The sequence below is a fragment of the Saimiri boliviensis genome, chromosome 13 (assembly GCF_048565385.1).
Source record: "Saimiri boliviensis isolate mSaiBol1 chromosome 13, mSaiBol1.pri, whole genome shotgun sequence".
Lineage (NCBI taxonomy): Eukaryota > Metazoa > Chordata > Mammalia > Primates > Cebidae > Saimiri > Saimiri boliviensis.
The window spans coordinates 103,637,645-104,214,360 of NC_133461.1; the positions used below are offsets into that span (position 1 = coordinate 103,637,645).

Sequence of the window (576,716 nt, forward strand, 5' to 3'; positions counted from 1 at the left end):
ATATGCCCATGTTACCCTCTTCATGTGATCTATTCCTCAAATGCTACATTCTCCAAAACTTCCCTACCTGCCTCTATGTCCCAGTCATCCTTATCAATACTTCTTTTTAGAAAGAAAGAAATTTGCTTTAACTAGTTTATGTTAAAGTGTTAGTGACTGCAGCCCTTTTCTCTCTCTTAAAGAGAAATCTGCATTAAAAGCAAACGTTGCTGTTAGCACAAATTAATCTCAATGAGTAGAAAAGCTTTAAAACAAAAGTGGAAATAATTTAAATTATTGTTGATGAGACTATTTTGATGCAAGAGATACCATTAAGTGACCTAGCTTGGAAATCTTCCCCCTTGCTCAAACCCATGTAATGTGTGAAACTGCTGTATATTTTCAGTGACCTTGAAAAAGGGAGCTAGTTATTTGTACTTATGGGCCTGAAGAAGTCAGGGCCTGCTGATCCTGTTCTTAAGTTCAAGGGCAATGCCTGGAGCATCCTGGATCTCCTTCACCGTCATTCTACATGACCTACAGCTAGGTCTGTCTTCTAGCTCTGCTCATTGATATTAAATTTACAGATGAATACTATCTATGCTTGTTAAAAAAAATTCTTTCCCCATTTTACTGTTACAATTTTTCAAGAGCTATAAAGGTAGAAAAGGTATTCTTTTTCATTATTCTAAAAAAAAATTATCATTTTTAAATAGCTGGCAGTTAGCAGTTTAGTTTTCCAAACTTTATTCTAAGTCAAATTGCTGAGGTGATTCTAAACTTCTAATCTTGATTTATCATATAAACATCTAATTAGAAAGTGTTTATGCTAAAGACTTGTATTTTGTGACATTAGTTTTTCATGTTTTTTATATGCTCATTTAAATTGTTCATTTCCAAATGAGTGAAAAAGTTGCTGTTGTTGGGATGTACAGGGCAAGTGCACTTGGTTAGAGCATGAACTGGGAATTTCACATTAGCTGATGTGCTTTGCACTCTGCTCTTGTAGATTTATTTTGTTTACAGTAGACTGATGTCAGTTTTTGTAAATGTTTTTTCTTAGCACTTTAACTGTGAGTGTACAAACTGATTTTAAATGTAGTGGTTGTATATTTTGGTTATAAATTGGAAATTTTTAATAAAATTAAATAATTTGTTTTCTTTTCTGTCATTAGTACCTGATTAATTATAATTTTCTTTGTCATCTTCCAGACTCTTTAAATGATCTGATTAATATTTCACTGACTTTTTACATGTTTTCATACTTTATATTAAGTTTTTCACATAATAACGTAGGAGCCACAGTAATCTGCCACATAGAAATAAACACACACCATCCTACGTTATATTCCTTTTTCTCATACTTATTTTGTCAATAACAGATAAAACCTATTTCTGTTCATTGTTGTATCTCTAGCACATTACACTGTTAGACACATATTAGAGGCTCAAAAAATATCTGTTGATAACAAATGCATTTAAGTATTGTGTTTCTATCAATTTCCCAATAAGAAATCCCACCCATATAAGCAAATAGATTATCAGGTGATTTATTTTCATGCACAGGAAGGCGGAACTGGATTTAAACTATTTGTAGTACATATTAGTTCCTTATAAGGTCCAGCTTAACCCAGTGCATTCTTCAGAACAGCATCCTTCATAACCCTCTGCTTGAATGATTTCAGTAGCAGGAAGTTCACTAAAGCCTTCCATTTCATTTTGGGACACCTCTAATTGTTATAAAAGACTTTCCATATATTGAGTGGAAATTGTATCTTCATTCACTGATACTGATCTACAGATAGATACACAGCAATCCTATCACAGCATTACTTTCTAGACATTTGAAAAAAGGTATCCTGTTTCCTCCAAATCTTCTCTGCATGCAAAATGTGTCCTATTCTCCAATTCCCATTATCCTGTGACATCTGGTCAGACCCTAGTTCTTCTCCCAAACACTCCAGTTGTGAATATTGCTCTGAAAGTCTTCCACAGAACTGAACACTCATCTCCAAATGCTGTAAAATCAGTGAAGATTGCATTGTACATTATATTCCATACATTACTGTTAATTCTAAGTTAATGCAGAAAAACAGGAGCCACTTTTTATAATCATCTCCCTCTAACCATTGAAGGGTCCAGCCATTTATATGATGAAGATACGTATATATACATACTCATTAATTGTCTGAACTCTAATTTGTCAACTAAAGTCAAATATTTCCCTGAGGCACTGATTATCTACTATGTGCCAGCCAGTGAACCAAATAAAGTTCTTAATCTGACCATTTATTTCTAAGATAAACTGAAGACTTAATTAAGATGGAAAAATATCCTGAATTATTAGAGTTGCTAAATTTAAGGTTTGCCTCTGAGGGAAGGGAGGAGGTTTGTTTTTTATTGTTGTTTTGTTTGTTTTGGTTTTTATTTATTTATTTATTTTTTTAGACGGAGTCTCGCTCTGTTGCCAGGCTTGAGTGCAGTGGCATGATCTTGGCTCACTGCAGCCTCCACCTCCCAGGTTCAAGCAATTCTCCTGCCTCAGCCTTCGAGTAGCTGGGACTACAGGCTCATGCCACCACGCCCAGGTAATTTTTGTTTTTAGTAGAGGCAGGGTTTCACCGTGTTGGCCAGGTTGGTCTTCAACTCCTGACCTTAGGTGATCCACCCATCTCGGCTTCCCAAATTGCTGGGATTACAGGCGTGAGCCACCTCGCCCAGCCAGGAGGAGGGTTTTTTTTTAGTGTTTTATGTTGATCATTGACTAACTTAGTGGGCAAATGCTGGTAATGAGCCAATTGAGAACTAATCAGTGTGTATGCTAGAGCACAGAGGTACATGTGCAGTTTCTTCATCTGCAAAATTAAAGCATTGGACTGAGACAACGGTTTTTAGCTATGGGATCCTTCATCAAATAAAATAGTATATGTAGTCTCAGTACATAAATAAAAGCAGCCTTTTGTTTAAAAGGAAAGTAAGGTCCCTGAATGTCGTGGACCGTCCGGGACGGGTAGGCACGTCTGCCCGGGGGTCTCTCGACCTGCAAGAGGGTCCCAATACCTGGAAGAGATTCCACTTACTTGGCCCAGCCCTTCTTAACCCCTCTCCACTGCAGCATCTAGACAGAACTCTCTTACAGCTCAAAGAGCCCACTTTAAAAATTACTAAACTAGCCTGGGCGCGGTGGCTTAAGCCTGTAATCCCAGCACTTTGGGAGGCCGAGGCAGGTGGATCACGAGGTCAAGAGACCGAGACCATCCTGGTCAACATGGTGAAACCCCGTCTCTACTAAAAATACAAAAAATTAGCTAGGCATGGTGGCGCATGCCTGTAATCCCAGCTACTCAGGAGGCTGAGGCAGGAGAATTGCCTGAACCCAGGAGGCGGAGGTTGCGGTGAGCCGAGATCGCGCCATTGCACTCTCTAGCCTGGGTAGCAAGAGTGAAACTCTGTCTCAAAAAAAAGCCTCATTAAAAAAAAAAATTACTAAACTGATCTTGACTGTTGGTAGTCACACAAATCTGCATGTGATAAAATTGCACAGAATTGTATATACGCACACCCAAATGAGTGCATATAAAACAAATCTGATTAAGATAGATGGATTATATCCATACCAACTGCCTGCTTTTGATATTATAATTACCACTGTGAAAAACTGGGTATGGGTATTCTTTAAACTGCATGTAAATCTACATGTTAAAAAGTGTAAGGCCGGGCGCAGTGGCTCAAGCCTGTAATCCCAGCACTTTGGGAGGCCGAGGCGGGTGGATCACGAGGTCAAGAGATCGAGACCATCCTGGTCAACATGGTGAAACCCCGTGTCTACTAAAAATACAAAAAATTAGCTGGGCATGGTGGTGTGTGCCTGTAGTCCCAGCTACTCAGGAGGCGAGGCAGGAGAATTGCCTGAACCCAGGAGGCGGAGGTTGCGGTGAGCCGAGATCGAGCCATTGCACTCCAGCCTGGATAACAAGAGCGATACTCCGTCTCAAAAAAAAAAAAAAAAGTGTAACAAAATTTTTTGGTAAATTAAGATGATCTCTAGGTCCCTTCTAAAATTCTCTGATTAATGCCCCATTCATTTTCTAGCTGCCTTTTCCTTTCTGCTAATATTAAAGAAATGGTTAGCATTTGTTTTGAAGAGACTCTTTGTAAAAGTATATCACCTGGGAATCTTTCCATTCTTAGCCCTTCTAATTGGGAGTTCTCAGTGAAAACAAGACACTGCTATAATGTCATTTACATAATTAGAAAATAGCCCTCACATTCTACGGATTCCCCCAATCCCCCACTTCCTCTAAGCTTCTCAGGAGCAATGATTCAGAAATCAAATTGCTCAGCACCCCTACTCTGAGAGTAGCAGAAGAATGGCCTCTTAAAGATGTCCACTCCCTGATCCTCAGAATCTGAGAATACCTTACCTTATGTAGGCAAGGGGCTTTGCAGATGCGATTAAGGTTACATCTTGAAATGGGGAGATTATCCTGGATTATCCGTGGAGGCCCTATCTAATTACATGATTCCTTAAAAGAAGAGAACTTTCCCACCTGTGGTCAGAGAGAGCCGTGACAATGGAAGAAGGCTAAGAAAGATTCAATATTGGAATGACTTAACCCAAGGTCACTGGCTTTAAAGATGGAGGAAACAGCCCAGGAGCTAAGGAATGCAGGCAGCCTCTCCAAGCTGGAAATGCCTTTCAGCTGACAATAAAATATGGCTCTCAGTCCTGCAACTGCAAGGAACTAAATTCTGCCAACAACTAGAATGAGCAAAGGTATTAATCTTTCCCGGATGTCTCCAGAAAGGAACCACTGACATCATGACTTTGAGGCAGTGAGACCCACGTCAAGACTTCTTACCTACAGAACGGTAAGATAATAAATTCATGTTGCTTAAACCCCTAAATTTGGGGTAATTTCTTATGGCAGCAATAGAAAACTATTATACTAAGCCTCACACCTCCACATCTGCAAAGTGTAGGCAGTAAACAAATAAGTAATGGAAAATGGCCCAGGGAGGCCATTAAGAGTCAGAAGCAACACAGAGAGCTGGCCAATTGCCCTGACGCAGACTGTGGAGATGGGTGGAGGCAGGCTGGAGGAACTGAGATTAATAAGAGCAATCAATCGCTGCTTCCTTTCTTCTGATTTCATCTCCTTTATTACTCTCTTCACCATCATTTTTTCAGTTTTATTTATTTTCATTATGGTATTCACTTTTCTCTTTTAATCTAATTAAGGATGGTGGGGGTTTTTTTCAACCCCACAGTTCCACCAGCAAATGCACCCATTTGTCAGAAGGAGATGAGGAGCAGCTTAGGCTTTGGAAAAATGTTGAGATCTTCACGTTTAACAACTATTAAAAACGTTAGGAAGCACAGCTTTATTATCTAGCATCTGGATTCTCCTGAGACTGTGAACATCCATGAAAAAGAGTTATACACAAATCCACTTATTTAAACAAACAAAAGCTACACCACCAGGCACTCAAAAAAATATTTTGAAAATAACAAAAGCAGCCGGGCGCGGTGGCTCAAGCCTGTAATCCCAGCACTTTGGGAGGCCGAGGCGGGTGGATCACGAGGTCAAGAGATCGAGACCATCCTGGTCAACTTGGTGAAACCCCGTCTCTACTAAAAATACAAAAAATTAGCTGGGCATGGTGGCGCGTGCCTGTAATCCCAGCTACTCAGGAGGCTGAGGCAGGAGAATTGCCTGAACCCGGGAGGCGGAGGTTGCGATGAGCCGAGATCGCGCCATTGCACTCCAGCCTGGGTAACAAGAGTGAAACTCTGTCTCAAAAAAAAGAAAATAACAAAAGCTCTCTAAGTTACTGATGAGTCACTGTCTTCTATTCTGCAGCTGAAGAATTATGTTGAGCTTTTTTTTACTATCTCTGTAGACAGCTCAAGACTAAAGGCCCTTTGGGGCTAATGGAAAGTCCTCATCAGCCTCAAATAATATTGGACAAGCTACTGTATAATAATAAAGACAGCAGAAGAATTTAAACACCCCATATGCAGTGAATCGTTTTTTGACATCAGACTTGGAAAAGCATTTGCTAAATATGGGAAAGACGTTCATACACTATGTATGCAAGCTTGTCATTTCTCACATGTGCAAGTGACCAGAAAGGCAGAAAGAGGGAAGCTGTTCTCTGACAACAGATTGGGTACAGTTGAGCCAGATTAGGAGAAATACTGCGAACAGCCCCCTAGGGCACAGGTAATGTGCGTGCCTCCATTCATCCAATTGGTGAATTCCAAATGAACCTTCATATATACCCAGTAATGGGTACTTCTGTCTCTAGATCCTTGAGGAATCACCACACTGTCTTTCACAATGGTCAAACTAATTTACACTCCCACCAACAGTGTAAGAGTGTTCCTATTAGCCGGGCGCGGTGGCTCAAGCCTGTAATCCCAGCACTTTGGGAGGCCGAGGCGGGTGGATCACGAGGTCAAGAGATCGAGACCATCCAGGTCAACATGGTGAAACCCCGTCTCTACTAAAATACAAAAAATTAGCTGGGCATGGTGGCGCATGCCTGTAATCCCAGCTACTCAGGAGGCTGAGGCAGGAGAATTGCCTGAACCCAGGAGGCGGAGGTTGCGGTGAGCCGAGATCGCGCCATTGCACTCCAGCCTGGGTAACAAGAGTGAAACTCCGTCTCAAAAAAAAAAAAAAAAGAGTGTTCATATTTCTCCATATCCTCTCCAGCATCTGTCTTCAGATTTTTTAATGATCGCTATTCTACTGGCGTGAGATGGTATCTCAATGTGGTTTTGATTTGCATTTCTCTGATGACCAGTGATGATGAGCACTTTTTCGTATGTTTGTTGGCCACAGAAGTGTCTTCTTTTGAAAAGTGTCTGTTCATATCCTTTGCCCACTTTTTGATGGGGTTGTTTTTTTCTTGTAAACTTGTTTTAGTTCTTTGTAGATTCTGGGTATTAGCCCTTTGTCAGATGGGTAGCTTGCAAAAGTTTTTTCCCATTCTGTTAGTTGCCAGTTCACTCTCATGATTGTTTCTTTACAAAGAAACAAACTAAATCCTTTCATGGAAAAGTCCTTAACATCCTATATTTGGGGAGAAAAAAATTGAAAGATACTTTGTTTCTTCTTGTCCTGTTCATTGATAATAGCTCTTTATATGACATATTTAACTGTAAGTGTGTTTTAGCTGTCATAAGTTTAGTTTTTTTTCAGAGCCAAGGGTCATTTGTATATTATTTCTTGTCTGTTGATGAAAGTTGCTTTAGAAAATCATGTTTCAGGCTGGTCACAGTGGCTCCTGCTTGTAATCCCAGCACTTTGAGAGGCAGAGGCGGGTGGATCACCTGAGGTCGGGAGTTCGAGACCAGCCTGACCAACATGGAGAAACACCATCTCTACTAAAAATACAAAAAAGCTTCATGGAGGCACAAATGCAGAAGAAGTTACTTCTGCCAAAAAACGAAGTCATCTGTTATGACTGAACAAAAAAGGGAAGTGTTTTGAAAGTAGAGGTAGACTTACTAATGTCCTAGATGTGACAGATGAAGGAACAAGATGAATAATAGATGATTTTGTTTTTTGACTAGAGCAGCTTCATGGATTATGGTGTCATTATTATTATATGCCTGTAGTCCCAGCTACTGAAGAGGCTGAGGTAGGAGAATCACTTGAACCTGGAGATAGAGGTTGCAGTGAGCCGAGATGGCTCCACTGTATTCCAGCCTAGGCAACAAGAGCAAAACTCCATCTCAAAAAAAAATAAACAACAAAAAAGAAAAATGATGTTTCAAATATCTGTAACTATTCAATAGCATTCATTCATTCAGTAGAAACTCATTTGTTTACCTACTCCTTATGTAAGACCTGAGGCATGCAAAGGGGAAAATAACATGGTTTCTGCTCTTGCCAAGTTCACACACTCTAGTGAGGAGAGAGCTCCTAAACACCTGAGTACTGCAATACTGCTGTGCTCAAAGCATCGTGGAGGCACAAATGTGGAAGAAGTTATTTCTGCCATGAGGACTGAGTGTACAGAGGGCTTTAGAGAATAAGAAAGAGTCTCACAGTGAACATGAGTTGAAGGAGTTAAAAGAAAAAAAAAAAGAGAATAAGAAAGTCAATCTACGTTTATTGACCACCTGTTGATTCCTGAGATTACAGTAGGGAACAAAACTCACTTGTTCTGTTGAAGTCCTGTAATCAGAATTTTGAATCTAAAGGGAAAATACAGGTAATAAACATTAATTTCAGATAGTGATCAATATTACAACAGTGTCAGATAAGAGACCCCTAAAGTTCTTCATAAACAATGTGGAGATTGTTTAAAGTCCTAAACAGTGGCTTTAGTGAAGGGATTAACATTATTTTATTTTTTTAATTATTCTGGCAGCTCCTTGGAAAACTGATTATGAGAACCAAGATTGCACACAGGAGCCTGGGCAGAAAATACAAAAAATTAGCAGGACGCCATGGTGTGCACCTGTGGTCCCACCAGCTTTACTCGGGAGGCTGAGGTGGGAGGATCGTTTGAGCCCAGGAAGCAGAGGTTGCAGTGAGCCGAGATTGCACCACTGCACTCCAGCCTGGGTGACCAATCAAGATCCTGTATTTAAAAAAAAAAAAAAAAAAGCTCACAGGGAGACAGACCAATTCAAAAAGCAACCATGCTGGTACATGTAAGAGATAATAGTGTGGCTGGGATTCAGATGGACAGTGAGGCAAGTGTTCTGAAAGCAGAGCCAGACTTACTGATGTACTGTATGTGACAGAGGAAGGAAGGGGATGAATAATAAGATGGTTTCGTTCTTTGACTAGAGCGGCCTCATGGATTATGGTGTTGCTTACTGAAATGAGGACTGGAGGAAGAGCTGGTGCTGGAGAGAGAAAAATCGCATGTTCTATTCTGGACTGGTTAAATGTAAGGTGACTGTTAGCCATCCAAGCGGAAATGGCAAGTAAGCAGGCAGACATAGGAGTCTGGAGCTCTGGTTGAGATTTTGGCCTGAGATAGAAACCTGAGAATCATCAAGATTTAGATGGTACTTAAAGCCATCAGGCTGCATTAGATTGCCTTGGAGAAGACTTTGTAGTGAACAGAATTTATGTAGAGGACAAAAGGTCAGGAAAGGAGAGTGGGAAGGAGAGACCTGTAAGCTAGGGAGACAGTCAAGGCGATGTGTGAATTAGGGAAACCAGGAGAGAAAGGTGCTTGTAAAGGAGAGAGAAGTTCAACCAGTCAAATGATCCTTCAAGATCAAATAAGGCAGCCGGGTGTGGTGACTCATACCTGTAATTCCAGCACTTTGGGAGGATGAGGCCGGTGAATCATCTGAGGTCAGGGGTTCAAGACCAGCCTGGCCAACATGGTGAAACCCCGTCTCTACTAAAAATACAAAAATTAGCCCGGGCTTGGTGGCAGGCACTTGTAATCCCAGCCACTTGGGAGGCTGAGGCAGGAGAATTGCTTGAATCTGGGAGGCAGAGGTTGTAGTGAGCCGAGATTGTGTCCTTGCACTCCAGCCTGGGCAATAAGAGAGAAACTTCATCTCAAAAAAGATTTGGCCGGGCGCGGTGGCTCAAGCCTGTAATCCCAGCACTTTGGGAGGCCGAGGCAGGTGGATCACGAGGTCGAGAGATCGAGACCATCCTGGTCAACATGGTGAAACCCCGTCTCTACTAAAAATACAAAAAATTGGCTGGGCATGGTGGCGCGTGCCTGTAGTCCCAGCTACTCAGGAGGCTGAGGCAGGAGAATTGCTTGAACCCAGGAGGCGGAGGTTGCGGTGAGCCGAGATCGCGCCATTGCACTCCAGCCTGGGTAACAAGAGTGAAACTCCGTCTCAAAAAAAAAAAAAAAAAAAAAAAAAAGATCAGATAAGGCCAGGCACCTGACTCACCTGTAATCCCAGCACTTTGGGAGGTGGAAGTGGGAGGACTGCTTGAAGCCAGGAGTCTGAGACTAGCTAGGCAGCAAAGTGAGACTCCTGTCTCTGCAAAAAGAAATAGATACATTTATTAGCCGGGTGTGGTTGGCTGATAGTCTCAGCTACTCAGGAGTCTGAGGTAGGAGGATCACTTAAAGCCCAGGAGTTTGACGCTGCAGTGAGCTCTGATGCTACCACTGTTCTCCAGCCTGGGTGACAGATAGAGACCCTGTCTTAAAAAAAAAAAAAAGATGGAATAAGATGATGACTGAGAAAGACAATTTCTTTTGACATCATGGAGGTTATTGAAAAGAACAACTTCAGTGGATGGGAATAAAGGCAGTTGCAAATGGATTGAGGAATAACTGGGGAATTTGCATTTCTAGCACTTGGAAGATCACTTTCAGTGACCTTCCCAGTGAAAACAACCCAAATTCTGGACTATGTATGAAAATCTTTGTAATTTGCATTGCTAAACTGCCCTGATCTTACCAATGAAAGTCAAAAACAAAATGAAAGCAAAAATCACTGGTAATAAACAAGCACCAGCACCAGCTTCTGCTGTGAGAGTTCTGCAGAACGCCGGAGACAGCGCAGCATGTCGGGGACAAGAGGCTGAGCCTAAGCTCCAGCCAGTGAGAGAATCTAATAGGAGACTTCTGGGTAAAGCTGGCACTCCAAAGGGGTATACTTCCAATGTGAAGGTGAGGGAGGAAGAAAGAAGTCATGCAGAACAGGACATCAAAGAAACTTTATTGCTTCCAATAGCGATGGTTGGCAGGAGTATGGTGGAATCTCCTCTGAGAATTTGTAACCGTAACTGCCTTCATGCACATTGTTTGGTCCAAATAGACACTGTTCTCCGTGTGTTTAAACCCAAAGCCAAGAATATAACTCAAAGAGTCCTGGATTACTGTAATTTCATGCAACTGGCAGAAGCAAATGAAGTTTCTTTGGAGGAATGCAATTTCAGTTCAGGTGTCAAGGAATTCCCACTGAGAAATTTGCAAGGTAAAGGAAAAGTTCACAGTCAAAACTAGCAAAACACACAAAAGAGAACAAGACATTGTGAGTGAGAGCCTATTCTCCAAAGACTTCCATATTTTAAAATCAGTAAAGAATACAAAATAATATATTTAAAGAAAAAAAGAAGGCATCAGGGGTATAACTAAGGAACAAGAAACTATGAAAAATGGCAGGGCAGATTTGGAAAAAAAAGACCTAATTGAATTTCTAGGTATGAGCAATTTAATTAGAAACAACAGAAAAAAAAACTGGATGAGGATTAGTAAAATTAAAAAGTGATGATTTTTTGGCCGGGCGCGGTGGCTCAAGCCTGTAATCCCAGCACTTTGGGAGGCCGAGGCGGGTGGATCACGAGGTCGAGAGATCGAGACCATTCTGGTCAACATGGTGAAACCCCGTCTCTACTAAAAATACAAAAAATTAGCTGGGCATGGTGGTGCGTGCCTGTAATCCCAGCTACTCAGGAGGCTGAGGCAGGAGAATTGCCTGAACCCAGGAGGCGGAGGTTGCGGTGAGCCAAGATCGCGCCATTGCACTCCAGCCTGGGTAACAAGCGCGAAACTCCGTCTCAAAAAAAAAAAAAAAAAAAAAAAAAAAAAAAGTGATGATTTTTTTTTAATGTCCAGAATTCTTTAGCGTTTTGCTTCTAACTAATAAAACGAAGCAGAAGTGAAGCCTTAGAGATAAGGTCATAGAAGGCACTGTGGCTTCCTGCAGCTTCTTGCTGTTTCTCTTGGATCCCTTTCTGGGGAAGCCAGCTGTCGTGTCATGAGGGCATTCCAGCAGCCCTGTGGAGAGGCCAGGTGACAAGGAGCTGAGGCCTCAGAGCGAGCCAAGGTCTTGGAAGCAGCTACTCTAGCCCTGGTGATGCCCTCACACAACCACAGCCTGGCTGACGGCTCCTTGTGAGACCCTAAACCAGAACCACCAAGCAAGCCACTCCTGGACTCCTGACCTTCAGAAACTGTGAAATGATCAATGTTTGCTGCATTATGCTGAATAATTGGTTATGTCACAATAAATAACACAAGATTAATTTGAAGACGTTACCCCAAATGCAGTACAGAGAGACAAAGAAATAGACAATGTGAAATGACATTAAATCAGCATTCCTGAAAGAGTAATGGGAAAAAGATACATTTCAAATGCTAATAGCTAAGAATTTTCTAGAATTGTTGACAGACATTAATCATCAAGTCCATGGAGCCCAGTGAATGCTAAGATGAGTGATTTTTAAAATGCATTTGGACACCTTATAGGAAAATGGAAGAATAGCAGAAGGGAAAAAAGAAAGCAGCCAGAACGGAGACAGATCAATCACAAAGGAATAGCAATTACACCCAAGGCTGGTTTTCTCTACAACAATAGTGGAAGTCAGGAGTCGGGAATGTATCTTAGTTTATTGAAAGAAAAGCGACTGTAAACCAGGAATTATAAGCCAGCAAAACTACCTCTCAAGAATGAGGGCTCAAATGATCTGGGTAGCCAAGATCGCTGTGGCCACCTACCCCAAGTCCCTCATAACTACCTCTTACTATTTTTCAGCAGGAAGAATACAACCATACTCATCACGAACCTTTAGCATAACAAGACAAACCTCACAAACTTCAAATTACCTAAAGCTGCAAAATAAACACCATCTTTCGGCAGAGGTTTCTCTTGAGGCCCCGCTGTCAAACTTTGCAGAGAGCCAGAGAGTCTAGAAAAACTGCACTTGAGAGAAAAGGGGCCCCAAGCGGTGGCTCACACCCATAATCCCAGCATTTTAGGAGGTTGAGGCAGGCAGATCACTGAAGGTCTGGAGTTCGAGACCAGCTTTGCTAACATAGTGAAATCTGATCTCTACTAAAAATACAGAATTACCAAGGCAGAGTGGTGCACACCTGTAGTCCCAGCTACTTGGGAGGCTAAGGTAGAAGAATTGTTTGAATCTGGGAGGCGGAAGTTGCAGTGAGCCACAATTGCACCACTGCACTTCACCCTGGGCTACAGAGCGAGACTCCGTCTCAAAAAAAAGAGAGAGAAAGCAGATTGAGCTAAAACCGAAGTTCAACTCAAATTGTGAAAATATTAGAAAAGAGTCCAGTCAGATTCTAGAGGTCACAGGCGCTTAAGAGTGCAAGATTCGAGGAGGCAGTCATCTTCTGGGGCAAAGAGAGTAAAAAAATGGGGAGCAGCAGAGGCAGAAGTGCCCTGTGGAAACTGAGCAGTAAAGGGGAAAAGCATCATCAGGGAAAATTGCAGAATCTTGCAAAATGAGATGGAGGTTGCAGTGAGCCCAGATTGTGCCATGGCACTCCAGCCTGGGCAACAAGAACAAAACTCTGTCACACACAGACACACACACACACACACACACACACACACACACACACACACACACCATACCAAAACTTATGGGATGTAGTGAAGAGTGCTTGGAGGGAAATTTATAGCTGTAAACAACATTGAAAAAAAAAAGTTTTCAAATCAATAACCTAAACTTTTACAAAAAAAAAAAAAAAAGGAAAAAAAAAGCACACTAAACCCTAAGGAAGGAGAAGGAAGAAAATGAAAAAGTTACAGCACTCAATATCAGGAAATTAACACTGCTACAGTACCACCAAGTAATCCATTGATCCCTAGCAAATCTTAAGCACTTAGTTTGAGCCCATGTATATATTCTATTCCTCAGCAAATTCTTACCCACTTGCTTTTTTTTTTTAACCCACATCCTTCTATAACTTTTACCTGAATAAATATAAGCAAAGTATTACTAGGACAGCTGCTAAGTTGTTGATTTTGCTAATTCTATCATTCCTTATAGTTTTTTTTTTCTTAGAATATCCCCAGGCTGGTGTGCAGTGGCTCAATCATAGTTCATTGCAACCTCTGCCTCCTGGGCTTACACAATCCTCCCACCTGAGCCTCTCGATAATTGGGACTACAGGTGCGCACCCCCACACTGGCTGAGTTTTTAGTGTTGTTTGTTTGTCTGTTTGTTTTTGTAGAGACAGGGTCTTGCTGTGTTGTCCAGCCTGGTCTTGAACTCCTGGGCTCAAGTGATTCTCCTGCCTCGGCCTCCCAAAGTGCTGAGATTACAAGCATGAGCCACCATGCCCAGCCTGTTTACTTTCTGTTATACTTTATGCTGTATCTTATAATTAATGTTAAAATAATCTGTAATTTGGTGAAACTGTGTTTTCCACAGAATAAGGCTACTTATTTTTAAAATGCTATTTTCCTTTTGAGAGATAGGGTCTCACTTTCTCACTCAGGCTTAAGTTCAACTGTGCAATCGTGGCGCACTACAGCCTCAACCTCATAGACTCAAGTGATCCTCCCTGCTCAGCCTCCTGAGTAGCTGGAACTACAGGCATGCACTACCAAGCCCAGCTAATTTTTAAAAATTTTTTTTAGAGACAGAGCCCAGCTGTGTGGTGCCCAGGCTTGTCTTGAACTTTTGGGCTCAAATAATCCACTTCAGCCTCCCAAAGGGCTGGGATTACAGGCCTGAGCCACTGTGCTATTTGAACTTAAACATTAATGTATTTTACAGGTTGGGCATGGTGGCTCACACCTGTAATCCCAGCACTTCGGAAGGCCAAGGCAGGTGGATTGAGGTTAGGCGTTTCAGACCAGTCTGGCCAACATGGTGAAACCCCCGTCTCTACTAAAAATATAAAAATTAGCCAGGCATGGTGGCACGTAGTCCCAGCTACTCTGGAGGCTGAGGCAGGAGAATTACTTGAACCCAGGAGGCGGAGGTTGCAGTGAGCCAAAATCGTGCCACTGCACTCCAGCCTGGTGACAGAGTGAGACTTTGCCTCAAAAAAACAAATTAATGAGTTATATTAGTGTCACTCATCATTTCAGTGCCCAAACCAACCATCTCTCTCCCCATCTAATAGGTTTTTTTTTGTTTTGTTTTTTTGTTTTTTTTTTTTTTTGAGACAGAGTGTCGCTCTTGTTACCCAGGCTGGAGTGCAATGGCGCGATCTCGGCTCACCGCAACCTCCGCCTCCTGGGTTCAGGCAATTCTCCTGCCTCAGCCTCCCGAGTAGCTGGAATTACAGGCACACGCCACCATGCCCAGCTAATTTTTTGTATTTTTAGTAGAGACGGGGTTTCACCATGTTGACCAGGATGGTCTCGATCTCTTGACCTCATGATCCACCCGCCTCGGCCTCCCAAAGTGCTGGGATTACAGGCTTGAGCCACCGCGCCCGGCCTGCATCTAATAGTTTTGTGGGGCTTCCCAAGGTCCCTTAACCAGACAGATTGCCGACTCTGCTCGCCTTCCTCTTGGCAATACTGGGGCTCTCTTGGCTTCTGTCATGAGCTAATGGTCATGAGGCTCTGTCTGGGTCCTCCCGTCTCCCTAGGCTTGCTGCCTGAGTAAGTTATAATCCTAGGAAGAGTTAACCATGGGCTTAAAAAGTGGGTGACACAAGTTTAAAAGCGGGTGGTATGTGTTGGGCATGGGGACGGTGAGTGGACCCTCCAGGCTTTGAGCGACTCTGGCTCCAGTTTCTGGAAAGTCCAGAGTCTGACTGTGGGAGCAGGTGGCAAGGTGGAGGGGAGGAGATGCTCACGGGAGACGAGGGTAGCAGGTAACCAAGAGGCTTCAGCATTGGACCAATTGTTGACCCACGCTTTGAAGTTGCTGAGAAAGCGGCAGGAGCCAGGTTGCAGAACCAAACTGGCGGGGTGCTGCGGTCTTTAGTGCATGAGGAGGCGGGTGGGGGAAGGAGTGGTGAAGAGAGGCTGTCGCAACAGGAAGTGGGGGAGACTGCTACAGATGGATGCTGCGCCCCTCACAGGAGCAGGGCACATGGCCCCAGCCCAAAACCCAGTAGATGCTCAATTCACTTATTACATTGAAATTCTCAACATCAGAGCGACTCACAGGATAGAGTTGAACCATTAGACAAAAGAGATGCAGTTAAAATTCCTTTTTCTCCTCGAGAGAGCCTTTTTTCCTCTTCCCCATTGGCTTACCAGCATGGATTGATTTATAGATTAACATCTTTATTTCTGAATGGATGAGATAAAGATAGGAAATTGTGTCAGGTAGAAGGCAATACAATGGTTTGGTCTGGGACGTAAGCGCTAAGTCTGCAGAGTGTTCTGAATGAGGCCAGGCAAAAGCTGGTAGGTCCCAAAACCACTTTCATCTATTAGGTTGGTGCAAAAGTAATTGCAGATTTTGACATTACTTTTAATGCCGTTAACATTTGACTTTACTTTTAATGTCAAAACCGCAATTACTTTTGTACCAACCTGATACTTCACAGTTTTGGATCAGATCACTCTTCTTCAGTGGTTGAAAACAAACTCTGCCTTCTCTTCAATTCCCGCTGCGTTCTTCTCAGCGGTACTAATTGCCTAATTCCCAGTCTCCAGTGATGTCTTCTTCCTCTTCCATCTGGGTTTTCCTCACTGTCCCTGGCCACGTCCAAAAGAAAAGAAATTTTCAATGCAGGAACGATAAATGTGTCTATGGAAGGGGCAATTTATTCTCTTGCAAAGAGTCTCAGGATTGAAAAAAAATGCTTAGAAATCATCCAACCTGGGGGCCAGGCGCGGTGGCTCACGCCTGTAATCCCAGCACTTTGGGAGGCTGAGGCGGGTGGATCACGAGGTCAAGAGATCGAGACCATCCTGGTCAACATGGTGAAACCCCGTCTCTACTAAAAATATAAAAATTAGCTGGGCATGGTGGCACGCGCCTGTAGTCCTAGCTACTTGGGAGGCTGAGGTAGGAGAATTGCTTGAACTCAGGAGGCGGAGGTTGCAGTGAGCCGAGATCGTGCCATTGCACTCCAGCCTGGGTAACAAGAGCGAAACTCCGTCTCAAAAAAAAAAGAAATCATCCAACCTGGGGACTGGCAGACCGTCTCTGTAAAAGGCAAATGGGACCCATTTCAGGCTAACTGTGACAGTCATCATGGGCGTGACTGGGGCTGGGGCCCGTGTGGTTACCGGTGGTAAAAGTATTTACCAAGACAGTCCTGGGTGAAGAAAGGCAGATACATTAGAGAAAGGATAAGAGTAAGATGCAGGAGTGCAAAGGGCAGCCCAGCAGAGAAGGGGCTGTCTGTAAAGAGTCAGGGGCCAGAGGGCAATTGTACAAGGTCATGCTAGAGGGGGTTACATGCAAGTAAGCTTGGGCTATACACTTGGAATATGTTGGGATGATTTTTGACTGCCAAGCCTTGCCACGTGCCTGAGGGAAACACTTTGCTGATTTTAGCCTTCTTGCAATTCACATACCTTTATTTCTGGAGTTGCAAGATAGTGGCTGTGGTTTTTCACACAGAAGGGTTGCAAACAGGGTTAGGGTCCTGGATTAGGTCCCTGTCCTGCGAGCCTGGCTCCTTCCCAGTTCCTGTTAACATACTGATTTGTTAGGACCCCACAACAGTCTCTGTCACAACCCCTCATCTCTGCTGTTACAGCACAAAAGTAGTCATGGATAATACAGAAACAAATGAGTAAGGCTGTGTGCCAATAAAACTTTATTTACAAAAGCAGGCTGTGGGCCAGACTGGGTCTAAGGGCTGTGGTTTGCTGACCCCTGATCCAAACCAACAGATACAATGGGGGCCCCATCAGCTTGATGGAAAACCAGGACTCGAAATCCACTTCCAGTGAGCCTCAGAGAAGAGCTCCTTCTGCTAGGACAGAGATCCTCAAATTATACTTTGCATCAACATCACCTGGAGGCTAGAGAGGTGAGGGGCAACGATGAGAAGGGATTTTTGGTTCAGTCGGTCTTCGGTAGGATCCGGGAATCTGAATTTTAAAAGCATACACAATTCTGCCCTGTATGGCCCAGGGGTCATGCTTGAAAAACCATTTCCCCGCATTATAGATTCTTTTATTTGAGACAGGATTTCGCTCTATCGCCCAGGCTGGGGTGCAGCGGCAGTCATAGCTCTCTGCAGCGTTGACCTCCGGGGCTTCAGCGATCCTCCCACCTCAGCCTCCCAAGTAGCTGGGACACAGGCGCCTGCCACCACGCCCGGCTACCTTTTCTTTTTTGTTTAAGAGACAGGGTCTTGCCATGTTTCCCAAGCTGATCTCAAATTCCTGGGCTCAAGTGATCCTCCCACTTTGGCCTCCCAAAGCACTGGGATTAAAGTCATGACTCCCTGTGCTCAGTCCCCACCCCTATCATAGATTTTTGAGTCCCCTGGGCAACAAGTAAACCCTCTGTATCCCAGACAGATGAGCAGGTGATGACAGGATGTCTCTAAAGGGTCTCTGGATTTGTCCTCTCTTCTGCTTTGCCCCAGCAGCCTTTTCTCTTTAGCAGCTGGCCTCAGCCACGGGAGCAGGTGCGGAGTGTGCAGACACACCTGCCTGCAAGCCCAGGGGGTTTCCCCTCTAGGGAGCTTTCCTAATGAGCCCTGCCTGTTGACGGACTGGAGGGGCGGAGCTCATTACTAGCTTTTGGCCCAGAGCCTTGTCTTGTGGGATTGCAAATGAAGGAATGCCTGTGGCTCCCACGTTCTCCTCAGTGGGAAGATCTCAAAGCAACAGTGTAGTTCACACGTCTCACTGAAAAGGGTCAGATCAGCTGGAAGGAAGCTGGTGGAAGTTGTCGGGCACGGAATTTTCACACTTGATCTGCTCCTTTCTTCCTCCATCCATTGCTCCCACCTTGATCCCTTGAATGGGAACATTGTTTGCTCCAAGTCATCTGAAACAAAGCCTCGGTTCTTTTGAACAATACCTGCCCCCAGCCCCCAGATGCTTAGGAAATATAACCCCTAAGAAAATAACACAGGGTTAAGAATAGCATGTGAGCAGCCCTTATTCCTGCAAAGGGGCGGGCCTAATCTAGCCTCTTCAGTCCTTGTATTAGTCCTGCTTCAAACCCCTGGCGGGACCTTTTGCTTGTGACTCTTCTTCTCTTGGCAAATCTCTAGAATGAAAGCTCTAGAGCCAAGCCTAGATATTTGGAGTTAAAAGTTAAGTTGGAATTTATAGACGTCAATTCCAAAATGCCCTCCTGGGTCATCTCCCAGCTCATACCTGAGGAAAGGGCAGAGGTCAGATTTAGACATGAAGTTGATGGCTTCGCTGCAGTAACCACCTTCTTTAATCACAAAACCACGCTTTGCAGGCTGGGCGAGGTGGCTCACGCCTGTAATCCCAGCACTTTGGGAGACCGAGCTGGGTGGATCACCTGAGGTCAGGAGTCTGAGATCAGCCCCGCCAACATGGTGAAACCCCATTTCTACTAAAAATACAAAAAACACCTGGGTGTGGTGGCAGGCGCCTGTAATCCCAGCTACTCGGGCCGCTGAGGCAGGAGAATTGCTTGAACCCAGGAGGTAGAGGTCGCAGTAAGGTGGTGCACGCCTGTAATCCCAGTTACTCAGGAGGCTGAGGCGGGAGAATTGCTTGAACTCGAGAGGCAGAGGTTGCAGTGAACCATGATCATGCCATTGCACTCTAGCCTGGGCGACAGAGAGAGACTATGTTTGGGGGGGGCGGGGGGAAAGGCACTCCTGTAATCCCAGCACTTTGGAAAGCTGAGGTGGGTGGATCACCTGAGGTCAGGAGTTCCAGACCAGCCTGGCCAACATAGCAAAACCCCGTGTCTACTAAAAAATACAAAACTTAGTTTGGTGCGGTGGCAGACGCCTGTAATCTCAGCTGCTTGAGAAGCTGAGGCAGAATTGCTTAAACCGGGGAGGCAGAGGTTGCAGTGAGCCGAGATTGTGCCACTGCACTCCAGCTTGGGAGACAGAGCAAGACTTTGTCTCAAAATACACACACACACACTCACACTCACACGCACACACTCACACATACACACACACACACACATACATACACACACACACACTCTCTATGCAGACTGGATGCAATGGCTCATGCCTGTAATCCCAGCACTTAGGGAGGCCAAGGCAGGTAGATCACCTGAGGTCTCTACGTAAAAAAAAAAAAAAAAAGGACCACGCTATGCAGAAGTACAAAAATGGAGGTTCCTCCCTGCACCAAAAGAGGGAGGTTTCCTTCATTCTGCCCCGGTGTTCCTGCCACCCACAGGTCCTGGAAGAGAGGAAGCCTTCGCTGGTCTTCCTGTGTACCTGCTGGCTGTCCGTGACACCCCGACTCCCACTTCCCCCTGCACTTCTGAGCAGAGATCGTGTTCATTCAGAAATGTCCCCTGTCCTCTACAGATAGGTTCAGCATAACAATTTTTTGACTTAATGATGGTGGTAACAACAATATGAATTCAGTAGAAGCCGTACTTCCCATACCCGTACAACTTTTCTGATTTTCACTAAATTGCATAAGGTATTGAACACTATGTGAAATCGGCTCATTAGATTATTTTGCCCAACTTTCAGGTAATGTAAATGTCCTGAGAACATGTAAGACAGGCATGGCTATGCTGTGCTGTTCTACAGGTGAAGACGTATCCAGTGCATTTTCTGTAGGTTAGGTGTAGCCAATGGAGATGGAGTCTCACTTTGTCTCCCAGGCTGGAGTGCTGTAGCACGATCTTAGCTCACTGAAACCTCCGCCTCCTGGGTTCAAGCGATTCTCCTGCCTCAGCCTCCTGAGTAGCTGGGATTACAGGTGCCCCTCACCACGCCCAGCTAATTTTTGTATTTTTAGTAGAGACGGGCTTTCACCATGTTGGCCAGGCTGGTCCCGAACTCCTGACCTCAAGTGATCTGCCTGCCTCGGCCTCCCAAAGAGCGGGGCTCACAGGAGTGAGCCACTGTGCCTGGCCTCCTCAATGCATTTTCCACGTATGATATTTTGCAGGTATGAAGGGTTTATGGGGCTATAACCCAGTCCTCATTGAGGAGCATCTGTATTTGAAACCTCCTTTGTACAAATGAGAAACGGGGGACTTGAGAGCCAAGATAACACGGCCTGACAGACGGGAGGGCTGTGCGTCCTGCTTCTGCATTGCAATGGGGCACCTAGTGCCTTCTGAGACCATGTGCTCCCTTTCCTGTGGGGAGCCAGCTTTGATAAGGAGAGAGGGGTGGGAAGGGGCAAAGGGAGGCGCTGAGGGAGCCCAGGGTTAGCCTTGCAAGGGCTACAAGCACAAGCAAATGGAGCGGAGGAGCGGAGGGGGAAGAGGCTGGTGGGCCCCCTCCCTGCTGCTCACTCCCTTTCCTTCTGGCTCTTTCTGTCCACGTCTCCATCTTCCTGCCTCTCTGCCTCTTTCCCTCGGCTTCCGCTTCCCTGTAGCTCTGTTTAGACCAGGAGTTGTTAACCTGGGGCTCCCGGATCCCTGGAGTATGGAAACACGTCATCTATTTTATGGGGAAATGGCAGTGAACATTGGAGTACATGTGCTTTTTTGTAGAACAATTTATTTTCATTGAGATATACACCCAGTAATGGGATTGCTGGGTCAAATGGTAGTTCTAAGTTATTTGAGAAATCTCCAAACCGCTTTTCACAGTGGCTGAACTGATTTACATTCCCAAAAACGGTGTGCAAGAGCGCCCTTTCTACCACAGCCTTGCCGGCTTCTGTTTTTGCACTTTTTTTTTTTTTTTTAAATCAGAAGTTTAATAGGTGAAAGAAGCCGGGTGCGGTGACTCACACCTGTAATCCTATCATTTTGGGAGGCCGAGGTGGGTGGATCATGAGGTCAGGAGTTCAAGACCAGCCTGGCCAAGACGGTGAAACCCGTCTTTACTAAAAATACGAACATTAACCAGGCGTGGTGGCATGTGTCTGTAATCCCAGGTACTCGGGAGGCTGAGGCAGAAGAATCGCTGGAACCTGGGAGGCAGAGGTTACAGTGAGCAGACATCATGACTGTACTCCAGCCTGAGTGACAGAACAAGACTCCATCTCAAAAACATAAAATAAAATAGGCAAAAGAAAGAAAAGAGCTCTCTCTTCTGCAGAGAGAGGGGGTCCCAGAGAAACGGGTTGTTGCCTTCACTTTTTGATAGTAGCTGTTTTGACTGGTGTGCAGTGGTATCTCATTTGCGGTTTTGATGTGCGTGATGTTGAACATTTTTTTAATATGTTTCTCGGCTGCTCATATTTCTTCAGAAGTGTCTGTTCATGTCTGTTGCCCACTTTTTAATGGGTTATTTCCTTGTTGAATTGTTTAAGTTCCTTGTAGATTCTGGATATTAGACCTTTGTCAAATACATAATTTCAAATATTTTCTCTTATTGTATAGGTTGTTCACTCTGGTTTTTTTGTTTGTTTTTTTTGAGACAGAGTCTCACTCTGTCCCCCAAGTTGAAGTGCAGTGGTGTGATCTTGGCTCACTGCAACCTCTGCTTCCTGGGTTCAAGCAAATGTCCTGCCTCAGTCTTCCAAGTAGCTGGGACTATAGGCACCACCACGCCCAGCTAATTTTTATCTTTTCAGTAGAGATGGGGTTTCACCATGTTGGCCAGGCTGGTCTCACACTCCTGACCTCAGGTGATCCATCTGTTGATAGTTTGTTTTGCTGTACAGAAGCTCTTTAGTTTAATAAATCCCACTTCTCAATTTTTGTTTTTGTTGCAATTGCTTTTGAGGACTTAATAATAAATTCTTTCCTAAGGTCTATGTCCAGAATGATGTTCCCCAGATTTTCTTCTGGAATTCTTATAGTTTGAGGCCTCATATTTAAATATGTGATCCATCCTGAGTTAATTTTTGTATCTGGTGAAAGGTAGGTGTCCATTCTTCTGCATATGACTAGCCAGCTATCCCAGCACCATTTATTGAATAGAAGTTCCTTTCCCCATTGCTTATTTTTGTCGATTTTGTTGAAGATCAGATGGCTGTAGGTGTGCAGCTTTATTTCTGGGTTCTCTGTTCTGTTCCATTCATCGAAGTGTCTGTTTTTTTGTACCAGTACCATGCTGTTTTGGTTAGGGTAGCTTTGTTATATAGTTTGAGTTTGGGTAATGTGATACCTCTGGTTTTGTTCTTTTTGCTTTGGATTGCTTTGGGGTTTGGGCCCTTTTTTGGTTCCATGCGAAATTTTAGAACAGTTCTGTCTAGTTCTGTGAAAAATGATGCTGGTAGTGTCATGGGAATAGCACTGCATCTATAGATTGCTTTTGGCAGCATGGCCCTTTTAAGGATATTGATTCTTCCGATCCATGAGCATGGAATGGTTTTCTATTTGTTTGTGTCATGTCTGATTTCTGTCAGCAGTGTTTTGTAGTTCTCCTTGCAGAGATCTTTCACCTCCTTAGTTATATGTATTCCTAGGTATTTTGTTTTTGTGTGGGAAAATGGGATTGCATTATTGCTTTGTCTCTCAGCATGAACGTTATTGATGTATAGAAATGCTACTGGCTTTTGTACGTTGTTTTTTTCTTTGAGACAGAGTCTCGCTCTGTCACCCAGGCTGGAGTGCAGCAGTATGATCTCGACTCACTGCAACTTCTGCCTCCCAGGCTAAAACGATTCTTCTGCCTCAGCCTCCTGAGGGATTACAGGTGTGTGTCACCACGCCCGGCTAGTTGTGCACTGATTTTGTATCCTGAAACTTTACAGAAGTCGTTTGTCAGTTCCAGAAGGCTTTTGGTGGAGTCTTTAGGGTTTTCTAGGTATAGAATCGTATGATCAGTGAAGAGACAGAGTTTTGACTTCCTATTTGGATGCCTTTTATTCCTTTCTCTTGCCTAATTGCTCTGGCTAGGACTTCCTATGGTCCTAATTTTAAAATCCACTTAGCTGGATTTGTTTCTCTTAAAATAATTTTTTATGAGGATAGTTGCAGGCTGCTTTTGACTTTCCTGTGACAATTCATGTTGCTCCCCAGGAACCCGGCGAATGGCAAGTTCCCGGGGTTGGCCTACTTAGGCATCTGGAGCGTAATGGCTCCCCCTAGCGTCACTGTTTCAGATTGCACATTGCTCGGGTGCGGAAGGTGAGTAAGAATTCCAGTCCGCGGACAAGATTGGCTTTCAGCAGGCTGTGGGGCTGCCAGGACCGGTGGCTGCAGAGGCAGGGGCAAAAAGCAAGAGCTGATACTGTGCTCCTGAGCAATGCGAGACTTTTCATAATTTGCCTCAACAGTTACAGAGAGCGCCCCTTTGACCCTCAAGGGTACGGACTGCGCTTCCACTTTGTGGCGCTCTGATGTCTTGGCGTATAAACGTTCCTGTAGGCTGTATGATTTTTCGATGCTGAAATATTGGTATTTTTGTTGGCACAATGCTGTCATTGTAGTATGCACTTTGGGAGGCCGAGGCGGGCAGATCAGGAGATCAGGAGTTCGAGACCAGCCTGGCAAACATGGTGAAACCCCACCTCTACTAAAAATACAAAAATTAGCCGGGTGTGGTGGCGCACTCTTGTGATCCCAGCTACTCAGGAGGCTGAGACAGGAGAATCACTTGAACCTGGGAGGCGGCGGTTGCAGTGAGCTGAGATCATGTCACTGTACTCCAGCCTGGGCGACAGAGTGAGACTCTGTCTCAAAAAAAAAAAAAAAAAAAAAAAAAAAAAAAGGGCCGGGCGCGGTGGCTCAAGCCTGTAATCCCAGCACTTCGGGAGGCCGAGGCAGGTGGATCACGAGGTTGAGAGATCGAGACCATCCTGGTCAACATGGTGAAACCCCGTCTCTACTAAAAATACAAAAAATTAGCTGGGCATGGTGGCGCGTGCCTGTAATCCCAGCTACTCAGGAGGCTGAGGCAGGAGAATTGCCTGAACCCAGGAGGCGGAGGTTGCGGTGAGCCGAGATCGCGCCATTGCACTCCAGCCTGGGTAATAAGAGCGAAACTCCGCCTCAAAAAAAAAAAAAAAAAAAAAAAAAAAATCTGGGCTGGGCACAGTGGCTCATGCTTGTAATCCCAGCACTTTGGTAGGCCAAGGTGGGAGGATCACTTAAAGCCCAGAGTTTGAGACCAGCCTGGACAGTATAGCAAGACCCCCACCACTACAAAAAAAATTTAGCTGGGCATGGTGGCATATGCCTGTAATCCCAGTGACTCAGGAGGCTGAGGCAGAGGATCACTTGAGCCGAGGAGTTTAGGTTACAGTGAGTTATGATCGCACCACTGCACTCCAGCCTGGGCAGCAGAGCAATACCCTGTCTCAAAAAAAAGTGAAACCTTTACATCTTGAGATATGTTTAGAAAAGAGTTAAACACTAGCTTGATTTTCAAGTGGAGTAAACGTGCTCTCATCTAGGAAGTGTTCTCAGATGCCTAGGAAAGGAACAAGGACAGAAAGAAAAATAGTAAGAATCTCTGGCAAGAATCAGTCTTACTTTTCAAAGACGTTTGAACCAACACAATACGAACATGACAGCGTTGAAGTTGAAACAGGTAACTCTGTGTTAGAATCTCCAGCTGTCCTTGCCAGAAATAAAGATGATACAAACTATCCAAACAAAACCTCTAAGAGTCAATCCAATGATTGATTGCAGTTCCCGGAAGTAAAGCACGAAGGAGTTGTCCTAAAAAGACTCGTTTCAACGTTATAAAGCAAGACCAAAAACACCAGTGATTGGAAACGGACTCAGAGAAAAAAGTCAAGGCTGTTAAGTCTGAGGATGCCGCCTGCGTAACACAGCATGTCTGGCGCTGAGGTTCTTCCGCCCAGCAGGTGGTTGTGCGTTTGCATTTCCGCTGTCTTCGGTGCAGTACGAGGAAAAGGTACAGAAATGAAGCGCAGAGCAGGGAAAGCTGTGCCTGCCACACCCAGGGGGCGTGGTCTCCAATGAAGCAGTTTCCCTATTGCACGTTTAGGGACTGGCAAAAGTTACCTTGATGACCCAAACTGGAGCGCCTCTTCGTCTAAGGACAATTTTGTTTTGTTTTGTTTTGTTTTGTTTTGTTTTGTTTTGTTTTTTTGAGATGGAGTCTCACTCTGTCGCCCAGGCTGGAGCGAAATGGCCTAATCTCAGCTCACTGCAACCTCCTCCTCGCGGGTTCAAGCAATTCTCCTGCCTCAGCTTCCAGAGTAGCTGGGATTTCAGGTGCCTGCCACCACAGCTGATTTTTGTATTTTTAGTAGGGGCAGGATTTCTCCATGTTGGCCAGGCTGGTCTCAAGCTCATGACCTCAGGTGATCCTCCCGCCTCGGCCTCCCGAAGTGTTGGGATTACAGGCATGAGACACCACCCCCGGCCAATTTTTATGTTATAGATAGGTTTCCGCAGTATTATCACGGTTTCCACTTCATTCTCTCCCTTCACTCTCTCCGCTTTCTTGCACTCAGTCCGATCCGTCCCTGCCTACGTTTCCCCTGACCCTCACATCTTCCCTGCTTCCACCCAACCCTCTTGGTCCCACATAGCTCTCTTCACACCCTCCTATGTTTTCATCCAGTCTCTTTCAACCCTACCCAGTTCCAGAAGAGAGCTCCTTAGAAAATCCATTAGCCAAGAACGCTTCCTTCTGTCTCGAGCGCCCCCCCCCCTCACATACCTTTTTCCTTTTTCCTCTGCTCTTCTCTTGTTTGGGTTATGAAACCCATGTAGGATTTTTCTTCTCGGTCGCTTTGCAAGCCGGGGACCTTGGGCCGGCAACACCCCACCTGGGCCTCGGCTGGCCACACTGTCGTGCCCCAGCTCGCCTGTGTTATAGGTCAGACCTGCATTCACTGGTTGCCAAGCTCTTATACCGCCCCCCCAAAAATGAGGATGCGCTGGACATTGAAGGGTGAGGAGGGTGGAGAAGAATTTTATTAAGCGATGGAACAGTTCTCAGCGGAGAGGGGACAGAGCAGGACGGAGGGCGGGGGGTCGGGTAGTTCCCCATCTGACGGTGGCAAAGTCCCCCCTGTGTGGCTGGGTCCTGGGGCCTTTTGTGGACTCATAATGGGGAGTGCGTGCTGACTGGTTTCTGAGTATGCCGAAAAGGTTAAAGCGAAGCCACCACTCAAAGGTGGGCATGACAGTGCGGAACCCAATTGGGAAAGGGCAGGTATATGTGAAATAGGTGCGGAGTGGGATCAATCAGGGAAAAGCGCGCCAAGTGAGAAGACAGGTTCTCAATCCGGTCCGAGGATTTCACCTGTAGCTTGGCTTTCAGGCTCTAAACTATCTTCAGCTTGGAGGTGGGGTTTCACGGGGGACACACCCCTATCTGCCCAGGCATTTGGCTGCCTCTTGCCACTCTCAAAACTGTCACTGAGTAGCTGGGATTTGAGCTTTGTGGTCAGACACTGCTCGTATAACCCTGTTCTCCAAAAAAGATTGGTGAGAATGTCCGTTGCGTGTCCAGGAATTTGCACTCGTTTCTGTGACTTCCCGAGTGTGAGCCTTGCTCCCACCATGAGCTGAGCTGATGGCTCTCACCCACACCTTGTGGGTCCCGTCTGGGTTCTGCACTGCCTTGACCCGGAAACCAGATTCAGCCATTACCCCACCGCCCGCCTTTTCCACCTCAAACCTACCTTCCAGAGGCATTTGTGTGAAGAATAGACTCAGAAACAGAGAGTAGGTCCTTCAATATAATCCATAGGCTCACAGAAAGGAAAAAAGAGTAGGTCAGCCAGGCGCAGTGGCTCACACCTATAATCCCAGCACTTTGGGAGGCTGAGGCTTGTGGATCACCTGAGGTCAGGAGTTCGAGAGTAGCTTGGCCAACATGATAAAACCCTGTCTCTGCTAATAATACAAACGTTAGCTGGGTCTGGTGGCGCACACCTGCAATCCCAGCTACTCTGGAGGCTGAGGCAGAACAATAGCTTGAACCTGGGAGGTGGAGGCTGCAGTGAGCTGAGATCGCACCATTGCACTCCAGCCTGGGCAACAAGAGCAAAACTCTGTCGCAAAAAAAAAAAGTTACTATTCAAGGCAAACAGCTCAAAACAGACATCAGTAATGTCTGTGTTTAAGAGTCCCTCGGGCAGCCCGTGACTCCGGGTCATTTTGGCCCTTATTGCCCTGTTCTCATGACATCTCATAGCTCTTCTCACACCTGCCTTTCCCATCTCTCCTCCCCCCCACAGTTTCTCAGTTCTTCCCAAGAGCTGCACATGTATTTTTCTCTATTTCACAGAGCAGTTCCACATTCTAGCCCACTGGTTTTCAAAGTGTATCATAATCCATTAGCAGGAAGTAGAATAAGCTTAGTGGACCAAAACAAGATTTTTTTTTTTTTTTTTTTTTTTTTTTTTGAGACGGAATCTCCTTCTATCAGCTAGGCTGGAGTGCCATGGCGCGACCTTGGCTCACTGCAACCTCCGCTTGCCGGGTGCAAGTCATTCTTCTGCCTCAGCCTCCTGAGTAGCCGGGACTACAGGCATGCGCCACCACGCCCAGCTAATTTGTGTATTTTTAGTAGAGATGGAATTTTGCCACGTTGTACAGGCTGGTCTCAAACTTCTGACTTCAGGTGATCTGCCCACTTTGGCCTCCCAAAATGCTGGGATTGCAGGTGTGAGCCACCACCATGCCTGGCCTAAGATTTTCTTTTTTCCTTTTTTTAAAATTGAGATGGTGTCTCACTCTGTTGCCCAGGTTGGAATGCAGTGGCATGATCTCAGCTCACTGCAACTTCTGCTGCCTGGATTCAAGAGAGTCTTATGCCTCAGCTTCCCAAGTAGCTGGGACTACAGGCGCCTGCCACCATGCCCAACTAATTTTTTTTATTTTTTATTTTTTTAAGTGGAGACGGGTTTCACCATGTTTTCCAGGCTGGTCTCAAACTCCTGACCTCAGTTGATCTGCCCACCTCGGACTCCCAAAGTGCTGGGATCACAGGTGTGAGTCCCCCTGCCTGGCCTAGATTTTCTTTTAAGTGAAATAGAATGGAATGGAAAATATCCATGTGGGGGTGGTGGGGGTATAGTTATTGTTGCTGGACGCGGTGGCTCGTGCCTGTAACGCCAGCACTTTGGGAGGCCAAGGTAGGTGGATTGCTTGAGCCCAGGAGTTTGAGACCAGCCTGGGCAACATGGCAAAATCCCATCTCTCCAAAAAATACAAAAAATATCTGGGCATGGTGGCACACACCTGTGGTCCCAGCTACTTGGGGAGCTGTGGGGGAAGAATTTGGGCCCAGGGAGGTGGAGACTACAGTGAGCTGTGACCACGCCACCGCCCTCCAGCCTGGGTGACAGACTGAGACCCTGCCTCGAAAAAACGAAAAGTATTGTTTTGTGAAATGTGTTTGATTTTTGTTTATTGGGGTTTGGGGATTTTTTTAGAGACAGGGCCTGACTCTGTCACCCAGCCTGGAGGGCAGCAGCAAAATCGTAGCTCACTGTATCCTGGAATTCCTGGGTGATCCTCCTGAGTGGCTGGGACTACAGGCACATGCCACCATGACTGGCTAATTTTTTAGTTTTCATATTTTGTAGAGATGGGGTCTCACTGTGTTGTCCAGCCTGGTCTCTAATGGCTGGCCTCAACTGATCCTCCTACCTCGGCTTCCCAAAGTGCTGGGATTGCAGGCATGAGCCACCGTGCCTGGCCAGTTTTGATTATACTACACAAATAAGTGTTATTAAGGGTTGTGATTTTTTTTCTTAAGTCTGTAAAACACTATCTGGTCCCCATGGGTGAACTTACCTGCAGGTCCACTTTTTTTTTCTTTTTTTTGCTCACATTAATAAACTTTTATTTCATTCAAATCAGAGCAATAATCTTCCATATTTAAGTATCATCCCTGCCTAATAATTCAAAGGGAAAAAAATGTAAGAATTAGCAGATCCTTTTAAGTTGTTTTAAATATTTTTAAGGTTTAAAAAGTGCTTAAAGTTTGTTAATTCCTAGCAGAAAAGCATTATCTGAATGAAAACCCTAATGGCAAATCACTGTAAAAAGCTTCAGCTGTGGCCAGGCGCAGTGGCTCACGCCTGTAATGCCAGCAATTTGGGAGGCTGAGGTGGGTAGATCACTTGGGGTCAGGAGTTTGAGACCATCTCGGCCAACATGGCCAAAACCCGTCTCTACTAAAAAAATACAGAAATTAGCTGGGTGTGGTGGCACGTGCTTATAGTCCCAGCTGCTCGGGAGGCTGAAGCAGAAGAATCGCTTGAACCCCAGGAGGCAGAGGTTGCAGTGAGTCGAGATCGTGCCACTACTCTCCAGCCTGGGTGACAGAGCAAGACTCCATCTCACAACCAAACCAAAACAAAAATAATGATTTTTTAAAAAACTGTATCAAAAATGCTCTTGCATCAAAGCAGCCACATCAAGCAGTCAGAAATCTAGTAGAATACGGAGTTCCAGAGACCATCAGCGGGAACCAAGCTGGCTCTGCCCAGGTGCTGGGAGTGTCTCTTAATTGCCAGCCAAGCCGCCGGAAATAAACTTACCAACTCCTCTTGTTTAAGGGGCGTGGAACGAGGAGTGGGATTCCAGTGAGAGAAACAATCGTGGCTGCACACCTACTGTTTACCAGGCCTCGTGTGTCTCGTTTAGCCTCAAAGCGACCCTGTCTGTTGAGCATTATCTCCCTAATCTTGAAGATCTGGGAATTGATAATTACGGGTAAGTGACCAGATTTTTTATATTCTTACTGGGGATTTTTTTGTTTTCTGTCTGAAAGACTTTTTTTTAAATTTTTATTATTTTTATTTATTTATTTATTGTATTTGGGCTCTGGGGTACATGTGCACGTCCTGTATCCTGCAGGATTGTTGCATAGCTACATACATGCCATGGTGGTTTGCTGTCTCAGCCCCCCTCCCCCCTCATCTACATCAGGCATTTCTCTTGGTGTTGTCCCTCCCCATCCTCGACATCCCCCTGCGGTCCCTCCCCTCCCCTTCTCTCCCCTCCACTCCCCCACCCAGCCCAGTGAATGTTGCTCTCTTCCCTGTGCTCAATTGTTCTGATTATTTATTACCCGCCTGTGAGTGAAAACATGTGACGTTTGGTTTTCTGTTCTGTCAGTTTGCTGAGAATGATGGTTTCTAGATTCATCCATGTCTCTACAAAGGACAGGAACTCATCCTTTTTTATGGCTGCATAGTATTACATGGTGTATATGAGCCACATTTTCTTTAGCCAGTCTTATCATTGATGGGCATTTGGGTTGGTTCCAGATATTTGCTATTGTAAATAGCGCTGCAGTGAACATACGTGTGCATGTGCCTTTATAATAGAATGATTTATAATCCTTTGGGAATATACTCCATAATGGGATTGCTGGGTCAAATGGAATTTCTATTTCTAGATCCTTGGGGAATCGCCACACTGTCTTCCATAATGAATGAACTAATTTACACTCCCACCAACGGTGTGAAAGTCTTCCTTTTTCTCCACATCCTCTCCAACATCTGTTGTCTCCAGATTTTTAATGAATGCCATTTTAACTGGCATGAGATGGTATCTCAATGTGGTTTTGATTTGCATTTTTCTCTAATGACTAGTGGTGATAAGCATTTTTTCATGTTCGTTGGCCTTACTGGGCAAAAACTCCCTGCAGGGCTGATTTTAAAGGGTGGGCCAGGGCCACGCATGGTGGCTCACGCCTATAATCCCAACATTTTAGGAGGTTGAAGCAGGAGGATCACTTGAGCCAGGAGTTCAAGACCAGTCTGGGCAACCTATCAAAACTCTGTGTCTATAAAAAACATTTCAAAATAAAGGAACATGATAAAGGCTGAGTCAGTTGCACTGACCCAGACGTTAGTCTCTTAAGAATGTAGATACTGGCCGGGCGCGGTGGCTCAAGCCTGTAATCCCAGCACTTTGGGAGGCCGAGGCGGGTGGATCACGAGGTCAAGAGATCGAGACCATCCCGGTCAACATAGTGAAACCCCGTCTCTACTAAAAATACAAAAAATTAGATGGGCATGGTGGCGCGTGCCTGTAATCCCAGCTACTCAGGAGGCTGAGGCAGGAGAATTGCCTGAACCCAGGAGGCGGAGGTTGCGGTGAGCCGAGATCGCGGATTGCACTTCAGCCTGGGTAACAAGAGCGAAACTCCGTCTCAAAAAAAAAAAAAAAAAAAAAAAAAAGAATGTAGATACCTTATGGGACACATCATGAGGTGAGACTCTTTTCTTGGGGAGAGGAACGTAGACAGCAGATAATAAGACACAGTCAGTGAGTCACATCCCTGGCTGCTAGGCGGAGGGTGGAGCAGGGCCCGATGAGTGCATGGTTTGGGCCGGGTTGCAGCCATACCTGAATCCTCAGGGTAACGGAGGAAATGCTGAGCAGGACCACCAGAGGGTCCCCATCATCCTTCCTCCCGGCAACCCGACCCCATCCCACCATAGGACGTGGCCTTCCTTCCACATACTGAATGCTCTAATGTTTAGAGTGACAGCTATGTAGTTTAAAAATCAAATTTCCACTCATATACAAGAGTCTAAATGAACAGGGGGTGTGTTTTGTAAAACAAAATCTAGCTTTCTCCAAATTCCTTTTTAAAAGGAAATAACTGCCGGTCGAGGAGGCTCACGCCTGTAATCCCAGCATTTTGGAAGGCCAAGGCGAGTGGATCACGAGGTCAGGAGTTTGAGACCAGCCTGGACAACACGGTGAAACCCCGCCTAAAAATACAAAAATTAGCTGGGTGTGGTGGTGTGCACCCGTAATGCCAGCTACTCAGGAGGCTGAGGCAGGAGAATCTCTTGAACCTGGGAGGCACAGGTTGCAGTGAGCTGCGATCACGCCACTGCACTCCAGCCTGGGCGACAGAGCGAGATTCCGTCTCAAAAATAAATAAATAAAATAAAAGGAAATAACTTAGAATGCTGTAAACAGTCACGAGATCTTTCTTCCACAGCCTTGAGGTTTTTTGTGAGGGAAGACTGGGAATCACTGAGAACAGGTGGGGATAAAAAAAGGAGGAAGCCACAGTAGGATGTGTGGGTACAGAGAAGACTCTTGGTTTGAAGGGGAGGCAGGTGATGGGCCTCCTGCGGTCCCGAAACTTGCACCCAGCTCTGCCTCTCAGGAGCGCACAGGCCTCTCCTTGCTGGGGCAGCCTCCCGGGGGCCTCTGCTATCCTCCCAGGCATACCCGGTCTGCGTCTCCTCTCTCTGCAGGTCACACGGAATAAATGAAACAAATCTCCCACAACAGCGCTCCCACCACGAGGCGTTTTGTAAATTACTGTGTATATAAATGGAGGCCATTTAGAAACTGGATGTGATTTTCAGTCGGAGTAAATCTTTTCTGTACTTAATACCAGCATTGCTGTAAATTGTTTTCCTGGGGAGAGAACAGCAAGCCTGCCACACCACAACCCTAACAGGAGTGATTTCTTTATTTTTTTTTAACTTTTAGAGCGACCGCTATGCAGTTTAAAAATAAGATTTCCAGCTGGGCATAGTGGTTCACGCCTGTAATCCAAGCACTTTGGAGGCCAAGGCCGGCGGATCACCTGAGGTTGGGAGTTCAAGACCAGCCTGACCAACATGGTGAAACGCCGTCTTAAAACAAAAAAATCAAATTTCCACATAGTAATGTACATGAGTCTAAATTAACAGGGAACATGTTTGGTAAACCAAAACTGAGCTTCTGTCAAATTCCCTTTTTTTTTTTTTTTTTTTTTTTTTTTGAGACAGAATTTCACTCTTGTTGCCCAGGCTGGAACACAATGGTGCGACCTCAGCTCACTGCAACCTCAGCCTCCCAAGTTCAAGCAATTCTCCTGCCTCAGCCTCCTGAGTAGCTGGGACTACAGGTATGTGCCACCACGCTCAGCTAATTTTTTGTATTTTTAGTAGAGACGGGGTTTCACCATGTTGACCAGGATGGTCTCGATCTCTCGACCTTGTGATCTGCTGGCCTCCGCCTCCCAAAGTGCTGGGATTACAGGCATAAACCGCCATGCCCTGCCGCCAAATTCCTTTTTAAAAGGAAATAGGGCCGGGCGCGGTGGCTCACTCCTGTAATCCCAGCACTTTGGGAGGCCGAGGTGGGCAGATCACGAGATCAAGAGATGGAGACCATCCTGGTCAACATGGTGAAACCCCGTGTCTACTAAAAATACAAAAATTAGCTGGGCATGGTGGCAGACACCTGTGGTCCCAGCTACTCCGGAGGCTGAGGTAGGAGAATTGCTTGAACCCAGGAGGCGGAGGTTGCAGTGAGCCGAAATCAGGCCATTGCACTCCAGCCTGGGTAACAACAGCGAAACTCCGTCTCAAAAAAAAAAAAAAAATAAATAAATAAAAGGAAATAGGCTGGGGGCAGTGGCTTACGCCTATAATCACGCCTGTAATCCCGGTGGTGGGGGCTGAGGCAGGCAGATCACGAGGTCAGGAGTTTGAGGCCAGCCTGGCCAACATAGTGATACTAAAAATACAAAAATTAGCCATGTGTGGTGGCACGCACCTGTAGTCCCAGCTACTCAGGAGGGCTGAGGCAGGAGATTCGCTTGAACCTGGGAGGCAGACGTTGCAGGAGATGATGAGGTAAAGGGAGAGACAGAGGCTTGCTGGGTGCCAGGCCCCTTGCCCATAGTGGATCCCACCAGTAGAAGTGAGACCACAGGTCCTGTGCTTTTTGAGAATTTTCCTTACCTGTGAGATAGAGCATGAGTGTGCAGTCAGGGAAAAAGCAGGGAGAAAAACACAAAGCTGCTTGTTTTATCGCTGTTCTCAGGGCGTACACTCGTCTCCATCCACAGCCTAGGAGATTGCAGAAGTGCCAAGGGAGAGTCCAGATCGCCGCCTCTGGTGGGCGTGTGCTTCCACCTGCTGTGTGCCTGCTTGCCCTGTAGTCACAGCACCCTCAGATGCCACTGGGCACAGACACCAAGCATGCAGTGGAGTGAGAACGTGGGAAGAGGTACAGAGCCCCACGTGTTTGTACTCTGCGATTTGTGATGATCTATGGGTTACTTTATTTTAGATTTCTAAATATATTTTCTTTTTGCTGTTTGAGGCAGGCTCTTGTTCTGTCGACCAGACTGGAGTGCAGTGGTGTGAACACCACTCACTACAGCCTCCCAGCTCACACAATCCTCCCACCTCAGCCTCCAGAGTAGGTGGGACTACAGGTGCAGCACACCACACCAGGCTAATTTTAAAATTTTTTAAAAAGATTTTTTTTTTTTGAGACGGGGTTTCGCTCTTGTTACCTAGGCTGGAGTGCAATCGTGCGGTCTTGGCTCACTGCAACCTCCGCCTCCTGGGTTCAGGCAATTCTCCTGCCTCAGCCTCCTGAGTAGCTGGGATTACAGGCACGTGCCACCATGCCCAGCTAATGTTTTGTATTTTTTAGTAGAGACGGGGTTTCGCCATGTTGACCAGGATGGTCTCCATCTCTTGACCTCGTGATCCACCCGCCTCGGCCTCCCAAAGTGCTGGGATTACAGGCTTGAGCCACCGCGCCCGGCAAAAGATTTTAAAAAAAATAGTAGAGATGAGGTCTTGCTCTGTTGCCCAGGCTGGTCTCAAACTCCCAGGCTCTAGCAATCCTCCTGCCTCAGCTTCCTAAAGTTCTGGGTTACAGGTGTGAGAATCTATTTCCTCACTTCTTAATTGAGGTGTAACTTACATAAAGAGCACAAGTCATGACAATTTCTTGCATGGGTATAGGCCCATGTGGCCGCCAGCTGCATTAAGACACAGGATGCTTCTGGACTCCAGTGGGCTCCTTGTGCCCTCCCAGTCAGTATCCCCAGGAAGTGAACACTTATCTCCATCACTGTGCTTTGGCCTTGCGATGTGATCTCTATATGCGTTCGTTGTTTAGCTTCTTTTGCTCATGCTTGTCTTTGTGATTCATGGCAGATGGTGGTGCATGTAGCAACAGTTCACCCTTTTTCTTGGCTGTGTATCATTCCATGATGTGACTCATCACAGGAGGATCAGCTGAGCTCAGGAGTTCAAGACTAGCCTAGGCAACATGGTGAAACCTGGTCTCTACCAAAAATACAAGAACTTAGCTGGTCATGGTGACATACATCTGTGGTCCCAGCTACTTGGGCGCCTGAGGTGGGAGGATCGCTTGAGCTCTGGTGACAGAGGTTGAGCCAAGATCATGCCACTGTACTGCAGCCTGGGAGACAGAGCAAGATAGTCAAAAACCAAAAAAAAAAAAAAAAAAAAAAAAAAAAAAAAAAACAAAACAAAAAAAACCACCGCACACAAACTCCAAATAAATAACGGTGAAAATTATTTTAAAAAGCAGTAAGAGCTACCGTGAGAATTAAAATAAAATGGCATAACAGTGAATGGGTGGTTTCTTGTGTCGGGTGATCTGAGGCTGTGACGTTAGGCTGAGTTCTGAAGGAGCTTACTGCGGGCATAGCCTCCCAGGCAGAGCCACAGGTCATGCGAAGACCCTCAGGCAGGACTGAGCTTGGCACATTTGAGGCACAGAAACAAGGCTGATTTGTCCAGAGCATGGTGAGTGAACAGGGAGTGGATAGCCTGGGGCCATCACAGACAATCTGTGACTCAGAGACAGGAGTCCGGATTTTTTTCTAAGCGCAGTGGGAAATCTTTGGAAAGCTGGAAACGGGGAAAACTTGATATGCTGCATATTTTTAAAAGGTCACCAGCATGAGGATTTGGCCGGAAGGTAGAGAATGAACTTGGGTGGATTTCAGACATTAATTCCACAAGTAATAAAGAAGATTAAAAAAAACGAAATCTGGGGAAATTCCTAGAGTTTTGGTTTAAGCAATTCAGTGGATTATGTTGCCTTTTTAAAGATGAGGACGTCTGGGGAAGGAGGGCTGGCTGGGCAAGGGAAAGGTGGAATCCAGAGTTCTCTTTTGGCCAGCGAGGTGGCTCACGCCTGTAATCCCAGCACTTTGGGAGGCCAAGAGATCGAGACCATCCTGGCCAACATGGGGAAACCCCTTCTCTACTAAAAATACAAAAATTAGCTGGGTGTGGTGTGTGCACCTGTTATCCCAGCTACTCGGGAGGCTGAGTTGGGAGAATCACTTGAATCCAGGGGGTAGAGGTTGCAGTGAGCCAAGATGGCGCCACTTCACTCCAGCCTGGGAGACAGAGCGAGACTCTGTCTTTCTCTCTCTCTCTATATATATATATACGTATATATATACACACATATATATACACATATATACGTGTATATATACAGATGTGTATATATGTATGTATATATATATACACAGATATGTATATATATATATATATATATATATCTCCTAGCACTATATATATATACATATATGTGTATGTATATATATATGGATGTGAAACAATTCCAGTTTCAGTCGAGTATCCTGGGAAAAGAGGTCAGGACTGAAAATACAGATGTGGGGGATCCTGGGGCGGCAGGGGAAATGTCCTCATCTCTCTGTGTGAACAGGTTGTTAATTGGGTCCAGTTCGGTGTCTTGTGTGCTGGGCAGCCACTGTCACACACCAGGCACATTTTTCACTTCCAGCCTGGCCCGGTCCTGGCAAACACACTACCTGTGGCTGTCATTTTAGACCAGAGGAAACAGGGATGAACTGGAATCGTAGAGCCCAGGCATTGAGGACTGGCTCGGATTTCAGGAACCAAAGAAAAATCATAGCTGTGGGTCACTTTCCTGGGGCAGCACCTGCCAGGTGCTTCCCAGGCTCTCCGTCTTCATTTCCATGCCTGACCTATGCGATGATTCTTACCTTCCCCCATTTACAGATGAAGACATGACTCAGGTTGGTAAAAGGACTTCTTAGTTTGTAAGTCAAGCCCAGATCTCTTTCTTTCTTTCTTTTTTTTTTTAGACGGAGTCTCGCTTTGTCTTCCAGGGTGACGTGCAGTGGTGTGATCTCAGCTCACTGCAACCTCCGCCTTCTGGGTTCAAGTAATTCTTCTCCCTCAGCCTCCTGAGAAGTGGGGACTACAGGTGTACGCCACCACAACTGGCTAATGTTTTTTGTATTTTTGTTTTGTTTTGTTTGAGATGGAGTCTTGCTCTCTCACCCAGGCTAAAATGCAGTGACAACATCTCGGCTCACTGCAGTCTCCACCTCCTGGGTTCAAGTGATGCTTCTACCTCAGCCTCCCAAGTAACTGGGATTACAGGTGCCTGCCACCATGCCTGGCTAATTTTTGTATTTTTAGTGAAGATGTGTTTTCACCGTGTTGACCAGGCTGGTCTCAATTGCTGATCTCAAGTGTTCCACCCACCTCGGCCTCCCAAAGTGCTGGGATTACAGGTGTGAGCCGCCGCGCCCCCAGATCTGTTTGACGCTGTTCTACTGTATCACCTCTCCTTGCTGTGTGCCCTATGCCAGATTTTTAGTCCCTCTGGGCTAGGGTTTCTTCATTTATTAAGTGGGACATTAAAAAACCGATTTTTTTTTTTTTTTTTGAGATGCAGTTTCGCTCTTGTTACCCAGGCTGGAGTGCAATGGCGCCATCTCGGCTCACCACAACCTCTGCCTCCTGGGTTCAGGCAATTCTCCTGCCTCAGCCTCCGGAGTAGCTGGGATTACAGGCACGCGCCACCATGCCCGGCTAGTTTTTTGCACCATTAGTAGAGACAGGGTTTCACCATGTTGACCAGGATGGTCTCGATCTCTTGACCTCGTGATCCACCCGCCTCGGCCTCCCAAAGTGCTGGGATTACAGGCTTGAGCCACCGCACCCGGCCGATTATTAGGATGGGTGCGTTAACTCAGGCCTGTGTAGTCTTAGCATTCTGGGAGGCTGAAGCAGGATAATTGGATAAGCCCAGGAGTTGAAGATCAGCCTGAGCAATATAGTGAGACCTTGTCCCTACAAAAAATAAACAAAATTAGTGTGGTATGGCTGCCTGTAGTCCCAGCCACTTGTTAGGCTGAGGTGGGAGGATCACTTGAGCTCAGGAGGTAGAGGCTATAGTGAGCTGTGGTCGTGCCACTGCACTTCCAGCCTTGGTGACAGATTGAGACCCTGCTTCTAAAAAAAAAAACCACGTTGACTATTATGGTCTCATCTAGCTGTAATATTCTGGATTCTGAATGCATTTGAGTATGTGTATGTTTCAGTTTTCTAAGTGACTTTGACTCTTACTGTAACTAACATGCTTCAGCCAGAGCATGATTTCCACGCTTTCCCTGCAAGAGGGGTGATGACCCAGCAGCTGGGGCACCTGGAATGCAGGGATTTGTTGCTGCGAGCCCGAGGTGAAAGCCTCTTGGAAGCGGAAAGGATTCTGTCACAGCTACTTTGCTCCCTTTGCCCACAGCGCCTTTCTTTCCTTAGCTCTGAAAAATAGTTCTCATTTTCTAAATCCTTGTGCTTTGAAGACCGAGTCTGCTGGGGAATGTCAAAGGGGTCACAGTCTGTTCGCTGTTCCCTGCAAAGCCGGCCGCTGTCACCCACCCCAGCTAGACCTCATCATCGGGGCTCCCTAAAAGAGGACCGTCACTTCCTTTAGGCCTTGGCAACACAAAGGACAAAGGCTTTTTCTTACTGACATGTGCCCACCTGGATCCGGAACAGCATTCTGACAGCAGACAGGAAGAGCCGCTCCAGCTGAGTGGCGTGATGTTTGTTCAAAACCTATCTTCAGTGCAAATGTCCTTCGGATGTTGAAAGCTCCTATCATCACTTTTTGGTCGTTGTGCATTTCTAACATGTCTTAAAACTCTAGCAGGGTGGGGCTGGGCACGGTGGCTCACGCCTGTGATCCCAGCACTTTGGGAGTCTGAGGCAGATCACCTGAGGTCAGGAGTTTGAAACAAGCCTGGCCAATATGGCGAAACCCTGTCTCTACGAAAAATACAAAAATTAGCTGGGCATGGTGGCACACACCTGTAGTCCCAGGTACTGGGGACGCTGAGGCAGGAGAATTGCTTGAACCTGGGAGGCGGAGGTTGCAGTGAGCAGAGATTTTGCCATTGCACTCCAGCCTTGGAGCCTGGGTGACAGAGCAAGACTCCATCTCAAAAAAAACAGCAATACCCAAAACAAAACTCTAGCAAGGTCAGTCAACTTTCCCAGTATGCTTAACCAATAATTTCCCTAGGTAAAAGTTATTGCTATCTGCTTAATCCATATAAAAGCCGCAGGGTGACTTTTTACCATGAATGTGTGGCCAGTGCAGTGGACCTCCATGAAAGGGTGGAGGTTACAGTGAACATAGTTAACGCTATTGAAACTTATATTTAAAAATGATTAAAACGGCAAACTTTACCTTATCTTGAATATTTTACCATAATAAAAAAGACAGTGAGGCTGGCTGGTGGCTCACACCTGTAATCCCAGCTACCTTGGGAGGCCGAGGTGGGTGGATCGTTTGGATTCAGGAGTTCAAGACCAGCCTGACCAATATGGTGACACCCTGTCTGTACTAAAAGAAAAGGTATATTATAATAACAGTAAAACTATAGATGTGACTCGAGATTCCTGGCATGGGAATAGATTGAGGGAAAAACGCAAAAGCCTAGATTTAGAAGCAAATGAAGCTCGTTGGGAAATGGTAACCTGGGTGCAGTGAAGTCACCAGGGGCTAGTGGTGAACAAAGTTGGGCAGGTAAGTGGAGGTCAGATCAGGAGAAGCCTCACGTCCAGCAGGAAAGAGGTTGAACCCAGCACAGCAAGGTTTCTAGGCAGGAAGGAGCATACAGCTGACCAGGTTTGACTGTGGGCAAAATCACTCCAGCAAGTGTCGGGGATTTATGGCCTGAGAACAGGGCTGAAAGCAGTGAGAGAAGCCGGCAGGGTCAGGCCAGGCACAGGAGAATAGGCTCTAGCCTGACTCCCATTCCCCCAAAGCCCCAAGTGCCCCTAAGAGCCAGCGTAAGACACAGGGAACCCAGCTGTGTCTCAGTTCTGTTACCTGCTTTATCACGAGCTTTACCCGCTCTAACAGGAGCCCACATGTCATCCTTGGGACTTCCCTGGATACCAAGTCCTTAAACTGGGGAGGAAGCCCACGTCGAAATTAGCTTAGTGCTGTAATCCCAGCACTTTGGGAGGCCAAGGAGGGCAGAGTACCTTAGGTTGGGAGTTCGAGACCAGCCTGACCAACATGAAGAAACCCCGTCTCTGCTAAAAACACAAAACTAGCCAGGCATGGTGGTGCATGCGTGTAATCCCAGCTACTCAGGAGGCTGAGGCAGGAGAATCGCTTGAATCCGGGAGGCAGAGGTTGTGGTGAGCCAAGATCACGCCATTGTACTCCAGCCTGGGCAACAAGAGTGAAACTCTGTCTCGAAAAAAAGAAATTAGTGATAAAAATCATCTGTGTGAGCCCTGGACGCTCTAACCTAAATGTCTACCTCCCTGGCAAGGTCTGTTGGGGAGTAGCAAAAGAAGGGTGTTTTCTTCCAGTCCGAAAATTCTGTTAACTCAGTTACCTGGGCCCCAGCTCCATGTTCAATGACCTCATGTTAGTAGCTTGAAATTAGCGAGGGCAGCGGTATTACAACACAGGCATCTGCAGGCACCGCACAACAGAGCTTTTATTTCTGGAGAGCCAGCTGTCATCGGCATCCGTGCACCACCAACAGGCCTTCTGGTTCTTGTAGACAGACTCCTGCAAGAAAAACGCCGATCCCACAGTTCCAGGCAGGGCTTTATTTCTCTGAGATCCACTAGATCCCCACCACGTCAGGAGGCAGGGCCAGTGCTCCCTGACATTGTAACGCTTCTCATCCCACCCATGTGGTGGGGCTAACTGATACAGGTGGCTCAGTTCACAAAGACATTCTGCAGGCTCCTGTGGAATTCTTGAAGTAGAGCTTTGAACTCTTCAGCAGGAAGGATTGTGTGTGCAGTTTAAGAACGAGGGTGTTGGCCAGGCTCGGTGGCTCACGCCTGTAATCCCAGCACTTTGGGAGGCTGAGGCGGGCGGATCACGAAGTCAGGGGATCATCATCTGGCCAACATGGTGAAACCTCATCTCTACGAAAAATACAAAAAAATAGCGGAGTGGGGTGGTGTGTGCCTGTAATCCCAGCTACTTGGAGGCTGAGGCACGAGAATTGCTTGAACCCAGGAGGCAGAGGTTGTAGTGAGCTGAGATCTCGCCTCTGCAGTCTGGTCTGGTGACAGAGCAAGACTCCATCTCAAGAAAAAAAAAACAAAAAAAACCAAAAAAAAACAGTGGGGATGCTGTTTCCCATGACTGCCAACCCATGTCTTCTCAGGTTCCTGAGGTTCAAATGCAAAAGCTGCTGCCCCGACACCCGTGGCAGGCATTTGGACTGCAGTCCAGACACATTTGATATGCCGTGTAGGCTGTCGTAGCTCATGAGCTCTTGGAGTTAAACTGGAAAGGCCAGAAAGGTGTTAAACAGAAACAAAAACGTTGTCATCAATTTGGTTTCACTGTATTTAACTGTTTAGCCTTTTTTTTTTTTTTTTTTTTTAAGAGATGGGGTCTCACTCTATCGCCCAGCCTGGAGTGCAGTGATGTGTCATAGCTCACTGCAGCCTTGACCTCCCGGGCTCAAGTGATCCTCCTGCCTCAGCCTACTGAGTAGCCGGGCCGACGGTGGGCACCCTCATCCCTGTATAGCTTCTTACTTTTGTAGAGACTGGGTCTGGCTATCTTGCCCAGGCTGGTCTCTGACTCCTGAGCTCAAGCGATCCTCGCCTCTTAGCCTCCCAAAGCGCTGGGATTTCAGATGTGAGCCACGGCACCCGTTGTTAGCTTTTTGATACATTTAAGATCGCGTACATGATTATTATGATTGCTTTTGTCATTCAGGGTGTGCGATTTTCCACAGATGACGCTGAATCTCCAGCTCCTTCTCCCTCGTGTGTGTTGAATTGTCCCCATCCCTCCCCACTGACAGGCTGAAGTCCTAAGCCCGGGGACCTCAGAATGTGGCCTCATTTGGGAATCGGGTCATTGCAGATGAGGGCATACTGGAGGAGGCGGGTCCCAAATCTCATAGGACTAGTGTTCTTATAAAAGGGGGAAATTTGGATGCAGGGAGAATGCCACGTGTACATGAAGTTGGCCATCTACAACGCGGGAGAGACACCTGGAACCGTCTTCCCTCACAGTCCTCAGAACTGGAACCAACTCTGCCCACACCTTGAATACAGACTTGCAGCCCCCCGGACTGCGACACAGCACACGTCTGCTGATTTAGCCTAACAGCTTATGGCACTTTCTCACAGCAGCGCTTCCAACACGCTCCTCCCCCAAATGTACTTTTCCATTCGTGCCCCACCTGGATTTGCAGACGAGCAAAATCGTCATGGTTCCCTAACGCCTCAGAATGTTTTCTTTCTAGATCACTTCTTAAAATTATTATTACTATTATTATTATTTTTGAGACAGGGTCTCACGCTGTTGCCCAGGCTGGAGTGCAATGGCTCGATCTTGGCTCACTGCAACCTCCGCCTCCCAGGTTCAAGCAATTCTCCTGCCTCAGGCTCCCGAGTAGCTGGGAATACAGGCACGCGCCACCATGCCCCGTTAATTTTTGCATTTTTAGTAGAGATGGGGTTTCACCATGTTGGTCATTCTAGTCTCAAACTCCTAACCTTGTGTTCTGCCTGCCTTGGCCTCCGAAAGTGCTGGGATTACAGGCGTGAGCCACTGCATCCGGCCTTAAAATTATGACTTACATTGAGGGAAAACTGAAAGATTGCAATCCATCCACAATTATGATTAGTTCCAACCACTCAAAGGTTAAAAACGAATCTAACACAAATAAAGAACCTCAAGACACATTAAACTCTAAACCGCTCGGCAACTGCTGCTTGTTTGTGGACGCGCAGATTTGCCACAGTTGGAATCACTGGCCACGTGCTGTCTTGTGTTTGTCACTTCACATGGCTTGATAGAAATATTTCCACGTAGTGAGATTTCATATTCTTATTTAAATAGCGTCTTACTAGTCATTTGTTATAGTCTCATTTTTCGCTACATCTCTGTGTAATTTACTTTTTAACTCCATTTAAACCATTTCCTCGGGGCATGTACGGGAAGCGTCCTGGATTCCAGTTCTAGCCCCTGTCACATGGAATCCCGTTCTTCTCTAGACTGAGCCGATCTGTGGTTTCCCCAGAAATAAAACCGACGCGTGCAGGTTTCTCCCTCCCCTTGACGTCATTTCGTTTGATCCTTTGTAATGATTTTCCCTAGTTTGGAAAACCTGCTCTAGTCTGAACGCTGCTTTCGCGTTTTCTCACGACACTAAGCGCGAGGTGGCCCCGCACTCTAAGCATCCAGCTCAGTTTCCTGCTTTACCGGGACCCCCAGCCACCTGCGCCCTCGCCGCCTGCGGTGTGCAGCAGGGTGCGGGTGTTGTTGCAGCGGTGCCCGCCAGGGGGCGGCGCAGGCTCGGAGTTGGCTGCGGCATCCCACAATGCACCCGGCTCTGGGGCCTGCACGACGGTTGTGAATCCCGCCGAGGCCGCGAGGAGGCGGGGCCGGGAGCGGAGGGGGCGTGGCCTCCGAGGAAACGGGCGGGAGCCGCCGCGGAGGCGGTGGGCGGGACGTTAGGGGGCGGGGCCGGGAGCCGCCGAGGGGGCGCTGGGCGGGGCACTCGGAGGCGGGGCCAAGAGACGCCGCGGCGGCGGTGGGCGGGGCTTCCGGGGGCGGGACCGGGAGCAGCCCAGGGGGTAGTGGGTGGGACCGGGAACCGGAGGGGGCGGGGCTGCCCATGAGCAGGGGGCGGGACATTAAAAAGCGGGGCCGTGGAGAGGGAGGGGCGGGGCCTTAAGGGGCGGGGCCGTGGAGAGGGAGGAGCCGGGGCCTCAAGGGGCGGGGCCGTGGCGAGGGCGGGTCTGGGCCGCTTGGGCTGTCGCCCGCCGCAGCGGCCGCCGCCGGAGACCGCGGGACCTGGCGCTGCAGCGAGGTAGGGGCTCTTCGGGATCGTCCTTTTCGGGGGTGGGAAGTCTTTTCTTCATCGTGCCAATGGGAGAAGCGGCGAGCTGCTAAAATTTAGAGACGGTTTCGCACTTGTGGCAGAAGCCCGGGCTTTGCCCCGGGGATCGATTTTAAAACTCTTTGTCTGGCTCCGAGGTCCTGCCCGCGGGCCGGGCGTGGGGCGCCCTGCTCTGGGCGTCTGGGGCAGGCGATTGCAAGCTCGCGCTCCGTGCCCCGTGCCTCGAGGGTGGACGTGAACTCCGGGCTGGGCTGGGCTGGGTTTCTGCAGAGGCGGGAATGCGTGAGTACCGGGAGAGAGTGGCTGTCGTAGGGGTCCGTGTCACACTGTGGGCGGGGGACCCGACCCCTGCTGCCTCGGGTACGGGGTGGCGGCGTCTGCCACGCGCCCGCCTCGCGCGCTGTCAGGAGGCGCTGTCCCGTGGGAGAGCCCGTGCCGTGGGTGCCCTCCCGTCCCTGCAGCCCCAAACACGCCTACCCCAGAGGACACCACTGAATGCGGCCCCCAAAGCCGTACCCGCGAGCCTCTCGGCACAGCTGACTTTAATTTGGGATCCTACAAGTTAAGTTTGGCAAATTGGAAGCCCGGGAATAGGGAACGCTCGGAATGCTGAAGCTTGTTGGTGTCTGTCCTCAGCCTGTTTCTGGGTCACCCTGCGGGGCTCCATCCGTTCAGTCTCATCGCTTGGTAAGAATGTCCCGCCCCGAAGGCTCTAGGCTGACAGTGTAAGGTGACCCTATCTTTGCCTACTTTTCAAGGCTTGGCAAAGCACGTGTGTCTTTTGATCCTTATCCCCCACGTAACATAATTCATGTTTTTAAAGGTATGTTTTTGTTTAAAACCCTCACCCTATATTTTCATTCCCATAAATACAAATTGGTTGATTTTACTTGTGAACTCCTTTAAGCGTTTAGTAATAAAGGTTATAATTAGGAGAACTGAAAGATAGTCATTAGGTAAACAGGATCCTCAACAAATTTGCTGATCGTAAAAGACTGCAGATGGAAAATCAGGTAAGCTTGGTTTTAAAACATTTCTGCCTCTGAGAAGGTTGAACAATTGAAATTTTATTTATTGTTCATTCCAAGTCTAAAATGCTAGCATTGAACTCAGATTCCTTTTTTGTTGGATGTTCGTACTTGTTGACTTTAGATAATAAAAAATAAGAAAATTCTCCCTATCCCCAGAACTGAAGAAAAAAAAATTTTTTTTTTTTAAAGACGGGGTTTCCCCATTTTGGCTAGGCTGGTCTTGAACTCCCGACCTCAGGCGATCCGCCTACCTTGGCCTCCAAAGTGCTTGGATTACGGGCATGAGCCACTATGCCTGGCAGAAAATTCTTTCAAATTGTTCTCACCTTACCTATCCCCGGGGAAGGGAGGTAAGTGTCAGAGTTGTTGAGATCCTGAATATTTTGTTAAGCTAAATTCCTACTGGTCCTTAACGAAATCTGAGTACTTTCCTCTGGAATTATCAGTTCTTTTTCAAAATGTGAAATTATGAGTTGCCTAATACATAAACTAGTTCCCGTCTCACATTAATATTCATTTAAAAACATTGCGAGGCTGGGCGTGGTGGCTCACACCTGTAATCCTAGAACTTCAGGAGGCCGAGGTGGGAGACTCACTTGAGCTCAAGAGTTCAATACCATCTTGGGCAACATGGTGAAACCTCATGTCTATAAAAAAGTAAAAAAAATTAACAGGGTGTGGTAGCGAGTGCCTGTGGTCCCAGATACTCAGAAGGCTGAGGTGGGAAGATCACTTGAGCCTGAGAGGCAGAGGTTGCAGGGAACAGAGAACACCCCACTGCACTCCAGCCTGGGTGATAGATACCCTGTCTCAAAATATAAAAATCATTGTGTATTTGTGAGTAAAAAGCAATCAATCTTTAAAAGATTGAAAACGAGAAAAAAAATTAGCTTGTTAGATTTAAAAGACTTTAATTTTTAAAAATCCTTAAAAGATTAAAAACAAGAAAAAATTAGTATGTTAGTGATTACCATTTTGACTTCTTGGAGTGACAGTAAACCCAAAACAAAACCAAAGTCTAGTCATTAATAGTCACCGACACGTAAGAACTCGAACTCACCATTTGAAGCTTAAAAGGAAGAGTTTAAACACATGTTAAATTCACACAATAACTTTGCACTGTGGTCTGCAAACATCAGTAAGCTGTAGCCTCAAGTGATTCCTATGGAAAGACACACTCAGATCAAGAAATTTAAATACTAATTCGTGGGCTCACTAAAAACATAAGCAGCTGGAATGTCTCCAACATCAGCTGTAAATCCACACACTTTAGGTTAATTTAAAAAACACTTGACCCACTGTTTTTTACAACCTTCCAATTTCCGTAATGCTTCCAAAAAGGCACAGCTGGCATAGTTCTTGCTTCTAAAAGAGGTAAACTTTCAAAACTGAACTGTGCGGGGCGCGGTGGCTCAAGCCTGTAATCCCAGCACTTTGGGAGGCCGAGGCGGGTGGATCACGAGGTCAAGAGATCGAGACCATCCTGGTCAACAAGGTGAAACCCCGTCTCTACTAAAAATACAAAAAATTAGCTGGGCATGGTGGCGCATGCCTGTAATCCCAGCTACTCAGAAGGCTGAGACAGGAGAATTGCCTGAACCCAGGAGGTGGAGGTTGCTGTGAGCCGAGATCGCGCCATTGCACTCCAGCCTGGGTAACAACAGCGAAACTCCGTATCAAAAAAAACCCAAAACACAAAAACAAAAACAAAAAAAAACTGAACTGTAGTTACAGACTGGCACTTAGAGGAGTTAACACAAACAGGTGACTGACTCATCACTTACTCATTTTTTCTGCGGATTATTTACCTACTAAGTGCAAGACTGGACTCATAGCTTTAGCTCACTCCTAGTGAAAACACTGCACATCGTATCCATTAATGGAGGCTGTGTCATCAGGATTCCAGAAGTAGGGGCCCAGCATATTTCTTAGACAGTGATGTAACTGAAGCATCTCTCAGAAGAACCATAAAGACATGAGTAGCTCGGTGTTAAAACACATGATTTATTTTGAAGGGAAAAAGGAGTAGAGAAGAATGACAGGAACTGGGAGCATTTCCTCTGCGGCTTCCACCTTTGTGGTGCCAATTAAAAAAAAAAAAAGTTCTTTGGGTGTGGTGGCTCACGCCTATAATCCTAGCACTTTGGGAGACCAAGGATTATGAGGTCAGGAGATTGAGACCATCCTGGCCAACATGGTGAAACCCCGTCTCTATTAAAGATGCAAAAATTAGCTGGGCGTGGTGGCATGCGCCTGTAGTCCCAGCTACTCAGGAGGCTGAGGCAGGAGAATCACTTGAACCCAGGAGGTGGAGGCTGCAGTGAGCCGAGTTTGGCCACTGCACTCCAGCCTGGGTGAAAGAGCAAGACTTTGTCTCAAAAAAAAAAAAAAAAAGGGTTATGTAATGATACTAATTTTTTAATAATCATGTAATATGAGGCTATAGAAACAGTTATTCTGAAGGAGAGAGTTACTCATACATGAACTATCCAGTTTTCTAATAAAAACACCACTCTATTCCTATTCATGTATTTGCTCAATAAACAATCTAGCACAGTTCTCGGATTAGGAATCTGATAAGTAGTTGAACACCTGACTTTAAGAAGCTGATGTAGTTGGCGAAATCAGCCCAGAGGTAATTCTAGTATGCACGTGGTAGGATGATAGATGTCTATCATAGTGCTATTGGACCTCTGAAAAAGTCAATGCCTGAAATTAGTATTAAAGTCGAAGTTTTAGCCAGAAGTGGGAGGAAAGTACTCCAGGTAGAGGGGACAAACATGAACAGAATGATGGAGGTAAAGGCCAGGCGCGGTGGCTCATGCCTGTAATCTCAGCACTTAGGGAGGCCAAGGTGGGAGGATTGCTTGAGCCTAGGAGTTTGAGACCACCTTGGGCAATATCGTGAGACCACATCTCTATTTAAAAAAAAAAAAAAAAAGATAGCCAGGTGTGATGGTGCACACCTGTTGTCTCAGCTGCTTGGGAGGCTGAGGTGTGAGGATGGCTTGAGCCCAGGAGGTGGAGGTTATAGTGACCTGAGATTGCACCATTGCACTACAATCTGGGCGACAGAGTGAGACCCTGTCTTAAAAAAATTTAAATTAACACATTTTTTAAAATGGTGGAGATAAAGTAGCAAAATATGAGGCCCAGAAAGTTACAGAATAAGACTAAAGGAAGAGGAAGGGGTCACATCATAAAAGATCTTGTAAAGGTGGGGGGAGGCACTGGAAATTTGTTGGGAGAATAACAGGATCAGATCTGCTTTAAGCAGCTCAGTCAGGCTTGGGTGAAGAGCCTTAGGCTTAGGAGGGTAGGAAAGACTGTTAAGACTGCAGGCGTCCCCAGACAACGGCCCGCAGGCTGCATGCGGCCCCCTGAGGCCATTTATCCAGCCCCCCGCTGCACTTCAGGAAGGGGCACCTCTTTCATTGGTGGTCAGTGAGAGGAGCACAGTATGTGGCGGCCCTCCAATGGTCTGAGGGACAGTGAACTGGCCCCTTGTGTAAAAAGTTTGGGGACGCCCGGTTAAGAGGCTGCAGCAACGATTAAGAAAGAAAGAAATGAGGGTGCAGCACTGGTGGAATGTGTGACCAAATGGCCACCTATTCTTAGACAGTCTCAGCTTGCTTAGACATGATTTCATTTGGTTTTTATAACCACCCTCTGCTCTTTGAATGGTAGATTGATAGGTTCATCCCGTAACTGTTTACTTAGATACTTTGTGTCCATCATCCCTGATTGCTATAAAAACCCTATGAACAAGCCAAGGCACTGTGGCTCACACCTGTAATCCCAGCACTTTGGGAGGCCGAGGCGGGTGAATCACGAGGTCAAGAGATCAAGACCATCCTGGCCAATATGGTGAAGCCCCGTCTCTACTAAAATACAAAAAATTAGCAGGGCATAGTGGCACGCATCTCTAGTCCCAGCTACTGGGGAGGCTGAGGCGGAAGAATCACTTGAACCCAGGAGGCGGAGGTTGCAGTGAGCCGAGATTGCGCCACTGCACTCCAGCCTGGCAACAGAGCAAGACTCCATCTCAAAAATAAAAAAATTAAAACTCTATGAATTGAGTATTATTAGCCCACTTCCCAGAAGTGTGTACTAAAGGCAGAGGCAGAATCAGCCCCAGGTGCAGGCTTTCTTACAGGACTCATTCTGATCAGCAGGTGGGTCCTTGCCTCTGAAGACTGAGGCAGGACAGCCCTTCCAGGGAATCCCATACCTCACCTGTCAGCATGGGAATGAGACTGCAGTCCTGCCTTCGCAAGCAATGCTGTTTATGCATTTCAAAGTCCCCTTGAGATGAGTTGCGGTGGCTGACTTACTAATCCCAGCACTTTGGGAGGCTGAGGCAGGCGGATCATTTGAGACCCGGCAACGTGGCAAACCTGTTTCTACAAAAAAATGTAAAAATTAGCCTGACATGGTGGTGTCCCAGCTACTGGGAGTGCTGAGATGGGAGGATCACTTGAGCTGAGGAGGTTGAGGCTGCAGTGAACTGTGATTGCATCACTGCATTCCAGCCTCGGTGATACAGTAAGACTCTGTCTCCAAAAAATAAAAATATAAAAAGAAAAGTCTCCTTGAAAAAGGAAGATAGTATAGAAGTTCTGGAAAAAATGACACATAGAATTATCATGTGATCAGCAATGCCGCTTCTGGATTTAAACCCAAAAGAACTGAAAGCAGGGATTTGAGCAGCTATTTGTAAATCCACATACCTAGCAATGTTCTTTACGATAGCCAAAAGGGGGCTGCAGCCTCAGTGTCCAGGGACATTACCAAATGAATGGGTAAACAAAACGTGTCAGTACAAACAATGGAATATTATTCAGTCTTGAAAAGGAAGTTCCAACACGTGCTACAATATGGATGAGCTTAAAGGACATCACGCTAAGTGAAATAAGCCAGTCACAAAAGGACAGATACTATATGATTCTATTTGTATGAGGTCCCTAAGGCAGTCGAGTTCATAGAGACAGAAATATAGGGGTTGCTAGAAGCTGGAGGAGGAGTGGGGAGTTAGTGTTTAATGGGGTGCAGCATTTCCGCCTGGGGAGATGCAAAATTTCTGGAGAAAGATGACGGTAATGGTTACACAACAATGTGAATGGGCCTAATGTTGTAGACTCTTACACTCCAAAATGGTTCAGATAGGCAAGGCGCGGTGGCTCACGCCTGTAATCCCAGCACTTTGGGAGGCTGAGGTGGGCGGTTCATGAAGTCAGGAGTTCGAGACCAGTCTGGCCAACACAGTGAAATGCTGTCTCCACTTAAAATACAAAAAATTAGCTGGGTGTGGTGTTGATTGCCTGTAATCCCAGTGACTCAGGAGGCTGAGGCAGGAGAATCAGAGGATCCAGGGTGTGGAGGTTGCAGTGAGCCAAGATCACGCCAGGCAAGAGTGTGAGACTCTGTCTCAAGAAAAGAAAAAAAATGGTTAAGATAGGCCTGGTGCGGTGACTAACACCTATAATCCCAGCACTTTGCGGGGGCAAGACAGATGGATTGCCTGAGATCAGGAGTTCAAGACCAGTCTGGCCAACATGTTGAAACCCTGTCTCTACTAAAACACAAAATAATCCGGGTGTGGTGGCATGAGCCTGTAATCCCAGCTTCTCAGGAGGCTCAGGCAGGAGGATCGCTTGAACCCGAGAGGCAGAGGTTGTAGTGAGCCAAGATCTCACCACTACACTCCAGGCTGGGAGACAGAGTAAGACTCCATTGCAAAAAAAAAAAAAAAGAAAAAGAAAAAAATGTTTAAGATAGCTGGGCATGGTGGCTCACACCTGTAATCCCAGTGACTCAGGAGGCTGAGGCAGGAGGAGCACTCGAGCTGAGGTTGAGGCTGCAGTGAGCTATCATTGCGTGCTGTGCCAGCCTGGGGAGCAGAGGAGGACCTCATCTCTTAAGTAAAAAATGGTGCAAATGGTCAATTTTATGTTCAGTCTATTTTACCACACACATAAAGTCCCATGGAACATCACGTTATCAGATTCCCAAGGTCTGGGAGCTTGTGACAAATTTGTTTTTTGTTTGTTTTTTTGAGGCAGAGTCTCACCCTGTTGCTCAGGCTGGAGTGCAGTGGCACAATCTCTGCCCGCTGCAACCTCCGCCTCCCAGGTTCAAGCGACGCTCCTGCCTCAGCCTCCCAAGTAGCTGGGATTACAGGTGCACACTGTCATGCCCTGCCATGTTTTGTATTTTTTGTAGAGATGAGTTTTCAGCGTTGGCCAGGCTGATCTCTAACTCCTGACCTCAAGTGATCCGTTTGCCTCGGCCTCCCAAAGTGCTGGGATTATGGGCCCGAGCCTTCGTGCCCAGCCGACAGATGTGTGATAAAGAAGACAGGAATATGCAATTGGGAAGATTAAAATGAGCATCGCCTAGAACCCAGCCCAGGAAAAGAATGCTGGCTGGATTCCTGGAGGCCAAATCACAAATCAGAACGAGAAGCTGGAAGGTGGCAGAGATGGCATTTAGTTCAACTTCCTCTTTTTGTAAATGAGAACAGTGAGGCCTGAGCCATCCCGTGACTGCCTAGGGTAACTGAGCAACTTCAAGCAAAGGGAGAGTGTGAAACCAAAACCTGTCCACCCTCCCCCGCCTCCACCCTCCCATTCCTCCTGAGGGACAAGCAGTGCCTGGTACTGAGAAGGAATCTCTCGGCTGACCGACAAAGCTGGCTTGCTTTCCAAGCAGAAAACAAACGGGGTTTTCCATCTCCATCAGCCTTGCTACAGCACATTCATAGAGCCACCATGGCTGAAGAGATTTGTGTGCTCAGAATTTGGTGTTTGGTTGCGGGCAGTCTAGGTCTCATGGTGGGAAAGTGGTGATGTTAGAGTTAGTTCATTCATTATCAAATGTTTGAGGGCCAATGATATGTCAAATATCCTCTCCAATCTCCAGTTTTTCTATCTAGCAACAACCAACAACCGTCTGCCATCGTTATTCTGGATGTTCTGCCAGTCGCCCTTGGCCATAAACTCCTGTTATATAAGCCTTCATTGACTCCTGGATGGGGTCACTCAGGAATAGAGGGAGGAAATATGAATGAAGGTGGGGGGTGCCAAATGCCAGAGAAAGTTTCAGTTCCGTCAAGAAAGCCACCAGAGTTATGGGATTCCAATTCGGACGTGTGTCTAGGGACTTGAAGATGCGGGACTGGAATCCTGTTTGTGTAACTCACTCTGGCAGAGACCAGGTATGGGTATTTCCTGGAGGTCTTAGTGCCTGCATGGAGGTTCAGAGTGATACATGCAGCAGAAAATCCAAAAGACAGACTAAAAAGAGAGAGATTCAGAGATAAGCAGAGATGCAAAGAGAGAGAGATGTGGAAAAGAGTACATTGTGGAAGAACCACAGTTTTCCTAAAATGATGTCCCAGTCTTGTAGCCTCAAAGGATAAAGCAAGGTTGACTCTTCACAACAGTGCATAAAGGTGGATAGAGCCTCTGTTTCTTTTTTAATTGATGTCGTTTGGCTATGTCCCCATCCAAATCTCATCTTGAGTTGTAGCTCCCATAATCTCCACATGTCATGGGAGGGACCTGGTGGAAGGTAATTGATACATGGGGGCAGATTTTTCCCGTGCTGTTCTTATGATAGTGAATAAGTCTCACGAGACCTGATGGTTTTATAAAGGGCCGTTCCCCTGCACGCACACTCTTGCTAGCCACCATGTGGGATGTGCCTTTGCTCCTCCTTTGCCTTCTGCCATGATTATAAGAGCTCCCCAGCCATGTGGAACTATGAGTCCATTAAACCTCTTTTTCTTGATAAATTACCCAGTCTCAGGTGTATCTTTATTAGCAGCACTAACACATTAACCCCCATTTATACCTGCCTGCTTTCAGGAGACTTGAGTTGTAGAATACAAGATAAAACATAACTTAAAAAAATAAGGCACTAGGGTAGTTTAATAAAACAACTACCAGCTTTGAAACCTCTTACTAAACTCTGGGACCTTGGAAAAATTACCTAACCTACCAGAATGTTGCATTTCCTCGTCTGTAAAATGCAGATAACAACAACTTTACAGAGTTGGGAGAATTAGAAATCCATTAATGTTTTCATTCAGCACTTTGACTGAATGCCATGTTAGTGGCAATACTGTGTTAGGGCAGGAAAGAAGGATGGGTAAGACATGGTGCCTGCCCTTGAGAAGCTTATAACTGGGGCGAGGGAAGACAGATACGTAGATAGACAAGTAGGTGAGATGTCAAAGAATTTTACTGAAAATGCACATGGGAAAGAAGGTATCAGAAAATGTGTGCCGAAGGAAGGCAGGCATGTGAGGCGTGGCATGGTGCCAGGTGTAAAGGAGACACACAGTAGATGCTAGCTGTTTTTAAAATTATTAAACATAAAAGTGATAAAAGCAGTGAAGCAGAAATAAATCCCATAGTACACCTGAGATGAGACGTCTTGGCAGAGAATTTGGCTTTACATTTCTTAGAAGCCACGACAGAAAAGGAAACAGGTTGGGTGACATCACTTTCTTATTCTAGGAAGAGAAAGTACACAGATTCAACTTTAGAGAGGACGTGTTTGTTTTTTCTGGAACTAAATCAATGAAGGATTTATCACGTGTGCTCCCTTGAATATAATTTTGAAGCTGTGAACCGTACCATCAGTAACATTTTATGAACAGCTCTGATGGTTTTTAGACCACGGCACTCTGGTGGAAGCTATCTGGAGTTATCACTGATGTGTAAAGTGGTTTACTGTTAGAATCCAGGCGTGCTGGGATTCTGGGAGAGTCACTTTCAGGAAGTTACCTGGTGATGAGTCATCAGAAGAACCTGGAGAAGTGAGAGGATTGGAAAGTTCTCATTGTTCTGAGCTCAGTTATTTTCTCTGTACTACGGGGCAGAGGATCCCTTGGCATGGAATAAGAGTTAAGTGGTCCAACAGGCGTTGAAGTGTTGAAACAAGAATAGAATAAGTCCTGTGCTAATCCTGACACAAGATAGCAGGATCTGGGGATGATAATGCCTGCTGATGATGGGCAGACCAGGGATTAGCAACCAACCAGGAAATACGGTTCAGATAAATTAAACAGGAGGTAGGATGATGTTGTGGAAAAGGCATGGACTTTGAAGTCAGGTATATCAGGTTCAGATCCTAGGTCTGCTAGTTGTTAGCCATGTGGTTTCACAAAGTACTTAATTTTCTGATCCTCAATAGGATATTAAGCATTATCTTGGGCCGGGCATGGTGGCTCACGCCTGTAATCCCAGCACTTTGGGAGACCAAGGCCGGTGGATCACCTGAGGTCAGGTGTTCGAGACCAGCCTGGCCAACATGGTGAAACCCCATCTCTGCTAAAAATACAAAAATTAGCCGGGAGTGATGCAATGCCTGTAATCCCAGCTATTTAAAGACAGAGGCAGGAGAATTGCTTGAACCCAGGAGGCGGAGGTTGCAGTGAGCCGAGTTCATGCCATTGCACTCCAGCATGAGCCGAGTTCATGCCATTGCACTCTTCGCTCTTGGGCGACAAGAGTGAAATTCTGTTTTGAAAAAAAATAGTTATGTATTTCTTAGTTGTTTTGCCAATTAAATATAAGGTATATAAACAATAATAATGGTAATAATAACAATGATTGCTGACAATGATCGAGGCCTTAGTGCAGGTCGTCTGCTAAATGCTTACCTGCATTATCTCATTTATTCTTTTTGTTTTTTTTTGAGATGAGGTCATGCTGTGTTGCCCAGGCTGGAGTGCAGTGGCATGATCTCAGCTCGTCGTAACCTCTGCTTCCTGGGTTTAAGGGATTCTCCTGCCTCAGCCTTCCAAGTAGCTGGGATTATAAGCATGCCACTACACCCAGCTAATTTTTGTATTTAATAGAGATGAGTTTCATCATGTTGGCCAGGCTGGTCTCAAACTCCTGACCTCAGGTGATCTGCCTGCCTCAGCCTCCCAAAGTGCTGTGATGACAGGTGTGAGCCACCACGCCCAGCCACATTTATTTATTTATTTATTTATTTTGAGATGGACTTTCGCCCTTGTTACCTAGGCTGGAGTGCAATGGCACGATCTCAGCTCACCGCAACTTCTGTCTCCTGGGTTCAAGCAATTCTCCTGCCTCAGCCTTCCAAGTAGCTGGGAATACAGGCATGCGCCACCATGCGCAGCTAATTTTTGTATTTTTAGTAGAGACAGGGTTTCACCATGTTGACCAGGATGGTCTCGATCTCTTGACCTCGTGATCTACCCGTCTCGGCCTCCCAAAGTGCTGGGATTACAGGCTTGAGCCACCGTGCCCGGCCTCATCTATTCTTAATAGCAACTCTCTGTGGTGCATACTACCTGGAAAATAGAAGATGCTCAGTAGATGCTATATATTAGTATCATTTGTTTCAAATTAATAAATAATAAAAATATGAAATCTGGCCTGTTGTTTGTTTTTGTGCTCCATGAGCTAAGAGTGGTGTGAAAAGTTTTAACTGGTTGGGAAAAAAATCAAAATAGAGGCTGAGTGTGGTGGCTCACACTTGTAATCCCAGTGCTTTGGGAGGCTGAGGCACGAGGATCACTTGAGGCCAGGATTTCAAGACCAGCCTGGGTAACACAGGAAGACCCATTTCCTCAAAAAATTTAAGAAACTAGGCAGGTATATTGGTGCATGCCTTTATTCTCAGCGACTCAGGAGGCTGAGGCGGGAGGATCACTGAAGCCTGCAAGGGTGAGGCTGCCGTGAGCCATGACTGTGCCACTGCACTCCAGCCTGGGCAACAGAGTGAGACCCTGTCTGTAAAAAATTTAAAAAATAAATCAGGCAAGGTGTGGTGACTCATTCCTGAAATCCCACTTTGGGAGGCCGAGGTGGGTGGATCACTTGAGGCCAGGAGTTAGAGACCAGCCTGGCCAGCATGGTAGAACCCCACCTCTACTAAAAAATACAAAAATTTGCCGGGGGTGGTGGTGCGCCTGTAGTCCCAGCTGTTTGGCAGGCTGAAGCACGAGAATCACTTGAACCCGGGAGGTGGAGGTTGCAGTGAGTTGTGATTATCCTGCTACACTCCAGCCTGGGTGACAGAGGGAGACCCTGTCTCAAAAAAAAAAGGGGGGGATAATATTTTGTGACATATGAAAATGATATGAATTTGAATTTCAGTGTTTATAAATGAAGGTTCTTTGGAATACATTCATTCGCTTTTGTTTACATGCCGTCTAAAGATGTTACATGCCATCTAAAGCCTAATCTGCAGTGGTTGTGACAGAGGTACGAATGGCCTCCCCAGCCGAGCATGTTTACTGTGTAGCCCTTGACAGAAAGCGTTCGCTGATCCCTGATTTAGAACCAGACCTCCAGGGGCAGCTACAGAACCGAAACTCCGCCGACCTCTGTATAAGCAAGAGTCAGTCCAGAGTTGACTCTTCAGTCATGGGATCCGGAAGGAGCGGAAATCCCATCTGCCTCCTTGTTGGGACCGACGGCTGGTGCTGGGCAGGCCCGGCGCCCACATGGGCCAGGGTAAGAAGAGAAACAGGGCTGGGACCAAGCCCATCTGGGGCCAGAACTCAGTGGAGCAGGCTGAGAAATCTGCATCTCTGAGCTTTTTGTTTATATGCTTTCGTATTTTTTTTTATTTATTTTTATTTTGTTGAGACGGAGTTTCGCTTTTGTTACCCAGGCTGGAGTGCAATGGCACGATCTCGGGTCACCGCAGCCTCCGCCTCCTGGGTTCAGGCAATTCTCCTGCCTCAGCCTCCTGAGTAGCTGGGATCACAGGCACACGTCACCATGCCCAGCTAATATGCTTTCGTATTTGTTTGCTTTTCTCTTTGTGTTTTAGAAGAAATTCTGTTTTAAAACTCTCATCTTATCTAAGCTGAAGGAAGCGGGAGATGTGATTGATTCACCTCTGGGCCAGGAGAGAGTCCAGACTTCTCTGTTGTTCTTTAGCCATGCGGTGTCTGCCTGGCCCCTGTCAATTCCTTGTCGGGACTCCCCTGCTGATCACTCCCTCTGCCCTGGCTCTGCTCAGGCCCTGCAGCTCACAGCATCCCAGAGGCAGCCTGTTGCACTCCTCATGCTGTTTTATTCTCTGAGATTCCTTCTGTTTCCCACCCCTACACACCTTCCCAGCCTAGCAGACTCTTTAGCCTTCAAGATTCTGCTGAAGTGCCACTCCTCCTCCTCCAGGAGGCCCTCCCTGGTTCTTTTTACTTTTTCTTTTCTTTTTTTTTTTTTTTAGATGGAGTCTCTGTTGCCCAGGCTGGAGTACAGTGGTGCAATCTTGGCTCACTGCAACCTCCACACCCTGGGTTCTAGTGACTCTCCTGCCTCAGCCTCTGGAGTAGCTGGGATTACAGGTAGGTGCCACCACACCCAGCTAATTTTCTGTATTTTTAGTAGAGATGGGGTTTTGCCATGTTGGCCAGGCTGGTCTTGAACTCCTGACCTCAAGTGATGCACTTGCTTCGGCCTCCCAAAGTGTTGAGATTACATGCGTGAGCCACAGCGCCGGGCCAACATCTGCTTTTTTGTTGCAATCTCCCTCTTATCCTACCACAGGTCCCTCTGCACGGGGAGTGTCCTCTGTTTATGGATTCTTTCCTACTAGAGATGGCGTTATAAGCTTAGCACCCAACAGGGCTCCGGGCCGTGGTAACCTAGAGTATGTGAAGGCTGAAACGGAGGATCGGAGTCCTCTGAAGGACCAGGAGGAAAGAACTTTCTAGCTCAAGAACTAGAAATTCCTCAATAAAAGATGATGCTGATAAATGGAAAGTCAAGCAATGGAGTGGCAATGTTCCTGCCTGGGCTTTTTCCTTTTCCTTTATGAAGGATTTTGAATAATTCAGTAGAAAATGCCTTAACTATGAAAGACAGAAAACACTAGGCAAGGAATGGTAGCACGCACCTGTAGTCCCAGCTACTTGGGAGGCTGGGGCATGAGGATCACCTGAGCCCAGGAGTTGGAGACCAGTCTGGGCAATATAGCAACCCATCTCTTAAAACAAAAAAAATTTTAAATTATCTGGCTTCAGTGATGTGCACCTATAGTCACAGCTATTCAGGAGGCTGAGATGGGAGGATCACTTGAGGGCAGGAGTTCAAGACCAGCCTGGGCAATATATGAGATCCCTGACTCTAAACACACACACACACACACACACACACACACACACCCCAAACAGAATATTCATGTAATACTTTATAGCACAAGGCTACGGTGTAATTCAGAGAAGACATTTCCAAGAGGGGCTGAGACAATATTATCGGACAACTTTGTTGATGATAAAATATAAATAAAAAATTTTCTTTCTTCTTCTTCTTTTTTTTTTTTAATAGGTGGGGTTTTGCCATGTTGGCCAGGCTGGTTTTGAACTCCTGAGCTCAAGCAATCCACCCAGCTAGTCTCTCAAAGTGCTAGCATTGCAAGCATGAGACGCTGCACCCTGCCAAGGATAGAATTTGAAAAATACAAATGTTGACCCAGTGCGGTGGCTCACACCTATAATCCCAGCACATTGGGAGGCTGAGGCAGATGGATCACCTGAGGTCAGGAGTTCAAGACCAGCCTGGTCAACACAGTGAAACCCTGTCTCTACTAAAACACAAAAAATTAGCCAGGTGTGGTGGTGTGTGCCTGTAGTCCCAGCTGCTTGGGAGGCTGAGACAGGAGAATCAACTGAACTCGGGAGCGGGAGGTTGCAGTGAGCCGAGATCACACCACTGCACTTCAGCCTGGGCGACAGAGTGAGATTCTATCTCAAAAAAAAAGCAAGTGTCTAACTTGGCCAGGAGACAAGATCTTTCAAGTACAGATGTCTCACATGAGCTCTTATCACTCCCAACGGAATCTTGTCACAAGACAAGGAAGGATATGGGGCTGGAAGGATCTTATCTAATAGCCTCTTGGTATCTGCTCTCTCGGAGGGCAATATCTACCCTTAAGAAAACTGTTGTCTGTAACTTTGATCTCAACCGAGTGATTGCTGAGCTCTCAAGACCTTTAACTTATAAGCACATTTTGAGTTGTTTTTTTTCCTGCTCTCTCTCTAGCGTAGGAATCCTTTCGGCCACTTTGGGCCTGTTTTGAGTTCCTGGGGTGGCAGATCGCCATCAGCTTGGACATCTACTCTGCAGAAAACTTAGTGTTACAGCAGGTTGGTGCGTGGTGGCTCATGCCTATGACTCCAGCACTTTGGGAGGCTGAGGCGGGCGGATCACCTGAGGTCAGGAGTTCGAGACCAGCCTGGCCAACATGGTGAAACCCTGTCTCCACTAAAAATACAAAAATTAGCCACACAGTGGCACGTGCCTGTAATCCCTGCTTGAAACCAGGAGGTAGAGGCTGCAGTGAGCTGAGATCCCGCCACCACACTCCAGACTGGGTAGCCGAGCGAGACTCTGTCACAGAAAAAAGAAAAAGGAAACATAGTGTTATATCTGCCAACCCCAAAGTTCCTCTTTCAAGTCATTACTGAAAAATACCCCAGTAATAACATTTCTTTGTAAAAGAGACCTGTTATAAATCAGTCATCTCATTGTAATCAAACTTCTAGATTCCATTCTTTCTCACCAGGTTCTGGTAAAATGGAATGGTTTCTATGGAGTCTCCTAGCTTAGTCAGTTTCTAGCCAGCTTTCTCTCTCTCCTGTTTTTCACAGCAGATTCTCAAACAGCCCCATTCCCCTGAAACCTCCCAGGCTTCCATGGCTCCCAGCAAAGAGCCAGCCCACTACCTTATAGAGACAGGAGAGACCGTCAGACAGTTCCCGCTGCCATGCAGGTGTGTCTGAGTAAATTTCTCTCTTTTTAGCTCATTCCAGCGGAAGAAGTATCATTCCTTTGGTTAGGGCCAACCTTTAAATCCGTTCATTGATTCAGCATGATAATGGCCTATGTCTGTAATCCCAGCTACTCAGGGGGCTGAGGTGGGAGGATCACTGGAGCCCAGGAGTTTGAGACCAGCCTGGGCAACATAGAAACACCGCACGTCTTTTTAAAAAACAAAAATCGCCGGGCGCGGTGGCTCAAGCCTGTAATCCCAGCACTTTGGGAGGCCGAGGCGGGCGGATCACGAGGTCAAGAGATCGAGACCATCCCGGTCAACATGGTGAGACCCCGTCTCTACTAAAAATACAAAAGTTAGCTGGGCATGGTGGCGCGTGCCTGTAATCCCAGCTACTCAGAAGGCTGAGGCAGGAGAATTGCCTGAACCCAGGGGGCGGAGGTTGCGGTGAGCCGAGATCGCGCCATTGCACTCCAGCCTGGGCAACAAGAGCGAAACTCCGTCTCAGAGAAAAAAAAAAAAAAAAAAAAAAAATATCAGTCAGTCTGTGGATTGGCCTGTGCTCTAGGCCTTCTCCCTCCTCCCTCCTCTAGGGTCTCTGTCACTCATGGTCTCCTCTCTTGCATCCTTCCCATTGGCCTTTGCACCTTGTCCCATCTCCTCTGTCAACATTCGTCTTCCTCCAGCAACCCTCCCTTTCATAGCTCAGCTTCTTGACTTACAATTCTTTTTATCCAGGGACCTCCTTCCTCCTGGACTCCCCCTACCTTCCCAGTGGCTTCTGTTCCCCTGACTCCACTGAAACCATCCTCCCCAAAGTCACAACTACTTCCCTGCTGCTAAGCCCCGTGTATATGTCTTGGTCGTTATCTCACTTATCTTCCCAAAGCCTCCGGCTTTCCTGACTCAGGTTTCTTTGAGAAGTTCTCTTCTGCCGGCCCTGTCCTCTCCCGCTTTCTTTCCTCCTTTTCCTCGTGCTGTTTGTTCTTGGTCTTATCTTCCTGATCCCTTCCTCCCTGGCAGTTCTACCCTGGGCCCCCTACTCTCCCTCTACCCATCTTCCTGGAGTTCTTTTGGTTCCAAGCGACAGAACCCAAACTCACGGTTTTGTTGGTGGTGGTGTTCTGCTTGGTTGCTTGTAACAGCCAAGCAAAGGGATTTTTGAGTTTATGGAGTTAATTATACTTGTGGTTGCATGATTAGCTCCAGAAACTCAACCAATTAAAGCACTATGACCAACAAAACCTATGAAAAAGGAAATGCATTGTTTCACGCACCTGAAAATCCAGAGGTAGATCTGTGACATCTGGCCCAGAGACATAAAGCAAGGTTGTCGCGCCCAGCCTCCCTCTGCCTGCTTCGTGGCACTGTTTTCCTCCGTTTGCTCCACTCTCAGGCAGCCTCTTTCCAAGTGATGGCAAAATGTCTGGCAGCATCTCCAGGCTGAGACCCAGTCCACTTAGCAAACACAGGGCAACCTTCTTCTACCCAACGCCTTCAGCTGGAAGTCTAAGAATCTTTATTTATTTATTTATTTTTGAGACAGAGTTTTGCTCTTGTCGCCCGGGCTGGAGTGCACTGGTGCAATCTCAGCTCACTGCAACGTCCGCTGCCAGCTTCAAGTGATTCTCCTTCCTCAGCCTCCTGAGTATCTGAGACTACAGGCATGCGCCACCACACCCGGCTAATTTCTGTATTTTTAGTACAGACGGGGTCTCACTATGTTGGCCAGGTTGGTCTCGAACTCCTGACCTTAAGTGATCACCCACCCCAGCCTCCCAAAGTGCTGGGGATTACAGGTATGAGCCACCGTTCCCAGCTAGGAATCACTTTGGACTCCTCTTTCCCGACATTGGCTTAGTCACCAACTCCAGTCCTGGGTTCTCAATCTTCCTGCCTCCCTGCTCCCACTAATTCAGGTTACTGTCCATTGTCTTCGTCCCTGCCCGGACTCCTGGGGGGTTCAGGTCCTGCTGGTCTACATGCAGTCCACTCTTCCCATCACAGCCAGGACCATCTTTGGAAAACGTTAATCTGCTCCCGTCCCTTCGGTATACAGAGCCCCCATTAGTAGGAAGCTGAAAGCAAAGCTCCCCGTTATGTTTTCTGTAAGGTGCTGCCTGCTGCGGTCCTTGCCTGCCTACCTACCTCATTTTGCTTCCCCTCTTGGTCCCAGGGGTTCAGCCTCTGATGCCAGATGAGCTACTTCCTCCCGGTTTTCTCTCCATCCTGCTCCCTCCACCTGGACTGTTCCGGTTCCCCTCCTGAGTCCCTCCTGACAGCTTTCTTTTGGGTCGCAGGTTAGACGTAACTTCACCGAGGACAGCTTTCCACACTGCAGTATGTACATACTCTTCCTGTTAGAACATTCTGCTTTTTCCGTCTTAGCACTTACCACCCTTTCTCATAATTGCTTGTTAACTCATCCATACCCACAGGACGTGCGCTGTGGCTCAGGCCTGTAACCTAGCACTTTGGGAGGCCAAAGTCTGCAGATCATTTGAGGCTAGGAGTTCTAGACTAGTCCAGCCAACATGGCAAAACCCTGTCTCTGCTAAAAATACACTTAGCCAAGTGTTGTGGTATGTGCCTGTAATTCCAGCTACTTGGGAGCCTAAAGCAGGAGAATCACTTGAACCAAGGAGACAGAGGTTGCAGTGAGCTGAGATCACGCCACTGCACTGCAGCCTGAGCGACAGAGTGAGACTCTGTCTCAACAAAATAAAACAAAACCATACCCCTCTGCAGACTCGCTAAGGATCATGAGGGCAGATAATTGCTTTGTGAAATATCCCCAATATCACAGAGTGGAACTCCGTATGTGTCTGTTGACTTACACCATAAAATGAGATGCAATTGTGCTAGTGATTTTCCAGTTCACTTCTAGATTTTAGAATTTAGATGGATTCCATAAACTACTGGAAAAATCTAAAAACACAATGTCTACTCTTTCTATTTATTTATATGCTTATGGTTCCCCCTTAGCAAACAGTAAAGTTTGAGAATTGAAAAGATCTTAGTAAAACCTAGCCCTAATTCACTTCATTCGACAGCTTAGAAAGGGGAGGCTCAGAGCGCCTCAGTAACGTGCACAAACCACAGAGCTATTTATGGTTGCATAATTAGCTCCATAAACTCAAACTCAGAGCCCCCAGCTTTCAGTCCAGGGCTTCACCATGGTATTAACACTTTTATTAGCACTTTTATATATTTTTAATTTAATTATTATTATTTTTTGAGGCAAGGTCTTGCTCTGTTGCCCAGGCTGGGGTGCAGCGGCGTGATCGTAGCTCACTGCAGCTTCAACCTCCTGAGCTCAAGCGATTCTCCTGCCTCAGCCTCCCAAGTAGATGGGACCACAGGCATATACCCCACCACACCCGGCTACTTTTTTATATTTTGTGGAGATGGGGCCTCCATATGCTCCCCAGGCTGATCTCAAACTCCTGGGCTCACACGATCCTCCTGTCTCAGTCTCCCAAGGTGCTGGGATTATAGGCGGGAGCCACTGCGCCTGGCTATTATTAGCACTTTTAACAGACTAGTGTAGTATGACTTTTTTATATCAACACAAAGGAATCGTATTGCTTATAGCCTCACATCTTACTTTTTTAAATGTACTTTTGGATCCTGTACATCTCAACAGATTTTCAGGAGGAAAATCACTCCTGGGTCTGTAGATGCCTGGGCACCCTCTAAGGTTCTGTGCTAGGGGTTTGGGTTAATACCTAACACATAGCTCGCAAAGAGCCACAATGTTCCACACTGTATTCAGTTCTCCTACAGTTTCGCCTCAGAAGGATAATTACTGTGTAGATGCCATCTGGATTTGATGATCTGGGGAATGCTCATGTCATGTAAAAGAAGTAACAGACTTTGGTGTAACTCTTTGTATTAACAGGTCCTCATTGCTTCTGTCAAGTTTACAGGACTCACTGTCAGCTTCGCAGTGGCATTGGAACAGGCCATTGTGAAATATGAGCTTGAAAAGAGAGTTGTTTCTATAAAAACCAAGTTAAGGTTTGGAAAGGACTGGGCAAGAGTAACACTTGGAAAATAATTGTTTTAGAATTGATTATGTATTAAAAAACAAATATTGGGGAAAAGTATTTAGTTAACTTTTTTTTTTTTTTTTTTTAAGGCGGAGTTTCACTCTCCTCCAGGCTGGAGTGCAGTGGTGCGATCTCAGGTCACTGCAACTTGTGCCTCTCGAGCTAAAGCAATTCTCCTGCCTTAGCCTCCCAAGTAGCTGGGATTACAGGTGTGTGCCACCACGCCTGGCTAGTTTTTGTATATTTGGTAGAGATGGGGTTTCACCATGTTGGCCAGGCTAATCTCAAACTTAAGACCTCAAGTTTGAGACGAGAGGTCAAACTTCTACCTGCTTTGGCCTCCCAAAGTGCTGGGATTACAGGTGTGAGCCCTGGCACCCGGCCATAATTTTTTTTTTTTTTTTTTTAATTAAAAATTTAGGCCAGTCATGGTGGTTCATGCCTGTAAATTCTAACACTTTGGGAGGCCTAGGTGGGCTGATTGCTTGAGTCCAGGGGTTCGAGTCCAGCCTGGGCAACATGATGAAACTTCATCTCTACAAAAAAATACAAAAATTAGCAGGGCATGGGGATATGCACCTGTGTTCCCAGCCGCTTGGGAAATTGAGGCAGGAGGATCACTTGAACCCAGGAGGTAAAGGCTGTGGTGAGTTGAGATTACACCACTACCTTCCAGACTGGGTGACAGAGTGAGACACTGTTTTTTTTTTTTAAAAAAAAATAGGGTTAGGTGTGGTAGCTCACATCTGTAATCCCAGCATTTTGGGAGGCAGAGGTGGGAGGACTGCTTGAGCCCAGGAGTTTGAGGCTGCAGTGAGCTATGATTATGCCACTGTACTCCAGTCTGGGCGACAGAGCAAGACCCTAGCTCTTACAGAAGAAACGTTTTAAGGAAACCAAAAGTGGAAGCGATTGACCAATATGTTATGAAACACTAATGAATGGACCTATTCCAAAAAGAAATTCCTTGGCCACAGATGGTGCATAAGTGTTCTTCAGATATTAATTATTTTTTACCATAACTTTTTTTTTACTTTGAAATTTTATTTTAAAAAATGACATATAAAAAATTGACTTTTGGGATATATAGTTATAGACATTTTAATTTTAAATTTAGCATGTAGAAGCTACTTTTAAAATGTCTTTTATATAAATATTGAGTCGATGGCAAAACCCTGTCTCTACGAAAAATACAGATTAGCTGTGCGCGGTGGTACACGTCTGTAATCCCAGCTACTCAGGAGGCTGAGGCAGGACAATCACTTGAACCCGGGAGGCAGAAGTTGCCGTAAGCGGAGGTCAAGCCTCTGCACGCCACCCTGGGCGACAGAGCAAGACACTGTCTCAGAAAGAAAAAAAAGAAATAATACCACCGAGCATCCTGTGTACTCATCGATCATTTTAAGAAAATGATGGCTTGTCTCAGAGCCTCCCCTCCCCATGGGCCCATTCTCCTCCGTGTCTTCCCCCTAAGAAATAACCACTGTCTTCCATTTTGAACCTATTATTCTCCTGCTTTATTTAACCACATGGCTTTGTATTTCTTACCCATACGAGGTTTTTTTGGTTTTGGTTTTGGTTTTACGATACAGGGTCTTTCCTTGCCACCCAAGCTGGAATACAGTGTCACAATCACAGCTCACTGTAGGTTCAACCTCCCAGGCCTAAGTGATCTTCCTGCCTGAGCCTCCCGAGGAGCTGGGACCACAGGTCGTCACCACCACATCTGGCTAATTAAAAAAAAAAAAAATTTTTTTTTGGATGTGAAATCCATAGGTCCAGTACTGGCCCTTGAGAAGCTCAAAATTCATTTCAAAAGCAAAATTATAATAAATGAAAAGATTCAGAAGTATAGAACAAGCTCTATCTCAGCTTCCCCAAATGCTGGGATTACAGGCATGAGCCACTGTGCCCAGCCTAAGCAATGTGTTTTTAAAACATTTTTGCAGTTTGATATTTTTGTTAGTTTGACTTACATGAATGAAATTATGCTATTTGCATACTTAATGAGCTTTTTTTGTTCGTTATTATGTTTTTGAGAGATGTTGGGTGTGATTCATTTATTTAGACTAGGCCTCTGTTATATAAAGAGATCACAACTTACCAGTTTTACTGTTGGACTTTTAGGACACTTAATTTGTTTTTCTTTTTTGCTAGTAAATTAGTGCGCTATGTACATTACTCTGGGCATGTGCTTGGACGTAGAATCTCTGGACTGCGGTCTCAACTGTTAATTTAAAATAAAATGGCCAGTGTGGTGGCTCACACCTGCAGTCCCAGCACTTTGGGAGGCCAAGGCAGGAGGCTCACTAGAGGACAGGAGTTTGAGACCAGCGTGCTCAAGAGAGTGAGACCCCCATCTCTACAAAAAAAAATGTAAAATTAGCCAGGCAGTGGGGTGCGGTGGCTCATGCCTGTATTCCCAGTACTTCGGGAGGCAGAGGCAGGCAGATCATGAGGTCAAGAGATGGAAACCATATTGGCCAACATGGTAAAACCCCATCTCTACTAAAATACAAAAATTAGCTGGGCATGGTGGTATGCACCTGTAGTCCCAACTACTTGGGAGGCTGAGGCAGGAGAATCGCTTGAACCCAGGAAGCAGAGGTTAGAGTGAGCCAAGATCACGCCACTCCACCCCAGCCTGGGTGACAGGGTGAGAGACTCCGTCTCAAAAAAAAAAGAAAATGTTCAATGTATCTTTTCGTTATGATTCCTTGCTTCAACTGGTTATTTTACTTAGTAGAACTACCTACTCTTACTGTATGTATGTAAGCCTGTTCTATGCTTCTGAATCTTTTCATTTATTATAATTTTGCTTCTGAAATGAATTTTAAGTGTCTCAAGGGCTAGTACTGGACCTGTGGGTTTCACATGTCTTAGATATTACCATGGTGCCTGATGCAATGTTCTGTATGTGCCTGTGGTGATGGAGTGTTCTTTCCCTAGATATTGGTCAGGTCAACTAGTCTTTCTCATTTGGGGTTAACATTATCATATTGTTTTCATCTTTTCTCCTTTTATCTTTTCTTCTTAACTTGGAGACATTGTTTCTTCGGAAGTGGGGAGCAAGAAGGGTGATAATAGAAGGAACTGCTCAATCGTCTCTACGGGGGGCCTGCCCTATATTCGTCATAGTACTTGACACTAAAAAAAACTAATGTGAAATGAAAGACAAGTTTAGAATATATTTAAAACAGATGTTTGTGCTTTAATTTAAAAATTCCAAATGCAACCCTTTGACCCAGCAAGTCTACTTCTGGAAATCTATCTTATGGAAATAATTAAAACTCTTACGAAAAGATTTAGGTATAACATGTTCTTCTCAGCCTTGTTTATAGTGGAGAAGAATTAAAAACAACTTTTCAACCATGGGGATTTAACACAAATAAAATGGAATTCCTCTGTTAAAAATAATATATATATACTGGCATAGATGTTTATTACTTGGAAAACATGAGCTGTCATGTCCAGTGTCATCCTATTTTTGTAAAAGACAACAATGTCTAGGAGGACAGTCACAAAGAATGTTTGATGGTGATGAAGTTAAACTTTTTTGCTTATCTGTATTTTAAACTTTTCTGCAATAAACCTTTATTTTTTATTTTTATTTTTTGTAACTGCCTATAGTCTTACCATAAAATATGCCTTTCTAAAGTTTTTTTTTTTGTTGTTGTTTGTTTTTCTCGAGATGGAGTCTCACTCTGTATCCCAGGCTGGAGTGCAGTGGCAGGATCTCAGCTCACTGCAACCTCTGCCTCCTGGGTCCTGGTTCAAGCGATTCTCCTGCCTCGGCCTCCTGAGTAGCTGGGATTATAGGCACATGCCACCATGCCCAGCTAATTTTTGTATTTTTAGTAGAGACAGGGTTTCACCATGTTGGCTAGGCTGGTCTTGAACTCCTGACCTTGTGATCCGCCTGTCTCGGCCTCCCAAAGTGCTGGAATTATGGGCGTGAGCTACTGCGCCTGGTCTTTTTCCTTTTTTTAAGAGATGGGGACTTGCTATGTTGCCCAGACTGGTCTCAAACTCCTGGGCTCAAGCAATCTACCCACCTTGGCCTCCTGAAGTGCTGGGATTACAAGCTTCAGCCACTGCTCTTGAACTTTTAAAAAAAAGTTATTCTTTTATTGATTGGTAGATTGAGAGAGGTTCTTTATCACCCAGGCTAGAGTGTGGTGTTGAGATCATGACTCACTATAGCCTGAACTTCTCAGGCTCCAGCAATCCTCCCACCTTAGCCTCCTGAGTAGCTGGGACCACAGGTGTGTGCCACCGCACTGGGCTAATTTTTGTATGTTTGGTAGAGATGGGTTTTGCCATGTTGCCCAGGCTGATCTTGAACTCCTAGGCTCAAGTGATCCACCCACCTCGGCTTCCCAAAGTGTTGGGACTACAGGTGTGAGGCACTGTGCCTAGCCTAAAGTTATTCTTTTTTTTTGAGACGGAGTTTTCGCTCTTGTTACCCAGGCTGGAGTGCCATGGCGCGATCTCGGCTCACCGCAACCTCCGCCTCCTTGGTTCAGGCAATTCTCCTGCTTCAGCCTCCTGAGTAGCTGGGATTACAGGCACGCGACACCATGCCCAGCTGATTTTTTGTATTTTTAGTAGAGACGGGGTTTCACCATGTTGACCAGGACGGTCTCGATCTCTTGACCTCGTGATCCACCCGCCTCGGCCTCCCAAAGTGCTGGGATTACAGGCTTGAGCCACAGCGCCCGGCCTAAAGTTATTCTTAAAAGCTGCTGCAGTCACCATAGCTTCTGTTAATGTCGTTATTTTATATAGCTGCTTTTCCTCAGAAGTAATCAATTACAAATAAATAACTGTTAATAGTTGAGGTCTGTGAAAAGGAACGCATTTCTTTTACCTTCTTGCATTGATAACACTTTTTCCCCAGCTGCAGTTGGCTCCAAATCCACAGCTCTGCTAAGTTAGAGCCTTGTGGAAAGAGAAGAAGTGACTTGGATTTTGCTTAGGATTGACATACTAATTCTTTTTATAAACTTTGGCATATTTACTTTTCTACTTTTTGTCCAGTAACTCTCTGTGAAATGTGGAGAATGCCTTTCTCATTACTACCTTAGCAGATGTATTAAAAGTCTCCAAGGACTCCCCTCCAGGAATGAAACATGGCCCATCCTGGCCAGCGGGAAGTTATAAGGTAACTGGCCAGGTTACCTTGCAACTTTCAGTGTGACTACAGTGCACATTCACTAAATTATCTGGTTAAATCTTAGTCATTACTCATTCATAAATGCAACAGATATCTGAATATTAGCAGCCTGGATTCACATGCCAGCTTAGCTATTTAACTCTGTGAGCTTGGGGAAGTCAGTTAATTTCTCTGGGCTGCCATTTCCTCATTTATAAAACGAATAGTAAGCATACATAATTGTTGTAAGGATTAAATGAGATACAAAATACATCACACCCAGTACCATGGTAAATTCTCCACAAATTACAGCTAGGTGCCAAGTACTGAGCCTTAAGCCCCATTCATTCAGCAATGAATTCATTCACTAACTGAATCTTACTATGGGCCAGTGTTCTAGGCTCTGAGTCATTTCAGTGAACAAAACAGAAAAAAATCTCTCTTCTTTTGAGGCTTACATTCAAGTAGATGCAAACATGACATAAACTGTGTTCTAATCCATGGCTGTTGCTAATCATTCCTATTAATTTAGTTCTTTTTATGTGACAGCCACTGTGTGGAGTGATTGCCTGCATAATCACTCAGACATAATCTCATTTTCTCATTAACTCTATGAGGCAGGGATTCCTGTTGTCATCTGATGGTATGGCAGCTGAGCGTCAGAGAGGTTATGTTAAGTTCAGGAGACAAGTTAGTGGAGGAGATGGTATTCAAACCCAGGCTGTCTGTCTCTGAAACTCCTGCCTGATCCCTGCATGTTGGGAGTCTTGCTTCCAGCCTCTGTGTGAGGCTGTTATTTTTGCTGATGGTTCTTTTCTGACATTCTTGTCAACACTTTTTTGCTAGGCAGCAGGAGCTGTCGGGAAAAGACACTTGAGTTTTCCACATTTTATATTAAAATATTTAATTATCTCTGCAGGAAATGATCAGAGAAGGTATAAATGACAGCTCTGCTTAGAATGTTTCTTTGATCAGTCAGGAATTGCAGGTGACTCTGTGTGTGTGGAAAAGAGGTCTCAATTAGAGGGAGAAGTCGGGGTGCAGCCTTGAGGGCCCACTAGGCAGTTTGGGGGTGGGGGCTGCTAGGGGAGACCACTAGTGGAGGTCCTTTGATGCCGGTCATGCCACCAGGCTAAGGTGAAGAAATCCAAGAGTTGATGCCTCCTGTATACACCGCACACTGTTGTATGGGTATTGGATAATGGATTGGTCCAGCACCTTTATTGTATTTATTTATTTTTGAGGCGGAGTTTCACTCTTGTAGTCCAGGCTGGAGTGCAATGGCATGATCTCAGCTCACTGCAACCTCCACCTCCTGGGTTCAAGTGATTCTCCTGCCTCAGCCTCCCAAGTAGCTGAGATTTCATGCAAGCGCCACTACACCCGGCTAATTTTGTATTTTTTTAGTAGAGACTGGATTTCACTGTGTTGGTCGGGCTGGTCTCAAACTCCTGACCTCAGGCGATCAGGGCCCAACCTCCCAAAGTGCTGGGATTACAGGCATGAGCCACTGCACCTAGCCTATTGTATTTCTTCTTTACTGACTATTTCTCTATTCTTTCCCTGTCTGATGGTGAGTTTCCATACAGGTAGCAGTTTGTTTTGGGCCCTTTGACTGATTGATCTGATTATCTGTTTCTGGGCTAATATTGTACAGCCTAATTCTATGCTTTGTAATTTTGGGGTTTTTTCCTGGAAAGGTGTGGCTCCTCAGCTCCTCCAGCTCCCTGTATCCCTCTTTGTCTGCTGGTCTGCAGTTCCTCAACCCTCTGGAATGTTCACATCCTCCAGAGGTGATGTTGAATAAGTCCTGCACCAATTTTAAAAGTTATCATTTGGAGATATTTCAAGTATTCAGAAAATTATGAGGAATAACATCACGTCGTCACCACTTACTTTGATGCATCCTAACATTCTGCCTTTTTGCTCCAGATCCTGTTTTTAAGTAATAAAAGAAACAGTCATGAATGTCCCCTGTACGCCACTTCCAATTCCACTCTCCTCCCTCCCTCCCTCCCTCCCTTCCAGAGGCCACCACTGTCCTGAGTGAGGTGTGTGTCATTACAGGCCATGCTGTCCCGTTACTTACTACATATGCATGCACAGATCATAAGGTACATTCTGTTATTTTTAATCTCTTTTTGTTAGAGATAGGGTTTTGCAATGTTGCCCAAGCTGGGCTCAAACTCCTGGGCTTAAGTGATCCTCCCACCTCAGCATTTGAGTAGTTGGGACTGTAGACATGCACCACCAAACCCAGCTAAGGTTTTTGTTTGTTTGTTGTGACAAAGTCTTGCTGTGTCACCCAGGTTGGAGTGCAGTGGTGAGATCGCAGCTCACTGCAACCTCTACATCCTGGGTTCAAGCGATTCTCCTGCCTCACCCTCCTGAGTAGCTGGGATTACAGGTGCCTACCACCACACGCCCGGCTAAGGTTTTTTTCGTTTTCATTTTATAGAGACAGCATCTTACTATGTTGCCTAGCCTGGACTTGAACTCCTGGGCTCAAGTGGTCTTTCGACCTCTTCCTCCCATGTGGCTGGGAATACAGGCATGTGCTACTGCGCCCCGCATAAGTCATATTCATGTATCATTTCCTTGTATGCAATTATTTCTCTAGGGTACTTATCTAGAGCTGCAATTGCTGGGGTTTAGTGAGTGCACACTGATCTGGTGAAATTTCTCTCTGCAGTGCTTGTCCTAGCTGATGGTGTGTGTGACAGCTTTTGCTTCTCCTCTATCTCCACCATGCTTACTCCTGTTGGCTGACTTAATTTTTTGGCCAGTCTGATGCCTGTGAAATTGTGTCTTGTAATTGTTTGTATGTGCCTTATTACTAATGAAGTTGAGCATCTTTCCATGTGTTTATTGACCATTTTCACCTCTTTGTTGAATGATCTGTTGATATCCTTTGCTTTTTCTGTCCATGTGTCATCATTTTTCTGATTGGTTGCGGTAGTTAATTACACATTCTAGTTACGAATCCTTTACGAGCTATACACCAGGCAGATATCTTCTCCAAGTCTCTTGCTTCCTTACTTTGTTAATGGTGTATTTCAATGTGTAGGTAAGTTTAGTTTTGATGTCATTAGCCATTTCACAATAATTTCTTTGTTGTTTATACTTTCAAGTCTTATTTTTAAAATTCTTCCCTTAACTTTCAAGTTTTATTTTAAAAATTCTTCCCCAACTCCCAGATCATGTATACACCATTCTATATTTTCTTTCTGAAATTCTTTAAGGTTTTGATTTTTTTTTTTACATCAAGCATACAAGCAATAAGCAGATAGTCCAAAATACAGATGTTATTGAAAGGCCGAGTGCAGTGGCACACACCTGTAATCCCAGCTACTCTGGAGGCTGAGGCAGGCAGATCACCTGAAGTCGGGATTTGAGACCAGCATGACCAACATGGTGAAACCCCATCTCTACTAAAATTACAAAACTTAGCTAGGTGTGATGGTACACACTTGTAATCCCAGCTACTCTGGAGGCTGAGGCAGGAGAATCACTTGAGCCCATGAGGCAGAGGTTGCAGTGAGCTGAGGTCACACCACTGCACTCCAGCCTGGTTAACAGATTGAGATTCTGTCTCAAAAAAAAAAAAAAGAAAAAGAAAAAATCCAGATGTTGTTGAAGGCCTCTCTGTACCTCTCCCCAGTTTCAGAATTTATTCTGTGATTGATGTAAGGTACGGGTCCATCATTCTTTTCTTTTTAATATGGATAATTGATTGGTTCAGCACCCTTATTGTATTTATTTATTTATTGATTGATTTTTTTTTGAGACGGAGTCTTACTTACTCTGTTGCCTGGGCTGAAGTGCAGTGGTGTGATCTTGGCTCACTGCAACCTCCACCTCCCAGGTTAAAGCGATTCTTATGCCTCAGCCTACCAAGTAGCTGGGATTACAGGCACATGCCACCACACCTGGCTAATTTTCGTATTTTCAGTACAGACAGAAGACAGGGTTTCACTATATTGGCCAGGCTGGTCTCGGAAATGCTGACCTCATGATCTGCCTACCTCAGCCTCCCAACTACTGGGATTACAGGTGTGAGCCACTGTGCCCAGCCTGTATTTATTCTTTACTGATTATTTCTCTGTTCTTTCCCTACTAGTTTCGTATGTCTGTCTATTGCCAAGTTTCCATATGGGTAGGAGTTTATTTTGGGCTCCTTCATTGATTGATCTGGTTATCTACTCTGGGCTAATATTGTACAGTCTAAACACTATACCTTGTTAAAAGCCTTGATATCTCATAGGGATAATGAAGGCTACCTTCTTTTTCTTTTTTCAAAATTACTTCTTATTTTCAGTTCTTTGTTTTTCCATATGTATTTTAGAATCAGCTTATCTACTACAGGTTGAGTCTTCCTTATGAGAAAAGCTTGGGACAAGAAGTGTTTTGAATTTTCTTTTTCTTTTTTTTCTCCTTTCCTTAGATGTTTAATGTTTTGGATTTTTGATTTTTTGGATCTTGGAATATTTGCACTGTTACCAGTTAAGCACCCCTAATCCCAAACTGCAAAATCCAGAATGCTGCAATCAGCGTGTCCTTTCAGTGCCATGTCGTTGCTCAGAAGTTTAGGATTTCGGATTTTCGGTTTTGTGATGTTTGATCTGAACCTTAAAAAATAGAATACGGCTGGGCTCAGTGGCTCACACCTGTAATCCCTGCACTTTGGGAGGCCGAGGTGGGCAGATTGTCTGAGGTCAGGAGCTCAAGACCAGCCTGGCCAGCATGGTGAAACCACATCGCTACTAAAAATACAAAAATTATCTGGGCGTGGTGGCACATGCCTATAATCCCAGCTACTTAGGAATCTGAGGCAGGAGAATCCCTTGAACCCTGGAGGTGGAGCTTGCAGTGAGCCAAGATTGTGCCATTGCACTCTAGCCTGGGCAACAGAGCGAGACTCCATCTCAGCACACATACACACACACACCCCAGAATACATGATCCTGAGTACTTTCCTAGGCTTCATCTAGACCACCTTGCTGCTGTTTGCACTAGACGCCATGACATTATCCTTCCTGATAAGCTTTTGGAACAATTTCTTCTGTTTTTTTCAAAGACAGGGTCTTACTTTGTCCCTCATGCTGGAGTGCAGTGGCATGACCATGGCTCATTGCAACCTTGAATTCCTAGGCTTAAGCAACCTTCCTGCCTCAGACTCCAGAGTAGCTAGCACTACAGACATGTGCCACTATCCCCGGCTCATTTTTTATTCTTTTGTAGAGACATGCTCTCCCTATGTTGCTCAGGCTAGTCTTGAACTCCTAGGCTCCAGTGATCCTTCTGCCTCAGCCTCCCAAAAAGTGCTGGGATGACAAGCATAAGCCACCACACCTGGCCAGCAACAGTCTCTAATTTCTGTAGTCACAGGTCATTTTGCACAGATCACTTTTTTCTTAAAAAAAAATGGTGTTCAAAAAATTTAAAAAATTTTAAAATCAAAAAAATTATGTTCAAATACATATAACATAAATTTTTCCATTTTAGCCACTTTTGTGTATATCTCAGTGGTACTCATTACATTCAGAATCTGTGCAAAACTCTCTTCCCATTAACCAAGGTTCATAACTGCCAATTCCTTTCTCCTCCCAGCTTCTGGTAATTACCATGAGACTGCTCTATGAATTTGTGCCTCTTGTTATATGTGGAATCATACAATAGGGTCCTTTTGTGTCTAGCGTCTTTCACTTAGCTCGTCTTCAGGGTCCATCCCTATTGTAGCATGCATCGGAATGTAATATTCATGGCTGAATGAGAGTCCATGGTGTGTCTATAGCTCCTTCACCACGTTTTGTTTCTTCCCATGTTGGACATTTCAATTGTTTTTACCTTTTGGCTCCTGTGAATAACACCTCAGTGAACATTGGTGTGCAAGTATTTGTCCGAGTCCTTTCTATTTCTTCTGGATATTTTTGTAGGAGTGAAGTTGCTGGATCATATGGTAATTCTATATTTAACTTCCTGAGGAACTGCCAGACTGTTTTCCACAGTGTCCCCATTGCTACATTCCCACCAATGTCCAAGGGTTCCCGTTTTTCTACATCCTCTTCAACACTTGCTGTTTTCCTTAAAAAAAAAAAAAAAAAAAAAAAATGTAGTCAGCCTGGCGTGGTGGCTCATGCCTGTAATCTCAGCATTGGGTGGGAGAGTGGGGGGAGTGGGCCAAGGTGGGAGGATTGCTTGAGCCCAGGAGTTCCAGGCCAGCCTGGGCAACATAAGGAGACCCCATAGCAATCAATCAATGGGTGTAGTGATACATGCCTGTGGACTCAGCTACTGAAGAGGCTGAGGTGGGAGGGTCACTTGAGCCCAAGAAGTAGAGGCTACTGTGAGCCATGATTGTGCCAGTGCTTTGTAGCCCAGACAACAAAGTGAGATCCTGTCTCAAGAAAAAAAGCCATCTTAGTAGGTGTGAAGTGCTATCTCATCATGGTTTTCATTTGCGTTTCCGTAATGATTGGCAGTGTGGAGCATCTTTTCCTGTGCTTGTTGGTCATTTGGATATCTTCTTTGAGATATGTCTGTTCAAGCTCTTGGTCCTCTTTTCTTCCCCACTTTATTATTATTATTATTATTATTATTTATTATTATTATTTTTGAGACGGAGTTTCACTCTTGTTACCCAGGATGGAGTGCAATGGCGCGATCTCGGCTCACCACAACCTCCGCCTCCTGGATTCAAGCAATTCTCCTGCCTCAGCCTCCTGAGTAGCTGGGATTACAGGCACGTGCCACCACGCCCAGCTAATTTTTTTGTATCTTTAGTAGAGACGGGGTTTCACCATGTTGACCAGGATGGTCTCGATCTCTTGACCTCATGATCCACCCGCCTCGGCCTCCCAAAGTGCTGGGATTACAGGCTTGAGCCAGCGCGCCCGGCCCACTTTATTATTTTTTGAAGTAGTTTTTAAGTTAACAGCAAAACTGAGCAGAAAGTAGAGAATTCCCATATACCTGTCACCTCCACACATACATAGGCTCAGTCACATTCAACATCCCTAGTCAGAGCGGTACATCTGTTACAGTTGATGAACCAGATTGACACATCATTCGCATCCAGAGGGCATATTGACATTAGAGTTCAATCTTGGTGTTGGTATGCAGGTTTTGATGCATGTATAATGCCATGAATCCACATTACAGTAGCATATAGAATAGTTTTACTGCCCTAAAAATCCTCTGTGCTCATCCTATTCATTTCTTCCTTCCTGCTCATCCCTCCCTTTGCACATTTTAAAATGGGATTGTTTTTGTGTTCTTCAGTCGTAGGAGTTTTTAATGTATTCTGGACATTAAACCCTTATTGGATTTATGATTTACACGTTTTTTCTCCCATTCTGTGGATTGTTTTCACTCTCTGGATGGTGTCCATTGGTGCATACAAGGTTTTTATTTTCACATAGTTGATATTTTCTTTTGTTATCTGTGCTTTTTAAGTGTCATATTTAAGAAACCACTGCCTAATCTAAGACCATTCAAATTTCCCCCTGTGTTTTCTTCTGAGAGTTTTACAGTTCTACCTCTTAAATTTAGGCTTTTGATTCACTGTGAGTTTTTATATATGGTATAAGGCAAGGGTCCAACTTCATTCTTTTGCATGTGAATATCCAGTTTTTTTCAGCACCATTTGGTGAAAACACTATCCTTTTTCTATTGAGTGGTCTTGGCACTCTTGCTGAACTCAATTGACCGTAGACATGGGGGTTTATTTCTGGGGTCTAAATTTTATTCCATTGGTTGATATGGCTATTCTTTTTTTTCCTTTTCTTTTGTGTGTAAGATGGAGTCTTGCTCTGTTGCCTAGACTGGAGTGCAGTGGCGCAATCTCAGCTGACTGCAACCTCTACCTCCCAGATTCGAGAGGTTCTTCTGCCCCAGCCTCCCAAGTAGCTGGGACTACAGGCACATGCTACCATGCCTGGCTAATTTTTTGTGTTTTTAGTAGAGACAGGGTTTCACCGTGTTAGCCAGGATGGTCTTGATCTCCTGACCTCGTGATCTGCCCGCCTCAGCCTCCCAAAGTGCCGGGATTACTGGTGTGAGCCCGTACCCAGCCACCATGCCTGTTCTTAGGTCTGTACCACACTTCATGCTGTTTTGATTGCACTTTTTTGATTACTGTAGCTTTGTAATAAGTTTTGAAATCAGAAAGTGTAAGCCCTCTAACTTTTTCTTTTTCCAGATTATTTTTGGCTGTTTTGGGTTTCTTAATTATGTATTTTAGGATGGGATTTTTCATTTCTACCAAGGATGCTCTTGAGATTTTGATAGGGATTGCATTGGATCTATATAACGGTTTGGATAGTATTGTCATCCTAACAGTATTAAGTCTTCTCATACATAAACATGGGTTGTCTTTCAATTTATTTGGGTCTTTTAAAATTTCTTTTGGCAATGTTTTATATTTTTTCATTGATTGCATTTTAAGTTAGTTGCTTGCTGATGCTCTGTAGAAAGTCCCTAGAATATAAGAGGGTCTTTCTGAGATGCTGAGTCTTATAAAATTTAACTAAAAAGGGAGAAAGCAATATTTATTTTTAATACCAGAATTCGTTTCCCCAGTCATGATTTTTGAGAATCCTTCAACCACAGTGGAAAAGAAACTTGTCTGGCTTTCAGAGTCTTGGGAGATTTTGTTGATTTCATTATGTTTGGCAGGTCACAGTGAGATAAATCTACCCTGTGCTGAATGGTTTTATTCTTTGTGGGGTTTTTTTTTGTTTGTATTGCTATTGTTGTTGTTTTTAAAGACAGGGTCTTGCTTTGTTGTCCAGGCTGGAGTGCAGTAGCATCATCATAGCTTACGGCAGCCTCAATCTCTTGGGCTCAAGCAATTCTCCTGCCTCAGCCACCTGAGTAGCTAGGACCATATAGGCATGTGACATCACTTCTAGCCAACTTTTTATTTCTTTTGTAAAGATGGGGTCTTACTCTGTTGCCCAGGCTGGGAGTCTGGCTTAACAAGAAGTTTCAGGAAGATGTTACTGTTGCATCCATGTTCAATATTGTAGTATCTTCTCTAATACCATCTTCTATCCTTATATCCACATTGCAATCGATATCATGTGATAATATAGAATAAACACTTTGGATGTTTGACTTTCTGGAGCCCAGTCTTCTTTCTCATATCCCAATTTTGTTGTAATTCTGCAAACCTTCAAACCTGAATTCGAACATTCTAACCCTCTTCCAAGAATGACTCTTGACTGCTTTCTTCAGGTGATGGTACCACATAAAACACTGCTTAACAAGGCAGACGGAGAACTATTATTTTGTCAGACTTTTTGGGCTTGGAGAAATAAAATGATCACAGACCTTTGTCTGGGAGCCAAAGCAAGGTGAGACTCGTGCTTGTTTATGGACTTTTATACGGTTAGCATGAGGCCTCTGATATTAGTAGCACATATTGAATATTCTCTCAATATTCTGAGCACTTTAATAACCTGCCACATGATTTAACCCTTCATAATAAATTCACAAGGCCAGGCGTGGTGGCTCCCACCTGTAATCCCAGCACTTTGGGAGGCCAAGGTGGGAGGATCACTTGAGTCCAGGAATTCAAGACCAGCCTGTGTGACAGAGTGAGGCCCTGTCTATATTTAAGAAAAAGAAGAAGAAAGAAAAAAAAAATCTGCAAGGTGAATATTTTGCCTATTTTATAAGAAAGTCAGAGTCAGAGAGATTGAATACTTTGCCATGGTCATCCGTAGAGTAAGTGATATAGCTGCATTTAAGCCCGAGCTACCTCATTCTGAAACCCATGCTCTTGTGATTTTCCTAGTCTTGGCTTCCTTCATGTACTTTGAGAATAAAAAATCATTTTTTTTTGAGACAGGGTCTCACTCCTGTTGCACAGGCAGTGGCACGATCATATCTCACTGCATCTTTGACCTTCCTGGGGTTAGGCGATCCTCCCACCTCAGCCTCTGGAGAAGCCGGGACTACGGGTATGTGCCACCACACCTGGCTAGGTTTTTGTATTTTTAGGAGAGGACAGGGTTTTGCTTTGTTTCCTAGGCTTGTCACAAACTCTTGGGCTCAAGGGATCTGCCATCCTCAGCCTCTGAAAGCACTGGGATTGCAGGCATGAGAAGCACTGGGATTGCAGGCATGAAAGCACTGGGATTGCAGGCCATTGCTGGCCTAAATGGGTATTTAGCTACCAAGCCCAGGCATCACATTTCTTAATCTACTATTTACAGAATGATTCAACCTGTTCATGACGGGGGCTTGAATAAGGACAGTAGTTGAGAGAGAGGAAGGGACTAATTGGAGACCTATCACTGACCTAGAAACAATAGAAGTTAGTTGATGATGGCGTGCGTGAGAAAGAGCAGATGGTGTCAAGATGTGTCCAGATGCAGGATCATTGAGAACCCTTCTGCCTTTTACACAATACATCTATGCATTTCAGGGAAGCGCCTGCCATTAAAACTTCTTTTCTCTGTGGCATGCTAGACTGGGGTCATTTATAATTTATCATCCGTGAGTAATCAGAAGGTTGATGACACATAGAAGTTTGGATTTTGCTAAGGTGGAATGATTTTAAGTTACGTGTGAGCTGCGAGGCTAGGGCATGGCAGGGAAGCTCTTGGTACTGGGAGAGCCCAGGGGAAGACCCAGCTCTTTGGCCTCACTGCAGTTCTGCTGCATAAGTGACTTCCAGAAAGATCTGAAATGCCACTCACAGCTTTCAGTTATACCGTATTCCTTTTTAACTGGATGCCTGTAGACCTCTACATGTTTGAGTATCTATCTTGGTCTGTCCGGCACCCTCTGTATTCTGGTAAGTCCTGTTGCTTCTCCCCAGCTGTTCATTTCTGGCAGGAGTTACCACGTTCTTCCAGCTGGTCAGTCCGAGGTGGACACCTAACCCAAGCTGGCCAATAGACAGCTCTTCTCCAGATTTTTTTTTTTTTTTTTTTGAGATGGAGTTTCACTCTTGTTGCCGAGGCTGGAGTGCAATGGCGCGATCTCGCCGCTGCAACCTCTGCCTCCCAGGAGGTTCAAGCGATCTTCCTGCCACTGCAACCTCTGCCTCCTGGGTTCAAGCAATTCTCCTGCCTCAGCCTCCTGAGTAGCTGGGATTACAGGCACGCGCCACCACACCCAGCTAATTTTTTGTATTTTTAGTAGAGATGGGGGTTTCACCATGTTGGCCAGGCTGGTCTCAAACACCCTACCTCAGGTGATCCTCCCGCCTTGGCCTCCCAGAATGCTGGGATTACAGGTTGAGACACTGCACCCGGCCTGTTCTCCAGATTTTTGAACTTACAACTAGAAAAGTCTTGAGGAACTCCTTGCCAGTGGCACCTCTTGATCTCTCAATGGCCACATTTCCTGCCATGAGGAGAAGACCATGGCAGAGCGTCACAGGGAGGAGCATAAATGAGTAGCAGAGAATTCTGCTGTGTGGTCTCAGTTCCTGTTTTTATGGAAGCCAGCTGCACATTGTCTTTTCCTAGATTTGATTGTTCACTCTTTTTTTTTTTGAGACAGGGTTTCTCTCCTGTCATCCAGGCTGGTGTTCAGTGGCATGATCTTGGCTCACTTGCAACCTCCGCCTCCCAGGAGGTTCAAGCAATTGTCTTGCCTCCGCCTCCCGAGTTGCTAGGACTAGAGGCACGTGCCACCACACCTGGCTAATTTTTTAATTTTTAGTAGAGACAGGATTTCATCATGTTGCCCAGGCTGGTCTTGAACTCCTGACCTCAAGTGATCTGCCTGCCTCAGTCTCCCAAGGTGCTGGGATTACAGGCATGAGCCGTCACGCCCACCCTGTTCAACCATTCTTTGAATTTTATCCTCCAGTTTATTTCCCTCTCTGTCATTTGAGTTTCTATAATTTATAATCAAAAGCATCCTGACTAACAAAGGGGGAACTTTTGTGCTATAAGGCTGTTCCCAAGCTTGGGATTAGGAAAGGTTTTAGGATAAATACCTTGCACATGTCAAGGACTACTGTATTTTTTCAAGCATTAAGGGTCTTGATTTTGCATCAAATTTTACTGACTTTCCCTTAAATAAAGCCTTGTGCTGGAGGGAAACTTTGCTGGCTTCAAATATGCCCAAACCTCCTCAAGTGGTTTAAATATTTGCTTACTCCTTCTGTAACCCCTAAAGAACTGAGGAAAAAAAAAAAAACTGGTGAAAACTCAAAAATTATTTGTTGTTTCTGAGATGAATGTCACCATCATGATGCTCTCTCTCTCTCTCTCTCTCTCTCTCTCTCTCTCTCTCTCATTTTGAGACAAGGTCCCACTCTGTTGCTGAGGTTGGAATGCAGTGGCATGATCTTGGCTCACTGCAGCCTCCGCCTCCAGAGTCAAGTGATTCTCCCACCTCAGCCTCCTGAGTGGCTAGGATTCTAGGCGTCTGCCACCACCACAGTGGTTAATTTTTTTTTGTATTTTTTGGTAGAGAGGGGGTTTTGCCATGTTGGCCAGGCTGCTCTTCTTGAACCCCTGACCTCAGGTGATCCGCCCGCCTTGGCCTCTCAAAGTGCTGGTATTACAGGCATGAGCTATCATGCCCAGCCTCATTATGGACTTCAGCAATTGGAAGGAAGAAAGTGCTTTGAAGTGCTGGATAGGGAGTTTTAAACTCAGTGTGAGGAAGACTGGGGAGGAGCTATTGGCCTGGCCAGTGCACTGAGTAACACAGTCATCTGCATCCACCGCCCTTTCTTATCTTGGCACCTTGGACAGCTCCACATTGCCTGGCCCCACTAAGTGGGCCCCACTGACCTGAAGTCCAGACATCCTCAGCGTTATGAGAACTTTTTTTTTATTGTAATATTTTAATTTTAATTATTTACAACTGTAACATTCTTATGCCGCCCATCTGAGCTTCCTGTTTTATCCTTCAAGGTTTCTGGACTGCAGGGTTTGGTTACAATCATGGTTTGGTTATTATTTCTAACTTACACATCTTTCACATTGTACACTCTATATTTTTGGTTTATAAGAGTCATTTGTGCTCATTTAAAAAAAAAATTGGAAAGCATATCAAAGCATAAAGACTAAGGGGAAAAACAAACCTACCCATCATTACACAACTTGAAGCCAGTAGCATTCGCCTTTGGGCATCTTTCTCTGTGGTATCTTTGGGGAATGTTCCAAGCTTGGCTTGGCAGCTGGCCTTGCTTCTATCCTGGGCTCTTTGACCTCCTGGGCTTCACTCCTCCCTTAATAGAGGTTTACTTAATCGACCTTCCCTCCACTTTCTGCCTTCCCATAGATAGAATTAAAGCCAGCTGCTTGAGGATTCTGGTAACTGGTGAGGACAGCTGATCGTGAGCCCCCTGGCAAGAGGGCAGGCTGAAGCAGAGGCATGGGGCAGGAAGCTCGGCAGCTGGGCAGGGGAATGCGGGCTGCCCTCGCAGAAGCCACGTGGTCCTGTGCTCACATGTTCAGAGCCGGCCAAAGCTGAGGGCATATTCTTGACACTGGAAGGGGAATGGGGGGGTCCCCCAGAAACCAACTTCCTGCTCATTATGTCAGGCCTCAGCAGGGGATCTTTTCATTATTCTCTTAATTGTTTTGAGTAGAAACAGTCACGTGGCTCATGGAGCGGAAGTCTCCCTCCTGCTCAGCCCCATCCACCCTGTTTCCACCCTCCCTAACCCATTCCAGATAATCAGCTTTTCATTTTTGTATGTATTCATCTAGATTTCATTTGTGAATACTAAAGCACATACAAATATATTCTACTGTTTTTTCCTTCCTCGTAAACAAAAGAGAAGTATCTCATACACCTTTCCTATACCTTGCTGTTTTTTTTTCCTACTTAATATATCTTGGAGACTTTGAAAATGTCTGTACATTGAAAGCTTCTTCATGCGCTTTTTTTTTTTTTTTTTTTCAGACAGTGTCTTGCTCTATTGCCCAGGCTGGAGTGCAGTGGCATGATCTTGGCTCACTGCAACCTCTGTCTCCTGGGTTCAAGGGATTCTCCTGCCTCAGCCTCCTGAGTAGCTGGGATTACAGGTGCCCGCCATCACGCCCAGCTAATTTTTGTATTTTTAGTAGAGATGGGGTTCGCTGTGTTGGTCAGGCTTGTCTTGAACTCCCAACCTCAAGTGATCCACCCACCTTAGCCTCCCAAAGTTCCGGGATTACAGGCATGAGCCACAGTGCCTGGCCCTCCTCATGCACTTTTATTCCTTCAAAATATTCCATTGTACATATGTATTTCATCAGTCTCCTATTCGAGGGCATTTGCCTTCTCTCCAATCTTTAGTTATTTTGAGCAATGCCGCAGTGAGTAACTTAGAGTATATGTTATTTCCTAAGTATGGCTGAAGGTTAAATTCCCGGAAGTTAAATTACCGGGTCAAAGGAGATATACTCATTTGTAATTTTGATCTCTGTGGCCCAGTTCTCTCCATGGGGCGCTCTGGCAATTTGTACTTCTACCGGGAAAGTATGCGATGCATTCCTTGTTTCTCTTGGGTGATGACTGCATACTTCTTATATGTTGCCTTTAACGGTTCTTCATTTTTTTTTTTTTTTTCCATTTGGATGCTGTCCTCCCAGTTGGAGGGCAAGTTTATTGAGAGCAAGAGCCAAGCGTTTTACTGCTTTTGAAGTGTCTGCATTCATAAATAATATAATACTGCACCCTAGGAGTCTAAGAACTGCTTCTGCCTTCAGTATCATTTGGGAGATTAAGCCAATTAAACTTGAATGACAAGAGGGTTTTCACGCCTGGTTAGAGTTCAGCTGAACTGATTTCAGTTTCTGCCTCTGAAATCAAGGTATTCCAAATCCTTGTTTCAGGTAGTTATAGGAGGAATCCTGAGGCCCCTTGACTGGGGCCTACAGAAGTTTTGCTTGCTTCTATATCAGATTCTATCCTGGATCCGAGTGTCGGTTTCCCAGATGCAACCCCAGGGTCACCCCAACATCAGCAAGTCTAATTGCTGCCAGTGCTGTCACTTATTTCCCTCAATTTGTGCCAGTGCCTGCCCCAAACTCAGCAAGAGGACAAAGAGCTGCTTTTAAGCCTTTTGTATCTGCCACATATGCAAACATGACATCATTGCAGTCTCGTTTGCCTATTTCCTGGTAGTGAACATGTCCTTGGGGTTTCTTTGTTGTTTCAGTTGCCATTGCACTAGGGTCTCCCCTATGTCTGATCTGCCTGGGGTCCAGGGGTCTTCAGACTCTTTGGCTTGAATATCCCCTGAAAGAATTTTGTAAAATTGCATGCCCCCTCACATGTCGACAATCTACATCCAACATTTTATTATATGTTTAAATAGTTGTAAGAATGTATTTTATAGAATATTGTTAATATTGACCCTCAGCTTTAAAAAATAAAGTTGGACCGGGTATAACAGCTCATGCCTGTAATAACAGTGCTTTGGGAGGCCAGGGCAGGAGGATCGGTTGAGGCCAGGAATTCAAGACCAGGCTGGATAACATAGCAAGACTTTGTTGCTACAAAAAATTTTAAAAATTAGCCCGGTATAGTGGCATGCACTTATAGTCTCAGCTACTTATAAGGCTGAGGTGGAAGGATTACTTGAGCTAGTGAGGTTGAGGCTTCAGTGAGCTGAGATTGCACTCCAGTCTGGGCGACAGAGCAGTGAGACCCTGTCTTCAAAAAAGAAATTGTTAGGTAGACATGTACACATGTATATATATGATTAAGTTATATAAACATATAAATATACTCTTTCTATATATATACACAGCCCCAATTTTATATATGTGTGTGTGTGTGTACATATATATGTACACACACACACACTCTCTCTCTCTCTAATTTTTTATTGTGTCAAAATATACATAACACAATTTATCATCTTTTTGTTTGTTTGTTTGTTTGATTGTTTTTTGTTTTTTTTGAGATGGAGTTTCGCTCTTGTTACCCAGGCTGGAGTGCAATGGCGCGATCTCGGCTCACTGCAACCTCCGTCTCCTGGGTTCAAGCAATTCTCCTGCCTCAGCCTCCCAAGTAGCTGGGACTACAGGCATGTGCCACCATGCCCAGCTAACTTTTGTATTTTTAGTAGAGACGGGGTTTCACCATGTTGACCAGGATGGTCTCGATCTCTTGACCCCGTGATCCACCCGTCTCAGCCTCCCAAAGTGCTGGGAATCATCTTACTTTTAAGTGTGTAGTTCAGTGGTATTAAATGCATTCATAATGTGCAACCATCGCCACTATCCTTCTCTAGAACTCTTTTCAGCTTGTCAAACTGAAACTCTATGTCCACTAAACACTAACTCTCCACTCCATGCTGCTGGCAGTCCCCACTCCACTCTGCCTCCAATTCTCACTACTCTGTGTGCCTCACATAGGCATGTACAATATTACTCACTTATCATATACTAAAGAAATAGCCCTCTATTCCGGTGTTTTGCTTTTTTTCTATTGCTGTTTTAATCGGGAAAGTTTTCCTCTCTTTTGTTTGTTTATATTATTTAGGTACAATAAAGTCTACCAATTTAAAGTGTATAACTGGATGAGTTTTGGTAATTGGTATAGAATTGTATAATCACGTCACAATCAACACATATTCATGTTGAGGCTTTATTATATATATAATATGAGCTTTATTATATATACACACATATATACATACAGTATGTGTATTATAGGATATAAAGCCTTAGCCTAAATAGAAATGCATATATGCATATACATAGATGTGTATATGTATATATAATAAATATCTAAATACGCATACCTAAATATAAGGCCTTAACATAAATATATGTATGTTGGGGTATATATAAGCACACATGTGTATTGAACACATATGTATTGATATTAAGGCTGTATGTTATATAAATTATATATGTAGGCTGGGTGAGGTGGCTCATACCTCTAATTCCAGCACTTTGGGAGGCCGAGGTGGGTGGATCATTTGAGGTCTGGAGTTCTAGGCCAGCCTGGCCAACGTGATGAAACCCTGCTTCTACTAAAAAAATGAAAAAAAGCATCTACTAAAAAAATGGAAAACAAAAAAAATAGCCAGGGGTGGTGGCAGGCACTTGTACTCCCAGCTACTCGGGAGGCTGAAGCAGGAGAATGACTGGAGCCCAGGAGGTGGAGGTCGCAGTGAGCTGAGGTTGCGCCACTGCACTCCAGCCTAGGCAACAGAGTGAGACTCCATCTCAAAAAAAGAAAGAAATGAATAAAAACAAAATAAATAAATTATAAATGTATATATGACGTATTGTTTTACATATTACATTAATAATATTAAATATGTAAAATAAATATATATAATACCATATAAAATATATGTTTATATAAACTATAGAGGGTAAATGATAGGTCCTTAACATGAATATGTGTACAGATGTATCCATGGGTGTAACATATACATACACAGAGACCTGTTAGATTATTATTTTTTTGATGGTTACAAAGGAATCTCATAGTGTTTGACTCCTGCCATCCTCCATTGAAATAATACCTGGACAAGCTCTCCTTTAAGAAATGTATCATTCTTTTTTTTTTCTAAATTTGAATTTCCATTCCACTTCCCATACAGCCTTTTCTCATCTATATTTTTATCCTTGAAAGTCTTTTGCTGGTCACCCTACCATAATGCACAAAAAGGATAGAGCTGAACTGATATTTTTATTTCCTGTGACCATTGAACACACATTTAATCATTTCTTCTGATGAAGTTGTCTTCAGTAGTAGTAACACAAATTGGTCAAAACAATAATATGTGTTTCCAGTGACTAAATCCTTATTAAATAGGATGTTAGATTTAAGTTAGAAATATATTCCTTAAGCCGGGCGCGGTGGCTCAAGCCTGTAATCCCAGCACTTTGGGAGGCCGAGGCGGGTGGATCACGAGGTCAAGAGATCGAGACCATCCTGGTCAACATGGTGAAACCCCGTCTCTACTAAAAATACAAAAAAAAAAAAAAAAAATAGCTGGGCATGGTGGCACGTGCCTGTAATCCCAGCTACTCAGGAGGCTGAGGCAGGAGAATTGCTTGAACCCAGGAGGCGGAGGTTGCGGTGAGCCGAGATCGCGCCATTGCACTCCAGCCTGGGTAACAAGAGTGAAACTCCGTCTCAAAAAAAAAAAAAAAAAAAAAGAAATATATTCCTTAATGAGATAGTTAGCCTTTTTACTCCACTTAGTTTACATGTCTAGGTTTGGTTCCTACTCACTGCTAGAATCAGTTCTGTTTCTCAACGACACTGCAGAGGAAACTTGTCTGCATAAAAAGTAGAGCCAGGCTTGGTGGTTCACCCTGTAATCCCAGCACTTTGGGAGGCTAAGGTGGGTGGATAGTTTGAGTCCAGGAGTTCGAGACCAGCCTGGGCAACATGGTGAAACCCTGTCTCTGTAGAAAATACAAAAATTAGCTGGGTGTGGTGGCATGTGCCTGTGGTCTCAGCTACTGGGGAGGCTTAGGTGGGAGGATTGTTTGAGCCTGGAAGGTCCAGGCTGCAGTGAGCGGAGCTGTGATTGCGCCATTGCCCAGGTGTTTGAGGCTGCAGTGAACCGTGATTTTGCCAATGCACTCTAACCTGGAAGACAGAGTGAGTCTCTGTCTCCAAAAATTAAAAAGAGGATAGAAATGGAAATAATTGTATTACTGGACTGTCAGTTAATTCTTTGATCTCATTCTGAGCCAAAAATCCTATTCTGATTTACTGTCAAAAATAATTTTTAATGCTCTATCCACATGCAATTCAATGAGATCTCCTTGGGCTTGAGGGAAAGGAAAAATGTTGGAAAGCCCTGACTTTGCAAAAACGAATTTTACTTGGTCCTCCCAGTTATATGTTGGTTCAGCACTAGCACTGGGATTGGGTTTGGTGCCCCATGGTAAGGTTAGGATGGCTGAGGGATGTTCTCGTCTTTTTATAAAGTGGAGGAAGGGCTCCTGGGGAAAGAAAGAGCCTGTTCCTCCCTCGCAGGCAAGGGCTCAGGCAGATCAGTTGCAGAAAAGAGGGTCTGGTGAATACCTGGAAATCAGTTCCTTTAAAACTGTTGCTACCCTCGTACTAAAGAGGAAATGTTCTTATTCCTCCATTTGAAGACCACTATTCTTTTTTTCCTTTTTTTTTTTTTTTAATTTTGTGATGGAGTCTCGCTCTGTCACCCAGGCTAGAGTGCAGTGGTGCAATCTAGGCTCACTGTGACCTCTGCTTCCTGGGTTCAGGCAAGTCTCCTGTCTCAGCCTCCCGAGTAGCTAGAATTACAAGTGCATGCCACCATGCCTGGCTAATTTTTAAATTTTCATTAGAGATGGGCTTTCACCTTGTTGGCCAGGCTGATCTCAAATTCCTGACCTCAAGCATTCCACCCACCTCAGCCTCCCAAAGTGCTGGGATTCCAGGCATGAGCCATTGCACCTGGCCTGAAGACCACTATTCTTTGAAACCTCTTATCTCTTCTGCTTTACAAGACAGTGTTCTCCAATCTCCTCAGCAGGATGGTTTCAGGCAGAAGCTGGTTTCTGGGCTTTTCTCTCTGGGGCAGGGCTGAGGAGGCTGCCATTGCAGGCTGCCCGTGGGACTGAGACACGTGTTTGACAGCTCCTTCCCGTAGCAAAAAATGCATGCTAAGGAATTTGGCTGCTCAGTAGACAGGCATTACGCAGTGAATAGACCCCTGGGAAAAGAGGAAGAAAATAGGTGAGAAAACGTCGCTGTCTCCTTATCCTTCAAAAATACACATGGGCCCTGACTAGGTGACACCTTCTTTACTGATCGCTGTCTCCTTATCCTTCAAAAAATACACATGGGCCCTGACTAGGTGACACCTTCTTCACTGATCGCTGTCTCCTTATCCTTCAAAAATACATATGGGCCCTGACTAGGTGACACTTTCTTCACCGGTGACAGAATGACCATTATTGAAGACACACTTGACAGGCAGTGGGCTAGAGAATGAGCAGAGAGAAGGACCCGGCTTTGGTGGGCTGTCATGGTCTGCTTGGGCTGCCCTAACAAAATACAACGGTCTGGGTGGCTTCAACATCCAGCATTTATTTTCTCACCATTCTAGAGGCTGGAAGTCTGGGATCAGGGTGCCAGCATGGTCACTTTCTGGTAGGGACCCTCTCCCTGGCTTGCAGGTGGCTGCCTCTCATTGTGTGTCCATGTGGCCTTTCCTTGGTGAGTGCATGGGCAGAGACAGAATCTTTCTCTCCATCTTTGTTTGTTTGTTTGAGACAGAGTCTTGCTGTGTCACCCAGGCTGGAGTGAGGTAGTGTGATCATGGCTCACTGAAGCCTCAGTCTCCTGGACTCCATTGATCTTTCTGCCTTAGCCCCCAAAACAGCAAAGCCCACAGGTGTGCGCCACCAAGCCCAGCTAATTTTTAAAATTTTCCTAAGGGGGGGGGGGTCTCACTGTGTTGCCTCCCTTTTCTTATAAAGCTGCCAAACAGCACCAATTTTTATCAAATTAGGATCCTAGCCGATAACCTCATCTAACCTTAATTAACTCCTGAAAGCTCTATCATAATTAGTCACATTGGAGGTTAGGGTTTGATATTGTTTGGCTGTGTCCCCACCCAAATCTCATCTTGAATTGTAGCTCCCATAATTCCTATGTGTTGTGGGAGGGACCCAGTGGGAGGAAATTGAATCATGGGGGTGGGTCTTTCCCTTGCTGTTCTCACAATAGTAAGTCTCATGAGATCTGATGGTTTTATAAAGAGGAATTCCCCTCCACACGCTCTCTGTCTTTTCCTGCTACCAACCATGTAAGACATGACTTGCTCTTCCTTGCTTTCCACCATGATTATGAGGCTTGCCCAGCCATGTGAACTGTGAGTCTATTAAACCTCTTTCCTTTATAAATTACCCTTACCTTTATAAAGTCTCAGGTATGCCTTTGTCAGCAATGTGAGAATGGACTAATCTAGGGTTTCAATATATGAATTTTGGGGCACAATTCACTGGTTCACTGAGAATCAGGATGTGACCTGACTCTGCCACTAAGTGGCTGTGATCCTAATGGACTTGCTTGGTTTTCTGGGTTTCAAGGCAGGCACGTGTGATTATGGGGAAACGCTGACCCATTCGTGGTTATGTATACGAGATTCTGTGTTGAGAAGCAAATTGCATTCTGTTCACTGTGTTGTTTACTGTGACAGAGTTGGAGATAACATATTCAAGTTTTGTTTTGCTTTTTTTTTGAGACAGGGTCTTGCTCTGTCATGCAGGCTGGCGTGCAGTGGTGTGATAACAGCTTATTGCAACCTCCACCTCTTGGGCTCAAGCAGTCCTCCCCCCTCAGCCTCCTGAGTGGTTGGGACTACAGGCATGTGCCACTATGCCCAGCTAATTTCTGTAATTTTTTTGTAGACATGGGGTTTTACCATGTTGCCCAGGCTGGTCTTGAACTCCTGGGTTCAACCTATCCATCTGCCTTGCTCTCCCAAAGTGCTGGGATTATAGATGTGAGCAACTGTGCTCGATCAAAAAAGTATTTTAAAAATAATAACTATTTAAAGAGAGTTGGGCATTAATACGAAAAGTCTTATTTAAGGCATTAACAAGAAAAGTTTAATTTTCCGGAGACCCCCGCCAACCCCGTATAAGTCAAGTTTTACAGAATACCAGCCCCAGAAGGATGACAAAAAGGACCAAAAAATCTGTGTGGGGTTGGGTTCATTAAAGGAAAATAATAAGCCCAAAGTCTGAATTTGAGTTTTTTAACTGATCTCTCAGCCCTCACCAGGGCAGAAAGAAGATGAATGGCCCACAGAAAAATGGTGAGCATCTCATCTGTAAAATTAGTTTTTACACTGGTGGTTCCAGGACACACAGGCCATCCTCCTTCTGGGGTGTTTTTCTTTCTTTCTTTTGAGATGGAGTCTTGCTCTGTTGCCCAGGCTGGAGTGCAGTGGCGTGCTCTCAGCTCACTACAACTTCCACCTCCTAGATTCTCCTGAGTAGCTGAGATTACAAGCACATGCCACCATACCTGGCTGATTTTTGTATTTTTAGTAGAGGCAGGGTTTCATCATGTTGGTCAGGCTGGTCTGGAACCCCTGACCTCAGGTGATCCATCCACGTCGGCCTCCCAAAGTGCTGGGATTATAGCCCTGAGCCACTGTGCCCGGCCTCTGGGGTCTTTTTCATTTTGAGTAAGCAAACACCTAAAGTACTTTTTTTCATGTAGAATGAGTGGTGGGAAACAATGTGAGTTTTGACAGGTCTGAATATATTCTTTTTAATATTGATTCTTGAACTGTATCAGATGTCTCTTTAGAGACTCCAGAGTTCAGAATGTTCCTTTCCCCAGGCATTTGAAGATACTGTTCCATTGTCTTCCAGCAACCAGTATTGTTGATGATATTCGATGGCAGTTTAATTCCTTTTCCTTTTTATAGACATCGCCCCCACTGGAAGCTTTCAAAGTTTCCCAGCGTTCTGAAATTTCACAAGAACGCAACACAGTTATGTCTTTTTTAAATTCACTCTGTACAGCAGTCAGTGGCCATTGTCATCTGAAGATGAGTTCCTCTTCAGCTCAGGGACTTTTTCCCTCATATCATTGCTTATTTCCTCCCATTCCTCCTTTTTCTCATTTGGAATTCCTAGGAAGGGAATATTGGACTCCCTGACGCTTTCATCCTGGAGCCTCTTCTCTCACATTTACCTATTTTTGTCTATTTCCTTCTTATTCTGAAAGTTTTTCTTTACTTTCTTTCTTTTTTTTGAGAGGGAGTCTCACTCTGTCACCCAAGCTGGACTATGGTGGCGCCATCTTGGCTTACCGCAGCCTCCACCTCCCGGGTTCAAGTGATTCTCCTGCCTCAGCCTCCTGAGTAGCTGGGATTACAGGTGCCTGCCACCACCATGCCTGACTAATTTTTATATTTCTGGTGGAGATGGGGTTTTGCCATGTTGGTCAGGCTAGTCTCAAACTCCTGACTTTAGGTGATCTGCCCACCTCAGCCTTCTGAAGTCCTGGGGTTATAGGCATGAGCCACTGTGGCCGGCCACCTTTACTTTCATATCTCAAGCTCAGTCTTACTTTTGTACTTTTTTTTTTTTTTTTTTTTTTTTTTTTTTTTTTTTTGAGATAGGGTCTTGCTCTGTGGCCCAGGCTGGAGTACAGTGGTGTGATCATGGCTCACTCCAGTCTCAGCCTTCTGGGCTCCAGCGATCCTCCCACCTCAGCCTCCCAAGTAGTCGGAATCACAGGCACATGCCACCACACCCCACTAATCTTTGTATTTCTTGTAGAGATTTGGTCTTAACATATTTCCCAGGGCTCAAACTCCTAGGCTCCAGCAATCCGCCCATCTCGACCTCCCAAAGTGCTGGGATTGCAAGTGTGAGCCACTGTGCCTGGTCTACTCGTGTACATTCTGGAGTGCACAAGTAGGCAGTCCTTCTATTTGATTTTTTTTTTTTTCTTTTTGCCCTGTAATCATACCTTAATTACCAAGTACTCTTTTTCATTCTTTTTTGGATGAGTATTCTGTTTAGCTGGAGGGTAAAAGCTGAATGTGTTTAGGACGATGGAGGTCCCAACTCTTCCAGCTTTAATGAATTACCCTAATGATCGTGGGGGTGCCCTCAACCCAGTTAGAAGCTTCCGTGGACTTCTTTTCAAGACCTGGCCTTCCTGGTGGTGTTCGAGTCTGCAGTTTTCTTGTCTGCTTCTTTGCCGGTCTCATCCTAATGCTTTCTGCCTTCCAGGTGTTTCTGGCCTGCTGATGGCAGCCTTTCTTATTTTTGTACCTCTTATTATTTCATTCTTTTTCAAAATATCTGTTTCATCATTTCAGTGGTCCTTGAATAGGAGAGGAGAGAGAGATCTTAGGTATTCAGTGCATCCGTTTAAACTCTGGAAGCTCCTTTCTTTTTTTTTTTTTTTTTTTTTTCTTTTAGACAAGGTCTTACTCTGTCACCTAGGCTGGACTGCAGTAGTATGATCATGGCTCACTACATTCTCAAGCTGGGCTCAAGTGATCCTCCTGCCTCAGTCCTCCGAGTAGCTGGGACCACAAGCATGTACCACCATGCCTGGCTAATTTTTTTTTGATGGAGACAAACTCCTGGACTCAAGCAGTCCTCCCACCTCAGCCTCACAGAGTGCTGGGATTACAGGTGTGCTCACACCAGCCACTCTTTTTTGTTTGTTTGTTTTTTGAGACACAGTTTCACTCTGTCGCCCAGGCTGGAGTACAGTGACGCAGTCTTGGCTCACTGAAACCTCCGCCTCCCAAGTTCAAGCAATTCTCGTGCCTCAGCCTCCCTAGTACCTGGGATTATAGGCACATGCCACCATGCCCAGCTAATTTTTGTATTATTAGTAGAGATGGGGTTTCACCATGTTGACTAGGCTGGTCTCGAACTCCTGACCTCAGTTGATCTGCCTGCCTTGGCCTCCCAAAGTGCTGGAATTACAGGTGTGAGCCACCATGCCTGGCCCCAGCCACTCCTTTCTTAATAAAATTGTATTCCAGTTCTCTTCTCCTGCCTTTGACTCCCTGGTTTATCTCCTTACTTTGCATAAAGGTCCCCGTGGCAATGCATCCTGGACAGTCCTCCTTGCAGATGCTACTTGAAGGTGTGGGAGCTCCCTTAGCTGGTTGGTCTGTTGACCCAGACACCAGATCCTCTGGGGCGGCAAGAAGGAAAGACTTTGGTTGTGGTAATGGCGCTCCTCCATTGTTTACCTGTCAGAGAAAAATTTTGCACCAGACCAGTTAAGTAGGCAAAGAAGACTTTTTTAGACTGTCACATTGGGGGTCAAGACTCAACTCTGAATATAACAGGGGCAGCTGGGGATTTGTAGACAATGGACAGGGTGTGAACGCCAGTGGATGGAAAGGTAATGTGGTGAACTTGGCAAAGTAACAAGGGTAGGGGAGTCTTGCAGAACCAGATTCAGCAGGCCAAGGATGAGGCCTGGTCAACAAGAGCACTCAGGCCAGGCGGGTGGCTCACGCCTGTAATCCCAGAACTTTGGGAGGTTGAGCCAAGTGGATCATGAGGTCAGGAGTTCAAGATCAGCCTGGCCAACATGGTGGAACCCCTCTTCTACTAGTAATACAAATATTAGCCGGGTGTGGTGGCAGGCGTCTGTCATCCCAGTTGCTCAGGAAGCTGAGGCAGGAGAATTGCTTGAACCCGGGAGGCAGAGGTTGCAGTGAGCTGAGATTGTGCTGCTGCACTCCAGCCTGGGCAACACAGCAAGACTCTGTCTCAGAAGAAAAAAGGAGGGGCGTGAAACAGCGCTCACAGGAGCCTGACTCAAGTTCGGTGAAGGACAGGGAGTCACTGTTGGCCCCTCCTTTGCTCAAGGTACTGTAAATATTTCTGTTCAATACTGCATTTCCTGGCCAAGTGGCTACCCTCCGCACTGGATTTGATAGCTCAGGCCTCTGATGTTTCTTTGTTTTGCATGGTTCTGATTGGTGAGGTTCCCTTTAAAGCCTACTTGGCTCCAATGCTTTGGCAAGCAGAATCAAATTGTGTTTAAGCCCAGGTTTTGAAATCGGAAGCACTTGGGTTCGGATCTTGTCTCTGCCACTTGTTAGCCGTGTGATTTTGGGCAGGTCATTTAAGAATGTTTTCTTCCCTTGGCCAGGTGTGGTGGTTCACGCCTGTAATGCCAGCACTTTGGGGGGTTGAGGCAGGAGAATCTCTTGATCCCAGGAGTTCAAGACCAGCCTGGGGAAGATGGTGAGACATGGTCTTTACAAAATAAAAGTGAAAAAATTAGATGGGCATGGTGGCATGTACTTGCAGTGCCAGCTACTTGGGAGGCTGAGGCTAGAGGATTGCTTGAGCCCAGGAGTTAAAGGCTGCAGTGAAGTATGATTGCACCACTGCACTCCAGCAACAAAGTGAGATCCGGTCTCAAAGAAAGAGAAAAGAAAAAGAATACTTTCTTTCCAGAGTTGTTAACTATTGATGTTATTATCATTGTTCACGAAATGAACACTACCATTAATTTTTGCCTTTCATCGTCCCAGCCTCACACCATGTAGTTCTCCTGAAGCCAGCCCCAACGTACTTCCTAGATCATGGCTAATGTACAAGTTTACCTAGGCTTGGAAGTCTGGCAAGCATTTAATATGTACCAGTAACCAGTAGCATGCCCTTGTTTCCTTTGATAGAAGCAGAATCTCTCTCTCTTTTTCTTTCTCTCTCTGTCTTTTTTTTTTTTTTTTTTTTTTTTGGAGACAGAGTCACTCTGTTGCCCAGACTGGAGTGCAGTGGCGCAATCTCAACTCACTGCAACCTCCGCCTCCTGGGTTTAAGCAATTCTCCTGCCTCAGCCTCCTGAGTAGCTGGGACTACAGGTGTGTGCCACCATACCCAGCTATTTTTTGTATTGTTAATAGAGATGGAATTTCACCATGTTGGCCAGGCTGGTCTCAAACTCTTGACCTCAAGTGATCCACCTGCCTTGGCCTCCCAAAGTGCTGGGATTATAGGTATAAGTCACCATGCCCGTCCTGATAGAAGCAAATCTCTGGGGCCCTCTATGGTACCTCTCGTACTCTGAAAAGCATTCTGGGGCTGCTTCAACTCGCACTGCATTAACTATAAGGAAAATCTCCTAACTTGATTCCAGTAGCAGCATGTATCAAGGCCATTGGAAGACTTTTTTTTAATGGCATAGTTATTACAGCAGTTACCTACATCAGTCCTTAAGTGGAGTGTGTGTTAATGTTACGCAGCTTCGCTGCTCTGTTAACGCCTATCATCAAATGCTTCTCGTCAAGTTACCATTTCCTGCGTAATGCTATTACCCTATTAGATTAATTGATATGTCCTCTATGGCCTCCCTCCTTTCAAAAGTATGTCTGAGAGCTTTCAGAAGTTTGAGAAGGGATGTGCGTGTTTTGCAAAATAAGGGGAAAATGTGGGGCAGAAAGCTCTGTCTTTTTTTTTTTTTTTTTGAGTCGGAGCCTCTCTGTCGCCAGGCTGGAGTGCAATGGCACAATCTCAGCTCACTGTAACCTCTGCCTCCCAGATTCAAGCTATTCTTCTGTCTCAGGCTCCCAAGCAGCTGGGACTACAGGCATCTTCCACCACACCCAGCTAACTTTGTATTTTTAGTAGAGACAGGGTTTCACCATATTGGCCAGGATGGTCTCGATCTCTTGACCTCAAGATCCACCTGCCCTGGCCTCCCAAAGTGCTGGGATTACAGGCGTGAGCCACCACACCCAGCCAAGTACTGTCATTTTTGTAGTTGTTCACATAGAAGATTCAAGACAAACAACAGAAATGGAACAGGATCCCCACAAATTATGGGGACTGTAGATAGTGTTTCCACTGTTGATATCATCTCTTAACTTCTCTGTTCTTGGATATTAAGCAAGAAAAATTAGCATCACCCAGAGTATTACAGTGGGTGTCTAAATCAACATGTATTCCCCTCCAGCAAGCCTCAACCTTGACTTCACTTCTAGGGCTGATGGCGCAACAGGGCTGAAATCACCACTGACTCATTGAATCTGAATCACCTGTACTGAGATGCCAAGTTACAGATGTCCTTTAAAGGGACTTTGAGGCTGGGCAAGATGGCTGATGCCTGTGATCCCAGCACGTTGGGAGGCTGAGGCAGGTGGATCGCCTGAGGGCAGGAATTTGAGAGCAACCTGGGCAACGTGGCAAGACCCCGTCTCTATCGAAAATTCAAAAACTAGCTGGTCATGGTTGTGTATGCCTGCGGTCCCAGCTACTTGTGGGGCTGAGGCAGGAGGGTCACTTGAGCCGGGGAGGCAGAGGTTGCAGTGAGCCGAGATCACCCCGCTGTACTCCAGCTTAGGCGGCAGAGTGAGACTCTGTCTCATTAAAAAAAAAGTGGTGGGGTCTTTGAGAGAGATTGCTAGGAATAGTGCTAATTTTTAGTGAGGTAGAAATTAAGGCAGCAGACAGTGATTTAGAAAGAATTTTTTGTCCAGTGCTGTATTAAGGGATTGCCAGAGAAACAGATCCAATCGAGTATGTGGGTGTGTAAGGATATTATTATAGAATTGACTCACGTGGTTATGAAGGCTGACAAGTCCCAGGATTTGCAGTTGGATGACCAGAGACCCGGAAGAGCCAGTGGTGTAAATTCCAGTTTGAAAGCCAGCAGGCTTGAGACTCAGGAAGAGCCGATGTCTCAGTTCAGGTCTGAAGGCAGGAAAAAGCTGATGTTCCAGCTCAACCGTGAGGGAGGAGGAGTTCTTTTGTGCTCAGCCATTTTGTTCTGGGCGGGTCTTCTGCTGTTCGGATGAGGCCCAACCATAGCAGGCTGTATTCAGTCACTCACTTCTACCGTTAATGTCATCCCCAGACACCTGAATATAACATCTGACCCAACGTTTGGCCACTCCTGACCCAATCAAGTTGATACATAAAATAGCCATCACCCAGTGCTTCCTCCTCAGTATCATTTTGGTATTTGGGTAGTCCCTTCAACTTTCTGAAACATAAATGGGGAGAAAATAGAATGAGAGCAAATCTTCACTCCCTTTCCTGACAGAACCGTAGCGTCTGTTTTACTTTTTAAAATGTAATTAAATTAATTAATTAATTTATTGAGATGGAGTCTCGCTCTGTTACCCAGGCTAGAGTGCAGTGGCACAATCTTGGCTTACTGCAGCTTCCGCCCCATGGGTAGAAGTGAATCTTCTGCCTCAGCCTCCTGAGTAGTTGGGATTACAGGTGTGCACTACCACACCTGGCTAATTTTTTGTACTTTTAGTCGACATAGGGTTTCTTCACCAGGGTTGGCCAGCCTGTTCTTGAACTCCTGACCTTGGGTGATCTGCCCACCTCGGCCTCCCAAAGTGCTGGGATTACAGGCATGAGCCATTGTGCCTGGCCTAATTTTATTTTTATTATTATTATTTTTTAGACCAACTCTCTCTCTGTGGCCCAGGCTGGAGTACAGTGGAACGATCTTGGCTCACTGCAACCTCTGCTCCTGGGTTCAAGTGATTCTCATGCCTCAACCTCCAAGGTAGGTGGGATTACAGGCTGGCACCATCATGCTTGCCTGATTTGTGTATTTTTAGTAGAGATGGGGTTTCATCATGGTGGCCAGATGGGGTTTCACCATGTTGGCCAGGCTGGTCTTGAACTCCCGACCTCAGGTTATCCTCACGCCTTGGCCTTCCTAAGTGCTCAGATTACAGGCATAAGCCACTATGCCCGGCCCATAGCTCCATAGCAGGCTTTACTCAGTCGCTCAATTCCAACATTAATGTCATCCTCAGACACCTAATAACATCAGACCCAATGTTTGGACACTCCTGACCCAATCAAGTTGCCACATAAAATTAGCCTGTAAATGTTGGCTGCACACCTTGATCAAACTCACCCCATGTTAACACATCAGTCACTAAACTAAGATAAAGGCTGAAATGCTTCTTTCCACTGGCACCACTTTGTGAGGAAAAGGGAACCCCAGAAGAATAACATTGTGGGCATAATTTCTTTATTGTACAGTGTGTTCAGCCATTCTTGCAGTGATTTTTCAGAGATGAACGAATTTAAAATGTTAGAACTTATTTGGGAGGCTAAGGCAGGCAAAGGGCTTGAGCCCAGGAGTTCAAGACCAGCCTGGGTAACATAGTGAGACCCTCGTCTCTACAAACAAAACAAAACAAAAACTTATATTCCTTCGCTTTTCAAACGTTTAGCTTTTACATACCCAGCTGATGTTTTCCTCCTGTAAGTAGCATGGAGGAGGTGGAGGGTGCTGAAGTGTGTAATTGTGATGACTGCTTTCCTTAGAACATGGTTTTCTGACCAGGTGTGGTGGCTCACACCTGTAATCCTGGCACTTTGGGAGGCCAAGGTGGGTAAATCACCTGAGGTCGGAGTTCAAGACCAGCCTGGCCAACAAGGTGAAACCCCATCTCTACTAAAAATACAAAAAATTAGCCGGATGTGGTGGTGCATGCCTGTCGTCCCAGCTACTCAGGAGGCTATGGCAGGAGAATCGCTTGAATCTGGGAGGCAGAGATTGCAGTGAGCCGAGATTGCACCACTGCACTCCAGCCTGGGCACTGTCTTAAAAATATATATATGGTTTTTCTAAGGGAGATCAGATTAGTTTCTCTTGGTGGTGAAGACTATCAGGTATGGCAGTTATGCTCTTGAATTTACTGGTTCTCAAAGTGTAGTCCTTTGATCAGCATCACCTGGGGATTAATTTGTTAGAACGAGGAAATCTCAGGTCCTATCCGAAAACAACTACATCAACTCTAGGGGTGGACCCTCGAAATCTGCATGGTAAGAAGCCACCCAGGTGATTCCGATGCATGCTCCTGTTTCAGAATCACGGATTGAGTATTTTTGCCATACAGTTACTTGGTGGTGATGCGTACATCTTGAAATTGACCTAAGACCTAGAAAGGCAACCGACATGGCTTAGCTGTGTCCCCGTCCAAATCTCATCCTGAATTGTAGCTTCCACAATTCTCACTTGTCTTGGGAGGGACCCGGTGGGAGGTAATTGAATCACGGGGGTGGGTCTTTCCTGTGCAGTTCCTGTGATGGTGAGAGCTGATAGTTTCAGAAAGGAGAGTTTCCTGCACAAACTCTCATTCCCTCTTGCCTGCGGCCATGTAAGATGCACCTTCTGCCTTCCACCACATGAAACTGTGAGTCCATTAAACCTCTTTTTCTTTATAAATTACCCAGTCTTGGGTATGTCTTTATCCACAGCATGAAAATGGACTAATACAGTAACAAACCGTAATTCTAGAGAACTTCAAAACTGTGCAGATGACACTCGTCCTTTCAGTAGACATTTTCATCACTGTCTGGTTGCTCAGTTTAGTCATATGCCTATGAAATGGTTAATTTTATGTGCCAATTTGACTGGCCATGGGATACCCAGAATAAATATTTCCTGATGTGTCTTTGAGGTTGTTTCTGGATAAGATTGACTTTGGAATTGGTGGGCTCTGTAAAGTAGATTGCCTGCCCCAATGGGAGCGGGCATCATCTGATCCATGGATCAGATGAATAGAACAAAAGGCAGAGGAAGGAGGAGTTCGCGCTGTTTTTGTTTCCTGCCTGCCTGCTTGAGCTGGAACATCTCCAGACTGGGATTTACCACACCATTGGTTCCCTGGTTCTCAGGGCTTGGATGCAGACTTAATTATATCACAGGCTTTCCTGGGTCTCTGGCTTGCAGAAAGGCAGGTCATGGGACTTAACTATCCATAATCATGTGGGCCAATTCCTTTTAATCAATCTCCCTCTCTTTCATTGTGTCTTTGAGGGTGTTTGTGGATGAGACTAGCTCTCTGTATCTATATACAGAACCAGAAGGAGATATCTCTATGTCTGTCTATATATAGAGATATCTCCTTCTTGTTCTGTTTCTCTGGAAAACTTTGACTGTATAGATTCTGGCACTGAGGTTGCTTCTAGAGGAACAGAATTTTAAGGATGAATTTTCTGAACTGGTTCTGGGGTTTCTAGAATTGGCTCTCTAACCTGCTTAGATTTAAAGGGACTAATGACTCTATCTCCAGTAGTAAAATGAGTGCTAATAGTCCATAGTGTGAGCTGTTTGTAGAGATACACAGAATACTGTGTTGGATACTCCTAATCAGCCAACTATAGAATCAAGGAGCTCACCAATGTTATATATAATACCTTTTTTTTTTTTTTTTTTTTTTTTTAAGATAGAGTCTTACTCTGTCACCGCAGCTCGAGTGCGGTAGCACAATCACAGCTCACTGCAGCCTTGACGGCTTAGGCTCAAATGATCCTCCCACCTCAGCCTCTTGAGTAGCTAGATATGCGATATGTGCTACCTTGTCCAGCTTTTCTTTCTTTTTTTTTACTTTCTTTTTTTTTTTTTAGAGACAGGGTCTTACGACGTGGCCCAGGCTATTCTCAAACTCCTGGGCTCAAATGGTCTTCCCACTTTGGCCTCCCCAAATCCTGGGATTACAGGTGTGAGCCACCACGCCTGGCATACATGTGATACTTTCTAACATTTTGGAAAGGAATGAATAGAATGATGTTGGTTGGAACCCTGATGTCATGCTACTGGAAGGAAAGGATGAGTTCAGGGATTCACATTCCTAGTCTGTGCACCCCATAAGTGACCTAGGAGCTTCTATGTGTGCCCTGAGGGAGACCTCTGTTTACTGCACAGAAGGGCTGAAATTGCTGAAAATCAAACACAGAACCTCATCCTGCCACTGGCTGAATTACAACACAAGTTGAACTCACAGCTTCGCAGGCTACATACAGTTAAAGTGAAAGCGTTAATTGGGAAAGAATGGGATCTTGCAAGTTGGGATGGGGGTGTTTGGGAACACTTTGATAAATCTGGGGATGGGGCTGGACACAGTGGCTCACACCTGTAATCCCAGCACTTTGGGAGGCCATAGCCGGTAGACCATGAGGTCACGGGATGGCCGTGGTGCCTCATACCTGTAGTCCCAGCTACTCAGGAGGCTGAGGCAGTGGAATCGCATGAACCTGGGAGGCAGAGGTTGCAGTGAGCTGAGATTATGTCACCGCACTGCAGCCTGGGGACAGAGAAAGACTCCATCTAAAAAAACAAAAAACAAAAAGAACAACAACAAAAATGGGACCTTGAGCCCCTAAATTCTGATGTCTCCTTTATCAGTGAAAGAGCGGTCCCACCTTTGCTTCCTCACCCCAGCAACGGTGGCATCCCCACCCCCAGTGGTACTGGCCTTTCCACCTCTGAGAGGATGAACCCTGCGTTGCCTGAGGAAATAGTAATGGCCTCCCTGGAGACAGGTGCCAAGCAACACAGTGTTGCACTCCTGAGGACCGCCCCCCCCGCCCACTGCTTTTTGTTAGACATCAGTCCCGCAGCCCCTACAGATGAGGTCCTCTGTAGGACTGGCCCAGAAGAGGTATGCCACACTCCATTCAACTACTTGAGTTTTTTAATTTCTAAAGACAGAAATTCAGGGAATGTGCATGGGAATGGATACTATGAGTGTGGGGCCATGGTGGTGGAAGAGCAGAGGTCACCTGGGAGCCACCAAGCAGCCCATCCAGAGGCCAGACTCCTCACCTGGGGAATGTAGAATGTAATGAGACTTCCCTATGATCGAAAGCAGGCATCTGGTATGGGGCTTCTTTCCCAAAAATTGATAAGTAACTAGAACGTCTATACATCTCCAGAACGCATGCATGTCGAAACTCATTGTGCGACCCTTGCTGACATCAAGGCACCAAAATGTCCACAAATGTAATCATTTCTCATGACCTGTGTGGCTGGTGTAGTCCAAATTAGCCTTAAGCTCCCGCAAGGTCCATAAATACCCCAAGGAACAGTCCGCTGCAGCACGCTCAGCCCTCTCCTGTGGAAGCACCCCGCTGCACTCTTCTATCTGATGAAACTGTCCTTTTCCAACCTATACTGTTGTCAGTAAATTCTTACCAGCCTTCTACCCACAAGCCAACCACTTTCTGATGCTAGGCCTCTGACACTTCACCTAGCAGGTAGAAGGAATATAAAGTTGGTTGGGGCTGAATGTTTTGATGTGGGCTGACTAAGCAGAGATTCTTGTTTAGTGTTGCAGCTTGGGGCATTAGGAAATGTTGAATCTGGCTGGGCACGGTGGCTTATGCCTGTATTCCCAGCACTTTGGGAGGCTGAGGTAGGTGGATCACTTGAGGTCAGGAGTTTGAGACCAGCCTGGCCAACATGGTAAAACACTGTCTCTACTAAAAATACAAAAATTAGCCTGGCATGGTGGCACACGTCTGTAATCCCAGCTTCTTGGGAGGCTGAGGCTGTAGAATCAGTTGAACCTGGGAGGCAGAGGTTGCAGTGAGCTGAGATCACACTGCACTGCAGCCTGGATGACAGAGTGAGACTCGGTCTCAAAAAAAAAAAAAAAAAAGGTGTTGAGTCTGATTGGTTGCTTGGCTGGCTGAAACATGGACTCAAAGGTGGTCCACGTGAGTGACTTGGAAATGGTGGGCATGTCTTGGTTTAATGTGGAGACAGAGATTCAGACTTAGGCGGTTGGCAGGTTAGAGTGCATTGTCATTTGAGACCTACTCACCCACCCTGGGAGAGTCTAGAAGGCATTCGTTTCATCAATATTGTGATAAATAAATGCGTGAGGGTTGCCCTGGCATCTTTGAAGAAGCTGCGATTGTGCATCTGTAGGCCAGGCCTCAAGGTGCGAACTTCAGTCAGTGAACTGGGAGCACAGATGCAATGGGTGTAGCTGGCTTCAGGAGTGGCAGAGCTGTCATACCACCCAGATTGTTGATGTTGATGCAGAGTGGGTTTAGGAGATACTGAGTTGGTTTTAGACATTCTGACTTGAGAGAACGGTGCAACGTTTTGGTAAGCAAGTCCAGAAAGTAACCGGACCTTCTGAGGGCTCAGAGAAAGAGGCCAGGGATAGAGACATAAATTTGAGAATCACTGGTATAAACCTGTGTTAAAACACACAAATAACCAAATCAACCTTTGGTGGCTGAGATTACGTAGGGAAATGATAGACTGCAATGAAGCCAAGGCCCAGGACCGAGCCGTGGGGAAGGTGCTAAGCTGAAGGGGACAGAAGAAGATGGCCCAAGATGGTGAGCAGAGACAGGAAGTGGAGGCGGTGCTTCTCAGACTTAGCTAAGCACCACCTGGAGAGTGTATGGAAAGAGATTCTTAGGCCCCACCCCAGAGATTTGGATTCGGTAGGTCTGGGAGCCTAAGAACTGCGTGTCAAATCTGGCTCCCTTGGGATGCTGATGCTCCTGGTCCACAGACCATGCTTTGGGTAGCCCTGGAATAGGCTCGTCCCTTGACTGTCAAGAGAGAAGGGAAGAGAGAGAGAGGACTGAGGGTGGCTGGAAGTTTCTGGGGATGTAAGAAACTTGTATATGTTTATAGGTCAAGATGAAGGAGGCAGTAGAGACAGGGAGAAATTGAACATCCTGGAGAGGAAAGGGATGGTGACTGAAGGAAATGCGTGGAAGAGATGAGAGGGAAAAGACAATGAAAGCACTGGAGACGTGCTCAGTAAAAATAGTAAAGAACTATGGTGCCTGCTTTTAGAAAACTAAAGCCCCTTGAGGAAGATGATTTCTTCTCACTTCCCCTCCTTCTATTATTTTTTTAAAAATCTCCTAACTCCTTGGAGCTACTGTTTACTTGTACCTTTCTGACTCTCCCACTGTGCCTAGGAGCCTTTGTCTCTCTGCCAAAATCCTCCCAGGGCTGTCACTTCCAGGTACAGAGACCTAAAGGGATGACTGGCTACAGACGACTGAACAGTAATGAATAGATTTTCGACAACACAAGGCATTTCAAGGATAAAGGAAAATTTCAAAAAACGTATGATCATTATTGCAAAATTGTGTTTCTACCACTTCTGGCTAGAATTGCTGTCAAGCTGTTTGACAGCTCCCCTGGGAGATCACTGTCTGGCATTGCAATCATGGTGAAGCACAAAGACACAGCTCGCTCTCCTCTGTTCACTAAAGCTGCTTCCTTACAGCCTCAGAGCCCTCTGACAAACTAGAAAAGCATCAAAAATCACTTTGTTCTGTTAAAAAAAAACCACACAACCACCCCAATAATAGCAGTGAGCAGCTATCTGCTTGTGTGCTACACACTCTGAGTTCAAGACAACAAAAATTTATTGAGGGCTTGTAATAGAACAAGCACCAGGAGAGGTGCTGGGATTCACAGATTAGTAAAATACTGTTAGGGTTCTGAGAGGCCCTTCATCTTCCTCTCTCTTTCAAGTCCTGAACCAAATGATACAGTCATAGGAATCAGACTGGGTTGAAAATGTCAGCTTGATTGCTACTGAAGCCAGCCCGAAGAAGGTGGCTTGGCTCCAAGGCCAGAACAGGCTTCTCGTTTCTTTCTCCATGAATTGAACTTGGCCCTGGAAATAGGCATAGTCGCTGGAAACCCCTGTTATCTGCTGCCGAATGGAGGAGAGAAGAATGCGTGTGGCCTGTGGACAGACATGTGCAAAAGAGGAATTCAAAGAGACCCTGGGCGGTGAGTGTGCACTCGATCATGCATTTAATCGTTTTCTTCTATAAGGAAGAGTAAGTAAGCAGAGTGGGCAGAGAGAAGGATGGATGCTGAGATAGTTTGGATGTTGGTCCCCTCCAAATCTCATGTTGAAATTTGATTCCCAGTGTTGGAGGTGGAGCCTAATGAGAGATGCTTGGGTCACAGCGGTGGATCCCTTAGGAAGAGACTAATGGTAGGAGGAGGGGTGAGTTATCACTCTTAGTTTCTGAAAGGGCTGGTGTTAAGAAGAGCCTGGCACCCCCTCCCCTCTCTCTGATCTCTGCCCACGCTGGCTGCCCTTCAACTTCCCCCATGAGTGAAAGCAGCCTGAGGCCCTCACCAGATGCAGATGTTGGTGCCATGCTTCTTGTGCAGCCTGCAGAATCATGAGCCAAAGAAACCTTTTTTTCTTTATAAATTAATCATCCAGCCTCAGATCTTCCTTTATAGCAACACAAATGGACAAAGACAGATGCCCTCGCTTCAATACTGCAGAGAAGAGAAGATTTCCTAGATTCTCGATCAAAGCAAGCATGGGGAGAAGGGAAGAGCATGACTTCCCCTCTATGTTCCAGCTGTTTGGTCTCTTAACTGATGGGTTTTAAAATAAAACCTCTGGCCAACCGAGGATGGGCTGCCCTCCTGCAGTGTGTCTGGTGGCAGTGATAAAACAAATACCAGGGGCTGCAATCCTAGGCATCAACGGCAAATTCAGCTCCAGTTTTCATGAGGCCTCTCCCTCACACCAGCTCCTTTGCGCATCTGCCGGGGACCAGGGGTGGGCTCTTCAGTCTTGCCTGTGGAAGGCTCTGGGAAGACACAGACCAGCATGTTGAGTAGATTAATGCCAGCACTGTGCTGTGCTCCAAACCAAAGGGTCATTTTCTGTTCTTGTTTCCATTTTAAGAATGTCCAGTCCAAGTGTGGTGGCTCATGCCTATAATTCCAGCACTTTGGGAGGCCAAGGTGGGATTCATGGAGGGCAGGTATTCAAGACCAGCCTGGGCAACATAGCAAGACCCTGTTTCTACAAAAAACTAAATATAGCTGGGTGTTGCAAGGCACTCACATAGTCCCAGCTATGCAGGAGGATTGCTTGAGGCCAGGAGTTCGAGGCTGCAGTGAGCTGTGATCATACCGCTGCATTCTAGCCTAAGTGACAAAGCAAGACCCTACCTCTTAAAAAAAAAAAAGTCCAGCCTTGTTTACTATGATCCTAAATTGTAGCATAAAAGTACTCTTAATAACACCATGCCAGGAAGAAATAGTGCCCTGAATTAGGATACTTGTCTCATTATTCAATTCCAAAAGGCAATTTAAATTATTGCTTCAAGAAGCTCTCAATCTAATAGAATAAGACAAATGCTTAAAACCAATAATTACAACCCAATCCAGGCTTTTTGTAGTAAAAATAAAAACATTGACAGCAGCTTAAACCAAGCAGCATTAGTTGTTTTCTCCTTTTTGAAGAGCAAGCTAGAATGTAATATTTGTGCTTTTTTTTTTTTGGTGTAGGTTAATAGTACGTAGACAAAATACTGTTGCCTTAAAGAAGTAAATCCTCAGCCAAGCTCAGTGGCTCACACCTGTAATCCCAGCACTTTGGGAGGCCGAGGTGGGTGGACCACCTGAGGTCAGGAGTTTAAGACCAGCCTGGCCAACATGGTGAAAACCCATCTCTACAAAAGTACAAAAATTAGCTGGGCATGATGGCAGGTGCCTGTAATCCCAGCTACTCAGGAGGCTGAGGCAGGAAGATTGCTTGAACCTGGGAGGTGGAGGTTGCAGTGAGCCAAGATCACACCACTGCACTCCAGCCTGGGCAATACAGTGAGACTTTGTCTAAAAAAAAAAAGGCTGAGCCGAGATTGCGCCATTGCACTCCAGCCTGGGTAACAAGAGCGAAACCCCGTCTCAAAAAAAAAAAAAAAAAAAAAAAAGGCATACCCAGAGAAGAAGTATTTGCTTCCTATATTTCTTCTTTTCTTCCCTCCAGCTTTATTAGAGTGTAACTGACAAATAAAAATTGTGTATATTTACAGGGTATGACACGATGTTTTAGTATATGTACACATTGTAAAATGAGTAAATCAAATGAATTAACATATCTCTTCACATACTTATTTTTGTGTGTGTGGTGAGGACATTTAAGATGTATCTCTTAGCAATTTATAAATATATATGAACTGTAGTCACCATGCCATACAGTAGATCTCCAGAATGAACTCATCCTGTCTAACTGCAACTTGGTACCCTATGACCAACATCTCCCCTCACAACCCTCACAACCACCATTCTACTCTTTTCTTTTTTTTTTTTTTTTTTTTTTTGAGACGGAGTTTCGCTCTTGTTACCCAGGCTGGAGTGCAATGGCGCGATCTCGGCTCACCGCAACCTCCGCCTCCTGGGTTCAGGCAATTCTCCTGCCTCAGCCTCCTGAGTAGCTGGGATTACAGGCACGCACCACCATGCCCAGCTACTTTTTTTTTTTTTTTTTTGTATTTTTAGTAGAGACGGGGTTTCACCATGTTGACCAGGATAGTCTCGATCTCTTGACCTCGTGATCCACCCGCCTCAGCCTCCCAAAGTGCTGGGATTACAGGCTTGAGCCACCGTGCCCGGCTACTCTCTTCTTTTAAGAGTTTGACTTATCTAGATTCTACATGTAAGTGAGATCAGTTCTCAGCCCTCACAACCATCATTCTACTCTCTTCTTTTAAGAGTTTGACTTATTTAGATTCTACATATAAGTGAGATCAGTACAGTATTTGCCTTTCTGTGCTTGGCTTATTTCACTTAGCATAATGTCTCTAGGTTCATCCTTGTTGTTGCGAATGATAAGATCTCCTTATTTTTAAAAGGCTGAATAGTATTCCACATTTAAAAATTGACTGTATCCTGGCTGGACGCAGTGGCTCACTCCTGTAATCCCAGCACTTTGGGAGGCCAAGGTGGGCGGATCACCTGAGATTGGGAGTTCCAGACCAGCCTGGCCAATATTGTGAAACGCTGTGTCTACTAAAAATAGCCAAAATTAGCTGGGCCTGGTGGCGCATGCCTGTAATCCCAGCTATCAGGAGGCTGAGACATGAGAATTGTTTGAACCATGGAGGCAGAGGTTGCAGTGAGCTGAGACTGTGCCACTGTGTTCCAGCCTGGACAACAGAACAAGACTCTGTCTCAATAAATAAATAAATAAAATTCATGCATCCCTCGATGGACACTTGGGTTGTTTTCATATTTTGGCTATTGTAAATAGCGCTGCAATGAACATGAGAGTGTAAATATATCTTTAACATGCTGATTTCATTTCCTTTGGGTAAATACTACAGAAGTATGATTGCTGGGTCATATGGTAGTTCTATTTTTAATTTTTTGAGGAACCTCTGTACTGTTTTGCAACAATGATTGTGACAATTTCATTGATTGATTCATTGATTGATTGATTGAGCTGGAGTCTTGCTCTGTTGCCCAGGCTGGAGTACAGTGGAACAGTCTAGGCTCACTGCAACCTCTGCTTCCTGGGCTGAAGTGATTCTCCTGCCTCAGTGCCCTGAGTAGCTGGGATTACAGGTGTACACCATCACACCCAGCTACTTTTATATTTTTAGTAGAGACAGGGTTTCACCATGTTAGCGAGGCTGGTCTGGAACTCCTGACCTCGAGTGACTTGCCTGCCTCTGCCTTCCAAAATGCTGGGGTTACAGGCATGAGCCACGGCGCAGCCCAATTATGTATTTTATAGCAATTTTTTAAATGCCGAGTTAACATTTAATCCAGGATCACACATTGCACTTAGCTCTCGTGTTTCTTTGGTCTCCTGCAATCTTGAATGTTTCTTCAGCTTCACCTTCTTTCTTCCTGTCTCCCTTTCCTTTCCCTTCCCCCTCCCCTTCTCCTTTTTCCTCCCTCCATTCCTTTTTTCCTTCCTTCCGCCCTTGCTTCTTTTCATGACACTGACATTTTTAAACATAGGCTAGTTGTCTGGCCCCATTGTCCAGGCTGGAGTAAAGTGGCAGGATCATAACTCACTGTAGCCTTGAACTCCTGGAATCAAGTGATCCTCCTGCCTCTGCTTCCCAAAGGCCTGGGATTACAGGCACAAGCCACCCTGCCCCTCCTTTTTTTCTTTTGAAATATTTTCAAACTGACAGAAACGTCACCAGAATTGTATAGCATTTTGCAACTTTTTGTACATTTGAAATTATTTTTACTGAGATTCACCAATTTTTGATGTTTTGCCACATCTACATTTGTTTTAGCATTTTTTTCTCTCTCTCTCTTTTTTTTTTTTTTTGAGACAGAGTCTTGCTCTGTTGCCCAGGCTGGAGAGCAGTGGCATAATCTCAGCTCACTGCAACCTCCGCCTCCCAGATTCAAGTGATCCTCCTGCCTCAGCCTCCTGAGGAGCTGGGATTATAGGTGCCTGCCATCATGCCTGGTTAAAGTAGAGAAGGGGTTTCACCATGTTGTCCAGGCTGGTCTCAAACTCCTGACCTTAAGTGATCTGCCTTCCTTGCTCTCCCAAAGTGCTGGAATTACAGGCATGAGCCACCACGCCCGGCCTATGTTTGTGTATATGTAAAAAGTCATTTCAAAAAATTGAACCAGGCCAGGTACAGGGGACTCACACTTATAATCCCAGCATTTTGGGAGGTTGATGGTGGGGGAGGATCATTTGAGCTAGGAGTTCAAGACCAGTGTGAGCAACATAACAAGACCCTCTCTTTCAAAAAGAAAAAGAAAAAGAAAAAAATGGAACTACTTAAGAATAGGTGTTGGCCGGGTGCGGTGGCTCAAGCCTGTAATCCCAGCACTTTGGGAGGCCGAGGCGGGTGGATCACAAGGTCAAGAGATCGAGACCATCCTGGTCAATATGGTGAAACCCCATCTCTACTAAAAATACAAAAAAGTAGCTGGGCATGGTGGCACGTGCCTGTAATCCCAGCTACTCAGGAGGCTGAGGCAGGAGAATTGCCTGAACCCAGGAGGCGGAGGTTGCGGTGAGCCGAGATCGCGCCATTGCACTCCAGCCTGGGTAACAAGAGCGAAACTCTGTCTCACAAAAAAAAAAAAAAAAAAAAAAAAAGAATAGGTGTCACCCTTAATGTGGTAGTTTTTGAAGTGGGCCATGAGATTCTTGCCAGTTGGACAAAACTTGATGTGGGGAAGGGAATTAGCCAAAGGGCTCTGCATGTGTGGAGTTTAAGCCTGTATGTACATGAAGTGGTTGGCAAAAAGCCAAAATTTTGGAATAAATGGGCTGGGGGAGCAGGGACCAGAAAGGCAGCTGAAACTTACCACTTATGTTAAGGAATTGGGACTTTCTTCCATAGGAAAAAAGAAAATGTTGAAGATTTTAAAGCCAGAGATGATAGTACCAGATTGATTGATTGATTTGAGAAAAATTAACTCTAGGGCAATTAAGAGGAGAAAGGACAAGATAGACCAAGAGGTAGATACTGCATTCCACCAGGGAGCGACGGAGACCCACACGAAGGGGATGCAGCAGAATGTTTGTTGAGTGCTTACTGTGTGCCAACTCTTTTACATATGATATCTCATTACGGCAAAAACAGGTTAGAGAGGTTAAGTCACTGAGCAAAAACAGTCATTAGTAAGTTGATGGCATAGTTAATATTTGAACCCAGGTGTATGTGACTCTGAAGCCCACTCTCAAATACAGTGGGGTCACGTAGGGTGGAGTTGGACTTGTGGGGGGAGGTATGAGACTCTGAGGTGGCGCCGTTGGGCCCTGATGGCCAGATGGACATGGTGGGTGAGGAAGACATAACAGCCGGTGTTTCCAGCTTGGAATCCTGGCTGGACTGTAACAGTGACATTCCAGTCCAAGCTGGAAACTTGAGGAAGTGATTACTAGGGCCTGGGTGTGGTGGCACACGCCGGTGAGCCACTTTGGGAGGCCAAGGTGGGCAGATCACTTGACGGCAGTAGTTTGAGACCAGTCTGGCCAAGACAGTGAAACTCTGCCTCTGCCAAATATATAAAAAATTAGCCGGGTGTGGTGGTATGTACCTGTAATCCCAGCTACTTGGGAGGCTGAGGCAGTAGAATCACCTGAACCCAGGAGGCGGAGGTTGCAGTGAGCTCAGATTGCACCACTGCACTCCAGCCTGGGCAGCAGAGCAAGAATGTCTCAAAAAGAAAGAAAAAAAAAAAGAAAATGATTAATAGGGAAAGGAAAGAATTGGGGAAGGGAGATAAAATAATGATTTTGTTAACAGTCTCTATAAATTTGGCCTGCGTGACTGGGTTTGGGAAAACCTTGGACAAGATATCTAGTGGACAGTTTGGGTCAAGAGCGCAGAAGAAAAGTCTGGGCTAAAGAAAGAGATTTGGCTGCTGAAGTCTTAGAAGTGTTCACCTAGTGAAGAAAAGATGGCTAAGGGTGGAGACCCAGGCACACAGGTCTATTAAGTTCTAAAGAAGAGTTCCAAAGGGAGGCCTGAAAGATTCAGTGGGATTAATGAATTAGGAAGTTACTGATTATCTTTTTTTTCATTTTGTTTCTTTATTTTTCTATAACCTCATATTAGAAGTGATCACTGGTCTTTTTTTTTTTTTTTTTTTTTTTTTTTTGAGACGGAGTTTCACTCTTGTTAATCCAGGCTGGAGTGCAATGGCGCGATCTCGGCTCACCGCAACCTCCGCCTCCTGGGTTCAGGCAATTCTCCTGCCTCAGCCTCCTGAGTAGCTGGGATTACAGGCACACACCACCATGCCCAGCTAATTTTTTGTATTTTTAGTAGAGACGGAGTTTGACCATGTTGACCAGGATGGTCTCGATCTCTCGACCTCGTGATCCACCCGCCTCGGCCTCCCAAAGTGCTGGGATTACAGGCTTGAGCCACCGCGCCCGGCCCCACTGGTCTTAATGAGAGCAGTTTCAGTAGATTGGCAGCAGCCAGCACCCCCCAGGGATTAAAGAGTGAATGGTGGTAGAGAGGAGATGACTCTTTTTCTCTTTTTTTAAAAATTGAGACAGAGTTTTGCTCTTATCTCCCAGGCTGGAGTGCAGTGGCACGATCTTGGCACACTGCAACCTTCACCTACCAGGTTCAAGCAATTCTCCTGTCTCACTTTCCCAAGTAGCTGAGATTGCAGGCACCCACCACCATGCCCAACTAAATTTTTTTTTTGTATTTTTAGTAGAGATGAGGTTTCACCACATTGGCCAGGCTGGTCTAGAACTCCTGACCTCAGGTGATTCGTCCACCTCTTCCTCTCAAAGTGCTGGGATTATAGGAGTGAGCCACTGTGCCCAGCCTGAGATGATTCTTAAGAATTTGGGCAAATGGTGATGACAGCAGTTGATGTTACTGAAGGCTTACTGTATACCAGGCCCTGGGCCAGCAATTTACATGCATTATCTGGGATGATCCTTACAATACTCCAATGAGGTAGGTACCATTATTATCCCCATGTTCTGATGAGGAAACTGTAGTGGAGAGAGTACAGAGAGGTTATGTAATATGCCTAAGGTGTTCTACCATGAATACATAGTGGAACGCGGATTCACATCTAAATCTGTCTGGGTTGAATGCCAGTATTGTAAGATGATGATAGCTTGAGCTGAGTTATTCTCTTATTTCCCCCCTATCCCTGAGCCTGAGCCTGTTTACAAACAGATTGGGAGTAAAACCCTATAGTGAGGAGGATATTGACCATGTATATAGCAAAGAGAATAATTGATCAACCAAGATTTAAAGGAAGGATATTAGATCACATTCAAAACTGAAGCACCTAACTTTCAGAAAGGAGTTAGGGACATCTCTTTGACAAGGGCCAGAATAGATGATGGAAGAAGAATCAATGAATATGTACTCAGCTGTCAGCTAAAGGCAACATTCTTTTCTAAGATTTGAGTAACATTGGCTTAAGTCCCCATTCCGCATCCATTGGGAAACTCAGTCCAAGATTTCTGTGAATTCCTGGAAGCTCCTCTTCTTATGGTTTCTTTGGCTTTGAGTGTCTGCTTCCACTAAATTCTTTATCTTACTTGTAACTGAACTCTGTGGCTGTTCTCATTTCTTGGTTCTTTGCTGATCAAGTTGTGGAACTCAGCCTCTCGCAATCTTTTTTCTTATTTCTCCCCTAAATCACTCACATAAGGCATTTGTGCATGTGACAGATATTACAGAAGGCTGAGGGGATTATATATCCTTAGCAACACAAATAACTTAAAATTCTGACAATAGATACCTCTATTTTAAACATTCTCCAGCTCCCCTATCACTGGGAACTCTCTCCCCCCAGCTCCAGCCTCCCACACTGTTATTTGAGCCCCATCTCTTCTTATCCGCCCCCATTTCCTCTCCTCAGTCCCCATGTTTTTTGGATTTTAAAAAATGTAGATCTGACTAGCTGTCTCTTTGCTTCAGAGTTTTATTCTAAGCCATCTTCTCTTCTTCCATACTTAAAATGTCATTTCAAAGTAGTTTCCTAAATAAGACATTTTCCATTCTAAGAAAAACTTTAGTATCTACTAAAATAATAGTTTTTCACCTCAATACTTATAGATAGGCTTAAAGGTAGAAGGAAGACATTTCAAAGAGTTCATATATGTTGTTTTCTACTTTCTTAGTGAAATATAAGACACGCTCCTCTTTTGAGGATGGGATGAGTCTAACAAAGATTAGGACAGCTGGGGTTAGGGATTCTGTCAATAGAAATTCACCAGTTTTCTAAAATTTCATAAAATACCATATTTACATAAGGTAATTCCTTTAAGCACATAAACTTGTAGGATTGGTTTCCTTGCTAGAGATGGATTATTCGGTTTACTGAGTATTCTGGTCAATACAAGAAAAGCAGAAAAAGCAACAGAGAAGAAAGAGTATGTAAACTAAAGCCAGGGTAAAGGAGATCACAGGCTTTGCTGATCTGATCTCTCTTCTAACTCAGCCATAAATAACAGTTTCTGCACTGTACCGAATTGCCTTCCTGGGGGGCTACAGGGATGTTCGTTTTGCAGCTGAAATAGGATTAAAGGGTTGTATTTATTAGCTATTGCTCCATAACAAATTATCTCAAACTTGGTGGTTGAAAGTACAAATATTTATTTATTTAATTTTAATTAAAAAAAATATTCTAGACCTTTCTTTCTTCTTTTTTTTTTTTTTTTTTTTTTTTTTTGAGACGGAGTTTCGCTCTTGTTACCCAGGCTGGAGTGCAATGGCGCGATCTCGGCTCACCGCAACCTCCGCCTCCTGGGTTCAGGCAATTCTCCTGCCTCAGCCTCCTGAGTAGCTGGGATTACAGGCACGCGCCACCATGCCCAGCTATTTTTTTTGTATTTTTAGTAGAGACGGGGTTTCACCATGTTGACCAAGATGGTCTCGATCTCTTGACCTTGTGATCCACCCGCCTCGGCCTCCCAAAGTGCTGGGATTACAGGCTTGAGCCACCGCGCCCGGCCCTTTCTTCTTTTTTTTTTTTTTAAGACAGTCTCACTCTGTCACCCAGGCTGGAGTGCAGTGGCATGATCCCAGCTCACTGCAACCTCTGCTTCCTGGGTTCAAGTGATTCTCATGCCTCAGCCTCCCAAATAGCTGGGATTATAGGTATCCGCCACCATACCCAGCTAATTTTGAAAATACAAATATTTATTATTTCACAGTTTCTGTAGGTTAGGAATTCCGAAGTGGCTTAGCTGGGTGTTTGTTGTTGTTGTTGGTGGTGGTGGTGGTGGTTTTGTTAGTTAGTTTCTTCTTTCTTTTTTTTTTTTCTTCCTATTGCTTGGAGCAAAAATTGTTTTTGTTTTAAGTTCAGGGGTACACATGCAGGTTTGTTATAGGTAAACTTGTGTCATGGGGGTTTGTTGTTCAGATTATTTTGTCAAGCTAGGTGGTTTTGGTGCAGGGTCTTTCATGAGACTGCAGTTATCTGAAGGCTTGACTGGCACTGGAGGATCTGTTCTCAATCGTATGCCTGTGGCTGTTGGCAGGAAGCCTCAGTCCCTCACCTGGGCCTCTCCATACTGTCTCACAACATGGCAGTGAGTTTCTCCTAGCGTGATCGGAGAAGGAGAAAGCAACCAAGATGGAAGCTGGAATGTCTCATGTCTCTTAATCCTGGGAGTGACATGCCATCACTTTTGCTGTGCTCCATGGGCCGCACAGATGGACCCTGGTTATGGTGTGGGTGGAGACTTCACACCAGTGTGAATACCAGGGGGCAGGGATCACTGGGGGCCCTTTCAGAGGCTGGATGCCATGGGAGTCTCCAAACGTATTTTGTGTTGGGGGGTGAGATGGTGGGAAGTGTATGTCTTAATATATATGTGTGTTGTTAGACAGGCTAGACTGGTATTACAGTTAACAAATTTTTAGATTTAATAAACCAGTAAAATAAAAAATAACTGGAGAGGGGATACCAAAATTAGTATATTTCAGTGTTTTGTTAAGTGAGAAAGAAAAAGAAAAAGCTGCCGTTGACCACTACCACGATCATTTCATAAAAACACATTTTAACATTAAAAAAGGGAGAAGGATATAATCTCAGAATAAAGGCTAATCCTTTCAATAGAATCATTCAACTTTGTTAAAAACTCACAAACTTGGCCAGGCGCGGTGGCTCAAGCCTGTAATCCCAGCACTTTGGGAGGCCGAGGCGGGTGGATCACGAGGTCAAGAGATCGAGACCATCCTGGTCAACATGGTGAAACCCCGTCTCTACTAAAAGTGCAAAAAATTAGCTGGGCATGGTGGCACATGCCTGTAATCCCAGCTACTCAGGAGGCTGAGGCAGGAGAATTGCCTGAACCCGGGAGGCGGAGGTTGCGGTGAGCCGAGATCGCACCATTGCACTCCAGCCTGGGTAACAAGAGCGAAACTCCGCCTCAAAAAACAAACAAACAAACAAAAAACAAAAAAAAAAAACCTCACAAACTTGTCAGAGCTTTTCACATTTGACTGTGGACTGATGAAAACTTCATCCTATCTTGGTTCACAAATGGTTACTCAGGAACCGCTGAGCTACACCATAGGGTGCTCCAGTAACTTTCGAGATGACTATGAGAATCGTGTGGAAACATAATAGTTTAAAGTAAGTGAAAAAGAAGGACTTGAAATGGTTGACACATAGAGACAGCAATTTTATAAAATTGTGCTCATGAGCTGGATAGAAGCCAAAGAGTTGACAAATATTTAATGTATCAGTTTTTGTGATTTTTTTTTTTTTTGCTACCTGTGTTCCTACTAATATTTAGATTTTTATTATTTAAGCTAATTAATGAATAAAGATAAATAGAGCATTACTGCAGCCTGGTTAAATGTACATAAAAGTAATACAAGTCTCAGCATGACCTTTTATTTTATTATTTCTTTTTATTATACTTTAAGTTCTGGGGCACATGTGCAGAGCATGCAGGTTTGTTACATAGGTATATATGTGCCAGGGTGGTTTCCTGCATCCATCCCCTCGTCATCTACATTAGGTATTTCTCCTAATGCTAACCCTCCCCTAGCCTCCCACCCCCTGACATTAGCTTTTAAACAGCTTTCATAGTTCATAAACTTCACAGATATTTAATATGTTTTTTGATTATTTGCTTCATTGATGTCAAGTATCCTTTTCTAAATAATCACCTCTTCACCTTAAAGATATGCTTTTCTTAGTAACTTAGATAATGTAATTATACATGTTTCTTTTGACATGAGGGTGAAATATCTGACATTCTATCCATTAGAGATAGACTTTGGATTGTTAGTGTTTTGCCCTCCAATTGATGGATTTGTAGAAATGTGGTCACATTTTCATTTGGTTCCATTTTTTAATCTATGACCTAGTGTTTGCAAGGCTGAAGGCTTGGGTTGGGGAAGGGATCAATTATTATTTTGTTCTGGGGTTGACTTGGACCCTACTAGAATCATGCTGTCACCGTTTAGATTGATAATTAATTTTGAGTAATATTTAAGAAAATAAGGGAAATCTTTCTCTGCGATTAAATCTTGTTGCAGATCTTCATCAATCGGTTTAAAACCTATACTCTTTTTTTTTTTTTTTTTTTGAGACGGAGTTTCGCTCTTGTTACCCAGGCTGGAGTGCAATGGCGCGATCTCGGCTCACCGCAACCTCCGCCTCCTGGGTTCAAGCAATTCTCTTGCCTCAGCCTCCTGAGTAGCTGGGATTACAGGCATGTGCCACCATGCCCAGCTAATTTTTTTGTATTTTTAGTAGAGACGGGGTTTCACCATGTTGACCAGGATGGTCTCGATCTCTCGACCTCGTGATCCACCCACCTCGGCCTCCCAAAGTGCTGGGATTACAGGCGTGAGCCACCGCGCCTGGCATACCTATACTTTTTTTATTTTGATAATCCCTTTGGTGAAAACTACTGTTTCATTCCATACATAAAGTCCAAATGTTATGAACAAGTTATATATATATATCTAAAAGTATTTAGCATAGTTAGTTTTGGAAATTGCGCTTTTGGTTTTGATTTTACAGCCAAATTGGTTGACTAAGAAGCTAATTGATGTTCTTTGAGAACCTCTATGAATTTTGCCAGTTTTCGGTTGGAATGCCTTGTTAACACAAGGCATATTTAAATGAAAGTAGTGAGCAGTTATTTTTTGAAGACATGAATAACTTTTCTTTTGGTGTAAGGACAATTCTAGAGTCACTGAGCTGTATATAAATGTGACACTGGAACTCAGCCATCAACACTCTGCCTAATTTTACTTCTTTCCTCTGGGTATAGCTCTCACTGCACTAAGTTCTTCCAACAGTCAGACCATGTTGTGACATGTTGCGTCTAACTGAGCACATTTTTGCTACTCACTGGCATAATTTAGGGTAAATGTTAGATGCGTTTATGCTTGCCTTAGGGAACATTTGTAGGTGCAAGCCTAGGAATTTTTGATGGCATTTTGATACCTGCTGTTGGTGCTAGCTAATTTGACTCTTAATTGGTCATTACAGGTTAGGTGTGTTACACAGATAACAGCTTTTTTTTTTTTTTTTTTTTTTTTTTTTTTTGAGATGGAATCTCACTCTGTCGCCCAGGATGGAGTGCAATGTTTCAATCTCAGCTAACTGCAATCTCCGCCTCCTAGGTTCAAGCAATTCTCTTGCCTCAGCCTCCCAAGTAGCTGGGATTACAGGGTGCCTGCCACCACACCCACCTGATTTTTGTATTTTCAGAAGAGTCGGAGTTGTGCCATGTTGGTCCGTCTGGTCTTGAACTCCTGAACTCAGGTGATCCACCATCTCAGCCTCCCAAAAGTGCTGGGATTACAGGCATGAGCCACAGCACCCAGCTGCAGATAACATTTTTGAATCAGGCTAAGCTTTCTGATGTGAAACTTGAATGTTTTTTTTTTTTACAGCCACATGGCCAGGCAGAGAATACTATGACATGAGTTAACAAATACTCTTTTAGCAATAAAAGAGGTAATGAGTTAACAAATACTCTTTTAGCAATAAAATGTGTTTTGACTTAAAACTGATGTTAACTCAGTGTTCTTGCCTCAAATTATCTGTGGGCCACCCAAATGGCCCCACCTTTGGCCAGACAAAAAGCAACCACCTTTAAAAAGTAACATCAAAGCCAGGACTTCTAAATGGGCCATTTATCAGGGTAATGAGTGCTACCCCTGGAGCCTTAGAAGATGACCTTTTTGTCTTTTTGGTGCTGATAGACCAAAGAGAGGAGTAACCTTGGAACCTCAATCTAGAAATTGTCGTGCTTTGTTCTAATTATAAGCCACAAAATTGCTCAGTCATTTATGTATAGAAAAGATCTTGAATAGTGAGTGTCAGCACTTTCTTTAAAATCAAAGCCTTGCAACAGATAGACTAAATTCTTATCTGACTTAACCTCACTGATCATTCCTTTTGAAGATTGCTGGTGGTCACCAATGGCTTGTTTGAGAGTGATCTGGAAAGCTTGCTGAGTGGATTGTGGGACTGGCCATTCGCCTGGAAGATGACCCAGGCACCTCCCTCCCGGACACTTGAAGTAATGGTTATCACCAGTTTCTCCTTGCCTGGGACTCAAACTCCCTACTCCTGGATATTAAACACTTGGGGAAAAATAAGCAATCAGTCGGGGCCCCCAAGAGAGCATCTGCTGAAATCTGTAAAATAGTTTCTTGGTAAGAGAACACAGACTTGTTTGGTATATTTGTCATACTCTATACAGTTTACATGTCTCTAGCTTTTACACCTCAAACGATAGTTCCCTTGTGAAAGACATGTGCACACCAGCTTCTCTAGACAGCTGATCTTTTGTATCATTTCTACATTTGAACTCATTTAACAAATCAAAGCCTTCACTGAACCTACTAATGCAACAGACAGTTCATATCACCATGGTCAGCATTTCTCCTGCACCACAGTAGAGCAGAGTTGGTAGAGTTTCAGACTCTGGAGTTAGACTGTTGGGGTCTAAAACCTGGCACCACCACTTACTAGGTTGATGATTTTGGCAAATTAGTTAACCTCCCTGGACTTCAGTTTTCTCATCTGTGACGAAGAAATAATAACAGTTCTTATTGTTTAGGGTCGTTGAAGGAGCACATGGGCTGACACATGCTAAGTGCTGAGTGTGACTCTGAAATAACTACTTAGGGGTCAGGGCCGGTGGTTCACGCCTGTAATCCTAGCACTTTGGGAGGCCAAAGCAGGCAGATTGCCTGAGCTCAGGAGTTTGCGACCAGACTAGGCAACATGGCAAAACCCTCTCTACTAAAAATGCAAAAAATTAGCTGGCTCTGATGGCACATGCCTGTAATCCCAGCTACTTGGGAGGCTGAAGTAGGAGAATTGCTTGAACCTAGGAGGCAGAGGTTGCCAACAGTGAGCCGAGATCGCGCCACTGCACTTCAGCCTGGGTGACAGAGTGAGACTATGTCTCCAAACAAACAAAAATAAAGTAACTACTTAGTTACTTCCAGGGAAGAATGTGGTATCTTTAGTCAGGGCCATGTTTGGGGCGAGGGACAGAAATGTATTCATATTAGCTCAAGTAAATGAGTATTTTTTTTTTTTTTTTTTTTTTTTTTGAGACGGAGTTTTGCTCTTGTTGCCCAGGCTGGAGTGCAGTGGCACGATCTCAGTTCATTGCAACTTCTGCCTCCTGGGTTCAAGTGCTTCTCTCCCTCAGCTTCCTGAGTAGCTAGGAATTTTTGCATATTTAGTAGAGATGGGGTTTCCCCATCTTGGCCAGGCTGATTTTGGATTCCTGCCCTTGTGATCCACCCATTTCAGCCTTCCGAAGTGCTAGGATTATGAGGATTTTTAAAAAATAATAAGGCTACATAAGCAATCGCATGGATACTCCATGTCAGCTGGAACATGTGGGTACCAGAGGTCAATGTGAATAGCCTCTGAGCCTTCTCCCACCATCTATGGTGGATTTGTTTCTATTTTTGCAGACCAGCTTTCTAGGCTTACCAACTGTGCGCATGCCCAGCAATTCTTTCCCTCAAATCTGTGTAAATCATTAGATCAAGCACTCTCTCTGACATGTGACTCAGTTACAGTGACCTGTTCTCACATTTCCAGGTAAGAAGTCCAGTCAGCTGGGACCAGGGGGGAGGAGATCATGCGGTAAATATAGTGGTTCCTTCCAAAGGGCCTGGTGTCTTGTGTTTCTAAGAAGGGGACATAATGGTGGTGGTGGTGGCGGGGAATGTGGCAATAATTGGCAACTCTAGGATAATCGTGGCACTGATGTTCAAGGGAGGTTAAAGGTGTCTTACTTTTAGTGCATATTGTTTATTTTATTTTTTTAAGACATGGTCTCGCTTTGTCACCCAGGCTGGAGTGCAGTGGTGCAACCACAGCTCACTGCAGCCTCAACCTCCTGGCTCACCAATCCTCCTACCTCAGCCACTTAAGGGTGCCACCATGCCAGGCTTTTAAAAATTTTTTGTAGAGACAGGGTTTTCCTGTGTTGCCCAAGCTGGTCAAGCTCCTGGACCTAAGTTCTCCTCCCATATCGGCCTCCCAAAGAGCTGGGATTACAGGTGTAGCCATCACACAAGCCCAGTTATTTTTAAAAATCTTTTTATTGGCCGGGCGCGGTGGCTCAAGCCTGTAATCCCAGCACTTTGGGAGGCCGAGGCGGGTGAATCACGAGGTCAAGAGATCGAGACCATCCTGGTCAACATGGTGAAACCCCGTCTCTACTAAAAATACAAAAAATTAGCTGGGCATGGTGGCGTGTGCCTGTAATCCCAGCTACTTAGGAGGCTGAGGCAGGAGAATTGCCTGAACCCAGCAGGCGGAGGTTGCGGTGAGCCGAGATCGTGCCATTGTACTCCAGCCTGGGTTAACAAGAGCGAAACTCCGTCTCAAAAAAAAAAAAATCTTTTTATTGAAGGATGACATACATACAGAAAAGAGGATGTATGGGAAGTGTAAGCTTGATGAATGTAACAGACTAAACACACCCGTGAATCCAGCACACAGCTTAAGAAACAGCATTATCGCTGCCCAGATGGCCCCTTTTGTTCCCCTTACTGAAGACTCCGTAAGGGTGGATTCGTTTTCTGTTTTTAAGCTTTCTATCAATGGAATCATATACCATACACATTTCTGTGTGTCTGGATGCTTTTAACATTGTATTGTGTCAGCAATATTGTGTATATTTGTAGAGCATTCATTCTTATTGCTGTATTCTGTGCATGCATACACTATATATACGCTTTTTTTTTTTTTTTTTTTGAGATGGACTCTTGCTCTGTCATCCAGGTTGGAGTGCAGTGACACAATCTCAGCTCACTGTAACCTCGGCCTCCCAGGTTCAGGCGATTCTCTTGCCTCAGCCTCCCTAGTAGTTGGGATTACACATGTCACCATGCCTGGCTAATCTTTGTATTTTTAGTAGAGACAAGGTTTTACATGTTGGTCAGGATGGTCTCAAATTCCTGACCTCAAGCGATCTGCCCGCCTTGGCCTCCCAAAGTGCTAGGTTGGTTTGTAGGTGTGAGCCATTTGCACAGTATTATATTTTGTATTTTGTTTCTCTGGTCTACCTCTGATGGACACCTGGGTACTTTTCTCTTTTTGTGTAAATGGTGTTGCTGGGAGCTTCTTTTGATCATGTACGCATTGCTGCTGACTACTTTTACTGCCAGTGGTTTATACTAGGTATCATGAATGATACTCCATCATGTATAACTGAATTGATGGTCACTCATGAGTACTTATGAATACTGTTATGCTTTTTATCTGGTGGTTTCTTTTTATGTGGTGACTTTCATGGTGTGCGGGCAGGGCCATGTTTTACACATTTTGTGTACATAGTAGAACCTTCCATATTATCTCTATAGATGCTCAACTGTTTGCTGATTGATTGAATAAACAAATGAATGGTGTGTGCCTCCCTTTTTTGGGAACAAGCTCTGTTTACTGGTGAGGCCTCCAGCTGCCATGTTTGGACCAGGCTGGCCTGCTGCTTGGCCAAAGCTGATTGATTAAAGGGGTGGGCATGTGACCCAAGCTGGGCCAATGATGTCTGTCTCATGGGAGTTTAAAATTTGGAGCCAGAAGGAGCCTGGATGCTGCTGATGCTCTGTCCTTGTGACTGTGCTCCAGACAGAAGACTCACAGCCTCCTGCTGTGCTGGGTACCAAAGGCTCAATGCATCCTGCTTTTCCTAATTTCTGGATGTGAATAAAGATCTACATACATGGCAGGCTGGGCATGGTGGCTGATGCCTGTAATCCCAGCACTTTGGGAGGCTGAGATGGGCAGATTGCCTGAGCTCAAGAGTTCAAGACCAGCCTGGGCAACATGGTGAAACCCCATCTCTACTAAAAATAAATTAGCCAGGTGTGGTGGCATGTGCCTGTATTCCCAGCTACTTGGGTACCACTGCACTCCAGCCTGGGTGAGAGAGCCAGACTCTGTCTCCAAAAAGAAAAAAAAAAATGTCTACATACATGATTGCTAAACAACAATGCAAAACTATTTTGGATTCAGTTCCAAAATGCAAAGTAGAGATAATAAGTGCTGTAAAATGTCAAAATATGGAGAGATCAGTGAAGACTCACTTCACCGTGCATACTGTTGCCTTGGCTTCCTTCTTGAGGACAGCTGCTGTGAATGGGACCGTATTTTCCAAGCCAGGAATTTCAGTGTTAAGGGATGGGCCAGGAGAGGAGTTACGGGGATTTGGGAATGAGAATGGGATGTAGGCGTGAAATTGTAGAGGCTGGATGGTAGAGAGCCTACAAGTAAAGGCTTTAAGTCTTGGAAACTGACTGAATGTGAGGGGAAAGAGAGAAGTTGAAGATGATGCCAAGTTTTGATTTTCTGGGTTAGGAAAGATAAAGGTAATGTTATTTATTAAATAAGGGCATCTGAGGAGTGCAAAGTGGGAATGGATAAAGATGAGTTCCGTTTGGGCTATATTAAGTTTAAGATAGCCAGATTGTTCTGGTCAGAATATGAGCTCACAAGTTAGGAAGACTTGAGTCCCATATGTTCTTTGCTCCATGCTCTGTGGTGTTGGGCACCTTATGTATTTAGCTTCTCAGTTCCCTGTCTGTAGCTGTTAACTCCCTGTAAGGATTAAAATGAGACAGTGCATATAAAGAGTTTAGCTTATTGCCTGGCAATTAAGTATTCATTAAGTATGTATTAATAGGGTGATGATAGCCCTGAGTGGTGGCCATGCCTGTTATCCTAGCACCTTGGGATGCCAAGGCAGGCAGACTGCTTGAGCTCAGGAGTTTAGAGACCAGCCTGGTCAACATGGTTAAATCCTGTCTTTATCAAAAAAAAAACAAAAAAAACAAAAAAAACAACTGGGCTAGGCATGGTGGGTCATGCCTGTAATCCAGCACTTTGGGAGGCTGAGGCAGACAGATCACTTGAGGTCAGGAGTTCGAGACCAGCCTGGCCAACATGGTGAAACCCTATCTCTAGTAAAAATACAAAAATTAGCCAGGCGTGGTAGTGCCTGCCTGTAATCCCAGCTACTCTGGAGGCTGAGGCAGGAGAATCACTTGAACCCAGGAGGTGGCGTTTGCCGTGAGTCAAGATCGTTTGCCGTGAGCTGCACTCCAGCCTGGGCAACAAGAGTGAGACTCCGTCTCAAAAACAAAAAACAAACCCCACAAAAATTAGGCACAGTGGTGGGCATCTATGGTTCCAGCTACTCCAGAGGGAGGCAAGAGTTTCACCTGAGCCCAGGGACGCCAAGGCGAGTGCGAACAGTCATAATGCCACTACGATACTGCACTCCAGGGTGGGCAACAGAGCGAGACCCTGTGTCCAAAAAAACAAATATGATGATCATGTGAGGCTGTCCAGAGTGCTTCTGGGCAGCATGGCCCCTAGCTCTGCTACAAAGGATCAGCTTGCAGGTGAAGATGATACAGTGAAAGTGGCTGCAATTAGCAAGAAGAGAGTGTGAGGAGGAAGAAGAAAGAAGCCCAAGTCATATCACTGGCAGAGAACACAAGGTAGGAGAAGGAACAGGAGCTAGAGGAGACTGAGGGAGGAGCAGGAGAGTGTAGGCTCACAAGATTAAAGGCGGAGGGGGCTCAGGAGCAGGTGACTACCCCAGTTCTTTCTAAAGCTTCACGTATTTTTTTTTTCCCCCCAGAGACAGTCTTGCTCTGTCACCAGGCTGGAGTGCAGTGGCACGATCTCAGCTCACTGAGAACCTCGGCCTCCCGGGTTCAAGCAATTCTCCTGCCTTAGCCTCCCAAGTAGCTAGGATTATAGGCGTGTGCCACTATGCCCAGCTAATTTCTGTATTTTTGGTAGAGACGGCGTTTTACCATGTTGGGCAGGCTGGTCTCGACCTCCTGACCTCGTGATCCACCTGTCTCGGCCTCTCAAAGTGCTGGGATGACAGGCGTGATCCCAGCCAGCTTCATCATCTTAAGCAAATAAGGCAAGGTTAAAGGCAGCAACTCCAACGTAATAGACTGAGTCCAACAGGTAGCAGGTACCTGCATGTCCTCTAGCCAGTGTGGAGATGAACCAGGGCCTGGCAGTTCTTCCCTGTCTTCTGTGGTGTCTCCTCCCACACTGTCAACCCCCTGCCTGCTGCCATCACTTACCTTTGGAGGAAGAACGAAGTAGAGGAACTGTTAAAAAAAAAAAAAAAAAAACAATTCATGATATCTGGGCAACACTCACTCCATTTTCATTTCCTGCAATGCTCCCGAGTTTGAAACTTTGCCTCCCCCTCTCTTGACTTTCCTCAACAAATTGGTAACAGTAAGGAGTTGCATGTATACATCTGATGGTGGTAGGACTTGGAAAGCGTTTGTTTGTAGTGATCAAGAGGAAAGGAGAGGAAAAGAGTGAATAGGAGAGGGGAGAGCAAGAGAAAGAGGAAAGGAAAAGGAGGATCCGCGCAGGGACTGGTTTGGGGGTGGAGAGACGAAGAGGGTGCTCTAGAAAACAGGTTGCTATGGGTTTTTCAAGTTTTGTTTTGCAGACGGTATCCTTAGCCCAAGCTGTCCCCCGTGGGCATCAGTCTTCAGCGTTTTCTCAGCCTCCTCGCTAGAGCACTGGACCTGGGCTCCAGGAAGGGCGAGTGGATAAGCTCGGCAATGCGAGCCTGTCTCTGGGGTGCAGTTCTTCTAAAGGCAGCCGACCACCCAAGCGCAGGGCCAGAAGCCAGCCTGGCCATGCTCTCCTCGGTTTCTCCAGGCCCTGTGTGTTCCCTGGCGAGGAAACCCTGGAGAACCCCTGTGCTCTGGGGATTAAAATCATTTTTAAAAATATGTCGAGGCAAATTGGATCGTAGCTCATACTGCAGTTACAGGTTTTACAAACTGGTTTCGGAGTTAAGCCTGGTGATCAGGTAGGGTGCCTGCTCCCACCCCCATCCCGTGTTCCACGATCCAAGAGGTCTCGTCCTGATTTCGCAAGTGTGGAAACAGTCACGTGTTCCTTGGGACTGTGGAAAACGTGCACGTCGAGGCTCACAGGGGCTGGCTCTTCAGCACTGACACGGTGGCCTTTCCTGTCTTGTTCTGGTGATCATCCCACACGACGGGATTAACCTGTTGTTTTTGCAAAGCCCCAGGATTTTCCGAAGCATCCAAGCCGCCCGGCGGTGTCTTTGTTGGGAAATAGTCAAAGGGCTTTAAAAACTGCAGGCCGTTGCCGCGCGCAGGGCCCGTCCTTGGAGGCCTTTTCTCTGGGGAGTTACAGACTCCGGGGTTTGTGACTTGCCTTTCCCTACGCCTGCGCCCCTGCGGAAGCGGCGGTGGCTCCGAGGCCAGACCGGGTTCCAGCGCGGCAGGGAGCATCCTCCCCGCACTCCGCGGCCGGGTCTTCTCGACCAGGCCTGGCGGCCTTTGCAAGGCGCGGGTCCCGGGGCTCCGAGGGCGGTCCGCGCGTACCCCGCGCCTCCCACAATTCCCGGCGCCCCGTCCCGCACCCCCGACCCGGCTGTCCCCGCGGCGCAACGGGAGGCCTCGGCGGTCTTCCGACGCGGTTGGGAAAGTAGGTAGCGCACCCCCGCGTCCGCGTCCGCGCCCCCGCGCGCGAACGCCGGCTTCGGCCATTTCCGGCGCGGCGCCCTTCGGCAAGTTCCGCAGTCGCCTGTCGGAAATGGCTGCCGGCCGGCAGGGGGAGCGGCGGATCTGGCGCGGCCTGGAAGGCGGGCGGCCGGCAGCCAGAGCGGCTTCTGGGACGCCGACTTTCGCGCAGGCAGCGGCGGCGGCGGCGGCGGCAGGTCCCTGAGGTGGAAGCCGGTAGGGCTGCTGGCGGCGCGTGAGTCCGAGGAACGGGGGCTGTGTCTGCAAGGGCTCCTGGGAGGGTACCTGGGCTGGCCCCGAGTGCTAGGGACGCGGCGCGAGGGACCGGGTCCGCCGTGCCCAGGGGAGGCTGCTGCCCGGCTGCGGGAGGCGTGCAGCCTCCGAGCGGAGTAGGCCTGCCCGGCGGCTCGGGGGCCTGGGGAGAGGCCTCCGGGCCCTCGGCCGGCAGCGGGGAGGGCTAACGGGTCCCCAGGCTGGGGCACCCCTTCCCTGCCCCCACACGCCCCCTCTCGCCCCAGTTTGAGCTGCTCGGGACGCGCCTCCACTTTCCCTGGACGCTCGGCTGCAGCTGTTGAGCCGCCTCTGCTCCCTGAAGCCCTCCACCTTCTGTGGCCGCGGCGTCTGTCCGGCTGCCGGCCCCGAGCATCTTCTGTCCCGGGAGGCGCAGCCCCGGACTCCCCTACCCCTTCCCGTGCACACCCTCCCACATCTGCCCCCTGTTCCCACACGCAGTCGCCTACCGCCCTCCCCCTGGCTCCTTTTGCCGGGCTCGCCTCCTTTCAGGAGGCACAGGCTGGGGAGCCGCTTCCTGTCCGAGGGTCCAGGTGCTGCGGGACCCTGACGCCCAGGCCCCGCTCCCCTTAGAGCCGGCCTCGCGCTGCACGGGCGGGACCCGACGGGGCGACGCGGGGCGTGTGTGCGCGGCCGAGCTCCGAGCCCGGCTACCGGGACAGCACTGATCCCGAGCCCCTTGGAGGCGAGGCAGGGCTGTCCGGCTGCGGATGGGTGCTGCTTTCTCTTCCCCACGTTGAGCGAGAGGTTCGATTCCTCTTATTAATAAAATCTGTGTGGCTCTCAGAAGACTTAAATTTGTGGATTTTGCCCCTCCCCCGCCACCTTCGCCTCACAACCCCCCCCCCCCCCGCCCTTCCCCACAACCTGGATTGTTTTCCTTCCCTTTTAAAAAAAACTCTAAAGGCTTCATGAAGTCCTCTTGGTTCGACTCTTTCGGTGGAGGAGAAAGCGCAGAACACCACATGTCCATTTTTTCCCCGTATGTGATTTACTTAAGAGGCGTCTTTAGCATTTCTTGTCACTTTGTCCTATTCTTTCTCCAATTTCGGTAGCTTCATTTTTACTGGCTGAGCTCCCCGTGTGTTCTTTTGTTTTTAAAGGCTTTGTGTGTTGCAGCCATGCCGACTCTGCAGTTTTCGGTATTTTGGTCGGCAGTGAGTCCTGCACTCTGATACGGTGACTATCGTTGTGTCCTGTGTGCTGGGATAGTGACTGCGGGGCACAGAGTTTGGAGCGAAGCGAAGCCTTCTCAGCGACTTGCTATTTAGCAGAGGGACTTTTAAATATTCTGTGATGAAAGAAAAACCGTTTTCTTAAACTGTTATTTGGTGTGTTAAAAATACCTTCTCCTGTGGGAATTTCCCATTCTTTTGCCTGTGGGGAGCCCCAGGAATCATAAGAATTCATGAGTGTGAGAAAATCTAGCCTAAGTGCTTTCTGGAAGAGTCAGAATTGTGGCTTTTTAGACTTCCTGAAACATGTGTTTAATACCCAGAGATGTGAGGGGCATACTACCTAAAAAATGATTGACAGGCATGTGTCTGCATCCCTTCACCTCTCGCTTTTCTATGGGGGAAAACCCTGTTATTAAATATTTGGTGTGTAGTTGGGGTTGTTCAGCGATTAGGCCTCAGAGTTTTATCCTCAGAGTAAAGAGATTTTAAATGAACAGAAGTAAGTCCGGGGCCAGGCTGAACATGAGAAATGGATTACTAGGAGAGAGAGAAGTCCAGAGGGTGGTTTGAAGCCAGAAGAATGTCTTAGACTAGAGAGAGAGAGGTCCTTTTCTGCAGGGCCCTAGGCCAGCTGTGGAGTGGATGGTCATGGGTGATGAGGGGCTGCAGGAGTGATGCGGGGTGCCTGTCACAGTTGAGACTGGTGGTCTTCTGGAGGAGGGTGCCAGGGATTCCCTGATGGCGACGCAGGTGTTAGGAAAAACATGAAGGTCCCACCAGGTCTACTCTTGGTAAAGGTTTGAGCGCCTTTGCATGTAGTTACTCGAGTCTAGAGCGAGGCAAGGAATATGAAACCAGGACCTTTCATAACATCCTAAAATTGCCCACTCCATTCTGTTGGTTATTCAGTTTAGCTCAGAAAACCTGTTAAAATATTTCTATTTTATTTTTGTTTCCTCTTCCTTTTCGGCAACTGTGTCTTTCAAAGACTTTCAATGATAAGGCAGCTGACTAAGGGGGAAGAAAGGATTTTTCACCTTCGGAGGTTTCATGGAAATAGCATAACCCAGGCAGAGAGAGTTTGTGAGCTCAAGAGGGACAGAGGTGGGCTCACCTGTAAACTTCGTCTTGTCTTTTCTTGCCTGAACCAGATGCACAGTCCTTTTAAATTTTCAATCATTCAGACCTCTTGGGTGATGTTACTAGGGAGAAGAGACGCAGGATTTAGAAAACCTGTGATCTTGAAAATAGTGGAAGAGTATGGAGACTCATTACTAACATGCTACCCTCTCCCACACTTAGGCTGTAAAGCACAGTGTAGGATGCTGCTCACATGCACCCAAATGACCCATTAACATTCTGGAAGTGGAGCCAGAGGAAGATGAACTGTAAAGTGCTGGAGGGTGAAAGCATCATATGCATAATATATAAGAAAACCTACCATAGGCCAGGCTCTTGCTTGTAATCCCAGCACTTTGGGAGGCTGAGGCCGGCAGATCACCTGAGGTCAGGAGTTCGAGACCAGCCTGACCAACATGGAGAAACCCTGTCTCTACTAAAAATACAAAGTTAGCTGGGCATGGTGGTGTACGCCTGTAATCCCAGCTACTCTGGAGGCTGAGGCAGGAGAATCGCTTGAATCTGGGAGGCAGAGGTTGTGGTGAGCCAAGATCACCTCATTGCACTCCATCCTGGGCGACAAGAGGGAAACTCAGTCTCAAAAAAAAAAAGAAAGAAAATCTCCGATATACAGCCATACAAACGGAATCCATGACTGAATGAGCAAGGCTGTATTCCAGTGAAACTATCTACAAAAGCAGGCAGTTGCCACTTGCCAAAGTCTGCCCTAGAGCGCCACCCTCACACACATGCCTTTCCTTTTGCATATTCCTTGATTTGCCTGTGTCCAATACCTTTTGGACTGGTCAGTAATATTAATGGTTAACGTCCTGGATGTTTGCCTTGTTGACCGTTTTCCCTTTCAAGCTGCTTTTTCAACTTGCCTTTAAATGTCAGCAATTTTGACTTAGTGTTTCCAGCATAGCTTTCTTTCTTTCTTTCTTTTCTTTTCTTCTTCTTTTTTTTTTGAGACAGAATCTTGCTCTTTTTGCCCAGGCTAGAGTGCAACGGCACCATCTCAGCTCACTGCAATCTCTGCCTCCTAGGTTTAAGTAATTATACTACCTCAGCCTCCTGCGTAGCCGGGATTACAGGTACATGCCACCACACCTGGCTAATTTTGTACTTTCAGTAGGGACAGAGTTTCACCATGATGGCCAGGCTGGTCTCGAACTCCTGACCTCAGGTGATCCACCTTCCTTGGCCTCTTAAAGCGCTGGGATTACAGGCATGAGCCACCATGCTGGCTGGCTTCCTTTATTTCTGAAATTGAGCTGTGAAGTATAAAAGCACAGTGGCTTTGAATGGAGAAAATACTTGGTGGGATCCCAAATTAATATTAATGGGGTCAGTTGAAAATTAAAGGGGGCCTTAAAGGAAAGCCTTATGCTTGAAATCTTGGAGGTGAAATGAGAAGATCTTGGGAATGGCCTTGATGCCTTGAGTGGATAGGGTAGTGAAAATTCCCCCCGCAGTAAAACATGTATATGTGCTCTGGGATTGAGGCACTTGTAAGTCAGTGAGGGCCTAGAGTCTGAGGGGATCTTTGAGGTCATCTGGTCCAACCCCTTAATTTATGAGTTAACAAAGGATGAGCAGCTTAGGAGTCAAGAACGAGGAATTGGGCAGTTAGGGGACTTGATGAATCAGAAAGATGGTAATGATGATGGGCTGGTAAAATGTCTCAAGCCGAATTTACCCATGAAGGTTGAAGGAGGATGCCCAAGTCATAAGCTGATTTCAAAAGCTGATCACGGTGGCTCACACCTGTAATCCCAGCACTTTGGGAGGCCGAGGCGGGTGGATCACGAGGTCAAGAGATCGAGACCTTCCCGGTCAACATGGTAAAACCCCGTCTCTACTAAAAATACAAAAAATTAGCTGGGCATGGTGGCGCGTGCCTGTAATCCCAGCTACTCAGGAGGCTGAGGCAGGAGAATTACCTGAACCCAGGAGGCGGAGGTTGTGGTGAGCCGAGATCGCGCCATTGCACTCCAGCCTGGGCAACAAGAGCGAAACTCCGTCCCCCAAAAACCAAAAAAACACAAAAAACTGATTTATGTATGGCTTAGCAAACTTGCTTCACTTTTCTCCATCTCATTCAGGGAGACCCAGGGCAGTAACGATATCAGTTGCATGCTTCCACAGCATAAAATAAAAATCATGTGTTCTAGAGAGGCGGAAACTGTTAGATTAGTTTATAATCTAGGCACTTGCAGGCTAAGTGGACTGTTCTGAGAATAAGTTAGCAAAATCCATCTGAAGACCGTATTTTAAAACTTTGTTTCTACATCTGTACCCAGCCCTTAAGAAAATGATGCATCTCATTTTAGGAGGCAGAGTGAGAAAGAAGAATACAAAAATCACCTATAATTTCACAATCTAGAAGTGCCTCTGTTGGTGTTTTTGCTTTCAGTATTTTATGTTATACTGGATATATGGCTTTGAATCTGTATTTTTCCACTTAATATTAGATGGCGAACATGTTTTTTCTTTTTATTTAAAACCATTGAAAAGCTTCCTAATGGTATGGTAGTCATAACAGTGAGTCATACTTTGTTTAACCTTGCTGCTAGGCTTGGACATTTAATTTATATATTTTATATAGATGATAAAGAATAATGAGGTGATTGCATCTTTTTATACAAATCTTGTTCACCTAAAATACATTCCTAGAAAGTGAAATTGCTGAATCAAAGATAAGAAAATTTTCAAGCGTTTTTTCTTACAAATGGCAAATTACTTTTCAGTTTAGTTTTCTACTAATGCAAGAGTACCTGTCACATTGTGGCAGCCAGCATAGTTCAGAGTTGTACTGTACTTTAATCACTTTATTTTAATGTTTTAGTATGAACATTCTGGAAATTAAATCTTTTTTCTCACTAATGATTCTAGAAGAATAATTTTTGGGATAGAATTACAGGGAAAGAGGATAGGCACAGTTTCAGTGTTTGTATGACTGCCAAATTGTGCTCCAGAAAGGTGTGCCAATTTGCAGCCCCAGCAGCCAAGCGTGGGAATGTTTACCCTGGATCCTGCTTAGCACCGAATATTAAAATTTGACAATTCTTTGATGATATATAGGTGATGAAAATATCACAGCATCTTGTTTGAGATGTGTATTTATTTGATCGCTAGAAAGGTTAAACATATAAACATGTTGATCACTTGAACCCTTTTTTGTGTAACTTCTTGTTTATATCCTTTGACCACTGTTGATTACCTTCTTTTAATTCTGTCATGCTGCACAGGCTTCCCCCAGTTTTTAATCAAATTGAAGCTTTTTTCTTCTGAACACATAGAATCCTTTGATTCTTATGTAGTCAAACCTGTTGAACATTTCTGGATTTTACTTTTGCTTGCATTCCTGGAAAAGTGGCTGTACTTAACTTGAGATGAAATTACATGTATGTTTTCCTTTTCTTGTTATGGTTCATTTATTATAATTCACTCTGGAATCCATCTGGAACGTATTTTTGCATTTGCTTTGCCATGCAGTAATCTAACTTTGTTTTTTTTCCCAAATAGATGTGTCACATTATTTATTGAAAAATGTAAGGGCCGGGCGCGGTGGCTCAAGCCTGTAATCACAGCACTTTGGGAGGCCGAGGCGGGTGGATCACAAGGTCGAGAGCTTGAGACCATCCTGGTCAACATGGTGAAACCCCGTCTCTACTAAAAATACAAAAAATTAGCTGGATATGGTGGCGCTTGCCTGTAATCCCAGCTACTCAGGAGGCTGAGGCAGGAGAATTGCTTGAACCCAGGAGGCGGAGGTTGCGGTGAGCCGAGATCGCGCCATTGCACTCCAGCCTGGGTAATGAGCGAAACTCCGTCTCAAAAAAGAAAAAAAAATGTAATGAGGCGTTCTTTAAAAAGATTGCAGGAAGGTAATATTTTAATTACGAAAGTAATATGTACTGATTGTAAAATAAATTAAAATAAAATGAAGCCTCTAAGTAAACAAGTGGTAAATACATGAGAAGCAGTATACAGGGCTGTAGGTCATCCGGACCTGGATTTGTAACTTGGTTGCTGTATTGCCTTGAACAAGTTTCCTGGCATCTACCACTGCTTCATCGGTAAAGTGAAAATCACAGTCCCTACTCCCATGTGGTTGAAGAAGTGAGATAATATGTGTGAAATGTGTTATCTAGAGTCCTGTTTGTAGCACATTGTAAATATAAATCAGTAGCAATTTTGAAAAATGCCTCTCCTCCCCATCTTCCAGGGGTGTGCCGTGTGTTATAGTTGTGGACTTTCTGTATGAGTTAAGGGGGATTGCTGTTTGTCTTCCTTAGCTTTCTGCAATTACATTGATTCAGCTGCCATCAATCTGAATCTCCATTACCATCAATTCTTCCTTAGACCAATGGTTTTTGAGTTAGGATTGTGTGCTGTGCATTCAAATCACATGGGAACTCTGTCAAACCGTTGGAGTCTTGGCCTTACACCTAGGGATTATGATTTAGTTAATGTAGCGTGGGCCTGGGTTTATTTGAAAAATTCTTGAGTTGTGAATCTGATTTTTACACCCAGTTAAACTGACTGTAAGACAATACCGTTTTGATTTGTGGCACATTAGCAAACTGGTGGGAAGGGAAACAGATACAGGCAATGGTATAATTCTCAAATTGAGGACTTACGCTGAAATTTGAGACTTCTGGGTTCATGTTTATTGCCAAGTAAACAGGTAACTTGGAATAATCAATGGCCTCATTTTCCTTGTTAATATCTATATATTGAGCAACGGAAGGAATGATCATCACTTATTGATGAGTTCTTTTTGTATTTTGTGACTTGTCTGCTAGTGGCGTTTGTGGAACACCTTGGGATTTAGAAATCTGCTCGTAAGCCCAAAGAATAACTTGTTTTCCCTTTATAGCAGCCCTGTAATAAGGGTGGCTCAAATGCTCGTTCTCTGGTTGCATCATAGTCTTCACTCTTGAGTCAGTAGGTCAAGGCACAACCAGTTTTCACACTTTATTTTGCTTTTTAATTGCTGAGGATATTCTGTTTCCCTTTCTCATCCAGGTTAAGTTATCCAGTAAGAAACCACTGTGACACAGGGCCTTGATCTCCTGTAACTTGGGAACTGCCTACACGTAGTTCTTACAGCTTATTCCTTATCTACAGTTAGCTTCCCTGGGAGGTGCCTTTTTTTTTTTTTTTTTTTTTAAACAGAAGAGAGAAATCAGTGATAGTGTGGGAAATGTGTTTTAGTGCTTATTAACATACTTCCTGATTTCATGAACTAGGTGCTATCATGCCTTGACAGTCTGTCATGCCTGTACTTAGTAAGGAAATTGGGAAATGATGTTCTTTTAGGTTGTTAGTACTTAAAAACAAAACAATCCTATGAAATACTGCTTCCAACGACCTCACTGAAATGGTTTCCTGTGGAGAACTCTCTTTACCTAATTGGAAGGGCTCCTGGTGATGGTGGCAATGGCAGCAGCATGAAGACAGCTCTGTCGAACCCGCATCTGGGTTGTCATGGAATTCGGCCACTAGATGGGCCCATTTTGACCTAAATTAAAAAGAAAGTAGTATTACAAGCACAGTTACACAGGTGAGTCATAGGCACGCTGGCAAACATATTTTGTTCTGAGTATGTTGTTCTCTTTAGCAGGTAAATACTTTGAATATCGTGTTGGCTTTGGGTTTTGGAGGAATATTGTGTGTTTCAATTATAATCATTATTCATGGTTACGGTGGAGCCGCAGTGTTATGGAGAATGTAAAAATAATATACGTGATAGGCGTGTATGTGCCTGCTTGCACTGTTACTTGAATTAATACAGACATTGGAACACAATTAAGGCATTAAAGATTTGAGCCTTAGAGTCAGCTTGCGTTGATTTGGATTCACATTTCCCTACTGAATATGGATGACCTATGGCAAATGACTTAGCCTCTGTGCTTTGGTTTCTTCATGTACAGAACAGGAATAACAGTAAACCTGCTTCAAAGGATTGTTGTGAGGATTGAGTGTGCTAAGGAATATGTGGTAATAGGTTTAGCTGGTATACAGCAAGCATTCAGTACCTGTTAGCTATTATCCTAATTAAGCTATTAGAGGCCATTGAAGGTTTCATTGGGAACATCTGGAAAGCGTCTAGCCTCTCTTTCTCGCCCACTTCTCTCTTCATTCCTTCCATGTGGAAGGCATAATAGCAGATGGATCAGCGGCTCCCTTAATCCCCCTGCGCCTCCCATCTCTCCGGGTGAGTGTTTTAGTGTCGTTGTTTAACTTTTTTTCTTTCTTTTAGCGCCGCATTTTAGTCTGGTAATTTTCTGCATGTTAAAAAAAAATTACAGTTTTATTAAAAGACGAGAAAGAAGACCTAAATAGAGACATATCCCAGATCCGCGATGGGAAGTTTCAGTATCAGTGTTTTAGTTTTATAAGGAAAAAAGTCGAGTCCGTAGGATGGTTGTTATATCAACAAACTCTTGAAAGCAAGGCCGTGAGTAATGTTGCTGCTGATTATCTCGGTTTGCTGTTGTGATAAGGGATGTGAGAGGAGGAGGGCCCTGGTTCAGGGAGGTGAAGGGGAACACCAGCACGTGCACAGTTGCGGTTTGGAACTCTGATCCTGGACTTCTCAGCCCATTGTTCAGACTCTGGAACGGAGTGATTTACACGACAGCTTTCCAGGGCTATAGCTTGTTTCAGCCCTCCAGTGAGTAGCTAGCAGATGGAGACCTCTACTTTGCTTTTGTCAGCAAAAATGTCTGATTAGGAAAAAGAGTAAAAGGTAGGACGCTGTCCACAATCTGAATGGTAAATCTCTGTATACAACTGTTTGACGTTTTTTTCCCTCGGGAGAAGACGCTGTTATGACCCCCTTCTAATCGTAGAAGACATGCTTGCTGGCTGTTCGACCTTTGAGGTGTAGATGTGTGTGTTTCTGACCACTGGAAAAGGGATATCAGGAGGGAGGCAAAGATGGGAAAAGTAGATTTGAGAGTCATCCAGTCTCAGGTAACCGAAGCTCATTGGCAGGTTTGAGGACGTGAAGATGGAAGAGATTTAGGACAAGCCTGTGGGAACAGCTACATTTAGGGAGTGGTGAAAAGGGGTCAGAGAAAGAGAATCAGGAGAGGGCATGGGCGAGGAGTGTAAAATGCACACTTACTTCATATGAAGTGCACAGCATGGGTGAGAATGGAAGGACACTTTGATATGAGAAATGAGGGTATAAGTGGAATTTTTATGCTTCTGGATAGGATTATATTAAAATACTTAAGACTTCCCTGCTGAAATGAAATATAATGGGATTCTTTTTATATATTGCTGAAGTCTAACCCTAATACTGTGTTAAGTATTTTTGTGCCTATATTCCTGAGATTTTTTTGTAGGTTTGTTTTTGTTTTTTTTAGACAGGGTCTCGAGTAGCTGGGATAATACTTGGCTAATTTAAATTTGTTTGTTTTTTGGCAGAGATGGGGTCTTGTAGGTTGTCAAAGCTGGTCTCAAGCCATCCTCTCCCCTTAGCCTCCCAGAGTTGGGATTACAGGCATGAGCCACTGCACCTGGCTTGTAGTTTTCTCTTTTTTTTGTACTGTCTTTGGCTTTAGTGTCATGGTAATGCTAGGTTTATAAAATGAACTGCGAAGTGTTCCCTCCTCTGGAAGAGACAGTGTAGAATAGGTGTTTATTTTTCTTCAAATGTTTAGTAGAATTCTTCAGTGAAACCATTTGGGGCTGGAGATTTCTTTTTTGGGATTCCTTTTTTTTTTTTTTTTTTTTTTGACAGTCTCGCTCTGTCACCAGGTTGGAGTACAGTGGTATGATCTCGGCTCACTGTAACCTCTGACTCCTGGGTTTGAGCGATTCTCCTGCCTCAGCCTCCCAACACATGGCGGTGTGTGCCTTTAGCTGGGACTAAAGGTACATACCGCCATGCCCTGTGAATTTTTATATTTTCAGTAGAGATGAGGGTTCAGCATGTTGGCCAGGATGGTCTTGATATCCTGACCTTGTGATCCTCCCACCTTGGCCTCCCAAAGTGCTGGGATTACAGGCATGAGCCACCGTGCCTGGCCCTTTTTTGGGATTTTTAAAAGTATGAAGTCAATTTACTTGATAGTTATAAAACTATTGGATGAGTTACGGTATTTTGTATTTTTCAAGGAGTTGGTCCATTTCACTGAAGTGTGTAGAGTTATGTAGCCTGCAGAAACTGAAGTAATAGCCCTGTTTCATTCCTACTATTGGTAATTTTTGTCTTTTCTATTTGTTGTTCTTGCATGTTTGTCAAACTGGTGACAAACTCCTTTGTTTTCTTGCTTTTTCTCTTCTGCTTTTGTTTTTGATTTCATTGATTTCTGCTCTTTAGGTTTTTTTTTGGGGGGGGCGGTTCTTGAAGGAGGAGCATAGGTTATTGATTTGAGACTTTTCTTCAGTGCAAAAATTCATGCATAAATTTTCCTTTTAGCACTGTTTTAGCCATGTTTCCATTTTTTTTCCCTTCCATCTATAGTAACTTATTTAATTTCTGCAGTAACCCTGGTGGTAGGTAGAGATTTTTAGCATCACTTTACAAAGGAGGAAATGAGCTCAGAGAGATATATAACATTCTCCAGGCTGAGCTGCGTCCTGAGCCAGGTAGTCTAGCTGCAGGTCCATATGGCCATCCAGCTGCTTCCTGGCTCTGAATTTCTTTCTCTGTATCTTGCCTGAATTCAATACAATATATTATTTGTTAGTGGATTCATTAACAGATTACCTTGACAGACATAGGAAACACTTTTAGTATGAGGTAAGAGGACTAGGTCCCAGCAAAGCAGAAAGGGAGGATGAGTCAGGGAAGTAGATGGGACACTAAAAAAACACAGCTTCGTGGAAATGCAGGGGAGAATTGAGGTAGGATGAGGAAGTGATCCATGATAATGATTTATTTAACAAATGTTTATAGATTGTGTATAGTGTGCTGGACACTGGGCTGGGTGCTGGCCATGTAACAGTGACCCAGGCACACAGGGTTCCTCCCCTCGAGGATTAAACTTTGGTGGCGAAGGGAGGGAATTAAAAGATATTAGGGAGGAAATCAGTGGGTTGGTACTAAAGAGCATCAGGGCGTAAAGGCAACTTTACCTGGGAATGCCAGGAAAAGTTGAGACCTGAAGGATGAGAAAGAGTCTGCTAGGCAGAAGCCTGCGGAAGAACATTTCAAATGAAACAGGTATGAAGTTTTGAGAGCGAGAAGCTTGGCACAGTTGAGGAGGTGAGAGGAGGCCTGTTAGGCTAAAGCTGAGAGAGCAAGGGGAAGAGCGATGGAACTGAAAGGAGTCTGGAGGGCCGGGCAGTCAGTGGATAGGGGAGGCGTGGTCTGACTCACGTTTCTAGGTGGTCCTGGTTGCTGTGTGTGGAGTGTGTTGTGGGGCAGGAACGGAGGCCAGCTGGCAAGTTAAGTGCGAAATGCCATGGCAGGTGACTGAGAATGAGTTAGACATGTACATTGTATTTGGAATAAACAAATTCCTGAAGATTGCTCCTTAACATTGTTCGACATTTATTTCTAGAGGTTGATACATTTATTTTCATTTTCCGGAGAATCACAGAAGAGATTCTGAGAGTTTTCTTTTTCTTTTGTGCATGGAAATTTAGCTGTTTAGGAAGGAATGCTCATGCGATTGGACATGGATGATGCTTTTGCCTGGCTCCCGTAAAAGAGATGGGAACTTAGTGGGTATACATTCTTTGGAATCATGTTGAATTATTGGTGTCTGTGAGAACATTTGTTTCTACTCTCAGCTCTGCTTATAGGTAAGTTGATAGCAGTAGAGATATTAGACTAAGTATAGTCAGTCTCCAAATGACTCTTTAAAACCCTCTGTTTAGACTCTGTATGTAATGTCTTTTCGAATTTTTGGTATGAAAAATTTCAACCTAGGCAAAAGCAGAGAGCTTAATGTCATAAGCCCCCATGGGTGCCCATCATTTAGTGTCAGTGGCAGTCAGCTCACGGCCGATCTTGAGTTCCTTTCTACCTCCAAACGCTCCCTGTACCCTCATACTGTTTATTTTGAAGCAGATTCCAAGTACATCATTTCGTCTGTCAGCACCTCAGTATATACTTCCAACAAGTAAGAACTTTGCCATACTTTAGTGTTTGATTTTATTCCCCCTTAGAGCACGTAAATAGGAAACGTCTGTCTGGATGGTTTGCCTGCGAGAGTCCCTGTGTATACCTCTTGTCCTGGTGTATTTATTAATAGTCCCCCTTTCCACTTCAAAGCGTCTCTGTTTGGCCAGTAAATTCTTCAGTCACCTTATATATATAAGAGAAATCTTTTCAGAAGGGACAGTAAATAAGTTATTTAATAGCACTTTCTTATTTTTCTAATAGTGTGTCACTATTCTGTTGTTGTTTTTTTTTTAGTCAGGAGATCAAGCCCTGGAGGTTCACTCTTTCAAGCAATCATGTGCTGAAGTATAATGCTACACAAGTCAGAGGAAGGAAGGATCCCAAAACACATGGTGAGGAAGGAATGAGTCAGCTGGATTGCCGTGATGACGCCTTCTTTTCTTTTTCTTCCATTCTGTTGTTTCTTTGTTATGATTTGGTCATGAGTGCAAAGAATATTCTTTTGAAAGCAACAAGAGATTTAAACATTTGAATCCCAAGGATAATGTAAATTTGGATATTTGGGCAGCTGTTAATTATCCAAGTTTCGATTATTCAAATACTAAAACCTTTTAGTAATATTATCAACTTTAGGTCTGATGTCTTGTCAGATGTTCTTTCTAATGGATGCAGTGACTCATGCCATCATTTCCCTCCTCTCATTCTTTGCTGTTAGCTGATAATAATATCCCCTTTTCTTAGAAATTGTTGTTATAATTTATTGATTAAAATTTAATATCAGATGTTACAATGAAATTTGATCAACTTGAAAAAAAGTTATTGTTTCAAGAAATTTTTATTCTGAAAAATAATAAAAATTATGATTATAAACATCGTAAGAAGGAGAGAAGATGATCACACCTTTAATAGTTAAAAATCTTTGACAGAGGTAGAAGCTAGAGAGTGATTTTGCCTCTGTGAAGTCCTACTCATTTTATGCTGCCTGTACCCTTGTTTGTTTATATCTTATCTCTTAGGCTAAAGGAAATTCCATGGGGTCAAGGATTATACATCCTGGATTCTCCCACAGTTACACTTAGCATGTCTTAGCCCTGCTAAGAGTATGGTGAATACTGTTTGGAAGAATGAATAAAGAAACCAGCAATATTCCCTGGCATAGGATATTATGATTTGCTTCTAGCTGTGTTGAATTTGAAGGAAAGCAAGTAGCAATCCTCTGTAGCCAGTGGCAGTGAGGCCTGGTGAGAGGGCAGGGCCGGGAGTGTCACTGGGGGACTGAGTCTCCTCAGTGCCCTCCCACCCACCGCACTTTGTATCACAGCCATGTGGTGCATTGCCGGCTCCGTGTACCTATCTCCATCTGAGAAGATTAGGAAACCAAGGTCTGATAGCAAATCTGTCAGCAGAGAATGAGAACGAATGCCTCTCATTTCTAAGTATAGTGTTCTTTCTAAAAGAGCAAGTTACTATTTATATTTTAAGAAAGAGCACATGATGTCTGCTAATGGAAGATAAATGAGAAGCAAACTGGGAAATACATTTTGTCTCAGGATTACTGCATCTACTACTGGATAAAGATCAAAAGAGTTCTCTTCAACCCCTTTCAACTCTATATTGAACAAATTGAGCTTTTCAGAGTTTTTTTTTTTTTTTGTTAAGTATTTCCAAAGAAGACATGTTAAGGGTAACCATTAGCTACCCCGGTTGGATAGGAAGGTATTTCTCTTCATATGAAGATGATGTCCAGGTGTGGAATAGGATAAGCAATTGAGACTGTGGACATCTTTGCCCCATGAATTTAGTTGGTCATCATGTTATAGGGCTGTAATGCTGCTCTATATGCAGTTACATAAGAAGTGGGGAGGGGGTGTAAACTGTAGCTTTTGGAGGCACTTAGCCTTTTATTTCCCCATGAGTAAAATACTCATACCAAACAACAAACAACATCTCGACATTGGCATAATGTTCTTTGTGACACACACCCAGTGTTCCAGCCATTGTTCCATCTCAGATTTAAGCATTTCTAGAAATGTACGATGGCAGGGGTTGTTGAATGTAAGCTCATCAAGACTGACGTGGTTCTCTTTCTTTTGCAGGCCCGATTGTTGGCAAAGACATCAGTAAGAAGCTGGCATTGATTTCTGTTCTAACCCATTACTGTATAACCAAGTAGACACTATGCATATTTGTTGGTCAGCAAAACCAAGAAATAAGAGCTATGGCAGTTGAAACAGTCTGTCTGATTCCAGGGTGTTTTTCCTGGGTTTCATCATCAGGTATCTCCTCCCTTTCATCTCAGCAAGAATGTGGCACCTTTTACCTTTTGATAAAGATTAAGGACATGTTCTTTGGTCAACAGCCAGAACTTAAAATCTGCTATAATAGGGTCAGAGACTGTTTCAGCTGCAGCTGAGGAAAATGAAATTTCCATTTTATTTGGTGCCTTGTCCAGGGAGCGCAGGCACTCTTCCTGAAACGTGCCAGTGAAACAGAGATCGTTTTGTGGAATAGCAACCCATGGTTATGGCGAGTGACCCGACGTGATCTGGCGGGTAGGCCGCAGAGGACTCATGACCGGCTATACCATGCTGCGGAATGGGGGTGCGGGGAACGGAGGTCAGACCTGCATGCTGCGCTGGTCCAACCGCATCCGCCTCACGTGGCTCAGCTTCACGCTCTTCGTCATCCTGGTGTTCTTCCCACTCATTGCCCACTATTACCTCACCACTCTGGATGAGGCCGATGAGGCTGGCAAGCGGATTTTTGGCCCCCGGGTAGGGAACGAGCTGTGTGAGGTGAAGCACGTGCTGGATCTGTGCCGCATCCGCGAGTCGGTGAGCGAAGAACTCCTGCAGTTGGAGGCCAAGCGCCAAGAGCTGAACAGTGAGATCGCCAAGCTTAATCTGAAGATCGAAGCCTGTAAGAAGAGCATCGAGAACGCCAAGCAGGACCTGCTGCAGCTGAAGAATGTCATCAGCCAGACGGAGCATTCTTACAAGGAGCTCATGGCCCAGAACCAGCCCAAACTGTCCCTGCCCATCCGGCTGCTCCCGGAGAAAGACGACGCCGGCCTCCCTCCCCCGAAAGCCACCCGGGGCTGCCGGCTGCACAACTGCTTCGATTATTCCCGTTGCCCTCTTACCTCTGGCTTCCCAGTCTATGTCTATGACAGTGACCAGTTTATCTTTGGCAGCTACTTGGATCCCTTGGTCAAGCAGGCTTTTCAGGCGACAGCACGAGCTAACGTGTATGTTACAGAAAACGCAGACATTGCCTGCCTTTACGTGGTCCTAGTGGGAGAGATGCAGGAGCCAGTGGTGCTGCGGCCTGCCGAGCTGGAGAAGCAGTTGTATTCCCTGCCGCACTGGCGGACGGATGGACACAACCATCTCATCATCAATCTGTCGCGTAAGTCAGATACCCAGAACCTCCTGTATAATGTCAGTACCGGCCGTGCCATGGTGGCCCAGTCCACCTTCTACGCTGTCCAGTACAGACCTGGCTTTGACTTGGTCGTGTCGCCGCTGGTCCATGCCATGTCTGAGCCCAACTTCATGGAAATCCCACCGCAGGTGCCGGTGAAGCGGAAATACCTCTTCACCTTCCAGGGGGAGAAGATTGAGTCTCTGAGGTCTAGCCTTCAGGAGGCCCGCTCCTTCGAAGAAGAAATGGAGGGCGACCCTCCCGCCGACTACGATGACCGCATCATTGCCACCCTGAAGGCAGTGCAGGACAGCAAGCTAGATCAGGTCCTGGTGGAATTCACCTGCAAAAACCAGCCCAGACCCAGCCTGCCGACTGAGTGGGCACTGTGTGGGGAGCGGGAGGACCGCTTGGAATTGCTGAAGCTCTCCACCTTCGCCCTCATCATCACCCCCGGGGACCCTCGCTTGATTATTTCCTCTGGGTGTGCCACGAGGCTCTTTGAAGCTCTGGAAGTCGGTGCCGTCCCGGTGGTGCTGGGGGAGCAGGTCCAGCTTCCGTACCAGGACATGCTGCAGTGGAACGAGGCGGCCCTGGTGGTGCCCAAGCCTCGCGTTACCGAGGTTCATTTCTTGCTCAGAAGCCTCTCCGACAGTGACCTCCTGGCTATGAGGCGGCAAGGCCGCTTTCTCTGGGAGACTTACTTCTCCACCACTGACAGTATTTTTAATACCGTGCTGGCTATGATTAGGACTCGCATCCAGATCCCAGCTGCTCCCATCCGGGAAGAGGCAGCAGCTGAGATCCCCCACCGTTCAGGCAAGGCGGCTGGAACCGACCCCAACATGGCCGACAACGGGGACCTGGACCTGGGGCCAGTGGAGACAGAGCCGCCCTATGCCTCTCCCAGATACCTCCGCAACTTCACGCTGACTGTCACTGACTTTTACCGCAGCTGGAACTCCGCTCCAGGGCCTTTCCATCTTTTTCCCCACACTCCCTTTGACCCTGTGTTGCCCTCGGAGGCCAAATTCTTGGGCTCAGGGACTGGATTTCGGCCTATTGGCGGTGGAGCTGGGGGTTCTGGCAAGGAGTTTCAGGCTGCCCTTGGAGGCAATGTTCCCCGAGAGCAGTTCACAGTGGTGATGTTGACTTATGAGCGGGAGGAAGTGCTTATGAACTCTTTAGAGAGGCTGAACGGCCTCCCTTACCTGAACAAGGTGGTGGTGGTGTGGAATTCTCCCAAGCTACCATCAGAGGACCTCTTGTGGCCTGACATTGGCGTCCCCATCATGGTAATAGGAAAACGAGCAGTTCGTTTTGCTGCATGAAATAGCATTTCACTCTTAATCCCTTTTCCATCTTCCTTCACTTTAGCAGTAGTAAGTTCTAGCAGAGAAGAATACACACATACTTTTAAAAAGCCTGTATAGATTCCTTTCTTCATGAAGTGTTTGCTTGCTGCTCTTTCAAGCCTTGGTAGTTCTGTTGCTGTTACTTCCTAAATCTCAGATCCCCCAAAACTGAAACTGATTCTATAGTCAATATATAGACCTTGTGGGTTATCCTGTCCATTATCCCATAGACTTCTTTCGTGTCATGACAAGGTGTTAATGACGATAATGATAAGCTACCATTTAGAAGCACTTAGCATGTTGGCACTAAAATAAGCATTTTATCATTATCACTCTTTCTTCAGCTTATTTGTATGGAGCTGAGACTTAGGTTAATAAATTTGCCCAAGATCGGAGTGATGGAAAAGCTGAATTGAGTATGTCTAATTCCAGAAACTGCAGCTTTTAGTCACCTCCCAAAGGGTTTAGTGAGGCCTGTGTCTTTTTCCAGGTATTCAAAGAAGTCTTTTATAAGACTGGAGCTGGGGTTTGATATTTTGGAGTTGGAGAACCAACTCCAGTTGAACCTTCTAGGGTGTCTTGTAGGTTGTTATTCTTCACTCCATCTCATGGTTGATGCTGTGTTTTACAGAAAAAAATAACAGCTAAATATGCAGGATATAATCCACCTGCAGAATTAAACTTAGATTCTAGAAGAAAGATGGTAACCATCTTAAATGTGTAGCCTTAGAGCAAGTCTGAAGCGGACTGCCAACTGTTTACCCTGCAACCTATATAAACTTTCCGGCAAAAGACGGCAAAAGGTCTGATGGGCCACACATTGCTAGAAGTCTAATTTTTTTTTTTTAAAAAAGTATTTCACTGGGAAACCGATACATTTGAATTACTTTTTTTAGGCAGCAGCATGGTGTAATAAGAATGAGATTTGGAGTAATTCAGATCTAGGATTAAGTAGTCATTTTGTGATCTTTGATAATTAGCTTTTTTGATCTCAGCGTTAAGGAGGAATCTAAGATAAGACTACTAAGGACTCTAGAAAGGTGCTCACTTACTTGATTCCCTCTTACCCCTTACTGTTAAAGGAGATGGAAGCAGTATGACTGTCCTGCCTGTGTTGTGGGCAGCTTTAACTGACCTCACTCATAAAGGCTTCTTGTATCCTCTCTACATCATTTCTGTTTGTGTCAGTCGTTACTGCCTACTTCCTCCTATGCAGAGTATGTCTTTGCTTTAAATTTTTTTCTTACTGCTGCTAATCTTGTCTTTTTAAAAAAAATTTAGTTGAATTTATAATCAGGCTAGTCAAAGATTGTAGGGTTATAAATCCTTTTTATCACAGTTTGTTTTGTATATTAAGTAAATAGGGAATTTTTAATAGATTTCTCAAAGTTCACTTTGTTACAGCTTTATGAATGTTATTGAAAGTAAAAAAGCATTTACTCTGTGAAAGGTATATGCTCCTCAAATAGTAGAATCATAGAGCAGCCATTGTTTTCCAGTTTTCCTGAGTTTTCTTTGATTTCTATAGGGATGTAGAGAAGTTGCTGTCACCACAGTTAAGTTGACTGAAATTCATTAGAGACCTTAATCAGAATGAATCCTTGTTAAAAACTCTGGTGAGGCCGGGCGCGGTGGCTCAAGCCTGTAATTCCAGCCCTTTGGGAGGCCGAGGCGGGTGGATCACGAGGTCAAGAGATCGAGACCATCCCGGTCAACATGGTGAAACCCCGTCTCTACTAAAAATACAAAAAATTAGCTGGGCATGGTGGTGCGTGCCTATAATCCCAGCTACTCAGGAGGCTGAGGCAGGAGAATTGCCTGAACTCAGGAGGCGGAGGTTGCGGTGAGCCGTGATCTTGCCATTGCACTTGAGCCTTGGTAACGAGTGAAATTCCGTCTCAAAAAAAAAAAACAAACTCTGTTGAGAAATAAGTAGTCCTGGTGATTGGACAGTCCATTGCAATAATACCTAATTGGAAAATGCCAGAAACTTTCTAAATTGGCCAATCTAAACAGCTTTCTCATATTAGCAAAACAAGTTATTTTCTGGTCCTTTTAAAAAAGAGGAAATAGCTTCAAGCTGGAGAATTTCACTCCATCTTGTAAATATTCTGGTTGTGCTTCTGTCTAGGAGAGGCAGGTGTTCTGGGCAGTAGCTGAAGTTGCTGACATCTTGGATGTACCCAGGTATCAGAGCTAGAAAGAGACTGGTAGCTTTCTCTGCTCTAGAGAAATGGCTATGGTTACCTTACACATTTTCTTTACAGGCCAGAAAGACCAGAGGTTTTGTATGGGAGTTTTGGCTGTTTTTCTTGGTACCAAATCTGGCCTACTCTCAGGGTAAAAGCAGCAGTAATTCTCCCTGTGTCAGTAATTCCCTCCCTCTGAATTTTAGCACCCGTCCATAGTTGGTTGTCTTTTCTTCACTCTCTAGTGCCTTTTGGCAATTCCTTTTTCGGTATTTTTGTCCAGAGGTTGTAGTCATCTGAGGGAGGACTTGGTCTGGTAGAAGCTTACTCAACCCTTCTGGAGGCAGAAACACCAAGGCATCCCTTCTTGATAGATAGTCCCATTAAAAATTTTAGTTTGAGTGTCTATATACTGACCAGCTTACACATCTTCCTTACTCCTCTTTATACTCTGGAAAATAGGAAGTAGGGTGGCCGTTTTAGAATCTGTCCTTTTGGAGTTGTAACATGTGGGCTGTTAGGAAAGGGACATCTTTCAGTGACTAACAATGTAGTCTAGCTTGCTCAAGGCATTGCTTCTCTTCACACTGTCTACTTACTGATTGCTGAGACAGTCTCTTGGCAGCCCGTCCCTGAGTCTTAGTTTTTCATTCTCTTCTTCATAAAGGGTACGGCTAATTTACGCAGGGTGCCTGGGAAGGGCTTTTAGAAGAGGTGACATTTGAGCAGAAGCCTGAATGAAGCGAGGGAGCAGGCCACGTAAATTCTGGAGAGATGTACGGGGGGATGGCAAGTACCAGAAGCAATGTCTAGTGCATCTGGGTGGTGCGTTTGAAGGAGGTTGGAGAAGGCGGCATGGCCAGGAGGTGCAGGGCGGCACACGTGTGGTCAGGAAGTCTGGGTTTTATCCTCTGTGCCTTAGGATGCCCTGGAGGGTGTTAAGCAGAGGAGGCATGTGATTTGGGGGTGACTAGGGGGGAAAAGAGCAGAAGCAGTCGAAAGACTTGCAGCAGCCTGTGTGAGGAACGGTGGCAGAGAGAGCCAGTTCGGAGATCAGTATAGCACACATCTTTGCCTACTGCAGGATCTCTGTGGAAGTGATGAGGTCGGAATGCACCATTTTTTTTCCCAAGTGAAAATGATAGTGCCAGGCTCAGTGGCTTATGCCTGTAATCCCAGCACTTTGGGAGGCTGAGTCGGGCAGATTGCTTCAGCCTAGGAGTTTGAAACCAGCCTGGGCAACATAGAGAAACCTCATCTCTACAAACAAAGAAAAAAAAAAGAAAAGAAAAAAGTTAGTCAGGCATCATGATGCATGCCTGTAATCCCAGATTCTTGGGAGGCTGCAGTGGGGGGATTGTTTGAGCCTGGTAAATCAAGGCTGCCATGAGCTGTGATTGTGCCACTGCACTCCAGCCTGGGTGATAGAGTGAGATCCTGTCTCTTAAAAAAAAAAAAGATAAGAGATTCTTCAGTGCCCTTTTCCCTCTCTCCCAGCCCTTGATAATTCAAAGTGAACAGGGAGAATTCTTTGGCGGAATGTAAATATCATTCCAGGGGAGTTGTTTTCATGCTTTCTCGCCATTAGTCTCTTAGGGAAAAGGGAAGACCAGAAGAGAAGCTGCATCCATAGTGTGCTCTTGGCGTCATGAACTTTGTAGCTGGGGACTCTGCCTCAAGCTAAGAGGCTTGGCTTCTGACTAGACCTCAGACAAGATGGGGGATTGTTCTCAGGTTAGTCCTTAGAGTGTTGATAAGCTGTATTTTTTTACCTCTGCCCACTCTACTTTTGAAAGTATCCCTTGAACGAATGAGACGATTTCCCAAAATTGTGGTATCTAGGTGAAGCCAGCAGGGAAAGCCTTGTCCAGCTTCGCCAGGTCCAAGACTGTGCAAGGTCTGCTGTACCTCACTAGGGATTGGCACATCTAGGTGGTTTGTTTTTTTCTTTGACAACATTTTACTTAGTAACATGGTGGCTATAGCTATGGCTTATGTTGCAAATGGGCTGTATTGCTGCAAAGGAAAATTATACAAAACAGGGCTACCTCCAACTAAGAATGAATAGCAAGAAATAGAGAAGTTTAAAGGAATTGCCAGAAAGTCATGTTGCATAATTGACCACCTTGCAGCAAATTGATTCTTTAGGTAGTGTCTTCCCCTCTTACTTTATATGTACTCTTTTTGCTAATTGAAAGTAAGGAATGTGAGGCTGTGAGATTTCTGTTGCTTCAGGTCGTTAGTTGACTAATTGATACCTGTATTAGAACCATGGCTCAGGACTTTTTTTTTTTTTTTTTTGGAGAAAGTCTCACTTTGTCATCCAGGCTGGAGTACAGTGGTGTGATCCGGGGTCACTGCAGCCTCCGCCTCCTGAGTTTAAGTGATTCTTGTACTTCAGCCTCCCTTGTAGCTGGGACTACAGGCACACACCACCACACCTGGCTAATTTTTGTGTACGGCTCTTGGGCTCCACAGGGTTGTGGGGTGTCCCTTATGCTGTGCTGAGGTGCAGGATCTGAGAAGTGAAGAGACAGGACACTGAAGAACTGGTGAAGAGCATCTGGACTCGGGGTGCCATGCCACCTGTGAGCGGAGATCAGCGAGAGCCCCAAATGCCCAGGAGCATTTGTATTTATTAGATATAAGCAGGGGGCAGGGTTGTGAGTGAGGTTATCATCCATAGGCTTAGTAATAGGGCATACATAATCAAGTGGGGTCACAAGTGAGGGGGCCACCCCATTATGTCACTTGGGCAGAGGTGGGCCATGTGCAGTAGGGGGCCGTGCACAGTAGTAGAGGGTCGTGTACAGAAAAGGGGTCCGCTCCCATTAGGTCACCGAGGCAAGGAGGTGAGCTGTGTGCAACAGGTGTCTTGCGTAACACTTCTTATCTGGGGGCTGGAGACTTCAAAGGATTTCTAATAGAAGGATACTGTAAGCCAGTGCAGTGGGAGCTGACAGACTTGTGCACTTCTGTGAAGATAGTTACGGGAGGAGGATTTGAGCTAGCACAGAAGCAAGAAAAGACTGACCGTGTACAGCCGCTGTGACTGGTCACACCAGAGGGGTTCTTTTCCCTTGGTTAGTTCCAGGATCTCAGGCCTGAAGCCTGCTTTCCACAGAAATTGGTTGCAAGGTACTGCAACTCCTTTATCCAGAGGAGAGGCTCTTGCTCCAAGCCTGCCATACAGTGTATGCCCTTCAGGCAGGAGTGCCACCGCCTGGGTCTTTGGTTCTTGTCCTGGTCTGGCTGTTTTCTCATGTACTGCTTCTGTTCTGTCACTGCTCTAGGCATTCTTCCTACTGTAAACTACTATATGGTTATATAGAAGGATTCTGTAAATCAGCACTAAATGTGTCAGTGCAGCTCCGACTACAATACCTATATGATTATATAGAAAGATTATACAGAACTAAGTATGCTAGATATAAGTATTAAGTATGATTATATAAGCTAGATATATGTAAGTGAGTTATACTTCAGACACTAATTCTGTAAACTAATATATGATTATATGTAAAGGATTATATAAAGGAAATAGCTGAGTAATGACCCTCTGAGATATTCTTCAGGCTCTAATTTTGTCTGGAGTCTGGACAGTTCTTCTTCCTCGGTGCCCATTCTGGGTGTTACCCACAAGTTTTATATTTTTGGTAGAGTTGGGGTTTCGCCATGTTGGCCAGGCTGGTCTTGAAATACTGACCTCAGGTGATCTGCCCACCTCTGCCTACCAAAGTGCTGGGATTATAGGTGTGAGCCACCGCTGGCCCCAGGTCTCAGGACTTCTGACAATAGGTCAAGATGTATTTTTTCTTCTCTTTTTGTTCATGTCTAAATTTCTTGGAAAAGCAAAAGCTTGTCTTTTAAATACTATGTATATAAAATATAAGAAAATGTATCAAAATTAAAATATGTACAGAATATAGAATATACATGTAAAACATATGACACTTGAAATAGAGGCTGTGCTAATCTCATGTTATAATAATTGCTAACAGTTTTTGAGTGTTTTCTGTGTGCTAGGCACTGTGGCTGGTCTTTACCTGCATTCTTTCATTTGTTGCTCACCTGCTCACGTAGGCTGTTTTACCTGCACTTCTACTGGGATTGTTGGCATTTTTTTCTCATATAAATTGAAATATGTACAATTTTGTTTGTACTGAATGACGTCTCCATGTAAAGTTATAAATGGAAAACCAATGCACTGTTACCTTCTGACTTCCTTTCCCTTCCTTTGCATTTCCTTGCCTTCTGCCTCATCACTTGACATGTACTGAATGTATGAGCTCCTTAAATAATGTCCTCGTTCTGTCATCTTCTCTCTGTTACTTACCTCCCTCACCACTTGCTCCAAGCTCTGTTACCTGGTCCTCCTGAGTTAGGTCGGCATGACTGTGTGCGTCTTCGTGGACCTCATTTTCCTGATTCCGGAGTTCTCTGGTGGGTTCCTCTTTTAAGTTGGAGGAAGGGGATGATGGAGAACTAAGGTTAGTTGCTGTTTCCTTTCTTGCCTGTGTGATGGCTTGGTGTTAAGTTTCATTCTCAGATACGGATTTACTGTAGGGATATATTATGCGTGGATATGTTTTGTTGGAGGATGGAGATTGTCGGACTTGAGTTAGACGTAATTTAAAGGGAAAAGGGGCATTTAAAGTGTATTTAAATGGTCAAATTTCGTAGGTGGCAGGGTTCTAGGCCACGATTGTTGTTCCCCTTCCTTTGTGATGGGAGAAGATCAGGGGTCCCATGAATGATGTTGTGCAAAAGAGCTAGCAAGGCACCATTGGGAGCTTGTGTGAGACAAGCCAAGTGAAGGGTGGGCATCTGCCCCTGGCTCGATTGTTGTAGGTGGATGGGTTTTTTTGCTATAGAAAACTACATTAAATACTAAGAGGTTTCCAAATTTTTCTCTAGTTATCATCTTTTAAGATTATTAAAGATACTGTTTACCTATAATTTTCATCTGGAACCTTCTCATCTTTATTTCATATTCTGTAAATAGAATGGCAGGGCTAAATTATTTTCTATTTTCTGCTCATTCATTCATTTTATGAAACACTTGTGGAACATCTGCTTTATTGCCAGGCACTATGGTCTGTTCATTTTGGTTAATGTCATACCAGCAATTAAAGCAGTAATTTGAAAGTCAGCTTTCCTGTTCACAAGTTACCAAAGTGTAATCATAAGGCATCTAATAGCAATATGCTATAGTAACATGAAATAGCCAGTATTGTCTGGTCGAGGGAAGACTGTTACTTTAATTTGAAACAAAACAGCATCAACAAAAATGAGAAGCTTTCTTAAACATGACACACTCCCTCTGGTTGACCTGTTTCTTTTGTGTTCGGTCTGCCTTTTCTCACATTCTTAGGGGCATTGCTGATCTGTGAGTCTGCATTTAGAAATGTTTGAGCCTTTCTGTTCTTCTGATTTTCTTGCCAGAACATGTAATAGCTGGTTTGCTCAGCTTTATTTTAGCCATTAACTTATAAGAGAAAAAATTGCCAATAATTCCAGTGCAAGTGCAGGTAAAACAGCCTAGGTGAGCAGGTCAGCAGCAAATGAGAGAAGGCAGATAAAGACGATCCACAGTGCCTAGCACACAGAAAATGCTCAACAGCTTTGAAGCAAATCTGTTAGAAGAAAAACTTTACTCTTCTACCCACTTAGTTTTAGTTTGTGTTTGCAAAGTTTGTGAGGGCAAAACTCTTTTTATGGTTATTGGGGAAAGGGGATTGTCTTAGGTGCTAAACTGTAGTTACTCTTCCAAGTACGGTTTGGTTTACTGTCTCCTAGAGATTGACTGTAAATCAGGGTGTTCAGCAGTGACGCAGTGATATTTTGAGTCACGTAATTCTTTGTTGTGGGGGTGTCTGGTGCACTGTAGGATCTAGCAGCACCCTTGGCTCCTGTCCACTAGATAATAGATGCAAGAAGAGCAACCCTTTCTCCCCAGTTGTGACAACCAAAAATCCTTTCGGACATTGCCACATGTACCCCGGGGCAAAATCACTCTTGAGAACCACTGCTGTAAATTCTTAAAGCCGACTTACTGCAGTTGCTTGTCAGCTAACCACAAATAAACTGTAGTGCTCGGTGTTGTGTTTCTGTGAATCTTTAACAGCTTTTCTTTTTTTTGAGATGGAGTCTCCCTGCTGCCCTGGCTGGAGTGCAGTGGCACCATTTTGGCTCACTGTAACCTCTACCTCCCAGGTTCAAGCGATTCTCCTGCCTCAGCCTCCCAAGTAGCTGGGACTACAGGTGCCCTCCACCACGCCTGGCTAGATTTTTAAAAAATTATTTTCAGTAGACACAGGGTTTTGCTATGTTGGCCAGCCTGGTCTTGAACTCTTGACTTCAGGTGATTTGTTTGACTTGGCCTCCCAAAGTGCTGGGATTATAGGTGTGAGCCACCATGCCTGGCCCACTTATTCTGATTGCTAAAATCCAGTTTGCTCTACCTGAACAGCTGTTGTCATCCAGCCCAGAGCAGTTGTGCTCAGAGGGTGGGCAGAGGTGGCAGGTGCCCTGTGTTCCTGGAGTCCTTAGTAGTTGTTCCCTTGTTGCTTCTTGATATCCAAGTAATGGTCTTTAATAAACTTAGTAAAAAAACTGGTGTGAAATCTAGGCCAAAACCCTTGGATATTTGACCTCCAGCTCCGTGATCCTACCTAAGTCTTCCAAAGCCCAAGTAGGTTCTCCTGATTTGGTTGTAAATTAGATAATTTTGTATTTGATCTAGGTATCAAATCATGATTATTTTAGTTTTTCTTGGGTTTCATTTTTAGATGCAGAGTTAGGTTGTTTATAGGATGGTCAAATTTGGCTGATAAGTAACCTCAGATTTTGCAAACAATGTGGTGGTATGTTGGTTTAGCAGAGAGGGTGCTTACATTCACACATCTAGTAAGTGGAGGAGTTGGAATTTGAACCTAGGCTTTTCTGATGGTTGCAAAGCCATGTTGTCTCCCAGTGTGCTAGTGCTTCTTCCGATTTAACGTGCACAGGAATCCCTTCGGGGAATGTTAAAATGGGCTTGGGGTGGGTCTGTACCCCTGCACCCCTCCAGCCCCCATGTGTGCTGCTGGTCTTCACTGCACACTTTGAACATTGAGGCTCCTTACTAGATTCCTGGTTTACTAATTGTGCTATAGATAATCCTTCTGAAGGTTAACCAACAAAACTGATCATCTACAAGGGAATATTCAAGAACTGACATTTTCAAGTAGTTTTTCTTCATTTTAAGCTGTGTGTATTCACTGCTGCGGGTGAGGGGGAGCTTTGTTCAGCTGAACTGGCAGAATCACAATTCTGTACTGAGTGAATGCCAGGTGTGTTAGGAAGGCAAAATGAATGATGGGGGTAGTTTGTTGAGGGAGTTTGTGGACATTTACCAAATGCTGTCATTTCCAAGGTGGACCTTATTTTACATTTTGTCATCTCTGAAATTGAGATGTGTCTTATATTGGATGGCCTCTTACCGTCACCGAGCTTGCCATCAAGTCAAGTCCAGCCCCTTCTGGCCTCTCTCTTGCCCTGTGACGAGCGGAGCCGTTGGCTACTAAGGTGAGCACTTGGTTTCTCCTCTCCTTGTCGCTCTCTTTTGTGTGACCGAGGCCTTACTGAGTGCTTCGTTCTGTTACTGTGGAGTCTGAGCTTAGGACACCCTTCGCCGTGCACTCCGGGGTTTTTATGTTGGTCATACATGCTGTAGGGCAAGGTGGATTTCATGGTCTGTGGCTTGGCTCGGACATCTGTTAACCGTAGTGGTGAATCTTTTACAGATCTTTCTTTGTCTTGAGTAGGGCATGAACTCCTCTGGGGCTGAGGTGAAGTCTTAAAAAAAGGCTCTGGCCAAGAGTAGTGGCTCTCACCTGTAATCCCATCACTTTGTTTGGAAGGCTGAGGCAGGAGGATTGCTTGAGACCAGAAGTTTGAGGCCAGTCTAGGCCACTTAGCAAGACCGTGTCTCTACAAATATTTTTTTTTTGAATTGGCCAAGTGTGGTGGTACATGCCTATAGTCCCAGCTAGTTGGGATGCTGAGGCAAGAGGATCATTTACTTGAGCCCAGGAGTTTTAGGTTACAGGGAGCTATACTGGCACCGTTGCACTCCAGCCTAGGTGATAACTCAAGACTCCATCTCTTAAAAATAAATAAATAAATAAAATAAAAGTTCTGTAATTAAAGTAAACAAAGGAGCAACAATTTCACATGCCCTCTTTTTTTTTTTTTTTTTAATAGGGAATTTCATTCTTGTTTCCCAGGCTGGAGTGCAATGGTGTGATCTCGGCTCAAAACAACCTTCATCTCCCAGGTCCAAGTGATTCTCCTGCCTCAGCCTCCTGAGTAGCTGGGGTTGCAGGCATGTACCACCACACCTGGCTAATTTTGTATTTTTAGTAGAGACGGGATTTCTTCGTGTTGGTCAGGCTGGGCTCGAACTCCCAACCTCAGGTGATCCACCAGCCTCGGCCTCTGAAAGTGTTGGGATTGCAGGCGTGAGCCGTTGGACCTGGCCTACATGCCTTCTTAATTGGCAACACTGTTTTTCCTAAATGGTACACAGATTAATAATAATGCATTTTCAGGCCAGGCATGGTGACTCATGCCTGTATTCCCAGCACTTTGAGAGTCTGGGGCAGGTAGATGCCATGAAGTCAGGAGTTTGAGACCAGCAATATGGTGAAACCCTGTCTCTACAAAAATGCAAAAATTAGCTGGGTGCAGTGTTACCTGCTTGTAGCTCCAGCTACTTGGGAAGCTGAGGTGGGAGGATCACTTGAGCCTGGGGGTTGGAAGTTGCAGTGAGCCGAGATCGCACAATTGCACTCCAGTCTGGGCCACAGAGTGAGACTCTTATCTTAAAAAAAAAAAAAGTATTTCCTATGGTGGCTTTGGCTTGAAGAAGTTTATAAAGTTAGCAAAACTTTAGCAGGAAAAGGACTGGATTTGGAATCAGAAGGTATGAGTTAGGATCAGGTGTGGTAGCACATGCCTGTAATTCTAGCACTTTGGGAGGCCACAATGGGAGGATCACTTGAGCTCAGGAGTTCAAGGCCAGCCTAGAGAACATAGTGATGAGACTTCGGGACCTCAATTTTGTTTTTGTTTTTGTTTTTTAAAAAAGGTATGAATTGGAGTTCTGGCTCTTGCAGCTAGCCAGTTGTATTATATCATTTGAGCCTCAGTTTCTGCATGTATAAAGTGAGGGTTAGATGCTATAATTTCCAAAACCCTTCTAGCTCTGAATTCATTGGGTTCTAAGTGTGCTAGAATGAATTAATTGAAGTATGAGGAGTCTGCATTAAGAACATAGAAGAAATGGTTCTCCTGGTAAGGAGGGTGTGGCAAGAGGCATCTGAGCTGGCCTCCAGAGGGAGGATGGAAGAGAAGGTGTTTGAAGCCGAAGAGACATACTGGTAGGTCACAGAGCCCCTTGGAAACCATTCATAAATTTAAGCCCTCAGATGCAATTAATTTGTCATGCCAGGTAGAGGTTGTCCTCGGTACATGTAAAATGGTCTGTTGGAAGTAAGGTGATCTTTCGTGGCATTCTAAAAAGATTATTCTTCGTGAGATGCTCTCTCTTTTTGGGTTTTGAGAACAAAATAATGGTTCCCCATTGGTTGGACTAATTAGATAAAAATACTTTAAGAGTAAAATGAGCCATCCAAGTACTTACTGTGACAATCATTTATGTGAGTATTAGGTGGCAAGGTGAATAACACAGCTACCCACCCACATTGTGGGTAAACTAAGATGGTTAAATAACAATTTTTGTGTCATGTAGTTGTGCCGTTTGACGCGTCAAGTTTTGTTTTTGGAAGAAAATACTGCTTTGCGTATATATTGAATCACTTAGGATAGATGTTTTTTGAATTGGGTTTTGCTGAAGATGTAGAAGCTGTTGTACTGAGTTCATGACACCTTGAAAAGAAAAAAAGAAGTTTGTGTACGAGTAGTCAGCATTGTAGGTAGGAAGTAATTAATCTCGACCAAATGGGCTATGCTCTTTATTTGGGTTTATATCCCCAAAAGGCATTAGAACTGGGAGTCAGAAGTGACAGACTCACGAGGTTTCTGGGTTCAGTTTTTAAATTAACCCGCATGCTGGGAATTCCACAGCCAGGAATCAGAATCTCAGATCCACTCTGCCACCTTGTGTTCTCTTGGGAGAGTTATTTTTAATTTCCCTATGTCGTGTTTATTACATATATGAAATAATCCTCAGCTTTCACTTGATTCACAAGAAAATTGGCTAACGAATGAAGCTTAAAAGGTAAATCCATATTCATTTGTTGAAGTATAAGGCAGCTTTTATTCCTGAAGCGTTTATGCTAGAATTTGCAAGTGAGGAGATCACACACAATTATTCAGTAAATCCAGCCATGGTCTCCTTTGACCTAAATAGAGGTTTTGTTTTGCCTTCCATAACGCATCCTCGATTTTTAATGTTTTTCCTTCCTTGTCACAGGTGGTCCGCACTGAGAAGAACAGTTTGAACAACCGATTCTTACCCTGGAACGAAATTGAGACCGAGGCCATCCTGTCCATCGATGATGATGCTCACCTCCGCCATGACGAAATCATGTTTGGCTTTCGGTGAGAGACTAATTTCCAATCAAACACTTTCGGTTGCACAAGTGACAGAAAATCTAGATTAGGCAGCAAAATGAATTTCTTGGCTGATGGTAACTGAGAAACCCTTACAGGTAGTCAGGACTGTTGTAAGACGTGGCTGGATGCAGGCTCATAGATGGCGCTGGAGGAGTCCGTCTCTGTTCATCTCTAGGTTCTGATCTGCGCTCCCACAGGCCTTTCCTCTGTGGCCAGGGAGGTGAAATTCTTTGATTGACTAGACAGTGGTTACCTGCCTGCTCCTGGTGCTGCAGGTGTATCATCCTTAAACCCAAACCACATGGGCAGAGAGTAGAGGCAATGGGTAGTTCTCTAAAGGAAATAGGGTTTTGTCATTAGAGGAATGGGAAATAACTCCCAGGCAAGCAGAAGCAACTTGCTGCTGTGTGTTGGAGCAATGGAATAGTGCCAGGATCCTGGACCCAAAAAGATTTGGCGGAAGGAAGGCGTCGGAAGCAGTGATTTAAAAGGAAAAAGAAGGGGAGGAAGAAAAGGAGGTGGTGGTGATGATGATGATGATGCTGCTAAACATATGTTGAACCTATACTGTGTGCCAGGGACTAGCCGAGGACTTTGTCTTACCTCATTAATCCTCCTAAAATTTGATACATAAATTGTGGCTGTCTCCATTTCCTATAGGAGTAAATTGAGATGAAAGGGAACAGAACCATGTAGAAGCTAGAAAGTGGTAGGCAGAGCTGTAGGTTCAAAGGCATGTTTGTCACACTCCGGAACTTCACCTGGCCTTCAACCCTTCTGCCTTCTTGAGTCTTAGTAACTGCTGAAGGATCCCACTTGAGGGTCTTTGCAGGGAAGAGGGTGGAGCACATGAAGGCCACTTCAAGTGTATCAGGGAATGTGATGTCGGTTTTGTTACTTGTTTATGGTGAGGTAAGTACAAAAATTGAGGGTAAGCATTCAGAAACTTTTAAAGCAATTTGACAAAATGAAATCCAAGTATGTGATCATTTTTCTTGCAGTTATTTTTTTTTGCAACATTTCTTCGATATAATTCATATACCGTAAAATTCACTGATTTAATGTACAGTTCAGTGGTTTTAGAATATTCACAGAGTTGTGTTAAACATCACCATCGTTAATTTTAGAAATCTGTATCACTACTGAAAGAAGCCCTGTACCTATTAACAGTGACTTCCGATTTTTCTCCAACCCCTCTGAGTCCTAGGTAGCCACTCCGTCTTTGTGTCTCTCTAGATTTGCCTCTTCTGGACTTTTTCTGTCAATAGAACCATACAACCATGCATGGCCTTTCCTGATTCTCTTCTTTCACTGAACACGGTGTTTTCAAAGTTCATCTTATAGCAGGTACCAGTTTTTTTTTTTTTTTTTTTTTGAGACGAAGTCTTGCTCTGTTGCCTGGGCTGGAGTGCAGTGGTATGATCTTAGCTCACTGCAACCTCTGCCTCCTGGGTTCAAGCAATTCTCTAACCTCAGCCTCCAAGTAGCTGAGGTTACAGGCATGGACCACCACGCCCAGCTAATTGTTTTTTTTGTATTTTAGTAGAGATGGGGTTTCACCATGTTACCCAGGCTGGTCTTGAGCTGAGTCTGTCTACCTCAGCCTCCCAAAGTGCTGGGATTACAGGCATGAGCCATGGAGCCTGACCCAGGTGCCAGTTTGTCGTTCATTGTCTGTTGATGAATATTTGGGTCATTTCTATTTCTTGGCTACTATGAATAATGCTATGAACTTTCATGTGCAAGTTTCTGTACGAACAGGTCATTTGTCTTGAGCATATACCTAAGAGTAACGTGGCTGGATGATGATAGCTGCTTTAACATTTTGAGCCTGCCAGACTGTTTTGCATGTGGCAGCCCCATATTGCATTCTCACCAGCAGTATGAAGCTTCTAGTTTTTCCACGTACTTTTCAATGCTTGTTATTTTCCATTTTAAAAATCTATAACCATCCGAGTCATTGTAAAGTGACAACTCATTATACATATATGTATGTTCATGTGTATATATGTATATATATGTGTGTATATATATATTTTTTGATAGCGACAGGATCTCACACTATTGCTGAGGCTGGAGTGCAGTGGTGCAATCTTAGCATGCTGTAACCTTGAACTCCTTGGCTCAAGTGATCCTCCTGAGTAGGTGGGACTACAGGCTCACATTACCACACCTGGCTAATCTTGAAATTTTTTTATAGAGATGGGGTCTCATTTTGTTGTTCAAGCTGGTCTCAAACTCCTGGCCTTGAGCAAGCTTCCCAAGTGGTGGGATTACAGGCCTGAGCCACAGCACCCAGCCATACAGTTGTGATTTGCATTTCTCTAATGATGCTGAGCATCTTTTTATGTGCTTATTGACCACGTCATCTTTGTAAATCTTCTTTGGAGAAACGGCTTTTCACATTCTTTGCCCATGTTTGTTTGGATTGCCTTTTTATTATCACGGTATAAGAGTTCTTTATGTATTCTAGATGCAAGTTCCTTATCAGAGATAAGAGTCTCACATATTTTCTCCTCTTCTGTGGGTTAGCTTCTCACTTTCTTGATGGTGTCCTTTGAAGCACAGAGATCACGTTCTGAAGTTCACTGTAACTGTTTTCTTTGGTTGCTTGTGCTTTGGGTGTCATATTTAAGAAACCATGCAGTTCATTTTTGTTGTATTTTACCAAAGTATTAATCTATAATAATTTTGGGGAAAAATTAGTTCTTATATCGTTTGAAAACCACTGGAGGCCAGGTGTGGTGGATCATGCCTGTAATCCTAGCACTTTGTGAGGCTGAAGCGAGTGGATCACCTGAGGTCACGAGTTCAAGACCAGCCTAGCCAACATGGCGAAACCCTGTCTCTACTAAAAATGTAAAAAGTAGCTGGGCGTGTTGGTGTGCTCCTCTAATCCCAGCTACTCAGGAGGCTGAGACAGGAGAATTGCTTGAACCTGGGAGGTGGAGACTGCAGTGAGCCAAGATCATGCCACTGCAGTCTAGCCTAAGTGACAGAGCTCAAAACAAAACAAAACAAAAACAAAACCACGGGAGTAGACTTCTTTGGAGGTCTTGTTCAAATTAAGTGTGAGTCCAGGATAGAGAGTTCTTTCTCTTTGCATCCGTTCTGTTCGCTGAAGGCCTAACCTGACCTACCTGGTTCTGGCCCTGCCTTTGGCTTAGGCTTGTAAGAGCAGATGCTCCAATAAAAGGAACAGCAGCTTTATTGCTCATCTGTCTTAAATCCATCTATAAAGAATGATTTGACACATTTCTGACAAATTAGAACATCTGTTCTTACTCTCCCCAGCCTCTCACATTTCCTTTGACCTCTTGCCCAGTATAGTATTGCAGCAAGTCTGTTCATAGCTGTGATTTAAAAAAATCCTGGTGCCGGGTGCGGTGGCTCAAGCCTGTAATCCCAGCACTTTGGGAGGCCGAGGCGGGTGAATCACGAGGTCAAGAAATCGAGACCATCCTGGTCAACATGGTGAAACCCCGTCTCTACTAAAGATACAAAAAATTAGCTGGGCATGGTGGCACGTGCCTGTAATCCCAGCTACTCAGGAGGCTGAGGCAGGAGAATTGCCTGAACCCAGGAGGCGGAGGTTGCGGTGAGCCGAGATGGCGCCATTGCACTCCAGCCTGGGAAACAAGAGCAAAACTCCGTCTCAAAAAAAAAAAAATCCTGGTAAACTGAGGTGTGTTTCTTTGTTGATGATAATAAGTAGCTGGCTCTCTCCACTTGTTTTTATGAAAGGAAGAAAGTCATGCAGTAGCTCCAGGTGAGGTCTTTGCTGCTGCAGGTGATAGTGGTGGGGGATGGGTGGTAGGGGGTGTTTCTGTTGCTGCAAGATGTGGTTTGGAGCATGCTAAAGGACTGATGTGGTGAGCAGAGTCGTGGGGTGTTGACAGGAGAACTGCCAACCCTTAGATCCAAGAATGATTTTGATAAGGAGCCCAGCTTTGAGGAATTTGAAGCTTATTAGCATACCTGGCATTAGCTATCTTCTAAGCCCCTGATTTAGGGGCTTCTGACCTTGCCTGTGCTATTTTCCAACAGATTTGCAGGTGGCGAGAGAATAACGGGAAGCCTTTTAATGTGTCTCTTAACCATCATTTGTGTTTGAGATTTAGTCTCTGTTAGTGGAGCTGGTGAATTATCATTGCTGTCTGTACATCCTAACCATTTCCCACCCTGACTCTTTTCTCATGTGTTTGGGCATCGTTTGATCTAAAACCTTTTTCTTACTCATCTCTCCAACTGGCTTATTTCGCCTTAATGGGAATGAAACAGACCTAAGTTCAAAGGAAAGGGCGAGTCTGAGAATTCTTTCCTCTGGCAAAGATAGATCTTGACTCACTTTAACTTACGTAGCCAAGAAAGAGGCAGATAGAATCGTAAGGGACAGATAGAAAAGGTATACCAATAGACTTGAGAGCATGTATCCGTACAGAAGGGAATACACGAATGGCCAGAGCAGCATTATTTACAACAGAATTACAAACAACACAGAGGGAGAAATACTGTGGTTCCATTATGTGAGGTCCCCAGGTAGTCATTCATATACACAGAGAGTGGAATAGGGGCTACTGGGCTGGGGAAGGTGGGAGTAGGGATCAGTGCTTAATGGGGACAGAGTTTCCATTTGGGAAGATGAAAGAGTTCTGGAGATGGATGGGGGTGATTGTTGCACAGCACTGTGAATGTGCATAATGCCACTGAACTGTACATTTGAAAATGATTAAGATGGTACATTTTATGTTTATTTTGCCACAATTAAAATCAGTTGTCTAAAAAAAAAGGCCACCTAGAAGGCTATTACATTGTGATAGAAGTTGGATTTCTCCTCTGTTGGATTAGATTTGATGCTTTCAGAGTTACTAGGAGAGGAACTTCTTTTGAAATGAAATCTTCTGCGTCTTAGGCAATGAAGTTGCATGTAAGTGATGAAGGCGTTTGCAGGCAGTTTAAATCCCTGGAAGCTCTTCTGCAGGCCTGTCGGGTTCTGTGGAGCTTAAACGCTTTCCGTTCTCCAGTTTATCCTGGGAAACTGGGGACCAATTTTATGTGTTCTACTTTACCTATGAATTTGGAGATGATATAAAAGTTTCTACTGAAACATATTGAATTCTCCATTTATTTCTTCCATTTAATGAAACCTTTCAGTTGTATGGTTCTGTAGATCACTTCTCATGATACACGTTTCTCCCTCAGCCCTGCTCGTTTTGAATTAGGAGTGGCGCAGTTCAGTAGTCTTCTGTGGTTAAACCAGTGGTCTCTAAACCGTTTTATTATGTAACCTCTCAGTAAAAGTGTGCAATGTATGTAAATTACATACATGTCCTACTGAACTAACATGTCGTGCTTATTGAAAACAAAGCCTTTTGGCCAGGCACAGGGGCTCATGGCTGTCATCCCAGCACTTTAGGAGGCTGAGGCAAGTGGATCAGAGGTCAGGAGATCGAGAGCATTCTGGCCAACATGGTGAAACCCTGTCTCTACTAAAAATAGAAAAATTAGTTGGACATGGTGGTGCATACCTGTAGTCCCAGCTACTCAGGAGGCTGAGGTAGGAGAATCACTTGAACCCAGGAGGCGGAAGTTGCAGTGAGCTGAGATTGCACCATTGCACTCCAGCCTGGTCACAGAGTCAGACTGCATCACAAAAAAAAAAAAAAAAGGAAAGAAAGAAAGAAAAAAAAAAGAAAACAAAGCCTTTCTTATAAAATGTTTGTTTATTCATTTATTCATTTTTAGAGCCAGGTCTTGCTCTGTTACTCAGGCTGAGTGCAGTGGTGCAGTCATAGCTCACTGCAGCCTTGAACTCCTAGACTTAGGTAGTCCTTCCACCTCAGCCTTTCAAGTAGCCGGTAGTCCAGGTGTGCTCCACCATGCCCAGCTAATTACAAAAAGATGTTGTTTTTTTTGTTTTTTTTTTTTTTTTTGGTAGAGACAGGATCTTGCTATGTTGCTCTGGCTGGTCTCCAACTCCTTGCTTCCAGCAATCCTCCTGTGTCAGCTTCCCAAAGTGATGAGGTGGCATGAACCACCTCACCCAGCCCTTTCTTGGAAATTAAATAAACTAAAAAATGAATTGAAATTGATATCATCTTTCTGCCACTTAGTAGTTTATTGGGCATACCCCATTCTGGGGACCCCCTTAGTAGATCATTGTGCATACCCTGTTCTGGAGATGCCCTTCCCAAGTTATGGCCTATTCTTTCTGGAAGGGCTGGAGGATGCTGACTGCTAGGGGGACAGTGTGCAGGTGCTTATTAAGGAAGCTGAATATGTTACCTTATTTGCTTTTATCCTGTTTGGCTTGTTATTGATTTTGTTTTATTTTGAAAGGATAAAAGAAGTAAAAGCCTAGGAGCCAGAGCTTGTAAGGTAGAGGCAATAATTGTGAACACTTCTGATGACCCTAGAAGCTCTGTACTCAGGTCTGCGTATGCACTTGTGCTTTTTGAGGGTGTGGAGAGAAGCCCGGGACCGCATCGTGGGCTTCCCTGGCCGTTACCACGCGTGGGACATCCCCCATCAGTCCTGGCTCTACAACTCCAACTACTCCTGTGAGCTGTCCATGGTGCTGACAGGTGCTGCCTTCTTTCACAAGGTAAGAAAAAACTGGTCAGAATGGCACTGACTTGGTGGGAGTTTCACCTTTGTGTGATAGTGGAATGCTGCCCTCAGCTTAGCTCTGCTAACGCTTTTTCTGTGTCTCTTCTGTGCTGGATGTCAGTTGTTTCCATTTTTAGAGAGCGATCAAGATGCTTAGAGCAACTCTGGGATAAAAAGTCAGAATGAGAGGGCTGCCTGTACAGCAGCACTTTGGCCATTTGGTAACTACTTTATTTTTCTGGGTGTTGGCTCTCCCTCTGTAAAACTGAGGGCCCTGGGCTACAAGACCCCTGAAATACCTGACAGTTTCAACACTCCCACTCCAGATGTGGCCCAGCTGTCAGAAAATGACCTGGGCACTTTTCTGAGTTAGATGTACCACACCTGTCTCAGGCCCCACACCGAGCCTCTGTGTGGCTCTGTCGATTCTTTGTGATGCTTCAGTGCATATTACTTTCACTGTTCCTCATAATCTGATTTTCACTGAATATCTGAAGCTTACGACCCTGCAGTCTTTCTTCCTCTACTGTTCTGTGTTTTTTGCTCCTGGCCCATCTTCCTTCTCTACCCCTTTCATTCTGTAAAGTGGCCCCTGACCATGTGTGGCTGCTGAGCACCTGGTGTGTGGTCAGAATGGAGATGTGCTATTCACTGTAAAGTGAACAACAGCTTCAGAAACTTGTAACAGAGGGTGTCAGACAGCTCAGTAACTGTTTATATTGATTGCATGTGGAAATGCAGTTAGTTTGGATATCCTGGGTTAAAATTACTCAATTTTACTGTCTCTTTTTACTGTTTAATGATGTGGTTGATGTGGCTTCTAGAAAGTTTATACTGCTGTATGTGGCTTCTGTGTCTGTGGGTGCCACTCTCAACCTCCCTCCTAAAGTCCTACCCAGGCCCTGAGGAGCCCCTCTTCTAAGACTACCCTGGCATTACCCCACTGCCCACCTCACAGAGCACCTCTTCTGTCCACTGGGAGTTCTCTGAGGACAGTGCTCCCTTTAGCCTTTTCCTGTATACTTTGAGGCACTCATATCCCATCTGTGCTTCAGCACGGGGCAGGCGTAGGGAACATTTTCGTTGCTTACCAATGACACTTCCTTCCCAGCTGTCACATAAAGTCTCACTTGCAACTCCTGTTGTCTGTCCTGCTGCTATCAACTAGCCTTTTCATTGTGCCCTGCCAGTCACCAAAGACGGTGGCACCTGCCACCTCCTCTTTATCTGCGTCTACGCCCTCTGTGGTTCTGGCACCTTCACTGTCTTCACAGAAGACCCTCCCACCACACCCTCTCTGCCTGGAAGGTGTCATGTCCCAGGGTCTAGCCTCTCTTGCTCTTCTTCTTTTCCCTTGGGGCTCTCTCACACACTCAAGGTTTCGAGGCTTTTCTTAGCATCTGCAGACTGGTGACTTCCTCATCTTCTTCCAGCCGTGGCCTTTCTTGCTGAGGTCTGCATTTGTGTATTTTCATTGTTTACGAGACCTCTCTCATTTGCCCCTCAGCACTTCATACCAACTTTTCCCACAAAAGGTCACCATCTCTCCCCAGATCCTTGAAGTCTTTTCTCTGGTACCTAGCTCACATCTCAGATGGTGGCATCTTGCCAGTCACCTCAAATAGAACAATAACGTTCATTTTTATAGGGACTTGTTTTATTTTTTAAGACAGGGTCTCTGTTGCCCAGGCTGGAATGTAATGGTGGGATCCTGGCTCATTACAGCCTCAACCTCGCCCAGGTGATCTTCTTGTCTCAGCCTCCTGGGTAGTTGGGACTACAGGAACGCATCACCACACCTGGCTATTTTTTTTTTTTTTTTTTTTTTTGGTATTTTTTGTAGTGTTGTGGTTTTACCATGTTGCTCAGGCTGGTCTCGAACTCCTGGGCTCAAGCGATCTGCCCCACACTAGCCTCTCATAGCATTGGGATTACAGACGTGAGGCACCATGCCTAACCTACAGGGACATTTTGAGCCCGCCTAATCAGTCATCAAACTTTCAGCTGTTCTTTTTATTTTAAAAACTTAATGTGTGAAGTTGATCATCCCATTCTTGCACTTCACCTCAGAACTTCTTTCCTTGGGTGGGCTGCGGATTGCAAGTAGGGCGAGAGGAGTAGGGTGTTAGCAACTGGCCAAGATCTGCACACTTGCTCAGCTCAGAAAGAGCCACTGATCTTAGCAGTGTCTATACTCATACCCTGAGGGTGTACTTAAATTCTGAAAAGTCTGCCTTCTCAGATTCAGACTGTTCTTTAAAAACATGAATGGTCAGATACCTCTCCTTTCAAGAAATCATTTACTTAATGAAATTTAGTATTTTTCCTGTGTGAAAATCTAGAAAGATTACAGACTAGCAGCCTCCAAGTCTTAGTTGACTTACAGAGAGATTTTTGGGCCCTCTAGCATTGTCCCATCCACTGACAACTTTTAAAAATCAGAAGATTTCACAAAAAGGTTTGAGCTACAGTACAAATTAAGATCAGGTCCTGTGAGGCCTGGCTGGGCTGCATGGTGTTTGTTCCTGTCGATGGGGCCCATAATGGGGCTGGTGTGAGCTCACCTGCCTGTGGCTCCTTGTTTTTCTTACACTCATTTCTTTTTTTTTTTTTTTTTTTTTTTTTTTTTGGAGATAGAGTCTCACTCTGTTGCCCAGGCTGGTGTGCAGTGGTACGATCTTGGCTCACTGCAACCTCTGCCTCCCAAGTTCAAGTGATTCTCCTGCCTCAGCCTCCTGATTAGCTAGGATTGCAGGCATGTGCCACCTTATTCAGCTAATTTTTGTATTTTAGTAGAGACGGGGTTTCACCATATTGGTCAAGATCTTAATTTTTAGTTAAAGTGGTATAATTGAATATTATTATTTTCGAAAACCTTGATTGGATACCGTGAGTTATAGCAAGTCAGATTTGTTTCCAAATTAAACTTTTTTTTTTTTTTTTTTTTTTGAGATGGAGTCTCTCTCTGTCACCCAGGCCGGAATGCAGTGGCATGGTCTTGTTTCACTACAAACTCCACCTCCTGGGTTCAAGTGATCTCCTGCCTTAGCCTCCCAAGTAGCTAGGACTACAGGTACCTACCACCATGCCCATCTAATTTTTTTTTTTTTTAGTTTTTTAGTAGTTGGGATTACAGGCATGAACCACCATGCCCAGCTTGGATCACCTTTTTGTTAAAAGAATAAAAAGTACAGGCCGGGCGCGGTGGCTCAAGCCTGTAATCCCAGCACTTTGGGAGGCCGTGGCGAGATTGAGACCATCCTGGTCAACATGGTGAAACCCCGTCTCTACTAAAAATACAAAAAAAACCTAGCTGGGCGTGGTGGCGCGTGCCTGTAATCCCAGCTACTCAGGAGGCTGAGGCAGGAGAATTGCCTGAGCCCAGGAGGCGGAGGTTGCGGTGAGCCGAGATCGTGCCATTGCACTCCAGCCTGGGTAACAAGAGCGAAACTCCATCTCAAAAAAAAAAAAAAAAAAGAATAAAAAGTACAATACATTTTTTAAGTTTACCAACTCTTAAATAATAAAGCACGTTTATTCTGTGTCACAAAAACATTTTATGATCATTATTTCCCTAAACAGATTGTACTGTAGGTACGTAATGAAGTACGCTAATAGTGCACCGGTTTAACTGGGAGCCTCTCCTATTCATCTGTTCATTACAGCAGAGTGCAATGTGTAGCAGTTAACATGTGTCCTGTCTTGTAGTATTTGCTGATTTCTGTGGTATAAATATACTTACCGTGGCTGATTTGAGGTTAACATGAGCCACTGAACATGGATTTGGGAAGAGATGTACAGTTGTACACCATTATGTAGTATTTTCAACGTCAACAGTAGATATAAGTAACCTCAAGATATAATAAATTAGGAAATAATGAGTTTAAGGTATTCATTCATGGATTTGTAATATAATTTTAATTTGTTTAATTTGAAATTTATATAATTACATCTTTAATAATGGCTATGTTTAACAACAAGCTCACAACATTCTAAAAATGTAGCAATCGACATTCATGAGCAGGTGTGAGTGGGGCTCTCACTCTTCGCTCTGTGGACCTGTAGAACAGTCTGAGAACTTTGTCTTTTTAAAAATTTTCTTTTCTTTTTTTTTTTTTGTATGTGAAAAAGTGCTTGCAAAAGAACTCTGCCTTTTATTCTGACTGAAAGGGGAAGGCTTGGAGGCTTTAAAGCGAAGGAGTGACATGTTCAGTTGGCTTGAGTGTTAACACAGTCATGTGCTGTGCTGGGACTAGCACATGGGGAAGAGAATCTGGCAGCAGGGAGAATATTTAGGAGCCAATGTGGGCAATCCAGGCAAGAGACGAAGCGGGGATTGGGAGCAGCGAATAGCCAGGGCCAATAATGAGAAATGACCAGACTCAAGAATCTCTGTGGAAGGCAGCGAGGGATGGTGTGCCATGAAGCATTCATGGTTCTGTGATTTATTGAGGTCTGAGAAAATAACCAGGCCTTTTCCCTTCACTTACCCTTTTTTTTTCTTTTGCCATGGTTAGAGATAAAATAGTGTTCAACTGAACCAGCGTCTGACCTAGTTTGACAAATCTTTATATTGGTTTCAAAATCGCTGCAGTACCAAGGAGATGACATGATGTTCTGTTACTGAAGAGGGTGCTGATGGCATTTGAATGGGATAATTCCTCACTGCAGGAGATCTGCACGTCAGGATGTCTGGCATCGCCGGCCCGAGTCCCTAAGTGCCAGTAATACCTCCCAGTTACTACCACACCCAAACAGCCCCTCTAGTCATGCGTATTTTGTCTGAAAGCCAATAGCCTGTGTCCTCTAACAGAGCATGTGGTTCTTTTTCTTCCTGACAGTATTACGCCTACCTGTATTCTTATGTGATGCCCCAGGCCATCCGGGACATGGTGGATGAATACATCAACTGTGAGGACATTGCCATGAACTTTCTTGTCTCCCACATCACTCGGAAGCCCCCCATCAAGGTGAGGTCCCTCTGCTGGTGGGGCTGCAGATGCGCGCGTGTTTAATTCACTTGCTTTGCAGTCTGGTGGCACATAATTGCACTGGACCTCCAAGTCCTCATTTGTCCAATAGGGATAATACTAGCTACCTCATGAAAGGGCTGTCTGTGGGCTTCGTGAGATATTAGGACAGGGGCCCTTCATTCCAAAGGCCAATGGAGAGAAATCAGAACGTTTGGAAAGATGTTGCATCATAATTTTTATTAATCTCTTACTGGAGCTTAGCATTTTCTTCAATTTTGAAACAGGCTATACAATTCATAAGAGTATTTGTAGTAACTGATTTGTCACCAGTAGAAATCATAGATATCTTCTTATCACATGTTGCAGTATCTGCAAAAAGTATTGTTTCTGTTTGTTACTGGTTTGAATTCACGGCCATTATTACGCTTCCCTTAATCTTGCTATTTAATGCGTTCGTAAAAGAGCGTGTATATCACTGTGTTTAGTGTAACTTGCTTCCTTTGTCATCCTATGTATTGCAGTTTATATATCTAAAAACATTATTTTGTGGAGTCCACAGCCTTGACCAGATTGCTAAGCCAGAGGCGCAGGGGATGTCCATCAAACAAAAACCTTAAGAATTTCTGAGTTAATATATATAAGGCTCAAAGAATAGTGCCCAGCACTTAAGTACTACATAAATTATTTACTCAGAGCCAAAAATATCCTCAGAAGTCTAGACATTCGTGTTCTCTTTTTTTTCTTGGAGGAATTAACAAGTACACTCAGTGCACAGAAAGCCTGGTTCCACCCACTTCCTGTCATCATGGGGGCTCTGTCAGCAATTTAGAACATGCTGGTAAGGGTCAGCATAGCGCAGTCCGTACAGAAGGAGATATTATGAGAACCAGTAATGCTACAGAATCTGTCACTTCAAATGAGTATTTGTGACTGTGCTTCGTCTGTGTTTATTTTATAGATTTATACCAGATGTCCTTAGAAGGGTCAGCAAATTAATGAGGTCTTATTTTGATTATTATCATAAAAGCACATTACTTAATTTTATGAAATAAGTTGACTTTCATGGATGTCATTGCCATGAATAAGTAATTGTGTTCGGCCAGGACGGTCGCTCACTACTATAATCTCAGCATTTTGGAGGCTGAGGAGGGCAGATCACTTGAGGTCAGGAGTTTGAGATGATACTGGCTAACATGGTGAAACCCTGACTCTACTAAAAAATATACAAATTAGTCCAGGTGCCATGGCTCATGCCTATAATCCCAGCACTTTGGGAGGCTGAGGCAGGTGGATCACGAAGTCAGGAGATCGAGACCATCCTGGCTAACATGGTGAAACCCTGTCTCTACTAAAAATACAAAAAATTAGCCGGGCATGGTGGCATGTCCCTGTAGTACTAGCTACTCTGGAGCCTGAGGCAGGAGAATTGCTTGAACCCAGGAGGCGGAGATTGCATTGAGCTGAGATCACACCACTGCATCCAGCCTGGGCAACTGAGTGAGACTCTGTCTTAAAAAAAAAAAAAATAGTAATGATGATGATAATTGTGTTCTAGACTAAGTAGCCACCACCGTGTACTAATAGTCAGATCATATCTTTAGAAGCGGAGTGTAGTGGCACACACCTGTAGTGGAGGCACACACCTCAGCTACTCAGGAGGTTGAGGCAGGAGGATTGCTTGATTCCAGGAGTTCAAGGCTGAATGTGCTATCGTTGTGTCTGTGAACAGCCACTGCACTCCATCTTGGGCAGCGTAGTGAAAAAGAAGTTGCATCTTTAGTGCTAAGCAGAGTGGTCACCGGAGGATGCTGGTTCCGTACAGCAAAGCCTAACAAAGATAGAAATGTGTTTGGAGGCCAACTGTGGCCCCTGGGCAGAACATTACTCCTGATTGTCCCAGGGTTCCTTCTATTGCCGAGAGTTTTGTTAAAGCCTCACAAGAGAAGAGAAATTAGCAAAATAATGTATTAATTTTTTTAACTGTGAAAAATAATAGTCACAAGTATTTATATAAAAATAGTATGTTTTCCAGGTATAGTGGTAGGTCTCATATTAAACAGTGAAAAGACTTTGTAGACTTTGAGGTAGAGAGGCAAAGGTTTTAGAAAGCAATTAATGATGAGTGCAATTTGATATTCCTTATATATCCTTTCTTATATAGCCAGGGACTGGACTTGATTCAAGATGTATGCAACAGTTTATGCCTCCCTAGTAGACCAGAAGTGAAAATTTAAATATCTGAGTGATTAGGTACCTAATAATAGCATCAGTTACCTGAGGAGGCACAGACATGGGGAATTTTTCATCTTTGTTGAAGTGTGTTTGTCTACTGTGTTGCTGGGCCAGTGTTTCATTAGGTAAGCTATCTCTTCCGTGCAGGTGGAAGAAATCTGGAGATAGTGCACAAGATTCTTAGCAAGTGAAAACTTCAAAACTGAGTATTTTCTCTGAATCTTCTTGATCTTTCTGGAATATATGAAGAATTCAAGATTGGGATGACTTTTCAAATTCAAAGGCTGAAATTAAGAGCGTTTTCAAATTCTTAGTTAATTCCTTCAACTTATGAACCTAATTATTTACCTCATGATATAGAACCAGTTTGAATTAAATATTTTATTTACCTCATTGTAATGGTATCAGGTATATGTCCTCTTCTGTGTTCAAAAATAATTTTTTTGTTTTGCTTTCAATACCTCAAGTTTTTACTGTCAGACTATTCCTTGTTTGAATTCGGGATGTTTGACTGCTTTGCATGATTGGTAGTCTTTCTATAATGTTAATCTCTTAAGCATGTTGACTAAAGAATGGGGAGTTAATGTCATATTATTGCGTTGAATAATGTGCTACCTTTGCACAGAGGAGAACATGGAATGTAAATAGGCTTCATTCAGAATAAGAGATTAAAAAGTCACCCGGAAAGTTTTGAGAATATATATATTGGGGATGCCATCTTCAGTGCTTTTTTTACTGATGGATTATATAATTAAAAACATTTGGAAGCCTCTGCTTCCGTGAAAACATCAGTTATCAAGTGAGTTTTTGTGTTGCATGGAATCACGTGCAGCAGGTTAGAGGGCGTTTCTCCTGGGGTTGGAGTCTGGTGTCTGGGATGAGGAGAAAGGTTTTTAGGTCCAGCAAGAGCCCCATGGAATACTGGACATAGATGCTGTTTGAGAACGTCCTTCTCAAGATTCCTGACCTCCACATCCTGTTCCAGTGGGAACTGTGGGAAGAGTAGTAACTCAGTGTTGACGTGACCCTGAAAAGTTGTAAGAGAGCAGTCAGTGAGTGGAGAAGCAAGGAGACAGGTGGGTCCCCGGAGGGGACCTGTGGTGGTCATGACTGCCCAGAGGCTCAGTTCTGAGGTGAGCCACCCTTCCAGTGCTGGCCTTTGTCTCCTGGTTTAAATTCCGGGACCTGGGCTCTGACGGTGAATACCGGCTGTACACAGTGATTATTCTTCTGCTATAAGTCATGGGATGTGTCTTTCAATTAAAAATTTTCCCTTCAATTTATAATAGAAATAACAATTTAAAAATTATTTGGGAAAAGACAGACATGGAGAAAGAAATCAAAAGTACTAAAACCTTTGGCTTATTTCTTTTGGTTCTCTGGTATCCTGTGTATTGTGACTTATTTATTTATACATATACATATGTATACACACACATAGACACACATATATAAACACACATATATGCACACACATACTTGTGTGTGTGTGTGTGTGTGTGTGTGTGTGTGTGTGTGTGTGGTTTTTTCTCTCTCTTTTTGAGATGTAGTCTTGATTTGTCACCCAGGCTGCAATGCAGTGGCATGATCTCGGCTCACTACAACCTCTGCCTCCTGGGTTCGAGTGATTCTCCTGCCTTAGCCTCCAGAGTAGCTGGGATTACAGGCATGTGCCACCATGCCCAGCTAATTGTTTTTGTATTTTTAGTAGAAACGGGGTCTTGCCATGTTGGCCAGGCTGGTCTCGAACTCCTGAGCTCAAGTGATCCGCTTACCTTGGCCTCCCAAAGTGCTGGGATTGCAAGTGGGAGCCACCACAACTGGCCTTATTTTTATGTTTTAAATTTATATACTTGTTTTGCAGTCTACTTTTTAAAAACTTGATAGTGAATTTTCTGGTTTTTGTAATATAGTGGACTAGGTAATTTAAAAACCTGATCAATATAAGTAACAAGCTTCTTTTTTCAGTTTATAGTTGAGCTAATAAAAAAGTAAGAGAATTGTCAGAAAGGAAGCAGAAAGGAGGAATAGAACTCAAGGTGGCAAGTGCGGTGGCATCACGGAGGCCACCATGGGGGACTGCTCTCACCTTAGTTGTCTAGAGGCTTGGGTTTTATCACTCATTGGAAGCAGTGAAGAACCTTTGGGCCTGTTAAAGGCTGAGAATTAGAATGGAGACTTCCGACGATGCACACCTTGTTTATTTTAACCTAGACTCTGACAGGTTTTGGGGGGAAAGTGTAGGTTGAGAATGTTTCATAGTCTTTTGAGCCTCCATGGGTTTAGGGACTCATTCTGTATGAAAACTAGACCCAGAGCCGCATGAGGTAGCTCAAGTCTGTAATCCCAGCACGTTGGGAGGCTGAGGCAGGAGAATTTCTTGAGGCCAGGAGTTTGAGACCAGCCTAAGCAAAATAGGGAATCCCCAGAGGGGAAAAAAGAGAAAACTAAACCCAGTCATTGATACCCTTGGACTGTCTGATAGAATAAAACCAAAACTCTGTTAGAAGGAGAAATTTTTCTCAGCAGAGGAAGTTCCCACTGAGGAAAAAGAAATTTGTTCACTTCAGGCCATATAGGACACTCATAGGTAAAGCCTCATTGAAGATGAGCTTGAAATACAAAGTTACCAGTCAGCCACCAAGGAAACGGCTGATGATGAGCAATAGTGAACACGTACAACAAACAGGTTATAGTTCTCCAGGTATTCCAAATAAGGAAGCCATTAGATGGACTATGAAACAAGTATGCAGAAAATGACTAACATGAAAACGTAAAAAAGCAACAAATCACTCCAGAAAGAACAGATTGGAAAGCCCTGAAGGGAACTACTGAAAATGAAAATCATGGTTATTAAAATTTCTGTGAAATGGGATAAAAAAGATCAGACTTAGGTGAAAAGAAAATTAAGGAAGTGGAAGATAAATTTAAAGAAATTTCTTTCCCATCTTTCTTGGTGGGGCTCCCTCCCTTCCATGCTCCCTTCCGTGGAAGCCAGTGTTTGCAAAGGCTGCAAGCCTGCATTGGAGGCGTCACTTGCCCAGCCCATCTAAAATCAAGTTCATGGCTACCTCGCAGGATTTGCTTTTTCGTTGTTTGGCCTCTGAGGATTTCATTCATTCATTCATTATTCATTGTTTATTCACGCATGCATGTATGTGAGTGAGTGACAGCGTCTCAGTATCACCCAGGCTGGAGTGCAGTGGTACCATTGTAGCTCCCTGTAGCCTCAAACTCCTGGGCTCAAGCAACCTCTTGTCACAGCTTCGCAAGTAACTGGGACTGCACTAAATAGCTGGCAGGCAACCACGCCCTGCTAACATTTTAATCTTTTTGGAAATGAACTTTTGCGTTGTTGCAGAACCTCATCTCCACAAAAGATTAAAATGTTAGCAGGCTGGTTTTGATCTTCCTGCCGTGTCCTCCCGAAGTGCTGGGGTTAATGACTGGGTGATTTCAGTTCTTATTACAGGCTCAGCCCTGTATTTAAAGAGATGGTTTCTGTATTTCATCTTGCATGTTCAGGTGTTCTGTACTGAGGAGTTTTTATGCTTTTTGGCCTGCCGCATTGTAATGAAGCTGTCCCTCTTTGTACTTTACTAGTTTGAAATTTTCTAATGAATAATAATTTGACTGTAGTTTGACCACTTGCCCATGGTGTTAAATGGAGTTAAGCAATCTTTTTTATGGACAGTATTCAAGAATCATTTGACTAGTCTCTCTTCCAATAGTCTTCAGTATTTTGATTCAAAACATTGATGAAAGGAACAACTTGGTACCTGCCTGTGGCTGTGCAACCAAGTAGACAGTAGGAGCAGAATTACTGAGACAGCTGACACAATACACGTTAAGGCTTTTGGCATCTGTGACATGTAGGCCGTCGGGCAGAAAACCTGACGGTGTTCTGGATACACCTGGTAGGCAGGAGGCCTGTGCCAGGGCTCTGGCTCCTGCCAACATCTCTGCAGGGATCGGCGTCTTCACCATGGCCATGGGGGCGTGGGATCTGCTCTGCTGCAAGGTTTCTGTTGGCATTAGCCAGAATTCCCACTCTGTCTCTCTATCCTGTTTCCAGGTGACCTCACGGTGGACGTTCCGATGCCCAGGATGCCCTCAGGCCCTGTCACATGATGACTCCCACTTCCATGAGCGGCACAAGTGCATCAACTTCTTTGTAAAGGTGTACGGCTACATGCCCCTCCTGTACACGCAGTTCAGGGTGGACTCTGTGCTCTTCAAGACGCGCCTGCCCCATGACAAGACCAAGTGCTTCAAGTTCATCTAGGGGCAGCGCAAAGTCTGGGGAAGAGGAAGGGCGGAGGGAAGGAGATGGCGCCCGAGGTTCCTGGGCCTTGCAGGGCCTTGGGGACGTCTGCGGGGTGGGTGACCCAGACCCTCCGCTGGGAGGGGCAGCCGGAAGAGTGGAAGGAAACCGCTGCCTTTATCTTGAAGTCAGCCACACTGGGCCTGGAGCCCTGGGCGGAGACCCCGGGGTTCCCCACACAGGGCACTGACTGATAGCTTACACTGAGGACGGTGGGGGCTCTGCAGAGTCACTCACACAGTTCATATGCCCAGGACAGATGGTTTGTGGTTTTTAAATTCCATAACAACTATTATGATTATTTAAAAAGAGAAAGTTTCAGATTTGCCATTCAAGGCTTATTTATATATATCTGTGTGTGTGTGTATATATGCACACACACACACATACATATATATTTTTTTGGCTGGGGGAGTGTGAGTTTTGCTTCTCTAAGGGAGGGACCCCACAGGCTCCTTTGTTCTGTATTCTGGTGGAGATGGGTCCTGGCCTTGTGTCCCTGGCTTATCCTCAGCGATCATCTTCCATCCTTCCCAGGGCCCTCTGTGTGCAGAAACAAGAAAGGGATGAACTTGGCCCTCTTACGGGCCTGGGCGAGGTAAGATCTGTGGGTCTGTTCCCTTGCCTTTCCGCAGCCAGTCGGCAACCCTGCAACGAAACCTTCCCCTCCCAGTGAATCCCAGGGAGCACCTGACCCTGGTGGGGTTCTCAGCCTCCTTCTGCTGGGGCCAGTGGTTTTGAGGATTTATCTTTAGGCCAGGCTTGCCCCAGTACTTATCCCTGATCTCCCGTTTCTCCTTTGTTTGAGAGAAGAATGAGGAAGCAAAGAGTGAGAAAGGAATAGGGCCTGAGGACGGCTCTCCCAGATGGCTATTTTTGTCCTGCTCTTCTGTTGAAAGACATGTGCTGTGTGCCTCAGGCTATACTGAAATGCTGTCTCTCAGTTTGGACAGGAAACGAGCAGGGTGCATGTCGCTGTGGTCTGAGTGGTTTGCAGGTCAGCCTCCTCTTCCTGGTGTAGAGCAAGCCAGTGTCCTTCGGGGACCCCGCCCGGCTGGCCGGGAAGTCTTACAGCAAGGCGCCTGCCTTGGGATGATTCCTTGGTGAAATTCACCTTCCCCGCTGCCTCTGTCTGGAGCCCCATCCTGTGTTACCAGTGGTTTTTGGACCCCTAATGCCAGTGTGGCTGTAGGACCTGCTAAGGTTTGGTATGTGCTGAAACAGTGGGAGGCCGTGATTTGCTGTGGAAACTCACATGCAGCCTTGGAGTTGAACAGGCACTCCAGCCCGTGTTACCACTTTCCATTCCCTGTTTGGAATTCCGTTCCCTGGGCTGAAACGGAAATAAGCTAATTTGGGGGGTGATGGTGGCAGTAGGGGAACTTAGGAGGGTGTTAGTGGCGTTTGTCAGGGATTAGCCCGTGAATTCTGTTTCTTGAGCCCTGCTTTCTGGAAGTGGAGTTGACTCTGAAGGTTTCTAGCAACTGAACAAAAGCTCAGGTCTGTCCTGGTCATGCACATGCCTTAAGCCAGTCCCGTCTTCCCTAGACCTTGGCATCCTGTGCTTCTGTTTCTCGGGATCCATTCTCCTCTGACCTGCCTGTACTACTACATGAGGCCTCTTCAAGTACTGCTTTGAAGCTGGGTTCTCTTGTGTAGCCCCCACCCAGCTGTAGGGCTCCAGCTCGGCTTAAGGGAGCTCTCCCCATCGGCAAGCAGGACCCGGCTGCTCCCAGGACTGTTTCCTGAGGTTCCCCCAGCCTCAGTCTGTAGCTCCCCTGCTGACGCAGCCACCTAGGAAGTGTGGTTTTGTTCCCAGCAGCCTAGCAGTGGGGGCTCGGCGCCCTCCTCGGAACTTTCTAGTTGTCCTTTCCCAGACTCCTGACTCGATTCCTTCGGCAGTAGCCTTCCCTCGGGGAGCCAAAGAGAGTGGTGTGGGGGGCTTTATTGTGGCTGCTATTTTATCTGGTTTCTTTTAATGTGAGGAACTCATATACTGACATCAGTGGGACTCAGTGAGCCGGGGCCGTCTGTGTGTTGGGGCCAGGGGCCTGTCCCTTTAGTGGAGCCACTTGTCGGGTCCCTGGTGTCGAGTGTCACTGGTGGATCCAGGAAGGGCAGAGTGGGCTGAAGTGACATGCCACCGAAACGTGCCGTAGGGAGGGCTGTGGTGCCGGAACCTCCCACGGGGACAGCCCTCTCTGGCCCTGAAAGGAACACAGGCTTGGACAGCAGACAGTTGCTGAGGGGCACACCCTCCTCGGTGAGAGGCAGCAAGGCGGCCGTGGCATCACTGGTCAGATGCTTCTCACCACAGGAAAGCCACTGACCTGTTACTCATGTGAGGCGGAAAAGCAGTGCCACGGACCTCGGGTCTCCTTGGCTGTCCATGGGGCACCCCTGGCTATCCTGTCCTGGCTCGCAGGGTGCAGGACTGGCTTGCTCTCTGGATTGGGCTGTCCTGTGACGCAGCCCCAGGGCTCCACAGGATGCTTCCAGGCAAGGCTCCTCTGTGTGGACTGCACCTCAGGCCAGGGCTTGCCTGCTGGGGTCCTGTCTGGGAGAAGGGGATCTTCCTGGGAGCTGTGCTGGACAAAGCGGGGAGCTCCTAGTTTGGAGGGGAAGCTCTTTGGAATCTGTGTCACGTCCATCCCACCCCTTTTCGTCATGAGCACAATGGTCTTACATTGGATTTTTGTAAAAAAATAAAAATAAATGGAGACTTTAACTCAAGCAGCTTGGAGGTCTTTTGTGGTTTTTCTCAGCAGGTATGGAAGATTGGCCTGAGAGAAGGTGACCTGTTTGACTCCAGGTCACCACCTGTGTCTGCCAGCTGGGCCTGCTCGCAGAGGAAGACCAGGCCGTGGTGTGGGCTGTGGACCAGTGGTGGGTGAGCGGACCCGCACTCACAGGGGCAGCCTGCAGGCTGCGGACCAGCGGTGGGTGAGTGGACCCGCACTCACAGGGACAGCCTGGCCTGTGCCCGGTTCCAGGGCAAGACATTTTGAGTAAATAGGAACTCAGGTGCTGTTGACCTGCTGTAAGTGGGATGTGGCAGGCATGTGACTCATATATGCAGTTAAATTTTTCACGGGAATTGAAAAGTGTGTGTGTGTGGAGTGGCTATGGGGAGCTTTGTGTGCCTATGATCCCAGGAAGGAGGCGAGGCCTCGCGCTGAATGGCTCGATTTGGTCCACAGGTCGTGTCCCTGGCCTACAGGTCACTAAACCACCTGCACTTGCACCTGCACCGAGCTGATGCTCCCCGACTACAGAGCCCCATCCTGTTGGTGCCCATGGGCCTGGAACTTGTGCTTGGCTGTGGGATCAGAGGCTTCCTTAAGAGAGGGTACTGACCAGGGGCTTCAGGGAGACAGATGGAGAAGGGAAAGGAGGTGAAGGCGAAGGCTCCTCTCCTGGGCTCTGCAGATAGCAGCTTTGGTCACACTGACAGCCCCAAGAATGGGTGAGACCTAATGGTCACTGTCCCTCCTCAAGTGGGCTTCATGACTGATGAGGCAGGTTTGCAGCAGCTGATGGGGGAGAGGTCATTGAAGGGTGTTTCTCTTTGGGTCTGGAGTTTTGGCTGTCGGCTCCTGTCCTTCCAGCCATCCATCACCATGTTAACGATGGTCTTGGTACCAGAGAGACTTGAGAAGATGGCATGAGGCTGTGGAAAATGCACCTTGCTATGCCTAGAGATACGATGTCTACTTCGAGTCTATTCCTGTTGAGTTGTGGCTTGGACTTATGGTCAGCCAAGGTGGTAAATGTCAGCTGTTGATGGGATTGTCACTGAAGTGGAGTCTCCACAAGGTTTACAAAAATGGTGTTAAGAAGAAATGTTGATGCAGGATGTGGTGCCTAACGTCTTAATCTTAGCATTTGGGGAGGCAGAAGCGGGAGGATCACATGAGGCCAGGAGTTCAAGACCAGCCTGGGCAACACAGCAAGACCCCCATCCCTACAAAAAAAATTAAGAATAGAATGTTGTGAAGATACTGCAAAGAAGAAAGGAAAATGGGAAAGGTCTGGGCTCTGGAGCAGACTGGTTACAGATCCTGGGCTGCCCATCACACTGGTGGAGAGCAAGTGACCTTTTAATATTTCAGGCTCGAGTCCCCACATACAGTGGCAGAAGTTCTGCCCATCTCTTAAGCATATGTTAAAAGTTAAATAACATGATAAATGTAAAGAGTCCACTGTTTGACACAACAAAAATCAACTATTACTGGGGTAAAATAGTGGCCACTTCTTCATGGCTCTTTCTGCCTTCCACCTGGGTTGAACACCAGCGCCTGGCTGTGTTCCCTGTCCACCTCCTATTAGAGCCCTGATGCTCTGTCGCCTCACTGTGCTGTGCTGGCCACTGCTCTGCTCCCCACACCAGACTGCAGCCTCTCCAGAACACAGCATACAATAGGAGTTTTGCATTCATGTGCAAGTCAAAAGAAATGTGGATTTTTATTTCTCTTGGATAAATACCTAGGAGTGGAATTGTTGGGTGATATGGTAGATGTATACATGTTTAGTTTTAAAAGAAACTTCTAGACCTTTTCTCAATGCAGTCATTCCATTTTGTACTCCCATCAATAATGATGAGACTCCCAGTTCCACATCCTTACCTGTCCGTGGTTTTGTTGGTCTTCTTAAACTTTAGACGTTCTGTTGAGTAATGTTGTCTTATTTCTTTCTGTGTTTCCCTGATGACTAATGATTTAAGCACCTTTTCATGTACTTATGCCATTTAGATATATTTCCTTTGTGAATTATCTGTACACATCTTTTGCCCATTAAGAAAAACTGGATTATCCCTTTTTTGAATTGCTTTCTTTTCTTCCTATATTTTAAATAGATTTTTGGGGGAACAGTTTTAGAGTTACAGCAACACTGCATGGGAATACAAAGTTTTCCTCTTCTTCCACCTAATCCCTCACTTGTCCTTTATTAACATCTGCCATTAGTGGGACAGATTTGATACAACTGATGAGCTGATGTTGCCACATTATTCATTAAAGCTCATGGTTTACATTAGACTTCATTGATTGTTGTATGACGTCTATCAAATAGAAGAAGAGGGAATACTTCCAATCCCTCTTAAAGGGCCAGCATAATAATACCAAAATCTTATAAAGTCATTTCCAAAAAAGAAAATCAGAGGTAAATCTCTCTCATGAACATCAATGCCAAAAAAATTATCAGCAACCTGAATCCAGCAATACACAAGTAGGATAATATCACGTGAACAAGTAGGGTTTATTACTGGAATGCAAGGATAGTTAAATATTTGAAAACCAATCTATAATTTACAGTAATAGAATACAGGAGAAACCCCATACGATCATTTCAATAGATACAGGAAAAAAGCATTTGATGAAATTCTCTAACATTTGACAAATATGTAATGACAGCCACCATTACAGTATCATGCAGAATAGTTTTACTCCCCTAAGAACTTCCTGTGCTCCACCTCTTAGTCCCTCCCTCCCTCTCTGATCTCTGGCAACCACTGATCTTTTTACTGTCTTCATACTAAGGCCTTTGCCAGATGTCACAGAAAATTACACAGCATGTACCCTGTTCACATTGGCTGCTTTCATATAATATAATATGCATGTAAGGTTCTTGTGTATCTTTTCACGGTTTGATAACTAATTTCTTTCCTCAATGAATAGTATTGTATGGATGTATTGTCTTTTTTATTGCTGAGTTACAGGAATTGTGGCTTGCCTAATCATTTTCTTTATGATGTCGTCTCATTCACAGAATTTTGAGGAGATTCAATTCTTCTCTTACTACTTTCTTTGACCCAAGAAACCTTTGCCTACCCAGCATCATGAAGATATTTTCAGTGTTTTTCACCAAATGTTTTATTGTTTTAGCTCTTATACTTAAAGATGCATCTCTTTTTTTTTTTTTTTGAGACGGAGTTTTACTCTTGTTACCCAGGCTGGAGTGCAATGGCGCGATCTCGGCTCACCGCAACCTCTGCCTCCCGGGTTCAGGCAATTCTCCTGCCTCAGCCTCCTGAGTAGCTGGGATTACAGGCATGCGCCACCATGCCCAGCTAATTTTTTGTATTTTTAGTAGAGATGGGATTTCACCATGTTGCCCAGGATGGTCTTGATCTCTTGACCTCCTGATCCACCCGCCTCGGCCTCCCAAAGTGCTGGGATTACAGGCCTGAGCCACCATGCCCGGCCAAAGATGCGTCTCAATATTTATGTATGGAGTGTGGCATGGGTCAGGTTTCTGATACTTGTTCCATATGGGTATTCCAGCACCATTTGTTAAAAAGACTGTTCCTTCCCCATTGGATTGCTTTAGGGCCTCTGTTGAAACTATGGTCATTGTAGAAGTGGGGCTCTGTTTCTGAGCCATCTTTGCTGTTACGCTGCTTTGTTCGTCTTCGTGCTGGTTCCTTATTGTCTTAATGAATGAAGCTTTCCAACTTTGTTCATCTCCAAGATGGCTTTCAATATTGTAGCTGCTTTGTTATTTCTCCATAAAATTTAGAATTAGCTGTACAGTATTAGCTCTTATACTTACATAAAATCCATCTCAATATTGTTGGTCTCTTCTAAGAAACCTGGGATTCTCAGATTAAAAAAATTTAAACATAAAATTTGCCATGTTAGCCATTTTTTCCCCCCTAGACAGAGTCTTGCTCTGTTGCCCAAGCTGGAGTGCAGTGGCACAGTCTTGGCTCACTGCAACCTCCGCCTCCCAGGTTCAAGCAATTCTCCTGCCTCAGCCTCCTAAGCAGCTGGGATTACAGGCACGTGTCACCACGCCTAGCTATTTTTGGTATTTTTAGTAGAGACAGGGTTTCACCATGTTGGTCAGGGTGGTCTCAAACTCCTAACCTCATGATCTGCCTGCTTCAGCCTCCCAAAGTGCTGGGATTATATGTAAGTGCATTCACAATGTTGTGTAACCATCACCACTAACTAGTCCTGAAACTTTTCCATCGTCTCAAAAGAAATTCTGAACCCATTAAACAATAACTTCCCATCCCCCCGCTACTTCCAGCCTCTGATAACCTCTATTCTGCCTCTTTGGATTTGTCTATTCTGGACATTTGAATATAAATGAAGTCATAAAATATGTGGTCTTTTGTATGTGGCTTATTTCACTTAGTATGTTTTCAAGGTTCATCCATGTTGTAGAATGTATCAGAATCTCATTTTTTTTTTTGTGGGAGGGCACTATTTCATTGTGTGTATATTCCACATTGTGTTTGTTCATCTGTTGGTGGATATTTGGGTTGCATCCACCTTTTGGTTACTAAGGTGGTGAATAATGTTGCTAAGAACATAGGTGGCAAAATACTTGAGTTCCTGCTCTCAATTCTTTTGGGTGTCTATGTAGGGGTGGAGTTGCTGGACAATATGGTAATTCTGTATTTAACTTTTTGAGGAACTGCCAAACCATTTCATTTTGAGGAACTGCCAGGCTGTCTCGTTTTACATTCCACTAGTAGTGTATGAAGGTTCCAATTTTTCCACTTCTCCCAACATTTATTTTCTGATAAAAAATTTTAAAAATGTTATAGTCGTCCTAGGAGGTGTGAAGTGGTTCCTCATCATGGGTTTGATTTTCATTTCCCTAATGACTTGTGTTGAGTTTCTCTTTATGTGCTTATTGGCCATCTGTATATCTTCTTTGGAAAAATGTTTATTCCAGTCCTTTACCTACTTAAAACAGTGGGTTAGGTTGTGGTGTGGCTGTCTGCTTGGATGTTATTCAACCAAATCTGTAAATCAATAGGCAGAAATAAAATGTTAGTATTGAGTCCTCTAATCCATGAATATGGTATAGTTCTCCATTTATTCAAATTGTTAATTTCTATCAGCAAGGTTTTGAGACTTGTAGGATAGAGATCTTACATATCTTTTCAAAAGTTATCTCACACTATTATGAAGTTGCTGTTTTGATAACATTTTATTTTCTGGCCAGGTGTGGTACCTCACACCTGTAATCCCAGCACTTTGGGAGGCCAAGGTGGATCTCTACAAAAGTAAAAAGAAAAAAAAAATTAGCTGGATGTGGTGGCATGTGCCTGTGGTCCCAGCTGCTTGGGAAACTGAGGTGGGAGGATCACTTGAGCCTGGGAGTTTAAGGCTGCAGTGAGCCATGACTGTGCCACTGCACACTAGCCAGGGTGACAGAGCAAGGTTCTCTCAAAAACATGTTAATATATAAAAGACAGTTGACTTTTGTATACTAACCTTGTATTCTGCAGTCTTGTGAACTTATTCCAGTAGTTGTCTAGATTTCTTAGAATTTTCCATGTAAAAAGTCATCTGAAAACAGTTGTACTGCTTTCCTACTGTTAGCTTTCTCTGTTTGTATGTCTTCGTTTCTTCTCATTTTTGCATTATTGCAATGATTGGGACTTCAAGAACAATACAGAATAGTAGTATGGATCATCACCCTTGTGTGCTCTCAATATTTGTGGGAAAGCTCTAACATTTCACTGAGCTGCAAGTGTTTCATCCACGGCCTTTTGAGGATGTTCCGTTATTCCTGTCTGCTGAGTGCTATTATGAGAATTTCATCAAATGCTTTTTTTCTGTGTCTACTGAAATGATCATATGGGGTTTCTCCTCTATTCTGCTATTATTGTAAATTATAGATTGGTTTTCAAATATTTATCCTTGCATTCCAGTAATAAACCCTACTTGTTCATGTCATATTATCCTATTTGTGTATTGCTGGATTCAGGTTGCTGATAATTTTTTTTTTTTGCATTGATGTTTATGAGAGAGATTTATCTTGTTTTAATTTTTAAAAAAATTTTATTTTTTAAATTTTTATTGAGTCTCTATAGACACTGCCAAAAATTGCCAACGGCAACTATATTTCAAGTCGTCATGGCGGGTTATTGGGAAAAATTTTCAATTAGCAATAATTGCGCCTCGGATAAACCTCATTGGCTATGATACTGCCACTGCGCAAAGCTGCCTCTGATTTTATTTTTCGGCAATGACTTCATAAGGTTTTGGTATTAGAGTTACGCCAGCCCCTTAAAAGGGATTGGAAGTATTTCCTCTTCTTCTTTTTGATAGAGGTCATACAAGATTGGTATTATGTCCACCTTAAATGTTGGATACAGTTTCCCAGGGAAACCATCTAGGCCTAGAGTTTTCCTTGTGAGAAGATAATAAATTCTTAAGTGAATATCAAGTTATTTTTCTTACTGAATGAGCTTTGTCTATTTGTGTCTTCAAGGAAATTTTTCATTTTATCTGTGGTGTTAAATGTGTTGGCCTGTTTGTTGATATTCTTCCTGTCCCTTTAATATTTGTAGGCTCTTTAGTAATAACGCTCTTTTCATTTCTGATTGGTTGTCGTCTTCATGTCCATAGGATCTGTAGTGACAACCAAAGTTTTTTCACTGCCCATATGGGAAATATGTCCCATCTTCCCTTGATTAATTTAATGAGGTGTGTATCAGTTCTGCTGATCTTTTCAAAAACCAGCTTTTCAGTTTGTTAGTTTTCTCTATTGTTTTGTTCATTTATTCTTATTTTTATGATTTCTTTCCTCTGCTTTTTTTTTGAGACAGAGTCTCACTCTGTTGGCCAGTGGGGCAGTCTCAGCTCACTGCAACTTCGGCCTCTTGGGTTCAAGCAGTTCTCTTGCCTCAGCCTCCTGAGTAGCTGGGAATAAAGGCGTGTTGTCACCACGCCCGGCTAATTTTTGTATTTTTAGTAGAGTCGGGGAGTTCACCAGTTTGGCCAGGCTGGTGTTGAACTCCTGACCTCATGATCCGCCTGCACTGGCCTCCCAAAGTGTTGGGATTACAGGCGTGAGCCAGTGCACCAGCCTCTTTCCTCTACTTTCTTTGGGTCTACTTGGCTCTTTTTATAGTCATCTAAGAAAAATTTAGGTCAATTTTAGGCTTTTCATCTTTTCTGGAAGCATTTAAAGGTTTAAGATGACTTTTAAGCATTACCTTGGCAGTATTCTATACATTTTGAGGTTTAATTTTATGCAGTTCAAAATATTTTTCCAGTTCGTTTTGTGATGTCGTCTTTGATCCAACAGCTATTTTAGAAGTGTTTAATTTCTAAATATTTGTGGTTTTCCAAAATATTTTGTTGAGTGGATTTAATTTCATTGTGGTAAGAGAAAGGTTTTCTGTATGCATTCAGTCCTTTTAGATGTAATGAGATTTATCACCTAGCATATGGTTTTCATAGTAAACATTCTGCTGAGGTAGAGTAAGCACTCTAAAAAGTATCAGGTCACAGTTTTTGATAATTTTGTTCATGTCATCTATGAATTTACTATTTTTTGTCAAATCATTTTAATTATTACGAGAAGGGTGATAAAATCTCTATGCTAATGGAATTGTTTTTTGTGGTAGGTTGTTGTTCTTTCTATCTACCTAGTTACGTCTGGAGTTTATAGTTTTACTTTTAGGAGAGTCCGTTCCGATGGGAGCTGTTACATAGCCATTCCATTATTTAACCTTTACTTGAATAAGTACTAGAAAAATGTTTCAACACAAAACACTTGAGCAGGGACTGGCATACTTTTTTCTGTAAAGGGTTAGTTAGTGTTTTAGGCTTTATGGGCCAGTGTGATTTCTGTTTCACCTTCTTCCCACCAACTCTGCTTGTGGGCCAGATGTGGCCTGTCGGCCACAGTTACCAACCTGCGATCCATCTCCTCAGGAAGCTGCCCACTGAATCAAGTAGCTGTTTTAAAGCATGGGCTGAATGATAGGGGTTTTTACGCTTATATGCAGGGTTCCATGTTTAGAACACTGCAGTTTACACTGACCTGCAGGAAATGTTGTTTGGGCCTGTAATTCCTAAGTATTTCTGAAATGTTCTTCCGTCCCCTTCTTCCCCCAAGCCTCATGCTGGGACAAGGTGGAAAAAACAGACCTTGCCCCCAGGGTGCTCATGGTCCAGGAAATGTGCTTCTCTCTGGCTGTTAAGTCTGGGAGAGACTCGTCTGTGATGGTGAGCTAAAGCCAGGAGAGACAGCACCACACACTGAATGTACCAGCAGGTGCCGACTGATGCTCACTGATGACTGGGAAAGGCTTTGTGAAATGAAGTCCATTATTTCCAAAGTAGGTGGAACGATTGTAAGTAGTCACTAAAACTTAGATTGGATAATTTAACAAAATGTTAGCAAACTTATTTTAGTTGATAATGTGTTTGGTAACTCAGAACTTATTGCATATTATGAGAATTAAGTCACTTTTTACTGACTGATAACTACATCAGGGAGGCTGACACATGAGTTAGGAATTTTTATTGTAGAGAAAGGTAAAGGGTAAATCCTGCTAACACAAGCATCATTACACAGGGACTCAGTGGCCTCCGGTACCAACGTAAGAGAAGCAAGGAATATGATGCCTAATGAGATGGGAGTTTATACCCCTTTCAGAGATCTGTGGTCCTATGACTCGTTTACATTTAATGTACATAATGTTTTATGGGATGATTAAAACCCACAATAGACTGCTAGGGAGCAGTAGACTGGCATTTGACTTCAGAAGATCAGTTCCTGATGGAGAGTGGTCCTCTGGCTCCACTCGGCACTGCTGGTCTCCAGGATTTACCTGTGACTTCCTCCAGAATTGTCATTGGTTATTTCCACTCTATTTTAGGTTCAAGACTACTGTTATTGATGTGTAGTCCCACTGCAGTGCATTTGAAGAAAGGTAAGTGCTGTCTACCTTCTTACAGATGGCACAAAGCGGCAAGAGAGTACTCCCTTCTCCTCTTGGACTCAGGGTCAGAGGAAAAGTGTCCTTTCCTTCCCACTGGTGGCTTGGCTCTTGTTAATGCGCCATCCTGCAGGTTTAAAGGTGTCTTCACTCATTTCTGTTGATACTTCCATACAGTTTGGAAACGCCTTAGACAACTGTGAGAGCCACAAGCTTCAAGCACTCCGGGGATCAGACGTGATTTGAAAAGGCAGGTTTCCTTTTCCTGGCCAGCTGCTGACCTGATACTCACCTATGGTGTTGGGGTAAGGCAGAAGCCACTCACTGGCTGTTTTGGGGAAAGTTACATAACCTCTGTTTCTCTCACCCAACACCTTGACTGCAGCCGTGTGGGGAGGAGACCCTGAGCCGGGTCGTCCAGCTAAGGCACACCGCAGCACGGCACACCATGCCACAGCACGCCACACATCACAGCACACCACGGCACGCCACACCATGGCACAGCACACCACATACACCAGGGCATGCCACACACCATGGCACACCACGCCACGGCATGCCACACCATGGCACAGCACACCACACCACAGCACACCAGATTCCCAACCATAGAAACCATGAGATGAGAAACATCTGCTGATTTAAGCCACTATGTTTTGGGGTAACTTGTGCAACAATAGATAGCTAACATATCGCTCTGTACTAAGACTGAAATAATACGAGGTGTTGGCACTATTTTTTAAGGTTTTTTCAATTATAAGTAGGATTCCACTGGATCTGAGTAGAAACTTTGCTGGATGTCAGCCTTCTCCAGGTCGGTGTTAGGTTAAATCAGTATCGGTCAGTGTCAGTGGGCTGCATCTCAGGGCCAGGCCACTTGTGCCACTTAACTTTTGAGTCTTCTGCTAACCAAACTGGGATGGTATCTACACAGCTGAGCTTTAGGCAGAGTTAATTCATAACTACTCTCCTCACACCTGGAAAGTCTGGCTCTGGATTCTCTCTCTGCTCTGAAGTGTGAGTCTTCCTGCCTCTGACTTCTGCCACTAAGTGGGCGGTGATGACATGACCAAAACCTCCTAAGTTGCACCCTGATCCTCTGGTGTCCACCAGCTCACTTGTTCTTACTGCTCACCTCTTTCGCAGCCCCCAGCACCGGGCTCTCTGATCAAGCCCTATCACGGCAGTTGGGCTCAACAGAGCCCATCATTCCTAGACAGCACTGCTAGGACATTTAAATGAAATGACCATTTTTGGTTTCTCCTGAGCTCTAGCTGACAGTGTTTTTGCATTTCAGATGCTTTTACAATTTAATTTCAGTTGACTGTCTCAAAGGTTCTGTTGGATAATTACAGTTCTCAAAATGAAATGCTCCCAGTTATTGGCATTCATCTCTTGCAAGGTCGGTCCTGCTCCACGGCTGGAAGCCTCTCATTTATTCTGTAGCCTGTCCGTTGACTGGAATGGATGAAAACCTTCAAAACAGAAACCTGCTTAAGCATTCGGGAGCCCGAGTTTGGCTAGGTTGGAGATGGCAAACATGGAGCACTTGCTCCCATGGATGTGATCGTTCTGAGAAGTCACGTTCCGTAGAGCCGGGGCAGTCGGGTCTGCAGCCGTTCATGTGATGTCCGTATTGGCTCATGAATCCCTGTGTGCCGTTTAGCTGTTACCCGAGTTGGAGGACTGACTTCTGACTGAATTTCACTCACTCCAATGAGATGGTAAGAACAGAGCCTGCGCCAGGCATACTACCCAGCATGGCCCGCCAGGGCTAAGTCTTGTTCGTGATACTGGCAAAGCTGGCAGGGGTGCCACAGCTCATGCTGTCTGCTCTGGTAACTGTTGGTCTTGTACATTTCACAAGCAGCCATCTTTTGTGAGGTTACTTTTGTCTGAAACCTTCCTACGGCCAGTGGCCCGGTGGGTACCCGTGAGCGACGCTCGGTGGAACGCGGAGACTGAGGATGTGTGAGAGCAGCATGTGTCGAGCCTGAGGCTGGGGTGCTGACCCGGATCAATCTTCTGTGCAGACCCAGCTGAAAGGTGAGCACCTCCTTATGTGATTTAAGAAGAGACAGATCTATGCTTCTGTAAAGAGTACAAATTATATACACATCACACTTAAATTTGCTGTGGTGTTTTCTGAGTTCATGCTGTTCTGTATATTTTCATATTTTTTAGCTATTAAATCAATATCTAGATTGTAGATTCAACAGAGGATAGCTGATTTTATAAAAATAAGTTTTTATTGACAAATGGACTCACAGCAGAAAAGGTAGGTTGATGGGTTTACTTAACTGTATTTTTGGGATCATCTGATTAGGCGCAGCACTGTAGGCAACTAAACCAAAGACGGGCTCCCCTGCCCGAGGCCTGGGAGACAGCCAGCTGGTCATCTCCGCCTCCCTGGCCACCATGAGCCTCTTGGAAAACTGCTCTGTCCCCTTCTGCCACCCCTCAGCTCCTCAAGAGAGCCAGAGTCAAGAAGAAAATAAGCCTGAAGTGGAAAGTTCTTGCCTGAAACAGTGCTGGGAATCCAGACTGGGGTCCCGGCCACAGTCCAGACCCTTTCCCTCCAGAGCCGCCGCTTCACTCAAGCCAGAGGACACCAGACACACGGCGAATGGCCTCTCATGCTGCTCCTCAGGCGGCTAGTGAGGGCCTGCGGGATTTCCGGGAGGTGGCGCACGGCCCACTCAGAACTTCTGTAAGAATTTGAGGACGAGGTCCCGCAGTCTCACTCGGAGCATCTCGTCATTGTCGCAGATGATATGGGTCGAGTCTTCTTCAATCTGGATGAGCGTCTCGGCTTCCTGGAGCAGGACGATATGGCCCTTGGCTGTGTCCTCCACCTTAATATCACTGAAGCCGTGCTGCTCCAGAAGAAAAGACAGACGGGGGTGAGCGGACTACAGCTGTGAGACCCTCCACCGAAACCTCCCAGACTCAACTGAACATTCCAGAAACTGACGTGCGTCAACACAATTCTTCAGACTAGTCATAGGGCCTACGCTAGCAATAGCTGACAAGAGACCCTACTTGAGAAGAGACCCTAAACATGCAAAATCTCATGCCAAATAGAGCAGAATTTGTACAACCTGCCTAAACTTTTTGCCAAAGCTTTTTGAGGGCATGTCCAAGCACTGTGTTCAGGAGTCTGGGACCCTAGCTGCTCGTGCCACACCCTTCCCTGGTGACAGAGCTTCCTCCTAAGTCTCGGCTGTGTGCTCCCAGGAAGATGCCAGTGACAGCAAGATACCCTGGACTGTGGGACTTGGCAGAGCCCTCTCGAGTGAAGGAGAAGGTGGCAGAGCCCTCTCGAGTGAAGGAGAAAGTAGCGGAGCGAACATTTCTCGGCTATTGCTCCCGCCAAGGAGAGAATTTCCTTACAGATCAAGTGTGATGTGGACAGGAGGCATGTGCCTGAAATGGACACAAAGCAGTGACGGGCATCCATGTGAGGAGGCCACCTGCACTTAGTGCTCAGGCTCCCCTAGGGACTTGGACAGGGGGTTGCTCCTTCTGCAGAGAGGAGCCAGGGTGGAACATTGTGTCAGGACCTAGGCTGGGCCAGGCTGAAGGTCCTCATTTCTAGTTTAAAAAAGTCCAGCTTGAGGCCCGGCAATGAGGCCCAGGAGCCCTGCAAGGTCGCGGGGGAGAGGGAAGGAGAGCCTTTCCTGCAGGAAAATCAAAGATAGGTGGAGAAAACCAATCCTAGGAAAGGGAAAGCCTCTAAGATTTGAAGGTCAGCAACTGTGATTTTACATTGGATAAAACCTTCATAGAAATCTCCTTCCTTGTAATGATTATAATTTGTTGCAGTTCTTGCAAGAAGCAGCATGAACCGCATTACCTTTAGCCAATTCCTTCTCCTCCCATCAAGGATTCTATAATCCTAATTAAAAAAAAAAAACAGTGATCTTTGAAGTCCTGTGACTGAAGCCAAAATTACAACCTTTAACTAAGGTTATTTTATTTTCATCAGAGTCAAGAAATCTCATCTCTGGGAGAAGCAGCCATCAAGGCTGCTGAGACAGAGGGGAAGGGCCAGTGCCCCTCAGGTGCCTGCCCCGACCCTGTCTGAATGGCTGGGCCTATTCTCTGAATTCTTGGGCATCCAGGACCATGGCTGCTGCCTCCCAAATCCTGACACTCAAGTGAAGCCTGGCTCCCCTCTGACAGCAAGGAGTCAGCTGTGGAAGCTCGAGGCTCTGGCAGGGATGGGCCCTTCTTTGTCCTACCCTCCCCGGCTCGTCACATCTGCGTGTGGAAGCAGCTTCTTCCTGAGTCGAGAGAGGCCTTCTGCTGCAGGTCCAAGCAGCAACATCCCCTTGCTGCCGCCAGGAACCGTAGTGAGCCCGCGAAAGGCTGATGCGTGTGGTGTGTCCATGGCGCCCGAGAAACCTGCTCACCTTCTCCAGGGTCTGCACGAACTGCTCCACGGGGATGGAGCCGCTCAACAAAGGCTTCAGGACTTTGCAGTCCGGGACATCATCGCTCACCCGCTTTCTCTTCTTCCCGCTTGTGGGCTGGGTGGGCCGAGGAGGGGGCTGGAGCAGAAGGAAAGAGTGGCTCTCATGAGCTTCCTCTAAGCAACAGGAGCCACAGCAAGCCACACAGGGAGCCTGACTATCCCACCCTCACAGGCCCCGGCCCGGCCCCCTCAGCCGGCACTCGGTTCAGGTTCCCTGGCTGCTGGGGGCCCCAGATCCACGTGCTCAACTGTCCACCCAACCAACACCTTTATTCACTGAGCTCTCTGCCTTCTATCAAGATCCATTTTTAAACCTTCAGGTGATTTCACTGCAGTATCTGCTGAATAAATTTTCCACATTATACCGTCGTGTTGCAGTACTGTCATGACGCCGTGGCTGGGCATACTGGCTGTGGGGTCAGACCAAAGGGGGAAACCCCAGCTTTGTCACCCTACGAAATGGTGACAGCAGCACATTATTTGAGGGATCAGTAAGACAAGGACCCAGCACAGGGTCTAACAGGCTTTAAGTGGTAGCTAAGAGCAATTCTATCTACGGCACAAAGGTGACACAGTCCAGCATGACACTATTCCTGAAAGGAATTAAGACACAGCACCTGCCCTGGAGCCAAAGTGCCACCACCTGTGTGCAGGTCAGTGGCAGGGCCAGGCACAGCCTCACACAGGTGTGCTGTTTCCAGACCCCAAAGGCAGCGCTGCACCTGCCAGCTGCACGTCTCCCCACAGCCAGCCTTGCACGGCAGCGCTCCCCTATAGAATGTGCCTGGGGCAGCCCTTGGGAGACAGCAGCCTCTCTGAGGCACGTGGCCAGAGAAACACTTCTTACAAAGCGCTCTTTGTTTCAAATATACTGTTAGCGGGCAGGGTCTCTGGCTGGGGAGAGGGTCCCCTGCATGCCTGCCCCGCACCCCCTACCTGAAGCAAGTGCTTGTTATCTTTGGTGTGCAGCACGGCCGAGACAGTTGCCAGGGAGATGCCAGGCTTGATCTCCATGGGCACCAGTGAATCCGCAAGCTGAAAGCAAAGGGCACAGTTCAGGCTGGGGACCTTTAATGATGACCGTTACTGACTTTTCCTTTAATCTATTTACATCACTGCAGTCTAAAGAGAAAATAAAGGTAAACAACTTTTAAAAAGAATTTAAGTAAAATAATCTATCACACACATATCCACCTCTATCAATCGCAATCCCGACAGGAAGGAAGAGAAAGGGGCATGAACCCGACTCAGCCCAACGGTCCAGATGACGTAGCAGCTGTGGCTTCTGCGCTCTGCAGCAGAGGTCATGGGGCAGCCACATTACCGCCTGCTGGACCCCAGCCTGCTGACCCCTCTGCGTGTCCCTCTGGTTGGTTACCCCACCAATAACAGAATGCTAGCACCTGGCCCAGGCACCCGTCTTCAACTGCACGGCCTCACCCACCTCTCCAGTGGCTTCCACACGACTCTGAAGACCCTTTTACAGTGTCGCAGGAACCTACCAGAGCTGCCTTTCATTCATTCTGGCCTTTTGCTCACCTTCCTCCCCTCTCCAGGTGACCAGTGGCAGAAAGGACAGGGATAGCTGCATGGGGGTTGAGGGAACGCTCCCCTTCCTGAAAGTCTGACTTTTCCCAATGGTGGAAGCCACGACTTGACCTGGGGAAGTGGTGTCTTTCTGGCCACCTGTACTTGATGGGTGCCCTGCTGTGCAGCCTGACCTTATTAGGTACTTGCTGCTGAGTTTAGCTGCATGGTTTTTAACAGACACGCAGCCCTTTACCTAGCCAAGCCACCTTTATTTAAAAACAAAAACATGCAAGAGGCCATTATGTAAAATGAAGGTCAATACCAAAGAGGCAGAGGAAGCAGCTTAGGACAGGGAAGCAGATGGGCAAATGGTACGTGAGGCCTGGTTCATGAAAGAAGAAAACTGCCCGTGGGTCAGCGTGAAGCGGCCCTGGCCAAAGAGCAGGGTGTGCGCCAGTCTCCTGGCAATGCCAGATGCCCGTTCTTCATTTCAGGCCTTCCTCTCTGCACTGCAATTACACCCTTCACAGGTTAGCTGGGGTCAGAGCTTTCGGGCTGGCATTATGGGAACCAAGTGGGTACAACACACTCCCCTGGCAGCCATGCATTATTTCCAAGAAGACTCTGAAGGCGTCTATTTTTTTGAGACGGGGTGTCACTCTGTTGCCCAGGTTGGAGTGCAGTGGTGTGATCATAGCTCAGTGCAACCTCAACCTCCACCTCCTGGGAAAGTGATCTTCCTTCCTCAGCCTCCCCAGTAGCTGGGACTAGAGGTACAGACCACCACACCTGGCTAATTTACCTTTTTTTTTTTTTTGTAGCCATGGGAGTCTTGCTGTGTTGTCCAGGCTGGTCTCGAACTCCTGGCATCAGGTCATGCCAATGTTGGGAGCCTTGGCCTCCCAAGGGCTGGGATTACAGGCCTGAGCCACTGTGCCCGGCCATAATGTCCACTTTAAAGGCAAAGAAATCACTGCAGCAAGTTGGATTGAGAACATTATCTCCATAAATGATGAAAGACATACAGTTGGGCTGGATGCAGTGGCTCATACCTGTAATCCCAGCACTTTGGGAGGCTGGGGTGGGTTCATCAGAGTTCGAGACCAGCCTGGCCAACATGGTGAAACCCCATCTCTAGTAAAAATACAAAAAAAATAGCCAGTTATGGTGGCACATGCCTGTAGTCCCAGCTACTTAGAGGCCAAGGCAGGAGAACTGCATGAACCTGGGAGGCAGAGGCTGCAGTGAGCCAAGATTGCACCACTACACTCCAGCATGGGCAACACAGCAAGACTCTGTCTCGGAAAAAAAAAAAAAAAATTGAAAATGAGATATCAGTGTATACTTACATAACTGGAAAAGACTTGAATAAAATTTGGAAAAGAACAAAAAAGGACAACATCCAGTATTAGCAAGGAGGCAGCAACAAGAACTGGCTCCAGCTCTCTGGCGGGAGTGTGAACGGCCGCACTCCTTCTAGAGGACAGGCCGATTACAGCCTAGCGCCATAAAGGGACGCTGAGAGTCTTTGACCCAGAAATTCTAATTTCAGAAAATTTTCCTGTGGAAATAAACATATGTGAACAAAGATTTATGTAAAACGATGTTCCTGAAAGTGTTATTTATAACACAGAAAAACCAGAAATGAAAATCTATGAATAAAGGAGCTGTTAAATAAATTCTGACAGACCATTATGCAACCATTAAAGCTGAAGCTTTTGAAATATCTTTTTGTTTCTGAGACAGAGTCTTGCTCTGTTGCCCAGGCTGGAGTGCGGTGGTGCGATTTTTGGCTCGCTGCAACCTCACCCCCAAGTAGCTGGGATTACAGGCAGCCGCCACCATGCCCAGCTAATTTTCATATTTTTAGTAGAGACGGGGTTTTGCCATCTTGGCGAGGCTTGTCTTGAACTCCTGACCTCAAGATCTGCCCACCTTGGCCTCCCAAATGCTGGGATTACAGGTGTGAGCCACCGTGCCCGGCTGAAATACCTTTAATGATAGATTTACTGCCAGGTGAAAAAGATAGTGTATGAGGTGTGATTCCAGTATGTGCACACACAGTGAACAGACAAAGCAAATACATCAAAATGTTAACAGTTATCCCTGGTTTTGGGACTGATTTTTGCTTTTGTCTTTATCCCTTAGTTATGTTAACATGTAATAGGTTTGTATTATTATTCTTAAATGAGTATTTTTAAAATGTCTTAGTTTTAATTTCTCCTATAGCAAATATTAATAGACATTACCCACATAAACAAAACCTCTTTGGAGTTCTATTTGCAAGGATGCCCGAGACCAACAGGTTTAAGGAATGCTGTCTTAGAGAGTTGAAATCTAAACAGAGGCTGCCAATCCCAGCCCCTGTAAAATACCAGACAAAAACAATCCAGAGACATCCAGAGAAAATGCCAAACGAAACCAGAGAAACTGAAAAACAAAATCTTAACAAATTAACACAAACATATTAACCATAAAGATGGCACCTGGTGGTCTCTAGCAGCCTCTCCAGGCCCGTGGGAATGAGTCACATTCAGGAGCTGAGACCTCCAACCCAAGGTCTAGAGGCCATTTCTGAACCTCAAACTGCAAAATAATTTTGGGCACACTGGTTTTAACATTAACTTTTTAAATTTCTTTGTCCTGTCTGTTGAAAACATGTTCAAGTTGCCTCAAGAGGTGACACGGACAGCATGCTTCTGCACGTTCCCTGCCAAAACTGAAGCTCAGAGTTCACAGAACTACAACGTGCTTAGACTCTGATAGGCCAAAACCTGCAGGTATGTTAACAAGGATGTAAATAAGAACCAAGTTTACAATCCTTATTTTTGGGTTCCTATTATCTCCCCCATCTACCTCGAATTCAGTGAACTCTGACCCTTGCTCATAATTGAGGTCCGGGGGAAGAGAGAAGCCACCCCTGACGGGATTTAGGGACAGAGCAGGTGTCAGCATCTCCATTCCTCAGGGATCTGGCCCATGATGTGGCCCAGGGGTCACATGGCTGAACGTCAGGTAAAGAGCAGTCCTGACTTTAACAGCTGCTGTTTTATTATTTGAAAAATGAGAAGAACCTGAAAATCCCCCTGCTTCCCAGTTACTTGCTTAAGGGTCCATGTTCCTTGGTTCATTCATACTTGATGGAGACTCACTGTCAGCCAGGCTGGAGTGCAGTGGCGTGACCTTGACTCACTACAACCTCCACCTCCCGGTCCAAGTGATTCTCATGCTTCAGCCTTCCGGGTAGCTGGGATTACAGGCACCCGGCCACCATGCCTGGCTACTTTTTTTTTTTTTTTTTTGTATTTTTAGTAGAGATGGGGTTTCGCTATGTTGGCCAGGCTTGTCTTAAACTCCTGACCACAAGTGAATTGCCCACTTTAGCCTCCCAAAGTGCTGGAATGGGCAACAGGCATGAGCCACTGTGCCCAGCCTGGTTCATTGATATTTGACACAAATCCAAAAGAAGGCCACCATGCACCCTCTCCAAGAGCCTCCGTGGAAAGCTCTCATTTAACCCCAGGAAGGAGAACAGCTTACCTCTGGCATGATCTCGATCTTCTCGTACCGACGTTTGAAGGGCAGGGCGAGGACCTCAGCCCGCCGATAGGACATGGCCGGGGGCTGGCAGTCGATCATGAGGTCCATCCTGTGCGACTGGGCTGGAGGCGGCTGGGTATACTGCTCAGGACACACGACATGCAGCGGCTGAGGAACCAATGGGACAGGCGAGGAAGGAGGTGTGAAATACAGTGGCCCCCACGGAAGGCCCGATCTTGACCCGGATCCACTCCCCTCATCACAGGCTCACCACCTCCAGGCTAAGGAGAACTGTCATCCTCTCAAGCCCAACAAACCGCAGAAGAGAAGGAATGTGAAGGCGCGGGGCAGAAAAAACATCTTGGAAACCCCTTAACTGCCTCAGCCTGCATTTGTTTTCATTTTTCTCACTGTTTACATAATTTTTATGGTGACTTCCATGTGTCTGCTCCCAGCGATCTCTGGGCTTTCTGAGGGAAGTCTTTCTAGAACATTCTCACAGGTCCGCTAGTATAAGCTCTTGGCTGCTTAGCAAGAGCTGCTGCTTTCTGTGTTGGGCTGGCATTGTGGGTTTGGAGTTTCTGCTGGATCTGTGGGTCAGCTGGCATTGGGCAGCGGGAGCTGCTCAGGTCATGGGTTCACTGTACGACCAAGACGTAGAGACAGAGCTTTTTTTTTTTAAGAAAACAAAATGTCTCTTTTGTTATCTTGAGAAGAAAAAGATTATAAACAAATTTTTACTTTGCACAAGTATCACCCAACTGAAAAGGAATGCTGGCAGCCCACGGGGCGCTCTATCGGCCCTGCTTCTACTTAAGAGCTTGGGCCAAGCCCCGAATTCCCTGATGAACATGGCTTTCCACCAGGCTGACCTGGCTGAGCTTCCAGGAGCACCTGTTCATTAGGGTTAACGCTTTTCTCCTAACTGCCCTGTGCTTCACTTCCCAATCTGTTTCACAGCATTTCCCGCCACAACTGTAGCCTGAAGGCTTCTCCCAGGTTTTCCTCAAAGTGGAGACCCGGTGGCCTCTGGTTTCCAGAATGAGCACCTGACGGGGGTCAAGAGCGGGTTTAGGGACTGGGATTTGAAGTCAGTTATGGAAAGCAACAGGCTCTTCGCTGCTGCTTCTAGCATGTGGATGAGCCTGCAGTGGGTGGCGAATCACTGGAGACGGTGGCTCTCCGCTCTCTTCACACACACCTCCAGAGTGCAATGTTCTGACTTCATTGGGCAACATGTTAATCATCACCAGAATCCACTCTCTGGGCTCTCCTGGGGTTCCCCTGACTTAAGAGTTTTGTCAAAGGGCCTCTCATTCTGAGGGTGAAGGGGCCGGGCCCCTTAGGCCCTCATGTCACTCCTGGAACCCTGGGGAGTGGAGGGAGGGCGCATCCTTGCCGTGCTCAGCGGTCATCCTTGTCAATCCCAGTTCCTCTCCTGACCCTCAACAGCCAGAAACCCGTTGGGCGAGCAGGGGCTCACCCGGCACAGCGGTTCCGCAGCCTGCTTTCCTGCCGTGCGCTCCTGTGCACGGATTCTCCTGGTCTACACTTCACCCCGGCTACTTCCTCCCTTTCTCCAGGGCAGAACATGTGAAGTGAAACATATACCAAAAACCACCACAAAACCCAAACCCGACAGCACTGCTCGTGGCGCAGCCTACACGTGCAGCGTGGCCTCAGTCCGCATTTCAACTAAACTGTCTCAGCTTAGTGAATATGTTTCTAGAAGGACTTTTTTTTTTTTTTTGGCAGGGGTGAGATGGTTTTCTTTCCCTCCCATTTCTGATTTCTTGAGAATGGAAACTTCTGTCAGGGTGTAAAGGCCACTCCTTTTCAGTGGAGGGGAGCCGGCATGCGTCCCAGCATTATGCAGACGCGTGAGAACTGAAGACAAGAATCAAATGGAGCTAGATTTCCCTCCCCTCACCGTACACACGTCGGGCCACGCCCAGGTGCCACGACCACGTGAAGACACGAGCAGTGCTCTTCGTTACCTGTACTTCTTTAAGCAGCTTTGACACCTGGATGAAGTTGAGCCGGGTGTCAATGGGGCAGTAGATGCACTTCATGGCCAGCGGCTGGTAAGGAGCCAGGGCTTCCAGGTATGAGAAATCCGGTTCTAGGGAAAGTGCGGGAAAGAAATAGCACAATGCAGGCCACACAGGAGCTGCTGAGCCAGGCGGCGCTGCGGCGCCGAGGGCCCCGGAGACAGTCCCGGGGTCAGGAAGGAGCCAGGAAGCAAATGCAGGGGATGGAGGTCAGAGGGACCCTGTGGAAGGACAGGCAGGCTGGGATGGACCCCGGGGGTGGGCTCCAAGCTTCAACAGAGGCAGATGAGGTAAATAAGGGAGAAAACCTACGTGGGGGAGAAAGGAAAGCTCTTCTTTACAACGAAACGCCAAACACATCAGTGATGAAATGAAAACCAAAATCACCCTGTGGCAACCATTACAGTTCACTACTTACTCAGATGAGAATCATCAATAAATGCTGACAATATTAATACCATTTTGAGGGAGAACAGGATATATGCATAGTTTCAAAGTGTCCCCTACAAGATACTGATTTAATATGATGAGAAAACGATGAGAAAAGCATGACTTTCCAGCGGAGAGGCCGGCCACAAACCTAGGGCACCTAGAAGCAGCTCTGAGTTAACGCCCAGGTGTGAGAGGCAGCTAGGAGACGGGTGGGGGACGAGTGGGGACACCACCCCCAGGCCGCGATGCTTCTGCAGACGGACCGCAGTGCTCCCCAGCAGGCCCAGCGCCTCCAACTGAGGACCAGCCGGGAAGGGTCCTGGCCCTCTGCTCAGCCTGTCTCCTGAGGGCCGCTGCAGCCTGCCTGGCAAGGGACATTCCCCCGACTTGAGGGAGCTGCCTGCCTTGAGCCACAAGACCTCGCTTGGTCCTGACTGATGTGATGCTTCCATTCCCAGTGCAGCTGTGCCCAGTGACAAGGGACCCTGGCTTAGACTCACCTGCCACACAGATGCCTTCCGTGTCATCCGCACAAACTGGCAGTGCCAGGCACATAAATGCCCATCCCACTGGACTGTGCTTCTCTGAGAATACTGACCCCCTTTTCACGTATCCAGGAGTCACAACACAATAAAAAAGGCGGCCCCAACCTCTCCCCGACACAATTTCTGCCCTGGAAGCCCTACAAACCAGTTGAAATGCAAACCCATTACCCAGAGTTGTCACGGGAAACCACACAGTCCTGACTTCCTCTTAGTTGAAGAAAAATCTGTACTAAAGCAAGGTTACCTACTGTCTGTGTAGATGCGGTGACCACTGTCATGGCAAATGTCAAGAGTCACCAGTCACCAGGAGAGACCAACCTCAGCCCCACTATGTATGATATTCTCTGGACAACCTCCTGATGAATGATATCTGGGCAACAATAAAGTTCTGAGTGTTGTGAATCAGTATCTTGTGGCCCAACTTCCTCCACCTTTAGCCCAAAGTGGGCCTGGGAAGAGGAAAGCTGTCCTGGTGACCAGGGCCTCTCCTGGCACTTTCTGCCCAGCCTGGTATCAGCAAGAGCTGACTTGGCACCCACAAGGCCACATGTCCTCCTGCTGTGCAAACCCAGCTTCCTGGAACACCAATGCCTTGTCTGACCACGATGGACCCAGCCAAAAACCAGACTCCTCCGCGGTCATCCTGAACACACAACACAGAACTGTCGTGACCACGGCATAAGTGAACCCCACACTATGTCGGCTCCATTCTTCCTGTGTTCTAGGTAAGAATGAGTTCAGAAAGCCATCGCAGAATGACCCTGCCTCCTGATGGCACCCAATACAGGGTGACGTCTCACCTCCGTGGACCCCCACACATCACCAAATGCCAGCCTGAGTCCCATGAGGTCTTTTCCCAGGCTTCTACCCACGGTGTGTGTTCCCCTTGCTGCAATGAGCCAATAACCCAACTTGGTTAACCGACTATTGGTGTGTTCCTGGTGGCCTCTAGGTGAGAAACAGAGGCTGAGGGAAGATCCGAAGTGTCCCTGACCACCTGTACATCTGGTTTAACTAGATTCCCTCCTCCAAACCCAGCTCCTAATGCTAGGGAGGGAAGCAGCCACGATGCTTTCGCAATAGCCACCATGTGCCAGGTGCCATGCCTGGTGCCCAGAGTGACCACAGAGGTAGCTACTGACGGTCTCATTTACTGTGGGGACAGTCATGCTTGCTGGTAAATTGGCTGAGGTCACTGCAAGCTGGGCCAGATTTTTTTTAACTTCGTAGCCTATACGATTTCCAAAACCCAAGGCTCACTGAAGACCCTAACCCAGGCGTCCCCAAACTATGGACCGCTGGCCGCATGCGGCCCCCCACCACACATCAGGAAGGGGCACCTCTTTCATTGGTGATCAGTGAGAGGAGCACAGTATGTGGCGGCCCTCCAACGGTCTGAGGGACAGTGAACTGGACCCCTGTCTAAAAAGTTTGGGGACGCCTGCCCTAACCCATGGGTGTTCAAGCTTTTGGCTTCCTTGGGCCACACTGGAAGAACTGTCTTGTGCTACAAACAAACTACACTAACACTAGTGACTGCAGATGAGCTAAATAAAAAAGGTCAGAGAGCCGGGCGCGGTGGCTCAAGCCTGTAATCCCAGCACTTTGGGAGGCCGAGGCGGGTGGATCACGAGGTCAAGAGATCGAGACCATCCTGGTCAACATGGTGAAACCCCGTCTCTACTAAAAATACAAAAAAATTAGCTGGGCATGGTGGCACATGCCTGTAATCCCAGCTACTCAGGAGGCTGAGGCAGGAGAATTGCCTGAACCCAGGAGGCGGAGGTTGCGGTGAGCCGAGATCGCGCCATTGCACTCCAGCCTGGGTAACAAGGGCGAAACTCCGTCTCAAAAAAAAAAAAAAGGTCAGAGCATAATGTGCATAATATCCCCCACCACAGATAAGCAAAAAAGTCCCTGCATTCAAAGGGCGGGTGGCCGCACTGATAAGATGAAGCAGAGATTATCTAAGTAAACCCTCTACTTGACCTTATCAAATGTTTTCTCCTGAGGGATTTGTCTCCAGAAGAAAATCCACAGCCAGAGTAAACAATCAGAAGAGAAAGATCTACATCAGTAAACAATTTCTAACAGGTAAAACAAGATGGTTACTGCATCACTGCAGTTCTTGAAATGGCTTACGATATCCTAGCAAAGCACTCAGCAGGATTCTGTTTCAGAGAAATCTGCAAACACAGGCATGAAAGCCTCGCCGGACGCCCAGCTGTCCAATGGCAGACACAGCTTCACTCTTTCTCCTGCGTTTCTTCCTTCTTTGGTACCGACAGTAGAACAATGTTCGTATTTATGCCTCACTGTAAAAGACTTCTCTGGGTCTCTGTCTTGTAGGTGCATTCACTAATGGCTTCAGTGGAGCAAACTGTTTTATTTTTTTCACTTACCTGTGAATATAACAGTGTTGAGACTAGATTTTCCCCAGAGCTCCATGAAGTGGACCACGTCCCCGAAGCGGAGGGAAGGGTGCCCGGTGAACACCACACAGGGCTGTCTGAAGTCATTGCTGAAGTCTCCGTGGATGCTGGGGTAATGCTTCAGTTTATTGGTCTGAATGAGCTGGAAAACAGAAAAAGTACAAAGAGATGTGAGCCTGCCCAGGCTGAGGGGGAACCAAAGTGTTGGAGAGTGAGCAGGACTGGATTTAATATTGTTAGTATTTTAACAAATACTAACAAAGACGATAAGCCACGGACCGGGAGAATTATCTGCAGAAGACATATCTGACAGGGGACTGTGACCTAATATGCACAAGCTCTGAAACCTCAGCCAAAGAAATGAACAACCCTATTAAAAAGTGGGCAAAAAAACCAGAACAGAACACCTCATCAGAGAAGACAGATCGCAAACAAGCATATGAAAAAATGCTCCATACCACGTGTCATTAGAAAACTCCACACCGGGCTTAAAGTCTTCACTTCCTGTTTGAAGTACAAGTGACTTTCCCAACACTCGTGAATCACTAAGTCCTGGAGATGGTAAACATATCCGTCATACCAGAAACCCTGTTTACCAGTACAGGACCTCTTCCTTGAAGCCAGAGCTATGTTAAGCTACTACAGCAACTGAATAGGGACCAAGACAAACACTGTCCTTTCGCGATCATTTCTGTTCTCTGCTACGAGGAGCTTCTCTGAATGTGTACAGCATGTGCACCTATGCATCCATCCACACACATGCACGCATACATGCATGACAAAGATCAAATTGGCTTTTAGAAATTGATGTCCTCGTAACACAGACAGCTATATTAAGAAGCAGGGGCCAGGTGCAATGGCCACGCCTGTAATTCCAGCACTTTGGGAGACCAAGAAAAGAGGATTGCTTGAGTCCAGAAGTTTGAGACCAGGCTGGGCAAAAGCAAGACTCCATCTCTACAAAACATAAAAAAAAGTTAGCTGGATACTGTGGTGTGAGCCCACGAGTTCAAGGTTGTAGTAACTGTGATTGTGCCACTATATTCCAGCTTGGGTGACTGAGTGAGACCCTGTCATGAAAAAAACAAAAATTAAGGCTGGGCGCAGTGGCTCACATCTGTAATCACAGCACTTTGGGAGGCTGAGGCAGGTGGATCACGAGGTCAGGAGATCGAGACCATCCTGGCCAATATGGTAAAACCCCGTCTCTACTAAAACTACAAAAATTAGCTGGGCATGGTGGTGCGTGCCTCTAATCCCAGCTCCTCAGGAGGCTGAGGCAGAAGAATCGCTTGAACCTGGGAGGCAGAGGTTGCAGTGAGCCGAGATCGCGCCACTGCACTCCAGCCAGAGTGACAGAGCGATGCTCCATCTCAAAAAAAAAAAAAAAAGTAAAAAAGTAAATATAAGTAAAAAGCAGGTGACACACAGCCTCAAAGCTTTCTTTAAATGTATGGTTTGAACCAAGGGTCTGCCCTGCAGCCCAACACTTGACAGTAATCTCTCAGTGTCAGGCCCACTTGAAGGTAACACCAAAGACAGTTATGATGAGATGGCATCTTGGAACGCTTCTCAGACACTGTTCCTGCTGCCCAGGCATCCTTGTCCCACTCCAGCATCCAGAGGGCAGACACTCAGAATTCACAGACCCTAAATCTCAGCCAGGCCAAGGAAGCACTCCCCTGAGATAGTCTTTCATGGATAAAGCAATGGCCCGTGACAGGCTCGATCCTGCGGCCGCCCATCCAGCATGAGAGGGCCCTGGCCAGCACCTTGAAGTGGAAATGAAATCGCCCCCACAGTGGGGAATGTAGCCAGACTGGGACACGCCCCCAGCAGAAGCCAAACTCTCTTCACCTGGAAGATCTAATCTTTACTTAGAGACCTGGTTGTTACTAGGAAGACACTAACATAACACCAGCCCAGAGATCTTCATCCGCTGTCATGTGCTTGGGTGGGATAGGAATAGCAAAGATGGAGCAAACGTCGAATTCCCACTCTCCTTCCAGGTAGTCTGCAAGTCAAAATGACATTCTTTTTATAACCTATATGGCCCAAATCATTAGTTGTCTCAGTTAAATGGGTGAGCGGCTGTCAAAAGGAGTCCATTGTATCCGGAGGTGTCATCATGATGAATGCGATTCTAAGAATAGCAGCAGGTCTCTGCACACTTAAGTCACTTTTAAGCATTATCTATAGTTCCTGTAGCTCTACTGATCAATGCACAGAAACTAAGATAAATTCATCATTTGTTGCCAATTGGATCTACCTTTCTAGCCGATTTTCTGCCTTTGACCAGTGGAGATGAAGCTGTGGGGCAGGAATTCTGAGCAGTAATTTGTTACCAGTACTAAGAACAGAACCATCATTTCTCATGGGCCATGGTAACAATACCCAGGGTCGACTCCCTCGTGCCCTAACAGTGACAAGTGCACTTCAGGAACCCTGATGGTGCGACCAGTCTACTCACACTCCTACTCGAAATGGCACCAGGTCATCCGTGACAGGTGCGTGGCTAGAATGTGCTCACACTCTTAGAAAGCAAGGTTGACGGCAAGGCTAACTGCAAGGGAAGGAAAACAGACATTCAAGAGCCAAATCCACACAAAGTGTTTTGCCACACTTAATTTTCTGACATATTTATAATATTTCTAGCCTGCATTTCACGATAGCATTGACACAGCTTGCAAAATCCCCGGCTGCTGAAATAATATTTAGTCTGTTAGGACTAAAAAAATAACTCCTTCAAAACCTTCTCCTGGGCATCCAGTGGTTCATAGAAGACCTATCCTTTACAGTATGGAGAAACCTGTTGGTTTTAGCACCCACCGGTGTTTCTTGCAGGAATAAATTATTACGGTGGTGGCTGCCAAATGGTGATTTTCTAATTCTAAGGTTCTTTCCTACACTAATTACGTGAGTTTACTGTTGGAAGAACTCTCCCCGCTTTCCTATATACTCGGTTACCGCACCATGGATGCGGGAGTTTCTGTTATTCAATGGCTTATATTCATTACTAGCATTACTGATTTTGATGTTCCAGTGATCTCAGATGTGGCTTCTGACATGTCCCCATCATTCTCTGAGCGCACAACGCGATCTTCGAGCCTCATCTTGTATTTTCCGAAGAGGCCTGGTTCCTTTTAGTGAAGAACGGCAGCTAGAAACCAACACCTGGGAGCCCAATGTGTTTCTCAGTTGGTGGCATGTCACTGCTCCCAGGCCCTCTCTGTGGCCAGAGCTGGAAGATACATATGCGTAGGTACATACGCACACACACACACACACACAAGTGTATTTCCTTCTGTGTCTATCTACGTATATTGCAAATAGTTCACACTAATATCATCAATTCTATCCAACAGCACAGGATTCATTCCAGACTTCACTTTTTTCATATCTAACTCTCACCTTGATTTTTCACAAGGTGAACACACGTACATCAAGAAATAAAGCATTATCAGCTCCTCAGAAATCCCTCTTTGTCCCCTTCCTGTCACTACTGTATCTACTGTTCTGTATCTGGATCTTTCACTCACATTATGTTTGTGAAGTTTATCTACATTGCATATAATTGGAACTTATTTGCTCACAGTGATGTAAGGTATTGTATGATTATACCACAAAATCCATTCTATTGTTGATGGGCATTTGAGTATATTTCAGGACTATTACCAAAACTTTTAGTTTTTTTTTTTTTTTTTTTGAGACAGGGTCTCACAGCCAGGCTGGTGTGCAGTAGCACAACTGCAGTTCACTGCAGCCTCGACCACCCTCCGCCCGGGTGATCCTCCCACCCCAGCCTCTAGGGTAGCCAGGGCTGTAGGTGTGTACCACCACGCTTGGCTAATTTCTTGTATTTTTCTTTGTAGAGACAGGGTTTTGCCATGATGTCAAGGTTGGTTTCAAATTCCTGGCCTCCAGTGATCCTCCCACCTCAGGCTCCCAAAGTGTTGGAATTACAGGTATAAGCTACCAGGCCTGACCAAATTCTAGATTTGTGTGTGTATCTTTTGGTAACATCCCCATGCATTTCTGTTCGATGGAGACATCAGGAAGGAAATGCCGAGGCGCTGAGTACATTGTTCAGCTTCAGCAGACACTGACAGTTTTCTAAGATGGTGATACCAATTTAGACAATCTCTGAGTGAAAACAGAACCAAAAATGGGGAGTAACTACTGTTTGTTAGCTTCACTGTAGTATGTTCATGCCTTGCTATGGAATATTAGAGAGAAATAATAACGTGAGACACAGGAAGATGTTTGTAATACACCGTTGGGTGAAAAGAGGCTGATAACAAAGCTGGGTGTTCAGCTACAAGGAAAACACCCACTCGTTCTGTAAATGTTATTTTCATCATTAAAAATGTACACATATGACTGATGTAACTGGAAAGAACCCTCTGACAATAAATACATCCAATTAAAAAAAGTAGTAGTAAGTTTCAAAATATAATTCCTCATGCAGTCAGAAGAACAGAGGCAGGCTATGAAGTGCATGAACATAGTAAAGGCTGAGCATCCTTAACCCAAAATGTTCCAGAATCTGAACTTTCTGAGTACCAACATGATAGGAAATTCTCACTGGAGCATTCTTATTTCAGACTTTCAAATTTGGGATGCTCAACCAGGAAGTATATTCCCAAATCCCACAAATCCCAAGTCTGAAACAATTCTATGGTCCCCGTGTGCAAGAGAAAGTGTTAACAGGAGGAAAACAAGTGAAGCTGGAGTTAAAAATACTTCCCTGCGTCTGACTTGGGAGGCAAAGCGGTCTACAGGTTTTCTGAGGGATCTATTGTATCTACAACCTGCTGTCTGCATCTGCATCAGGTTATCCACACTGCTTCCTTCCCATGTCCCAGAGATTCTGTTTTCTTACCTCTGCATGAGGAAAAGGTGGTTCTGGAAGATACACCTTACTCTGTTTGTTGTGACAAAGCCTATTGAAGAGGAAAAACACATCAGCATTTGAGGAAGAGCACACGCTGACATCTGTTGCCACCTAGTGGCAGCAGTGCAAATATTAAATACTGAAGTTTATTTAAAAATTTCCTGCCCGTGAATTTCACTGTGAATGAAAGCCAGTGACTACGGAACACAGACGTACCTTGTGAGCACTTTTTTAAACTTTAGAATTCTTCAATACATTTTTTCTTAAAATATAAACTTATTTTGGAATAATTTTAGATTTAAAGAAAAACTGTCAAGACAGTACAGAGTTCCCATGTACCTTTCATCCTGTGTCCCCTGAGTTAACATCTGATATGACTGGCACAGTTGTTAATTAAGAAACTAACATCAGGAAAGGACAATCAACTCCAGACTTCACTCAGATTTCACTAGTTTTTCCAATCATGCCCCTTTTCTGTTCAGGATCCAAGATGCCATATTGCATTTAGCTGTGATCAATTTCATAAAAAAAAGTGATCTACCTTGACACATGGCTTCTGTTTTTGTCCATGCATTTTTTTTTTTTTTTTTTTTTTTTGAGATGGAGTTTCACTCTTGTTGCTCAGGCTGGAGTGCAATGATGTGATCTTGGCTCACTACAACCTCCGCCTCCTGGGTTCAAGTGATTTTCCTGCATCAACCTTCTGAGTATCTGGGATCACAGGCATGCACCACCACACCCAGCTAATTTTGTATTTTTAGTAGAGAAAAGGTTTCACCATGTTGCCCAGGTTGGTCTTGAACTCCTGACCTCAAGTGATACACCTGCCTTGGCCTCCAAAAGTGTTGGGATTACTGGCATGAGCCACTGTGCCTGGCCTTGTTTGTTTTGGGGATGGAGTTTCCCTCTTGTTGCCCAGCTGGAGTACAACGGCAAGATCTTGGCTCACTGCAAACTCTGCTTCCTGGGTTCAAGCAATTCTCCTGTCTCAGCCTCCCGAGCAGCTGGGATTACAGGTGTCCACAACCACGCCTGGCTAATTTTTGTATTTTTAGTAGAGACGGGGTTTCATCATATTGGTCAGACTGGTCTCAAACTGTTGATTTCAGGTGATCCACCCGTCTCAGCCTCTCAAAGTGCTGGGATTACAAGTGTGAGCCACCACACCTCGCCCATGAATTCTTTTTAACAGCAGCATTGCTAACTCCAACCAGAGAAGAACCAAGCATCACAGGCTAGAGACACTGTGAATGTTTCTGGTAATTTACATTTGCTTTTTCCTAGGCAGAGATGACTGAAATACTGAGATGTCTGGATAAAGCAAAAGAGGCAAAAAGTTTACAGCTGATAAATCGACATGTGGCTGCTGTGCAGGCTTGCCATTTTAAAAAAATGTCACTACTTTGAGGAGAGGAGCTCAGGACTTCAGGGCTTGGATTTTGTATTAACTTAATACACTATATCTAATTTTTCCTACCCTTAGTTTCCTTTAACTTTGGTTTTATAAACATCACTTTATAGCCTTTTTGAAAGATACAAATATTGAAGAGCAAGATGCTTTTGGAGGGTTACCTTATGATATCTAAATAGACACTAGTTGTGTCTGTATTTCTGGCTCAGGAAGAGAGACAAATATTAAGAACTTAGTTCTAAACTTATTCTGATTGTTCCAAAGGATATTATCCTACATCCCCTCAAGGCAGAGACTAGGGATACAGAAGAGATAAGAGTATAATAGAGACTGTGAAGCTCACCTACCTAACGCTTAGGCCAGTTCTGCTAATAATCCTTCATGCTCTGCCCTAGAATCCTCATGCAGGCCCAACAGACAGGGACCCACCCCCTTTCTAAGACAGAGGTTGAAGAACCTGATTAGAGTTTGCTTCTTCTGGGGGAAGCTGCTGGGGTTTAAAAGGAGAGCTGTGTATACCAGATTATCAGGAAGAATGAAGAATAAATGATGCTTTCAGGATCATCTCAAAGTGGGAATCTGAGAGACCCTCCTGCTCCCTGATGGCCAGACCTCAGGTACCACACACTCCCCAGGGTACTGCTTGTGCAAAAAAGGATCAGGGCCAGGCATGGTGGCTCAGGACTGTAATCCCACCCAACTCTTGGAAGCCAAGGCGGGAGGATGACCCAGGAGTTAAGAGACCAGCCTGGGCAACATGTTGAAATCCCATCTGTAAAAAAATACAAAAATTAGCTGGGCATGATGGTGACATCTGTAGTCCCAGCTACTCTGGAGACTGAGGTGGGAGGATCCCTTGAGACCAGGAGATTGAGGCTGCAGTGAGCTGTGATTGTGCTACTGCACTCCAGCCTGGGCAACAGAGAGCCTGTCTCAAAAACAAACACATACCCCAAACCCCACAAAAGAGCTGAGAGATCTTTTGAGCACTATTCTCTCCCAAATCCATCCCCTGCAAAAACAAAACCAACCCAAACAACCAAGCCCCTTAGCTCCGAGCAAGGGCGGACACCAGATAGGAAGGGGCTGGGCCTCTGCAGGTGTCAAAGCAGGACCATGTAGAAGCCAGAGCAGAACCTCTGAGAACAGGAAGCACAGAGCCAGGGAACCAGAGTGGCAGGGAGTAAGCCCAGGATAGCAGGCCAGGCCTGAGGCTGAGCACAGAGCAGCCCAGCTGTGGCACCCAATTGGAGCACCAAAGAGGAAAGGGAGCCAAACCCTCAGATCAGGCTGTGGAGTCCTGGCGTGGGGGCTGGGACTCGCTAAGTTAGTGCAGGTCTGGAGTTAGCAGCTGTCCATTCTAGTAACTGAGTCCCTTATTCAGGGATAAAGGGTGCTTTACAACAAGGCTGCATGAAGGAGAACAGAAAAGTGAAAAAGAGAGAAGCACAGAGAAATCTCTCAGGCTCAAGGAATCTGTCTGCCTCAGCCTCCCGAGTAGCCGGAACTGTGGACATGCACCACCATGCCCTGCTAATATTTTAATCTTTTGCGGAAATGAGGTCTTGCTGTGTTGCTCAGGCTGATTTCGAACTCCTGGACTCAAGCAACCCTCCTGCCTGGCCTCCTCAAGTGCTGGGATTACAGGTGTGAGCCTCTCTGACAGGCCTCTTTCTACTTCTTTAACCATTTATCTTCACATTTTTCCTAAATATTTGTTCTCTACTGATCCTGAAAATGCAGGCATTTCTTACCTGGAGTTCCAACCTTTCCCGCTGCCTGTTCTTCAAAGCTGAAATCCTCTCCCCTGGCAATCCCATTCATTCCTGTGGCAATCCCTACCACTCAACCACCTCAATGCTGAGGGCACTCCAACCTGTGACTCCAGCCTGTCATCTCACATCTTTGGATTAGAAAAGTTTCACCTGCACGTCCCCTGCCTCAGGCACCGTGAATGCCCTCAGGGACAAAACCAAACTAAGTTAACCACCCTTGCTGTATGAACCTACCCTTCCTTTGTAGAACCTATTTTGTTTGGGGTCAACATAGTCTACTACACTAGAAACTGAGGTGTCAATCTTGATTGCTACCTTTTCTGTATCAAGCAACCTGTAAGTCCTGCTTGCTGTGCTTCCTAATTGCCTCTCAAATTGCTTCCTGCCTTGCTTTCCTCCAGGATGGTAGAGACTGGAGTCTCCAGTCCCTCGGCCTCTGCAAAGACTCGTGTCTTGTACTTCAGTTTCACCCCCTCCCACCTGTCCCCCACAACAAACTTCACTTAATTGCAGAAGGATCTACATAAAATGCACATATAATCATGTTCATTTCCTGCTTAGAATCCTCCAGTGAATCCCCAACATGGACAGGATCCCTCTAGCCTCATACTCCGCCACTCCCTACCCTGAACTTCATACGGTAACAATAAAGAACTAAGGATTGTTCTCTGAATAAACCAAACTATTCAAACCTCCCATTTATGTTTTAGCCTGTGTTATCCTCTCGACCCACACTATCACCCCCAGCAGCCCACCCAGCTCATCCTTAAATAGGATTTCTGTCTGGCTGATTCCTGGTCATTCTTCAGGAGTACCTCCATCCGGAATGCCTTTCCTAAACTCCCAAATGGGGCCACCACCCCTTCTCCGAATACCATACAGCTATATGTAGGTGTGTGTATATATCTCCATCAGATTATTTCTGAGTGGTAAGAGAAGATGCCTCTTCCTTCAAAGTGCAGATTCCTCAAGGTCAGGGGCCTTTGTATCCTCAATGCTTTGGATTGAACAAAATAAAACTATAGATGGAAACAAGAATAATAAGATCACTGAGTTTAAGAGTCTATGGGAGGAATATCTGACAAGCTTATAAGAAAGAGACACAATTCATGTCTCAGCATGGGAAAACTACTGCAAAGATGTTGATTTCTAATTTATAGGTCTGTGGGCTTAAAAAGATACTCTGAAAACTGATAAAGTGATTCTATAATTCTTACACAAAAATAAGTAAGCAAAAATAGCTCCAGGAATTCTAAGAAAAATGTTGGAGAAATGTACTTTACCACAGAGTAAAATTGTAAGTGAGGCTACAGTTATTAAGATTTATTAGCCTCATGATGGTCAAAGAATGAATGGACCACTTAATCAAGATAGTCTAGAAACAAAACCAAGTGCATATGAAAGTCTGACATATTAATACAAAATCGGCTGAAAAATTAACATTATTCCATAAATAGCACTTGGGCAGGTAACTACTTAACTATTTGGGGAAAAAGTGAAGTTAATGTTTCTCTTCATACTTTATACGAAAGCAAATTCCAGATAAAATAGTTAAGAGGTGATGTAAAGAAAGAAAGAAGCAACAATAAAACTGAAAGAAAGTATGTTTGGCCATGTGACACCTAGAGGCGCAAGACTTTTCTAAACATAATATCAAAAGAACAAACTGCAAAAGAGACTAAAACTATCAGTATAAAAAACTAAAAAAAACCTTCTTGCAAAAAAAAAAAAAAAAAATCAAAGACTTAAATGCAATGTGGTACCTGGATCCTGAACAGATAAAAAACAAAAAAACAAACAAAAAAAATCTGTGGAAAAACTGGTGCAATCAGAATAAAGACCAGAGTTAATAATAATGTACTAGTGTCATTTAAAAAATATGGACTAACGAACATGGTCACATGAGACATTAACATTAGGGGAAACTGAGGAAGAGCATTTGGGAACCCTCTATACTATCTGTGTACTTTTCCGTAAATCTAAAATCATTCCAAAGTAGTCAGTTTATTATTTAAAAAAATGAACAAAAAAAAGAAAAAAAAAAGTCTAATAAATATATCCATAATACATAAATAAGGAGTTTGAATAAGTGTACAGAGAGGTAGAAAACCTCTAATGAGAAAATGGAGAAGAAAAGAACAATTTACAGAAAAGTCTTCCTGGAAAGCAATTTAGATTCAGATAATAAACATTAAAAAATATTTGCCAGGCGCGGTGGCTCAAGCCTGTAATCCCAGCACTTTGGGAGGCCGAGGTGGGTGGATCACGAAGTCAAGAGATCGAGACCATCTTGGTCAATATGGTGAAACCCCGTCTCTACTAAAAATACAAAAAAATTAGCTGGGCATGGTGGCACGTGCCTGTAATCCCAGCTACTTGGGAGGCTGATGCAGGAGAATTGCCTGAACCCAGGAGGCGGAGGTTGCGGTGAGCCGAGATCACGCCATTGTACTCCAGCCTGGGTAACAAGAGCGAAACTCCATCTCAAAAAAAAAAAAAAAAAAAAATTTATACCCTTTGTTCCAGTAATTCTACTTTTAGTAATTAACCTAAAGCAAAAGGTGTCATGATATACACAGAGAATATTAACTGAACATTTACTATGAAAAGCAAAAAAACTGGGAAAAGCCTTTCCATCCAGTAGTAATAGTTAACTAAATCATACCATATACAAATAATGTACAAAAGATGTAATAACGTAGTCATGTAAAATTTATGTTTTTAATATTTGATAATGCTTTCATCAAATATTTAATTTATAAAAGCAGGATTCAAAATTAAATATTCAGTATAATCCTGACATAGGAAGAAGAAATAAATCAGAATGTTAAAAGTGGTCAGTTATTTCTGAATAGCAGGATTATGGGGTCAGTTTTTTCTTTTTTGAGACGAAGTCTCGCTTTGCTGCCCAGGCTGGAATGCAGTAGCTGATCTTGGCTCACTGCCACCTCTGCCTCCCAGGTTCAAGTGATTCTCCTGCTTCAGCCTCTGGAGTAGCTGGGATTACAGCGCCTGCCACCAGGTCTGGCTGATCTTTGTATTTTGGCCGAGACAGGGTTTTGCTGTGTTGGCCAGGCAGGTCTCAACTCCTTACTTCATGTGATCCACCCACCCCGGCCTCCCCAAGTGCTGGGATTACAGGTGTGAGCCACTGCGCCTGGCCGGCATCAGTTTATTTTACTGTCTTGTGTAACTTTAATTTTTTTCTATGGTAAACACATATTATATGTATATTAGAAACTAACAAATATCTAAAAACCAGAAACACAAAAACAACCTCCTATCATTTTTGTATTCCTGACTTCTGTCAAAGAGAATACTCCAACATCATGAAACATGTGGTGGGTGAAAACTGGACGTGAAGAGCACACACCCTGCTGGCTGCAACCACAGAGGCCCGCAGGGCTGGCCCGGGGGTATCTTCTTTGGTATAATTCTAAGGATCTGGAAGCAGAAATTCAGAGCACACTGATGAATGTGCAAGTGATACTGAGGGTAGACTGCTTATTACTCAAGGTAACCTTCCTCTGCTGCGGAAAAAAAGACTCTGTTCACAAAGGCTAAAACTCACTGGGTATGAATAAAAAGTGACAAAGGGCCAGACGCGGTGGCTCATGTCTACAATCCCAGCACTTTGGGAGGCTGAGGTGGGTGGATCACCTGAGGTTGGAAGTTCAAGACCAGCTTGACCAACGTGGTAAAACCCCCATCTCTACTAAAAATACAAAAGTTAGCAGGGTATGGTGGTGCATGCCTGTAATTTCAGCTACTCAGGAGGCTGAGGCAGGAGAATTGTTTGAATCCGGGAGGTGGAGGTTGCAGTGAGCCGAGATCTTGTCACTGCTCTCCAGCCTAGGTGACAGAGGAAGACTCTGTCTCAAAAAAAAAAAAAAAAAAAAAAAAAAGTGACAAAGAATAATAATTTGTACATGGGATAGAGAAGCCCGTATGAGCCTAAACACGGGGGGAAAAAAGATCACAGAAGGGAAGGAAAAAAGTACTTTAAAAAAGTAAGGGTTGGGGGCAGCGTAATTGAGTATGGTATGAGAGGATGGTGTACACATCCCCTTTTAATTAGAAACTCAGTAGGTGCTGTGTCTGTCTGGCTACCACACGACTGAAAGGGATTAAATGCACCCTAGACTGCCTGTGTCACAGCCCTGGAACGTTTGGGAAGCACCATTCTAAAGCACCAGTGGGGATATTGTAAAGGTTATTTCCCTCTCCTCCCTTTATTTTTGGTCAGGTGAATTACATTCAAGCATACATCTAAATAACCCTAAAAAGGTTCACTAACTTCATATTGTTTAATATTCCACCAACTGTAGGATTTGATCAATTTTCTGATGTAATAAAATTTTGTCAAATATCATACTACTTCAATTTTTTAAAATCTAGTTTTTCTGGCCAGGTGCATTGACTCACGCCTGTAATCCCAGCACTTTGGGAGGTCGAGGTGGGCGGATCACAAGGTTAGCAGTTTGAGACCAGCCTGACCAACATGGTGAGACCCTGTCTCTACTAAAAATACAAGAATGAGCCAGGGTGGTGGCAAGTGCCTGTAATCTCACCTACGTGGCAGGCTGAGGCAGGAGAACTGCTTGAACTTGGGAAGCAGAGATTGTAGTGAGCCAAGCTGCACTCCAGCCTGGGAGACAGAGTGAGACTCTGTCTCAAAAAAAAAAAAAAAGGAAAAATCTAGTTTTTCTCCTCAGATTTTGTACTATACATTTTAGACAACACGAGCTTGGGCTTGAAAACTTGTTTAACTTTTAGAATGTCATTTCACCCAGCAACAGGCAGAGGGTGACATGTGAGAAGTATATAACATTTTGTTACCAATTTTGAAAGTGCTGGACTAAGGTAAGTCTCTGCCTTGCATCCTTCTCTTTTACCATTTATTACTCTAAACTTAGCAGTGCAACTGATTTGACTTTTCATAATGCCATCTTCTCATCACAGACACAGAAAAACAACAAAATGAAATTTCCATAGTATTGTGAGGAAAAAAAACAGATTATTTTTATTCTTACTGCTTGCACGTCCTGAATCAAATACAATTTATAGAAAAAAACACTGACATACCACTCAGCAAAAATCTGGGAAAACTCCAGTGAACTGTTAGCCACAGGGGAGATGAAGTAGAGGGGGACGCTGGAGAGCCCGGCCGAGTCGATGTACTGATACAGGCACTCCAGGAGGTCATAGATCACTCCAGAAGGATAGCAGGGAACCAACACGTTTCCTCCATTCCGGACCGTCAGAGCTAGAAAAGTGGATGCAGAGGAGAAAAACACGTCGCATGAAAAGCACGGTGTTACAAAGACAGACTATAACTTGTCAAGTAAGATTTGCATTTGTTTTCCTACTTCGGTTTTCAAGATTCACTCACGTGTCTAATCATCTGCTTCTTTTGAAGAACACACCAAAGCAGGAGATGCTATAGGAGGATACCTATTTTTTCATCATTGTCTAATCTAGGTCCCTGGGAATAGAGTATGTGATTAGAGGTCTGGGTTTTTCCCAATGTCAGCTGAGCTTCAGGACAGAGCCTCCAAGCTCCTTCCTGTTTGAGAGTCTGCTCAAAAATGTGCTAGATTTGTCTTTGTTCAGTCTCTGATCATGGCTGAATGACCTATAAGGAAATAGGTCGGGTTCTTCTGTTTAACATTTGTCTGCAGTAACGAGTTAGTAGTATTTTATTTTCTTTCATTAACATTTGTCTGCAGGAAAATCCCCTATACTTTACATACTCAGCTCATATAGCTGCTGTAACCTGAGTGCTGGTGGACTTGTTATTTCTAGAGTATGGTGCAGTGGAGAAAATCAACATCGCTGGTCACAGCTCAAGAGCATGGCTTGAATCCTTTGTCCCAACCCAAGGGACCACAATAAAGCTGCCACAACCTTCCTTGGCCTCAGTTTCTGCATCAGTTACATGAAAAGAATGAATGAGATCAGTAGTTTTCAAGCTTCAGTTTGTGTGAAAAATGCCAGAGAACATGTTGAAAAATGCAGCTTTTCCTCCGGGCATCTCCGTTCCCCAGAGAGTCTGACTTTCTGACTTACTAGGTCTAAGGTAGGGCCCGGCCCTCAAATATGCATTTTTAGTAAGTAACCCCACTGATCTTAAGACATGTGGACTCCACTTTGGGAGACCAAATTCGATGTAAGTTTCCTTTCAAGTGTGAAGTTTTTTGAGTCTATGATTCTAGATTATAAACAAACATACACACATACACACACACACACCCCCACTCACCCACCAAGACTCTATTTGAGATTATTCCAATTATTTTTCTACAGTACAAATAAATTACCTTTAGGCTGGTATCAAAGAACAACAACGACTAGGTTTATTAGCATGGCTAAGTGAAATTTCAAAGAACAGTGCCATCCATGTATATTGTAAGACAACGACCACTTCTTTTTCCTAGAGCAGAAGTAATATCGCTTAAGGTTGCTAGAGGTGAGGGTCTGAGCTCATTAACATCTCTGGTATCTATTAGGGACTGAACGTGTGTGTCCCCCACAAGATTCTTATGTTGTAGGCCTAACCCCGACTATGATGGTATGGAGAGGCAGGGACTTTGGGAAGAAATTAAGTTTAGATGAGGTCACGAGGGTGGAGGCCCCCGATGGGATTCATGCCCTCATAGAGGAAGAGAGGATGGGCATGGTGGCTCACGCCTATAATCCAGCACTTTGGGATGCTAAGGCAGGTGGTTAGGAGTTCGAGACCAGCCAGGCCAACATAGTGAAACCTGTCACTACTAAAAATACAAAAATTAGCCGGGCATGGTGGCACACATCTGTAGTCCCAGCTACCCAGGAGGCAGAGGTTGCAGTGAGCCGAGATTGTGCCACTGCACTCCAGCCTGGGCGATGGAATGAGACTCTGTCTCAAAAAAAAGAAGAAGAAGAGAAAAAGACACCAGAACTACCCCTCTTCTCCACGTGAGGACACAGCAAGATCGTGGTCATCTGCATCAAGAAATGTCCATGCTGGCACCCTGATCTCAGACTTCACAGTCTCCAGAATTGTGAGAAGTTAATGTCTGCGGTATTTTGTTACAGCAGCTCAAACTAAGACAGTAACCAATCTATTTGTCTAAATGAGAGGCAGAACTTCCAGATTTAGTGACAGTTATAGAAAAAGGAAAATAAATTTCTTCCAGGTAGAAATTGCCCCACAGCTCTTAATTTTGTCTTTCCCCAAAAGAAGAAAAAAATCAAACCAACCAAATATTAGTGGGGGAAAAAAAAACAACAAAAACAACCTGTTTTGCCAGGCGCGGTGGCTCATGCCTATAATCCCAGCACTTTGGGAAGCCGAGGTGGGTGGATCGCCTGAGGTCAGGAGTTCCAGACCAGCCTGGCCAACACAGTGAAACCCCATCTCTACTAAAAATACAAAAATTAGCCAGGTGTGGTGGCACACACCTGCAGTCTTAGCTACTTACAAGGCTGAGGCAGAATTGCTTGAACCCAGGAGACGGGGGATGCAGTGAGCCAAGATCACACCACTGAACTCCAGCCTGGGTGACAGAGCAAGACTTCATCTCAAAAAAAACCAAAAAACAAAACACACACACACACACACACACACACACACACACACACACACACAAACAACATAATTATATATTATATTATATATAAAAATATATATTATATATAAACTGTTCACTGTATTGCTATTGTGAATTCAAAGTGTAACACTCTTTTCTGCGCTATTATTTGCAAAGATGTACCGCCTCCCTTAAACTTTGACAGCTGCTACCCTGTAAGCGCTCCTTCCTTCCCCCATTATTGTAAAGTATTACATTTATTATTGTAAAATAAATCCAAGATAGACCATCCAACATGAGATGAGAGACGGCTGCACACCTAGGTTGCTGCAGAACTCTCCCACCATGCCATCTGGGTTTGCAGTGGGGATCTGGGTAAGGCCTGTCAGAACAAGAACATCGCTGTTTTTGAGAGAAGCTTGGTCCATGGGCTGAAAAAGAACAGAGAAATATGGTTAGTAATTTTAAAAGGAACACTACCTACAAACAGTGAAGGAACAAGAGAACACAGACATTGCTCTATGTTTAACCCATCATCGAGTTCTCTTGGGTTCTCTAAGGGATAGTCGGTCCTTCACCACTTAACCACTGGCTGCCTAAGTTGGGTGGGGACTGATGGGAGGAGGCATAGGGAGCTCTATGAACGGATGGACAAGTTCTGTATCTTCTGATTATATCATATCAGAATTCAGTTTTGTACATTTAAGATATTTGTGTTTTTCACCATATATACATTTTATCCCCGTTAAAACAAGGTATCTTAGCTGGGCGTGGTGGCTCAAGCCTGTAATCCCAGCACTTTGGGAGGCCAAGGCGGGTGGATCACGAGGTCGAGAGATCGAGACCATCCTGGTCAACATGGTGAAACCCCGTCTCTACTAAAAATACAAAAAACTAGCTGGGCGTGGTGGCGCGTGCCTGTAATCCCAGCTACTTAGGAGGCTGAGGCAGGAGAATTGCCTGAGCCCAGGAGGCGGAGATTGCGGTGAGCCGAGATCGCGCCATTGCACTCCAGCCTGGATAACAAGAGCGAAACTCCATCTCAAAAAAAAAAAAAAAAAAAACAACAACAAAACAAGGTATCTTACATTTCTGTAATGCTTTCTTATTCTAAATGCTACCTCACACATCATCAGTGGTTTCCAAGCTTGATGTGAGTCAGAATCCCCTGGCGGGTGTGCTAAAACACGGATTCCTGGGCCCACTCCCAGAGTTTCAGATTCAGATTGGGATGGGGCCTGAGAATCTGCATTTTAACATTCCCAGGAGATGCTGCCCTTGCTGGCCTGGGGAATCACACTTGAGAAGCACGCATTATAGAATTTGATTCTCAAAGAAACTCTGAAGCACAGGAAACAAACATACGCTATGGGAATATGGAAGCTGGGACTCAAAGACCTAAGGAGATTTACACCAAGTCCCAGTGGCACAGAAGCCATGAAGAACCCTGGATTGGGAATTAGAGGGTCAAATCTACTCCCGATTCCATGACCAGCCTCATGATCTCAGTCAAGGCTCTGAGCTGGGTTTTCTATAACATGGGGCTATTTCTTGACCCATCTCCCTTAGATGCCTTCTCTAAGTCTCAAAGGTTAATATCCACCATCTTCTTGTGAACTAGGAAATCCTACGACACACTACTCTGTGATTCGTAGGATGCTCTGTTTTTATTTTTACTCACCAGAGCTTGAATTTAATTTTGATTGTTTTCAAAGCATTTCAAAAAATATTAACCTTTCTAAATAAATTAAGATTTAAATAAGAAACCAAAATGAGGGCCCATGGATAGAGAAGCTGGAGAGCTCACAGGAAAGCTCAGAAAGGCTTCCATCTGTAACACATCCTTTCTTCATCTCTACTCAAAGTACCCCGTGGATCATCAGAAGAAAAAAGCCAGCAACACAGTTTACTCAGAAGGCTTCTGCCTCTTTTTTCTGTCCCACCCGATTCTGCAATAAATAAAATTCCAAATAAAGCAAAGTCTCATCATCTGTATGGTGGTCTCTGAGTAGCTGTGCCTTTTGAGTATTTTCCTTTCACCATCTCTTATATATAAGCATGGATACATGAGCTTCATTACTTTTTAAGTAACATAATTTTGGTCCTATGTTATAAGCAGGTTTATATCCTGAAAAACATTTCTTTAATATGGACACAGGAAAAGACCAGTGGTGGATACAGCTGTATGTGAATAGCTTCTATTTTCTATTTGTACAAGTATATTCCAATGCATATAAGAGCATTTTCTCTGCTTGGGCAGAACTCGTCTATTTATACTTCTCCAACAAATGCATATGCATCCACTGTTTCCAGAGAAGAGAGGAAGGGAAGTACAGGACAGTGATTCTTAGCAGCACATGTGTAAGGGGCCTTGGATTGTGTCTCGTGTGCAAGTATCACCTGGAAACCTGAATGGTGACAAAGGAACCAAGCGTCAATGGGTAGGTAGCACAGTTAGCTTAAAATGGCAACCATTTTATATGGACCTTGTTAGAATAAGCCAATAATAATCCTGAGAGCTGAAGGGAGACGAGGCACTTTAGAGGACCCAGGAACCTTCTGAAATGGCATATACAATTCTGTGTATACTTTTCCTGTTTTTTTGAGACAGCTCTGATGCCCAGACTAGAGTGCAGTGGTACCATCTTGGCTCACTGCAATGGAGGTTCAAGTGATTCTGATGCCACAGCCTGCTGAGTAGCTGGGAGTACACGTGCTTCCCACCAAGCCTGGCTCATTTTTGTGTTTTTAGTAGAGACAAGTTTTCACCAAGTTGGCCAGGCTGGTTTTGTACTCCTGACTTCAAGTGATCTGCCTACCTTGGCCCCCCCGAGTGCTGGCATTATTTAACTATAACGAGCCACCACGCCCAGTCTCTGCGTATACTTTTCCGTAAATGTAACTCGGTGGTGAAACAGGGCCATGATCTCCAAAAGATTAAGAACTACTGATCCACATGTGAGCTCAACATTAGAGGCTGCAGTGAGCTATGTTCATTCACACCATTGTACTTCAGCCTGGGCAGCAGTGCAAGACTCTCTCCCTCTCAAACAACACAAAAGAACTACTGATCCAGAAAAAACATCTAACACAGAGCAAACTCTGAAAGCATTACCTCTTAATGTTTTCATTAAGCCATCAGCATGTTCTTCCTCTGAAAATTAAATGACCACCAACAAACAAACAGAGGCAGTGCAACTATACGGACGTCACTGAGTTGGAACCGTTGTAAGATACCTCATGATCGGGTCAGACTGGATGTTGGTAATTTTAGCCCTTAACTCAGAGACATTTCTCGTTGATTCCCAGGGCTACTGTGAAGAAGCAGGCTTAAAAGGCTTTTAGTGACACTCTCCAAACCAAGCTGATGCCTCAGACATCTCCATTTCACCACCAAAGGGCAAATGTATAGATTACACGTGTCAATGACCACTTACCAAATGCTGCAAATGGGAACATTTTGTTCAAACACACACACAAAGAAAAACCCATCTTGTCCAAGTATCAACTAAAAATATCTTATAAAGTTGACAGTTACAAACAACTGATTTTTCTTCTTGGTCACTTTGCAAGCTGGGGACCCCTGGCTAGTGACGCCTCACCCGGGCCTCACTCAGCCACACAAGTGTGCCGCAGCTTATCTGTTATTGCTTGTACCTGTGTTCGGTGGTTCCTGAGCTCTTGTACAACACCCAAGAAGAATGAGAATACACTGAATATTGAAGGGTGAGGAGGGCAAAGAAGAATTTTACTGAGCGACAGAACAGCTATCAGCAGAGAGGGGATGCGGGGGGTGGTCCCCTGCCCCTGCAGTCAGGTGGTTCTCTCCTCTTATTGACTGGGTCTGGGGTCTTTACAGGCAGAGGATTGGGCATGCATGCTGACTGGTTCGTGAGTGTGCGAAAAAGGTTAAAGCAAAGACACCACTAAAAGGTGGATATCACAGTATAGAAAACCAATTAGGAAAGGGTAGGTATATGTCAAATAGGTGAAGGGTGGGGATCAATCAGGGGCAAAGTGCACGAAACAGGAAGACAGGTTCTCAATCTGGTCCAAAGATTTAACTTGTAGCTTGGCTTTCAGGCTTGAAACTGTCTTCGCCTTGGAGGTAGGGTTTCACTGGGTACCCACTCCTGTCTGCCCAGGCATCTGGCTGCCTCCTGTTGCTATCAAAAACCTGAGGAATAATATTTTGATAAACCCCAAGCCTAAGGGGGCTGTGGCCATGGTGTCAGGCCTCTGATGCTTCATTTTGATTGAACGCACGGCACAAGACATGAGAAGAAGAAGACGTGGTCCCTAGAAGCATATAATCCAGTTGAAGAAAATATTTATGCATAATTTTTCAAAAAGGATTTTTCAAAAAGCCACAAAGTATAATGCAAATTTTAAGAGTCTGCACTGAGTATACAGATGCCCAGAGGACTGCACACTAGCCAGCTGCACCAGGCCAGGTGGGGGCAGTATACAAGGCTTTTTGGCAGATGACGTTTTGCTCCAGTTCTCTTTTCTTCCTTGGCTAAGGAACTTAAGACTCACTGCCTTTGGAATATCTCCCAGACATCTCTCCTTTCCCGTATACCAAGGTGTCCCTTTAACATGTGCCCTGGGGCATCTAACACTTTCCATCTCAGCACAGATCACTCCAAACTTAAAGTACTAGTTACCTGTCTGTGTCTCCACGGGACTCTGAAGCTCCGTGAAGGAAAGAACTTTGTTTCCCCATTTTCTAGAAAAATGCTTGGCAGATATTACTACACAAACATTTGCTGAACAGACAAATACATAAAAACAACACGGTCTGGTAGGAAACATGAGAATTTCATATCGGGAGAGAGTACAGTGGGAGCCAGGAAGGTGAGAGGAAGCACTGCCCACTTCAGGAGGGGCAGAAGACACGGGCAGGGGAAGGCAGAGTGCAGACACCAAATGAATCCACTTGGCCAGGATGGAGAGTGTACTTTGGGCCAGAGAAAGGAGTCAAGTAAAGACAATGCAATTGGTAAGGGGCCAAAAAGGTTAGCATCATGTCCACTGACCGAGCGGGCAGTGAGCAGCCAACAGTCTGAAGCAGCAAATGACATTCTGGTAACAGTAATTAGGAGATTTCATTAAAGGAAGTCAGTGAGAGCAGACAGAAAATTTTTAAGGCCCGGGTAGCAGTCCAGACACAGAGAAACAAATTACAACGTCATGGCAGGTGAGGAGATGGAAGCAGCAGATCCACTCAACTGATCACCTGCACCCTGGAGAAAAGTTCTGTATGTACGCTCCTTCTCCCTCATTATAACTTCTGTAAATTCCATGTTTCTTCTATGGCCTCGCATACTCTGTTCCCACAAGTAGGGGTTTAGGAATATCACTAACTACATGAGGCAATGAATGAATAACTAAACAAATGCACATAAATGGTACACATTATTTCTGAAAGGAGGAAATATTCTGCAGAGAGAAGCTGTACAGCTAGATAACACAAACAAGATAGCAGGTGTGGAAGGAAACAGGTGGAGGGCCAGCAAATTGTCCGGTCTCCTGCTCCTTGCTTCATGGGACCGACCTCCAACTGATCCAAGGACTATTAGCAGCTCAGCTTCCTTGCTGCCCTTGCCGCCAAACACATTAGGCTTAGCTTTTACCGTAGAGCTTCCAGACCAGAGCATAGTACTGCAGATATAGCAAAACATTTGGGGAAATTCAGGAGGAAGAAAACAACACAAAAAACAGAACAAACCTACCCAGCAACTGCCTTAGTTCTTAAAAATTCGACTCAGCTGAGCACAGTGGCTCATGCCTGTAATCCCAGAACTTCGGGAGGCTCAGGCAGGTGGATCACTTGAGCCCAGGAGTTCGAAACCAGCCTGGGCAACATGGCAAAACACCAATTCCACAAAAAACACAAAAAAATTGGCCAGGCATGGTGGTGTCCGCCTATACTTCTAGCTACTGAGAAGGCTGAGATGGGAGAATCTCTTAAGCCAAGGAGGCAGAAGCCGCAGTGAGCTGAGATCCTGCCCCTGCACTCCAGTCTGAGTGACAGGACTCCGTGTAAAATACATGCGTGCGCGCGCGAGCGCACACACACACACACACAAATTGATTCAAGAAATCCAAATTTAAGATTATCTTCTTTAGATTTAAGAGAAGAAACTGCACTGATTACTACCACAGTCTTTACTTGTTTGTTTGTTTTTGAGACAGAATCTTGATCTACTGCTCAGACTGGAGTGTAGTGGTGTGATCTCAGCTCATTGCAGCCTCAACCTCCTTGCACTCAAGTGAGACTCCCAACTCAGCTACCCAAGTAGCTGGGACCACAGGCACGTGCCACCACAGCCAGCTAATTTTTGTATTTTTTGTAGAGATGGAGTTTTGCCATGTTGCCCAGGCTGGTCTCGAACTCCTGGACTCAAGTGATCCTCCTGTCTCAACTTCCAAAAGTGCTGGGTTTACAAGTGTGAGCCTCTCATAAGCCAACCACCGCCTTCCACCCCCATGGCTAAGAACAAATTCCCACAGCGAAGATAAAACATCATAAGCACAGGGAATGGCTGGGTGGAAAAGGCCAATTCATTTTCTTTACCTTATTTTTACTTTTTTATTTCTTTTTTTCTTTGATGCCACCACATCGATCGGAAAAATTCATTTTCTTTTATTTCATTTCTTAAACAAATTCTTTCCAAAATTCTAAGCCAGAGATTTCTTACCCTACTAAATAACAATGGGCGTCTGAGGACTCCATAAACTCAGGGTATCCAGAAATAAGAAGTGAAGTCTGCGTCAATGTACATGTATGTTTTATTACTTTCTTAGGAGTAGTTTTCATCAAATTCTTACTATCAGGCTTTTAGTTAATGCCCCAGAAAACGTTAAGAACCACTGTTCTAAGGCAGGTGTCCCCCTGGGGAACCCTTGCTTTTAAATCATCTGTCCTCTCCTTCTCCCTCATAGCCCCAGGAGCCTTAGAAACCAGAGAACCACGTGTCTTAGCTTCAAGGCCAAAAGTTATATGGGAAGGAAATAGCCCACTGACTGGCTGTGCTTCATTTTCCAAATTTATTCCAGGCCAGAGACCAAAGTGTTGGAGAGTCTTCAAGGCCTTCAGGTGAGAGCTAAAGGGGTGGTAGGATGGATACTTTTCCAGGTCTCTTTTGTGGTCAGAAGGATGACAAAAGATAATAAACTACACCTAAACACAAATGAAAATATATGGTCGAGAGTAAGAATAAAATACTCTACCATGAAGGGCATGGCCCTACAATTTTCCATACTTCAAATCTTAGCCTTGTAAGAACATCAGTGTCATATACTATCAGAAACTCACCAGGCCAGGGGTGGTGGCTCATGCCTGTAATCTCAGCACTATGGAAGGCTGAGGTAGGTGAATCACTTTGAACCCATGAGTTTACGACCAGCCTGGGCAATGTGGCAAAACCCTGTTTCTACAAAACAAAAACAAAAACAAAAACAAAAACAAAAAACAAAAAAAAACAGGTGTGTCTGCAGTCTCAGCTACTTAAGAGGCTGAGGTGGGAGGATCATCTGAGCCTGGAGAGTCTGAGGTTGCAAGTCTGAGGTTGCAGTGAGCCATGATTGTGCCACGGCAATCCAACCTGGGCAACAGAATGAGACTGTCTCAAAAGAAAAATATATAATAAAACTAAGCCGTAACGTCCAGGTATATGTAGCTTTTGCTATAACAGGACTATTACGCTGCCTTTTCAAACCAACATAATACAAAATGTAGTATTCAAATACAGGTTCACAAGCCACAAGCAAATGCATTAATTTGATTTCCAGGTCCAGAAAGGCCACGGCTCCAATAATCACAAGTGCTTGCTAGTTACTGCCAATACATTCATGGGATCTTTCCAACAGGTGCTCGTTGTTTTGTTCTATTAGTATTATCACTTTTAATCTGTGCCCTGGGCCCTCTTTCTGGGCAGACTGTACAACTGTTTGAAATAAGATTTTTTTCAGGAAAAAAAGCTTGAAACCATTAAATGTCTAACAGTGACAGAGTTAAACATTTCATGGTATGGCCACGTGACAGACCTCCAGGCAGATATCAAATGTCATGTGGTAGAATCCACAATGACCTAAGGAAAGTTCACTCTACAGTTCATCAGAAAGAGTAGAAAAGGAGGCTGCAAATAGCTCTTAATGTTAGGATTTGTCTAATTTTTAATCTCTTCTCTGAGATTTTTGTATTTTCCAAAATTACTGCAATAAATACAAATTAAAATTTTCTAATCAGAAATAGAAAAAAATATTATTTCAAAATAAGGCATCTATTATGGCTCCTGACAAGACCACACATTGGCATGAGCTGCTGACATGCTCCTAGAATCTATTTTTACGTTTATTTATTAAGAGACAGGGTCTTGCTCTGTTGCCCAGGTTGGGACACACTGGTGCAGTCACAGCTCACTGTAGCCTAACCTCCCTGACTCAAGTGATCCTCCCACCTCAGCATCCCAAGTAGCTGGGACCAGAGGCGTGTGCCACCCAGCCTCTTTTTTGATTTTTTTGTAGAGACGGGATCCCACTGTGTTGTCCAAGCTGGTCTCAAACACTCTTGAGCTCCAGCGATCCTCCCACCTTGGCCTCCCAAGGTGCTGGGATTAGAGGCGTGAGCCACTGTGCTCTGCCACACTCCCAGAATGTAAACTGAGGGACAGAGGTGCTCAGAAGGACAGCTGACAAATTTGCAAAACTAAACCAAAATTGGAACAAATTCCTGGGGAAACCGAGGGTCTTGGAATGGGGACAAATAGGCAGGCAAACGCCTTTACTGCAGGTGAAGGACAGGTTGGGTAAAAACCCTTTGTCCTTTTTTCTTTCCTCCATATTACAGTTGGCAGATTGTGGCCAGTTCCAGCCTCCTGTGAGGACGAAAATGCCAGAACAGCAGGATGGAGGTTCACAGACCACCCCGACACTCCTTGCCTGTTCCCTCACATCACAAGGGCAAAATGGTGACAAATCAGGGAGATACATTCAGGAGAAACAATGTCTGAAGCAGAGGCATGAGAGGAGGGTCCCTGTGGATGAAGCAAGAAGAGTTTCCAGGGAATCAAACAAGACCACTGAGGAAAGCAGCATCTACTACTCATGGTGAGCTAAAACCTGTCCTTAAAGCTGTGGGAGAATGAGTGAACCAGACAGAGTAGGAATATATGTACTAAACTGTCCCCTCAAATAAACACAGGGAGATTAAAATGAGCAAGTATAAAGAAAAACAACCAGAAATACTGTGAACAAAAGTGTAATTGTGGAAATGAGTTGAATACATAGGCTGAGAAGCAAGAATGCATTCAGGAGCTGGCAGATTCTTTTCCGGAGGTTTCATGAGGTAGACAGGAAATACACAAGGAAAGAGATGTGTCAGGATCTATATACTAGAAATTTCATAAAAAGAAAACCTGGAGTAAGTAATTTAAGAAATGACTAAGAATTTTTTTAAGTTAAAGGAGAGTGGAAGACCTCATAGGTACCACACTAACAGGAAAAACACACTGAAGAGAAATCACTACTTACAAACATTAATGTGAAAATTCTAAAAGCAGATATCCCATATAATGGAACACAAATCTAAACGGCGTCAGAGTTCTTAATGACAACAAAAGATACAAGTGGAAAATGAAGTCATATTTCCAAAGTCTTATCATGTCAAAGTTTTTGGCCTTCAATTTTTAATCCATCCAAGCTATCATTTAAATGTGAGAAAAAAATTAAAGATATTCTTAGTAATTCAAGGCCAAAAGCTTACCACTTCAAGACCCCTACATCTCCATTCCTCAAGCATTCCTGGAAAAAGAAAAGTCAATCTAGCAGGATGTTATGAGATCCTGTGTGTGGAAAGTAAGGTTGAAAGACTTACAACGTATCTCAATAAAGATCGCCATTATTGCAATAAGGAATATATTCACCATCCTATGTATATTCTTTTTTTTTTTTTTTTTTTTTTTTGAGATGGAGTTTCGCTCTTGTTACCCAGGCTGGAGTGCAATGGCGCGATCTCGGCTCACCGCAACCTCCGCCTCCTGGGTTCAGGCAATTCTCCTGCCTCAGCCTCCTGAGTAGCTGGGATTACAGGCACGTGCCACCATGCCCAGCTAATTTTTTGTATTTTTTAGTAGAGACGGGGTTTCACCATGTTGACCAGGATGGTCTCGATCTCTCGACCTCGTGATCCACCCACCTCGGCCTCCCAAAGTGCTGGGATTACAGGCTTGAGCCACCGCGCCCGGCCCATCCTATGTATATTCTAAATGACCCAGAACTAAAATCTTAGATGGTGTCACCATGATGGGCATGGGGTATGGTGTGCAAAGGAAGGGAGAAAGATGGGGAAGACAAGAGCAGTGTGGCTTTGCAGGGAAAGATACAGATACTGATAAATAAGACAGTAACAGAAAAAATAAACCAAGAGGCCACGTGTGGTGGTGTACACCTGTAATACCAGCACTTTGGGAGGCCGATGGGGGCAGATCACAAGGTCAAGAGATGGAGACCATCCTGGTCAACATGGTGAAACCCCGTCTCTACTAAAAATACAAAAATTAGCTGGGTGTGGTGGCGTGTGCCTGTAGTCTCAGCTACTTAGGAGGCTGAGGCACGAGAATCGTTTGAACCCGGGAGGCGGAGGTCGCAGTGAGCTGAGATCGTGCCACTGCATTCCAGCCTGGTGACAGAGCGAAACTCCGTCTCAAAGAAAAAAAATAACTCAGAAGAATAAAAATAAAATGTGAATTTTCATACATACAGAAGGAAATTTACTCTTCCAAAGGAAGGCAAAAAAGGACTGGGGAAAGAATGAACTAAAACATGAAAGAAGACAGCAGAACTACAATAGTCAATATAAGAAGCATAAACAGGCTCACCAACCAAGAGACACTAGATTTAAAAAATCCTGGCCGCCAGGCGCGGTGGCTCACGCCTGTAATCCCAGCACTTTGGGAGGCCGAGGCGGGTGGCTCACGAGGTCAAGAGATCGAGACCATCCTGGTCAACATGGTGAAACCCCATCTCTACTAAAAATACAAAAAATTAGCTGGGCATGGTGGCGCGTGCCTGTAATCCCAGCTACTCGGGAGGCTGAGGCAGGAGAATTGCCTGAACCCAGGAGGCGGAGGTTGCGGTGAGCTGAGATCACGCCATTGCACTCCAGCCTGGGTAACAAGAGCGAAACTCCATCTCAAAAAAAAAAAATAGTAATAATAATAAAAAATCCTGGCCAAGCACAGTGGCTCATGCCTGTAATCCCAGCACTTTGGGAGGCCAATGGTGGATGGATCACTTGAGCCCAGGAGTTTGAGATGAGCATGGGCAATATAGGGAGACCCTGTCTCTACATGGTGGCATGTGCCTGTAGTTCCAGCTACTTGGGAGGCTAAGGTGGGAGGACTGCTTGAACCCCAAAGGCAGAGGCTGCAGTGAGCTGAGACTGTGCCACTGTACTCTAGCCTGAGTGACAGAGCCAGATCTTGCCTAAAAAAAAAAAAAGAAAGAAAAACAAAAACCAGGCACATATGAAATGGGAAAAAGTCTCTTGGCTTTTAATGCAGTTTTTATAGGAAAAAAAAAAAAAAAAGAAAGCATTGAAGCATCCTGATAAAAAATAACTGATCAATAAAATACAATGATCATGAATATACAGACTCCTGAGTATACAGCTTATAAATATGAGAAGTAAAAACTGGCAAAACTACAGTGAGAAATAAATCAACAAGTAACATACTCTTTTCAGAAATCAGTAGCTAAGCAAAGATGAAAGACTTGAATGACGCAAAAAACTCAAATACATAAAGAAAAATTTTACCCAACAGTGAATACACATTCTTTTTCAAGACACATAGAACATTTACAAAAATAGACTGTGCTTCAAAGGAAGCCTAATCAAATTTCAGTCCATCAGGATATGTTTATTACAATGCAAAAGATTAGAATTCTGAAACATATCCTTAAAAAAAGTTCCTCTAATCCTATGTCTAATCAGACTGAATGAACTAGAAACAAACAAACTATAAAACAACCTTTGGTTATTGAAATCATGAACATTATAAAGAATATTATGACATACTTAAGAGATGAATGACAAAGCACTGCATATAAAAAAGTAACAGAGTAAAATTATACTAAGACAGAAACCGGTTGCTTTAAACACATTTATGGAAAAGCAAAGACTGAAACATGCTTGGTAAGTATTAAAATAAACAGAGTAAATCCGAAGGAAGGAAGGAAGGGAGGGAGGGAGGGAGGGAGGGAGGGAGGGAGGAAGGAGGGAGGGAGGGAGGGAGGGAGGGAGGGAGGGAGGGAGGGAGGGAGGGAGGGAGGAGGGAAATAAAGGGCAGAACAGAGGATGCAAATACTACCAAAACAATTAAAAACAAAAACTTATTTTTTGAATAAAATCAATAAAACAGACAAACCTCTGGCAAGTCTTATCAAGATGGTGAAAATAAAATTTAGAGTGAAAAGACTTATACGAAAAGGTTAAACAAATAAAAGAGGATTATAAATAGCTTTATGCTTCTGATTTTGAAAACCTAGGCAAAAAGGACAAATCTCTGCCAAAATCCTGGCACCATTTTAGCCCAGAAAATACAGTTCAGTATCAGTAATTCAGGTCCAGACTGTTTTATGGAACATTTGACCAAGCTTTCAGGAAAAGATAATCCCTATCTCATATTTTTTTTTTCTTTCTGACATTAGAAAAAGAGGGAAAGGCTCCTAAATCACTTTATGAGACTAACGTACCTTAGTTTCCAACAAATGAAGACAGAAGAAAATAATACATGGGCTCATTTTCCACCTATGACTATAGATTATAAACTTCGATGAAATACTCACCAACTGATTCCTGCAGAGTATTTTAAAAAGAATAGATTGGAATCAAGCAAGATTTATCCCAGGAATACAGGATGGTTAAATGTGAGAAAAGCTAACACTACAATCTGCGACATTCACGGTCTCAAAGGAGAAAAATCAAAGTTGCTCTCACATGCTCAAAAGCAACTGATAAGGTAAAACGCTTACATCTGACTTTTAAAAATCAGAGCCAGGCGCGGTGGCTCACGCCTGTAATCCCAGCGCTTTGGGAGGCTGAGGCGGGTGGACCACGAGGTCAAGAGATCGAGACCATCCTGGTCAACATGGTCAAACTCCGTCTCTACTAAAAACACACAAAAAAATTGGCTGGGCATGGTGGCGCGTGCCTGTAATCCCAGCTACTCAGGAGGCTGAGGCAGGAGAATTGCCTGAACCCAGGAGGCGGAGGTTGCGGTGAGCCAAGATCGCGCGCGCCATTGCACTCCAGCCTGGGTAACAAGAGTGAAACTCTGTCTGAAAAAAAAAAAAAAATCAGAAAGTTTGGAATAAAGGAGACACTCCTTAACTTGACAAATGAAAATGGTGTTTAATGAACAAACTACAAAAACTTTCCCTTCAGTCTTATACAAGACGAGGATGTCCACTATCACCATTGCTGTGCCACCCAGTATAACAGGGCTCAGTCACAGGACGAGAAAAAGGAATAAAAAATATCAAGGTTAGAAGAGAGGTGAGAAAAGTGTTACTTCTTTGGAAGATAGTATCAATAGATAAATATTAGAATTAAGAGAATTCAGCATGGTTGCTAAATATCAAATCAATTAAAAAACTGATTATAAAAAATAGAAAATCAAATAAAAAAATACTGAGACCCCATGCTCAGTACAGGCTAGCTCTCTTCCTCTCCATGTGGAAGGCTACACTTTTTGCCCTCAACTTTCCTTTAACGCAACCATTCTTAGGCAATACTATTTTTTTTCCTTCCACTGTCTGTTGGTAAAAATTCCCTATGGCGCGGTCTTTGGCTCTCAGCCCTTTATTTACATATTATCATTATTATTATTATTATTATTATTATTTTAGATGGAGTCTCTCTCTGTCGCCCAGGCGTGCAATGTTGTGATCTTGGCTCGCTGCAACTTCCACCTCTCAGGTTCAAGCAATTCTCCTGCCACGGCCTCTCAAGTAGCTGGGATTACAGGTGCACACAACTATGCCTGGCTCATTTTTGTATTTTTAGTAGAGACAGGGTTTCACCATGTGGGTCAGGCTGGTCTTGAACTCCTGACCTCCAGATCCGCCTGCCCTGGCCTCCCAAAGTGCTGGGATTATAGGTGTGAGCCACCATGCCCAGCCTATTTAGATTTTAAAACTGCGACAACCCTCCAGTTTGTCTCCAGACTTGCCTTCACAACACAGTTCCAGCTGGATACTTCCATCTGTCTAATGTTCTCCCAAATTCACCTTCATGAAACCCACTACTCTCTTCTGCAACAAATGGCCCTCTGCCAACTCTTCCGTGTTAACTGCATTAGTGGTCATTAACGGCATTCTCAATGTCATGCAGACATGAGATCTCTTTTATTCTTCCTTTTCTGAAGATAGTGGGAATTCAACAAATGTTTCTTGAATTAAAGACCCCTCAATGTTTTCTTTAACTCTTTTCTCCATTCTTACTGCCTCTGGCTTAATCCAAAGCCTTATTTCCCTGTGTTTATCAGGATTCTACAGCAGCCTGTGATATTCTTTCTAGTTAGTAGGGATTCCACTCGAGTAGACCAGTGACTAGGAAACTTTGCTGTAACATTTAAAGTAGAATTCTGCCATTATAATGCTTTTTTTTTTTTTTTTTTTGAGACAGGGTCTTGCTCTGTTGCCCAGGCTAGAGTGCAATGGCACAAACACGGCTCACTGCAGCCTCAACCTCCTGGGCTGAAGTATTCCTCATGTCTCAGCCTCTGGACCAGCTGGGACCACAGGCACACGCCACTACACCTGGCTAATTGTTTTGTTTTTTTACTTTTTGTAGAGATGGGATCTTGCTATGTTGCCCAAGCTGGTCAATTCCTGGGCTCAAGCAGTCATCTTGCCTTGGCCTTCCAAAATGCTGCGATTACAGGCATGAGCCATCATGTGCATACTGAGCCATAAACAATTCATAAACAAATGGGCATGGCTGTACTTAAACAAAATACTATATGCTAAAACAGGTGGCATGCCGCACATAGTGCCTACGCCACAATTTGCTAACATCTGCATTAAACTACAAGTTTTTCAAACCAAAACTTTTCTCATCCTTGCTAATTCAATACTGAATCCAATTATGTGGATAGAGAAAAATCTATTTTTTTTTCTTTTTTTACATGTAACACAGGTTGCCAGCTAGAAGTTAAAATTAATTACTTAAGTACGTTGCTCATTACTTTCAAGACCTTATTTTCCCTTTAAATTTATAGACCTTGCAAGAATAATTTACTGGAAATTACATCAATAGTACTGTAAAGGCTTTGAACTAAATAGGACAAAGTGGAAGAGTTGGCAGCCAAGTCATCTTTCTGTCTTTTAGGGAAGAACTGAGGGAATGACAGAAGCTGCCAATAAAAAATTCTGATTCAATGAAGCAGATGATGGTGACATTGATGGGCTTTTGATTTCAATAAGCAGGAAAGGCCCAGAATACCACTAGATGCAGGAAAAAACAGCAACGTCCCCTCTAGACCTTGAGATGAAACTTGGTTATAAAAGAGGGTATGAAGAAGCAATGCAGAATGGCAGCTCAGAACATCCTACTGTTCCCGACTAGAGCACAGCACGCTTCTCCCTGTATGAAAATGGGGGTCTGCTAATTACTGACTTAGCCATTCCATAAAGTATACATGTACCAAGACATCATGCATACCATAAATATATACAATTTTTATTTGTAATTAAAAAATGAATAGTTTCTTTCTTTCCTTGCCAGTAGTGCTCCTATGTTTGAAGAACACAGTGAATGTTTCTCAAAACCACTGGACTTTGTGTAAGAAGCATGGTCAGCACCATGGTACAAGAAGGGCAAGGATGATCTGTATGCCGAGGGAAAGCGGCTGAATGGCAGGACGGAGTGGCTATGTAGGCAGACCAAGCCAATCCAGAAAAAGGCTAAAACTACAAACGAGATTATGCTAAGGCTGAAGTGTTGGACCCAACTGCAGAGATCTAAGAGAATGCTGGCTACTAAGAGATGTAACCATTTTTAGCTGGGAAGGGATGAAAGAAGGAAAGGCCAAGCGATCCAGTTCTTAGCTTCATCTTTGGTTTTACTATGAAGGCAATAAAAGTTTGAGGTTATGTTAAAAAATAGATAATAGGCCAGGTGTGGGGGCTGTAGTCCTAGCTACTTTGGAGGATTGCCTGAGCCCAGGAGTTTGAGATTACAGTGAGCTATGACTGCACCACTGCACTCCAGTCTGGGTGAACGAACAAGATCTTCTCTCTAAGTAAACAGATATAGGTAGATAAATAAATAGAATATGGACTTCCACAAGTTACTTAATGTATCTACATACCCATTCAACAGTTAACTAACTATTACAAACAGAAACAACCAACATTCAGGAAATGAACAGTAACTTATTTATAAATACCTAAGGGAGTAAGTATCACATTCATAAGCATGTTTATATATACTAAGCTTCTTGTCAAATATGACTCAATGAGTAACTTAAAACCTTCCAATAGTTTCCCTCTCCACATTAAAGTAAAACAAAAATTCTTCCCCATCGCCTGCTAGCACTTAGATGACATGGTGTCTGCCACTCTCTTGACCTCACTGCTGACCTCCATGCTGCAACCACAATGGCCTTCTCTGCCCTCAAACATGCCCAGCCTGTTCTTGCTTTAGGGGCCCTTCACTGGCCATCCGTTTATAATACAAACACTCACAGCTTCACATGGCTAATTTCTCTGTTCTTCTTTTTTCTTTGTTCTGTGATGGAGTCTCCCTCTGTCACCCAGGCTGGGTGCAGTGGCCCAATCTCAGTTCACTGCAACCTCTGTCTCCCAAGTTCAAGTGATTCTCCTGCCTCAGCCTCCCAAGTAGCTGGGATTACAGGTACACATCATGGCACCCAAATAATTTTTTTATTTATAGTAGAGACGGGGTTTCACGATGTTGGCCAGGTTGGTCTTGAACTCCTGCCTTAAAGTTATCGACTTGTCTCGGCCTCCCAAAGTGTCGGGATTACAGGCATGAGCCACCGTGCCCGGCCTTTTTTTGTTTTTCTTTGGGGCAGAATCTCACTCTGTCACCCAGACTGGAGTACAGTGGTGCAATCTCAGCTGACTGCAGCCTCTGCCTCCCAGGCTCAAGTGATCCTTCTGCCTTAGCCTCCCTAAAAGCTAGGCCCACAGCGTGTGCCACCATACCTGGCTAATTTTTCTATTTTTTGTAGAGACAGGGGTTCACCATATTGCCCAGGCTGGTCTTTAACTCCTAGGCTTAAGCAATTCTCCCACTTCGGCTTCTCAAAGTGCTGGGATTACAGGTGTGAGCTGCTGATGACAGGCCTTATTTCTCCAGGTCTCACAAGTGAGATCTTCCCACTGGCTTTCCTGGACACCCAATCTAAACCAGTGTCTATCACTCTGAAAACCACCCTGCTTTACTGTTTTCAGGACTCATATCACAATCAGAAATGACCATGCAGTTTGTTGACTTCCTGTACACCATCCTCTCCCCAACATCATCAACTTACTACAACATAAGATCCATGAGCAGGGGCTCCCCAATACCCATATGTGTATATGACACTTGACACTGGACCCTTGGGAAGAATTTTAAATAGTTATTATTTGCTGAGTAAATGCATAACCATCTGTGTCCCACATCACGCTACGGTCTTTGGAAGAGCTGGGGAATTTCAGAATCCTAGGAGTGGCCCTCATGATCAGGACTATTTCAGAGAAACCTGTAGGTCGAAATGCTGGGACTCGAATATTCTACCTTGGCTAGAGAGTATCTGCAGAAAACCAAATTGGGAAGATTTTTAAATGGTTGATGGCACGCTGGATACATCTGAATTTGAGTTAAGAAACCAAAAAGCTGAGTTGCTAGAAGAGAATTTAGAACTACCTGGGGGTGTGTGGTAAGCAAGGAGGATCCAGAGACGTAAGACACCTTCTCATAATGAGACTGGATGATCCAGTTGGAGCTCCCAAGGGCATAGCCTGAGCTCAGAGGAGTCACCTGGACCGCACCAAAAAGCTCCTAAAATAGAACCACAGTAAGAACACACAATGAGCTTACGGTGACAGTCACAACAGGTAATTCTGCAGAGAAAAACAACATAAATACTCTCAGTTTAAAAACAAAAAATATTTTAAAGTAAGCCAGAGACGGCGCAATGGCTCATGCCTGTAATACCAGCACTTTGGGAGGCTGAGGCTGGTGGGTTTCCTGAGCCCAGGAGTTCAAGACCAGCCTGGCAACATGGTGAAAACCCATCTCTGGCTGGGTGTGGTGGCTCACGCCTGTAATCCAAGCACTTTGGAGGCCAAGGCGGGCAGATCACCTGAGGTCAGGAGCTAAAGACCAGCCTGACCAACACGGTGAAACCTCATCTTAAAAAAAAAAAAAAAAAGAAAGAAAACCCATCTCTACAAAAAAATTAAAAATTAGCTTGGCATGGTGGTGCATGCCTATAGTCCCAGCTAACTGGAAGGGCTGAGGCAGGAGGATCACTTGAGCCCGGGAAGTTGAAGTTGCAGTGAGCCGTGTTTGTACCACTGCACTTGAGCCTGTGTGACAAAGTGGGACCCTGTCTCAATCAAACAATAAACCAGAAAGTTTTAAGGAAAACAGAGAGAGGATGGAGATCAACTGGCAGAAAAACAAAGCAATCCTATAATCTGTACTTGTCACCTGAAGCTTCAGCCCTCTTCCATGTCCCCAGGCACTCAAGGCTCACGCATTAAAAGCGAAAGATGAAATATTACCAAACAGACCACAAAGACTCACACGCTCTGGCTTTCCTTTTTCATTTTCAGTTAGGTGTTAGGCCCTTGCTGTTCTGTACTGAGTAGCTGTGGCACAGGCTGACAAGAAGAGATGGGAAGGCTTATCATTTAGGTCAGAGCTCAAAAGTCATACTTGGCAAACTCTTCTCTTTTCCTGTTTCACCCATCCAAAATCTATAAAGTAGTGTTCACTGTTCTAATGTGACCAGGATGAGATGCCTTTCTCCTGACTCCCTGCACGCTGGCCCATCGAATGCTGGCCAGTGATGGAGATGGGAGGTGGGGAAAGAGCACCAATCAAATCCTGAGCGGAATGGAGGAAAGAACAAGGCTCTGGACCCTCAGCAACCCAACAGTTTTAAAAAGCTAACTATAGGATCCTTCTAAACAACAACAATATGAATTCATGAATGACTGAAACATAATATGGACACTCACAATTTTCTGAGAGTATCCCACCAGCTGGATTTTACTAAGGGCAGAGTTCACCTCTTGCATTGTATAGCATCTTCTCCAGGTTGACACTTCCACGGCATCCTTGAGAGGAGAAGGTAACAGCCTGCAAATAATTCACAATGTCAACTACCAGGTGAACATTTCTTCATGTTCTACAGCATTCCTTTCTAGTAATTTGTCCCTTTGATCTAAAGGGTTTAACTGACTAGCATGTAATTGCTCATAAGATTCCTTTGTGATCATTAAAAAAAAAAAAAGAGAGACATGGTCTTACTCTGTCGCCCAACACGTGTCAACAGAAAAATGTTTTATCATTTGCTCTAAAAGAATCAGGAGGGGACCTGAAGAGTAACTTGCCTGACATTCACTGTACAATATAGGTCCAAGTACTGGAGTGAAATAAATGCATGTCATTAGCCTCTCCTCTCTCTCCTGAAACACCGAACAATAGTAGAGGGCTACACACACACACACACACACACACACACACACACACACACACACACACACCATTTAAGACAAAGAGAATGAGAGAACAGACAATAGCAAGGCATTTTAGAAAGTAGAAGGTCAGGTCGGGGTGCGGTGGCTCAAGCCTGTAATCCCAGCACTTTGGGAGGCTGAGACGGGTGGATCACAAGGTCAAGAGATCGAGACCATCCTGGTCAACACGGTGAAACCCCGTCTCTACTAAAAATACAAAAAATTAGCTGGGCATGGTGGTGTGTGCCTGTAATCCCAGCTAATCAGGAGAAGTGCCTGAACTCAGGAGGCGGAGGTTGCAGTGAGCCGATATCGCGCCATTGCACTCCAGCCTGGGTAACAAGAGCGAAACTCCCTCTCAAAAAAATAAAAAAAAACAAAGTAGAAGGACAAACATAACTGACTTAGTAGATCCAAGAAAGTTCAATGCAAATGTTTAACTTCCACTGCAGAACCCACAAAAAATATGGCAACTGAAAATAACAGGTACATCTGGAATTTGAATCAACCTAAAAACAAGAGGAACTGTTGAAGAAAGAGATGAGATACTTAGAACCTTCCAGATCTCCTCACTCCTTCCATATAGCTCAGCAGCTGTCCCTTCTCCTCTCAGGCATGTTACCAGAGGTTGTTCTTCGGAGAGAGTAAAAATGAAAGTCTGCACTAGAGGAAACCATTAACGAGGCAGCCTTCCTAAACAAAAATTCATATACTGAGAGGAACAATGTTTATATGGCTGCCAAAGCAATATGAGTAAGCTTATACCCTCCATGGTAAGGGGCTGGAAGAATCTTCTCTGAAGAATCTAATCAGCCTCAAAGAAAAAAATAATAATAAACATATTCTAACACAGGGGGTTCCCCAAAGAAACAGCTCAACCAGATTACTTTATGGTAAAGTCTGAAATTGAACAAGCCCTACTCATGGCACACAGACTTTCTTATTAGTTTCTTTTACTGTCCAACTCCTAAACATGAGCCAGTAGCCAAGGACTATGATAAATCTGAGAAAAGCCTCTAAAACAATAAAGGCCTCAAATAGGGGTAGAGGGGCAGGCAGGGAAATTAGAAGAAATAAATTAGGCAAGTAGAAGAAAACTTTAAAAACAGCTTGTCCTTCCTATCCTTAGAAAAATAAAACAGTATAGCTACCAAAGGAGAAGAGACTGCTACAAAAAAGATTAAGAGAATCAAAAGAGTTGTTAGAAATTAAAAATACAATGTCATATAAAGAGTGAAAGCATGCTAACAAAATATCAGAATTTCAAAATAAGCTAAAAATATTGAAAAGTTACACAAACACGAACGAGGCACATACATGAAAAACCAGCAAAGCTTATAAATGAGGTGACAGAACTCCATGAAGAATTAGAATGAATACAGCACTTTGGAAATGAAAACTAAACTACAAGTTGAGCATCTCAAATCGGAAAACCTGAAACTAAAAATCTCTAAAATCTGCAACTTTTTGAGTACAAATGTAATGCTCAAAGGAAAATGCTCACTGGAGTACTTTGGATTTCAGATCTGGGATGCTCAATCAGCAATATTCCAAAATCGGAAAAAATCGGAATTTCGAAACACTTTGGTCTCAAGCATGTCACATAAGAGACATTCAACCTATAACAGAAACACAGAGTAGATAAACAAAACAGATAATGACACAAGAACAATGGGAAGAAAAAATACCAAAAAGAAACGAAGAGACTTAAAAAATTCAAGAGAAAGTAACACATGTTGAAGGCAGATAGGCAAGATCCACATAAGGGTAAGAGTAGTCCCTAAAAGAAAAGCAAGTGAGACAATAAAAATTAATACAATATTCAAACCAAGTGCAACAATAAACATTAATATAATATCAATTACTAAATACTGTAATTGCTAAAATAAAGAGACATGAAACTACACACTACAAGAACATAGTGTACTCTTGAGAATACTGACCCACAACAGTGGACACCAAACATACTCTAAGAAAATATTTAGACTATAAGCAAACCTTTGGGATCTAGGCAAAAAGAGCAAGAAACTTACAAGGAAAGAAAATTAGGTCTCATTAGCATTTTTCACAGCAATGTTTAATACCACAACAAAACAGGGTAACATATTTAAGATATTCAAACAAAGAAAATACAAGCCAAGGACTATACATCTAGCAAAATTGACTTTCAAGGCCAAAAAGCACAGATAAACAATTATGAACACATGGGAATCCAGGGAATTCTGTTCTTGTGATCCCACCCTGAGAAATGTACTGAAGACTGAGTTTCAGACAATCAGAATGAAGAAGAATCATCAACACGCATGGGCCAGTGGTGAGCATTAAATATACAGTTAATTGTAGAAGACGGACTAAATGAACGTTAAAAGGAAGGGAGGATAGTATGTAATGAAGATATACTTTGACAACACAGATACAGTAAAAGTGAAAAAAAAAAAAGTGGGGGAAAATATACATGCTCTGTTCTCCAAAGGGTCCTAGAAACAGTGAACAATTTAGTGGCAATGAGCATTGCTAACAACCAGAATGGGATCTTAAAATTCCACTTTTCACTGAAGAAATAAGGGTTTCTTGGAGAAATGGGTAATTCAAGGCAGAGAAGGTACAAGAGTCTTAAACATCCTGCTATCGCAGATGGCAAGGAAACAATAAAAGACTATGAGAGTCACAATAAAAGGACCCAGGTGACAATTAGTCCATTTTCACGCTGCTGATAAAGACATACCTGAGACTAGGAAGGAAAATAGGTTTAATTGGACTTACAGTTCCATATGGCTGGGAAGGCCTCAGAATCATGGTGGGAGGTGAAAGGTACTTTTTATACGGCGGTGGCAACAGAAAATGAGGAAGAAGTAAAAGTGGAAGCCCCTGATGAACCCATCGGATATTGCGAGACTTCTTCACTATTATAAGAATGGCATGGGAAAAACAGGTTCCTCCCACAACATGTGGGAATTCTGGGAGATATAATTCAAGTTGAGATTTGGGTGAGGACACACCCAAACCATATCACTCTGCCCCTGGCTCCTCCAAATCTTATGTCTTCACATTTCAAAACCAATCATTCCTTCTCAACAGTCCCCTAAAGTCTTAACTCATTTCAGCATTAACCCAAAAGTCCACAGTCCAAAATCTCATCTGAGACAAGGCTATTCCCCTCTGCCTATGAGTCTGGAAAATTAAAAGCAAACTGCCGGGCGCGGTGGCTCACGCCTATAATCCCAGCACTTTGGGAGGCCGAGACGGGTGGATCACGAGGTCAAGAGATCGAGACCATCCTGGTCAACATTGTGAAACCCCGTCTCTACTAAAAATACAAAAACTAGCTGGGCATGGTGGCGCACGCCTGTAGTCCCAGCTACTTGGGAGGCTGAGGCAGGAGAATTGCCTGAACCCAGGAGGTGGAGGTTGCAGTGAGCCGAGATTGCACCATTGCACTCCAGCGTGGGTAATGAGCGAAAACTCTGTCTCAAAAAAAATAAAAATAAAATAAAAGCAAACTAGTTACTTCCTAGATACAATGGGGGTACACGTATTGGGTAAATACAGCCATTCCAAATGGGAGAAATTGGCCAAAACAAGGGGGTTACAGAACCCGTGCAAGTTCAAAATCCAGCAGGGCAGTCAAATTTTAAAGCTCCAAAATGATCTCCTTTGACTCCAGGTCTCACATTCAGGTCACGCTCATGCAAGATGTGGGTTCCCACGGTACTGGGCAGCTCTGCCCCTGTGACTTTGCAGGGTTATAGCCCCACTCCCGGCTGCTTTCACCAGGTAGTATTCGGTGTCTGCGGCCTTTCCAAGTGCACCGTGCAAGCTGTGGGAGATAGAGCATTCTGGGGTCTGGAGGATGGTGGCCCTCTACTCCTATCTCTGCTAGGCAATGCCCCAGGAGGGACTCTGTGTGGGGGCTCCAACCCCACATTTCCCTTCTCTACTGTCCTAGCAGAGGTTCTCCATGAGGACGCTACTCCTGCAGTGAACTTTTGCCTGGGCATCCAGGCATTTCCATACATCTTCTGAAATGTACGTGGAGGTTCCCAAACCTCAAATTCTTGACTTCTATGCACTTGCAGGCTCAACACCACGTGGAAGCTGCTAAGGCTTGGGGCTTCCACCTTCTGTCCCTCTGTTTTATTTTTTGAGACAAAATTTCGTTCTTGTTGCCCAGGCTGGAATGCAATGGCATGATCTTGACATTTTTCTCTGTAGGGAAAGGGAATGGAGTTCAAGAGAAACCTATACCAGCAAACCTTGTTAAACCCTGATCTTCCTAGTCACTTCTCCACCCAATTAAGTATCCTAGCTCAAGTCCCTTTACTTGTCACATTTTTCCAATGTCCTACTCTTTGGCCAACTCAGCGTCTATGTTCAACTTTAATGGCTCCTTTGGGTCTTCATTCTCTTGTGGGGACTTCTACATATACTTAATTTAATAAAATCTATGTGCCTTTCTTCTGTTAACCTGTTTTATGTCAGTTTAATTCTTAGACATAACTGGACACCCTAAGAGGGTAGGAGGAGAAATTTTTAATCACTTACAAACATACGGAGGAGAGACAAGTAGGGAAACAGTACAGAGACCATAGGTACATAAGACAACCAGACGAATAAGAAAACAAAAAGTTGTGCAAGATAGAAAAAATAATCCTAATAATCTCATATGGCCAATGAATTGCATTTATATGGCCTTAATAATGGAAACACTGAATTCAGATTTAACCATAGTAGTACATAGATCAAATCGTTCCTGAGTTTTTTACTCGTTTCTTTAGCAACAAAGTATCAATGATCCGTTTTCATTATCTTCCACATAAAGGGATACATGAAGATTCTGTGTAAACAGATGTATGAAGTACACACAGTGAAGTGCTTTAGGTTTTGCAATATTTACTCTATGTGTATTTACTTAGCACTGACTATGGCCACAGCACTTAAGTCACATAAGGGGAGTAACATGCACAATATAGGGCTTCTGCTCACACTGTACTTAAGTCTAAGAAAAATTGAACAGTACGAGGGAACAAAAAGGATGCCAAAAGCCTCGAGTCACCCTTGCCTACACAGGCTCGCCTTCCCTTCCAGAAGGGCCTAAACAAACACTACAAATGCAAATCTCAAGATCAGATGCACAACTCCCCTCTTGCATCCCCCAACTTTAATGGTTCACCAATATATTCAGGATAAAATCCAAGGCTCTCAGCCTGACTTCCTAAGGCCCTTCTTTATCTGGGTGCTGCTTTTGCCTGTATTGTCTACACTGGACTTTTCTAGTGCAAGGCCTGGCCTGCCTGCACCCCACCCACTTAACGCCCTCTGCCTTCTTCTGCATTTCAAGTGGACAACACTTCCTTGCTCTTGCTTAAAACTGAGACCACGTGTCAGTTTCTCTCAGATCTTGCGCCCCCAGTCTAGGTCAGGTGCACACTCACGTGCTCTTCAGGAAGGCTGGCTGGCCCTGAATCTGGGAGTGTGGGGAAATGGCACAGAAGTCCCCTTTGGACCGAGGCCACCGCAGGGCTGCTGCTTCTGCATCTCTTTCCTCCACATCCCTCTAACTCTCAACTGCCTGCTTTCAGGAAGGAGAGCGTTCTCTGAGAGGCAGATTTTACAACAAGACAAGCCTTCTGGTGTCAGCTCTTCACCTCTAAGCCTCGGTTTCCTCACCTATAAAATGGAGGGAATACCACCGTCTTTGGAGTTTCTCTGCAATGGGGAAATGATATATAATGCATATGAAGTGTTTGGTGCTGAAGACATGCTTAATCAAGGTTTGTCTCCAGCCCTGCTCTAACACAGCCCCAGGAGCATACACATTTCCCAACAGTTCCACAGTGGACTCCAACCCTGGGTGATTGACTCTGATGAGCAGCCTTGACTCTGAACTTGAAAGGCCTAAGGGAAACCCCAAGGTTCTACCCTGCTTTGGCTCCTCCTTTAAGTTCTCAGGGTCAGACAGCCCCAGGGCTTGAACCTCCTGGGGCCTGCCTTGCACAGAAAATGAAGACCTCTGGCTTTGGGCCGAGCAGGAGCAAAAGTTCCTTGACTTAACAATGCCAGCGCTGTTAGGCTGTCACGGGAGTGGCTAGAGAGCAGGGACTGTGACGAAGAACACTCACAACCCCAACCACATCTCTCCATTCAGCTGGATTTCTCTCACATTGTCCCCAGCTTTGCCAGGGCCCCGCAACAGTCACCCCTCTTAAAGGCTGACTGGAAAGTCACACACAAAGCCAGAACTATACTCGCTTTCTTTTCTGTGATTTTCCGTACCCATTACTTGATAACCAGTACTGCCATTACTCAGAACCCCACGCCACGTGGGCTTCCCTTCCTCCTAGCTCTGTCTTCTCTTGATGGCCCTTCCCAGCACACCCTCCCCTTTCCATCTAGAACAATGTCCTATGAAGATTCAGCAGATTAAGATCTGGAACAGCCTTGCTGTAAAAGAGACTTTGGTCACTAACGTTTTCACTGTGTGCTGGAGATGAAACAGTCTTATATTCAGCCTATCAAGTACCAGCTGCGTTTGGACTGAGCCCTTAGAAGCAAAGTGGGAAGCATGAAGATGCAAAGTATCTGTTACTTTTGTCTTCAACAGACCAGAATTTATTTCTAGAGAAATTACTGGGATGTTTCAAGTAGGGACACACTTAAGCAAAACAAAAGGCTCCTGAAAGATCCAGGTACATTTCAGCTTCAATCTTTCCCATCTTTCCCTTTAAAATAAATGGCATAGAAATAATAAACTTACAATCTACAAAAACTGAAGAAAGCATTTGTTTATACAGAAGTTTTCACTAAAAATGATTTTTGCCAATTAGATCAGTAGAACACTGTAGTTAAAAGGAAAAGTCTTGTTAAATATGCCTTTCATTTTGTGGTTTACTAATACCCACTGAAAAGAGTAACATGTATCTTTTTCTCCCATTGTATCACATGATTCATACAGAAACATCTTTTTCATTTTTGTCTTTTCACCACTGAGTACAGTGCCCAATATGAATGATACTCAAAAGAAAACAAGTTCACCGGCTGTTCCAGGAAAGAAAAGAAACAGTAATGCAATTCTAAACACTGCCGGTCTGAACTGCACCACATTTGGGTAAAGGTGAGCCCTGTAACTGTGAAAGGTGGTGAAAAAAATGAGGGAGGAGCTCAGGTGTGATCCGGAAAAGGAAAGCCAAGCTGCCCCGACTGCCTCTAGTCCAGTCCGACCTTGCCGGTTCAGAGTTTTGTGGCAGGTGCTTTTGAAGTGGCTCCAAGGGACCCCCACCTCCAGAATTCACCCCTTGTGGAATCCTCCGCCCTTGACTGTGAGCTGGATCAAGTGTCTTGCTTCTAATAAAGAGAATATGACAAAGGTGATGATGGGCTGTCACTTCAGCAATTAGGTTACAGAAGACTAGGACTTCTATCTTGCTCACTCTCTCTCTTGCCCGCTTAGAATGGTTTCTTTTTCCTCATTCAAACCCTACTCAGTCTGCCCAGCCCAGCCCATGTCTTGCCATTTAGCACCTAATTTTGATTGACAAACTCGAGTAAAAACTTACCATAATACCAGGCATTTGGTAGTTAGTCAACAAGTAAGTCTGCAGTTCTCTGAATTCTCTATATTTATGCCTGCAAAGTCTTTTTGCTGAAATCCTCTTTTATTCTTTCTAGATATTTAGTTACTTTGTTGTGCTTTCTCTATCTCCTAACACATCTTGTCTAACTTAGCTTTCCCAGAAACTCTCCTTATGCTTGAGGTCCTAATTACGGAGAGGCATTTACAGATCCATTTAAAGCCATTAGGATTATTGGCTGATTTTGGATAAGAAGGATAAGGAAACCCAGAGGGAACTAGTTCTGCCTTTTCTGGCTTTTTAATTTATCAAAGTCAAGTTCTCAGAGTCTAAATGTTTCATAAATACTTTCTAAAGGATATCATTGTTTTGCTTGTTCTTACCACACTTGAGTGCCTAATGAGCTTCTTTCCCAGTGGTCTGATATGATGCCAAAGCTCTGTGGCCTCAGCTTCCATCCTGCCAGCACAAGCAGCACACTTTTGTGTTTTTATTAAATATTAAGACTTTTAAGTCCAGAAGGCCCACTTGGAAGGTAGTAAGTAAAAAACTGGCTGGGCACTAAGTATTTGCTGAATGAATGAATGAATAAACGAATGAACAAAATTAATGTAAGAATAGAATACAAAGAAGACAGAAATCAGAAAAGTTCCTCGCCCAACTCTCATTACACAAAGTGCTTAACATGCCCGTGAGGGCTGGGGTAAACTGGGTATGTTGGCAGAATAAGAACCCATATGGAGTTTGTGAAGCCTCAAAATGAAGTATGTTTCAATATTAACCAGAAACGAGGTTATCATACTGGATGTTTATTTTACATCAAATGACTGCTAAAAACACAGCAATTGCTTAGGCTACCAGAACATGATAGGAACAACTCTTGAGAGCAACTCAACTATCTTTGCTCTAATCCTACGTTCATGGAAAAGTCTCTTATCCATAATTTGGACTTCCTTACCAGCACACAGTGTCCTAGGTAAAAGAGCCACTCTAGTCTGGAGTCAGTCAGGGGTCTTTTTTTTTTTTTTTTTTGAGACGGAGTTTTGCTCTTATTACCCAGGCTGGAGTGCAATGGCGCGATCTCGGCTCACCGCAACCTCCGCCTCCTGGGTTCAGGCAATTCTCCTGCCTCAGCCTCCTGAGTAGCTGGGATTACAGGCATGTGCCACCATGCCCAGCTAATTTTTTATATTTTTAGTAGAGACGGGGTTTCACCATGTTGACCAGGATGGTCTCGATCTCTCAACCTTGTGATCCGCCCGCCTCGGCCTCCCAAAGTGCTGGGATTACAGGCTTGAGCCACCGCGCCCGGCAGTCAGGGGTCTTAAAGAGATTAATCGGGATTTCTGTTCGTCACTCAACATCCTGGAAATCTGGTCAGCATGAATCAGTACCTCAGAGGCTAATCAACTCCAAGTGAAATGAAACTGTGAAGTGTCTTGAATCGCAAAGCCCAACATGGTGTGATTACTCTGTCAAAGCACTGCTGCTTGCTGAGGGCCTGCCTTAAGGAGCCTACCCCTGGACATCTTTTAGAACTCGAACACAAGTGGACTTAGAATTTAATTCTTACTTTACAGAAAAGGAGATTGAGTCTGAGAGTCTGAGTGACAGTGAACTAACTACAGGTAACAGCAAAATTGGAAAACAGTTTTCCTTCTGTCTACTTGATTCTCTTGCTTTCATCAGAAAGGCAGTGTCTGAAGGTAAATTAGGCTGTGGAAGACAGATGTGTTTGGGTTAACAAAACCAGATTATGTAAGCCACGTATCTTATTAAAGGAGACAAGGACACTGGCATTTACTGAGCACCTACTGTGTGACTGGCACCATTTTAAGAACTTTATCATATTACTCACTTAGTTCTCACAACAACTCTATTAAGTTGTGAATATGAATCCAATTTTATGAAGGAGGAAACAGAGCCTAGAAGAAATAAGTTGCCACAGCTACCAAGAAACAGATCTGAAATTCAAATACAAGTTTATTTGACCTCCAAGCATACACTTCCATCTTTTCTTCCTATCACAGAGTTAAGAGTTGGTAAATTCCTGTATGCATACCCAAGGGGTGTCAGAGCAGAGGAACTTCAACTTTAACATGCATGGTTTTAAGTCTTTTTTTTAAGACATAGTTTCACTTTAGTTGCCCAGGCTCAAGTGCACCGGGATGATCTTGGCTCACCGCAATTTCCGCCTCCTGGGTTCAAGCGACTCTCCTGCCTCAGCTTCCCCAGCAGCTGGAACTACAAGTGTGACTAATTTTGTATTTTTAGTAGAGATGGGATTTCACCATGTTGGTCAGGTTCGTCTCGAAATCCTGACCTCTGGTGATCCACCCACCTCAGCACTAAAAAGTGCTAAGATTACAGGCATGAGCCACTCACCCAGCTGCTTTTAAGTCTTCTGTAAAGTATGAACCCACATTTTAAGTTGTAAGTATTAAAAATTGCCATAAAAATTCAGCCAAAAATATATTAATGCTTAATTGCTTAATGCTTGCATGAGGCTGATGACAGTATCTTGTAATGATTTAGCCTTAACAGTTCTAATCTCATTCAAAATGCTAGCTTTATTAAAAAAAAAAAATACTAGAGGTGAGGTTACTTTCCTAAGTGGAATACCTTGCTTTACATTTCCCTGTTAAAAACCTAAACTTAAGTGAGCATGGGAAAGTCAGAGACCCAAAATTATACTGTGAGGGATTCTTCTTTCCCTCCCCTTCAAAATCCATCTCTTTGTCAAGAGTAAACTGCAATGTCAAAGTTAGGAAGAAGGATGGCTAACTTCTGTGACATAAATCTCAAGGAACACTGTCAACTGAGGCAGGAAGTTATACAGCTGCCAAAAAGCAGGAGTCACAGTTTTTTTGGTACATGTACTAATAATAAATCAGGTGCTAATTCAAACTAACTTCAAATGATTTATGATAATTTGTCAGATTCTTCTGACCAAGTTTGAAAATGTTTAATTTACTACATTCTTTAGTTGATAGTTTTATTAGTAACGTAAGCTACTAAGATGTATTAATTCTAGGTACTTGACAAGATCTACTTTGATGCTGCCTATATACAATATAAGTCAAAAATTGGGGGCTCAAGTCTCACATTGAGTACCTCTCAAAGTACCTCTCCAAGAGGTACTTTGCTCAGATCATACAGGATTTTATTCTAATGTAGGAGAGCCAACATTTCTAACAAGATTTTTTAAAAGTCATATTTAAAACATCTAGACTTTGAGCTTCTCTTAAAAAATTAAAATAAAAAAGGAAGACTTGGCAGCTGTGGGCTCATATTCCCATATGGCCACGATCTGCTGGAGCTGCAAGTCAGCTGCCCCTACAGAGGCACACACAGGGGGTGCGGTTGCCAGTCCACATTTTCCCCTAGCCCACCTCACTCCTGTGCGTACCTTCCTCGGCTCTGTAGGCATGTGGACCTGTGATGCCTATTTTGGAGGATCTGGACCGGGAAAGTGGAAGAATGAAGGAAAAAAAAAAAAGAAAGAACAAAAACATACAGAGAAGACACAGCCTGTATAATGGGAAATACTTCCATGAATAGATAGGAAAAAACAGTGTTTGTCAGTGTAGTATGCCACAGTAGTTTGAGACACTAGATATCAACTAGCTTGTGGTAGAGAGAAATCTAAAGGTGACGTAAATCCCTTAGCACAAACACTGTCCAATGCAGCACTTTCAGAATTTTGGTCCAAGATTAAATTCTAAGTGAATATTTCGAAAGAACTCTTTTGTCTGATGTCAAAGAATAAACAGCTCTTCGGGCCGGGCATGGTGGCTCACGCCTATAATCCCAGCACTTTGGGAGGCTGAGGTGGGCGGATCACTTGAGGTCAGGAGTTTGAGACCAACCTGACCAAGATGGTGAAACCCAAAAAATACAAAAAATAGCCGGGTATGGTGGCGTGCATCTGTAATCCCAGCTACCTGGCAGGTTGAGGTGGGAGAATCACTGGAATCCTGGAGGCGGTGGTTGCAGTGAGCAGGCATCGTGCCACTGCACTCCAGCCTCGGCGATAGAATGAGACCCTGTCTCAATAAAAATGAAAACGTAAGTAAATAGCTCTTCAAATTCTTCTACTACTTCTAATATTTATGCTGAGTTTATCTAGAAGAAGAGGACACAGCTAGGGAGTGTCTCTTTCAGACCTCAGTATGTTTTCTGATATTTAGACTCTTCCTTTTCTCTACCAATAACTCTGGCTCATCTCATGCTCAAAAATCAAAACACAATCCTTGGCCAGGGTGAGAATGAAGGATGTGCTTCTCCAGTAGTGCACGTTACTACTCTCCTTGCTACTCTACCAAGCTAGTCTCAATAGTTTCTGATTTTTGCTTACCAGGTAGGCAAAACTAGCAGCTTCTTTTAAAAGGGGTATTTTCATTCTATTATAAAGATACATGCAAGTCTATGTTCACTGCAGCCCTATTCAAAATAGCAAAGACATGGAATCAACCAAAATGCTCACTGATGATAGACTGGATAAAAAACTGTGGTACCTATACACCATGGAATACTATGCAGCCATAAAAAGGAATGAGATCATGTCTGTTGTAGGGACACAGATGGAGCTGAAGACATTATGCTCAGCAAACTAACACAGGAACAGAAAACCAAACATTGCATGTTCTCACTTTTAAGTGGGAGCTGAACAATGAGAACACATGGACACAGGAAGGGGAACAACACACCCTGGGGCCTCTCAGGGAGTGTGTGTGGGGAGGGGGGCGGGGGGAGGGAGAGCATTAGGATAAACTGCTAATGCATATGGGGCTTAAAACCTAGATGATGGGTTGACAGGTGCAGCAAACCACCATGGCACACATTTACCTATATAACAAACCAGCATGTCCTGTATATGTATCTCAGAACTTAATTTTTTTTTTTTTTTAAAGAGATTTCCTCTGTGTCTTTCAGGCCCCTCCCTAGCCTTCTCTTCCTTTAACTTCATGCACATATCTAACGTAGGTGTCACTACTTTTGTGTGGGCAAATGCGAGGCAAAGGAAAAACTGCTGAGGATTTTGCCCAAGGAGAAAAGGTGAAATAAGGAATTGGGGCTTCCTAAGACTTGGCCCAAGATTTGAGTCAGAAAGTGCTGACTTTTTTGAGACACAGTTTCATTCTGTCCCAAATGCTGGAGTGCAGTGGTGTGATCTCAGCTCACTGCAACCTCCGCCTCCTGGGTTCAAGTGATTCTCCTGCCTCAGCCTCCTCAGTAGCTGGGACTATAGGCACCCACCACCATGCCCAGCTATTTTTTTTTTTTTGTATTTTGGGTAGAGACACAGTTTTATCACATTGGCTAGGCTGGTCTTGAACTCCTTACCTCAAGTGATCTGCCCACCTTGGCCTCCCAAAGTCCTGGGATACAGGACTGAGCCACTGCACCCAGCAACAAATACTGACTTTTGAACACTATTCATGGTGTGCCAGAATGAGTTGCAGCAAAACACTCTAAAGGGTTTACATTTAAGAGGAAGAAGGGAAGCCAGAGCATGCACGTTCCATGGGAAAGAAAACAAAGGCCTGAGGTTTCTAAGAGGGAGATGCAGGGGGCCAGGGTCCTGTGCCATCCAGTGGGCACACAGGAGATGAAAAGAGGGGAGGCATCAGAACCGAGGGCGAGGGAAAAGGGGGCTGGAAACAAGAATGCAGTACTGCACCGGGGCAGTCAGATCAAGGAGGCCACTCACATATACATCGAAGACTTAGATATGGGCATGTTCAGAAAATGTTTCCTAATGTGAAGCCACGCCCACACCATATGGCCCCAAACAAGGAAACAGACATTCAGAAGATCCTTAAAACACAGGAGCAAATGTGCATAGACAAACCTACTTCCTCGTCCCCTGACACGAGAAGTGGCTCACATGCACGAGAAGAGGCATGTGCGTGTGCACAAGAGGTGGTCCAGCAGATAGGTTAGGAGTGTGGGCTCTGCAGCCAGGCTAGCCGGCTGTCTAGGTTTGAATCCAGATCCTGCCACTCACTAGCTGTGCAACCTTGGGCAAGTTACTTCATCTCTCTGTGCTGGTTTTCTCTCCTGTAAAAAAGTAATAACACTGGTCAGGCACGGTGGGTCACACCTGAAATCCCAGCACTTTGGGAAGTTGAAGCAGGTGGATCACAAGGTCAGGAGTTCCAGACCAGCCTGGCCAATGTGACTGAACCCCGTCTCTACCAAAAATGCAAAAATTAGCTGGGCTTGGTGGTGCGTGCCTGTAGTCCCAGCTACTTGGGAGACTGAGGCAGAAGAATCGCTTGAACCTGGGAGGCAGAGGTTGCTGTGAATCAAGATTGTGCCACTGTACTCCAGCCTGGGCAACAGAGTAAGACTCTATCTCAAAAAACAAAAACAAAAACAAAAAAGTAATGACACCACTACCTAACTCATTGAGTTGTTAATAAATAAATTAAGGCAGAGCATGGTGGCTCATGCCTATAATCCCAGCACTTTGGGAGGCTGAGGTGGATGGATCACGAGGTCAGGAGTTCGAGACCAGCCTGACCAATATAGTGAAACCCATCTCTTTAAAAAAATAAAAATAAAAATAAAAAATAAAAAAAGTAAAAAAAAAAAAAATTAAATTAAAAATACGTAAATTAAATAACACATTTAGAATAGTGTCTGGCATGCAGCAAGTTTTACACAAGCAAAACGAGTAACGTGTACAAAGGAATGCAGAGGAGACTCATGCTCAAGCTCTGAAATAGTCACTATAGAAAAAGTGTATTCTTCTAGCTACATATTTATATTCTAATTGAAAGAAGATCTCCCAAAACTAAGACATTCTAACACTGAAATAAGCAGATGACTACAAATCACTGATCTACAGAGTAAGAGAAAACAGTGGCAACTGGAAAAAAGTGGACTTGGGGCTGTGTGCGGTGGTTCATGCCTGTCATCCCAGTACTTTGGGAGGACGAGGTAGGTGGATCATGAGGTCAGGAGTTCAAGACAAGCCTGACAAAGATGGTGAAACTCTGTCTCTACTAAAAATACAAAAATTAGCTAGGCATGGTGGCAGGCACCAGTAATCCCAGCTACTTGGGAGGCTGAGGCAGGGAACTGCTTGAGCCTGGAAGGAGAGGTTGCAGTGAGCCGAGATAGCGCCACGGCATTCCAGCCTGGGAGACAGAGCAAGATTCCATCTCAAAAAAAAAAAAAAAAAAAAAAAAAAAAAAAGGCGGACTTGGATAGGAGCATATGGAACATAAACTGTCTAAGAAAAGACTACTTTTTACTCCAGACTTGATGCCACCATCAGGTGTGGCGGCTGTGGGGCCTAGAGGTGAAGGCAGAGTTGTTAGGGTTAGAGAAAGCTCAGTGTGTTAACATCGACAGGGTACTCTGTTGATCATTTGAATAAGAGAGCATGGAAGCGTAATCAAGCTGCTGCTTCTACGGTATTTCTCCTTGCTTCATCTCTTACAGCCTGGTTTCTGGACTGAGCACTCTATGACAAGCCACCTCTTGGGGATCGTTAATGACTTTCTCATTCCCATAGCCACGGGCCTATCTCTGTTTTACTTCATGCTTCGGCAGCATATGAGACCAACAACAACTTGTATCTTCTGCAACTTCCTCGTCCCTTGCCTTCCACTCGGCTCTCTTCCTACCTTATTAATTACTTAGAGCCTCTTTTACAACTCTTACCAGTTCTTTTCAATTCTATCTCAGAAATTCCTTTGAAGTTAGACTTCAGCTTCATGTTCAGGGATACTGCCTTAGTTCAAGGCTTTGCCGTCTCCCCTAGGTTTCAGCAGTCACATCGCTAGTCTTCCTGCCTGTGTCTGCATTCCTGTCCACCCTCCACGCTGCTTCCAGAGTTACTTTCCCCAAAACAAATGTGGTCATTTGCCTCCTTATAAACCTTTGCTGTCCGACTTCATACTCAATGTAAAACTCAAGCTTCACATATGCAAGTCTTCATTCTCTTGTTCCAACTCACCCCTTTACTTTCACCTCTGACCTCTTTACTCACTCTAATCCACAATGAAATTCTCACTGCTCCCTAAATATACTATGTCCCATGACGCTGTGCCTGGACTTCTCTTCTCAACCTCTGTGATCTGGACAAGTCCATTTCTTCTTCCTGAACTGTCATCTCCTAAGGATTGTCCTTCTCAGCCTCTCTAAGCAGAGTTCTTCAGTTTCTGAGTGCCTACAGCACTGTGGGCAAACATCTCTTCTAAGACATGCTATGGAAACTGTAACTGACCTCTTGAGTTATCTGACTTTCCACTAAACTTTGAACACCTCAAGGACAGAGCTAATTGTTCTTAAAAGCTTCAGTACCCAGCAGAGCACCCTGCACACAGCTGCCTCTTGAAAAATGCTGGGTGAATCAAACATACTCCTTTTGTGTATTAGGGAAAGATAACTTTAATATAATCAAATCATTGTTTAAGCATAAAAGAAGAAATCAAATGAGACTGCTTTGCAAAGCACCTGGCTCTATCATCTCTGGGAAGAGTGGTCTGCTCCTCACCTCTGAATGTCCTTATTCTTCCACAAGGAGGCAGACTGAGCTTTTGGCACTCTTTCAATGAAATTCACCAGCTCTTCCATGAGAAGCCTGAGTTTAAACAAAAAAAATGAGGAACACCCATTAAAAAATTTGAGAAACACCATGCTCTTAACAGTCGGCTGGGAGAAATGACTTGCCCACCTCCCCCTCCCCGATCTCATCTTCATCTTCCTCTCTGCTGCATGTAAACCTGATCATCATTTGATACAAAGTTTAAAATCCTTGGTTTCTTATTGCATTTTTATGCTAAAAATTCTGAACTTCAGTAATTTAATTCACCTTTAAAACAAGCCTGGCACATTTTCTGTCTCTAAACACAGAAATACATAAGCCTATTTTAACTCTTACTCTAAGATCTCTACTTTTACATTACTAAAAATATACAGGGAGAAGTTAAATGACTGTGAAGTATCTAATTTTAGAGACACAGCAGGGTGTAGGCAGGATTTTTTTTTAAATGACGGTATTAAATGAACATTTTAAATGGGTAAAATAAGTTTTCTCGACATGTGTTTTAGGAATTAGCAAAATTCCACGTGGAAGAATACTCCAAGGACAAATGGAGTAGGCTGCTCAATGCAGAAGACTGGCTCTCTCTAAGATGAGCTGGAATACCACAGAACTAGGGATGAGGAGTCTAAGAAATGCTGCCATCAGTTGGATCAAGGTACACATGCTCTGGGGATTCAAAGGACAGGGAACTATGGGAATTCCTGATGGCCAGAGGGTGACTACAAAGCTAGAAATGGATTTAACACCTTGAATCCCCAGTCATAATCTAATACAGGTGATCCATATTGACTTAAATCCCCTCCAAGTTAACATATACATACTGGTAAGCCATAAATGTATTAGCAATTGAAAGCTAAACAACTTCATTTCATTGTCATTTATTTACTTTGGCCTAATAACATCTCTTCCTTCCATCTTGAACATCTCAAGACCTGTGATTCAGGCTTACTGGTGTCCTGGATGTAGCTTTTTTTTTTTTTTTTTTTTTTGAGACACAGTCTTGCTTTGTTACCCAGGCTGGAGTGTAGTAGCATGATCTTGGCTCACTGCAACCTCTGCCTCCCAGGTTAAAATGATTCTCCTGCCTCAGCCTCCCAAGTAGCTGGGACTACAGGTGTGTTCCACCATGCCTAGCTAATTTTTTGTATTTTTAGTAGAGACAGGGTTTCCTGTGTTAGCCAGGATGGTCTTGATCTCCTGACCTCGTGATCCACCTGCCTCAGCCTCCCAAAGTGCTGGGATTACAGGCATAAGCTACGACACCGGCCCTGGATGTACCTTTCATAGGAAGTTTGGTGTGCCGATCCTCACTGCTTTAACTTTTCCAAACTAGGAGCTAGTTTTTTAACTTATCCTCTCAACTGAAACCGATGTATCACTTCGAGGGTTTTACTTTCCTATGAGAGCCCTTCCTCAGCTCCCTTACAGTTACATACACAGTGCAGGTAACATGGTTTGATATAAAAACAAGAAAACACATTATTCCATCTGCAAGACTCTACAATCCAATCTAGGAGTCTATAGCAATTCTTTTTTTTTTTTTTTTTGAGACGGAGTTTCGCTCTTGTTACCCAGTCTGGAGTGCAATGGTGCGATCTTGGCTCACCGCAACCTCCGCCTCCTGGGTTCAGGCAATTCTCCTGCCTCAGCCTCCTGAGTAGCTGGGATTACAGGCACGTGCCACCATGCCCAGCTAATTTTTTGTATTTTTAGTAGAGACGGGGTTTCACCATGTTGACCAGGATGGTCTCGATCTCTCGACCTTGTGATCCACCAGCCTCGGCCTCCCAAAGTGCTGGGATTACAGGCTTGAGCCACCGCGCCCGGCCTATAGCAATTCTTAAGTCTCACATTTTGGGTCCTGACAGTTTCAACTTATACCATACTTATTATTTCAAAAAAATAAAGTAACAAATTTTTTTTTCTGAAGTAATTTTCTTCACGTAATTTTTTTCTCACTAAATGATAATATAGTTACTTGTGGTAACCACCTGTATCACAGAGGCTTAGTGGGGGCAGAGAAAGGGATGGCAGAGGCTTCTCAGAGTCAAAGGAAACTGCAGATTTACTCCTAGACTGCTGACTTTCACTCTGTCAACAGCAGAGACAACCACCTATTTACTTACCTATCCTGTATTTTCTACAAGGCCTGTCTCCCTTTATAGTTTACAACAAACCACAAAAGGGGTATTCCTGAAAGCAAAGCCGTAAAATTTCTTCTTTTAAAGATGCTCTGTTCTTTCCCTCTGAAGCCCTCTGCCTTGCCTTTGTGGTGTCTTCCTAAACACCACCTCCCCTAATTAGTATCCTCTGTACAGGGGAGCTGTCTCCATGAACTCCTTCCAATGAATTTATATGAAAAAAGATCAACAAAGCTACTTGCAGCATCCAGCAAAAGGCGTTTCCAATGAACATTCCTCATTTAGAGAGCTGTCTATTCTGCCTGTTCTTCAGGTTAGTTGTTCTGAAGGAAGGAACCACCACCCCTAGTGTAATACTGTTTCAGCGTCAGCACTGAAGGAGGAGCTCCGCAGGCACATCCAAGCGGGATCAGAATCAACCGTCTCACCTGCCGATCTGGACAGTGGGTTCCGTGGCATACACTGTGCCTGTGAAGCCGGTGTGCTCAGTGATGTATGGCAATGCCATCATACAGTGATAGTTAGAGATGAGAATCACATCTACCGTAGACAGATCTATTAGCTCCGTCTGAAAAGGGAGGAAATGATATTTATCTGTTCAGGGATCGATCAATATGATGTGACTAAAAATGATGTTGTCAGAATGCAGACAAGTAGTTTGTGTGGCAGAATCATGATGGCTTTCCTGCAGCACTGCCATTCTCTCATCTGAAGAGGTTTTCTATATCGACATGAAGTAGCAGGACAGGAGAGCCAGCAATGACAACGGCCACTGTTCTCACAGAGGCAGCACTCTGATTTTACTAGAACAGAGCTCTTCTGTGTTAGACATATGAGGTTAAATGACAGCAGGACCCTTTGGCAGCTGCTGCCAGCAAGTGAAACCAGGTAACTGGAAGCAGAGAGAGCAGCGTATAGGCTGCAAGCGCGCACTAGAACGTAACACGCCACTGCAACAGATTAATGAACAACATGGATGCAGCACACAGAAACCAGCCCTTCAAAAGCCACATGCACAGACAACTTGTTTTTTTTTTTCTTTTGAGGCACTTTTTGTTAGTTTAGTGCTAGTTATAGAGAATCCCCCAAAAGTATAGTGGCAGTCATGAAAGGAAATTATACTCTCATCTTCCATCCTAATGTTAACCCCAGATCTGCCCTTTTAAGGTCATGTAAAAAGGCAGAAAAGACAGGTTAGCAGGTGAGGGAAAAGGCTACAAGTTTGGGTAAATCTTAGGAAAACATTTTTAGCAGAAGTTTTTCCATATATTTAAGTCTGCCAGTCTGTCAAGGTGCACTTCTCTTCTTCCACTAGATCTCCCCGATTTGCTCAGATGAAAGAAACCGTATCTTCCTCGGAACTCCCGAAGTATTGTATGCGTAACTCGATTATTTATTTATTTATTTGACGCAGAGTAGCTGGGATTACATGTGTGCACTCCCACGTCTGGCTAATTTTTGTATTTTCAGTAAAGATGGGGTTTCACCATGTTGGCCAAGCTGGTCTCAAACTCCTGGCCTCAAGTGATTCGCTTGCCTCAGCCTCTGAAAGTGCTGGGATTCCACCAAGCCACCAAGCCCAGTGTGTATGTGCTACTCTTATACATGTGCTACTCTGTATGTTCACAATCTATACACAACACCTCCAAGCAACACTTTGTCCCGTATGACTCCTCTGTCCTCAGCAGCAGCTGTAGCAGCCAGCACCTAACAGGCCTTGGTGTGCTTCTGTTGAAGGAATGCAGCTTTATTAGCCGCATGTTCTGGGAGCGGAAGTGAGAACGGTGGTTCAGACAAACTGTCACTCACAGAGCCCTCCACCGTGGAGGAGCTAACCCTGGGAGATGCACGGTGCACTGAGGAAAAGCAAGTGACTCGGTTAAGAGGTGGGTCCTTGGGCTGATACATCGCCAAGGATGTTATGAATAAGAAATAACAAAAGATGCTGTGGCACAAGTAGACGATGAGAGGCAGGTGCCATTCTGGCTGTGGATATTTTCCGGCTGAGTAACTTGACGGATAAAATGAGTCATTTAATACAGCGGCCAGGGCATCATGGGCTCCTGAAGACAGGATGCCAGCAGAGGTCATAAGCTACACAGTGCCTACATGAACACCATGCCTAATGAACAGCCGGACTATCCCAGCCTTCACCCTAAGTTGGGCACTGCACTTGCAAGACAGTGTCCTCTTCACGAAGGACCACAGGACTCGTTGCTGGTTCTACTCTCCACTACCTCCCAAGCATCATTTTTAAACAAATAAGGAAATTCAGACAGAGTAGCACAGTGACAGACCCAGAAGAAAACAACGTGAAGGACAGCTGAAGCAACAACAAAGCTCAAAACCATCACCGCCCTCCCTCAAGGATACAGAAACTGGGGGGGAAAACTTAAAACTTTTCTTTACTATTTAAGAATCAGCCCACATAGTCTAGAATTATAAAAAATAATAAAAAAATTATTCTGGTGGTATATATCAAGAGTGCATGCTTATATAAAACATTTTTTCCTCTGAGAAAGCAATTCAGCAGCCAAACCACATTTATATGCAGGTAATTCCTGACCAACACAGGGGCTAGGGGTACTGACCCCATGTACAGTTGAAAGTAACTTTTGAGTCCCCTAAAGCTTAACTACTAATAGCTTACTGTTGACTAAAAGCCTTCCTGATAACACAATTAACACATACTTTGCATATATACTATATACTGTATTCTTACAATAAAATAAGTTAGAGAAAAGAAAACACTATTAAGAAAATCATAAGGAATTTGGATGTGGTGGTTCATGCCTGTAATCCCAGCACTTTGGGAGGCTGAGGTGGGAGGACTGCTTGAGGCCAGGAGTTTGAGACCAGCCTTGTTAACAGTCAGACCTTGTCTCTATAAAAAATGTTTAAACAATTAACTGGGCATGGTGATACACACTTACAGTCCCAGCTACTCGGAGGCTGAGGCAGGAGGATCACCTGAGCCCAGGAGGTTGAGGCTGCAGTGAGTTATGGTTGTGCCATTATACTTCAGGCTAGGCAACTATATACTAAGTGGAAGTGAATTACCATAGACGTCTTCATCTTCACAATGAACAGACTGAGAAGAGGAGGGTTGGTCTTGCTGTCTTGGGTGGCAATGGGTAAGGCAGGAGAAACAGGCAGACTTGGAGTGCTTACAGATATACATTGCAACTTGTCTGATGTTTTCACTTTTTCATTTCTCTAAAAATGTTTCTATATGGTACCAATCCTTCTTCCACCATTTTAGTTTCTGTGCCCATATCATGATTCAGGTTGTTAAAGAAGTCAAAAGCAGTGCTGAATAATTGGAACCCTTCTGCCAGACTGTTTAACATCCATCTGTTTTCCAGCACTGCTTCTTCTATGTCTTCCTCCTCATCATCTGGTACTGGTTCAGAAGCACTCATCTTGGTCGGGTCATCTTCTGTTAACTCCTCTGGTGTGCTAGTGGGCTCCTAAATTTCTCCAAGCTCCCTATCTTGAAACCCTTCACCTCCCACTTTTTAAAATGGTTTTGCCATATCCACAATCTCTTTCAACATTTCCTTGATTGGTTCTGTTGTAAATCCTGTGAAGTCAGGAACAACATCTGAACACAGTTTTCTCTAGCAGGAGTTTAACAATGACAGCAGGTTCAATGGTGTAAGCCTTCCAGACTTTTATGATGTTCTATCAGGGTTCTCTTCCACAGACTTGACAGTCCTTTCCACAGAGTACCGTGTGTGATGAAGCTCAAAGGTTCTGATCTAGAGGCTTATTTAGTGATGTTGTGTTTAGCGCCTTTGACCACTCTGACACCTCTGGAGTTGAACTTATGGGATTATGGGTGGCCAGGGACACTGTCCAATATTGAAAGAACTGTAAAATGCAGTCTTTTAACGGCAAGGTACTTCTGACTTCAGGGAGAAAGCAACAAGGGAACCAACCGCAAAAGGGGTTCTTGCTGTCCAGGCTTTCTTGTTGTACAAGCCAAAGACTGGCAGCTAGTGTTTATCTTTTTCCTTCAAGAATCAGAGGTTGGCAGCTTTATAGATAAAGGCAGTCCTGATCATAAACCCAAGTGCATTTGCATAAAACAGTGGAGTTAGCCTATCCCTTCCTGCCTTAAGTGTTGGAACTCACTTCTCTTCCTAATAAATGACTTTTGTGGCATTTTCTCCCAGAATAGGACACTTTCATCTGCATTAAAAACCTGTTCAGGCAGATAGTCTTTCTCCTCAATGATTTTCTTAATGGCATCTAGGAATTTGTCTGTCATCTCTTGGCCACAGAAAGCTGCTTTTCCTGTTATCTCAACATGTTTTTAAGCTTTCCTTTTTGTTTAAGTTGTCATAGAATGATTTCACTTTTTCTTGAATCACATTACAGGTATGCCTTTCTTACATCAGTCTTGCACCCACATAAATCCGCATCTTCAATACAAGGTAAAAATGCATCTCACAAGAAGTACAGGGTTTTCATGCCTGCTGGTGTAGCGACAGTGACGGCTTCATTTATTTTTGCTTGTTTTTGTTTTGTTTTCTTCTCTTTTTTTTTTTTTTTTGAGACAGAGTCTTGCTCTGTGGCCAGGCTGGAGCGCAGTGGCACGATCTCGGCTCACTGCAACCTCTGCCTCCCGGGTTTAAGCAATTCTCCTGCCTCAGCCTCCTGAGTACCTGGGACAACAGGTGTGATCAATTTTTTGCCCAGTTAATTTTTGTATTTTTTAGTAGAGATGGGGTTTCACCATGGTCTCGATCTCTTGACCTCGTGATCTACCCACCTTGGCCTCCCAAACTGCTGGGATTAGAGGTGTGAGCCACCGGGCCTGGCCCTTCTTCTTCTTCTCCTTTTTTTTTTTTTTTTTCCCCAAACAATGGTCCTTATGCTGGATTCATTTGTCTTGAATGGTGGGGAATATCAGCTGCAGACCTCAATGTACATATCAGGCACTTCAACTTTTCCTTGTAATGTCATGACTTTTCTTTGCTTCTTGGGGGCACTTCAAGCATCACTAGTGGCACTTCACACGGGTTCCACAGTGTTACTCAAGGTTTATGGTGCCGCGTTAAACACGATGCAAAATATATGAGAACTGCAAGAGATCACTCTTTATTGCAATATGCAATTTACAGGAGAGGGGAACTGCTCATGTGGAGATGACTGGCACCACACGATGTTTTAGGCAGATACTTGAGCTGGCCACAACAGCCACAGGAGGTGGCTATGAAGTTACATACCGTACTACTGTTAGTTTCATGCATATGATTTAATACCAAATCTTAATGCTTGTTTATGTTTCTTCTGACTACAAATGGTGTCATGCATGGTCTGTAAATGTTGGTATGCACAGTTTTGATAAATTTTAACTTTTTCAGCTGGGCACAGTGGCTCACATCTGTAATTCCAGCACTTTGGGAGGCTGATGCAGATGGCTTGAGCTCAGGACTTTAAGACCAGCTTGGACAACAAGGCAAAACCTCATCTCTACAAAAAATACAAGAGTTAGCAGGGTGTGGTTGTACGCAACTGTCATCCCAGCTACTTGGAAGGCTGAGGTAGGAGGATGGCTTGAGTCAGGGAGGTGGAGGTTGCAGTAAGGTGAGATCACGGCACTGCACTCCAGCCTGGGCAACAGAGCAAGACTTAGTCTCAAAAAAAAAAAAAAAAAATCAGCCAAGTGTGAGGCTCATGCCTATAATCCCAGCACTTTGGGAGGCCAAGGTGGGGGATCACCTGAGGTCAGGAGTTTAAGACCAGTCTGGCCAAAATGGCAAAAACCCATCTCTACTAATAATACAAAAATTAGCCGGGCGTGGTGGTGTGTACCTGTAGTACCAGCTACTTGGGAGGCTGAGGCAGGAGAATTGCTGAAACCCAGCAGGCAGAGGCTGTAGTGAGCCAAGACAGCACCACAGCACTCCAGCATGGGCTACAGAGCAAGACTCCATCTCAAAATAAAAAACAAAAGTAAATAAAACTGCTGTATACGAACACTTGGGGTTCTACAGACCATAAATTTAATCAAAACAACTCTCACTTGCTGGCTGGATACTGTACTATGCTGAACCGTATACACAGTCTATGGTACAGACTTTGGGGGAATACAGAGATATTTAGCTATTTAAACTTACCCACTTCTCTGCCACCTTCAATTACCATGTTTGTTTGCTTTTCTTTTTCTGTTTGCTCTGGTACCCTCAAAGACACATAAATACTAGTTCATAAATTTCATGAGGATTGGAATTCTGGCTGTGTGCCTCACCCACAAGTCAGTTAAGACTGGGCTATAATAAGTGCCTCTCTCCTGCTTCCCTTACTCTCTCATTTTTTTCCAATCATACAAGGCCTGGCTCTACCTTAAAACTATTACTAATCTGTACCCTAAAATCTCACTTGAAAAAATGTATATGGCTCTAGAACCCTAAATATATCAATAATCCTTTAGCTTTGCAAAAGTGAACTGTGGAATGGTAACTGTCTAATTTAAACGTTGAGTGCCCTACAGAGCAAGTCAGAAAGCCATGGGAAGAGCAATTCATAAATATTATAGTGGCGTCACAAACAGCAGGATGCAGTAGTCAGTGTCACATGTGGTAAACTGAAAATAAATGTGGCATCTAGGATTAGGAATCTTCAAACAGATGGGACCTGCCCTACCAATTCCTAAGTGACAAATGAGGATGACAAAATGATTTTAGTTAATGGTGAGGGAGAGATCTGGATTCTTGGCTTCCTTCAGCTCTACGCTTACTAAATCTCAAACTTTCTCCCTTATCTGCCACATTCAAATACCAAGTTTTCTGCTTTTCTTTTTCTGTTTGCTCTGGTACCCTCAAAGACACATACACCTACATCCAAAAGAGAGAAAAATGTTGATCTGCAGGATATTAAACAAAGTAGAGAAATGGAAAGAGAAGGAAGAAAACAAAAATAAGAGAAACTGCACTTCAAATTCCTTTTCTCTTTGGCCCTGAATTTGTGGAAGTATTTTCACAGGCCCTGTGATCCACTGGGCATATAAAAAAAGAGGAGGGCAGCTTCTCATGAACCCCAGAGCAGCTCTGGCTTTCCACATTCCACATGACTGGTGTGAACAGCACCTAAGCTACTCTGGGGTTTAGGCCTCCCAGCTGAGATTACCTGCCTTTAAACAAATGGAAGCTGATCTTAGTTTCCTTTGAAAGAATGAAACTAGCCCCACACCCTAACAAGAAGTCTCACTGTGATAATAATATGTAAGTGACCGTTTTCTATGACTCAGTTCAGAAATCTGTGAATTTCAAACAATATCTAATATGGTATGTCAAGTCAGCAGGAATTTTTACAGTTTACTGGCATTGGCTAAATAACAGCAATTCTCAATTACCCACCATAAAGCAAGACCAGACACATATGGCTAACATAAGCACAAAGGCACCAGAATCACTAAACTAGAAGACTGGAATTGTTTCCTTACCTTGCTCAAAACTATGCCCTAGTAGAAGTATTAGCGGGGATTACAGAAAGAACCAGAAATAGCAAGAAGAGAGTGACTTAAATGATTTATAGACAATATAAAAAGCTGCTGAATGATCACATTTTACCTGTGTAACAATGTGCCTGGAATAACAGATTCATTTAAACTTGAAAACAGGAAGCTAAGCCTCTTAAAATTATTTCTTGACTTCATTTTGAGAAATTATGTAATAAGGTTTGTTTCTACAATAAGATTCACTTTAGTCTTACCTCTGGTAAACAGAATTCAGGCACAGAATCCACAAATACATGACCGGAGCACTCCTTTAGCTCCTAAAATAAATGAACACGAAAAATACAAGGAAAAGATATTCAGTAGATACAGGACCAAAAAAATATACTCCCCAAACCAAACTTTTCACGAACAATCAGACTACTAGAGTTGGAGAGAAGCTGGGAGCTTATTAGGCCAACTGTCCGGTGTTTAGGCTCAGGCAGGGCAAGTGTCTTTTTAAGGGTAAAATACTCGTTAGTTGCAGACTCAGGACTTGAATGCACATTTCTTGAAGCTTCTTCAAGAAAGCCAGCTAAAAACAAATGAGCAATTAGGTTTAATGGGAGAAGACTCCCCTCTCCCTCAGGATGAGGTTAAAAATGATTAAAGGCTTTGCCTGGCCTTAAATTGGCTATGTAATCTTCTTCCCCATAACACTACATTTCAGGAGAGGGCATATGATAAAGTCTCCTCGAAGGCTCTCATCCTTCCTGGCCTGCAGAAGCATATTTGCCATTCTAAACACTTACAAAGTCACTGTATTTTATTCACCACTCCCTTCTAATGAAATACTCCCACATACACATGCAAGTCATTTCGCTCACAATGCGCTGGTAATGGGATGCTTCGGAGCCTTCTGCGGGGAACAATGATTTATAGCCAGCAGGAGACTCAGGCTGAAATCAGGTGCACAGGTTTCTGAATGTCACATAATTTTGCAGTCAGCTATGAAGAAAATCTGGTTTCAAATTATGCATTTGGCTTGTACGTGAGGTTAGGGTGCAGTTACAGGCATTAATTCTGTAAAAAGAGTACCTCTTAATTTAACAATATCTATTACAAGAGAAAATGCCTTCTTTAGATGAATCATTTTAAGCATCTTTAAACTCTCAGTTTTTCAAATGTGAAACCTAGGAAAGGAAGAATGATTCATGGAACTAAGACGTGACCTAAGTGGCCTTCGCAGTCTTTAATCTTCCTCTACCTCTGATTTTAGTACCAAGTTTCACTAGGTTATAGTTGTAACAATTTTTGGTAGCTTTGGTCTTTCATTTATTAAGTTAATTGTGTAACTATTGATCTGAGGGAGGAATTACTGAAAAGATAATGTAATGTCAAAAATTTAATAGGCTTGAAGAGAAAGAAGTAGTTTAAGCCATTTATTTTAGGCGTAGTCAGTCATTAAAGTCATAACAGGACTCCAAATCCCAGATTCCTAGAAGTGTTTTTTTTTTTTTTTTTTTTTTTTGAATAATCTATAAAGATTGCCCATTCTAGGCTATCAGGACAGGTTGAAACAGGATCGCAGATCACACCATGGGAGACCCTCTATTCAGATTAACCTAAGAGCACTGCCCCCAGCCCCATGCACAAGGCGGCACCGCCTGGGAAGCCAAACACTCTGCTCCTCAGACCGTTCCCCACACAGTGGCCAGAGTGGTCCCAGCTGACAGTGCCACTGTCCTTCCGCAACCTTCCATGGCCTCTCATGATCCGAAAAAGACACAAGCTTTTTACAATGCCCTACCTGATCTGGGCAGTTTACTTGAGGATTTTAAAGTTATTTTAAAAAAGATTTTACTCCCTCCAATCACTCCCTCCAAAATGAACTGGATTGAATTCTTTAAAAAGCCTTGTCTTTGAAATGCTCATTTCAGTTCTAGAAAGAATAGTTTTCTTTCTGTGATGATAAAAGGTATTTGCAGCAGAAGTACTTCGATTTCTACATGTGAGCAAATTGGATCTGAATCCCAACACTGACATTCTCTAAAAGGCGCTTAAAAACAGTAGTTACTACGTCCTAAAGACCCCAGCAGAGATCTTAGGGTTTTTCGGAGAGGAAAAAAAGAAAGCCATCAGTCGCACTACTACAGGGTGGCTCTGGTATGAGAAGACAGCTTCCCACTGCGTGTAGGTGGCTTTCGTTCGTGGTCTTAGACATTACCTTGTCCAAGAAAGCATTTCCGTCCTTCAGGGACCAGCCAGGAAGATTAGACAGCCTGGGACTGCAAAATAAAAGATTAAATTAACCTAAATAGATTATAATCCTCTGTGATTTCATGGTGACTGTTCTGTCTCCATTAAGTTAAAAACTGTTTAACATTACTGGCAGTAGTGCTTACCCTAAATACCAATAAAAAAATAGGAGAAATAATCATGCTGCATCAAGCTTAAAAATTATGCAGCAATAGGATATCAAAAAGGTCAAATAGTTTAGCAGAAAACTGGAACAACAAAAAGAATCCTATGCAGAATAATAAAGAAAAAAGAAAGATGAGACACAGAGACTTTATAGTTGTCCAATCATCCCCTCTTCTTTCCCTTGTTTGTATTTGACAACAGTCCTTAGGACAGGACAGAATAGGGATCATCTCACTATGGGTGAAAAAACAGACGTAGAGAGGTTAGGAGCTCTGATGAGAACACAGCCCTACTGGGAGGCTCACTATCTACCGGTCAGCATTCACTACAAACCCAAATACCTGAATTCCAGTCCAGTGCATGCTTTGAGTTCACTGCTTTGCAAGTAGATTAATCACCTGTCACCTGTGACTTCAGTTTCCAATTCTGGAGAATGAAGCTAGTTTTCCCAAGTGTTACAAAATGACACCATGTCTAAAGTGAACAGCTTCTAGCAGATGAGGTCAATTTCATGTATATATTACATTAAAAAAATCTGATTTTAAAAAAATCATTTACTAAAAGTAATCTCGAGATTTAACTGTGTAATACTAGTTGACCAGAAGAAATATAATGGAAGCTGAAAGTGCCAATAACTCAGGAGAGAAAACAGTATGCCAGGAAAATTGAAAGCTTAATGACCAAGGAAATGTGTGAAGAAAAAGCCCATCAGGATTCCACGCTGGATGGCAAAAGGATTTCAACACTCTACAGCATTAACATCTGTGATGCAGAAGTTAAGGGCAAAGTAAGGGTGTGGGACTAAAATAATCAGAAACCATGTATCTCTATGGTTCCTCTTCCTCTTCCTAAAATAATCTCATCAGAGGCTAAGTCTGTAATTAGATGATAGGTATGAAGTCATCACAAAACCATAAATATGTGAATATTTGTCAATCTTCTAGAAATGGTTAAAAACCTGAATAAAATATAAATACATCTAATTTCAGAAAAAAGTGAGGATTTCGGGGGGGGAACTTTTAATTTTTAGGTTGGTGCAAATAATTTTGACATTAATTCCAAACTTAGAGAAAAGCTGCAAGGATGTGAATACAATGGACTCTCACGCACCCTTTAGCTAGATTAACTGTTTACACTTTGCCTTTACTTATGCAAAATTGAGAATATTGATTTCATATTACAGAATGAAAATCACTAGTGGAGACCGGGTGTGGTGGCTCACACCTGTAATCCCAGCACTTTGGGAGGTTGAGCTGGGAGGATCATTTGAACCCAGGAGTTTGAGCCCAGCCTGGGCATCATAGTGAGACCCTGTCTCTATAATAAATTTTAAAATTAGCAGGGTGTGGTGGTACATGCCTGTCAGCTGTAATAAATTTTAAAATTGGCAGGGTGTGGTGGTACATGCATGTCCTTGGCAGACCAAGGAGGGAGGATCGCTTGAGCCCATGAGATCAAGGCTGCAGTGAGCTGTGATGGTGCCACTGCAACAAGGCAAGATCTTGTTTTGAAACAAGACCCTGTGTCAAAAAACAAAACAAAAAATCCACTACTGAGAGAATCAAATTTGACTGGTATAAATCACACCTGATAAACATTTTTTTTTTTTTTTAAAACTCTGGGAGTTTCTATTAAAGTTTTTTAAAAACAAACTCTGGGAGTTTTTTGCTCTAACTCTTCAGAAAATTATGCCATTACCATTAGCTGTGTTAATTATCATCTCATTTCATAGTCACATGTTTTGAAGACTTCTTACTTCTTGAAAAATATATTTGCTATCAGATCAGATTAAGAAAGCAAGCATTCCAATAAAAATGTAAGGACAAGACCATGTGGACATTGGTCTCATTTCATGCATGTTAAGTCTCTAAAATAAAGTTGTAAAAATCCACTTCCCTTTACAAAGAGAACTGGATCAAATGACACACACTCCATTCCGTCTGTTCCTCATCAGACCCACACAAATCAGATAACAGATGCAGTCAGCTATCTCAACAAATGTTTAGAAATAGTATGGTGCTTATCAGAATATAACTAATTTTTTTAAAAGCAAAAATTTCAGGTGTTGTGGTTTAAACTCCGGAAAAACATTCTTTAATAACATCAAAGCCATCTATTATACCTGGGGGGTTACTCTGGGTTAGAGCCACTGTTAGTAGACAGGACTGAATGCTCAAAGGAAATCCCGATCACGTTGTGACAACAGTGCCAAAGACAAAGAGATGCAAATATGTCAACACATGGCAAAGGGATGCTGACTACAGAGATGAAAATATTTGCTTACTGTATTCCAATGAGTTAATGAATAAACCATAAAGAGTAAACTGTAATTTACCAAAGGGGAAGAAACTTATTATTTTGCTTTTAATGATTACAAAGTTCGACTGTGCAAACTTCGTAAACAAGGAGATAGAGATCTTTCCACAGAAATCTAATAAAACGGCCAGGCACGGTGGCTCACGTCTGTAATCCCAGCACTTTGGGAGGCCAAGGCAGGTGGAACATCTGGGGTCAGGGGTTCCAGACCAGCCTGGCAAACATGGTGAAACCCCTGTCTCTACTAAAAATACAAAATTTGCTGGGCGTGATGGTGCATGCCTATAATCCCAGCTACTCGGGAGGCTGAGGCAGGAGAATCACTTGAACCTGGGAGGCAGAGGCTACAGTGAGCCAAGATCTCACCATTGCACTCCAACCTGGGCAAAAAGAGTGAAACTACACTATTAAAAAAAAGAAAGAAAGAAAGAAAAAAGAAAAAGAAATTGAATACAATATGGGGGGTAAATGTACCAGAAAAATTATGATTAAACAAGAGCACATCTTTGAATCCACCATTTTACTAACATTTCTTAGAAAAAAATGATAGCATTAAAATTTTTAGTTGAAAAAAATGTATAAAGATCTATTTTTAAAGTTTTGTTTACTTTGAAAAAATAGGTAAATTATTCTCATAAGCAAATAAATAACCTAAGACAAGTAATCTATTGCCAGGAAAATACTGAAAAGAATGTTGACCATTATACGCAACTTCGTTTTTCTTTTTCTTAGAGACAGAGTCTTACTCTGTCACCCAAGCTGGAACAACACACTTGTGTGATCACAGCCCACCTCAGTCTCAAACCCCTGGGCTCAAGTCTCAGCCTTCCGAGCAGCTGGGATTACAGGTACATACCACGACAGCCAGGTATGAAATGTGTTACTTCTATAATTAGAAAATAATGAAAGAGGCATGAGTCCATTTATTCATTCATTTATTCAAAAAAGATTAACAAGCTTAATACTCAGAGCAAAGTGTTGGAATGATAGTAAATAAACAATTCTTTCCTTTTAGGAGTTTGCAATCTAGCATAAGGAGAGAATAATTATGTTAAGAATAAAATAAAAGCTCTGACAGGGGTACGCAGGAGGTGCCATGGGTTCACGCAGAAAAGGCACTTTTGACAGTCTGCAGTGAGATAGCAGAGCAGAAAATAGGAGTTAGGAAGTAAAGGTGGAGGAGGTCTTTAAAGAAAATGGAAAGAGGGAAGAGCCTCATTACAGGGTGCACTGTTGCAGGAGCATGAGGTGTTCATCTTTTCACTCACTGATTTAGGAATCTTTATTTGCATGTCAAGATGCCGGTGACAGGACTAGGTACTGGCAACAGGACTGGGAGCAAAACACTGCCTCCTCCCAAGGAAGCAGGCGAGGGACCCAAACCCAGTCAGGATGCAAATTAATGGGGACAAGTGGAGGCAGCAGGAAAAGATATCCCTGGGGACATGAGGACTGCATTGAGATCTGGACAGGAGCAGAGTCAAGGGGAAACGGGGGCAGGGCCTGAGACAATAAAGAAAGTTCAGCTCCCAGTTACAGGCGAGAACATGCAGTATTTGGTTTTCGGTTGTTGTGTTAATTCACCAAGAATAATGGCCTCCGACTACATCCATGTCACTGCAAAGGGCATGATTTTGTTCTTTTTTATGGCTGTGCAGTATTCCACAGTGAACAGCTAGCAGGTTCCTCCAGTCCTTCTCACCCATCCTTGGCATGGGCATCGTCCATGAAGGTTATTCACATGCAACTTTGAGCAGTTTCCAAGACACTCCCTCCCAGTCCCCGTCAGCTAGAGCACCATCATTAGACCCTTCCTACATTGAAACTGTAGTCACAGATGATCTGAGAGAGCCTTCCAAGCTGAAAAACCAGTATATGTGACTGCGCTGAGGAAGGAGTCGGAAGATTTCTTTGAAACTATTTAATAGATGGAAACAAAGAGCAAGAAGCAGAGTATAAAGAAGGTAGAGGAGGGGCAGGCATGAAGCCTGAAATGCCGAGATGAGTGTGGTGTTTATTGTAAGAGCAATGAAAAACCACTGAAAGGTTTTAAACAGGTAAGATAAGATTAGATTTGTGCTTCTAAGAGATGACAGTGGGGAAAATGGAACCATATGCCTTCTGATAATAGACACCATCATCAGCATGGTATTCCTACCAAAAACAATAACCCCAACCTAATCACGAGGGAACATCAGACAAACCCAAATTGAAAGTCGGTGTATGAAATAATTGGCCACACTCTTAAAAACCTCAAGGTCAGAAAAGACGAACTGGGAAAGTCTTCCAGATTAAAGGAGTCTAAAGAAATGACAGCTAAATGTAGTGTGGATGGAATCCACATAAGATTCTGGAAGAGAAATTACCATTTTTTCTTTTGCTATAAAGGGTTCCACAGTGAAATTATGAACTGGTAAAGCAGGGACATATGTATGAGATATACAGATTAGACAGTGGTATACTATCAACGTTTTTGTACCATGGTTATGTTAAAGGATATCCTTGCTCTTCAGAAATACACTCAAGCATTTACGAGTGAGGAGCATTATGTCTGCATCTCACTCTCAAATGAGTCAGAAAAAAAGTATGTGTATACATATAAAGAGGAAACGATAAAGCAAATTTGTTAAAATGCCAATAAATTGATAAAGGCAATTAGGAATTGCTTATACTATTCTTGCAACTTTTCTGTAAATCTGCAGGATTTCAAATAAAAAGTCACACAAAAAGATGACCCTTGATTGAGACGCGGTCAAGATCAGAACTGAAGAAACTGGTGAGGAGGCTTTAGCAGTGATACCTATAAAAGATGAGAATGACTATAGCAGCACTGAAGAGAAGTGACTGAATTCTAGAACTATTTAGAAGGTGAAAATGACAAGGCTTAATTGTTATACCCAAGCAAGTTACAAGGAAAGTGCCACACTCTGAGTCTCAACTGAGAGTCCTTTATTGCTGGCGACCAAGAGGCAGCTCATGCTCAAAAATCTCTTGGCCCCAACAAGGCGGATGTGATTTCTTTTTATACCTATTCTAGGAGAAAGGGGAGGGGGAGTCTGGCTGAAGCGCAAATTTACAGAAGCAGAACAAGCTAGTTAAGGAAGCTGGAAACCAGGAGGCAGGAGGTTCCCACAGTTGCTGGTTACCAAGAGGGGTATTCACAATAGCTGGCGAATTGCCAAGCAGGATGTGGTTACAATGGTTACAAAGTTCTGGGTACAGTGTGACTCAGCTGTGCACCCGAAGGAGGGAATGGCAGAGAAGGAAAGGCTAAGATGGAGTCTGTCAGGTTCACATCTAAGATGGAGTCTGTTTGGTTTACATCACAATCAAAGACTGAATATGGAGGAGTGAGGAAGAAGGCGGAATGAAAGTTAACTCTTGTTTTCTAGTTTTTAAAAAAGGATACCATTCACTAAGATAGCAACCTGGAGAAAACCATATCTGGAAGGATACATTTTCCTCTTCTGGACCCAGTCTGATGAAAAACAGGTTGAGGGGATGTTGAAAGTTTGTTTTGTTTTGTTTTGTTTGAGAAATAGTCTCTCTCTCTCTCTCTCTCTGTCACTCAACCTGGGCTGGAGAGCAATGGCACGATCATGGTTCACTGCAGCCTTGACATTCTGGGCTCAAGCAATTCTTCTGCCCCAGCCTCCCAAGTCAGCTAGGACTATAGGAACACACCACCATGCCTAGCTAATTAAAAAACAATTTTTGTAGGCACTTTGGTCACATCAATCTGGAACTTGGAGAAGAGTTACTAACTAAAGATACACACTTGTAAGTAGCTGTTTGGATGGTTATTGCAGCTGTGAGCAATTTATTTTTTATAATTTCAACTTTTATTTAGATTCACATGGTACATGTGCAGGTTTGTTACTTGGGTATATTTCATTATGCTGAGGTTTGGGGTACAACTGATCCCGCTGCCAAGGTAGTTAGCACAGTAGCCAAGAGTACTTTTTCAGTCCTTGGCCCCCTCCCTACCCAGCCCTTCTAGTAGTCCCCAGTGTCTAATGTTTTTATCTTTATGTTCATGTGAACCCAGTGTTTAGCTTCCACTTACAGGTGAGAACATGCCATATTCTTGTGTTAATTCACCAAGAATAATGGCCTCCAGTTGCATCCATGTCACTGTAAAGGGCATGATTTTGTTCTTTTTTATGGCTGTATACTATTCCACCATGTACCACATTTTCTTTATCCAGACCACCACTGGGGGACACTTAAGTTGCTTCTATATCTTTGCTATTGTGACTAATGCTGAGCATTATTAAATGACCTTGGTGGAGACTATGATGGTCAAGCAATGAACAACAAAGAATGTCAATACATGATGGCCAATTACAAGAAAACACATTTCCAAAGTATACAGAGAAAGAAGGGTCCCAGAGATAAGAAGAAAACCGGAAACGCACTATCATGGAGGTTGGTGCTGCTGAATGGTCAAATACGGCGAGGACTGACAAACACCCATGACATCTAATGACATGAACGTCACGTGGGACCTGAGAGGTACTAGTGGAGGGGTGTGGGCAGAGTAAAGACTGGATAGGGTTTAGAAATGAAGAGGAAAGAGGAATACAGAAAAGGTTGGATTTTTTTTTTCATTTTAAGTTGAAAGTGAATGATTATAATTAAATGACAATCAAGATGGAAAAGTCTAAGACAAATCAAATATGTAAAATAATTTAATTAGTTAATTAAAATAATAAAAGGACTCTGAAAAAGAGATTAGAATGGAATCCAGAGAAGATAAAGTAATTCATTTATACAACAAATACTTACTAGAGCAGCTACTACATGCCAAGCACAGTTCTAGGCACTGGGGATAAAACAGAGAACAAAATCCCTGCCTTTATGAAACTGACAAGTAGTGGAGAAGATAGACAATACATAAATAATGCATTCATAATGTAACAAGTGCTATGAAGACAAATAAAGCAGCTGAGGGGATAGAGAGGGTGAGGAATACTATTATAGGCAACTGCAACCATTCCACTAGCAGAACTTCCCTCTGAGAGTAAAAGAATGGCAAGGGGGAGAGGGGAAGAAGATTCCAGGGCTGAGCCAGTGCCATGAGGACAGAAGAACTGGGTAAGGATGAGAACCAACAGGAAGGGGAAAACATGCAGCTGGGATTGTCTGCCCTCGTCCGGTTCTGATCACCTGGGAAATTCATGACCCCACAGAGCAGGCTGGGCTCCCTTTTGGAAGCTCTCATGGTTTTTTTTTTTTTTTTTTTTTTTTTTTTTTTTGAGACGGAGTTTCGCTCTTGTTGCCCAGGCTGGAGTGCAATGGCATGATCTCGGCTCACCGCAACCTCCGCCTCCTGGGTTCAAGCAATTCTCCTGCCTCAGCCTCCTGAGTAGCTGGGATTACAGGCACGCGCCACCATGCCCAGCTAATTTTTTGTATTTTTTAGTAGAGACAGGGTTTCACCATGTTGACCAGGATGGTCTTGATCTCTTGACCTCGTGATCCACCCGCCTCGGCCTCCCAAAGTGCTGGGATTACAGGCGTGAGCAACCGTGCCCGGCTCTCATGGTATCTTGTATTTTATTTTTTAAGTGATTATCCTAAGCATGTATACTTGTTTTCTAATCACAAGTGTAATAAAATCTTCATCTGTGTGATGTCTTTCTCCCTGATAGACTGTAAGTTCCATGAAGAAAAGTTAAGTTATTCTATTCTTCTCTATATCCACTGGTCAGAAACAGTGCAGATTTTTAATAAACATCAATCAAACAAACATTTTGTTCTCTGGGGAAAAAAGATAATAATACCAGGCTATTAGGAAACAACCCACTGTCATGTAAATAAGCTCCCCCCAAACCCCATTTTTGGGTAATATCTGTGGGTGGTACATGTATTTATTTATTTATTTATTTATTTGAGATGGAGTCTCACTCTGTTGTCCAGGCTGGAGTGCAGTGGCGTAATCTTGGCTTACTGCACCCTCCACCTCCCAGGTTCAAGTGATCCTCCTGCCTCAGCCTCCCAAGTAGCTGGGATTATAGGTACCTGCCACCATGCCTGGCTAATTTTTTCTGTGTGTGTGTGTATTTTCAGTAGAGACAGGATTTTACAGTGTCAGCCAGGCTGGACTCCAACTCCTGACCTCAGGTTGATCCACTTGCCTTGACCTCCAAAAGTGCTGGGATTACAAGCGTGAGTCACTGAGCCTGGCCTGTGGGTGGCACATGTATTTCTAAGTGCTGGGTATAATTGTAACTGAATTCCATCAGCTTTGCATAAAATGTAATCTGGACTTATCTCTGACCTTATCCTCACACCACCTTACTGTACTCCTTATCTCAGAAAAATCAATAGTTGATGATAATTCTTCTCCATGGTTCATAGGGTTATCATTGTGACTAATCATTGCACTCAGTGATGTCTTCAGGAATGACTGAGATAAACTAGAAAGCTTACCCAGCTTGCTATGCTTCTGAGCTCTTACATCTGCTTTAGATAGCTTTTCCATATCCTAGCTTGTATGCGGTGTCACTTTTTGCTACTGTACGTATTTCTGCTTCTACAAGGTAGCCACTTTTACAAACTGTTTCTAAATAGTGGTATGCTGGCAAACTAAATTCCTACGGCAAAGTCTTAGTTAAGCGTAAACAGTGCTGACTGTAGGCCTGAGGCAATCTGTCTCATTTAAGATGTGAACTTGGGCTACATATGTGGTTCTAAATCTAAAGTTGACTTAGTTTGAAAATAATGCACAGATGCCTATCGAAAAGAAATGTCAGACTCGATGATGTTAAGTCTCTGCAAAGGCTGCTAAATAATTCTAAAATTCAATTCTTGGGCTCATCAGTTGACCATTTACCAGCTCTTAAGTGAATTGGCAAGAAAGATGAAATATACATGAACTCAGTTGTACTGAGCAGTTGCAAGAACATTTTACAGAAACTCACAAGAAGTTATAATAAAGAAGCCGATCAAGAAATCAATAGAGCACTTTCAATCAACTCAGCCAATGAAATTATTTTGATGAAGAACATTTTTAGGGGAACAAAGCAAACTTATGACAATACACTAGGTACTAGTAATCTTTATACTAATGGTACCATTTTTCCAGCACATTTAAGGCTCATTCTGTCTTTGGATGCACGAGCACGTACCTTTGAACAAGTGGCAAAGGAAGGAAATTGAGGGTGGAAGTCATGTCCAGTCCGCAGTCCAACATAATGGTGGTTGATTTGAATTTGAGCACATTGCATGGTAAGGTTGGGTGCCCAGACAGGCAATACTGGAAAAAAATGAAATCACTCTGATTAGTAATCAATTACAGAAGAAGTCTACAAAGTAAAGTGAATTAAGCAACACTGACGATCTTCTCTCATGAGACCAGTGTGTTAAGTTCAACTAACTTCTTACGTGGTTTCCTCCCTCTTACTGCTTAGGCACTACTTTCCCTAGCAGTTCAAAATACTCAAAAGTCTCAGATCACATCCATCTGTCTTTTCACAGGATGCCAAGCTATGCTTTATGCCAGCCTGGTTTTAGATGGGCTACAGTTATTCAAAATAGAAGGTTTCAAGGCTAAGGGTTCCATTCCGTTTTCATAAGACACTGGCAAATTCTCATTTTCCCTTTTTTGTGTAACTACTGTCTAAAGCTGTGGATGTCAATGAAACTCTAAGCTGGATACTGAAACCGTGCTCTAGGTTTGGTTTTCTCCGCTCGTAAATAAGTGACCTTCCTCAAAGAGGAACTGGTTAGAGAGGTTAACAAGCATGAGTAAAGGTTTATGTTCAGTCTTGTAAGAAGAAATGACTCAAAGAGACAAGTGACTTCCCTGACATGCAGACACTAGGCAGGAGTGTGAGAACCTACTTCTAGCCAAGCGGGAGTCTCTTGCCTGTGGCAGCAGAGCTCAGATGTCAAAGGGGCACAAGCCACCATGGTGTCTTCAAAGGAGAGTGAACACAACACACTGACCGAAACATTTCTCATGTTCTCCTCAATGTCACGGGAGTGACAGATCTGCCACACTGAAAATTATCTATATGGGATGTGCTCTGCCACTTTCAATACTTCTATTGCTGTTCTGAAGAAAAGAAATGGACAAAGACCCTTTTCCCAACTTTTAAAACCCTCCCTTGAGCAGCAAAGCCCAGAAAACGAAGGGAACAGTGTGCTGAATCCACTAGCAAGTCCATTCTCTCCTTTTATTATTAATTTTTTTGAGACAGTCTTGCTCTATCACCCAGGCTGGAGTGTAGTGGTGTGCTCTTGGCTTACTGCAACCTCTGCTTCGCTGGTTCAAGCAATTTTCCTGCCTTAGCCTCCCAAGTAGGTGGGATTAGAGGTGTCTGCCACTATGCCTGGCTGTTTTGTATTTTTAGTAAAGATGCGGTTTTACCATGTTGCCCAGGCTGGTCACTAACTCCTGACCTCAAGTGATTTGCCTGCCTCCTTGGCCTCCCGAAGTGCTGGGTTTATGGGCATGAGCCATGGTGGCCAGCCCTCTCCTGATTTAAGCATAAGAAAAGCACAAGTGAGAGTGATGCTCCACCAATGGCCAGCCCCCTATGGCCACAGTCACTTAGGCTGCCTTTCCACGTATTCCAGGTATTGTTATTGGTTCTATCTTTCAAGAGGAGGAATTTTCCACTTTTCTACAGAGGACATTATAGGAACTAATGATTTCTGAAAACTGCATGTTCTAAAAATAGTAAGGCCAAGAGCCAAGAAGTTGTATTTTGCAAGCTTCTCCTTTATTCCAAGTTTACATAGGATGATAATTTACGAAACCCAAATTCAAAATTCATGGTCTGAAAAGATACAAGGTACTTATTATGTATCAAATATATATATAATTTGTATTAAAACAATACAAATTATTTCAAACTGCAATTGTTCTGAAGAAGTCTTAAGATGCATGATTTTGGCAATCACACTTTACATAAGTTCCTTCTTTGACAGGTACCAGAATTACAGAAAACTTTTTCCTCCTAAGATACAGATGTTCCTATCCACACCTTCCATCTGGCTCCCTATTGCTACTGATCTTTATTCCCATCTAAGAACTATTTGTTAAAGATAAACTATCTCAAAATGAACACACAGCATCATGTTAAACTTGCTCTAAATACAGCAAATGTTCTAGTAAAAGCTTTCCTGTATTTTTCCTTTAGAAAATAAGAAAAAATCAGATATTCAGAAAAGCATGGAAGAAAATAAAATGAAATGCATTTAACAGTTATTTCTGAGTGGGAAAATTATTGTCCAATTTTCTTCTTTTGGCTTTCTGTTTTCCAAACACTCAGCAATGAGCTTTTACTACATTTTTATAATCAGAAAAAAAATATTAAAACAAAACAGAAAATCAGCCAGGCATAGTGGCTCACACCTGCAGTCCCAGCACTTTGGGAGGCCAAGGTGGGCAGATCATGAGGTCAAGAGATCAAGACCATCCTGGCCAACATGGTGAAACCCTCCCCCTACTAAAAATACCAAAATTAGTGGGCGTCGTGGCAGGTGCGTGTAGTTCCAGCTACTTGGGAGGTTAAGGCAGGCAAATCGCTTGAACCTGGGAGGTGGAGGTTGCAGTGAGCTGAGATCGCACCACTGTATTCCAGCCTCGGTGACAGAGCAAGACTCCATCTCCAAAAAAATAATCAAAACAAAACAAAAAAAACCAACAACAAAAAACACCCAGAAAATTTAGCCAGCCACACTGAATGACAAAATCTTTTTTTTTTTTTTGAGACGGAGTTTCGCTCGTTACCCAGGCTGGAGTGCAATGGCGCAATCTCGGCTCTCCACAACCTCCGTCTCCTGGGTTCAGGCAATTCTCCTGCCTCAGCCTCCTGAGTAGCTGGGATTAGAGGCATGCGCCACCATGCCCAGCTAATTTTTTGTATTTTTAGTAGAGACGGGGTTTCACCGTGTTGACCAGGATGGTCTCGATCTCCTGACCTCGTGATCCACCTGCCTCAGCCTGCAAAGTGCTGGGATTAGAGGCTTGAGCCACTGTGCCCTGCGACAAAATGTTTTTTAATCTTCCTCCTTAATTCTAAATTATGGAGGATAAGGTACACCAGAAAACAGAAGAACATGTAAATTTTTTAAAAAGCTGATGCTCAAAAGATTTCAGCAAAATAAGTTCATTGAAAGGCTTTACATTTGTTACTGTCCTTAAAGCCCAAAGGCCAAAGAAAAGTGAGCAGCGCTTTCTAATGGCTATCACCGAATGGAACAACATTTTCAGAGCACTGACAAAAGGTGCCAGACCCCAACCTCATTTGCCTTATTTGTATGGATGAGAAGGTTGAGCTCTACCCAGTTTCAGCAGCTAATCTGGAAAGAGCCAAAGACACACAGCGAGGTCCCTCTGACTCCAACGATCCCATTCATGTTTTGCAAACTGCACCGCTCACCATGGGTCAACTGAGGGTGTGGAAGCACAAAGCGGCTGCCTGAGGTTCACACACACATAGGCACCTGCCAAGAGCCCAGACCCTGTGACCTCCAGTGATGTTCTTTGTACAATTCCAGTATCCTGCCTCTGTCACCAAGCAGCATAGCATCTACTGAGGGTTATGAGTCTAAGGCAGAAAACCAGTAAGTAATTATGGAAATAAAATTAACAACAGTCACACCAATCTGATTATCATTTTTATATTCCATCTTTTTTCATATTTGTAAAAGCTGTAATTTTAGTGTTCGTACTGCTCTGTGTGCTGCTTCCACTCTTGATGACTATGTTTTCCTTATGTTGCATCACCCTTCATTTTTACTGGTCTCCTTCATTTTTACTGGTCTAAGTCAATATATCATGGTTGGTTTGGTCATTCATTCCCTCATTGTTGAACACTGAAGGTTGTTTTCTGTCACTCTACTATTGCAAGCATGGCTGTGGTGATCACTTTAGTGCGCAAGTGATTTTTCCATATTTGACTGTTTTTTAAGATGATTCCCAGAAGTGGCACTAACTAGGTCAAAAAAAAAAAAAAAATGAGCGTTTTATGCTCTTTCAATCTGCTGCCAAAATGCTTTCCAAAAAGGATTGTACTTATTTATAATGTCATTGGTAATACATCAGATCTGTTTCACTGCTTAAACCCATGAGCATTACATTCAAAACCATTTAGAATCTGTACCAAAATGCAGCTATCACTATTAGTAGCCGTGAAGAGGTAATTAAATGCCCCTAACCAAGGAAAGTCAACTATTTGATAAGTGGCTTTAATTCTGAGAGAGAGTTTGGTGAAATGATACAAAGTGGGAATTTTGAAGTTGAGACTGCCTGGGGTCAAATCCCGACTGTGCTCAGTGTTAATGTGTGATTTGGGGAAAGTTAACTTGCAAGTGTAAGGTGCAGTCATACAACCTAGCCTTGCAGCAGAGCCGCTGTGAGGACTCAAAGAATGGGTACAGTGCCTGGTACACAGTAAGTTTTATAAAATCATTAAGGCATTGAAGAGGTCATCTAAGTGTGAATGGAGTAATTTATGTTCTACAGTGGTATTCACTAACATCTTAAACATGTGTATCCCCTAAGACTAGGTAAAGTGAATGAACAGTTTTATAAGTATTTCCCATTTTGCTAGTTTGCCCTTCAGGAAGATAGATCCACTAGTAAGTACAGAATAATCTTTATTTTTTTCTAGCTTAACAAGCACACAGCAATGCTTTCATGTTCATTTTATTTCTATTTAATTAAAAAGCTACAAGTTTTTCTGTGATCACAATCTACAATTGGCTCTCCATATTCATGGCTTCTGCATCCACAGATTCAGCCAACTACAAAGGGAAAAAATATGTGAAAATACAAAACTACAAATAATAAAATACAACAATACAATGAAAGTTATATAAATTTTAAAATGCAGCCTGGGCACAGTGGCTCAGGCTTGTAATCCCAGCACTTTGGGAGGCCAAGGCAGGCAGATCACCTGAAGTCAGGAGTTTGAGACCAATTTGACCAATACTGTGAAACCCCGTCTCTACAAAGACATAAAAATTAGCTGGGTGTGGTGGCAAGAGTATCTGTAATCCTAGCTACTCAGGAGGCTGAGGCAGGAGAATCACTTGAACCCAGGAGGCAGAGGTTACAGTGAGCTGATATTGCACCACTGCACTCTAACCTGGGCACAAAGCTCTGTCTCCAGAAAAAAAAAAAGCAATGTACTACAACTTACACTGCAGGCAGCGACAGTGTATTCAGTGTTTTCCCCTGTGGGTATGGAGTGACCACTATACTATCTATATTTCCCTGTTTGCCTTTTTTTTTTCCACAGAGTGAGTGGAACCTGGTTTTGAAAATTAAGATTATTTATATTTTTTGAATAAAAATTTTATCAGTTATACTTAGTATATGTATTTCTCATTCTGCTATTTTCATTAAAAAGCTTTTATTGTGGCCGGGCATGATGGCTCTTGCCTATAATTCCCAGCATACTGGGAGGTCAAGGCAGGAGTATAATTTAAGGCAGTGGTTTAGGCCAGCCTGGGCAACACAGTCAGACCCCGTCTCTATAAAAAATAAAATAATTAACCAGGTGTAGTGGCACACACCTTAGTTCTAGGTACTTGGGAGGCAAAAGGGGTAGGATCGCTTGAATCCAGGAGTTTGAGGTTAGAGTGGGCTAAAAAAACTTTTTAAAAAAACTTTTATTTATGGAAAATTTCAAACATTTACAGAGTAAGAAAAATTGGTATGAACTCCCATGTATTTATTACTCAGGTTTAACAACCATCCACATTCTGCCCACTTCATTGCTGTCTTCTTTTTGATATCAACGTATTTCTGCAGAACAACTATAACGCTGTTCAACCCATCTGATCTCTAAAAATACAGTTTTCTTAAATGTCCTAAATTGGCCTTTTATTCACAACTGGAAAAAAACAGTCCATTTTCCTAAATATCCTAGCACAATTGATTAAAGGTGATTCATGTTTGTTAAATTATTCTTGGTTTATGACACCTAAACATCCTATAATAGTCTGATTTGTGTCTAATTTTTTTTTTTGCCCAGTGGTCTATTTGTCTTGGTTTTTTATGTTTACATCTTACAGTATTTTCAAATAAGCTAGAGCGTCCAAATATACAAGTAGCAATGATTATCTTCTGGTTATTGATTTCCAATTTTATTGTGGTAAGAAAACAGATTCTATACATTAATGGTTAGATGCTGGCAGATGCTTGCTGTGTGGCTCTGTACACTGTAAAAGTGGATTTTTACAAAAGGTCCAGTATGCTTAAAAACGGAAATTCTGTATTCTAGTTGTTGTACATAGAGCATATTAAGTTTCTCTTATATCCTTACTTGAGTCCTAGGAGAAAGAAGAACTTGTCAATTGATCTTTGTAATTCTGTCAAATTTTGCTTCACATATTTTCGGGTTACGTTTCTGTACATAAGGGTCACGGTTGTTATATCTTACCAGTGAACTGCTTCTCATTGTGTAATAATCTTTGTCTTAATATCGATTTCTAGGTTTTAAAAGTTTTATTTATTTCATTTTTTTTTTTTAAGAGATGGGGTCTAGCTCTGTTGCCCAGGCTGGAGTGCAGTGGGACAATCACAGAACACTGTAGCCTTCAACTCCTGGACGTGAGCAATCCTCTTGCCTCAACTTTCCAAGTAGCTGAAATATTTCTAAATAGGTTTCTGGGTTTATTTCGAAATCACTTAGATATATCCACTTTTTTCCTTTGGTGAATCACTGTCTAATGAGGTTTTTTAAAATAATATTTTATATATGCACAGTTAAAAATAAATCAGATAGTTTTCCAAACCATAAAAACTCAGTACTCAATTCCCAAATTTGAGAGGCAGCTTTTCTGACTCTGCTAGTTATCTTTATATTTCTCAATAATATGATCATACTGTTATTTCTTAGTTTTTTAAGTTTTAGTTATAATTTTTGTTTGTTTTTATTTTTTCTTCTGATTCCCTCAGATTTTTTTTTATACTATGAAAACTGACCACAAGTTGAAGATTTGACTTTTTAAATTTTTCTTTTTGAGACAAAGTCTCGCTCTGTCTCTGAGGCAGAAGTGCCGTGGTACGAACTTGGTTCACTGCAACCTCTGCATCCTGGATTTATGCTATTCTCCTGTCTCAGCTTCTCGAGTAGCTGGGATTACGGGCATGTACCACCATGCCTGGCTAATATTTTGTATGTTTAGTAGAGACAGGTTTTACCATATTGGCCAGGCTGGTCTTGAACTCATGACCTCAAGTGATTCACCCACGTCGGCCTCCCAAAGTATTGGGATTACAGGCCTGAGCCACCGAATCTGGCCAAGCTGAAGCTTTAAAGTTTTATTACCAAGATATGTACAACAGGATTCCCTAACATGTTCCAATGCACATGAAGTACAAGTAACAAATTTCTTGCACTAGATGGAAGTAATTTCAAAGAAAAAAGAAGTTAGTGTAATAATACAATGTACTGTTTAGTCCCATCATTAAAGCACTGTGTTATGATTTAATTCTCACTGCTGTTGTTTTTCTTAGTGCTATGTAAATAAAAGACAGATGTGTCTTAATCATATTTTAGAGTCGATGAATTATTTAACTTTTAAAACAGTTATTATTTAATAATATTTTAACCAATTTATTTGCTCACCAATCCTTCTTCTATCCCATGTCTTCTGAGTTCAACTCCCTTCTTTCTGAAATATTCAGACCTGAATATACCTCATTCAGTGATAGTGCTGAAATAGTGAATTCTTAGTTACTACTGGTCTGAAAGTTTCTTAACTTTACTTCTTAACAGTGATGGTGTTGGAATTACGGGGCAGTAAATTACCTTAAAACCACAAAGATCTTAATCCAACTGTCTGCTGGTGTCTATTGTTGCTGGGGAGAAATCTTCTGCCAGTCTAGCTGGTGTTTTAAGCTGCTATTAAAACATTCTCTTTGCTGTTGGTGTTCTCATCTTTCACAAAGATGTGCACAGGTATGAGGTATGACTTACTTTCTTTTTGATTTATGCTTCTAACATATAACAACTCATCTTCCACGAAAGTGAAAAATACTGTCAGCCATGATCCCTTTGAATATGGCCTCTCTCCATTCTTTCTAGTTTCTACTTCCGGAATTCTTATTAAATGCATGTGGTAATGTTTCATTTTACTCCCCCTTCCCTGTGACTACATTATCCTTTCACATTTTAAATATTTATATTTAAGTTTAAATTTTTTTTTGCTATGTATAGTACATTCTGGGTATTTTCCTCAGATTTATCTTACATTCTGCTAATTCTTTCTTTAGCAGTGTCAAATCTGCTATTTAATTAATGGGTTAAATACAGAAATTTTCTTTCCAGTGACTATGTTTTTCAAATCTGGAAGTCCTCTTTTCTTATTAAAAACAGCATCTTATTCTTTTCAAAGATTTGATTCCTTCATATTTGCCTTTAAATCACATTGACATATTACAGAGTCTCCATGTTGTGCAATTTTCTGAAGTTCTTAGTAGTCTTATTATGTCTACTCATCCTAACTCATGGTGGATTTCAGATCCTTTAACGGTCTGCATGGTGAGCTCATTTCTGGTGGGGCTTTGTGGGAATTCTGAAGAAATTCTATGAGGAATGGGCTGGAGCAGGTCCCTAATAAACGTCACCATTTTGAGATCATTTTATATTGATTTCTCAGCTCAAGTATCTGTACTCTAAGGGGAGCATAAACACCAGTCTGTCAACACTCTCAAAGCACTGGACTAAGTTCCCTGCAGAGACAAGCTTCCTTACAGACCCCAGGAGCAAGCAAAAGAAATTTTTCTAGTACTTTTTTCACTAATGTATATAGTCCTTGGGAATTTCTTGGTTATTGATTTTGAAATATGCATTTTGAATGTTACATCTATTACTAACAAGATTAAATCATATTATGCTAAAGTTTCAGCAAATTTAATACTTTAAAAATTGGCTATCCAGTCAGGCATGGTGGCTCACGCCTGCACTCCTCACACTTTGGGAGGCTGAGGTAGGTGGATTGCCTGACTTCAGAAGTTCAAAACCAGCTTGGGCAACACGGCGAAATTCCCATCTCTACTAAAATGGAAAAAATGAGGCCAGGCATGGTGGCTCATGCCTGTAATCTCAGCACTTTGGGAGGCTGAGGCAGGTGGATCACTTGAAGTCAGAAGTTCAAGACCACCTAGCCAACATGGTGAAACTCTGTCTCTACTAAAAACACAAAAATTCGCCAGGCGTGGTGGCACGTGGCTGTAATCCCAGCTACTTGGGAGGCTGAGGCAGGAGAATTGCTTAAACCTGGGAGGTGGAGGTTGTAATGAGCCAAGATTGCACCACTGCACTCCAACCTGGCCAACAGAATGAGACTCAGTCCCAGAAAAAAAAAAAAATAGCCAGGTGTGGCAGCATGCACCTGTTACCCCAGCTACTTGGGAGGCTGAATCAGGAGAAGTGCCTGAACCCGGGAGGTGAAAGTTGCCGTAAGCCTAGATCATGCCATAGCACTACAGCCTGCACAACAAAAAACTCTAAAAAATAAAAAATAAAAATCAGCTATCCAAACAAAATGAAAGCCAGCCAACTTGATCTCATGAAAATCTTTAAAAGCAGTATAAAATATTGAGAATTTCATTAAAAAATATTTGACAAAATAGTAAATTTGGCAATTTGATAATATGACAAATTCAATTTACTGAACTGACTTTGGGTAACAAGTCTGTTTTTTTGCAGCAAGAATCATGGACTAAAACATAATCTACGTTCTTTTCCCTAGTCTTGTTTAAAGTAATTACAATATGCATAGTTATTATACTGTGCTGTTTATCAGGTATCAAACACTCTGTAAAAACTTTATATTTTACCTCCTATAATCCTCCCAAGAATGTCATGAGGTAGGAATTATTTTTTCGTCTTACAGATGAAAAAAATAAGGCCCAGAAAGTATAAAACTTGCACATGATCTCAAATTTTAAGAAAATGTGCCAGGACTTGCACCTGGACAGTGAGCTCCGGAATCAGCACAGTTAGCCAACACAGTATACATACCGTGCTACAAAGAAAGAAAGGAACTAGCAGAGACCTAAACAATCATTACTATTTTTTGAAGAGGTAGTACACTCTAAAAGGCCTTATTTTGAATTGGTAAGAATGCAGATGACTTTTTATCTAGTTTTGAACAAAACGAAATCGTTAGCTATAAACTGATGCAATAATGCAAAGGTGCCAAGTAAATTAAATTATAAATTGCCCTGCAATCCATCATAAGCAGTAATTTTCTTCTGTTGGTTTTCCTTTCCATTCAAAAACAGAGAGAAGATTCTTAGTTTTGTTGCTGAAACTGCCTTTAATTTATCCATACTGTCACTTCTAACTGCTAGGCTGAGTTGATGCCAACGGCTCTTTACTGTTGCTGGAGAGAACTGCATAGTTATAAAGAAACTTTATTTTTTTTTTTTCATATAGGCAACAGCGTTAATGAAATAACTTGTAAATGCCATCACCAATTTTTTCACTTTTCTATTTAACCAACCCATGTATCACATCATCCAATATCTCATTTGATATCAGCATAAAGTGTTAGTTCTAACTTTGCTGATACATTGGTGTTAGCCTGAATGAATCCCTAAATTCTACGGGTCTCAGATATCTTCAGCTGACAAATAAGGAGATCTAACTAGATTATTTTAAGCTTTAACAGAAAAATGTCATTTCTCAATATTCTACCATTTCACTGGGTCAATCAAAACTCGTTTTACATAACCTGTCACCAACACGTTTGTGACATTGTACTATTTAACAATTGACTTTCTGGGTCAGCACAGTGGCTCATACCTGTAATCCCAGCACTTTGGGAGGCCGAGGTGGGTGGATCACCTGAGGTCAGGGGTTCAAGACCAGCCTGGCCAACATGGCGAAACCCCGTCTCTACTAAAAACACAAAAATTAGCTGGGCATGGTGACACGTGTCTGCAATCCCAGCTTCTTGGGAAGCTGAGGCAGGAGAATAGCTTGAGCCTGGGAGGTAGAGGTTGCAGTGAGCAGAGATTGTACCACTGCACCCCATCCTGAACTACAGAACGAGACTGTCTCAAAAAAAAAAAAAAACTGACTTTCTGAAAATGTAAAAAACTATACACTGCACAAGCTGTAACTAATTTCAAGATAACCTAGTCTTAATGCGTCCTTTTTAAAAAAATCTTTTATTATTTTCTTTAAAGAAAGTTTAAAACAGAGACTGGGATTTGCCATGTTGCTCAGGCTGGTGTTGAACTTCTGGGCTCCAGTGATCCACCAGCCTTGGTCTCCCAAAGTGTTGGGTTTACGGGTGTCAGCCACCATGCCCAGCCTAAATGCTGCTTTTAAAAACAAGGAACCCTGTTCTTCCACAGCTTGTGAACTTCTCTCTGCCCCAACATATCTGAGTATAAACATTCACTGCCATCAATAAGCGAGGCTCAGTAAGAGACACTCTATGCCCTAACAGGGGATATAAGGTTCCTGGAGGGGCAGGGAGCATTCCACTACCCCATTCTGAGATGCTGGCTTCCACTGAGCCAAATTTCCCTTATTTGGAGGCAAATTACCCCTGCTAGGAATTTTGGGCTAGGCCCGCCAACAATCAGAATTCTATAAATACATTTCAATTTTATTTGGTAATCTTTCACCTTCTTCCACTATGTGTCTTGATTCTGTCTCACAGGAGAGCTGTTAAATGTGCCAATCATACTCACTGTCAAACTGACTACACAGCTGGATAAAATACAAGGATAATTTTCCACTTGTGTAGAAAATCTGTAGCATGCATGGTGAACACAGAAAAGCCACTTTCTGGTTGAAGAGAGGCTAGATATAACACAGCTGAGGGACTGCCACTGAGGTCTGCTCCCTCATGTTCATTCTGTCCTCTACTTGGCTTTCCGCGAAAATGAGACAAGCAGCAGAGGGAGGTCATAAAAAGCAAAATTTCCCCAACAGAAGTGCAAAGAGAGTGGAAGTGTTGATACTAAACCATTAAGGGTGAGAGAAGGGAAACAGGCAGGAGCTGCCTTGGAACCAACATTGCTGGCTATCTAAAACCAGCACTTAATACACATTAAAAAGTAATCATAGGGCCGGGTGTGGTGGCTCATGCCTGTAATATCAGCACTTTGGGAGGCTGAGATGGGTGGATCACAAGGTCAGGAGTTCGAGACCAGCCTGGCCAACAAGGTGAAACCCTGTGTCTACTAAAAATACAATAATTAGCTTGGCATGGTGGTGCATGCCCGTGATCCCAGCCTGCGGCTGAGGCAGGAGAATGCTTAAACCAGGACCCAGGAGGCAGAGGTTGCAGTGAGCCAAGGTTGCACCACTGCACTCCAGCCTGGGCTACAGAGTAAGACTATGTCTCAAAAGAAAAAAAAAGAAAGAAAGAAAAAAGCAATTATAGTTGATGAAAAGAAGTTCATGGAGCTATATATGTGACTCTGTTTGTTACATATATATATTGTGTGTGTATATATACATACACATACATACATACGTACATATAGATGTATGCATGTATGAAACACTGTAAGCATACACAGCAAACTGATCAAAGTGGTTACCACAGGGGAGAGTTGTTGACCATACTGGAACTCTCACTTTCTACTTAGATACTTCTGTACCCTTGACTACTACTTCTTCTTTTAAACATGGACCAGATTTTTTTTTTTTAAGGATCAGAAGAAAATTTTTTTTCTCTTTTTGCATAGAGTCACTACCAGAGAATTTCTGTGGGCAACCAAGTTTTTAAGGACAACAGAATTCATACAAATTGCTGAAAATGTCCAACGGTGACAACTGGCAATAAAGAAAAATGGTTAAGGAAATGGTAAAACTTATACATGGCTAGATGATCAGCATCAACAATGGAGACTTATTAGTGCAATGTTAATTCAAGAGTAAGCTAGGAATTTATTTCAGCATGTTAGAAACGTGCTTTTTTTTTTTAAAAAAAAATATTTTCAAGCCACATATAAATGCATTGGTTCAAGTTTCAAGGTTTGAACAAATCTGGACATCAAAGCCAACCATAAAGCATACAGCAGAAATACCGTGGCTACTAGGGATTCCTGGTCACACTTGTGAAGACAATCAGGAAGGGTTCCCTAACTCAACAGACTTTCAGTGCGGACAAAAGTGTTTTATATTTAGGGGAAAGATGCCTGGTATAATACATTTCAGCAAGGAGAAGAGCATGCCTAGTTTTAACCCTTGAACAAATATGCTTCTGTGTGGATCAGGAGTTGGGGGCAGGGAGAAGTTTACATCCCTTTAGTCACTTCACGTTTTCAAAGAAATGGATGTCCAAACAGCCTCTGATAAACTGAGTATGTTTTTAAAGACAGCGAACATTTATTAATCATTTACAATGGCACAAAACCCAGGCTGACTGGCTATGTACTAGGGCTGAGAAAAGGTTTTTCAATGAAAAAACTTCTTACTAGTCACACCAGTAATAAGTTGGGAGTCAGCAAAGGAGAGAGCTTCTATTTGCCTCTCCCATTTGGTGGAGACTTTCAGAGAGAACAGAAGCAAGTAGCTTCTTTACTAATGAATGATGATCCTATAAATTAGGCAGAAGGGAGAGCCATACTTACTGGAGGAACTAGTTAAATTTTGATTTTCAGTTTACCTTGGTCCATGATAAAATACTTCTTTGATAATCTTTATTATGGAATCTGAGCAAGGAAATTCTAAAGTTATAATATATATATATATATTTTTAGACGGAGTTTCGCTCTCGTTACCCAGGCTGGAGTGCAATGGCACGATCTCGGCTCACCGCAATCTCTGCCGCCTGGGTTCAGGCAATTCTCCTGCCTCAGCCTCCTGAGTAGCTGGGATTACAGGCACGCACCACCATGCCCAGCTAATTTTTTGTATTTTTAGTAGAGACGGGGTTTCACCATGTTGACCAGGATGGTCTCGATCTCTTGAACTCGTGACCCACCCGCCTCGGCCTCCCAAAGTGCTGGGATTACAGGCTTGAACCACCGCGCCCGGCAGAAAATATTTAATATAATTTTTGGGTAGGAGAGTTTTGTGGGTTTTTTTTTTTTTTTGAGACAGGGTCTTACTCTGTTGCCTAGGCTGGAGTGCAATGGTATGATCATGATTCACTTCAGTCTCAACCATCTGGGCTCAAGCAATCCTCCCACCTCAACCTCCTGAGTAGCTGGGACTACAGATGCAAGTCTGGCAAAGTTTTGTTTTTTTTTGTGAAGACAAAGTCTCACTATGTTGTCCAGGCTGGTCCTGAACTCTTGGGCTCAAGTGACCCGCCTACCGTGGCCTTCCAAAATGCTGGAATTACATGTGTGAGCAATCATGCCTGACCCAGGAAATAACTTTTAAAGCATGATCCTAAAGCCATGATCTTGGGAGAAAATACTGATAGATTGCATTACTTATACTGAGGACTTTTCTATGCGAAAAACTACTTTGAACAAGGTAAAAGGTTATCTGGGAAAATAATATTTATACAACCAAGACAAAAAATTGATATCCTTAATATATAAAGAGCTCTAAAAAATGAGTAAGAAAAACACAAAGATTCCAACAGAAAAATGTGCAAAAAGCACAGTTAATTCAAGGAAGAATACAAAAGAGTGAAAAAACATATGCTAGATTTAACAGAAATGCAAAATAGAAACCCAGAAGAAATAAAAATGCAATTTAAAACTCTACTGAGATAAAATGCTCAGTTCATACATTGGCAAAAAAGCTAAAGATGAGGTCGTGGGGAAATGGAAACTCCCATTTACTTTATGTGTAAAAACTACAGCAGTCCTGAAGAGCAATACTGCATTAAAGTTTAAAATATGCATGTACAGTCTTTGAACAAAAAATTCCACTTAAGAATTTACAATAAGCAAATATAGCAACTAGATAGGTGCAAAAAAATCTAGACAGTATGTTTTCATCAGCAATGTGTGGGACAGGAGGGAATAAAAACCAAAATGTTTAACAGTAGAATATGTCCAAACAATGTGATACTGTAAACATATTGAAAAAGAACTATATAAATGTTCCAAATGAAAACGCTCATGACTGTTGTCTCTCATTATCTGTATGCCTCTTTTCCCTTTAAATTAGAATCCATGTCTCAGTTGTAATCACAGCCACCTGGAATAAAAACTATTTGCTAGACTTGACTGCAACTATATGTAGTCATGTAAGAAAATGCTGGCCAGGAAGATATAAATACAAGTAGTGTACACAACTTTGAGAAAGTATTAAAGGGAGAGGACATGGCTTGCTTTGTTCCTTCCTTCTTCCTCGTGGTTAGAATAGGGATATGATGGCCTGTGTTGGTAGTCATATTGGATCACAAAGAGGAAGTTAGGCATTACAGATGGTGGAGCTACAAGCTCTTGGAGAGCCTGGACCTGGCATACCAGCCTGGACTATTTATATCAGCACATCATTTATACAAGAGAGATGTAAACATCTATCCTGTTTAAGCCACCATTACTTCAGGCTTTCTGTCACTGAATCTAATCCTAACTAATGTACAGCTTTAAGATGACTCATAAAGAAGCTGTCAGTGTACACCCCCACCCTAGCAGGTATACCAAAGTGACTGATTACCTGAGGTGGTGAGATTACAGGTGATTTTTTTTTAATACTTCTCAGGATTCAGAATTATCTTCTGAAAAGTTTTGTCTTACAGTAATATGTACTGATTCTGTAGTAGATACTTTTACTTTGAGAAAAGTTTTCTAAAAACATGTTAAAAAAAAAAAAAGGTGTTTTCTTTTACTTTGTTCCTTGAAAGAACTCTCATTAGTTTGGTCAGATTGATTTCTTTTGAAAAACAACTATGTTGCCTGACAGTTTACCACTGAATCTCAGCAGCCTGCCAGGCACACAAATAGCTTTTACTAGGCTGACTCTCTTAAGGTTTTCTGAAGAATCCCACATAAAGATGGTAATCTATCTTTATGGATAGATTTTCCATAATGGATTTATGGATGAATTTATGGATGAAAGGCAGTTTGCTAGTCCTCTACCAACTTGCTATTTGCAGACAGGTGACATATGCAACAATTTCACCCTTTAAAACTTTCAGGTCAACATAATGTTGGATTAAAGAAGCCAGACACAAATGAGATATATGGTATAGTTCCATTTAAATCAAGTTCAAGAATAGGCAAATCTGAGACACAGTGATGTAGGTCAGAATAGTGATGAACTGGAGGGAAGGTTATTGACTGGGAAGGGACGAAGTTGCTGGAAATGTTCTATATCTTAATTTTCATCATGAATACATGGATACATGTATGGTAAAAATTCTTCGAGCTCTATGTATGCTTGAAGTTTATGCTCGTTGAACTCAATGAAAATGATACCTAAGGCCGGGCGCGGTGGCTCAAGCCTGTAATCCCAGCACTTTGGGAGGCCGAGGCGGGTAGATCACGAGGTCAAGAGATCGAGACCATCCTGGTCAACATGGTGAAACCCCGTCTCTACTAAAAATAGAAAAAGTTAGCTGGGCATGGTGGCGTGTGCCTGTAATCCCAGCTACTCAGGAGGCTGAGGCAGGAGAATTGCCTGAACCCAGGAGGCGGAGGTTGCGGTGAGCCGAGATCGCGCCATTGCACTCCAGCCTGGGTAACAAGGGCAAAACTCCATCTCAAAAAAAAAAAAAAAAAAAAGAAAATGATACCTAAAACCAAACAAGCACCCTGAAGGCTGTAACATGCTTTCTAGTAATTTGTCTATACTTAATATGTTGATGTGATGGAGAATACATATTTATCAGTTCTGAGAGAAGAGGGGGCCCCTTTCCCCCCTGCACCCTGTCTCTTCCTCAACAGAGATGAAAATCAAGGAATTCTTTAACGTTCTCTTCCCTCCTTATTCATATCTGGGCATTCTTCTCACACTATATCATCAACTGGTCCCACTGAGTCCGGGGATGCCTTTTGCCCTCTGGTGTTATTTGTGAATTCTGTTACTGCTTCAGAGGTCTTCCGTAAAGTGCTAAAAAAATCTCCTATCCTATGCAGGTAATTCTGACTGCGAATTTGCTTTGATACATTCGCTAAGCTTCCTAATTCTTCTTGTATGGATTATATGTCACTTTTCTAAATATTTTCTGTAACTGCAATGGAATTATACTTTCTGATTTCACATTCCAGTTTTTCTTAATTGTGTGAAATAAAGCTCTTCTAACCCCTTGATCCCAGATTTCCAAACAAATAAATTTAAAGACACTACATGTTTAAACATTCTTACTTTAAACTCTTAAATTTCCTTGAAACTTTTCCTGGAAAACAGAAAAGTCCCACAATCCTTATTCTTTACTGTCCAAACCACTAAGTCTTGTAGTAAAACCCACCAGGCTTTTGCTTCGATCTGCCTTTCTAACTTTCTCTCTAATACATTTATTAGGTCTGCCCCTGCCCCACTTATGGTGACCTATTGTTCCAATCAAATATATAAACCTTTCATTAATTTCATTAGTAGCTATAGTACTCTGTTTCACACTGCTGATAAAGACATACCAGAGACTGGGTAATTTACAAAAGAAAGAGAATTTACAGTGCCACATGGCTGGGGAGGCCTGACAATCATTACATAAGGCAAAGAAGAGCAAGTCACATCTTACATGGATAGCAGCAGGCAAAGAGAGAACTTGGGGAGGGAGACTCCTGTTTTTAAAACCATTGGATCTTGAGAGACACATTCACTATCATGATAACAGCTCTGGAAAGACCTGCTCCCATGAATCAACCATCTCCCATCTGTCCCTCCCACATCACATGGGGATTATGGGAGCTACAAGATGAGATTTGGGTGGAGACACGGAGCCAACCATATCAGTAGCCGATACTCTGAACTATCCAAATAGGAGGATGTCATCGGGGGAAATGTGTCCATTTTTGTACACATTGCTACAGATCACCATGAAGCAAAAAATACAATAAACTGTACACACACAACGCTGGGGAAATGGAACTTCTCCAAATTATTTTTAACTGTTCCTTCTACCTGCAATAAGACATAACACTCCTTCTCGAACATATTTATCAAATTACTTTTCGAGGTCAGTTCAGATTTTACTTCTCTAGGGAACTGTGATTCTCCCATTGGAATTCATCTTTTTTTTCCCTTCAACTTTTAAGTTCAAGGGTACATGTATAGGATGTGCAGGTTTGTTATAACATAGGTAAACATATGCCATGGTGGTTTGCTGCACCTATAAACCCATCATTCAAGTTATTAAGCCCAGCATCCATTAGCTATTCTTCCTGATGTTCTCCCTCTCTCTACTCACCCCAATGGGATTAATGTTTTATAATCCTAATCTTATATAGGTCACTACTGCTTGTATCAAAGGCTATCACCAAGACGATATATTCTCAATCAGATACACTGAATATATAGTTTGTTTAATAGTGAGTTACTGAAAGGTAGTATCTGTCTTATTCATCTTTATATTACACAGCACTGAAGATAGGCATTTAATAACATTCATTCAATTGTATAGCCAAGCAATGGATTTTTGTTATTGCTTCTCTTATCTGTTAGCTATAACTATCACACAGTCATCAACATAGTAATCAACAGTTTCTTCCGATTGGACACATAAGCTTCAATCAAAAACCATTTAAAAATAAGCCACCACCTAGGGCTCTGAATCCCTTTTTGTTTCTACAGAGATTTTTTGGGGAGGAGGGTGTGTGGCTTGGGGAGGGGTGTGTGTGGCCATTATGTTTATTTTTAACAGATTGATTGTTTACATTTCTTGGCTTTATCAGGCCTGTCTCTGAAGTACAGAGAAACTATTTCTGGCTGTTCTGTTTTCCAAGGAAATCTTGCAATTTTCCTTCAAGGTCGCAGAAATCTATTACTCATTGCTTCCCTGTGTTTTGGCTAGGATCATGTGTAGAAATCTATTACTTCTATGAGTCTGCCATGCATCACCTAAGACTTTAAGTTATAAAATCCACTGTTTACTCAAAAGTCTGGAAAGGGCTTACAAGATATAATTAACTGCCTAGGACACACAATAAACACGAATACATTTTCTCTTTAGAAAAATAACTTATTGTTAGGCTATGTAAAACAATCTCACTTTACTAACAACTAGAAAATTATGGAGCAAGAAAGCAGCCAGCTACAGCAAGTAAATTAAAATACATAAAAATGTCAAGCCAAAAGTCAGTATCACAGTCATGTGTTAAGTTTAAGAAGCATGCTCACTCTAATCATAAATAGAACAGAGATGCCTACCACCAAAAACTCCTATTCCAAATCGTTCTGCACATAGAAGCCACTGCTATTGCATCACAGAAAGAAATGAAGTGAAAAAAAATCTGCAAAGATATACACCTGGAAAACCTGAGAATCAACTGGAAAAAGTATTAAAAATTGAAATTCAACAGAGGGCCTGTGTAGTGAACACAGGAAGTAAATGGCCTTCTTATATGTAAATCAAATAGAAAAATATATTTCAGTTTCGGTAACAATCAAAAACATAAAGCATTTAGATATAGATTTAACAAGAAATATCTAAAAGCTGTATTAAGAAAAGCTTTTAAAATGCTACAAAGAAAAAATTTAAAAAGATTTAAATAAAGGAAAAGACATGTCTTATTCTTAGACTCAATTATATAGTAAAAGAAATTAGTGCTCTCCTTAAATTTTATAAATTCAACCTGATCCTAATAAAAATACAAAAAGGATTTTACTGGGAACTCACAATTCTAAATTTATACAAATGGTAAAAAAAAATTTAAATTTTATAAAAAAAAAAAAAAAAATGAGAGCAGCCTGGAAAATTCTGAGGCACAGGGCAATGAGCAGGAATAAGCACTTTAAGATATTAAAATATACTCCAGAATTAAATAGGGTAAAATAGTTTAGTACTGAAATATTAATAGATTAAGAGGAAGAGAACTGGGCAGAAAACAGAAATACAAATCCTTTTATAACTATACAAAAATATGCTCTACATTACATACACAATGTGAGAAAAATCAAATTTAAAATATAATGACATAATATTTTTTCACTTTTCAGTGAGAAAAAAACCAAGTTTGATCATTACACTGTAGTGGTAAGCACTACGATATGCTACTGGCAATTGCAATTTGATAAATCTCTATGGAATCATTTTTGCAATAAACCTTAACAAAAAATGCACATACCCTTCAAACCATCAATTTCACCAGTAGAAATGTACGCTACAGATGTACTCCCTAAGAGCCTTACAAAGGAGATAATCCGTAAAACATGAGTTGTAATTGCAAGAGACTGGAAACAACTAATGTCTATTGATAGGGGTATGGTTAGATAAATCATGGTATATTTAAACAACAGAACATTATGCAACTGGTTTTTCTTTTAGCAACAGTATGAATATATTTCTGAGATATACTGACACTAGTTTCATAAATTATGTTTTAAATCAGCAACAAAAACCATGCCCTGAACTTTAAGTAATCATGAATGATTTTTAAAACACTTGGGGACAGTATAGGTGGCGGAACTCTTATCTTTCAGGTAAATACCCTCAATTCTAAACTCTTCCTACAGGCAATGAAAATACAAAGTGTTAGAAATATTTTCTAAAAATATTTGATGTACTACTGAAAATATTTCGTATCTTGAAAACCAGAGAACTAGAATCTTGTTAAACACAGATTCTGTTCATTAGGTAAGGGTATGCAGTCTTACAAAATGAGGTAGTTCTAGATATTTACATGAAATAATCTTTAAGACACATTTCTAACTTAAAAAAGGAAAATTAATATGCCAAACCAATGTGGATAATCTCTCACTATGTAAAAAATTTAAAAAGGGATGAAAACGATATACATGCATGAAAATCCACAGAGTATCTTTGAAAAATGTAAAGGAAACTGATAACTGAGATTGCTCCTGGGAAGGAGGATAAGGAGTGAAGGAGTCGGAGAGAATCATTTCACTGTTTTTGTTTTCTTGAGACAGTCTCACTCTGTTGCCCAGGCTGGATGGAGTGCAGCGGTGTGATCATTGCTAACTGTAGCCTCAACCTCCTGGGCTCAAGTGAACCTCCCACCTCAACCTCCTCAGTAGCTGGGATTACAGGTGTGTGCCACCACACCCACCTATTTTTTTTTATTTTTTTATTTTGGTAGAGACAAGGTCTCAATATGTTGCCCAGGCTGGACTCAAACTTGTGGGCTCAAGAGATCCTTCCACCTTGGCCTCCCAAAGTACTGGGATTACAGATGTCATTTTTTTTTTTTTTAAAGTCTTGTATAGTTTACTAAAAAAAAAAAAAAGAAAAAGTACATGTAATATCTACCTAAAAATATACAAAAAAAAGATACTCAACATGACTAATCATTAGGGACATGCAAATTAAAACCACTAAATATCACTTAACACCTGTTACGATGGGCATTATTAAAAAATCAAAACACCAATAATAATAAAATATAAAATGACAAGATGGTGGAGAAATTAGAATCTCTGTGTACTGCAGGTGAGAATATAAAACAGTGAAGATGTAGCCACTATGGAAAACAGTATGTTAATTCCTCAAAAAGTTAAACACAGATATTACCATATGATCTAATCCAGTGATTCCACTTCTGGGTATATACCCCCCAAAATTGAAGGCAAGCATTTGAACAGGTATTTGTACACCCATTACTGCCAAAAGCCAAAGAGCAGATGTAACCTAAGTGTCCATGAAGGGATAAATGGATAAACAAAATAATACCAGATTGTTTGCGGTATATACAAGGAAATACTGGCTTTAAAAAGAAAGGGCATTCTGATACATGCCACAAAATGGATGAATCATTATGTTAGGTGAAACAAGCCAGACACAAAAGGAAAATACTGAATGATACCACTTCTATGAGCTACCTAGAGTAGTTGAATTCATACCGATGGAAAGTGGAATGGGGTTTGTCAGAGGCTGGAGGGTGTGGAGGCGTATGCCTGTAGTCCCAGCTATTCGGGAGGCTGAGGTGGAAAGATGGCTTGAACCGGGGAGGCGGAGGTTGCAGTGAGAGGAGATAGCACCACTGCACTCCAGCTTGGGTGACAGAGTCAAACTCCGTCACAGAAAAAAGAAAGAAAGAGAGAATAGGAAAAAAAAAGTAAAAAGAAAAAAACATGAAAGTACTTAAAGCCATGAAATTGTTTAGTTAAAAATGGTTACATGATAAATTTAACCCACTTGTGTGTATTATCACAGTTTTTAAAAAAGTAATGCAAAAATAGAAAATCTAAAGACAGATTTTTTATTTTTCAATAGCAAGTTAAAAATTGAATGAGTCAATTAAAAACCTTCCCTGAAGAAAAGTTTGCCCTACACGGTTTAACTAATAGATTCTACCAAACATTTAAAGGCCAGGCGTGGTGGCTCATGCTTGTAATCCCAGCACTGCGGGAGGCCAAGGCAGGTGGACCACGAGGTCAAGAGATCAAGACCATCCTGACCAACATGGAAAAACCCCGTCTCTACTAAAAATACAAAAATTAGCCAGATGTGGTGGCAGGTGCCTGTAGTCCCAGCTACTCTGGAAGCTGAGGCATGAGAATTGCTTGAGCCGGGGAGGTGGAGGTTGTGGTGAGAAGAGATCACCTACTGCACTCCAGCCTGGGTGAGAAGAAAATTAAAGAGGGAATAATACTAATTCTTCACACATTCTTGCAGAATATAGAGGAGGTACAGAGGAGGGGGAAATATTTCCCAACTCATTCTATGAGAACAATATTACCTGATACCAAAGTCAAACACAGATAATACAGGACAACTACAGACCAATACCCTTCATGAATATACCGACAAAAATCCTCAACAAAATGTTAGCAAACCAAATCTAGCAACATATACAAAAGATTATACACCATGACCAAGAGGGATTTGTCTCAGGAATGCAAGTCTGGCTTAATATGCAAAATTCAATTAAAGTAATATATGATATTAATATAAAGACAAAAACCACATGATCACCTTGACAGATGAAGAAAAAGCATCTGACAAAAATCTAAGACCCATTTATGATAATAACACTCAACAAACCAGATACAAGGGAATACCCTCAACCTGATAAAGGGCATTTATGAAAAACCTACAGTTCACATCATATTAAGGAGTAAAAACTCAGTATCTTCTTCCTAAGATGGGGAACAAATCAAGGATGCCTGCTTGCACTACCTCTATTTAACACTGTACTGGAGGATCTAGCTAGTATAATCACACAAGAAAAAAGTGAAAACATGGAGAAATTACAAACGAAAACTTATGTCCACACGACCATAATAGCCAAAAAGCAGAAACCATCCAACTGTCCATCACCTGGTGCAGGAATAAACAAAATGCTGAGTATCCATACAGGGGAATATTATTCAGCAAGAAAAAAGAAACAACTGATACATGCTACGACATGAACAAACTTCAGAAACATTATACTAGATGAAAGAAGATGTCTTAGCCGCAAAAAAAACCCCCATATTCAATGAGTTAATTTACATGAAATGACCAGAAAGGGCAAATCTACCAAGAGAGAAATTAAATAGATTCATGGTTGCCTAGGCCTGGAGGTAGCAATGGAGATCTTTTGGAGTGATGGAAATATTATATTATATTTAGAAAGAGACTCTGGTTAAACCATAAATCTGAGAAATGGAAGATGCAAGACATTTTATTATTTACCTCCCCAATCTCTTCATAAACATGAGTGAAGAAAAATTACCCTAAGGCCAAAAAGGGTGTTAGTTTTACAATACCTATTAAAGAATCTCTTTCTTGAACATCATTTGTCTGATTATCTATCGTTGAGAGCTAAAGTTCATTCAATTGTGCTTTCAATAAATTTAAACATTTTACATCTTTAAGGCATTTCCTCCAAATTTATGGTAAATCAAGGGCAATTTAAATGCCTTCTTTTGCTCACAGTAAAGTCCCATCACACAGTTGATTAGTCTTGATCACTGGAGCTACTGCGGTTATAGCAAGAGTCAAGCCATAGTACTTGTATTAGAACAGTCTTCTGGCTTTGCTGATTGACCATAGGTAAGCCAGATTTTCTTTTTCAATTCAACTATTATTACTAAAAGTCTGCCATCAGTGTATCTTTTTTTTTTTTTTGAGACAGGGCCTCACTCTGTCACTTAGGCTAGAGTACAGTGGCACAATCAGCTCATTGTAACCTCAAATCCCTGGGCTCAAGCAAACCTCTCACCTCAGCCTACAGAGTAGCTGGGACTACTGGAAAAAGACGCAGGCCTCATTAATTTTAAATTTAAATTTTTTTTTTTTTTTTTTTGTAGTGACAGGGTCTCACTATGTTGCCTAGGCTGGTCTGGAACTCCTGGGCTCTAGCAATCCTCCTTCTCAGCTTCCTGAAGTGCTGGGATTACAGGTGTAAGTGACTGTGGTTGGCCTGGTGTATTTTTTTTGCTTTGTTAAGCATAAAGGTTTTAATTTTCAGAATAACAACTTTGGACTCCGAAATGCCTAAGAGTAAAATATCCATCTTTATCACAGAGCATTCCTGAGCAAGATACATAACCTAGCCTTATGCCACACACAGGTTTTCAGAATTTGAGGAAATTATGAAAGGAAAAAACCTAACCTATTGAGGTTGTGATAAAATATGACCTTTGAAAAGCTTGAAATGACATTACATCCTAAAGACACAGGAGGGCACTCTTATCAACCAGCAAAGAAAAACACAGAAAAAGACAGTGAAGTCAGGTTGACATTTTAACAATGGTACTGCAATAGTTGAATCAAGCACCGGTAAAACGTTGGAGGCTTGTAATTTATAGCCAGAGATTTCCTGTTCTTCATGTAAAATCTGAGAAGCCAACAGGATTCTACAACCATGTAAATTGGAGGAAGAATCCAAAACTCTCAGATCCAAGGTGAGGAGGATTAACCACGCCCCTTTCTAACGATTTAAACTGACCTTGGGGCAGGATTTGCCCCTTTCAAGCAATCTTCTACATAATCTACAGTTGTACTTGGTGTTTTACTTGCCTTCCACTGGGAGTGGCCTGTGAATTCATTTCTTTGCTCCATCTGTTTACTCAGCAGAAATGGGAAGTTAAAAGTTTCACCCAGTAGAAATGAAACAGCATTTTGAAGAAAGGAGAAAAGACCACTGAAGAATGTATTTCGTGGCCTTCTCAAGTTTTAAAATTTGTAAATACAACTATAGCATATAATTTCCTCTATCGAATTTAATTAGTATAACAATCACTTAAATGACCTTCCTTTAAGACTTTCAACAAGCCAGTCTCTGCAGAGTGCTACGGATTCTGAGGCACTCAGGCCCCTCCCAAAGGATTATCATTAATCTTAAAGTCACATTCAAATTTGTGTCTCAGCAAAATTATAAATAATTCCATGTCATAGGGGTCAAACATATTGGTTAAAAAGGAAAGTGTTAAAATTGTGAATACCAAGGGTATACTGTGGTTAAATAATAAATCTTTGCTGACTGAATAAGCCAGAAGATTCCATCTCAGGTACTATCTGTAGGAAGTACAACACACAGGCTGCATTCTTGAACTGCTTCGGACTATTTTATTCGCTTGATTCTTCATCTGTTTAAGTGACTGGATTCCTGGCCATGATGCTTCAAACTTAATTTCTGTCAATGTGCTCAGAATTTTTTGTTCCATGGTCTTTCGGTAAGGGCCTTTGTCAATTCCAGTTTCTATCCTTAGCTGAACTGGCCATCAGGGTACCCAATTAGGCTCAAACTATACAAATAACAGAACATGCTCTAAAATGTGCTAATTTAAAAGATACATTTCTAATTTTCCTCTGCTTTCTAAAATCATTCTGGTTAATTGAAAATGCCAATGAATTTTCTTCAGTTAAATAAAGCTGCCTGAATACTGCATATTATAAATATAGAAGGCCATTGAAATCCTTTGAGGTGGTATCTAGGAAGGAGATATCCAAGTATTACATTATAATGACATCCATTGTTTTCATGTGGGTGTATGAAAGGCCACCAAGAGGGTGATGTGCAAAGTTAGAGAATTATAAATGGTATCACAGAAGCTAAATTTGGAATATAAAAAAAATAACTTCAATACCAAATTGGTATGCTCTGATATGGGGGTCTTTCACGAAGAAAGTTTCCCAAACTTAAAAAACAACTTTTTTTAGCCAATAACCTCAAAAAAATTTTTTTTGGTCTTTTGTTTTTCAAATAGGGCCTCACTTTGTCACCGAGGCTGGAATACAGTGGTGCCATCATAGCTCACTGCAGCCTTGACGTCCTGGGTGCAAGTTATCCTCCTGCCTCAGCCCTCCAAGTAGCTGGGAACACAAACACCTGCCACCATGCTCAGCAAATTTTTGTCTTTTGTAAAGACAGGTTTTGCCATGTTGCCCAGGCTGGTCTAGTGCTCCTGATTTCAAGCCATCCGCCTGGCTCCGCCTCCCAAAGTGCTGGGATTACAGTCATGAACCACTGCACCTGGCCTGAAGATCTTAATTGAACCACACTGGCATTTAAAGCTAATTTTAAAAATAACCTTAAATACATTTTTAGTATGCACTCTACCTTCTGTTTTTAAGCACTAACGTAGGCATGGTGCAGCGCGCTAGATTTCCCATCCTCACTAAATAACAGGGAGACCTGGGTTTAGATCTTGACTCTATCATTTTTAATCTACGCTAAGTTTGAGCCACTTACTTCACCTCCCTGAAGTTCACATTTTTTGTCTGTAAAATGGGAATACTGTCACCTGAATCAAAGGATTAAACAGGAAACTATATAGCAAATACTTAGTACATTGCCTGGCACACGATAATTGCTTTATAAAAGGTAGCAATCATTACTTTTTTTTACTTCCAATGGTTACTGCTTATTGTAATCCTTTAAACATCACTCTTTAATCTTTTCTCATAGACCTTGATAAGCCTTCATAAATTACTATTATTATTTTTTGAGATGGAGTCTCGCTCTGTTGCCCATGCTGGAATGCGGTGGCGTGGTTTCCGGTCACTGCAAGCTTCACTTCCCAGATTCAAGCAATTCTCCTGCCTAACCTCCCAAGTAGCTGAGATTACAGGCACCTGCCATCACGCCTGGCTAATTTTTTGTATTTTTAGTAGAGAAGGGGTTTCACCATATTGGCCAGGCTGGTCTCCTGACCTCGTGATCCACCTGCCTGGGCCTCCCAAAGTGTTGGGATCACAGGCATGAGCCACTGCACCCATCAGCCTTCAGAAATTATTTACTGAATTACCATTTAGTAGGGTCACTGGTTACTCTATGTGCAGGCTCAGGGAATAGAGTCTACATGAGGGAGGACAGACACAGGCCAATAATTACAAGTGCTACAAATAGGAAGTATACCATCAAGCATATGACAGGGGTACTTACTTCAAGGAAGCCCTGAAGAAGTGTTACTTAAGAGTTCTGAAACATACGAAGAAATCAGCCAGGCAAAAAAGAGTGAGGCAGGCAATGGAACTTATTCAACCAAGTTAAGCCTAAGAAGTTATCCTAAGGGCAAAGAAAGATAATGAGAGGCTTTCATGGAACTCTGCAATTTAAAATAACTTCGGGATGCAGAGGAAAGAATGAATGAAGGTTAAGACTGAATGCAGGGAGACCAGATAAGGGTCTGGTTGAATTTTAAGCGAAAAGAGCCTATTACAGAGACACTATTCTGGTTGGACTGGAGAGAAACAGAACCTATTTAAGAGAGCTTAATTTAGAAAGTAGGATCAGTAAGAGGTGGTCGTAGATTGTGTGTGGGATGGGTCCTCTGGAAAGTCAATCGCAAAAACAAGAAAATAGTAAACAAAATGTATTTTTGTTTCATAATTATAAATTTAAAACACAGCCTGTCACATATTCCTGAAGCAGTACACAAAATTAAAAATTTCAGGCCATGAGAGGACTTATTCTAACCATTTGGGAGGCATGCCACACCAATCTAACTTACTGAGCAACACTGCTTTTGTTATGTTGATGGGAATTCTCAATTACATTTATCTATCAACTACCAAATAAGTTTTTATACATAGTTGCAAAGTAAACAGAGAGTATGAATATCAATAGAATACTTCCTTTTCCTCTGAGACATCTTTGGTTCTTAATGGAAAAAAATAATTTTTCACTTTTTTTTCACTTCTTTCTTTTCCCTGGTTTCGTATTTCTAAATAAATCAGGCAGGAGGATTTTGAGAGCAAAGTATATGTAACGTAGACCCTGGCTTTCCGATCCCCTCACTAATGAGTTGTTATGGGAAAACTAGTTCACACTTCCCTGCTTTCTTAAACCAAACACACCAAATATAATTTGTTCTTTACTGAGAACAGGGTCCGTGTACTAGTTAATAAGGTACCAAGCTCTTAGGCTCCTATAAGCTGACCTCTTTTCATGGACGGCCCTGGCTTACTTATCCTTATCAGTTCAAGAGTCACCTTTCCTGGAAGCTGTCCCCTGACCTCCCCAATCTTCTTTCCTCTCAATTCCCAAAACCCTAAACACACCTCTATTTTACCATGAACACAGCGAATTATAATTTTGGGTCAGGCACAGTGGCTCACGCCTGTAATCCCAGCATTTTGGGCGGCCAAGGCAGGCAGATGGCTTGAGTCCAGGGATTCGAGACCAGCCTGGGCAACTTGATGAAACCCTGTCTCTACAAAAAAATTGGCATGGTGCTGCAGTATGTACCTGTATTCCCAGCTACATGGGGAAACTGAGGCAAAACGATGGCTTCAGCCCAAAAGGTGGAGGTTGCAGTGAGCTGAGATCATGCCACTGCACTCCAGTCTAGGCCACAGAGCCAGACCCTGTCTCTAAATAAATAAATAACAACTTTGGTTTACTTTCCTATCTTCTTCTTAGGTTACATGCTTCTATAGGAAAACTGCTATGACTTCATCCTTCCCCTTATATAAATAGCTTTATATGGAGACAATTTCAGAACTGAATCCAGTTTTAATACTTTGACTTCTCAGAAAACAGCTGGCTTTGCAGAGTACATGTCTTTAGCACAATAATTATCAAGATGACGATAGGTGGGTTGTGTGGTTTGGAAAAGCATATTAAAATAATTATATAAATGGGGGAAAAAAACACCTTTTTTTTTTTTTTTTGAGACGAAGTCTCACTCTGCTGCCAGGCTGAAGTGCAGTGGCACGATCTTTGCTCACTGCAACCTCCGCCTCCCAGGTTCAAGCGATTCTCCTGCCTCAAGTAAAGCCTGACAATAACTTGGCTGCACGAGTACGGGTTTTAAAGGGAGACAGTATTTCACACCTGCTTTTCTACTCTGTGCTATTACTAATTGAATAGAGTTGGAATAAATTAGTTAGACCTGTGCGCACAATGAGTCAAATGGTTCAAATCAAAGGTCTCAAGTCTTCCCATGAGCCAAGTGCTTGAGCTGTGTGATGCTAAGACTTCAGGTATACAGGCACGGTTCATTCAGCCTTGGCTCATGCAGTGCCTACAGCCTTAGAATGAAATACGGTAACACTTCTCTGCCCATCTAAATCTCACGCAGGGTTAAAGACTCAACTTCTCCACACTCTGACCTCGTCCTTCTGAATTTCAAGGGCAGTTAGGAGTCCATATAACAGGATATTTAGTAAGTGATTACGTTCTGCTAAATGTTTTTTACACTCTGCTTATATCCAGCCAAAGTCTCAACAACGGTAGGCAGGCAGGCTACTCAGGTGCCAATCGAGTGCAAAGGGGTTAATAGCCTATTATAACATTCACGTGGGAGCCAGGAAGTCCAAACTTGGTTAACCGAGCCCACAGAGATCATCGGGGAAGGACTGTGACAGAGCCAACGTCTTGTCTGAACATTAGGAATCACCAATGAGTGTAGAAAGACCGCCTGGCGGGGATGGCGGGGACGGGAAGGGGAATTCAACCCTTCTCAACAACAAAAAGCAGCTTTCCTTAGCCCACTCCACTTTTCAGCTCCCTAATTGCCACCCCTCCTGTGCGACGACTCCCTGCCCAACGTAGAAAAAAAGAGGTCCAAAGGATATAGCATCACCTTTGTCCTCTGACCTAGGAGCGAAGACTCACCAGTTTCATAATGGACTTTTGGTGGTTCAATAGCAGTCACTGAACTCCTCAAACCCTGGAAGCGTCTTCCGGTGCAATCTCCGTCACCTGCCCGCCGAGAGCATCGCGGGACTTGCAGTCTTTCATCCTCACGTCTTTTCCAGGGGAATCATGGGAAATGTATTCTGCCAGGCATCATGGGAACTGTGGTCGTCTTTCCTTTTCCTCTCTTTCCTCTCCGAACGCCTCCTTCCGTAAGCTCAAATTCATCCCCGCCGCCACTGCATCCTCCCTCTCCACCCCAGCATGATATCATGTCCCCGTACGGGCCTGGGGCCCATGGTACTCTGGGATGTGTAGTCCTGACGGCTCCGACTCCCCTTTCCCCTCCTCCCACAGAGAAGGCGGATGGGCGCGGGCCTTGCCGGGAGTTGTAGTTCTCTGAGGCCTCTAGGCGCCAGGCTACGCGCTTTTACTCGGGGGACGCAAGAACTACAACTCCCAGGAACGCGCAGCGGCAGCAGGTGGGAGCGGGGCTGTTGATATCAATATGGCGGTTGTCAGCCAGACAAAGACAGTCAGTCTGATGTGATTGAGACAAGGGAGGTTTTCAGGGGGAGACTGGGAGATAGGGGCCTCCCCTCCCCCTTCTCCTCTTCCTGCGCCGGCCTCAACCCCTCCCCAGTCCCCTCCCGACGGGCGCCCCACGCGGAAGACACCCCTCCCCCTTCTGCTTTCCCTCCTCCCTACCTCAGCCATCCGTACTGGGACGTTGGGGAGGGGGCTGTGCCGGGCGGAGAGAACTCAGCGAGGATTCTGAGGTGAGTCGAGCGGTTTGGAAGCCGGACTACCTCAAGTCTCTTTCTTCACTTCTTTCTCTTCACTTAAAACAATTTTTTTTTTTTGGAAGGGGTTTTGGGGAGGAAGTGAGCGGACGCTGGGTTTGGGTCTCGTAAGCGGCCGGCTTGAAAGGAGGGAGGAAGCAGGGGGCTTCCGAGCGGGTGACCCGGACGCGGGCTGTGGGGTGGGGCAGTTCGTGGGGGCCGGTCCTGGAAAGGCGTCGACTGCCCCCCAAGTCTTTCCTCCCGGTTTCCTCCACTATGAGCGGAAGGTTTGAATCCTGGAGGTGGGGTCTCCGGTGTGGAGTTGGGGAAACTGTGAGGTGATTTGCAGGTGTGTGGGTTTGTTTGGGGTAAGTGTGTTGGAAACTGTGTGACGTGTACTTGTGTGCTCTGCTCGCCTTGGAGCGGTGTTTGCAGATGAGAAGTTAGACAGCGCGGACTCGCTCGCTCTGGGCCTGGGCTAAGGGGCGGGCGTGAGGTCTCGGTGCTGGGCGTTTGGGCTGGCGACGTGGTGCGGGGCAGCCGGGCTCAGCAACTCGCTCGGGTCCCGCCGTCCGCTCACACTCCGCCACCCGCCGCCGCCCCCTCCCTGGACGAATCTCCACCCCAAACTCCAGCCACGAGCACTGTAGCGATGGTGTGATGTGGAGATGGGTTTTTTTTTGCACCTTCAAGTCAGTAGATAGGTGGGAAAGGAAAAGTGTTTCTTAATATTTTATTCCGGAACTGTGTTTTGGTGACACGATTGGGGCTACTTTGAAAGGCGTCCTCCACCCACCTTCACCCCGAAACAGTAGGTAGAGGTGTCCTGTCTTCGTGTGAAATAGATGAATAATTGTCGAAGATGCGGGGGGCCTGGGGTGGGAGTAGGGAGTGCTGGGTTGTGGACGCGTCTGTGTGTGTCTACTAAAGGGACAGAATGTCTGTTGTGTATCTTGAGATAGGGCGACTCATTTTCGTAGTGGGAAGAACTGTTGGAAATTATTTGCGGGGCGCGAGGGGGGGTGTGCTGAAAGGCGCTGCTTGTATTTTTCTTCTACTCCACCCTGTTCTGCCTTGCATTTGCCTGAAAGCTGGTGGAATGGAACCGTGAAGAAGCATCGGGTGAGTGAAGGGAAGAATGCAGTTGACATTAAAGATACCACTATGTAAAGTTGAGTGGTATAAAGCAATTACTATTTTTATTTACGCTGAAGCTTAAAAGAAAAAAAAATACACCCATGTGTCATATAGGGTAGAATGATGTGACTACTTCATTTCTCTGGGATCCTGCAGGTATAGAAGCCTTCCCTCTTCCTTCCTTCCCTCCCTCCCTCCCTCCCTCCTTCCTTCCTTCCTTCTTTTAGTCCTTCCTTTCTTTCTTGGCTTAGTACATTTCTCTTTCTGATGAGCATAATACCGCCTGTGCCTTTTTATTTAGTTTGTGCTAATATGGTTGTGCTTTTTGTGGTTTTCCCAGAAAATGCATCATTAAATGCATTTGTTATTTTGCATTTATGCCGCAGGTAATTATCACATCAGGATTGCAGTGCTTTGCATTAAACTTATTTTAAAATTGTTCAACTAAGTTGCTTGATCTAGTTGAATTATGTTTCTAAGTCAGAGTTGGGAAATTTGAATTCTAAATTTTTTTCAAATTTCAAATAGAGTGAAAAAGAAAGTATTGCCACATCTCTTATTTCTCAGTTTTTAATAACGTACTAGGAGAATGTAAGATCACATATTTGTACTTCCTTATAAGTTCTTCAGTAACCCTTTTTATGTGACAGTATTTTTTAGTGTAATGGATTTTTAAAATAAAGAAATTGGCATAATTTCTATTTAGACTGTTGAGAATTGAATATATTCCCCAAACTTACCAATTCTTGAATCTGCCACCTATCATTAGTAAGGGACCTTTACATTTTATGATAACTGAAAACCACATAAATAGACTGTGTATTTTATAACCATTGATTTGAACTTTTTGCTGTTGGTCATTCACACAGATAAGGGGGACTGTAAGAGTGAGGAAGCATGTATATTTCAATTGATCTGACTAGGAAAAAAAAAATGTGGTTTCTGAATCTCAGATGTAGAATATACAATATGTTGATTCAAAACTAAGTCTTTAGTTTGTGATAGACCAGAATTTTCAGAATCATTTGTTTTAAGCTTGTATCTTAACTTGAAACATTACTTTGCAAAAGCTGAAGAAAAATCCTATGTAACTGCTTAATGGAGTGTTTTGTTTTATTTTTCTGAAACATAACAGTCATGGAGTTTTAAAAAAATATTTAATAATTATTATAGAAATAAAAAACCCACATATTTGTTAATATTTGGAATTGGAAAAACATGAGTGTTTTCTCTTCCACCTATCCTTACCTCAAAATTTCTTTTTGTTTTGTCTATGGAAATGCAAAGTTATTTACTGGGAAAAACATTCATTAAACTTTTTTTTCTGGCTACCAGCGGGATGAGAATCATTGCCTGTAAGCCAGATATATTCCTAGCATTCGTTGTGGGTGATTCTGTTGCATTTTAAGCACTGGGCATTAAAATGATGTAAAGCCTTTACTGCAGGTTAAAGCATAAAACATTCTCAGCATGTGGGAGTCATATGGCTTACAAAAAAAGTAGAAAACCAGGGCATTGGTACTTGTCCATCTTAAAATTTCATCCTGTAACTGTGAAAGACACATTTCTTTTAATGGGATTGCTTCTAAAGATGTTGCCTGTATTACGGGAAGTTGAAAATCTAAACTGCTTTTAACTAATCTGTTGCTAGTTCACTGTACTGCATATAGTGAACACTCTTTGTGGTCACAAATATGTATCTAGGAAAGGAGCCCTTAGCTGGATATTGAATGCCTTTAGTGAGGCTTCGTTTTCACTGCTGTATGAACAGATTTCAGTCTTTTAGCTCAAATCCTTTGTTAAAACATGGCTAATAGAAACTTAATAGCTCAGTATTGGTAAGTTACAAAATATGTGACAACAAATCTCTCATTGTTACATCGTTTAAAAAATAGAAGCAACCACCTTATGGTAATTTTTGTAGCAAGTGTTGATTGGAATTGTATTGCTTGTTTCAGAGATATTGAATACGTTAGGATTATTTAGGCTTAATTTATGCATTTTGAGTCTCCTGTATACTATATTCTGTACAACACACATTTAGTGTTTCACATAGCCACCATGTCATTGATTCTGTTCATTTCATTGTAGCTCTTGCTTCTCTTATTTTTGTGTATAGCTCTTTAAAGGAATTATTTATCTTGGGAATTAGGTATTTATGTAGAATGTTGTCATAAGTGAAAGTTGGCATACCACTCAACTTTTTAAATACTTGAACATTTATAGATAAACCAAATAGTGTTCATTGAAAATGTATTGGTTTTGTTTTGTGAACCTGCTTTATTTAGTTTTTTGGCTTCTGGAATTAATTTTGTAGCTCATTTTGCTATTCTTTGGCTAGATTTTTCTTTACTTCTCACTTTAGTAGAACTGTTATTTATTAAAATATTGTGAGTGAAAATCATGGCTTGTCTGGAGGGTCATATGTGTATACCCACACATGCACTCACACATAAAATACCTTTATGTTTATTTATGAAATTGGTGTGTATCTATCAGACATGCCTCCCGTAAGAAAGAATCTGAGCCACAAATAGCAGGAAACCTTGAAGTTTTAAGCTAGAAACCAAAGAGTAACCAGCACATGTTGTCCACATTATAGAAGCTATGGAGATTTTCAGTATCATTCCAAAACATTATTTTAGCAGGTTTTGTCAAAATATACTTCTCTCAGAATGGAATACATCAATATTGAAAATTTTCTCAAAATACTATTAAGAAATACATAGCATGGATTCCTAGGTGCAGCTGTTCTCCTAGATTGCCCGTACTGGATTTAGGTCCCATCATAGGTGCAGAGTAAAGATTTTTCCATGGGATTATTTGATGTAAAACTTTTAGTTACAGTGTTTTCAAACATAATCCAGTGCTTTAGATAATTTGTTTTCCTTGACCTTAGATGATACAAGTTGGAAATTTACTATAACATTGTCTTAGAAACTTTCCAAGAGCATTTAGCTCCTGGAAGGGTCTTGGCTTTAGCATGGTTTTTACCCTCACAGTGGTAATAAGGTTGAAGTTACAGTAAGTATTTCCAGTGGGTATTATAATCTTAATGCAGTATTTGACAGATTCTTAGGCTGTAATGTCTTTTTAACGTTTGCAAAAAAAAAAAGTAACAGTCCGATTTCAGCTTTGAAGTGATCAGTTATTTTATTTTTTACCCTTAAAATGGGTGGCCCTAGACTCCTTCCTGTTAAGTGGTAAAATGATTCTAATCTACCCAAAGAGCACTTAGGTTTTCTTTAAATTTAGAGTTTGGATTGTGAAAAAAATGTTGACGAAATTCCACATACTGAATATATATTCTCTCTGGCTGCTTCTTTATCTTATATCCAGTGATGGTCCACATGCGGCATATTGAAAACATTAGTAGCTCTCATTACTGTATATATATTAAATAGTGTGGGGTTGCCAAGTGGCAGTAACTTTAATTCATATCCAGTCACAATTTTTATAGTGAGAAAGTGAAATGTTGTGGGTACTGCTGAAATGCGGATGATTTAAGACTGATCTCATCTGCTTTAAGCTTTTTATAACGTAGGCCAGGTATGGTGGCTAACACCTGTAATCCCAGCAGTTTGGGGGAGGTGGAGGGGGGCGGATCACCTGAGGTTAGGCGCTCGAGACCAGCCTGGCCAACGTAGCGAAACCTTGTCACTACCAAAAATACAAAAATTAGCCAGATGTGGTGGCAAGCACCTGTAATTCCAGCTACTCCAGAGGCTGAGACAGGAGAATTTCTTGAACCCAGCAGGCGGAGGTTTCAGTGAGTTGAGATTGTGCCACTGTACTCCAGCCTGGGTGACAGAGCGAGACTCAGTCTCAAAAGAAAAATCAAAACAAACAAAAAAAAACCTTTTGATAATATAATAGTATTGTTAAAACATGAAGCTCTTGTCTTGGGTGTAGTCAGTCAAGCCATGAAATTGGATGAAGGTCTCACTCTTGATCCAGTTGTGAGATCAAATTGGTTTCATATTTTGTATATGTTTTTTTTCTACTGCTGTTCTCTTATTTCAGGCCCTCATCATTTCTGGCTTATTACATCAGTCTTTAACTAATCTTGTTTGAAGTTTTTTTCATTAGTCATTTTGTACTCCTGCTTAGAGTATCTTGACAAAACGTGAATTTGTCAACCGTGCTTTGCCTTTAGTGTCTCCTCAGACCTTAGTGGCTCCTCAGACTTTGGTGGCTTCTCAGAATTTCACATAGATAGAGCCTTCAGAGTCATTCTACCTGTATCCAAATCCTGTCTTTGCCAGGTACTACCTCTGTGACTTTGGGAAAATCATTTAAAATGTCTGTACCTCAGCTTCCCCATCTATAGACTGGGGACAAAAATAGTACCTACTTCATAGGATTATTGTGAGCCCTTGAGTGCTGGCAAGTCCTTAGGATGCTTTTGGCATGTTATAGTTTACAGGAAGCTGCAAAAATGGTAGAGAGGAAACTGTACCTTTTACCCAGTTTCCCCTATTGGTTACATCCTACTTAATTTTCATACGATGTTAAAACCAAGAAATTGACATTAGTACAATGTGTGTGTATAGTTCTGTGCCATTTTATCACAGGTGTGTAGATTGCATAACAACCACTAAAATCATGGTACCGAACTGTTATTATAGAGATTGAATGATTCCCCTCTTCTTTATAAGTTCTGTTGTTTTGTCAGTGTAGCTGAGGAGAAAGATACCAATTATTGGATCAGTAATTTCACTCTGTAATATATAGTGTATAATGATGATATAGTATATAATATATATGTTATTTGATATAGTATATAATGATGTTTTGGTCAACAACAGACTGAATATATGACAGTGGTCCCATAAGATTATATCATATTTTAACTGTGCTTATTCAAAATTTAGAAACACAGATACTTTCCAGTGTATTACAGTTGCCTACAGTGTTTAATATAGTAACATGCTGTACAGGTTTGTGGCCTAGGAGCAATAGGCTATACCACCTAGGCTTGTGTAAGTATACTCTATGGTGTTCGCACAACAAAATTGCCTAATGATGCATTTCTCAGAATGTATGTCTGTCATTAAATGTTGCATTGACACATCCTGAAAGTTTTAATGAAAAATTCCAATTAAACTTTGTTTTAAAAGTTTGTGTTTTTAGATGAACCTGACATTGTAAACATACCAATGTTTTTGTTATAAGAATCTAAATATTGGCTAGTTTTTTTAAAATGAGGAATTATAATAGTGATACCCATTAAATTTTTCTAGTAAAAATTAGCAATAACATTGAAATTTTCCACAAATAAAGTATGTAAGATTTATAGGAATTCAAGGCTTACGTGATAATGTGTTTTGCCAGAGGGAACATGTTATAATCTGTGCGAGATAACCAAAATTACAGCTATTTTGCTTTAGTTTGGTTTTGACAGTGTAAATGCAAACTTGTCAGATTAATTGATTGTGAGCATATGTCATAATTTTATTTTGGACTTGTCGCAAGGGAACTAGTTTCAGAGGAAGTTAGTTCAAAGATGATTTTCAGAGAAAGGATCTTTACAGAATAAAAGGGAAGGTTATAGTTACTATTTGTGTTAGGTACAAGTTAAAGGATAGTTACAGGTTAATTACAAGTTAAAGGATAGTTATACTTTGCTGCCCCTTAATCAGCCATATGATTATAAAGAATGTCTAGATGAGGCTGTTAATCCACTATACTACCGTTTATTACAGAAAACAGAAGTCTGCTTTAAACAGGCTAAAAAATATTTTCAAATGTATTAACAAATAAAGGTAGATCATGTGATTTTTGTCTTCTCTGGGTTTGAGACAACTTTTCATTTGTCAACACTGTGATAATTTACATTTTAAAAAAGACCAATTAAAGTTTAATTTGTTTCATTAGCAGGAATATGATAAATATTAATGGTACTTCCTGATAAATACGATTCATATTTGCAGAGCTTTTTGACTACCTGTGATTTCAGTTTCTTCATGGTAGAATGATTCTTTTTCTCCTTGGATTTGTGTGTCTAGCTTTTTATTTGTCTTGGTGTACATTCTAAAAAATAATGCTTTAATTAGGGATCATTTGTCTTCAAGGACAGGCTATTGTAGGGATTCAGCTGTTTTGGGTTGATGAAGAGTAACTAGACCTCGTGTGAATGGGAGAACCGTTAAGAATCTGAGAAGCTAGTCTCTCAAGCTTTCATTCTGCTAATAAATGGTTTCTTGTCTCAGCTTTTCCTTCCATGTCTGCTTCATCTCCATTTCTCACTTCTCCTTTCCAGTTCTGTTTGCCTTGCCCTAGTTTTTCATAGTCTGTGCTTCTCTGAAACTGGTAAGTGGATTTGATTTGCCATGGGGCTGACTTGAACTGTTCTTTGAACTAAAGTTTACCTCTTAGTGGTGACAGGGTGTTTGTTTTAGATCAGTTGGCAAGAGAAATCTGAATGCATTGCATGACCACCATGACTTAGATGTCTATCAGTATCCCATGACCTTGGTGGGAGGTGGGGTGGAAAGCACCTTTTATATAAGGCTGAAGATTTTGGATGCTCTGTATCAGGAGAGTTCTCTTGTTGGAGTTGAACAGGGCACTCAGTTAAACACATCAGATCTAACATTGCATGATGAGGTACTTTGTGGGATACAAAGATGAGTTGCATTTAATCCTTTTCTGCAAGGATCAAAAGTTTGCTGGATAGCAAAAGACTGCTGTAATTTAGCATTGGCTTTTTATTCTAGTCACTCAGGCAAAACAGAAAGATGATAAAGTAGGACTATAAGGACTAGCTAGGGTTAAGGAAGGAGAACAAGAGGTAGCACTGGAGACATGAATTTACCATTTCTACAATTTGGATCACTGACCTACTAAACCATGAAGGTATCTAGAAACCATTGTATCAGGATCCTCATTGCTGCTATCAAAGACTGTCTCTTATTGAATAAAGAAGCTCTTATTCATATCAAGTAGACATTTCTTTTGTCCCATCATTGAGATCTAGAGACATCTTAGAAAAACTAGTTTCATCACTATTCTAGGAACTGGAACATTCTCATAGGCACCGTCTATCTATATAGTGACAGCTGTTCTCTTAGCAAATGTTGTTCATCTCTGACAAGACAATTTGTGCCTTCTTACTTTATAAAGGGGCAATAAGTAGGAATTCAAATAGCTGAGTCTGGAGTAGTGAACATCTTGCTCGTCACAGATCTGGCAACAAAAGAATTGACATATTGGGTCAATCCAGTGTCCGGTCAACACCATATGTGATATTTAACAAAAGCTCCATGATTTCAGGAAAAGGAACTGGAGCTTTTTATTCCTATGTCAGTATTGGCGTTTATGTGGACTTCAGAACTAAAAATTCCAAAGCCAGGTCTCAATTATGTTACCAAACCAGGGCCAAGTCAAAGATAGGCAACTGAGGAACCTAGAAGATTGGAGTCAGATTACAAAGCCATAGGAGATAAATAGTTCAGGAGTCATAGAGTTCTAAGCACCTAGGCTACAACAGAAGGAGGCAGTGATCTCAACTTTTGTGCTGAAGGATTGCCTGGAAAAAGTATTAAAATTTAGTCTCCTTAGGTCTATGCCCAGATTCCTAAGATTTGAGATGGGCCCAGGAACATATACCCTTCATAAGCATATCAAGTAATTCTAATTGGTATAGTCCTTGGAATGCTTGGAAAATGCATAGATGGCATAATATCTACTTAGAAGCTTTGTTCTGTGGATGTCTCAAATTTATCTTTTTATAATTGGGAGTGTTTCTTTCTTGATATGTGCCTGCCTCATATTAAACACTATATCCATCCTCTCTAATTGTTTATGTCAGTAAATTGTGACATGGGATATGTTTTGGGTAAGTATGATTATTTTTCTAGATGTCATACTAACAGTATTATGGCCTAAACATCTAGTTTTTTATGGTTATAGCATCAGCTCATTTTCTTAAACTTTGTGTTTTTATATATGAACTCTTAAAAAGACAATTTTTTAAATTTCCACCTTTTGTCAATAAGTTCTCCTTTATTCTAGTTTTTTGGCTCTATTAGTCAGGGTTTGTTTTTTTTTTTTTTTTTTGACCTTGTATACTTTGGAATATTAGCCATCTCTTGAACCTTTTCCCTCACAAATTAATTTCTCACCTTTTTTAAAGGTGTGAAATAATTCTTTGTGGAGTCTTAATTACTCTTAGAATATTGAGCTGGTCGAAAACGTGAACTTTGGAGCCATAATATGAAGGTGCAAATCCGATCTCCACCACTTAACCCTGTAATTTTGTGGAAACCTCTTTGTGTCTCATCTGTAAGCTGGTCATAAATAAATAATAGTATTTATTCATATACGTAATAGGATTCTTGTGAGTATATGAGGCAACATTTGCAAAGCGTTCAGAGTAGTGGTTGTTCCACCTTATCTTATTATTAGTTGTCCTGTTCTTCTTTTTCCAAGTTAATACTTACTCTCCTCCTTAATCTTTAGAATTCTCATTTGTTGCAAATAATCCCTTTCTGGCTAATTTATTTTTTCTTTGTGTATTTACTTTCTTCTCAGTTTTCTTTTTGTAGCTCTTAGCTGCATTTGATATAAATACGTATTTCCCCTTAAAATTTTTTCTATCCAAATCTTCCTTCCATCATTCTTTTCTCTCGTTAAAATTACCTCTGGTCTCGAAGTTCCTAGACTTAAAGGCTTTACATCTCCCTTTAGTATTTTTTTTTTTTTATACTTCCCTCCCTCTTCCTGTCATCTGATTTGCCAGTGATCTGCTGATTCTTCCACCCCATAACATCTCTTAGATTATTCTCTTGCTTTATCGTCTACAGTTGCTATCCTCATTACTTCTTGTTGAGATGATTGCAGCAGTGAAACTGGTCGTCCTGCTACTTCCCTGCTCTATTCCATGGTGCACAGCACTCTTAGAATAATTTTCATCCAAGTCATTCAAGAGGTTACTATATCTTAGTTCAAATTGTGCTATATGCCAGCTTTTAGTTCCTATGCTTTTTAATAGTTTGCTAACATTTTCTTTCTTCCCTTTTCCACGTCTTATTTTCTTATTTCAGAAGGTGTTTTCTATATTGCATTCAAGTAAATTACCTTTCCTCCTGATATATGTTTTCAGCCTTTGTTTCTTTGTATTTGCTACCCTACCCACTTAATATATTTGTATATCCTTATCTTACCAGTTAAAACTTTATACTTAAAACTCAGTTAAATCCTTCTGTCTGAAGAGACTTGTCCCAGTGAACCTTGACACACTTAGACCAGTCATTTACTCCACATGTAAGCTGTATTTACATACTCAATCATTATTGTAACGTTTTGTATTTACTTGTAAGGTATGTGACATTTTAAATAGTTTTCAGGCTGCACGCGGTAGCTCACGCCTGCAATCCTAGCACTTTGGGAGGCTGAGGTGGGCAGATCACAAGATCAAGAGATCAAGACCATCCTGACCAACATGGTGAAACCCAGTCTCTACTAAAAATACAAAAATTAACTGAGCATGGTGGCGCGTGCCTGTAGTCCCAGTGACTCAGGAGACTGAGGCAGGAGAATCGTTTGAACCTGGGAGATGGAGGTTGCAGTAGCCGAGATCGTGCCACTGCACTCCAGCTTGGTGACAGAGTGAGACTCCGTTTAAAAAAAAAAGTTTCGTTTTCATGTTATATATGTGAATTGGGTTCCTAGTTGAAGTGTAAGATCCTTGAATTTTCTACTGACTTGCCCCTGGTGGTGGGGCAGGGGTGAGGGGACTGCATGTGCCCTCAGAAGATAATGAACCTGAAATTTTTGGTACCCCTGTCACTGGTACCAGCATTCTACAGCAAAAAATATTTGTCAGGAACTCAGACACAGCAATCTAGTATTCAGGGTACTGGATCAGAGAAATGTCATTCTTTCCCATCCCCTTTTCATTTTCATGGTTCATTTCTTAACTCCCACTTATTGAACCAACAGTGAGTCAGATGTAGGCCTTCCCTTTAGGAAGCTCACAGTTTGGTTTTGATAGAATCAGAAAGAGGACTCAACCATGAGACACAGATCTAAGTACTGCACATGAGGTATGCTTGTTTCAGTAATTTCCGTCATCTGAGCTAGCTTACTCAGGTGCCCACTGCTCCACTGGGAGAACATAATGTCTTCTTAGGCATCTCTATGTCTCTGCGTGGTCTTTCCAGTATGGTAGCTTCAGGGTAGCCAGACTTCTCTCACAGTGCCTCAGGGTTCCAGTGGCAGGTGTCCCAAAAAAGAAAGGAAGTCAGGCTTATTGTTTTTTGTGACCTATCCTTGGAAACTTCCACAGCATTCTGCTCTTAAAGGCAGTCATGCAGGCCTGCCCATGTTGAAGAGCAGGGTACAGAGATTCCACCTTTTGATGGGAGGAGTAGCAACATTCTCAAAGAGCCTATGTGATGGAATATTGTTGTGGCAGTTATGGAAAATGCAATGTGCCATACCAAAAGATAAGTAATAATTTGCTTTGCTTTCATGTATTTTACTTTGCATGTACAAGTGTATTCTCTTCTCTACGAGGTGTCATACTACCACTTACATGTTTTTCTTTAACAATATAATGGTGTCAGCACATAAAAGACATACCTCATTTAAAAAAATGAAAACGAAGTATAATTTAACCATTTACCACTAGTTATTTAAACTTTCTTACACACACACACACACACACACACACACACACAGAGAGAGAGAGAGAGAGAGAGAGAGAGAGAGAAAAGCGAAAACAAACAAAAGCCTAAAAGCGTAATCTAGTTTTAGATTTCAGTTGAATTTTGTCTTACCTGAAGTTGGTAGCATTTGTGAGGGGATCAGGGAGGACAGTGACGATGCCACTTGTGACCTTTGAAAGAGAGTAATGCTCTTCACGCTTGATTTTTCAGCCTTGATGAGTAATTTTAGTAGGAGCCTCTTGTTTGGTGTTAGATTGGCCTGTGGTAACCATTGCTGTGAATGGGACTAAGTAGACAAGAGGTAATAAGCTTTCTCCTTGTGCTGCTATTCCAACCATGTGGGAATTGTTTCTTATGTCCATTTTTTTTTTTAAACCTTTGCTGCTTTTTCTTTCTCTCTCTTGCTCCACCCTACTCAGTAGTCCTCTGCTTCTGTCTTGATCTCAGCAAAAGGTATGGATGAAATGGGACTATCATGTGTAAAGATGCCTCATTTGGCACTTGATCAGGGGAAGGATTATTTTTTGTCTTTCTTCCTGTTGTGTATACAAAAGACATCTTAAATGACTTAACTTGAACTAGGAGTTGATCAATTGACTTTAAAAAGTTGGCTGTAGTAAAAAGTATTAAAAACTGATTACTTAAACATTTGACTTTAATCAAAATATATAGACAAACACGCATTTGTTAGTTATTTGGTATAGGGCATTGGTTCTCAACTGGTGATTTTACCCTCCAGGGACATTTCGAAATGTTGGGAGACATTTTTGATTGCCACTGCTTGAGTGGGGGTGCTACTGCCATGTGGTAGGTAATAGAGAAGCCAGGGATGCTGCTAAACATCATTCAAATCACAGGCCAAATCTCCCCCTCCCAACAGAGAATTTCTCTCATCCAAAATGTCAGTAGTACTGGGGTTGAGAAACTCTGATCTAGAGCCAGGGCATTTTCTCTGTGCATGAATCTATGGATTGATACTCTGCATCAGCTTTTCATGCATAAACCATACCCATAATGTATCATTTATGATTTCAAGGTTAAATTTTTTTTTAAATGGAGGGAGATCTTAAAGACATTTATAATCTGTGAGTCACGTCTTAATATTTTATTTGTCCCAAGTCTTTTTTTTTGAAATGGTATTTTGCTTTGTCGCCAGGCTGAGGTGCAGTGGTACGATCTCGGCTCATTATAACCTCTGCCTCCCGGTTTCAAGATATTCTCCTGCTTCAGCCTCCTGAGCAGCTGAGACCACAGGCATACACCACCACACCCAGCCAGTTTTTGTATTTTTAGTAGAGACAAGGATTCACCATGTTGGCCAGGATGGTCTTGATCTCTTGACCTTGTGATCCGCCCACCTTGGCCTCCCAAAGTGCTGGAATTATAGGTGTGAGCCACCGCACCCAACCCATTTCTCCCAAATCTTTTATGGTAGTTTCACTTGTACTCAATTTAATAGCGTTCTTATTTTTTTTTTTTTTTAAGTAAATCATCTTAAATTGTGTCAAACATTTAACCTTTTTTGGGGAGGATTTTTAATAGAAACAACTCTTCACACTCTTATTTTGTTAGTTTAGATAATATAATCAAATTCCACAGTTGCAAGAACAACTTGTATAAACAGTAAGGAAATAAACCAGCTTGCTCTTGATTGGCACATAGTGGAGTGTTTGAAACAGTAGCCTAATAAGCATCCTTGTCAGTTTGTTTTAGAAGGGTAATCTAGAGAGTATTTGTTGATTATGATGATTGGTTAACTGGAGGTTGACCAAGAGCTTCTACATGAGCAATAGGTACTGAAAGATTTTTTTTGTTGTTGTTCAAAAGAATTGTTTTCAAAGTAAGGTCACTGAAAACTTTTACTTAGATAAACAAGCCAAAAGAAAAAAAAAAACATGCGCGTGCGTTCGCACACAAACACAGACACACACACACACACACACACACACACACACACACACACAGAGAGAGAGAGAGAGAGACAGAGAAACAAAAAGCCTAAAAGCATAATATAATTTTAGATTTCATTTGAATTTTGTCTTACCCCAAGTTGGTGGAATTTGTGATGGGATAAGAAAGGACAGTGATGATGCCAGTTGTGGCCTTTGAAAGAGAATAATGTTCTTCGCTGTTGATTTATCAGCCTTGATGAGTAACCTGAGAAATCTTTGGGTATTTGGGATAATCAGGAAGCGCTGTCTATCTAGAAGTGATTCAGTTATTTTCCTGGGTTTCGGTTCCTTTCATGAAATGTATTTAATCATACTTTTGTGTGTGCTTCAAGGGCTGCTACCAGTTGTTGTTATCCTGTTAAACAACTCTATTTTAAGCAGACTAACTCAACATCCATGATGTCCTCTGTATTTCTGGATTACTTTCATATTGGCCTTTACGTACTAAACTCTTGTCAGCCAGTCTCCTGTCCTTTGCCAAAACATTTCTTAAACTTCTTTAAAATACTTAAACTCAGCGTCTTAATTTTCACTAAAGACTTGATTCTAACACATTTCCGGTCTTTGTATTACCAGCACTTTTTTCTCATTTTGGATTATATGCATTTTCAGAATATATGCATAATTTTGGCTACATGAATTTATTCAGGCTGACTCATTGCCTAACAAAAGTGATATTATTTAGAATTTAATCAGAGATTAATCAGAGAGGTTCAGAAACTGGCATTTTGGATACTCTAACGAGTTCTCTGATAACCAACAACCACTGGGAAATCTAACCTGAACAGATTGCTAATCTTCTTGGAGCTAGAGGATTAAAGCTGAATTAGCATAGTCTTGTTAAAGTTGTTAATTATTATTTCTGTAGTTTTGGGGAAAATGTTAGCTCTTCTTTCCTGCACTTGCTGCTTAATGATGGTGGTTTATTTATCCAGAGAAACTTTAAGATTATAGAAGGATGAGAGATTACTTGGAGCAGCATGCCTGAGTTAACTCTTGGTTAATGAGATTTTTAAATATAATCATTCCTTCCTTCCAGGCTTATATTAAAACAAAAATCACTGTATAAAAAGTTATTTTGTGTATTTATGTGGTTATCTTATATTGCATCTATAAAATACTTAGTATTTGAAACATTCTTTAACTTTACATATCCATTTCCTCTCACTTTTCACATGTAATGATGTATGTAGAGATTCTTAGTGAAAGCTTTTTGAAAATGATGGTTTATTATTATTTTTTTTGAGGCAGAGTCTCAATCTGTCACCCAGGTTAGAGTGCAGTGTACAATCTTGGCTCACTACAACCTACACCTCCTGGGTTTAAGTGATTCTCCTGCCTCATCGTCTTGAGTAGCTAGGATTGATTACAGGCACGTGCTACTACACCTGGCTAATTTTTTGTATTTTTGGTAGAGATGGGGTTTCACCATGTTGGACCAGGCTTGTCTTGAACTCCTAACCTCAGGTGATTTGCCGGCCTTGGCCTCCCAAAGTGCTGGGATTACAGGCATGAGCCACCAAACCTGGCCTTGAAAATAATGGTTTTTAGTAGGTTATCAAATTAATAATTCCATACTGATCAAGAAGATAAATTATAAGTCAGTTACAATGTTAGTTATCAAAATTATTGAAAATGTTACCAAAATTATTCGAAAAATAATTAAATAGCTTTATGGCAGGAATTAATTTCTTTTCAAGGCACAAATGAAAGATGATTTTCCAAATGAACCATATACATAGGGTTCATTTTAAAAGAAGCACAGTAACCTTTTAAGGCAGTTTATTGCTTGTGGTGTTCGTGTTTTGTATTGTTGGTGTTTAAAGCAGCAAACTATAATGTTGATTTCTTGAAGGGACCAGAAATAATCCAGTTTATCACTTGTGTCCAATAGGCAAATGAAGAGAGTAAGATGTTCTTGTCTAAAGTCTTATTGCCAGGGTAGAACTGATGAGGTCACTTATCTCCTGGTTTACATTTTGTCTATTGTACTACTGTTACCAAAGGTGGCTGAAACATTCTAATTCATTGTGCTCAAATACTACAAATTTGTGGTGGACACTTGGGATTTGAATTACTTCTTTTTATAAATACGTCTTGATTTTTAATAGCAATTCAGTGTATCTTTCTCTTGTTTTTATTATTTATTACATAGTATACATTATCTGAACATCTCATCCAGTTAGTATGAAAGGGATTTGTGCAATCAATGATTTGTTATGTGCCTCTCTGCCTGATTATGTGTTTTAGGAGGCCTGAAGGCAGGTCATCTGTGCCCAGCCTAAAATATACTGAATTAAATATTATGTTTTGGATTAATTTCCAAATGGACATAGAAACATATTTGTACTGTTACTTTTTTTTTTTTTTTTTTTTTTTTTTTTTGAGACGGAGTTTCGCTCTTGTTACCCAGGCTGGAGTGCAGTGGCACGATCTCGGCTCACCGCAACCTCCGCCTCCTGGGTTCAGGCAATTCTCTTGCCTCAGCCTCCTGAGTAGCTGGGATTATAGGCACGCACCACCATGCCCAGCTAATTTTTTGTATTTTTAGTAGAGACGGGGTTTCACCATGTTGACCGGGATGGTCTCGATCTCTTGACCTCGTGATCCACCCGCCTCGGCCTCCCAAAGTGCTGGAATTACAGGCGTGAGCCACCGCGCCCGGCCTGTACTGTTACTTTTAAATGAAAATGTAATCAGCTTGTCTTGTTTTGTTTTATAGGACCTTTCCTAGGACCCTAATTTATGAGAATTCAAAGAGTAGATTTTTTTTTCTTCAAATTCAATCCTACTTTTTTAATTAAGGCAAAGGGAATAAAATTGACATTAATTATATATAGTTTGATTTTTGTCTTTTAATTATAAACTTGAAAGTCTGTTTATAAAAACAGCAAAACAAATGAATATCTATTAAAATCTGGGTTATTAGCTGGGCGCTGTGGCTCACACCCGTAAGCCTAACACTTTGGGAGGCTGAGGCGGGCAGACCTGAAATCAGGAGTTCAAGACCAGCCTGGCCAATATGGCAAAACCTGTCTCTGCTAAAAATACAAAAATTAGCCAGGTGTGGTGATATACACCTGTAAACCCAGCAACGTGAGAAGCTGAGGCAGGGGAATTGCTTGAACCCAGGAGGTGGAGGTGAGCCTGCAGGGATCGTGCAGGATCGTGCATTGCACTCTAGCCTGGGCGACAGAGTGAGACTGTGTCTGAAAAGAAACCCTTGGTTATATAGAAGGACTTAAAATTAATTGTTATGGCCAGGTGAGGTGGCTCCTCCATGTAATCTCAGTGCTTTGGGAAGCTGAGGCAGGAGGATTGCTTGAAGCCAGGAGTTTGAGACCAAACAGCCTGGGCGTCATTGTGAGGCTCCCATCTCTACAAAACATTTTTAAAAATTAGGTGAGTGTAGTGGTATGCACCTGAATTCCCAGCTACTCAGGAAACTGAGGCAGGAGGATCCTTTGAGCCAAAGTTGGAACCTGTAGTGAGTTATGATTGCACCATTGCACCCCAGAGTTAATGTTGAATTGAAGATTGTACCACCCAGATAGTTACGGCATTTGAAAGTAAGTTTATGTATTTTTAAAAAGTTAGTTTGACAACATAATTGACCTACCAGTCTATATGACAGCCAATTGTAGGATGATAGAAGCACCTCGCAGAACAGTGTTTTTTGAACTATCTTTGGTAATGCAACATTTTTATAATCTCATTGGCTGATAGTGTCTTTTGTAAAATACAATAAAAATGGGTAACTAGAAAAATTAAGTGGAAAAAATAGCAAAAGAAATATGATACAAATCTAAATACTATCAGTTTCAGAAGATATATTGGTTGGTCAAATTGCTGGTAAAGTTTCTAAACATTTAGTCTCAATTTCTGTAATTATCTAGTCATGGACCAGTTTCAGACAGTGCCCATGGATCAATGTTGATGTACAGACCAGATTTTGAGAGGAACTGTTCTAGAATATACAGATAGTGTGTATTAGGAGTCATTCCTAGGCTGAGGAGTTGTCTTTCACAGCAAACACAACTCCTGCAAACAGTATACAGGTGCCTAGCCTGAAGTGACCTTCTGTGAACACCGGAAAAATGAGACTTGAGAACTTTATTTAATAAAAGAAACAACAAACTTTATTGAGATATAACTCATATGGTATAAAAATCATCTGTATCAAGTGTACTGTTCAATGACTTTTAGTAAAATTTCCAACTTGTGCAAAACACGACCACAATCCAATTTTAGAACTTTTTTTTTTGGAGACAGCGTCTTACCCTCATCACCCAGACTGTAGTACAGTGGTGTGATCATGGCTTACTGCAGCCTCGACTTCCTGGGCTCCTGTGGTTCTCCTGTCTCAGCCTGTTCAGTCCCAGAACACTTTCGTCACCTTCACCAGAACCCTGATGTTCTTTTATGATTAATTTCTATTCCTAGCGTCAACCCCAGCTCCAGACAACCACAGTGCTTTATGTGTTTATACCAACCAAAATACCTTTTGTGTTTACAGATTTGTCCTTTCCAGACAATTTATGTAAGTGGAATCAGACAGTATGTGGCCTTTTGTTTCTGGTCTCTTTGACTAAGTGTAATGTTTTTGAAGCTCATCCGCGTCATAGCCTGTATCAACATTCTGTTCTTTTTATCGCTGAAGAGTATTCATTTGTTTTAAAATACTGCATTTTGCTTGTCCGCCAGCTGATGGTGGTTTGGGATATTTCCAGATTGGAGGATATTATGAAAAATGCATATGTGACATTTGCATACAACTTTTTGTGGGAACTTGTTTTCTTTTCTTGGATAGGTACTTAGAAGCGGGATTATTGGCTTGCATGGTAATTTATGTTTAACTTTTTAAGAAACTGCGAAACTGTTACTTTTTCACCAGTAATATATTAAAGTTGTAGTTTCTTCACATCCTTGTCAACACTTGTTATTGTCTGTCTTTTTTCATTATAGCCCTTCTAGTGGGAATGGTATTGGATTGCATTTCCCTAATGACTAATGATGTTGAACATATTTTCATGTGCTTATTGGAAATTCATGTATCTTTTTTGATGAAATATTTATTCAGGTATTTGCTTATCTTATGTTGGGTTGTCATCATACTGAATTGTAACAGTTGTTTATTCTGGATACGTGTCTTTTATAGCTATGTTAATATGATTTGCTGATATTTTCTCCTAATCTTTGTCTTGTCTTTCTCTTGCTGATTTGTTTTTGAAGTGGGTACCTTTCAATTCTTTGTAAAATTGATGCTCATTTTAAAGAATCACAGGGACTAATGAAGTGAGAGAAGAGTGGCAGGGTACCTTACTCTGTGCTTCAGCTCTATTTCAGAGAGTAATTATCTAATTGAAGAGTTTGCTTGCTTAGTGATGCTAAATGGCCGTGTCACTATTTCTAACCTGATATTCTGATGTTTGAACTAGGGGAGTCGATTTGCCACCGTATCACTGACAGAACATCATCTTTTACTGTAATTCCTTAAGCAGTCAGATTTTTTAGTTGGAAGCAACAAAAACTGATTCTGACTTATTTAATCTAGAGAGAAATTTATTAAATAGATGTTAAGAAGCTCTTAGAATTGCCAGGAAGACTGCAACCAGACTTGTACAATGAGAAGATCTGTATGGGGCTGTTCCTTCACAGAAACCACACTAGAGCCATACCACAGGTGCAGTCTGATTAGGACACCAGTACTGTTGCTTGCTTACTACTGCTGGCACCACTGAATGCTGCTGTTTGACTTTTTTTTTTTTTTTTGAGACAGTTGCCCAAGTTGAAGCTCAGTGGCACGATACCAGCTCGCTGCAACCACTGCCTCCCAGGTTCAAGTGATTCTCCTGCCGCAGCCTCCTGAGTAGCTGGGGTTACAGGTGCCTGCCACCACATCCAGCTAATTTTTCTATTTTTAGTAGAGACTGGGTTTCATCACATTGACCAGGCTGGTCTTGAACTCCTGACCTTAAATGGTCTGCCCACCTGGGCCTCCCAAAGTACTGGGATTATAGGCATGAGCCACTGCGCCCGTCTGCTGCTTGTCTTTTATTGCTGCTGCTCCTAAAACTTGCTGTTGCTGCAGTGGTCATCTCTATTTAAAGTGGGTTGTCTCCAGTACTACACCAGCTCACTGCAGATACCAAGGGACAACTGTACAGATGGGCCTGAACTTACCGTGGCTTGACTTAATGATTTTTTTGACTTTATGATGGTGTAAAAGTGATATGCATTCAATAGAAACCATAGTTAATATTTTTGAATTTTGATTTCTTTCCCTGCTGGCCATATGTGGTATGCTACTTTTTCACAATGCTGGGCCGGATCATCTAACCAAAGACTATTTTATAATAAAGTGTTGAATATCTCATTTAATTCATAGACTACTGTACTGAAATTTTGTCCTGAGCACGTTTGGATTAGGTTAGGCTAAGCTGTGATGTTTGCTAGGTTAGATGTCTTACATGCATATTCAACTTAACAATACTTTCAACTTGCCATGGGTTTATCAGGATGCAACCTTATGCTAAGTCAAGGAGCATCTATACTGCGTTTCTAAAGGAAGCTGGGGTATGAATATCTGTCATTTTCAAGCTTCTTAATGAAAAGTAAGTACTATGTCTTATTAGTATTAATCTCGAGTGTTTCCCATCTAAAAAAGAAAACATAATCTCCCTCAACTTCACTTTCCTATCCACATTCTGCCATATTTCTCTTTTCTTATCTATTGACAATATTGACTACTCTCACCCCCATTTCTTGATGAACTCTTGAATCCACCAGAATCTGGTATATACCCCCATTAATCTCCAAAACTCTTTTTCACAATTGCACTAAAATTCATGGACAGATTTTGGTTTTCTGGTTTGATATTTCAGCAGTTTTCATCAGTCATCATTCCTTCTTTTTGAAACACTTCCTTCTGCGGCTTCTTTGATACTTCTGTCTTTTGGGTTTTCTTCTTTGTCTTTTGGGGGCTGCTTCTTGCCCTCCAGGTTCCTCAAAGGTCTGCTCAAGGCCCTATTTTTACCTAAACATAATCCATAAGCAAGCTCATCTACCTTTATATCCTCATTTACCACTTACATACTAGTCTAGGCCTCTCCATTGAGTGTCAGAGAGAACTTTATACAACTAAATATTTCTTTTGGGGTGTTTCATCTCAAAGATGCCTTTTTAATGCCTTAAAAAATGTACTTAGGCTTTCTCTGCTTCTAGTATTGCTTATTGTAAGAAATGACACCAACAATCAAACATCTATGCAAGCTAGAAACCTGAGGATTATCTCTGATTCTTACCTCCTCCATGCTAACTCTTCTGTATTCCATTTTCAAATATCACCATTTCACCATTTCTCTTTTCCTCCTGTAGTCACCCTGGTCCAAGTCATTATTAGTGATGGCCTAGAATGGTTACTGTGAAACCTCCTAATGACACTCCCTAGTGCTGGCGTTGCCCTCTTTCCCCACAGGATAGCAAGATGGATAATGTTATCCTTAAGACTTTTTAAACCCTTGCCCTTAGGGTAAAGTCCAAACTATGTAATGTGCTTTGTAAGCATCTCCAACATGCTTGCATTCACTTATCTCTGACATTTATTATTACTACTTTTCTTCTTGCATTTGATATTACAGCTAAACTTTTTTTCAGTTTCTCAGTTGAGCAAGCTTCTTCCTGCCTATTATCCCCCATGTTGTTCTCTGTAAGTAGGTGAATTCACCCTCCCACCTCTCTTTCACCATCTCATTTCTCCACTCCTCAACCGGGTAATGTCCATTAATTCTTTGTGTCTCAGTTTACTTCACTAGGTTAGGTTAGGATATTTTCTTACATGCTTCTGGAATACTCTACTTTCCCCATAGTATACATTACAACTTATTGTAATTATTTGTCTGTTGTCCCACTAGATTGTAAACTGCATAGTGTCAAGAACCATGCATTTCTCATTCCCTCCCCATAGCACCTAGGACAGTTTATGACTCATAATAAATGCTTGTAACTATCTGCTAAGTGAATGGAGATCTTTTGATCTGTTATTTATTTATTTATTTAGAGACAAAGTCTCACTCTTGTTGCCCAGGCTGGAGTGCAGTGATCTCTGTTCAGTGCACCCTCTACCTCCCGGGTTCAAGTGGCTCTTTTATTTTAGAGCAGAGAGGAATGAAGTCTCACTCTTACTGCCCAGGCTGGAATGCAGTGGTGCGATCTCAGCTCACTGCAACCTGTCTCCCAGGTTCAAGCAATTGTCCTGCTTCAGCCTCCTGAGTAGCTGGGACTGCAGGCATGTGCCACCATGCCCAGCTAATTTCTGTATTTTTAGAGATGGCGTTTCACCCCATGTTGGCCAGGCTGGTCTCAAACTCCTGACCTCAAGTGATCCACCTGCCTCGGTCTCCCAAAATGCTGGGATTATAGGCATGAGCTACTGTGGCTGGCCTGATCTGTTTTAAAGAGAGATAACGTCCTTGTATTAAATAAGTCAGCCACTTGAGATGGATAAGTTCAGTGTTTACATTTGTGTTCATCTACTGAAAAACTACCTAAAATTTTATAAACCTGCATTGTCAAAGAGGATATTAGAAAATTATAGGAACTTATGTAGTAAAATCTGTATTTAGGAACTTAAGGATCAAATTGTAATTTTGGAATCAAATAGATACTCCATCTATTAAGGAATGGCTAGCCGGGCGCGGTGGCTCAAGCCTGTAATCCCAGCACTTTGGGAGGCCGAGGCGGGTGGATCACGAGGTCGAGAGATCGAGACCATCCTGGTCAATGTGGTGAAACCCCGTCTCTACTAAAAATACAAAAAATTAGCTGGGCATGGTGGCGCGTGCCTGTAATCCCAGCTACTCAGGAGGCTGAGGCAGGAGAATTGCCTGAACCCAGGAGGCGGAGGTTGCGGTGAGCCGAGATCGTGCCATTGCACTCCAGCCTGGGTAACAAGAGCGACACTCTGTCTCAAAAAAAAAAAAAAAAAAAAAAAGGAATGGCTAATGGGAAATTTAACATATTAATCAAATGTTTAAAAAATTGCCTTGGTCGGGCGTGGTGGCTCACGCCTGTAATCCAAGCACTTTGGAGGCCAAGGCGCGCAGATCACCTGAGGTTGGAAGTTCAAGACCAGCCTGACCAACATGGTGAAACCTCGTCTTTAAAAAAAAAAAAAAAATGCCTCATCAGAACCATCTTTTCCCACTTGAAACTGTGGATAGGCACTGTTTTGCTAGGTGAACAAATATCTGGACACATGCCTTCACTCTTTTTGATCAAGACAAACATCTGTATAAACTCGGCTTAGCGTTCATTGAACCCCACAGCACTACAGACAGCCATGGTAGTTAATGTGACATTGAAACCTATTTGACATCCCTAACTTAGGTTAGAGGGTCAGTAACATTTGAATTAATAAAATAAATATGTGGTTTTCATTTCAGTGAATATTTCTTTTTTTTGTTTTTTTTTTTTTGCTGTCTTATTTCATTGAGAACCTCCTTACTTGTTAGCATTTCTTACCTTTATTTCAACACAGTGTTATACTTGTAATACCTATAATGGAAATGGAGTAATACCTATAATGGAAATGAAATACTTTATAAAAACTAGTGAATGCATTATAAGGATATGCAAATAGAGTGAAAGAACTGCAAAGGAAATTCTGCAGAACATATTTTTATTTCTTCAAAGGTAGCTATAGAAGTACTGCTGGATTAGATACTTTCAGTTGAAAATAACAAATTCTGTGGAAACTAACAAAATGTAAAGTTAGTTTATTTGTTTGTTTTTCTCAAAATCCAAAGACAGGGAATGCTTCTGGCAAAAGTTGATCCAAAGGCTCTAAGATGTCGTCAATAATCTTTGTTGTTGTATTGTTGTGTTGTTTTACTTTCTCAACTTCCTAGAGCAACTCTGTCCAATAGGAATATAATGCATGTCACATTTTAAAATTTAATATTCTACATTTTATGAAATGAAAAGAAACATGAAATTAATTTTTTAAAAAAGACATATGATCTTGGTATGTTGCCCAGGGTGGAGTGCAGTGGCTATGTTCACAGGTGTACGAGAGTTTTGATCTGCTCTGTTTCTAACGGGGCTAGATCACTCCTCATTGGGCTACTTGGGTGGTTCCCCACTCCTTGGAGTGGTCACCTTATTGATGCCATGCTTAGTGGGGGCACCTGGTCAGCTAATACTGTGGCATGGAACACCTGTGTTCAAGTGATCCTCTTGCCTCAGCCTCTTGAGTAGCTAGAACTGTAGGCATGTGCCACTGTGCCTGGCAAAATTAATTTTAGTAACGGTTTTCATTTAACTCAGTATTTCCACAATACTACATTTCACATGGAATTAGTATAAAAATGGAGATATTTTACATTCTTTTTTATACTAAGTCTTCAAAATGGTTGTTTTACTCTTACAACACATCTCAATTCAGACTAGCCAGATTTCAAAGGCCCAATAACCACATGTGGCCAGTAGCTACTGTTTTGGACAGCAGTTTTACTTTACACTTTGTCTTAAGGCTGGCTCTCATTTTCTCAGGTTGGCCACTGCAGTCAGCAGATTTATGCGTTTGCTTGTTCGTATCTTTAAGAAAGAAGACTGCATGTTTTCAGTATCTCCCCTCTAAGTAAGGGGAAATTTTTCCCGAAAACCTCTCTGCAGATGTCAGCATGAGTTTTGTTGTTTGTGTTGGGCCTTCTGATCATCCATGATTCCTTCCGTTGTAACCAGGAGGATGAGATGTACTGAATGGTATGTGCCAATCAGGAATCACCCATGGGGTATAACCCTGGATCACAAATCCTGTGTGATTCACAAAGAGTTTTTCTCCTATGCTTTGTTTAACAAGTTTTATAGTTTTAGGTTTTCCATGTAAGTCTCTGGCCCAGTTTGAGTTAATGTTTATAGAATATTTGAGGCATGAGTCAACGTTTACTTTTGTTGAATATAGATTTCCATGTGTTCTAGCTCCATTTATTGAAACTGGCTATCCTTTTTTCATTGAATTGCCTTTGCACCTTTGTCAAATATTGACCATATTCGTGTGAGTCTTACTGGACTTTCTATTATTCTGTTCTATTGTTCTATCTGTCCATCCCTTTTGTACAAATACGTGATCTTCATTACTGTATTGTAAGTCATACAGTTAGTTAATATAAGTCTTCCAACTTTTTTTTTTTTCTAAATTATTTTAACTCTTCTCATTCATTGGCCTTTCCATACAGATGTTAGAATAAGCTTGTTAGGCAGAGGTGGGAGGATAGCTTGAGCCCAGGAGTTCAAGACCAGCCTGGGCAATAGAGTGAGACTTTATCTCTACAAAATATAAAAATTAGCCAAACTTGGTGAGGTGTGCCTGTAGTCCCAGCTACTCAGGTGGATTAGATGAGCCCAGGAGGCAGATGCTACAGTGAGCAGAGATCATATCACTGCACTGCAGCCTGGGTGACAGAGCAAGACCCTGTCTCAAAAACAAAACAAAATAAGAATTAGCTTATTAATATACCAAAAGTTCTTCTCAAATTTTTATTGGGATTGTGTTGGCTGTTAGAGCAATTTGGGGGGAGTTCACATCTTAGCAATATTAAGTCTTCTGGTTCATGAGCACTGTATAGCTCTCCATTTCTTTAGATCATCATTGATTTTTTCCTTTCAGTATTTTTGTTTTCAGGATACAGATTCTTCATCTATTTTGTTAGACTTACACTTAAATATTTTATGATTTTGGTGCCATTATGAATGTATGTTTTTATTAGATTGTTAGTTCATTGTTAATATGTACAAATGTAATTGATTTTTTGTATATTATCTTTGTATCTTATAGCCTTGCTAAATTCATATGTTAGTTTGAAGATTTTTTTTTTTTCCAGAAACCTTAAGATTTTCTACGTGATAATCTTACTGTGTATGAATAGCAAAGGTTTTACTTTTTTCTTTCCATCTCTGCTCTTTTTTTTTTTCTTAGTACATTATACTGACTAAGACTTTTGGTATGATATTGCATAGTAGTGGTTAGAGTGGACAGACTTGCCTGTTTTCATTGTTAAGGTAAAAGCATTTTATCTTTCATTATTAAATATGATCTTAACTGTAGGGTTTCCATGGATGCCATTTACCAGTTTAAGGGAGTTCTATTTCTAGTTTGCTCCAAGTTTTGGTTATGCTCTTTGTTTATATTTTCTTATTTAGTCTGTGGTTATGGTGAATTACATTGATTGATTTTTGAATACTGAATAAACCTTGCGTACTGTATCGTTCTTTTCATATATTGCTGGATTCAATTGGGTACTGTTTCGTTGAGGATTTTTTCATCTGTGTTCATGAGGGATATTAGTTTGTAGTTTTCCTATCTTATAATTTAATTTTCTGACTTTTGTATTAGGATAATGCTGGTCTTATAAAATGATTTGGGAAATTCTTTGTCCTCCTATGTTTTCTGGAAGAGATTGAGGAGGATTGGTATTATTTCTTCATTGAATATTTGGTCAAATTTGCCAGTGAAACTATCCAGGCCTGCAGTTTTCTTGGTTATGATATTTTTATACTATGAACTTGGTTTCCTTAAGAGCTATTCAACTATTCATGTTATTTCTTTTGGTAGTGTAAGTATTCAAGGAGCTGGTCCATTTCATCTAAGTTACTGAATTTATAGACATAAAGTTTTTTATAGTACTACTTGATACTTTTAACCTCTATGGAGTCTCTAGTGATGTTCCCTCTTTCATTATCAAAAAAATCATAACTGATGAAATGTTTGTGATTTTAGTTTATAACCATCATTTTACAACCAGCACACAAAGTTTAAGTGCTTCCCACCTTTCATTTAAAATAAATATCTTAAAGTAGTAAGAATCACTGTCATCAAAAGCATAGTTGTTTTCTGGAACGTGAATAAACAAATAAGTTCTGCTGCTATTTATGATATTATCAAAGTTGTTTACACACCTGTATTCAATGAAAACTACTAAAATAATAATCCAGTTTTAAAAACAGCAGCAACTTCTGAATACATTATCCAAATACTGTAGCAATTTTTAAAGCATTTCGTTGTACTGTCAATTCTAAATAGAAAAATTAGGGAATTAAAAAATGGGAAGTTCTTTTTCTTGAGGAAAACAGAGAGGAAAGTGACATTGCTTAGTGTTGATGTCATGAATTTTTCTTCACTGGTAAGGAATTAACCGAGTAACAGATACAGTTAGCCTTCTAAGTGTATACTGTGTTTTTGACTCTGTCTTTGTTTGTGGAGAATTGGTTCCAGGACTTCCTTTGGCTACCAAAATCTGCTGATGTTCAAGTCCCTTAGATGGCCCCTCTATATCCAAGGGTTCTGTATCTGCAGATTTAACCAACCATCGATGGAAACCACTGTATTTATTTCAGTATTTATTGTACTATAGCCAACACAGTACTGTATTTTCATATAATTTAATTCTCTGCCTTTTTTATTGGGATAATTTTGACCTCATAAAATGATTTGGGAAATGTTTTCTTCCCTTTTATTTTCTGGATGAAATTGAGTAGGATTGACATTATTTCTTTATTGAATATTTGATCTGTGCTTATCTTAGTATTTATTGCATTACAGATAGCAAAATAGCAAATACTGTATTTTCAATCCATAGTTGATTGAGTCCTCAGATGTAAAACTCATGGATAGGGAGGGCCAACTGTATAGGCAAAAGATGTAGGGTATCCACAACATGAATGACCTGTTTATGATTTTTGATGTCATAGCAACACACATACCCACACACATTTTTATCTTCTTTTGGCGAAATCCATTTCCTTGCAAGGTAGTATGTAATTTGAATTTTAGAAATCAAATTTTGTTGCACATGCCCTAAGCAAGAGCAAGCAAAGCTATAACAATAAAATCCTATTTTAAATTCTTTTGTGAAATGAATACTTAGAGATCAATGTTAAACCTTAATTTTAAAATGAAAGCCATAGTCAAAAAGACATTTCAAATGCTAAGTATTATAAAGAATAAGCAAAGTTTTATGTGTGTGTATGTGTTTTTTTCCAGCAGCTAGGCCTTATATAGGTGTATTGCACACAGAGCTGGCTTTTGAATAAACAAGAACATTTATTTTGACAGATATAGCAGTTTTTTTCTATACTTCTTCCAGGATTTTACATCAGCCAGGTAAACTTGCCAAACAGCCCAGTTTCAAATTTATGCTTAACCTTTTATTTATATTCATTATTTATTAGCTTCAGATACCATTTACTAACTTGTGCCTCTGTGCATCAAATTTGTTAACCTGTACTATTAACTCATATATCAAATCGCTATTGAGTTGCTGCTGTGAACACGGTCCTGTGGTAGGGCCTTGGAATATAGTTGTGAATAATACAGTTGGTTATCCAAACTCAGAAGCCCTTCATATTTGCTTACAAATTAAAACCCTAGGCGGTATTTGCCTGAACTTTAAGTATATTATTGTGTTTTATTATGAGAATTTTTTGTGTTGCTATAATGGAAACGATGTAACCGTGAAGACATTATATGATTAGATTATCTTACGGAATTTACCTTTTTTCTTTTTTTTTTTTTTTTGAGATGGAGTCTTGCTCTGTATTCCAGGCTGGAGTGCAGTGGCATGATCTCAGCTTACTGCGCCCTCCGCCTCCTAGGTTCAATCGATTCTCCTGGCTCAGCCTCCTGAGTAGCTGGGATTACAGGCGCCTGCCACCACGCCCGGCTAATTTTTGTATTTTTTTTTTTTTGGTAGAGATGGGATTTCACCATATTGGTCAGGCTGGTGTCAAACTCCTGACCTTGTGATCCACCCGCCTTGGACTCCCAATGTGCTGGGATTACAGGCATGAGCCACTGCAACCGGCATGAGCCACTGCAACTGGCTTGAGATTTATCTTTTTAAATGTATCTCTATAAGCATGTATTCATTTATGCATAATGCCCTCATGCCCAAATATTTCTTCAAAGAAATTAATGGACGTTTATTGAGTACCTACTGTGCTGGAGACTGGGTGGGGTTAGGTTTACTGTCTGATGATGGAGATATGAACATAAATGAGCCCAGTAGTATGATTGTTGCCGTAATAGAAACATGCTCAAAGCGGTACAGAAGGAAAGTGCTTAATCTGCCTTGATTTTTGAGAGCAGAGTATCAGAAAAGGATTCATCTATCTTTTGAGAGACCAGACTTTCTGTAAAATGAGTGGATGAAATAATCATAGTGGAGAAGCTAGGGTAAATGAAATTAAGTAGAGATTTATGTTGTTTTACTTTATATCTGAGTTAAAGAATAACTTAGTCTAACATAAACTAGACAAAAAATTTAAGAAAACTTTTATGGATTCCAGAATAATTTGTAATAAGTGGTACTAAATGCATAACATTATGCTACAAATAAATCTTTAAAACAAACATTTCCTAAACATTTAAAATTATGCAGGGGCTCAACCGATTTGGTTGAGCACTTTGGGAGGCCAAGGCAAGTGGATCATTTGAGGTCAGGAGTTCAAGACTAGCCGGACCAACGTGGTGAAACCCCATCTATAGTAAAAATACAAAAATTAGCCAGGCAGTGGTGGCATGTGCCGGTAATCTCAGCTAATCAGGAGGCTGAGGCAGGAGAATCACTTGAGCGTGGGAGGCAGAGGTTGTGGTGAGCTGTGATTGCACCACTACACTCCATTCTGGGCAACAGAGTAAGACCCTGTCTTAATCGTACCTAAACCAAATATATTTCCATAGACCCTTGCCCATCACCTGATATCGGGATGATGGAGTATGACTTTTTATTTTTAGTTTGTTGTGCAGTGAATAATGCTGTATGAAGGAAACCTATAGACTTGGGAAATATTTTAATAAAGTTTCTCTACATGTAAGTAAAATAGGCAAGAATGAATACTACCAATGGTACCACAAAGCATTAGTAGATATGGTTGACCAAATGAACCAACATGATTAGGAGATACTTTAATGATTTTCATTCATTTCATTCAGTGTTGCGATAACTGCAAAATCACTCCAAATTATACATCCTCATTTGAAGTATAAAACATATACCGCTGGGCACGGTGGCACGTGCCTGTAATCCCAGCTACTCAGGAGGCTGAGGTTGGAGGATCTCTTGAGTCCAAGAGTTCTGAGCTGTAGTGCGCTGTGCCAATTGGGTGTCCGCACTAAGTTTGGCCTCAACATGGTGACCTCCCAGGAGCGGGGACCACCAGGTTGCCTAAGGAGAGGTGAACCAGCCCAGGTCAGAAACGGAGCAGGTCAAAACTACCGTGCTAATCAATAGTGGGATCGTGCCTGTGAATAGCCACTGCATTCCAGCCTGGGCAGCATAGTGAGACCCCATCCCTAAAAAAAGGAAAAAAATTAAAAAATTAAAAAAAGAAAAAAATAAAATATATACCACACTAAATAAAACGTGCTTATATTTAATTTTAAAAGATATAGGAAAGTTGTAAAAATAAAATAGTTACGTGTTGTCTTTTATGTTGCAGGGCTACTAAATAAGTAAAATACAAAACCTCTATCCCTTGAGTAGCTTCTCATTTATGGATATAAAGAAGACCTATAGACAAAAGTGCTTGGGATCAAGGTATTACATACTAAAGTGTTGAATTATACTGAATCAACAAATGAGAAGTACATAAGAAGCTAACTATCACAAAAGTAATACTTAGAAGAGGAGTATTAGAAAAAGGAGACAATTATGAACTAATATCATCAGAAAAAGCTACAGGGAGGAGGTTGAACTTAAGCTTTGCCTAGAAATATAGTTGGCCCCCTCTCTCTGTTGGTCCCATATCCATGGATTCAAACGGCTATGGATCAAAAATATTTGGGGATGAAAAAGTAAAGATTGTGTCTGTCCTTTTTTAAAAATTATTATTTCCTAAACAATACAGTCGAAGAACTATTTATATGGCATTTACATTGCATTAGATAGTATAATTAATCTAGAGATGCTTTAAAGTATACCAGAGGATGTGCGTAGGTTCTTTGCAAATGCTGCATTATTTCACTTCAGGGATTTGAGCATCCATGGGTTTTGGTATCTGTGGGGAGGTGATACAGGGGGTGGTCCTGAAACTGACTGCCCGTGGATACCAAGGGACAACTGTAATAGAGCATTACTTTCTTGGGCTTTTATTTTTGAATTGTACTTTTTAAAGCACTTTTATCTTTGCAAAGACAGATCTGTGCTTTGAGAAATGAAGCAATTGATTCTTTGCATAATGTTTTCTTGGTGACTTACCAGTATTTGCTAACCTGGGTACGGTTTAAATCTAAAAATTGTGAATTCTCATCGTAATATACATACAGAATTTCTACATAATTTCACACAGTTCACAGACCTCTAGTTAACTCTGCAGGCCTTAATTTTATGTTATTTTCTTCAATTATTCTTAATCTGTAATGGAGACTTTGAACACATTGAGTTTGAAGAGGAGTAACAATATATCATTTCTAGTATATTCTGTGAATTATTACTGTGAAAATCATTTATCCAGAGTGTACTTTGGTAGCAGCCGTACTTTTCTGGCACAGTAATAGTTCCCTAGAATAATAATTTATTTTGAGTAAAGTGATACTATGTGTCTGATCTCTCTTTACACATCAGGTAATACTATAGAAAAGCCTACAGCTGGGTGGGCATTATCCCTTTTTTGTACTTGTTCTTTGTTTTTCCTTAAAATTTAAAATTATGTAAATACACATAACCTAAAATTGACCGTTTTAACTATTTTAATGTGTACAATTCAATGACATTAAATACACTTACACTATTGCACAACTGTCACCACTGTCTGGTTCAGAAGTTTTTCATCTAGGGTTCAGTTGAGAGCGAACGTATGCCCACTGTGCAGTCACTGCTAATTCTCTCCTGCCCTCATCCCCTAGCAACCGCAGGTGTACTTTCTGTTTCTGTGGATTTGCCTACTCTGGACATTTCATATAAATGGAATCACACAACATACTACCTTTTGAATCTGGCTTATTTTGCATAGCATAATGTTTTAGGGTTCATCTCTACTGTAGCATGACTCATTTTCATAGTTGAATAATATTCGATTTTGTGGATATGCCACATTGTGTTTATCCATTCAAATTGTCCAAATTGATGGATATTGCTATGAAATAAGAGCTAAAACCAAGAGCTAATAAAGAAGTTTTCATCTGACCACCTGTTTCTATTTCTTTGGTATCTATACCAATACTTTTTTCTTGTCATTGTTCCCTAAACAATACAGTATAACAACTTTTTACATGGCATTTACATTGTATTAGGTATTATAAGTAATCTAGAGATGCTTTAAAGTACACTAGAAGTGGAATTGCTGGGTCATCTTATAATTCTGTTTAACTTTTTGAGGAAACCCCAAACTGTTTGCACAGTGGCTGTACCATTTTGTATCCCTACCAGCAGTGTATAAGGGTTCTGGTTTTTCACATCCTCACCAACATTTGTTATTTTTCCGTTTTTGTTTTTTTAATTCTAGCCATCATAGTGTGAAGTGGCATCTCATGAGGTTTTGATTTTTGTTTCCCTTATGACTGATGTCCTTGGGCATATTTTCATGTGCTTATTGGTCATTTACATATCTTCTTTGGAGAAATGTCTGTTTAAACCTTTTGCCCATTTTTGAATTAGGCTGTTTTGTTGTTAAGTTTCGGAGATCTTAATATATTTTGGATTTTAGTATCTTATCAGATATATATATGATTTGCATATGTATTTTCTGATAATGTAGGTTATTTTTTCTTTCTTGCTATAGTGGCCTTTGCATGTAAGTTTTTAATTTTGATAAAATCCAATTTATCTAATTTATTTTTTGGTTACCTGTGCTTTTAGTGTCTTGCCCAAGAAATCCTTGCTAAATCTGATGCCATAAAGATTTTCCTCTAAGAGTTTTATAGTTTTAGCTCTTATGTTGAGGTATTTGATCCATTTTGAGATGATTTTTGTTTATGGTATTCTTTTATTTTTTTTTTTGAGATGGAGTTTCACTCTTTTTGCCCAGGCTGGAATGCAATGGCGCTATCTTGGCTCACTGCCAGCTCTGCCTCCTGGGTTCAAGCGATTCTCCTGTCTCAGCCTCCTGAGTAGCTGGGATTACCAGCATGCAGCACCATGCCCAGCTAATTTTTTCTTTTTAGTACAGATGGGGTTTCTCCATGTTAGTCAGGCTGGTCTTGAACTCCCAACCTCAGGTGATCCCACCCACCTCAACCTCCCATAGTTTTGGGGTTACAGGTGTTAGCCACCATGCCCAGCCTCTTTTTTTTTTTTTGGATAGTTGAATAAAGTGAAGTTCAGTGAAGTTATGGATTACATATAAAAATTATGGATCACATATATTGTCTTACCTATTAGTGATCTTTCTTTTTTACTAGGGGTGGACAAACTATAGCCCAAGGCCAAATTGGATTCACCATCTGTTTTTGTTCAGTTGTAACCTAAGATGATGTTAATTTTTTTTTTTTTTTTTTTTTTGAGACAGAGTCTTGCTCTGTTGCCAGGTGCCAGGCTGCAGTGCAATGGCGTGATCTCGGCTCAGTCCAGCCTCCGCCTCCCGGGTTCAAGCAATTCTCCTGCCTCAGCCTCCTGAGTAGCTGGGACTACAGGCGTGCACTACCACACCCAGCTAATTTTTGTATTTTAGTAGAGACAGGGTTTTACCATGTTGGCCAGGATGGTCCTGATATACTGACCTCATGATCCGCCCGCCTCGGCCTCCCAAAGTGCTGGGATTATAGGTGTGAGCCACCGCACCTGGCCCATGATGTTAAATTTTTAATTTAAAAATTAAAAGAATAATATTGTGTAACGTGAACATTATGTTGTTCAAATCATTGTCCACAAATCAGGTTTTATTGGACGACAGGCATATGCATTTATTGGTGTATTGTCTGTGGGTGCAGAGTATCTGGGGTGTTTTGTATCAGTGACTAAGAACTTAGCTCCTGAATAAGAATACTTTAAAGTAAGAATAAGTCAAGGTTTGCATCTGATCAACCTGGTTTGCAGAGAAAACTGTTTTTTTTTTTTTTTTTAAATTCAGGGTGTTCTTTAGTTCTAGTTTTGTTCTTTTTAAATGGCAGCCATATAGTTATTGTTTAATCCTTTCTTTTGTTTATGGCAAACACTATATTCATTATTGCTTGCTCTCAGTTGTGTCGTGGTAATGGGGAAGATGTTTTGAAAGCACACAGAGTTGTATCATTGAAAATAAGATGTGTTGTTTTTAGAAAAGCACTGCAGGTAAGCTACCTTGACCCTGATGGGAATAGGAACTCAGCTTTGAGGTTTTGACCCTGGGGTTGAAAAAAAAAAATCTGTCATTATTTTACAAATAACCATTTATTCCATTTCTTCTTCATTATGTTGCTTCTTTTGTGTCTTTTTAATTAGAAATTTTTATTTCAAGAAATCTTTATTTCAAGAAATCTTTTTATTTGATCCTTATGAAGGCAATTTTTAATATTTTAAAAATAAACTAAAAGTAGCTAATGAGTTTTCTTTTAACTGTTATTTTTGGTGTCCTTGAATCTAGTACTTTTTGATACTTGTGATAAATGAAAAATTAGAATCAGTTAAAAAACCTGGATGTGTTGATGGTTAAATGATGTTTATGTACTCAAATCATAAACACTTTATCAGCTTCAGATTTTTTAATAGTAATTTATTATAGTAGAATGAATCTGGGCTGAGTGCAGTGGCTGATGCCTGTAATCCCAGCACTTTGGGAGGGCAAGGTAAGCAGATAGCTTGAGCGCAGGAGATTGAGACCAGACTGGGCAACATGGCAAAACCTCGTCTCTACCAAAAAAATACAAAAACTAGCCGGGTATGATGGCATGTGCCTGTAGTCCCAGCTGTTTGGGAGACTGAGGCTTACCTGAGCCCAGGAGTTTGAGGCTGCAGTGTGACTTTATTAGAGATAAAGATACATGTATTTATTCATGGTATATATATATATATATATATATATATATATATATATGTGTGTGTGTGTGTGTGTGTGTGTGTGTGTGTGTGTATACACACATTATGCATACATAAAATATAAATATTCATTTAGAATTGGATGGACTAGATATATTAAATATCTAATCTTTGAGAGAATACCGCTGCCAGAAATCATTTAATGCTTCTAACAACCTTATGACTTATTCCAGATCTAGCCTAAGAGGCATAGTTAAGTTTAATCTGTAATTTGCTAGAGTAAACTTCACAAAGTAGAGCTTTTTAAATTTTTTTATTTTTTGAGACAGGTATTCTGTCCCCCAGGCAAGCATGCAGTATTGCCCAAGCTGGAGAACAGTGGCACAATCATTGTTAACCTCAAACTCCTGGACTCAAGTGATCCTCCCACCTCAGCCTTCTAAGTAGCTAGGACTACCAAGTGTACACCACCATGCCTAGCTAATTAAAATTTTTTTTCTTTTTCCTTTTGTAGAGATAGGGGTCACTATTCTGGCCTCTATGGATTCTCCCACCTTGGCCTCTTAAAGTGCTGGGATTATAGGTGTGAGCCACCTTACTCAGCCTGTACAATAAGGCTTTATTACTATGAACTCAGTTGTCTGTTTTAATTCTTTCCATAGCAATTTTTGTGAGGCAGAGAGTTTTTAATCACATGACTTATTCCAAAAAATACAAATTTGTTGGGCGGTTACTAGAGGCTGGAAAGAATAGTAGAAGCTGGGAGGAAGTAGGGATGGTTAGTTAACAGGTACTAAAAAATAGTTAGAAAGAACGAATCAGACCTAGTATTTGCTAGCACAACAGGATGGCTGTTGTAAAAAGTAACTTAATTGTACATTTAAAAATAACTAAGAGTATAATCAGAGTGTTTGAAACACAAAGGATAAAATGCCTGAGGGGATGGATACCCAGTTGATACTGATGTGATTAGTATGCATTGCGTGCCTGTATCAAACTATCTCTTGTAACCCATAAAGGTATATACCTACTGTGTACCTAAAAAAAATTAAGAAGAAAAATACGTAATTTAAAATAATAAACTTGTCACTTGTAGTCCCTTCGTGTTGCTATAAAGGGATATCTGAGACTGTGTAATGTATAAATTTATAAAGAAGAGAGGTTTATTCGTTTCATTGTTCTGCAGGCTGTACCAGAAGCATGACACCAGCATCTGCTTCTGGTGAGGGCATCAGGCTACTTCCACTAATGGTGGAAGGCAAAAGCGAGCCTGAGCGCAGAGATCACATGGCGAGAGGGGAAAAGGGGGAGGAGGAGGAGGAAAAGAAGAAGGAAGGGAGGAAGGTGTTAAGAGTGAGACTTGCTCCCTTGAGAATGGCACCAAGCCATTCTTGAAGAATCTGTCCCCACAACCCAGACACCATCTACTAGTCCCCATCACCAACAGTGAGAATCATATTTCCATATGAGACTTGGTGGGTACAAACAAACCATATCTAAACCACAGTACCACCGGAACAACTCCTATAAACAAGTACTACTCAATTTGGGAGACTGAGGTGGGTGGATCACCTGAGGTCAGGAGTTCGAGACCAGCCTGACCAACATGGGGAAATCCTGTCTCTATTAAAAATAAGAAATTAGCCAGGTATGGTGGTGCTGCTGTAATTCCAGCTACTCGGGAGGCTGAGGCAGCAGAATTGCCTGAACCCGGGAGGCAGAGGTTGTGGTAAACCAAGATAGTGCTAATGCACTTTAGCCTGGGTAACAAGAGCAAAACTCCATCTAAAAAAAAAAAAAAAAAAAAAAAAAGAACTATTACTACCGTAAACAACTATTCTAAACTAAAGATGCAGGGTGTTATGCGTACCAGTTTGCCCTAGTATATGAAGTCAATGGAAACTTTCCAAGAAAGTACTTCTTGAGTTAAGATCTGAAGGATGAATAGAAGTTAATCAGTCTAAGAGAGAAGAGAAAACCAATCAAAGTGGAAGTCCTGTATTAAGTTGGAATTTGACAAATACAAGGATCAGCTGGCATGATTAGTGTCAAGAACTCTGAGAGGTGTATTGGGAATGCAAATTAGTACAATTGTTATGGAAAACAGTATGGAAGTTCCTCAAAAAATTAAAAACAGAATGACTATATGAGATCCAGCAATCTCACTTGTGGATATATATCCAGAGGAAATAAAGTCACTGTCCATGTACACTCGTGTTGATTTCAGCATTATTCACAATAGCCAAGGTATGGAAACAACCTAAGTTCTGCCCCTAGATGGATAAAGAAAATGTAGTGTCTGTATGACACACATATGCACAATACAAGATTATTCATTAGGAAAGAAGGATATTGTTGCATCAAAAAGAAAATAAGGATAACTTTCTATTTGTGGTAACATGAATGGACCTGGAGGACATTACGTTATGGGAAATCAGGCACAGAAAGACAAATAACCACGTGATCTTACTTGTATGTAGAATCTTTCAAAGTTGAACTCATAGAAATAGAATAGAAGGGTAATTACCAAAGGTAGGTTGCAGGGGAGAAATGGCGTTGTGTTGGTTAAAGGGTACAAACTTTTGGTTATAAGATGAGTAAGTTCCGGAGACTTCATATACATCCTGGTAATTATATGGTGTGAAGTGATAGATATGTTAATTATCTAGATTGTGGCAATCATTTCACAATGTATACATATATCAACATTACATTGTATGCCCTAATTATATATAATTTCTGTTTGTCTCTTATTCCCCAATAAAGTTGGGGGGAAAGAAATCTGAGAGGTGTGGTACAAAATGAGTCTGGAAGGGTGAAGTGGGGTCAGATTACCCATGGCCTTTTGTATGAAGTTTTAAGGAAATTGGTCTTCATCCTGCAGGCAATGAAAGCGTATGAAGTGTTTTAAGCAAGTTGAGGGTATGTTTGGAAAAATCTCATTCTCGTTGCTCTGTAAAGAATTATTGTGAGAAGGGAAGTGAGAAGGCAGGTTGAATAAAGACTGATCAAATAAAGGTGATGGTAGCCTGAATTTGGGTAGTAGTGATGGCAATGGTGATGACTATTGATAGAGACAAATGACAAATGTCACAAATATTTAGGATGTTAAATTGACAGGACTTTAAATTGGATATGTGGAATGAAAGAGTAAGATACTAAGAATAGCTTCGAGGTCTGGCTACTTTACAAGTGTTCTTGGAGGTTATTGCTCTCTATTGAACTAGGATGGTTGTTATTGTTTATTGTATTTATCTGAGATAGAGAGATGAGGAAGGCATTTATGCATTCCCTTTGGACCTGCTTGAGTTTGATGAGCTGTTGAGTATGCATGTTTGGAGTTCAGAGGAAAGTTCCAAGTTGGAGAAACAAATTTGTGAGGTCCACCCACTCTTGACTATTTTAAAGTGAAGCACTGCTGTCCCCTGCCACCCACACTCCTGATCCTTCTTACTGTCTGTGTACAATTCAGTAGCATTTAGTGTGTTCACAGTGTTGAGCAGCCATCACCTGTATTTAATTCTAAAACCTTTCCATCACCCGCAAAGGAGACTCTGTAATTGGAAGTCACTCCTCATTCCCGCCTCCTATATCAGCAGTCTTTTTGAGAATAAAGGGCACTGGGCATAATGTCAGGGAAACGTATTTCTCTTGGTTAGGGTGAGGGTGGGCATAGAAGACTGCCTTTGGAATGAGTGATATAGGTTCTAGAAACTAGATGTTCTCCTATTGCTTCAGACTTGTATGTCTGAACCAGACTCTTTACTACTAAAAACAGCTCCTTCCCATCTGGACCTAAAGATTTCTCTCAATTCTGCCATCGTTCTCCTAGTAACTGAGGTCCCAGACCTGGTAACCTTTTGATGTCCTTCCCCAGTTATCACTATAGTCTTATAAATGTCTTCCTTTCTGTTCCCACCACTGTCACTTTAACCTGGGTCCTTTTTAGCTTATTGCTGAACTATTATAACTAGTCTTCCTGTCTCCAGTTTCTTTATTCTCTAGTGCTAGAGTATTCCATCTTAGACACCTAGATACTGTTGTTAGATATTTATAACTTGATATTCAAGGCCCTCTACAGTTCATCCTTTCTTGTGCTGCTATTTTGGTAGTCAGTATAAGTGAAGTATTATGCAAGTATCACTGTGGTTTTTAGTCTTTGTCCTTGTCCCATGTGGTTAACTTTACCAGCCTCAGGTTTGAATCAAACCAGTCTAATCAGTATCCTTAAGCATATTCTGTGTTTTTTCTCTCAGCATCTTTGTTACAGCAATTGCACTTCCCTGGAATGCCCACCCTCCCTCCTTCCCTCCCTTTTTTCCCTCCCTCCCTCCTTCCTTCCTTCCTTCCTTCTTTCTTTCCTTCCTCCCTTCCTTCCTCCTTCCCTCCCTCCCTCTCTCCTTCCTTCTCCTTTTTGAAATCAGAGTCTTAGTGATCATTTGCTTCTTTGAATCAGTTTTTATATATAATTTTTTGAGATGCAGTCTTGCTCTTGTCACCCAGGCTGGAGTGCAATGGCACGATCTCGGCTCACTGCAGCCTCCGCCTCCCAGGTTCAAGCAGTTCTCCTGCCTCAGTCTCTCCAGTAGCTGGGATTACAGGCGTGACCCATCACACCTGGCCTAATTTTTGTATTTTTAGTAGAGATGGGGTTTCGTCATGTTGGCCAGGCTGGTCTCAAACTCCTGACCTTGTGATCTGCCCACCTCAGCCTCCCAAGGTGCTGGAATTACACATGGCCGTGTACGGCCAACGTATATTTTTTGTACCATGTGTAATTTAATCTGTGCATCCTTAAATTATTGTTTGGTTTGTGTTAACTGTATTTTTCTTATCCTGAAACTTTTGATGGTAGGGAGCATGTCACCTAGCACCTAGCTGGGTATTCTGAATATAAATGATTGGTAAATGATCTATGATTATATGACATAGTACTGAGAGAGTCATCAGAAATCTTTCTGGGAACGACTTGTCTGCCCTTTCTCTTCAACCCTCTTTTGTTGTTGTTGTCATTTCTGTTGTTATTATGTTGATTTTTGGCATGAAATGTTAACTGAAAAGGTGATTTTTTTTTGCGTTAAACTTAATAGTATTTTTTACATCTCATTAAGCTAGATAGATTATTTTTTAATAACTAATATATATTCCACATGATTAAAAAATAACAAATGTAGAAAGCTATGTAGTGACAGTTTAGATTGTGTTTTCAGTTCTTCTGTGAAGACAATTGTAGTCTGAACTTTGTCCTTGGAAACACTTGTTTCGTTTTCTGTGCTCATGCATAGCCCTGGTCTGTAGCATGAAGTGTGGGGGTTGTATTAGAACAGACTATATTTAGTTAAGTGTGACAGCTTATTAGATAATCTAATACTTGTACCTTTAAAAATACTTCGTTTTCCGTCAATGGGGAGTTTGATCTTTCTCATCTCCCATCCCAGTGGGGTGGAGTGAAAGTCCAAAGCTAATACCTTATCTTTGCTGTTGTTGTTTGTGACAGGGTCTTGCTCTGTCACCCAAGCTGGCGTGCAGTGGTACCATCACAGCTCACTGCAGCCTCTACCTCCCAGGCCCAAGTAATCCTCCCACCTCTGCCTCTCATGTAGCTGGGACCACAGGAATGCACCACTGTGCCCAGCTAATTTTTTCATTTTTGTAGAGATGGGATCTCCTTCTGTTGCCCGGGCCAGTCTTGAACTCCTGGGCTTAAGTGATCCTGCTGCCATGGCCTCCTAAAGTGTGGGATTACAGGCGTTAGCTACTGCACCCAGCCAATACCTTATCTTTACATAACATAATTACTAGGAAAGTAAGCACCTTTTATGTGCCAGACACTGTGTGTGTAAGATCCTAGGATAGATGGTGAACCAGCTTGAAACAATCTCTCCTTCAATAGGGCTGGGAGGACATATAGAATAAGTAATTTTAGGTATCTCCCAGTGAAAGCGCAGAGAACGAGAGGATGCCACACTTTCAGATGAATTTTTGTTGTTCACGGACCAGGAGATTCCCAGCGGAGGAGCCCCACGGGTCGCCAGCACGACTCTTGTGGCTGGCGCGGCGGTTTTACCAGTGCCTTGGCATGGCGGTTCTTGGTGCAGAGTAAACGGGACTGGGTCCCCTTTTGCTGTTTGGAGCTCCGGGAAGGCAGAGATGCCTATTCAGCTGATCGAAGGACGGACTCAAGAAGGAAGCCAGACCAGAGATTCCTGGGCAGAAAAGCACCATCAGTCTTAACGCCACTGTTTTGGCCTGCACAGTGGGTTGCTCAGATTCCGGCGCTGGGAATCAACAAGTTGGACGTCCACTAAGAAACCTAATTAGAAAGTTGGTAATCACAAAGACTACAGATGGATAAATTTATAATGAAGGGAAGAAACCAGCCTAAAAAGGCTAAGAATACTCCAAATCAGAACACCTCTCCCTCTACAGGGGTTCACAGTTCCTCATCAGCAATGGAACAAGGCCTGATGGAGAACGAGTGTGTTCCATTAACAGAAGTAGGCTTCAGAAGGTGGATGGTAAGAAACTTCTGTGAGTTAAATGAACTTTTTCTAACCCAATGCAAAGAAACAAAGAACTTTGAAAAAAGGTTCGACAAAATGTTAACAAGAATACACAACTTAGAGAGGAATATAAGTGAATTAATGGAGCTGAAAAACACAACACGAGAACTTTGCAACGTAGGCACAAGTTTTAACAGCGGAATTGATCAAGCAGAAGAAAGGATATCAGAGGTCGAAGACCAACTTAATGAAATAAAACGAGAAGACAAGATTAGAGAAAAAAGAATAAAAAGGAATGAGCAAAGTCTCCAAGAAATATGAGACTATGTGAAAAGACCTAATCTACGTTTGATAGGTGTACATGAATGTGACGAAGAGAATGAATCCAAGCTGGAAAATACTCTTCAAGATATTATTCAGGAAAACTTTCCTAACCTAGCAAGGCAGGACGATATTCAACTCCAGGTAGTACAGAGAACACCACAAAGATAGTCCTCAAAGAGACCAACCCCAAGACACATAATTGTCAGATTCACCAGGGTTGAAATGAAAGAGAAAATACTAAGGGCAGCCAGAGAGAAAGGCCAGGTTACCCACAAAGGGAAGCCTGTCAGACTCACAGCAGATCCCTCAGCAGAAACCCTACAAGCCAGAAGAGAGTGGGGGCCAATATTCAACATCCTTAAAGAAAAGAACTTTCAACCCAGAATTTCATGTCCAGCCAAACTAAGCTTCACAAGTGAAGGAGAAATAAAATCTTTTGTGAACAAGCAAGTACTCAGAGATTTCATCACCACCAGGCCTGCTTTACAAGAGCTTCTGAAAGAAGCACTACACATAGAAAGGAACAACCAGTATCAGCCTTTCTAAAAAATACCAAAAAGTAAAGAGCATCAACATAATGAAGAATTTACATCAACTATTGGGCAAAACAGCCAGCTAGCATCAAATGGCAGTATTAAACTCACGTAGATTATTATTAATCTTAATTTAAATGGACTAAATCCCCCAATCAGAAGACACAGCCAAAACCTATTGATATGCTGCATCCAGACCCATCTCATATGCAAGAATACACAAAGACTCAAAGGGATGGAGAAAAATTTACCAACCAAATGGAGAGCAAAAATAAATAAATAAATAAAAAGCAGGAGTTGCAATTCTTGCCTCTGATAAAATAGACTTTAAAGCAACGAAGATCAAAAGAGGCAAAGAAGGACATTACATAATGGTAAAAGGATCAGTGCAACAAGAAGAGCACCCAATACAGGAGCACCCAGATACATAAGACTTACAAAGAGACTTAGACTCACACACAATAATAGTGGGAGACTTTAACATCAATATTAGACAGATCAACGAGACAGAAAATTAGCAAGGATATCCAGGACTTGAACTCAGATCTGGAACAACTAAACTTCGTAAACATTTGTAGAACTCTCCACTTCAAATACACAAAATATACACTCTTATCAGTACCACATCACACCTACTCTAAAAATGAAGTAAATCATTCCTCAATAATCATATAGCATTTCACAGGTTTAAATGAAATATTGGTTGGCTGCTTGTTTGTTATTTTCTTCCCTCACTTCTTCCTGTCTCCATTATTAAGCACAATTATTGGCATAAAAGAGGTTTTCAATACCCATTTTTAGACTGCATTCTAGCCTGGGCAATAAAGCAATAGTCCTGTTCTCTCTCCCTCTTCCTCTTCCTTCCTCTCCTTCATTCTTTTTTTTTTCTTTCTTTTTCTTTTTTAAATAAATAAATAAATAAATGAGTTACTTTACAAATTATAAATGAGAGGTGACCGTATTATAGACACCTTGAAACATATTTTTTTAAAAAAGAAATGTACAAAATGATCATGTATCATGTGATATACCAGTTAACAAAGACTATTAAAAGCATGTCAGAAGGACTCAAAAGCCAAGTTGAAGGGTCTCCCTCTGGCCACATATCAAAATATGCATAACATTTGGGGGATAATTTAAAACTTTACTAATAGACATAAAGAAGATATGAATGTATTACTTTAAAAAGACCTAAATATTAATATAAATGCAGAAAAAGAGAGGGATGTGGCAGATACCTTGTTCTTTGAGAAATAAAATATAAAATTTATTACCAATAAGTCAGTCCACAGATTTGACGTACTTCCAAGCAAAACCCAAATAAAATTTCTTATATTTGTGGTGAAACTGTGTTTCTATCAAATCAGGAATCAGACAGGAATCTTGCTATTATTTGAAGACAAACTTATTATCTACATAGAAAATCTAAGAAAGTTTATTGACTTTTTTTTTGAGATGGAGTCTTACTCTGTCACCCAGGCTGTAGTCTTACTCTGTCACTCAGGCTGGCGTGATCTCAGCTCCCTGCAACTTCTGCCTTCCAGGTTCAAGCAATTCTCCTGCCTCAGCCTCCCAAATTGCTGGGATTTCAGGTGCCTGCTACTACGCCCGGCTAATTTTTGTATTTTTTAGTAGAGATGGGGTTTTACCATGTTGGCCAGGCTGGTTTCGAACACCTAACCTCAAGTGATCCACCTGCCTCGGCCTCCGAAAGTGCTGGGATTATAGGTGTGAGCTGCTGAGCAAGGCCCATTTATGACATATTATTAGAAGTAACAAAAGAACTTACCAGAGTTATTAACTATAAGCTCAACATACAAAAGCACCGGCCTTGCAAAAAAAAAAAAAAAAAGGAAAAAAGAAAATTAGTTTCAGATTACTAGTAATTACTTAGGTACTAATAAAAAATATTTCATCTCAGTAAATATACAAATAAGGGGGTTATTTGAAATTGTGCAGTAGTCATTGTATGGATAGTCATATTTAAAATCAAATGAAAAGAGACTAAAATATGCATTTATGCTTTTAATTCTGAAAACGTGAATACGTAAAAAAATAAAAATAAATAATTTTAGATAGTAGTAAGTGCTAGAAGCATATAAGTCAGGGTTATGATTGTATTTTAAACTTAGGGGCTCAAGAAAGGTCTCTTTTATGTGACATTTAAACTAGTACCAGAGTAGTAAGAAAGAACCAACTGGGAAAAGAATATTTTAGACAGAATGAACAGTTAAAATAGCTGAAAGGAGAAATTGGCTTCAGGTATTCACGGATCAGAAAGAAGACAGCTGTGCCTAGGACATAGTGAAGGGCAGAGGCCAAATCTTATGAAAGAGTATAGATCATGACATGGAATTTAAATTTTATCCTGTGTACAGTAGGAAAGCGATTCCAAGATTTTAAGTGGGAGTATGGCATTTAAGTTACGGTTTTGAAGGGTGATTCTGACTACCATTGAGAATGGCTTATAAATTCTGCTTTCTAAAGAGAATAGAGATTAGTAGACCCTGACAGACAGTGTAAAGCTGGTATATAAGTTATAGGAATCCCTTATTTAAGTTTTTCTGCGTCATACTCATTATTTTTTTCTTTTTGCTTTCATGGTTTCATCTATTTTTTTTTAATCAGTACTGAGTAGTTTATTCATAGACTGACCAGCCATTTTAAAACCAACTGACTTAAAACTACAAGAATTTGCTATTTCTCAATGATTTTGAGGGTTTGTTGGGCTGTTACTCCGTTGATTTTGTCCGCACTTACTTAGGAGCTGCATTTAGGCGGAGGTGTGGTTAGGCTAGAAGGTTCAAAATGACCTTAACTACATGTCAGACTGTTGGCTTGGGGTGCCTTGGTTCTCCCTGATGTTGGAGATCTGGTATTAAATCAGAGGCGAACCAAGGCAGCTTGTAATAAACCGGATGATTTTCTTTACATGGTGATCTCTGCCTAGCTCTCCAAAGCAAGTAAAAAGCAGAAGCTAGCAGAGGCATAAGATTTATAGTCAAAAGTCATATAACCTCACTTTTGTCACATTCTGTTTATAAAAGCAAGTTCAAGTCCAGTCATATCCTGTACTCATTTTTTGATGGAAAGAAGGACAAAGTCACATTGTAAAGGAGCAGTTATGATGATCTATGTAAATAATCCGTCATAGTGTACCCTCTAGCCACTGCAATTCATATTTCTCCCACATGCAAACACTCATCCTCTCCCTAAATGCTCAAAAGGCATACCTGATTGTAATCAGACTCTCTCAAGTCCAGGATCTCTTGATCTGCATCAGGTCCATATGTGAATAAGACTTCTCAAGTTCAGTTCCTCCAGTATGGCAACTCTTGATTCAGAGACCTGTAAACTAAATAGACTGCCAAATAAGTGATCTGAGCTTATAGCTTAAGAAACTAGAGAAAAATAAGCAAATGAAACCCAAAGTAAACAGAGGGAAATAAATACAAGGACATTAATCAATAACATAGAAAAGTAAGAAAAATCAGCAAACCTCCCAAAACTGGGTGCTTTGAAATCATGATCAATAAAAATGATACACCTCTAGGTAGACTGATCTAGAAAAAAAGAAGAGGCACAAATTAACACTATCTGGAATGTAAGAGGTGATATCACTACACAATCTACAAATATCAAAAGAATAATAAGAGAATATTATGAACGACTTTATTCCAGTAAATTTGACAACTTTGATAAATGGTCATATTCCTTGAGGGACACAAATTATCAAAACTCACTCAAGAAGAAATAATCTGAAAACCCCTATTAAAGTCCATAGTGGTCTCTAATATGTTTTGTAAAGAAATTTGGCCGGGTACAGTTGCTCACGCCTGTAATCTCAGTGCTTTGGGAGGCCGAGTTGGGCAGATCACGAGGTCAAGACATGGAGACCATCGTGGCCAACATGGTGAAACCCCGTCTCTACTAATAATACAAAACTTAGCTGGACATGGTGTTGCATGCCTGTAGTCCCAGGTACTTGGGAGGCTGAGGCAAGAGAATTGCTTGAACCTGGGAGGCAGAGTTTGCAGTGAGCCAAGGTCATGCCACTGCACTACAGCCAAGCAACAGAGGGAGACTACATCTCAAAAAAAAAAAAAAAAAGACCGGGCGCAGTGGCTCAAGCCTGTAATCCCAGCACTTTGGGAGGCCGAGGCGGGTGGATCACGAGGTCAAGAGATCGAGACCATCCTGGTCAACATGGTGAAACCCCATCTCTATTAAAAATACAAAATATTAGCTGGGCATGGTGGCATGTGCCTGTAATCCCAGCTACTGAGGAGGCTGAGGCAGGAGAATTGCCTGAACCCAGGAGGCGGAGGTTGCGGTGAGCCGAGATCCCGCCATTGCACTCCAGCCTGGGTAACAAGAGCGAAACTCCGTCTCAAAAAAAAAAAAAAAAGAAAAAAAAGAAATTAGATTTATAGCTGAAAACCTTTCCTACAAAGAAAACTCCGTGGCTTAATGGTGGATTAATTAATGTTCTTCCAAGTATTTAAAGAAGAAATAATGAATGCCAATTCCATATAAACCCTTTCAGAAAATAGAAGAGAAGGATAACACTTCATGAGGCCAGCATTACTAGAATACTAAGACAAAGACATTACAGGAAATCTGTAGGTCTGTGTACCTTAGGAACATATGCAGAAATCCTTAATAAAATATTAGAAAATGAAAACAAACAAAATAAATTGAATCCAACAGTATAAAATCAAAGGTTAATACATGATGACTAAAAGGTTTGTATATCAAAAAATGTAAGGATGGCTTAACAGTCTAAAATCCATCAATGTGATTCACCATAATAACAGACTCAAGTTGAAAAACTCATCAGTTTAGTAGATGTAGAAAGACATCATTCGTAATGTGAAAACAAACCAAGACTTAGCAAATTAGGCTTAGAAAAGAACTTTCTTAAACTGATAGAGGGTATCTACTAAATACCTAAAACTTACTTCGTGCCTAATGGTGAAAGATTGAATGCTTTTCTCTTGTGACTGGCAATAGGGCAAGAATTTCTTAGGTACTACTACTATTCAAAATATATTATGACTCCTAGCCAGTAGGAAAATAAAAGGCATATGGACTATGGAAAAAGGAACCAAAGCTGTCTTTATTCACAGAAAACCTAACTGTGCTTGTAAAAAAAAAAAAAAAATCCTTAGAGATATGTTTTTAAAAACTCTTAGAATTATAAAGTTAGTTTATTAAAGTCACAGGATACATTTGATAATATACAGAAATCATTTTTAGTTCTGTACACCCTTATATTACAAATGAACAACTGGAAAGGGAAAGCACAATAACATTGCCACTTATAATGGCATCAAAAAATAAAATACTTAAGAAAAAATAATAAATGTATACAAGACCTGGTACTGAAAAACATACAATACTGCTGACAGAAATTAAAGAAAACCTGAATAAATTAAGATATATACTATGTTAATCGATCAAAAGATTCAATAATATGTAATTTTCAGTTCTTTTCAAATTGAACCATAGGTTGAATCCAATCTCAAATCCCTGGGAGGCTTTTATAGAACTCGATAAGCTGACTCTGTAGTTAATATGGAAATTCAGAATACCTTCAATAACCGAATTTAAAAAAACTTAGAGGATTACACAACTGAAGATTGTGTGATGTTAGCATGGGATAGATCAGCTGAACAGAACAGAGTCTAGAAAGACTTTTGTTTTTGGCTCATTAATTTTTGACACATGTGCTAAGGTAATTCATTGAGCAAATGTTGGTGGAAGAACTGGATATCCATGTGAGGGTAAGGGGGAGCATTTCTTGACCCTTATTTCATAACATGTACAGAAATTAAGTTGAGTGGATTATAGCCCTAAACCTAAGAGCTGGAGGATAAAGCTTCTAGAAGAATACTGAAGAAAATATAACTTTGCCAAGGCCGAGTTTCTTAGAGAGAAACCAAAAAATTTGAACAATAGAAGAATATTGATAAATTCCATTTTATCAAATTAAAAACTTAAAAACATGATAGAAGAGCAGCAAGGTCACGTTACAAAGAACATACACTGTGAGATGAGTATAATTTGCAGCTTTATTTTGCAGTCCATTACTCTAGTATAGTATAGAAGAGTGTACTGAGCTTAGTCACCTCTAATATATACAGGTAATCTTGACTCATACTTGTCAAAGATACTGTTTAGTAAATTACTTAGTGGTTTGTTATTTTCTCTGAGTGTTGGTTTTCTTCTTTTTAAAATATTAATAGTGATGCCTACTCTCTATAATTACAATGAGGGTCAAATTAAAAAATACTAAGAAAATACATATAAAGGCTTTGCTATTTTTATGTAATGTGTCATCTTCACCATTGTCGTTATACATAGTTGGTCCTGAATAGTTCCTCCCCTTGAAAAATGTTAAGTGTGAAAAGATGTCTGTTTTTCACAGTACCAACTATAATTACCTCTTAAGGAGAGTGTAAAAATTGTTAATGTTTTAGTAGATGTGTAAACTCCAGTTTATTTTAACCCTCTGATTCTTGACTGTAGGAATCAAAAGTGGGTGTAACACATTTTATTTTTCACTTAAGAGAAGAACTGCTCACACTGTTATACACTGTAGTTTTATGCCAGGCCAATTTCTTTCACCAGTATTACTTTTATGAGCAATTAAAATATAGTGATAATAATATTTATAATTATATGAATTAACATAATCCTTGTATATACTATATATTACATATTTAAACTATAATAATAATAAAACTGGTCACTAGAGTACTTTCTGCCTGGAAATTTCCTCTGTGTACTTTCTTTAGTTGTAGTGAGATTCAGCTGTACTCTAAAACATGCAATTATCCACTGTGAGAAATGAAAGATAGTTGAGTGGTTCCCAAGAACATATTAGGCACTTTGAGCTAAAATGAGAATGATTTCATGTCAAATGAGATGAACTCAATGGCTTCACAAATCCACTTGTCTTTGGCACAGAGAAAATGAATCTTTTTAATATCTAAGAGTTAGGTTATAGAGATTCATCCATTATAAATTTAAACTTTCTATATTACACAGGTTAAGAATCTTTTTCCCATCAAGCACCACTGAACCAGAGGGTTTAAAAGAAAACAGCAACCAAGGCCACTTTCAAAGAGCTGTGCTGAGGTTTTAGGGGGCAAGAAAGATTTTTAAAAATTACATTCATTCTACTTTTAGTATAAAAACAGGAATACAGAATTTTGTTAAATTAATACAATTAAAGTACAATAATGTTCTTCATTTTAGGGTAGTATAGGATATAAGACAGTAGTATTGAAAAGAGTGAAAGAAAAAATAGGCTATCACCTTCTTTCTATATATATGTATTTTTCAGTTATTAGCGCACCACCTTTACAGTCAGCCAGATAAGAAGAAAGATGTAAGATTGGTAGTGAGGGTGGTATAGCTGAGATGGAAAAAGAGACTTATAAACTGGTTCTAGCGGTTTTGAAGTGGGTATCAGTATTTCTGTACAGATGTCCTAAATCTTTTGGGTTGTAGTAGTAAGTTATTGTTGGTTATCCGTAGCCATTGAAATTCTGTTTTTTTAATATAGCAGTTAATGATTATTCCTAATCTCTGTTTTTTAGGAATAATCTCTGTTCTCCATAGCCATTGAGATTCTTAATCTCTGTTCTTTAGGAGTAACCTCTGTTCTCCAAAGCCATTGAAATTCTGTTTTTTTTTCAATAGCAGTTAATGATTATTTTTAATCTCTGTTCTTTCCAACTTTATGCCATCCTAAGGAAAAATTATTCTTATGTGTACAACATTATCATCTTGTAAGAGTACTTGCTGTAGGCCAGACAGATTTATAACCTAAAGTCCTCCAATTTTTTGATCAGTTTCTCTGTGACATGGAATTCTTTCGTCATGGCTCTTAAATTTTTGTTCTTTGATTTTAAAAAGTCCTTTTTGACTGGGCATGGTGGCTCATGCCTATAATCCCAGTACTTTGGGAGGCTGGGGTGGGCGGATCATAAGGTTAGGGGATCAAGACCATCTTGGCTAACATGGTGAAACCCTATCTCTACTAAAAATACAAAAATTAGCTGGGCATGGTGATGCGCACCTGTAGTCCCAGCTACTCGGGTGGCTGAGGAAAGAGAATCACTTGAATGCGGGAAGCAGAGGTTGCATGAACCGGGATCATGCCACTGCACTCCATCCTGGGCAGCAGAGTGAGACTCCGTCTCAAAAAAAAAAAAAAAAAAAAAAGTCCTTTTTGTTTATGAAACTAGAGTACAACTCAACACATTTTCTTGAATACAATCTTGGGAGGTATTCTTAGTACCTACTGGTGTTGCCAAAATACTAACCTTGAGACCTCCTCTTTGTATCTTCCATAATATTTTGCATAAAGTAGAGGTTTAATCTCTATTAAAGGCAAGACTATTATTTTATCATTTAGAGCTCCCCTGTGTTAGAAAAGGCGGAGAAGCATAAACATGTTTTATGGCCAAGAACAACATAGATTTAGAAAGTGATCATCAGAGTTTTCTTGAAGGTAATTTCTGGGAGAAAACTGAAAAATAACTTTAAAATTAGAAAGTAAGTTTTGAAGGTGAAACATGTGTCCCCCATCTATGCATTTTTGTCCCTCAGTATATTGTGCTACTTAGTTTTGTTTTGTTTTTTTCTCCCTTATCCATATATATTTTTTAATACTTCATTTATTAAGTGCCATCACAGATACCTCGTTGAATCTCTGTCTGCCATTTTCTGTTTTTGACTGTCTCAGTAGACCTATTGTTCATTATCTTTATTAATTTAAGCCAGGATAACAGGCTTTTGTCCCAATTTGTCGTACTGGAGTTCTTACATGTCTGGTACCCCAGGCCTGCTCAGTTTTCCATATTTCATATAACAAACTTTGTGTCTTGTATGTCTGGTATCCCAGGCCTTCTCAGTTCTCTATACTTCAGATAAGAGACTTTGATAACTTTTCCACATCATGTGGGTCAGGAATCTACATGTTAAAAGCAAAGAGTGGTGTTGCAATGTGACTGCCCAAGTAACCCTCCCCCAGCTAGTTTTATCTGCAAAATTGAGAAAATTATTATCTGCTCTTGCAATGTAGTAGAATTTGTTGTCAGTATAAAATTAAACAAAGGTTTGTAAGCTACAAGAGCTTGGCAGCTTTCAGGTATTATGGGAATGATATTTCTAGAAATAAGTGCCATTTAGAAGGGCAGCAGTAAAATAAAATATTCACACATGTGAAGCAGCAAGGGGTATCCTTTTTTTGGTTTGTTTTTAGTTTCTTTAAGAGACAGGGTCTTGATCATTAGCTTAGACTGTTATCTAGTGGCACGATCATAGAATTATAGCTCACTGCAGTCCCAAACATTTCCTGGGCTCAGGTGGTCCTCCAGCGTCAGCTTTAAGAGTAGCTAGCATTACAGACAGACTCACACCACCACTGGCTTTTTTTTTTTTTTTTTTTTTGGGTGAAGACAGGGTCTCACTGTGTTGCTCTATCCGCTCTTCAATTCCTGGCCTCAAGTGATCCTTTCTGCCTTGGCCTCCCAAAGTGTTGGGATCACAGGCATGAGCCACCTTGCCTTACCAGGGTTATCTTTTCAGTCTCTTCATTTCTTTATCTAAGTAGCAGCCTTTTTCTATCTGTGGAAGTTCAATTTACCCCTAAAAGCATAAGGCAGATGTCACCACCTTCATAAAATCTTCCTTTCCAAATTAAAAACAATGGGGGCTAAGGTGGGCAATCCCATCAGTTTGGGAGGCCAAGGTGGGAGGATTGTTTGAAGCTAGCAGTTTGAGATCAACCGTGGGCAACAAAGCAAGACTTTTGTGCCTTGAAAAAAAAACAAGAGGCCAGGCGCGGTAGCTCCATCCCTTTGGGAGGCCGAGGTGGGTGGATCATCTCAGGTCAGGAGTTCCAGACCAGCCTGACCAACATGGTGAAACCCCATCTCTACTAAATACAAAAAATTAGCCAGGTGTGGTGGCGTGTGCCTGTAATCCCAGCTACTCAGGAAGCTGAGGCAGGAGAATCACTTGAACTGGGAGGTGGAGGTTACAGTGAGCCGAGATTGCACCATTGCGTTCCAGCCTGAGCAACAAAAGTGAACTCCGTCTCAAAAAAAAAAAAACGAGAAGAAAAGGAAAGAACAAAATGTGGTATCACTCTCCCTCTAGAATGCAGATAATTCAGCAGCGTTTGAATAGATGTAGCAGTTCTATTTTTGCATTGTTTTCAGTCACCCTCTATTCCTGAGTGAAACATCTGGATGCTCTGAAATAGTCGCTGGAATAGGGCAGCAGTCACTGAAACCTTACTGTGTTGTAGATTACATGGGGAGCTTGTTTTCTTTTGTTTGCTTTTTTTTTTTTTGAGACCATGTCTCGCTCATGTCACTCAGGCTAGAGTACAGTGGCACGATCTCACCTAACTGCAACTTCTACCTCCCCGGGTTCAAGCAGTTCTCCTACCTGAGCCTCCTGAGTAGCTGGGACTATAGGTGCCCGCCACCATGCCTGGCTAGTATTTTGTATTTTTAGTAGAGATAGGATTTTACCATTTTGGCCAGGCTCGAACTCCTGATCTCTGGTTATCCACCCCACCTCAGCCTCCTAAAGTACTGGGGATACAGACGTGAGCCACCACACCTGGCTGGGGAGCTTGTTAAAAAACACCAGCTCTAACCTTACACTTTGGTACTCTGATTCCAGTAAGTTGCACATCAGGCAGTGTGTCATCCAGTCTGCTTTTAAAAAAAATGTCTTGTATTTTTCATGCCCCCCCCCACCATAGTAGGCCTTTTACATATGATGTTCCCTTTGCTTCTTTGTCTATATAACGTCTACCCTTCAGATCTGAGCTTTGTTTTTTAAAAAAATAATGGTTTTAGATTTTGTTTAAAGACTGGTCAGTGAGCTTTATCATTAGTTCCTAAGGTGAATCCTTTCTCAGCCTCTCTTGACAGTCAACTCTCTCACATTATATGTTCTCATAGCACTCAGTACCCCATTATAATGTTTATCACAAGTGCAGCTTTGCATTTGTTTGCAGTTACTTAAGTAATGACTCTCACTACACTGGAAGCTTCCTAAGGGGAGAAATATGTATATTCTTGTACTCTGTTGTATTCCTAATAACTAAATACTTCCTGGAACACAGTTGTTGCATAATAAATACTGAGTAGGTGGAGGAATAATGGTCTGCAGACATCTTTTGGGTAAGCATTGGACCAGGAGTTCTGGACCCCTGCATTCTGTCTCTGGCCTACAGCTGACATGTAATTTATCTCTTAACTTTTCTCTGTCTGTTTTAGTATTGTAAAACTGAATGAAACCTGCTCTACCTATTTCACAGGGCATTGTGAGCATCAGATGAGAGATGTGAAGATACTTTTGAAAAGTATAAAGGTTCTATTCACATATAAAATTTCCTTAAATAATTCCTGATATAGGTGGAAAGCACTGTGGTGGATACAAAGTATAATATGAATACATGGATCATGTTGTTATTCTATAACCTATTGGAGTTTTATTTCTTGCTTGTCTTAAAAATTATCTTCTTCTGGTCTTAGAAGGTATCTTCTTGCTTGTCTTAGAAATTACTATCCATTGTTTAGAGTGGTGAATATTATTTATTTCCCCTTGTGAAAAGCGTGTAAACCAAAATTACCTAAGGCCAGTCCTCACATTTTTTTTCTTTTCTATGGTCCAGCAAGCCCTATGCTTTCAGCACAAACTGTCTTTTACAAATGGCTCATCTATGTATTTATAAATATGTTGTGCTGTGGGGCATAAAGAGATTGTATATGTTAACTCTGGATAAAATAGAATAGGAAAGCATCCATTAGATAAATTGAATTTAAATAAATACTTTGTTGTATTTTTGGGACAGGGCAAGATGTCCTTAATTTAAAAAACAAAACAACTCTATATTGGGTCATTACATAATATTCTACCACTAGGTTATTAAAATATATTTATGTTTTCCTCCTCTCTATTTTCGGTTCCCAAATTGTCTTACCTTTACTTTTTTATTCTTCTAATTTTTCTTCTTTTTAACTTCAACAATCTGGGTTGCAGAGGAAAAAAACCTGGCACTTAATCAAGAACATGATCTCATTGCTTTCAATGGCTTAGAAAAGAAACATTTTAAAGCAGTTGAAAGATTTCACTTTGGAAAGTAGGTACTGCATAACTAAGTGTGTTGGTTCCCAGCAGAGCCTTGAGTAACCTCTTTCCAGCCATCCTCATGTTTTTTCTCTTCCACTTCCTGTTCAGTGAGCAGTAGCTTAAGTTTAAAAAAAAAAATCAGTAAGAATTTCCTTTGGCTGTATTGACAGAGTATTGTTTTCTGTTCTTTTACTTCTCTACATATTCCTGTTACATTTTTAGGGTGACTGCTTCTAGGCTTCATCATCTGTAGACAAAGATGGAGAATAACTTGTAGTTTCCTCTTGTTTACACAACCCCTCCAGCCCTTTCAGAGTCCTCTTCAGTATTTCTAGGAGCCCTTGAATGGAATGTGACATGTATTCAGGAACAGAAATAAATATTCTTTCTTTACAGCCTCCTTGGGAAGTCCGTCCTCCCTCAGGCCACCCCATTGTGGTACCTATCACTGCCACTGGTATTGGGTCCTCTGTGAGGGATAGTAGTAGTGTGAGAAATGCTGTCCTCAGTGATTCAGAGCTGCAAGTCTTCAGGGTGCCCTGGAGGTGCTGGGCTCAATTAGAGTTGCCTTTTCTCTATCTCTGTGCCATAATTTGCCCACAAGTCCCAAAGTGTCAGTTTCTGGTCAGTTTCACAGCTTCTCCTAAAAAGGTTTCTTATCTTTTGGATCTGCTGTTTTACTCCTAGGCTCACAACCAGTTCAGTGAGCCAGATGGAAGAAGACACCAGGCCATTTATTCCATTGTTCTTAGTTCATCGCACTCTCCTTCTGCTCACCTCTTCACCCCTCTAGGTTCCCGCTGAAATCTCCAGCATCCTAGAACAAGGCTAAATAGCATATATATGGAGGGAGGGGATCATTACCATACTAGTTCTGGTAGTTGCTTAATTTTTTTAATCATATTTGAAATCAGCTCAGCCAACTTATTATATTTTTAAAACATAGTTTTTACCCACTACAGAATTCAAAAGGTTCAAAAATGTATCCAGGGAACAGTGTCCTTACTGGCCCCATCCCTCAGTTATTAAGTTCTCCTCCTTGAAGGAATTAATACTACCAGTTTCTTCTGTATCCTTCCAGAAATATTTCATGCATGTGTAAAAACAAATCTGTATATAGTTATTTATATTCTTCGCTCCTTTCCTCCTCCTGCTGCTCCTTCACAACTGACATATGTATATGCTCTACTTTGTTCTTTTCTCTCAGAGTCTCTTTCATATTAACACATAATGAATTTTCTGATTATTTTTATGGGTGTGGTGTATGGTTATACTATAACTTATTTATGTAGTCCTCTAATGGTGGCATTTAGGGTGTTTCTAATCTTTTGGTATTACAGATAATACTTCAAAGAATAATGCTGAATGTAAATTATTTTGCTTATGAGTGTATGCAGCATAAATCTCTACTACTGGAATCGCTAGGTTAAAAGTTGTGTGCATTGTAATTTGGATCCTGCTACCTTTTTAGTCACTAAACTCTGAGGGGCTTTGTTTGGCTTTTTTGACTTTTGTTTTGTCTTTGATTCCTAGCTTCTACTCTAGTTGCTTGCTTTTGGTGAACCGTTTCATCACCATCTGATTTTACTTGATGATTACTCAGGCAATGTCCAGGCAATGTAAATAAGTGGACCAGGTATAAGGAGAAAAAAGCAGATTGTTTTGTTTCACACTGTAGGGGAAGTAGAAATTGCTTCTCTGTCCATTTAAGGCCTCTGGCTGGGCATAAGAACTAAATTGATAAAAGATAATTAACAAGAGAAAACGCATACGAATTGTATTCAATAATTTACCTGTACAGTGGAGCCCTCACAAGAAAATGAAGACCCAAGGAAGCAGTGAGGACCAAAAACTTACATACTAAATGGACAAAGAGTAGTAAATTGTGAACACATGACGAGGAGAAGGAATTTGGGCTAGAACAGTTTGTTGTGGAAAACTGACTAGGCAGTTAGGGGTTAGTTTAATAAGGTTTGTTTGTACAGATTTCTCTTGTCCTCAACTCCCAGGCTCTAGTGATAAGAATGACTTCCTTCCTCCTGGTACAAGGAGGGCGCCTTTCACATAGAAGTTTTATCTTCTGCTTTCAAGAAGGAAAAGAAGGTCAGAGTGCCCTTGTTGTATCTGCTATTTTCCTAGTGCCCTTAACTCAAAATAATATGCCAAGTGGCATATTTTGGGGTGGCATGCTCTGAACCCTGTTAACACATTTCATAGAAACATAAGTATAAATATGTCTGTTTCATGGAACAAGCCACAGTATAGCCTTCAATGATAAGTGAGAGTTGGTACTTGGTGTCTAGAGATGGTGGGATGACTGCTGTCTTTCTGCCCTGTGGTGAACTGAATGGTACAGGTTCTGTGTCAAGGGATTACGTGAGGGATTACAAACTCAGTGGTGATAGATGCTGCATTTCTTTTATAAAAACAGAAGCCTCAATATTTATATGCAGTCTCCCAACTTTTAAATACTGTGTAGGTCAAACAAAATATTAAATCTGCGGGGTTGATCCAGTCCCCTAAGCCAGGAGTTTCCGCCCTCTACTGTTGTACATACAGAGACACGTTCTTGGTTCATTTTTCTAGCTTTGACTTTCTACATATTCTAGTCCCTTATCATCTGCTACAGGCTAGATATTGCTTCTACATGGTCCACTGATTTTTACAGTATTCAGTTCTGCATATCATCATTGTCTATCTTCTGAAATCTTTATATGGAGTTTCCTTCACCCTTGATGTTTTCTAGTCAATGTACAGAATCATAAGATTCAAATACTGCATCTCTGTTCATTTCATCACCATATCCTGTGAATCCAGCAAGCATTTTTATTTTGGAAGCATAGACCTACTGTTAGAATTTTAGCAACTAGGAACAGAAAATACAATTATTTGTTATGTTCTCTTCATCATCTTTACCAAGATTCTCTCTAGAGTCTGTCTGGTCATTATTTGAAAGAGCCAGGGGTGCATGATCATTGATATTGGTAAGTATTATTAATAAAATAAAGCTTACCAAGGAAAGTTTTTCCATCTGAAGTCATTCATAGCATCCTTTTAATGTGGTTTGTTCTGTGAGGTACTGGAAGATAAATTAATAACTTGAGCTAAAGTCTCCAAGCATTGGAGAACTATTCCCATTGGATCAAAAATCTTAACCTGGTGGGTCTCCAGTACTACATCCTGTTTCTCCTCCTCCTCCTCTTTCTTCATCTTCTTCTTCTTATTATTTTGATACAGAGTTTCGCTCTTGTTGCCCAGGCTGGAGTGCAGTAGTATGATCTTGGCTAACTGCAGACTCTGCCTCCTGGGTTCAAGTGATTCTCCTGCCTCAGCCTCTCAAGTAGCTGGGATTACAGGCATGTGCCACCACGCCCGGCTAATTTTATATTTTTTGTAGAGACGGGATTTCTCCATGTTGGTCAGGCTGGTCTTGAACTCCCGACCTCACATGATCTGCCCGCCTCAGCCTCCCAAAGTTCTGGATTACAGGCATGAGCCACTGCGCCTGGCCCTTATTTTATTTTTTAGAAATTCCGCTGGAGAGAGGTATATAGTTGTCACTAATTATCTCCTCCCTTCCTCTTGTTGGACATGTTTCCAGTCCATCAAAAGTGATTACACAGCTATTGGGAAGAAAAACTTAATTCCTTCAAGATATTAGAAACTACTGCTTTGATGCTTTTTCCCAAATAGTGATTTATTCATAATTAGAATAATTAAAAGGTTTGTTAGAGCCACTGTATAAAACTGAATTTTGGAAAGGAACTTGGGACAATGAGTCCCTGCTGTTGCTGGGGGAAAGCAAGCCTTGTCCAAGCAGTTCTTGGCTGAGAGATACCTGCCTAGCTCTGGATTTCTGTGTATTTAGGAAACAAGTTTCTCATCATAGTTTGATTCTGTAAATAAACTCCCCCACTCAAAAAAGTATTCTCAAGAAGCCATTCCAGTGTTGTTATTTTTGTTACAAATACTATCTTGTGTACCTTTATACTCCTTAAGTGGTTTCCCTAAAGATGTGATAGCTTTTAGAAAGATTAATGCTTCAAACTTTCAGAGGGGCAAAAGAGCTAACATTTCTAGGTGCCTACTTTAGGAACCTCTTCTTCTGTATCTTTATTCCTCATACTGATCCTTTTATGAAGATATCATTGTCTACAATTCACAGAAGAGAAAATGAGGGCTTAAAATTAAGAAATTTGTACAAGATCAAACTGCTAACAACCTGAGGTCAAACACATAACAGTCTTGCTTAAAATCTTATTCTTCATAATCTCTTATTTTACCTAACTCCCAGTTTTTCATTTTAGGAAGATTACTTTGTTAACTATGTATAACACGAATAAGACAGAAGGTAGGGAGGGAGAGTGGTTGGAAACCATTGCATTAGTACAACAGAAAGAGAAGGTCTTGAGTAAGACAGCAGTAGGATTGGAGAGAAAGATACAGATTAAAAAAACCTGCTAAGGAGGGCAATTGGCACCACTTAGTGTAGCATTTTTGTATTTTGTTTTAATTCGCTATGTAAAGAATGAATTTTTCCAGCTGTGAAGTTTAGTTTAAAATGATGACCTATTAATTGTATTTTGAATTTATCTAATAAAGCTTAGTATTTTGGGATATGACATAACAAAGTATAAAGGCAGAATTTTAAGATTTTAAGTCCATTATTCCTCTGCCTTTCATGGGGAATATGTTTTTTTTTTTCCAATTTTTGAAATAACTTTAATAAGATATAATTCACATACCATACAGTTTACCCATTTAAAGTATACTGGTCAATGAATTTTACTGTATTCACAGTTGTGTAACCATCATCAAATCCATAGGGGATATTCTTAATACAGTTGTGTTTGATATGTATTTTCAAATATTTATTTTTATTTATACTTTAGCTCAGATAAAAGAAGTAATAAAGAGCCTTAGATATAAATTTAGGTCATTTAAAAATGCTGGTTAGAAATAATGTAAAAGAATTTAAGGCCCATTTGAGTCTGGAAGTTAATCAAAAGATTGATGAAGTCTTGCCACCTATAGTTACATACAAATTCATAATACAGTGATAACTTTTTGAGACCTAGTTTTATTTGGTTGCATACAGTAAGTCCAAATATTCATACTGTATATTTGTATGGGATATTGTAGTTTATAATTGTTATTATTGTTTGAGAACCCAGGAGCTTATCAGTAGATATCTGGGGAATAGAATTCAGAATAAGGGATCTGAAACATGGATACTTCAGAAGGTAAAATTGAGATAAACCCCTGTCATTTTGGAGTGGAATACATTATCTTGCAGAATATAGAGAAGTGTAAGAGAGAAAATGTGATGCTTATCTGCAACCCAGGTTTTTAAAGACAGGTGTGTAAGAAAGATGTATGTTCTACAACTCAGAGAGCCTCTTCTCATGAATTGGAGTAATTTTTATGTCTGTTAGCAAGGTAGTATAAAATGTGAGGCCCTAAAGTAACTTTTGTAGTAGATTTTGAGGAAACCAGAGAAATAAACTATTGTCCTTGGGTTGCTTACAGTATTATGAGTATTGGGTAAAAGAGAAGTTAACTCTCTGGAATTTGCTAGACTTCAGCTTTTAGTTGTGAACCATTATCTCTTTGACCACCTGGTTATTTTGAATTATATATTAGCGTATCCTCCTGAGATGTGGAAAGTAAAACACTTCTTCACTTCTTTTGCAATTGGGACCATGTGAATTCTCTCATCCTCTGATGCCTTTTTTTCTTTTCAGCACTCACCACCTAGTAAATTGACTGATGATGCATGAAAGCTAGTTGGAAGAGTAGTTGATAATACTCTGAAGTACAATTTAATGGATGTTGGGAATGTCCAAAAATAATGTCTCGAGTAACTTGTTTATATTATCAGAAATTCTATCATTAGCACTTCATGCTAAATCTCCCATTAAATTAGATTATCCTTTCTAAGGCTGTTGACTTAATCTACGTTAGCTAAGATAATATTTCATGTTTTTTAATAGAAATTTCAAGTATGGATTCTCCTTTGATCTGGCCCTCCTGCCCCCACCTCTGATTTCATGTTCTCGCATGTTATTTCGTTTAATGCAACTCTAGCCATATTATCTTCAGTCCTATTGTTTGAAACTGATAGGCTGTGAGATCTTGATTTTGAATGCTTTGTCCCTCATATCTACATGGCGTGCTGCCTAACTTCATTTATTTATTTGAGACAGGATCTTGCTTTTGCCTAGCCTGGAGTACGGTAATACAGATATGCTCACTGCAGCCTCAACTTCCTGGGCTCAAGTGATCCTCCTGTCTCAGCCTCTAGAGTATCTAGGACTACAGATGCGTGCCATAACACGCAGTAATGTTTAATTTTTTTTTTTTTTGTAGCTATGGAGTCCCACTGTGTTGCACAGTCTGGTCTTGAATTCCTCAGCTCCAGTGATCCTCCTTCCTTGTCCTCTCAAAGTGCTGGGAGTGCAGTCTTGAGCCACTGTGTTAGCACAACCTAACTTTATTCAAATCTTTATTAAGATTTTACTTTTTCAGTAAGGCTTTCTCTGAGCATCCTGTTTAAAATTGTAATCCTACCATCCACTGTCCCTATCTTCATTCCCCACTTTTCGTTTCTCCATTTTATTTATCATTAAAAATATATTGTTTTACCACAAGAATGTAAGCTCTATGTGAGCAGGAATTTTGTTTTGTTTGTTGCTGTATTTCCCAGTGCCTAGCATGTAATAGGTGCTTAGTAAATATTTGCTGAGTGCATAAATGAATTAATACATGGGTTCTGCAGGATTGAGATACAGAGGAAGTGCCTATATTGAGGGGATACCTATATTATTTCCTGTAACCTCATGCTAGAGGTTTTTTAAAGATGGCATTTCTGTGAAAATATGTTTTGAAATTTTATTGTTTTCCCCTTCTATAGGAAATCCTTGTCTATGGCCAGCTGTGGAAGACTTCTGTTTGCACAATTAAAACAATTCTTAACTCTTAACAAAATCTTTTAATGACATGCATTTAGTAGATATTAAGTTTCTGAATGTCTGGAATTTTTGCATTTATTGATTGTGCAAATTAGTATAAGCACTAACCTGGGAATCAGAGTTTCTGGCTCCTACAATTAGATTTTTTTTCTTCTATAAACTGAAGTGATAAAGTAATTAAGTGAACTTAATATCAGTTCTAGCTTAATATAAGGTTATTTACCTTATTCTAGCTTAATGAAATCTCTTTCTCCAATTCTATAATTATTTCCTTTATTAAGGATTGGGAAGCTTCTGGGGTAAGGGAAATGGAAAATAAGGATGAAAACAGTAAATCTTCCAGAAACTCAAGACCACAAGTTTTTGCTCTAGTAATTGTTCATTATACTTTGCTTGCAAAGCAAAGAAAGTAGAGGTTTCAAAGCCACTTGAATGTTTGAGTAATAAATCAGGGCATCTGTATGGGTTCTGTGAGTAAACATTAATTTTTTAACATGAAAATATTCCAGATATATGCCAGCAGGAATGGTTTTTGTTTGTTTCAGTCCAGGAGATAGTTTCCTTTTTTTGAATAATAGTTACACAGACATTAAAATTATTTGTAATGATGATAGGAGACTCTGCCACTCAGTTTTTAAGTTTCCCTGTTGGTGTCAACTCTGGAGAGCTGTCATGGGCTAAGCAACATGGAGATGTTAATCTGGATTCTGTCTGGTATTTTTTAGGTACCTTGGTGGAGGGGTGGCGCATCTGTAGTCTTTACAGAGTTTGGCCTCCAAGGCACTGTGGATGCAGATTGTAAACCCGTGACAAGGTCGGGTGGTAAATAACACATGTTATTTACCTAATTATCAAGAACAAAGCCTATTTATATCTTTGTAACTTTAGCATTTTGGCTTGCAGTGGATACTTAACAAATGCATTTTTTATTTTTTTTTTGTGAGACGGAGTTTCGCTTTTGTTACCCAGGCTGGAGTGCAGTGGCGCGATCTCGGCTCACCGCAACCTCCACCTCCTGAGTTCAGGGAATTCTCCTGCCTCAGCCTCCTGAGTAGCTGGGATCACAGGCACGTGCCACCATGCCCAGCTAATTTTTTGTATTTTTAGTAGAGACAGGGTTTCACCATGTTGACCAGGATGGTCTCGATCTCTTGACCTTGTGATCCACCCGCCTCGGCCTCCCAAAGTGCTGGGATTACAGGCTTGAGCCACCGCGCCCGGCAACAAATGCTTATTAATTGTGTTGGAAAATATTCCAATTATGTTATTTTTAAATTTAGTATTTTAGAATCTTTTGGTGCTAATTTTTAGGACTGGAACCCTTAAGGTCATCTTAAATGGGCATTTTTTTTTTCATTTCTTCACTAAGCAAAGATTTATACTGCTTTTTGCCCGCTCATTTGTAGTAGCTGAAACTGTAGCAATTGATAAGAAACAATCCCTGCTCTTATGCTCTCATTCTGGAAGGGAAAGACAGATAGGTATACAAATTATTGTAATAAAGGATAACAAATCTATGTGTGGTGCTATACTAGCAGAGTTTTGTAAAGGCTATTTGCTGTCCTTAGGCCAATAGAAAAGAAAGGAGAGGAAGGCATTCTGGTTCAGAAGGTCTAAGAGACCTGACTGGCTGGGGCAAGTAATTACTATGTGGGATGAGAGCAACAGAGGTTAGAGACTAGTTTGGGAATTCTCATGAGTTACTTTCACCAAAATCGTATATGAATTCTTTTGAAGTAGACATATCCTAAGTGCTGTCAAGTTTAGCTTCACTTATAATTAAATCATTGAATGTATTTCATTAAGTATTCAGCTTGGAATGTCACTATGTGTATCTTTATGCCTAGACATTTTACTTTACCCAAGACATATATCATTTCATCATTATAATTTTTCTTGTACTCTAAACCAGTACATAGTTTTCAAGTAGAATTATCTTAGGAGCCATTTAAAAATATTCTCGGACCACCACCTCTAGTTTGGATTCATTAAGTCCAGAGTTGGCAGGGATTCTATGCTTATAAAAGACTTACATGTAATTCTGATATACAGCACAGTTTGGGAACAATAGCACTAAACTGACGTGGAGAGAACATTCTACCTGCCATAATATATTTGTACCATAATTCAGTAAGAATGGAATTAGGTTCACGTATAACAACCCCATGGAAGTGGAACACTCTGAGATTTCCATAGAAGGGAATGCTAAGTAGTGTATTATGAACAGTGGTGGCTCATTAGATGTGTTTTGAATGTAAATGAATCTGAAGATCTGAAATCAAACCACAGATTGTACAGTTACAACTCTTTCTGAAACAGTGAAGCCACAAGGGAAGTGACATCTAAACTGGCTGTGCTTGAAGGTGATCATAGTTGGAGTCAGTGCATTGGAGGCACAACTGTGTAGAGGTAGAGATGGTGGCTCAACTCTGACCTAGGGAAAAGTATTCTCTGACATTTCCTAACATAGTTCAACAGAGTTGACCAGTTACTCACTATTAATAATTGGGAAATATATATTTCCATTTTAGATTACATATTTTAGAATAGAAAAAAGTAGGGAACATATTGAGATCAACAGCAAAAATCACGATGTGTTTTAAAGTAATCAAGACCTATAATTCCTATACTAGACTATTACAGTAAATTCTAGAGGATATATGGCAGTCATATGGCTTTTCTTATTACCTGTATTTATTGATAAAGCTCTAGGATTATCTAGCAATAGCCTGGAGACTCTTCTTCCAGAAGCCGTGAAGAATGTGATGTTTTAACCTCTTTTATCTATCCATGAGTTAGTTCAGCAAATATTATAGTGCCTGTTATGTTCCAGATAACATTTTAGGAGCAGAATAGATAATAGACAAATAAAATAATTATATAATATATAAAGTAGTAATGCCTGCTTAGAGGAAGAAGACAATGAAAATAAAACTATGTTGCTTAACAACAACGACAAAAAGCTGAGTTTAGGAAAAGGAAGCCTGGAAAAAAGAGAAGCTGGTGTGGTTGCATCGTACATGTTTAATCAGTGCTTCTTGAATGAATGTGCAAAAGACATAAGTGTTACCTGCATATTTACAAAAAAGTTACATGGTGATGAGAGAAAGTACTGAATGTACTTTTAAAGTATAGGCCGAGAGCATTAATAGTTTCCTTGCATTCTGCTCTGGTTAGGCTCTCTGCAGGAGTTTGAATTTGGAGAGCCACTTTTTAAGAGAAACTCTGACATGGACAGCTAAAGAAGGCAGTCAAGATAATGAAAAACCCAGGCTGAGTGCAGTGGCTCACACCTGTAATCCCAGCACTTTGGGAGGCCAAGGAAGGAGGATCACTTGAGCCTTAACAGGAGTTTGAGATAAGCTTGGGGAATATAGTCGGACCCCGCCTCTACAAAAGATTATTTAAAAATTAGCTGGGCATCGTGGCATGTGCCTGTAGTCCCAGCTACTCTGAAGGCTGAGGTGGGAGGATTGCTTGAGCCTGGGAGGTTGAAGTTTCAGTGAGCTGTGATTGTGCCACTACACTCCAGCCTAGGTGAAGAATAAGACCCTGTCTTTAAAAAGAAGAAAGAAAATGAGAAAACCATATCCAACTGGAATAAGGACTAGGAATATTTATTTAGTTAGTTATTTTTATTGTATTTTTCAGATGGAGTCTCGCTCTGTTTCCCAGGCTAGAGTGCAGTGGCACAGTCTTGACTCACTGCACCCTCCGTCTCCCAGGTTCAAACGATTCTCCTGCCTTAGCTTCCTGAGTAGCTGGGATTACAGGCCCCCCCAACCATGCCTGGCTAATTTTTGTATTTTTAGTAAAGACAAAATTTCACCATGTTGGCATGGCTGGTCTCAAATTCCTGATCTCAAGTGATCCGCCCGCCTCAGCTTCCCAAAGTGTTGGGATTACAGGCGTGAGCCACTGTACCCTGCCCTGACTAGGAATATTTAACATGGAGACTATTTGCAAAGATTATGCTGATTTTTTGAAAGACTGACTTGTAGAAGAAAAAAGAAATTTAATCTTTATCAATCCACCAGACCAATAGGTTGAAGTTACAAGAAACAATTTTAGAAACTGTGAAAGGAAGATCTTTATCAGCACAACTCTCCAATAAGCTTTCCTGTCACTGGAAGTGTAGGAAAGGCTACATGAATATCTATAGGTCTATACGTTTTTGGCAAGTAGTGTATTAATAATTCTTTTGTATAAAAATATTCATGATTTTTGACATATGTAACTTTAATCACAAATCATAATGATGCTTGACATCTTGTACAGTACTTATGACAAGCAAACATTTGCAACAGAGGAATAATAACAAATAGTATTTGAATCTTAAAGTTGGAGAAAGGTGAGGCCTGCTATAGCAGAACTGCAGTTTTGCTTGGAAAAGGGAAGTCCGTTAGCTGATTGAACTTGGGCAAGTACTGTCTTGTCTTAATTACCTACCTGAAAGGATTCTGAGATTAAATGAGCTGTTAAGTATAATGTACTTAATTTCCAGGGAGTGTCTGGCCCAGAGAAGTATTATTTAAATAGTGGTAGTAGTTGTTCTTTACCTTTTTAAACTATCAAGAGGCATTATTTGAGCGATTCCTATTTTAATACTCATTTTTAATTCCTGTATCTGTGATACGTATTTTCCTTGTGTCACCAACCATCCTTCACCCAGGCCCTCCATGTAGCTGTCTCTCAAGTCCCAGCTAAATGTAAGGCCTCATTTATCGGGTATTGTTTGGAACACCTTCTGATTAACTTCTAAAAGGTAAACTTGTCCTTTAGCCATTTTGATTTTAAGAAACAACTGTATCACACGGTTTCCTGCCTCTTCAAAACAAAGATCCTAAATATGATTAATTTCTTGATGAGTCACTGTTATGTGTAGCTGTGATTAAATAGTTGTTTTCATTTATTTTATTTTCTTCTCTTCTGGTAGCTATCATTTGTTTTTTTTTAAATGGGTAAGCCTGTTTTGTTTTGTTTGCGACGGAGTTTTGCTCATTGCCCAGGCTGGAGTACAATGGCTCACCACAACCTCCACTTCCCGGGTTCAAGCAATTCTTCTGCTTCAGCCTCTCGAGTAGCTGGGACTCCAGGAGCGTGCCAACGTGCCCAGCTAATTTTTGTATTTTTAGTAGAGATAGGGTTTCACCATGTTGACCAGAATGGTCTCGATTTCTTGACCTTGTGATCCACTTGCCTTGGCCTCCCAAAGTGGTGGTATTACATTTGTGAGCCACCGTACCCGGCCTGGTTGAGCCTTTTTTTATGCTCTACCAACCACTTTGTAAATTTTTATGTGTAGTCTGGATTTAGAAACCAGATATTGACTTTTGCTAAGGATTTTATATGTTAAAATGATGAGATATCTGATATCTGGAATTTGTTTGAGAATACCTCTTGGAGCAAGAAGAGGATAGGATATAAAACTGGCTATGATTTGCTGATTGTTCAAGCTGGGTGATAGGTATATAAGTGTTCATTAATTCTGCTCTGCTTTTGAACATCTTTGCAAATTTTTATAATAACTTTTTAAAGAAGCACCAGTTAAAAAAGAGTTGTATATTAGCTATATGCAGGTCTATGCATATTTTGTATCTATTTTTATTTTTGTAAGGATTCACAGGAAACTATGGTATTTATCTTTGGTCAGTAGCACGTTTAGGGGAGGGGATGTTCACTTTTCTTTTTATCTTGCTGGAGTTTTGTGATTTTTTTTTTTTTACCTCTATTAGTTATGTTTGTTTATTTCTATATTTATGTATATATGAATTTTTTAAAATTTATATCTAGTCAGAAAGGAGGTTCATATTCTCATCTGTAAATTGAAAGTACCAATAGTTTCTAACTTATGGGATTGTGAGGATTGCATACTTCTCTATTTTAACTTTTTTTGGTTTTATTTTTAGATATTTTAGATGTATAAAGTTGAGTTCTGTGTAAGGGGCTAAAGGAGCAGTAAAAGAGGCTATGTAATGGTGTTTAAACTTTTGGAGATTCTTTTTTAGTATACACATCTGGGCTTAAAGGTCTTACTATTCAGTCGTGTAATGTCCCCTGTCATCTCTCCCAGTGATGGCTTGCTTGCTGCCTGTGCCACCCCTACTTAGTTCTTTGGTTTCTTCCAGAAGCCTTATATTCTTCTTAAAATTTATTTCTTCCGTGATATAAATATTCTGCTCTTTCTGTGTTTACCATTTATTGAGTGAAACAGATCTATGCCAAGCTGTACAATGTAAATTCAATTTTAAATCACCACTGACATACTGGATTCACGATGTAGCATTTTTCCAAGGTGGGAGTATTTGGGAGGTGATTTGATAAAATTTCTCATAACTTAAAATGTTAGGTACTCTGTCACAATTATTATGCTAGAATTTTACCCTAATGATATACTTACATGTGTACGAAGCTGTATGAAAAAGGATGGGTGACAAGAAACTGTATGATGTCTAGGTGTAAAAGAAGGAGGTTGGGGTGGGAGGTCAGCTTATCTTTCATTTTATGTCTTTCGAAGTTTACTTTTTCCTGTACCTTACACAGTAATTACTTTTTATAGTCAAGAGAAAATCTAGGGTAGAACAAGCCACCTTGCCACCTATATCCACAGGTTTTTATTCCTAATAGATTTTTCTTGATTATATTTTTCTTCAGAGTTCAACACTGCTGATGGTAGGCTTCTTCATTGCTCAACTTGACTTTATGTAGTGTTTTGACAGATCTAGTCCTTTGGTAATTAAGTGTTCATTTCTGATGGTAGAAATTTTTATAATTTTATCAAATATGTTTATATGTATTTATCTATTGCATATACATGTATTCCTATATGTAAATGTGGCCATATATTTATTAAAAAGTATAGTCCTCTTTTTAATTTACTTCTCAAGTTGTTTTCTTTCTTAACGTCCTTTATTCCTTGGCTTCCCAGGCCATTCCCATATCCTTCCTGATCCATATATATGCACACATACCAGTTCTTCACCCCAGTTCCATTATGTGTTCTTTTCTTCTGTGCTCTTGTACATAGGTATGTGTGTATGTATGTAGTGTATATGTATGTATGCCTTTAAATATGCACACTGACATCAGCACACGCATATAAAGGGATGTTATGGTTGTAATTTTTTTAAAAAAAACCTGATCATATTATATTCTTTCCTTTTTTTGGAGACGGAGTCTCACTCTGTCATGAGGCTGGATGCAGTGGTGCGATCTCAGCTCACTGCAACCTCCACCTCTCAGGTTCAAGCAATTCTCCTGCCTCAGCCTCCCAAGTAGCTGGGAATACAGGCTTGTGCCACCATGCCCAACTAATTTTTAAATTCTTAGTAGAGATGGGTTTTCACAGTGTTGGCCAGGATGGTCTGGATCTCTTGACCTTGTGATCCACCTGCCTCAGCCTCCCATAGTGCTGGGATTATAGGCATGAGCCACCATACCCAGCCTACACTGTTTGTTAAAACAGCATTTTGCTTTTTACTCAACACTGCATTATATAAATCCTACCAAATCACTTGATAATTTATTCTTTTTAATGATTGCATTTGTGTTAATTGATGTAAGTATATTGTAATTTATTCAGCCATTTATGTATTGATTGAAACAACTCCTTGTAGAGTTAAGATATTAACCTGAGGTCAGGAGTTGGAGACCAGCCTGGCTAACATGGTGAAACCCCATCTCTACTAAAAATACAAAAATGAGCTAGGCATGATGGCAGGTGCCTGTAGTCCCAGCTTCTTGGGAGGTTGAGGCAGGAGAATCACTTGAACCTGGGAGGCAGAGGTTGCATGAGCTGGGATCGTGCCACTATACTCCAGCCTGGGCAACATGGTGAGACTCCGTCAAAGAAGAAAAAAAAGTAATTGGAAAGTAGGTGACATTCTTGTATATATTTCCTTATGTGTGGTTACTTTTATTTCTTTAGAATAGATTCTCAGGAGTAGGGTTGCTAAATTTAAGGTGTAAATTCTTTAAATTTTAATATATTTCACAATATTTCTTTCCAAAATGTTGTTGTAATTCACATTTACACCAGTGAAATATGGTAGTATGATTGGAGATATATCAGTTTTTAAAATTTTTTACTGAAGTGATACCTCATTTTAAACTGTTATTCTCTTGACTCCTAGTACATTTGAGTATTTTTTAAATAAGTGTGACAACTTCAATCTGCCCTTTTTCTACATGTCAAATATTTTTTCCAGTTTAACTACTTAGTTTTTTTTTTTTCGTAATAGGAAAATTTTAACCTTTTGTTTATCTTTTAAAGTTTTTGGTCTTTGTCAAGCATGTCTACAAGACCTGTCATCTTCTAAGTTTTGTTGTAGATGTGTTACTGTGACTTATTTTTTTACATTTGTCTTTATTCTGTCTGATGCTTATTTTTTACATACAGTGTAAGACAAAGGTACAATTCTGGTTTTTTGCTAGATGATAATCAGTTTTTCAATTATCATTTAAAAAAATATTGTTTCCTGCTGCATTAAATGTAACCTTTGATAGCATATTGTGCTGTACGTGCTGTAATCTGCAATTAAGATCTTTATTCAGTCCTGCTGCTTTGTGTGTCCGTTTCTATGCCAGTGCCGTATTGATTTCATTACAGTGGCTTTTGAATGTATTTCTGATATCTGGTCAGAGAGGTTCACTTTTGTTTTTCTTCTTGTGCACAATTTTCTTCAAATGCCTGCTCTGACCCCATTAAAAAGTAGACAAAAGACATGAGCAGACACTTCTCAAAAGATTTACAAGCAGCCAGCAAACATGAAAAAATGCTTATCATCTCTAATTATCAGTGAAATGCAAATCAAAACTGCAGTGAGATACCATCTCACACCAGTCAGAATGGCTATTATTTAAAAAGTTACAAAACAACAGATGTTGGCAAGGCTGCTGTGGAAAGCAGTTTGGAGATTCCTCAAAGAACAAAAAATAGGCTGGGCACCGTGGCTCACACCTGCAATCCCAGCACTTTGAGGCAGGCATTATCACCTGAGGTCAGGAGTTTGAGACCAGCTTAGCTAGCATGGTGAAACCCTGTCTCTACTAAAAATATGAAAATTAGCTGGGCATGGTGGCATGCACCTGTAATCCCAGTTACCTAGGAGGCTGAGGTGGGAGAATTGCTTGAACCCAGGAGGTGGAGGTTGCAGTGAGCCGAGATCTCGCCATTGCACCCCAGCCTGGGTAACAAGAGCGAAACTGTCTCAAAAAAAAAAAAGGTTGCACTCCAGCCTGGACAACACAGCAAGACTCTGTCTGAAAAAAAAAAAAAAAGGAAAAGAAAAAAAAAAAAGAAAAATTGAACCATTCCGGGCGCAGTGGCTCACACCTGTAATCCCAGCACTTTGGGAGGCTGGGCAAATCACCTGAGGTTTTGAATTTAAGACCAGCCTGACCAACATGGAGAAACCCTATCTCTACTGAAAATACAAAATTAGCCAGCTGTGGTGGCGGGTGCTTGTAATCCCAGCTACTTGGGAGGCTGAGGCAGGAGAATCACAGAAGCCTGAGTGGCAGAGGTTGTGGTGAGCTGAGATCTCCCCATTGCACTCCAGCCTGGGCAGCAAGAGTGAATTCTCAGAAAAAAAAGAAAAACTGAACTAAGCAATTACAGAGAGAGAGAGAGAGAGAAAGAGAGAGATTGATAGAGAGAGTGTGTGAGTTTGTGTGTGTGTGTGTGTGTATCTCCAAAGGAAATAAAAGGATATTATATAAATAAAATATTTTTTTATTTTATATATTTTTCTACCAAAAGACACATGCACCCTCATGTTCATCACAGCACTATCACGGTAGCAAAGACACGCAATCAACCTAGGTCCCCATCAACAGTGAAATGGATGAAGAAAATGTGCATTTACACCATGGAATACTACCCATAAAAAAAAAGAGTGAAATCATGTCCTTTGCAGCAACATGGATACAGCTGAACACCATTATCCTATGTGAATTCATCTAGGAACAGAAAATTAAATACCGCATGTTCTCACTTATATGTAAGTGGGAACTAAACATTTGGTACACATGGGCATAAAGGTGAGAGCAATAGACCGTGGAGACTCCAAGACGGAGGAAAGAGGAAATGGGGGCAAAGCTTGAAAAAATAACTGTTGGGTACTATGCCTGCTACCTGGGTGATGGGTTCACTTGTACCCCAAACCTCAACATGATGTAGTATCCCCTTGTAACAAACCTATACATGTACCCCTTGAGTCTAAAATGAAAGTTGAGAAACAAAACCTTTCGGCCGGGCGCGGTGGCTCACGCCTGTAATCCCAGCACTTTGGGAGGCCGAGGCGGGTGGATCACAAGGTCGAGAGATCGAGACCAACCTGGTCAACATGGTGAAACCCCGTCTCTACTAAAAATACAAAAAATTAGCTGGGCATGGTGGCGCGTGCCTAAAATCCCAGCTACTCAGGAGGCTGAGGCAGGAGAATTGCCTGAACCCAGGAGGCGGAGGTTGCGGTGAGCCGAGATCGCGCCGTTGCACTCCAGCCTGGGTAACAAGAGCGAAACTCCGTCTCAAAAATTAAAAAAAAAAAATTAAAAAAAAAAAAACAAAAAACTTTTCTGCTCTATTAGGTCCTATTTTATTTATTTATTTATTTATCTTTTTTTGAGATAGAGTTTTGTTCTGTCACCCAGGATGGAGTGCAGTGGGACAGTCTCGGCTTACAGTAGCCCCTGCCTCCTGGGTTCAAGTGATTCTCCTGCCTCAGCCTTCTGAGTAGCTGGGATTACAGGTGTGTGCCACCATGCCTGGCTAATTTTTATATTTTTAGTATAGATGGGGTTTCACCATGTTGGCCGGGCTGGTCTTGAACTCTTGACCTCAAGTGGTTTGCCAGCCTCAGCCTCTCAAAGGGCTGGTTTTACAGGCATGAGCCACCATGCCCGGCCTAGGTCCTATTTTTAAATTAAAAGGAAAACCTTTTGGGCTTCTTTCTCAATATAGTTATTCATAAATATTGGGAAAAGTTACCACTGTGAATGAAATTTCTTTCCCATTCTTTAGGTGTTTCCTGCTCAACTAAAGAAACTTAAATATATTGTATTATACTTCATTTTAATAAGTGCTTTTATTTCAGGGTTTTTTTTTTTTAAAATTTTTTAAAGAGACTGAGGTTTTGCTATATTGCCCAGGATAGTCTTGAACTCCTGGCCTCAAGCAATCTTTTTGCCTCAGTGTCCTGAGTCACCGGGATTACCAACATGAGCCACTGCACACAGCTAATTTCAATTTTTAAAAAATGTAATTACTTGAGTTTTCTAGACATTTGGATTTTCTGACCCCTCCCCTCAGACGGAATCTTGCTTTGTCACCCAAACTGAAGTACAGTAGCATTCACTGCAGCCTCCACCTCCCTGGTTCAAATAGCTGTCTTGCTTAACCTCCTGAATAGCTGGGATTACAGGTCCATGCCACCACGCCCAGCTAATTTTTGTATTTTTAGTAGAGATGGGGTTGCAACATGTTGGCCATGCTGGTCTCGAACTCCTGACCTCATGATCCACCTGCCTCAGCTTCCCAGAGTGCTTATATTACAGGCATAAGCCACTGCGTCTGGCCTGGGTTTTTGTTACAAAGAATGTCTCTTTTCTTTGTCGCAGGGTATTGCTATGTAGATTATAATTTTCTTTGTGAGTTCTTTGATCCAAGGGTTATTTATGATTATCTTATAGTTTATAAATACTTATTTTTGTACATTTTTTACTAGATTTTTTGGATTATATATCTATGAAATTAAATGTTTTATTTTACCCAGTTTGTAATCAGTTATGGTGATGAACATAGGAAAAAAAAACTTCTTCGTTAGAAGGTTTACAGAGTATCTTTTTATCTTTAAAATTATGTTGTTGATAATATATCAAATTTCCGTTTTTAAAATTTTCTCCAGTTATATTTGTTCATTCTAAAATGTATACTGAAATAACTCACGTTAATATTTTTAAAAACAAAATTATTAATGTTGTTATGACTTTTGCTTTATTACCTCTAATGTTCTTTGGTCTTGTGTTTGTAACTCTTATATCTTGGTCATAAACTGTATATTTTATAATTGTATAATTATTCTCTTTCTCTTTCTCCTTTCTTTTTCTTTTTTTTTTTTTTTTTTTTTGACATGGGGCCTCACTCTGTCACCAGGCTGGAGTGCAGTGATGCGATCTCAGCTTACTGTAACCTCCACCTCCCAGGTTCATATGATTCTCCTGCCTGAGCCTCCCGAGTAGCTGGGACTACAGGTGCATGCCACCATGCCCAACTAAGTTTTGTATTTTTTTTGTAGAGACAGGGTTTCACCATGTTGGCCAGAATGGTCTCTTGACCTTGTTATCCCCCTGCCTCAGCCTCCCAAAGTGCTGGGATTACAGGTGTGACCCACCGAGCCCGGCTTTTCTCTCTCTCTTTTTTTTTTGATAGGTTACTTGTTTTCTATGGCCAGGTGTTTGAATGTGATCCAGCTAGTAATGTGATCCATAAATTTGTATCCCTAATGCCTTTTAATATAAACTTTTTGTTATAGTGTTCTACTTTTTTTATTGTGTTGAAATATATGTAACAGGCCAGGCATAGTGTCTCACACCTGTCATTCCTGGCACTTTGGGAGGCTGAGGCAGGGGGATCAGGAGGTCAAGAGATCAAGACCATCCTGGCCAACATGGTGAAACCCTATCTCTACTAAAAATACAAAAATTAGCTGGGCATGGTAGTGCATGCCTGTAGTCGCAGCTACTCAAGAGGTTGACGCAGGAGAATCGCTTGAACCCAGGAGGCGCAGGTTACAATGAGCTGAGATCTCACCACTGCACTCTGGCCTGGCGACAGAGCAAGACTCCATAACATCAGCAACAACAACAAAATACACACACACACACACACACACACACACAAAACCATAAAATCTCCATTTTAATATATGTAGTTCACTGGCATTAAATACGTACACAGAGTATATAGCAGTCACCACTGATTTCCAAAATATTTTCATCCTCCCAAAATGAAACTCTGTACCCTTAAATAATAACTTCTCATAATTCCTTGCCCCTTTTACCCACCATTCTACTGTCTCTATGATTTTGACTACTGTACGTACCTCTTGTAAATGGAATCATATAATATTTGGCCCTTTGTGATTGGGTTGTTTCACTTAGCATAATGTTTTCAAGGTTCATTCATGTTTTTGTGTCAGAATTTCCTTCCTTTTTAAGGCTGAGGCAATATTCTATTGTTTGTATGTAGATCACATTTGGTTTATCCATTTATTTGCCGGTGGACATTGGGGCTATATTCCCACCTTTGGCTTTTGTGGATAATGCTGCTTTGAACACAGCCTGATTCCACTCCTTTTGGATAGATATCCAAGAGTGGAATTGCTGGATCATATGCTAATTCTGTATTTAGTTTTTTGAGGAACTGCCATACTGTTTTCCATAGTTACTTCACTATTTTGTATTTTAGCCAGCATTTAATCCAGTAAGGATTCTGTTTTCTCCACATCATTGCCACACTTATTATTTATGCTTCTTTTTAAATAATAGGAATTCTAATTGTGTGATTTTATTTGGTTTTTTGTTTGTTTGTTTGTTTTTTGAGACAGGGCCTCGCTGTGTTGCCAAGACTGGTCTTGAACTCCTGGCCTCAAGCGATCCTCCTGCCTCAACCTCCTGAGTAGATGGGATCACAGGTGTGAGCCATTGCACTCAGTGTGATGTGATCTTAAACCCCTTTTTATTTAGTTCTTAATCTATTTTTAAAACATCTGTCAATTAGAATAAATAATCTGTCTCCTCTGCCAGAAGAGCTCTGTGAAATTGAGAGAATTCATAACATCTTGTTGTGCTATTACAGGCATGAGCCACTGCACCCGGCCTGTTTTTTAAGTCAGCAAGACGATTATCTATAACAGGAACTTCATGATTGCTACAATTTAGGATATACAAATGTGAAAGATTTCTAACTTTACCTTGTACATTTTGCATATATCATTAGTCATTGTTAGACACTTCTGCCGTAATTCAATACTGAATGTGTATTTTAATGTGAGTTTTTGACATCCACATTTTTAACTTTTGTCTCATTTATAATCTTAGTTTAGAGTTACTGGAAATTGTCTCTATAACTATGGTTTTAAACAGCTAATAAGTTGTCTTTATGATCTTTAGCTTCTAAACAGTGAATAGTAGATATTTTTTGTGAGGATCTGTCTGAATTGAAAAGGGTCAAAGTGTGTCTAATGAATAAAGCAGTAGAATGCAAATCAGAAGACATAATATTTAACATGATTAGCTAGTGTTAACTCTTGATATCCATACGTTATATAATTAAAATTTTATTCAACACTTGATTAACATAAATATTTCTCAATTTTCTATCTTTGTTCTACAGAATGGTAGATAACGCAGATCATCTCTGGAAAGGATATTGATCCGCCTCATGTAAAGTATGCTCAGTTCCTTTCCAGTGGTGTAAGTATCTAGTCCTTCTTGATTTTTATCTTCACAATCATTATAATAAAGTTATTATGATTATGATTATGATCCAGATTTTACAACAGATGTTTGTAGAGTTGAAAAGATTTTTTTTAGAAAATGATCCAATGGAATACCTGTTTGACATTAAGGTGAATAAGTGTCATGATCATGTGGTGAGAAATGAATTTTTAAATCTGTTAGCCTTCTCTTACCATTTGTTTCAACTTTGAATTTTAAAATTAATTTTAAATTGAATATAAAATTACTGATTTTTAACTGCTTAAAGCTTAGATAGATGGCTGTTTAAGAGAGCTAGTATTAGATTCCTTGTGACAAGCAGACTACTGGAAGTATACACCTTCCTGTTGCCTTTTGTCTGCAGACTTACAGCACCTTAACCATTTTCCTTTACCTGATGGGGGGATGATAATGTAGTTAAGCCTATTAGCTAATATGCTAGCCTTTCTTTGGAGTCAGGCAGAAAATACAAATTGAGATAGTGGTATTGTGTTGAGAGTGTTTTTGTGCTAGAATATGAACTATAACCACCAGTTCGTATTAAATAGGCCTTTGAATAAAAGTATTCCGGGAATTTCAGATATTAGAGAAGACAAAGTATCTATTAGCTCATTAAGTGCATCTTTAGAGTCTAATGCAGAGTGCCTTTAGCATAAGTATTTTCTAAAATTTGATGGAGTCTCCACTTTGCCTAAATTCTTTCCGTTTTGGTTGACAGTTCTATAATACAGTAAGAAGACATTAAGAGAGATTTTCCTTATTGTTTAGGCTTTTCATTACAGTTCCTCACCCTCCCCACCTCATAGATTCTGTGATACAGTGAAAAGTTTCTGGAATAGACCTTGAAGATGTAAACTGTAGCCTGACTTTCTGCTAAGTAGCTATATACTAGAGAAGGCACTTATCTCTTTGTGCCTTAGTTTCCCTCTCCGTGTTTTTAAACAGTTTATTTGCTAATGGCTGTTTTCAATGTATCAGCCTTCTCTTTTACCATTTCTGTTTTCAACTTTGAATCTTCACATTAATTTTAAATTGAATATAAAAGTACTTATTTTTAACTGCTCAAAGCCTAGAAGCTTCTGAGATAGATGGCTAAACATTCAAGAGAGTTAAGATGTCTAATGGCTGTTGAAAATAGCAAGTGTCTAATGGTTATTGAAATGAATGTAAGCATCATGAAGCCATGAGTTATTGCCTGATTTGTTCCTTGTTGTGTCCTCTGTGCCTCACACAAGATCTGTTACATACTAGGCATTCAATAAATGTTACTTAAGTGAATGGTTTTTGTCTAAATGGTCTCCAGTTCTCTCCTCATTCCATACTAATTTACATCTCCATCTATAAACATACATGTTTGTACTTGGATTTTTGTTGCATATGGTAGAAATAAGATGATCAAAGTGTCATTTCATGAATCATTGTGTTTATTGCCATACAAAGAAAATGTTTTCTTGGGTTCACAGTACTTAATGATGGGGAGAGTAACATGGATGCACTTCACGGGGAATACACTCAATAGATGAGGTACATTAACCACATTGTGAATGTGTTCCAAAGCTATTAAAGTCTCTTTTTTCAATTATGATGAAAGGAGGCCTCTGTTCAAGTGAAGGCTAAAGGTGGAAGCGTACCTTTATATGAGCAGTTCTTGGGAGAAGCTGGCTTGGCCACCATAGCTGAGATCCTGAACCACATGTTAGGCTACTCAGTGCTAGAAGGTGCTGGTTTGTGAGGTGTAAAAGCTCTGAGGCATGTTGCAGCCTGAGCTCTCTGGTTTTGGAGAAGCAGCTGACAGAGAGTAGCCCTGCTGCAGTCTAAGCTCCCAAAGTGTCTGTTAAGCTCTTGAGTGTATATGTATTTTGAAGTCTAGTAGTTGTGACAGTAACTCATATATGGATTTTGATAAGATGTGAGTTAACATTCCTGAGAGGATGGAGAGTTCACTCTTGGATAAAAATACTGTGATTGACACTAAAGTGTGTTAAATTATGCATAGAGTGTGTTGACACTAGAGTGTGTTAAATTATGCACACTAGAGAGTGTGTAAATATCATGTATGCAAAACAAAACTAACCTATTTTGCCTAGTCATTCTAGATAATAAAAATAAAGGCAGCAGAATTCAGCTGAAGAAAAAGCTGTTACAATAAAGATCCAATAAAATTTTACCAACTGTTGGTGCTTTACAAGTAAGATAGTAATGTCCTTTTTACCCATGTGATTTCAAGGTTAATCATTTGTGAATGCGTTAACTGCCTTTGCTCTACATGTTTGTAGAATTTAGTTTATGAAAGTATATTCTGGATCATGCCTTATCCAAGCAGTGTTTAGGTAAATATTCAAATCAGGATAAAATATATTGTGAAAAGTGCTATTATGGTCTTATGGTATGACATTTTCTTAGAATATCAGTTTACGAACTGAGCTGTAATTCCTGAATTTAATTGTTCTTTTATGCCTTAAAATTGTCTCTTATTACAGTGTTGAAATTCTTCTCACATCATTTTCAATTATTGTTGGCCTGAGTCTGCATTCAGATTAGTAATTTAAAGTGAAAGATGTTCCTTATCCTGTGAACAATCCTTGTGCATAAGAAAATTCAATTCTTACATGTTATCTTTTTCTGTTACAAAAGAATTGCTGATATCATGGACTTAGATGACCTTTGTAGGTCATTTACTGCCATAATTTAATGATTATATGCTTAAACTAGGTAAATTAAGGTAAAAATTTTGAAATGCCGGTATATATGCTTTTGTTTATATTAATACACATTGGAACATTATTCTCAATATACAGAAGAGCTTAGCATTTTCTCAGTAAAATATTGTATCTTCAGTGTCACATGCATGTTTTGATCCTGTTTGTTATATTCTTAATCATTTTGCTCTGTAGTGATCATACAAGTGATCATTCTAACAATTTGGATCTTTTTGCTTTAGGTCTTGTTTGCATTAGGGGCCTCTCAGTGCAGGGCACAGACATCTGATTTGACCAAGGTGAAACATAAAGGGAAATGTATTCTCTGCTGAAACAAAACAGCAAGAAGAGCAGGGATGTGTTGGGGCTTAGGGATTATTGGAATAAGGGATGTGAGCACTGCACAGCTTTCTCCATTGGTCTGCTCTATGTTTCTTAGCATGTCTGCTTCGTCCTCCCACAAACTAGCTGCTTCCCTGTAGTGAGGAATTTACCAGACTAATGTCTTCCTGCACCTGAGCACAGTTATGGTGTCTGTTCACCTTTCCCCTCATCTGATTAGAAAATTTTGGGGAGAGCAAGACTTGGCTTTCTTGTGCACCTACCCTATTGGCCAGAAGGTGGGTATTATAAGTGATAGCCCAAGAACATGTTCTTAGAAACAGTGAGGTGTCCTAGGCAGACAAAGTAATAAGTGCCTATTGTTGTTCCTTTTATGACTTTTGGAATAAAAGTGGTTCTAATAGTCAGTGACTCTGAAATGACATGAAATACTAGATTGTTTCATATGCTGTGAAATCTTTAGTTTTGACATTTCTAATTCAAGTATTAGGATGGATACTTTTCAATAATAGGTGAAATTCATATAATTTACTTTTGTTTATGCTGATACAGAGTGCTGCTTCATACAGGGAATGATTTAAATAACTGTATACAGATAACTAACTGCTCTGATATGACTACTATAGGAAAATACTATGATTGGGGATTTTTGTCCATATAATAAAAAAAGTTATTGAAGTCATCTAAAGTAAGATCACTTTATGAAATATTTTGATAACACGAAGAGTGAAGATAGCAACAAACAGCACTACTTCATTTTCAAGGGAAAAGAATGTTTAAGTATTTTCATTGTAACATATTGTGGGGGAACCTAAGCCATCAAGAAAGAATATAATAATCATGAAAATAGGTCTTTTTAGCATGATGGCCAGCTTGTCACAAGAGAGTATTGGAAGAAATCAGGCCATAACATTTCTAGGTGTAGGGCAGATACTGTGGCCCATGGGCACAAATGGCCTGCAACGTGTTTAGAGTCAGAATGTGTTTGTTTGGTTTTGTTTTATTTAATGAGCTTCTTTTTAAAACTAGGACTATTTCATCTGAAGTTCTAGGTTTCTGCCTACTTATTTTTAAAAGGATTTGAAAGATAAAACATTAGTGAAATGGAATAGGCAATCCAAAGGTAGTGCAGATTGATATGGAAATTGTGTATATGATAAAGGCAGCATTTCACATCAGAGGAGAAGACAGATACTCAGTAAAAACATGACATCTAGCTGTCCATTTGGGATGAAATAAAGCCGCAATTTTTTATACTTGTTAAGTCAATAAAAATTTTAGTTGGAGCAAGGATTTTAAATGTAGAAAATTACTGCTCAGGCCTCTAGGTTCATCAGTAATTCCAGTAGTTTTATCTAAATGGCTTTAACTGAGACTTAAAGGAGTAGAACAACTTGCGTCTCAAATCATGTTTCCAGTTAAGTCCTGCAATGTATTGGAAAGGAGAATGATGTGTGCTTTTAGAGTCAATAAAATCTAGGCTTAAGTCTTTTTCCTACTTTTCATTCAGATTTTTTGTAAGGTACGAAACACTACTGTGAGCCTTAGTTTCCTCAGTAATCAGTCTGTTAACATAAAATGAAATGAATAAAGACCATCTACCACAGAGGGTTGCTGTGAGGATTAGATAAGATTATGTTATGTGAACCTCTTACGTAATAACTGCCTAGAAGTAACCATTTAATAAAAGTTTTTGTGTAGAAGGATGAAGAAACAGTGAGACCTTTAATAGCTATGGGGCACTGGCCCAGAGCAGATGTTTGTTTGAGAAAGATGAAAAAATTCCTTGACATCTATTTCCATCTGCAAACATTTATTGAGAGCCTACTACATGTCATGCATTATATTTGGCACTAGAACAATAAAAATCAAAATAAAAGAGGTTACCACTTTAAAAAATCTTGAATGAGAGAGTCAGGTCTTATGAGAAAGGAATTCAAGGCTGGGCACAGTGGCTGTTGCCTGTAATCCCAGCACATTGAGAGGAGGAGGTGTATTCAATACAAAAGTAGCTGGGCTTGGTGGCAGGTGCCTGTAGTCCCACTCAGGAGGCTAAGGCAGGAGAATGGCTTGAACCCAGGAGGCTGAGGTTGCAGTGAGCCAAGAACATGCCATGCTGTTGCACCCCAGCATGGATGACAAGAGTGAAACTCCGTATCAGAAAAAAAAAAAAAAAGGAATTAAAGTAGTGAGAATTTTTACAGTATTTGACTGCTTTCTTAATATTGTTATTCTCTCTAAGAAGACATTTTCTGATATGCTGCAGTATCTTGTACTAGTTAAAGGAAACATGTAGAAGCAATTTCCTAAGAAAAATGAATAGCTCTGTTTGGCTACAACCACAAAAGATCTATTTCTCAGTGTAGTTATTAACAGAGAATGCATTACCAGAGATGAAAAACGTAAGAAATTGCTAAGTAGTAGACGAAATGGTGCTTAATTTTTTTTAAAAATGTACCTCTCTTTTCCACTTAAATATTTTTGCTGGTTATTAGCATTTTCTTGGACTTTGCTTAGCAAATTACTTGTTTTCACTAAATGAAGTTCTAGAGAATTCCTAGGTCAGTTTAGCTAATATTTGGTAAATAATGTAATATAAACACATTTTTCAGCAATTTTCCATGAATAATATGGAATAATATACTTGAGATAGACAAAACACTTGTGAGCTGTCACATAGCCTGGGCTTATGCCCTATATGTACCTCATCTGTTGTTTTGGTATTATTTACATAACTAATATTTTGGTTCTGATATTTACCAAAACTGAGGAAAATATAAATTGTATGCCATATGAAATTAGGTTTTATGTTATGCCCATGTTCACCTAGTAATACATATAGTAACTGTACCAATCCATTTGCTGAGGCAAAAAACATTCTAGCGTGGAACATACCTTAATTTTCAATAAAGAAGTTTATGTAGAAATATTGCAGCTTCTGCTGAGCATTCTCTATAATGATATGTGCTTTAGTAGATACTGTCAATAAAGAGACTTTATCTTTTTTTTTTCAGTTTGCTGGAAACCATGTCTCATTATACAGATGAACCCAGATTTACCATAGAGCAGATAGATCTGCTTCAGCGCCTTCGGCGTACTGGAATGACTAAACATGAAATTCTCCATGCCTTGGAAACTTTGGACCGTCTTGATCAAGAGCATAGTGATAAGTTTGGAAGAAGGTCCAGCTATGGAGGAAGTTCATATGGGAATAGTACCAACAATGTCCCAGCATCTTCCTCTACAGCTACAGCTTCCACACAGACGCAGCATTCGGGAATGTCCCCATCACCTAGCAACAGTTATGATACTTCCCCACAGCCTTGCACTACCAATCAAAATGGAAGGGAGAATAATGAGCGATTATCTACGTCCAATGGAAAGATGTCACCAACTCGCTACCATGCAAACAGCATGGGTCAGAGGTCATACAGTTTTGAAGCCTCAGAAGAGGACCTAGATGTAGATGATAAAGTGGAGGAATTAATGAGGTTAGTGACTTTGCTTATTCAGAGTCCCTAAAAATGTGTTCTTAGATTGTTTTTAGGTAGTATGCTGCATTTCAGCTACTTAGCTGTAGAAACTGTTATAACTTCCTCTTCTTGCCTTTGGAGATGAAAGAAAGTTCAGGTTTTATGTTTTTAATTTAAATTTTCTCTTCTTTACTTCAGCCCTTTCTCTTTGCTGCTTGATAAACCTTTTCTGTTCTCTATCAAACACCAGTCTTCTCTATGACTCTTAATAGCTAATTTCTGAAAAACAGACACATTCTAATCCTTAAATCTGTTGTAAGCACTTTTTCTGAGGGATAATTTTTATACAGAATATATACACTCTTAACTTTTCTCTCCAACATTCCAATCAAGAAAATAATTTGGGGTAACTATTATGTGGGGTTCTAATTTTAGCAATGGATGGCACGCACGCGCGCGCGCACACACACACACACACACACACACGGGGTACCTATTACATAGGTTTTAATTTTAGCAACGGACATGCGTATGCACTCACACACACACACATTGTCTTTTATAAGTTTAAGCACTTAGAATTTTAAACACTGAGAAAACCACTTTCAACAGACGTAATTAGGAAAGGCTTCACTGTGGACCTGAGACTCCTTGAGGGTAACACCATGTGTTTTATATTGGGCCTCCAGGATCTGGAACTTTCTTTGGCACATGGTAAGGGCCTAATATGTTCAGTGAAGGGTGACCTTGACCTAAATGCTAAAGAATAGCATTTGTTTTTAAAATACCGGAACTTTATTTGAAGTTAAGGGATAGTAAAGGGCAGAAAAGGCAAGCCGTGTCTTTAGGCTGATAAAGATTACTGATGGGTAAGACAATGTAATAAGAATAATATATTAGGAGACAATACAGGTTTTGGGAGACTTTGAGTTCCATACTAGTTTATTTACTTTTCTTGGAATTGAGGCATTTTGTATAAACTTCTCTAGGAATAGAGATGATAAAAGTATTGTTTTCACTAGATTTCCACTGCCATAGAAGCAAAAGAGCCTACAGATAAATTAGTTACAGTAGATAATGAAAGAAACTATAGCAGGAATTTGTCAGAAATAAAAATAGGACCTGGGCCGGGCGCGGTGGCTCAAGCACTTTGGGAGACCGAGGCGGGTGGATCATGAGGTCAAGAGATTGAGACCATCCTGGTCAACACGGTGAAACCCCGTCTCTACTAAAAATACAAAAAATTAGCCGGGCATGGTGGCGCATGCCTGTAATCCCAGCTACTCAGGAGGCTGAGGCAGGAGAATTGCCTGAGCCCAGGAGGCGGAGGTTGCGGTGAGCCGATATGGCGCCATTGCACTCCAACCTGGGTAACAAGAGCGAAACTCCGTCTCAAAAAAAAAAAAAAAAAAAAAAAAAAGATTTTTAAACTTCAAGATGGAATAATAGTGACTTAATATTGCCACATGGAAGATCTGTCCTGAAGACCCACAATGCTGAAATATCCTTCAAACAAATAAATTGTCCTGAATTTATTTTTAGGTGGAAATTCTAAAAATGAAATTCTTAACTAAATTGACTATTGTATATGGATTCCACTGTCATGTTAATAGTTTATGTAATTAATAGTTTGATACAGCAGTTAGAGTTACAAGCAATTATTGTTGTGTTTTTTTGAGACGGAGTATCACTCTGTCACCCAGGCTGAAGTGCAGTGGTGTGATCTCAGCTCACTGCAACCTCTGCTTCCCAGGCTGAAGTGGTTTTCCTGCCTCACCTTCCCGAGTAGCTAGGACTGCAGGTGTGTGCCACCATGCAGGCTAATTTTCTTTAAAAGTAAAAATATAAGAGATTAACTTGGCTTTGAATTCCTTTTCATGTGTTAAAATACGTGACCAAACTTCAGGTATTGATTTTGAATGTAAGATTGTTAAGAGCAAGAACTATTTGGGCAAATAAAAGTTACTTTGCCCATTGAAACATAACAAGGTTAGCTTTTAGTTATTCTGAGTAGAGAGGATATCATCAATTTTAAAAGGATGCCAACCTGGTTTTTTTGGTGGTGTTCCTGTTAATCAGTTTTGATAAGATTTCTACGTAGCAGTTCTTTTTTTTTCTTTTTGTGGTGGAATTTCACTCTTGTTGCCCTGGCTGGAGTGCAATGGCACAATCTTGGCTCATGGTAACCTCTGCCTCCTGGGTTCAAGTGATTCTCCTGCCTCAGCCTCCCGAATAGCTAGGATTACAGGCATGCACCACCACGCCTGGCGAATTTTGTATTTTTAGTAGAGACGAGGTTTCTTAATGTTGGTCAGGCTGGTCTCAAACTCCCAACCTCAGGTGATCCTCCTGTCTCAGCTTCCCAAAGTGCTGGGATTACAGGCATGAGCCACTGCACCTGGCCTAATAGTTAATTCTTAAATGTGTATGAGAGTAACAAGAAGTATGGGAAAACTCATTAGTAAAAGCCTCTGGAAGATTGTTCAGAATAATAAGGGTCTAAAAACTTGACTTTTAACTCATAGGTTGACCTGTTTTAATTCAACTGTATGCTCAAAATAATAAACCTATTTAGCAATGACTGGGATTTGTATTTAAATCCCATAATTACATACATGCCAGGTTTACTGTAAAATATACACAGGTTTCTACTTATCAGTATTTATATACTATCACTTGTTGTATAATCAGGAGACTTCATCTTCTTCCGTTTCTCTGCTTCTTTATTAGAACTGTTGCTTTGGGTTCTCCTGATCATCTCAGGGTGTCAGTGGCCCTTCTGGATCTCTCTGGTCCTCTGCCATTGCACTCTAACCCACTGCTGCACTCCTGCCTTCCTCCATTGTGTCCCCTCTCACGCTTCTCCGGTTGTAGGTGACAACAATCCTTGGGTCAGTGGGAAAGTTTATTGGATGACAGTCTCACTTGTAATCATTACAACCATAATGTGAGGTTCATCAAAGAAACTGAAATTCACAAAAATTAAATACTTTTCCCAAGAGAACTTAAATATTAACTGGCAGAGTCTAAATTATATCTTTATTATCAATATGTCACTGGTGTACATTGCCTCTCTAAATAAATTTTTCATGTCTGTAGATTTTGCTAAGATTTTAGGGAAGGTGGTTAATTAACATAAGACATAGTATGAATTGCCATAATGGGCTTTGCATCCCCCTCCCCCATGATATTTGCTACTTCAAAATGATCACTTACTAACCAAGTGAATTTTTATTTAGTGGAATGTTAGAGAAATATTTTGAGCAGTGGATATTTCTGAGTATTCCGTGCCCTTTTAGCAATGTACTGCCCTTGCTGATCACTAGACGCTATGGTGATACTATAGCCCATTGGAAGTGGTGGTCTTGGGTAGGGGAGCCTGGGTACCTGAATGCCTTGCTGTCTCCTTTTCTACCTGTGTGCTTCACCTCTTGCTTATTCATATTCCTCAACTCAAACACAAGACACATTTTAAAAAATCTTGTAATTCCTTGACTTTACAAACTTAACTCCTAATAATTTCGAGATACATAATGGAGATTTTTTTTTTTTTTTTTTTGAGACGGAGTTTCTCTCTTGTTACCCAGGCTGGAGTGCAATGGCGCAATATCGGCTCACCGCAACCTCCGCCTCCTGGGTCCAGGCAATTCTCCTACCTCAGCCTCCTGAGTAGCTGGGATTACAGGCACGCGCCACCATGCCCAGCTAACTTTTTGTATTTTTAGTAGAGACAGGGTTTCACCATGTTGACCAAGATGGTCTCGATCTCTTGACCTCGTGATCCACCCGCCTCGGCCTCCCAAAGTGCTGGGATTACAGGCGTGAGCCACCGCGCCCGGCCTTTTTTTTTTTTTTTTTTTTAAAGACAGTCTCACTCTGTCACCCACCCTGGTACAGTGTTGCAGTCTTGGCTGACTGCAACCTCCATTTCCTGGGTTCAAGCAATTCTCGTGTCTCAGCCTCCCAAGTCGCTGGGATTACAGCATACACCACCACCCCCAGCTAATTTTTTTTGCATTTTTAGTAGAGATGGAGTTTCACCATGTTGACCAGGCTGGTCTCGAACTCCTGGACTCAAGTAATCTGCCCACCTCAGCCCCCTAAAGTGTTGGGATTACAGGTGTGAACCACTGCGCTCAGCCCATAATGGAGATTTTCTTGTAGAACTTCATCAAGTTATAATTGTATACCATATCAACTCATTAAGAAAGAGTGAGAAAGTAACTTTGATTTTTTTCATTTTTGATTTAGGGTTAAAAAAAAAAAAGGTAAACTAGCATATGAAGTTAACAGATTGTTGAATGTAACACTTTAGGAAGGACTTCAAAGCCAAAAATAAAGACCTATTTTACATTTTAATGTTTAAAAATGCATCTATTAATATGTAAATATATGTGTAGGGGTGTGTGTATATACACATCTGCTAATAGCATATAGCTACTAATGTGTGTTTTAGATACATATTATGAAATAATTTAAATGAAGTTTATCAGAATTTATTAATAATGCCACACATTAAAGATGTTACTGTTAACCACCCATGTACTAAATTTTATGATGTTAGTATTTTGTTTAAAACTTTGAGACTTTATTCTAAGTTGGTTATCTATAGGCCAAGTATTTTACTTGCATAGGTAGGATGTGCATGTTCTGTAGATAAGACAAGATGGTCATGATTCCAGTTATTATGTCATTGATACATATATAGTAACTTTTATTTTTGAGTTGTTTTTTAAAATTTAAGGTTATACTTTATCTCCATGGGTGAAAATTTATGGGGAAAAAGTTTTATTCAAACGTGAAAGAAATTTGTACATCATTGTATTTTTCCAAGTGTGAAATAGTCTGTCTTGGTACATGTTGCTTCATCCCTGGAAGTCTTTGAGAGAGGTGATTACCTTTAAGAGATCCTAAAGAATGTGCAGTGTATATTAACTATGAAAATATGGAAGATCTTAAAGCATATTATTTTTTAACACAGGTGGTCTTTAGTATTCTTTGTTCTAGAAAAAGAAGCAATGTCATTTTGAACTACTGTAAATAATTCTTTTCCTGTCTGATTTGGTAAGCTTAAGTCTATTTGAGAATAAAAATTTAAAGCTGTTTTATAAATTATCTAGATCAGGCTTTCCATTTTTCAAGCTTTTATCTCCAACTACAGATTTTTTCATTCATTGAACAAATTAAGCTCTATTATATGCAAACCCCATAATGAATAAGGCACAATCTTTGTGCTACAGGACTTTACAGGGTAGTAGGAGAGATAAGATTAGGAACAACTATAATACAGAACAGCATGTAATGTATTAGCATGTGAGTAGTAATATTGAAATGTTAAAGTTAGCCATTGCAAAAAGAGATAAGCTGTTAAGATCAGGGAGAACTTCTTTGAATAGATGACAGTTAAATCGTGCCTTAGTAAAAGGTGATTCCATAAAGAAGCATCACTGATGAATTCATCCAGACACTAAGAATGGTCTATAGGTAACAGTGGAAAGTTTAGCAAGTTATAAAAATAATGGCAATGGAGGGTAAGAGGGAAGAATTTCATCCTGGTGTGGAAATCATCCAGATGAATCTAGGATGGCAATAATTTGAAAAAGTCAGTAGGAGGAAATGACATGGACTTAAACTGGTTAGATGCAAATCAAGTAAGTAGCTTATATTTGAAGTAAGCCACAGAATCAAAGACAAGATCACCCTACTCTTCATTTTAATCCCGTAAGACTTGAGGCACAGAAATCTTCTTGAAGAGTATGAGATTTTAGAAGAGAGGAAGGAGAGGATACATTCTTTTTAAGGAGGATGTTAAATTACAGATGAAGAAAGAAATGAGGGGTGGGAGAAAATGAGAGAATTAGATTTAGAGTAAATGAAGTTTCCCTTCACACTTAATAAAGTGGTGATTTCATAGATTACAGTGAGGACAATGGTAGTAGCAGGTCCTTAAAGAAGGCTGAATGAGGAGAGAATAAGGCAGGGTGGCGGTGGCAGAGGTAAAGGGTGATGTCGAAGTTTGAACAACAAAGCTAAACTGCTAGCATGGAACTTTTAAAAATACTTAAAAGAGAATTGGACACAATGAAAGTAGAATATATTTACTATTTTGAAAATAACTAGTGAAACCAACTAAATGACCTATCACGGCTTGTGTATAGAACTCTTAATGCTACCTTAAAGTACCTGGTATAGATGTTTACTTCAGTCTTATGTGATTATAGCAGATCAGTTGTTTCTTCTTTTCATGGGAACTTTTCTGAATTTTTATAAAATAATAGTCAATGTTTTTGTAGCATGGTGTATTACAGACATGTATATTTAATTTCATTGCTAGGAGAAAAATTTTAAAAGCCTTGTGAAAGGGGTATTAATACTTTTTGTTGTTGTTGTTTTGTTGTTGTTGTTGTTGTTGTTGTTAGATGGAGTTCCACTCTGTCACCCCAGGCTGGATTGCAGTGGCGCAATCTTGGCTCACTGCAGCCTCCACCCGCTGGGTTCAAGCAATTCTCCTGTGTCAGCCTCCCAAGTAGCTGGGATTACAGGCAGGTGCCACCACACCTGGCTAGGTTTTATATTTTTAGTAGAGATGGGGTTTCACCATATTGCCCAGGCTGGTCTCCCAAAGTTCTGGGATTACAGGAGTGAGTGACTGCACCTGGCCAATGCTTTTATTTTATTAGATGAAACAGCAGGGGTTCAGCTTTGTTAAATGATTTGCCCATGCACACCCTTATTTTTTAAGTCTTTTGTTTTGATTTTTGAGAAAACTCTCTGGTAAAGCAGTGAAGATTTTTTTATTTCTATTTTTTTTGAGGCGGAGTCTTGCTCTGTCACCCAGGCTGGAATGCAGTGGCACGACTTCGGCTTACTGCAACCTCTTCCTCCAGGGTTCAAGCAATTCTCCTGCCTCAGCCTCCTGAGTAACTGACATTACAGGTGTGAACCACCACACCCAGCTAGTTTTTTAATATTTTTGTTAGAGACGGGGGTCTCACCATGTTGGTCAGGTTGTTCTCAAACTCCTCACCTCAAGTGATATGCCTGCCTCCGCCTCCCAAAGTGTTGGGATTAAGGTGTTGTGAGCCACCATGCCTGGCCATTTCCGTTTTTTAAAACATCGGTACTTAGAAACTTGTCAAATATCTAAAACTGCGAATTGCTACTGTTTGGCAGATTTTCGGGGTTCCTTCTGTCTTGTACAGTCCTTAGTAATGTATATCATGCTTCAAGGCTATGAATAATTTACGAACTGGATATTTCTTATTGCAATAATTGACTTATCTCCTCTATATGATTTAGTGTCTACTGTAGATGAATTTGATTTAAAATAAATTGATTTAAATTTCAATGTAAATTAGTAGTCAGAAAACCCCATTGAATTATTTTCCCCCATAAAAGTTCATTTTTTGATTTAACCTGAAGAAATCCCCTCTTAAATTCAGTTTCATTTCTCTGTAGGATCGTTCTATATATAAATGCAAATTTCAGATTAATTTTATATTTATATTAGAAACCAAATGATTTCATTATTTTATTTATATAAGCCAATTGAAATAGTGCTGAAGTTACCTCTTGTGCATTGATTATCGATGCATATTAGAAAGCTTTTGTTCTACATTACCTGCATTTTAGTCAGCAATTATTTTGTTTGACTTTAAAACATATTTATTTGTACCTTTTTCTTTTTCGTATACACAATTTTAAAATAAAATGTGAATGCCTATTTTTCAAAGAAATATTTCAAATGTAGGCAGGCATTTTGGGAAGTAGATCTAACCAGAATCTAGATCAGTATGAGAAATTTTAAATACTGCATTAGGCATTTGATTATTTTTTTTCTTTAGGAATAATTTTTATTGGGATTTCCAACAGATAGATCAGCCGTATACTGTGGAGCTACAGATTGTAATCACCTCTCTGTTATTTTCCAAAATTTCCCAAAAGGAGCATGGATTTACAACAGAGTCCTTACAATAGATCATGTAACAACTATTCGTCTGGATGATCTAAAATACCTCATCCAAGTTAAATGACAACTCACTGTTTTTTGAATGGGATGCTTTAATTTTTCCAAATAGTCTATGGAGAGCTGTGAACCCCTTGAAAGAGTTTCTGGTTCTTTCACAAAACAATTGTTAAGGTTTTGTGATCCCTTTGTCTCAGATCAGGAGTCAACAAACTTCTCTAAAGGACCAGATAGTCAGAATTCTAGACTTTTTGGCCAAGAGGCAAAATTATAATATAGAGACATAGGCTGGTCACAATGGTTCACACCTATAATCCCAGCATTCTGGAAGGCCAAGGCAGGAGGATCACTTGAGGTCAGGAGTTCAGACCAGCCTGCCCAACATGGTGAAACCCCATCTCTACTAAAAATACAAAAATTAGCCAGGTGTGGTGGTGCATACCTATAATTCCAGCTACTCAGGAGGCTGAAGCAGGAGAATTGCTTACGCCTAGGAAGCAGAGGTTGCAGTGAGCCAAGACTCTGCCACTGCACTCCAGCCTGGGCTACAGAGTGAGACTCCATCTCAAAAAAAAAAAAGGATATAATGTAGAGACATATACAAGACAGAAAACAAACAACCACAAATTTCTGTTGACAAAAGTCAATGCAGAATAGTAATAACTGGGTACAGTTTTTGAAAATATAGAAGGAAATTGCAGGGGGAGGGATATTTTGCTTAGTTTGTGTTTATTGTTAGCATTTTCTGTCATCAAATTGATTGCAAATGTTCATCTCTGAAAATGATTCTTAGCTCATAGGTTGTATAAAATAGGTGGCAGGCCAGAAGTAGCCCATAGGCCATAATTTGCTGACCCTGTGTTAGATAAGAAGTTACCTCTATTCTGTGTTACTTTTGAGCTTGAACAGAAACCACTGCTCTATTTATGTAATCCTTTTGAAGATAAAGCATTCAGCGAGAAATTGGTCAGTCTTAAGGGTTTGACTATAATTTTTGTTTATTAATACTTGTTCTGGTGGAGAAACAGAAGTCTTGCCATTCATTGTCATTCTTGTGAATGTCTAGTCTTTTGAGAATTTGTTGAGTCTTTAAAAATTTGTTACAGGCATTTTAGTGGAGGAAAAATGAGGTCTATAATATAATATCAAGGACACTGAATATTGTATAGTTTTAAGTATTCTTATATACTATACAAAATGAATAAATGACTTTTTAATACTAAAACTTTATATTCAGCTCATCCCACTTTAAATTTTTTGTTTATACAGGAAAAGAAGTTAAAGAGCAAAGCCTTTCTTCAGATGGCTAACATTTTTACAGTTGTGAGAATGATGATTTCTTTTTCCTTAATCATTTTAAAGGTTTTTAAGTGAACATTATTCATGCAGTTGTGTAGTTAACATGCAAGCCCACAATCTGCTCACAACTGAATTTGTTGTTGTTGCTCTTTATTTTTCTAGGATTTCTGTCTGTGTAAGATACACTCATTCCCCAGTAATGAAACTTTGTATATACCATATGACAGCCTTGTTCCTAATGTGAATTATACAGAGCATGCGATTAACCATCCTCTGGTATGAGACTTATATCTACTGTGGTCTTCACTAAAGCGTCTGTCTGATGGTGTGATGTTTTAGGACTGCAATATTTGGTGTTTCTTGGTTCATTGTAATTTCATATTTTCACACAAGTTTGGTCTGTTTACCTTTTATTTTTGTGTCCTTTCTGTGTTCTCCCCACCTCTCTGCTTCACCTTTCTTTTAGCAAAGATGAGGATTTCTACCTTCAACATACATTGTTGGTCTTGTCTTCTGTTTTTGTTAGGAGGGACAGCAGTGTGATAAAAGAGGAAATCAAAGCCTTTCTTGCCAATCGGAGGATTTCCCAAGCAGTTGTTGCACAGGTAACAGGTAAGAGCTGAAGAGCCCTTTATTCTGGAATCATGTCTAGTCTGTGCCTTCTGGTGCAGATGTTGGAATATTGCTTGCATTTCTGCACTGCAGTGCAGATCTGTCAACTTAGGCATAATAATGTATGCCTGTGATTTAAAACCCTTTGTCTCCAATATCACCGAACTTCTCTAGTGACTTTTTTTTACTTGTGCTAATAAATTTTATAGCATTTGTAATAAGCACAAAATTCCCTATTTTGTGGCTAAAAAAGGTTCCCATAGTTTGCTTTTAATTGTAACAGTGTATGACACATGCACATCCAACTGCTTTCTATACTGTTATGTTTTTAAAAGCTTTGTAGTCCTCCAAATATAGTCTCTGATTATACCAGTTAAAAAATTATTCATGAGGGTAAAGAAAGTTGTTTTTTAAACCAGTTTCCATATGTAAAAGCATTCCTTGAAACATTACTGAGAAGAGTTACCATTGTCTTCTCTTTGTTCTTTATATCCCATCCCATTCTCCACCCCCACCCAAGCCCCATCCTTAGTATGTGGTGTATATGTGTCATTCTCTATTCAGATTGCATTTTTTATGAAGTTCTTAAATTTGGGGGCAGATGTCTTTTCTTTGTTAATGTGTGATCTTTCTTTCTTAGATCCCAGTGATTTCTAAGACCCTTAAAAAAATTAACTGGACCTTAGTCATTAGGAGAACCAGAAACTCTTTCAACTACATTTTGTAGTTGCTTCATTGTTGTGCTTTATATATTAATAGATAACAAAAATTAATTTTCCTTTTATTAACATTCTACTAGCTGGCTATGTGAATTTGGGTTTTTTAGCCTCTGTGCCTCAGCTTTCTTCCTTCTACAATGAAATAGTTGGATCTGGTCTTCAAAAATACCTTCTGATTTTAAGATATTCTAGTGTGTATGTGTTTAATATATTACACTAGTAATATATTTTTATAAACAAACTTGTTTATGGTAAAATAATTAACAGTGTCTTTCTGTGTAGCAGTCTTATATATACACCAAAGGACAGTGTGTTAGTTTAATTGTTGCAGTATTTAGGTGTTTTTCTATAGGATATTTAAAATATGTTGTAACCTTTATCTTCAAGGACCAAGTTACGGTGCCTAATGCAATGTAAGGACAAGTCAAGTAGGTTTTAGTGAAACTCACTGATGTGGGCTTTAAAAAGATGAAATGTTGTCTTTCAGTACTTACATTTCAGCCTCCATGACTAGAAGCAATAGTATCTTTCAGTTTGCCAGCCTAAAACTAAAAAAGACAAAATTGTGTTATACAATAGCATTGCAACACTGATACTTTTTAAGTAGAAGTATTTCTTAGTGTATTGAATTCCCTGAATATTGAATCATTTTGGACTTTTAAAATAGTAGCTTTGAAACCCATCCAACCTTAATTAATGCAAATCATAGTAAAATACCTTTAAAAAGCATTTCTTGAGCATATCTAAAGGCATTGGGTAAACTATAATGGGTTAAACATGATGCATTATACATAGTATTGCCTTTTTTGGAAAGGGAAACTGAAAGATGTGTTTTTCCATCTTGCTACTCAAAATATAGTACATGGAACAGCATTATTGGCATCACCTGGGAGCTTGCTAGAGTTGTGAAAATACTGAGTACTGCTCTAAATGTGCTGAAACATAATTTACATTTTAACCAGAAGCCCAGGTGATTTCAGTTTGAGAAATACTATTGTAGGCTACTGGTAAACTTTACTGACATTAACTTCAATGGATTGGCATTAACATTACCTCATGGTAATAGTCATGATGCCATCCCGTTTTTATTTTTGTTTTGTTTTTGGTTTTGAGACAGGGTCTCGCTCTATTGCCGAGGCTAGAGTGCTGTGGCGTGTAATCATGGCTCACTGCAGCCTCCACCTCCTAGGCTCTTCCCATATCAGCCTCCTGAGTAGCTGAGGCTGCAGTTGTACACCACCACACCTGGCTAATTTTTATATTTTACTTCTTTTTTTTTTTAAACAGAGTCAGTCACCCAGGCTGGAGTGCAGTGGTGTGATCTGGGCTCACTGCAATGTCTGCTTCCCTGCGATCGATTCTCCTGCCTCAGCCTCCCAAGTAGCTGGGATTTGAGGCACCTCCCACCACTCCTGGCTAATCTTTGTGTTTTTAGTAGACAGGGTTTGACCATATTGGCCAGGTTGGTCTCGAACTCCAGAGCTCAGGTGATCCACCCACCTCGGCCTCCCAAAGTGCTGTGATTACAGGTATGAGCCACCACTCTCCACCTGTTTTTTACTTTTTGTAGAGATGAGGTTTCACCATATTGCTCAGGCTAGTCGAGCTCTTAGGATTACAGGTGTTAGGCACCGTGGCACCTGGGCATCATCTCCTGTTTTTGCAAGCAAGAACTGAAAATACATTTACACATTTTTTATCTATTGTACCACGTGGACCTTTCTTTTGCTGCCATAACTATGGAATTTGGTAGTGTTACAAACTTCTTTCCCCAATTCAGCCTCACCCCAACTTGTTCTTGTCCTCTTCATTTCTACTCCAGAAGTTTGGGTTCATCTTCCCTTGATTAGATATCCTTGATGATTTTCTGTTGTCTAAAAACTGAAATTTCTTAATCCCAGCACTTTGGGAGGCCAAGGGTGGTAGATCACCTGAGGTCAGGAGTTCAAGACTAGCCTGGCAAACATGGTGAAACCCCCATCTCTACTAAAAATACAAAAATTAGCTGGGCGTGGTAGCTGGCACCTGTAATCCCAGCTACTTGGGAGGCTGAGACAAGAGAATCGCTTGAACCCAGGAGGCAGACGTTGCAGTTAGCCGAGATCGCGCCATTGCACTCCAGCCTGGGGGACAAGAGTGAAACTTCATCTCAAATTTAAAAAAAAAAAAAAATTGTAATCGGACTCCAGCCTTCTCTTTTTTGCCATCTTCTATTCAGTATGCCCCCAGCTGAATTTCACTATTTGCTATTTCCAGAATTCTGCTCAGTTGGATGCTTCCAGAGTTTTGGTTGTCCCAAGGATACCTCTCACCTTCTCATCTCAGTTCTACCAATTTGTTTATCAAGATTATCTCAGCTATTAACCCTCATTCTAACTTCTTGACCACTTTAGTCCTTGCAGACATCTCTTTTTTTCTGAAATTAATTACACTTAGTTCTCCACCTGGAGGTTTAGTACACATTTTAGTTATGCATTTTTAGAGCAGTGTTCTTCAAGAGTGACCTTTCCTTACACAAAGAGTCTAGCATTGTACATGTACTCTGAACATTTCTTGTTTACCTAGCTGCCTTGTAGTGTTAAGAGGAGAACTGGTGATGCAAACACAAGCTATACATATGAAAATTAGTCCAGTGACTTTGTTCAGTGACATGCCCTCTCCAAAAATAATAATTTACTTGCTCAACAAATGCTGTGTGAATTTTTGCCCTTAAGGAACTTACATTTTTATTTCATTTACTTCAGTTGTTTATATAAGGCCTGGGGAATGAGGATGATTGATAACCAGATTGGTTCATTGTCCTCTTGGTCAACTTACTGAATTCCTATGTTTTTTGTGTATGGTGTGTTATGTTTTTATCCCAGCCTGCCCAGCCATCAAGCTAAACTCAGCGGCAAGGCTTTTCGTTGCAGAGAAGAGATCTAGCTAGAGAATAGTGAGGTTACTAACTAACTAAAGGCTGGCCCTTGCAGTTGGTCCACTTAGATTAGAGTGAGCCTGAGTATAGAAGCCTTCTGGTTACCCAGAGCTAACTACCTGCAGTACCTCATCAGTGTATATATGCATTTTTCTATCTTTAAACAAATTAGTCAAGTGCGTCTTCAAAAAATAGTACCTGATCCACCTTAAGGTTTAGGATGTGGTGGTACTCCTGAATCTTATAACAAGTTCTCTTTAAAAGATGTAAGTTCAACTCTAATATGTGAAATGAGTCAACCTTGAGATAAAAATGAGAACGAGTGGTGCATAACAAAAGAAAATGCTAAATAAAAAAGTGTAATGAGGTACAAAATTATAACACATGTGCATGTTCCAGAAACAAATACAGAAGTTTCTTTTTATAGATTCGGAGGATTTCTATAATAAGATAAACAAGAAGTTCATGGGTGGGGTCTGTATAAATAATATCCTACTGATAGGAAAAATGACAGTATAAACAGGATGTAATAACAGTGCCTGCTGAATTCCCAGCATGTTATTTGTAGCTTCTTTCACAGTCGCAGCTGTTCCCACCAAGGGTGGATTTTTACCTCTGTAAGAGGTCAGCCAAGATTCTAAATTCTCACTAACAATGGTGGGTTGGTAAGCATAGTCCTTGCTTTAGTAATAAGCACATGTATTCTGAATTCACTTTCAGGGTAAAATGTTTTCTTAGGCTGTTTAAGAATGCTTAAAACATAATTTTTTAAAAAATGACCTCTGGGGAAAAAAAATCAAGCATGCAGAATAAATGAGTAAATGGGCAGAGCTTGATGAGCGCTTATCAGCCAAAGTAATAAATTGATTGGATGCATGTCCTCTGAAGAAATAAATACACGGAAGGAGGAAAAAATCAGCACCTCTGAATTTTAAGAAATGTACCAGAATTTTGTTTTCTTAAAATGTAGTAGTGTGATGAGGAAGTAACAGAATCTCAGTGTTCTGATCTTTCTGCCGTAAAATAGCCTTGTGACCCAGAGTCTCATTTTCCTTATTTATAAGATAAAGGGCTTTAACTAAATAGATTAACTAAATAGTTTCTTTCTTAGTTCCATTTGAACTGGCTGCTCTAACAAAATACCATGAACTAGGTGGCTTATAAACAAGAGAAATTATTTCTCACAGTTCTAGAGGCTGAGAAGTCCAGGATCAAGCCATATTCAGTGTCTGGTGAGAGACTGCTTTCTGGCTCATAGATCATGCCATCTCATTGTGTTGTCACATAGTGGCATGGGGAACGGGTCTCTCTTGGGCCTCTTTTATTGAGGCCCTAATTCTGGTTCAGAAGGATTCAACTCACATGACCTAATCACCTCCCAAAGATCCCACCTCCTAAAACCATCATCTTGGAGGTAAGAATTTCAACATAGGAATTATAGGGGGACATAAACATTCAACCATAGCAGCTTCTATATATATTTTCTAGCTGTCAAATTCTATTCTGTTTTTAAGTTGTAAATGCATTTTAACAGATGTGCATCTTATCTGTACCTAGTGATTTTCATTCCTAAAACGTAAGAATTTGTGTAAAGGCAAGTTCTGAACTGGTTTTAGAAATGTTGCAGCTGTACTCAGATCACTTAATTCCTTTTTAACCTATCTTTAAAATGAAGGATAAAACCACTGCGTATTCTATTTAATTATAGCAATTTCTTTGTAAAGGTAAAGAATTAAGTTCCCTAATCAGAGAACTGAAGATCGGACATTAAAAACTAAAGCATCAATGTATTAAAAAAAAAAAAAACAACCAACTTTATTTTCAGAGTAGTTTTAGGTTCACAGCTGCCTTCCATACACAGCTCTCTCCCACTATCACCATCCAGCAGCAGAATGATACCTTTGTTACTGTCGGTGAACCTACATTGACATGTCATTGTCACCTGAAGTTCATAGTTTATATTGGAGTTCACTCTCGGTTTTGCACATCCTATGGTGTTTGGACAAATGTTTAATGACATGTATCCACCACTGTAGTATTACACAGAGTTGTTGTACTGCCCCAAAAATTCTCTGTGCTTTGCCTGTTCATCCCCTCCTCCCCTAAGCTCCTGGCAACCACTGATCTTTTTATTGTTTCCCTAGTTTTGCCTTTCCAGAATGTCATATAGTTGGAATCATGCAGTGTGGAACTTCAGATTGGCTTCTTTCACATAGTAATATACATTTTCTGTTTCTCCCTGTCTCTTCATGGTTTGATAGCTCTGAATTTCCTGTTAGCACTGAATAATACTCCATTGTCTGGATGTACCACAATTTATTTCTCTATTCACCTACTGGATGGCATCTTAGTTGCTTCCAGGTTTTAGCAGTTATGAATAAAACTGCTATAAACAAGTAGAATGTCTATCTATATTAGTAAAGCAATGTTGGTAGAACGTAAGCTACAGACTATGGAATTGTCCTATTAGAATACAACTAGAAACAATTACCTTGCTAATTTGACAAGATTTTATTAATTCTTACCTAGTGGATTTTACCAGTTTTATGTGGATCTCCAGTTTGAAGGCTACCACCTGCCTACAGGATGGGTGGGCTTCTGCATGAAAGATGTAATCCTCTCTCCAAATGGAAGAGGTTTGGAGTTTTTCTTTTTGTTAGAGGAAACCTTTCAAATCTTTGAATGTACTTTGTTTACTCAACATTATAATTGTTTCGGCAGAGTGCATTTTGGGATTTTCTTTTGTTTTGCAGCCTGGGGGAATAGGAACAGATGTTATTCCATGGTTCAAAATATTCTTACTTTTTAATCTCAGTTTCTTCTATCTTCTTCTTTAATTTTTCGGAAAATTGTTTTCTTGTAAGCATAACATATGAAGTTACATTTTTTTCCCCCATAGGAGAAAAAACAGCCTCTTCCACATCTAAATGCCTGTGTTTTCTCACTTTGTTGATGGCTAAGTGAGGAATTGGCAGTGAAAATAATTTTTGAAGGTATTTTTTGTTGTTTGAAAATCAGTTCTCTACAATTATTGAAATTCATTGTCCTGCTGGGGCTTTGATCTTGTCAAATGCAGTGCATAGGAGTATACATTTTTGGTATAAATATTGGGAAGACTAGTTGTCAGGTATAAAATAGCATCTCTCTTTCACCTGTATATAAAGCAGAAACCGTATTTAAAAGAATGTTATCCTACTGCAAGCCCTGACAGTGACTTATAAAGGTTAGGCACAGATGTGATTTTTCCCCTCATTCAGTAATTATCATTTTTGTTTCTCTCCACTTCTTATTTCCTAAGATTGTGGGGAAAAGCCTGTACTTAGATACAATGTTCCTTTGATTGTTGTGTGAAATATTTCTTGCCTAATGTAATTTTAAAATTGTTATATTAAATATGTTAATATGTTAAGTATACAGAAATAAATAACAAAAGGAGGAAGTGATACCCCAGTAAAAAATTCAGAAGGTATCTCTGTGTGACAAAAAGCAAAACCTAAGGTTCATCTGTAGCTGTCAATCTTAAAGCAATATCATAAATATCACAAATAACATCCTGGAGAAGAAAGGCTCTGAAGAGAAAATAAATGCCATTTCTTGTAAATTCTAGATATGCTCCTTTATGCAGTAAAGAATTATTCTATTAATTCTTAAAAGTTTTACTCAAAATGAGGCCTTAAATCAAGGTGCTGCAAATAGTTTCGTGAGGAAGATGTAGCACTATATTTAACTAAGGAACTAATGCTTGAACTAACCAAACTGCAGCTGAGGGGCTTGATACCTGAGAGGCCTATACATTTTTTAAGCAAATCGTTCAAATTCTTTTGGCTTAGAAGAAAGCTTTTAATATCAGAATGTGTCAGCTTCAACTAAATTTGACTGTATCATTTGATTCTTACAAAATAAACTTGGAGATATGCAAGAGAATTTTGTTTTTTCCTTTGTTTTTATTACCTTTATTAAGATAAAATTTACATAAGAGTATAGGTCTCTGAGTTTTATCAAACTTATATAGCGGCATTAATCATCACCAAATTTAAGACACGACTATTTCAGTATTCCAAGAAGTTGTCTTGTGCCTTTTTGCAGTCAAATACTGTTTTCCCACCTGCAGTACCTGGCAACCATTCATCTGCATTCCTTCACTATTGATTTACCTTTTCTAGAATTTCATGTCAATGGAATCATACAAAACATATCTTTTGTATCTAACTTCTTTCATTTAGCATGATGCTTTTAAGATTCATGAGTGTTGTTACATATTTCAGTCATTTATGACTTTTGAATGCTGAATACTAATCCATTGAATGGATATAACAAAATTAGTTTATCCATTAATCAGTAGATGGACGTTTGGATTTTTTCCAGGGCGTGGCTATTTAGAACTAAGCTGCTATGAATATTTTGTATATAAGTTTTTGTGTGGGAATATGTTTTCATTTCCTATGGGTAAATACCCGGGAGTGGGATTGTGGGGTTGTTGGTAAACATACTTTTAACTTTTTAAGACACTGCCAAACTCTTTAGTGTGGCTGCACCATTTTGCATTCCCACCAGCAAAGAATGAGGTCTTACCACTCTGCTCTCTCTTCAGTACTTGGTGTTTGTGCTTATTAATGAGTTGAGTCATTCTAGTGCAAGTATAATGATATCTCATTCTAGTTTTATTTTGTGTTTTTCTAATGACTGATTATGTTGAGCATCTTTTTATATGATCACTTGTTATTCATGTAGCTTCTTGGGTGACATGTCTGTCAAATCTTTTGTCTATTATTCTTTAATCAGGTTTGCCTTATTTAGTATAAGAGCTCTTTTTATATTCTGGGTACAAGTCCTTAAATATACAGATATACATATTTCCTAGACCAAGGCTTGTGTTTTCATTTTCTTAAAAATATCTTTCTAAGAGCAAATGTTGTAAAATTTTAGGAAGTTGTATTTATCACTTTTTTTCTTTTGTAGTTTTTGCTTTTTGTGTTCTGAGAAAATTCGCTTGAAGTCTCAAAGATAGTCCCATGTTTTCCTCTGTACGCTTTATCTTTTTAGCTCTTACATTAGTTCTGTGGACCATTTAAAGTTAACTTCTGTATTGAGATAAGGGTTGAGGCATTTTTTTTTTTTCTTACGGAGATCCAGTTGTTAGAACACCATTTGTCAAAAAATCTAGTCTTTCCCCATTTGATTACTTTGTTTTCTTTCTGGAAACTCAGTTGGACATACATGCAAGGTCTGTTTCTGGGCTTTGTATTCTGTTCTGTCAATCTTTATGTCTGTCCTTACACCAGTAAAAATTAGATTATTCTAAGTCATGAAATCAGAAAGTGTAATTCTTCCCAATGTTGTTTTTCCTTTTCAAGATAACTGTTGACTTTACAGGTCTTTAGTATTTTTATATACATTTTAAAACTAGCTTTTCCGTTTCTGCAAAAAGTACATCTGTAAGTGAGATTGGGATTGTGTTAAATGTATACCTTGATCTGGCATTAAGAATTTACATCTTAATCATATCGAGTCTCAATCTATGAACGTGATTTGCTATGTTTTTACTTGTTTATGACTTTTTTATTTTCTCTCAGCCATTTTAGTGGTTTTCAGTGTACACGTTTTATACATATTAAATTCCTCGCTAAATATTTTATATTTTTGTTGTGATTATATTGGTATTGCTTTTAATTTTGGTACCCACTTCCTTGTTTCTTGTATCACAAATCAGTTGGTTTTATTATATTGACCTGTGAACTTGCTTAACTCAATTATTTGTTCTAGTAGCTTAAAAATTATTTTTAAAGGATTTTCTACACAATCATCTTATCTGTGAATGAGATAATTTTACTTCTTCCTTTTCAATATGTCTTTCTTGTTTCTTCTCCTCCCCCTCCCCCCCTTTTTTTTTTTTTTTTTTTGAGACGGAGTTTCGCTCTTGTTGCCCAGGCTGGAGTGCAATGGCGCAATCTCGGCTCACCGCAACCTCCGCCTCCTGGGTTCAGGCAATTCTCCTGCCTCAGCCTCCTGAGTAGCTGGGATTACAGGCACGTGCCACCATGCCCAGCTAATTTTTTGTATTTTTAGTAGAGACGGGGTTTCACCATGTTGACCAGGATGGTCTCGATCTCTTGACCTCGTGATCCACCTGCCTCGGCCTCCCAAAGTGCTGGGATTACAGGCTTGAGCCACCGCGCCGGGCCATTTCTTTTTCCCCCTTTATTGAACTAGGACCAACAGTTCAATCTTGAATGGAGTGACCAAAGCAGACATCCTTACCTTGTTCCCAGTCATAGGGAGCAAACATTCAATTTTTTACTGTTAAGTAGGATCTTAGCTGTGAGTTTTTCATAGTTGCCCTTTACCAAGATTCCTTTCAAGAAAGTTTTCTTCTATTTTTAATAGTTTTTATCATGATGGATGTTGTAGTTTATCAAATGCTTTTCGGTATCTGTTGAGATGACCAAATGGTTTTTCTTGCTTAGTCTTGTTAATATGGTAAATCACGTTGATTTACATTCTGGAAAAAATCTCACTCAGTTATGATATATGGTCCATTTTATATCATTTCATTTAATTTGCTGATATTAAGAATTATTGCATCTGACGTTATTCTGGGTTTATGTTTTACTTGCCTGTGTTCTTTCTATTCTTATTATAACAAAACTATACAATGACATTATAACGTTGGCCTCATGAGATAAGTTGCTAAGTGGTCCTTTCTCTTGTATTTTCTGGAAGCATTTGTGTAGAATTGGTATTATTTCTTTCTTAAATATCTTTGCAACTATACCTTTTTATTATGGTGACTATCTTAAACTGTTTATAATTTACTACCTGGATCATAGGGCTTGTACCCTATACTGAAGTCAGCAGAAAAAATAAGAGAATGGTAGAGTTATTGGGTCCTTAATACCTTAAAGATTTCCAGCACTTTCCTATGTAATTTTACACGTGGCCCAAATATTCTTCTCTTGCCAGTTGCCTAAAATAACAGAATTACTAACCACAAACCAAATTAAATTAGCCTTAGACACAGCAGTGGCCCTTCCCTTATGTCCTTTTTAGTAAAGAACATAGTTTTTACTTGCTAAGCTAGGAGATTTTGCCTCCTATAGTAGTTTTAAAAATACTGAGTGGCCTGTCACTAGATCTCCTAAGCAAATCCGTGGACACCATCTTGCTTTTGAACTCATTGTGATTTGAAAGCACAAGTCCACTATAATATTGCCCCAGGCTCATCATTGTTCTTGATGAGAAATGTAGTCTGGGATTCTTAAAACTTTCTTAATGTGGTCCATCATTTAATGTTCTCAGTCATTTTAAGAACTAGAAGATGCTATTTTCTTAAAAATGTTTTTTTCTCCTTTGACAGTTATAAACATACTGCCTTTTGCTTCCAAGCCCTTCCATTGCCCAACAGTTTTTGTAGGACATTTTATTACCAGTTTATCTTGATTTTTCTAGGAGATAAAAAGGGTCTTTGAAATCCTTGAGTGCTGTGTGTTAAAATAATTACTATCATGCATAATAGATAGTAAGAAGAAGTATCTTAAGCCATTGTTTAGCGACATTGTTTTTACAGTCTTCAGCTTTATCATTATGCTGAATCCCTATCAGCATCTAGCTGTCCAAGTGAGTTATAGATGGCCGGTGGCTCTGCTTTTTACTAGCCCTCACCCTCTTAGCTAAACCTCTTTTTTTTTTAGGGTTTTTATTTTTAGCTATAACTTATTTAACACTATCAAGTGTTAGATGCCATGCTAAGAGTTTTATATACTTGAGAAGCAGGTGTTAACTTCCTCAGTTACACGAATGAGAAAACACAGGCATAAGAGGATTGACTTACTTGCCAGTAGTCATGCAGTTAATTGCTGTTTGTTTTGCTACACAGCCACTGCTCTTTACATAGCAGTTTGGTGTATAGAGAAAATATAATACCATTGTCAAGGGTGTGACTTTGAGGATGGACTGCCTGGGTTCAAAAATCTGATTTCCATCCCTTACTTATTATATAACTTTGGCCAAATTACTGAATGTCTTAAGCCTCAATTTCTCCTCTTCTAGAAAACAGAATAACAGTAGTACCTACCTAAATGAGTACTTGGGTGGATTAAACGAGTTAGTTTAGGTAAAGTTTGAAATAGCTCATAGGTAAATGCCATAGAAGTTTTTCTATTATTATCATTGTTAATCATTATAATTGCTTAATTTTCAGCCCGTAATCATTTTTCATTCATGTCTCTCGAGATCGACTTTCCTAAAGCTGAGTTTCCTGAGACCAAATATGTTAACCATAAATATGTATAGCTTTGAGACACTTACTAATGAACTTTTAAACAATAAATGTACTTTTTGTATTAGGAAATATATTCATGTGGTTCAGACTTCAGAAGTACTTTCAGAAGAGTATACATGCTAAGCCTCCTCCTCGTTCCCTAGCCATATCCCCTTCTGGGATGAGATTAATGTTAACAGTTTCTTCAGAAGTTTTATGTATTTATTAACAAGTAAGTATATTCATTGTCTTTTTGTGCCAAATCAACACTTAGATTTTTTTTAACTTGGAAATTATTCCATATTGGTATAGAGTATTATTACTGTTTTTCAAAAGGACATAGTTTACCATATATAAACTTTAACTATGAATAGTTGGCAATTAAGGAACTATTTTAAACTATTTTTTGCCTTTATTCCAGTATACAAAATAGATACTACTTATGTAACAAATAAGATATATTTTGATAAAGATTTAGGTAAGATTTTAATTTGGTGATAAATATGTTATTCTTTAAGATCTACATACTCTTGTATGAGTAGCATTTTTTAAAGTTTTTACTGTGTAATTTTTCTAGGAATTTATCCTATAGAAGTATTTGCTTATGTCTAGAATGATGACAGTACAAGAATATTTATTGCAGCATATTATATGATGACAAAATGCTGTAAATAACCTGTATGTCCACCAGTAGAGGCTAGCTTGGTAAATTATGGTACATGTATGCTATGGAGTACTGTTTGTTTATAAAAGAATAAAGCAGTTCTGTATGTCTCTAGTGGAATGAAGAAGGGAATAGGTTGTAAGATATGAATGGAAGATGACTTATTTTTGTTCCTTTTGGATTTTGTATCCCATGTATAACTTTAGTATTAAAAAAAAAAAACTAGTACCAATTTTAAAAACACATGTTACACCACAAAGTCAATAACAAATGGAAGATGACTTATTTTTGCTCCTTTTGGATTTTGTATCCCATATGTAACTTCTGTATTTAAAAAAAAACTAGCACCAATTTTAAAAACATATGTTATGTCACAAACTCAGTAACAATCTCTACTGGCAGAATCAACTCAAGGGTTGCCAGTTTTTTTATTGCGCTCTGTGCTACCAATCAGAATCACAACAGGATTTTGTTGTTTTTGTCAACATGAATCTAAAGTTTATATGGAAAAAAAAATGCATGAGAATAACTAAGAGATTGTTTTAAAAGAACAGGGGAAAGCCAGGCATGGTGACACACATCCATAATCCCAGTACTTTGGGAGGCTGAGGCAGGCAGGTGGCTTGAGGTCAGGAGCTCAGGAGTAGCCTGGTCAACATGGTAAAACCCATCTCTACTAAAAATAAAAAATACGCCGGGCATGGTGGCACATGCCTGTAATCCCAGCTATTCGGGAGGCTAAGGAAAGAGAATCATTTGAACCCAGGAGATGGAGGCTGCAGTGAGGCCAGATTGTGCCACTGCACTCCAGCCTGGGTGACAGAGCCAGACTCCATCTCAAAAAACAAACAAACAAACAAAAAAAAAGTACGGGAAAGAGTTGACCAAATTTGCCCTACCAGATATTAAAATATACTACATGGTTAGAGTAAGTAAAACAGAGTCATTGTGTTGTCAGATGAATATATCAGTTGTACAGGAGAGAGTTAATAGATCCTTAGAGATGAGCTAATTTAGCTTAAATAAAGGAATCCCTTCCAATCTGTAAGGAAATAAATAGTGTTTTTCCATTTATTGTTAGAAAATGGAAAAATGAATATAGATACTAATTATACCAGAAGCAAAAATCAGTTTTCATGTGGAATAAAGAACTAAATAAATATACTTTTTAAAGCTTGAGAAAATATTCTACACTATTGTTAAAAGAAAATAATGAATGTTTTTATTATTTTGGGATAGGAAAAGCTTTCCTAAGCAATACATAAAACCCTAAAAATAACATTGTATGGGTTTAACTGCATAAAAATTTTAAGCATGTATCCGGTAAAAGATACTATAAACAAGATTCACATTGGAAGGTATTTGCAGCATTATAGAGCAAAAGATTGGTATCTATGATGGTATATCAAAAAAGCTCTTATAGGTTATTATGAAAAGCGACAAATAACCTAATAAAAAATTAGTAAAAGATAGCAGCGTATAATTACGCAAGACAAAATATAAGTGGCCAATAATCATATGAAAAGATGTAAAGTATCTTAGAATATTAAATACGAACAATTTAATTTCTAAAGATCAGGGGGATTTTGCCCATTGAGTCAGCAAACTTTAGAAGATTGAGGGATGCTGCTGGTCCTCTTCTGTGCATCAAAACCCAGTAAAGACAATAAAAATAAACAAAAATAGAAGAAAAACTCTAGTGAAGCAATAGCTAGAACCTTAAAGCACAGACCAAGTCAAATAAGAATTCTGTATCAAAAAAGGAAAACGGTGGGAATTCTTATATCTATATCTATCTATCTATCTATCTATATATATACACACATACAATCTAACATAGAAACCCATACCCATCAGCAGTAATTCCCAGTCCCCCAGTCCCCCAGCCCCTGGTTTGCACTGATTTACTTTCTGTCCCTGTGGATATACCTACAAACTTCTGGACATTTCATAAGATGGAATCATATACTATATAAATTTTTGTTTTGGGCTTCCTTATACTTAGCATAATGTTTTCAAGATTCACTCATGTAGCATGCATCAGTACTTCATTCCTTTTCATAACTGAATAATATATCATTATATGTATATACCATATTCTGTGTATTCATCGGTTGGTGAACAGGTGGATTATTTCATTGGCTATTGTTAATAATAATGCGGCTATGTATATTTGTGGACAAGTTTTCGAGTGGACAAATTCTCTGGGAAGTGTGCCTAGGAATAGAACTGCTGGGTCACATGGTAATTCTGTGTTTAATGTTTTGAGGAACTGCCATAACCGTTTTCCATTTTACAAACCACCACCAATGTATGACATTTCCAATTTCTTCATATACTCACCAACACTTTACGATAGCTATCCTAGTGTATGTGAAGTATGTGTCTTACTGTATTTTTGATTTGCTGTAGTTTTGATTTAGTGAGTGATGGTGTTGTATATCTTTTCATGTGCATCTTGGTTATTTATGTATCTCACCACAACCTCCACCTCCCAGGTTCAAGTGATTCTCCTGCCTCAGCTTCCTGAGTACCTGGGATTACAGGCATGTGCCACCATGCCCGGCTAACTTTTTGTATTTTTAGTAGAGACAGGGTTTCTCCATCTTGGCCAGACTGGTCTCAATCTCTTGACCTCAGGTGATCCACCTGCCTCCACCTCCCAAAGTGCTAGGATTATAGGCATGATCCACCACGTCCGGCCCATTTATGTATCTTTTTTGGAAAAGTGTCTAGTCAGATCCTTTGCCTTTTTTAAAAATTGGATTATTTGTCTTTTTATATTGAAGTGTTAAAGAGTTCTTTATATAGGTTTATATAATATGTTGAAATGTTGAGTCACTTACATAAGTTAATGTATAAGTTGAATTCTTTATATAAATTCATATACAGGTTGAATTCTTTATATAAGTTTGTGTATACACATGTATACATGGACTTAGGTCTGACAAGTTACTTATCAGTTAAGTCCCTTACCAGATAGGGTGTTTACAAATATTTTCTCCCATTCTGTGAGTTGTCTTTTCACATTTTTGATAGTGTTCTTTGAAGCACACAAGTTTTTAGTTTTGATGAAGTATATGTTGTTTTGTTGTTTTGTTTTTGCTTAGTATCATTGCCTGTTCCTAGATCATGCGGCTTTATATTTGTTTTGTTCTAAAAGTTTTATACTTCTAGCTCTTACGTTTATGTCTTTGAGTTACTTTTTATATATGATGTGAGGAAGCGATGTGAGCATTCTATTAATATGGATATCCACTTATCCTGTGTATTTTATTCTTTTTAATGTTTTTGTAAGTGGAAGTCTTTTCTGAATTTTATTTTTGTATTGTTCATTGCTAATGGATAGAAATAAGTTTTATTTTTGTATATTGATCTTATATTTTGCAATTGTGCTGAACTCATTTATTAGTTCTAATAGGAGTGTGTGTGTGTCTGTGTCTTTGTCTGTGTATTTCTTTGAGTTTTTTACATACGAAATCATATATCTGCAAATAGAGGTAGTTCTCCTTCTTCTTTTCCAATCCACATGACTTCTCTTTATTTTGCCTTATAGCTAGAACCTCTAATACAGTGTTTAACAGAAGTGGCAAGAGCAGATATCCTTGTGTTGTTCCTGTTCTTAGGGAAAGTGTTCAGTCTTTCCCCATTAAATATGATGTTAGCTATTGTTTGTTCATAGATACCCTATATCAGGGTCAGGAAGTTTGCTTCTCTGCTTAGTTTTTGAGTATTTTATATCATGAAAGCCTGTTGAATTTTATCATGATTTTTCTGTGTCTATTAAAATAATTATGTGGATTTTGTCAGTTATTGATGTGACTGCATTACATTGATTTTCATGTGTTGAGTGAACCTTGCTATCCTGAAATAAATCCCACCTGGTCATGGCATATAATCCTCTATATATGTTGTTGGATTCAGTTTGCTAAATCCCACCTGGTCATGGCATATAATCCTCTATATATGTTTTTGGATTCAGTTTGCTAACATTTCGTTGAGGATTTTTACACCAGCATGCCTAAGGGATATTAATCTGTCGTTTTTGTTTGAGATTAGGTCTCACTCTGTCACCTAAGTTACAGTGCAGTAGCACCATCAGGGCTCACTACAGCCTTGACTTCCTGGCTCAAGTGATCCTTCCACCTCAGCCTACCAGGTATCTGGGGACCACAGGGGTGTGCCACCATGCCTTGCTAATTTTTAAATTTTATTTCGCAGAAGTGGGGTCTTCCTGTATTGCTCAGGCTGGCCTTGAACTCCTGGCCTCAAGTGATCCTCCCTCCTTGGCCTCCTAAAGTGTTGGAATTACAGATGTAAGCTACCATGCCCAGCCTGTGTATAGTTTTCCTGTAGTGTCTTTGTCTGGTTTTGGTATTAGGATAATACTGCCTCATGGAATTGAGTCAGAAGTGTTTTTTCCTTTTTTATTTTTATAGAAGAATTTGTGAAGAGTTGTTAATGGGTGTTTGTGCATTAATTATTCTTTAAATGTGTGGTAGAATTTACCAGTAAAGCATTCTGTCTTTTCTTTGTGGAGGCTGTTTGAATATGAATTCAACATCTTTACTTAATATAAGTCTATTCAGATTTTCTGTGCCTTGAGTCAGGTTCAGTAGTTTTTTCCTACCAATATGTTTGTTTCAACTAGGTTATGTAATGTGTTGGCTTACAGTTGTTCGTATTATCCTTGTTGATCTATCTACCTGTTTTTCCTATGATTGAAAGTGGTATATTGATATCTCCAACTCTTATTGTTGAATTCTTTCTTCTGTCTTCAGTTCTGGCAGTTTTTGCTTTATGCATTTTAGGGCTCTGTTGCTTGGTATATATGCATTTACAATTATATCTTCCTTGTTAATTGTGCCTTTTATTAGGTCTTCTTTTTCTAGTAACAAGTTTTATCTTTTTTTTTTTTTTGAGACGAAGTTTCACTCTTGTTACCCAGGTTGGAGTGCAATGGCACGGTCTCGGCTCAACACAACCTCTGCCTCCTGGGTTCAGGCAATTCTCCTGCCTCAGCCTCCTGAGTAGCTGGGATTACAGGCACACACCACCATGCCCAGCTAATTTTTTGTATTTTTAGTAGAGACGGGGTTTCACCATGTTGACCAGGATGGTCTCGATCTCTTGACCTCGTGATCCGCCCTCCTTGGCCTCCCAAAGTGCTGGGATTACAGGCGTGAGCCACTGCGCCTGGCAAGTTTTAACTTAAGGTCTATTCTATTAATATTTAACTGTCAGTTGAGTTCTCATTTGGTTAGTTTATATGATACATCTTTTTCCATTCTTTTACTTTCAACCTAATTTTCTTTGAATCTAAGATATATCTCTTACAGATAAGATGCAGTTAGATTGTGTTTCTGGCAATCTCTGTCTTCTTACTGGCATTTTAAATCTATTTTAATTTAATTATGATAAAGTAGTATTTATAGCTGTCATTTTGCCATTTGTTTTCTGTATATTTTTTGTTGTTGTTTCTCTGATTACTTTCTCTTTTGTGTTAAATAGATTATTGTCTCCTGTACAAGTTTAAATCCCTTGTCATTTCTTTTGCTATATTTTTTGAGTTATTTTCTCAGTCATTGCCTGGAGATTATCATTAACATCTTAATTTATGACAATCTAGTCGATATTAATGCCAACCTAATTTTAATAGCATAGAAAAACTTTTCTCTGATAAGTCCATTTTTGTCATATAAATTACATTTATATTTTGTGTGCCCCTTAACTTAGATTATAATTATTGCATTATGTAGTTTTAAATAAAATAGGAGGAAAAGGAATTATAGACACAAAATGTTTAATTATACTCTCTTTTATATTTATCTATGTAATTAACTTTACTGTTACTCTGTTGCTTCAGGTGTATTTGATTTACTGCATAATGTTCTTTCATTTCAGCCTGAAGACCTCCCTTTAGTATTTCTTAGAGGGCACATCTGCTGACAGCATGTTTTCTTTAATTTTGCTCATCTGAAAATGTCTTAATTTCTCCTTCCCCTGCTTTTTGATGATAAATTAGCTGTTTATCATATTTTTTTGTTTGTAATGAGTCACTTCTCTCTTCTCACTTTCAGATTTTCTCTTTGTCTTTGGTTTTCTACAATTTATGATGTGTCTAGGTATGGATTTCTTCACATTAACCCTACTTGAAGATCACTGAACTTCTTACATGTGTGAATTAATGCTTTTCATCAAATTTGGGAAGTTTGGGTCACTATTTTTTTCAAAATACTCTTGGCTTTTGCCTCTCTCTTTCTTCTGGGATTCCCATTATGTGTATATTGGTAAGCCTAATGGTATCCCATGGGTTTTTGAGTCTTTGTTCCATTTTCTTCATTGCTTTTTTCTTTCTGTTCCTTATAATATGTCATATTCATTGATCTGTCTTCAAGTTTGCTGATTATTTTTTCTGCCAGTTCATATCTACCATTGAGCCCCTCTAGGTGATTTTTAATTTCATTTTTTATACTTTTTAATTCCAAGGTTTCTATTTGGTTCTTATAATTTTTGTCTTTTGATAGTGTGTGTTTGGTAAGGCATTTTTTCTCATGCTTTTCTTAGTTATTGAGACATGTTTCTTTTAGTTTTTTAACTTTTTAAATGGTTAATTCAAATATTTGTCTAGTAAGTTAAATGTCTGGATTTCTTCTATGACACTTCTCACTGACTGCTTCCACTGTGTATGAGCCATACTTTTTTGTTTCCTTGCATGTCTTATAAGTTTTGTTTTAAAACCTGGAAATTCTAAGTAATGTGGAAACTCTGGGAATCAGATTCCTTTCCTCCCTTGGATTTCTTATTGCTGTTGTTGGTGATGTTTGTTTAATGAAATTTCCTGATTTAACATTGTAAAGTTATTATTTTTTGTGGTATGTAGCCGCTGAACTCTCTTCTTTGTCAATTTAGTGGTCAGCTAATTATTAGGTAGAGATTTCCTTAAATCTCTAGAAACAATAAGTGTCCCAGCTTTTGTCAAGGGGCTCTCTGTGTATATTGGGCACACCTTTAATGCTCAGTCTGACAGCTTATAATTTTGCCTAACCCTTCACTTTCTCTTTGTTCTTGGTCTCCAAGTCAGCCAGAGGTGAGAAATTTGAGTCTTCACAAGTGTTTCCTATACATCTTCATAGCCCTATATGTGTGCACAGTCCTACACAAGTTCATGGCCCTCTGGATTCCTAGGGTATATCATAGCCTTTTGAAGACTCTCATGGACATCTCATACAACTCTCTGTTGAAACATTTTGGTCAGCTTCTTGTTCACATCAGTTGTTGTGATTGCCTCCGGCAGCTGCAATGTTAATTTATTGCCACTGGTTGTTTTTGACAAATTACCATACATCTGTCTTTCCTCTTCAGAGAGAAGCTGTTCACAGTAAATAAGATCTTGAGTCAGGTCAAATAAAGTAAGCCTTGTAAATAAAGCTTTCCAGGTAATTGCCAGACAGGTCAAATAATGACAATTCTCTTAGAAGAGTGTTTTAAGGAACTCCAAACCTGTTCTTTCCCCTACAGTGGCTACTAGGCCACACCTGGTTTTCACTGTGATTGTAGTAATGTTGGTTTTTAAGTCTACTATAATGATAGTACGACAGGCATGGGAAGAGGCCAAGTTAAAAATGTCATGTTGCTGTTCTTACCAATATTCAGCATTTTTTTGAAGAAATGCTCTTTGAATTGTTGGAGACTTTGGTAATTTTTAAAGTTCTGAAGAAGTCGACTCTGAGAGTTGTTGACAGAACTTTTATGGGACAGCAGATTTTGCTATTGTTATGGAGGAGTAGCTTTTCAGAGGTTTTTATTTCACCATTCTCATTGATGTCATTCCAATTCAAGATATTTTGAAGGAAAGGTGACCCCAAAATTTTTTTCTGTAAAATTGTCCTCTAAGTATAAAAATACAGACAAACATGCAAAACATACAAGGACTGGAAAATACAGCACCATTTAGCCTGAGGTGCTAATAACTTCTCTGCGAAGAAATCTATAACCAAAGTTATATTTAGAAATAAGGCATTTAGGCCAGGTACAGTGGCCCACGCCTATAATCTCAGCACTTTGAGAGACGGAGGTGGGTGTATCACCTGAGGTCAGGAATTTAAGAACAGCCTGGCCAACATGGCAAAACCCCATCTACTGAAAATACAAAAATTAGTAGGCATGGTGGCTTATGCCTGTAATCCCAGCACTTTGGGAGGCCGAGGGGGGTAGATCATGAGGTTAGGAGTTTAAGACCAGCCTGACCAACATGGTGAAACCCTGTCTCTACTAAAAATACAAAAATCAGCTGGGCGTGGTGGCACATGCTTGTAATCCCAGCTACTCAGGAGGCTGAGTCAGCAGAATCGCTTGAACTCGGGAGGCAGAGGTTTCAGAGAGCCGAGATCACGCTGCTGCACTCCTACCTGGCTGACAGAGCGAGACTCTATCTCAAAAAAAAAAGAAAACGAAATAAGGCATTTAGGTATTGACTGGAAAGGGAACAAGAGGGACTTTTCAGGGGGCATAGAAATAATCTATAAATTTATTTGAGCAGTGTTCACATACATCTGCACATTTCTACAAACTCATTGAACTTATACTTAAAATTTAACTGTTTGTAACTTGTAACTTAAAAATAGAGTTTAGGAATGGAAAAACTAAGAAACTCTATGGTAAATCTTAAATCTTTTTGAATCTGTAACCATGAGTGTACAACTGTGGCAACTGTGAATTCAGAACAAAATGTAAATGTTTACTATCTAAAAATATATTCTAAATATGAGGAGTTGGGTGCAAAGGCTGGGATATGGAGATGGGGGAACTAGAGTATAAGGATGTATCACTTATCTGTTGCTACATTAAGAACTTAGCATCTTGTAACATAAGTCTTTATTATCTCACTCAGTTTGTATTGGCCAAGAATTCAGGAGCAGCTTAGATAGGCTGTTTTGCTTTGGGGGTGTCAGGGGTTGTCTCATGAGGTTACAGTCCTCTGGAGGCTTAAGTGAGATTAGATGACCTTCTTCCAAGATAACTCACTTGCCATTGGCTGTTAGCAGAATGCCTCATTTTTCTTGTCACATGGATTTCCTCCATAGGGCTGCTTGATTGTTTTCCCAACATGGCTAGCTTCTCCCACAACCAGCTATCTGAGGGTGGGACAGTGGGAGAGAGGGAGAGAGACACAGAGACAGAGGGAGAGAAGGCAGAAGGTAATGTCTTTCATGACCTGGCTTCAGAAGTCACAGATCATCATTTCTGCCACATTTGTTAGTTGCACAGAGCAACCCTGATACAGTGTTGGAGGGTATTACACAAAGGTAGGGAGACCAGAAGAATCATTAGGGGTCCCTTTGGAGGTTGGCTACCACAGTCTGCTCATTTCCTCAGCTTTTTTAGCTTAGAACCATTAAATATTGCCCATATGAAAAAAAAAATGAATCCCAAATATATAATGTTTTTGTATAATCCTTTTACCTTGCTTTTGTTATACTGGACTGAGCATAGAAAGTCGACACCAAGACAAAAGTACTTTATGCCAAATTGCAGGGTCTTTATTGCCAGCGGCCATGGAGGACTCGCGTCTCTCCAACCCGTGGCGTCGAAAGGAGGGTGCCAATACTTTTTATACCCAAAAAACCACCTTGGGAGTCGGGGTGAGGAGCGGGGATGGGGTGAAGGGCTTCAGACATTCCGAGGGCTTGTGGATTCTATAAATCACCTCCTGGGTGGAGACGAGGGCTCCAGACATTCCAAGGGCCAGGGGACTTTTGTCATTCCGATTGTTACTTAAGTGGTTTACAGAAGTCAAGATAAACATTAGTTTACAGACGTTAGTTACTTATTACAAGTCGCAGGAGCCAAGATGGAGTTAGCTTGGGCTGCTTATCCTGGTCATTACCGGTAAGTAAAGGCTAGCTATTCTGGCAGTTACTGATAAGAGAAGGTGAGTAGCTTTTGTGGGCATTTTGCAGAGCGAACTAGCAGTTTTATTTACAGAAGCCAAGGCCAGCAGTTATTGTGAGGAGAATGGGGCAGCCCTTTCAACTTATTTTAAAAACAGCTTTGTCTTTTATAAAATGGCATTGCTCAGGTTCTAACTTTAGGCTAGCTATGTTACACTTTAGTGGACTCTTTCAGGAGCCTCATTTCTCTTACAGAAACATTTACTAAACTTAAGTAGATCTTTCATTTTCACTCCAGTTAAATTCCTATGTTAAAATAAAACTAAATTCTTTTAATATTTTAAAATTCTGTCTGTAGTATGGTCCCATTTCAGTTACTACTACTACCTGTCCTTTGTCTGTATATGCTTGGAGTGATCTTGGAACTAGTGTAGTTATTTCTCAAGGGTGAGAATTTGGGTGTGTGGTTTTTAAAATTAGCTTTCCTCCTAATTTTTCCTCTTTCCTCTGAATTGCCTAGAATTTTTTAGATAGTTGACATATATTATGCTTACAAAAGGAAACTGAGACTTCCACAATAGTTTTATAATATTCAGTAATGGTGAGAATGTAGGGAAACATGCTCATCACTATGGTTAGAGTATAAAATTGAGCACAGTCTTCTGGTTTTTTTTTTTTTTCTTTTTTTTAATCTAAGGAGAGGAGTGAGAGTACAGTCTTCTTTAGGGGACAGTTAGGAGACATTTGTCACAAACATAAATGCTCTTTATAAACTATGAATCAAAAATTTCATTCCTGTGAGTCAGCCCTAGAGAAATATTTGTATGCAGAAAGATACAGAGTGTCATTGCATTATCATTTATAATAGTAAAACATTAACAACTGTAGTATCCAATAATAGATTCATGTTTTAATAAATTATGATATAAAATACCTTGTAACCACTAGAATGAAGATTTACAATGCACCAGATGAGAACATTCTAAGATATGAGAGAAAAGTAAGTTACTTAGTATGTGTAGAATAACCCCAAGTGTATGTTTTTAAAAAACTGGATGTATATATTTGCATGTTTTTCTGTATTAAATGCATGGGGAAAGTCTGACTGGATTCATACCAAATAAAGATACATTTAGGATAGGAAATAAAGGGTGGGAATGGAGGAATGGCTTTTTTTTTCTACTTGCGTTTATGAATTCTTTGAATTTTTGTAGAGAATGCATGGATGTGCTCTCACTTAAATTTAAACATAACTCTGGCCACTCTGTGGAAGGTGAATTATAGAGATGATAGTAGTTCTGAAGCAGCAGGTTGAAGAAGGAAATTTCATTTTTACAATTGTGAAATTATCTTCCAATTAAAAAGGAGCTTATCATGAGAATTTTGTACTTTGTGGATCTTAAATGGTTTATTCTTTTCTTAAAGTTACTACAATTGTCCAGGCCACAGAGGCTGAGATTCCAAACTGCTGGAATGAGGATTGGAGAGAACATGAAAAGAATTTTAGGAAGAGAAAGTGATTGCATTTAGTAAATATGTAAGAGTGCAGGAGGAAAGTAGAGTAAGCAGTAAAAGTGAGGTGGAGAACACAGGAAGGAGAACAGATTTAAGGATGACAGTGAATTAATTTGACAATGTTGAGGACCTATGGGAAAATCTCACGGATGCCATCTAGCATGTGGTTTGAAAGAATGGTCTGGTACTCTGGAAGTCATTGACATTTAGATGACATTTTACATGAATGTTATTGGTAATTGCGATGACCAAAGGAATCCTGACATGTTAGAGGCCACTAACATGTTAAGAAGCTAGCAAAGCAGCCCTGAAGCCGATGGAAAAGATGTGGTGTTGGAATTGTATCCAGCATTCCGAGGAGGAAGATGATGGGAGTGGGCAGTACTGTCACACTCTGGAGGAAGTGGAATAAAAATTAATCATGAATTTGTGGTATTGGAGATACCGACAAGAATGAATTATGGTGGAGAGCCCTCTAGTGGAAGGGAGCATGGTGTTTGAGGAACAGGTAGCCTGATGCAGCTGCTCAGAAAATAACGTGAATGAGGCTGGAAAGGCTTTTTCTTCCTTTGAATACCATGTGATGACTTTCTTATTGGAAAGAAATTAATCAGGGGTTAGTTTTAGTCTCTCAATGTGTGGAGGTTATATGTAATTTTTTTCTTTTCTTCTACCCTATCAAAGGTAGACAAGATGAAGTTTTGAGGAGCTAAAATTTGTGGGCAATGACATTTTCTTCTGCAGTGGGAAGCAGCAGGGAAGTGAGGGAAATTTTCTCCTGAGGAAAAGAATCAAATCTGACAGTAACAAGAGGTTGCCTGGGTTTATGATGCTGTGCTCAGCTGAAGGACCAAAGGATGAGTTCAAGGAGCCTTACCTGTCTATGTTTAACAGGCTGCTAAGGAAAATCACTGTAAAATGTATCCTTTTATGCTTTTATTTTTTTACAATGCCTCTTTGGAAAAACTACCTGCTTATTTTTTTGTTGTTGTTTATTGTATGAATGAGATTAAATTTAGAGGGAAGAAATTCTTGTTTATTTCTTCCTCACACAAAAGGCAAGACAAGAGAATATTCTATCATGCCTTCTTCTCCCTTTGTTTTATTAAAGTAATAATTGCACATAGAGAAGATTGTAGAACAACATATATAAAAATAGCAAACATTGCTTATTTCAGAGAGTAGAATTGGAGAGGGAAGACAAATTCTTTGCAACTATTTGGTTGTAAAATAACCAATAAAGTCCTGTTTGTAGTCTTTAGGGTGAAAACCCAAAAATAATTAGTATTTATAGAAAGATTAAGAAAACAATATAGAGGTAGAAGTGTAGGAAGAATCTGCGGCTTTAAATTCATATTGTGTATCTTTAGTTATATATTGGCTTTTGTTACTCTACAGACAGAATTTAGAATATGTATAATTATATATTTATAAAAATACGCCGGGCGCTGTGGCTCAAGCCTGTAATCCCAGCACTTTGGGAGGCCGAGGCGGGTTGATCCCGAGGTCAAGAGATCGAGACCATCCTGGTCAACATGGTGAAACCCCGTCTCTACTAAAAATACTAAAAATTAGCTGGGCATGGTGGCGTGTGCCTGTAATCCCAGCCACTCAGGAGGCTGAGGCAGGAGAATTGCCTGAACCCAGGAGGCGGAGGTTGCGGTGAGCCGACATCGCGCCATTGCACTCCAGCCTGGGTAACAAGAGTGAAACTCCGTCTCAAAAAAAAAAAAACGTACCTTTTCATTTATTTCATGGGCATCTTTCCATATTGATACATATCCATTTACTTCATTTTTTTGAAACCAAATAGAATTGTAAAAATATTTGGGGGGAGACTTTTAAAAATTTAAATATATACACAGAAAACTGTCCAGCGTAATAGATACTTAAAAGTCAAGTGAGGATACCCATATAACCATCCCCCAGATCAAGATAAAGAGCAATGCTGGTCACCACACAAACCTTCCTCATTCTAACTCCCAGGCAGAAACCTTCCCCTTCTACATGGGTAACTACTATTCTAATTTCCATCCCTATAGATTAGTTGTGTCTGTTTTATAGCTTTATATAAAATGAATCATATATAATTATGTATGGCTTTTGTCTATGTGTGTCTGTGTCATAAGGTTTTTCAGTCAGTATATTTTTGTGATGTTTATCTATGTCAGTTCATACAGCGATAGTTTATCCTTTTCTTTTTGAGTATAGTAGTCTGTAGTAGAATGTGTAGATACCACAGTCAGTTTATTCTATTGTTGATGGGCATGTAGTTGTTTCACATTGGTGACTCTTACGGAAATGTTTACAAAAGCCTTCTTGTCTCTTTTGGACATACTTCTGTTGAGCGCTTGCTAGGTTATAAAGTATATATAAGTTCAGATCTAGCAGTTACCATTCAACTATTTCCCAAAGTAGCCCTGCCATTTTGTCCTTCCATTGGCAGTATGAGAGTTTTTTTTATATGCTCTACAGCCTTGCCAACACTTGGCATTGATGGCTCTTTATTTGTTTGGTTGGTTCTGCTTTTTTGTTGTAGTTTTCCGGTTTTTTTTTTTAATGTCTTTTTAAAAATATTAATTTTACAGCTTGCAAGTGTTTTGTTATATAAATATACTCTAACTTAACTAAAGTCCATTTGATGAGATTTTATCTTCCTCTCTCACCTCAGCAGCCAGAACCTGGACAACTCTGATGTCTAGCGGGTTCTGTGGTTTGTTCTATGTATTATCTGACTGTCTGAGGAAGATTTCATATTGTAACCAATTAACAGAGCTGATAATATATTTTTTCTCAACAGATTTTTCTCAAGTTTTCTGTTTTGAGTAGTATGATACCAGTATGAAGAATCCGTATAGTTTTATTTTGTTGACATGAAATTCAATGCTGATTTTATGATGGTTGTTTTCTTCACTCTTTGAAAAAGCAGTATAGGCCAGGTGTGGTGGCTCATACCTGTAATCCCGGCACTTTGGGAGGTCGAGGCGGCCTGGCCAACATGCTGAAACCCTGTCTCTACTAAAAATACAAAATTTAGCTGAGCATAGTGATACATGCCTAAGTAGGCCCCACTACTTAGGAGGCTGAGGCAGAAGAATCACTTGAACCCAGGAGGTAGAGGTTGCAGTGAACTGAGATCACCCCACGGTACTCCACCCTGGGCAACAGAGTCAAATTCTGTCTTTTTTAAAAAAGGTAGTATAAAAAATATTGTAATGTCTGAAACTAGACTTTTGGTGAAAGCTGATTGAATTATCCAGAAGAATTTGCATTTTCTTAGAAGCAGCATACAGTGCTAGCTGCCAGTGACTGCATCACATAGGTCTTTAGTCCATTGGAAAACTGCTGTGTGAATCATTTGAGAATATTATTACTTAGGTTTTAGAAAACTGTTTGAATTTTGCCTTTTGAAATTGAAAGATGTTTCCAGGTTGGGCATGGTGGCTCATGCCTGCAATCCCAGCACTTCGGTAGGTGGAGGCAGGAGGACCACTTGAGCCCAGGAGTTAGAGAAGCCTGGACAACATTGTTGTTGTGACACCCTGTCTCCACAAAAAAAAAAAAAAAAAAAAAAGGAAAAAAAAAGAAAGAAATTAGCTGGAGTTGGTGAGGCCTGGCACAGTAGCTCATGCTTGTAATCCTAGCACTTTGGGAGGCTGAGATGAGAGGGTGTGCTGAGCCATGATTCTGCCACTGCACTCCAGCCTGACTGACAGAGTGAGACCCTGTCTCAGAAGAAGGAAAAAAGATGTTTCCAGTCAGAGGAATTTGCTTCACAGTCTTTCTTTTAACATTTCCCTCGCTGGTTTCCTGAAATTTTCTTTCGACGTAGGTTTTTAAGTGTGTGAAACTTTAGGGGCTTGCTTGTTAAACATGATCCCTGGACCTCATGCTTTTTCTGATGTTAGAGGGTGTGATTACTTCTTGATGGATACTCTTCCCGCTGGGCATTATAGCTTTAAACAGGTGTTGGCACAGGTGGTATTCAGTCATATTTGGTTACCATCAGTAATTCTTTGGGAGGTTTTAGGTATTGGTAACCTTCTCTGGTAGCCGAATGGTCTTTTGGAAAGTGCCTTGTGGACTTCTAAGACAGTTTTGTCTTGTCCGTTGTTACTTGTTTTTGCCAGTTTGTACTGAATTACTCATTTTTTGGAATGACTATGAATGACCAGAATGAGCATGTGATTCTCATACTAGTAAGTTTTAGACATGTTTTTTTACTTTCAGATATAGAGATTCTTTACGTTTTTAAGTAATTGCTGTCAAGAGCTTCTAGGAGATAGCAGAAAACTGTTGTTTCATATTCTGTTCGGTTTTGTGGAAAGCATGTGTTGGAAAAATGTCTTTAGCTCTTGAGATTTCTTAAGAGGTCATATTGTAGCATATCTCCAAATGTCTGCTAATTCTTCTCTGTGGACTCTAAAAATGCCTAAATGAATTAACAAATAAGCCAAAAAAAACCTTATTGAAGACAGTATTTTCAATGACCTTTTGATTCCTAGCCCCTAAATCTTTTGGTCTGTATCCATAATGAGTAGCAAAACTTGCTGACTTGACTTTTTTGCTCAATATCTGTTAAAATTTTTATTATTCTAAATCAGTGGCAGAGTGGAGAGCAATGGTAGTTGAAGGAGCACAAATATAATAAACTCTGACAAATAACTTTAGGAATCTCTTTATCTCAGATTCATGGACGTTTTTTGGAGATTAATTTTAGAGGCCATTGTCAGGTCTTAATTAATAAACTGCTTTGACATCTAAGAGATAATTTCTGAGTATTTCCTAGCCAGTGCAGCCAGCCTTTACAAAGGAATCCAATAATAGTTTGCTCAGGTTGCAACTTCCTTATAGACATGACACAGAGCATAAAGCACCCAGTAACCTAGAACCAAAAGAACCTTTATTAATTTCACTGTAATTTCAGTGCCCCCCAAAACCTGTTTCTCTTTCTACATAGGTATCAGTCAGAGCCGGATCTCCCATTGGCTGTTGCAGCAGGGATCAGACCTGAGTGAACAGAAGAAAAGAGCATTTTACCGATGGTATCAACTTGAGAAGACAAACCCCGGTAAATAGCATTTCCTTTTATTTATTGCATCTGAAACAAGACAGATATAATGAATTACTTTAATGGCTCCGTGGTGCTAACTTGTTAGGTAGGATAGTTTCATACTTTCCTATGTTTGCTTTATGCAGAAAAACATTCTTCATGGTAAAAGCTAAACTCTAATTGTGATAAATTGTATTTTGTCTAATATTATCTAGTCGTATTCACTCCTTCCCCTAAGACTCCTCTTTGCTTTCAGGTTATATGACATTTCTATCCATAGTTGGAAAGAACACCATGAATGTTCAGTGGCTGATTTTGTTTTCTTCAGCTACATCACTACATAAAATTCTTTATCTTTCTGGGGTTTTTTTTGCAAATCTTGTTTGAATTAGTAATGTAAATTTGAAATTTTTATTTAGTTCACACTATACCATATCCAGTGATCTCTGCTAATGATTTTTTTTTTTTCTAATTCTAATGACCTGGGTAATGGATGTGGCTTTGGACTTTAGGATGCAGCTGCCCTGATAACTCTCAGGAGCAGCAGTAGATTGGAACGCAGAATGAAATCTTAAGGAAAAGTAAGATGATAAAAACTTTTATGTCTAAAGTTGGAAGAAGTAGGCAAGATCTATTCAAGATACTTTTAACAGGTGATTTTATAAAGTAAAATAGGAAGTTGTGGTACTATCTCAGCCTATACTTTACACAGGCAAGTGGCAGTGAGCCTGCTCTCAAGTATAAAATTAGGATTATGTTGTATCCTGTAATGCTGCAGCCTTAAAGCCTTTGCAAAAGACTAAATCACTAGTTGAAATATTACATCATAATACCATTGGCTCTGAGGTAGAAATAAAGAATGTTACAGAGATTTATTTTTGTGTGTAGATATGTGAGAAGATTTTTTCCCCCAAAGATTACTTTCTCATTCCGAATGGTCCAGGCAGGATGAAACAGAAGAGACCATATCAACCTCTACAGTAATATCAAAAATCTATTCTGACCCCCAATTTTTATTTTGAATTGTTTCAGATGTATACAAAATACAAAAGACTAAACAGTAGACACGTGTTTACTCTTTCTTCGATATAATAATTATTAACATTTGGCCAGGTGAGGTGGCTCATGCCTGTAATCCCAGCAGTTTGAGAGGCCGAGGCAGGCAGATCACTTAAGGCCAGGAGTTCAAGACCAGCCTGGCCAACATGGTGAAACCGCCGTCTCTACTAAAAATACAAAAATTAGCCAGGTGTGGTGGCACATGCCTGAGGCTCCAGCTACTTGGGAGGCTGAGGCAGGGGAATTGCTTGAACTCAGGAGTGGAAATGGTGCCACTGCACTCCAGCCTGGATGACAGAGGGAGACCCTGTCTCAAAAAAAAAAAAATTATTATTAACGTTTTATATTTGCTGTATTCCTATAAAAGAAGTTAAGATTTATATATGTGCATTTGTGTGTATTCAGCATTCATCTCCTAAAAATAATCTATATTTCCACAGTCCCAATTATTATACCTAAGAAAATCAATAATAATTCCATATTATCATTTTATGTCCAGTCTGTAGTCACATTTCTCTAGCTGTTGGAAGAATGTCTTTTGTAGCTCTTTTTTGTTTTTTAGTATCTTTTTTAGTTGGCAAATTGGAATGTCTCTTTAGACTCTTTAGTCATCCAAACTTTTTTTTTTTTTTTTGGTTATGTGAACTTCTTAAACCATGTTATTTAACAGAATGTCTCACATACTAGATTTTTCTATTTATTTTTATTATCAAATATCTTATTTCTATATCCTTATATTTCTGTAAACTGGAAGTTAGAATTAAGCTGACGTCAGGATTTAGGTTGAATATTTTAGGCAAGAAAACTTCATAAATTATTTAGGGAGTCACATAGTAATGGCAGGAGTTTACTTTGAAATGAATAAAAAAATAAAATGGCTTGACATATAGGGAAATGGATAGGTATGTGTTAAAGTACATACAGTAAAATATGTGATAAGTATGGCTTGCGCTTAAATTCTTTTACTATTGCATGTTTAAAATTTTTTGCAATAAAATACTGGAGAAAAATACTTTGTAGGTAATGTTTACCTAGTATTGCCACATATGAGGAGGCCTGTCAGCATTAGGATGTTGTAGCACTATTCATATGCTAAGTTTGATGATTTTGTTGAAATGGTGACCACGAGATCTTTTCTTTGCCATTTGTGAATAATCTTTAGGATGACGTTTTGCCACTGAATGAATATCTTTTCCTGCAACAGCTTTCATCAATTGCCCTAGCATTCATTGATGATCCTTGACTGAATCAGTTACTCTTTTGTTTTTTTCTGAGACACAGTCTTGCTCTGTCTGCAGGCTGGAATGCAGTGGCGCAATCTCAGCTCACTGCAACCTCCGCTTCCCAATTCAAGTGATTCTTACTCCTCAGCCTCCGGAGTAGCTGGGACTACAAGCGCACACCACCACGCCCAGCTAATCTTTGTATTTTTAGTAGAGAAGGGATTTTCCTATTTTGGCAAGGATGGTCTCAATCTCTTCACCTCGTGATCCGCACGGCTCAGCCTCCCAAAGTGCTGGGATTACAGGCGTGAGCCACCACACCCGGCCTGAATCAGTTATTCTAATGGGGATTGCAAAAGGAGATAATCAGCTGGTAATGCCAAATTCCCACACTGGAGTTTCAATGCTGGGCTTGGATCTGGCTCTGAACTAGAAACAGGAAGGAAGACTAAAGTGCAGCTCTCTGGCCGCAGCAACTTTGTTGCAGCTCATCGGACAGGGGTCCAACTTTAGCACTAGGCTGGCAGTGTTCTTCTGAAGCTGGGGTTTTTAAAAAAATTATTGTTATTTATTTTAGCATTTCGTCTTATTTCCTATTTTGGTTTATCTTTGAAATCAGAGTTGGGCCCACTCATTATCAGGAAATTGGAGGAAGGTAGAGTGAGGGAATTGGAACTAATAGCATTCATCCAGCTGATCATTAGGAGCTGATTTCTTTAAAGATACAGTGCCTCCTTTTAAGACGTTACTCTAATTATATGCATTTGTTTTTTAGTGAGGTTGCATTATTGTCACCTTTTTAAAGTAGTTTCTATTTTTTTTTTAAATCAAATCCTATCTACTAGTTTTCTCAGTCAGGTTTTTCTGTGGGACATAATTTAAAGGTAGCTGGAGATAAGAGGGCAAGTTCATAATTGCCAATTGGTAGTTGTTGCATTAACAGCAGTTGGGTATTAGCAATTGAAATCTGTTTATCTTTTTCTTTGCATTTTCACGTGTATTATAAAGGCTAATATGGCATAGAATTCTTTCTAGATAAATGTGATTTTGTTTTGTTGACTGTAAAATAACCTTTGATTTTGGCTAAAGGATGGTATCGTTTCTTATTCCATTGACACTTTGGAGCTACTGTTATTTTGGATAAGATGAACTAAAATTATGTTAGCTTATACATCAGATCTTTCTTTGCAAGTCATTTCAGAGCTGATTAGAATCCACTCAGATGTCCCTCAGTTGAGAACTGGTTAAATAAACCAATGTCACATCTGTACAATGGAATCTTTTGGAGCTATGTAGCTATTTTTTGAAGGCAGCTTTATATGAATTAAATGTGTATGAGGTGACATGGAATTCATAAGTATAAAAGTGAGATAACAATATCGAGGGCATATTTCCATAGGGGAACACACACACATATACAGATGTATGTGCTTACATAAGCATAGAAGCTGTCTGAAAAGCTGTGTTAGGAACTGGCAAGAACAGCTCTGTGAAGGGGAACTGAGTGTCTGGGAATACAGGGGTAAGAAGTTAACTAAACAATCTAATATATCTTCCCCTGCCTCCCACCCGCCGATACAGAGTCTTGCTCTGTCGCCCAGGCTGGAGTGCAGTGGCGCAATCTCAGCTCACTGCAACCTCCACCTCCTGGGTTTCATACAATTTCCTGCCTCAGCCTTCTGAGTAGCTAGGATTACAGGTGTGTGCCACCATGCCCAGCTAATTTTTATATTTTTAGGAGTTTCACCATGTGTTGGCCAGGATGGTCTTGATCTCTTGACTTGGTGATCCTCTCCCCTTGGCCTCCCAAAGTGCTGAAATTACAGGCGTGAGTCACTGTGTCCGGCCCCTAATGTATCCTTCTAAATTTTGTACTATGTACTTGTATTATATATTTGAAAAATAAAGTGTAATAGGAAGGAGGGAGAGGGAGACCAAAAGAAATCAATCTGCCTTGTAAGATTAAAAAGAAAAGGAAAAGAAAGAAAGAAAGAACAAAAGAAAGGAAGAAAAAAAGGAAAGAAAAGAGGAAAAGAAAGAAAGGAAGAAGAAAAGTAAGACAGGCTTGTATGGTCCAGACCTGCTCTTGAGAAGCAGGTAGGAAATAAGTTGTCAGTGATTTTTATCAAGTAATTCTTTTATTTCGTAATTTTTTTTTTTCTGTCTAGGAAAGATAGCTCATTAGGGGAAATGTAAATAGTGTCATCCCTTTACATATATTCTGAGAAGAAAATGTAAAATTAAGAAAAGTCACAGAATGAAAAACTGTTTTTCCTTGTTTCTTCTGTAAACTTAAGCATTTAGAAAACAAATATGTTTGTATATTCTATGACTCTATTCCTGGGCCTTAGAGCATTTTCTTTGTATACTTTGAGTGAAGTTCTTTTTTTCAACCTCTTCAGTCTGGATCCAGTTGGATATGGCTTTGGGTTTTTTTTTTAAGTTTCTCTTTAAGTGGACTCAGCAAGAAAAATAATAGAATGGATATTTAGGTTAATTTTACTGATAACCCAGTTGATATAGTGCAGTTCTCTGATAACAGACTCGTCATCTGAATTTCCCAGCATAACCAAAAGCTTGCCAAGGCATATTAATAAAACAGGCTGATGGAAACTAATCAAATACTTTTTTCTTGTTTCTTATGAAAACACAAGAAAATACCTATTTTTTAAAAAGAAGCAAGTACTAAATTCAACATGGCTGACATCAAAAGTCCCTTTATTTAATCAAATTAAGTTCACAGTCTTTTTCCCTTGTCTAATTTAAACGTCACTATAGAAGACTGGGTTTGCTGAGTTCCTCTTGACATGTGGCGCAGATTCTGCATGCTTCTAAATTAAACAAATAAAATTTGCCAAGATGCTTATGCAGCAAATACATGAGATAAGAGTCATCAGAAGAAATACCCAGTCCTTCATTTGCAGATTGTGAGATCTCAGATTGTGTGTGACATGGGAGAAGATAGGACATTACTTTTGGAGAGGCTAGTTCCTGTGGATGGCATAGATATGATGAGCTTGTATAGTCGCTCACCCAGAGCTAACCTCGATCAGCAAGAACATTATCATATATGTATAGAGAACACTTATCAAAATTTTTAAATCTCTTACCAAATTATGAAAAGGTTTTGTTTTCCTCACAGGTTTAGATTTGCTAGGTGAAGGTGCAAAATTTTGTTTTAATGGAGACTTAGACGGGGTGGGGGAGGGGAATAAACATTTCTACAAAGAAATAGACAACACACTTTTCCTGTCAGGACCTTAGACAACCCAGAACTCCTGTATTTTACTTCAGAGGAGTTTAAAGGTATATATACATTGTTCCTACATTCTAGTAACTTTGTGTTTTTCTGTTAGAGTCAATAATTTTGAGCTCATTCTTAGATTTTTTTCATTGCTTTTTCTCCATTTCATCCAAAGTAAGATGAACTAAGTTTTCCAGAACAAATCTATTTGTTAATAATTTCCAGAATGCTTTTTGTGCTGTTTGTAACTGCCACTACATTGAAAAAGAAAAAGGAGCCAGAAAAAAAAAGAAAAGAAAAGTAATGTGGTAATATTATGTTCTAAATTATTTTGATGAGTTTGAGATTATTCAGTTTTCACCTTCTGTGCATAAACTGCCCTGATTTCTTTCAGAATAACTAGGCCACTCCTTACTTTTCTCTCCTTTTTCTCCGTTTTTCCTCTCGCCTCTTCCTTTTCCTTCCTGCCCAGTTTTGTTTCATCTGAATTTCTTCAGTTCTTGAGACTATCTTGACAATACAGAATATTATAAAGAAGCATAGTATTATTAATAAACCCCGATACCAAGAAAGAACCATTATTATTAGTTGTCTTATTTCCTTCAACCTCTTGGTTAAGATTCTTTCTGTCCTCTGTTCTGTTGGTACCCACTCATCACTCTGCTTACTGAGGACCGCAGTTATGGATGTGGCCCACTACCTGGAATTCACTCACCTGTTGCCCCCTGCCACCCTGAAACTCTTTCTTTACTAGGGTCAGCCCTTGGACAAGAGGTTATATTCCCTTAGCCCGTCTATTTCTACCCCTATCCTGATCAGCCATGATAACCGGTTGGCTCTGTTTTAGTTCTTTTCACCCTTGCTGTAAAATAAAATTTATGTAATTTTAATTAGGTAGATTCCAGAGCTCTCACTGTGCTATAATCCCTGTTTGTTTTCAGAAAAGCACTAAACAGTGTTGAAACCCTCCAGCCCCCAAATTGCTGCTTATGTCTAAACTTTGTTAACTTTGAGTTAGGCCCAGAGTGAATTCCCAGTTTATTTTGGCAGAATGAAACCCTTTTAAATTGTTTAAAGAAGGGTTTCAGTTTAGAGTTTCATGTTGGGTAGAGCAGAAATGTTTTTAAACCAGGGGTCAGCAAACTCTTCATATAAAGGGCCAGACAATAAATATTTTAGGTTTTGCAGGCTATATGGTCTCTATCATAGCCACTCAGCTCTTCATAGCTATCGACAATCTGCAAATGAATGAGCATAACCATGTTTCAGTAAAATTTTATTTACAAAAGTAGGTAGCGGGCATAATTTGCCAACGCTGTTTTAGGGTGAGCTTTAAATCACTAAAACATTATGCGATGACAAACTTACTTGTTTGAGCAGAAATGTTAAATAAATATTTACTTTCCATCACATGCTTTAGAAAATCACATATATATTAAGGGCTGAAACACAAAATGAAAAATGTAAAAATACTCTGAGTGATATTTAGACCCACTGGCCATAAAACAAAAGACTGAAAAATTTGATTGTATAAAAATTAAGATCACAAAGCACACCATAAAACACAAATGACAGACCAGAAAAAAAAATTGCATTCTGTATGACTAGCAATTGATAAGATTTCTATGTACCAACCTCCCCTCCCCCCCGCAAAAAAAGGAACAACAGGAATTCACAAGAAAAGATATAAATGGTCAATAAACAGGAAGAGATTCTCATTCTTATTAGTAGTGAAGTCTCTATATTAAAGGGAAATATTTTGCTGCCAAATGTATACATTTGAATAATTAATACTCAGTGCATTGGGGGATAAAGGGAAATAAACAAGTGGGGGATGATTGTGATTATTTTCATTAGTTATCTGTTCTTATACAACAAACTACCCACAATTTTAACAGCTTAACACAACCAGCATTTATTATCTCATAGTTTTTATAGATCAGGAATCCAGGAGTGGCTTAGCTGGTTGGTTCCGGCGCAGAGTTCTGTAGAGGTTGCAGCCCAGCTGTCAGCCTTGGCTGCAGTCATTGGGACTGGATGATCTACTTGGAAGCTCATTCACATGGATGTTGACAGGTCCCGGGTCCTCACTGCCTGTTGGTGAGAGACAGCAGTTCCTCACAACATGGGCCTCGCCATCCACTGCCTGAGTGTCCTCACACATGGCACCTAGTTTTCCCTTGAGTGAATAAGAGAGAAAGCATCCAAGACAGATGCCACGATGGCTTCTGTAGTCTGATCCTGGGAGTGACATGCCATCACTGCTACATGCTGTTGGTTGTACAGCCTAATCATGGTGCCGTGTGGGAAGGGACTAAACAAAGGTGTGCAGACCAGGAGGCAGGGATCCTTAGGGACCTTGGAGGTTGATATTCACATGGCTGTGCTGGGACTGAAGTCTGAGGCCTGGTTTCTATCAACTGGTTTCTACACTTCTCCATGTGGAGTCTGCTGTGGCTGCAGTGTCCAAGATGGCTTTTTCTCTCAAATGCTGGCACCTGGGTGGAGTTGGCACAAGCACCTGGGGACTATCAGAGCATCTTTCACTCCATTTGGCCTCTCCACCTGGCTAGCTTTTGGGCTTCCTTACAACATCATAGTCTCAGGTTAGTCAGACTTCTTATATAGCCACTGATTTCCCCCAGCGCAAGCATTTTAGGAGACCTAGGCAGAAATTTCAAATCTTCTGATAACATAGCTTTGAATTGTTTAGGTTTTCTTGCTCAAAACCTGTCTGTCATCATGACTAGCCCAGATTCAAGGGCATGATTAGCCAGAGGTGTGACTTACTGTGAAGAGCCATCTTTGAAACTTGTCCCAGGAAGCCATGATTATGAGAGATGATGCTGAAGTGTTCTAAAAGTAGTTAGCAGTGCAAGGAATAAAATTGGTCTGATACTGGAAATATTTTGAAGATGAACTTGCCTATGAATTGGTTATGTAATATATGGGGGAATTAGAGAAGTGAAAGATTAATTTGAGAATTTTGAGCTGAGCAGTTTGAAGAGTGGCTGTTTAGTTACTGAGCTGGGAAAGACTGCAGGACAGTAGGTTTGAAAAGGAACATCAGGATTGATTAACAAATTGGACATCTGTGGAAGAGAATACATCAAAAGATGTAGCTATTAAGAAGGGTATCTACAATAGATCTGTAAGTCTTGAAGTAGAAATACTATCCATGGTATTATTTGCAAGGTACAATAAAGAGAGTATTAATCCTTTAATAAGGAAGAAATAAATATAAATATTCATTAACAGAATTAATATATTTACTAATATTTGCATAAACCCTACACATTCTAACATGTCTTTCTACAGCTGTGTTAAGAGTTTAAATTAAACCACAGGCAGAGAGAATTTTTTGAAGGGTTTTGATCAGAAGGCTGATATGATCATAATTATGCTTTAGGAAGATGAATTTAACAGTGTAAGGAGTGAAAGAAGAGTGGGGTAGCCAGGGACTGAACTCTGTGAAAGCATGCCAAGTTACATTGAAAGTATGAAATAAGTTCATGGAGGGCAGAGACAATGTTGCTTTCCCGGTTTTATTCTTAGTTTCTACCCCAGAGCAAGCCACTTGAAAGGGACTTGATAAATGGTGAACGAATGAATAAATGCATCATTGGCAGTTCAAGCTATTTGAGAAAGGAGTAATCCGAATTAGTAAAATGTCTCAATTATAGATATTTCTCATTGAAATTTGATTATGTTCAAGAGGTAACAGAATCTAGTATAGCATCAACAGGTAAACTTATAGAGACCTGAATTAGTTGGACAAAAAGCACATCAAATATCATCTTTCCTTCTTTCGTGCTATATTTGATCCTTTAAAAAAAAAAAAAAAAGAGTTTACAAGAATTAGGGTTATTTTCTACCTGCATAAATTCCTTAAGAGCTCATAATTTGTGTGAATGGTAATGAAAGATTCTGAACATCTAAGGTATATTGTTCAAAAAGAGTGTAACTATAAAGCAGGAATTTCAAAAGAAATTTTTCAGAGGAAGATACAAAAAGTTGACACTAAGCCAAAGACCATACTTCCCCATTCCCATAAAGAGATAGATGTCATAATGGTTTAAAGAAACTGCAAGATATTTGCTAAAAATGTCTTGTTTATTTCAGGGGCCACACTAAGTATGAGACCAGCCCCCATTCCAATAGAAGACCCTGAATGGAGACAAACACCTCCCCCAGTCTCTGCCACATCTGGTACTTTCCGACTACGACGAGGGAGTCGATTTACCTGGAGAAAGGAGTGCCTGGCTGTTATGGAAAGGTATATGTCACCTTTTTCTATGAGAAATCTCCCAAACTTAGGGAAAATACCAACTTTGGATAGATTGGGATAGTTTTCATGTCAAACAAGAAATTTAGTATCTAGGTTCTATCTCTAAAAGTACTTTGGAATATTGTAAGTGCTGTATTATTGAAATAAGGTGATCTTAGCATTGAGAATTCATAAAGCTGGAGTTAGCGTCTATCAATTTATTTTACTTATAATACTGTCCCCAATAATTTAAGAAATGTTAGAGTAAATAATTTTTGAATTCAGATCTTTGTATTACATTTTGGAAAAACTCTTTGAAGTCTTCTTTTTATCAAAAATATTGAATAATTGTGTATAGGAGACTACTGAGATTCAACTTTCTTTAATAATGAGTGTGGTCTGAGTAAGCATTGTCCCAGAGGTTAAACATACTTACTTTTGACTGTGATTTAGTAATTTATGCTCTCATTCTAACACCAGTACCTGGTACTCAGTTATTTTGTTTTTTAACCTGAATTTGACCTTAGCTTCAGTTTTCCCATCTGAAATGGTATAAATTAATTATGAATGTGAAATTTTGGCATACTTAGCATAGATCCTATAGCAGAATTATCTTTGTCATCTACTTGTAAGTGATGTTCACAGAATTTTGTTTCAGTGGAATTTTGTTTATAGTCAACATCGTAATAATGTTCCAGCTGTACATTTTTCTTGTCTGACCTGACTTGTAGAATGGTATATTGGACAGGGCACTGGACTCAGAGTCAGAAGACCTAAACCCAGCTAACTGTGTTTAGGTCAGAAACTCTGAGGTTTAACTTCATGTCTAAAATGAAATTTTTTGATAGCCAGTATGTCAGCTAAGCGCCATCTCTCATCCTGCTACATTCTGATTATTTCCCAGCTCATGAACTTCACTAACTGAAAGAGAGGGAGATTTAAAATGCCAAAATTCAGACATTTTTGTTCGTGTGATGTAGTTGAAATTAATAGGTTTGCTTAAGGTGAAGGATAGATCCAGTATCCAAAATGAGACTGTAGGTTATCCATTGATGTTGTCATCTATTCCTTTCCTCACTTTATTATAGATAAGAGCAGAAGCCATTCACTGAATAATGAATCCTTATGTGCTGGAGTCATTAAAGTGAAAGAATGAGACATTATTGTCCTGGAGACCTGACGTTCACAGTCTCCTCTACTTTTCTCATCTAGAAATTTTTATTCTTTTTGAAAATTTCTTTAGAACTTGGCACACAGCAGATGAGAATTAAAATAATGTCTAACTTAAATTATTTGCAGTATTGTACATTTTCCTTTTGGTATTTGTTTCTACCTGGTGTTAAGTTCTAATTTCCTAGTGATTTGGCCAGTTAGTTTTTTCATGAAAATACCAGTATATATTTATCACAGAATGTCAGCATGAGAAAGAATTAAGTTAAAAATTGATGACATTACTATCAATAGGTGATATTCCTAATGCATTTTCAGGATTGCACCTCACAAATTTAGGGATTCTTATTTTTCCCCAGCGACAAGAATTAGTCACAGAATCACACTGAATTTTAATTAAAAAGATATTGAGCATTTACCCTATTCTATGACTCCTATTTAGTCTTAATTTACTCTTTTTAACATTAATTTTAATTAATAAGTGGCTTTATCTAATCCAGGAGTTGGTGATCTTTGGCTTAATTTTATGTTACCTGGCACCACTAGAAAGAGGATGTGGTTTATGCCAATAGTTGCAAAAATGCAGAAAGCCTTTCAAAATAATAGTACAGAAGGTCACAGTATGACTTTTATTCTGTAAAAATGGAAATTTTTGTTTTTCAAAATGAAAATTCCTACCATTAGCATGACACATAATATTTTTTTCCTTGACCGAATGGAGGAATAAATGCATATGCATAGACTGTAAAACCAACAAAGTGAGCCTCACTCGAATGTTAGTATAAGACAAAAGTAAGGCCAGACATGGTGGTTTACACCTATAATTTTGGCTTTGGGAGGCAAAGGCAGGAGGATCCCTTGAGGCCAAGAGTTTGAGACCAGCCTGGGCAACATAACAAAACTCCATCTCTACCAAAAATTCTAAAAATATCTGGACGTGGTGGCATATACCTGCATTCCTAGTTACTCAGGAGGCTGACATGAAAGGATTGCTTGAACTCAGGAGCTTGAGGTTACAGTGAGCGGGGATTGCACCACTGTACCCCAACCTGGGTGACGTAGGTCCTATCTCAAAAATAAAAATGAAATTTTTAAAAAGTCAAAAATTATTTCATTCTTTACACATCAAGATAAATTTCAAATGAATCCAAGAAGTGAATCCATATAAATAAGAAGAAAACATGAGTGGTCCCTTTATATCCTGGAACTGGGAAAAATATTTCCTGTGACTCAAAATCTAAAAGCCTTAAGGGAAAAGATTGATAAATATGATTACATAAATTAAAAGAAAAATTTTGGAGGGAGAAAAAGCTAAGCAAAGTAAAAGACAAATTGGGAAAAAAAAATTGCAACTTTTGTTATCCCTAATAAAGGCTCTTAAAAGAGAGAAGACCAACAACTTTATCTTTTTTGGGCTAAAGATAAGAGAACAAAATGCAAATGGTCCTTGAAGATATAAAAATATATTCAATCTAATTCATAGAGAAATTCAAATTAAAACTACATTGAGATACCATTTCTCACTTACTGTATTGACAAAAATCCAGAAGTTTAGCAACATTTTCTATGATTGGGCTGTAGAGAAACAGAAACTCTCATATATTACTTGTAGAAATCCAAAATGAAACAACTTCATGGAAGGGGATTCAGCGATACCAAGGAAAATTACCTATGAGTTTACCCTTTGACCTGACATTCCTACTTCAAGAAAATTATCTTAGGGCCAGTGGCTCACATTTGTAAATCCCAACCCTTTGGGAGTCTGAGATGGAAGAACCACTTGAGGTTAGGATTTTGAGACCAGCCTAGGCAACGTAATGAGACTCCATCTCTACAAAAAAATACAAAAAATTATCCAGGTGAGGTAATGTGCACCTGTAGTCCCAGCTGCTCGGGAGGCTTAGGTAGGAGGATTGCTTGAGCCCAGGAGTTTGAGGCTGTAGTGCACCGTGATCACACCACTGTACTCCAGCCTGGGTGACAGAGCAAGACCCTATGTCAAGAAAAAAAAGAAAAGGAAAAATCTTAGAGATATACTGGCAGAACTGTGAAAAGATAACAACAATGTTTTTACTAATTTCAAAATATTGAAGATGTCTTTATGTCTATAGTTACTGTACAGTGATTAGGTCAATAAATTATAGCATATCCATAATTGGATGTTGAAGCCCATGTAATGGAGTACTAAAAAGATAAAGAACGAAAAATTATATACAGTGGTCTTCAGGATATAACATTAAGTTAAAAACAAGGCAGAATCATCTGTATATAGTACAAAGCTATCATTTATGTATTTGCTTATAACTTATTTAAAATGGAGGAATAAACCATAAAATAAAATGGTTATCAATAAAAGAGAAACAACTTAGAAGAGGGAGAGGTAGAAGCTAGATTTCTCTGAAAATACTTTTGTTTTGACCTGTAACTAAATTACATAATTATAAAACAACATTTAAAATTGGGGAAAAATGGAGGTGGGGGGTGGGGAAGGTGGTCCTTAAAAAATAACTAAAATGAAACAAACCTGTGTATCAAAATATTGACTTAAACACTCTAGAATTCTGTCATGTGTTTATAACACAGTAATTTCACTATACTTCCAAGTGGGAAAGAGTTTAAGAATAAAAACAAACACCAATAATCTTACACAGTTTTTACTGAATTTGGTAGTGCAGATACTGCTGTTCAGGAACTATTTTTATTTACACAGCTTGGTAGGTATAAATATAGATGTAGGTAAAGATAAATAGTCATATTAATGTTGTTAGGAAACAAGATTGTCAGTGCAAGGGAAAAGAATAATATAAAATCAAAAGAAATAAAACACTGTAGTCTTCTGTGTGTCTGTTTGCATAGACAGAAATTTATCTTGATTTAAAAAACAAAAGGCTTAATGAGATAGAATTCATCTATTTAAAGTATACAATTTAATGCTTTTGAGTATATTCACAGAATTATGCAACCATAACCTCAGTCAGTTTTAGAACATTTTTATCAGCCCCTTTCCCTTTTTGATACAGGGTCTTGCTCTATCACCCAGGCTGGGTGTAATAACATGATCATAGCTCACTGCAGCCTCAAACTCCTGGGCTCAAGCGTTTCTCCCACCTCAGCCTCCCAAGTAGCTGGGACTACAGGCACGTGCCACTATGCCTGGCTAATTTTTATATTTTTATAGAGACAGGGTTTTGCCATGTTGCCGAAGCTGGTCTTGAACTCCTAGGCCCAAGTGATCCACCTGTGTCGGCCTCCTGCAGTACTGGGACTATAGACATAAGCCTGAATTTTAGTAACCATAAGATTAATCAGTGAACTCAGTGTTATCTTCCTGATTAATTTATTAGAAAATTCCCCATTAACCATCTACCTGATAGTTTTTAGAGCAGTGATTCTTAAATCTAGATGCATATTAGGATCACCTTAGGAGCTTTTAAAACTGTCACGGGGCTTCACCCCTGACCGACTGAATCTTAATCTCTGGATATAGAGCCTAGACAGAGGTATATTTTGAAAAGTTCCCAAGTGATTCTGAAATGTAGCCAGGAATGAGAATCACTGTTTTGTTATCCATTGACGACTGCTTCCTGGTCATTTTTTCCATAAGGAGTCACAAAATTGTATTGAAATTTGTATATGTCTTATACATTAATCAGCTGGAATTCTTCTGTAAAGAACTTTCCCTCCTTAACTCTTTGGTTACCCTAAAATATACTCCCTCACAAATGTGTGGCAGCAGGGAGGGAGCTAACATGTAAGTAATTTTGGAAGTGAGAAGTAAATGCTGTTACAATGAAAGGCGCATGAGATGTAAGTAAGTAGAGAAAAGAGGAAAAACTTCACCAGAGTGGTGATATTTTAGCTACAGTCATATGAGGGATGAGAGTTCACGAGTTAGAGAATCTTAGAAAGGGCATTTTAATGTTGGGAGCATTCCTACTTTGATTATGCAGAACTTGGTTATACTGTGCATTCTGTAATCAAACAAGTACCATGCTTAATTATACCATAATCGTTGGCATTTGGGCCTTATGTAGGAGATGTATCTGATTAGACTGGTCTATTAGATAATATTGGTGGGAGTATGAATAATGGACAAGAAATCAATCAAGTATGTATTTTAACACATACTACATGCATATAATCAAGGGGAAATACATGTAAAATATATTTAAGTTATAGTATCTGCCTCATAAATCTTAATGCAGTAATAGTATACATTTGAATAGAAATTTAATTACTATACAGTTACTAATCTTATTGATAATTATAGGAAATTATTTTTAATCTTCACAATTCTGTACTGTAGGTATTTTGTTATTTGCAATTTATATATAAGAGCCTCAGAAGGCCGGGCGCGGTGGCTCAAGCCTGTAATCCCAGCACTTTGGGAGGCTGAGGCGGGTGGATCACAAGGTCAAGAGATTGAGACCATCCTGGTCAACATGGTGAAACCCCGTCTCTACTAAAAATACAAAAAAATTAGCTGGGCATGGTGGCGCGTGCCTGTAATCCCAGCTACTCAGGAGGCTGAGGCAGGAGAATTGCCTGAACCCAGGAGGCGGAGGTTGCGGTGAGCCGAGATCGCGCCATTGCACTCCAGCCTGGGCAACAAGAGCGGAAACTCTATCTCAAAAAAAAAAAAAAAAAAAAAAAAAGAGCCTCAGAAAAAGGAAGTTACTAACTCATATGCAAATGGTTAGAGAAGGGATCCCTAACCCCCAGGCACAGCAGGAGGCACGTGGCAGCAGAGCAAACTGCCTGAGCTCCGCCTGCTGTCGGATCAGTGGCAGCATTAGATTCTCATAGGAGTGCAGACCCTATTCATTTTCGTCCCTAAATCACCCTCCCTATACCCCACCAAGTCCGTGGAAAAACTGTCTTCCATATCTTCCATAGAACTGGCCACTGGTGCCAAAACAGTTGGGGACCACTGGATTACTGGAGAGATAGATGGAGATCAGCTTAGGAAGCTATTAGAGTAACCTTTGCATGACTGCTGAGGGCCTAAGCTATATTGTAAAAGCGAAAGGATAGAAAATGGATAGAAAGTGATAGATATCATAAAAAAAAAAAAAAAAAAAATAGAAGAAAAACTATCTAACCTAGTTAACACGTTGAACATAGGAATGACAAAGCAGGAAGTATAAGAGCTTAGCATTGTGATAGCATCTGGGAGACAGTACCTGCCATTAGAAAACGATTTCACTTGGGGCAAATCATTCAGCATCTCTGGGCCCTAGTTGCCACATTTATCAAGAGTTAAATATCATAACGAAGTTTAAAAAAAAAAAAAAAAAGACTTCAGAACCACACAGACTTAGGAATTAGTCCCAGATTCATTTTATGTTAACCTGTGGGAATTTCCACTTTCTGTAAAGTGAAGATAGTTATTATGAGAAGAGTTATGAGAATTATTAGAGATGATATGTGTAAATCACACAGTAGAATGCCTTTCTCATAACTAGTGTTAGACCAGTGTTCTTTTTCCAACTAAGCTTCTTCTAGTTTAATGCTTTGACTGTGAAGTCACCTCAAGCTTTCTGTGTTAGGAGATTACAGTGGCACTAGAAATGGAGATTTGGGAGTCACCAGTATATGAGGTACAATTAAAGCCATGAGTGTGAATAAACTCTGGTTAAATATCTCCGCTTACACAGTTTCTGCATTTTTGCAGGGAAATGTGGCTGGAGAAAAACTTAAAACCCTGCTAACCGATCTCATTTTAAATTCATGACCACGAACCTCAAGTGGGTCTTTAACTCTGCCAAGCAGAATTAATATTATGCCTTTCTGGTTTATTTTTTCCCACTCTACTATAAGATTACTTCACACTTTCTTCTCTCTCTGCAAATTCCCCATCCTCATTCTCTCATTATGACCTTGCTCATCATGCAAGGAAATGAGGAAAATGAAGCAATCAGGGGAGAGTGTCCACAAACTACCTACTTGCTACCATGTATGTGTGTGTGGACGCACACACACAGAATTTTCCTCCATCTTACCCTCCCCAGAGCACTTCAATGATATATATATTTCCTAGCACGTGTCTTGGTGCATCATTCATATATATGTGCATTTTCTCCTTCTCTGACCTCATTCCACTGTGTATTCCACATATTTGACTTTTAAAATATTCAATTCCAGAAACATTTATTGTCACAAAGGACAATATTGTATAATTCCATTTATATGAAGTATCTGGAATAGGCAAACCTACAGAGACAGAGAGTAGATGATTGGGTTACCCAGGGCTGGGGAAGATAGGGGTGTTGAGTTGGGGATGTGATGGCTAAGGGGTGTGTGTTTCTCTTTAGGGTGATGAAGATTTCTAAAACAGTTGTAGAGGGGCTTGTACAACCTTACGAATATGCTGAAAACTATTAAATTGTATGCTTTAAGTGAGTGAAGTTTTTGGTATATGAATTACATCAAGCTGCTTTTTTAAAAAAAAGCATTTATTCAGTGTACCATTAGAAGCTTCACATATATTTATCCTCCATATTTGCAGTCCTGGTTTCTCCTTTTTCTAATGAAGCAGTCAAGGCTCAAAGAGGTTGAATAAGTAACTTCCTGGGGCCGCAAAACTTAACAAGTGTCCCAGTCACATGTAGACCTTTAGCCAGTGCTAGTCACAGATATGAGTCCCTGTTATTAACCAAGAAGAATGTTATTTTCATTTGGGTATACACTGATTGTTTTTAATTTGTGGACTTCGATTTTGTTAACTCTAAAGTCTGATGCCCCTAGATTAATATATGTTACAAATTTCCATTTGTTTAAGAGCATATGGGGATTGTAACTGGGAAATGAAACAAGAATGGCAAAATGGTTGATAGTTATTGAAGCTGGTATGTAGGGGATTGTGGGTTTATTTGTGTGGGTTTAAAATTTTTATAATTAAAGAGGATTTTCTTATTTTAAAAAGAGGACCTGACTAGATTTTAATGGATAAAATAATTGTCTAATATTTATTCATTTTCTTAATAAAGCATTTGCTATGTGTTAGCACTAAGCTAGGCTTACTTCAAGTAGTTTACATATTCTCAAGGGGAAAAAAGTCATCTGTAATGTATGTCTGAAATATCTCCATATGCAAATAATGTAATGCTTAAAAGTGATTCTGTAAAGGTGTCTCTTTGTTCATTCATTCAGTGAAGTACTTGATGGCTGTGAGGCAAAGTGCTAGGGATAGAGAGAATAGATGGATTTTAGGGTGAGAGGAATGAAAGGAGTAGATCTGAAGAGAGGGTTTATGTCAAGTTTTGGAGGCTTCATGGCCTTAGGAGGGTGACTTCTAATGTACTCTTTTCTTACCAATCCTTCAGCAAGTTGAGCTAGGTATTCCTTTATATTTGGAAACACGTTTGTCTCTGGAGCATTAGGGTATGTGATTGGGACACAGAAGAATAAGACCTAGCTAGGGGAGAAGGTAAAATAAGCTTCCAAATCTCCTTGTAGGTTTTTTAACCCAACTAAGCAAGAAGGAAAGAGAAGCAACAACTTGTAAAAAAGCTTTGAGTGGATGCAGGAATAAATGTGAGAATACCTAGCAGTGATCAGTAGAAGCAGTAGAATATAGTGGTTAACAGTATCAGCTTTGGGGTCAAATTTGTATGAAAAGGTTACTTATTGCTATCATTTTTAATCAGCTGAATGATGACCCTGTATTTGAGTGTATCCAGGAACATGCAAATTAAATGCTAATGAAGGCAAATGTGTGTTTGTAAGTAAAACGATTGCACGTTTTTTTCTTATGGATAAGTATATTTAATATGTTTTTTGTTACTAAATTTTTTTCATGTTCATCTTCAGTGGGCAATATAAAACCATATCATTAGTAAAGCTTTAGAATCCTTTGAAATTACATGGCAAATATTTTGTTTTGGTTGTTTTAACCTCTGTCACTCTCCAAAACAGCTGTAAAAAATTAATCCAAAATATTCTGCCAGGCAAGGAATCAGCACTAAAAATTTCAGCTTGAAACTATCTCTTTCCCCAAATTTAAACATCTAAAAAATCAGGTCTTAGAATAAAAGTATGTCTTCATGAGCAAAAACAGAATCACAACCACAATAGTATAAAAAACCAAAATTATATCGTAGTTCTAAATTTGGTGTCACTGCTGTTAACCTGACACGCATATAATCTGAATTAGACATATGCATCTAGTAACCAAGTGGATTTTATTCAAGGGTGCTATACATCCCGGGAGAACTACCATGGAAGAGACAAATCAACTTGTAAAGTGATTTCTAGAACATTACTTGAGGTTTCTGTCATTTAATTTTCTTGGTCTTTACTGCATTTTGGAATTCTTCCCAGGACAGTTTATCAGTACATAGACTTTCCTTTCAGTTTCTTTTCTTTCTCCTTTTTACTTTTAATTTTTTTTAGTGAAGGTTAATACTAACAGTTCCAGAAACTAAATTCTATATTTAACTGCGGACTGGGTGTGGCTCAGACAACTGCAGTGCAACTCCCTTAGTGTTTTGCCAGTCATCAAAACTCTGACCTGCAAAGAACATTCCTTTTCCTAGTCTTCTGACTCTGAAATATGCTGAGCGATGATATGATGATCTACAGAAATGCTTTCATATGTGTAAAGAAAGACAAAAGAGGCTCATAGGTGCAAGCTTGAAGTGACTGTGGAGGATCAGTTTCTTCTGTGTTCTTTTATAGCATTCTCTGAGTAATAGTAAGCTGCCCTTTTTCCCAGTGTCACTTCCTGTTATTCTTTTATTGCCTTTATTAACCACTGGGAGATTTTCAAAATATTTACCCAAGAAGCTCTCTCCACTTCTGCTCTCATTTCATGAAGCTACATTTTAATATATTTTTTCTTGTTTGCTTTATATCATTTGAGGCTTTCTTAATTGTCAGCTAAAAATAATCACGTTTTTGTTCCTTAGCAGTATCCTTGCTTTGTTTTGGCATTGCGATTGTGATGCTATTTTGTTTATATCTTTCATTATTTTGGATGATGTTCCAATATTTATATCACTTATGCAGAAATCATGGAGTTGGAGACCCTTCTAATGTCAGTAAGATTACACCTAGCTGGAAGAATAATTGGAGCAGAAATACTTATAAATCCTTTCTAACGTTGCTCTTCTGAGAAATTAAAACCTATCTGGATGTTTCTTTGAGCAGCAGCTTATATCATGTGAACAATAAGGGACTTTTGCTCTTGTTGTACAAAAAAAATATAACTTGCATCTACTGACCACTGATTGCATTTAAGCAGTCCAGGTTTGAGCTGAGAACCTTCCTTTGATTTCATTTACCTATATTTGGTCATCATTACTGCAGAGAATAAGGAAGTGACCGTAAAGATCATCTAGTTCAAACAGTTTCTTGTTTAGATCAAGAACCTGTAACTCAAAGAGACTAATTAACTTGGTTAAGTTCACAGAAGAAATGAGATTAAGTTACTTATTTGGAGACCTTAGTTATGGGAACCATAAAATATGATTTGAAAAATAATTCTACTTATTGAACTCAGCCTTTTATCTTCCTTAACTTTTTTTTTCTTTCTTCCTTAACTTTTATGTGATTCTTTAACATTTATTGACTGTTACTGAGATTTAGACTAAGAATTGGGACACAAAGATAAGGAGGACAAAAGCCCTTATTTCATTGAACCCAAATGTCTTCTCTTTGTTTCTTTGTTTACTTCTTATTTCTCTCAGGTCCCCTTAATTTTTAAATTTTAATTCCTAAACTCCTTTCTGTATCTTCCTCTTCCTCACCTTCTGATATTTTAGTTAGAAAAACTTCTGTCCATTTCTTTTTTTTTTTCTTTATTTTATATATATATTTTTACTGTGTTTTAGGTTTTGGGGTGCATGGGAAGAACATGCAAGATTGTTGCATAGGTACATACATGGCAATGTGGTTTGCTGTCTTCCTCCCCATCACCTGTATCTGGCATTTCTCCCCATGCTATCCCTCCTCAACTCCCCACCCCCCACTGTCCCTCCCCTAGTGCCCCCCAACAGACCCCAGTGTGTGATGCTCCCCTCCCTGTGTCCATGTGTTCTTATTGTTCAGCACCCGCCTATGAGTGAGAATATGCGGTGTTTGGTTCTCTGTTCTTGTGTCAGTTTGCTGAGAATGATGATTTCCAGGTTCATCCATGTCCCTACAAAGGACATGAGCTCATTGTTTTTTATGGCTGCATAGTATTCCATGGGGTATATGTGCCACATTTTCCCTGTCCAGTCTATCATCGATGGGCATTTGGTTTGGTTCCAAGTCTTTGCCATTGTAAACAGTGCTGCAGTGAACACTCGTGTGCAAGTGTCCTTACAATAGAACGATTTATAATCCTTTGGATATATACCCAGTAATGGGATTGCTGGGTCAAATGGAATTTCTGTTTCTAGGTCCTTGAGGAATCTAATTTACACTCCCACCAACAGTGCAAAAGTGTTCCTATTTCTCCACATCCTCTCTAGCATGTGTTGTCTCCAGATTTTTTAATGATCGTCATTCTAACTGGCATGAGATGGTATCTCAGTGTAGTTTTGATTTGCATTTCTCTAATGACCAGTGATGATGAGTATTTTTTCATATGTTTGTTGGTCTCATATATGTCTTCTTTTGTAAAGTGTCTGTTCATATCCTTCGCCACTTTTGAATGGGCTTGTTTTTTTCTTATAAATCTGTTTTAGTTATTTGTGGATTCTGAATATTAGCCCTTTGTCAGATGGGTAGATTGCAAAAATTTTTTCCTATTCTATTGGTTGTGGATTCACTCTAATAATTGTTTTGCTGTGCAGAAGCTTTGGAGTTTAATGAGATCCTATTTGTCTATTTTGGCTTTTGTTGCCAGTGCTTTTGGTGTTTTAGTCATGAAGTCCTTGCCTATGCCTATGTCCTGAATGGTTTTGCCTAGATTTTCTTCTAGCACTTTTATGATGTTAGGTCTTATGCTTAAGTCTTTAGTCCATCTGGAGTTAATTTTAGTGTAAGGTGTCAGGAAGGGATCCAGGACCTGCTTTCTGCACATGGCTAGCCAGTTTTCCCAACACCATTTATTAAACAGGGAATCCTTTCCCCATTGCTTGTTTTTGTGTGGTTTGTCAAGATCAGATGGTTGTAGATGTGTGGCATTGCCTTCGAGGCCTCTGTTCTGTTCCATTGGCCCGTATCTCTGTTTTGGTACCAGTACCATGCTGTTTTGATTACTGTAGCCTTGCAGTGTAGTTTGAAGTCAGGTAGTGTGATGCCTCCTGCTTTGTTCTTTTTGCTTAGAACTGACTTGGCTATGCAGATTGTCTTTTGGTTCCATATGAAGTTTAAGGTGTTTTTTTCCAGTTCTGTGAAGAAGGTCATTGGTAGCTTGATGGGGATAGTATTGAATCTGTAAATTACTTTGGGCATTATGGCCATTTTCACGATGCTGATTCTTCCTAACCATAAGCATGGAATGTTGAGAGGACACAAACAGATGGAGAAACATTCCATGCTCATGGTTAGGAAGAATCAATATTGTGAAAATGGCCATTTCTTTCTTCTTTTCTCTTATACTTTTTTTTTCTTTTAAGCACACCCTCTACCCTCCAAATCTGTTCTTAGTTTTGTTGAATATAATGTAAAACTGAAGTATATGCTTTAGTGTATCTTACACTTTCTGAATAAAGTATTAGGTTCCAGTTTCATTTTTTTTTTCTCTCCATGTAAAAAGCAAATTGGTCAATACCTATTTTTAAAAGCAATTACTAAATGTTACATAACTTCTTAAAAGATCCTTCAAATTATTAAAATTATTATTATATCACTCTGTTGTTATTCTAAATAATTTATTGTTTTATGTAGAGCCTTTGTTTTCTCTGAAACTCTGGCTTTGGATAAGAAAATATTTCCCACCCTAGAATTAAATCTTTGGAAAATAACTGATTCTTAGCATAACAACATGAACAGACTAACTTCAAAAAACAAAATCACCTCTATAAGTTTTGGCAGAAGAGCAGTTCTTCAGGACTGTTTTAATGCATATTCTCATGATCTACCTTAGTGTTTTGTTTAGCAGTCAGCTTGGATTCTGGTTCCCTCAGTTTTTACGGTTATAAAAATTATAGAAATGAAATATCTTGAGGTTGCTGCAATCTGAAAATGTAAAGAAATTATTGTTCACCTACCATCTTATCAGTCTAGGTAGTTAGAATTATTTCCTTCTTCCTTACAAATGAGAAAACTAAAAACTCACCTTCCTACTGCTTAGAAGAAATCATCTTTTGTTATTTTTCAGTTTTTCTCTAAAACTTGTTTCAGTGCTTTACAGTTGGAAATAAGCTTACATTTCCTTTTCATTTTTATTATGTTGCTGCTGAATTAAGTGAACTAGCTAAGGGTATCTTCTGCATATTTCATATCAAAGAGCCCATGTGTCTGACCAATTCAGTGAATGTTTTTTCAGCTTCCTTACATTTAACTCTGATAGCTTTATAGCAAGTGGCTAAGTCTGTGATGATTAATTTATCAAGTAGATTATCATGGTAAGATGACAGATATGGCCTATGTAAATTTGAATAAAAATGTAAATCAAATAATGTTAAGCAAAATAAGAAACAGTATATTATAATGTAAAAAGCCATAAATATCCAAAGATAAATATTGAGAGAAGTAAATATGTGTCTTAAATATTGAATAATTTGTACTTTTTTTTTTTTTTACTTCTTATCTTTTTGTTTTTTTTCTGATGACATAGTTGAAAACACAGACTTTGGAGTTAGAACAGCTGGTGCTCCAGGCCCTATGCTCTTATTCACCAGCTGTGTATCCTTATGGAAATTGTTATAACCATGGCTGTCTAATAGGAGTGCTTTGGTATGGCTTTAGGAACATACCTTTTCTAATAGTGTTGCTCCTCACACTGTACCTGGTACTGAGGAGTATGGAATGATTAGCTCGTAGCCCTGGCAGGCTCAGTCCATTGGAGGAGTTAGGTTAAAAATGTCACACAAAAGATGGGTACCAAGTACAATAAGGACACAGGAAAGTGTTGCAAGGAAAGGAAACCGTGAGGTGACAGTGGAGTGGGGTCTTGGAAAGCGGTACGGTTTCAGTGGGTTGAGAAGAGGAAGAATGGCATGGCCTGTATCGGGAGCAGCATGTGCAAAGGCACGGAGGCTGGAAAAATGAGACTGCTCAGTCGGGTGGGAAATGAGGCTGGGTGAGTAGGTTGCAGCCAGATTAGCAATGACCATATGTTGTGACATTTGCAACATTTGTCTTTTTCGAAGCATCCTCATTTGTATCTATGCTGAAGTATGTTCTTTTAATAACCAAAAAAAAATTTTATTAATCAGTTTTTGGGGTCATTGGTGCCACTTTCCTCCAGATGTAAAACAGAAATAATAACTCTTTTATGCCAGTGATTCAAACTATTTTGGGGGCGAGGGGTGGATTTTATGTTAATATTTGTAAAACGTCCTGGGAATTAAAAACTTGAAACTGTTTTGAAAAATCTTTCTAGCCTTCCTTCTTAAACACAGAAGCCTGAATAAGATTCCCCTTTCTCCCTGATCAAGGAAATATCTTGAAATTCCAGTCATTTTCAATTAGGAAAAACAAATCTTTTGACCAGTTTTTTTTTTTTTTTTTTTGTGCTGATTTGTGTTACACAGGTCATTGTTAACAAAAGTCATAAATTCAGTTTTTCTTTAACTGACTTCTATTGTAGAGGTGCATTGGTAGAATGAAAATTTGGGCAATATCTTTGCCAGAATGAATGATTTCACCATCTGCTAAGTAAAGTTTGCTTGGTATTTCAATGGTACAGTTTTTATTTTGGGCTAAGGTTTGATTATACTCAGCTGGTCTACAGGCTGGCATAGTGGTATGTATAAAGTCTGATATTACAGTGTCACTTGAACTTGATTGAATTGAATATTTAAGAAGATCCTATAACTTTAACAGAATTAGAAAATGTTGCCACCCTCTTTCCCCCACCATACCTGTTAGACTCAAGGTGTAAGATACAGTAGTGCAGCATTTTCTAATTTGGTTAAAATTGTAAGGCATTCATATCAATTTGATGATAAAAAATAATCAAAAGATTTAAAGTGATCCAATCAAAATGACTCAAAAAAGCAGGAAAACTACTTTTGAATGCCTCAGTGTTGTTTTCCTTAGAACATTATATCATTTTCATCCATAGAAAAACATTTTTTGGGAGCAGAGTTGAATCGTTTAAAATGTAATGTTTGTCCTGGTCTCGAATGAGGATGTAAAACATGCACTCTGCCCTCCCTTAGGTCATTTTGCCATCACTGCAACCCCTGGCAAGCTGGTCTTCCTTTCCCTCTCTTCTGATGTAATTGCTGTTCTAAGAGAACATGCTGGAAGAATACACTATAAATTTTGGAATTAATTATGCTGGAAGTTGTATTTTAAAAGGAGTTTATCCTCTTTTATACTCCTTATGGAAAGACTTGGGTGGAACATATTGAACTATACCTCCTGTATCTCTCTACAAATAGAAGGCAGTTCTTAACATTTATATGAGACAGCAGGAGCCTGGACATGACCTCATTTCAATCCATTAGACTATTTGAGGAAAAAACAACAAAACTTTCCCACTTATTGACAGGTAAAGTTATCCCAATCCATTTCTCATAGCCAGTAAGAAGATGAACTGTACTTAAATGCATTTAAAATTGGCAAATTATACTTCCTGGTTCCTTTTTGGTCAAACAGAAATAGCCAGAAGGAAAATTATCATGACGTTTTTGAGCAGATTAAAATTTTACCCTATCGTCATAGAGATGCTATGCCAGACGTTCCATTTTGTACAAATGGCATACCCTTTATTTCTCTAGTCCTCAAGCCAATTAAACAGGACAAAAGACCCCATGTTCCTCATACAGTGTTCTGTGGCTGCAGTTTACAAATAATTGAAGCATAATTAGGTAAATATTGGTGTTGTATATAATGAGTGACCAGTGAAGTATCTGATTCATCTCAGGGCAGGATTCTAGGCATCATATTATAAAGGTTGATACCAAGGGAGATCAGCTTCTAGACATACTGGAAACTCTTCACAGAAAACTAGTGAGCTTTTAAAAAACTCAAGCAAATATATTTTGAGCTTCTGCTTTGTACCAATCATTGTATTAGATAGTGGGGAATACAGTAATTAACAAGACAGATGTGGTCCTGGCCTTTATAATGGCATTAAGAAATCATTATTGTTATACTAAACATTCACGGTATGTACAGAGGCTTGTATATGTGTTTGGTGTTTGAAGATCTCATTTGGTAGGATCTGAATTTGCCGGTAAATATCCAAGTTTGGTTAAATAAACTTGAATGGACTGTGTTATTTTATTGGTAGGAGGCATCTAAATAAAAGTGGTCTTAGAGTATGCTTTGAAAACCTAGGAGTCCTAATTATAATAGTGTTTCATCCAAATATTCTATTTAATTGGTTCCTACTTTGACATGTCATCCATTAAATTAAAAGGTGAGACTAAGCTATGGTTCTGTCTTTCTTGACACTATTATATAATTATCATCATCTTACTAGGTTTGTCATCAAAATACTTTTGCTCTGCAGTGTGACTTTGAAGGATTTATTTAGCTTGTTTACAATTGGTAAGATAACTTTTCATCTCTGTCAGTATTAATATTAAGTAGCACATTTTTTGGTCAAATGTTATCAGAATTATTTTGGCTTTTTAAAAGGCAATTGAGGACTCATTTATCTATATCCTGGTAGTTTGACTGACTCCTAGTAAAAACAGTAGCAAGCCTAAGAAAAAAAGAAGTAAAAGTCTAGGTTTAAAAAAAACTAGTGGCCAGGCGCGGTGGCTCATGCCTGTAATCCCAGCACTTTGGGTGGCCGAGGTGGGTGGATCAGGAGGTCAAGAGATCGAGACCATCCTGGTCAACAAGGTGAAACCCCGTTTCTACTAAAAATACAAAAATTAGCTGGGCATGGTGGTGCGTGCCTGTAGTCCCAGCTACTCTGGAGGCTGAGGCAGAATTGCCTGAACCCAGTAGTGGAGGTTGCGGTGAGCCGAGATCGTGCCATTGCACTCCAGCCTGGGTAACAAGAGCGAAACTCCGTCTCGGAAAAAAAAAAAAAGAAAAACTAGTAAGTCCCCCTGTGGACAAAGAATTGTGTTTCTCCCTCTGCCTTCAGAGACATATCAGGATAATCCCAGACCAATGCACCTCTGATTCTTTTTTTTTTTTTTTTTTTTTTTTTTTTTGAGACGGAGTTTCGCTCTTGTTACCCAGGCTGGAGTGCAATGGCGCGATCTCGGCTCACCGCAACCTCCGCCTCCTGGGCTCAGGCAATTCTCCTGTCTCAGCCTCCTGAGTAGCTGGGATTACAGGCATGCGCCACCATGCCTAGCTAGTTTTTTTTTTGTATTTTTAGTAGAGACGGGGTTTCACCATGTTGACCAGGATGGTCTCGATCTCTTGACCTCGTGATCCACCCGCCTCGGCCTCCCAAAGTGCTGGGATTACAGGCTTGAGCCACCACGCCCGGCTTGATTCTTAAAAGAATCTGTGCTAGTCTCCGTGTTTGTTTTGCTACTTGTTGAGATGAAGAATTTGGATTCATCCCTGGGAGGACCAGTTCTCATTTTGGATACAGACAGTAGCTTTTTAGCATGAGGCAGTCATTTTGCAGAAGCATAGTAATGATCATAAGAAAAACCAGCAAAAAAAACAGTGGATTGATCTTTACCAGTCCTGTTCCGTTTATCTTCATGTTATAATAACTGTCGGTCAGTCATGTCAAGTTTGTAAGGGGCCAGTTTATAATTCAGCACTTAAAAAAAATAGGCTCCCTGCCTTGGGACAACTTGTATACCAGGAATAAGAAACTTCATTCCAGGTCACCTTACAGACCTCTTTGGTCAACCTGCTTCTACCAGTGAAGCCTGACAAAACAGAGAAAGCAAGATGCACCTGCTATCTAGCTAAAGGTGGAGCAAATGCAGCAAGGAGTATACCAATGCCAGTGCCTCAGGAGTTTGTGAACTGGAAAGTGCAGTTTATTCTCCAAGGTACCATGGTTTCTGCTGGTATGACCTTAGTTATCACTCACATTTGGTCGTTTCATTAGGAAACTAGGAAATCCACAGACTAGCAACAAAACCAAACACTGCCCTCTTGTGCGTGTTCTTTTTCTTCATTATTAAAATAAAATGGAGGGCTAAGCAAGTACTTGCTAAAATCAGTGGTAGTCAAGAGACTTGTTTCAGGAGAACTACTGTTTCTCAGTTGTTTTTGTTTAAGGTTGTTAAAGTTGTCAATTTTATTGGTTTTGTGACACCTCTAGAAAATTGTCTCCATTCTTTTCAAGGTCTTCATAGACATGATTAAAAGGTAATATGTATTAGGAGCAAAACTAATTGTTACATTGTAATAAGACTCACATCAAACCTCTAGTATGGTGTAACCAATTGTTACATCCTAATAAGACTCACACCAAACTTCTTCATTTAAGGCTGCAGGTTTTTGGTCAAGTGATAGCCTGTGTTGTTTCAAAGGCTTAGTGAGAGGATAAAGTGTACTGTTTCAAAGGCTTAGTGATAGGATAAAGTGTACTAAAAACTCACCTTCTAAATCCAGTGTTATGCTGGATACCTGTTTATCAATTAGCAAGTGGGGTCTAGTGGCAGTTAGCATGCTTCAAGTAAAGGAAACATTTAAATATAAATTTTTGCAGTGAAGGCCTGGAGAAAAGAAAACTTTCTAGTAGGGCACATTTCCTACATGGTATCCATAATTTTCATTCTCATGTATGGTTTTTTTCTTTTTTAAACAAGTAAAGAAGGGTACCCTACCATCCTGATAATGATTTGGAAGCTTTGTTTTCTGCTAGTGTCTAAGGAGGTACTAACTCTTCTAAGATAGGTTAACGGTGCAGTAGACATAGACTTTAAATGTGTATTGATGTTCTGTTTCAAGTGAGAAGTCCCAGAGTTTATTTAATTCTCTGCCCAGGAAAAAAGGAAGGTCAGTGTTATGGTTGTGTCTCCAGAGAAATTAGATTTCCTTTTCCAAAGAGAAAAAGGCAAGGCCCTAGATGAGATGTAACTGTGGTCCTTGGGCTATCACGAGTTTATTTCTGATGCCACCACATCTTTGCTTCCAGGAACTCTTGTGAAATTAACAGGAACTTGGTCTAGGTGATTCACTGATACAGAGATTTGCATTACATATCTTAAATGAAGTGGGAAACAATAACATGTCTTAGCTGAATAATGGCTGTTCCTGAGCCAGTGAAACTAAGACATCAGGAAACCTGAGTTACAGGTCATGTGACCTTGAGCAAGACAGTTCCTTCTGGCTCCTCATTTGCAAAGTTCGTGTCCTTACCTGCAAAACAAAGCAGCTTTCAGCTTAAAGGTCTTTGATTCTTTGTTAGATCTACACTGTGTTATATCTAAATCCATGTGTAATGAGCTGTGTTATGGGATTCCATAGGCATTTGTAAATTAGGCTTCAAGAATTCACTTTCTCATGTGAATCTCTTCCTAGGCCAGTACAAATTTTTCCATTTAGAATTCTCTTCTCTTTTCATGGGCTATTCTATTTTAAAACATTAAGATGCTGCAAGTCATGAAAACTTATAGCTTCTTCTGTAACAGAACTCATTTATATTTTAGCTTTTCCTTATGCTCACACCTTCTGAAAGGTTGATGTGGACAGAGCCATTATTTATTTTTTTTATTAAGTCTGTGGAGTTAAAAATCAGCTCATCTGTAAAAAATACATTAGTATAGAGCATCTTTTGTTTGTTATACCTTAGTGCATTTGCAAAACAAACTTTTAAAATGTAAACTGGTTTGTTGCTAAAAGGCATTAAGCTAAGTTTATTAAGAGTAATTTTAATCTAATTCCATTTTGCTGATACTTTAAGACTGCAAACTTTATTTTTAAATAACGCTTTTTTCTGCATGTAGCCAAGCATGAAAAGGAGGAAAAAAAAAGAGAAAATAATAGTAATGTTTTTCTAAATTAAAAAACTAGCACATGTTTAATATATAAAATTGAGGGATACACAAGAGAAAAAAAGAAAATTAAAATACCTCAATACAACCCTCCAAAGATAATAATTGTTAACATTTCGTATATGTTATTTTTATTTTAGTCACTTTTCTGTATATTATATATACATCTACATATCTTTTTAAACAAAAGATGATGCCAGATATGTAGTTTTATGCTTACTCACTTATATAATCTTTGATAACATGATTTTCATTGACTAAATCCATTTTAAGAATATCCTCTTATTTATTAACCAGTCTCTGGTGGTTGGATATTTAAATTGTTTTGTTTGTTGCCAAAGACTGTTTACCATGTAGATACTCTCAAATACGAGATGGGACTTAGGTTCCAAAGTATGTTAGTTTAAAGTTGTTCTTTTTTTTCTTCTTCTTAAAGAAAAATCTTTCTTCTAAAAGCAGGCCTTTCATGCTCACTGCCCACTGCCTTAGCGATGAAGAAATACACACTAAATTGTAGTTAGTGGGAAGTGTCTGGCAATCCTAAAGCCTTATTTTGGATCACTGAAATGATGAGGTTTAAGTATCTCTTCAACAGAGAGAGTTCACAAGAAGGCATGGTAGAGCATGTTCATTTGCATGGCGTTATTCCTTGCTTAGAGAGTCCGTCTCTGTCTTCCGTATGCTCACCAAGACACAAAAGGAGGAATTCTTTGGCTGCGATTTGTACAGACTTCAGTGTTACTGAAATGAAAGCGGTTCAAGGACATTTCCATTTGTTGCTAGCTTATGGTTTCTCATCTCATGTAAATTATTTTGCCACTTTTCATTTTAATTTTTTGCTGTCATTGTCTGGCAAAAGATCATTTGGTTTCTCCCTGTGAAGACATTCACTGATCACTCAGCTGACAGTGTCCTTTGTCTATAAAAGTGTAGTGCCCTTAGGATTTATTTTATCACTTTTTTATCGCTACCTGTGGATTTTTGTTAACGCTTCTTTCCCTGTTTTGTCCAAGAAAATGTCTAGGGCTATATACATTTCATATGGACTAGAAGCATGTTTTGAGTTACAGTTTCATTTCAGAGACAGGTCCCCTTTAGAGTCTCACAGCCAAGTTTTCCTGCAGTTTATCCACTTGGTAACAGAAAAGTCCTTCAAAATAATCTAAAATGCTGAGTGTGTACTGTTCTTAGGGCTGTCTTGAATGCGTTTTATCACCATTCTGAAACAGCTCTTGAATCTCACCTTTCCTTTCTATGTCCAGGCCTCAACGTACTTCAGGCCTTCTCCACAGCCATTGCCACAGTTACCTAACTGGTTCTGCCTCTAGCTCACCAGAGATATTGCCCTAAAAAATCACTTTGATCTTAGAATACCTCTGCTTTAAATTACAGCTCCCAGTTGCCTAAAAAATTAACACCATACCCTTTAAAATCTGGACCCAACCTTTCCTTCCAGTTTGATCCCGAACAACCCCCTGTCATACACTGTCTGTTCTACTCACACTGCACTCCTTCCCGTTTTCGGAACATGGTGTGCTCTCATGACTCTGTCACTGCCTTTGGACACACTGTTGTTTCTTCTGCCTTGCAGCATTTCCCTGCACTTGCCCTCTCCACCCGAAAACCCTTGCTCTTTCTTCAAGACTCTGCACAAATGTGCATTCCTCTCTGCTACCATAGTACTGCATTCATACAACTAAGACCATTTCTTTTACAATACTTCCTAATATCTTCTTTACATACCTATATCTCCTGGTAACTATTTGGGGCAACTTTGTCTGGTTCTCCTTTGCCACCATTTAGCCAATTGCCTGGCATAAACTAGGACTCAACATTTTGGGTGATTAAAATGAATGAATAATTCATTATATTCAAAATTACAGTTATTGGACCTGTTTCCCAACTTTGTTAGCAGTTCATTTTGGTTATATATAGCTCAAAAATAAACACAAATATCAAAAATAAACACAGACAAAACAAAAATATCTTAGGCTAAAACCACCTAATGTACCTGGAGAAGATTCTATCCAAAATGGTGAAATCCTCACTTTCTCCTTAGATAGTCTGGATTTTGCCAAGAGTCTTAACTGAAACCACTGTTTCCTGTTTTCGCGTCTGTTTCCTTTTCTCATTCATTTATTCCCTGATGTATTCAATTATTCAAACATCTGTTGATTTAGATACTTATTGTCTATTATATGCCAATCATATTTTTGGGGCTTCAATACCTTCTTTTGTGCGTAGATAGAAACTATAGCCATCTTCCTCTTGATGCTTCCTTTTTTTTGAGCAACTACCATATCCTCCTTGTCAGAGCACTTGTGAAAAAGACCCAGGGGATTTTAGTTGACATTAAATTCAGATATGTATATAATATAGTGTGGTTCTGGGTTGTCCATATAATTTATTGTCCAAAGTGGGATACTTTGGAGGATTAAGATGGGATATGTTAATAATCCAAGATAACAGCACTATCTCAGGCAAACCAGGGTGTATGCTCACCCCTATTATAAGCCCGTTAGTCTAATCAGATCACATCACTGGTTGCCTTCTGTTTTTCAAGTATGTCTTAGGTTTTTATGCCTTCGTATTTTCATCTTTACTGTTAATGTTACCCTTGCCTTGCCAATGCCTGCAGCCTGCGCACCCCTCAGAAGCCTTCCCAATTAAATGAGCTTTCCCAATCAGCCCAATCCGTAGAGATAGCGGTCTGTTCTTAAGTTATTTAACATGTGTTTTTTACTTAATTTAGAAGCTAGGTGCATTTTATTTTGTCATAGTTATGTTTTGATTCCTTGTATTATTTAAATTTTTTGTATATTCTCAACTGAACCATAATCAGGGCCCATATTTTGAAATTACACATACCTGTCAAGTATAATGCCTTATGCATAGTCATGTGATACATAGTTGTTTGCTATTTTATTTCCTGGTCTACCTTAATCTTTTCAAAAAACTCTTTTATTTATGTCAATATTGTGTGTCTTTTCTCACAAAAAAAGTTTTAAGAGTTCTGCAGTGAAAAATCTTACCACTTTTGCAGGGCACGGTGGCTCATGCCTGTAATCCCAGCACTTTGGGAGGCCAAAGAGGGCAGATCACCTGAGGTTGGGAGTTTGAGACCAGCCTGGCCAATGTGCAGAAATTCTGTCTCTACTAAAAATACTAAAAACTAGCCGGGCATGGTGGCACATTCCTCTAACCCTAGCTACTTGGGAGGCTGAGGCAGGAGAATCGCTTGAACCTGGGAGGTGGAGGTTGCGGTGAGCCAAGATCTCGCCACTGTACTGCAGCCTGGGCAACAAGTTCGAAACTCCACCTCAAAAAAAAAAAAAAAAAAAAAAATCTCCACTGCGCCCGGCGAAAATCTTACTACTTTTTAAAGTTAAGTATTTACCATAAATACTATAAACATACTATAAACATCATGTTATCAGTTTAGATTATATCTTGAATATTTTTTAAACATTGAAACATTACAGAAATAGAGAAGGAAGAAAATTGTGCTGACAGTTCTTTGTATACACCTCCAGCTGCAGTAGCACATTTCAGTGAAAATTCATATTTTTCAATAGGCCTACATTTCTTAATTACAAAAATAACAGGTCTTTAATAGAGAAGAAAGGTTTAAGTAGTTACCAGGCTTGGAGATTCAAAACCATATTGAATCAATTCTTATTTTCTTGAGCCTTGATTTGGAAAAAGCTACAGATTTCTTTTTTTACTCTGGTCTTCTTAATTTTATATCGTCAGATCCTAAAAATACAGATTAATTTTAATCTTTAATTAAATTTAATTTTCAACCTTTTTAACTCAGTACAAAAAAACCATATATACCATGAAGAATTGCAAATTCTAATTTAGCATCCAGAGATAGCATGGCTTTATCTGTTGGTCAAGAGAACAGCAATCACAATCTTAATGTTTTCTAGCTGGTCCAAGAGTTGTATTAATCATTAAACTAGTTCTTAAATATGGTAATGACTCCAAAGTAATTTATAAAAATAGTATGTGTTTATTTCAGAAATTCAACAGAGAAGTATATAAGGCAAAAAATTACTTTTTAAATTTTTCTTTCTCCAAGAAAAAGTGAAAATCATACTTAATTGCCACCAATGGTTTCCTGTTTTTGCCCCCATCTCCACCACTTTTGCTTCTTGGAGAGAGTCATTGCTAACCCTTTAGTATGTATCCTTCAAGAGCCATTTTGTAATACCTCTGTGCCCTTGCTTGTTAGCAGTTCATTTACTGTGTGATCCTTTTCTTTTGGAGGCCCCCACACTGGTTCATGGTACCTTTGTCTATCATTATTGACTCGTCAGCACTATCATTAGTGAGCAGTACGTGTGAGGATGAGTCAGACTTGTACCCTGGCATCAGGTGGTTTTCAGTGTAGTAGAAGACAGATGTATTCAGTGATAACTATAATACAAGATGAAAGAGATGTAAGAGAGGAACAGATGAAGTGCAGTGGGATTCGTGGGGTGGAAAAAAATACCTTTGATTGGCCAAGAGGTGATATTTGAGCCGTACCCTGAAAGATAGATAAGATTTGCACTGGGGTTGGGGGAGGAAAATAGCCAATGTATTTGAAAGAGAAAGGTACAAGATGCAAGGAGTTCAGTAGGTGGCAGCATGCATATGTGGGAGTAGCAGATGCAGAGGTGGTTTGGGGGAGGACTCTGAATACCTCTATAATACCTTTGAGAATTTCTGAACAGGATAATGAGTAGAGATGTGCTTTAGGAATATTAATCAGGCACTGGAGGGGGTACAGTGTCATCACAGGCTTTGTAGTCACTTGGAAGAAAAGTTGTCACAATGAGTTGTACTGGCCAAAGAGCTATTGCTTAAAAGGGACCCGTAGGTCTTAGCAACTAAGACACACCTTATTTTACGTGCCAGTAAGGGAGACAAAACACCACCAATTAATTTTAAGATACCAATTATAAAACGTGTCCTGACTTCAGAGATCACTATAATGAAGAAATATATATTATAAAAACAATGAAGTAAGATCATTGGATCTTTGTATGGGCACAGGAGAAAGATGAGATATGCAGGAAAGAAAGGAGAGAATTGAGAAAATAAAAGGAAGGGGAATGAGATCAAAGACAAAAGTGGAGAAGTTGACCTTGAAGAGGAGGAGAATGCATGTATCTTCCTCTACCATAAGACAGAAATGAATGAGTAATGCTCAGGGCAGTATAAAAGTTTAGAAGCCAAGCAGTTAACTCATATTAAATAATCTCCGTCTTCATAACAGAGAAAGCAAGGTCATCTACCAAAAATGACAGTGGTAGGTTTGAGGGCTTGGGGTAGAAGCGTGCAAAGGTTTCAGGTAAGTGGGGTAGGAAAGATGGGATAGGAAAGGCAATTGGTTAGAAAAGACCAATAGAATTCTTAGCAGAAATGAGGGGCCCAATTAAGGTTGAAAAGGGTGTATTTATTTAAAAAAAAAAAAACCAATCGGCCCTATTTTATGACTTTGTCCAGGAATGCTTGGTGCCCTGAGAGAAGGATGGAAGAAAACAAATGCAAGTTGCTTTCTGCAGGGTAGGAGATTGGCTGGACAGGTACGGTGGAAGGACAGAAAAGCCGAACAGTCTAAGTTTCTTCTAAGGGAAATTGTTGATTTGGCATGCCGTCGAGTTCAGGCTAAGAAATGAGAGGTGAGGCCCAAAAGGAGTGAGAAACAGGTTTTGTTTTTTTATAAAACTGCTGGGTGGGGGTAGTTAGAGAGAATGAAGGAGGTGAAGAACACATTCCTTTGAAGAGGAGACATAGGTAAATAGAAAGTTCATTGGGGAATTTCAGAATTTGAGATTATGGAGGTAGAATTCCAGAGGGTAAGCCTTAAAGATGAAGTGAGTTCTAAAGCACAGATGGGAGTACACCTCTGTCTATCTTGGAAACCTCTAAGGCACCTTGTTTATTTCAGTATGAAGTCTTTACTTCTTAAGGAACAGACAAAGGTCTTCACAAGCTGGCCGCATCCCACCTTTCCAGGCCAGTATCTCATGGTTGACTGGTACAAGCCCCATTTTCTAGCCACATTGAACTCTTCTCTCTGCCCAGAATCCTCAAAAGCTTTTATCTACCATTTTGCCTTTGCATGTGCTATTCCCTTTTATATAAAATGCTCTTTCTCTTCTCTGCCTTGCAACGTCCTGCGCTTCCTCTAGACCTAACTCAGACTATACTACTCAGCGGTGCCTTCCCAGGCTCCTGCCAACAACACGGAGCATGCCTTCATCGTGCTCCCTAAGTGCTCTGTTTGTACCTCCTGTGGCATTTCACCACAGGGTACTGACTGGTATGTTTCTCTCCAGTAGACTGTGAACTCTTTGAAGTCAGAAACTATATCATCTTTCTTTACCCACAGTGACAGGCCCATATTAGGTACTTAGTATCTGCTTTTCATTTTCGTTGAATTTTGTGTAAATAAACTAATCCAGTACATCTCTGAAGTTCTGACTTGTGCATTTAGATAACCTGGAAATCTTGTTAACATTCAGATTCTGATTACGTCTGTGGTGGGGTCTGAGATTCTGCCATTCTGACAGGCTCCGAGGTGACAGGCATCGTGTTTGGTCTCCGAGTTCATCCACAGCATCTGTGCCTAAGTAAATAGCAGATGTAGAGCAGAGACAAAGGCCATTAGAAATGTGGAAGTGGAGCAGGTATGAAGGAAGTGACTTGGAAAAATCCTCAGTATGAACACTGGAGTCCCAGAAATGACAGCAAAAAATCATGCAGGAAGAGATGCTCAAATAAAGCAGAAGAGCATGGTGGAGGGTGGTAGTTGAACAGACTGGGATGATATAGCTATATGACTTAGCTTTACACAGGAAAAGGTGGTTATGTGGGGCCAGTTGCTGTGAGTCAGGACTGCATCAGGTGAGGCATCACTGAGGTGAAATAAATAACTGCAGTGAAGGCCTGCCCTCCGAGGAGGAGTGCTGGTGACAGGAGTAGTGTTAGGAGTTGGGTTTGCATGTGATCCTCAGGGAGGGCCGGGGCCTCCAGTGCTGTTCACAGTGGGATGGCATTTCCACCAGTGCAGACAGGAGTGCTGAAGGCAGAAGAAAGGCTGGATTACAGGGAAAGGGAAACCCCTGAAGAAATGATAGGTGCTAGAATTTGACAGGGGCTCATTTCCTGATTGGAAGTTTCCAAGCTGAAAGCATGAAAGTTCTTTTATTTTTCTCTTTTTCTTTTTCTTTTTTTGAGACGGAGTTTCGCTCTTGTTACCCAGGCTGGAGTGCAGTGGCGCGATCTCGGCTCACCGCAACCTCCGCCTCCTGGGTTCAAGCAATTCTCCTGCCTTTGCCTCCCGAGCAGCTGGGATTACAGGCATGCGCCACCATGCCCAGCTAATTTTTGTATTTTTAGTAGAGATGGGGTTTCACCATGTTGACCAGATGATCTCGATGTCCTGACCTCGCGATCCACCCGCCTCGGCCTCCCAAAGTGCTGGGAGTATAGGCATGAGCCACCGCACCCGGCCTTGAATGTTCTTTTTTTAAACTCACGGGTAACTGAAAAAGCAGCACTAATAAGTATTCTATTCCCACAGGTCTGAGGATTCTAAGGATGGGTTCAATAAACCTGTTCTTTTTTTGAAAGTACTATTATATTTTAAAAAGTGCAAAGGTAATATATACTTGGTTAATAAATGAAAATGTTTAACATTTATTTTAACAAATAAAAAAATGTTTAAATTCCTCCCACTAAGCCCCCTCCCCACAAATCAGTAACTGGTATTTAAGCTTACTCTGTACTCTTCCAGCTTTCATCTATGCAAACTTATGTACACAGAGGCATTTTTAAATTCTATAATGATATTTTCACTTATTATTGGTATAAAACCATATTGAAAATAATGGCATTTTCAACATTATTCTTCAGATAGTTTTCCTCACTTAGAAATATGTCATAAACATCTCTGCAGGTCAGTGGACATAACTTTAACTTACTTTTTCCTACTAGTTTTAAATAGCTGTGTATAAGTATAGACATCCCAAATTTGTTCTGCCATTCTCTTCTTGATGGACACTTGGGCAATTTCCAGTTTTTGCTATTACAAACAATTTGACAATTAAAAAAAAAAAAGTCTCATTATTACCAGTCCTTAAATAATAGAAATGTGACTTGAATTAGTCACGCTTACCAAAAATAACTTTATATAAACCACATCTTTTAATGAAGCACAGCAGTGTGTAGACTTGTTCTGTCTCATATAATAGACTCTAGTCACATGGAGCTAAATTTAAATTAGTTAAAATTAAATAAAATTCAAATTCCATCACTGACAGTAGCCTCCTTGTAGCCATTTGTGAATTGTGGCCACCATACTGGCTAGCATAGAAGATTCTACTCTGACAGAAACTTCCATTCGACGGCCTGGACCTAGACACTTGAGTGTGGCATCTTACAGGACCGTATTTTTCAACAAGTTAGTATTTCAATAAGAGTAGGTTTGAAAAATAAAAACGTGTCTTCATCGGTTGCCTCTGCAGTTACTTCAACGAGAATCAATACCCAGATGAAGCAAAGAGGGAAGAAATTGCAAACGCTTGCAATGCGGTTATACAGAAGCCAGGTAAGGTCGCAGGCGCAGCCTTGCTCTGCGGTGCAGCACAGCGCTTGGTTACGGGTCGGCGTCTAGGACGCTCAGTCTCATGCGCTCCTTGGCATGGTGCTCCCAGCTCAGTGTGTGCCATCCTTCCGCAAGTGGCCAGTGCTCTGTCCTGCTCACACAGTACTTCGGAGGGATGTTTTTATGGTACTCACAATCAAATGCTAACCCTGGAGAGTTTTCAGAGAGGAACCCTATGTGAAATATGAGACGCTGAAATTACTATTTTTTTAATGTGTAGATTTCTTTTTCTAAGAATTTAGCTAAAAGATAATAATTATGAAATAATGTTAAAGTTTTAAATATTTAAGCAAGCTTTTTCAATATAAGATTAAGATAGACTTTTGTAAACAATTGTTATAAATTATAGAATGCTGTATTTCTCTTTGGGGAAAGAATTCTTTTCAATATGGAAAGCAGATAGATGGTTTCTGTCTGCTTTCCACATTGAGATGACTTCTGCTTAGCTAAGAAAGATTTGGGGCAGTACCATTCTGAAGTCCTGTTGTTCCAAAGTCAGCAAACCTACTTAAATGTTTCAAATGTGTTTTCTTTCTTGTGCTAAAATATTATTTCACATTTTACAGATTTTGTTAAACAGAAACCATTCTCAGTTAATAGATCCAGTTAACTTCCATGTGGCCATTTATTTTGATTGGCTTAAAGGCTGCATACAAAAGTATTAGTGTTTTATAGAAACCAAGCAGACCTTCATTCTCCCTCACCCAGAAGCCAGACTTCTAACAATGTAGACCCCCTACAAACTCTGCTTCAGTGACGTACAAGTGAAACGAATCTGTACCCTGTTTCAAACATGCCAAAAGTCCCAGCCCTAAAGTTGTGCAGAAACTTGAACTCAACCTGGAACATTTTACCCCTGTATCATCAAGGCCCTAACAAACCTGCTTTCTGGTTTCTTCACCCACTGTGGATTAATATCCGAAATGCAAAAGGAAAGGTGAGGAGGGAATGTTACGGGGGGTCTATATTAGCAAGCATGATACTATTCATAAAAAAATCACATTGGACCTCAAAGATGGTAAATCTAAAATGTAACCTGAATTGTACTATGTATTCCAACCCAGTTACAATAATGGATAGTCACAGCGGCCTTCAGCCTTTAAGAAACTATGTATAATATCTATCTTCTGTCCTAAGATAGCAGGTAACTAGTTAACATAAAGCCTTAAAGATGTAAGTAAATTTCTCTTGTCTGGATACATGATAAAGAATAACTCATCTTGGGCCAGTGTGATGGCTCACACCTAGAATCCCAGCACTTTGGGAGGCCAAGTTGGGCAGTTCACTTGAGCCCAGTAGTTGGAGCCTAGCCTGGGCAACATGGCGAGATCCTCGCCTGGCATGGTGGCCTGGACCCATAGTCCCAGCTACCCGGGTGGCTGAGGTGGGAGGATCACTTGAGCCCAGAAGATAGAGGCTGCAGGGAGCTATAATTGCACCACTGCATTGCAGCCTGGGTGAGAGAGTGAGACCCTGTGTCAAAAAAAAATAAAAAATGAATAACTTACTCTGCTATAATAATGGTAATTAAATGAAGCCCACATAGTACTGTCATGCTAACGTGGATCTGGCACCCTAGCCAATGACTTTGTGGAAATCTCTAATATGTATGGCTTTCCAAATCGAAGCATGCTGTGCTACTAGTTGTTGTTGTTGTGTTCATTTACATGTTTATTGATTTAATAATTGGGGCGGATACTTGGTACTAGATAACACTTTAAAAATCCCTCTGCATCAATGGTTTTGGCAGTGTGATCAAAAGCAACAAAATAAAAATATTATCCCTTAAAACTAGTTAATGCTTGGATCCCAAATACAGATTATCTGAATTTTATTGCATGTATTCACAGGTAAAAAACTGTCTGATCTGGAAAGAGTTACCTCCCTGAAAGTATATAATTGGTTTGCTAACAGAAGGAAGGAGATCAAGAGGAGAGCCAATATTGGTAATGTATCAGTGAGGCTGCTTTTCTCTCTCGTGTAGCAGTTCGAACGCCATGTTTGTTTATATTATGATTAACTTAGTTTAGAAACTGCAAGTCTAAAAGATCTTTTTTTTTTTTTTTCTTTGAGATGGAGTTTCGCTCTTGTTTCCCAGGCTGGAGTGGAATGGTGCAGTCTCAGCTCACCACAACCTCTGCCTCTTGGTTTCAAGTGATTCTCCTGCCTGAGTCTCGCAAGGAGCTAGGATTACAGGCATACGTCACCACGCCCAGCTAATTTTGTATTTTTAGTGGAGACGGGGATTTTGCCATGTCAGTCAGGCTGGTCTTCAACTCCTGACCTCAGGTGATCTGCCCCCCTCAGCCTCCCAAAGTGCTCGGATTATAGGCATGAGCCACTGCGCCCGGCTGGATCCTAACTTCTAAGCCTAACAAAAATTGCCCTAATGTCTTTCATTGTGTTTTTAATAAACCACAGTTAGTATTTATTGACACAATTTGTATTGTAATGGTAATGACATGATTATTTATAGAACTCATTGTTGTTAAAATTTTAGAATATAGAATTATACATGGCCCCTGAGCAATTGATTACTCCTGTGGTATATACTAAAGATACTTGTATGTTGGGTCTCAAGAAAGGCAATGTGATAACCCGAAATTTCTTTATTATTACTGGATCACGACTTTGATATTAGGAAACAATTGATTAATGATTTGGAATGAAAGAGAGCTAATAGACAAGGAATGCAGCAAAAGACAGAGATAAAGAGTATTTAAGAAGTAGGAATTCTTGATGTAATCATCTGTATATATATATATACACACACACACACACACACACACACACGTACCAAAACATCACCTTATATGCCATAAATATATACAATTTTTATTTATTAATTGTATCTCAACAAAGCTGAGCAGAGAAAAAAAAAATGCCAAAAGTGCCCTAGGGGGAATTACGAATATAACTGACAAAGGAAGAAATAATTTTTTCTCATCCAAAACTGTAACAATAAGAAAGAAATTTAAGTTGGTGAGTCAGGTGGGGTGTTGGATTTTAGCTTCTAAAATTGCATTTATTTCTCCCATCCAAGTACTAACAGGCCCGACCCAGTTTAGCTTCTCAGATCACACGAGATCAGGTGCATCGAGCATGGTATGGGCATAGACAGACAGCATTTCGTTTCGTTTCTAAATACACTTTTTATTCATCATTACAGTTCTCATAGGCTTTATAGAACCCCGAGATAAGAGAACTGTGTAGTTAGCAATTATTTATGAAGTACCTAATATGCACAGCAGCAGAGACCCCAGAATGGCAAAGGTGTGCCTCCCCTGACCTACATGCACTCAAATTTCAGCCATCTACGTCTAAAAGAAACAAGTGTAGAGAAATATAGGGTCTTGTTTAATTACATTCTAATTTCCTCAGCACAAACATTCAGAGTTTCAGCCATTATGATACGGTAACAGATAATTTAGGGATCTATTTGCTTTTTTCGAAGAAGCAGCAATCCTGGAGAGTCATGGGATAGATGTTCAGAGTCCAGGAGGCCATTCCAATAGTGACGACGTCGATGGGAACGACTACTCTGAGCAGGTGAGCCTCTGCGCATCTGGTCGAGGTTCTTGGTGCCTGAGCAGGAGGACAGTGGGACAGCTCAGTTCCTGGGTGTGGCTGATGGGGTGGGGGAGGGGAAAGTCACTGTCCCTCCACTCCGCTCCTGTGTCTAGTTAGTTAGATTTCATGTAATTTGAAAGAAATGTGGTAAGATTCAGTTGTCCTGTTGAATTTGTGAGAAATCGTTATTCACCCACATGGATTTATTGTCATACAACAGGATACTTGGCAAGTACGCAATGGGGAGGAGGAGGAGGGAAGAAGTTCAGAGGGAGGCAGAGAAGCAGAGAAGGTAGAAGAAGAGAGGAGGATCTGATCCAAACAAGCAAGTTACACCATTCACGACACACACTCAGTGTTTGAGAAATACTAGGGGCAGCTGGGCCCCATGCCCAAACATGTACCAACACAGGGCACGATGGAAGGCCCCACTCACTCCAGCCCCACTGCAGTGGGAACCCTCCTGCCCAAAGGAGTGGTTCTTCCAGAGTCTCTCTGGCACACTGACACATGCATCGTCTCCTAAGTGCAATACCTGCATGACTCCTTGCCTTGCCCTGATTTATTCTGCATTGCTTTTGGGGAAAATGTATTTAATTGTAGCCACTGCATGGAGTAATTCAGTAACTAAGACTGGGGGAGTTCCCCCCCGACCCCCACATGAATGTTGACAGATTTCATTACAATTTTGATGATAGGATTTAAATTTCCATTTGGAATATGAAGAGAATGCATGGTTTCTTCCCCTAGACCACAGCAAGGAAACTTCTGATTTTTTTTCTGGGATCTGTGCTTTTTCCTTGCCCCCCAGCCAGCTCATACAGTCCAATGCATTCTTTAAAAGCCTCTGCTTAGGCCGGGCGCGGTGGCTCAAGCCTGTAATCCCAGCACTTTGGGAGGCCGAGGCGGGTGGATCACGAGGTCGAGAGATCGAGACCATCCTGGTCAACAAGGTGAAACCCCGTCTCTACTAAAAATACAAAAAGTTAGCTGGGCATGGTGGTGCGTGCCTGTAATCCCAGCTACTCAGGAGGCTGAGGCAGGAGAATTGCCTGAGCCCAGGAGGTGGAGGTTGCGGTGAGCCGAGATCGCGCCATTGCACTCCAGCCTGGGTAACAAGAGCGAAACTCCGTCTCAAAAAAAAAAAAAAAAAGCCTCTGCTTATCACACACCTAGAGTGCATGTGAGTCTGTGCTGATCCCTTTGTAAATTCTTAAAAGCCACCTGTGAACAGCAGAAAGAAACGATGTCCAAATTTCGGAAAAACTACCATTTTTTTTCCCCTTTAGGACTCTACTTCATAGCCCCAAGAGAATATTCTGTAAGTCTTTCTGTTCAGAAACATTCCTGTTATTTTTCAATCCACTCACATAGATGGATCATTTCCATCTTTTTTTTTACGGATGCCCTAACGGCAGCACATCCCACGTTTTGTTTTTTCCCTAAGGGACTTAGCCTTTCCAAAGCTCTTTGATACAGAGTTCCCCTGAAGATGACAGGTGAGAAATGTACCCCTTATTTGTAACACCGACTTCAGTGCCTGACGTACATCCTGCAATGCCAGCTTCCTTCACAGCTTTATTGTTTAACACATTGAGCTGCACGGGGAGGAGAGCTTCACACTCCTTCTAGGTAAGATGCCTGCCGTTCCCTCGCACAGCTGCCTCCAGGAGAGTGCCGCACCTTTCTCCTCTCTCCCGTAGCCGTTTCCAGCAGTGATACTTGTGTCCTGTTATAATTGAGAATTTTTATTTTTTTTTTTACAAAAATGCATTTTTATCTGTAAGATGTAATTGTAAGTTTTGTCTAGTTTTCTCAGTTCAGTAGAGAGACACCATGAATTCTAATAATCTGTTTGTAAGAGCAGCAATCTGGAATTTAATAGCTCACTAGTATGGCCTTCAGTCATTAGTGCTATATTTGTTGCAAACAGAAAGATCCAAATTGTTGGTTTTACATCCATCACTGTAGGTTTGATCATCACCACCAGCCATCTTTCTAATTGAATAGAATTATCAATGAGGAAATACATTTTTAGTGCTTTTTACTTGTTGAATCATAAAATTATCAACTGAAAATCTTTGGACCTATATCCATTCAGTGTCTACTTAAATACAGTTCACCTCTGTTCTATCATGAGCCGCTCCCCCAGTTTCCTCCCATGAATGTTCTGCCTCCCCTTGCCCCAGCATGTATTTCTGTGACGAAAGAATTCTACCAGTCTACTAATAATAACATTTGTTTCTTATTTCTGCACATCTAGGATGACAGTACGAGCCATAGTGACCACCAAGACCCCATCTCATTAGCTGTGGAAATGGCAGCAGTCAACCACACTATATTGGCATTGGCCCGACAAGGAGCCAACGAAATCAAGACAGAGGCCCTGGATGATGACTGATCAGGGAGGTTAAACACGACAAGTTAACTTAGTTTAGACGTAGCACCTTAGCAGACTTTCCTCGGTCCTTAACATGTGTTCTTACAGTATAACTTGCAGTTTCTTGTATGTCAGGTAGCCGTTAGGGTCTTGTTCTGTGAAGATGGCATGGTGCCCTCAGCCTTTGCATATACTCTCTCAATATTAATTCCTAGTAAATAATAACCAACCAACCAACCAAACTTCCCTCTCCCAGCCCCCGAGGCTATAACATCTTGCTGCTCCGTCTTAGCATTCCAAGAAAGTGCTTCCAGGTATTTAGATAGCCCTCAGTTCTCAAATATTAGACTACGTGTAAAATCTTGGGTACCTTTAGATTCTTGTAACACTAGTCTGTACCCCCTTTTCCTTCCCCAAGGCTGATAGGATGCAAGCTGAGGTCGTGGCACAGGAATGACAGACACCATTTGGGGAGTATCCACAGAGTCAGAGGAACACTAGAATCCCCACCTCAGCGTGAGGATAATTGATTTCCAGCTGCAATAAGCCGTGCCTCATTATAGCCACGCTGTGGCTAGATTATACTTCTTGGGTGCTGTGCTAAGAATGTCAATGGAAAAAGTCAATCTCACATTTTGTTTGAAGTTAACATGCCTGACACAGACATCCTTTTCTCTCACAAGCTGTGTGACTTAGTAGATAAAATACTGCCTTCTGCCTTTGGGACCATGATTAAAAACAAAAACTAAAAGTCATAAAAAAAAAAACAAAAAAAAAAAAACCCAGGTTGAGAGCATTGGGAAAAAAATATGAGCTGAATGTCTGATGGATGCTAAAGTCCAGTTTTCAGAACCACTGCACATTCCGCGGCACAGTTAGCAGTGCCTGCCTGGAAAAGTTTTGGAGGTCATCGTGGAAGTTGCTTTGCCTCCTGTCGGTGTCCCCTTTCCCTGCTACCAAAAAAAATCTTTCAAGGATGGAGCTAAGGTCAAAAATGAGTGAAAAAACTTGCAGTGTTTGTATCCATTAAACTGAAGCCCCTTCAATCTGAGAGGTCGCTAGAGGACTTCATAGTGGGGTCATGCTGCCTGTCACAGATGCAGATGCTTGCCCAGATAGGAGCAGAGAAAAGCAGGGGACGCTTCCCACTCACATTGTGGCTGTACCAGAACAACAGGATGGGACTGCTTTGCTGTTCTCTTTACTCTGTCCTTGGAGAGACGTGAAAAGCTGTATTGCTACAGGCAATTTATTTAATAATTGGAAGCCATATTGATAATGGATGTGGTAATATTTGTAAAGTTTAATCTACTTTAAGCGGCAGTAACTAATGGAATTTTTTTCCTTGATCACATATGTAGCACTTTTGTTACTTTTTAAAGATATTTATATTTGATAAATCTTTTTTTCATTTTGAGAACTCAAAAATACCAAACAGTGAACTTGTGTTCTAAAGTCACCCTGTGATCACCTTGTCATCTAGTAGCAAAATGATGAACTATTCATGCATCAAAGAAAATTACATCTGCTGGCCTTGTATGAAAATGATCTCTTGGCATCCCGATTAAATGACACACTGTCACTGTGGGTAAGAGGAAAGAGCCTTCAATGTAGCAGCACAGGGTGCATCTGAAAGAGGCACAACTGCTATGTATTTTCTGCCTCATCCGGTCCCTCCTGTGTAGAATGAAGCCGTGTTTAAAGGGGACTGTGGGGCTGGCTGTTACGCGGGGCTTCTTTCTGTCCGTTACCTGAAAACAATTTCTAAGACAGAAGGAAGGTGCCGTTTCCTTACCTCTTCACCCGTCCTCCTCTACCAAATGTATTCAACTTAAAACTATGAGAGACTGAATGACCTTCCTCAATTTTCCCTTTCTCATTCAGGAGATACTGAGTACCCGCCAGTTTCTATCTGACCTTCTTCCACTTCAGGCACATGCTGACCGCATCATTTCCTTATCTGTTAATCGTGCTTATGTGAGCGTGAGGCGAGTCTTTGCGAGAGCATGAAAGTGCCACCTTATATATGTCTGTGACTATAAAGAGCTATATGCGGGGCCTGGTCCTGCTCTTGTCCATGGATTTCAGGGGGAAAAATATATGTACTTTTTCCAGCTTCCAAGCATTTTGAAGTAAAGCAGAGCCGTCTCTTCTGTTTTACTGTATTACTTGAACCAACAAATTTAAGAGTAGCATTTGTTATTCTCAGGAATGAGCCTCCCTCTCCCCTCATATTCTTTCTTAGTCTATCTGACTTTTTATTTCAATTAGGAGATTGCGTTATCTTTCTTTCCTTTTATTTGGCTTAGAGGAAATATTTCCATTTTGGTGGAATTTTGTCTGCTTATTCTCAATTGAATCGGAAAGAACAAGGAGACAGAGAAAAAAATCCACTCTCCGACAAGCCACATTCGTGATTGATTGTAAGGAGATTATTATAATCGATAGCTTCTTTATGATGGGATTGCTAGTATCATTTGTTCTTGCTGGTCTTTTTAAAGGAACAGACTCAAACTGTTAAGACAGCTGCAGTTGCTAAAGAAATACAAAGATTTCCATAGAAGCACTGAAAGGTTTCATTGTTTTAACACCTATAAGGGAGGAAAAAAGCTTCAGAGAATAAAGGCGAGTTGGAGTCCATGAAGGGTAGTACCAGGCCCTATCTGGCAATGTGGTGTAACTGAAAGAACATTTGTGCCACTGCAGGAGAATGTCTGTAGGGCTCAGTGGAAACAGGATGAAGGCATCTTCCACCCACAGTCCTTGTCGTCTTTGGAGAAGACCCACTGCCTTACATGTCACCTTTGCTTTTTCATCAAGAGTGAGAATTTACTTCCTTTGGGCCTAGATTTAAATCTACTGTTGGTTTTCTGTTTGTCACCAGGTTCAATTCTGCTGTCTTGTCCAGGCCACCTTTGTTCTTCTAATGGTGTGTGTCATCGCTCCTCTTACATTTCTAGTATCTTTAGATAGTATATTTCTTGTAATCTTTTTCAGGTTTTAGAGGTGGAATTAAAATAGATACCCTAAACTTCCTTGTTACTGAAGGTAACTCACGCTGTGTGCTTCTCGATGTCTGCGTGTCTGTGCCCCTCCCGTCAGACTTCTCTCCCTCCTTCAGGCCCTGGGGACTCCACAGGGGTGGCTCCTTCCAGTCAGGAAGACTTTGAAAAGTCCTTTAAAGTGGTGGGGGAAACCTTGCCAACGGGTATTCATGTAATTTGTTATTTCTTTAAAGACACTTTAATTGAACTGCTATTGTCAGATGGATAAACTTCCAGCCTTTAAAAACACTGACACAAGGACCTTTTAAAATGGGTCATCTTGATGAGATCTGCTCATCTGTTGATCACCCCAACAGCAGATGAAGGCTGGGGAGGGCAACACCCTGTGTTCTCATCTCAAGCCTTCAGTGCCATTCAGTCCCATATGGACATTTTGGTTTCTTTCAGCAAAGTTTATAAAGTTGAAATACCCTTATGGCAATTTTCTTTACAATCACAATCACAGTTCTTTAAGTGGTTAGTAAAGGTAGTTGCCTTCCACCCACCTATGACTTTGAACAGTTCCCACCCCTGTCACTCACAAGGTCAGTCCTCTCACCCCACCCCCATATTCACATTCCCATGGCCCCTCACAGGAACAAGGAACCTGGGGCAGGGAGGAGGAAAATCGTAAATGCTAAAGTGTCCATGTCAAGTTCTGTAGTTCTTGGTAGATTTATGGTGACAGCCAGTTCAGTGATCACCACCACCTCTGTTAGGTCCATGTATCCAGATATATTTTACCTCAAAGGAGATGACTGAAGAATTCACCAATATAATTGTTTCCCTTCTGCCTGTTTAACGCTTGGCTTTTAAGAAATATTGGCTTTACAAACTTCTCCCTTGGGTATCAATCATCAGGCACCAAGTATAAACAGACTCATTGGATCAGGAGTCTCCAGCCTTATTCTGTCTGTCTGAACAGCTTCTCTTTTGTCTCCCTCTGACTAGGTCTTCAGCTGACTTCTTTGCTGGAATTTTCTAATCTTCTTAAAGCAGGGAAAAAAAATAGCTGTGTGTGGTCCATGTCTTCACACAAACACTTCTCCTCGTCTTGACCAGCTACATATTCCACTGACCAGCGTCATCATCTCTGCCCTCAACTGTGGAAATGATCCCTTTTCCACAAATGTTCTCCCTCCTTCCCATCCCCGTCCTACAAATGTGAACTCTTAAGTCTTTACTCTCTGGTCTTAAGAAGAGTTTGGTTAGAAGCAGTCTTTCCATTTAATTTGTGGCTCTGCCTTTTAAAATTGCTTTTTGTCTTTTGTTGTTCAGAGAAAAACCAGCGTGTTTCCTCCCCCAGATGTCTCCACAGATTCTTAGGCAATAATTTTTCTTGTTGATGATCCTGTGCTCAGTACCACACTACACTGAAGAACCCAACCCATGCCATTGCGCCTTGGTTTCTGTGTCAGTCTCTGTGACCTGAATCATGTCAGAGTGATGATAGACTTTTGTCATTTCGTTGTGATTGTTAGTCATGTTTTACTACTGTATTCCTTGGGGCTGCGCTGAGACCACCCAAATCCATTTATAGCTTTGCTGAGCCGGATTGATTCGTCAGGATTTCCCAGTGAATGTTGGGCACATTGCCTAGCTCCTGCTGTATCTTTGGGGAGTGTGGCATGGACTAGGGGGATGTCCTGGGGCAGGGGTGGGAATTGACACACAGAAGGCATTCCTTTTTTTTTTTTTTTTTTTTTTTTGCGTGTACTCATTAAATAGCAAGGATGTTTCCTTGGGATTTGGGGATCATGTCAGCCATGTTGAATCTGGCAAACTGAGCTGCATGCCCTGAAAGCCGTCTTACTGTTTCTTCATTTCCGTATTAGGAATACCTGTGTTATCCAATGCTGTGTTCCCTGAGAGTGGAAGGCTTTCCTGGAGAAGCAGCTGCGCATGGCCAGGTCAGCTGTCAGGATGTCACGGTGATGTGCGGTCAGAGCAGAGGGCCTTCCTTTTCCTGTAATGTACTCTTACTTCTTTATGCATGCTTGGTTTCAAAGATGACTGTCACTTTAAAAGAAAGATTTCCTCACCACTCTCCGGAGAACTAGCATACTAAGGTGGTCGGAAAGGATTCTCAGATGCAAGCCAACAAGTCAGTTTTCTGATGACGGAAAGTCCTCTCACATGCAGGCTGTGTTTGGAAAGGCTGCTCTCAGTTCTATATATAAACTGCAAGTGATAAGCTACTGTCTTGTGACCTCGCAGGCCAGTGGTTGACTCGCCCACCTCAGAAAGGTAACTTTGTTCAGATCTGTGTATAATTTTCAAACCTGGAAGTTTGTATATTGAGAGTTTCAGTATTGGCTTTGTTATTCTTTCTTGGTGAGGATTAGAAATGGCAGCAAAAAGCAAGCTAAGAATCTGAAAACTCCAGTCTCCTTTAACACAGGCTTGGTTTTAAATCAAGACAGGAAGAGACACAGGAGGGGAGGAGGGAAGGTTTGCCAGCTCCTTATCTCAGTGACGTAGACGCCTCGGGATTACAGGCGTGTGGATCCCTGAGCCTCTTTTTAGTCATTCTTCTCTGACATTTGTGGCAGAACTGAATCTAGTTGATTCTGTTCACGTGAAACGTGACAAGCATTTTGACACCATGAGACAGTTGAACACCCACATGCTACACCCACTGTCTGTCTCATCAGCCAGCCTCCTAAGCACACCCAGAGGGGCACAGCTGCAGGGGCACCGCACCTTCCTCCTCTCCTGACACTCCTTTCCCGTGGCTGGTCTGAGGGTTGGTCGGCCCCGGTCTGGACAGCTGTGTCCGCCGCTGCTCAGCTGCCCTCCGTTTGGTCGGTGCGGCCGGCGTGGGGATGCGCAGCCCGGCTCATACTTGAGAAGTCTCGGGATGCCAGTTCCCTGGACTCCCCATTTTCATTTTCTCTTCTTTTAAGTAAGAGTGGCTCTGTATAGCCATAATTAACTCTCCAATTCACATTGGTGTGCTGTGATCAAATGAAGGTTTGGCTGAATCTTTTCAAATTGTAACCATGGTAATTGAGCAGGGTGGCATAGAATGAATATATAAAAATATAATGGCAATTGTTCTGAATGAGTGAGTGTCCTTCTGACATGTAATTAGCTGTTTTAGCAGGATGTAGATTGGCATGGTCATAATTAAAAGGATTTCTGTCCTTTATGTGACTGGAAATGGCAGAGCTCCCATCCCCTGTTCCCTCTTAGCGCACTAATACTCCCGAGAACATTTGGAACAGCAACTCCGTAAACTAAGATAATGACATGGTGCTCATGTTCTCCCCTTAGTGAAAGAGAAGGATTTGGAGTTGTTTCAGCTTCAAAATGGAAGCCTTTGATTATTGTTCCCCATTTGACTTCTAAGTTCTTTGAAACCTCACTCAACATCCAATTCCAACTTGCCTCACCTCTGGCAGAAACCACAGTCAGGACCCCAGAAGGAGCCCCTCCGATTGGCCCCCAGTGCACTCCAGCCTGAGGGCTGGCCCGCTGAGGGCCCTTGCTGGCCTAACTCAAGGACACTGCTGCTTCCTGGGCTCCCTGTGAGCTTCAGATCTCCCTTGGTTGCTTGATATTTCCATTGCCGTCACTATCAGAAAGCATTTCCCAAACAGAAATTTACAGAAAATTGAGTTTTCTTCATTGAATCCTAGAACTCAGAGCAGACATGACAGGACACACTTAACTAACAGACGCGATAAGCAGGCAGGGGCGTGAATGGAGTGCCGTTCACTATGTCTGAAGCTGCTGGACAGCACACGACGAGTGTCTGCCCACTCCTCTCACACCCCTCTTACTTGGCAGCTGCCCCAGCCACCGGCACCGCGGCCACCCTGGGTCTTCCCCACTCGTCCGCTGTCCCGGAGGCTCGTGTGAGCCTCTCCCCGGCCCTCGAGCCCATGCTCTCTGCCTCCCGCCCTTCCTCTCTCTTCCGCGCTCCCTGTCTCACGGGGCGTTGCCGTACACGGTCCCTCACCACGGTCCCCTGCTCCTCTCCTGAGGTGTCGCGCTGGGTAGGAGCTGCTGAGTCACCAACTCACCTTTCCCTAGAATTTGGCTTTATTTCCCCATCATTTGCAGACGTCCTTATTCAATTACATGATCAAGAGTGAGTCTACAAGAATATCGGCCCCCGACACAGTGCCAAATGGCCTTTCGTAAGCGGTTTCATGCCCTGAGGCCCACACTTGGGCTGGGCGAGCCCAGGACCAGGAGCCTTTTCTTTTCTGGGTCTGGACTCTCCCGGGTTGGTTAGGCTAGCCACTGGAGAGAATACGGCTCTGGTCATTCTTCATGTTTTGCTGCTTTTCTTTGTACAAATCTTTCCCCCTCCACGTACTAGAAGGAATCCTAACCTAGTTGAAATGCTAGTTGCAATTCAGTCTCATGAGAATGCTGAAATAGGCTGCTGAATTAAAATTAAAATTGTCCTCTTCCCTGAAAACACACACACCTAGAGAATGTAGGGAAAAGCTCCTAGGCCTCTGGAATCGTCTTATATTTTTATTCCCCACAAAATATCTACAAAGAAATGTATAGTATTCCCTCAGTATTCCTCCTCCTGTATGCTCTGAAAGCAACCTCATTCCCACCCAGCCCCTGTACACCTGCTTGCAAGATCCCTGCATGCAGTCATGGCGACTGTTTTCTTTGGGATCCTGTCAGTCTGTATGACAACTGGAATGATGACAGATTTATGACCCCAAAGGGTATAGCATCCCTTTTCACATTTTCCCAGCTGCTAAAAGATGACTATCTCCATTAGAATTTAGAATCCGTCTTAAGATTAGAGATGGTAAGAACTGACTGGATGAGTCTAATTCTGTGATTTGTGAGACATACATTGAAACCGCCAGCAGAACATTCTGATGATCCACCTACATTCAAAGATAACAGAATTCACACCACAGTTAAAACCTTCTAATGGAGCCACTGTCTTAGGGATCAAGTTATTAGAGGTGCTGCTTCAGGGATGGTGCTACTTCAAAAGAACCAAAGTCAGAGAGGCACCTCCCTTCCCAAATGCTTCCGCAGGCCACTCTGCTGATCCAGAAAACCCCATCCATATGTTCCTTTACCAGCAGCCCCGCCCTTTCCCTAACACCACCACAACTCAACCAACCAGAATCACTGAAAATCCAGGCAACGCTTACCCATGAAATACATAGTTTTTGAACAAAAACCTTAGCAGTCAGTTATTCTTATAAGAAACTAGAGTTGCCACCACTGTAGAGCACGATGCTAGAGAGACAAACGCACCTTCTGAGCACCCCAAAGTCAAGACAATGCAGCCGATGTTTCCTGAGCACGCACTGTGTGCTGGGCCTGTGCACTGCCTCATGACCCGACACCACGCAAGTCACCTGGCCCACGGCAAGGCGAGTCTCCCCTCATTTCTTCATTTCAGTAGGACATCCATTATCAAAGAATGGACCACATACGGTGGTCTGCCTCTCTGAACACTAACCTGGTTTGTTTTCTCACGTGGCAGTGCCAGGTAGCCCCCCAGACGCACTGTGGCATCGCCCCCTCTGTGAGCTGAATTCCCTCGACGGTCTGGATGCCACAGCCCTGCCGCAGTCTTCCTCCTTGGTCAGCGATGAGGACAGGAGTGCTGGGAGGTACTGCAGCAGTGGACAGGGTGGGAAGCCTGTGTGCCGAGCACCCCCTACCTGCAGTTAGCCAAGGCACAGGTAGGAAACCTGTTTGTGCTTCCCATCCTCTCTCTCCAGCTCTTGTAGCACTTACCTGGCCATTCCTTCGGGGTTCCCACTGTCTTCTGGAGCATTCCGTTAGCCCCTCCTGCTCTCTGGAAACTGAAGCTCTGGGGCTCCGGAATTAGATGAGTGTCTGCTCTGCCTCAGGCCTCCCTGGCTCCTCATGGGTCCTGACTGCCAAGAAATAACAGTTACTGGAGACACACCTTGATTTGGGCTCAGCATAAGAACTTTCAAGTACCCAGAATCTAGCCGAGGCACGAGCTCCTTCAAGGTAGAGGTCTGGTCCCTGTCCTGCCACGTGGAACTGTGGTGACTTGTCAGGGACATTGAACAGGGACATGGGCGCCAAGCTGACCTGAGGACTCAGCCAACTCAAGTTCTGTGTTTCTTTCCCTCTCTCCTTGTCTACCCCTTTTCCATCAAACGTAAGTGGCTCTCTAGGGGTTGGCTTTCTCATAGTCTCTCTCTTCTGATCTGCTCTGCCCCGTCTTGGGCATCTTGGAACCACCCCAGAAGCAAGGCCACAGCTGTGGACTGGTCCCCCTTGAGAGTCTCCCTGGCTCGATGGCCCCGTAATAGGTACATAGTTACATTATTATCCAACCTCCACTCCCTAAAAGGCCGCCTCAGTTTGAAGGAGAAAGGTAGGTGTGCCTTGCATTCTGTTACCTGTCCAGATTTGGCATCTGGCGGCTGGGGTACCATTGGGATTTTGGAATGGGAGCAGTTCAGCTCCTCCCTAGGAAGGAGCTCACAGCTCTCGCAAACTGCTGTCTGTGGCAGTGATGAATCACCGAATTTGTGTTTCAAGGTTTATTCCTTCCTCCCTTTAGGACGTTTTCAACTTCCCATCACTTCAGGCTGAGTCTAAATTTCAGTCATGTATCGTGGCTTCCTTTGAGCACAGAAACCTCTCCTTTTCTTCCATTAATGGAACTAAGATCCCAGCATAAACTTGTGAGAGTCATTTTTCCACATCGTCATTCGCTGGAGCTATGAAGCCGGAACACAGAATGACGTTAGTGTTATATTAATGTAAGCAACAGCTACTCTGATGTTCCATTGAATTCTTTTTGTTCTTACACCAGATTCACGCAGTCAGGCAGTTTAGAGTGGGCTGCGTGAAGCCGCGCTCAGCGGTGGCTGCTTTCAAGCAGCATTGGTTTTTGCCTTGAAACCACATTTCACAATGTTAGAATCAGTGAGCCCCTTAATCCTGCATCTCTGAAAATGGGCACCACAAAACCAAAACCAAAGTTAGGGGTTGGGGAGTGGGGCTTGTCTCTCGAAGCACTGGGAGCTTGGGCGGGTGTCCCCTGACTGCGCCTCGGTTTTAACGGGACACTCGAAAGGGCCTCCTCTTTTCTTAGCTGCCTCACGTTTACTCGAGAAAGCAAGCATGTGCAGCCTGTGGCTCCTCAACCCACGGTGGGCGTCTAGAACCACGTCTCCTCCTAGCCACTTCCTTGGGGGCTACAGTGCGTGGTCACAACATTGGCATCCTCGCACATACCCGGGCTGCAAGGCAGGACACTCCCCCTCCTCAGAGATGCCAGGCGCGCCAGCGTTGCCTCCCCTAGAAGAGCCCACAGCCTTCTCTGACCTCCCCGCGGGCTCGCCTTCCCTTCCATGGCCATGGTCACGTTGGGTATGCAGTACCTTTCAAGGATAGATTTTTGTTTGTGTTTTTTAAGTGCCTAAGCAAGTTACAGACCTCTGGAACCTGCCAGAGAGTCAGCCTGCACCCTGTCCCCATCCCTCCCCACCCTGCACTGGTCCTTGAGGGTGGGCACAGGGCGGCTGCCCCTCTTCAGTGTCCCTGGTGGTCTGCACGCAGAGCAAGGCAGGGACAAGCTAGCGGGAGAGATCACTTCACAGCCACATCAGGCTGGCTTTGTCACTGTTTTCCAGCATTTCTTTAGGGCTCTTTCTGTTTATATGGGTTTGGCTTTGGTTAATAGAGAATTTTAAGAGTCTGCTTAAGGAAATCTCAGTAGCCATTGAGTAAGAAGACAGGAGAGCAAGACAGCTTCAGCGGCATTCTGGCTCTGGCTTTGGTAGGAGTTGGAAAATGTGTCCACACCCAAGAGGGTGAAGCTTCAAATCACCCTAGCTCATCAGCCTGTTGACGCTCCTGCCAGCGTGAGCCACAGGAGCCCCAGCTGCCTTTCTGAGCCCTCTCTTCCTAGAGATCAGAGTGTCTGCTCACGAGGGCTCGGGAAAGCCAGCAGTCGGGCGTCCAGATCCAAAGTGTGTCTTTGGAAATGAATGTGAGAGTATTTGTTTGCTTCTTTTCTAAAAAATAATTTAAGTCTGACCTAAATATGGGGCCTTTATTCTGCGCTGGGTGTACAACAGATTATTTCGTGACTGCAGTCTGTTCAAATCACATCACTAAGCAGTGCTCAGATGATTTGTTGGTGCATTAAAAGGTTTTGCAAAATGGAACAATCCATACCCAGGCACTTTATTTTCATTAATAATCCAGCATTTTTGTTCAGACAATGTAATAACCCAAACACTGGGTTTCACATTTGACACGTGGGCAAACTTGCCAGTGAACTATGACCTGATAGAGAGGGAAGGCGGGCTGGTGAAGGTGATCCAATGGGAGGATAGTGCTGTGGTCATGAAAATGAGGCTTTTCTGTAGCATGTCAGCCAACCCAGACCCTAGGCAGCACGTCGTCCCTCAGTTCTCCGGATGCCGTTTTTGCAGGTTCTACCAAGTGCTTGTCCATTACCCTAGGTGTAATTGTCTAGGGAAGAGCTGAATGTAAGTGAGGGTGCAGAGCACTGGGGAGGGCGACAGTGAAATGCAGTTAGAGGCAGCAAGAGAGTCCCGGTTTGTTCTCACGTAACTGGACTTGAACGCTCCAGCGCAAGCAGGGTGCTGGGGTGGATTCCACTGCCGCACCACGGCAGCTTGGCTTTACTCCTCAGCGTGGCTGGGAACCAGCTGCGCAGCAAGTTAGGAAATGGAAAGCAAGCATAGCGGCTGTAGTCTCGGAGGATACCCCGGGGCAGATGCCTCGGGATTGCCTGAAGTGTTCAGCATCCACCAAATAGTCAAATTTCTAAGATGGGCCATGCGGGATCCCTGCCACGTGGGCGTGGGGGCAGCGCGCTCCTCCCTGCCTCGGCTGCTGTGTGTCTTAGTCTTCGAGTTTCCCCTTGGCGTCTCCTCTGGTCCCTGTCCATCTTGTGCGCCATGTGTCCCTGAGGGCGAGTCACACCTGTGTCTGAGTCTGCTGTAAGGTGTTCAGTCTACCTCAAGGGGTCATCATGGTAAGCTCTGTCCCACGGCATCCTCCGCCCATCGCCACACACACTGGAATGTATCCCCGCCCCCCCCGCCCCGCCCCACCCCATCCCTTCGACAACCTCTGACCCCGTCTTTCCTGTTATCACCACAAACTCCTAGTGCAAATTGGATGCTGCTTTAAATGTGAAAACAATTGTTCAAAAGCTATAAAACCTGAATGAAAGCTGAAGCTGAATTTATAAGCCTTGTTGCATATGAGCCAAAAGTGCAAAAAGCTCTATATAATGAACTAACCTGCCACTCGTATAAATATAAATATATATAAATATATTAAAATCAGACTGTTCTACAAAGTTGTGTATTTGTATTTTTGTGTACGTACAATTTTCTGCTAAGCAGAAGGAGGATGTAGTATAGGATGCTGTGAGAAGAGATTTGGTTTAATCCTATTTCTTTGTTACTTATTTTTGTTAACATCAGATGCCTGTCTTTGTCTTCTATGTGTATGACACTGTGTGGAAAGCTGCAGTATCTCTCTTCCTGAGGTCCAGAGTCCATTAAAGAATAAGCATGGGGCTTAGAGTTGTATTGGCCACCGAACACAGGTGAGCCAACAGAGTTCAGCTCCCGTACGCGGTGCAGTGGGGCCTGGAGCTGCTCGTGGTCCTGTGGGAGGGAAAGAAAGGGCCCCCCTATTTCAGGCTGGTCACTGTATTTTGACTTCCCTCTGGGAAGCAAAATCTCACTTGCAAAAATCAACTTCCAAGACAAAAGATGATCTGATGTCACTTTTCTGGGTCTACCAAGAAGGGACTCAGATCTCTCTGAACTTTGCAGCAGGCCCTTCTATTTTGGGGCCAGAAGTTTGCCCAGAAAGCAGCAGGTGGCCCTGCCTGGCTGAAGCCCGGCTCATTGGCCACCCTTGGGCTTCGTCTCCCTCCTCCGAGTAGCTGCTGCCTTCTTCAGATCAGGTAACCACAATGCCTCCCTGCTGCTGACGCTTCATCCCCACACCTCCAGCCCCCGTGACCTGGAGCTTCTCAGAACCCACTTTGCCGGTGCTAAAACTCAAGAGGGGGTGAAAGTGGCTGCCAGTAACGGCCAGAAACCAACCACCAGAGGCCACGCTGAAAGACAAGCTCCGGGTGCCCAGGGGCTGACAGGCCGACCAAGCGGCAGGTGCCAGGCCCCACCCACTGCTGCCATAAGCCTCTGAGCTCCACAGTGGCCCCTCCCCATGGGAACCTCCAGGGAGAGCGATACTGCACCTTCACCTGTAGGACTCATCTTTATAACAATGTGTAATGGCTGTAGCAAAAAGCCCTTGTTTCTAGATGTAAATGGTCAAAGAAACAAGTGCTCCATTGTATTGAATAAAATAGTTCAAATGAGTCCTGTATCATTGTATCTCCTATTCTGGATTAGTGCCTTTTGGACAGTAGACTGTTCTGTAATTAAAATGTAGTATACTGCTTTTTTGTACAGTTTTGTTTTAATAAAACTTTTTTTTAATTTGTGTTTATTTTAGTATTGTACCTATTAGAGAATAAAATGTATAACTGAATACAGACTGGCTGGGATTTCTTTGGATCAAAATGATCATTTGGGAACTACCCAACCCGAACAAAGAGATGGAACATTTTGAACATGGGTCCCTTTGGGTGTTTAAAATGACTTGGGAAGGCTCACACAGCTGCTGCACGCGCCCTGGGTAAGGGCAATGCCGACCCCAGGAAAGCCCCTCTACTGCCCCACTCCCGGACCCTCCAGCCTGTGCTGGGCTCATGTTTGGGTGACACTAGGCAAGGATGTGCCTCCTGGGAGTCCCCAGACCTTACCCTCCCTCACTGTGGCACACTGCCACCTGGCCTGCCGTCTCCCCATCTTCAAGCTGCACGATCACTTGAAGATGTGGCCGCCCCTAAGACCATCAGGATCCTTTCAGCTCCTCCCCACACTGGGAGTGCGGCCTCCGACTTACTTAAATCAGCTGCTGAAGTCCATGTAGCTTCTCCGTTCCAGGCCACGCCCTGAGGCTCATTGTCTTAAAAGAGCTCTTGTCACTCTTGGATCTGCACCTTAAGCAATAAAAAACAGTAAATAAAGCCAGGCCTTCATTATTGGTTTTCTCTAAAGGCTTCCAGTGGTTGGCATCAAATTCTTCAGTGGGACTCGAGGACGATGTGCCCAGGCTTGCCTCTCCCTTGTCAGAAAACCTAAGATACAAAGGATGTGTCCTCTTTTCTTCACATGTATCATGAGAAAAGATTATGCCGGATTTTAAGCTGCCCCAAACCCTGTTGTTGCCAAGTGGAGGTGGGGAGGGGTCCAGGGGAAGGGTTGAGGGCAGGGACCAGCCCTGAGGATGTCCCCACCCATATTGCCCTTTCTTGGCCCCAGATTGCTATTTCTGCTTAAGCAGAAGTGCTGATGAGCCAACCTTCCCACAGCCCACCCAACCTTTCTCCATGTGCACCGCACAGCCCAGACCACTCCTGACTGCGCCATGCCCTCGAAGCACTCTAGGGCCAACTCCCTCAACCCCCAAGGCCCTCCTGGGGGCATCAGCGCCACGCTACCATGGCACCCATTGGGACAGCTTGCTTCTGTATACTCCATGAGGACGGGCACAGGGCAAGTATGTGAATGTTAGTGACAGTGAGTGGAAGGAATGAACTGGGTGTGACGTCCATTATAGTCCGTTTCAGAGTCTGAGCAACTCCAAAAACCCCACAGCCTTAGGCAAACAAAAGACATCTGATTGAGTTGCAAGAGTGTAGCAGCTTGAAAAATAAAATCCACTCCAGGCACTAGATCAATTCTGTGTTCAGACTCCTCCCTCACTCAGAGCAGGACATCTCCTGGCTGCCAAATTTTAGTCATTATTTGGCAGTGCTTGTGTCCGAGCACTCTTCTGCACTGAGGAAATGTAAACCAACCCTGCCTGGCCAAGCCGGCAGATGAACACCTCTGGTCAGCCCTCGGAGTGGCTGAGGCCTCCACTTCTAAGTGTATTTCATATCCAAGGGCCGAGTGATTCACTGGCACAGAAAGAAAACAGCTTTACACAGGGCCACCAGCACCTCTGCGTCCTTGCAGGAATGTGCACTGGCTGCCCGAGTCACTGGCACTGGTGAGACAGCCCACCCGACCCTTCAGGCACACCGCAAAGCCCAGACATCTCCCGACTCCCCTTCGCCCCTGCAGCCCTGTGGCTGAGTGGGAATCCACTGGCGAACGGAAGGAAGCCAGGTCACATTGCCTGGCTTGAAAGCTGGACCCGGCATCCTCAGTACCATTCCAGGCCCATGCTGGGCACAGCTGGGTGGGAGGCTGCAGAATGCAGCCCCACTGCCCACAACCATGATCACCGCCTCCCAAAACATCTTGTTACAGACCCCTGCAGAGGCTGCCCACCTCTGCAGAGGGGAAAGAAGTCCTCTCACCACAGTTTGAGGGGAGAAGGGAGACCCAGTGTAGGAACTATTACGAAGGTTACAGTGGACAGTGGAGTCAGGCCTGAGAGCCAGGGACAGTCCTTACCAGGTCTCCCAGTAGCACCACTTACCTGGGGTCAAAGGGCTCCAGAAAGTTCCTATGGTTCCTGGCTTCTGTAAGGGGCTGAAGTCCAAACAAGGAAAGATGACTCGGAACCAGGGGCCCACCTGGGCTCTTCCGTGCAAAGCATGAACAGCTCAGCCTCTGGAGTCCATGGGCCAGGGGCCAGCACAGTGTGCTGCTGTTCCCCGGTCTTCCTCCTCCCAGTCTGTTTGGAAAAGTCCCACCACCACCTTCGCTGAGAACAGTGATGGGAGGCCTGCCAGGGGCCCGAAACCCTGTGTCAGGGTCGGGGAAGGAGAAGCAACAAGACGGGCCGCAGACATGATGCAGGTGAGAAATCATCTGGTTTTATTGAGAAGCTGTTGGTCATTTGATGGAAAGGCATATATGGTATAAAATTACAGGTGGTTTAGTTCATTACACAATACAAATCATTAGAGTCTCTAAAAGTCATTACAGTCTTTGGATTAAACTCCCATTTAATGTACACCAAATCAATATAATCCCGGAATGAAAGTCACTTCTTTATATGTGGACTCCTCACATTTACACGAATCCACACATACAGAAGCTCTTCCAAGACCCCCCAACACCATTAGTGTCAGCAGCCTACCAGGAAGGCACCACGGACTTCACGGAGAGAAAAATGCTTTTGGGTTCAGTGGGTCAGTATCTTGGGCAGGAAGCACAGGGTGACTCCTGTGCTGGGGCTCAGGCACAAGGCAGGCCCAGCGCCAAGGCACCATCTTCCAGAATCCTGTGTCGTGAGCACTGCACTGCCACACACACACACTCAGGACCTCCTGTTTCACATACAGGGAACGATGAAGGCAAGAGGAGAAAATGCTGGGAAGTATTGGGGGGATCCGAACACCTCCACCTCTCGGGCTCCAGCAGTCACATCTCTAGCTCTGTTCTCTTGTCGAACACACAAGGACCGCCTTATTGCGCCCAGAAACGCCTTCCCCTCCCCACCTCCGCCCTCCCGCTCCCTCTGGTCGGTCCTGGGCACTGGAGACCCCAGTCATACACCTGTCCCCTGTGCCCTCTGCTGCTGGATGCAGTGCCTGGGGCAGAAGTGAGCCTTCACCCTGGAGCCACAGTTACTCATAAGGGCCCGAGGGAAGTGGCAGGGCAGGGTCAGGGGTGTTCTGGGCACAGGACGAGAAGCAGGGTCCCCGGAAGGATCTCCCGTCCCCATCTCTGACAGTGCTGCGTGTGCAGTTACTGCTCTTACCAGCCGTGGGTGGCATCTGTGGGCCGACCCACACTAAAGGGCCACTCCCCAGCCTTCCAGGAACACATTGGGAGCCCTAAAGCAGGCAGGCGAGCAGGCATTCCTGGGAGTTAAATCTGCTGGTCAGGGAGGCAAGAAGAGAAGACAGGAGCTGGCCACCCTGACCCGCCACCCTCGAGACCGCACCTCCTGCCTGCCAAGCACCGGCCCTGGATCAGCGGGGCTCACTGCCTTAGGACCACGTCGCTGCACATCCGCCTTTCCCAGCCACAAACTGACATTAGTCTGCACCGAGAAGCAAGGGCAAACAGGGCCGGGGCCCAAGTCCATCTGCTCAAGTCAGGACACTTGTGTTCCCCAGGTGCCACAGGAGGCCGCTGCTGGGTGGATGGGCTCAGCCACCATGAAGCGCCAGGTCACACACCGCCCCCCCACCTGCCGCTTTTCCCTGAGCGTCCCCACCAGAGGGCCCAGGCGCTGCCCTCTCACCTAGGCCACAGTGACACTAGGGGACCCAAGAACAAACGTCTCAGGGAAACAGGTTTTAAAAAGCAAGCCGCTGTGCTGGGAAGCGGGCTGAGTAAAAAGCGAGGCAGAGGTGATAGTGCTTATCCAGGGACAGGCGCCACGGGGTTCCCCGAAACACTGGCTGAGGACAGGAGGCCGAGCATGAGTGCCTCCCCCTGGGGGCTGTGCCCTCTGCCAGCCCGGCCTCAGCCCTTGTGTCCCTCACAGCCACTGGGTAGGGAAGGACACTTGTCCTCGAAGCCAGGCCTGGGACAGGCCTAGCCCAGTGGAGACTACTCTGCTGGAGGCTTCCTGCCCCTAGAGAACCAGAGCCTTCCCCAGCGCTTTCTAGGAATTGTCCAAATGTGAGAACTAGAAACCAGTTGCCAAGAGTGGCTGTGTGAACCTCGACCCAGGGTCCTGTCCCTAGATTGGTGGTCTGGGGCTGTCAGGCTGTTACCTCTGCCACGCCCTCAACCAGCTGCCCCTGCCTTCCACACAGAGACGCTGACCCCCACCCCACAAAGCTGGCATCAAAGGCTCCAGGAGCAGAAGTGCCCCAGCAAGGAAACGGGGGCCACCGGGCTGTCCCGCCCACCCCATGCACGGTGGCCTGGGGACAGGGCTGCCGCGAGGGTCTGGAGACAAACCAGGCACATCCCCCACATAGACGGGCCCAGCCCCACACTGTCAGGGCCCGGGAGTTGCCACGGAATTAAAATGACCCCAGGACCTTCCTAGAAACCAAAAGTGCACCCAATCAAGTGGGGACCCCTCTTCCTTTGTCACCGACTACGGAAGCACACCACCATTCTCCCAGGTTTTTGCTTTTATCCAAGGGTAAGGCCACTGTGGATCCCCAATAGAGGGGCATGAGGAGGGGGCTGCATCCCCCGCCGTCCCCAGGACCCTCCACCTGGGCAGGAGGCCAGCAGCTCTGCAACGGCCAGAGGCCGCGACGTGCAAGGCAGGCCCTGGGCCCCACGCGCAGGCAGATGACGATTGCGCCTCGCAAATAATTACGGATTTTGAAAAAATAAATATAAATAAATACATTCCAAGCCTTCTGTGAAGGGAATAAACGGCAAACGTAAGGGACTTTGCAGCTGTAAAAACACCAAGACACCCACCAAGAAACCGCGAAGAAACCCTGGCCGAGGAGGGGTAGGAGGGGGCTCAGGCCCTCGGCCCCACCTGGGGCACCAGGGCCATGTGGCAGAGCCCAAGGCCCTCCAGAGGCACTTGGAGAAGCTGGGACCAGGGTGGGAGGCTGGGGAGCTTGAGGAGTGAGCCGGGACATCCTGGGTGGGTAAAGGAAAGGCACTGGTTAGAATTCTGGTTTACGTTAAGACACTAGTGGGGCCACCAGAATGAAAATGACAGAGCAACATAAGGCCCCAGGCACAGGCACACAGCGAGATGGCTGGGCGCTGTGCCACCCAGGGCCTCGATCCCCACATCCCCCAGCCCCTGCAGACACCCAGAACCTTCACCTGAGGAGGCACAGCTGAGGCCACCTCTTGCCCCAGGTAGAGAAGAAACGAAGCTTCCAGAGGCCCAGGGAGGTCACCAGCCCTGCGTCGTGCAAAAAGCATTCACTGCCCTGCCTCTGGGGGGGCCACAGGGCTCCCAGTTCCCCAGGCTGTTGCCGGCAGACTCAGAGGGGCCTGGCACCCCAAGAAGAGTTCACCCTGAGGTGGCGGCTCAGCTGGCCCAGGATTTGCGATTCTCAGGGTTCTTGTGGCTTCTGTCGGCCTTGGCCAGGGCGGCTGTCAGCGAGGCCAGGTTGGTGGCAGAGCCCGAGAGGGTGGCGCTCCGGCGGGCCTCGGGGGCGCCCAGTCGGAGCCCCGTGCTGCGCCGCCGCATGGGGCCTGTGGCCCTGCGGACCCGGCTGGGCCTGACCAGCAGCCCGTAGCCAGGGTTACACCTGAAGTACTGCTTCCCGCCAATGGAGCCGTCATTCTTACCTGCAGGGGAAGGGGAGAGCGAAATGGAGGGCAGGCCAGCTGCAGATGCCCCCGCACCTCCCTTGCCTCTGCAGAGGCCATGTGCCCACAATGCCAACCCCCATGCCATCCCCTGGCACAGCCCTACACAGCTGGCACTCAGACACTAGCCATCGTCTGGCAGGGACCGGCTAAGTGAACGTGGCCAGGGCACGAGGTGACCACCTCCCAGGACAGCAAGCAGTGATGACCAAGGATGCCCAGCCCCAGTCCACAGCCTCAGGCAGGTGGTGACAGGCCCTGGGAGTGCCTTGCGGGAGCACAGGTGCAGACCAACCACCAAGGCAGAGCTGGCCACCCGCGGGGGAACACACCCTTCTCCATCTGGACCCAGGCCTGAGCTGGGTGGTGGCAGAATGGTTCTTTTGGATGCAAACTGGCAAAACTGCCGAATGATGGCGAGTCAGATGCCAGCGAGATGTGTCAGGATGGGATGAGGAAGAGCTTCCTCGAACAGCAACGCACAGATGCTTAAGGTGAAAAATAAGAAAGCAGAGCCCAGGGAGTGCGGGGGAGTCAGGGAACCGGAGCAAAGGGACCAGGACAGCCACGGCCATGGGTGGATGGGTGCAGGATCTTCGTAGCCAAAATCATCCGGAATCTTCCATGCCGCCTCCAGGGACCAGCCCTGCCCCCTGCCTTGCCCCGCAGGCCCAGCTGCTCCTCTCGGCCTCTCTCCTACCTAGACCCTGTCCCCTCCCAGGCCGGCCACGCTCCTGCTTCCCCCCACCCCCAGCACCGCCCTAGAGCCCGGAGCCCGGCACCCACCTGAAGGCAGGTCCAGCTCCACGCCGACCCACGTGCCCTCCTGGAAGTCGACGGGACCCACATATCTCACGACGCCCGTTTTGTGGGCGCCCACGGTGACGAACTCGCCCTCTCGGAGCCACTCCGGAACCCCGTCGGCTTCCTCGGAATCGGACGCCGGAGCCTGTCCCCCAGTGCCCGGAGCCGGCGCATCCCCCTCGGCCCCCGGGGAGCAGCTGGGATCCCCGCCCAGCATGCGCGAGAAGGAGCGCAGCTCCGAGGCCCGCACCCTCCGGACACGGAATGGGGAGCCGGGCGCCGGGGCCTCCAGGTCGGGGCGCTCCTGGCAGGGGCTCGCGAGCTGCTGGGGGCCAGGGGGCTCCTCGGCGGGGGCGGCCGTGGGCGGCGGGGGGCGGCGGATGGGCGTCTCGGGCTCGGCCTCGGCCTTAGGGGCGGCTGGCGTGGGGCCGGGCGGGGCTGCAGCGTCCAGGCTGGGGCCCAGGGCGTCCGACAGGGTCGCGGTGGAGACGCTGTGGGAGAAGTACCCGCTGGAGGCCTCGCTCAGGGGGCTGGGGGGCCCATCCTGCGCTTCGGGGGCCGGGGTGGCCGCTGTGACCACTGGGACAGGTGGCGGGGAAGGCGCTTTGGCGGGCTTGCCGCCAGTCTTCAAGGCCGGGGCCCCCATCGTCTGCACCAGCACGTCAGGACCTGTCTCCGGCCGAGCCTGCAGCGGGACGGAGGGAAGCAGAGGCTGAGAGCAGAGAACTTCCCAACACCATCCACACCAGCAGCTGACTGAAGAGAGCCAGCCAGGTGCAGGGGCTCAGCCTGAAACCCCAGGGCTTACAGAGGGCAAGGTGGAAGATGGCTTGAGCCCAGGGGTCCAAGAACAGCCTGGGCAACACAGTGAGACTCCATCTCTACAAAATAAAGAGCACGGCTCGGACCACCCAGGTCTGGTTCCCACATTGGTTCTGAGGCTTAGGTCTGCCAGGCCCTCGCTTCACAAGTGACAAAGGTGTAGGGGCGATCGTGCACCTCACAGGCCCCATGCTGGGTGCCCTGGCTCAAAAGCACTAGCCACAACCATAGCCCCCGCCTTATCAATTCTTGACCTTTCATACAGAACAGAGTCCAGGACCTGCCATGCAGGGCCAGCGTGTTACAACAACCAAAGCCCCTTGCCACAGAGGGTGGCACACAGTAGGTGCACACCCAAACCTTGCTAGGGCTAGTTAGCTTTCCTCCCATGGAGACAAAGCCCCTGACCCACCCCCGACCTCGAGAAGAGGATGAGTCACTAAAGAAGCCAGAAGAGCACTTTTTTCTCCGGCAAAACCTAAGCAATGATCTCATCGGAGGACTGGAACACGCTCGGCACAGCCTGGCCAGCACAGGCACCACCAAGAGCCACGGGCCTGTGGCCTGGCTGGGCATCCAGGGCAAGGAGACAGGGGGACGAGGTGCTGGATGAGGGAGGAATCGGGGGGACAAAGTGGCAGATGAGGGGGAAATGGGGGGGACGAGGCAGCAAATGAGGGGGGAATGGAGGGGGACGAGGTGGTGGATGGGGGGGAATGGGGGGACGAGGCGGTGGGTGGGGGGGAATGGGGAGGGATGAGGAGCGGGAGGATGGTCCCTTGGGCCATGGCCCTGTCTCTCCGAGTCTGCTGTTCTGGCTGCTACAGAAAGCAGGTCCCATGTCAGGGGTTGGGCAACCTCAGACCCTGGAGACACGCCAGGAAGTAGCCCCCAGGGAGAAGCCACCAAGAGCGGCACATCAGTTACTCTGAGTCACCCAGGCAGAGGACACACAGACACACACACAGCGCCCGAATCTCATGGGGGATAACAGCCACCGCTTGCCCAAATTCTGATGTTTCTGGGGTACTCTTTCGTCTGTCACTAAAGCCCTGTGATGCAGCTGCTGGATCCTATTTCTATTCATAATGACCGGAGAAAAGGAGAAGGCAGGAACAGGGAAGGAGGCTGGCAGGGTGCAGAGGGTTGCTATCCAGAAGAAATATGTTTTCCGATATTTACGGAAAAATTATTTATATTACAGGAATGGTCATTTTCCATTTGAAATACAGGATTTATTTGAACGGGGAAGAGGCAGAGATCTATAAGTCTCTTACTGTTACTTGGCTTACCTCAGCAGCTTGATAAATCATGCCTTTTCCCAGGAACTGTCATTTATATTCCTGCTTCCAGGGGCCCTCTTTTCCCCACAAGCCACACTCTCAGGGTATGAAATTAACGGCACCTCTTGAGATTAACAGCCCATTTTTGTGATGAATCTCTGGGCTGCAAAATTTACTCAATTCAATATATCAATAATTGTCACTAGCATAAATACTCTAAAAGATTAGGCAATCCTTCAATCATTTTTCCTTTGCATGTTGCACACATTTTATTTATTCTCTTCTATTTTAGTTTTAATATCACTGGCCACGCAGGGAAGAAAGCACAAAACCACGACAGCCGGAAATCTGAACAGTAACCAGGGTCCCGAAATGGCTTGTTACCTGCCCCCACCCCAGGTGAGGCCAGCCACTGTCACTTCCGCACCTGGCGCTGAGGGCCAGGCCAGGCTGTCCCAGGAGGTGGCCAGCCGCATGACTCAGATTTGCAGGCATCATCCCGTCGGCATCCACCTAAGTCACTGGCTTGGATGGGCAGGAAGGATTGTGGCATTATTGTGCTGCAGGCCTCCAGAGGAAAAGCCCTGATCCAGGGCCCCGCTAAGCGAAAAGGAAGGATTTGGGGGCAGAGCTGAGTGCCAACCAAGGAGGGCGCAGGACAGCGGGAAGCGCCCAGTGGCCGCAGCCTGGGAGGCCCGCTGGTTATGGCACTCCATGCCGCGTCCCCCTCGACTGGAGGTGACTTGTGGGTTGAAACCCAGATGCCATCTCTGGATTATACCCTTACCAATGGAAGAGGCATTTCTGGAGACTTCAGCAAAAGCTTGAAAAACACCATGATGAGCTCCAGAAGCTCCTGCCTTCGCCGGCAAGGGGCCTGCTCTGGCCATCCCGCTACCCAGGGGCACTCAACCTGCCTCAGCAAAGTGACCAGCACCACTCCCAGGAAAGGGGCAGCCCCATCTCATCCACAGCAAATTCGAGAACGCCCAGTGTGCACTGGAGTAAAAGGGTCATTCAGACAGAAGGACGTTCATGGAGGTCTGAATATTCTTTCACATTATTATGCCTCTGTTTCTGTTCTTTTAATAAAGAAAATTTTCCTAAGAAGATACAGCATTTCCTAAGAGAATGAAAGCGCAGGGGGAGAAAACAGATTCGCTGTTCATCAGATGAGAGTGCTGTTGATCTGTGGGGGATCATAAGAGGTGATTTTCTCCCAGCTTAGCGACGTCTTTTCACGCTGGTATCATGAATCAGAATGAAATGTAAAACTGAGAATTAAGCAAACATTTAGAAGAAGGAGACGGTTCTGTTTATAGCAATCTCCTCTGCCTAGCTGTGGGCTATTAAGGCAGCAGACTCTATTAGCAGTCAAGCACCTAAAAGTTTAGCAATCATATGATTAACAAGTTGAACACAGAAAAGCGTAACAAGGAAAATAGAGAAGGAGAAGACAGCGACCTATACTATACCTAGTGACCAAAGCAGGAACACCAACATCAAAAACTACAGGTGTCGACTCAACAGTTTCAGCATCAGGACCACCCGCTGTAGGAGGGGTGGCCACCCACGGGCTGACTGACTCACCTCCTCCATCCTGGTCACCCCGACGTCTGGGCCGGCCAACTGCACCATGATGCGGGGCACGGGCTGGGGAGGCAAGCGTGCAGGTCAGGGGCTGAGACACGGAACAGAGGTAGCAGAGAGGCTTACGCTGCACGGACTGGAGGGCCAGGACCTGCCCAAGGGGAACCGGCCCATCCGGATGCAGGCGCAGGGCTCCACACCCTCCAAGGAACAAGGGACCCAGCAAGGGGCTCCTCCCCCAGCCAGGGAAACAGGCCGCACGCCAAGATCACCAGCACGGTGCACTGATGTGTGCGATGCTCCCTCCCTCCAATCACACATGCACATGAGAAAGGAGTGCGGGCCTGTACAGACAAGCGTTATGAGACAGGAAAGATCTAGAAAGACATCCAACAGTAGGGGAAAGCCACACCAGGGCCTGACTCTGGGAGATGAAGGCACGTAGTCACAGGCAGGGAGGAGGGAGGCCAGGCTGGCTGGAGCACAAACCCAGAGCCCACGGCGGCAGGCACAGGTCTGCAGCAGGCCCTGGGCATCAGAAACTAACCCTACTCAGAGAGGAAGGGGGCCCCACAGAATTCCCAGCAAAGCAAGACGGCAGCTGAAGACCAGAGATTCTGACCGGGCGGGGACACAACCAGACCAGGAGAAGATTTAAAGTCCAAAGATTTGGCAGATCAGTAACACCACTCCAGCAACAGAGCAGGGGTGAGGAGGTAAGAGCCTCAAGAAAGAACCTGGTTACTTGTGGACACTGGGCCAGGCAGCATTAAAGAGAGAGAAGCATCAGAGCCAGGAGAAGGGAAGGCCGGGTGAGAGAAGGAGCCAGAGCGACCTTCTGTCGCTGCGGAGCGTCCGGCGGCTGTGGGACACAGAAGCAGCTAAGCAGACGCCTTCATCCTGGGAAGAAGCTGGGAACACGCCACACCCGCCTCCATCCTCCCAGCTCCCAACTGCAGGAATCAGGCCTGGCCTCACGCGCAGGGCTCTCATGAGGGTCCCCGTTCTGCCAGGACAGCCGAGGGGTGGGCTTCTCCCTTGTGGGTCCACAGGCACAGCTGGTTGCTGCTGTTACTGAACTTAAACTGCCCAGCGCCGCGGACTCCACCTATCCTGCCTTCCCCCAGCCTCAGCTGTCCTGGTGCTGGGCACCTGAGGCCTCCCCAGAGTCGGGCCTTGTGGACACAGCGGCAGGCGCACAGCCGGGCTGCCCGGGCTTCTCCCTTCTACTGGGGAGCCCGGAAGAAGCCAGCCCGCTCGGCAGGGCGCTCACCACGTTTACAGGCATGGACTAGCCTCACTTCACCGAAGGGCACCGCTGTGACCACGAGTGCCTTGGGGCTGCTTCTGGGAGAAAAGTTTAAGAGGAAATTGACTCTGTGGAAGGTAGGGGGCGCTGGCAGGATTTCAGAAAAGGCACCGTGGAGAGGACTCAGGAGGAAGCGCAGCAATCAGGCTTCAAGACCTGGAGGGGTGGGAGCCAGATGTGGTGGCACACACCTGCAGTCCCAGCTACTCAGCAGGCAGAGGCAGGAGGATCACTTAAGCCCAGGAGTGGGAGGCTGCAGTGAGCTGTGATCACACCACCATATTTCAGCCTGGGCAACAAAGCAAGTCCTTGTGTCAAAGAAAAAAAAGGTGGAAGGACCAAGGAAATGCACAAAAGGAATGTGTACTTTACCCTGCAAACACTGGGGAGGTCTTGGGGTGGTCTGAGGCCAGGGACAGCCAGCGCCAGGGTGCGGTCAATACTAAGTGAGCAGCCAATGGGACTGGGGAAGGGAGGGTCCCTGGTGTCAGTGAGGCCACTGCACATGACACAGCAAGAAGGACAAGACCTCTGGCCTCCACCTCAATTCCTGAGCAGCACAGTGTCCCCTCTGCGCTCCTTGCAGCACTCAGCTCTTTCTGTCCCCGCCGCTACTCCCCGTGGCACCACCTACTGCCACCTCTCAGAGAAGAAAGCGAGGCTCACGAGTGAGTCCCGTGCTGCCAGGCAGTCCTCGCTGCAGGGGCTATCTTCATTTTTCTCCCCACAGTATTTAATGTTCCCACAAATGGGAAGGTGTTCCAGGGTATATTTCATGACAAAAGCAGAAAAAACATTTCACAAATTCCAAAATACTTGCATTCATCAGCTACATCTTGTCTACGGTGGACAGGACTGAGAGTCCACTGTTTCCACTAAGGACAAGTTTATTCCCCTTAAAGCCTAAAAAACGTAAAAACCCCAAAGATGGGACGGTAACTGCCCAGCGCGAAACCTTTTCTAAAATCACGTGATTCCTGCCCTCTGAAACAGACCACGCAAACAAGTTACACTTTCCTTCAAAACGCAGTGCGACTGGAAAAGCCCGGTAGATAAATATTTGCTGACATGGATTTACGGGCCGGATTGACTGCCACCTTGGTTCTTACCCTCCACGTATAAAAATTCAGCTCAACAGAGACTGCATCAGGTCCTACAGCACGGGGGTATGGCACCAGGGGATCTGCTCTCAGCAGATGAGCAACCTGATTGGTGGGGAACACGTGAGCAAGTCACTAAAATCCAGGAATATGACACTGGAGTGGAAGCTCAAAAGCACAGAGGAGAGCGGGCGTGGTGGCTCCCACCTGTAATCCCAGCAGTTTGGGAGGCCAAGGCAGGAGGATCACCTGAGGTCAGGAGCTCAAGACCAGCCTGGCCAACATGGTGAAACCCTGTTTCTACTAAAAAAAAAAAAATTTTTTTTAATAAGCTGTGCATGATGGCAGGTGCCTGTACAGCTAGTGCTCGACTTACGACCACGGTCGGGACCGTCAAACGGCCCTAACACGATTTGGTCGTAAGTTGAGTAGGCTACATGTACAGTTGCAATGGTGCATGCAGAGATGGTAGTGCTGCCAGAAGCTGGTCCGCACTGTCGTACGCCCAGCTGGGCAACGTTTGCGCTGCCAGACGCAGAGCAGTCGTGGCTAGCGATTGTGGTCGTAGAGTTGAATCGTCGTAAATTGCATAGGTCGTAAATCAATCAATACCTGTAATCCTAGCTACTCAGGAGGCTGAGGCAGGAGAATCGTTTGAACCCAGGAGGTGGAGATTGCAGTGGGCCAAGATAGCACCATTGCAAGCAACACTCCAGCTTGGGCGACAATAGTAAAACTCCATTTTCAAAAAAAAAAAAAAAAAAAAAGAGAGACAGAGAATTCAGAGGAGGAAGGGGTCACAAAAAGAATGGGTGTGAATATCACATGAGGGGGGCTTTTGGCACAGACCTTGGAAACGAGTTCAGCAACCTTTTTAAGGATACCAAATATATCGACCACGAATACTGAGGTCCTGTGTCATCGTCCTTCACACATAACAGCTGCAATTTCCAAGTGCATCTGTTTCACTTTCCTGCTCTTCTGCATCTCACCTGTGCAGGCAGTCACCTCCTACTTCAGGGGCTCAAAACATTTCAGATCTTAAGTTCACTAATCCTTATGACATATCTAGCAACTATTAATAAAAATGACTGTAAAGTTTTTTGCAGCTATAAATATTAAGGAGAAGTCCCGTGAGGCAACTGAATATAATTATCTACATTTCATACTACAGCAGAGAATATTTAACTAACGGTTAAACGTATTCATGTTGCCACACGAGTGACAGGGATGAAAAAGGATTTAGTTCTCTAGTGCTGGCTGAACCTGCAATCACGCTGTCCACTGGGCGCTGGTAAAACTGAACAGATGAACAGCTTACAGGCCACAGAACAGCTTAGAAATATTTCAGGGAAAAGGTGCCGGTCACTGCTCTAATAATACTGCACTACTTTTTAACTCTGGCTTTCACATTCTACCTGAATACATGGGAGATCAGGTCAGCATTTCATAACTTAGAACAAAAGCTAGAAGAATAAAATAAAATAACTCCCTGACGTGGCATACAACATCTCCAAAGGGACACACCTTGCCTTGCTGGCTCACCTAGTCCACTCAGAATTCCTTCAATGCACAGCTTTTCCGGACCCTTCCTCATGCCACTCCTCCGGCTAGGGAATCGTGTTCCACCTGGTGAATACTGATCCATTTCTAAGTCTCTGCTCAAGCCTGATCTAATTCTCCTGAAACTGCCAGGAGCAGTGCCCACTCATTTCACTGTGTCGTCTGCACTCACACGTGACAGCACCTAGAGTGTCATCCAGCACTGCTTCTTCATCTGCTTATGTGGCTCTAAAGGGGCTTCTCTAAACTTCAGGCTCTTGGAAGGGGACAGACCACACCTCATTCATCCCAGTATTTCCTTACGTAAAACAGTAGCTCAGTGTGTGCTCATTGAACCAACAAATGCATAAATTACTTAGCAAGTGACACAAAAAAGACTAAATTGTACAGTTACGCAGGAAAGAACAGACAGTCTGAAATGTGGGCATCAGGGGAAGTAAAGCAGAAAAGAGGTCTCAGTTGAAGGAAAAAAATAATCACTGTAGAACTTCCCCAACGTTGCATTTTCTGATTATTCTTTTTCTTGTTTGAAAATAAACCTTTCATGACTTAAAATCATCCCTTACCCTGAATTTCAGAAATTATTGATTGTCATTTTTTAGTGGTGCCTATACTAATACAATCCTCTGTCTTGTTTTAAACACTAACCAATGATTTAAATCCCAATATAGAAAATTACTTTTTAATGGAATATACAAGATACGTAAGACTTATTTTTTGTTACAACCTTTCATTTTCCTGCTGCCGAAGTGTGAAAAACTGAAGAAACAAAAGGCAGCAGAGGTGGGGCCTCAAACCTCCAAAATGCCTGCTCATCTCCGAAACTGTTCTGATAAAAGTAACACACGGGATACAAACCAGACACTGTGTACAGTGGCTCTCGCCACCTGCAATCCCAGCACTTTGGGAGGCTGAGGCAGGAGAATCACTTGAGCCCAGGAAGGAGTTCAAGACCAGCCTGGAAAATGTGGAGAAACTCCATCTCTACAAAAGTTAAATTAGCTGGGCGTGGTGTGCACACCTATAGTCCTAGCTACTTGGGAGCTGAGAATTGCTTGAGCCCAGGAGGTTGAGGCTGCAGTGAGCCATTATCATGCCATTGTACTCCACCCTGGGCAACAGAGTGACACCCAGTCTCCAAAAAAAAAAAAAAAAAAAAGACATGTACAATGCAAACATTAAGCCTCAGCAATAAACTAATTGATAGAAACATCTTTTTAAGGTTGTCCTGACCAGGGGCCTGGAAGAGAAGAAAATGCAGAGTCCTGGAGGGCGGGCAGGGAGAACGTGTCCAGCACTGGCCCGGGGCCTGTGCTCCAGCCTGCGGCACATGAGGCCTTCAGTGACCTGGACATGAGACCACCCTGTGCGCCTGGAGGCTCCAGACCCCGACAGGCTGATGTGGACAGCATGTGGGAGCCCTAACGGCACCAGCATTTTTGTCCATCGGGCAGCCGCGGTTATTTTAAATGTGTGGCTTGGCATTCTAACTTTTGTGTAAAAACCTCATCCCCTCTGAGCTTGCACATCCGTCTGCAGGGGGGTGATCCCATCCACATGAATTCTCTAAGCGGCGTCAGTGGGGAGGCAGGCTGGTGGCCGCTGATCCCCACCAGAGCCATGGTGACCCTGCCTGTCACGTGCCCCTCCAAGCAGCACCTCGAAGGACTCAACACGGGAAGGCAACTGCAGGTTTCTGACTCACGTGACAATCCCCGCTGAGGGTCCCACCCACACTCAGTAGTGTCTTCCGGCTCCATTATCTTCAAATCCACTTCCCAAACTGTAGCCACTGGGAGCTTTCGGAAAAAACAGTGACCAGGTCGCTCTCCGAGCTGCAGCTGCCAGGACTCCCAAGGCCACAGACAAGGAAACACCGGTGGGTCCTGCACAGTGTGTTTCTGCAGCTCGACCCATCCCTCCTGCAAACGCTCTACTGATTCATTCATTCCACAAATGCAATCACTTTTATTCTTAATCGCTGTCAGCAGAAATCTCTTAAAGTCACATCTGTGCATGTAGCCTTGCTTTCTGAATAGAAAGTTCAGCTCTGCTATTCCCAAGGCTCTGTAACCGGAGACAGGCATACCCTCCCCACCTCCTTTTCCCCAACAGTGCAGCCACAGGTCACGGGTGGGGACCCAGCTCTGAGAATGTGGCTAATGTGACTCAGGACGTTACTTTAACTGATAAAGTGCAACCTTCAACACTGAGGCGCTTTAGATGTTTAGAACAGCCTCATCATTTGGGTCTGCTTTTTCAACCATAAATTTTATGAATTCTAAATGCAGATCAAGTATTTCCGATGGAACTTTAGCGTCTGAATTGCAATGTGCTAGAAATGTAAAGTACACACCTGATTTCAAGGACTTTGTACAGAAAGAAGGATGGGAATATCTAAATCGTTTGTTGAAACTACGGTTGACATGACAGTATTTTCAATACACTGGGTTAACCAAACGTCATTAAATTGAATCTGACCTGTATTCTTTTTGCTTTCTTCAATGTGGCTACTAGAAAATCGTTAAGTTACACACATGGCTCGCATTATGTATCTATTGCATGGTGCTGGTCTAACTCAGTCCTGTTGAGGAGCACATTAAAATTCCTGGTGTGGTGCCAGGTATAATAGCTCTCGGCAGGTTTGTAAAGTGCTTCACTGGAATTTTGTGTCTGGTCTTCAGAGGTATTTCTAAGTTGGCTTACTAAAAGTTCATTTTTAAATAGTCAATAGTTTCATCTGATCTAGAAATCACAAGTTTCTAATTAACTGAATCAGTTCCAAAGTCATTTGAGGATACAACACGAACTCCATTTTCTTTGAAAAAAGAACCTAAGATTTCATGAATTTACTCATTTGCAAATATGCACCAGGTACCTACCACATTCTAAAGACAGTGGCAGGCGCTGGGAACAGAGTGTGAGCAAAAGCACAGTCCCTGTGCTCATCCAAACTAGGCGCTCAGGGTCTGACATGAATATTCCTATTTCATTTTAGTTACACAAAACAATTAAAAGGCCTATTTTTCCTAAAAAGTAAATTATTTTATCTCTGGATACAAGTGACTAACACCATCCATGTAGTCTGTGACACATTAGATATGTGTTATAGTCTCACTTATTCTAAGTATTACATAAATAAAATTTTAAATAATAACATTTTTAGAGTTACCAGAAAAGATACAGCTTCTGATTTTTAGTATCTAGCCAGTTTACTTTTAAAACTTCTACGTAACAGCCTGGGCAATACCAAGGCCCCATCTTTACAAAAAAAAAAAAAAAAAAAAAAGTTTTTTTTTTAAATTAGCCAGGCAAGGTGGCACACTCCTGTGATCCCAGATACTCAAGAGGCTGAGGCAGGAGGATCACTTGAGCCCAGGAGTTCAAGGCTACAGTGAGCTATGATCACGCCACTGCACTCCAGCCTCAGCAACAGAGCAAGACCTTCTCACAAAAAATAAATTAAAAAAAAAAAACCAACTTCTACATAATAATAGTTAAAACTTTTTCAGGCCAGGCACGGTGGCTCATGCCTGTAATCCCAGCACTTTGGGAGGACAAGGCGGGTGGATCATGAGGTCAAGAGATCGAGACCATCCTAGTCAACACGGTGAAACCCCGTCTCTACTAAAAATACAAAAAATTAGCTGGGCATGGTGGCGCGTACCTGTAATCCCGGCTACTCAGGAGGCTGAGGCAGGAGAATTGCCTGAACCCAGGATGCGGAGGTTGCGGTGAGCCAAGATCACGCCATTGCACTCCAGCCTGGGTAACAAGAGTGAAACTCCATTTCCAAAAAAAAAAAAAAAAACTTTTTCAAGTATTTATATAAGAAAATTATACATACGTCTTTTAAAAGATAGAACACTCACTTCATCCAAATGATAGTTACTAGTTTTTCAAGTATCCACGAAGGATTAAAGATGCTTACTTGAAGAATGTTTGCTAATCTCAAAACCTTAAAGATAGGGTGTTGTTGGGCGGGGTGGCTCACACATATAATCCCAGCCCTTTGGGAGGCTGAGGCAGGAGGACTGCTTGAGCACAGCAGTTCAAGACCAACCTGGGTGACCTCTACAAAATTAAAATTTTACAATTAGCCAGTCATGGTGGTGTGCACCTGTAGTCTCAGCTACTGGGGAGGCTGAGATGGGAGGATCACTTGAGCTCAGGAGGTCAAACCTGCAGTGAGCCACGATCATACCACTGCATGCCAGCCTGGGTGACAGAGCAAGACCATCTCAAACACCACCACCAACAACAAAGAGTCTTCATCCGACCTGTCACCAGCTTAATATGCCCTATGAACTAAGAAACGGCTTTTACAGGTTTATTGATTGAAACAAACCAAAAAAACACTTCATAACATAACAATTATATAAAATTCAAACGTTAGGTTATCAAGTTTTACTGAAACACAGCCAGAATCATTTATTTAGTGCTTTCTATGACTTGTTTTGACAGAGACCACATGGCCTGCAAATCCTAAAATATTTACAATCTGGCCCTTTAGAAAATAAAGTATGGTCACCCTTGGTCTAGAGAATCAAATGAAGCCCATTCCTAAAAAATGGCTGGCAGATGCATCTCTTCCATCGACTTCTTTACTGCCTCAGAAATCCTCTTATTTGCTGAAGTGAAATTTAGTTATATTTCATTATTTTTCAGATCAGCCACTAAACCGGATTGTGAAGACAACCCTGACCTCTCTAAGTCCACTATATCACCTAGAAGTGCAGGGCACGAGGCTACACAGCAAACTGCTGTGATTTTGGAAAACCAAAAGAATGATAAGAGTCTTAAAACAATGACTAAGGACTAAGAAACAGGACCCATTCTGTTCTTCAGTCCTTACCAACTTAGGAGTGCCTAAAAATTCCTCACTCAACTGACCAGAAATCAGTTGCCTTGAATTTTTAAAAAATTCTTTGTTAACTTCAGAACAGGTGAAATACAGCATACCTTATCTATATCTGCTTCAGATGAGTGGTATGGGCTGGGCACTGTGGCTCATGCCTATAATCCCAGCACTTTGGGAGGCCAAGGCAGGCGGATCTCAAGGTCAGAAGATCGAGACCATCCTGGCCAACAACGTGAAACCCGTCTCTACTAAAAATACAAAAATTAGCTGGGCATTTTGGTGCATGCCTGTAGTCCTAGCTACGCAGGAGGCTGAGGCAGGAGAATCGCTTGAACCTGGGAGGCAGAGATCACGCCACTGCCCTCCAGCCTGATGACCGCGAGACTCCATCTCAGAAAAAGAAAAAAAGATTAAACTACAGAGAAAATGTTCATATATGTTATTTTAAAAATAACCTGAAGGTTTAAGGAAAACAAGGTCTAGATGTGTTTTCTTCGTTTTGTTAGAATGTGGAAACTCTGAGACACAAAGGTACAGGTTTATATAATTCATTTCGTCAAGGAGATACGTCTAGCCCAAAACTGCATCCTTGCGTACAAGGTAGGAATTGGTATTTTTGCTTGTTTCTGTTTCATATGTGGAGGAATCACAGTAATGAAAGATGGATAATGACGCAGGCATCTTTTCAATTAGCATCGGAGACAGGCAGAGGGCTGCTCTATCTACACAAGCCTTTATCTACCTATCGCACGTGAGGCTATGTTGAAATAGAAGAAAAATATCCCTGCTGTTGATAAGGCAGCCCTGAGCCAAAGGGACAGACACATAAATCAAGACAGACCGGCAACGTGACTGTGCTTTTGATAGTGGAAATTAAATCTGACCATTAACCCTTTAATTCTCCAGATTCATCAAAGATGCCCTTTGGAGTTCCTAACTTTGAAGTACAGAAATAGCTTCATCTGAACACAAACTTTGAGATAGATGGGGAAAAAAAAAAAAAAAAAGCTATTATGCCAAATTAATTCAATCTAACTAATTAGAGAGCAGGAAGTTCCTTCAATTATTTTATGTGCTGTCTGAGAAACACACTTGAATATGAGTACAGATTTCATTAATTGCAGTTCATTATTTTCCAGATTAGTTACTAAACTTGCATCAGAAGGTCAAAGACAGCAATTTTGTCAGCTGCCACCTCTTTCAGCACAGTATTTTTGCATTTCTGGAACTCAGACAGAAATTGATTACAAACAAAAACAAATCTCCATAAAAATGAGAGACATAAGTCCTTATGAATATGTTCAAACCAAAAGATCTTCTAAATTTTAAGAATATCTTTGTTTTTAAACCTTCTGAATAAACTGTTGACTTTTGTCTTACAAAAAAAGATCTAGGACCCTCTTCAAATCCGTTTGATAAATAGTATTAAAGTAGCAGTAAATTAATAACGTCTTCACCTGACAACCTGCTGACTCCAAAGGACAGGTTAATAAGCCTCCAGGTTTTCATGAGAGCTTTGCTGTGGTTATGGCTCTGTATATCTTTGCATGAGGGAGGGAACTGAACATTCCTGTCTGAAAATGTCAAGGACATTCTAATTGAAAGTATTTTTTGGTAATAATCATTCCTTCATTACACAGCTTGTACCTCTTTCCCACTTAACAAAATACAACGAATGACTGGTAGAAACAGGACCCATTTCTGTTCTTCAGTCCTTACCTGGCCTATTTTATAGTCTAATACACTTCCGGTTTTAATTTTATTTTTATTTGAGACAAACATGTGCCACCACACCCAGGATTTTCTTTTTTTTTTTTCAGTACAGACAGGGTTCTTATGATGTTGCCCAGGCTGGTCTCAAACTCTGGAACTCAAAGTGATCTGCCTGCCTTGGCCTCCCAAAGTGCTGAGATAACAGGTGTGAGCCAGTGCACCCAGTCTAACTTCCTGTTTTTAAGTAACAGAAATTCAGACCCGACCCCCCTTTTTTTTTTTTTTCTTTTTTTTTCTTTTAAGAGATCCAGGCTGAGATGGGAGGCTCCCTTGAGCTCAGGAGGTTGAGGCCACAGTGAGCCGTGATAGCACCATTGCACTCTAGCCTGGGTGACAGAACAAAAGCCTGTCTCAAAAAGAAAAAAAAAAAGCACTTTGCTATCTATAAGCCATTCTCCTACTATCAGCTGTCACCATTCTCTCGGTTAATTTCATTTCTATGGTCCTAGGAGCCTCCACTGCTTTAGCAAAACCATCCCTAAGAATTCTTCCCTCTCTGGTGCTGGTATCCCTTGAATGCTTATATAGTCAGCTCTCTTATGTTTGGTGAAGCTATAAATAACTCCTTTAATCCTTCCTCATAAATCATTTTTGATGTTATTCTCTGAAACAATTCCAAATGGTCACTGCATTTCTAGTAGTAATAAATCCAGAACCAAGTACAGTAATCTAAGTGGCATCTAATAATATCAAAGAGATATTATTTTGTTTAGAGGGGACAGTGTGAGTTTCTACATTATTACAACTGCTTCAGAGAAGTTTTAAGTCTCCAAACTAAACTGGAATAAAGAGATATGTGAGAAACTGAGGCAGGAGGATTACTTGAGGCCAGAAATTTAAGACCTGTCTCAATTAAAAAAAAAAAAATTTTAAATTTAAATTTTAAGTGAGTTGTGACAGCCTGAGCAACAGGCCAAGCCCTAGTCTCAAATAATAAAATGAAAACCAGTTTCAGTACCTTTCATGACAGACGGGAAATGGGAGAGAGAAACGGTTTGAGAAAGTGTGTTACTAAACATGACCCACTTGGTTTCCACATCAATCCCCAAACAATTTGTGGTGTTTCGTTTTTGTGCTGTTTCATGTCATAACCCTTAAGAGAATTTTAACTATCTGTCCTAAGTCTTTAGGCAATATTAGTATCAATATTTCCCCTTCCTATATTGTAGTATTGATCCAGATTCTTTTTAAACATATGATTGCACATGTATTTTTCTGGATTTTATCTTGATGCTTATCTAAACATTTAAATATCTGATACTGCTTATTCTGCAATCATTTAATGTTCATAGACCATTGAAACTGGTGCACTAACAGGCGCTAGCAAATAAAAATCAAACACAAGGCTCAAAATAGAGAGGAAAGTTCCAGGGACTTGTGTATTTCTTTAAGATGCTGCATTGAGAGGAAGGTTCCGGGTACTTGTCTCTTTCTTTAAGGTGATGCATAGAAAGGAAGGTTCCAGGTACTTGTGTGTATTTCTTTAAGGTACTGCATAGAGAGGAAGGTTCTGGGTACTTGAGTATTTCTTTAAGGTACTGCACAGAGAGGAAGGTTCCGAGTACTAGCGTGTTTCTTTAAGGTGCTGCATAGAGAGGAAGATTCTGGGTACTAGTGTGTTCCTTTAAGATGCTGCATAGAGAGGAAGGCACCAGGTACTTGCATGCTTCTTTAAGGTGCTGCATAGAGAAGGTTCTGGGTACTTGCGTGTTTCTTTAAGGTGCTGCATAGAGAGCAAGGTTCTGGGTACTGCCATGTTTCTTTGAGGTGCTGCTAAGTCCAGCACTGGATACCTCACACAGAGCCACAGCCACGCCAGTCTGTGTGCAGGGCAGTCCAGCCACCGTCAACATCATTTCTGCCTCAGGCTTACTCGACTGGTGACATAGAGGAAGGTCATCGCCACAGTCTCCCACCAACTCTTTGGTGGAAAGAGGGAGCAGCCTGAGTGGAGAAGGTAGTTACCGGCTACATGGGACTGAAATGTGTTTGTTGGTCAGTCACTCTGTGCCTTGGGAAGGATGTCTGCTTGCAGGCACAGAGCTCTGCCTCAGCCCCTATCATGTTCAATATTTCAATACTCTCAAATGCAGACAGATGATACCTTGACAGGTGTGTGGACAGCCAGACTGTAGGCATTTAAAAAAAAAAAAAATTACTCAAAATGATCTTGATGTCCTGGGCACGTTAAAACAACATCAAAGGTAAAAAATTCTAAGAATGAATCTGAAGTTCCTCATTATTTTCACACATCAAGGAGACCACATCATAGTAAAAGAGAAGAAAAAGTACAGTGACAAGAGTATCAGCGGGCAAAAACCCTGGTGATGCTACCTGACCAACAGCACAATGAACTAACGTGTCCTTTCACAAACAAGCCCAGCCAAGCGCAGTCCCAGGCTGCCCTGGTAGAGTCCACCATTTAGAGGAGGAAGGAAACATTTCCACCATTTGCAAGTCCGAGGGACTCTCACTTCTGGATTCCTCACTTTAGGCAGGACCCTGGCGAAACAACCAAAGGACAAAGCATTTCCCAGATGAGATATGGGAGACTCATCCAGAGCTGTGAAGACCAGGGAGGCCTGAGAGAACAAAGATCCTAAGAGCAACGATCATGCCACCGCACTCCAACCTGGGCAACAGAGCAAGACCTTGTCACAAAAATAAATTAAAATCAAACTTCTACATCATAGGTAACATTTATTCAAGTACGTATATAAGGAAATTAGACATCGCTGTTTTAGAGGATGTAATACTCACTTCAGCCAAAATTATGGTTATTCGTTTTTCAGGTGTCCACGAAGGATTAAAGATGCTTACCTAAAGAATGTTTGCTAATCTAAAAACCTTAAACATAGCGTCTTGCTGGTGGGGCAGCTCACACAGACAATGCTCCCCACTCCTTTCACTTCCCGGTAAGAACAAACTCTGAGGCAAAGATTAGTTGGGAAAATGATGACCTCGTTCCTGGAGGACCCCCAGGAGGGGGAGCAGGTGTTTTAGAAGTCCAAACTTCAGACTGTAGGTATCAAATCTGATTTCAAGTGCATGGAACTCCATGATAATAAAGATTACTGTATTTTAAAAATGAGGAGCACTAAAGGAGTCATCTTCTTCCTAATATTTTTCTTCTTCCTATTATTTTCAATTCCACAGGCACTAAAATGCCCATTTCCAAGGATGAAACACACTTCAGAGTACAAGTGAAAGCATATTTGTTTTTTGTTTTTTTTTGTTTGTTTGTTCGTTTGTTTTTTTTTGAGACGGAGTTTCGCTCTTGTTACCCAGGCTGGAGTGCAATGGCGCGATCTCGGCTCACCGCAACCTCCGCCTCCTGGGTTCAGGCAATTCTCCTACCTCAGCCTCCTGAGTAGCTGGGATTACAGGCAAACGCCACCATGCCCAGCTGATTTTTTGTATTTTTAGTAGAGACGGGGTTTCACCATGTTGACCAGGATGGTCTCGATCTCTTGACCTCGTGATCCACCCGCCTCAGCCTCCCAAAGTGCTGGGATTACAGGCTTGAGCCACCGCGCCCGGCTGTGAAAGCATATTTAATGCATAGTATATTTAAAGCATACTTAACGTGTGTTTCACTTGCGGTACCCTGAAGTGCAACCCAAGTTAGGAAAACAGTTTTATTGATATTCTCATCTACAATTCTTATTTCTCACAGAGCTTTAGTAGCGATGGTCAGTGAAAATGAGATAACCAAGAGCATCTCTGACTGACGATATCCAAAACGGAAAGCTCACATTTTTCTCTCTTTAGCACTTCCACCAACCTAGGAAGAAGGTTCTTAAATATGCCTTCATTCCTCCAGTCCCCACCCAGCCATGCTTCTTTCACCTCTAAGCTGTAAACTGAGTAACCCCTGAGCCCTACAATCTAATATTATAGTCTGGGTATAGTGGCTCATACCTGTAATCCCAACTAGTTGGGATACCAGGCAGGAGGATCACTTGAGCCCAGGAGTTCGAGACCAACCTGGGCAACACAGCGAGACTGCCTCTAAAAATAAAAATCTTTTATAAGTTAGCTGGGCGTGGTGGGGCACACTTGTAGTCCTAGTGCCTTGGGAGACTGAAGCAGGACGATTCCTTGAGCTCAGGAGTTCAATGCTGCAGTGAGCTGTAATCCCACCACTGCACTCCAGACTGGGCGACAGAGCAAGACCCTGTCTCTAAAATAATAATAATGTTATAATCTGTTCATATGTCAGTCAAACAATACACATTCTGCATCTTCTATGTACCAGGCACCATTATGGCACAACAAGCCCTGCACTCAAGGAATTTTGTGGAGGGGGATCATTGATAAACATATAAACCTAAGGATAAACTCCAGATAAAAGGGTTAGAAACGGGCCAGGTGTGGTGGCTCATGCGTGTAATTCCACCACTTTGGGAGGCCGAGGCGGGTGGATCACTTGAGGTCAGGTGTTCGAGACCAGTCTGGCCAACATGGTGAAACCTCATCTCTACTAAAAATACAAAAAATTAACTAGGCATGGTGGTGAGCACCTGCAATCCCAGCTACTCAGGAGGTGGAGGGAAGAGAAACCCTTGAACCTGGAAGGTGGAGAGTACAGCGAGCCAAGATCACGCCACTGCACTCCAGCCTGGGCAACAGAGTGAGACTGACTCAAAAAAAAAAAAGAAAAAAAAAAAAGAAAAGAAAAGAAAAGAAAAGTGATAATGTAGTGCCTGCATGTATGCATGGTGGAAGCAGTTTTCGTTTGACTGCTGCAGTTTTGGTTTGGCTGTTCAAGAAAGCCCATTCTAGACTCAGATGTCCTTCCTCGGAGTGGCCTTTCCTGATTGTTCTACGGGAGGTCTTTGGGAAGAGCAATCTGAGTGCGAGGCAGAGCCAGCGCCAGGGCTCTCTAGACTGAAGGCGCTTGGCATGCTCATAGGCTAAAAAGGCGGCTCATGGGGCTTAGAACTGGTGAGCCAATAAAGAAGAATGAAGATTCCAGGCCAGGGGACAGACCCTGCAGGGCGCTGTGAGCCACAGTAAGAAATTCCCACTTCACTCCTTTCAGTGGGAGCACTGGCAGATGTCACACCACTGAGGACTGCAGGGCTGCCAAAGGTCTTTCTGGCTACTCTTGTTTGAACAGTTAAAGCTGCAGAACTATTGAGATTTATGCATGGAAGAAAATAGGTTCAAAAACAAAAAGGAGGGCCCCAGTTGGAGCTGTGGGCACTATATGTAAAGGCCCACATCTATGTAGATTGATGGAATCTACAGTCCCAGGAGAGGATCGGGGACAGAGGGAAGGGAAGCCAGGCGAAGGAAGGTGCACGGAAGCCTGGAGGTGGAAGTGTTTCCAGCATTTGGTTGATGCAAAGGGGGAGCTCCCTGGCAACCCTGAGAAAAGGGAAATGCGTTCCAAGGAGCTGAGATCTCACAAACCAATTGGAATGTTCTGGCTCTACTACCAGGTCTCTTCATTAAGGCCAGTTTTGGATTTACATATTTTATATTTTTTTATTTTTATTTATTTTGAGACAGAGTCTCACTCTGTCGCCCAGGCTGGAGTGCAGTGGCGCGATCTTGGCTCACTGCAACCTCTGCCTCCTGGGGTCAGGCGATTCTCGTGCCTCACCCTCCTGTGTAGCTATGACTACAAGATCACACCTGGCTAATATTCTGAATTTTCAGTAAAGACAGGGTTTCGCCATGTTGGCCAGGCTGGTCTCAAACTCCTGACCTCAGGTGAGCCACCTGCCTTGGCCTCCCAAAGTCTTAGGGTTACAGGTGTGAGCCAGGATACTCAGCCATATATTTTATATTTCTATGAAATACAAAATATTTGTATGAGGTCAGTTTTCCCAAACCTTTGCTTGTATGTGCTCAAACAATACACGAACAGACCGAAGGAAATGAACAAAAATTGTTTTAAGAAATCTACGTATTTCAAAGTAACCTCAACCTGGGGATTGGAAATTATAGCTATTCTCCAATCACTACATTTATTCTAACACACTGTTGTTCCTCTCGCCTCCAGAGAGGGCTAATCACTCATTGCCAAAACAGTAAGAGCATAAATAAGTTCTACAGGTAGCACGGGATGCGACTTGCGACATGGAAAACTGAAAAGAGCTTTAAAGAATAGTACTGACGGCAGGCTGTCTCCATGACTTCCAACACGATTCCAATTTCCTTCAACCGACGTGACTTTGCCTTCACTACACAGCAACTGAAAACACTGGTTACCAGACTTGACCGAGTAAGAATCATCACAGGCACTTAATAAACGCAGATTACAAGGCCTCCCCGAGTTAGCTATGGGTTCCCACGGCAGGCTGAGAAACTTTTTTAAAACAGCTCCCTCGGTCAATCTGACAGACAGTTCATGAATCACACTTTGTGCAACGATGACGCCCCAGTTTAGAACTGAGTAATGCACACGGTAATGACCACGGGTTCAGTTCTAGTGGATCTCTGGGGAGAGAAAAACCTGGGAAAATCATCAGTGCCCACTTCCGTCCCTGCAAGACTCAGCTCCTGCAGTCACAGACTCGTTTCAGTAACTCCTAAGCCCCCCACATGCCCCGTTCGATACAGTTTAAATAGAGGCAAAGTCTTGGTTTTAATATTTCCATCTACTGCATATATGTGTATGCTTATTTACATGCTTAAAGCTAGATTTTTCAAAATTATATATCTGTACAGCAGCCTGATAACACTAATTCCTTCTCCCCCGAATATGCAGTCATAAACTTAGAAAATTCTTTCAAATAGTTAAGTCTCAGACGACTCATCTGCATTTCTGCAACTCGAATGTTGAGAAGAACATGGAGAAGCTGATGTCAAAAGACCTATTTTGACAACAGAACTTGCCCTGTATGTGTTTTTGAATGAGTATAAATAAATCCTCATTTATCATTTTCTGCTGAGTTAACACCTATATAATGCTGGAAATTGCATTTCCAATGGGGTTCCCACTTACTGTTGCCTAAGAGCAGCTTCCTGACTGTTTAGAAAACCCTTTCACGTTTGCTCTAACACTTACCCTAGGGCTGGGTAAAGAGTTTTAAGAAAAAAGGCAGTAAGACAAGTGATCACTTTTCAGTGAGAGAACAGGTTATCCACAGTAAAGAAAAAAGAGGTTGGGAGGGAAGGGCAGTCGTGAGACAAAATTGTTTGAAAAAAGAAATGAAATCAAGAATTAAAAATAGAATTACATTTTCTACTTGGCAATACACAAACAATGCTAAGTGCACTTCATAAATTTTACTACTGTTGCTCTAAGTGATATTACCATAAATCACATTAGCAGTGTCCTTGGCACCTTTTAAAAGCAGAAAGGAGGGAGCGTGTCCGTAAGTTTAAACAGCTCTGTTTTCTCTGAAGAGAGAGGAGGAGAAATGATCAACAGCTGTTCCTGAGTTTAAAAACAGGGTTTAGCTCCCCGGCCCCACCGCTGTGCCTCCACTTCTAGCTTGGGCGCAACACAGAGTGCCCGTCTATTAGAAAAGCGTTCATGGCTGCCTTCTTGGTGCTCTTTACCTGGTGTGTGAGGGGAGACGGCCGCTTGCCCCTCTTCTCATCGCGGACGGGAAAGAGAGACTTGAGGAGCTTTGGCATCTGTGGCACGAAGGACTTGACGGGATTCAAGTAGGACGCAGCGAGGTTACCGAGTCCTGCCCGTATTACAAGGGAAAAAGAGAAAACAGGTACAATTACACACACGTTTTCTTTCCTGTACATTTGCCAGACGTCACTTGTCAGCAAATCTAACAATAAAAACTAAAGGTATCCTTAAAAAAGAGAAACACAATTATTGTAGTTTCCGTAATTTCCCTCACACATAGTAATGTCCCTTTTCCAATTAAAGAGCTATAATTGGGGTGCTGCCGAAATGCTCCACTATGCACTGGTCCTATCAGCATCAGAACAGTAATTCACCTCTATCCTGTCGCTAACGGGCATAAGCTTTCACTTCTGCCCTAGAATAAAACGGGACTGATTTTTAAGTCACACTGCCAATGACACACATGTACAGCTCTCTGTCTAGACTTTAAGCTCTTTGAAGTCAGGGACTATGTCTTACTCAATCTATTTTTTCATAACTATTTACTGAAGGAAGATGATGAAACTGACCTTTTGGGAAGCTGTTTTGGGAAGTTAGGGAGAGACGCCTCGAACAACTTACCTTTTTACCTGCTGTTAATTTCCAAAAGCTTGAATCAGAGATACAGACAGGTGTATCTATGATACACTAAGATTTCTTTCCCCTATTAATTTATAGTAAAATCTAATCCAAGTCATAGGTGATAAAAAGCCATATTCACATAACATTTAGAAATGAACAAGCAAGTCACCTTAAGGAATACATTTGCCTCAACAGATACATACACTCCCCCCAAATCCTTACTCCATACTAACCCCTGAAAGGATTCCAAACTTACTGGCAATTCAGTTGGTCAATGGATGGATACCGATGTAAGCTTTCTACATTTTACAGAAAGCAGTAGCATACTAAGTGTATGTATACTTTGAAAAGTTAAGGATATACATTGTAACCACGAGAGCCCATGAGAGCCACCACTGAAAAATAAAAAAGCAAAGAGATGGCTATACCATGCCAAGAGATACATCCTAACTCAGTTTAAAAAGGCAAGTCATTTATAGGAAGGTAAACACAAGGGTGAAAAAAATAAAAGAGGGTAGACAGAACATAAAATAAGTTTAAGATGAATAAAGATCCCATAAGTAATCTAGAGAAGTAGTCAGCAGAACACTGGCTGACCACGGGGAGTGGGAATTAACTGGAATCCTGTCAAAGTCCTACATTTTGACTGGGGTATGTATCACGTGGGTGTATATAAATAGATTTGATAAAACTTATTAAATACGACCCACAGTCAACAAAATCGGGGGAAGAAATCTTAGTATATCATAGGTATACCTGTCTGTACCTCTGACCCCAGCCTTTGGAAATTAACAGCAGGTAAGAATGTATTATTAAGTATGAATCACAGTCAACAAAGGAGTCAATAAAAATAGACCATGAGATGTCTAGATACTGGATTTAACAATGAGTTTAAGGCAGCTTCCTTAAACAAGTCAGAGGATGCAAAGGAGAATACAGTCTTGACAAATGCACAGACCGGGAATATCAATGGAGAAATTAAGACCATAAAAGCAGCAGCAAATGGAAATTCTAGAACTGAAGAAAAACAAACAAAAAATGACTGAAATGAAAAATTCCCTGGATGTGCTTAGCAGAGCACTGGAAATCACAGCAAAAAACTATCCAACCAGAAAACATTAGATTAAAAGGTTAATTAAGAAAAAAAAAAAAAAAAGGAGGGGCAGGTGTGGTGGCTCACGCCTGTAATCCCAGCACTTTGGGAGGCCAAAGTGAGTGGATCATAAGGTCAGGAGCTCCAGACCAGCCTCACCAAAATGGCGAAACCCGGTCTCTACTAAAAACACCAAAAATTAGCCGGGTGTAGTGGCAGGCATCTGTAATCCCAGCTACTCAGGAGGCTGAGGCAGGAGAATTGCTTAAACCTTAGCAGCAGAGGTTGCAGTGAGCTGAGATCATGCCACTGCACTCCAGCCTGGGCGACAGAGTGAGACCCTGTCTCAAAATAAAAAATAAAAAAATAGAGCCTCTGTTACCTGTAGGACAGTATTAAGCAGTCTAACCTGTGAGTGATTAGATTCTTAGAAGAAGAAAAGGAAAAGGGAAAGCAGAAATGTGTCAGTGAATAATGGCTAAATACTTCTCACATTTGTTGAAAAACATCAACTTACAGATCCAAGAACTTGACAAGCAAGTTAAATACTAAGAAAACCATACCTAAGCAAATCATAGCAAAACTGCCACAAAGATTAACTCCTGAAAGCAGGCAACCTAAACAAAGCTATCACACTGAGTGGGAAGTGTCAAATGATGGTTGAATTCTCAGCATAAAATAAGGGGCTGGAGATGAGGAATGATCTTTGAAGTGCTAAAACAAAAAGGACTGCAACCCAGAGTTCTCTACCCAGTGAAAATATTCTTAAAACAACAAAACTACACAGTGAAATAAAAATAATTTCAAAAAAGGAGAGCACTTTGGAGGACTGTACTCTAAGAAATACTAAAGAATATTCTTTGGGCTAAAAAATAAATAAAATCAAATGAAAATAAGATCTTCAGCAAAGACTGGATACTGCCAGAAATAATCTGGGAAACAAACAAACAAAAAAAGAATAACCATCTTTTCTGTATTATCTTAATGTGCTTAAAAGACAAGTGGCTTTTTTTTAAGACAAGAGTCTCACTCTGTCACCCAGGCTGGAGTGCAATGGGGTGCGATCTTGGCTCACTGTAACCTCCACCTCCCAGGTTCAAGCAATTCTCCTACCTCAGCCTCCCGAGTAGCTGGGACTACAGGTACCTGCCACCCAGTCCAGCTAATTTGTGTGTTTTTAATAGAGACAGGGCTTTACCATGTTGGCCAGGCTGGTCTCGAACTCCTGACCTCAGGTGATACAACCTGCCTTGGCCTCCCAAAGTGCTGGGATTTTATAGGCGTAAGCCACTGTGCCTGGCCTGAGTTGTTTTTTGTTTTTGTTTTTGTTTTTGTTTTTGTTTTTTTTGAGACAGGGTCTTACTCTGTGGCCTAGGCATGAGTACAGTGATGCAATCGTGGCTCACTGCAGCCTTAACCTCCCAGGCTCAGGTGATTCTCCCACTTCAGCCTCCTGAGTAGTGGGACAAGTGAGCGCCACCATGCTTAGCTGATTTTTCCATTTTTCGTGGAGACAGGGTTTTACCACGTTGCCCAGGCTTAAGCAATCCACCCACCTCAGCCTCCCGAAGTGTTAGGACTATAGGTATGAGCTACTTCACCTGGCCTAAAAGTGGCTATTTTAAAGCAAAAGGAACAACATTATAAAGTGAGGTTTCTAACACCTATAAATGTAGAAGATGAAACAACAGTACAAAATCAGGGGCCTAGAGGAACAGGTCAATGATTCATAGTGTTGCGTGGTTCCTGTACTTGTGAGGCGGGGGGAGTGGTATCATATTAACTCTAAGAAGATTTCGCAAGTTAAGAATGCAAAGTAGGGTTTCTGAGCACAGACTCTAGCGAACAAATACTGGTGTCCCAAAAAGCAAAAAGAGGAAATAAAATGCAACACTAAGAGCTTTTTTGACTAATCCAAAAAATGGTAAATAAGAAGTTACAGTGAAACAAAAAACAGAACAGCCAAGTAGAAAACCAGTAATAACATGGCGGACCTCAATGGTAGGCACTGGAAGGGGTGAAACACGCCAATTAAAGGGCAGGAACTGTGAGATGAGATTCGGGGGAAAGAACGGGACCCAACCATATGCTGTTTACGGGGCAATCACTTTTAACTTAAATATATGCTAAAATGTAAAAAGCTGAGAAAAAGATACACTGTGCAAACAGAAAATAAATTTGATGCAGTTACATACAAATAATAGGTAAGAGAAATTTCAAGGTAAGAGTATCTCCAGAGATGAAAGGGACATCTCATGACAGAAAGGTCACTCTATCAGGAAGATACAACAATCTTAAATGTTTATGTACCTAATTAGCAGAGTTCCTAAATGAATGAAGCAAAAACTGGTATAAAGGGAAACACAATTTTCACAATCATATTTGGATATCTAATGCCATCTCAAGAACTGATAGAATAGGCCTCCACCAAATCATTAAAGATCCAGAGGATTTGAACAGGGAAATGAGGCGCAGTGACCTAATTAGATATATGCAGAACCCCATGTCCCCAAATACAGTAGTGCACACAGAAAATTAACCAAGGAAGAACACAATCTGGAATACAGATTACCCCCAGTACAGAAGAAGAATTCATGGTATTTGATAACTCATGGATCAAAGATGCAATCACAGGGAAATTTTAAAATACTCTGAAGAGAATGAAAATAAAAGCACAATATACCAAAAATATGTGAAATGCAGCAAGATTTTAAAAATCAACTGCAACAGAAAATAAAACTAAGAAAGCCAAAAATTGGTTCTGAGATTAATATATCTGATAAATCTGTTCTGCAAGTATTCAAAACAGAAAATAAAAATTATCAGTATCAGAATAAAAAGGAGCATCACAAGAGATCCTACAAATAAAAAATCAGGTAAAGTGATGTTTATGAAAATAAACTTAATAATCTAGATGAACTAAGAGGTCCGTTGAAAAATATAACCTATGACAGCTGAGGAGACACAATGATCTAAATAAATATTCCTATACTAAAGAAACTTGCTGGGCGAGGTGACTCATCCCTGTAATCCTAGCACTTTGGGAGGCTGAGGCGGGCGGATCACCTGAAGTCAGGAGTTCAAGGCCAGCTTGGCCAACATGGTGAAACCCTGTCTCTACTAAAAACACAGAAATTAGCTGGGCATGGTGGCAGGTACCTGTAGTCCCAGCGACTCGGGAGGCTGGGGTTGCAGTGAGCCGAGATCATGCCACTGCACTCCAGCTTGGGTGACAGAGTGAGATGCTGTCTCAAAAAAAAAAAAAAAGAAAGAAAGGGAGGGAGGGAGGGAGGGAGGAAGGAAGGAAGGAAGGAAGGAAGGAAGAAATTCAAGTCATAATTTAAAATCTCCCCACAAAGACAATTCCAGGGCAGAGCATATAACTAAAGTCCTTAACAAAGAGGTGCCAAGAGAGTCCAGCAATGTACAGGCTGACACATCATGAGCAGGCGGTATTTATTAGAGCAATGCAAGATCGAGCCAGCATTCCAGAGCCAACGGAACTCCACCTGCTAAGATGAGAAACGAAACAATTCGGATCGTCATTATCTAATAGAACAGCAGCTGCCTGGCAGGAAATCCGAGGTTAAACTTTCTGAAAGATACTCAGATTTCTAACAGTAACTGACAAGTGAAAAGGTAACTTACCTGGATCCCGAGAATGGTTATTTTGGGGAGAAACAGAGAGGACGGGGGTGATGGGAGCTGTTCCCCTGGAAACTGCGCTTTGGGATACATCCTGCTGACTTTCCCACCGGCCCTAGCAAAGACAAAATTGGCAATTTTGTTTCAATTAACAACAAAAACAGCACAGATACTCAAGACAAAAAACCGTTATGTATTACTAAAGTTCCTTTGTAGAATATAAGCTTGATTACATAAGCACTTTTGTTTTCTCTATTTTAAGACACAGGGTTTCTATCTGTCACCAGGCTGGAGTGCAGGGGTGCCATCACAGCTCCTGTAACCTCCAGCTCTTAGAGTCAAGCGATCCTCCCTCCTCAGCCTCCAGAAGAGTGGGGACTAAAGGTACATGCCACCACACATGGCTAATCTTTTTATTACTTTTGTAGAGACGAGTGTCACTCTGTTGCCCAGACTGGTCTCAAACTCCCAGCCTCCAGCAGTCCTCATTCCTTAGCCTCCCAAAGTGCTGGGATTACAGGTGTGTGGCACCATGCCTGACCAGCACTTTTCTTCTGCTTGTCATCCTGCTTGTTGTATTAATTTCCCCAACAACAATACCCCCTTATTTGGACAGCCCCTCCAAACAGCAGTTTACAATTTCCCATTCAGCTACATCCTACTACGTGTTCTACACTGGGCATCCTGTTGTCTCCCACAGAAGACGAATGTATTCCTTCTGCAATTCTGCCTTTGGTTCTGCTTTGAGGCCACCTCTGCTCTTTTGCCTCGAGATACCCTTTTTCACTCAGTTCTCCATGGAAACCCACAAACAACTCTTTAGTCAGAGTGTGTCTCTTCTCGCCACTCCTAGACTACACTTCCACCGACTCACATGTAGTACGTAACAGTAAATATTACCAAATCTCTCATTTTAAATAGGTGTTACAGATAAATTACAGTCAAATGCAAGTCAAATAATTATAAATTCTCAGTGATGGAAGTCTCTGAATTACCAAATTTTATTGTGCTCTCAACTCATTTGTAAATTCCTGTTAAAGAGATTTCAACTGAGATTTCATCAGTTGAGGGATTAAAAGACCATTCCAAAATTCATGGTGAGCCATAAAAATAGGGATACCATCAAAGCACTTTTAACCAGCCCTATCTAGGGAAGAAATAAACCCCAAATGTTGCTTTTATTAAAATTGGCAAGAGATGAGACACAAATCTTTTAAATGCTTTAAGTTCCCTTTGATCCTCTGATAATCACCAACTTCTTTACCACTGGAGTTTAATAATCATGTGTAATACAAGTTGTATTACCCAGTGCAGAGATGAGTGACCCTAACGATTACCTTTTCTTTACTAACTGCCTGAACAGCAGGATGGGGACAGCGAGTTCTCCGCTGCTCTTAAAGATGGATTGAGGAGGAAGGGCCTCTTAGGTTTCAGAAATGCATTGGAAACCTATCTGCTTTTAGCAGCAACCTAAGTACTGATCATAAAAATCAATAAGCCCTAAGTGATCTGGATCCTGTGTACCTCAGAGAAAGCCACTTTCCCTAGGAACTCTCTCAGCACTTGGTATCGTTTTTAAAAATGGTGTGATGGTCAGGACTGATGAGGAAGCGAGGAGAATAAGAGAGACATGAACACGTGACCAGTGAGACCGTGGGCTCTGAAATACTTCACCGGAGGAGTGCTGGCATCTCCATGAATCACACGCTGATTCACATATTTGAATGGTTTGTTAATTTTTGCATTCACATTTCATGATCTGTCTGGGAAGCTGGGGCCTTGTGTACCCTGGGATATCCCCATCAGGTGACTCATCACTAAGGTAGGCCATCCGTGGAGTTTCTCAGAGAAGAAAAGCCCCCTGCTTTGTGTACAGTGGCGAGCTCACACACGGCTGTTCTGAAGACAACGTACTTAATTTGGAAGCATTTATTTATTTTCCTATTTTAGGTTTTTCTTGTTTGGCAGCTCTACGGCTGCAGTCTGGCCCTAAGGAAAACTAAGCTGCTGATCTCGAGTCAGCACCTGGGCTGTCTGACATAGAATTGGGCCAAGAGCAAATCATGGAGTGGCCACCTCTTCCCCAAGGCACACCAAGGCCCTGGTGGCTTCACAGGCAGTTCTTCCCAGCAGGCTCTCCCGCACACAAGGTTCCAACCCAATCAGAAAAGAAGCATTAACTCCGTCTCCTTTACTCAAATACTGCAAGTGAGAAGACTGAAAGGTACACAATGTGTGGCTCCTGCCAGCCCTGCAGAGCATGACAGAGACACGGCTCACTCTGACCTCTACCAGAACAGCCATCTTAACCTTGAGGAACCTCACACGCCGCGCCTCCCCCACAGTTCTGATCCCACTGCCCTGGGACAGGGACCTCAAATTGCACTGGGATGGAACAGGCTCCACTTCAGAGGGAGCAGCTGATGCGGAGGAGGTGAAACTGGGTGCCACGCGCTTCCCTCCTCCAGCTGACACAGACGGAGCTCTGCAGAAACCCTCCACTGGAATTACTGGATTTTTCTCCTCTGCCACACCTCCATTCTCTTGACAGAGATGAAACCTGTGGTTTAGAGTACAGCTACATACAGTTCCCCAGGGACAAAGCAATGACTATCTTTGCGATACATTTCATATGCTTGGCGGTCCTAGGGTTATCCTCCCTTTACTGAAATGTTGGGGCAGACCAAAAAAAATAAAAAGAAGAAAAAACAGTTCAATGTACTTCCCAGGGAGATGAACTCAGGACCACGGACTCAAGGACTTCGCAGGGCGCTGGGACTTCCAGCTCTCAATAGTTCAGGTCTAAAAGCCAAAGAGTATGATCCCAGTTTTACTTCTCCTGCAGTGATCTGCGCCCCACCACCTGAAATTGAAATCTCTCATTTGTCTCTAACATCCTGCATGTCTATCACACTTCAGAATCAGCTGTGATACGAGTACACAAGAGGGAAGCTGGCTTCGTTTTGGATCCTTATGCAGCTTGATCGCCATTAGGACACATTTGTCCTCACAGGTGGACTCACAGAAAGAAAACCCTAGTCAATGCTGCAGTTACTGGTAGCCAGCACCAGGCTCAGGGGCAAAGTGAGGTAGGAACGCTGGAGGCTCCCAGGGGACCCAATTTGGTCCCCAGGGACACCTGCAGTTTTCCCACTCCCGCTCCTCTGCCAGATACAAGTTATTCGGGTTTTCTGGGAATGAGTCTGGTTTTGATCAGGAAAGTGACAAAAAGGTAAATAACAAGAAGTGCCAGTGACATTTCGGGTCTAAAGGCGGCTCCACTGCAGCTGGGAGAAGAGTGACTCATGCTTGGCAGCTCCTCCCAGGGCTGCATGAAACCATCACAGTTTTCAGGAAGGCCACGGAGCCAACACAAAATTCAATTCTGCTAACTGGGTGTTTGTTCAGGCTATTGACCAATCTCAATTTCCTCAAAAACTCCAATCAAAAGATGACAAACATACAACCTTAAACCGAATCGTTACAAATAAAATTTCTCCTAAAATAGCTTCGGAAATAAAAATGATTTTGTCAACAGCGTTCGTCGTGTTTCAAAAGACCTCGATACGCAGCCGACTCGGGTGGAAAGACCAAAGACACGCCGGGATTCATCCTGCACCTCAACCTCAGCCGGTCTCGGCAGACAGTCACAAAAAGCCTGCTAAGGTCTCATTACACCCATAGAAAATATCTGAAATATCTGTACGATAATGATCAAACACCCAATAACAATAAATAGCAACACTGCTTCCATCAGGGATCATATTTTATATTTTTAAGTGAAAGACTTATCCCAAGGGTGATTTATTTTAGGCCCTACAGTGAATTTAACATTTGGAATAGTTAACCAAACTCTACCTTTTTAAGATTAATTAGTTCATCAATTCAATCTCGGTGGAGCTCAGTAAAACAATACCACTTTTCCTATGTAGGGATGGACATCAACAAACAGGGGAACGGAAAGCAGGGCTGGCCTCATTCCAAGTATTATTAGGCCAAACCATGAGTCTGCCTTTAGAACCACTGCTTTCCTTTCGCCTCCCACACCCCTAATCCTATTACCCTCCTCTGCACCTGCCTCCCTGCCCACTTCACCATGTCTCTCATGCACCCAACTGAGCAACTGAAAACTAAGAGAACTTCCCCAGAGCCTCCCAGTGGCCTCTGTCTGCTTCCAACATTATTCTAACCGCCCTGACCTGACTGCTCGGTGTGGTGTGGTGTGGTGTGGTGTGGTGTGGTGTGGTGTGGTGTGGTGTGGTGTGGTGTGGTGTGGTGTGGTGTGGTGTGGTGTGGTGTGGTGTGGTGTGGTGTGGTGTGGTGTGATGTGATGTGATGTGATGTGATACAGAAGACACAACACAGCCTGCAATCTACAGTTTTTATGTGTCATCAGCATCAGTGAGATGGATGCGTGGATTAACAGAAGAGAACCCAAAAATGTCTGCAAAGCAGACACAACTCAAGTCATTACAATTTCCGATGATTTTAAAATGGCATTCCTAGTATCATAAAGTCCACCTTAAAATTTCATTTCTGACTCAACTTTCCTGTACCTTCAATATTTTCATGCAAAGAAACCAAGACAGTCCCACTGGGCCTCTGGTGTGAAAAGGTCGCCCAGAGCACCTTCACCATGGTTTGCTCCACTCGCCCTCACCCAAGCTTCCAAGTCTCCAAATGTTTATTATTGATTTTAGTATGAATTAACTCCAACTCCTCACATTCCAGGACCTTCCAAACTCAGTAGGATGCCTTCAGTCCTGGTCTTTTTTGACAGATAAATACTTTTACCAACAGTCTTGGCCCCGGGTAACAGGGAACATTTACAAGACATCATACATCCTGGTTGTACAGACAGACAGACAGACTGCCACAATGATTTTTACAAAAAGGGTGAGGGTTAGTACAGTGTAGAATGCAGTCATCTTCTAAAAACTACAGTTAAAAATGTATTCATAAGCTGGAGGTCAAAGCAAGCCTAAGTTTTAGATCGTAGGATAGGGGTCGTACCCCACTGATTAGGAAAGCCTAATGAATTATTCACCTCTCCCTGCAGCTCTGAAAACTGAGGAATGCAGAAGGCCCCCAAAGAAAAAACAACCAACAAAAAAAAATCATGAGTCTGAGGTTCGCAATACAACCATTTCTTCACCCACTGGGGGCTTCCTCAAACCACTAACTCCAGAAGAGCAAAAACTTCCAACAAGTTAAAATGTTAGAGAGTAAGACTCTAAGGTCATCTGTTCACGTGGACCAAAAACCAAATAATATAAAAGGGTATACGGTGAGCTGTCTCCTCTGACCTGTACTCCCACTTGCTGGCCACCACATTCTCCCACCCCCATCCCAGGCAGGTCAGGAACAATGAGTCCTTACAGCTTCTCATTTCTATGAAGGCAAATCTACATACAACCCTGCCATCACAAACAGCAGTATACCAGTTCTGCACTTCATTTTTAATCACTAAATATATCCTGGCGATCTTTTCAGAGACCTGAAAGGGTTCCTGGGCATGTTTATAGCTGTATAGTACAGTGTGTGTGTGTGTGTGTGTGTGTGTGTGTGTGTGTGTGTGTAACCAGCATGTTGCCACCAATGCCCTTGTCAGTACACACCACATGTGTACAGGCATCGCCATGCTAGGAGCTGGAGAGGATCCTGACCACTGTGTGTGCTTAAATACTACTCTCTCCTGAGAAATGCTACTACAGGTGGCCCACAGCATCCTGATTTCAAGGCAATGCCACATAATCTTTAAAGATGTTTTTCCTTGTTTCATTTAAAAGGCCACAGGGAGAGCCTCTGTTCCCTGCTATGGATGGGGGGCTTCTTTCTTTTCTTAAAAAAAAAATGTAATTTAAAACATTTTTATTTTCCCCAAGAATATTTCAGGATGCTCTACTTTACATAAGACTACTGTGCCCCTTCCACTGAAAATGGGAGAGCTATTCTGCACCCCACACAAGGGGATCTGGAACCAAAGGCCCTTGGGCTAGCATTTTTCTCCTCTATCACCTGAACTTGCTCATCTGTTAAGGTCCATCCTTACAACTCTGTTAAAGAAGATTTCTGCTTCACCCCATCATGTGGAGAAGCGACAATTCTCTCATTCTGACACGTGGACATCCACCTAACTCGTTGATCTGACACGCAGTGAGCCACATGGCGCTGAGGTCCTGGCATCCGTGACAATCTTCCAGGCCTGTGGGTGCCAAGACCTTCCACAGCTGAACTGGGAGCAAAGCGAGGACTGGCAGGCCGGCATCTCTGTCTCCCGTGACATACTTCACCACGTCTCAGACGATGGGACTGCCACGGCTGGGGAGCGCCAGACAGGCCAAAACCTGAGGAGGACCACGACCGACTGCCGTCCTCCAACAGGGAACGTAAGCTTGTGGGCGCTGTGACCAGGGCTTGAGAGGTACATGAAACAGCATGGGGAGATGCCCACACCGGCCCCCGCCCCAGGAGGGGAGCCGAGCAGCCAGAACCCAGGCTTTCCTCACCCTCGCTGAGTTATTCGGGGACCCCAAAGAACCAAGAACCAAAAGCAGGAAGGTCCGGAAGCGTTAAGACAACTGTGTGACATGACGGTGACTTATCTAATAAACCTTGTCCTGCTAGCCCCCAGCCCTGCACAGGCTACGATGTGCCCTGCAGTCGCACCTGAAGTGGTCTCCATCCTCACCCCACGCTGTCTCTGAAGGCCCTGGACGGAATTCTTCCTAAAACCCTCCTCCCTGGCCTTCTGACACTCCCCGGACCCCGTCTTCAGTCCTCCCCGGCACTGCCGCCTCCGCACCGTGGCGTCACCGCTACCTCAGCCAATCCGGCCCCCACTGTCCCAGCTATCCCCTCAGGCTCTGGAACCTGGCTTCAACTCTGACACCTGAGACCCTCAAAAATGGAACTGAATCATTTCTTCCCAAAGCCTGCCCCACAGTTCATCTCTCGAACATATACACTGCCATCCGAAACCCAACGTCACTCAGGTCCCCTCACTCCAGCCTCACTCTTGGTGTCTGCAGGACTCTAGAGTCCCCTCCCCAACCCATCTGTGTCTCTCCTCTCTCCTTGGCTAGTTCTTCCCTAACCAGTCCCTCCACCCTCCAACTCAAAACCATGTTTCCCACATTTGCACTGGTAACTGTATACATTTATACCTTTCCTATGCACACACCACAGCCAGGGATGCGGTGAGACTCAGCTGGACCATTAAAACAAACATTCTAATTCACATGTGGCCATGTTACTGCTCTGTTTTCAAGTGCTTCCATGGTGTCCAGCGCCCCTGCCATTCCTTGGGACATGACATCAGGATGCCAAAAATAAGGCCCTACCTCTCTGGGTTCTGCTCACAGACTCTACTTTTTTCTTCTTCTTTTATTTTTTTCTTTTTTAAGACATGGTCTCTCTCTGTTAACCCAGGCGGGAGTGCAATGGTGCAGTCATAGTTAGCTGTGGCCTCAAATGCCCAGGCTCAAACGATCCTCCCCGGCCTCAGCTTCCCAACTAGCTGGGATTATAGGCATGAGCCATCATGCCTGACTAACTTTTTAAAATTTTCTTACAGAGAAGGGGATTCCCTGTGTTGCCCAGTCTGGTCTCAAACTGCTGGGCTCAAGCCAGCCACCCACCGGGTCGTCCCAAGCCACTGGGAGCACAAGCATGAGCCACCATGCCCAGCCCATAGGCCCTGGACTACACTCCTACCTCACGTGCTGTCAAGAACATGGCAAGGTGGTTCATCCCAAGCCTTTGCGCACACAGATCCTTCTGCCCACCGTGTTCCTTCAGCTCCTTCCCTGACTGTGTGAACGTCAGCGTCATCCTTCCGGGGAGTCTTAGGAATGGATGGCCAGGCGCAGTGGCTCACGCCTGGCATCATAGCACTTTGGGAGGCAGGGACGAGCAGATCATGAGGTCAGGAGATCAAGACTATCAGGGCCAACACGGTGAAACCGCATCTCTACTAAAAATACAAAAATTAGCTGGGCATGATGGTGTGCACCTATAGTCCTAGCTACTCAGGAGGCTGAGGCAGGAGAATTGCTTGAACCCAGGAGGCAGAGACTGCAGTGAGCTGAGATCATGCCACTGCACTCCAGCCTGTGTGACAGAGAGAGACTCAGTCTTGAAAAACAAAAACTGGTCTCCACCCTGCAGGCTCCCCCCAACTTGAGTCCCGCGTGAAGCCTATGGGGGGGCCATGCCCTCTGCCACGCCCTGGCTTGGTTCTAATAGCGTCTCTGCTCCTTTGTTCTATTTCTCTGGTGTACATGATGGACAGTACTTTTCTTTGAAGTAGATTATATTATTTTTTGTTATTGTATCCATTTAAAATAAGGAAACTAGGCAGAGATTTTTTTTTTTTTTTTTTTGGAGATGGAGTTTCACTCTTGTTACCCAGGCTGGAGTGCAATGGCGCAATTTCGGCTCACCGCAACCTCGGCCTCCTGGGTTCAGGCAATTCTCCTGCCTCAGCCTCCCAAGTAGCTGGGACTACAGGGATGCACCACCACGCCCAGCTAACTTTTTGTATTTTTTTTTTTTTTTTTTAGCAGAGATGGGGTTTCACCATGTTGACCAGGATGTTCTCGATCTCTTGATCTCGTGATCCACCCGCCTCGGCCTCCCAAAGTGCTGGGATTACAGGCTTGAGCCACCGCGCCTGGCCTTTTTTTTTGAGAGGGAGTTTCGCTCTTATTGCCCAGGCTGGAGTACAGTGGCACAATCTCAGCTCACCGCAACCTCCACTTCCTGGGTTCAAGCAATTCTCCTATCTCAGCTTCCCGAGTAGCTGGGATTACAGGCGTGCACCACCACGTCCAGCTAATTTTTGTATTTTTAGTAGAGATGGGGTTTCACCATGTTGGCCAGGCTGGTCTCAAACTCCTGACCTCAGGTGATCCACCCTCCTCAGCCTCCCAAAGTGCTGGCATTACAGGCCTGGCCAAAGTTTTCTTAACAGAAGAAAAGCTGAATAATTTTGGCCACTTCTTTCAAGGAACTTATAACTGGAGATTTAGGTTAGACACATTTCCCCAAACACACAGAAAGTCACGTTTTTCTTATCTTTTCCTTAAGATATTTTATTTACATTAAAATATCATGTACAATCAATTTTCAAAAACTCTGCTCTCTTCAGGTAATCAAGGCTGACACTAAGCTGCAGCTAATCAAACCTATCACTGGCGGAGTATAAACAAGCATAAACTTCAGCACACTTACAGAAACCCATGTCCATGCAGGGGTTCAGCGAAAGGATGAGTTGGCAATCTGTATGTCTATAAACATATACATGTATCCTAGTTTAGGCAAACTACTAATAATCTAGATCTTAAAAAAGAGTCTCCAGCTGGGAGCAGTGGCTCAAGTCTATAATCCCAGCACTTTGGGAGGCCAAGGAGGGCAGATTACTTCAGGTCAGGAGTTCAAGACCAGCCTGGCCAACATGGTTAAACCCTGTCTTTACTAAAAATACAAAAATTTTCTAGTCATGGTGGCAGGTGCCTGCAATCCCAGCTACTGCAGAGGCTGAGGCAGGAAAATTGCTTCAACCTGGGAGGCAGAAGTTGGAGTGAGCTGAGATGGCGCCATTGCACTCCAGCCTGGGCAACGAGTGAAAAACTCTGTCTCCAAAAAAAAAAAAAAAAAAGTGCTAATTTAATGCATCAACTTCATCTTCATTGTTCTTAAGTTTTTACAATGAAAATGTCAAACATACACAAAAGCAAAGTATAGAATAATGAACAATAGAAATAGCATAATGAACCCCACCCAGCTTTAAGAATTGTCATGAAGCAGCCAATTTCCATCACTCCACTTTGCAGATTCGAAAACAACTCCCCCACAACAGACCATCTCATAAGACCACAGCCACTACTGACCTCCTCAAGGGCTGCAAATCAACACGGGGCACACTGCACACGGCTGGCAGCGCCAACATCTAACCAGACCCTTCAAAAGTGACACACACAAACTATCACGTGTGGGGCCCAGGTAAGACAGTTTCAAGGAGCACTAACCTTTTTAAAGTAAACAACGAGTTCTCTATGCTTAAAACTCTGTTAAACAGAGAATGCTTCATTATAGTAAATAAATTCCAGCGAACAAAATTTCCATTCTCTTTTTCTTCTCACAAATAATGTTGACTTTTAGATACACTTTTATTTCTCATAAATTTTCAATCATCACACATCAATACTTCACTATAAAAACCTGATTTGAAGTTTCTTTTCTGACAGAAATAGAAAGAAAATTTAGACAGAAGTACAAGCTTGAGCAGAAAAACTGTTTTTCAACCCCAGTAGTCAGAAAATCTAATAAACCTTATTTTAATCGGCAGATTAAAAGAAATGAACTCTAAACACTTTCCAGTAAGTTTCATATCTTTGGCAGATGTGAGTAGGGGAAATTCTGGCTTACAAAAATAACCTGAGATTTTAGAAGATGAAAGTTGAAAACGGGCCTTAAAACTGATAGAAATAAAGACACCTACCTTGTTGCTGCCTAGACTGTATGATGGAATGAGATCTTGTCGGCTTCCAGACAACTGAAGAAGAAAAGGGAGTTAGTTCTTCACGCATTAGAGCATCAACACGTGGTCTAGACGGTGCCAGCTTTTGCCAACCCAGTCAATCAAACGTCAAGTTGGGTGGCAGCAGGGAGGTTCTCAAGATGAAGGCTGCATACTAGTAGTCTTTGTGACATTACAAACACTGAATTGGTTATGAACAATTTTCAGATGAGAGGTTCCTGTAAGATCTGGATTATTCAGTTCACACCGAGGTCATAACTGCCTGGACTTAACAAGAGATCTCCCACTGGGTGATCCCTTCCTTCTGGGTGAAAGATACCGGGTTACTGGTTATCTTACCATGGCCTGAGCTTATGATTCCTTCCTCTGGGTATTTGTAGCAACTGTAAATAAACTCGCAAACTATTTAAACTACTAGATATCAAGTATTCCATGTCTGCATATATCAGTATATTTTAATATATCATTTTCTGAAGAAATGAGACATTATCTTTCTTGAGTTAAAGTGATCTTCCTAAATGTCTGAGATGGCTGGTGACACCCTTAGCAGCCATGCTGTGTCCTCGTGACTCTCCAGCATGAAACCAGAATGATCCAATTATAATCTGGATCATTCACTCTGGATCGCTCTCTCTTCTCTCTCAGGCGCTAAGGCTAAGGTCAGCTGCCCTTTCTCACCATGCTTGCGCTGTGACTTCTCTCAGTGTGAAGTTAGGATGAAAGTGTCAGTTTTCATATCCACATCTTCATCAAAAATGAGGACAAGAGAAATAAGTCAAGGAGCCAAGAGTATTATTTTTGTGAATAATTATCCCCATGTTCAATATGCACATGAATTATATCTATGTTTTTAAAAATAACAATCAGCTGAAGTCATTGTTATGAAACAGCCCAATATATCTGAGGCATGGACACCACCCTGGCTGTCCTGTGAAAAACTGGTCTGTGAACCGAGTCCAGACTCCTTCTCAACCTAAAAATAACTTAAGCCCAGAAAATGGCATAGGCTTGCCATGGGCACTTGGCTAGTTTTGGTTTAGTTAACATTCACTGAATGCCTCAGTGGGTGCTCGGCAGTGGTGACTGGAAGAGAAGAAACACGTGGAAGGTATTTAAGTGCTATTTCCCTTACAATATCAGTAGGAAGACGGCAGAGGTGCTCAGAGCCAATAGCGGTTCAAAACCAGGGGCCCTGACATCAGTCCTGGGAAGGGAAGGACTTTGGAGATGGGGTTTGACGGGTGGAGAAGAGTTACCCAAAAAAAGAGAAGAGGAGAGAGGTCCCAGGCAGAGCACAGGGCTGGGTTCCACACACTTACTCTGTTCACATTTGGAGAGCTGATACTCCTCCTGCTCAGCTTCCCTTTTCCTGTTAGCTGTTCCTTCACCGCAACTTCCTGTGGATCAGAAAACATACAGAGGAAAAAGACATGTAAGAGAAACACCACGAAAGCAACACCATGTACAGCAGATGTGCATCCGCCATTGGTACACACACATTCCTAGCTATTTTAACAGAGCTGTTATGATTATTACATATTACATGCCTGTATCAAAACAGCTCACATGCTCCCTAAGTACAAACATTTACTAGGTACCCATAAACAGTTTTTTAAAATTAAATAAATAAAGGCTGTTACTTCGTAAGACAGAATGATCCAATTATAATCACTCTGGATTCAAAGTTCATCAGAGTGAGCTCTTCAAATGTTCAGACGCAACAATACTGAATTAGAGTCAAACCCAGACTCAGCCTGCACCGGGCCTATGCTGCCCACCCTATCCACGCGGTTGGCTAACCTGGCGCAGGCGATCTAAAGTCAGGAGGTTTTCCACCGCCAGCACGCTCCTCAGGTACTTTTCAATATAAGCCTCTGAGTCAGCAGAAGCTGGGTTTTCAACATTGGCTGCCATTCGTGCTAATGCTTCTCGTTCCTCCACTCCCTGGGCGTCCTGAGGAGCGCAAAGTTATATGTTATAGAAGTTTGCTGATCTACACACACACACACACACACACACACACACACACACACACACGTGCACTGAATATATTCCATTTTACTTTGGAACCTCAATGCATTTCTTTCCACGGGACTAATGAAAGGTGATTAGATGACTAGGTTTACTTGAAAGGCTGGTTAATTTAAACATAGAGCAGCTGAAACACAGCACATGCTCAATAAAACTGATCTCTATCACATTCCCACTGCAAAAAACCCATGACTAGTTAGAAACAATTTTGTAGACTAGCCAGAAATGTAACCACCATAAAAACCGTATTTCAGGAACATTACCCACTGCCCTCAAACTCCTGAGGGACAGAGAAAGGAAAGAGGCGCTGGGGTGATTGCCACACAGGGTGGGAACCAAGCTGCCTCCCAGGGAGGACGCCTGGTATGGAGATGTTAGTGGACACAGGGTTTCAGCCCCTGCCACCACACAGCCCAGGGTAAATGACATATTCAGAACATGGCAGCTTTGGTTCAATTTTCTGCTTGAGTGGCAGAGGCCAAAGGCCTCAAGCCGACCAAGGAGAAGTTATCTAGGTTGGTTCTCCTGCACTGAGCTTTCTGGTACAACCCATCCCCAGTCCTGGGACAGGAGCTAGCCGTGCATACAAATGGGACACACATAGTCAGAAACGGGCTTTATTAATGTACTTAGTTATTTCAAGCAAAGTGTTTTTTGGTTTTGGTTTTTTTTTTTTTTTTTTTTTTTTTGAGACATAGTCGTGCTCTGATGCGTACGCTGGAGTGCAGTGGCATGATCTTGGCTCACTGCAACTTTTACCTCCTGAGTTCAAGCAACCAACTCTCCTGCCTCAGGCTCCCAAGCAGGTGAGACTACAGGTGCCCACCACCATGCCTGGACAATTCTGTATTTTTAGTAGGGACGGGGTTTCAACCTATTGGCCAGGCTGGTCTCGAACTCCTGACCTTGTAATCCACCCATCTTGACCTCCCAAAGTGCTGGGATTACAGGTGTGAGCTACTGCACTCAGCCACAAAGTGGGTTCTTAACAAATTACTTTTCTCAGGGAAAATCAAGTACCTTATTTACTTGTAAATTTCTTATAATAATGCCAAAATTACAAAATGTGTATCCAGATGCCACGGCATCTGAAATGCCATCAACTGTAAGACAAAATATTTTATACACGATTAAGGGGATAAAGAAACTCTGCTAATTAATTTTAAGATACCATCAATTATAAGACACATTATAACTTCAAAGATATTTTTTAAAATTTAAATGAGTTTTAAAACAGATAAAATACGGGAGGATTTGTAAGAAGGCTTCAGTTCACAAAATCTTTTGTCTCACATGGTAATTCATTTGAACCTCATAATAACCATGAAAAGAAGGAATCATCCTTATTTCCTAGATGACAAGAAGAAGACCACACAACCGGCAAGAGTCAAGGACACAACTTAGGATTACCCTGGTAGGGTAATCTTTTCACCACAATACAGAACACTTTTGTCTAAAGAAAACAGACATTATCCTAATTTTACAAGGAGAAAGAAACTGTCTCTGGCCTGGACCACTTCTTTTGGCCATGATGCCCTAAGGGCTTCTGTGATACAGAACACAAGGAATTTTTAGGGCTTTTACATGATGAAACTTGTCTACTAAGGAATCTTTTTGTTTTAGGTCTAGTCTTTAGACAATCAGCTTTATGTTTCATTTTGCCTTTATCATCAAGATTTGATAATGTGGAAACAGTGTTTGCCAGTTTGGATGTTTAGCTAATTAACAGTGCAGTCATGAGGTTATGTTTGTCTTCAAGCTGATCCCCTCTTATTTCTTCCTTTTTAAAACCTGGAGAATAAAAGCACTTTTAAAAGGAGTAAGAAACTCAGTGGGAGAAAAGGAAAAGGAGAGGGAAATGGAGAGAGAAAAGGAAGAGATGAAGACAGTTCCCTAAAACCGCCACTGTTTCTCAACTGCATTCAAGCCATTTAGAGAGAGAAGATCTGAAACAACTGGAAAACAGAAAATGTTTAGATACAGAGAAGAAACAGTAAGTCTCTAGCTAGACATAGATGTATACTTGTGTTTTGTTTTGTTTTGTTTTGTTTTTTGTTTTTTGTTTTTTTGAGACGGAGTTTCACTCTTGTTACCCAGGCTGAAGTGCAATGGCGCGATCTCGGCTCACCGCAACCTCCGCCTCCTGGGTTCAGGCAATTCTCCTGCCTCAGCCTCCTGAGTAGCTGTGATTACAGGCGCGCGCCACCATGCCCAGCTAATTTTTTGTATTTTTAGTAGAGACGGGGTTTCACCATGTTGACCAGGATGGTTTCGATCTCTTGACCTCGTGATCCATCCACCTCGGCGTCCCAAAGTGCTGGGATTACAGGCGTCAGCCACCGCGCCCGGCATCAGATGTATACTTGTTTTAAATCTTACAAACAAGATTTAAATGAGGCACAAAGAGTAATCTATTATAGATCCAAGACTGTACAATAACTAACTCTGCAAGCAGGCTTTATTTTTAAATGTTCTGCAAACTCCAAATTAAATTAAATGGTTAATATTTACTAAGCCAATCTACCACTTTAAAGATCCAGGGAAAAACTAGTTACCCTCCAATATGACTTGAGAGGGAAAAGCATTTTGCAACGCAAGAGAGCTAAAACAAAGCCTAAGTACTGTGGAGTATTTTTCTTCTCCAAAAGCTGATCTCTGTATTAAAATATAAACTGTTCACCTATTGTTCAAATACTCAACAGAATCAATGGACAAATCCTAAGCCCTGAAATGACAGGAACTGGTGCTGGTGTTGATGGCAGGTGAGCAGGGGTATCCTCTGATGTCTTACACCCCTACTTCTCCATCCCCTGAGAAAGCAGTATCCACCCCTTTGCCTATGCCCTGCTCTTTGAGGGTGAGGGTGGGAGAAGGACTCTTCTCTTTTCAGAGTCCTTTCCCTAGGACCCTCACTTCTCCTGGCCTGGCAAGGGATGCCCCATTTCCCAGCTGTGCTGGTGCCTGGGTGAATTAACACACGTCTAGTTCAGGACACCTCTTAGGAAGCATGGATATGCCACATCTTCCATCAAGCTTCTATCAGGGATCAATTTAAGCTTCACTTGTCTGAATCGTCTGAATATCTCAATTAGTTCAGACAGGGAGACAACAGTACTAATAAAATAATAATCATAGTAACAACAATAGTAGTGATAACATGTTCTCTAGTACATGCACATCTATTGGTATATGTTGTCTCATTTGATGCTTGTGCAGGCCTGCCGTGGTGACTCACCCTGTAATCCCAGCACTTTCGGAGTCTGAGGTGGGTCGATCATGAGGACAGGAGTTTGAGACCAGCCTAACCAAAACAGTGAAACCCTGTCTCTACTACAAATAAAAAAAATCAGCCAAGCATGGTAGCAGGCACCTATAATCCCGGCTACTCAGGAAGCTGAGGCAGGAGAATCACTTGAACCCAGAGGCAGAGGTTGCAGTGAGCTGAGATCACACCATTGCAATCCAGCCTGGGCAACAGTTTGAGACTCCATCTCAAAACAAACACAAAAACAAAAAAAAAATCACTTTTGCGGAAGGTATTACTAACCCCATTTGACCAGGAAAAAGAAAAAGAAAATACATATGGGCTCAAAGTAAGTTACCCCCAAGTTTACTTTGCTAATAAATGACAGAAACAAGATTTCTGTTTGACTTCAGGATCCAACTGGAATCGCTACACTATGCTGCTTCCCATCCTGGGTCCAATATGTTTCTCTTCTGTCAACTTCTGTGTAAAAAGGTGTTGATTTCCTTTTCAGAAGAAAGTTTTCCAACAAAATACTAAAACTTTTAAAGCCACAAGTACATTTTACTACGAATGGATATTAGAAAATTCCCATAAAAATCTATAGCTTCCCTAAACATACACTTTCACTTCATACATATGTCTTGGGTAAGTCACTTTTCAGGGAGTTGGCTCTTATAAAGTGTTTATTTTTAGTAAATTAAATTGTATATCCTTCACCTCTGGGATATTGGAGACAATTTCAAAAGTCACTCCACAGCCAGGAATAGAACTTCGATGAGACATCTTTTTTAGGAGACTCTGTGCAAAACCCTGGAGAAAAACGAAATAGAAGATATATGATTTCCCACCTGAAAAATGGAGTTTACATTAACAAAAGACAGCATAAAACATACTGGCTCATTCTCTTTATTTTATTTTTATTTTCATTTTTTTTTTTTTTTTTTGTATTTTGTTTTTTTCTTTGGCTCATTCTCAGTATAAGAAAACAGAGCATGTTCCCAACTAAGCAAGTGAAATCACCAAGTAGTTTCCTCAACGTTGTCCTGTGATATGAAACCAACTTACTAGATGCCCAACGTGTTTGACAGGCCCTATGCCCAACACAGGAAACGTACAGACCAAGACTATAAGCTGTCAGTAGGCATACAGACGAACGCTGCTTAGCATTTAGCTACAGAAATACAAGCTTGTTGAGTTCCACACCATAAAATGACCTTCTAACTAAGATGGAAGCAAGGACTAGTAGTGATGCTTACACTTTTCTCCTCCCAGCACGATGGACATCTTGTACCATGAATATTGACAAGTCCAGGCATTAAATTCTTGACCAAAGCAAGATCTTTATGGGAATGATTTAAGAGTGCACGGTCATTGTTTATGCTGACTACGCTCTTTGCACAGTTAGGAATTGAACTGTTGAATTAATGCATAGATGACTCATTTTGAGATACTGCTAAGACCAAACACCCTGCAGAGGTTGGGGAGAGCAGGGATGAGAGCAGAATACCATCAGGGAACAAAGGTAAGGGGGAGAGAACATGAAACAGGCACCAAGCTTTCTCCCCATGCAAAATGAATGGCAGAGAAACGTGAAGCTCCCAAGAAAATAGCAAAGCCAAGCTATGCAGTCTTGGATATACATCATTTCACAAACCTACCTAAGGATAATTTATTTCATATTCAATGATCTTTAATTTTTAAAATGAATATAGCATCTCAGAATGCAAAGAGACCATTTATGTCACTGCTTTTCTCCCTTGACTTTAGCCCTGCAGTGCTGAGCCAAGGCTAATTAGAACAGTCAAGGTATAGAGATTGCCGTCCTTAGGGTGGCGAAGGGAGATGCAGATGCTACTATTATTCTCCTTTTTGGTTTTCCTTTTTTATGGTATTACTGAAGCTGACATGTTGTTTGAGCGTCCTGTGGAAGCTCCTGTTCTTGTTATAAAGAAGAGGGCTTTCCACATGACCATTCTTAGGTAGGAAATACCTGAAATTGAGAAAGAAAATGGTGTGCCTTAAAAATACTTCCACATTGTTTCAACCAGGAAAAAAACAAAACAAAACATGGCAACTTATCGTCCCTACAATAGAAACAACAAAAACCAAGTGACACGTGGTGACTGTACAATGTACCTTTTTGGCCAAGGACCCTGTGGGGCCGGTGGTGGTGCCAGGTTAGTCTGAGGGCCTGACAACCAGGATGTCTAATTCCAAAATGGAAAATCACTCTTCAAAATGCTCCCCATGAGCGGTGTGTCTTTTTCAAACCCTCAAATGCTTATGAGAAAAGGGAGACACAGAGAGTGAATGGGAGCACACCATATACATCTATAGCTAACCCCGTGACCTGGATTTTATTGATGTTGGATTGCCAAGCTAAAGAGCTGCAATTTTAATGGCATTACCGCCAGTCTTCATTTCAAAGATTGATATCAGTGTGACATTTGGAACTAAAGATTAATTTTTAGGGGTGGAGATTACATCTAGGAGTCTGTCAACCATCACTGTGCTCTTTTAAATGAAAAGATTTTCATCTGTACTGGTTCTAGTCAGTGTATTGAGAATGCCTCAAAAAAAAAAGAGAGATAAGATGGTTAAAAGGATCCCTAGACGCAGTCTCCCAAATCCTTATATTTGCAAAACCAGTAACAGAAAGAATTTAAAATTTTTTTTTTTTTTTTTTTTTGAGATGGAGTTTCGTTCTTGTTGCCCAGGCCGGAGTGCAATGGTGTAATCTCAGCTCACCACAACCTCCACCTCCTGGGTTCAACCAATTCTCCTGCCTCAGCCTCCCGAGTAGCTGGGATTATAGGCATGCACCACCATGCCTGGCTAATTTTGTATTTTTAGTACAGTTTTCCCATGTTGGTCAGGCTGGTCTCAAACTCCCGACCTCAGGCAATCCACCTACCTTGGCCTCCCAAAGTGCTGGGATTACAGGCATGACCAGTGCACCTGGCCTTAAATTCTTACCTAGAAGTTTTGCACTAAATCCCTTCATATGGCACAAGGTCCTTCATAATCCAGCTGCGACTACATGGAGAGCCACACTCCTTGGCAGAGGCAGTATCATCCCTGGCACATGGTGCTCCTCGCGGTCCCCGAGCCTGCCCTGTCCTGCCCTGCCGACTCTCTCTGTACATGTATTTGTATTTCCTCCTATCCACAGAACTCCATCTTCTCCTCCTCTGCCTGGCCAATGCCCCTCCTAGTCCCACTTCAAATGCTGCCCTCCTCTCTGAAATGCCCCCACCACCCCCAACTCCCTTAGGTTGAATCCTTCCCTCTCTAACCTGCATTCTCACCACAAGTGCTGAGGACCTGCACCACATGCTCAGCTCGGGCTGAGAGCAGTTGCCTGTTATGTATCTACCTGTGCAAATCAACTCGGCTCTTGAAGGACACAGACTATTTCTTTTTGTTTGTTTTCAGATGCATTGCCCAGGCTGGACTCGAACTCCTGGGCTCAAATGATCCTGCAGCCTCAGCCTCCTGAATTGCTGGAACAGCAGACGGCCGCCATTGCACTGGGCTCACTCATTTCTCATTCACCTTTTTATCCCAAAGCCAAATACACAAATCAAAGACTGCAAGAGCTAAAAGGTCTAGAAAGCAGCCTGGGCAACATGGCAATACCTGGACTCCACAAGGAATACAAAAAATTAGCCAGGCATGGTGGCATGTGCCTGGGGTCCCAGCTTCTGGGAGGCTGAGATGGAAGAATCACCTGAGCCCAGGAGGTGACTGCTGCAGTGAGCTACAATCACATCATTGCACTCCAGCCTGAGCAACACAGCAAGACCCTATTTCTTAAAAACAAAACAAAACGAAAGGCTGGCCAGGCATGTGGATCACCTCAGGTCAGGAGTTCAAGACGAGCCTGGCCAACATGGAAAAACCCCATCTCTACTAAAAATACAAAAATGAGCCGGGCATGGTGGCGGGCGCCTGTAATCCCAGCTACTCAAGAGGCTGAGGCAGGAGAATCACTTGAACCCAGGAGGTGGAGGTTGCAGTGAGCCAAGATTTCACCACTGCACTCCAGCCTGGGTGCCAAGAGTGAAACTCCATCTCATAGAAAAAAAAAAAAAAAGTCTGCCAACAGAAGTGCAGGCAGCTCTCTCCTAATGAACTAACAGCTGGTCTTTGAGGGAAACTCCTCATTTTACAGGGCCCAGATGAAAAGACAACAACCAAACCACTGGCCTTGCCCCTGACAGGCTGTATGGTACCCAGAAGAATGACCATGGTTTGTGAATTTGCTCTAAGACAGATTCAGTGTAACAATACTGTCCAGGGGCAAGTGACACATCTGGATCTTGATGCAAGCATGGGTCCAGGACAGCAGCAGTCACTTGAGAAAGAAAAGCTCAGCGCTTCCTGGAGCTTGTTTGGACAGAAAGTCAGAGGAAGCACTGCACAGCCATGCCCTTGGGTCGCACCTGTGGTTACAGCATTTCTTCCACTCAACACTAACCTGCCGGCCGTGAACATTGACACAGATTCTCTTGCGTAACACCAGTTGCATGTCGGCGGGGTGAATGAGCTGGACTGTCACGCGCACGATCAGAAACAGCCGTTCGTCCGCGGGTGTGCCCTTGCTGAGCTGAGGGCAGCCATGTACCGCGGAGTCCCAGGAGGCTTCTGCTTTTGCCTGCAGAGAAGACAGAAAGGAAATAGGTTTCCCTCTTCCCCAGAAACAGAAAACTCTTTCAAGGAAACCACCTTGGCTCAGGCTGCAAGGACACGTGCCAGTCACCAGCAAAGTTCTACTATGACAGCTGCCCTGAAGAGATGATGGAGTGGGACAGTGTGGCCACAATCACCTTCGCCTGGAAAGTATAGAGCATGATGATCCTGGCTGGCTTACTTTTAAAATTTGTATTAAAAAATGCTCAAACGTCAAGAAAAGCTGCAAAAATTCAGTCCAGTGATCCACATCCCTCTCATCACAATGCACCAACTGCTACAGTCGGGCCACTTGTGCTTTTCTTTCTCACAGCTCACACACATATACACATCACTATTTTAGCTGAGCCACTTTCAAGTAAGGTACATACCATATCCTGGAAATTTAACAGTGATACACTATTATTTAATATAGAATCCATATTCAAATGTTTGAATATGGATTCAAACACACTGCCTGTCATTGTCAAATCCCTCTGTTCTACTCGAATCTACAACAGCTGCTCGGCCCTTCCTGGTGACACTTGCCCCAGCTGAACTGGAAGGGTGCTGGCCCAGTGCTCTATGGAAGGCATGGCCACTGCATGTGTCACACTGATTCCTCACTGTTAAGATTCAAGTTTCGCTTCTTAGGGATACTACTAAGTAATAATATGTCCTCAAAGCATCACATACCAGCTTTCCTTCCTGAAAATATTCATAAATTTTTCAAACATACTCAAAATTAGAAACTAAACTCCTATGATATACCCATCACTCAGATTCAACCATTAAAATCAAGAGGTCACCATACTGCCTTCACCTATTCTTTTCCTTTTTAAGTAGTCGTGGCCGGGTGCGTTGGCTCACACCTGTAATCCCAGCACTTTGGGAGACCAAGGTAGGTGGATGACTTGAGGTCAGGAGTTCAAGACCAGCTTGGCCAACACAGTGAAACCCCGTCTCTACTAAAAATATAAAAATTAGACAGGCGTGATGGTGTGCGCCTGTAGTCCCAGCTACTTGGGAGGTTGCAGCGAGAGGATCACTTGAACCCAGGAGGCAGAGGTTGTGGTGAGCCGAGATCGCACCACCGCATTCCAGTCTGGGAAACAGAGCGAAACTCTTGTCTCAAAAAAAAAAAAAAAAAAAAAAAGTCCTTATAAAAGGATTTCAAAGCAAATTTCAGCCAGACACAATGGCTTACACCTGTAATCCCAGCACTTTGGGAGGCTGAGGCAGGCAATCACTTCAGGTCAGGAGTTCAAGACCAGCTTGGCCAACATGGTGAAACCTACCCCTACTTAAAAAAACATACAAAAATTAGCTGGGCATGGTGGTACACACTTACAGTCCCAGCTGCTCGGGGGGATGAGGCAGGAGAATCACTTAAACCTGGGAGGCAGAGGTTGCAGTGAGCCAAAATCCTGCCACTGCGCACTAGCCTGGGAGACAGAGCAAGACTCCATCTAAACCAGGCGTCCCCAAACTATGGCCCGCAGGCCACATGCGGCCCCCTGAGGCCATTTATCCACCCCCCCACACACACTTCAGGAAGGGGCACTTCTTTCATTGGTGGTCAGTGAGAGGAGCACAGTATGTGGCGGCCCTCCAACGGTCTGAGGGACAGTGAACTGGCCTCCTGTGTAAAAAGTTTGGGGACGCCTGATCTAAACAAACAAACTAACTAAACAAAGCAAATCCCAAACCTCGTACTATTTCACCCCCACGCACTTCCACAGCCCCTACTTCCATCTTTCACCGGTCGAGGAACGGAGCCTCAAGCTCCTGACTGCTGCTGATCTGAACTGCCCACGCCAGCTCAGTACAAGTTACCAGGAAAGGAAGGAAAAGGTGAACTGATATGATATGATGTTCAAGCTCCATTCTTCTGGAAGTCATGATGAAACATTTTTCTTTATGTATTTGGAGAAATGTAAAGCACTGGCATGATTGTCTGTTTCATGATTATTAACTGTTTCAAAAAGCTCGAGGAGAGGTTAAGGAACCACTTTTCATCTGCTCTTCCCAAGGTATGCTTTCCTTACCTCCCCATCATGCTGCTTCACTATCTGCAGTTCAAAGAACTCCTCTTCTTCTTCCCCAGTCAAGGTCGCATCCCATCCACCAGCTTCTGGGTCATCAAGATTATCCTGAGAGCTGAAATCATCAGCTAAAAGCAAAGAAGCTCTATTAAATACTGAGATCATTTTCAAGGATAACCCCTACCAGCTAAATTTCAATGTGATTATTAAAATTCTTCCGCTCCAAATTTCATTTGCTTTTTGAGCTGATATCTTACACGACACTGAAGATGACCATTGAAAACTTCACAGATCTTACAGATAAGAAAAGTGCCTCAAAAAATGATCTCATCCAATCTGCTACATTTATGTCTTACTTTACCCGGAAGGCAAATGAAACCAAGATACCTAAGAGGTTACCCAAGGTCATCTCATCAATGTCAGTGACCAGTTATAACCCGAATTCCCTACCATTTAGTGCACTGAAGGAACGAGAAACGAGCAAGGGTGATTCCAGGCACCTGACAGCGACCTTCAGCAGAAGGTTCCACTGGCCTCATGCCTGGAAACTGAAGGGCTGCACCAGGGCCCCGTAGTTCCTTGGGACCTAGCCTGGCCCTCCCCACTCCTCTTTGCCTGGAGCTATGAGCAGACATCCACAGATCCTTTTCCAGGAGGTGGGCATGCGGAGACCGAGAACATGTACTATGCTGATTGAAGTCCTGATCACCCCCTTGAATCCCCAGACGAACACATCTTCCTTAAGCTTATTTTTTTCACTTTCTTATTCACATCCCTGCCCCCTCCCAAACACGAGGGCCTCACCTACCCAGGAAGCCTAACTAAGAACAGGCCAGAATCACCCTCAGGCTACAAGGTCAGGAGAACACCATAGCAGGACACGGTCTTGGGACAAACATTAAAAAACAACTTCCACCCCATCAGGAGAACGGACAGTGGCTGTATTATCAGTATTATTCTCTAACTCTGTATGCACAGAAAAATCTTCCATCAAAATAAACTAAATGGCAGGAGATCCCAAATGCCTCAGAGGCTGCATCTCACTGTCAGCTGGACAGAAGAAACCAGAGAAGAGCCACATTCACCTACTGAGGAGAGTTTATATTAATACACAGTTCTGCAGATGTTTTAGCAATTTAACTGTTGACTTTTAACTTATTTTCAGATGCTTAATCTACCTTTCCATTTTCTATTTTCCATCCTACAGGTAGAACTCCTACAGGCAGAATATACATAAAATGTATCTAGCCCCAGAATATTTTACATGGGGGTGAGTGGGAATCAGAAAAATGACAGTATTTAAAAAAAACAAACAACAAAAAAACAGGTAATACAGGGATGAATGGCACAAGAACTTATGTAAAAAATGAGACATTTATTAGATAACGCTAAGAAAACACCACAAGGAAACATGCTTCCTAAGTATTGCTAGTAGTCCTTTCCAGAGAGAAGTCTTTCCCTAAGAATTAAAGAAGAGCCGGGAGTGGTGGCCCACGCCTGTAATCCCAGTACTTTGGGAGGCCAAGGCAGGCAGATACCTGAGGTCAAGAGATCGAGACCATCGTGGCTAAGATGGTGAAACCCCATCTCTACTAAAAACACAAAAAATTAGCCAGACATGGTGACACACACCTATAGTTCCAGCTACTCAGAAGGCTGAGGTAGGAGAATCACTTGAGCCTGGGAGACAGAGGTTGTGGTGAGCTGGGATTTTGCCACTGCACTCCAGCCTGGGCGACAGAGTGAGACTCCATCAAACAACAACAACAACAACAACAACAACAACATACTGCTACCATCCTAACACTGGTGGGGTAGAGCATCCACATGGCACCATGAGCTGCAGGGATGAGAGGTGAGGAGCACAGTGAAGCACGCCTATTACTGTCATAAACATGAGAGCCTGACACACAAATCAGTCTGTCAGGGCACGTGGGCACACGTCAAACTGGCTCTAGCCCTAGGGTAACAGGATTGCCTCACAATGCACTGGGTTGGAATCTGCATGTTATGTGGGCACTAATTTTAAGCCTTCAGGACACACCTCCTAACTTACCATTTAAGTCCAGGAAGATAACAGGGATATGTGTCTCCATCCCAGGCACTGGGGTCCTAAGACATGAAGAACAAATGGCATCTGAATCAGCCTACTTTCTCAGCGACATGCACACAGGAACACAGCCTTAATGGCATTCGGGGCTGTTACAGGGCAGAGCAGTAGTAACCCTGGCCCTGGCTGTACTCTAATCCAGAGTCAGAGGCCGCAACGCCCCCACAGCGGCTGCTGCTGCTTCATATGCCGACACCTGAACTTAGCCTTGGAAGACACCCTCACCTGTTTATAGTAAAGTTCTCCTCTTTAAACCTACTTTCTTATAAAATGATATACTCAAAGGCTCCCTCTGGCTAAATTTACTATTTTTAATTTCTATAAAGTAGCACGGAACATTTGCTGACAGTACAGTTTAAGCCAGCACCAAAACCAAAATCGCGTGGAGATGCAATTTTCTTATGACCGAACAGTCTTTTAAGGGAATGACTCAAGTAATTAACATATTAACTATTTTTTTAATGCTAAGTGCAGTGGTACTAAATATTGATTTAAGTTCTCAGAAATCTTAATGACTTTGGCCAATAACAACATTATTTAATAAAACGGTTTTAGGCCGTAGTTATTTAACTCATGAAAATAGTTTAACAGTTCCTTTTATTTAAACATTTCTCCCACCATGCTATCATGAATCTTCCATTAACCACAGCACATGTAAAATTCAGGCTAAAAGCAGGTGGCTTGGTGAGAGTTCAGAGCCTCACTAGACACACCACACGGTTCGTACCATTCTGCTGGGGCCCCTGGAATGCCACTGCCAGCAGAGGGGACCATCACGGCGTTCCGCTCCTCAGTGAGGGTCAGCCGCATCTCCAGGAGCTGCGCCTCACGGTCAGCATCATCCTCTGTTTTATCTAGAACATCGGGAATGAAGATTCAATGCCGAAACCCCACGTGCCATTTTTATCTGTTAGTCCTGAGTCAAGACTGGATTTGCCTGTATTTCTCTTATTAGCTGATGAGTGCTCCCCAGTGATAAAAACTAACCCACAGCTAAGGAGGTCAGGTGGGTTCTTACAGAGAGGCCACCTTCACTTCCTGGGAGGCCTACAGAGGGACTGCACAGGCGTGGTCCAGAGTCAGAGGACTCAAGCCCTCCGGATAAGAAAAGTTAGTTTTGGATAAAGGTTATCCAAAGATAACCTTTAAGTTATCTTTGAGGGACCACATTTGCTTTGTGCACAGTATTTTCTTTCTTTGTGGGGGGTGGAAGGAAGACTTACACCAAGACATGACAGCTGAGCAAAGGATATGACATAAACAAGGAGTTAACACTCATCTGCTCCTGCCATCCCCACTACTGATGTGTTCATCTGACTCTTAACTGACGTGGCTACAAAGGGAGAATAATTAATTATGCATTGAGGTGCAGGGAGAAAAATATTCTATTTGTTTTTCCTACCCTGTTTACTGACAAGCTTTTGCAGTTGTTGATCCAAGTACTCCTGACGTTTTGTTAACGCATTCAGCCATTTTCTACGAAGTCTCTCTAAATCCCGATCCTGGAAGCAAGCAAGGAAAATCATATTCAATGCAATATCAAGATAATCTATCTGAAACTGACGCTCTATCTTACTCTACTATACTTCAGAAAGGTAAGGTAGTATACAATAATTTCTTTATTACTACCACCAGTTGACTGCACCCATAATTCAAAAACAGCTATTTTCAGAATTGAAAGCATTATTTTCTAGAGCAAAAAGGGTATTCTCAGGTATCCAGAACCAGTTTTATTTCTAATGGCTTGGGGGTAGAACTTTAAGGACTGGCAACAAAAATCTTCTAAAAGGTCTAAAAGGTCAAAAATCTTCTAAAATGGATAAAACCCACAAATAGGACTCAATAATCTTCCTGTATGGCTGGGCATGGTGGCTCAGGCATGTAATCCCAGCACTTTGGGAGGCTAAGGCAGGTGATCACCTGAGGTCAGAAGTTTGAGACCAGCCTGGCCAATATGGTAAAACCCCGTTTCTAATAAAAATACAAAAATTAGCCAGGCCTGGTGGCAGGCACCTGAAATCACAGCTACTCAGGAGGCTGAGGCAAGATAATCACTTGAATCTGGGAGGCGGAGGTTGCAGTGAGCAGAGACTGCGCCATTGTACTGTAGCCTGGGCAACAAGAGCCAAACTCCATCTCAAAAAAAAAAAAAAAAAGTACAAAAAATAGGCTGGGCATGGTGGTGTGCACCTTTAATGCCAACTACTTGGGAGGCTAAGTCATGAGAATTGCTTAAACTTGGGAGGCAGAGGTTGCAATGAGCCAAAATCACTCTACTGCACTGCAGTCTGGGTGGCAGAGCGAGACTGTCTCAAAACAAACAAACAAACAAACAAACAAACAAAAACTTCCAATTTATATACCTTAGAATAAGCAGAAGAATCCTTCAACTTTTGCTTTCTATATGTCAGTATAGGCTCTCAGAGACAACAACATGTAAATGCTTCTCACACTTGTTTTCATGCATTTTAGGGGGTGACAGGTGGGGGAAAGAGGGGAAAGGTGTTATCACCAACAGAATAACTACCCCACCAGTCAACACCTACATGCATACCAATCTTACCTCATTTCCTTTTCTAATAAGGTTACCACACTAGGTAGGTCAGTGGAATGCTGCAGATATTGTGTGTCTGGACTTTACTAGGGCACTTAACCAAATAGCCTATGACATTGTTGTGGACAAGATGGAGAAACGTGTGATGCATCTGCTTCAGTGAAATCACAGAGGACTCAAATATCACATCCGAGGAACAGTGATTCATGTCAGCTTCAACCAAGTCTCTACTGTTGTGCCACAGGACTCTGTATTTAACCCTATCTGATACAGTGTTTTTATCAGTGACTTATAGGAAAGCAGACATTTCTATCAAATTAGAATGATACAAAACCAGGAGAGTGACTACATAGATGACATCATCGGGCTCCAAAGAGCCCTCACAGTCCTGAACGATGACTAACAGACGGAATTGCACAGACAGAAACAGAATCCTGGAGAAGTTAGGAAAAGAAAGGAAAGGAAAAAAAAAAAAAAATCCCCAATGCTGTATGATTCCAGGAAGTAGGGAAGAAATATCTGGCTTAAAAAAATGCGAAACACATAGGGTGGACTGAAGCTCAGAATGAGACAGCTGTACTAAGGGCAATGGGTGCTGACTCACTCCCGAGAGAAAATGTCCAGGGAAGAGGATCTTTAGGGAGCCTGGCTGGGGATCTCCAGGCTTGGAAAAGGATCTCAAATGACTTCCCACTCCTAACACACTTTGCAGTCTAGAAACAACACTCAGTGTTTCCTACTCTGTTTTACTTTAAAACAACAAAAAAAGCAGTATGAATTGTTTAATCCTTAAATAACACTATAGCGAGATCCAGGAATGCGTAATTACATACTTTAATCATGCTTATTTGAGATGAGGCTAACAGGTGCTAAACTACCTGGTAGCTGTCCATGTCCTCCTCTTCCTCCTAAAAGAAAAAACATATTACATAGAACTGAATTATTGATTTATCCAAGAATCAGGCTATGCTAAACAATCTCTTTACCCATAATTAATATTTTCCAAATGAATACACAATTTCCCCTCCCACATTCCCACATCCTCACTCTGGGTTTTATAGTTGTCAGGAAGTTGGAGCCGCTCACAGGAAAGTGAACACTCATTTGACCTTTTCGGGAACCAGTACAATGCTCCCCCTGCTGGGTTTATAGTCCCACTCGCCAGGGGAAATCAAACACCTGCTGGCAAAGAGTCTTTACAAGCCAGTAGGGGGTTTCTGCAGAGGGGTGGGATGATGTTGAGGAGGTTAATCACTAGCTGGCACGGTGGAATCTGGGGAGGCTGAGATGTTTTAACCCTCAGCTTGCCACCTACTCCAGGGCAAAACCGATAATACAGTCCGATGCAGTGATTCCATGAAAGTACAAGACACGAAAAAGACAGCAAAGGTAAACAAAGAGATTCACGGAAAGAATTGTTCATAGAAAGTAGTTTTCGTACAGGTTCCAAAAGGCACTCTGGTCTGATTTTTGTCTTTCAAGAAGAACATCCCAGGTATAGAAACTTACATGGAAGGTCTCGTGAGTTTTGGGGGCTCTGACCGGTCTAACTTTGACACACCCAATGCCAACAGACAATACACATTCTTCCATCAGGGGTAAAGTCCCAGATTCCTGTACCGACTTCACTTCCACTTGAACTCGCCTGGACTGCCCCTGGATCAGAGACAATTTAGAGTCTTAAAATCAGTTTCCTGATATCGAACAATTTGGTTTAGAGAGACCCCTACAGGCTGATGTTGAGAAAAAATGTTTAATTCAGACACAGTCACCATCTTATTAAAGCATTACAATACGAATCCAAAAACTAATTAGGAAAATCATTTCCCTCTTAAGTGAGCTAAAAAACAGAATAAATATATGTTTACACATGCTATCAATAATAAGAAACATTTTTAAAAATCTACCAAAGGAAATGCAAACACCGGCCAATAAAAAAGTTCAACTTAGGGGCCGGGCGCGGTGGCTCACACCTGTAATCCCAGCACTTTGGGAAGCCGAGGCGGGTGGATCACAAGGTCAAGAGATCGAGACCATCCTGGTCAACAAGGTGAAACCCCGTCTCTACTAAAAATACAAAAAAGTAGCTGGGCATGGTGGTGTGTGCCTGTAGTCCCAGCTGCTCGGGAGGCTGAGGCGGGAGAATTGCTTCAACCCAGGAGGCGGAGGTTGCGGTGAGCCGAGATCGCATCATTGCACTCCAGCCTGGGTAACAAGAGCGAGACTCTGTCTCAAAAAAAAAAAAAAAAAAAAAAAGGTTCAACTTACTGATAATTAAATAAATACAAATTAAAGTAAAGCATGATACACCTTTATTTTCACTTCCTAAACTGGCAATTATCTTTTAGAAGGGGAATTTTCAATAATGCCCTGTGTTTATGAAACAATTTCATACACTGTAAGTCGGAATTTAAATTGGTACAAGTTTTCTGCAAGGCAATTTGAGTTAAAAATATAAGTTCCTTTAACCCAATAATTCAATTTCTAGGGAGATAAATAATGACGCGTATACATAAAAAATCTTAAGCACTTCTAAAAAGAAAAAATTAGATATGAATTAAATGCATAATATTGGTAACTTTAAATAAACCATGGTACATATAATGAAACACTATATAGTTGTTAAAGTATTACTGTAGAAAAACCTATAACATATTAAAGAATAAAGTACCAGTAAATGTAAATATAATATCAGTAAATATAAACAAATCAATATGAGTAAGTGTAAATATCAATAAATATATCAGTATTACGTATATAATTTGTGTATATATATTTAATTTACTGATATAGCAGTAAGTACATTACCATTAATATAAATATATCAATTATACAGTTACATAACTATAAATATAATGATCAGTAAATATAATATCAGTAATTACGATTGCTCAGATTGTTTATTATGTGGGACCTGGTATATATTTACAATGAATTAATACCTTAAAAGAGGATTCACAGTATTCCCAAATTACTGACTTCAAACTTGGTTTGTAAATTTTAGCAATGTAAAACAGCATTTGAAAAATGGAATATACGTATTCAATTGCAAGTCATTTACTCTTGCCCTCTTCCATCAGATTTTAGCTCCCAAGAGCTCTGCATGATCAGGAAAACCAACTCAGGCAACGACTGATCCTATCAAGCTCCATATGAAAGGATGGAATACGGATGTTTTCTGATTTAGTATTACCAAGGACTAAGCCTCAGATATTTTTGGGGAAAAGTCCTAAAGAAAACATTTTATAGCCTAAACAGTTTTGTCATTATAATTAGCTACCTTTTGTTTGCTTGGTTTGCCTAAACCCTTTCCAAAGTGATCTATTTTGAATCTGTGCCTAAGAGTGAAGGGTGAAATGTGCACTTTCAGGAAAGATTCCTAAGGAGGGGAGGGACAGCATTTGGGAATGGTTTACTTTTCCACAGAAAAACTTTTAAAACTACACTTAAAGTATTAGACAGAACTTCTCGTCACTGCTGATATTTGACCATTTGTTTCAACCAAAACAGCAATTTTCACATGGTTTAACTTAATCAGTTGTCCTCAGCCACCTTCCTGTTTGAGAACATACAACCCAACTTCTAAACATGTTACACTCACATGAGCCGAGCACTCAAGACCCTCCGAAACAGCTGCCGCAAGCTTCTGCAACCTCTTCCCTTTCTGCTTTCCAGTTCTTTGTCCACATGACTTTCAATCAGATGGACCTAATTTCTGGCCTCTGTGTCTTTATTCTTGCCATTAACATTAGGTTGGTGCAAAAGTAATTGTTTTTGCCATCATGTAAGAAAAACCCTTTCAGACTTTGCCTGATTTTTCCAGCATCAAGGTAAAGAGGCATATCCTGCAAAAAGCCCTTTCCTGAAAAACCCAACATTTCTTTGAAAGCTTTTAGTAAAGAGTATCGGAAGTTTGATAAATATTTAAATATCCAATTTACACTAAATCACAGAAAATTATCCAGTCTTGCCTTCCAGTAGATGAATTTCTAAGGCTCTGAAGAAAATATATTTTTTTTAAGAGATCCTCAGAAAAAGATGTTCTTCACACCCTTAAGAATTCTACTTTATGTGTGTAACACATGCTTTAATTTAAGCTCCTTTCACTTTGCTAAAATTTATTTGCTGGGGTCAGAGAACAAGTGTTTATCATTGTCCTCCTCTTAAAACATTCAGAAACTAAACATTGAAGCAATTTTTCTTTCCTTTAATTTTCTCTGTTTTGCTTTGAATGCTTTCTACGTTCATTTTCTAGAGCGATTCTAATATTTTACCACTGTTTTAAAGTATGGAAACTCTCACTGAACATGGGAGTCTCCTAAACGTTGTATTAATGTCAAGCATAGCGAAAAAAATTCCAAATAATGTATACAAATTAAATTAACAATTTCCCTCTCACTGTTAGTTGGCAGCACAGACTCTGCAGATACGCGTGGGGTTAAGTGGCCACTCCGATATCCTTCTCTGTTGTGTGGACTCTGGCCCGTGTTTCTACCCAGCTGCATTTATGTTAACACCTGCTATGCGTCACGCCCTGTGCTTAAACACACATCTCTCTTCATCCTCACACTAATCCTTTGATGTTGGTGTTATTACTGTGTCTACCTAACAAGTGAAGGCAAGAGGTTACTGAACTTGCTCAGGTATAGAAAGCTAGGATGCTGGAGAGCCAGAATCGAGCCCAAGCATGTGGGAGTCTGAATGCTTATTCTTTCTGCCATGTCACATCACTTCTCCTTGTCTCCATAAATGTTCTAAAGCTGTTTGATATGTTTGGTTTATGTCCTACAAATCAATTCTAAGTTTTCCTTTAAAACTTATCTCTTTCTTATCTAACACTAACAGAACTGGTTTTAAAGATATTATAAATAGCAATACTTGGCTGAGAGCAGTGGCTCGCACCTGTAATTCCAACACTTTGGGAGGCCAAAGCAGGAGGATCACTTGAGGCCAGAAGTTCAAGACCAGCCTGGGCAACAGAGTAAAGATCCCTGTGTCTCTACTTTATTAAAAGAAAAAAAATTTAACAGCAATACTTGTGACACACAAGATAAGAGAATTTTACTATAAGAAAAGGACTTGGCCAGTCTAGATTTCATTATCGCCAATATTTCTGCCAAAAAGAAGCCAATATTAAGCTTTCTGCCACCAAAGAATCTAATATTAACATTCACAATCTTGTTACCTGCCGGAGCTGGAAAATTCCTCCTGTGGGGACATCCTTTGCAGAAATCACTTCTACGGGGCAGTATTCACCATTCTCATTCTGTTCCAAGATTTGAACCCAGAATTCCAATTTCCTGGTCACTTCACTCCATCTAGGAAACAAGTGAAGTTCTTGGAAAATCATACATTTCTATTTCACTACAGGCATTTTAGGATCCTACACACATAAGAATTAACAACGAAAATGACCTCCCAACAGAGTAATTCAGAATGATCTGTAGTTCAGCAAGTACCATACAAGTACATACTGGCAAATGTAATGGAAAGCAAAGTTAAATTTAAAATATCAGAACCAGAAATGGCTCCTTTACTTTGTTCAAAAAGATAAAATGACAAATCTATTTCAAAGCCATTACCCAAAAAATGGAAATTCTAATCAGATGTACAGAAGAAGTAAGCACACATCCATAAAAAATACAACCCAACAAAATCATGTCCCTTGCAGCAGCATGGGTACAGCTCGAGGCTATTATCCTGAGCAAATTAATGCAGAAACAGAAAAGCAAAATCCCCTTGTTCTCACCTATAAGTGGGAGTTAAACACTGAACATGCATGGACAAAAAGATGCCAACAATAGAGACTGGAGACTCCCAGGGGTGGGGAGCAGGAAGTGGGCAAGGGTTGAAAAAGTACCTTTTGGGAACTAGGTTCACTATCTGAGTGACAGGATCAATCGTACCCCAAAGCTCAGCATCACACAGTGTACCCAGGTAATTAACCTGTACATGTACCCCCAAATCTAAAATAATCTGCAACTCTTTTTAAAAAAGTTAAAAAAAAAAAAAAAAAAGCAAATACAGGGATTGTCTTTTTGTAGATAGACAAAGGTAGTGCCATATACTTCAGTGACTGGGCAAGTATTTTTCTCAGGTCAGTAAGAGAATCAAGAGAAAAAATCTCAGGCCAGACACGGTGGCTCACACCTGTAATCCCAGCACTATGGGAGGCCGAGGCAAGCAGATCAGGAGGTCAGGAGATCAAGGCCAGCCTGGCCAACACAGTGAAACCCCATTTCTACTAAAAATACAAAAATTAGCCGGGTGTGGTGGCACACGCCTGTAGTCCAGCTACTCGGGAGGCTGAGGTGAGAGAATCACTTAAACCTGAGAGGCAGAGGTTGCAGTGAGCCGAGACTGCACCATCGCACTATAGCCTGGCAGAGTGAGACGCCATCTCAAAAAAAAAAAAAAGAAAAAAAAATCTCAAATCTCACTTTCTATTTTAGTATTTGCTAAACTATCTAAATGCAAAAAAGGAAAAGAAAATACGGTTTTCATCTATAAGTAGACGAAAAGCACAAAGACAGGCAACTTCAGTCATTCCCTTTTAATGCTTCCTTTTAAGACCACAAAGAAGCCTACCTCTTTCCAACACTGATGCCACTCAGAACCATGAGCTAAAGACAAAGAAAATGTGAACACTAGAGTGAATCTTGATCCATCCTTTCTACAGCTGATTAATTAGAAGTAATTCATAATGGTAAGTCACTCTTCTCTAAAATTAATTTCACTGTTTCTTTTTAATCAGCTACAAATTGAACTTTCTTCTATCATTCTCTGAAGTTTGCTTCCCTAAGGAAGCTTAATTGTGTGATTAATACCCTGGAGACACCGCCATCCCTTCAGGGAAGCCTGGTCATGCTCAGGAAACAGTAACCTTCATAAATGGCAGTACTAATTTCTAGCAGTTTTAAAAAATTATAAACGGAATCTGGACAGGCAAGGTGGCTCACACCTGTAATCCCAGCACTCTGGGAGGCTGAGGTTGGCAGATCACTTGAGGTCAGGAGTTCGAGACCAGTGTGGCCAACATGGTGAAACCCCAGCTCCACTAAAAATATAAAAATTAGCCAGGCATGGTGTGCATGCCTATAATCCCAGCTACTCGGAAGGCTTACACAAGAGAATAGTTTACTCCAGGGGGGCTGGAGTTGCAGTGAGCCAAGATCACGCCACTGTACTCTAGCCTCGGGAACGAGACTGTCTCAAAAAAAAAAAAAAAAAAAAAAAAAAAAATTACATATATATAAATGGAATCAGATGAACATCTAACAATCACCTGTCCCGAAGACTACGTGTCTTTGCTTGGATGATTCCCAAATCCCATAGGGCTGGGTTTTTCCGAGGATCGTTCATTTTATGTCCATATACTTCAATTGCTAATGCTCCTTCAGAAAGATGCTCGATAAAGTCTTCAGTGATGTTAACAGAAAACTCCTGAAACACAATAGCTAATTACAGAAGAGGAAACTCCTTCTGGTAATCTTAGAATTGTTTATACCAGACATCACATACTTAATTATATAAGGAAAAAAATAGAAAAAGGAATGTTTTAGTTATACGGAACTGTCAGCTAACACCCATGATGAATGTTTAGATGGCCTAAGGTTCTTGACTTTAAACATAACTATAAATCTGAATTTTTAAAAACTTTTCACCTCAGAAGTCTACTATATAAGACCAGCATTGTATTGCTTTGTTAGCAGTATTTTGAGAGTTATTTTGAAAAGCATAATTGTACAAAGTGTTACAACACTGGTCTATAATGTGTTGATATAAAAGTTATTATATGCAATAAGGTAGTGTGTTCAAAAACATTTTTCCCACATTTTAGAACGCTAACTATCTTTATTAGGAGGTAAGGGAAATAAAGATCATTAGCACCAAAAAAAAAAAAAAGACTTGATTTGTAAAAATTCTCCCAGCCTGTCCATTTTTATAAGATAGCATTTTGCAATTAGTAATGAGTTCTATGACAGTTTATTATAGAAACCGCAGAATCTCCTATCTCTGTTGGTGTCTCCTCTCTCTATCTTTAATGCACTGAAGTATTTGTTTTAAACAGATTAGAAAGAGATCTCTCTCTCTCTCTCGAAAGAGATGAGCTGGATCAAAAGTGGTGCAGGAGCAAGACTTGGGGACCCAACAGTCCACATTCAGCTGGTCACCAGCCACGGCCAAACCGATGAGGAACTACGTTGGGCAAACTGACCTCTCTGAACTGTTTTGTGTTTTCAGCTGGAAAAAAAAAAAAATGCACTATTGGCTGGGCATGGTGGCTCATGCCTGTAATCCCAGCACTTTGGGAGGACAAGGTGGGCAGATCACTTGAGGTCAGGAGTTCAAAACCAGTCTGACCAACATGGTGAAACCCCATCTCCACTAAAAATAAAAAATAAAAAAAAAAAGTAGCCGGGCATGGTGGGAGGCCTCTGTAATTAATCCCAGCCACTTGGGAGGCTGAGGCAGGAGAATTGCTTCAACCTGGGAGGCAGAGGTTTCAGTGAGCCAAGATTGCGCCACTGCACTCCAGCCTGGGTGACAGACCGAGACTCTGTCTCAAAACAAAAAAATAACAACTGCACTATCATCAAATACAACTGTGGTGAGGATCAAATGAAGAAGTAACAGAGAGCTTCACAGAGCATTCGGTGCGCAAAAAAGTCAGTTCTTCTGTTACCTATGTTCACTTTTTCTAAAACGAAAGTTTATTAACTGTTTTAGATAATTTTTCCAGTAATCTAACACAGGGCATAGATTTGCTTTGGAGAAGAATACGCACATATACATACATAGGTATTTGCATAGGTATTTAATTCTCATGCAAAAGTGACCTTTGGGTTGTGGAGGAGTATAGATGCGTTGACACTTTCTGCTCAATCCCCACATTCCACAGAAAGGGCTCTAAGACATATTGGCACAATTATTCAAAGAAGTATGGTTCATTTTCTGCTTTGTTTTTACATGAGTGATCTAAATGCTGGCCTCCTCGAGAAAACACACTCACATTGCAGTGATCGAAGACAACCATGCAGTGCGGCTCCTTGCTGATGGGAGAGGAGGTGTCCACTTCAGGAGCGACAATCACCGGCTCCTGTTGATCCCAGAAGCTGTATTTGCAGAACACAAAGTGGGACAGATGCTGTGGCAACCCAGTAGCTTGGAGGATTTTAACCTGAAGGAAAAAGAAGGCTGTGTGTTTTGAAATCCGAGGGTTGCAACAAACACTCGGAGTCACGGTTGCAGGTTCCAGTTCCAGCTCTGTCACTAACTTACGACTTATGATAGCCAAATCCCCTTCAACCTGAGACTCGACTTCTGAATCTGGAAAACTGTGGTAGCAATTACCGTATTTAGTGAGAGGCTGGACACAGGGTTACAAGGACCCTGACTACAGAGGTGGACATTGTGAAGCATAAAAACATTTAAATGTCCAGTTGCTCAGAATATAAGAATCATCATCATCATCCTCAATTCAGACAAAGACAGATGTCAAACGTCAGTACTCTGCAATGATATGAACTTGGCTAATCGTGGATTTGCCACAGAACAGAACAAGATTGTCAAGTACAGTGAATGAAGAACAAAATCAGTGTACATGCCAATAAACGACAAGTATCAAGGAAAGAGTGAAACATAGATTTGATGTTTTAAACTATAAAAAGGAACAAGGTAGGCTGGGTATGGTAGCTCATGCCTGTAATCCCAGCATTTTGGGAGGCCGAGGTGCGTGGATCATGAGGTCAGGAGTTCAAGACCAACCTGGCCAACATAGCGAAACCCCATCTCTACTAAAAATATAAAAAGTAGCCGGGGTGGTGGTGTATACCTGTAATTCTAGCTACTCAGGAGGCTGAGGCAGGAGAATCACTTGAACCTGGGAGGCAGAGGTTGCAGTGAGCCGAGATGCCATTGCACTCCAGCCTGGGAGACAGAGAGAGACTCTGTCTCAAAAAAACAAAACAAAACAAAACAAAAAAGGAAACAAGGTTCTCATCTGAAAGTGTCATATGCTACTATAGCACTGTTTGGGAGAACTATAGCATTGTTTGGGAGAACATCAGTAATATATAAAGATCTGGGGGGAGAAGGAAGGGAAGTGAAGATGGTAAACACTGATGATTTTCTGTGCCAATGTTTACAGAAAGCCTTCCTTATGCAGATTTGGGGGAAACGGGTATCAAAGGAAGCATGCTCTGAACCAAGGGGGCAGGGTGTGGCTGTAACAAAGGGCAACTGGAGATACTTATCTAATCAGACCCAAAAGCCCCAGAAGAAATGTCTGTAACAGTTTCTAAGGCAGCCAGATATTCTTAATATTTTTTTTTTTTTTTTTTTTTTTTTTGTATTTTTAGTAGAGACAGGGTTTCACCATGTTGACCAGGATGGTCTCGATCTCTTCACCTCGTGATCCACCTGCCTCGGCCTCCTAAAGTGCTGGGTTTACAGGCGTGAGCCACCGCGCCCAGCTTAATATTTCTTTTGATGGGCAGCATTAGACTGATTTTTTTTGTGTGTGTCTGACACAGGGTCTTGTTGTTGCCCAGGCGGGAGTGTAGTTGCACAATCATGGCTAACTACAGCCTTGATTTTAAGGATTCAAGTGATCCCCCAGCCTCAGCCTTCTGAGGAGCTGGGACTTCAGGTGTGTGCCACCATGCTCAGGTCGTATTTTTGATTTTTAGTAGAGATGAGGTCTCATTATGCAAACCAGGCTGGTGTCAAACTCCTGAGCTCAAGTGATCTTCCTGCCTCAGCCTCCCAAAATGCTGGGATTATAGAAATGAGCCACCAGGCCTGGCCTGGGTTGATTTTTAATTTGGAGTTTTTGTGATCAACTGTGACATTCTAAAACTTCTCCAACTATGAAGGAAACAAAATCCTGAAGTTAATTAAGCCAAATTCTGACTGTATACCTGATTAAACCAATTTTCACATGACTGAGCATTAATCATAAATCCTATTTTTCACCTGGTCACTTTCTGCACGTTGTATGATTCAACCCACCTCCAGTAAATACATGTAATGAAAATAAATCTGAACACATGGCATAAGAGTTCATGTAGTTCAGCAACCATGAACATAACCTTAACATTTCAGGCTGTAATCCAAGCATTTTGGGAGGCTAAGGTGGGAGGATCACTTGAGGTCATGAGTTTGAGACCAGCCTGGCCGACATAGTGAAACTCCATCTCTAATAAAAATATAAAAATTAGCTGGATGTGGTGGTGCATGCCTGTAGTCCCAGCTACTTCTGGAGGCTGACACGAGAATTGCTTCAACCCAGGAGGCGGAGGTTGCAGTGAGCTAAGACCACATCACTGCAATTCAGCCTGGGTGACAGAGACTCCGTCTCTAAAACGCATGCACACACACACACACACACACACACACACACACTCTTCAGGAAGCATTAATAATCACACACAAAATTACACAAACCAAGTTACTTCATTTTCTTCCATAGCAAACATATAATGAGTAAGCAATCAAATAGAAACTGCCATTATAATTCAGCTTTTCTGTGACGTCAACAGGAGTTTGAAACACCTAGACAGCTACTTCCTGACAGGCCATGAAAGACAGATTGCCTGATACCTTTTATTCCTTCAAATCAAAATGAGCAAACAGTACTCTGCTATTAATTTTTCATTAAGTTTTTAAAACCATCATTTTTTCATTAAGTGTTTGGAAATATTTGTATTATTTAGGGTAAGACAATATGGCATTTAAGAAGATTACAAGATGTTGGAGTTACATAAAATCAATACAGTAAAAATCTCGCCCACTTATTAGCTCGTGTGCTGGCACAAATTACTTAAATTCTTAGTTTTCTTAGGCTTAGTTTTCTCCTAGGTGAAACGGGAATATCAGTAGCTACCTTACTTTACGGAGGTCAGACTGATCACACCAGTGAAACAAAATGAAATGCAAGAGAGCGGTAATAGGTATTGACTACATACATGTTCAATACATACTTCTTTGTAACTAAATTCCATCTGAAATCCTTTTTCTATTCAAAATTAATCACAATTTTAATGTTAAAATACACAAGAAACAAGATTTAATATGCTGAACTCTCGACTACAGGCAACCTCTCAGGAATGAGGCTGCCAGGAATGAAGTCTATCAGCCATAAGGAATGCCAAGGTATCTAGAACACAGGCTGTTTGGGTTTTGCGGGGTTTCTAAACGAGTTTTTGCACACAAAAACTAAAACCACCACAAGGTGTCAGAATAGCACAGCTTCAACGTGCAGCTGTTAAGACAGAGGAGATCAGAAATGTTCCAAGGTTTTAAATATACTAACCTCACTTATTATCACCGAAAAAGTGAAGATGTCAACATGTGCATATAGCCTTGTTACAAAAAACAAATCCAGACTTCTGTGGGGGCTAGTTACATCACACCAGAAAGCAAGAAAGCTAGCACAGTCCAGGAAGCTCAGCGTTTTAACAGCAGGACTCACGGGCCAACTGAAGCGGCTCCCACTAGCCAAAGATGGGAACATTTGTGCTTAAATACAGGTAGTGAATCCAACAGACAGATGCACCCCAAATATGGTTAAGTCTGAGAGTTCATAATGATGCTGTTAAGATTAAGGACAAAAAAACCTCACTGGTCCCATTTTGGAAAACCAATTCATTATTTTAAAAATTAGGCTGGATGTGGTGGCTCACACCTGTAATCCCAGCACTTCAAGAGGCCGAGGCAGGTGGATCACTTGAGACCAGGAGTTCAAGACCAGCCTGGCCAACATGGCAAAACTCCCATCTCTACTAAAAATACAAAAATTAGCTGGGCATGGTGACACAGCTACTTGGGAGGCTGAGGCAGGAGAATCAGTTGAACCTGGGATGCGGAGGCTGCAGTGAGCCAAAATCACACCACTGCCCTCCAGCCTGGGTGACAGAGTGAGACTCTGTCTCACAAATAAAATAGATAAAATCTGTAAATAAAGGGAGAGCATTTATCCTTCCTTTTTTACACAAACTATCTCTGTATAGCAAAGTAGTTGGAATAGGAAGACTTTTTCTCTGGAGAAAAATGAAATGACAAAAGAATTACAGTACCATTCTTTTGTAACTCCTAACAAAATAATGCATCTTGGTAATCATCATCCATGGCTGATCATCTCCCACAGACAAACAATCAGACAAGATGTGGCTCCTGATGGAAGAACACAGGCCACCACTGATCAAGCCCCTTGGCTGCCTCCCTCCCCCAGGCAACACCTTTATATCTAACTACCAGTTTTCAGCAAATGCATCTTAATGTGCTAGGCAACACCAATCGGCAGAAGTCAGACTATGGGAAACTACAACAACCCAGTTTCTACAATACATAAATTGCAGGTTTGGTGAGAAAGGCAAAGAGAGTGAGCAGGCAAGTGAGAGAGCGTGAGCGTACCAGACTGAAACCGACACAAGACACACACCAACCAAGGCAATTAAGGAAAGTGATGATTTTACGATAGAAAGAAATTGCTAATTTTTGACAAATTATTAATTTTGACAATTATGGTTATATTGGCTTAAGGACTCATCTTTTGGAGACACACTGAACTATCTGCAGGTAAGGTATGACGCTGGGGTGCCTAGGATGCTAGTGGAGGGGGCGGCATGGAAGCAGCTGAGTGTATAAATGAAATAAGGTTGACCACAGGTGATAACTGTGGATCAAAGGTGAATGGACATCAGTAACACCTTTCTCACTACTTTTAGATATGTTTGATATCTTCCATTAGTAAAAACAAGGTATTTTAACCTCATTTGAAGCAGCCCATATTTCTCAGGTTATACTACTTTTTTTGGTAATAAGAATACATTTTCCAAGTGTGAAGTGCCCTTATATGTTCTCTTAACAGCAGAAAGTGACATCTGAGTTGCATTTGGTAGTCCATCACCTTCAAAATGGGACATCGTGGGGTCATCAAGCCTATGTCTCCATCTCTGATCATCTTATGACTCAAAGGAGCTGCTCCGAAGTCAAGTACAATACAAGAAATATGCCCTTTCAGTGAATTAAGATTCCTCCCCCTCCTAGTGAAGTAACTGAAATGCCGGAAGCCCTCTCCATATATGCCAAGACTTGCAGAAAATAGACCCACTCCAACAGCTCCAGCTTCCCGCTACCTGGTGGCTAACGTCTAACTTACCGCCTTCAACGTCGGCTTCAAGTCTAGAAATGTTTACTGGGAGAGAGGACTGGCTCTAGGATGGGCTATGGATTAAGAGTCAGGTGTAGGCTTCCTTCCCTTAACCTTGCCTCCTTCTCACTGCATCTATGCCCCTTGGTGAGTTCCTGCTCGCCAGCACCTTTTTTTAAATAATAACTGGTTCCTGCAGGGATTCTCAGCCACCAGCAGGACTGGCCCCCTAGTGGGTGTTTGGAAATGACTGAGGGGATTTGGCATCATCATGAGTAGGGGAGGCTCTGCTCTACTTTAAAAATGTGAAAAGGAACATAATACGTACTATCTAAAGACCCAGGCCTCAAAATCAGCCCCACTTGAACTATGAGGTTAGTGCAAAAGTCAACGTGATTTTTGCCGTTAAAAGTAATGGCAACTGACTTTTGTATCAAACTAATACTAGGATGAAGCTAGAACTTACCATGCACACCAGTTTGTTTTCCTGGGTCTCTTTCTCAACGGAGACCTCAGCAGCCTCGTCGCCTCCTGCAATCCTTTCCCCAACATCCCCGCTGATGCGCATCACCTCCACGTGCAGCCGACCTGCCACCTGCAGCAACGGGGAAGGCAGAAACGTTTCTCCAGATTTGGTTGCTGCTCCCTTGAGATGACCTCTCTTCTCTTTTAGAGTCAAGTTGTCAGGTTAATGGTGTGTGGGAATTCAGAGGCCTGGTTTCTGACAGTTACTCTGCCCTCAGAGTCGTTGGAAACACATACACGTTAACTGTCGTTACCGACAAAAAATAGCAACAATATCCCATCACCACCCTCTTGTTTCTTAAACTGTTCTCTACAGGGAACGAAGCATGAAGGAAGATCAACCAACCTCTCCCTTCTGGTTGATGATGGGAACAGCGTACTGTAACTTTGCGTCATAGAAAAGGGACTCGAGGAAGACGTTGGCCACCCCAATGAGACTGTGATTTTCCTGCTCATCATAGAATGGATCAGCACGTTTGAAGTACGATCGTATTACCTGCGAAGAGATTAAGAATATATAACTTCGGAAAAATCACTTACAATACATGCATTCAGCCTACTGCTTTTTCATGTGCTTAGGTCATGAAGCTGAACTTTCACCATGCTGACGCTTGTACTTTTTAGAGTAAAATACTCTAAAGTTTTTGCTCCCTCACACTCTCTTCCTTGTTCCCATTCACAATGGAGGTCAGCATCCTCCACCAATGTCAGAGAGATCCCAGTAACAGGTTATTACTTTTAGCAGTTATTCTCCTTTACATAGAAATCTTGCCACAAAATAAACAAACAATCTGTGTTGACCAGAAAAAGAAGTAGAGTGTGCAAAACTACGCTTCACTTTTCTTTTGGGTAAGACACTAATTCATATCTGCTCTGCTTGTTCCTAGGAAATCATCAGATACACTACTGCTAATAAAAGGTGAGCCCTCATGCCTATAATCTCAGCACTTGGGGAGGCCGAGGCGGGAGGATCACCTGAAGTTAGGAGTTCGAGACCAGCACTGTCAACATGACGAAACTCTGTCTCTACTAAAAATACAAAAATTAGCCGGGCACAGTGGCGGGCACTTGTAATACCAGCTACTTGGGAGGCTATCGCAGGACCATCACTTGTACCTAGGAGGAGGAGTTTGCAGTGAGCTGAGATCATGTCACTGCACTCCAGCCTGGGAGACAGAGATAGACTCTGTTTCAAAAAAAAAAAAAAAAAGAAAGAAAGAAAGGAAAAAAGAAAAGAAAGCTGAGCCCTCATGGGAGTGACTTTTTTGTATTTGTTATTATTGTTTTACTTCTAAGTTGAAATAGGAGAGGGGTACCAAAGAGACAAACATTTTTAAAGCAAAAACGTCACCTAAGTAACATTTTTATTGATGACAATCTGGAAAAACCATTTTTAGAAAACAAAAGGCAAAGGAAGTGAACAACTCTATGCAGAAACAGGCCTAAAGGTAACGAAAAAATGTTCAGACATACGTAACATGCATTTCTATTTTAAATACATATGAGTACACATCCATTCTAAATAAGAAAGCCTGCAAGGTGACAACAGAGTGTCAGTGTATAGATTTATGATCAAAAGTTCTTCAAAAATGTTCCTCGTAGTGCAAATATTAAGATACCACTGATGTTCAACTTACAAAACATATACTGTAGGTTTATTATCTGCAAGGTTAAACGGGTTGAGCAATGGGAGGAGAGACAAATAATGAGGCCTGGCCTCTGTCCTAAAGAGGTTCCCAGAGGGCACAGGAGACACACACCCGCACACCAACAGAAGTCAGAATGGAAAGTGGAGAATTCTGCTAGAAATCTAAAAGACAGAAATGAGAAGAAAAAAGAAGATAGCAGAAAGAGAGATTATTAAAATCGTTAATTTGTTAAACAATTTAGGGGATTAAAATCAACCTTACCCCAGAAATAGGACTGTAATTTGGGGAAAGGAACCGTTTTCCCCTGAAATGGGTAGGCTCATTCCAGCTTGGTTCCTTCTACCATTACCAATTAAGCGATTTTCTCTTAAGTAACTTACTGGGTTATCTTCTTCGCACTCTTTCCACTCCTGATAAAGGTCTCTCATATCCAACAGCCTGTTGTCAAGTTTTTCCAAAGACCAAATCTGCTTTCCTTTTCCTTTTCTTCTCACCTGGATTGCAGGCTCACTAAGAAGAGAGCCTCGCTGAAAAGAGAGTAAGAATGACTGTGAGAAACACACTGACAGCCAGCAGGGAAGTCAAAGCTGCAAATTTCACCCCTATCAGTCAAATGTCAAAACTCAAACGGCAATCATCCTTTAATCCGTTGATTACAAAGCTTCCCAAAAGTCTTACAAGCTATTACATAATGCCTTCATACCCAAGTGCAATCAAAATCTATTTATAAACTTCAGTTTAAGTATAAACTCAACATTAAAAAAATTTTGTGGAGGGCGGCTGGGCATGGTGGTTCATGCCTGTAATCCCAGCACTTTGGGAGGCCAAGGCAGGTAGATCACTTGAGGTCAGGAGTTCGAGACCAGTCTGGACAACATGGTGAAACCCCGTCTCTACTAAAAATACAAAAACTAGCCAGGTGTGGTGGCACCTGTAATGCCAGCTACTCAGGAGGCTAAGGCATGAGAATAGCTTGAGTCCAAGAGGAGGCAGAGGCTGCAGTGACTGAAACTGTCACCACTGCACTCCAGCCTGAGTGACAGAGTGAGACTCTCAAAAATACATAAATAAGTTTTGTGTGTGTGTGTATGGAGAGAGAGAGAGAGAGAGAGAGACAGAGACAGAGAGAAAGTTTTTAAAGAGACAGCACCTCACTCTGTCACCCAGGCTGGAGTGCAGTGGCATATCATAGCTCACTGCAGCCATGAACTCCTGGGCTCCAGAGATCCTCCTGCCTCAGCCTCCCAAGTAATTAGGACCACAGGTTGCAGCCATGAACTCCTGGGCTCCAGAGATCCTCCTGCCTCAGCCTCCCAAGTAATTAGGACCACAGGTTGCAGCCATGAACTCCTGGCCTCAAGTGATCCTCCTGCCTCAGCCTCCTAAGATGCAGGGATGATAGGCATGAGCCACTATACCCAGCCACATTTAAATTTTGACTCTAGATGGATATGATTAAGTTTAAAACCCAAAAGACCACATTTAACAGGAAGTTGAAATAAACATGTTTTATTCAGGGCACCATATGACCACAGTGTATCAATGGGGAAAGAGTCATAGCATCAAATGACAAGGGGAAGTGTGCTGTTCATTGGGAAGAAATATCCCTTTAACTCTAGAAGTGTGAATTATGGTTTATTGTACTGGATGGTATCTCCATGAGGTATAAAACATGAAACAGTTAAAAGAGTCAACTGAAAAGTGCTCCATTTACCCATGTGGAAGCAATAAATGATACTTGTTTCCAAATACGCATTGTTTGGGTTTCTTATTAAGATCATACAGAACCAGACAGAGGCGGTGTTCACAGCACATTGTGACCATGCCAAATGTCATTGAGTTGTTAACTTTGAAATACTAATGATCTGTTATGCAAATTTCACCCCCTCCAAAAAAGTATGCTCAGAAGTCTTTCCAGCTTATAAGAGCAAAGCGGACTTTTTTCAGAGCAGAAGAACTTGAGCAATGCATTTTCAAGGTAGAAAAAAATTTAGAACTTTTAAAAACCACAAAGTTAAAAAAAAAAAAAAAAAAAAGCCCCTATACATTTCCCCCAGAGAGACATATCTGCTGGTTCTCTAATCAATTTAGGTTTACTGGCTTAATTTTTCAACTGTTCTACTTAGAACTTAAGGGAACTATGAAATACACAAATGTTTCATTAGCATCTTGCCTACAATCATTTTCTAAAAACAAAAATTAAATAATAAAACAAACATTTGAGAATTCTTACAGTCAAAATGTGGTTTTGTTGGTTTTTGTTTTTTGTTTTAATTGAGACAGAGTTTCTTTCTGTCGCCCAGGCTGGGGTGTGGTAGCCTGATCTCGGCTCACTGCAACCTCCACCTCCTGGGTTCAAGCTATTCTCCTGCCTCAGTCTCCTGAGCAGCTGGGATTACAGTCACCCACCATCATGTCTGACTAATTTTAATATTTTTAGTAGACACAGGGTTTCATCATGTTGGCTAGGCTGGTCTCATACTCCTGACCACAAGTGATCCATCCACCGTGGCCTCCCAAGGTGCTGGGATTACAGGCATGAGCCACCAGCCCAGCCATCTTATAGTCAAAATTACGAGCCCTCCTACCTTATATTCAGCCAGCCAGTGAATAAACACAAAACTCCCATTTGTGACCTGTGCAGGTAGTGGCTTTTCTGGGGGAGAATGCTGGACCTGGGACTAAATAGCAATGGGCATTACAATGCAGCTACCATAACTTGGCCCTCTTGAAAAATTAGAAAGAAGAAAAAAATAATCACCAGAGAGAGTGTTCACAGAATGGACAAGACATATAAATACATAACAGTTTTCAAATACCAAAAAAGTCTTTGTTGCATTAAAGACTGCAGACTCAGCCTCATGAAGGAAACTATCTCCTAGGAAATGCCTCCTTGTCCGGCTCCTCTCTCTAGCTGACATCTAAAAATACCAATCTATATAAATCAATACTAACAGAGAATTAGTAGGTGTCTGTTAAAAATGGCTCCTTCACTCCAGTAATGGAGTCACCTCTACCAGCAAAAGACACAGCCCCAGTGAACACAGCACTGGATGGAGGGCAGCAGAGAGAAACCAAGTGACGTGAGTTACTCGTGGTTGTTGACATGGCTACCCCAACGCAGAATCACACCTTTCAACAAAGCCCAGAACAGGTTACAGAGAAAAGGACTGCAGTCATGCTTAATGGGGGAAAAGTGTTCAGTTTTCTGCTTTTTTCAACTTGTACACCACAGAATGAAACACGACCTTGAACTTCTCAGCCTTCAAGAAGAAACCAGGTCTCAAACCTTTTGCTTGTGACTGGCCTTCCTCTTCCGTATTTGATGAGTCCTATGGTACCTAGACTTTGCCCTACAAATACTATTAAGTTCAAATTAAGTAAAATCCTCAAAATACACAGAGTATACAAAAACAATGATCTATAAAATAATGATCATATCATACTTATAATAACTTTCTATCGCTTCTCGGCCTTTTGGCTAAGATCAAGTGTAATAACTTTCTAAAAACACTAAGAATCGTATTTGCCAAATATCTACTCTGTACAAAATGTTGACCTCAATACTATGACATCATAGGGAAAGAAAGATGTAATCCTTGCTATCAAATTAGAATATCCACCTGTAATTCCAGCACTTTGGAAGGCCAAGGCAGGTGGATCACTTGAAGTCAGGAGTTTGAGACCAGTGTGGCCAACATGGAGAAAATACCAAAAATATATCTCTACTAAAAATACAAAATTTAGCTGGGTATGGTGGCGCACACCTGCAATCCCAGATACTCAGGAGGCTGAGGCAGAAGCAGTACTTGAACCCAGGAGGCAGAAGTTGCAGTGAGCCAAGATCACACAACTGCATTCCAGTCTGGGTGACAGAGCAAGACTCCATCTTCAAAAAATAAAGAAATAATAGAATATCCAAGATGAACTGATTAAAGCCTTGCTGTGTTGACTACTGTAGGGCAAACAGAACACATGGACCCATAAGAAATTCATCTGAATAGAAAATTCTACCTAATCCATCAAACATCATGTATGAACATGACCAAGACCTGGGAAAGAACCTCAAAAAAAGAAGGAAAAAAAAAAACTGAATGACAAAGGTAGAAGACTGCAATGGGACTTCCCCCCTACTTTTTATTAAATTTATTATGTCAAAAAAGTGTGATCCTCAATATATACATGACACAACTAATGAAGAGTTTTACAGAGCAAGCTATCCTAAGGAGAAAATAACATAAGCAAAATGAACACCTAATTTGGGGGGAAGTGGGAATAGAATGGTAACATAAGAAAGGAAAAAAAGACACTTGGGGAAGATTAATCAGTAAAGACTTCTAAGAAAGAACTGAAACAGACCTGAAGAAAGCAAGCTGAGTGAAATGGACCGTCAGGGCCAGGTGAGATGGACAGTATATTCCCCTAGCGGATAAAATATACATACACTCAAAGGCAGAGAATAAAGAGGAAGTCAATTCTACCCAAAAGCAAGGAGAACAAAGGATCTAGACTTGGGGCGGGTATAGACAGGGATCTGAAGCTTCAGTAACACCAGGAAACATCAGGCGTTCTTATCCAATGAGATCTTAGTTTTTTTCAAGGAATGGCAACCTCACCTTCCGGTTGGCGTCGAGGCTGGAGGCTGGAATCTGTAGCGTAACTTTATATTCTGTCCTTTTATCCAGCTCCTCAGCAATGTAATTAGCTTCTCTCACCAATAGATTGGCCTTCACAATTTGTTCCCTCAGCCTCATCAGGCTGTTATTCAACGTTGCTTCTCTTAAAAAAATAAAGAGGGGTTGGAGGTAGGGAAGAGAAAGCAGCTCGTCAGAGAATCATACAGCAGTAGTGCATCGATGCCAACGCGTGGACCAAGCCTTCCCGTGGTGGTCTGCACTCAGGGACTGTGTTGCTGACACTGACCCATGCGCACGCTTGAATCTTACTTCACGCTAAGCACTGGCATGCAGCCACACAGCAAGCTGGCTCTAGATAAAGGCAGTGCCACACAAAACTGCCCGTGGATGCAAATCACCAGGGGATCTTCATCAACTCAAGATTTTGTCTAGGCAGGTCTGAGGTGGGGGTGAAATCCTACATTTCTATCAATCTCCAGGTGAAAGGGAAGCTGCCTGCCGACCAAACTTTAAATAGTATGAGGTCTGCAACCATGGGAGAAGGCACTTCAATGCAATGCTAATTAGCCCCTACAGAGATCAAGCTTACAATCTGCCTCTTATGGGCACCGTGCTTTACCTACCTGAGCTAATCAGTTCAGATAACTTTCTATTTTTCTAAAGATCATCTACCCAAGCTTCAGAACGCAAAGCACAATGCAATGATAAAGTGTACTTCTGTATCCAAACCCAAAGGCTAGACAAACTGAAGGTGGAACAGCACCTAACATCAATAGTTGTAAAAAAAGCCTAATATAAATGGGCAATTCCCCTATTTTTCAAAAAAAGAAAAAATGCAAAGTGGTTCTTGGCTATAACATTTATCTTTTAATATCATTCTTTTCTAGGCACTGTCTCAATGTTCCCACTTGACACTTTCCCTAGGTGGGTTAGCGGTGGTGAGCCTGAGCTACACATGTAAGAAGCCCCTCTGTGCTGCCTACCTCTCTTCGGCCCACTGTCTTAAGCGTTGCTGAGCACTGGGCGAGTGGAAAGAAAACCTGTCCATGCTCCGGGAGTTCTGCTTCTCGGGAGACAGTCTTCTCCGGAGCTGCTCCAATTCGTGCTCATACATAAGCCTCTGGCGCTCCAGGGCGGATCGTTTTTCTTCTTCATGCTGTTGTTCTAGGCTGTTTAATATGGACTGCATTGGATCTAAACACATTTTTTAAAAAGATAAATAATGATTGAAAGGTACAACATAATAAACCTCAAATGTTGTTCTATGTGGTAATGTTGTTCGTCACCTTAACTATACCCCATGACTAATATCATTAAAGACAACTTGGCATAAACAGCATTCCTTACTTCCAATCACCTATGTTGTTCTCTGTTCTCAGTTAGACATATCCTCAACCATCTTCTCTGTAGAAAAAGCAGGTCTATCTTATGTTCTACACATAATCTAAGACATGGTGGACCCTCAATAAATCTAATCATAAGCTAGTGGCAGGCAAGTTTCTAAACCAGAGAGATTTGGCCAGGCGCGGTGGCTCATGCCTGTTATCCCAGCATTTTGGGAAGCCAAGGCAGGTGGATCACCTGAGGTCAGGGGTTTGAGACCAGCCTGGCCAACATGGTGAAACCTCGTCTCTACTGAAAATACAAAAGTTAGTCAGGAATGGTGGCATGCATGCTTGTCATCCCAGCTACTCAGGAGGCTGACGCAGGAGAATCAAGTCACTATAACCTGAGAGGTGGAGGCTGCAGGGTGCCGAGATCGTGCCACTGTACTAGAGCCTGGCCAACACAGTGAGACTCTGTCTCAAAAAATCAAAATAAAATAAGATAAACCAGAGAGATTCTGTCCAGGAGAATAAAGTGACCTAACTGTATATTAAGGCAGAACATTTTGTTAAGTATAAATTAAAGCCAAAGACACAAAATAATAGAGAAGCCACATGAAGATTTTCTTTCTTGTTAACATTTAAAATGTCTCAATCGTAAACATTTTTAACACTTTACCATCTCTTTTTTTTCTTTTTCTTTTTTTTTTTAAAGACAAAAGGTCTTGTTATGTTGCCCAGGCTGAAGAGCAGTGGATTATTCACAGGCACAATCTCAGCTCACTGCAGCCTGGAACTCCTGGGCTCAAGTGATCTTCCCACTTAAAGATCACTGGAGCCCAGGAGCGATCTTGAACCTCAAACCAACTCTCAAGCACACACCCGACTTGCTCACCATTGCTGCCCAGGGCCTTCATGGTGACCTCCATCTGTGCATATTCGTAATTGAAGTTAATTTCACTGGACACTTCGCTGGAGGAGTCGCCATCTACATCCAGCTGCTCAGAACTGTTATCGTTTTTCATGCAGGGGTCCTGGTCCTCGTCCTCTCGTTCTGCTTTCTTTTTCTTTTTAGGCAAATTGAGTCTTGGAGGGGGAAAGAGTATTGTTTTCTGAAGTTATGACAGGCACTTACTCATTTCACTCGTTAAGTACTGGTATCTGCTAGAAGCCAGGTGGATACCATGTAAGTACAAGGCAATTACTGCACTCAGGAAGTAGATAATCTAGTCGAAGAAATAAGACATTCCTGTGCCATCAAAAACGTACAGCAGAAAGTGTGGCACTAGGCCACATGCCTATGACAAGTTCAGAGTTAAAGAAAAGCCAAGGACACTTTCAGAGCAAGGTGATGAAGGAAGGTGAGACAGGAGAAAATCAGTTGAACTAAGTATTCACAAATAAGGAGAAAGCAGGGTAGAGGGAACAGGCTGGTAAAAGACAAGAAAATGGAAACGTTCATATTCCCTGGAAAAATGAGTAAAACTACGGGACACACAAAATTTGTATAGCACACTAGAGATAAAGCTGGAAAGATCAACTTAATCCAAACGATGAGGGTTTTGAACACGAAGCAAAGCAGTTTACACATCAATTTGGGAAGGAAAAAAAAGCTCGATGTTCTTTGTGCCTATCTACCCTTTTCTCAGTAACCAAAGTATCCCGGGCCCACTGCAAAGGATCTCTATTAGCTACAGAAAAGTCAGTCTGACATCTGGAGCACACTGACCGGTGACAGTAAGAAGAGACCAGGATGTTACCTTTATATAGTATCCAGCCTGCCTGCTTTGCCAACGCAACATCAGCTTTGTTTGGGAAACCGTATGTACAGCCCCGGGTTAGACAGTCTTTCTCAGTCCCCTTTGCAGCTAAGAGGCAAATTCTAGCAAAGGAGACAGAAGAAGATTGCTGGGGACTTGGGAAGGCTTCTGCTTTTTCAGATGAAGAAGACAGTCAGGGCTAGTACAGCCACGGTTCTCCGCTTTCGCCCCGTACCTGAACGCTGCTTTGACGGCCGTGTAGCACGGCCAACTATAGGCCGCAGAGAGATGCCAAGACAGTGACCAGACTAGAGCCCTGACTTTTTTTGAGAGGCTTAGCCAACACTAACAACCGTGTTCCTTCAGATTTCCGGTTCTGTCAGGGAAACAAATGATCTGTCTAACCCATTACAGTAAAATTTGCCATGACTTACAGCTGAAAAGAATTTCTAAAAGAAATACCAACCTTATTTGATAGATAAGGAGATGAAAACCACAACTACTTTTCAGTAAAAAATAAACAGAAAGATAAACATGTCAGAGAAACATTAATAAATTCTTACACTAAATGGCAAAAGAAGCATCTTCCCCTGGGAAATAAAAGGGAGAAACTATGTAGGTAAATTCAGCATTTCTGCAAAGTGTATTGTTTACATGACCCTCGGGTTCAGACCATAGACAGTGAACGAACATACACATATATATGTTACATGTGCAGCAAATATATAAGCACACACACAGTAACACAACTGTAGAGTTGGGTTTACTTTTAATATGTATTTTCTATTTCAGAGCACTATCTTCAAAAATTTCCTTCTTTAAGGGACATGAATGACATCATACCTGAAGAAATGGTTGTTTCCCCATAATATCCGGTCCCCATGGTGTAGCTGTATTGGACTGGAGACAGACGACCCATTTACAAATGTTCTGTAAGGAGAACAGACCAAACATGAATGATGAGTACAGTATCACGTCTTCTGCTTTAATTTTCCAGTAACATAGAGATGTAACTTCCTCGGGAAAACAATCACTCCCCCCAATACAACCTGTTCTTGGTAATTTTAATATTGGCATTTACTCCTTTGCTGACTTCGCTAAAATGTTTACGGTACTAGGCACAGACACATCTCATTTTACTGTGCTTTGCTTTATTGTGCTTTGCAGATACTGTATTTTTTACAAACTGAAGGTTTGCGGCCATCCTATGTTGAGCAAGGCTATGCGAGACACTTTTCACATACTGTATGTCATGGAGATCTGTGATTAGGGACCTCTGACAGCATCTAACTGTTCTGGGACATTGTGAACTGTACCCACGGACGATGGTAAACTTACTAAATGTAGTATGGGTTTGGACTCTCCCCCTCTCCTGGGGTCTCTTTATTCCCTGAGACACAACAATATTGAGTTAGGCTAATTAACAACTACAGTACCCTCTAACTGTTTTAGTGAAAGGAAGAGTCACACATCTCTCTAAAGGTGGAAATGATCAGGTTTATTGAGGAATCACCTAAAAAACCAAGAAAGGACGAAAGCCAGGCCTCTTGTACCAACAGTTGGGCAAGTTGTGAGTGTACAGGAAAAGTTCTTGAAAGAAATTAAAGGTGCTTCTCCAGTGAATACATGAACGGTAAGGCAGAACAGCCTTCCTGCCGATACAGAGAAAGGTCAGTGGTCTCGACAGTCAATCCAGCCACAATATGCCCTCAACCCAACCCTAATCCAGAATGAGGTCCTAACTCTCTTTAATTCTACGAACTTAGAGAGATGAGAAGCAACAGAAGAAAAGCTGAAAGCGAACAGAGGTTGGTTCTTGAGGTTTCAGGCAAGACGTTATCTCCATAACATAGAAGTACAAGATGAAGCAGCAAGATCACGGATGAGATTTTCAACGTAGATGAACCAGACTTCTATCGGAAGAAGATGCCATCTAGAACTTTATTAGCTAGGGAAGAGAAGTCAATGCCTGGCTTCAAAGCTTCAACGGTAGGCTGACTCTCTTAGAGGCTAATGTAGCTGGTGATTTGAAGTTGATGCCAACACTTATTGACCCTTCTATAAATCCTAGGGCCCTTAAGAATTATGCTAAATCATCTCTGCCTGTGCTCTGCAAATGGAACAAAGCCTGGACGACAGCATGTCTGTTTACACCAGGCGTCCCCAAACTTTTTACACAGGGGGCCAGTTCACTGTCCCTCAGACCGTTGCGGGCCGCCACATACTGTGCTCCTCTCACTGACCACCAGTGAAACCTGAAGTGCGGCAGGGGGCCGGATAAATGGCCTCAGGGGGCCGCATGCGGCCCGTGGGCCGTAGTTTGGGGACGCCTGGTTTACACCATAGTTTGCTGAATATTTTAAGCCCACTGTTGAGATCTAATGCTCAGAAGATTCCTTTCAAAACATTACTGCTCATTGATAATGCACCTGATCAACTCAAGGGCTCTGATGGAGATGTTCAAGGATATTAATGTTGTTTTCATGCCTGTTAACACAATATCCACTCTGCAGGCCATGGATCAGGAAGTAATTTTGACTTTCAAGTCTTATCATTTAAACAATACATTTGATGAGGCTATAGCTGCTATAGACAGTAATGCTTCTAATGGATCTTGGCAAAGTAAGTTAAAAACCTTCTGGAAAGGATTCGCCCTTCTATGATGCCATTAAGAACATCTGTGACGTTGGGCTTGGTGGCTCATGCCTGTAATCCCAGCACTTTGGGAGGCCAAGGTGTGTAGATCATGAGGTCAGGAGTTCAAGACCAGCCTGACCAATATGGTGAAACCCTGTCTCTACTAAAAATACAAAAATTAGCCGGGTATGGCGGCACTCACCTGTAGTCCCAGCTACTTAGGAGACAAAGACAGGAGAATCACTTGAACACGGGAGGTGGAGGTTGCAGTGAACCAAGATAGCGGCCCTGCCCTCCAGCCTGGGTTATAGAGTGAGACTCCATCTCCAAAAAGAAAAAAAGAATATTTGTGATTCACAGGAGGAAGGAACAGTATCTACATTAACAGGAATGTGGAAGGAGTCCAACCCTCATGGATGCCTTTGAAGGGTTCCAGACTTCAGGGGAGGAAGGAACTGCAGGTGTGGTGGAAACAGCAAGAGAACTAAAGAAAGAAGTGGAGCTTGAAGATGTGGTTGAACTGCTGTGATCTCAAGATGAAACATTAGTGGGTAAGTTGATTCACATGAATTAGCAAACAAAGTGATTTCTTGAGATGGAATCTACTCCTGGTGAAGAATCGGTGAACACTGCTGAAATGATAATGGAGGGTTTAGAATTTTCCAGAAACTTAGTTGATTAAAGCAGTGCCAGGGTTCAAGAAGACTGACCTCAATTCTGAAAAGAAGTTCTACCATGGGTAAAATGCTACCAATCAGCAACGCATGCTACAGAGAAATCTTTCTTCAAAGAAAAAGTCCATCAAGGTGGCAAAGTTCACTGCTGCCTTATTTTAAGAAATTGCCACGGCCACCCTAACCTTCAGCAACCACCACCTTGATCAGCGCGCAGCCACCAACATGGAAGCAAGACCTTCCTGCAGCAAAAAAGCTACCACCTGGGCTCCGATCATATTTTAGCAACAAAGTCTTTTTTTTAACTTATAAAAAGACAGAGCCTTGCTCTGCAGCTCAGGCTGGAGTGCGGTGGCGCAATCTCAGTTCACTGAAACCTCCACCTCCCAGGTTCAGGCGATTCCCCTGCCTCAACCTCCTGAGTAGCTGGGATTACAGGCACGTGCCTCCATACGTGTCTCTAACGGCTCATAGAGACAGGGTCTTGCCATGTTGGCCACGCCAGTCACAAACTCCTGACTCAAGTGATCTGCCCATCTCAGCCTCTCAAAGTGCTAGGATTACAGGCATGAGCCACCGTACCTGGTTGCAAAGCATTTTTTAATTAAGGGATGTATACTGTTTAAGATATAATGCTATGGCACAATTAGTAGACTACAGTGTAAACCTCACTTTTACATGCACTGGGAAACCAAAAATTTGTGTGACTTGATTTACTGTGTTATTTACTGTAGTGTGGAAGTCTGGAACTGAACCTGCAAGGTCTCCAACATATGCCTGTATATTAGATTATTATCCCCATTTTTCAAAGTTCCAAGTGCTATATAGTTACTTAAGATGTTTATGGTATGAAGTATTCGAGATCAATAAATAGCCTCCATTTTTAAAAGTTCTAAATTTGTTACATAGTATATTAAGGAGTAAAAAGAGAACCATTACAGCCAATAATGAAAAGACGGTAGCAATATACAACAAAAACAAGTATGTCCAATCTATATGAATGAAAAGAAACAATCAACCAGACACTAGAAAGGTCTACTGATACCAGTAATGAGAAATGAGACCTGTATTAAAAAGCTCCATAGCAAGGAAAAATGATCACGTCCTATCAACATAAGAAAGATTTATCAGTTCCACTGTGCTGCTTATCTTGATTATGGCATTCAACAGAAGCGGTGGGTGGAATACCATGAAAGGAAGAATTTGGAAGGGCAGGAAAGAAATAGAAGAGTATGCATAGCATGGTAACACTGATATTCCTGGGACACCAGCGTCATCGTGCCCCTCTCCCGCTGAAGGACTAGTTTACTAAGATATAGGCTATCCAGTACAAATTCTGTTTCTTGTTTTTTGTTTTTTCTGAGACGGAGTTTTGCTCTTGTTGCCCAGGCTGGAGTGCAATGGCGTGATCTCGGCTCACCGCAACCTCTATCTCCCAGGTTCAAGCGATTCCTCAGCCTCCCAAATAGCTGGCACCGCAGGCGTGCACCGCCATGCACAGCCTGGCTAATTGTATTTTTAGTTGAGATGGGGTTTCTCCATGTTGGTCAGGCTGGTCTCGAACTCCTGACCTCAGGTAATCCGCCCGCCTCAACCTCCCAAAGTGCTGAGATTACAGGCATGAGCCACTGTGCCTGGCCCAAATTCTTTTAAGGGCTCTTCCTCCCACAAGGAAAGCCTCCTAACTCCTGCCAAAACAAAAACGGCTTATTTCCTATATACTACACATGATCAACTCTTCCTCCACATCCAGGCTCCTATCGGTCCTACAACCTGGAGTAAGGTTCCCATTCCTCTCACCCTCCTAATCTTACTCGGTAATCCAAGCTCAGCTGGGTTTTTACTTCCTCTGTTAAGAGATGCCAATCACCCCAGCTATCTCAGTTTCTTTAAACTTAGAGTATCTTAGTTTCTTTAAACTCTGTAAAGCTATGGAGCATTTACCTGGCGATACAGTATTCAAGATTTATGTGTATGCATACATGCAAAATCTTGTTTCCTATCTAGATTTCATTCGTGATACAGGTTTTTAAACACTAAAAGTAACTGATCTTGGCCAGGCACAGTGCAGTGGTTTACGCCTGTAATCCAGCACTTTTGAGGTCAAGGAGAATCACTTGAGCCCAGAAGTTGACGACCAACCTGGGCAACGTATCAAGACCCTGTATCTACAAAATAAAGTTTTTAAAAGATTAGCTGGGCATGGTGTCAAGCACCTGTAGTCCCAGCTACTCAGGAGGATGAGACGGGAGGATCGCTTGAGCACAGGAGTTGGAGGCTGCAGTGAGCTGTAACTGCACCACTGCACTCAAGCCTGGGTGACAGAATAAGGCCCTGTCAAGAAGGGTGAAGGTAAGGATGGAAAAAAAAGGAGGGAAGGGAAGGGGAGAAAAGAAGGGGAGGGGAGGAAGTGGGGCAGAGAGGAGTGTGGAGAAGAGGGTGGAGGCGAAGCGGGGAGGGGAGGCAGGGAGCCAGTGTAAGACAGAAGCTGTTGTAAGATTTGGGCTCTGGGTGGATGACTTCAGAGACAATTTAAGGAGGCAGGGGTTCCACATATGCTGGGTACTGTCAGAAAGTGGGAGTAATCCTATGAATGGGTATTTCACAAAACTGTATCCATTGGTGCAGGGAGCTAGAACAGAATAACGCTGTAATTGGTGGAGAAGTAGCAGCCACTCATATTGGTTCAGAGGAGGGTATTCTTAGGGTGCCACAGTGACCATGTTTTTGCCTGTGCTTCAACAAAATAATGGCATGGCCTGCTCTATCTTACTGCATCCTGGTCTTGGAGGACCCTTGCCTGAGGCTGGGGTTCTGTGTGATTATTTACGGCCTAATAAAAGCACAGCACAGCTGTGAGGGCCACACCAGCTTCTGCTCCTGTATTCTCACGTGATCCTTCCCCAGAGCTTGAGAGCTTCTCAATACTTGAAGACTTTATGAATAAAATGAGTGATATTAATGATTTTTTGATATCATAAAATGAAACAAATCAACATCTGAAAGATCAACATAATTCAGTTAACCACTGTCTAACAGTTAGAGGCTGTTACACTCCCAACTCTTAACAATATCCTTTGTTAACAAGGGGTAACAGCTTTACAGCTGAAGGAAAAAGTGTGTAATTCATAAAATGTGGAGTCCCTTCATTCCTCCACGGTGTAGTAACTACCTGTGTACTAATCTCATATTACATGCCAGGAATGGAGGATCAAAAAAAGAAAGGCCCTTGTCCTCAAGCAGCTCACGGTCCAGTGGCGTAATAAGGGTTCACAACCCACAGGCAGCCACTGAGAAGCACTGCCGTAAGAGGGGATGGTCTGTACCTCCTAAGGACACTGCATACAGAC

At 42.2% G+C, this 576,716-nt stretch overlaps 5 protein-coding genes, 1 long non-coding RNA gene, 1 other non-coding gene and 1 pseudogene across 38 annotated transcripts in view; 4 read left to right on the plus strand and 4 right to left on the minus strand.

The window, feature by feature from the left end:
- FZD3 (frizzled class receptor 3) overlaps positions 1-1,144 on the plus strand; it is a 90,758-nt gene extending 89,614 nt beyond the window's left edge. For all 4 annotated transcript variants that reach the window (XM_074384121.1, XM_039461183.2, XM_039461182.2 and 1 more), the window contains one exon: positions 1-1,144. This exon is cut by the window's left edge and continues 10,738 nt beyond it. The gene's annotated coding sequence lies outside the window, so the exon portion shown is untranslated.
- A 43,284-nt stretch (positions 1,145-44,428) lies between these two features.
- EXTL3 (exostosin like glycosyltransferase 3) lies at positions 44,429-178,146 on the plus strand. 8 transcript variants are annotated; one of them, XM_074384122.1, is made up of 8 exons: positions 133,399-136,354; positions 139,210-139,368; positions 139,985-140,082; positions 141,787-144,408; positions 157,138-157,265; positions 163,740-163,884; positions 168,731-168,859; positions 175,170-178,146. In XM_074384122.1, the coding sequence occupies exons 4-8, from the start codon at positions 142,261-142,263 to the stop codon at positions 175,377-175,379; spliced, it is 2,760 nt and encodes a 919-aa protein (XP_074240223.1). In that variant the 5' UTR covers positions 133,399-136,354; positions 139,210-139,368; positions 139,985-140,082; positions 141,787-142,260; the 3' UTR covers positions 175,380-178,146. The 8 variants fall into 8 exon arrangements, with proteins under 8 accessions (XP_039317038.2, XP_074240227.1, XP_074240226.1 ...); XM_039461104.2 differs by lacking the exons at positions 133,399-136,354; positions 139,210-139,368 and adding an exon at positions 44,429-44,505; XM_074384126.1 differs by lacking the exons at positions 133,399-136,354; positions 139,210-139,368 and adding an exon at positions 98,262-98,489.
- A 6,096-nt stretch (positions 178,147-184,242) lies between these two features.
- On the minus strand, positions 184,243-184,383 carry LOC120360636 (U4 spliceosomal RNA). Its single transcript, XR_005577086.1, has one exon. It is a non-coding gene; the product is annotated as a U4 spliceosomal RNA (small nuclear RNA).
- A 4,957-nt stretch (positions 184,384-189,340) lies between these two features.
- On the minus strand, positions 189,341-305,280 carry INTS9 (integrator complex subunit 9). 2 transcript variants are annotated; one of them, XM_003937220.4, is made up of 17 exons: positions 305,013-305,276; positions 275,128-275,255; positions 265,482-265,542; positions 263,533-263,595; positions 256,239-256,378; positions 253,619-253,705; positions 237,038-237,158; positions 235,716-235,850; positions 218,091-218,202; positions 215,286-215,466; positions 207,003-207,063; positions 202,091-202,262; positions 198,658-198,782; positions 196,661-196,828; positions 192,527-192,625; positions 191,529-191,666; positions 189,341-189,989 (listed from the first exon to the last, which is right to left on the minus strand). In XM_003937220.4, the coding sequence occupies exons 1-17, from the start codon at positions 305,019-305,021 to the stop codon at positions 189,813-189,815; spliced, it is 1,977 nt and encodes a 658-aa protein (XP_003937269.1). In that variant the 5' UTR covers positions 305,022-305,276; the 3' UTR covers positions 189,341-189,812. The 2 variants fall into 2 exon arrangements, with proteins under 2 accessions (XP_003937269.1, XP_074240229.1); XM_074384128.1 differs by lacking the exon at positions 189,341-189,989 and having other exon boundaries at positions 191,211-191,666; positions 305,013-305,280.
- A 228-nt stretch (positions 305,281-305,508) lies between these two features.
- On the plus strand, positions 305,509-472,887 carry HMBOX1 (homeobox containing 1). 17 transcript variants are annotated; one of them, XR_012513306.1, is made up of 11 exons: positions 305,509-305,812; positions 381,420-381,499; positions 387,579-388,055; positions 397,829-397,914; positions 426,840-426,950; positions 436,581-436,734; positions 465,398-465,480; positions 467,388-467,483; positions 468,992-469,086; positions 469,328-470,739; positions 471,371-471,389. XR_012513306.1 is itself a non-coding variant. In XM_074384137.1 (11 exons), exons 2-10 carry the CDS (start codon positions 381,477-381,479, stop codon positions 469,421-469,423), a joined length of 1,221 nt encoding a protein of 406 aa, XP_074240238.1. In that variant the 5' UTR covers positions 305,509-305,812; positions 381,420-381,476; the 3' UTR covers positions 469,424-469,432; positions 471,371-472,887. The 17 variants fall into 17 exon arrangements, 16 of the variants coding, with proteins under 16 accessions (XP_074240238.1, XP_039317071.1, XP_074240240.1 ...); XM_074384137.1 differs by having other exon boundaries at positions 469,328-469,432; positions 471,371-472,887; XM_039461137.2 differs by having other exon boundaries at positions 469,328-469,399; positions 471,371-472,887.
- Positions 472,888-476,492: 3,605 nt separating this feature from the next.
- LOC141580876 (uncharacterized) lies at positions 476,493-488,427 on the minus strand. 2 transcript variants are annotated; one of them, XR_012513309.1, is made up of 2 exons: positions 485,485-488,427; positions 476,493-480,410 (listed from the first exon to the last, which is right to left on the minus strand). It is a non-coding gene; the product is annotated as an uncharacterized LOC141580876 (long non-coding RNA). The 2 variants fall into 2 exon arrangements; XR_012513308.1 differs by having other exon boundaries at positions 476,493-483,457.
- Positions 488,428-488,449: 22 nt separating this feature from the next.
- The window catches only part of KIF13B (kinesin family member 13B), a 246,379-nt gene continuing 158,112 nt past the window's right edge, over positions 488,450-576,716 (minus strand). For 3 of the 4 annotated variants that reach the window (XM_074384129.1, XM_039461133.2, XM_074384130.1), the window contains 26 exons: positions 570,899-570,985; positions 569,191-569,381; positions 567,954-568,164; positions 566,950-567,112; positions 562,714-562,860; positions 561,031-561,180; positions 560,626-560,754; positions 555,018-555,185; positions 553,290-553,447; positions 551,190-551,322; positions 547,514-547,660; positions 546,883-546,912; positions 544,853-544,952; positions 544,178-544,304; positions 543,397-543,452; positions 541,344-541,468; positions 539,105-539,281; positions 535,342-535,434; positions 531,147-531,299; positions 530,666-530,743; positions 529,308-529,361; positions 518,807-518,918; positions 513,420-513,553; positions 495,296-495,358; positions 491,583-492,285; positions 488,450-490,775 (listed from right to left, as the gene is read on the minus strand). In XM_074384129.1, coding sequence (XP_074240230.1) covers positions 490,513-490,775; positions 491,583-492,285; positions 495,296-495,358; positions 513,420-513,553; positions 518,807-518,918; positions 529,308-529,361; positions 530,666-530,743; positions 531,147-531,299; positions 535,342-535,434; positions 539,105-539,281; positions 541,344-541,468; positions 543,397-543,452; positions 544,178-544,304; positions 544,853-544,952; positions 546,883-546,912; positions 547,514-547,660; positions 551,190-551,322; positions 553,290-553,447; positions 555,018-555,185; positions 560,626-560,754; positions 561,031-561,180; positions 562,714-562,860; positions 566,950-567,112; positions 567,954-568,164; positions 569,191-569,381; positions 570,899-570,985 — 3,952 coding nt within the window. In that variant the 3' untranslated portion in view covers positions 488,450-490,512. The remainder of the gene's footprint in view (positions 490,776-491,582; positions 492,286-495,295; positions 495,359-513,419; positions 513,554-518,806; positions 518,919-529,307; positions 529,362-530,665; positions 530,744-531,146; positions 531,300-535,341; positions 535,435-539,104; positions 539,282-541,343; positions 541,469-543,396; positions 543,453-544,177; positions 544,305-544,852; positions 544,953-546,882; positions 546,913-547,513; positions 547,661-551,189; positions 551,323-553,289; positions 553,448-555,017; positions 555,186-560,625; positions 560,755-561,030; positions 561,181-562,713; positions 562,861-566,949; positions 567,113-567,953; positions 568,165-569,190; positions 569,382-570,898; positions 570,986-576,716) is intronic. The other variant, XM_039461134.2, reaches the window with a different exon arrangement.
- Positions 565,795-565,897, plus strand: LOC120360632 (U2 spliceosomal RNA; annotated as a pseudogene).

What these genes read in the sequence shown, in the direction of transcription:
- INTS9 (XM_074384128.1), bottom strand. An exon ending in GAAATGCTTTCTTGGACAAG is followed by an intron (nt 263,596 to 265,481) that starts GTAATGTCTAAG and finishes CATTTATTTTAG; the next exon opens with GAGCTAAAGGAGTGCTCCGG. An exon ending in AGATCGAGATCATGCCAGAG is followed by an intron (nt 192,626 to 196,660) that starts GTAAGCTGTTCT and finishes CTTTGCTTTCAG; the next exon opens with CTTGCGGATTCACTGGTGCC.
- EXTL3 (XM_039461104.2), top strand. Translation starts at nt 142,261, where the DNA reads ATGACCGGCTATACCATGCTGCGGAATGGGGGTGCGGGGAACGGAGGT. An exon ending in ACATTGGCGTCCCCATCATG is followed by an intron (nt 144,409 to 157,137) that starts GTAATAGGAAAA and finishes TCCTTGTCACAG; the next exon opens with GTGGTCCGCACTGAGAAGAA. An exon ending in GAAATCATGTTTGGCTTTCG is followed by an intron (nt 157,266 to 163,739) that starts GTGAGAGACTAA and finishes GTGCTTTTTGAG; the next exon opens with GGTGTGGAGAGAAGCCCGGG.
- HMBOX1 (XM_039461137.2), top strand. Translation starts at nt 381,477, where the DNA reads ATGCTCAGTTCCTTTCCAGTGGT. An exon ending in AGTTGTTGCACAGGTAACAG is followed by an intron (nt 397,915 to 426,839) that starts GTAAGAGCTGAA and finishes CTTTCTACATAG; the next exon opens with GTATCAGTCAGAGCCGGATC. An exon ending in GAGGCAGAGAAGCAGAGAAG is followed by an intron (nt 469,400 to 471,370) that starts GTAGAAGAAGAG and finishes CTGCACATCTAG; the next exon opens with GATGACAGTACGAGCCATAG.